Consider the following 424014-nt stretch of genomic DNA (forward strand, 5'->3'; position numbering starts at 1 on the left):
TGCCTCACTCCCACTGGAAGTTAGGTGCCTAAATACTTTTGAGGATCTGGGCCTAAGTGACTTGCCCAAGGTCACATAGGAAGTTTGAGGCAGAAGAGGAAATTGACTCCAGATCACCTAAGTCCTAGGTGAGCGCCTTAACCCACGGGATCAGCCTTCCTCTCACCAACTCACTGCCGCTCTCTCGGCCTTGGCTACCACATGAGAAATGAGGCTGAGAATAATGCTTTTGTTCTTACCCAGCACTTCTTCCTCTGTAGATCTGAAAGCACTTTACGCAGATGCGTGTCATGCACTGGGGACTCCCATTGTATAGCTGGCCTAAGCACAGAAATTTGACCCCCTTGGCGTGAGAGACCCCATGGTTTGGGGATAAACCATGAGCCTGTGAGATTAGACATCTCTTACCACAGAGCACCCATGTGACCCTTTGGCAAGTCACTTCCAAGGCCAGTTATCCTGTCTGGAAAGTGAAGCTGTGCGTTTCCCCCGAAGCCAAGCGGGTGTTGAGGTGGGGGATGCAGGAGGAGGAGTCATTTGACTAGAGCCTGGAGTTTCTTTGGACCTTTGAACCGCGGCTCTGCTCAGTTGGATGGTCAACGAGAAAAGTATTCCGTCCCTATGGCTCTTGTGCCATTGATTCCACAGAGCACCCCTCCTCCCCCACTGTTCTCTGCAGCCTTAGCCCCATATCATAGCCAGAGAGGGGGCATGACTGACGCAGGCTGGCACAGCAAGCCAGACACAGAATTGGGGGGAGAAGTCAGGCCTTCCCCTATTGACTGAATCCTGCTACCTCCCATTTAAAGGGGCCTTACTGTTTCTATACAGGTTTTGGTTTGCAACAGGTCTCTTTCCTTTCTCCTCAGACTTTTCTTTCTGTGGCCCTTGCTGCAATAATATCCCTCCAGATTTCACATGATCAAAGGGATTTCTTGTTCCTTTATAAATCCTCTGCCAGGTAGATGGCTATTACCATCCCCACATTCCACAGAGGGAAACTGAGGCACAAAGTGACTTGCCCTGTGTCACATAGCAAGTCATAAGACCATAAGAACATAAGAACGGCCATACTGGGTCAGACCAAAGGTCCATCCAGCCCAGTATCCTGTCTACTGACAGTGGCCAATACCAGGTGCCCCAGAGGGAGTAAACCTAACAGGTAATGATCAAGTGATCTCTCTCCTGCCATCCATCTCCAGTCTCTAACAAACAGAGGCTAGGGACACCATTCCTTACCCATCCTGGCTTGTAGCCATCAATGGACTTAACCTCCATGAATTTATCCAGTTCTCTTTTAAACCCTGTTATAGTCCCAGCCTTCACAACCTCCATAGGCAAGGAGTTCCACAGGTTGACTGTGCACTGTATAAAGAAGAACTTCCTTTTATTTGTTTTAAACCTGCTGCCCATTAATTTCATTTGGTGGCCCCTAGTTCTTATATTATGGGAACAAGTAAATAACTTTTCCATATTCACTTTCTCCACACCACTCGTGATTTTATATACCTCTCTCATATCCCCCCTTAGTCTCCCCTTTTCCAAGCTGAAAAGTCCTAGCCCCTTTAATCTCTCCTCATATGGGACCCGTTCCAAACCTTTAATCATTTTAGTTGCCCTTTTCTGAACCTTTTCTAATGCCATTATATCTTTTTTGAGATGAGGGGACCACTCCTGTACGAAGTATTCAAGATGTGGGCGTACCATGGATTTACATAAGGGCAATAAGATATTCTCCGTCTTATTTTCTATCCCTTTTTTAATGATTCCTAACATCCCGTTTGCTTTTTTGACTGCCGCTGCACACTGCGTGGACGTCTTCAGAGAATTATCCATGATGACTCCAAGATCTTTCTCCTGATTAGTTGTAGCTAAATTAGCCCCCATCATATTGTATGTTTAATCATTATTATATGTATTACAGTAGCACCTAGAATCCCCAACCAAGACCAGGGCCCCATTGTGCGAAGCACTTTACTCATACACAGCACATGAAATAAAGCCAGGAATGCCATGCTGCGCCTATAAACCACGCTGCCTCTCGTTATGCACAGCTAGGGAGAGCCCCTGAAGCTTCTCTTGACATTTTCCTGGACATTTTCCTTTTCTCTTTGGAGAAAGCCAGATCGAATACTTGAAGGAGATTCAGACTCTGACCTACAATATCCAGTGGGGCAATAGGAAGCCAGGCCTCAACAGTGCACTTGTAGCCTGTCTGCCATGCTGGGGGAAGGCTTCTTAGCCAGTTGCGAGGAGAGGTCAAATTTAAATGACAGCTTCTCAGGAGACATGGCCCTTGCACCTTTGAGTAAATCAGAGAGAAAAAAGACACCTCTCTTGTTTTTTCTGCTACAATATGGTTTGATCTGGCAATCTGGGTAGAAAGCAGGGCACATCGATTAACTGCCCATCTCTCCAGATCCAAACATACCATCATGCCACCCAAAACTGCTGCCAACCCATTGTTAGGATAATAATAGTCTTACGTCCATATTCCTAGGAAAGATCTTATCCCTTCATTGAGCACTGTAATGCAACTCCTGAGGATGTGGAGCATGACAGCTATTTAGCAGCCCACAGTTACACCCTGTTTCAGATGTTTTTATTGTATCCAGTTAAACTGCTGCACTCTTTTTTAACTGGGTTTCCTGATTCTGGTCTGGAGGTTGAAAATGAGCAGTAATGGGGGGCAGGAGCAAGGCTGTTGCTTTTGGAATATGGGATGTTACATTTTACATCAGTACATTTATTTTGGAGATGCTGTGGACAGTGATCACAACGAGGAGTCCTTGTGGCACCTTAGAAACTAACAAATTTATTTGGGCATAAGCTTTCATGGGCTAAAACCCACTTCATGGGATGCATGGAGTGAAAATACAGGAGCAGGTATAAATATGTCTGTCTACACTCCTTGGTATACAGACATAGCAGCAACCTGAACGTGTACTGACCATCTAGCACCTCTCTCAACCTGCCTTCTCCAGAATCTCAGCTTTCTTTCTTTCTTTCTTTCTTTCTTTCTTTCTTGCTATGATGGTTGCAAAGAAAATCTTTCAAATGTGCCCTGAGTGTAATCGATCCATTGCAAGAGTATCGGGCACTGGTGCTCCTCAGTCCTTTCTATTCTCTGCTTATGGCATACAATAGTTTAGTCTCCAGATAGCTGTAATAGTCTAGCCTAATCCAAGTGATTGGGCCCAGTACAGGGGTAACTGGGCGGGTTTTAGTGGCCCATCATGTGCAGGAGGTCAGATCAGATGATCTGTCTCTCCCTTCTGGTCTTACGCTCTATGACACTATGAATCTAAGTCTGCCAGAATTTACAGAGAGCCTGAAACAATAGCTCTAAGCGGCTTGAATTGCTCCATTCATCACAATGCCCAATGATGAGACTTTAAATGTCAAAATAGCTAACTCTTTTGCTGTTGATTAAAACATGTGAAGGAAGAAGAGGGAGTGTCATATTATGAAAATCAAGACCATGTATTCTGAGTGCATGGGCTTGAGGGATTTTGCCACTTGTTCTTTTCCCCAGTCACATCTTCTTTTAAATGGCTTCTAGCCACATTGCCCACAGAACCCATCATAGCATCGGAGCCCCACCAAGGTGAAGCCAAGTCAAAGTAATTCAGCAGAGACCACGGGTGTATCCAAGTCCCCAGTGAAGGGAAGCTGAGCCCAGGCAACATATATGATCATATTTTGAAGATTTACACAATTTTATTCTGGCATATCAAGTGGGTGGATTTTATTTTGTGGGTAGGGCATGAAAGAGAACCACTATTTTTTTTTTTTTGCTCAATACATCCTCTGCTATAAAACCAATTTTAAATCAAGGTGACCGGATTATTTTAAAGCAGCTTTTTGTGGCTAATGTGAAGCCTACACTCTGTATCATCTGTAGCAGGCACCCAGCCCCACCCAAAAATCTGCGCTCGCACATATGAGGGATCCTGTAGGTGTTTGTAATAAGCATTGTCACGCCTCTGCCAAGTGATAACAGATGTCAGGGCCCTGCAAATTGGATTCCCATTGGAGGAGAAATCTGACACAGAAGTGGAAGATTGGACAAATGACCAGTGAAGAGTATAAAAATATTGCTTGGGCATGCAGGAGTGAAATCAGGAAAGCCAAATCACACCTGGAGTTGCAGCTAACAAGAGATGTTAAGAGTAACAAGAAGGGTTTCTTCAGGTATGTTAGCAACAAGAAGAAAGTCAAGGAAAGCGTGGACCCCTTACTGAATGAGGGAGGCAACCTAGTGACAGAGGATGTGGAAAAAGCTAATGAACTCAATGCTTTTTTGGCTCTGTCTTCACGAACAAGGTCAGCTCCCAGACTGCTGCTCTGGGTAGCACAGAATGGGGAGGAGGTGACCAGCCCTCTGTGGAGAAAGAAGTGGTCGGGACTATTTAGAAAAGCTGAACGAGCACAAGTCCATGGGGCCAGATGCACTGCATCCGAGAGTGCTAAAGGAGTTGGCGGATGTGATTGCAGAGCCACTGGCCATTATCTTTGAAAACTCATGGTGATCGGGGGAGGTCTCAGACACTGGAAAAAGGCTAATGTAGTGCCCATCTTTAAAAAAGGGAAGAAGGAGGATCCTGGGAACTACAGGCCAGTCAGCCTCACCTCAGTCCCTGGAAAAATCATGGAGCACGTCCTCAAGGAATCAATTCTAAAGCACTTAGAGGAGAGGAAAGTGATCAGGAACAGTCAGCATGGATTCACCAAGGGCAAGTCATGACTGACTAATTTAATTGCCTTCTATGACGAGATAGCTGGCTCTGTGGATGAGGGGAAAGCAGTGGACATGTTGTTCCTTGACTTTAGCAAAGCTTTTGACATGGTCTCCCACAGTATTCTTGCGAGCAAGTTAAAGAAGTATGGGCTGGATGAATGGACTATAAGGTGGATAGAAAGTTGGCTAGATTGTCGGGCTCAACGGGTAATGATCAATGGCTCCCTGTCTAGTTGGCAGCCAGTATCAAGTGGAGTGCCCCAGGGGTCGGTCCTCGGGCCAGTTTTGTTCAATATCTTCATATTGCACCCTCAGCAAGTTTGCAGATGACACTAAATTGGGAGGAGAGGTAGATATGCTAGAGGGTAGGGATAGGATTCAGAGGGCCCTAGATGAATTAGAGGATTGGGCCAAAAGAAATCTGATGAGGTTCAACAAGGACAAGTGCAGAGTCCTGCACTTAGGATGGAAGAATCCCATGCTACAGACTAGGGACCGAATGGCTTGGCAGCAGTTCTGCAGAAAAGGACCTAGGGGTTACAGTGGACGAGAAGCTGGATATGAGTCTACAGTGTGCCCTGGTTGCCAAGAAGGCCAATGGCATTTTGCGATGTATAAGTAGGGGCATTGCCAGCAGATCGAGGGACATGATCGTTCCCCTCTATTCGACATTGGTGAGGCCTCATCTGGAGTACTGTGTCCAGTTTTGGGCCCCACACTACAAGAAGGATGTGGAAAAATTGGAAAGTGTCCAGCGGAGGGCAACAAAAATGATTAGGGACTGGAACACATGATTTATGAGGAGAGGCTGAGGGAACTGGGATTGTTTAGTCTGCGGAAGAGAAGAATGAGGGGGGATTTGATAGCTGCCTTCAACTACCTGAAAGGGGGTTCCAAAGAGGATGGATCTAGACTGTTCTCAGTGGTAGCAGATGACAGAACAAGGAGTAATGGTCTCAAGTTGCAGTGGGGGAGGTTTAGGTTGGATATTAGGAAAAACTTTTTCACTAGGAGAGTGGTGAAACACTGGAATGCGTTACCTAGGGAGGTGGTGGAATCTCCTTCCTTAGAAGTTTTTAAGGTCAGGCTTGACAAAGCCCTGGCTGGGATGATTTAGTTGGGGATTGGTCCTGCTTTGAGCAGGGGGTTGGACCAGATGACCTCCTGAGGTCCCTTCCAACCCTGATATTCTATGATTCTATGATTCTTAGTTTAACTTGTTTGGTTTATGCTATCTACATCAGTCCTGGAACAGAGGTGGCGACAAACAGCACACAGGCAATCCCCTTGTTCAGAACTCACAGTCCAAACCGCAGTGCCTGGTGCCCAGGAAGCAACTCTGTTCCAGGAAGTGACTGGTTAGATTAAAGCACAGAGCAAATTCTCCAGCTGTTTGCACCAGCTCCCCCAGAAGGAAATTGCATCACAAAACTAACAACAATGCAGCATCTTGCCAAGGGTGGAACACAGCTTGCAGGCTAGGCCACAGAACTTGTTCTGCTGTGTGTAAGCTTGAGGTTTCATTGGATATCTATTATTTCATTAGCTCTTTGCTCCTCATCTCACTTTCTGTATCTGTTTCTCACCTTGTGTGCTGTACTCTTATTTTGAGCCTTTTTTTTTTAAACCTCTCGAGATGGGGCTAGTACTTTCCCAGAGCCTTGGGAGACTCAACTAATAATCTATAAAGTTGAGATATTTGTAGAGAAGAACAAATTTATTATTAAACCAACAAGTGACCCAAGCTCCAGCCCCACAGCTGCCTTGGAAACTCTGTATATTTTCGTTCTTCTCTCGTTTTGCATTTAGAGCCTCATTCCTTGTCATTGGCCCAGTTATTCAGTGCCCTCCCAGGATGAAGGAAGTTCTCTGGGTTCATTCTGTATTCTCTGATTGCTTCATGTAGATCACAGCTGTGCAGCTATTTGAACATTAATTTGCTGCCGGGATAAAGCAACTGGGTTTGACTCCTGAAGCAATGGTCCCACGCCACCCCTCCAGAACCTGTAGGAGGCAGCAGAACCTGCTGGAGGAGGCAATCACAGCAAGCTGAGTTGGGATCACTTGAGGCTAGAATGGCCTTAGCCCTATGCCAGCCAAGGAGTCCCTAATACAGCTGTATAGACCCAGAACAACCTTCTCCCAGGAAGCAGCCAAAGGAAGGGGCTTAGGAGGAAGGTAATTTTGCAAGGATCCCCTAATGCCTAATCCTTCCGCACTGCAATTTCCCCACCCCCAGAAGGAGGTGTGTATTTGCTCCAATTTATGCACCTGTCCTGCCACCTGGTGACTGACCCCTTTAAGGGGAAATGGGGCCAGCCCCAACTATGGCATAATTAGCTGCCTTCCCATCTAAGGGAGTGTTATGAACACCTGGTACATAGTTGACTGCAGGGCTGCTACTAACAGGCCAGGCTTCTGTCCAAGCTATGGCCTGGGCACAGAGCTTCCTTCCCAGAGAGATGCACCAGACGTGTTCACTACAAGATCCTTTTAATGCACGGCCTGGAATGGTGGTGGTGGCCAAGCTTAGGTAGGGTATGTTACGAATGGTGCCACTTGGTGCTGACCAATGTAATACAGTTTGCATCCCATTCCAGGGGACCAAGTGACAGCCTGAAACTCTTGGGCCTCATCAAGGGCCGAGAATGCGGTTTGGTGACTTTGGCAGTGGAACCACAGGGAGTCGGTGGAAAGCCCTTTAGTAGGGCCTGGAAGAAGCAGGGCAGTCCAAGAAAGCAGGCTGAGAGTCAGGGCCTTATCCCAGGGCAGGGAAGACTGAAACACAGACCCAGTGCTAAGAGGGGTCTGAAAAAGCATGTGGGGGGCGGCGGGGCGGGGGGGAGTCTGTCAGGAGAGAGAGCTCATCCTGCTTCCTGCAGCACTTCAGATTGGCTGCTCACACTTCAGGAGGCGGGGAAGTGGGGGAACCAGCCAATCAGAGATGAGTTATCCCCTGTGCAGTAGTAAAATTATTATTTGCAGGGTCTAAGACCCCTTTCAGACAGGTGTACCTTAAACACTGGGTAGCTCAGAGGGGCTGAGTCTGCGACGGGGATGGCAGGGAAGCAGCCTGGGAGTCTGAGATCCATCCCAGAGCAGAGAGGCAATGGGCTGGAAACTGAGCCCAAAGGCCGGACCACATGAATCCCTGGAAAAGATGGGAGACTCCATGAAGGGGAAACTGAGGCAATAAGCACCCTGCTGAGCCACACTTGGCCCATGGGGGGTGCTCTGGGTCAGCCATGCCTGTGATGGCACCAAAACCAGTGGTCAGATTTATTCAGAGGCGCTCAGCATGCTGGGTGCTGAGCTCTTTTGGAAATGTGGATTCAATTGCGGGCATTGAGACCTTTGAAAATCAGGCCCTGCGCTCTCTGGAAAAACGTTGGCCCTGTGATATCTCAACTGGGTGTCCACAACTGGCAGCTGCTTTTGTAAATATTGGCCTGAGTGGCTCAAAGGCAGGAATAGAAGGCAAGAGAACGACGTTTCAGTTGCTGGTGTGAGAGCATCATGCCCAGTAGCAAAGAACGCTTCATTTTTGAGCAAATCTGATACAGCTCTGAGAAGTCCCCAGCAAAGGGGGTTGATAAGTTTGCCAGCTTTGGGTGAACATATTCCTGGAGGTTTCATCAGATGACATAATCTTTAATTAAAGATAAATCTTCAGTTCCTGGAGAGTCCAGGACAATCCTAGTTGGCAGCCCTAGGGGCTGAGGGAAATGCCTTCTTAACCCCTGCAAGCGCTGGCATGTCTGCAAACAGAGAGCAGGATCCTGCTGTGGAGGAAAGAGAGGGCTCAGGTACAAGTGTCCCATAGCTGCCCAAAGCTCTCTGGGACTGTGATCCGGACGCGTTCCCACAGGGCCCTCTCCACCCGCAGGCCGCTGTGACAGAGCACTTTAGGGGAGCGGGGGAGAGACTCTTACAGTGAATGCTGGGCGTTGCAGCTGGGTGGCCCCACTGAATGCCTCTGAAGAGGGGGGCAGATTTGCATTATCTATCCTGCCCAGGCTGTGAGCATCCCTGAATTCCCAAGGGGATATCTCTGCAGTTACCACTAGCCAAGTGAGAGATACTGGACTATAGGTCAGAATACCCCCCCAAACACACACACACACACACACACACACACACCTTGTTCCCTCTCGGATCTGAATGTTACAGAGGAGGGGAATGTCATGTATTTTTTAAACCCCCCGGGCCACCTGCTATATCAACCCCACCCAATGCATCCTTCTGGTGCATAAGGGCTACAGCACCACGTAGTGGTCTGCACATATCCCTGCAACACACGCTATAACTATACTAGTCCTGTCTGGGGAAATAGGGCTATGCCATGCTGTGAACTAGCAATTAGTAAACTCCAGTCGTTATCCCTGCAGTAAAGTTCTAGCAAACCTTCCCCAGTGATAGCTCTGATCTCGATGGTAGGAATAATCAGGCAAAAATAAAGGTGCTAAGACCTGAATGGAAACAGGAACAGTGACTTGATTACAGACCTAAGAGTGGCTATCCTTCAACAAAAAAGCTTCAAAAACAGACTCCAACGAGAGACTGCTGAATTGGAATTAATTTGCAAACTGGATACAATTAACTTAGGCTTGAATAGAGACTGGGAATGGATGAGTCATTACACAAAGTAAAACTATTTCCCCATGTTATTTCTCCCCCCCACTGTTCCTCAGATATTCTTGTTAACTGCTGGAAATAGCCTACCTTGCTTGTCACCATGAAAGGTTTTCCTCCTTTCCCCCCCTTGCTGCTGGTGATGGCTTATCTTAAGTGATCACTCTCCTTACAGTAAAAAGAAAAGGAGTACTTGTGGCACCTTAGAGACTAACAAATTTATTAGAGCATAAGCTTTTGTGAGCTACAGCTCACCCATTGTTTCATGTTCTCTGTGTGTATATATCAATCTCCCTTCTGTTTTTTCCACCAAATGCATCCGATGAAGTGAGCTGTAGCTCACGAAAGCTTATGCTCTAATAAATTTGTTAGTCTCTAAGGTGCCACAAGTACTCCTTTTCTTTTTGCGAATACAGACTAACACGGCTGCTACTCTGAAACTTGACTGTCAGTGTCGGCTAGGCAAAGAGTTCACAGCTGACTCCATTCAGGTGCGTAGAGCAGAGCAGCAGGCAATGACTGAATCATATAAGCCCTGGATTTGACATACTCAGGGCTGGTTTAAATCCCATGGAAGGCAGCTCAGTCTTTTGTCCTTCTGACAGAAATGTATTGAATTCCAGGCACTTTGTGCATGGGTCCTTCTGATGAGACCTTCCAAACCGAGGTTCTGTGTGAACATTAGGGATCCCATGGTGGTTTTGTGTAAACTAGGGATTTGCTCTCCTATCATTGGCTAAAATTTCCCCTCCCTTCCACTGTTATGCTGGTGCCAGGATGTATATCAGCCACTGATTTCTGGGTGCCTCTGTTTGGTGTCAGAGTAGCAGCCGTGTTAGTCTGTATTCGCAAAAAGAAAAGGAGGACTTGTGGCACCTTAGAGACTAACAAATTTATTAGAGCATAAGCTTTCGTGAGCTACAGCTCACTTCATCGGATGCATTTGGTGGAAAAAACAGAGGAGAGATTTATATACACACACAGAGAACATGAAACAATGGGTTTATCATACACACTGTAAGGAGAGTGATCACTTAAGATAAGCCATCACCAACAGCGGGGGGGGGGGGGGGGGAGGAGGAAAACCTTTCATGGTGACAAGCAGGTAGGCTAATTCCAGCAGTTAACAAGAATATCAGAGGAACAGTGGGGGGTGGGGTGGGAGGGAGAAATAACATGGGGAAATAGTTTTACTTTGTGTAATGACTCATCCATTCCCAGTCTCTATTCAAGCCTAAGTTAATTGTATCCAGTTTGCAAATTAATTCCAATTCAGCAGTCTCTCGTTGGAGTCTGTTTTTGAAGCTTTTTTGTTGAAGGATAGCCACTCTTAGGTCTGTGATCGAGTGACCAGAGAGATTGAAGTGTTCTCCAACTGGTTTTTGAATGTTATAATTCTTGACGTCTGATTTGTGTCCATTCATTCTTTTACGTAGAGACTGTCCAGTTTGGCCAATGTACATGGCAGAGGGGCATTGCTGGCACATGATGGCATATATCACATTGGTAGATGCGCAGGTGAACGAGCCTCTGATAGTGTGGCTGATGTGATTAGGCCCTATGATGGTATCCCCTGAATAGATATGTGGACAGAGCTGGCAACGGGCTTTGTTGCAAGGATAGGTTCCTGGGTTAGTGGTTCTGTTGTGTGGGGTGTGGTTGCTGGTGAGTATTTGCTTCAGATTGGGGGGCTGTCTGTAAGCAAGGACAGGTCTGTCTCCCAAGATCTGAGAGAGCGATGGCTTGTCCTTCAGGATAGGTTGTAGATCCTTGATGATGCGTTGGAGAGGTTTTAGTTGGGGGCTGAAGGTGATGGCTAGTGGCGTTCTGTTGTTTTCTTTGTTGGGCCTGTCCTGTAGTAGGTGACTTCTGGGTACTCTTCTGGCTCTGTCAATCTGTTTCTTCACTTCAGCAGGTGGGTATTGTAGTTGTAGGAATGCATGATAGAGATCTTGTAGGTGTTTGTCTCTGTCTGAGGGGTTGGAGCAAATGCGGTTATATCGTAGCGCTTGGCTGTAGACAATGGATCGAGTGGTATGATCTGGATGAAAGCTAGAGGCATGTAGGTAGGAATAGCGGTCAGTAGGTTTCCGATATAGGGTGGTGTTTATGTGACCATCGCTTATTAGCACCGTAGTGTCCAGGAAGTGGATCTCTTGTGTGGACTGGTCCAGGCTGAGGTTGATGGTGGGATGGAAATTGTTGAAATCATGGTGGAATTCCTCAAGAGCTTCTTTTCCATGGGTCCAGATGATGAAGATGTCATCAATGTAGCGCAAGTAGAGTAGGGGCATTAGGGGACGAGAGCTGAGGAAGCGTTGTTCTAAGTCAGCCATAAAAATGTTGGCATACTGTGGGGCCATGCGGGTACCCATCGCAGTGCCGCTGATTTGAAGGTATACATTGTCACCAAATGTGACAAATGTTTGGTGTGATGGTTTTTGAGGCAGGGTTGAGCACCCAAAACTCCTGCTGACTTAATTTCAGCTTTTCTGAAAATTCAGCTCCAGGTGTCTCAAGTTAGACACCAAAAATGAAGGCACCCAAAACCACTGGCCATTTTTGAAAATGTTGGCTGGAGCATTTGGGCACTTCAGCATCTTCAGGGATGAGCAAAAGTTAAAAACTCTTACAACGAGGATGACTTAGCGAAAAACAAATGTTTCAGAGTAGCAGCCGTGTTAGTCTGTATTCGCAAAAAGAAAAGGAGTACTTGCTGTAGCTCACGAAAGCTTATGCTCTAATAAATTTGTTAGTCTCTAAGGTGCCACAAGTACTCCTTTTCTTTTTGCGAAAAACAGATGGAAAGTGTAAAATTACCAGTGGCTTGGAAAACTCACTAGCTAACTCAGTGCAGGCTTCCCAGGTTTACAGGGCTCCCAGGAAGAGCCCAAGGGAGATACAAAGAAGGGAGACCTGCCTCCCCTCCCCAGACTGCCAGTGTGACAGAGATGGCAATTTCCTGCAACATCCTGGACAAACCTTATTGAATTAAGGTTGAGTATTTTAGGAGTTAATTGTATTAATGCACGTTTGTGTATAGTTGTGAGATTGCATGGAACTTCTTTAAGGGGGAGAGAGAACTAATATAATCCCAGGGAAGTTGTTATGAGCTTCACAGGACTCTTTGAAAACAATGGGCCAGACAAGACTGAATTTTTAGTTGAGCGAGTTTCGTAGGAAATGCGTGGGAGGAGCGGAATGCAAATTACCCACCTCCGGTCTCATCCTTTAGAAGCTACACCATGAGGAAAACCCATTGTCTGGCTGCTGACCTATTCACAGTCTCTGCAGATCAAAGACACTAAACTGGATAAAGACATGACTCAGATTCAGGGAGGGATGTTTGTTCTGAACTACCAGCTGTTATGAACTTGTGATCAGAGAAGAACCCCTGGTAGGGTTTCCAGAGCCCTTGTTGGAGCTGGGGTGAGTTTATTAACAGGCATGGAGGTTCTTTGGTTGCTTTAATATGTTTTCTCTGTCATGCTTTTACCATATGAGTTAAAGTGCTTGCTTCGAAAGAGCTGTGTGGGAACTTGTAGATATGTTAATTACACTCTGAGGAGAAAGCCAAGCAGGCCTGCTTAGGCAGTCTACATGGCTGGGGACCTCACAGTGTAAGCAGGGAGTTGTGCAGGCTGGAAATACCCCAGTCAGGAGGGAGAGAGGTGTGTGTCTCTGTCCAAGCAAGGTGATGGCTGGGGACCCAGGAGCCTGAGCATGGGTACCCTTGCTGGACCATGAGGGGGAAAATACACGTGCATTTGCCTTGAACTGTGACAGCCAGGATGAAAATGTTTGCAGATGCTAACAGTCCAGACTGAGGCCCTAAGTTGGAGCTGGGTAGTGTGGAAGGACAGGGGCCAAAAATGGCTGTGTGCCATTCAGGATTCGGGATACAGCCCCTGCTGTAAACTAGAGCAGCCCCAGGGGCCTATCCGGCTGAGAGCGTTTTGACCACCACTCCTCCTACCTCCAACATACCCCATTGCCCTATGAGCCCCCTTGCACATTGGGGGGGATTCCCCAGTGAGTTAATCCTGCTGCTTCCTGACCACTCTAGGCCCACTGGGTTGATCAGAGAAGCTGGAGCACGGCTCAGAATCAGGGTCTCCCTGATGGCTCCAAAGAATCAGACGCCGTGTTGGAGCAAGTTCTGTTCAGTGGCATGAAAGGGGGGACACTAGCAACCCTAAGATCATGCTACCGTCTGAAAAGCATTTACCTATCATTGATGCAAACAATGGGGAGGACCCCAAACGTGGCTGAAAGTTCGCAGGTGTGTAGAGCTGCAAGTGGGTGCTGTGGGGATGCAGAGGAGTGGGCGGATGGGCTTCTGGAACTGGATGAGGAACAGAGATTTTCTGAGGTGAAGGAAGGTGGAGGTGGATTTTACAGTGTGGGTGGGTAGAGGAGGTGGCATTAATTCAGGGAAATCCTATGACCTGTGTTACACAGGTGCTCAGACTAGCTGATCACAACGGTCCCTTCTGGCCTTGGAATCTATTAATAGAAAAGAGAAAGCGTGGTGAAAATATTGATCCAGCTATATTTTTTTCCGGTTTGCTTGACTTTGTTCATCTGAGAGTAGTTTGGGGTATGTCCTGATTCCATCAACCCTGAGTAACTTTACTCTTGAGAGTAGTTATATGCCTCAAGTTATTCACAAGCAGGTGTCCATACGCGCTATGAGTTGGCCTGACTTCAATGGGAGCAGCGCCGGGCACTGTTTAAAAAACCCACCTTGTGTATGCGTTCACAGAATAAGGGCCTTTGTCAAGTTCCCCTGTTTGTGTGGGTCGTTCAATAGAGCAGGGGAAAACACTTTATTTTAAATGAGGGAACTGTGATTGTAGAAAACCCCATTGAAACTGGCACCTAAAGCTATTTTAAAATCATATTTTTAATTGATTAGATTTCAAGAGAGGAGATTTTAATGTTAAAAAAACAAAACAACCACCCATGAAAAACTCCCACAGGGACAAAACCAGCAGGTGGTGCTGTTAGCTGAGATACAGAACTAGAGTCATGGGCAATGAGATTTTGGGAGTTTTCCATCCAAAGAGTGACCGGATTATGGAGTTGCAGCTAGCCAAAGCCGTTCAAGAGGGGACTTATTTTATTTCTCTGATTTTTTTATAACAAAACCCAGCCTAATACCTCCCCAAACTCACCCCACTTACTAGAGGGCCCAGACAGAGTTTTTGGGAAAGTCTGAAGTTCTGCCCCGACAAGTGATGCCAATTAAGAATGATCCAGTTTGGAACAAATTCCCTGGTTTTATTGTGTTTCTTTAGATACAGCTAACTTAATATTGTCAGATGCTACCAGCCTCCTCCATGTGCAGATGTTGACAATAGCTCCTGTGTAGGTACTGGATTGAACTGTGTATTCATACAAAGCATTTATTTAGGTGTGTGTTCATTACTTTTATTTCATGCCAAGGCCTTTGACAGACACTTTTAATGGGGAAGACCTGTTACTACAATGGCCCCTCCATAGAATGTATTCAGACAGGATCACAGCCAGGATTTGCCGTCTCCAGAGCAAGATGCCACTCAGCAGCCTAATCTGCATCATCTCCTCCAGCCCAGGTCATCTGGTCAGGAATTCACCTTGGCTTGCTTATACCCCCAGAGAGACAGGCACTCACACCCGAATCACTTCACTTTACTAATAACACGTTGGTGGCATGACAAGCTGTACAAGTGCTGCCAGAGTCTGAGAGAAGCAGGACCCTTAGGTTGCTGTCAGCGACAGGGACCATCTGCCCAGGCTGGGGCAATATTGCCAGGGGATAAGCTGTTTCTGCAGGTCAGATCTGCTCTTTAAGCTCCGACCTATGCAAGGCATGTGCTCAGACTTGGGCACACATGCAGATCCAGCCCCACACACACACAGGCTCAAACACACATGCGGTTTCAAGGCATGTGTGTGCTGACACACACAGATTCAGGCGCACACACACATGCAGGTGTCAATGCTGGTTCATAGACACACATACACACACTGAGTACATGGTTTAATCTCTCTAATCACACACATTCATGGGAAAGGCTCTGTCCTGTCTTGCATGTGGCCAGTGCATTATCAGCTGTTCTTGCTGCCTCCTTGCTGATAGATGGATCTAATTTGTCAATAACAGATTCTCAGTGTGGGGCTGGAAGTAGGGGTGCTGCGGGGGCTGCCGCACCTGCTGTCTTGAAATGGTTTCTGTCATATACAGGCTTTACAGTTTGGTTCAATGGCTCTCAGCCCCCGTCCCACTATAAAAATTGTCCCAGTGCCCCTGGCTCCATTCCTCTCCTTGTGTCCTAACAAAGCTGATGCCCTTGAAATGCCTGAAAGTAGAGTCTCATCAAGCCAAGACCTTGCAGTTGGAGCATCCGTGTCAGTCACTTGCCAGCTCTCCCACTCCTGTCTTTCCCTCCCCCTTCTCCCCTTCCACCCCCTCACTCCAGTCGGCTCTCTCCCAGGTGTCCATCTCCTTAGTATCCCAATCTCGCCTCCTCCTGACCCCTCCCAAGCCCACTTTGGACCTGCTTATTCGGGATGGGAAGTTTGTGGGTCTGATTCTCTATTTCCCGGCCCCTTATATGATCATTTATCCATGCTGTGACGGGGCAAGGCCAGATGGCTATGGAAGAGTAGTGGGAGATAGATATATTAGCTCCAGGCTAAACAAATCCCTGGTACCAGGATAAGTGAAATGGCAGCTGCTCCAGGTCAATTAAGACACCTGGGGCCAATTAAGAACTTTCCAGAAGGCAGGGAGAAGGCTAGGTTGGTTGGGACACCTGAAGCCAATCAGGGGCTGGCTGAAACTAGTTAAAAGCCTCCCAGTTATTCAGGTGGGAGTGCATGTCAGGAGCTGTGGGAGGAAGTTGCATGGTTGGAGAGGCTGAGCAGTACACACCACATCAGGCACAAGGAAGGAGGCCCTGAGGTAAGGGTGAAGTGGAGCTTGAGGAAGTGAGGGCTGCTGTGGGGGAAGTAGCCCAGGGAATTGTACATGTCATATTTCTAAAAGGTCAGCTACCATAGCTGATACTATTAGGGTCCCTGGGCTGGAGCCCGGAGTAGAGGGTGGGCTCGGGCTCCCCCCCATCTTTTCCCCCTGTTTAATCACTGAGACTGAGAAACAACAGAGACTGTGCAAGGAAGGATAACTTCTCCTCACCTCCCTCGCTGGCTTATGATGAAAATGGCTCAGTAGACAGTGACCCTTGTCTCTAGAGAAAGAAGGGTTACGTGGAGGGTCACAGTGAGCCTCTGAGGCTAGTGAAATCCGCCAGGAAACGCGGGACCCACAGAGGCAAGGACAGAGCCTTATCACAACTGGTGTCAGGAGTGGGATTTTGTTCACAGCGTGGCGGAAGAAAGAGGTTTTAAAAAAAAAAAAAAAAAAAAAGTGCACTGGGGGTTTGGATTTTTTTTTGTTTTGGTTTTTGTTTGTTTGCTTTGTACCACAATGGAGGAGGTGGTCAGAGCTCTGGTACAAGCCACGGCAGCCCAGCAGGAGGCCACCCGGGTTCAGGCAATGGCACAACAGGAGTCTATGAGGCTACAGCAGGAAACCAATCAATTATGGATGAGCCAGGCGACCCAAGATTGTGCCCTCTTGAGAGAGGTGGTGGGCCAGCTGAAGATCCTCATCACCCAGGCCCAGGGGTCCGACGGGACACGAACCCTGAGGGCCTGCCAAAGATGACGTCAAGAGATGACGTAGCGGCATATCTCCTCTCATTCGAAAGGACTGCTCAGCGTGAGGTGTGGCCCCAGGAGCAGTGGGCTGGCATCCTCACCCCTTTTTTGTGTGGAAAGGTCCAGAAGGCCTACTTTGACTTGCCTGCCACAGATGCCACTGACTAGGCAGATGGACGTGAGCAGCCAACAGAGAAACTTCCACCACAGAAGGTGAGCCAGAAGCTGCCCGCAGCCATGATGGCGGCGAGCCATTGGAAGAAGCAGAAGCCGGCCCCTGGGAGCTTGGGCAGGTTAGTCCCGGGAGAGAGACTTTTGGGCAGGACCAAGCGGAGGACCCCAGATATGATAACGCCAGGAAAGAGGTGGCCAAGATTGATGGGATACCCGTGGATGGGAAGGTCCGGCCCGGGGGGGACACGTGAAGCCAATCGGGGGCTGGCTGAAACTAGTTAAAAGCCTCCCAGTTAGTCAGGTGGGAGTGCATGTCAGGAGCTGTGGGAGGAAGTTGCGCGGTTGGAGAGGCTGAGTAGTACACACCATATCAAGCACAAGGAAGGAGGCCCTGAGGTAAGGGTGAAGTGGAGCTTGAGGAAGTGAGGGCTGCTGTGGGGGAAGTAGCCCAGGGAATTGTACATGTCATATTTCTAAAAGGTCAGCTACCATAGCTGATACTATTAGGGTCCCTGGGCTGGAGCCCGGAGTAGAGGGTGGGCCCTGGCTCCCTCCCCCACCTTTGCCCCCTGATTAATCACTGAGACTGGGAGACAACAGAGACTGTGCAAGGAAGGATAACTTCTCCTCACCTCCCTCGCTGGCTTATGATGAAAATGGCTCAGTAGACTGTGACCCTTGTCTCTAGAGAAAGAAGGGTTATGTGGAGGGTCACAGTGAGCCTCTGAGGCGAGCGAAATCCGCCAGGAAACGCAGGACCCACAGAGGCAAGGACAGAGCTTTGTCACAATGCATAAAGTGAGTGCAGGGTGCAAAGCGCTGCCATTCTGAGCCGGTAGCACTTGAGGATGGCTTTGCCGTTTTGGAAATGACCACCCAAGGTGCAAGGCGGGGCAGGGGAGAAATGAGCCCCCTGGCCTTTTGCAAAGGCTAGAAGGGAGGGAATCATCCTAAATGCCTTTTTACTTCTGCTCCCGCACTTCCTGCAGTGGCTGAAACTGCCTTTCATCCCCATGAGGCCCCATGCTGCCACCTGACCTTATCTCCCCTTGCATTGCCTTGCCCTGTCCTTTCCCAGGGGAGAAAGTGTATGCTGATCCCCATGCCACTGTAATCTCTCCACTTGAGTCGTGTAACTTGGTGTTTAACCCCTTCCCTTCTGAGTCACCGAGCCCATACCTCATGGACCGTTCCTTTCCACAAAAGGAATTAGCTGTTCAAGTGGACAAAGGGGTCCAGAACCAGAGCTTGTTTCCTTACTCCCCCACGGTCCCTTCCCCAAAAGTGAAAAGAGATCGGAACCAGTCAACCCACAGACATTTCCCCACCCCAGGCCTGATCCTCCATTCCCTGCACCGTAGCGTTATTTACAATGCCAACTGGGTGTCAAACACTACCCAACACTGCCACTACACAACATGCCGCACGCCGGGAGGCAAGGCAGGAGACAAACAGGAGTTTTCCTGATGGGCCATAAGGATGAACTTGTGTTGCAATAGAGAAACATTTAAATGTATCTAGGCTTAGGGTTGTTTGGGTTTTTGAAGGATTATTTTGCTCATATTGAAACAAGGGCCGGGGGGAGGGAACAGTGTGGAAATCGCTTAGGCCCATTGGTATCCAGTCTGTGAGCTTCTCCAAGAGAAATGTCTTGCAGAGCCTTTGAACCAGGCAGCAATAGCTGGAGCTTTCTGTTTCCAAAGCACAGCTGGGGAGCCCGGAGATGAGCGTGGCATTCTTGTGTGTGTAGGCCCTTTCTTTCTCCCAAGAAAGAAAGGTCAGACTTGACAAAGCCCTGGCTAGGATGATTTAGTTGGGGATTGGTCCTGCTTTGAGCAGGGGGTTGGACTAGATGACCTCCTGAGGTCCCTTCTGACTCTGATATTCTATGATAAGGCTTAAAAGCCTCACCTAAGGCCTTAATGGAGCTGTGCTACAATTCAGTCCAGGAAGCCGAGCCAGAACATAGTTCCCTTTGGATGCTCTCCGCCCAACCTACCTCTTCCCACACCACCCTGCTTGAAAGCTATTAGACTGTGTGTGTTGTTCTGTACCATCCCAGAAGAGAAACCACCCATGTGCCACCTTCTGGGCCAGAAATGGTCACATTGCCCACCCCTGCCAGCACATCGACCTTTCTTAGGTCAGGTGTATGCTAGCAGTGCTTTGCTGGCCGTGACAGGGTGGGGAGCCTGGGGCCAAGGAACCCTGATTACAAAACAAACCCTATAGGCAATTTCCTATAAAGAGCAGAAGGTGAGTGCAGTCAGGGGGAAAAGGCTCAATCGCTTCACCGAGAAGAGAGAGGGGGAAAAGAGAAGGAAAAAGAAGAAGATAGTGGTGCTAAGGGGAAAGCTTAGGCAGCAGTAGTGAGATGGCAGGTGAGACCAGAAGAATTGCTCCAGCTCGGAAGGGCCAGGAGTAGCTCGCTAAGCCACAAAGGACTCTGACCAGACCAGGGGAGTTTGAAACTGAAGGCTGGCGGCCAGACATTTGTGTTTAGCGTTGAACTTTAAGTTAATAAATTAGACCCCTCACGAGGGCTGTTGTGAATGGACTGGAAAAGCCCTGTGTGGAGTTTATTTGGGGATCCAAAAAGGGAAACTGAGGTGAGGATTGTGTGCCAGGCTGCCCTGAGGCCACCAGGAGGTGGCCATTTCTCTACACTCTGCCGATAGACGTCTGGAGTGGACACCCAGCCTTAGGTACATATGTGTCCACCCGCTTCGGAGTGCATACGCTCTTTATGTAGAAAAAAAGAAAAGGAGGACTTGTGGCACCTTAGAGACTAACAAATTTATTAGAGCATAAGCTTTCGTGAGCTACAGCATGCATCCGATGAAGTGAGCTGTAGCTCACGAAAGCTTATGCTCAAATAAATTTGTTAGTCTCTAAGGTGCCACAAGTCCTCCTTTTCTTTTTTGCGAATACAGACTAACACGGCTGCTACTCTGAAACCTGCTCTTTACGTAGGTATCCCAGGAGGGCAGGGCAGTGCTATTAGCCCACTGTACAGCTGGGGAGCTGAGGTACACATGAGCTATACGATTTTCCAAGGTCACACAGGGAGTCTCTGGTAAAGCAGAGAATTGAACCTGGCTGTCCCTAGACCCAGGCTAGTGCCCAGACCATGAGCCATCCGTCCTCTCCCACCTGAAATGATATTTGAAACATCATATCTGACATGAGATTTGCCCCCTGAAAAAGCAGGGTCAGGACCCCTGTGAAAGGCCCGTCTCGCTCCAGGGGGAGAAGGGTTGTGTGGGTCACCCACCCCCCACCCCAAGGGTGAGAAAAGTTCTACCTAAATGTCAAAGCAAGTCCCTACTAAAGGCTGCCTGCCCGCCCCTAGGGGACCACACGCTGGCCTTTCTCCCCCTCCCCGCTTCTCCTTTACAGCATCCAACCCCCCACAGCAGGAGAGGGGAGCAAAGCACAAGCGACCCTGCGCATTCTGGCGGAGATCCCCGACGGGCCCGGGAGGGAAGGAACCCGATCCACCCAAGGTCCCAGCACAGAGAGGATGTGTGTATGTCTAAGGAGAGGGGTGGGTCTCAGTTTAGCCCTTTCCAAAACAAGCAAAGTTTCTCTCCCTGGCCAGGCAGCTCAGGCATTAGGCTGGGATATTTCTGACACATCTGCTCCTCTGAGGAGACTCATCAGATTACTTCAGCATGGCTGCTCAGACAATATCACACACTGACCAAAGGCGGGGAGGGGGAGGTTGCGATGGAACCTGACTGGCAGCTGGGGCTTCTGAGCTCATGAGGATTTTGGTTTGCAAACTATTCCATGTATTTGCATTATTTCATAGAATCATAAAAGATCAGGGTTGGAAGGGACCTCAGGAGGTCATCTAGTCCAACCCCCTGCTCAAAGCAGGACCAACCCAACTAAATCATGCTTCATTTTGAGGCACTTCAGCCTCCAAACATACTTGTCCCGAGCAGCTCCAGTAGCAAGAAGCAGTATAAATCAATGTTCCATGGCGGTGGTTCTCAAACTTCTTGTACTGGTGACCCCTTTCACACAGCAAGCCTCTGAGTGCAAACCCCCCCAAATTAAAAACAAATTTAACACAATTTTAAAATGATATTTCTATGTTTGTTAATATCACTTTTCATAGCAGACTTAATAGCTAGCTGGGAGGCATGTACCCGTGACCCCCATGTAATAACTTCGTGACCCCCGAGAGGGGTCGTGACCACCAGTTTGAGAACCCCTGTTCTATGGTGTTACTAAAAGCGCTCCCTCTAGGGGTTGTTCTGCTTCTTTAGTTGTGTAACAAATGCTGCATCCTAAAGAAAGGCTCTTTTGTGGGCCAAATTTCCCTGTTGCCAACACTTGTGATTTTATCACAAAGCTCGTGATATTGGGTGTTTCTCTTCAAGTCCTAGCTCCTATGAGCTTATGAGACCCTCAGCCTTCATTGAGAAAATAAAAAAAGTTTCTAGCTCTCCTGGTTGTGGAGAAAAGTTTGAAAATGTGACCAGAGTGTGAACTAAAAGCTCAGAGCCAGAAAGTACATTACATTTAAAAAATCCACATTTATCTGTTTGCTTAAAATCTCTTTATTTGTAAGTCAATCTCGTGATTTTTGGGGGCCTGACTTGTAGTTTGGGGTTGGTGGTATTGAGATTTTTCAAAAGAGCTCAGGGCCAGGTTTTCATAAGCGCCCCACACCCAGTGATGAGCTGCCAAAATCTTAACTGGTTTCCTCTTCACCCCACGAGGGGGTTGTTGCCCACTCCCATGTCCCGGGACTCCTGCCCCATCCAACCCACTGCATTCCTTGACGCCCCCCCCAGGACAGCTGCCCCATCCACCCCCCACCCCTGTCCCCTGACTGCCCCCAGAACCGTAGTGGGTGCCCACCCCACTCCTAAGAACCAGAGGGACCTGCCCGGGGGCGAGGTGGAGAGTCCCGGTGGTGCTTACCTGGGGCAGCTCCCAGGAAGCATCCAGCAGGTCCCTCTGGCTCCTAGGGGCGGGGGAGCGTAACTAGGGGGAAGCAGGGGGAGCGGCCGCTCCCCCAACTGATCACATCAAAAGTGGCGCCTTAGGCACCGACTCCCTGGGTGCTCCGGGGCTGGAGCACCCATGGGGGAAATTTGGTGGGTGCAGAACACCCACCGGCAGCTCCCCGCCCTGCCTCGCACCCGGCCCCAGCTCACCTCTGCTCCACCTCCTCCCTTGAACATGCCGCCCCACCCTGCTTCTCTGCCCCCCCCCCCGGCTTCCCAAGAATCAGCTGTTTGGCGGGAAGCCAGGGAGGGCTGAGAAGCAGGCAGCAGCTTCCCACTCAGACCGAGGGTGGCGGAGGTGAGCTGGGGAGGGGAGCGGTTCCCCTGCGCCCCCCCCCGGGTTACCTGCTGCAGCGTGGCCCCAGCTCCACCTCCTCCCCTGAACGCACCACCACCTGCTTCTCAGCCTGCCCCAGCTTCCCGTGCAAACAGCTGATTCGCAGAAAGCCTGGGGGGGGGCAGAGAAGTAGGGAGGGGCGGCGCGTTCAGGGGAGGAGGCGGAGCGGAGGTGAGCTGGGGCCAGGCGCGGGGCGGGGAGCTGCCGGTGGGGGCTCTGCACCCACCAAATTTTCCCCTTGGGTGCTCCAGCCCTGGAGCACCCATGGAGTCAGCCCCTAAGGTGCCACTTTTGGCCGGTTAAATTTAGAAGCCCTTTTAGAACCGGTTGTCCCTCGTGGAACAACTGGTTCTAAAAGGGCTTCTAAATTTAACAACCGGTTCTAGCGAATTGGTGTGAACGGGCTCCAGCTCACCACTGTTTAACACCATTATAAATGCTGGAGGCAAAGCGGGGTTTAGCGTGGAGGCTGACAGTTCGTGACCCCCCCCCATGTAATAACCTCGCGACCCCCTGAGGGGTCCCAGCCCCCAGTTTGAGAACCCCTGGGGTATTGCATGTGTGGCACAGAGGCTACTGCAGCCCATGGCTGGAGAAGGGGGTCAGAGCCCATCCCCTTGACTCTGGGCAGGTTGGCCTGGTCTGTGTTGAGTGGGTGTGGAGAGCACGGCCAATCCCCATTCGTGGTGCTATAGAATGCAAGTCCCTTGATTCAGTGCAGAGAGGCAGCCTGGGCCCCGACACACTTCTGCTTAGGCTGAGGCCACTCTCAGAAGTGTCCTCTCCTGGGTCCCATCAACAGCCTGGATTAGGCTGCAAACGGGAGACTTAGGCTGGAGGAAACTAATTAGAAGGAAGCTCACCCGGGAAGGAACAGGCAGGGCTTATATAAAGACAAGAAACCTGCAGCAGAGTGGGGTGCAGGGAAGTTGGCTGTGTTTGTTCCCTGGGAGGAGGGAGGTGTGTTTGGGGGCTACTGAGACAAGTAGCCCACGGTTACTCCCTGGGAGGTGGGAGTTGAGAGGCTGGCAAACCTGGAGGAGTGGGGAGGGCCAGGCAGTAAGAAAGAGGCTCAGGGAAAGGCAGCAAGGTGTAGAGAACAGACCTTGGCTGCTGTTTAAAGGTAGGGTTACCAGATCTCAACTGTGAAGATTTGGGACAGGGGGTGGGGGGTAATAGGTGCCTATATAAGAAAAAGTCCCAAAAAACGTGACTGTCCCTTTAAAAACAGAACATCTGGTCCTATTTAAAGGACTCCTGAGCCAGAACCCGGAGTAGAGGGTGGCCCCAGGTTCCCTCTACCTGCCACTGCGGGAGCAGCATCTGGGGCAGTGAAGGGGAGGACCAGCAGGGACTCTGATACACACTCCTGGAAGAGGAAACCAGACAGTGACCTGGCTGGAGGGCCGAGTCACAAAGAGGACACTGTGGTTCCTGGAGCAAGAGAGTGACAGAGTATCCCTGCTGGAAGGCGCATTGGCCTGGAAGGGCTAATCTCCAGAATGGCCAGGAGGAGGCGCTGTCCTGTGGTGAGTAGAGCACCCCGGTCACAGAGACAATTACAGCCAAACACAGTTGTCACCAGTTTTGCATCCATGCCTGACACAGACAGCACCAGCTTTGTAGGAGAGGGCTGATTTATAGCAGCATGGGGCCAATCAGCAGAGCATTGAAATCAAATCCAGGCCCCCAGTCACTGCGTTGTGCTGGCCACAACCAGGTCCGGAAAGAGATGTCCAGCATGGTGGTGCCAGCCCTGAGCAGACAGGGCCTGAAAGACACTGGGCCACATTCTGCATTGAATGGGGCACGGGTCACTTGCTGGAGGATTCTCTCCTCCTTGAAGTCTTTAAAGCATGATTTGAGGACTTCAGTAGCTCAGACATAGGTGAGAGGTTTATTGCAGGAGTGGGTGGGTGAGCTTCTGTGGCCTGCACTGTGCAGGAGGTCAGACTAGATGATCATAATGGTCCCTTTTGACCTTAATATCTATGAATCTATGGTTCATGCAAGATGCCTGATGTGGCAGTTCTGGCAGCCCTACCCCCATATTGTTACATCCAGACTTAAATCCAGTGAAACTCTATTGACTTTACCAGGGGAGGACGGGGGATGAGCCACATGGGATGCAGAAGGGATGATAACGGTGCTGTGTGGTGCACTCTGGTCAGTGGGGGCAAGGGACTGTAAAGGAATCTAAACTGGTGCAACGTACATGCCAAGGGACAGGACTAGAGGGAGGATTTTCTCTTAACTACCTTCTCACACTGCCTCGTTAGCTTTCCTGCTGGGCCCCTTTCTTCCAGCCTTGTGCCAGATAACAGTACACCAACTTGGACTCATGGTTGTTAGATTTCCATCTGCCTGCAAAGCTTGTGGATGTACTCCCACTCACGCATCGCTACTGACCAAGGCTCTGTAACTGAATGCCACCAGGAAAATCCAGTCATGAAACTGTTACACCCTGCTCTATTCGTGGCTTGGAGACAATGCCTGATTACAGCACAGGTTAAGAGAGTCAACCTGGCATCGTAGATAAAGCACTGCACTGGGTGTCATACATGGGTTCCATTCCTGGCTCTCCCACTGGCCTGCTGGGTAACCTTGGGCAAGTCACCTCCCAGCTCTGTGCCTCAGTTTCCCCTCCCACCTTTTGTCTGCCTTGTCTATTTGGCATGTAAGCTATCTGGGGAAGGGACTGTTCCACACTATGTATGTACAGCACCCGATCTCAGTCGGGGTCTTTAGGTGCTACTGTAATAAAACGTAGAGGGTCAGGCCAGCACTCTGTTTAAAATTTTGCTTATTGTGGAAAATTTGATTTTGAGCACCCTGCAAAGCGACAGAAATGAGGATACCTCTCTCAGCAAGCCCAGATCCTTCTGCCCCAATCCTGCTCGGGCAAAACCCCCTAGGACCAGCAGACTCTAGGGGCAGGGGAAGAGGACAGAGAAAGGCCGCAGACAACTTTCAGGGCCAAGGGGATATTTAAAAGGCTCATCAGCGGAGGACAGAACCGGAGGGGCAGGGATCAAATATTCCAATGAGCGGCTGTGAGGTGGCAGCTAGCAAATCCTGGGCTTAAAAGGAATCTGCACTATTTGCACTCACAGGCTTGCCTATAAAAAGACACTTTCCCCCTGGGTATTGGGGCAGGTTTATCAGCCGGCCTGTTACTATTTTCCTGCCATCTGTATTTTTGTTTTTTGATGATCTTTTAGGAGGCAGCCCTGATCCACCCCAGCCAAAGAACCAGGTGCCCCCTTCCAATGGTGGTGTGATGGCTGCTGGCTTCTCCGTGCTCTGGGAGCTGATGACAATGGGCAATTGTTGAGCAGGGCCCCTCTCTTTGGAGTTTCTTCCTTTTATAGTAAGTAGCAGTTGCTCCTGCAGCTGGCCTGCCCCTCTGGTATGAGCACAGGGCTGGGTATATAAGGGGAAGGAGCAGACTTTGCCTTTTGTCCCTCAGTCTGTTGCCTGGTGGGGCGGGAAGACCCTTCTCAGCTCCTTTGCAAAGAACCCAGCACCATGGCCCCCAAGAAACCTGAACCAAAGAAAGAGGCAGCCAAGCCTACTCCTGCACCAGCAGCAGCCCCCGCACCGGCACCAGAACCACCAAAGGAACCCACCTTCGATCCCAAGAGTGTAACTGTAAGTAAGGAAATTAGCCAGTCTCTTGCCCACCTCTTCTCAGGGAGCTGCCAAGTGCTTGGCAATCCAGTGTGCCATGTGAATCATGTCAGCAGCGCTGCCTTCCCTTGTAGCCAGAACTAGAGGGGGAAGTGTTTGGAGTCCACGCTGGTGCAGGGAGTTGGGGATGGGAATCTCCTGCCACTCCCTAAACGGTTTTGCTGGAGAAGGGATGCAAGCTGTAGCTCACGAAAGCTTATGCTCTAATAAATTTGTTAGTCTCTAAGGTGCCACAAGTACTCCTTTTCTTTTTGCGAATACAGACTAACACGGCTGCTACTCTGAAACTTTATCCCTGGTTCTTAAGGTTATTTCTGGGGAGCAAATGCCTTGTACCAATGGAATGGATTCCTCCCCTAAAATCTTCCCATGGGGATAGTATTCCCCCATTCAACCCTATAGGGGGGGAATCCCTATATAACTAGTGGACAATCCTGAGAGGTGCTTAACACCCGGAACTGCCATCAAAGTTAATGGGCTCCTTTTCTCTTGCTAGCCCCTGGAGCTCACTGTCTGAAGCAGAGTTCTGTTCTGTTTTGTTGCTGAGACTGGAGAGGAGGGAGGGAGCAAGCAGGTGTGGGGGAAAAACATTCCTTTCATTCCATCCCTGCTTTAATGTAGCAGCTCTTTTGTGAGTGTCTCTCCCCTCCACCCCACCCCGGGGTTGCAGCTCAGGCAAACGGGTTGCTTCTTCTGCATCTTCTTGCTGACAAGGAGAGGTATAGAAACATAACTGACGCAAAATTCAACCCTAGACATTCTTTTGGAATTTTAAAACAGCTTGGGATTTTTAGTCTTAAAACTCCATGTGATCTTCCCAAAGCACTTTGCAGATTACACACACACCCACATAGAGTAAAAATGCAACCCCCTCTGGGGCAGAACATGGCAATCAGACGGGCAACTTGAATACAACAGGCTGGAGAGGCAACGTCAGGCAAGGACATACAGTCAAGCCCCCCACTCTCATGCAGGACCTACTTTTTTATCATCTGATCTGAAGGACTCTCACACAACAGGACTCAATCTTGCTATGGAGTAGGGAGGAAGGTCTGAACTGACCCCGGAGGGATTTGAAATTGGGGCAGGAAGGAGTCTAGGAGTTTCAAATCAGTTGTGTTAGTGTCTGTGTGCACAGTGCTGTCCTCTCTGTAGTTCCCCTTTCCAGACTGTCAGAGCGCTGGTTTTCCCACTAACTCCTATAAGGCACACACCTGCCATGACTTTCAGGGCGCTAAACTGCAGGTAATGCCCAACCTCTGTGTGTTACCCTTCAGCCACTAAGAGACTTCCCAGCGTCAGCCAGGGTAGGAAACACAGATCCCCTACTCTACTGCCTATTCTCCTAGCACCTACATTATTCCCATTGGCCATTTTCACCCAATCCTGCCAGAACCAAGAATTCACATGGGACCTGTACCAGGGTTTCCATCCCTGATTCCCAGACCAAAGAAGTTCTGATGATCTATGATAAACCGCTGCACTATTTGGAGGTGCTGCCCTTTAGAATTCCCAATGGGGCAACTCTTTTCAACTGCAGATACCTAGGGCTGGATCCTGGCCCAGTAGCTGGCTGCTTGAGAAAGGTCACATTGCTCAAAACATCTGGAAAGCCAGTGGATCCTGCTCCCTGAGGATTCCCCCTGCCTGGGAATCCTCTAGCATTATATGGCCACTCTAGCAACTCCAACTCCCAGTCTCCAAAGTAAGGGATAAAAGGGGTGTCCCCCCCTGCTAGAAGAACTCTGTGGGGCAATGGGCAGCCAGACATAAATTAGATCAGCCCTGAAACTAATTTACAGCTGGATCTGAGCCAGTCCCAGGATCAGAGGAATGTGATGGTGCTCTAGATGAAACTTGAACTCATAACCTCAGCATTACTCCACCTAGCACTGCTTTATAGGGCCTGTGTGCTAACCAATTGCACCCCTGGAGTCCACTGTTGCAGATTTGCACTGAGTGTCACTGGAATGCAATGCAGGATCTGGACCCTAAGCTCCACTTGCAAAATATGCTTGTGGCCAGGCTCATGAGCAAAATGTGCATTGGTATGTGCAAAACAGCTTACCTGCATACACTGTTCCAATGTACAAGTACATGTCTGCAAGTGCAAGGACCCCATTTGCATGCACAAAGGTGCTTTGCACCTGCAGCTACCTTTTTGCATGTGCACTAGGTATCTATCTGCACACTCAGTTGCCCATTTTGCACACCGAGATGCCTAGTTTTGCACATACAATGACCCGTTTGCTTTGGGAGTGCAGCAGATCTCTTTATTCCGTGTGCCTCCCTCTGACTGAAGATGAGCCACAAACTGTTGCATAATAGATAGTTACCCTAATGCAAATGGGCGTAAGAATCTTAGGGGGAAGGGAGGAATGTGCCAAAAATGTTTGGAAAAATTATGGATTGCAGTTGGCCTATTGCTTTTAAGACGTTTTTAGAAAACGTTCAGCTAGAATAGGTGCTTCTGGATTTTGTTTTTTAAGAAGCAGCAGGCAGGTTTTTCTGAGTAACAGAGACCAAGCCAGGGAGGCTTGCTCAGGCAGGGCAGAAAACCGGAGCTCACTTTCCTCTGTGAAACACTTTTCTGCCTCCCTGGATGAAAAGGTTGTGGTCAGCATCTTGCACAAAGGGGGTCAGGCTGGATAAAAAGGCAACAAATTTAAAATGGATCAAGAGAAGCCCTTTGCATAATTAACCTGTGGAACTCACTGCCACAGGATATTTCTTGAGGCAAATAGCTTGGTCAGAGCCAAAACACATTACATGAACATAACTCATACCTCCAGTGGGCCCAATCCTGCTCCCATTGGAGTCAATTCCCATTGACTGCAATGGTGCTGGATCAGGCCCTCTGACATAAAACAGAATAGGCTATAGGAGTTCTCAGTCCTCAAGCTTCAGGGCCATAAACTGATCAGAAAGAAATTTCCCCCTCTGGGATACTACTGCATAGTTGGGTGCATTGTAGGCTTTTACACCTTCCTTTGAAGCATCTGGGGTATTTAGACACTTCAGGAAAATGGAGCTCAGACTAGGTGGGTGTAGCAACTCCTGTTCCTTGCATCAAACTTACCTGAAGGTATAGTTCAGTGTGAGCAAGAGGCTTCAGTGATCACAGGCCAGTGTGGAAAAGGCAGCCCATGACCAGAGCGGGAGTTGTTTTGGGATTTCTCCCTACTGTGGGTAGATGTACACGTTTTACTCCCAGCTGCAGCTCAAATTATTATGCCCTACATTTCCCTAGTAGCCAGCAGGGTCAGGGGCTGATGTGATGTACAGCCTTGATATACTGAAGTGTTTGCAATGGGAAATCTTCACTCCTCTCTGTTTGGCCCTTGTGGAAACAACCTCTAGCTAAAACTGGAACTACAAAGTTGTCATCTTCTCCTTCTGCTGAGGGTGGCTTTTTGGTCTCTTGGAAAGATGTCACCACAGAGTACTCTTGCAATCTGGCTCTCGGGTGCACAGGAACATCTGAGCACTGTATACTGCAAATCTAACAAACAACGGCCCTGATTCAGGAAAGCCTCCCTAGTTAGCACTGCACTTACGCAGGTGCATTACCTTAAGAACATGCTTAAATCCCATTGAAGTCAGTGGGATTTAGGCACATGCCTAAAGTTAAGGGTTTTCCTGAATCAGGGCTAAAACAGAGTGAGCCTGGATTGGTACTTGAGTGGGAGGCCTCTGAGCAACAGGAGGTGCTGCAGAAATGCTGGTGATCCAGGAGGTGGCGCTCTTCCCCCTTAGCCCAGAGTGAACCAATACCCCAGTGCGGTGCTAGGGGGAACAATTTGGAGGAGGATGAGAGCCAGGTCCTGACACATGTAGCCTATGATGATTCCATGGCACTTTTTGCAGAAGGACGAGTGTTCCATACTCACACAAAGCAGGTTGCTGACTTCTGTGCTAGGAGCAAAATCCAGCTGCTCCCCACATCTCCCCAGCTATAAACCCCAGCCTCGTGCAGCACCTGAGCATAATGCACAAAGAAGAGGCTGCTCCTCAGAACCTGCCCCTGCTCAGCTCCCCCTTCGGGCGATTCCCCCAAGGGTTCCCAGCCAGCATTATGCCAGCGAGAAGAAGCAGAGTGCCGGAACAGAGCCCTGTGGATGAGCTGTGGTGCACTGTGTCCACTTTATGCTGGTGTAAAGCAAAGCAGCAATAAAGTCCCATAGCCCTCCTAGAACAGGGTTCCTCCCTGCTAGGCAGTGTGGCCTGAGCATGAGTGGGCATGGCCAGAGCAGTCCTCTATCCCAGATGTTCAACAGGGCTGTTGCAGTTGAGGTGATGTTTGGGGCACCCCTCCAGAATGCTGGACACAGCCCTGGTGCAGGAATGAACCGATGGATTCCCCTACTCTCATGCAAGCTGAGGCATGGCCAGTACACTTAATCTAGCTGCTGGCGTGCATCATTACGAGTGGATGGGCTGGCCTTCTGCCTCACATAGAGTCCTCACTGGGGTGGCATTGGTAGGGTCCCCCAGAGCAGTGAGTGGGTCTTGGAATTACACCCCACTGAGATGCATAAGGCAGCTCCCCCCTTTCTGAACTATTGTTCCAGGCACTCTGTAAACTCAGGCAGATGTCAATGCAGTGGCTACATCCCAGCCACGGTTTCCAGCTTCCCTTTGCAACCATAAAAGCTGGAAAGTATTTTTCCCCCTCAAATGAATGCTGAGATTCTGATGTAATTCCAGGAGTTGAGGGATAGTGCCCAATGACTTAACCTGGTCCTCGCTAGAATATATGCCAGCATTTGGATTTGGTGAGATGGCCATGGCTGCACAGCCTTGAGGGGGTTCTGTCCAGCTGTCCCGACAGCATGAAACAGATTTTCTGCTGCCAGCTGTCTCAGTCCTAAAGTATTTCGGCGCCTGCAGCGTCTCATCCTGAGTTAATTTCCTGGATGAGAACTTCTATTCAGTCTCCTCTCTCTGTTGTTCTCAGAGGGGAGGTCACTTTTTCCGTGGCTCTTCTGGATACAGTTACATTTCTAAGCCAGTGGTCTAGTCAGAGGGTTAATAATAGCATGCTCGGTATGGAGACAGTTTAACCAGTTGACCCCCTGACTTTATGACTGAGCCTTGAAATAATATCCTTTCTCCGGAGAGGGACAGCACAGCCAGCCCCCCTGCTGCCTGCAAACTCCCAGGCCCAGCTGATCTCGCCCAGAATTTGCTACTGCCTCTGGGTCCTTGTGGCCCGAACAAAGCTCGTTACTGCAGCTCCACTTCTTCCAAAGGGACAAATGTTCTTGCTCATTGTGGTTAAATATGTAGCCACCAGTTTCCAACTGGGTGCCATCGCCTTGGGAACCCTTGGGTGAGGAGATGAGATGAGTACTCCAAGCTGAATAAAGGAGGTGATTTCCCTTAAACAGCACTCTGCTAACCTGTGGAACTCATTGCCACATGATATTATTGATGGCAGGAGTTCAGTAGGATTCAGAAAAGGAATAGGCATTGCTATGGTTCACAAGAGCATCCACAGTTACATCAGATTGTTTGGGGGTTTTTTAAAGCTTCCTGCTTCAGGGCATAAGCCAACCTCTGCCTGCCTGGGTTTGGGAAGGAACTTGGCCTATGGGCAGATTATGCCATAACTTCCAAGGTGGGTTCCTTATGTCTTCCTCTAAAGCGGTTGGTTCTGGCCATTGCTGGACTAGAGGGAGCAGGAGTCTGATCCAGTTTGGCAATTCTACATTCCTGTGCATCGATTCCCTCTTGGTGGCAGGGGTGGCGACTTGCTGGCATTTCCAGGGTGATACCAGTCAAAGGTGCTGTCAACTGCTTGCCCGCCAAACATGCAGGCTGAAAAGGTTCTGCATGCCACCTCTTCCCATCATCCTCCAGCTTGGCAAAGGAGAGAGAGAAGGGTGGGATGAGAGGTAAATGGAAAAGTGAGAAAACACTGACGGTTGAAACCAGAGAAGGGGAGAAAAGGCACACCGGGAAAGAGAAATTGCCACATAGGCCTCAGTGATGGGAACTGGTTGTGCAGAATTGCAGGGCAAGTGCTGTCAGTCAGCTGATATGAAGGAACGCATCATGGTTCATGGGATACCAGTATATGCATTAGCGCACTACTGCTTCCTTGCACTAGTGCCTAGGCAATCCCTTGCACTAAATAGCCTGTGTCATCCACAGATCTCAGCACACTTCACAAAACTGGATAAACCATCATGAACCCCATATTACAGACTGAGACATGGAGGCAGAGAGAAGGTTACACAGAGTCACGAGAGACCAGGACATAGAATCCTGACTTCCCTCTCACTCATCCCGGGACTCAGTCCACTAGACCTCACCTAATACTCGTGAAAGGACAGCAAGCGTTTGTAAACCACCAGCTTCCCTGGGGAGGTGGCCCTAGGAGACGTGCTTTGGACTAGGGCTGGTTGGAAACTTTCCATGGATACTTTTTTTGGGGGAGGGGGAGGTGGAAAACTGGATTTTCAATCAAATGGATGGCTGAAATGGAATGGTTTCAGAGTAGCAGCCGTGTTAGTCTGTATCCGCACAAAGAAAAGGAGGACTTGTGGCACCTTAGAGATTAACAAATTTATTTGAGCATAGAATCATAGAATCATAGAATCATAGAATATCAGGGTTGGAAGGGACCCCAGAAGGTCATCTAGTCCAACCCCCTGCTCAAAGCAGGACCAAGTCCCAGTTAAATCATCCCAGCCAGGGCTTTGTCAAGCCTGACCTTAAAAACCTCTAAGGAAGGAGATTCTACCACCTCCCTAGGTAACGCATTCCAGTGTTTCACCACCCTCTTAGTGAAAAAGTTTTTCCTAATATCCAATCTAAACCTCCCCCATTGCAACTTGAGACCATTACTCCTCGTTCTGTCATCTGCTACCATTGAGAACAGTCTAGAGCCATCCTCTTTGAAACCCCCTTTCAGGTAGTTGAAAGCAGCTATCAAATCCCCCCTCATTCTTCTCTTCTGCAGACTAAACAATCCCAGCTCCCTCAGCCTCTCCTCATAAGTCATGTGCTCTAGACCCCTAATCATTTTTGTTGCCCTTCGTTGTACTCTTTCCAATTTATCCACATCCTTCCTGTAGTGTGGGGCCCAAAACTGGACACAGTACTCCAGATGAGGCCTCACCAGTGTCGAATAGAGGGGAACGATCACGTCCCTCGATCTGCTCGCTATGCCCCTACTTATACATCCCAAAATGCCATTGGCCTTCTTGGCAACAAGGGCACACTGCTGACTCATATCCAGCATAAGCTTTCATGAGCTTGGACTCCTAGAGAATCCAGGTTTCAGAGTAGCAGCCATGTTAGTCTGTATCCGCACAAAGAAAAGGAGGACTTGTGGCACCTTAGAGACTAACAAATTTTACTTGAGCATAAGCTTTTGTGTAGCTCATGAAAGCTTATGCTCAAATAAAATTTGTTAGTCTCTAAGGTGCCACAAGTCCTCCTTTTCTTTTTGGAATGGAATGGAGCGCTCTCACTGGCTGACCATTGCTCATGGCTTTAGAAACCCAGATGTTTGCCTGTTAAGGATGCCAGTGAAAATACTCAGTCCCACTGGGCGCCTCTAGTAAAGGTTTAATTGAGATGGACGGAGTCCGTTGGGTTATGAAATTAAAATATTTATTAGAAAGACCTTAACAGCTCAGCAGCTGGCTATGCCTGAACGCACCGCACTGCCTAGGTTCTTGGGACCCAAGCAGCGACATGTATTCAGTGGGCCTGCCCTGCTAAATACTGTTGTACAGGATCAGCCGCTAGACAGGGGCCCTTCCCTTCCAGACGGCATGGAACAGAGACTCTGCTATCTCGAGCTATGTCATACTTTCTTTGAACCAATGTGAAGTGGGCGTTAAGTGCGATTGTGGCATTTTACACCTGCTCTGCACTGGTCTCTGTGATGAGATGAGGTGCAGGGCAACAGAGAATCAGGTTTTAAAACTTTTTCACTCCCTTTTTGTACCCAAGTTGTGAGCTGGAGAAGGGGTAAAATCACTCCCATGCAAAATAACCCATTGCACATCTGAGCTGGGGAAAAACGCAGTCTGTAAAAGGTAGGGTCAGTGGCTTACAGCACAGCAGCCCGCTAACATCCCCTTTATGAGTTCAATTCCGCAGGCCAAATTCAGCCATGGTGTAATCTGATACAATTCCCATTGAGGTCAGTGGGAGCTGCCCCAGTTTGTGCCAGGGCTGAGTTTGATCCTATACAGACTTCCAAATATTGTTTACATTATTCGGTCCAAATCCCTGCTGTGACTTTAGTTGGAGCTGCTGGACCTGAGCACCTCTGGAAATGAGACTCATAGGGCCAGAGTTTGAAAAGAGCTCAGCACCCAACATCCACCCACTCCGCTGAGCTGTTATGAAAATCACATTTCCTGCTGGTCACCCAGCAATTGAAGAAGTCAAAATCTGAGGTCACTTCTGAACTCTGGCTGCAACTGATTATGCCTGGACAGTGGGTATTATTATCCACATTTTACAGATGGGGGAAGCAGACACACAGAGTAGGGAAGTGCCTTGCCCAAGGTCACCCAGCAAGTCAATGTCAGAACCAGGAATATCCTCAGGAATTTTTAAAGCCTCCCCTTCACCCATTACCCAACCTGGCTACTGCATTGTAATATACAAAAATCTCTTGGTCAAAACAATTTGGCAGACAGTACACAGATTCTCTCTGGGTCTCTGGAGGTCTGCCCTGAAGGACAGGCACAGCATCCTATTCCTGGATGTTCTGTTTTGTGGCTTTAGTATTGCCATTCCGAACCATTTAAAAAGCATGAGCCAGGCCCCCTCAAAAATAATGAGATTTACATAAAAATCATGAGATTTAAATAAAATAAAAAAGGAGAGTCTTTTTCTTTGTTTTCTGATTTGGGGAGCTTAAGGCAACACTGAGGTCACATTTTCTGACTTTTCCCCACAATCACGATGGCTAGAAACTCACCCTTTCTTAATAAAAGCTGAGATTGTCCTATGTACCATTTCCAGGAGCTGGGGATTTAAGGAAAACACCAGCTCCCACAAGACTTCTTATAAAATCACAAGTGTTGGCAGCACTGTAGCTACTGATTTTTATACGTTTGTTTGAAAAATTCCTAGGCTTACATTTTCAAAAGGGACCGATGATTTAGAGTTGCCTCAATTTCAGAGGCCCAACTCGAGATGCTTCCAAGGGGCTTGATTTTTAGAGGATACGTGCTCTGCACTTTCTGAAAAAGCAGGCCCCTTTCAGGTGTCTCCAGTTGGGCACCCCAAAGATTAAAGCAGCCAAAGGCTCTTACTTTTCACATTTGGCTGCTGTGATTTCTCACAGAAGAAGCCTGACCCTCTGGTTTGCTAGTTCCTAGGTGCCAGCAGTGCCAGATTTAACCAACACTGGGGAGAGGAATTTGATTGTGTTTTGGACAGATGATTTCAATGTACTAAGATTTGTGCCCAAGCTGGGCCCCGTGGTCCCAGTAGCAGATTACACCTGGTTTACCCTGATAAACCTGGTACCTCACATGAGAATTACAGCAGGAAATGGGTTTTACTTTTCCACATCCCTGAAGGAGCAGAAAAGGTCTCTGGGTTTATCTAGGACATAGCATGATTAAGCCCCACTCTAGCTAGGCAGCAGGTGTCAGTTTCCTGCATTCCAGTGATCTCGCTCAGAGCTGGAGCTCAGCATAAGCAGAGTAAGCAATTACTTAGGGCCCCAAGCAACTCCAGGGGGCCCCCTGTTAATTATTAGTATGTGTTCGGGGGGCAAAATATTCCTGCTTTCAGCCCCCAATGGGGTAGCCCTGGCACTGATCTTGCTCTGCCCAGTGAAACATTTCCAGGACATTTTGAAAGAATAATAAGAAGCAGACCCTGCCACCTGCCAACCCTGACTCATACACATGCATACAGGAGTAATTCAATGGTTTGATTAGATGGGACTATGATGTCCTACCTCCCAACTCTCACCTGCTGCTATGCCGAAGAGCCCTCGACTTCTGTTGCAACAGAGGGCTCTCAGCTCTCAGGATGGCGCCCCAAGCACGTTACAGGGTGCTTCTCAGGTCCTGTCACCAGGCCGGGAAATGGAGCTCAGAGGATGAGTTCTTCCCGCTGCTGGGGGGGACTGGTTTGTTTTGCTGAGTTACTGCTCTGCTCCACGGGGCGGGGTGTGTGGCTAGTGCCTGCTGCTGGCCCTGGCTGTGACGTTCATGCAGCTGTATCACAGCACAGAGGGCAGGAATTGGGCTCTAAAGGCTCTGCTCTGTTTTCTTTTCTCTTTAGATTGACTTCAGTGCTGACCAGATTGAAGGTAAGTGCCTGGCATTTTTCAAACCAGCTGTTGCTGCCTTTGCCACATTGCCACTGGTTGGGAGGGGTAGAGCCCAGTAAGCCTGACTCTTGGCCCTTTGCTTTAATCACAAGACCACTCTCTTGCAGAGATGGCAGTAGAAACCAGGAGTCCTGACTCTGACCTGCTTGTTCTAGCCACTGGAGGACAATAACTTGCAGATTGGAGACTAGAAGAGCAATGCTGATTCCTAGTCCTTCTCATTAGGCCACTCCTCAACCCCAAATCTAGAAATGGAACCCAGGAGTCCTGATTCCCAGCTCTCCATGCCGTAACCCAGTGGTCCCCAAACTTTTCACAGTCTCATCCCTGTCTGTGCCCCTCCCTCCTCCCCCCCAGGAGACAGCTCCAGGGATGGGGTTGCAGATGGGAGTAAGGGGGCCAAGGCTGGGGCCGCAGCTGGGGAGGGTCTGGGGCTGGAACAGAGCCATGGCCAGAGGCCAAGGCTGGGGGCAAGACTAGGGCTGAGGCCGGGAACCAGGGCTGGAGCGGAGCTGGGGGCTGAGCAGGGCTGGGTGGTGATCCCTCCTCACCCCGTGGGGGGGGGCTGGCCCAGGCGCCGACGTGCCACCCCGAACCCCTTCCACTCGCTGGGTTGGGGACCTTTGCTCTAATCACTAAATTACACTCCATCCAGGCATTGGTCCATGCATTTTATAGTGGCTAGAAGGTGCATATCTAATCAGAAAGCAAAGTCATTGTTTGGATGCACAAGTTGGTACCTCGCAGTAATACTAACAGCACACACGGCGTTACAGGTGGCGAGGCTCATGCCAGCGCCTCCTTACCAAAGGATGGGATGGGGCGAGCCCTATGGAGCACTTAGAAGAGAGGCTTGAGCAGAGCAAGGGTAGATGGGCAGGGATGGAGACAGGAAAGGAGATATCAATAGAAGCAAGAGAGGAAGATGATTGGGAGCCAGGCCAGGGATTCAGTAAGGACGCCAACTCCTAAAGCAGCAGAAGGAATATATGGAACCCAGTTCCCTGCTCTGTTCTGTTGATGCGGGTGCCACCAAAAATGGAGGGGAAGCAAGTGGGTACTAGCAAGAGAAAAGCATTTTCAGTTCATGCTGAAAGATGCAGCCTTGGCTTGAAATCAGGGTTTCCCTCTGAACGAGCAGATCCCAGCCACATAGAGAGATGTCCCCATAGTGATAGGGGTGGGCTGTGGTTATTGTTACACTTCTGATGGGCTTTATTAATCCCTCTGGATATAGCCAAGATCTGGGTTCAAATTCAGGCTGGTGGAAATACTGTAAGAAGATCAGGTCTCAGGCTGAGCCCTACAAATGGTCCCTGTGATGCAAAAAAAAAAAAAAAAAAGACAGTAAAAAAAATAAGTAAACAAGTACCAATACCACGGTGTGTGGGTTTCACCAATACTGAGATAGTGGAATGCACAGCCTTACAGTCTTCTAATGTGCTTCTGGTACTAATGCTCTCTTGCTCTCTTCTGGATGGAATCCAATCTGACCAGATGTTTGCCATTATTTTCCCTGTAGAGGCCCACAGAGCGGGTACAAACCGCAGTGAATCCAAGACACAATTTCTAAATTAATGATACACTCATCTTGGGTGATACACATCACTCTTCTCCTTCTGTCCCCAATAGACAAGTGTTGGCGGCAGGAACTAAAGGAGAACGCCCTTAGCTGACACTAGTAGCAGATCCCTTATATATTCTCTGTGGGCCCAGCCACTAAAGGGTGACATCACTCTCTCACTCATACGTACAAAGCCAGTGCAGCTCAAAACCACTGGGAGAGAATTAGCTATTGTGATGTCACACCCAGAGGCAGCAGCTCCAGGGTTGCCTCCCCCACACCATGTAGGAAAGGAAAGGTGGATGGTATCAAGAAACAGCATCAAGCTCACACGTGTGCAGGATTTGGATTGCGAGGGATTGACACACAGTTTGGCAGGGGCTTCTAGGCTGACAGAACCAAGCCATGGGCATTTATAGTCCAGATTCTAAGCAAGGCAAAGAACTGCAGTTGGTATGAAGATGCCAAGTAATAAATCAAGCAAACCAAAAATCCTGCCTAAGGATTTTGACCAAACCAAGGACACCATGTCTTGGGCCTCTATGCCTCAGTCACCACATGGAGACCCTGAGCATCTGATCCCATATGGCAGCAGAAACAGCGGCGATGCCTCCTTGAGAGCCTTATTGCTCGAAATCAAGAAGAAAGCAGACAAGAACCGAGAGATCGTGACGGTCTTTGATGGTAAAATCGTGGCTCTCAATACTCGCATGGATGTGCTGGAAGGGCGAATCACCAGCCTGGCCCAGTCAGCCGCTCAGACTGATTCCTCGGTCAAAAAGCAGAAGGTGAAAACCCAACAGTGCACCCAGGCCTTGAAACACTTGGCCCGAGAAAGCAGCCACCTTGGCACCCGCGTGGAGCAACTGGAGAGCCAGGCCCAGGCCTGCACGCTGAGGATTCTTGGTTTACCAGAGAAAGAGGAGGGGAGAGACTTGATAGAGTTCCTGGAGAAATGGCTGCCCAGCATTCTGCGGCTAGACGCACCCGGGGACCCCATCGTTGTGGAGAGAGCCTACAGGGAAACAAACCGGAGGCAGAAGCCGGGGCCGGATGCGTGCAGAACTGTTATTGCTCACTTGGCGGACTTACGAGGTAGAGAGAGAATATTACAGCAGGCCAGGAGGCTGAAAAATATTATGTATAGGAGGAAGCAGATCCTGATCTTTCCAGATTTAGGCCCCATCCCCCAAGGTAAAAGGAGGTGCTGCGTCCTAGGCTGATGGGAGTTTGTTGCAGAGAACCTGGAAAGGGCAGTCCTGTAGCCCACAATGCACAGGGCTCAGTCATGGGCAGGATCTGTGAGGATGGGGAGAACGTAGCCCACCCTTCTTTGTATGTGAGCAACATCAGGCAGCAGCATTCTGCAACCTGTGGGAACAAGGAGAGCTGGGGAGGTCATAGAGAAGAGAGTTGTAGTAACCAAGGCGCGAGAAGATGCAGACCAGGAGGAGGGTTTCAGCAGGGGAGGAGCTGGAACAGTGGAGTACATGGGGAAAGTTGCTAAAATGGCCTCAGGCAGAGAGGTGGGATGAGGTGAGGAGTTCTGAGTGAAGATTATGGGCCATGGAAGCCCCTGGGAAGGCTGAGTCAAGGAGGAAGATCGTGGAAATGCGGTTGTGCTTGAGGATGCTCTTCTTGCCCAAGGGGAGGAGCTTCTGCCTTGGAGGGGTTTCACTGGAGGAACTGGTTAAACTTTATCCCTGTTGAAAATCCCAAAAGGCAACACTCAAAACCCCACCCTCCCTATCCAGTAGTGCCAGCCTTCTGGACAGGACCAGTTTTAGGGCTCAGCCTCTCACCAGGAGGATGCGAGGGCATTATAGGAAGATGACCGCTGATTCTCTTCCTTCCTTTCTGCAGAGTTCAAGGAGGCCTTCATGCTGTTTGACAGGACCCCAACTGGGGAGATGAAGATCACCTATAGTCAATGTGGTGATGTCCTGAGGGCTCTTGGGCAGAACCCAACCAATGCTGAAGTCCTGAAGGTGCTGGGCAAGCCCAAACCAGAAGGTAAGAGAAACCAGGCCAAGGGGGAGAGACATTGCATTAATTTGTTAATAGCTGCAAGGTAGACTATGTAGGAGATAGACCTTCAGCTTTATTCCCATCTAATGGCTGTGCAGTGTTCTATGTGAAATGAACTGGCATATCTATATCTACCTACCTACCTACCTATCTGTGTACCTATTTATACTCATACACATCTGTGTATCTATCTATACACATACACATCTCTTGCTCTTGGCTTAGGCATTTATACCCATTCGCCACCATGCCAGAGCTGAGCGAATAATTCATAACTTAGTTGTCTAACTTCACTTCTTCCATTAACAAAACATCCGGGAGCAAATTGTAATTTTTCTCTAAGTTATTCTTTATTGGACAACATTTTCTTGCAAATTTCATTTACTCCGTGACTTGCCATTCATAATTCCAGCTGCAGTTGGTTGTGTAAGTCATCTGGTACTGTTCAGTTCATTGATTTTACAAAAGTCACCTTTATCATTAGGTTTCCAGTGCAAACGCTCACGGAGAGCAAATTTAAAATGACCTTTACCTATGTGTTTATGCACATGAGCTTAAAATTCACTCTCTGTGAGTATTATTATCATGATCACTATATTGTTGTAGCACATAGGAGGCCTAATCAAGGACCACAACCCTGTTGAGCATCCATGCCAGTGAAATCTGATTGCACAAATGTTTGCAGAAAGTAACACAAAAGGGACAGAAACACACCAGAAGGGTTGTATTGTGAAGTGTATTGGTCAACCTAGAGTGACCAGACAGCAAATGTGAAAAATTGGGACAGGAGGTGGGGGGTAATAGGAGCCTATATAAGAAAAAGACCCAAAAATCGGGACTGTTCCTATAAAATCGGGACATCTGGTCACCCTAGGTCAACCTGAGTTTGCATATTCTGGCAAAAAGTAAAAGGTTTCTCACAAATTTTTTTGCCCAGCTCTACCTTTATATGCAGTTCCTGCAGGCCAGAGGTGGAGGACAGCAGGTTAGGGAAGCTTGTGCTGAATTGTTTTGTAGACAGATTGGAGACTTTGGTCACTCGGGCCTTCAGTCTAACACCTTTCACCAGCACACAGTTCACTCTATAGATGAAGTGACAAGGAGCAGGGAAGAAAAGAGGATCAGGGGCAGGGGAGTGGGGCAGAGAGGAAGTGAGTATTCACAAGTTTCAGAGTAGCAGCCGTGTTAGTCTGTATTCGCAAAAAGAAAAGGAGTACTTGTGGCACCTTAGAGACTAACAAATTTATTAGAGCATAAGCTTTCGTGAGCTCCGATGAAGTGAGCTGTAGCTCATGAAAGCTTATGCTCTAATAAATTTGTTAGTCTCTAAGGTGCCACAAGTACTCCTTTTCTATTCACAAGGCGTCTGTTCTACATTGTACCTCTGAGACAATTGTGTCTGCAACAGAAAGTCCCAACCGAGGTCCCAATCCTGATCTCTGGCTTACTGTGGTGCGTGGACTCTGCCCATGTAATAATATACTTGAGTGTGGCTGAAGGCCAGACTTAGGGTTGCCAATTTTGCTTGGACTTTTATTCCTTGGAGATTCCATCACATGACATAATCTCTAATTAGAGATTAATCTTGAATTCCTGGAGACTCCAGGAGAATCCTGGAGGATTGACAATCCTACCCAGACTACTGAAGGCACCTTAGGGTGCAATTGATTCCGCCGCCCTAGGGCTGTCAAGAGAGCAATAGCGCTATGCTCCTAAACCCCTTGAGCAGGGTGTTCCCTTCCATTACCATCTCCTCTTTAGGGCAGAATATACTTTGGGGCAGCAGGAGACAGAATGGAGATCCACACAGCTTCCTACCTGGGACCCCCAGCAACCCATTCTGGAGATGAGGCAGGCTGGCCAAGAGCGGCTTCCAGGCAGGTCCAAGGGAGCAGCGGGCATGCCGGGCTTTGGCCTCACTGCTGGATTTGGGGGGACGGGTTATAGTCCTTCCTCCCATTTCTACCCTGTGGCATCAGGAGCATGGACAAGCAGGGACGATAGATGAGGAGGGTCAGAGCCAGTCTCCCCCAGCTGCAAAATCTTTCATCGCTCATTTAGTTGCAGTTCACGAGTCACCAAGAGCTACTGGGTCAGTATGCGCCTGAGGCCCCTTGTCTTACTCACCCAGACTCCATGTCCCTCATGTTTTCAATGCTCTGCTTCTTGACCCTTCGCCCCACCTTCCCTTCCAGAGCCAGTGCACACGGTCTCTGGGGCCAGAATAAAACTCTCCCATTCTGCAGCTGCTATCTCCCTGCCGATGCCCTTGGGAGGGCTTTAGTCGACAGACCATCTCTGATCCCTCCTGGAGGCCTGAAGGGGAAATGTAGCCAGTAACATAACAGGAGAGTCATGGTGGAATTAGCCCCACAGAGAGAAGAAACAATGAGCTCCGACAGTTTCAGAATTTAAAGAAAATGACTCAGAGACCCTTCATGCCTGGATAATGCCTCCCTTCCCCCCCACCAAATATCACCCTTGATCTGGCTCAGAGAACACTACCCTCATGGGGTGGCTCATCCTTGATTGCACTGTTCTTGGGCCAGATCCTCAGCAGGTGTAAATCGGTGTAGCTTCATTGACTTCAGGGAGCTATGTGGATTCACACCAGCTGGGGAGGTGGCTCCTTGATTTTACTTTTTGCTTAATAAGAACCTGCTGATTGGGAAACTCTCCGGGGGCCTGAGCAATACCCATCAACCAGTTTAACAAAGGAGTATGTTGACCAGGTCAATCTTAATAATTCCCCCAGCCCCTGTAGGCAGCCTTTCTCCCGAGGAGAAAGCCGGAGCAAAGTAATGAGCCGTGTATAATGCCCTGATGGTAAAAACAGGGACGCTGACAAACCGACAAGGGAAGTGAATTCCAGAGCTCTCTGCTGGGAACATTCTGCCCCCAGCACCTTAAATTCAAATCTCGGAGCTGTTAGCAAAGGCAGCCCAGCTGATCTCCACTATGACCAACCCTGAGCATTCATAAAACATGAGTCAGGCCCCCAAAATTCATGACATTTCTAATAAAAAATAGGGGAGTTCTTTTTTATTTGCCTTCTGTTTCTGAGCCCTTAGAGTGCACGAGAGTCACTTTTTTCAAGCTGCTCTCCATGACGGTGAGGACTAGAAATATCCTTTTTTTTTAATGAAAGCTGAGCTTCTCATGCAGTCTCCTGATTCCAGAAGCTGGGGCTTTGATGAAACCCCCACGTAAAAATAGCGAGAGTTGGCAGCACTCGATCAAAGCCGCTAGATGGGTGTTTATATCCCAGACTTTCCTCTGTGCCTAGAAACTACTTTTTTTTTAAACCCGGCCATGATCAGAGAAGTAACTGCATAAAAACAGCCCCTTTGGACGTGGCAGATCGACTCACTGTGTTTCCTGAGTCAGTTCTCCTAGCTTGACTGACACAGACAAGCTGTCCTTTCTGTTAGCCCTGCAGAGCCAGAGCAGTGAGCTCTGCCTGGATTTAGCAGCTTTTTATACCACGTTGCGCGGTATGTAAATGACTGCACATGGTGCAGGGCAAAGGGAAACCAGCTGCTGGGTTCTACTCGGCCTCACGAATCTAACCCAACTCCCTCAGAAGTCCCTGGACCCTGGGTTTTGGCAAATAAAAAAGCCTTTGTCAATGGGACTAAAGAGTTTAATCTAAAAAGCTCTGTTCTCTGCATGGAGGTTCTGTTCTTTCACACCTCCTCTTGGCTGGGAAGAGAGAGAGTTACACCAATAGGGCAGGTTTCCCTCCTTCACTGAGTGCTGCGTAGCTCTCTCAGTGCTGTGAGGGAGGATGTGAGAGAAGGGATGGATTCATAAGGGGATGAGAATGAAGATGCAGGTGAAAGAAACCCCATCATCACCCTGCCTTGGGAACATGCAAAGGGTGGATGGGGCAAGTCGGAGCTCAGAGCCCATGGCCGTAATAGCAGAGGCTATAGGGGATATGCATAGCAGATCCGGATAGATCATTGATGAAGGAATTTAGAGTGGCTTCAATGTTGAATAGTTAGGACAGTTTAAATCTGACTTCTGTGCCACCATATCCCGTCACACTTATCAGCCCTCACAAGCTAAGGAAGTGGGGAGGTGTGGTCAGTGCTTGAATGGGGAAACTCCAAGAACAACCCTGGGTGCCAAAGGAAGTGGTGTCACCCATGTTCATCTGCTGGGTCAGTATGGAACCAACAGGTTAGCTCAGGGGTGGGCAAACTTTTGGGCCGAGGGCCACATCTGAGTGGGGAAATTGTATGCAGGGCCGGGGCAGGGGTTTGTGGTGCAGGAGGGAGTGCAGGGTGTAGTGTGCAGGAACGGGCTCAGGGCAAGGGATTGGGGCAGAGGAGAGGTGCAGGGTGTATGAGAGGGCTCAGGGCAGGGTTTTGGTGCAGGAGGGGTGCAGGTTGCGATGGGGCTCAGGGCAGGGGTTGGGGTGAAGGTGGGGTTTGGGGTGCGGAAGGGGGATCAGGGCAGGGGTTGGGGTGCAGGAGGGGTGCAGAGTGTGGTAAGGGGCTCAGGGCAGGGGGTTGGGGTGTACAGGGGTGCAGGGTGCAGCAGGTGATTCAGGGCAGGAAGTTGGAGTGCAGGAGGGGTGCCAGGTGCAGCAGGGGGCTCAGGGCAGGGAGTTGGGGTGCAAGGTTCAGGCAGGGGGCTTAGGGCAGGGAGTTGGGGGGCGGGGTGCAGGAGGGGTTTGGGCTCCAGCCAGGCGCTGCTCACCTCAAGCTGCTCTGGGGTGGCAGTGGTGTGCTCCCTGCCTGCCTGCCCTGCCCCCATGCAGCGCCGCTCTGGGAAGCGGTCAGCACCACGTCCCTGCACAGCCCCTTGGCGGGGGAGGCACAGGGCTCTGCACACTGCCCTTGCCGCGCCTCCCGGTACCTGCCCCAAAGCTCCCACTGGCCGCGGTTCCCCGTTCACAGCCAATGGGAGCTGCGGGAGGCGATGTCTGGAGGCAAGAGCAACCCTCTTCCTCCCATCACCACCCCCAGGCACAGAGACATGGTGCCGGCTGCTTCTGAGAGCAGCGCGGGGCCTGCAGCACCACGGGGGGCAATCCCGTAGGCCAGATCCAAAGCCCTGACGGGCTAGATCTGGCCCGCGGGCCATAGTTTGCCCATCCCTGAGTTTGTGGGTGCTGGGCTTTTTTGAATAAGAGTTAAAGCCCAAGTCCTGCCCATCTGGGGCCATTAAATTGTACATGGCAATTTCCACAAGAGTAGGTGGCAAGTCTATTTTCCCAACCAAATTCTAATGTGTTTAATTACCAATCTACTTCCATCAATTTGCTTCCATAGTTTCAGTTTGGACACAGGATTCTTCTCCACTTCCTTCCAGCATATATGGTTAAGAGCTGCCTGGTGCTACCTCAGAGTTGGCTGCCTTTGAGTGATGGGCCAAAGTGATTGCTCTGTGTGTGTGTGTGTGTTTGTATGTGTGTATATATATAGCTAGTAAAGTGCTTTGGTATAAAAGGTGCCACAGACTATTTAATTAATGCCACCTCCTTTGTCTTCTCCGTCAGAAATGAACACAAAGATGCTTGACTTCGAGACCTTCCTCCCAATGCTGCAGCACATCTCCCGCTCCAAGGACCAGGGAACCTTTGAGGACTTTGTGGAAGGCCTGCGTGTCTTTGACAAGGAGGGGAATGGCACAGTCATGGGTGCAGAACTGCGCCATGTGCTTGCCACACTGGGTATGGGCTGGAGACAAAGCTAGACATGGTTGACCTGTAATGGTGAAGCTTGGGGTGGCAGGGTCTGTTCCAGGTGGCAGAGATCCAGGCTGTGCTGGTCGGGGTGAAGTCCTGAGGGTGGGGCCTAGCTCAGGTATAATGCCCACTTATTCCTTTCTCCTCTTCTCTGGATTCCTCTAGTGGTTCCAAATATGTAGCCTCTTGGCTCATGGCTGCTCTGTTAATCAACCTTCGATACAGCAACTAGCCAAGAGACAAATCCTCTCCCAGATGTTAACCTGACATCTGGGAGGCTTTGGATGTCTCTCAGGGAGTAGCCACAGAAGACATAATCCACAGCAGCATGAGCCCCAGGTGGGGGCAGTGCCAGAGTCCTCATCCTAACCAACCTGTCCTTCTGCTTCTACTCCTAGGCGAGAAGCTGACAGAAAGTGAAGTGGAGCAATTGATGACAGGACAAGAAGATGCCAACGGCTGCATCAACTATGAAGGTAAGTGGAAAAGATTCCTTTTGTGGCTACCCCAGCCATTTCAGTTGGCTCTGAGATGCTAAATGTATCTTCTGACCACACGGAAAGAGAAACTGGGGGTCAGTGAGTGGGGAAAACCCATCTGACGCCCATCCTAGTCAACTAATTTGAAATCGGGAGAATGTACCAGAGATTTCCAACAAAATGTTCCCAGGATGCAATGTACCTAGTGGTCACATGTGCAAAGGCAGGGGAGTGAGGGCAGTTCTAGCCCCGACTCTGACAGTGCTTTGGTGTGGGACAGAGGTGAAGTGCCTGTGTGTTCAATAGTTCACTGGTGCTGTGTCAGATGACCTTAAAATACAGGGCAAGATCTCCCAGGCTTTCCAATCAAAATGCCCCAAAGCAATTTCTGTAGCAGGGAAAGGGATGCTCTGCAATGCTCCTCTAGACTGACCCCTTGTCTAGAACCTAGAAAAGGTTTGCCAGCAGAACTAGTATAAGTAGAACTGCAAACCTGCCTAGTGGAGACCAGGTTATACCAGCAAAAGAGTGCTTTTTGCTAGTGTAGCTTATACCAGTTCCCTGAATGAAATAAGCTATACCAGCAAAAAGCCCTTGTCAGTATAACTTTGTCTATGCTAGGGCTTTTGGCAGTATAGAAATGTTGTAAAAAAAACCCCACACTCCTAACTGACGTTATTATATCAGGAAATGTTTCTAGTATCGACCTGGATTCAAGGGCACCCATTGCCCCACTAGCTCCAGCCATGATCAGATCATGCATCTGGGATTTCTGATGAGAACTAAATGGACCTGTTAAGGGATGCTGATGTTGCTGCCAAAGAGCAAGTCAAATCATTTCCACCGTTTTTCAAATCCCTTTTCTGATCTCTGTGAAAATCCAAACCTGGAAGCTGGGATGAGATTTCAAGCTGCTGTCCAAACTCGGCTCACGATGGCCACTTTACCCTGGGTTAGAGCCTTGTGGACAGGGCTAGTATGAGTGTGATACAGTTACTAAATCCCAAGAAGTCCCATACTTCTGGGGGAGCTGGAAAGCCTGGAAGCTTGTGGGAGATTTGTCAGTGTACATAATCCCAAGGAACCACATAGAACATAGGAACATGTTGCACCATGACTCTTAAACACAGATGGGTGCTCCTGCACTGGTACTCTAGCCTTTTGTTTCTGGTAGTCTTGACTTCAGTGGGATTACTCAGCATGTATGAAGTTAAACACGTTTGCAGGACTGGGGCCTAATCCTCTTTCCTTTCACGGATCACTTTAATGATGAACCTCTGTACTAGGCTCTGGTGCACCATTGCAATGCCTGCCTTCCACCAACATGTGGGTACTCTAACCCACCGTTTCAGGGTAGCTGGCCCTTTAAAGGGAGAAGGGTCTCAGCCCTACATGTGACACAGCCTACTATCCTCCACAGGTGGGGAAAATGAAGCAAGTCATGTGACTAGGGGGTCATGTGACCCAATCAGGCCTCTCTCTGGGGTAGATAAGGAGGAGGTCTGGGGAGAGAATCCAGGCAGGAAGGTGTGGAACTGGGAATGAGTGGGCAATAGGGAGTTTGAAGGCTCCTGTAGGGGACCCTAAGACACGGGGGGGAAAGACTCTAGCTAGGTAGTGCTGGGAGTGGCAGGGAAGGTTCCAGGTGGCAAATATTGGGAGTGGCTTGATGAAAAGTGGGAAATGATATTTATATAGACCTTAAAATATATGAACTCTTGATTTGGACTTTGAGGACTTTATTTTGGAACTGTTTATGACACTAAACGAGCCCATGTAAAGGGGATAGAAGACAGCCTTTATTAACTTACTCAGGCACCTTGAGGAGAGGGAAACTGAGGCAAGGATGCTGCGGAGCCACCCTGTGCCACAAGGGGGCGCTCTGAAGGTGACCACCTTGTTACACCCACCAGGGAGCTTGATTTTTCTACAGCAGCCCAAGTCCCTCAGAGGACTGACTTGTACTCCATTAAATGAAAGGTGATTGGTATTAAATGGTGCTGCTGATGAGAGTGAAATTTGCAAAAGACCTACAATCAGGGCAAGGTTTTCAAGAGTGTTCAGCACGTTGACTGCATGCTGGGTGTTGAGGTCTTTTGAGAATCTGGCTGTAAGTGGCACAATGGGAACTCCTGAGAGCTGAGTGGTTTTGAGCAGCTGTCCTCAACTGTGGTTGCGGGAGGTGCCTAGCGCTTGGAACTTTCACCCTGAGCTCTAGGGAAAATTTGTCTCCACCTCTGGTTAACTGTTGGAGTTACCCAAAAGGGCTGGGAACTGCTGTGACGTGCTGTTTGCACCAGAGGGCAAGGGCTCGCATTCTGGTTTGGGTGGATTTTTTAATGCCTTTCTTGTTGTTTCCTGCTCAGCTTTTGTCAAGCACATCATGTCTGGTTGAAACAAGACTCTTCAGGGTGAGTTTGTCTTGATCTTTCCTTGTTTACCCGAAAATGTTTGAACTAACCCGGTCTGGTGGCCTTGCAATGAAATACCATCAAGATACCAAAAAAAAAAAAATCGAAGTGCATACTGATGAGCTACATTCGGAACTGTGTTAATTTAAAAAAGATTTCTAGCAGCATGAGCCCTATGGCTGTCAATTCTGATGTGGAAAAGGCAGAAGTATTCAATAAATGTTTCTGTTCTGTATTTGGAAATAAGCAGGATGATGTGTTCATATTTTATAGTGATAATGAAATACTTTCTATTCCATCAGTAATTGGAGAAGGAGGAGTGTTTTTAAATCTGCAGGACATGATATCCAAAAGTATTAAAAGAATTGGCCAAACAGATCTCTGAACTCTTAATGTTGATTTGTAACATATCTTGGATTATTTGGGAAGTTCTAGAGGACTGGGAAAAAGCTAATGTTGTCCCAGTATTTAAAAGCAGTAAACAGGATAAGGTGCCACAAGTACTCCTTTTCTTTTTTGAGGATAACCCACGTAACTGTAGGCCAGTTAAGAGCTTATTTAATTATGGTCTCCAAATATGGATATAAAGTTGCTTCTAATGGTAGATAGCTCTTTAATCTAGCACTAAAAGGCAAACTGAAATCCAGTGGTTGGAACCTGAAGCTAGACAAATTCAGACTAGAAATAAGATTTCTAACTGTGAAGGTGATTATTAACTATAGGAACAAAACCTAGGGATGTGGTGAATTCTCCAGTACCTGAAATCTTGAAATCAAGACTGGTCTCTTTCCAAAAATATGTTCTTGCTTGAACAGACATTATGGGCTAGATACAGAGATTACTGGGTGAGGCTCTTTGCCCTTTTATGCAGAAGGCTGAACTAGATTATCATAGGTTTCAGAGTAGCAGCCGTGTTAGTCTGTATTCGCAAAAAGAAAAGGAGTACTTGTGGCACCTTTTAGCCTTAAAATCTATGACGGTAGGGACGCTGATATGTTAAAAGTTGTTTGTTTAAAAAAAAAATCCGTACTTGTATTACCAAAAACCCGTTATTAAAACTGAAAATATGCAAATTCACCGTTTAGGTGGTTTATTTTGCATTTCACTCAGTTTGAACAAGGAAAATAGACCAGTAAGAGTCACTTTCCATAGGGGGATATTATCAACTTGAAATCTAGTCAGTTTAAAAAAAAATTGAAAGTAATGTTATATGCTGCGGCTGCCCCTGAATCCCCCTACTGATTTTTGTGGTTTCATAGCTCAGTGTCTTGTGTTCTTAAATGTTTTCTCCCCTGCTGCTTTGCGAAAGACCCCTACAAACAGAGGCAAAAGACTGTGATTGCACAAAATGCTGTCAAATACACAAAATAAACAAATTCTAAAGAAATAGAAATACTTTCCCCTCCAGTCTTTTCCAGTTTTAAATGTTACTTGAAACAACAGAGGATAGATTTAAAAAAAAAAAGCAAAAGCTTGCCGACAGGAGTCTGATTTCTTGGTAAACAATGTCCCTGCAGTTTCTAATAATTTTCTCTTGCATTCTCATGCACTAGCTCAATGCTGCAATGTTTAGGTGGCAAGCTTCTGCAGGGGGACATTTAACTCCAAACACAACTAGGTTAATGGAATACTATTTGTAATGTCATGAAAGCATTGTTATTAATATTTTGGTTCCATCTGAGTGTTGGTTCTATTATTTCACAGACATTATTATCATCATCCATTGTCATTACATTAAAATGCTCTGTGTTTTGCCTTCCAGGTTTTCTGAAATGTTTCCATCCAACTAAGCATTACCAACAGCAAGAATTCTTGACCCATGTCCCTTCCTTCCTAAAATGTCCTGAGTCCACAGCTGTATCTCACATGAGCCACAACAAAGAGTCCTCATAGCCACAATGTACCAACCCTACACTATTGTGTGCAATCACCTCTGTATATAAAAGGACACGTCTGCCCTTCCATTTTTAATCTTAATTTATTCTTTTGATTTTTTTCTCCCTGCATCGTTTGACCCATTAAATTTCACCTACACCCTGAATGTCATCTGTTTGCTTTGGTCCTTTTAAAAGCTAGATCAAATGTCATTGTTGCTTACTGGGAACGCTCACTAAAGGTAAACTCAGGGGTGAGGGGAAGGTGGGAGTGGGGGTCTGGTCAGCTTGCAAGATGTCAGCTGTTAGATTTCACAAGGAGGCAGGATGGAAAAGGTGTTTGTACAAGAAGGGAGCAGAGGCAGCTTTGGGGACCCCTGAAAACTACTTGGGAAGGAGGAGGTGAGATCTGTAGGGCAAGTAGCGGAGACTGAACTCCTCTCTCTCTCTTTCTTTCTCCGTTAAAAGGGGTGTGCCCCATGGCTGAACTTTGTTGTGGGGGGGAACTTGCGCAGCTGCTGTGGATATAAGAGGTCAGCCTCTGGGGCTGTCAAGTCACCACCTTTCATCATGGCCAAAATTAAAAGAACGTTTATTGGGCCAAATCCTGCGCTCAGTTACAGTGGTGTAAATCAGAGTCACTCCACTGAAGGGGTTATTCTGGATTGACAACAGTGTGTGAGAGCAAAATTTGGTTCATAGTGTTTGTTTCCAGCACACTCATGGTTCTTGGGACACAAGCTCTTGGTGACTCCCCATGATATTCTGTAAGGGAGTCCCATGGGTCTGTTCAGAGGTAATGTCTGTATGTCTGTTTTTGAATGTCTGTTTAACTCTCCATTTCTGGAGATGCCATCTTGGGTGGTAGGAGGGATGTCCCATCTCAGAGCTAGGTGAGTGCAGGAGTGAATGGAGGGGTCTTGCTTCGGAGTAGGGGGAACAGGAGACGTATCCTGTGAGGAGGGAGTAGAAGGATCCCATCTGCAGCTACTGCACAATTACTCCTGTAAACAGCTGCTCAAATGGGCTTAGACTCAAAGTGTCTCTGAAATAGTGACATTGGAGCCCTGTCTTTACTAGGAAAACAGGTATGTTTTTAAATAGGGCAAGTTGTAGTTTTAGTCTGATTTATCTCACCCAGCTAACATGTTAAAACTAAATGTGATCTGCCTACAGTAGGATTTGAAAATGTTAGTGGCCATGTTTTAAAAACACACCTTTTCTCTTCTTGAAGACTGGGCTACAATGTCAGTATCCCAGAGCCTTTCCAGACTGATTCATGCATTGTCATTCCAGATTGGATTGGCTCCATTTGCAAGTCAAAGGGCTATTCCACCACTAAATGCCACCTGGGACCTGAAGTTCCAAGCCATGGAGGCAGAGTTCTCCTCACAATCCTAGAATTGTCCCTCCATAGCAGTGAAGTCTAGTGCAGTGGTTCTCAACCAGGGGCATGCATACCCCTGGGGGTACGCAGAGGTCTTCTAGCGGGTACATCAATTCATCTAGATATTTGTCTAGTTTTACAACAGGCTACATAAAAAGCACTAACAAAGTCAGTACAAACTAAAATTTTATACAGACAAAACGAGAAAGTAAACAATTTTCCAGTACTTTTGTTTTTTATGTCTGATTTTGTAAGCAAGTAGTTTTTAAGTGAGGTGAAACTTTGGGTATGCAAGACAAATCAGACTCCTGAAAGGGGTACAGTAGTCTGGAAAGGTTGAGAACCACTGGTCTAGGGGTGTGGCAGTGTAAAAGGAAACCATTCTATCATAGGAAAACAAACAGCATATTGCAAAATATGGAATACAACCGAAGAAATCAAATGTGTTGTATTATTGATCAATAACTGTCTCTGAGTAAGGTCTGACAGAACACAAATGGATTGAATATGTTCATTTCAGTTTGGAATATTGAATTCATATACTGTATGCAGATTGCATACATTTTTCAGATTTGGAAGGAAAGGGTTTCCGTATAAAAGAACATTTCCCAGCCCAAAGCAAGAAGGAAAATATTTTACAAAATACAAGGGGGAGGTGGGTGTTTGAAAGAAGCAATGACAAATATCCTTCAAACTAAAGAGCATCTAAAGCTACCAAGTCAATCCTGTCAGACTGAGAAGCCCTGAAAAAGGTGACAAATGACTCATTGAAGACTAAACATAGTGAGAAAAACTAATGTTATTTTCTATAGCTTTGAAAGTTAAAAAAAAATAACCTCATTTCAAGTTTTATTTTGCCGGGAACTGAATGCTGATGTTAGCACATGGCTATGGTATTCTAGCTCCAGGCCAACCGTGTCCCGGAAGTGGAGTGATGGATGTGTGATACATATCCATAGCTTGATGCTCCTTTTTCTTCTGCCTCTCCCTTGTGCCTCGACATTCACTGCAAGGACAGATGGGTCTAGGGGAGAGAGGTACAGTGCGTGCTTAGATTTGCTTTTTCTTTCTGTACTCTCCAGAAGTTCTCCAGCAAATCCTCAAATGTTTTCTCATCCAGCCTTCACCTTTCATTCTCCCACATGCATTTGTGGGCAGGCTGGTTACAAGGGTAGAAGCTGTTGGGAAAGAATCTCACTCATGCTCTGTTTAAAGCTAGATGTGGCTCCACCTCCTGCTTGGGGTGGTACAAATTGGGACCCATCCACATAACTACTGTCAGCTCAGCTGGCAGGGGCCCACTGTAGGCAGGCTAGCGGCTTTCCCCTCCCCAAACCATCATGCCCCATATTCAGGCAGACTGGGGTTCATCCCAGAGAAGGAAGAACTCAGCTTTCACCCACCTGTGTAGAGGATTTGGAGTGAGGGCTGTGATCAGACATACATACCCTATTTAAATCCGGCTTTGTCAAGTAGCAGCAGAGTGAATTTAACAAGACTGGCTTCGGTCAGTGCTGCTATTCAGGACACTGGGCGGCAGTGAAACTGTCAAGAATCATTCAGTTTCACTCTGCAGATGCGTCTTGGGAAAGCTCTGACAGCAGGGAACTGGATTAGGAACTTGGACCTTGTTCCTGGCCCTCTACAGAGTAGCAGATACGGCAACCACATGGCTAACCCCCTTTTCAATTTAATTCCTTGTTCAACAGCATTTTTTGCAAATTTCCTTTGCTCTGTGGCTTGCTACTTGAAATTAAAGCTGAGTTGCTTAGATGTGATTGGCTATGGAAGTCACCTGGCATGTGTCTGAGCGCTGATTGAATAAGTGTTGCTTTTGTCCTCAGGTGTCTGTTGCAAATGCTTGTAAAAAGCTAATTTAAAATGAACTTTTCATGAGTACAAGATTAGAATTTGCTCTTTTGTCTGCTGTAGAATCTGAGTGCTTCACAGTCTTTAATGTATTTATCCTCACTGTGAGGCCGGGCAGTGCTATTACCCCATTTTACAGATCCGAAGCTGAGGCACAGAGAGCTTAAGTGACTTGCCCAAGGTCACATAGGAAGACTGTGGCACAGCAAGGAATTAAACGCAGGTCTCCCAAGTCCTAGGTTGTGTCCTAGCCACTGCATTAGTCTTCCTCTCTGTGAGCATCCAAGCCAGAACAACCTGACAGCAAATTCAAAAGCAGTGCAGACATGGCCAAATCAAATTTGTTTAAAAATTCAAATGTTTATTTGTGGGGAAATTCTCAGGAATTTGCCCAGCTCTAGTAAACATCAGGACAGAAGGCCCTGCTGGTTGTGATGTCCTGCACTGAGAAACTCAGAGGCCTCTCTATCAACCCTTTCTGTGAAGTAAGCCTTGAAACTCAGTCTATCCTTGGAACTGAAATCACACTGCAGAGAAAGAAATAGGCACCAGGCAGAAAGAGAGAGAGAAAGATGACAGCAATGGAGAGAGTGAGAGCGAGCTGTGGGAGAGAAATAATTATTACAAACTCCAGGCTTTGAAAACCACTCAGGAATACAGAGGGTCACCATTAGCCTCATGGGGCTCTATTCTGTTTCTGCAGGACACAAATAACTACCATTGACTTAGGGGGTTAGGGACTGCTACTGATGTGATCTTCATCTGGTTGGTCTTTGGGAAGGTCCTGAAGGGCAAAACAGCACTGCAAAGTGAGACTATCATGAGAATGTCAATTGCCCAACTGTTTGTGCAGCTGCCCCCAGTCCCAGGTCCCCGTAACTCCATTCCACCACCTGTCCCCACGTCTGCTGATGCTGAGGCTCCCAGAGGGTGGGTGGTCTTAAGGCCAGGAGCATTTATAGAAAGGATCTGTCAACATCAGCCGGCGCCCCTCGTGCAGAATTGCACTTCGCAGCTGGAGGAGGCTATAAAAATCATCACTCGATCCTAGCGAGTCCCAGGACAATAGTTGATGCTGTGCCCTTTTATAGCTTGGTTGCTTTGCTCACGTCCTGGGGGCTCTGAGGAGAGGTAAAAATAGGTTTCCATTCTAAGGAGAGCTTGTGGCAGTATCTCTTTCTGTCTGAGATAAGAGAGCATTTCATACCAAAGATGGTTTGGATGTTGGGAGACTCAGAACCATCCCCTATGGAATGGAAGAGGCAGATGGAGCTGGCTTTTGTTCTGAGGAGTCACTTGCACTTGGTGTGGGGATAAAACTGTGAGATGAAGCTGGAGAAATTAACTCACATCCTGCTCCTTAAGACACCTCCCTTCTCTCATACTTAGCAGCAGAGGACAAAGGCTTCTTGGGTCTTCAGATGCTTCTCTGTATCACACAGTTTGAAGCAATGCCCAGTCATTCAGTGACCTGTATGCAATGAGTTGAAGAGTCTCATTCCACCTGCCAGTAGAAAGGTGTCCACCTTATAAACACCACTGTTATATTGGCATCTTCTTGGCAGGTGCAGCAGAGAGCCCAAGAATTGAAGAGACCATACCATCCCTAAGCCTTTATATGCATACCGGCCGGGATTCTTAAAGCAAGCACCTATCAATTTAGTCAAATGATTGCAAATTTGCAAAATCACATGTATGTAAATAAGTTTGCATAAATTGCTTCTAGCCATAGAAAGAGACACAAAAGAAAGAGAGAGACAGAAAGATGAAGGGATGGAAAGTGGGGGAGAGGGAGAGAAGAGGGGGACAAAGCTAGGCCTCAGCATTTAATTCTCTTCCCCCTGCCTTCCCTTGCACTCCCCCCCACCAAGGCACTGCAGAGTAATTTCCCCCATTACATGGCACACTCCCCACAGGAATTTCAATGGGACTGGAAGGTCTCAGAACTTTGCAGGATGTTTCCTCAGAGAGACAACTTTAGTGAAGTTTATTATGAGTTGCACGATATTTGGTGTTTCTCTTAAAGTCCCAGCTTCCAGAATCAGATTATTACCCGAGAAGCTCAGCTTTCTTTGAAAAGATAAGTTTCTAGCCTTCATGGTTGCAAAGAAAAGCTTGGAAATAAGAACCCTAAATGCTTCAGCACTAGAAGACAAATAAAAATAACCTTAAAATTATTATATTTAAAATCTCATTATTTTAAGCCAGTCTCATGAGTTTGGGGTTGGCAATACTTGGACCTTGTAAATGTAAAATCAGTATCATCATTTGATGTGGTCAGATTTACAGTGTGGGCTCCCTGGTAAATGAAATGTGTTCTGTTGTATTCATATATTTAATATTTAATCAATAGTAGGGGTGTCAAGCAATTAAAAAAATTAATCGCAATTAATCATGTGATAAAAAAATTAATCTCAGTTAATCGCGCAATTAATCGTACTGTTAAACAATAATAGAATACCATTTATTTAAATATTTGTGGATGTTTTCTATATTTTCAAATATATTGCTTTCAATTACAACACAGAATACAAAGCGTACAGTGCTCATTTTATATTTCTTATTACAAATATTTGCACTACAGTACTTGTATTAGGTGAATTGAAAAATACTATTTCTTTTGGTTTTTTACTGTGCAATCTCTTTATCATAAAAGTTGAACATACAAATTTAGAATTATGTACAAAAAAACTGCATTCAGAAATAAAACAATGTAAAACTTTAGAGCCTACAAGTCCACTCAGTCCTACTTCTTGTTCAGCCAATTGCTCAGACAAACAAGTTTGTTTACATTTGCAGGAGATAATGCTGCCCGGTTCTTGTTTACAATGTCACCTGAAAATGAGAACAGGCATTCGCATGGCACGATTGTAGCCAGCACCGCAAGATATTTACATGCCAGATGCGCTAAAAATGTATGAGGATATGCTTCCATGCTGATGACGCTTGTTACAAAAATAATGCATTAATTAAATTTGTGACTGAACTCCTGTGTCTCCTGTTCTGTTTTACATGCATTCTGCCATATTTCATGTTATAGCCATCTTGTATGATGACCTAGCACATGTTGTTCATTTTGACAAAATGCAAAGCAGGTACCAATGAGAGATTTTTAAAGATAGCTACAGCACTGGATCCAAGGTTTAAGAATCTGAAGTGCCTTCCAAAATCTGAGGGGGCGAGGTGTGGAGCATGCTTTCAGAAGTCTTAAAAGAGCAACACTCCGATGCAGAAACTACAAAACCCAAAACACCGAAAAAAGAAAATCAACCTTCTGCTGGTGGCATCTGACTCATATGATGAAAATGAACATGCTTCGATCCGCACTGTTTTGGATCATAATCGAGCAGAACCCGTCCTCAGCATGGACATGTGACCTCTGGAATGGTGGTTGAAGCATGAAGGGACATACAAACTTTTAGCATATCTGGTGTGTAAATACCTTGCAATGCTGGCTACAAAAGTGCCATGCAAATGCCTGTTCTCACTTTCAGGTGACATTGTAAATAAGAAGTGGACAGTAAATGTAAAAAAAACTTGTTTCTCTTAGTGACTGGCTGAACAAGAAATAGGACTGAGCAGATTTGTAGGCTCTAAAGTTTTACATTCTTTTGTTTTTGAGTGAAGTTATGTAAGAAAAAAAATCTACATTTGTAAGTTGCGCTTTCATGATAAAGAGATTGCACTATAGTACTTGTATGCAGTGAATTGAAAAATACTATTTATTTTATTTATCATTTTTACAGTGCAAATATTTGTAATTAAAAATAATAAAGTGAGCACTGTATGCTTTGTATTCTGTGTTGTAATCAAAATCAATATATTTGAAAATGTAGACAAACATCCAAAAATATTTAGTAAATTTTAGTTATTATATTATGTAACAGTGCTATTAAACTGCGATTAATTTTTTGGAGTTAATTGTGTTAGTTAACTCCAATTAATCAACAGCCCTAATCAATAGGGTAAGGGAACAGGTAAAGCTAAATGAGTGCTTCCAGTTGCAACCTTAATAATATTCTTTTAATGCAGTTCTCTTTGTATGTAACAGAAAAAGAATCCACCTCTCAAATGCAAACTAAAGAGACATTCCTGCCATGCAAGAACCTGAACTTCTTAGCACTTCAGCACTGACAACTTCTCTTCCCCTTCCTAAACTTGTCTACTTGGGGAAATTATTCCAGGTTAAGGTAGGTGTGAATCTATTCTGGTCCACACGGGGAATTATTCCAGAACAGCTATAGTGGGATAGGTTTCAGAATGGCAGCCGTGTTAGTCTGTATTTGCAAAAAAGAAAAGGAGTACTTGTGGCACCTTAGAGACTAACAAATTTATTAGAGCATAAGCTTCATCCAATGAACTGAGCTGTAGCTCACGAAAGCTTATGCTCAAATAAATTTGTTAGTCTCTAAGGTGCCACAAGTACTCCTTTTCTTTTTTATAGTAGGATAGTTATTCTGGCATAGCCATGCTTTTCAATTTCCCTGTGTAGACAAATTTGCAGTAATTGCAGAAGCTCCTTACGCTGCTGGGCTGTCCCTATGCTGTTGGAAGAGCGAGCTTTTCAGCTCTGGGGCCTGCCAGCTCGAGGGCAGGACTAGGGGGAATAAGATATTTTCAGACTCGAGAGGATTCAGTAATGGACCAGGTTCCAGTGGCCGCCAGAGGCCGCTGCTGCTGCACAGAAAAGGGTCATGCTGCTACCAATATTCCTTAGAAAGAAAAAGAGTGGGGACAGGAGAGGGGATGAAAAAAGGGGGAGGGAGAAAGAGATTGAGGAGAAGGAGAGCAGGGATAGGAGAGGAAGAGCAGGGGAGGAGGGATAGAGGGGGAGGAGGAAAGAAAAGAAGGAGGGGGGAAGGGAGAGAGGGAAGGGGCAAAAAGAGGAGGTGAGGCGAGAAAGAGGGGGAAGTGGAGAGGGAAGGGGAAGGAGAAGCAGAGGAGGAAGAGGAGAGGAAGGGAAGGGGAAGGGGAAACAGAGGAGGAGAGGGAAAGGGAAAGAGAAGAAGAGGAAGGGAAGGGGAAGCAGAGGAGGAAGAGGAGAGGAAGGGAAGGGGAAGGGGAAGCAGAGGAGGAGAAGGAAGGAGAGGAGGAAGAAGCGGAGGAGAGTGAAAGGGAAAGAGAAGAAGAGGAAGGGAAGGGGAAGCAGAGGAGAGGGAGAGGGAGGGGAAGGGGAAGCAGAGGGGAGGGAGGAACAGAGGGAAGGGGAAGGAGAAGGGGAAGGGGAAGCAGAGGGGAGGGAGGAACAGAGGGAAGGGGAAGGAGAAGGGGAAGGGGAAGCAGAGGGGAGGGAGGAACAGAGGGAGGGGGAAGGAGAAGGGGAAGGGGAAGCAGAGGGGAGGGAGGAACAGAGGGAAGGAGAAGGGGAGGCAGAGGAGAGGGAGGAACAGAGGGAAGGGGAAGGAGAAGCAGAGGAAGGGAAGGGGAAGCAGAGGGGAGGGAGGAACAGACGGAAGGGGAAGGAGAAGGGGAAGGGGAAGCAGAGGGGAGGGAGGAACAGAGGGAAGGGGAAGGAGAAGGGGAAGGGGAAGCAGAGGGGAGGGAGGAACAGAGGGAAGGGGACGGAGAAGCAGAGGAAGGGAAGGGGAAGCAGAGGGGAGGGAGGAAAAGAGGGAGGGGGGAAGGAGAAGCAGAGGAAGGGAAGGGGACGCAGCGGGGAGGGAGGAACAGAGGGAAGGGGAAGGAGAAGGGGAAGGGGAAGCAGAGGGGAGGGAGGAACAGAGGGAAGGGGAAGGAGAAGCAGAGGAAGGGAAGGGGAAGCAGAGGGGAGGGAGGAAAAGAGGGAGGGGGAAGGAGAAGCAAAGGAAGGGAAGGGGAAGCAGAGGGGAGGGAGGAAGAGAGGGAAGGGAAGGGGAGGCAGAGGAGAGGGAGAGGGAGAGGGAAGGGGAAGGAGAAGCAGAGGAGGAGAGGGAAGGAGAGGAGGAAGAAGAGGAGGAGAGTGAAAGGGAAAGAGAGGAAGAGGAAGGGAAGGGGAAGCAGAGGAGAGGGAGAAGGAAGGGGAAGGGGAAGGGGAAGGAGAAGCAGAGGGGAGGGAGGAACAGAGGGAGAAGGAAGGGGAAGGGGAAGGGGAAGGGGAAGCAGAGGGGAGGGAGGAACAGAGGGAAGGGGAAGGGGAAGGGGAAGCAGAGGGGAGGGAGGAACAGAGGGAGAAGGAAGGGGAAGGGGAAGGGGAAGCAGAGGGGAGGGGGAAGGAGAAGCAAAGGAAGGGAAGGGGAAGCAGAGGGGAGGGAGGAAGAGAGGGAAGGGGAAGGAGAAGCAGAGGAGGAGAGGGAAGGAGAGGAGGAAGAAGAGGAGGAGAGTGAAAGGGAAAGAGAAGAAGAGGAAGGGAAGGGGAAGCAGAGGAGAGGGAGAAGGAAGGGGAAGGAGAAGCAGAGGGGAGGGAGGAAGAGAGGGAAGAAGAAGGGGAAGGAGAGGAGAGATCAGGGAGAGGCAGACCGGTAGGGCTGGGCAGAGCAGCCGCTGCCCTCCGAGGCCCCGGCTGCCATCACAGCTCCGTCTCTGCGGCAGGCAGCGCTCGGGTCCCGCTCGGCTACCTCCGTCAGCTCGGGCCCCCAGGCGGCTGCTCGGGTGTTTCCGTCCCTATTCGGACATTTCCGCCTCCCCTCGGGTGTTTCCGTCCCCGCTCGGAGGGACTCGGCGCCTGGCCGGCCTCCTTCCTTCCCTCCCGGGTGCCTGCCCCGGTAACGGTCGCTGTGAGTTTAAATGAGCAGGGGCCGGGCCGGGCCCGAGCCGCCGCCGCCACCGGGACACGGACTGAGGCGGAGCCGGGGCCCGCCCCGCTGCGGGCGCTGAGGGGACAGGATGACGGTGCTGCAGGAACCCGTCCAGGTACCGAGCCGCTCGCCGCAGCCGCACGGAGGCCTCGGCCCGGCCTAGCGGGGCCCGGCCTCTCCCGCGCCGGACCCGGGCCGGGCGCGGACCCAGCCCGGCCAGGCGGACCCAGGCGGGGCCGCGGGCGTGGCCGTCTCCGCGTCCCCCCAGCCCGCTCAGAGGGGCCCGCAGCTCCCGCCGGAGGTGGGACCCCCGGGGCCCCTCCTGGAAGGCAGGAGCCCGCCGCAGAGGTGGGGCCCTCGTCCCCCCCCCGGCCCGACCCCTCCCCTAGAATGGGACCCCAACCCCTTACCCTCCCCCTCCCCCCCCGGGATGTGAGGCCACCCCTTCCCCTGAGATGGGCCCCTACTAGTCCAGGTAGACACCCCCCCCCAGTGTCCTCACCCCGCTCAGGGACACCCCCCGACACTCCCCACTTCCCGGGCAGGCTCCCCCCAGATCTCCTAGAGGCCCCCCCTTCTTCTCCCTTCCCTCTGCTTCCCTTCCAGGGAGGACCCACCACTGCCATTTGCTGTTCTCACGCCCAGGAGACTCGCCTTCTCCCCTCGCAGCCCTATGATTAGTACAGTTGGTTTTACCATAGCAGCTAGCCCTTGTGAGGCCTAGTGGGGAATCAGGACCCTCCCACTGTGCTAGGGGCTGTACATTCAGAGGACCCCAAAAAAATCCCTGCCCCAACAGGCTTACAATCTAAGCATAAGTTGATGGACAACAGATGGAGACAGACAGACGGGTGGGGGCTGCACAAGGAAACAATGAGTTGATATTGGCCAGCAGAATAGTGGCCCCCCACTTCTAAGAGGGACTCCTCCCATCCCTACTGCTCCACCCTGGCCCCTTATGAGACCCCTTGCTTCCTCCTTTCCTGTTTCAGCCACCCGCCACATCTGCTGTTTTACTATTTAAATGTGCTCAGCTCTGTGGATTACACACAAATTAAGTCCCAAGGAACTTTCTTGTCCCAAGGAACTTGCAGTCTAAAAGAGATGGGATGCCTTATAGACTCAGAGGAGGAAATAAAAATTAGATTTTTTTTTTTTAAAAAAAGAAGAACTTTAACTCAGTTTTTCCAGTATATTTTCCCTTCTTATCTCAGTCTGTCTTTCCAGAAGTGATGCCCTGTCAGAAGTTATCCATCCTTCGCTCTTTACCATATCTACCTTGCCTTAGCCATCCTTTTTATATTCCCTCCCACTTCAATCTTTCCCATGTTATCTCCTCCCTTTTCCCTTCCATCAGACCTCCAATCTTTCCCAGGTTTCTGTCTTTCTAAATAAATGGGGACATAGGGTTCAAAAGGTCTTGAATAGCTGCACATAGAACATGTTTTTCTGGTAACTTATAAACCTCTCCTAGCTCCCACACTGGCAAGATGCTTAGCATGCTGTACAGTTATTCATAATAACAATATTGAGCACAACAGAAGCATCAGTAATTTATTTTATTTCCTTTTCTCACAAAAAGGCAAAAAGAGGTAGCTGTTTGTGAGAGACAACACCTACTCCATTGACTTGGTCTAACGGGGTAGCAATGGTGGTACTATTATTGTAGATAAGGAGTTGGTGTTCTTTACACCAAATTCTGTAGGTCTGCTCTAAACAGCTGTAGACAATGTGGTGCTAAAAACACTTCTAGCCACCTAGACCCCTTTTTCCAGTAATACTCCCCCACTGCTGCCATCTCTGGAGCTGGACAGGTGGTAGCAACAGTTGGGAATTCTAGCAAAAACTGACTAGTGTAGGTTCCTGTGTGGAAAGGAAGCAAACACCCACTGACATAGTGAAGGACAGCAAACAATATCTAACATTTTTACAAATGCGTGTAATCGGCATCTTTTCTGCTGTCCTAATTATGGCTAACCAGGTGGAAAATATTTGCTATCCTGAAATTTCCGTGACAGAGATGTGGAGTATTTTATCTGAGGTATATTATTTGGTTTATAAAATGGGCAGATGCTTTTAATGTCATCTTCTCTAACTTGGAAATGCTGTTAATGGCAGTCTGCTTTTGTTATCACACAAACCTACTTGGATTCTACTTGGATTGATGAAGTAACCAAATTTCTCCTTTTTTGCTATCCAAAGAGTCTGATATGTTAGTGCAACATCAATGCACAATCATTACGTCTACACTTGTACATGTAGGACTCACGATTTGCCACTATCTCAGCCCTACTGGTGGCAGCAATGATGGAGATTGTATTGTAGGCACAGTTTAAGTATTGGATGACAAGGTGGTAAAAACATGAATTCTAATTAAGTTACAGCCTCCACCATTACTATCATCAGCTGAGTTGCACTGGTGTGAATTGCAGATCCTAATTGTGCCATTTTCAATGCAGCCTTTGTTTAGGCCCCTAGTTACTCTGTCCTTCATTGGTGATCTCGTAGAAGTCTACTTTGGTCATCTGTAGTCACAGTTCTTAAAAATAAAGCGCAATGGTGCAGTGATTTTGACAGTTGTAATAAACGCAGTAAAACCACAGGATTATGGTGCATTCTGACACTAATGTAATAAGCCTATGACCTTCTGACTCTCTTTTTGCAGTACGGATTTAAATGAAGCTGTTGGATTATGTGTTTGTTGCTTGGCTGGACTCCTGGTACTTTTTCTTTCCCCAGTTATCCCATTCTTCTTGCATATGTTCTGAAAGAGTAGGCATCACTTCTGACTCATCAACATTACAAGTGACTAGTGTATGTGTAAAAACAGATTTTTTTTTTTCATGTATCTTTGTACAGCATATGCTCATGGTCATTCAAGAGATCTTTCATTCCCCCTAATCATCTATCCCCTCCTCACCTTGCAAAAGCAAATTATTTTTTTTAGTATTTGGAAAACTATTACTTTTACAATCCTGACAGAGCTTTGTAGTGGTTTCATTTGTATATGTAGCATTTTAAAAGCATGTAAGATGACAAATGCCTGCCTGGAGAGCTTCCAGTTTGAGGGCCTGATTTTGACACCCCTACTCGCAGTGAGTAAAGGTGGCAGAATCTTGTCCTAAATAGACAACAGATTTTATACCTCTAAATGAAGACAGCTAAAACTTCCAAATTTCAAATATAAATTATGTATTCCATGTGTTATCATATAACACAGGTGCATTTTAATTTTCATCTCTAAACACCTTTAGTTCAGCAATACAGCTCTTAACAGTTTTCTTGTATGCTTCAATTTCTTGTAGCACCTTAGAGACTAACAAATTTATTTGAGCATAAGCTTTCGTGAGCTACAGCTCACTTCATCGGATGTTAGTCTCTAAGGTGCCACAAGTCCTCCTTTTCTTTTTGCGGATACAGACTAACACGGCTGCTACTCTGAAACCTGTCAATTCCTTGTGTTTTCATCATATTGAATTGCTGATATTGACTGCCATGACCAGATCTAATGATGGACAATTTCCAAGGCCCTGTTCATATTACACTCCTGGGGGAATTGTGCATCACTGCGCATGTACAAAATTCATGACCCCCTGCAGATTTGTTTGCCCACAGAAAATGACTTCTGATGGGAAGCAAAGGAAGCTGCAAGAGCGGTCATGTGCCCACTCCCTGCAGTGCAGACTGGTTGGTTTGGGTACCCGAGCAGCCGGTAGAGACATAAATCACCACCTGGGTGGGTAAGTGAGGCTGGATAGTTGTGTTGTGTGAGAGAGAGACAGCGACACACTGGTCCCGTCGCTTGCTATTCCAGCACCCTCTGCGTTGGAGGGGCAGGGCTTTTGGGGTATTTCTGAAAGGTAGGCTTGGGGCAGTCTCTTGTCCCTCAGCAGAGGAGAAGGTAGCAGCCTGCCTGCTTAATGAGTTGTTTCCATTGTCATAGTAAAAGAAAATGAATACTTGTGGCACCTAGAGACTAACAATTTATTTGAGCATAAGCTTTCGTGAGCTACAGCTCACTTCTCGATGCATAGTGAGCTGTAGCTCACGAAAGCTTATGCTCAAATAAATTTGTTAGTCTCTAAGGTGCCACAAGTATTCTTTTCTTTTTGCGAATACAGTCTAACACGGCTGCTACTCTGAAACCTGTCATTGTTCATAGTGAATTCCTCCACGAGTATAAACAGGTGTAAAAATTTTAAGGCTCTTTTACATGCCAGAGTGGAGTAAAGGAGCTTTATTATAAAGGACAGTAGGGCCTTATAAGTGCTTATGGTGCTTTAGTGATTAGAACTGATCTAAATTTTTGGACTGAAAAAATTTCCTATCAAAATGTCCTCCATGAACTGTTTTCTACTGACCTTATTGGAGATGGTCAATAGCCAGTAAAAATTGTGAGTTTGAGTTCCCAGCCCTCACTTGCTCTTCAGTTGCCTATGATGTAACATTGAGCATATGGCTGCATATATTTGTTGACTAATACTTAGAAGTAAAGGGTCAATACTAGCTACATTACTATTAGACGGAGGGGGTTTGGTGATTTCCTCCAATCCTCCCCACTCCCATTCTCCATTCATTAAATTGTAGTTTAAATAAATTACCAAAATAAACTAGCTGGATTATATTGCTTTATTTTGACCAAAAATGTAGAATTTTGCAGAATTTTAAATATTTTGGTGCAGAAATTTTAATTTTTGCAAAATTTCCCCAGGAGTAATATTATGACTGATAACATGATAGAAATAACCATGTACAAAGAACGAGGAGTACTTGTGGCACCTTAGAGACTAACAAATTTATTTGGGCATAAGCTTTCATGGGCTAAAACCCTCTTCATCAGATGCTTGGAGTGGAAAATACAGTAGGAAGATTTTTTACACACACATACACACACCATGAAAAGATGGGGGTTGCCATACCAACTCTAATAAGACAAATCAATTAAGGTGGGCTTTTATCAGCAGGAGGAAAAAAAACGTATATAGTGATAATCAGAATGGCCCATTTCAAACAGTTGACAAGAAGGTGTGAGTAACAGTAGGGGGGGAAATGTTAGCATGCGGAAATAGTTTTTAGTTTGTGAAATGACCCATCCACTCCCAGTCTTTATTCAAGCCTAATTTGATGGTGTCCAGTTTGCAAATTAATTCCAATTCTGCAGTTTCTCGTTGGAGTCTGTTTCTGACTTTTTTTTGTTGAAGAATTGCCACTTTTAGATCTGTAATCGAGTGTCCAGGGAGGTGGAAGTCTCTACGGTGCCACAAGTACTCCTCGTTCTTTTTGCTGATACAGACTAACACGGCTACCACTCTGAAACCTGTAACCATGTACAGTTATCGTTAGCAAAGGTTCCCTGACCGGTAAGGCTGTTTCCCTTCCCCCAAGAACCATGCTATGAAACCATGGTTTTCATTTCTTTTTAGACTGATTTTTCAGGCTGGGGGTAGTCTATAATGGCCTTTCTTAAAAGGAAAAAATCCTTGTCTATACTGGTCATGGAATCAGTAATGTGGACAGGTCCTTCTTGTTGACAAGAGTACAGTGCTTTTGACATAACCTTTAAGACGAGTGAGGAACCTACAGCCCGCAGGTCGGATCCAGCCCACTGCTTCATTTCATCCAACCCACCGCAAGTCTCCACACCGTGAGCTGGAAGCCCCGAGCCTCAGCGCCCCTCTGCAGGGTTGCAGCCACAAGCGCTGGCTTGCCCCGCTGTGGAGGGAATCTAGGGTTGCCAGGCCATTAAAAATCTTGACTCCTGGAAGTGACTGTCATGTCCCTGCGGCCCCTGGGAGCAGGGTCAATCAGGGAAGTTCTGTGTGCTGCCCCAGCTCCCAGTTGCCAGGAACCACAACCAATGGGAGCTGTGGGGGCAGTGCTTGTGGATGTGGGTAGCATGGTCTGTGCAGAGCCCCCTGGCCCCTTCGCCTAGATATTTGGTTTAGCTGTTGTGCAACATTCAGACACTGAATAAGCTTTTCTGGGTGAAAAGGTGGGCTTGGCATGAGAAGGCTTCAAATACTTTCCCCTGGATAAAAAAAGCATTTGTCTCTTCTTTGAAAAAGCTCTCTCAGAGCACAGCAGCTGATATAGTTTTGGAGTTCTTCTCTGAGATTTATAACAACATTTGTGGGTAAGAAGAGAGAAGAACGGGAACCACCTCTGGGGCTGTGTCTACTCCAGCAGTTCTCAAACTATGGGTTGGGACCACAAAGTGGGTCACAACCCTGTTTTAATGGGGTAGCCAGAGATGGTGTTAGATTTGCTGAGGCCTGGGGCTGAAGCCAGAGCCCCACCTGAGGGCTTCAGCTGTGGGGGCTCAGGTTTACAGAACCCCCCCGCCTGGGGCTGAAGCCCTGGGCCTTCGGCTTTGGACTCCCTACCCGAGGTAATGGGGCTCGGGTTTTGGCTTTGGCCCTCCCACTCAGGGCAGCAGGGCTCGGACGGGCTCAGGCTTCAGTCCCACCTCCTAGGGTCATGTATTAATTTTTGTTATCAGAAAGGGATCATCGTGCAATGAAGTTTGAGAACTCCTGGTCTACTCTATGGGAAAGTGTTACAATAAACTATTGGTTGGAACATTTGGAAACTGCAGCCTCTTTATCGTGTCCTGTGTCCTTGCAGATCAGCTGTCTGAATCATTTAAATGTTGGTTGCTGCCACAGTGGTGAGATCTCTACCTCTGGTCTGGATGAGCAGGTGCCACCTAAAAAGGCTTATCCCTATTATAGATGAGAAACCACAAACAGTTCAGCTGCACTAGTTCAGCCAGTTCTAAAGCCAATGGAGTAGCTTTTGTTGGATAAATACCCCAAAGCACCTGCTTGCAGCAGTTTTGTGCCCTGTGGATTGGTGCTTTGTATCTCCCAGTAAGCACTGATACAACCACAATTGTCAGGTGTGCTTCAGGGGGAAGCACCAAAATGGTTCTGTCAAGGCATTGCTGCAGTTTGGGCATGCTGGTTGTTGAATTAGTCTTGGTAACAACTGCCTTAAAGCGTTCAATGACCGTGTTGCAGTTTCCTTGCTTTGTTTCTACAAGGTGAACTATCGCCACAATAATTGCGCACACTCGTTGGCAGTCTGAGGCCAAAGACCAGTTAAATTTGTTTTGTAAAACCTACTGTGTTACAGCATGGTGGTTCTTTTCCTCACTTATGCTAATCCGTAGAGCAACATGTGAGTCACCAATCTGACTGTCATCCATTCATGGCTTCAGGCCATAAAACTTGCTTCTTTTTGATTACAGAATGACTGTCATTGTACAGTATGAGCTCCACTAACTCACTCTACAGTCCTGTTGTTCCAATCCTGGGCCTCTAACCAGCAGCAGTGGTTGGCTGAACTAGTGTGTGGTATCAGTTTTATAATGTAGATGTGACATAACTGTAACACAACCAAAAATCACTCGCTTACGACCTATGCCAGACTTGGGCGAGGTTATAACTCTCAGATAAGAGCAGGTTGCCAGAAGTATGCTGACTTAACACTCTTCTATAATCACTTATGTAGCATCAAAAGTAAGCAAGGTCTAAATAGATATGACCTGTTGTTATTCAGATATAGGCATCTGATTGAATAAAGAAGGAGGCACAACAGGTAACCAGAGGAAAATGGAACTCTGGTGCGGCTCTAATTTATGCAAGGGGCCACGTCTGCCCCGTGCACAATCCAGAAGGTGCAGCGGTGACTTGAAGGTCTCTGGGTTGTGCCTTCTGTGCTGTGCCTCCTGAAAGGTGCAAAACAAAATTTGAACTAGTTCAGGATAAAATAAAAGATGATCACTTCAGGCAAACTTTGTTACTAAACTTCTCTTGGATATAGAACAATACTATTGTGAACTGGGCTTTTAAACTGAAAAATAAATACTGTACTTGCAGTGTAGCAATCAAACCAAGACACTCAATCAAACATGGCTTTCACAAGGATTTAAAAATGGTTGAGTTTTAAATGTATTGTAGGAGTCTACAGGTGAAAGATTAGCAATCTCATATAGAAATTTCCTATATAATAATCTACATAGTTATTCAAAACTCTACTGCGTAGGCTATATATAGATTCCCTATGGTTAATAAAATAATAGTTGGTGCCTGTTAGAGTTGTAGAGTTTAAAGGCAGACAGGACCCCCAGATCATCTAGTCTGGCCATCTATTTAGCACAGGTCACCAACACCACCCAATACCCACGCACTAAACCCAACAACTGAAATTAGACAGAAGTATTACAGCCCAGAGGAGACTCCATTTATGTGCCACAGGCAAAGAAGGTGCACAAGTACCTGAGGCCCCTGCAATGGCAGGGAAATGATTATGTAAGAAATGTTACTTGCCAGGATTATCTACACCTGCTCCCATAGAATACAGAGGAAGGCAAAAAAATCCATGTCAGATTGGCAGTGACCTTGGGGAGAAAATTACTTTCTGACCCCACACATGATAATCAGTTAGACCCTGAGCTTGTGAGCAAGAACCAGCCAGCAAAGCACCTGAGACAGAAGATGCTTTGTGACACCTTAGCCCTGGCCCTCCCCATTCAGTATCAGCAAGATCATCCCTGACTGATGTAGCTATGGTGACAACACTCTGTAGTGTAGTCTGGCCTATCTGTTGAGAGGACAACTAGAGGAACCCACTGTCTCTGGCACAGTAATACATCATTTATTTGCTATGCTCAAATAAATTTGTTAACCTCTAAGGAGCCACAGGTACTCCTTATCATTTAAGTAGTGGCAGCAACCTGTGTAACACTATTAATATCGGCTTCTACCTATTACTCCTCAGTCTCTCTCAACCAGGTTAGTGGAGGCATGCAGCACAGACAAAACTGACCTTGAGAGTGGCTTAAAACACAAATCTTCAAGCAAATGGCACAGATTTTCCTCCACTAAGTATTCTAAAATTGCACTAATGTTTCTTATCAGGTTAAATAAAAGGAAAGCTAATATTTCACTTTTAAACAGGAAAAGTACTCTTCGCTTAAGGTATTCTGATCTTTGATAATACTAAAACAAACAAAGAAACAAACAAAAAAACCCGAAGGACTATTGATAATAAGGTCTAGGGATGATAACTGTGTGACTTCAGCAATAGATGAACAAACTATTCAGTCTATGTTCAAATGTATAAGTGCAATCTTTGTGATATACAGCAATTCCCTAGACATCTCACTGCAGTTTGTGCATTCCTATATAGAATCTCAGTGCTCCAACCAACGGAAGTAAGACATTGTTTTTCACACACCAACTAACTATGGATAACGTTCATCTTAGCTCACTGTGGAATGTGTGCAGCTGTACCCCCATGGAAAATGCCATTCTGCTATCGTGTGCAGTTGACAGCAATCATACGGTGTTTGATGTTGCCATTGGCATGATCTCTAAGCTGTCTCAGTGTAGTATGTGGTGAACTAATCAGCTGTTGGTAAAAACCCACAGAATTGCACTGGTTTGTTTATAACTTGATTAATATGTACTCGGTTCAGATTAACTTTCTTTGTTCAGTATTTATTAATTTAATATAAGAGCTTCAAACAGAACACATTTAGATTGCTCAGGTTTCAGAGTAGCAGCCGTGTTACTCTGTATCCACAAAAAGAAAAGGAGGACTAGTGGCACCTAGAGACTAACAAATTTATTTGAGCATAAGCTTTCGTGAGCTACAGCTCACTTCATCGGATGCATTCAGTGGAAAATACAGTGGGGAGATTTATATACACAGAGAACATGAAACAATGGGTGTTACCATACACACTGTAATGAGAGTGATCAGGTAAAGTGAGCTATTACCAGCGGGAGAGCGGCGGGGGGGGGGGGGAACCTTTTGTAGTGATAATCAAGGTGGGCCATTTCCAGCAGTTGACAAGAACGTCTGAGGAACGGTGGAGTGGGGGGAATAAACATGGGGAAATAGTTTTACTTTGTGTAATGACCCATCCACTCCCAGTCTCTGTTCAAGCCTAAGTTAATTGTATCCAGTTTGCAAATTAATTCCAGTTCAGCAGTCTCTCACTGGAGTCTGTTTTTGAAGTTTTTTTGTTGAAGAATTGCCACTTTTAGGTCCGTAATCGAGTGAACAGAGAGATTGAAGTATTCTCCAACTGGTTTTTGAACGTTATAATTCTTGATGTCTGATTTGTGTCCATTTATTCTTTTACGTAGAGACTGTCCAGTTTGACCAATGTACATGGCAGAGGGGCATTGCTGGCACATGATGGCATATATCACATTGGTAGATGTGCAGGTGAATGAGCCTCTGATAGTGTTGCTGATGTGATTAGGCCCTATGATGGTGTCCCCTGAATAGATATGTGGACAGAGTTGGCAACGGGCTTTGTTGCAAGGATAGGTTCCTCGATTAGTGGTTCTGTTGTGTGGTGTGTGGCTGCTGGTGAGTATTTGCTTCAGGTTGGGGGGCTGTCTGTAAGCAAGGACTGGCCTGTCTCCAAGATCTGTGAGAGTGATGGGTCGTCCTTCAGGATAGGTTGTAGATCCTTGATGATGCGTTGGAGAGGTTTTAGTTGGGGGCTGAAGGTGATGGCTAGTGGCGTTCTGTTGTTTTCTTTGTTGGGCCTATCCTGTAGTATGTAACTTCTGGATTGCTCAGTGTCACTGTAGGTTCCTGAGTATGTTCTTATCCTTTGCTTTAGATATATAATTTTTGGTAGTAACTTCTTACAGCAAAATTCAATCATATATAGATCACAGTCCCACTTCCACTCATCTGTGGAAAAGACTCCACTTGACTTTAGTGAGAACTGGATCTGGTTCATAGACAGTTGTACATTACAATAACAACCGCTGGGGGGTGGGAAAACATGACAGTTGTATCTCTAATATTAGAAAAGGAGTACTTGTGGCACTTTGGAGACTAGCAAATTTATTCGTGAGCTGATGCATCCAATGAGCAGAAGCTCACGAAAGCTATACTCAAATAAATTTGTTAGTCTCTGAGGTGCCACAAGTACTCCTTTTTCTTTTTGTGAATACAGACTAATACGGCTGCTACTCTGAAACCTGTCTAATATTAGAGAAATACTTGTGCCAAGTTAGAACATTAGGCCTCTTTACATAGTTTTAAAGTATAGTGAAGTCTGCACTATGGACCCACCCCTTATATGTATGTGTATCTCTCTCTCTCAAAAAGAATAGGAGTACTTGTGGCAACTTAGAGACTAACAAATTTATTTGAGCATAAGCTTTCGTGAGCTACAGCTCACTTCATCGGATGCCACTGTTCTCCGGCAGGCATTTTAAAATTATTCTTAAGGTTTTTAATATTGTGTGGCCTTTCAAGATTGAACATTTACTAGGCAATTTAATTTTGCTGCGTCTTTGGCAATGGAAGCTGGTCCTTGGTATTTCCTGCATTTAATGTGGATTTAAAAAAAAGTTTTTCCCTGTGAATTTAAAATCACATGTATCCATTTACACACATCAGAAAATGTATTTTTCTCTTCTACAGGCTGCTATATGGCAAGCACTTAATCATTATGCTTATCGAGATGCAGTGTTTCTGGCAGAAAGACTATATGCAGAAGGTATGTGCATCACTAATACTGAATTAATGGTTTAAGTTTGCTTAGGATGTTTAGGATTTCTGTTCTCTTTTTTCACTTGGATAATAAAGGTTTATTTCTTTCTACTCTAAAACCTCCCCTGCAATTGGAGAGACATAGTCAAGATAAAAATCAAATGTTACTTGTAATAATATCAGTTATTACCTAAACTTACTATAAGAGTAGAGGAAAAACAATTTTTTTTTAATCATTTCAATTTGCTATATACCCTGGACTACTCTGGGTTTCACTGTTCTCCCCTGTACTATATTAGTTTACCATGTTTGTGTGGGCCTTTTATATAGCAACAGGGGAGAAACTTTTTTTTAAAATGTGACTTTAAAAAATCTCTGTTTGGCGGGGTAGATATGGTTTTAATGTAACTGTATAGATTTCAGGTAGATGGTGCCCCTTCAGAATGGCTTATATGACAAATACTTCTATAGTGACACCAACTTGAAACCTTCACTTTTATTTATTGATTGATTGATTGATTTGATTTGATTTTAAAAAAAGGTACCTTCACAACCTTTATTTGCCAGGCTTGCTTCTGGCTGCAACTTTGTATTTACATAGTTTTTGTTGTTGGGTTTTTTTATTCTTGGATCACTGCTATTTTTGTTTAGCCCAGATTCAGTTTCCTGCAGCTCCTCGCCTCTTGCTGGACATAGGCTTTCATAATCAATGTTGCTACACAAATTGGTCAGCAAAAAACAATGAGTTTTCTGGTTTATGCCCTTTCTCTGAGCTCAAACAAATCGCCTTTGCCATGTGTTTAAACTTCTCTGAATCAAGGAGCTGCTGTCCAAAAATTTCTTTTGAGTCTTGGTCTCCAGCATAGCAGCACAATGCTTTTCTACAAACACGTGTGTTGGCCTGTATCTTGTTACATAACAAACTATTAAAAAACTGAATTTGGCTGACCATGGTATGTGTTTATTTTATTAGTTAATAATTTTTAAATTATTTGGATTTATACGCAAAACTTTTTAAAAGTTGCTGAAAGGATTTCAAGTATAATCAGTTTGCCAAGATAGCAAGCCAGTTTGCATTAAAATTTACTGAATTCCATAAAAAATGGGACTTGTTTGGGCCTCATTTCTTTCTGGCTTCTACTTACGCGTTCCTTTCCTTTGCTGAGAAATGTGCGTATATGTTTACTTTAAATGCACAGCTTACATATATTGTTGAAAAGTCAAGTGAGTTAGGAGCCCAAGTCCTGTTGGGTGCTTTTGAAAACTTTACCTACCCCTCTCTCTCTCTCTCTCGTATCTATTTACCCATTATTCATCTCCTCATATAGTTTATTCACTATACGGCTACATATATTACACACACATACAATGTTAAAAGAACATTAAGGTTGCAAAGTCAAGAACTCAAAAGGCAGGAAATCCCTTAGTTAAGGTTGCCTGTATAACTTACTTTAGCCCCCTTGTGTGTATATATATATTATGAAACAGTCCTTAGTTACGTGAATGCATTCTATTTTTTCCACATTACCGCAGTCTAATTTAGTGCATAGGATGCATCTGTCCTGGAATGAATCAGGGTTGTGTTGTGAAGGAGGCTGTTGTTTGTCGGACCACGGCTTCATTTGCTGCAGAATTTGGAAGGTCTGTAGTGAGGGAGGTAGGGGATTGCAAGGAGAGACAGGATAGCCTCATGGTTAAGGTAGTTGAATGCTGCCCTGGAAAACTGGATTCTATCCCTGCTTCTGCCACAGAGTTCCTGAGAGATGCTGGGCAAGTCACTTAAATCAAACTTTTTATAGGTGATCATTAATTTTGTATTCCTTATTTTCTGGGTGCCCATCTTGATATTCTGGGGTCTGATTTGCAGAAGTCCTGAGCACTCCCATCTGCAACTGAAGGTAGTAGTTGTGCTGCTTTGAACATATAAAGTGCTATATAATGGAAAGTACTCAGGAAAAATTGTGTCCTAGGCCGCTCACATTGGATGCACAAAATTAATGGAAATATGGGACCTTAATTTCTCAATGCCTCAGTTTTCCCACATAAATTATAGCACTCTGCAGTGGTGGAAGAGGGAGGATAAGAGTACCTGAGAATCAAGAGGACTTGTGGTATCACTTCATAAGTGTGCCTGACTTAGACTATAATTCTTTAACCTCTGTTCTGAATAGAATCAATTTAAATTAAAAAGCAAAGATCCGTCGGGTATGAATACTGAGACTTGTAAAATGGAATATGAGAAGCTTTGTTATAGGCAATAACCTGATCAGTAACTGTTTAAACCTGTGAAATAGAGCAATGAAACTTCCTAAGGGTTTAAAATGGTGAATGTATTGAATTGGCTTGAAAGCCCCAGGAACGGGAATGACGTTCTTGCTTTGTAACCTGAAAGACCTGTGCCTAAAATTCTACTTCCTAAAACTTGGGCGGAAAAAATATTAGCACCTAAAATACGTAGGGCAAGGTGCATACCACACTTGTCTGTTTTAGTTTTATAAACTACTTGCTCAGCTTAAATGTGAAATTTAATTTTTGCTGCCTCCCCTCATAGTCCTGAAAAATGTTCTTTCTACTCCTCCTATTCTGATATGCTGAGCAGACCATGATAGGTGTAAGAGATTATTCTAGGCAGAAGAAAGATATTTAGAAGCCAAAACTGAGTGTAGCTCACAGCAGAACATAAAATGCAACAGACACACACTCATCTGGATTTCTGTTCCTTCAGTATGATGCAGTCCAACCTGGTGTGACTCTCCGATGCTGTGCAGATAACACTCAGCTGCACAATGAATCTCTTTATTTAACTTGTTCCATTCTTCTAAGGACAACTCAAATTTCCTGCTCTGCTCTTTCATGCTTCTTTCTCCTCCATGACCTCCTATAAGCCCTTCTCTTTCCTCGCTTCCTACCATTTCATACCTATTTTCTCTTAAACAAAATAATGACAAGAGGAGATGAATAAATCTTTGTTTTAATCTGTTGCCTACATTTTTTTTAATATTAAGCACAAAGTTGCATATGCACATCAAATAAATGGCTGTCTGGCTGTTGCTGCTTTCCATACTTCATGGTAACTTTTAGTTCTTCATAAGATGCATAGTTTCCAGATTACTTTTGTCAGTCTGTCCTTTGTTCAAGTGGTTTACAATGAGGCAACAGCATCAGCCAACTTTGGGGGAGGGAAAGATTCCTTCTTGCTAAAGATTTTCTTTTAAAGTCCAAATTTTTTGAGTTGATAGCAAGTGAAGTCTTGACATCCTTGAAGTTCTCTCTGTTGTAAATGATCCTTCTAAAAACTGTCAGTCCTAGTCCCCTTCTTTATTACAAATGTCTCTTTGGATCCTCTTTTTGTAGCCACAATTTTTGTAAAGTGTAAATACTTTGTGACAGAAATGAAAATATAATTTAATTAAGGCCCTTTGAAACTGTACTAAAACAAGTTTAAAAGTGGCTGTTGTGAGGTCAGTCTGACATACTGAAGGGTGGATGTGTAATTCTTACCCAAAGAATTGTACTAGACCCAAATAGTACTACAAAGTCACATTTTTCAAAAGCACCCAAGTCCCATTGAATCGTTCACCTTGTTTTAAGATGCATCTAGATATGGATGGCAAAGTATTATTAATAAGTACTTTTGTGATGGAGTTATCTTCCTGGTCCTTGACTTACTATGTTCAAGAAGCTGTCGCAATAATTCTGTTCCAGTAGAAATGATGGTTTCACTTTATTTCTGCAAGTACCTTTGTTAAGAAAGATAGTGAATCATTTGTTAGATGTGGGGGCCAAAATGGTTGGTCTTCATTCACTACAGGAGATAGGGGCCAACCATGATTACTACAAGATCTTGGGATCCTGAAATCTCTTATGTTGTGGCTAGTAAAGGAAATACACTTGATTACTTTAATCTGTCCTCCTCCCCCCACTCCCCCAGCAGGAATCACATTATTTGTGCATCCAGTTGCCAGCAGTCCTATGGAGCTCAACCACTTGTACCAAAATATTAAATGATCAAAGGATAACAACTTTTGTTTTGTTTGTTTAGTACACTCAGAGGAAGCACTGTTTTTGCTGGCAACATGTTACTACCGCTCAGGAAAGGCATATAAAGCATACAGGCTCCTAAAGGGACATAGCTGTACCACCCCACAATGTAAATATCTGCTGGCAAAGTGTTGTGTCGACCTCAGCAAGTAAGTCATCAGTTTATATTGTATTGCAGTATTTTGGTAGTTTTTTAGGAAACTGTGTTACATAAACTGGCAATTCACTGGTCTTTTAGCTCTCAGGATTATCACAAGTGGAATTCATTTTGCTTTCAGATTTGGACCTAAAGAACAATAGCCCATATTGCAGAAACCGCTAAAAGGTATTGAGTTCTTTACAAAGGAGTTGTGAAACTGTAAAAAGTTACTTATGAAGCTAGTTAGGGACTGTGCTCTTCAGTGCGTCCACCTCAGTTTGTTGTAGCTCATTTCTTAAACTGCTGCTAAAGTGAATCTAGAATTTAAAAAAAACCCAATCCTTAAAACAGTAAATCTGTCACCGTTCACCAAATTGGTGCAGATGGAAGAAGATAGACCCTTGAGTTCACCCAAGCCTTATGCACCACTTAAGTCTTCAAAATAGACATTAAGTGGTGTATTGGCCTTGAGCGGGCTCTCTACAGATGAATATAGTCCATTTAGAGTTAATTTTTATAATAAGATGAGTCTAGAGACTGGTAAGGCTACAGACTTTAATGGGGAGAAAGTAAATGCCTTTTATGTCCCCTTAGCCATTCACATCTAGGCAGGCCTCTCAAACTACTGAGGGATCCACCATATATGTGGGACACAACACATGACAAAGACCCAACGTGGGAGTGGCAGAGAAGAGATAATGTTCGTGAAGGAAACTTAAAATGCTGTGGGATTCCTTCCTTTTAGAGTAAGCAACTGTATAACCTCAGACTCACAACTTTGCATTTCTGATTAAATTTTCAACAATAAAAATAAGAGGACACCAAATATGCGTGGAACACAGGGAACTTTGACTGAAATAAGGGACCTCCCTCAAAATGAAGGGTAGTCAAAGTATGCTTCTAGTTGTTGTTTCAGATCTGGTCCAGATCAATGATGATCCATATTTATCTGTTTGCTGTTCCAGTGGAATGAGTTTTATTGTTGCAATCAAGATATTTCCTCTCCACATCACAAAATCATCATTGCAACTGGCACCCTGGATGGTAGTTTCAGCAAAGTGGCTACCAATCAAGTAGATTCTTACTTATTGTCTATTCCCCTAGTTATCTTCTGCCTGCTCTGTGAGCAGTGTCTCTTGGACTGAAAGTTTTTCACATTTGAATTGGATTCCTCTTAAGACTAAAAAGTCAACTGTGAAGGGGAATGAGAATCCCTACAATAATGTGAAGAAAGCTGCTATGTCCTGCTTTAGGGTAGCATAGCAATCTGGGTTGGTAGCAGGCAGGTCTGTTTTTTTGAAAAACAGCTTGTTGGAGGCTGTGACAGAAAATTAGAGCATATTACAAGGGTACAATATTAACATAGATTTTAGAGGGAGCTGTCCTCTGGAAGGTATGCCTCTGTAGGAAACTGGACTTGTGCTTAAACTTCATGTTTTTAACTTTTTGTTTTTTTTATATGTCCTATCGTGTAATGTGACTCCTAAAATATTGACCAAGCAATATGGCTGTTTAAATATTAGACTTTCATCCCTTCCCAAAAGAAAGCCAGACTTAATAGATGCAGCTTGTACTAGATCCTGCAGACCAAAGGAAAGAGTGACTTCCAGAATTGAGGGCCCTCCATAAAAATGCTCTGCCTTCTGTGCCCTCCCTGAGCTTGACCCTGGGGACTGGACAGACAGCAAGAGTATTTCAGCTGAACATAGTTACCACAATGGGTCCTAGGAAATAAGGCGGTCTTGGACAGAACAAATCCTAGAGGCTGTTTTTATGGATGCATAGAAAATTCTCTACTGCTGCTAAATAACAGGCTATAAAGCACAATCTTATCTTCTGTTGTAGTGCAATCAGTAGGCTGAACTTGATACATTTGTTTCCTGGGTTCTATCATGCTATATGTTTTTCGAGGGACAAAGCTCATCTCTTGGGATCCCACCCACATTGTGTAACCAAGCTGCATGAAAGATGTTTTGTGGAGGGACCTGGGGAAAACTCTTGCCCATCAGCAATGGGCAAGTAAGTATGGGGGGGGGATCGATGATAATTGCATTTTTTTTATTTAAAACTTACACTTTGTTTGGTATAGTGCCACTTAAACACTTCTTGATGCGATACCTGCTGTAGTAAAGTGGAGCATCTGATTGCCTAATGTTCTTTTAAAATAGAAATCAGTTTAATGCCCTTCTTGGAAGGGACCAGCGTAAGCTGATTTGCTCTGTTTCTCCCCTGCTAGTCACAGCTGTATAAAGTTATATTCCGGTATAGCTTATTCCCATAAAGGAAGCTGAATAAGTATCTTAATAACGCAACTGCCTTCGCACTATGGGGATTGTATTACTTAAACTGTACTGGTTTAGGTAAAGCAGTACAATCTTTGGTGTGCAGACCAGCTCAAAGGGATATTGTCAAGTCTGACCAGCCCCCTCTCAACCTGACGTGCAAAAAAAAAGTCATATCCCTTCCTTCCAATAAAATATTAGCATTGCAGTGATGTTAAAACCCCTGTTTTTGACTGCACAAACCAATCCATGGTAGATTGTACTGTTGCGTGTATGTGCAGTACACTATGCCAGGCCTTTGACACCCCTCCCTTCCCCCCCGTGTCAGTTCTGTCCTTGTAAGTAAGCAAGGCACCAAAATTCCAAGTCCATTGGACAGCCCCATGTTAAATCACAAGAATGGAGCTGCCAGAGACCATACAAGGTACACTGTAGCTGGGAGACCAAGCCAAATCCAGTTGTTTTCCTTGGCACCCCTTTAAAGGTGCCTGACTTTCAGAGGTTTCAGAGTAGCAGCCGTGTTAGTCTGTATTTGCAAAAAAGAAAAAGGAGTACTTGTGGCATCTTAGAGACTAACAAATTTATCTGAGCTTAAGCTTTCGTGAGCTACAGCTCACTTCATTGGATGCATCCGATGAAGTGAGCTGTAGCTCACGAAAGCTTATGCTCAGATAAATTTGTTAGTCTCTAAGATGCCACAAGTACTCCTTTTTCTTTTTTGACTTTCAGAGGGTAAGCGTTCTGCACTTAAACTGTTGCTGTCTCTATAAGGCAGAGGGTGCAATACTCTACATTTTGAGACTTTTGTTGTAAGGGAGGAGAGTGCCCAATTTGGAACTCATTAGTATTGACAACATATCTTGTTTTTGTTTACAGCAGGATAGAAATATTGGACTACTACCAATGTTGTGAGCCTTATAACCCCTTGACACCTCTTTTTTTTGTTTTGTTTTTTTTAATAAGGCTGGCAGAAGGGGAGCAGATTTTATCTGGTGGAGTGTTAAATAAACAGAAAAGCCATGATGATGTTGTAACAGAGTTTGGTGACTCAGCATGCTTCACCCTCTCATTACTGGGACATGTATACTGGTAAGGTTTCTTTTTTATGATGATGGTTATTGAGTAATGGATTTTGATTTGGCTGAGGCAGTTCTTAGTCATGAAAATATTTCTGACACAGCCCCACAGGTCACAACTGCTCTCCAGTTAAATATCTCCAACAATCCTGCAATCTGATCCACATGGCAGATACCTCTCAAGCCCCTTTGTGACAGCAAGTGTCCTAAGTGTTCTCTCAGAGTGCAGATTGCAAGATCAAGGCCCAAATGATGCTAATCTATGGAGGAAGTCTGATGCCTTCCTCACGTGTCTTGCCAGTTGCATGAAAATACACATTAGCATTTCCTGGAAGGCGTGTGGGTTTATTTTTATTTTGTTTTGGATTTTTTATGGGTGGTGAAATTGGCAATCCAGGAACCTGGTTTTGAGTTTTTTTTGGTGTTCATTCTCCCCAAAATATGTGTCCGATTGGTTGGAGAAATATTAGCCTTCTGTGGAGAGAGTTTTTGGGCAGCCACCTGTTGATCAATATATCACTACTGCCCACCCTCCACAAGTACTTCTGTATTGAATTGCTGTCTTCTCTGGAGGCTCTCTTCCAAATCTTTCATCCAATTAACTTTTTAATTATTTTTTTCAGGAGAACTATGCATATTAAATTTGATTATACAATAATGCTTCGCTCTCCTGTAGTGTGCTTCATCCATAGACACAAAGGATTCCAATAAATTTATTAAAATAAAAGAAATAGTAAAACCAAAAATCCCAAACCTTTGTACTTAGCAAGTCTTTACACAGTAGAAAGTCATTACAAACGTTAACTGGATACTTGTTTCACAGAGGGCCATAAAACTACTGGCTACTTCACAGGTGCATTGGGAGGGTTAGTATTTGTAAAATGTTTTGAGGGCCTCTGATGAAAGGCATTAAAGAAGGGTAAAATATTCTAAACATAGTGTGACAGGTTGCCCTCCTTCAAGATGCCACCTGATGTACTGAGATACCAGTGAGCCCACCTGGGCCCTCTTTAACCTGTCTTGTTGACCCAGGCTCTTAAGCCTCCTCTAGCACACAGTCAAGCAGGGCCACACCCAGCTGCAGAAAGACACAGACACTGAGGGTATGTCTACACTATGAAATTAGGTCAAATTTATAGAAGTCGGTTTTGTATAAAGTGTTTTTATACAGTCAAGTGTGTGTCCCCACACAAATGCTCTAAGTGCGTGTAGTCGGCAGACTGTGTCCACAGTACCGAGGCAACCGTCGACTTCCGGAGCTTTGCACTGTGGGTAGCTATCCCACAGTTCCCGCAGTCTCCACCGCCCATTTGAATTCTGGGTAGAAATCCCAGTGCCTGATGGGGCTAAAACATTGTCGCAGGTGGTTCTGGGTCCATATCGTCAGGCCCCCGTTCCCTCCCTCCCTCCCTAAAAGCAAGGGCAGACAATCGTTTTGCACCTTTTTTCTTGAGTTACCTGTGCAGATGCCATACCACGGCAAGCATGGAGCCCGCTCAGCTCACCATCACCGTATGTCTCCTGGGTGCTGGCAGATGCGGTACTACATTGCTACACAGCAGCAGTTTATTGCCTTTTGGCAGCAGACAGTGCAGTACGACTGGTAGCTGTCATCGACATAGTCCTGGGTGCTCTTTTAATTGGGCTCCTGGGCAAACATGGAAGTGACTCAGCCAGGTCATTTCCCTTGTTTCGTCTCATGGCGATTGAGACCTACCTGCAGTGCACTTTTAATCTTTTAATCTGCCGCTAGCAGAAGACGATGGCTAGTAGTCATACTGCACCCTCTTCTGCCGAGCACCCAGGAGGTGAGGATGGCTAGTGGTCGTACTGCACAGTCTGCTGCCAGCAAGATATATAAAGATAGATGAAGTGGCTCAAAACAAGAAATAGACCAGATTTGTTTTGTATTCATTTTCTCTTCCCTCCCTCCCTCTGTGAAATCAACGGCCTGCTAAACCCAGTTTTGAGTTCTATCCTTGAGGTGGCCATTCAGTTTCTCGCAAAGCCACCCACTTTGTTGATTTTAATTCCCTTTAAGCCATGTCGTCAGTCGCCCCTCCCTCCATCAGGGCAAGAGCAGACAATCGTTCCGTGCCTTTTTTCTGTGCAGACACCATACCACGGCAAGCATGAAGCCTGCTCAGATCACTTTGGCAATTAGGAGCACATTAAACACCACACACATTATTCAGCAGTATATGCAGCACCAGAACCTGGCAAAGCGAAACCGGGCGAGTAGGCGACATCAGCGCGGTTACGAGAGTGATGAGGACATGAACACAGATTTCTCTCAAAGCACGTGCCCTGCCAATGTGGGCATCATGGTGCTAATGGGGCAGGCTCATGTGGTGGAACACCGATTCTGGGCCCGGGAAACAAGTACAGACTGATGGGACTGCATAATGTTGCAGGTCTGGGACAATTCCCAGTGGCTGTGAAACTTTCGCACGCGTAAAGGCACTTTCATGGAACTTTGTGACTTGCTTTCTCCTGCCCTGAGGCACAAGAATACCAAGATGAGAGCAGCCCTCACAGTTTAGAAGCGAGTGGCAATAGCCCTGTGGAAGCTTGCAATGCCAGACAGCTACCGGTCAGTCGGGAATCAATTTGGAGTGGGCAAATCTACTGTGGGGTTGCTGTGATGCAAGTAGCCAATGCAATCAAAGATCTGCTGACATCAAGGGTAGTGACCCTGGGAAATGTGCAGGTCATAGTGGATGGCTTTGCTGCAATGGGATTCCCTAACTGTGGTGGGGCCATAGACGGAACCCATATCCCTATCTTGGCACCGGAGCACCAAGCCAGCGAGTACATAAACCGCAAGGGGCACTTTTCAATAGTGCTGCAAGCATTGGTGGATCACAAGGGACATTTCACCAACGTCAATGTGGGATGGCCGGGAAAGGTACATGACACTCGCATCTTCAGGAACTCTGGTCTGTTTCAAAAGCTGCAGCAAGGGACTTTCTTCCCAGACCAGAAAATAACCGTTGGGGATGTTGAAATGCCTATAGTTATCCTTGGGGACCCAGCCTATTCCTTAATGCCTGGCTCATGAAGCCATACATAGGCAGCCTGTAGAGTAGTCAGGAGCTGTTCAACTACAGGCTGAGCAAGTGCAGAATGTTGGTAGAATGTGCATTTGGACGTTTAAAAGCACGCTGGCGCAGTTTACTGACTCGGTTAGACCTCAGCAAAACCAATATTCCCACTGTTATTACTGCTTACTGTGCGCTCCACAATATCTGTGAGAGTAAGGGGGAGACTTTTATGGCGGGGTGGGAGATTGAGGCAAATCGCCTGGCTGCTGGTTATGCACAGCCAGACACCAGGGCGGTTAGAAGAGCACAGGAGGGTGCGGTGCGCATCAGAGAAGCTTTGAAAATCAGTGTCATGACTGGCCAGGCTATGGTGTGAAAGTTCTGTTTGTTTCTCCTTGATGAAACCCCCCGCCCCTTGGTTCATTCTACTTCCCTGTAAGCTAACCACCCTCCCCACCTCTCTTCGATCACCGCTTGCAGAGGCAATAAGGTCGTCGTTGCTTCACATTCATGCATTCTTTATTAATTCATCACACAAATAGGGGGATAATTACCAAGGTAGCCCAGGAGGGGTGGTGGAGGAGGGAAGGACAAGGCCACACAGCACTTGAAAAGTTTAAAACTTATTGAATGCCAGCCTTCTGTTACTTGAGCAATCCTCTGGGGTAGAGCGGCGGGGTGGCCGGAGGGCCCCCCATCGCGTTCTTGGGCGTCTGGGTGAGGAGGCTATGGAACTTCTGGAGGAGGGCAGTTGGTTACACGGGCTGTAGCGGCAGGCTGTGCTCCTGCTGCCTTTCCTGCAGCTCAACCATACGCTGGAGCATATTAGTTTGATCCTCCAGCAGCCTCAGCATTGGATCCTGCCTCCTTTCATCACGCTGCCGCCACCTTTCAGCTTCAGCCCTCTCTTCAGCCCGCCACCTCTCCTCCCGGTCATTTTGTGCTTTCCTGCACTCTGACATTGTCTGCCTCCATTCATTCATCTGTGCTCTGTCAGTGTGGGAGGACAGCATGAGCTCAGAGAACATTTCATCGTGAGTGTGTTTTTTTTCGCCTTCTAATCTTCGCTAGCCTCTGGGAAGGAGAAGATCCTGTGATCCTTGAAACACATGCAGCTGGTGGAGGAAAAAAAAAAGACAGTGGTATTTGAAGAGACACATTTTATAGAACAATGGGTACACTCTTTCACAGTAAACCTTGCTGTTAACATTACATACATAGCACATGTGCTTTCGTTACAAGGTCACATTTTGCCTCCCCCCACCGCGTGGCTAACAGCGGGGAACATTTCTGTTCAGCCATAGGCAAACAGCCCAGCAGGAACGGGCACCTCTGAATGTCCCATTAAGAAAAGCGCCCTATTTCAACCAGGTGACCATGAATGATATCACTCTCCTAAGGATAATACAGAGAGATAAAGAACAGATGTTGTTTGAATGCCAGCAAACATACATTGCAATGCTTTGTTCTACAATGGTTCCCGAGTACGTGCTACTGGCCTGGAGTGGTAAAGTGTGCCACCATGGTGGATGGAATAAGGCTGCCCTCCCCAGAAAGCTTTTGCAAAGGCTTTGGGAGTATATCCAGGAGAGCCACGAATGCCAGGGCAAATTAATCATTAAACATGCTGGCTTTTAAACCTTGTATAGTATTTTAAAAGGTACACTCATCAGAGGTCCCTTCTCCGCCTGGTGGGTCAGGGAGGCAGCCTTGGGTGGGTTCGGGGGATACTGGCTCCAGGTCCAGGGTGAGAAACAGTTCCTGACTGTCAGGAAAACTGGTTTCTCCGCTTGTTTGCTGTGAGCTATCTACAACCTCATCATCGTTGTCTTCCTTGTCCCCAAAGCCTGCTTCCGTGTTGCCTCCATCAAAGGAGTCAAACAACACGGCTGAGGTAGTGGTGGCTGAACCCCCTAAAATGGCATGCAGCTCATCATAGAAGCGGCATGTTTGGGGCTCTGACCCGGAGCGGCCGTTCGCCTCTCTGGTTTTCTGCTAGGCTTGCCTCAGCTCCTTAAGTTTCACGCTGCACTGCTTCGGGTCCCTGTTATGGCCTCTGTCCTTCATGCCCTGGGAGATTTTCACAAATGTGTTGGCATTTCAAAAACCTAGTGTAGACCAGGGCTTAGATTAGGTCTGGGAAGACTCAGTTTTAAGGGACTTGCCCCAGCACTCGGGTGCCCACCTCCCTTGTAGTGCAGACCAAAAAATGTATTGTCTTGCGCTGTGTAGAAAAGTTTGTACAGCACAAGCTCAAAAAGTTTGCCTTCTCCCTCAATGAGAAGAGAGAGATGCACAACTTCTTCGCCCTCCGCCCAGTTAGAAATCGCACAAACTGGGTTTAATAATAAAGAAAACAAATGTATTAACTACAAAAGGCAGATTTTAAGTGATTATAAGGGATAGCAAACAAAACAAAGCAGATTACTGAGCAAATAAAACAAAACACGCAAACTAAGCTTGATTCACTAAAGAAATTGGGTACAAGTAGTAATTTCTCACCCTAAATATTGTTTCAGGCAGATTGCAAAGGTTCTTGAAAGCCAGCTGCGCTGGCCTGCAGCTTGAAACTTCAGGTATTATTACTCACAGGCTAGACATCCTTCCAGCCTGGGCTCAACTCTTCTTCCCCCCCAGTTCAGTTCTTCTTTCCAGTGTTTCCCAGTGTCTCCTCGGGTGGGGAGGCAGAGGAGAACCACAATGATGTCACTCCCCTGCCTTGTATAGCTTTTGTGTATGGTAGGAACCCTTTGTCTTCCAGTGGAAAAACACTGGCATTCCAAGGTGGGGTCCAGTGCCAGGTGACTCAGTCACATGTGTCTGCAGGGTCATAGCAGCCATTACTCCAGGCTGTTTGGAGCATCCACAGGAAGACTAAGCTCTTTCACAGTCCATTGTCTCTGCTGATGGGCCATCAGCCCTGTGTGACTTTTTCATTGTTGTACCTTAAGGGCTAGTTGTGGGTGTCACCCAAAGTAGCATATTTGAAATACAGATATATGATCAATATTCCTAGCTTCAGATACAAAAATGATACATGCATACAAATTGAATAAACACATTCTGTAGATCACAACCTTTTCAATGATACCTTACATGACCCCTCTTGCATAAAACATATCTTAGTTGTGCCATATTCATATCCTAATAATATTTCTATGAAGACTATGGGGTGCAACGTCACACATAGTACAGATGTTTAAAAACAAAAATATCTTTGTAAAATGCATTAGGCATATTTTGAATGCTCTTTGTTTTGGGGGGTGCAAGATCCTCTGCTACAATAGATTGGTAGCCCTACATACCAAATATTTTGTAATTTCTTAGCTTAATTACAGTTAATAGCATTGCTGCAGTGTGACTGAGCACACTTAAATGTTAATTTCAGGCTTTGTTAGTATTGAACAACTTCTCTTTTTGGTGTTTGCATTATTTGAAACTTAATATAACCTGGATTGTCAGCATGCTGCTTTCCCTAAGAGAACCAAAAAATCCAAATCCAAACCCCATATTCCTTTTAATAGTCAAGCACAGCATCAATAGTTACCAAGAAAAGAAACTTTTTATAGCCCCCCAAAAATTAAAAATTCTTATCCAGCACAAAGTTACATTGAACTGGACACCAATATGCTGAATACAAATAATCATTGCGCAACCTAAAATGGCTCAGAGGCTAGTAAACAGTCTATTTCTGTTTACCAGGTAGTGGAGAACACTCATTACAGCAAGATGCTGGTCTTCTACATGAGATCAAGTTGTACTTTCATCAATTTTTAAAGCCTGTGATGATTTTTTAGAGTTCATTACGAATTAAAATGACTAAACTGAAAACTTTCTCTAAATATTTCAGATGCAAAAATAATATTGAATTGCTTTTAAATTAACTGATTGTTTCTGTAGTCCGCAAAATGAGAATATAGCAGTAGCTCTAAAGAGGTTCTTGTTTCCTTCTCCCCTCACTTCTTTTTGAAAGTTATACTTAACATAAATGCTGTTTTAACTTTCCTTCAACTATTTGTTTTAATTCTCTTACAGCAAGACAGACCGGCTTGCCAAAGGATCCGAATGTTACCAAAAGAGCCTTAGTTTAAATCCTTTCCTCTGGTCCCCTTTTGAATCGCTATGTGAAATAGGTAGGTCTGCAGAACTCTTTCAATGTGAAGAGATGTGCTTTTCAAAAAAAATTGCCCTCTGGAGTTGGTATTTTCTCATGCAAATAATTGAAAAGCTTCTTAAAATTTCTTTGATAGTGCCACCGGAGCAATCCACATGTAAATATGTTGTAGGGCTGTTTTAATTTTGGAGCTGCTCCTCTCTTCCTGACTGTCTGGCTTTTGTGACTTCTGAAAATGAGCTTTTGTGGGGAGGCGGGGGAAGGGAGGAGAGAGAGAGAGAAAGGACCAAATATATCTTCTCTTGAAGAAGAATAATTGTTCCACGGTTCTACCTCTGATTGCCTCTTTTCTGTAATAAGAGCTCCACAGGACTTTAAAGAAGAAACTTGCCCACATCTAAAAGCATACACTTTTTTTTTAACCATTCTTTTTCATTCAGATTATTCCAAGACACATTTTTGGGTTAATCTCCAAGCTTTGTTGTGGATCTCTGATCATCTCAGATTTTTATCTTCTAAGAGAATTTTGTAGGGACCAGCTGCTAGATGAGTCTCTCCAATTCTCTTTGAGATAAATTAACAGTGTTGTGGCTGTAAGCCTTCCTACATTCTTGTCTGGGTCTCTAGGAACTTTGTGCCTAGGATAAAAACATAAGAATGGCCATACTGGGTCAGACCAATGGTCAGTCTAGCCCAGTATCCTGTCTTCCTACAGTGGCTATTGCGAAATGAGTCTGACAGATTGAACGGAACAGAGCAATTATCAAGTGATCCATCCATCCCCTGTCCTCCAATCCCGGTTTCTGGCAGTCAGAGACTTATGGACACCCAGAGCATTTGGTTGCATCCCTGACCATCTTGGCTAATAGTCATTGATGGTCCTATCTTCCATGAATTTATCTAATTCTGCAGGGGATTAAATGAAATGGAGGTGGTAGAGTTATGTCTGAAATCCAAAATAACTTGAGGTCTCTAGTGTAGTGCTTTAAAAACAAACACACAAAAACTTGCTCACTTTTCTTAAGGTACCTAGTGTCCCTTCTGTTTTGCTTTTACCCAAGCACCAAATATATTTAGTAATGAATAACACCGGTTAAATCTTTCTTCACTCTTACAGGTGAGAAGCCAGATCCTGACCAAACATTTAAATTAACATCTTTGCAGAACTTCAGCAGTTGCCTGCCCAACACTTGCACAACATTGGTGTCTAATCACAACATATCCCACAGACAGCCTGAGACTGTCCTTATGGAAACTCCACAAGACACAATTGTAAGTTTCACTCCAACCTCTGACCTTTGAAGCAGTTGCCCCAGTTTGAATGAATGACTTAAGAAATACTTGCAAGTGAATGTTATAAAAAACGTCTTCCATTTCAGGAATTGAACAGACTCAACCTGGAATCCTCCAATTCAAAATATTCCTCCTTGAACACAGATTCCTCTATGTCTTACATTGACTCAGCTGTAATTTCACCAGATGCTGTCCCTCTTGGATCAGGAACTGCCATATTGTCTAAACAGGCTCAAAATAAACCAAAAACTGGTCGGAGTTTACTGGGAGGACCAGCTGCTCTGAGCCCATTGACACCAAGGTATGACTAAGACTGGGAATTTAAAACCCTGCTTTGTGACCATTGCATTGCCACTGTTCCTTGTGTTTTTGGGCAGGAACCATGTCTTTCTCTATATATTGTATGGCACCAAGCATATTGACAGTACTCGGTAAATAATGCTGCTGGGGCAAAAGCCAAACCACTTACAAAAAGTAGCCATTCGTGTTTTAATAGTGGTGGTTTTTCATCCAAAAAATCAAACTTTTATAACAAACTTCAGTAACTAAGGGTATACCTACGCTACCTGCCAGATCAGCAGATAGTGATCGATCTATCGGGGATCGATTTATCGCATCTAGTGTAGATGCGATAAATCGATCCCCGATCGCTCTGCCGTCAACTCCTGTACTTCACTGTGGCGAGAGGTGAAAGCGGAGTCGACGGGGGAGCGGCGGCAGTCGACCCCACGCCGTGAGGTCGCGAGGTAAGTCGACCTAAGATGAGTCGACTTCAGCTACACTATTCTTGTAGCTGAAGTTGCGTATCTTAGGTCAATCCCCGCCCCTAGTGTAGACCAGGTCTAATTAAATAAGCCACCAGTATTTTGTGACTTTAGAAAAAGAGCATTTTGATTGTGTGAGTTGCTTAGTACAACTTCTGTGATAGAAAAATCACAAATAAAAGGATTGTGAATTTCTTTTGCTACTTTGAAACCAACAGTTAATAGTAAAAGCTGCATTAGGGATTTGTAATGCCTTTTGATTTGAAGGATGGTACCCCCCCTTATAGCTTCATATGTTCTGTCTCATGATCGTGACTCTGCCATTTTCTTCCTTTTAAAAAAACATTATTAAATAGTATTGCAGCAAAGCCTGTTGGCGCCCGCCAAGATCGGAACCCTCTTGTGCTAGCTACTGTATATGCATAAGAGAACTTCCTTGTCCCCAAAAGCTTGCAATTTAAATAGACAAGACAGAGAAAGGGTAGCAAAAAGGAAATAATCTTATCCCTAACCATAGATGGTAATGGAGGCATAGAGAGACTTGTACAAAGATTTGCATAGGAAGTTAGAGGCACAGCTGGAAATGGAACGCAGATCTTCTGACTCCCTGTGCCGCAACAAGGTCAAGCTTCCTCTGAAATGTTTTTAATAGAATACTGCTTTTCAAGGATGCCCTGGTTCTGACATCTCCATTTCATTCTTTTTTCAGTTTTGGAATTTTGCCACTAGAAACCCCTAGCCCTGGAGATGGATCATATTTACAAAACTACACTAATTCATCTTCTGTAATTGATGTGCCATCTACAGGAGCACCTTCAAAGAAGGTATCTTGCATTCAAGAATGTGTTTGCTGTTCTGTCTGAGCTTAAATACAAAGGAATGTAAAATTAAACTCCAGTGCAAGTATATAACCATTGTCGATTAGCTCAGTTGCTCTGATAAATTGGTTATTTTTTTCCCCTTGCAGACTTTTTTGCATTTGAAATTACACTTTCTCCCTCAGTCAACCAATTATAACATCCTTCTAATTCGTGGAAATGAAATTCGTGAGAATGAAAAATGTCTATATAAAAATGAGTATATTAAATTGCTTTTACTAAAATCACTTAAATTGTCAATATTTGGTGTGTTACCAAATACCTTTAAGGGCTGACGTTTTTCTTTAAGGGCTGACGTTTTTCTTTTTCTCAGTTACCAATTTGTGTCTTTCAGTTGATAACTAGAGCTGATCAGGAATTTTCCCACAAAACGTTTTTGACAGAAAATGCCAATTTATCTAAATCAAAACTCTTCACAGAAAAGGGTTGGTTTTGTTAGCTGAAAAAGTTAATCATAAAAATGGCCATACTGGGTCAGACCAGTGTCCGTCTAGCCCAGTATCCTGACAGTCTCTGACAGTGACCAGTGCCAGGTGCTTCAGAGGGAATGAACAGAACAGGACATTTATTGAGTGGTTTGCTACCTGTTATCGTGTCCCAGCTTCTGGCAATCAGAGATTTAGGGACACCCAGAGCATGGGATTGCATCCCTTACCATCTTGGCTAAAAGCAATTGATGGCCCTATTCTCCATGAGCTTATCTAATTCTTATTTTGACCCTGTTATAGTTTTGGCCTTCAACATCCCGTGGCAATGATTTCCACCAGTTGACTGTGCCTTGTTTGAAGTACTTCCTTATGTTTGTTTTTAAGCCCACTGCCTGTTAATTTCATTAGGTGAGCCCTGCTTCTTGTGTTATGTGAAGGGGTAAATAACATTTCCCTATTCACTTTCTCTGCACCATTCTGATTTTATAGACCTCTGTTATATTCCCCTTTAGTTCTCTCTCTCTCTAGGATGAACAGTCCCAGTCTTTTTGATCTCTCCTCATATGGAAGCTGTTCCATACCGCTCATCATTTTGTGTTGCCCTCCTCTGTACCTTTTCTTATTCTAATCTATCTTTTTTGAGATTGGGTAAGGCAGAATTTTTTGCAGTATTCAAGCTGCGGGCATGATGTGGGATGGTTTCAAAACTTTCAAAACAAATTCCGGTCTTCCAGTTCAAAATGACTTTTTTCTTCTTCTTCAAAATTTAAGCTAATTATAATACCAAATAATGATAAACATCAAAATGAAACACTTTGACCCTACCTGTAATTTTTTTCAGATTTTTGGCTCATGAAAATTTTTGAGATTTTGATTTTTCCCATCCTAAATCAGGATGCAAAATTTATGATATCATGAAATTTTTTGCAGAATCAGAAAACTATTTCCTGCCCAGATCTACTGATAATCCTTTTGTTTGGGGTTCCTATCTTTCTAATGGAGGGCAAACCATCATTAGAACACTCTACAGTGGGTTTGGACGAATTACTGGTGAACGTTGAGACCTTTTTTGTAATAATACAAAAATATTGTTAATGCTACAAAAAGGAATGTTAATAAACAAGATATAATTGTGTTTAATTAAACAAAACAGGACCACTATGTTTTTTTTTTGTTTTTTTGTTTTTTTTTTAAAGCAAATTGAACATGGCCTTTATATATTAACCAAATTGTAAAATATCAGCACTTTGCAAAGGACGGTTTGCGGTCACTATAGCTTGAGTGGCTATTTCATATCAAGGTTAAGGCTATTATTTATTGGTGCAAATGAGGGCTGAGATCCTAAAAGCTTGTCCCACGTGATCTTAATTTTTTTTACTTTGAGCCTTTTAAAAAATGTCAGTATTCCTTGTACCACAGTGCTGTGTGGCTGCAGTAGGTAATAAGGACAAGCATCTTGCTTTAGCTTTACACAGCCACACTGCATGGTTGCAGGGTGCCTCATGCTTCCTAGCCATTCCCATCCCTTTTGAGAACAAGAGCCTGCAAAGGGGCCAGAGCTATAGCCTATGTGAAAGAGCAGAACTATCTAGCAGAGCTGGCCAGGGACAAGGGAGCAGTAATACGTGCCGTAAAATGGATCTTGTAATCACCTACAGCAAGAGAGGAGCATGGGAACAATTCTGACTCTGAGGTGATTATAGCTTTGCGTTGTCCTATGTGCAGGGCTGAGCTTAAAGGCTCAATCAAGTTCTCCATGTGTTCACTTGTATATCGTCTTTTATTATATTACTTTTTTGGGGTTGCTTTAAATAGAATTTTTTTAAAAAGTATAACAGGAAGTATGTGAATTGAAATTACCACACATAAGGAAGCATGAGAATGGCAGTTCTCAGCTTGGTTCATGAATCAGCCCAGAATACTTGCTGATGGTCCACAGAGAGCTGGCTGATAGCATGGTGCTAACTCTTGTTTCTATTTTAAACCTTTTTCCTTGTAAGCATTTGCTTTAGTTGCCATAGAGATGTGATAGGAATCATGAACAGGAGGCAGGTTGTCCAAGATGATTCTCTAAGATATGATCTACGATGTAGAAAGTTTAAGAACCTTTGCGTTGGAGACAATCTAATGACTTAACCCAATTGCTAAGGGCACCTTTTCTTTCTTGAGAATATAGAATTTGTATCTGCATCTGATCTGCAAACATGGTGTGCGGATATCTGCAGATTTGCAGGACTTTAGACATATATTTTTTAGTAAATTATACATATTTTATGGCATTCTTGGTGCAATTGTTAATAGCTGCTCTTTTCAAAGACATTTATAAAGGAATATATTTTAAAGATGCTGAAAGGAGGTCTCAAATAAGGTATTCAATTCCTCCAGGTAAAACTTGCTTTATCAGTCAGTGGTCTGGGCAAATTCAGTGTTGGTGCTTAGCTTGCTGTGTTTTATTTCCATTAGTCAGTCAAAATTTGAGAGTCCTTGAACTGGAAACCTGACCTATAAGTCCATCTATCAGTTAGATCATCTCCCACTAACTCAGCACTCACTCTGCTGAATCACTTATTTATGGATTTGTCACTTTTTTTTAAATGGTGTAGCTACCAAGTCTCCCTCTACGGCCTCCTGATGTCTCTCCACTTTGTTCAGAATACTGGAGTCACACTTTCACCAATATGTACAAACACTGTTGCATTACCTTTTACCTGAAAAACCTCCACTAGCATTTCATCGCTGCTAAATCACACTCTTCTTCAGTGTCCTCCATCGGTTATGCTCTGTTTTGCATTATGCTCTCCCACAACTAACTCACTTGCTCATTCTGCCCTGAGCTTTATATTCCCATCTCTGCTCTGTTGGAGCAGGACCTTCTGCTGTGTGCTACCGCAATTCTCTGGAAACCTGCTTGCCTCACTGATTCCCATCCTTATGTATCTCAAAACCAATTTCTAGACTTCTAACCAGCTTTCCACAACAGAATTGAAAGGCAACCATCATTGTATTTAGGCATGTCTATGTATGTGTATTCTCCCAAATGCCTTTTTCCACGTTGTTGTTGTTGCTGTGTTTAGAGGTTTATGAATGTAACCTTTCTTTTAAATACTTTTTTCAATGCTTATTGGCTGTTCAGGTGTGGTTTTAAGTAAAGGTGTTAGTACTGTAATTTTTAAATACAGGAGTTAAGATTTTTTTTCTTTGTACTAAATGATCTGGGTTCACTATACCTTTCTAGTGAAACAACTTTTATACATCTCGAGCCACGTCGTAGGTTAAAATATTAAGGAGATAAAGCCCTATTAGTTGACTAGTTTCCCCTTGCTTTTGCTAGATATTTCATCAGTCCATTGGTGTACTGAATGCATCCGATGAAGTGAGCTGTAGCTCATGAAAGCTTATGCTCAAATAAATTTGTTAGTCTCTAAGGTGCCACAAGTACTCCTTTTCTTTTTGGTGTACTTTATTAATCCATGTAGACACACTGCTTTTGAGTTGCATTTAATGTTGCTATTTAAACAAACATTGATAAGCGTAGTTCTAACAAACGGCTTAGCATTCTGGTGCATGTTCTATAAAATCTAAATATTTGCTTACCAGTTTCATTTCTGCTCCTCAAATCACCCTTAACTATTTGCGAACTCAGTAGCTGTGACTGCGTGCCTTCTAGTAAGAGTTTCCTAAGGAACATGTAAATAAATGAAACTTTAGGATGGATCCAAGTACATCCTGCCTGAAGGGACAAGCACGCTTGCTGGGTGCGCAGTGTGTCATCCAGTATTGAACTAGTTAAAGGGGAAGGGCAGGACATATCCTTTATTAATAAAATCATCAGAAATTAATATGGCCAATGCTGTCTCATCCCAGTTTCAGGCAGCAAGCAACTTGGAAATATGTGATGATGTGGGATTTTTTTTTCCATTTATAATGGCTTCAGTGGATCTGAAAGGCTTATTTTGAGTAGAATTAGTGATGTACCTCTTAAATATGCTTTTGTTTGCCATTGTAACTTAAAAAAAAAAAAGTAAATGCTCAGTCCCTTGGATCTAGAAGAAATATGAACAAAGTCCACTCTGAATGCACAGTTATGCTAAGTTAATGAGACAAGTTTATCATATTGCAGGTACCAATTTCTGGTTAATCGAGGAGAACATCATAACTGCCCCAAATGCATATGCAGTAAATGTGCAAAATCTTATTGGCAAACAGTATGCTATGTGAATTGAAATTCTAATTCTGTACTAAACATAGTGATAAACAAGCACTTAATATTATTGGAAGCCATTTGCGCAGTGTCTAACGCAATAAGGTTCCAATACTGATTGGGGCTTTGAGTGCTACTAATATAACGTAATTACTGAAAGATGAAATTTCCCTTTCCCAGTTTGTTTACTTTGTGCGTTTGACAGCACTTCAAGTAGTCTGTCTTAATCCAGTGGGGGAGACTTTATAAATAAATAAAATACATATTTTCACTTTGCATGTCCTGGCCCGATTCCTGGGGCTTCTTCCTGCCAGCAGATGGAGACTGGACATCTTTTTGGTGATATCACCCCTGTATATAAAGGGCTTGCTGCCTTGCTGAGCTCAGTTGTCTCTCTCCAGCAGGTGGGAAGAGCAGTTTCTTTGCTGGCTGATTCTCTAATGTAGAATATTCACTCTTGTTTAATAAAAAAAATTCTGCTGGTCTTTCCCCTCCACTCACTGTAATTATTAAATAGATATAAATTAGTTATCTTCTGACATGATGTAGTCAGTGCATTTAGTGACATAATAACAAACCTGTAGAAATTTTGTGTTATGCAGTCTGTCACCAGGATAAGCCAAGCGGGAACAAAGTCTGTCTTCTCACAGAGTGGAAATAGCCGGGAAGTCACTCCAGTCCTTGTTGCACAAACACAGAGTTCTGGCCCACAGACAAGGTATTAAAAAACTACAGAGCTCAGTAGCATCTTTTACACCTGGTTTTGCTTCTTGTGTCCTTATGACATAAGCACAAAGTGAATCAGGCCTATGGTGTGAAGCATCATTCATGTTTGGATGAAGAAAGAGATAATGTGAAGTGGGTCTTATTTAAACAAAATCTTAAGATAGTAACCAGTATTTTTGCTAAACTAGTAGATTTCTGCAATTGTTCAACTAGTTCCTGGTGGAATGGCCTAATTGCAATTCAGTATGAAGATCCTGACATGGCAATTCTCTCTACCAGGGGGATTTTTAATTGCATTTTGCACTGTACCTCAGAGTTTTCGTGGCAAGAGTACCTCACTTACACAGAGGCCAAACTATGCCTTATGCCATTTGAGAGAATGATTTCAACTTTTTAACTTAGTTTTAGATTTCTCAATATTTATTTCAGTAATAAATGTTGATAAACAAGTTGTTTATCATGTATCACTTTAACAGTTCAGAAAACTGCCCAATGCAAAATGTGTATTCTCTTCCTTGTGTTCATATGCTTAACTTGCATTTGCATTAAGCAGAATGTGCACCAAATGGCTATTCAGTCTTGACTCACATGAGCATGAAGTTAAGAAAACAAGCCCTTCATACCAAAATTATGTGGCAGAAAGGTCCCCAGACTGATGTATGGTAAGAGACAGCCAGCCAATTTATTCTTGGCTGCCAGTTTAGGTTTCCCCTTTCTAAGATCCAAAACTTTCAGCTCTCATTGCATCTGTAGGACTTGCTTCTATCTAGGAGAGGATAGCTTGATTTTACTTAGCATAGAAACTTATTGGGTAAGGAAATACCACATAAACTGCTGCAGTGATTACAAACGGAGGGGAGGGAGTGATTAAAATCAAAATTTGGGTTATATAGCAGCACATAAATCTGCCCCAGGGAAATGGAGGCACCTTCACCCCAGTGTACAAGCATCTGCTAATTTTAATATATATTTTTTATTTATTTTTTTTAAGCATTTTACTTCTAATAAGCTGTTTGTTTATAGTACAACACCTCAGGTATTGAGCCCAACCATTGCTGCTCCACCTAATGCACTGCCTCGAAGAAGTTCTCGCCTATTTACTAGTGATAGCTCTACAACAAAGGTAACGTAGGATGTATACCCTAAATAATTTATCCATTTTCCTATCTTTCTGCTTATGATAACTAATAACCTGATTATTCAGCCACTCAATGCAAAGCTCCCACTGAGTAATATGTGGAGCAGCTGAAGAATTGGCCTTATGTGTAGACTTGGGGAAATACATTTGGTGCAGAACGTGAACTTTTATAGTACATTATTTGAATCTTTGTTAGCATGCATATTAGTGTGATGCTTTCAAAAGTCTTAACACCTAAGTGTTTGTATCAAGTGAACACTCATCCTGAAGTGTTGCTGGGCTCAAATTAGTGACTGACAAACTTTATAAGTCATCTACAGCAGTGGTTCTCAAAGTTGGTCCACCACTTATTCAGGGAAAGCCCCTGATGGGCCGGGCTGGTTTATTTACCTGCAGCGTCTGCAGGTTCAGCCGATCGCAGCTCCCACTGGCCGCGGTTCACCGCTCCAGGCCAATGGGGGCTGCAGAAAGCAGCGCGGGCCGAGGGTCGTGTTGGCTTCCCTTCCCGCAGCCCCCATTGGCCTGGAGCGGTGAACCGCGGCCAGTGGGAGCCACGATCAGCTGAACCTGTGGACACGGTAGGTAAACAAACCGGTCTGGCCTGCCAGGGGCTTTCCCTGAATAAGCGGCGGACCGGCTTTGAGAACCACTGCTCTGCAGAACATATTTCAGGTGGGTTAAAATTCAATCTGGGATTGCAAAAATTCAGTTATGATGCTGTGTGTTCCTCCTCAAAGTGAGAGAATTCACCAAAGTAATTACGCAGCTCAACAGCTTCTGCAGTGTGTGGTAATGCTTCTGCAGCAGCAAGAAACTAACAAGAAACAAGTGTTCCTAGCTGGTTTCTTACTGCTCCCAGCACCTTTGGGAAAAGTGCTGTTGTGTGAGAACAAACTGGTATCAAACTTATCTGCAGGGGAAGAGGTAGAGGTTTAGATAAAGGTCCTACTAGTAGTTGATATTATAAAATCACCATAATATTCTTTAGAGCTTTAGTTGGGAATTGAAATGTATAGGAAAAGTGAAGTACCAAAATTTTAAGTGAATCAAAGGAAGTATCTTGTGACCTGTCAGTAGTATATCCTTGGGGATGACCTTTCCCTCTTCAGATAATCTCTGAGCCACTAAACTGGGAAGCCGAAGCAGGGTATGGGGACCTTGCAGTGAAACCAAGAAGAAAATAAAGCTAATACTTTTTCTTTTCTTTTCTTTGTATTTCTTGCATCCTTATTTTTGCTGAACCTTTGCTTTCAATAGTAAGTTCCAGAGTGAGAGAATACTTGAATATCCCTTCTTTCCCTCCCCTGGCCTCCCACACACAGCCTTTGAAAAAATAGGGATGGCCTACTTTCCTGATCGATGAAAATGAAATTAGATCTCTGGATGAGAGGTGCAATATCATCAATACACTTGGTAAAGAGACTCTGTATAGTCCACATACATATATTTGATAAATGACTTGGGTTGGAAGTCTTTTTGGTCAAAGTCAGTTTACTGCTTTCATTCAAGCTACTTTATAAAGATGCAGTGTAAAAACCAAACCAATAACCTTATTGCAACATTATGGCTGAAGTTAATGTATATATTTCATGACTATATTTAAGACGTTGTATCATTATTAACTTGGTTATTTTGTGTATGTGTACATCTGTTAGACACCATTACTTTAGTAAAAACAGAAAACAAGCATGTCTGTATTCTTTGATTTGGAATCCATTTGCCTGTAGATAAACCGTGGTTTGAGACTTTCTTTTTCCCTATAGGAGAACAGTAAAAAGTTGAAAATGAAGTTCCCACCTAAAATTCCAAACAGAAAGACAAAAAGTAAAACAAATAAGGGAGGAATAACTCAGACAAACATAAACGATAGTCTGGAAATAACTAAACTGGACTCGTCCATCATTTCAGAAGGGAAAATCTCCACTGTTGCACCACAGATCCAGGCTTTCACGCTACAGAAAGCAGCAGCAGGTTTGTCTGAAAGCTCTCAGAATGTAATAGAGCCAAATGTTTTCCAGTTGTATTTTAAAGTTTAATGAAAACTACTAGTCACTGTAAAGTGTGTTCATTCTCTTCATTGCAGTGCCTTTTAGCCTCTGAGTAACTAAAACTGCCATTTCATAAATATGTAACCACCAAATTTCATTTAAATTAAAAATATTAAATTATACTATTAATAACAAGTGGATAAGCTTAATTGCAAGCAATAGTCCAGAAAAATACAAAGTTACTGTAGTATCAACCTTTTAAATCTTCTTTTTTTTTTTTTTTAATCTCTTTAATTTTAACTATTATGAGGCAGATCTACAAGTACATTGTGGCTACTTTATGCCATTCAGGACCAACACAAAGCGGCCAAGATGTATTGGCTAGTTTCCATCAGTTTCTCACCTCTATATTCCCCTGCCCACCCTGTCAAATAGATCTTGTGCAACAAGTAGCTTTTAAAAAAAACAAAATTTAAATGGTCACTTTTGCTGTTCTTGTTTATGACTTCGTGGAAGAGGGTAGACCCAGCAGCCTGGCTTCACAGAGGGTCACTGGCTTTTCTAAAGGGAGCTCTGCTTCAGTCACATTGAGACCAGGAGGTGACAGCCACTTTGAAAAAAAGCAGTTTTTTGTGGAATTCTCTGATCAAAACTTTAAATTGCTCCTTTTTCAACAGCATCTGGATAACAGTTATGAAGAAAATTGCAAAATATGGCTATTAATCCCTTTAAAAATATTCTTCAAAATGTATTCAGTGCATGAGACTCAACAAGCTTTAACGATATGGGAGACTTAGACACTCAAGTCCATGTTATAAAAATCATTTAGTACAAAAAAATGATCAGATATAGGATGCAAAATTTCTTAAAGGACCCATTTTTAATTCTTAACTTAAAACTAGTTAACTGATTTCCTTGTATATTATCAGAAAATTCATTTTGTGCTCAGAGTAAATGCTGTAGTTTTAGGGAGGATATGCCATATTCTTCATACATAAAGCACAGATTCAACCACTTTAAGTGTAAAACTCAGCTCATCCTTAATTATGTAACCACTTTGTAGGTAGGTGTATTCTACCTTTGGCTTGAAAGGAGATGACAGATGGTGTTACCTAGATTTCACTGCAGGAGCTGGTGCGCAAAACCAGGAGTATATAATTCTGTGCTTGGAGTTCCTGTATGGTTCTCATAAGAACAGGGACCTTAAAAGGGTGTCTGCCATAATATATAGTTTCAGAGAACAGCAGTTCCAGGCAAGTAATTCTTTAGTTCTTGTCTCTTTTATTTATTGTATTTTTCTCCTAGAAGGATTGATGAGCCTTCTTCGTGACATGGGGAAAGGTTATTTAGCCTTGTGTTCGTACAACTGTAAAGAAGCGATAAACATATTAAGCCATTTACCTTCTCACCACTACAACACTGGCTGGGTACTGTGCCAAATTGGGAGAGCTTACTTTGAGCTTGCAGAATATATGCAGGTAGGCATAGAGCAGAGACATGCTTTTATTTTAAATTTTTGTTTTGCATAGCTTTGCACAGAATTTGCTGGCTTCCTGTAAAACCTGAGGAGAGTCTACAGTTGGGATAGCATAGCTGTGTAAGCATCAGGTTTGAAATACCTACACTCAAGCAGTTTCAGATTAATCTGGATCACTTCAGCCCTTCTGCTTTCTGAGGTGGTGAAATTGAGTTCTATGCTATTTATTGTGTTGTGGGTCGGTCTTATGAGATGTGACAAACCAGCATTCTTTCTAGTCAGCAAAGACATTGAAGATCCTATGACACTTTTTTTTAGTCAGAGCAAGGGTTTGCTCCAGTGTCTTTGGCCAAAATCTCCCCATCTCACCACAGTTGTGTCCCTGTCACTGGTTGACCGTTGCCCTCCATCCTGGAGGTAACAGTATTTCATCTGTGCTGCATCTATAGTTTGTGAAGCCCAAAGGAGTCCTTCACAATGAAAGATGCACGTACATATATGTAAAATATGTACAATACAAGTTATTACCATAAGATTCTTTTAAGTTAGGATGGTGACTGACTTCTTGAAAGTTTTGTTTTTCCAAACGTGTGGAAACGGCAAATCTGTTAGAATTCTATTGTGGATGGTCTCCAGTCTCTGAAATTGCAGTTGTAATTTTTAAACAGTTACAATAAATCCTGTTGATTTCCTCATGTGATAGACATTTACATGTAATAAGCATGTAACTTAGCACTTCAGTTAATTGAGTTCTTGTTTCAAAAGCCCGATATCCCCTTTCATTTCCAATTTCCTAATCCTTACCTGTTAATGGATTTATAAGAGGTGAATGCAGTAGATTTCTGAAGTTAAGTTTGTTTTATAAACTATGCACTATACAAGATGTCGTTTTAAAGAAAAACAGGTTTCAGAGTAGCAACCGTGTTAGTCTGTATTCGCAAAAAGAAAAGGAGTACTTGTGGCACCTTAGAGACTAACAAATTTATTTGAGCATAAGCTTTCATGAGCTACAGCTCCAATGAAGTGAGAAAAACAGAAGTGGAAAAAAAAAGAAAAACAGTTGCTCCTGGACCTTGTTTGCATCCTGATCATGTCCACGCACTTGGAATGTACAGACACTGTTAATATTTCATGAAAGACCATGCTATGGATCCCAGCAGTTTCTTAAAGCTTTTTCTTTCCTATCTTTTGCCCTTGTTGCTGATCTGAGTACTATTATCTGAAATCTGTGAAAGGAACTTGAATTGGCCAAAGTAACATAAATCAAGAATGAATTTTTGAGTAGAGGCTGTATTTCCTTGGAATGCTTTTTATAGAAAAAAGTAGCCCCATATGGTACCTTACTTCCTAGTGAACCAACCTCACTACTTCTGGCATGGACACACCCTTATGCATGGTAGGGAACTTTTCTCAGGCTGTGCTCTTTCATTTACTTAGTAAACAAACACCTGCAACAGCAAGGAGGATTGAGACTGGAAAGGCCATCAGCTATTAAGATGCTCCAGTATCAGTATAAATGCAGTCGTGGAAGTGTGCTGTATTTGGATGGCTAGGTAATGTGGTTAAGACCATCCACTTATGCAATATAAATCTTCGATAATAGAAATTCATAATGTCTTGTTCTCATTTTACCAATGTTGCTCCTTTATCTTATCTTCATGCACTAGGATGGAAAGAGTATCGTAATCTGAGTCAGACTGTTACAGGGGGCTATTACAAATTTCTGCTTATCTAAGTAAACATACTATGTTTCTCCTTTCATTTGGATAAGAAACTAGAAATGCCACAAGATTTGAAGCTCTGCATGTTGGTTTTTGTGTTTTTATAGGTGGTGGTAGACTAAGCATCCCCATTGCTTTTGTATATCTTGAAACTTCCTACTATTCCTCTTAGTGCTCTTCTCGAGGATTTCATTCAAATTCTTTTGTTTTTAGGCTGAGAGGATATTCTCTGAAGTAAGAAGGATTGAAAACTACAGAGTTGAAGGCATGGAGATTTACTCTACAACACTATGGCATCTTCAGAAGGATGTTGCACTTTCAGTCCTATCAAAAGATTTAACAGACATGGATAAAAATTCACCAGAGGTATAATATAGTGTGGTGGTGTATGTTGCTGCCTACAGTTACTTTCTTATCAAGATTAAAGATGATTGAGTCAGAACAAACTCAGTAAACTCTAGTCTAATTTGGGTATATTTGTGTAACAGAACTGTCTCATATAAAGGCTACTGGATTACCTGGTGGATCGAGGATGATGCCTATAACCATTATAAAAAAGGCATGTCAGCCTGCATGGAACAGGCTGAAATCCGTTAACCCATCAGTTATGACTTTCATTTGCATAGCGCCTTTCATCCAGAAAGATTTCCCTATCATTAATTCACTCTGATGCATGGGAGGGAGTGCTGTCTATTAGGTAGAAAAGAAGTATCCAGGATTGCAGGGATTTTGTTGCCTGCTCTGCTACTATTTTAATGTCTTTCTGTAACACCCTTTTTCCTGCAGTAATATTTAATTAACTGACCACCTAAAACTTGCTGAGTATCCTCTAAACGTGTAACGCATTATAGTCTTAAATTTGTCGATGAATCAAACAATAGGCTGTCAATAGAGGGGGCAGTTATGATAGCATGGACACATGGTAGCGTAAGGCTGTTTCTTGCAAAATGTCCTGCACATTTTAATGAGACCTGTAACCTATAAACATGCACACTTTATGTATTATTCATGTTCTTTTATTTGAATTTATAATTTTTTGTTCTTTACATTTATTAGAGTTCAGAAAAGGTAAGAACCTTTTCGTGTGTTCTTTTAGTGTGTTAGACTGGGGAGAAAGGTGGAAGGTTATGGAGGGTAGCAGGACAGGAGAGATGCACAGGAGAGGCCTGGGAAGAAGAAAGGAGGGAAAACAAGAACAGAAAACATGTTCGTTGCCAGCAAGCAATTCTTCAAGTGGAGAATAGTAAATGTCAAGTAAAATGTCGTCCACTAACAGCAGCTAGAGGAGTCTGGAGATCAGAGAGAAATACAGCCTCCAATAATAGGAGGTGGTGATGTTGCTGCTGGGGACTCTTAAGCTCTGATCCCTCAAGTCGTGATGCAGGCTGCTGTATGGGATGGGGAGTGGGGGTTCCTACTGGAATTTGGTGTCCCTGGGTGGGTTTCCTATTGCTCTGCTGGAGAGAGTGAAGGGGTACTGAATCTTGACTGTAGCTGCCTCCAGCCCGCTGCTGTTGCTAGTGCTAGAGCTGAATAGCTGACTGCTTATAAGCTCCATATTGTGTAATCCTTGTTGTATTTAACTGCTGCTGATTTGCTGTGTCTCCTTGGGCTCTTGACCTCTGTATCCCAGTTTTCACCATGTATAAAATGCGTCCAGTCCTCTCCATCTCCAAGGAATGAGACTTAACTAATATTCTTATAAAAGTGCTTTGAAATCCATGGATGGAAAGCTGTTATATACATGTATGCATAATGCTCTAGATAAACAGTTATGGGTTTCATCCTAACAGTGGCTGGCATGTCTCACTGCTGGGATGAAGCATGCCAAGACTCTAAAAACACAGCTCAATAGAAGAACACCAGTTTAAATCAATTATTTATCACCCTCATGTTTTAAAAAGGGGATTTGATAGTGACTTTGCAATGTTGCTTTTTACTAGGCGTGGTGTGCCGCAGGAAACTGTTTCAGCTTGCAACGGGAGCATGACATTGCAATCAAGTTCTTCCAGAGAGCCATTCAAGTTGATCCAAACTATGCGTATGCCTACACTCTGCTGGGGCATGAATTTGTATTAACAGAAGAACTAGACAAAGCATTAGCCTGTTTTAGAAATGCAATCCGAGTCAATCCTAGGCATTATAATGCATGGTAAGTTTTCAGTATTTTTAGGTTAATGAAAGCACCAAGAGAAGAAGTGTATTTTATTGTTGACTGCCTTTACATGTTGCCAGTGTAGGCACTCTGTTATAACAACTTAGATAATTCTTTATTTCTGCCACTCATCACATAAGAGTGACTGTCTGTTACAAGGAGAGATCTGATAACGGATATCACCATCATTGTTGCTGGATAGTAATTAGTCTTTTTTTTGTTTAAAAAAATGCATGTACTGCATTGCCTTATGTTCTCATGGCATCACATGGGATGCATTGTCCCACTTACACTTGGTCAAACATTTTTGTTCACTGGCACTGCTCCATTTCTTCAGTGCTGCTCTGTCAGTCAAGGCAGTGACTATAAATCCTTCTAGTAGCAGATTGGGGACAGGAAAAAACAAAGTTTTTGGTGAGAAGGAGGTCCTTACAGAAGGAGGTCGCCTGACCTACTTGCCATATTCCCATTGATTTCTTGTTCAATGGAAGGAGAAGCAACTTTACTGTTTGGTTGGTTGGTTGTTTTTTTGTTGATCTCCTTCCCCTAATTCTTGCCTTTATCAGGATTGTCTGATTTTAAAGCAGAATACACTTAGTGAAGATTTTTTTGTTTGTTTGTTTTTTGTCATTTTCCATCTCTCTCCTTCTCCTCTCCAGCTGCCTTGTATTCTGCATCATCCAGTTGTCAGTGTGTTTTTTTAAAATTGCTGGAAGTCTGATCATAGCTAGCCCCCAATATAGGCAGATTTTGTCACAAAAGTTTCATGTGTTTCCTGTCCGCAACTTTTTGTAGGAAAAGCATACTATCTGGGCTAGCATAGAGGATCTTGGAGAAGCCAAATTAACAGTCAATGAATTAGCAATTCTTTGAGTGCTTATCTATATGTATTCCATTTCCGATATACATGCACCAGAGATTGGAATCTTTTGAATAGAAGTGTCCTTTGGCCCATGCCTGACTCTGTCCCCTAAATGCCCTGGTACCTCTCCTTCCCAAAGACATAAAAGGGTGAAGGAGGCCCAACCCTCCTCTCAATTCCTTCTGACTTCCCATGGCTGAGACAGAACTGCACACAGTGTCCTGTGCTCTTATACACTTGCATAGTTAACTTCTAGAATAGTTATAGTTTTGATAGTTCAGTGTATGTTAAGTTTCTTTACAGGTAATGCTTTTAGATTTATATTTTTTTCCTTCCCTGTTGCCCAGTACTCAGTTTTCATGGTAGAACAGAAATTGCCAATTTTTAAGCCTTGGACTTCATGAGATGTCTATCCCTTCCTGCTGCAGCAGTTCTTGCTCTCAGGTCTTCATCAGAGAGGGGTAGGGCTCCTCACCACTCTTTGAAAAAGTGTAAGAATAGGTCACCAGCCAAGGGATTTCCTAAGAAAAAGGCATAGGTATTCAGTGTTGAGTGAGGTTAAGGGAGCACAAGGCCTGTGTTTGTCCCTCTGGGCACCCCAAAAGACTCCAGTGTGCATGTTGGTACCAGCTACTAAACAGCCTCTTGCAGTTCCCACGCTGTTGCCATGGTATCACCTTCAGGTCTCCTGGCACCAACAGTGCTTTTGCTATTGGCTTTATCAGTACCAATCTCATAGGCACGGTCCTGGCACTGAGGGTATTTAATTTAATGTCAGAGGTACCAACTCACTCTGCACTGAGCTTCATGGTACCAAGGGATTTGACAGTGTTCAAATGTCCTGAGTCTCTTCTGTTTTTCCTTAGCTATTAGAATGCTTACATTGGTATTGAGCTCTACTAAACTCTCAGCTCTGAGTGTGTATATATGGCACTGGCAAGAAATGTCTCTAAAGAAATTACAGGGACTCCTGCTTGGTCTACTCCACCTCTAGAGAACGAGTATTTCTTCTCCCCATCAACCTTAGACCAGAACAGGGAGGATTCTCCGAATTACTCTTCAGTCTACCATATCTCTGACAAGGCGTCTAGGGCACAGGGATATCAATGTAGGCCCAGGTTTAATAGGGAGGGACATTCTTCTTGGGGACTCCCCAGGCTGCTTACACAGTTTTGTCCAGGGACCTCACTCCTAGCCTTATTGGGCTCTTTGGAATCCTCAACACATTAGAAAGCCCACCTCCTCTACCTGCTCCAGGGTCAGATCACATTCCCCTGTAGAGTCTACAAGAGTTCAACTCTGTTAGTGTCCTCAGGTCCCTTCTGCTCCATTACTGCAACTGCAGGCCTTTGAGGAGCAACATCACTCTGCCAACCTAACACCAGCTGCCATTTCTTCACTCTCTCACCTGATACAGCTATAGGTCTAGCTGTGCCATCACATCCATATGATAAGACCTTTCAGGATCTCCTTAGAAGAACAGCCAGCTGAAACGTTAGATTATGATGGAGATCATACACAAAAAAATCTCACAAATTATTAGACATCTTATGTCCTTTTTTTACAGGAGAGAGTAACATAACCAGTTAATGAAGATCTGTTAGAACTGGCGCAGCTATGGTGACAGACAGCATACCTCCAACATCATAGAAAGTAGATAGGAGGTACCAAGTTCTCTTGTCAGGGTTCAAATATTGTGATAGGTGCCCTACTCCTGAGTCACTTGTCACCCCCACCCAGGAACATATAATACAACAATTGGATGTGTTCCTTATTCCATGGTCTATTGGACTGATGCGTGCTTGCTCACCAATCCCTCTGACTTTGAGGGTGTTGAGAGAGTTCAGCCAAGAAACTCCATCTATGATACTAATGGCATCTGCTTGGCCCAGGCAGTTTCAGTACCCAGATGTGATGAAGCTCTCTCTGTATATCCTCCATTAATGTTGCCTCCAAGACCAGCTTCACTGCACCTCACAGCTTGGAGGATGGCTAGTTAACCAACATGGAGTAAAGTTCAGGTGCAAGCCAGTGGATACTGCTGGCCAAAAGATTCCACTCTCGAGTGCATAGTTATTGCTTCTCTCTTTGCAGCTCTGTATACGCTTTAACTTCAGATCAAATTTCGTTGTCTAATCAGTTTAAAGTGCTTCAGCTACAGTTATTCATCTTCCAGCTAGGCAAGGTGAACAGGTGCCAAAACCCAATTGTGAATTAGTAGATGTTATAGCTAGTTTGTGAATGAAGGGGTTACTCTCTGAGCTAACGTAGTCACTAGTGTCTGGGACATTAAAGGTATGACTGGCATAAACTGTCTATTGAAGTCCATGGAGTTGCTCCCACTTACACAAACAGTGAATCTGGCCTATTTTATTTAGCAGAAGATTTACATGACTGAGATGCCAAAATTTGAAACAATATGTTGGGTGCTGCTATGGTTACAATATACGTTTACCCAAACTGCTGTAGTGGAAAGGCTTATATGGCTATATCTGAATCCCAGGAACTTCATTGTTTGTTTCCATTGATCTAATCTGTCAAATTAATGTGCAAAAGACCATTTTCTTCTGCTAGTCTACACTTAATAAAGGTTGGTTTGTGATAAATCAAACTTTATCTGACAAGCTTGTTTTGTCCTTGCAGGTATGGGTTGGGAATGATTTATTACAAACAGGAGAAATTCAGCCTAGCAGAAATGCATTTCCAGAAAGCACTCGATATCAATCCTCAGAGCTCAGTCTTACTCTGTCACATTGGAGTAGTAAGTAGATTGCATTTACACCGGTAATTCTATCCTTGTTCTGTTTAATCTGCTTTTTATTGTGTGTGCTCACAATAGAAAAAGCATATTATGGACCAGACTTTTAGCAAAGGCCCTGCCCGTCTTCCACTTGTGTGTGTGAATGCAATTTTGTGCACACTTCTGTTTTTTTGCAGCTACAAACACCTGTATTTGTCCTGGAACAATGCTATCATCTGTGCGTCCATAAGTGTTTAAAATTTACACCCTCAAAACTGGACAGTTGGGCTCATGTAGGTTCATGCATTTGTGTTCACACTTGAGCAATTTTTGTACTTTCACAGTGTGGGCACATGCACAAGTAGAGTAAGGATCAGAAAATCAGTCCTCATATGAGAAAGTTTTAAGGAATTGAGTATTCACAGAGAAAAAACATAACTGGTAACTAGTGCATTGGTCCTTAACTGCTAGTACAAACCCTGGAACTGGCACTTGAGGCTCCCCCACTGTACCTTTAATGAAGTTCTATTTTGGGCCTTAGTGCATCCTTGGTCCCCACCTCCTAATCATCTATATATGTGATGACCCTTAATTCTAAGAGTAGGGATTTCTAAGCAACTTGTGCCAACTACTAGCACAGTTAAATAGGAAGCAGTCAGCACAGCTGATACGGGTCACTTACTGGAGGATTCTCTGCACCTTGAAGTCTTTAAACCACGATTTGAGGACTTAAATAGCTCAGACTTGGGTTAGGGGTTTGTTACAGGAGTGGGTGGGTGAGATTCTGTGGCCTGTGTTGTGCAGGAGATCAGACTAGACCATCATAATGGTCCCTTCTGACCTTAAAGTCTATGATTCTCAGATCTTACTGTCATTAAACTGGTATAGATGCCTGACAAGACTGAGCCATTGTTTTAGGTCTGCTTGTGAAGGATTTGTACAACTAGAGCAAATGCTCTGTTCTAATATAGAAAGCAGTTTTTTATACATTTAATGATTGTTTGAGTGATGTGGGGCAGACCAGTGTCATGGCAGTTAATTATGTGGTCATCTGCTGACCCTTTTTTCACTTGCAGTATGGTAACAAAGTATATTATAGCCCTTGGTTAAGCTTTTCCTGCCCCCGATTCTGCTATGTTGATGGGTATTCATTGACTTTATGTCCTAGGGCAGGGATATTGAACTAGTTTTGGTGGTGAGAGCCAACTTACCATTCTGCTAGAGTGTGAGAGCTGGGAATAAAAATCTTACTGGTAAGAGATGAATTGTGCAGTCTTATCTGACTCCAGAATGAGCCTCTCTACAGTACCTCCTCACTTAACGTTATGTTCCTGAAAAATGTGACTTTATGCGAAATGATGTTAAGTGAATCCAATTTCCCCGTAAGAATTAATGTAAATATGGGGAGGTTAGGTTCCAGGGAATTTTTTTTTGCCAGACAAAAGACTCTTCGTGCAATTTAATACTGTTCACAGCGATGATGATTGTGAAGCTTGCTTGAGATGGTGGAGTCAGAAGGTGGGATATTTCCCAGGGAATGCCTTAATGCTAAATGATGAACTTGCACTTGGCTGAGTCCTCAAGAGTTAACTCGTTGTTAATGTAGCCTCACTCTACAAGTCAGCAGGAATGGAGGGAGGGGAGACAGCATGGCAGACAGAGAGAGAGATGCATATTTCCCCTTTAAATACACTGACCCACGCTTAAGTACACTGCCTTGTTAATCAGCAAGCTGAGACCGCAGCAGCTGCTGCCAGGAAGCTCCCTGATTCCTGAGCCCTGTCGTGTGTCCCCCGCAGCTCTATGGAGATGGGGTAAATGGGGTGCAGGGGGAGGGGGACACCCTGACATTAGCCCCCCTCTCCTTTTCTCTTCCCCTCCCCTCCTCCAAAGTAAGCAGGAGGCTCTGGAGAGCAGCTCCAAGGCAGAGGGCAGAAGCAGCACATGGTAGTGGGGGGAGGGACAACTGAACTGATAGCCTGCTGGGCGGCTGCTGCACTGGGAACTTAAGGGAGCGGGGAGCTGATGAGGGGCTGCCAGTCCACCCTGGTTCCAAGCCCCCACCAGCTCGCTGCAACGGGATGCTCTTCCTGCAAGCAATGGACAAAGCAGGCCGCTGCCAAATGACTTTAAACAAGCTCGGCAACGTAACAATGTTAACCGGGACAACTTTAAGTGAGGAGTTTCTGTATTTGAATATTGCATTTTAAAGGCACTGGATTTTGTCAAATGTATTTTTAGTAGTCTGGCAGGTCAGATTCTGTCTTCCCCTCTTTCTTTGAAAAAGGAAGTCTATTAACATCATCTCTGTTCCGTTGTAGGTCCAGCATGCACTGAAAAAATCTGAAAAGGCTTTGGATACTCTAAACAAAGCCATTAACATTGATCCGAAGAACCCGCTATGCAAATTCCATCGAGCCTCAGTATTATTTGCAAATGAAAAATATAAGGTAAGACATGGATGCTAGAAACTGAAGTCTCTCTATATTTCTTAGGGTCTGCAGCTGTCTGAATGATGATGAATTAAAAGTTAATCAGATCTTGATTCTTATTACTTCATAATGGAAGTTATGCTTGGCTCCAAGAATATATCTTTCACGCTGGCTATGGCTGTTTTGAAAGACTTGTCTCTTTTCCCAGTGTAATACTGAAGCAGTTGTAGTCATCCTGGCACTAATGCAAATAGCTCCTTTATTTGAAAGGAAGCCTTCTGGTATCAGGAGGACTACTTGACTCCACTTAACCAAGTCTGTATTTGGTAACCACTTCAGCACTGTATAAAGGACAGACCTCCTAATAACAGGTGTTTTTTGAGGGATAATCTTTGTGGGGTGTGTTCAAATACTGCAGGAGTTAGTGATGCTGCTTTCAATTTAGGGGTGGAGGTTGGTCTTTTGAAGGTGATCTCTGACTAATTAATTTAGTTTCCCACACATGGTCTTAAAACACCTATAGACTGATGGGCACAATAACTCTAAATGCGAAATTACAGTTGAATGCCCTCACAAGACCAAACTCTAGAACTGCTTGCATAGTTCTTCTGGAGAATATTACCTCCCCCCTCTCTGCCCTGAGCATGAGTCCGAGCATCCAGACACTAATGTTCCCCAAGTTCTTAACCAGCAGAGTACCTGCTTATTGATCTTTTTGACTTGAACTGGAGAGATAGTGTTGAATATCTTTGTTCCAGGAACCTAGCCAGGCACTCATAGCAGTAGACTAGTCAGTACAAAAAAAATAAAAATAATTCACAATGTAACTCGTGCTCATGTAAAGAACTGTTGGAGGATCAAAAAGTAGCATTGGTAGCATCAGGCCTGGTGATGTGAGCAGAGAATCTGGGACATCCCTTTATCTGGCAAAGGGACTAAAGTTGAGCCAGAGGCATCTCTACTGGGGGGAGCAGGCAGTGCAGTAGATATTTTTGTAATGTTTTAAAAATTGTCTGCCTCTTGAGGCCAAAGATGTGTAAAATCTGTTGATGATTTGAACTTGCAAATGATATGGAGAGAACCTTATTTACAACCTTTTCTGAAATTTAGTGGTATTGATGAGTTTGTACAAAGGGAGTTACGCAGAAAAAGTGCAATAAAACTGTCCCACAAGCAACCAAAGTAGTAAGCAAACTTATATTTCAAAGGCCTTATTATCCAGCTAAGGAGAGAAAGCTAGACAGTCTGGGCCTGGTTTTCTACTGTCTTGCACCGTTCTATAGGTACTTACTACACCTGTGAGAATGGGTGTGGTGTTCTCCTTCCCATGCCGCTACTTAGGCCAGGTCTACACTAGCGAGCTCACAGCAGGACAGCTATACCGATGCAGCTGTGCTGCTGTAAGATCGTTTGTCGCCACTCTGTGCCGATGGGAGAGAACTCCCCTATTGACCTAATAAAACCACCTCCATGAGTGGCAGTAGTTATGTTGGCAGGAGAAGCCCTCTCATTGACATAGCGCTGTCCACACCAGCGCTTCTGTTGGTGTAGCTTATGTTGCTCATGGGGGTGTGTTTTTCACATCCCTGAATGACACAAATTATACCAACAAAAGTGGTAGTGTAGACATGGCCTACGTCTAGCTGGTGGGTCCTTATGCCCCCTTCCTGTCTTGCTTAGCTGAGGAAACAGGACCACAGTCTGGTTCATAATGAGACCTTATTTAATATATACACAAGGGGAAATTACACTGATAGTAAGAACCTCCATTTTGAAGTTCCTAAATGTAGGATAATTTAAAACACTCTCTAAAATTAAGGATTTTAACACACAGTCCTGGTGTAAATTCTTAAAAATAAGACGAAGGGGAGAAATGCAACCAGAATTGGAGGAAGATGTCCCATGGGGATAAAATAGCAAATGTAGTCTGATGCAGAAAAGATATAGAAGTTTTCCAAAAACACTTCTTTCCTATGGAAGTACCTATACAATTGCTGACAGTGCCCAGCCTTCTTCAGCCTTAGATTTTACAAGAAGGAAATTTAGCTGCACAAGCAGCAACATGCATTTAAATAATCTCTGGATTTAAAAAGATCAGACCCTTAACTTTTTTAATGTAACCGAAATGCCATGACATTTAGCACATTGCACTGTCTGAGCTCACCAACTGCACTTTCATGCGGTAGCAGTCTGACAGTAGCATCAGTTAGCCCATATTCTTCAAAAGAACACCAAGACTCTCTGCACTCATCCTAGCAGAGACCATATCAGTGATCTACTATTCAGGTGTCAGGGATTTTGCACTTCCTTGAATTACCTAATATTTATTTATTTATTGTCTTTTTATCTTTGCTGTCACTTTACCATTACAAGGTATCATTTGCCCACTGTGTGGCAATTTTTAAAAGATTGATATCAATCCCTTGATTTTAAAAAAATAAATCATTGATTTAAATCAGACTGAGTGTTTGTAAAAGTTAGTTATACCTTGCAATGTTAAAATTTATAAGGAACTAAATTTATAAATTCTACTTGACTTTAAATTCTACTGGTAGGGTGTCTTCTCAGTTTTTTGATTACATTTGAATTTTAATAAACAAAATATTGAGGGTTAACATAATCCTGCAAACACTTAACTCGATACATAATTGTAAACATATGAGTAGTCCCTTTGAAGTTAATAGATTATTCATGTGAGTAAAGTTAAACGTGTGCATAAGTGTTTGCAGGATCAGAAGCTAAGATTGTATTTTTATTTAAGCTTTTTTCTTGATAACATGAAAACTTTGTCACTTCAAAACAAAGCTGCTTCAATGTTAACAGTGAAAAGTTATTGAACTTTGAATACATTAACAACATTGTGAACTCTCATAAGCAGGTCATAATTTAAAAAGTGAGCCTAAAAGCCAATATTTAGACATGTAAGGGGGGAATTTCCATCAAGCACCCAAAGTGGTTAGGAGCACAAATCTCATTGACTTCAAACTGTAAAACCTAATGGCAGAGAGTAGTCTAGTCCAAGCATTTATCTATCTTGATTTGTGGAAGCTCAGTATATTGGAGGCGGGTGTTGGTGGCAAATATAGTCTGGGCCATTTGCCTATTTGGTGTTTGCATTTGTTTTCTCATGGTAAGGATGTAAATGAAGTCCTGGAGTTATCTTTTTTTCAGCACAGATTAACATTTTAAGTATGCAACTTCTTAGTTTAAAAATGGAAAATCTGAAATTCGTCTACCAAGTAGGAAACTAACTAAAGACACCCAAAACAATCTCTCCAGAGATTTAAAACCATATAAAATTGGAAGAAAAAAAGCATTATTTACATTTTAAAACATTACTCTTATTCAGCCTGCATTTGCTAGAATATTACATTTACATTTGATTGTGCAATGGTTGTTCACGGAGGAAAGTAGCCATCTGAGGTTTCTATATGGTTAACAAGATGGATTCCAAAAAACCCATGAACTGTTTGTTTGTTTTTTAATTAACTCGTTTATTATGATGTAATAAAATGGAGTGATGCTCAAACTTACTGGGAAAACCATTTAACATTTTTTCCCCCTCTTTTAGTCTGCTTTACAAGAACTTGAAGAACTGAAACAGATTGTTCCCAAAGAGTCTCTTGTTTACTTCTTAATAGGAAAGGTAAAAACTGAACATAGTTCTATGAAATATAGCTGTGATCATAAGTACCTGTGATTTTCTTTGTTGCAGAGAAACAAGCCTAGGTGCTAGTTTTCTATCTATCATGAACCTGCTTCCATTTTGAACAGTGTTCTGAAAATTCCCACAGTACCATGTATGCCTCACCACATATAAACTGGCAACTGCATTTGAGATTAGTTTTGATCAAAATGGGTGTTTGAGCCTCTCCTGGTAGAGCTCTATTTCTGAAAGAATTAATTCTGTTGTGGAAGCCTGAAGCCTGATTTCACCATGCCACCAGCATCCTTTATCCCCACCATAACTGCATCACTGAAGGACGGTATGTTCTAAGGACTATGGAACAGGTTCATACAAAAATGTCTGTATGAAAACAGATGCATGACTTTCTGTGCATATCTGCTGCACCTTCCCCCAAAAATGTGACTCTAAAAGTACAAAGACTTTGGTCAATACAATAATGGTGCAGAAATGGTGTGCTGGATAGAATCCTACCTCATCTGGGGATAGAACCCATGATGCTGTCATCTTAGACATGCATTTCTACAGACCTATTGTAATCACATTCTAGTCTGTTGTTATATCAGAAATGCTGAACAAGGAACATCTGCAAAATAGTATAGGGTGTAAAACACCTACACAGGGCAGGCAGGACTTCTGTTTCATCTAAAGATCCCTGCACAACAACTACATGGAACCAGGTTATTTTGGAAGAATGAAGAGCTGAATCAGCCTTATTGAGATTTGAACCTCTGGATATTGGGAGTCTAGGGGTTTTCAAATCTAATGCTTAAGCCACTGAGCCACACAGTAACACTACTAACAAAATCCACCCCACGCAACTTCCCACCCAATGCATTTATGTTGCTCATTTTGGACCTTCTGTAGTGTTCCCTAATTGGGCCTCGGATGTTTGAGAGAAGTCGGTTTCTGTCTCCTTTTTAGTACATTTATTTCTAATTAAATGAAAACTTGTGTCTTCACATTTCACAGCGTATTAATATTCAGAATGTTGAACTGAGTTAAATGGCTGCAGCTTTCTTTTACACTTGCTGTTAGTTTTGTCCTGCAGAGATTTCCAGTTCCTGTGGTTCAGAGCTAGATCATGCACTCCATGCCATATGATCTAACTGCAGATAGACTAAAGTATAAAACCTTCTTTCTGAAAGGTGTAATGATGGCAATAGCATAAAGGGATTGCTACCTAAAGGGCTTGGGGCGAGGGGATTCACTTTTTTATGTTCCTAGGACAAACCTATTTTAAATTAAAAGAAAGTGATGCTTGTGAAAGATGACTGGCTAATAGCTCTGGTAATAGATATTGTTCCTTGAGGAAGAATATACAGCATGGGCAGCAGCAATACCACCCACCAATGTGCCTCAGCCCTCTTCTGCAGACCCTTAAGAGGACCACTTCTGGTGTGAGAACTAGGAAGTGGACTGAGACAAATTCATTTCATGTGGCGCACCAAATAGCCATTAAATGACTGTCTTTTGGTCATTACCAATCTGGAATGGATTCTATCCAGTCACCAAGAGGTGTGACAGGCTCTGTATCAGAGTTCTTTGAGACATTCGGTTCCTTCCCGGATGACTGCTTACAATGCATGCTAATGTCCCATTCATCCAGCAGTCTTTCACATTACAGTAGGAATTATGAATACCGCTTAAAAATAACTCTTGGCTACAAGCCACTATTGGATAAAATGATATCGAGTAGCAACTTAATGGAAAATGTAGTGTTAATGTTTTTATTTTTAGGTTTATAAAAAATTGGGTCAAACTCATCTGGCCCTTATGAATTTCTCGTGGGCAATGGATTTAGATCCTAAAGGAGCCAACAACCAGATCAAAGAGGCCATTGATAAACGTTACCTTCCAGATGATGAGGAACCAATAACTCAAGAAGAGCAGATCAGCGAATGTTATCCATATGAGTCAGGTTTGTATTTTCAGCTCAAAATCCAAATTAACTGGTTTCCTATTAGAAAGATTTTTTTGTTCCTCAGTAAAGCAGAAGCCCAGACTATAACTGCTTACCTATTTGCACAGCAAGTGGCGACTCCCAACAATTCTCTTACTGCTGATCTAGCTGGGTCTACTTGTAATGAACTCTTTAGTGAAAGATTCGCAAAAAGAAAAGGAGTACTTGTGGCACCTTAGAGACTAACAAATTTATTAGAGCATAAGCTTTTGTGAGCTACAGCTCACTTCATCGGATGCATTTGGTGGAAAAAAGATTGTTAGATTTCTTAAGAGAGTTTAGGTATTTGATCTTAGTACAAGGACTAATCTTTGCAGGACCAGGACCTAATAAACTAATGTTATATAATTTATATAAATACTGTTAATACTTTTTTACAAGATAATTATATATCTTGCAATCTGAACCTTCCAGTAAAGGGGCATCTAATCCTTCAAGTATCTGAAGGATGTAATGAGCAGGTAAATAATGAAATTCTTTGTTAAAGGGCTCAGAGCAGCATAAGTGTAATGAGATAACTTAAGCAAAAGAAAACTTGGGTTTGATATCAAGGGAAAATACCCCTAATAGTGAGATCCGTTAGACCTTGGAATTCTCTCTCAAGGAAAGTTGTGGAAGCCCTGTTGTTTGAAACTAGGCAGAATAAAGCACTGAAAAAATACATCAGAGGGAATGGCCTAAATCTTTCTCATCTAATTTTTTATCCAGAAATATGCATGGTCATAAATATTGATGAGCTTGACATGAACTAGAAAATGGATGGATAGACTGTTGCAAAAGAACCATTTTGTTTTCTTCATTAGGCAAAAATGTTACTATAGAACTTAAAATTGTTCTAATCCACTGTAAAATGGTGCTGAAAACTTTATCAGATGTATTGCTGGTGTGTATCCCATTGATTTCAGTGACGCCTTCCAGTAAAACCATAGCATCTTGTTTTTTAACATGCTTTTTATTTCCTGAAATGGTAAATGTTTGTTTGTTTGTTCGTTCTTCTGCCTAAACTAGTCTAAACACTCTAGTATATAGTTCATCTACACCCAGTAGATGGAGACAGACACTTAAACTTGTGAGAGGTGACTGCAGTTTCTGGAAATAAGCGCCACAGAAATTTTATACTAGGATCCTTTTTAAATTTTTGATATTTTTAAAACAAAAAAAATAGAAGCTTGAATTCACCAGACATTACTTAAAGTCTTCCAAATGTAAACCAATGCAATCCTCCTGACTCTGCAGACAGACTGGAAAAGATACCTCAAAAGTCTAAATTGCCAAGTGACCATTTTAGCATGTGTTAAGCCAGTTGTAGGTGAGGCAGTGTAGACCTTTTAAAACATGTTGGCTAACACATTCTAACACACCTTTTAAGTCCCAGTCTTGGCGAGGTCCTTAAAGTAAGCTTTCAAAAAGGGACCATGTGTTACTTCTGGGTATTCTGAAGGTCTGCTATTTTCCTCGGCATCAAAAAATTTGGAAATTCAGATAAAGGTGAAGGTACTTTTATAGTCTAAACTGTGCTACCTAAAATTTACCTTTAAGCAATACAGGTAGGCACAATGAACCTGCTTAGAAAGTGACCATCTCCTTGAGCTATTTATCTTGCTTTACTGCAAGTTTTAACAAGGACAGAACTTGCTGAGAGCTGCTTCTCACCAGATGAACGTTCATTTTGCTTTCCTGATCACTGTGAATATTTGCGGGGGGAGGGGGCCGGGTTAGATGCATTTCCTTACTGTGCTCTGGACTGTGCCTGGGTACAAGCTGAATGAGGTCAGAGTAGGTATCTGAAAATGGACTGATTTACACTTTTTAAAAAAGTCTGTATAAACTGGCATTTCTGAATCTTTTATGAGCCTCCATTCTTTTGCTGTAAACTTCACTCTGTCACTTGCAGCATGGTGTGGGGGGGGTCAGAGTATGGCAGTAAAACATGTTTCCATCCTATTTTAATTTCAGTACCTCTGAACACTTTACCATTGTAAATACTAAATAGTCCTTAAACATTACGGTTTTGGGATAACAAGATTGATCCAAGCTATCGATGTCTGTGGGGCGGGGCAGGTGACTGGTAGGTATATCAGACTGGCCTTCTGTGTTCACTTTATAATGGGATGAGATCTTACTCAGTCTCTCTCCTAGCTCACTGACAGGAGGTAGTTAAGGAGGCTTTAAAATAATGTGGGTGCTTTGTTTTTGCAAGATGCACATCATGTTGATTCCCTTCTCAGCTCTTTTATTTAGATCTCGTTAGGTTGGCATGGGTGACTGGAGGAGAGTGAAAAGAACTGGGTTTGAAGAGCAGAGAGGTTGCATGGCATATGGGATTAGAAAGACAATCCAGGGATGGGGGGCAGTGTGGGAAAAGGCTACTGTGGAGGGGGGAACCCTCTATATTTATAAGCTCTGATAGAGCCTTGTTGCCACTGTTTTCTAATATGGTGGACTTGCTTGTGTAAAATGTGTACGTCTTCTACCAAAGAGCCTAATCCCTTGTTTGTGTGTTAAAGTTGGCACAGATGAATCGCAAGAGAGCAGCATGACAGATGCAGATGACACGCAACTCCATGCAGTTGAAAGTGATGAATTTTAACCTCCAAAAGCCAGTATCTGAGCTTGGATGTGTGATTGGAACTGTTGTGTTCTCCCCTTCCTTCACGTACTGGGTCTTCACATCACTGAGCCAGCATTGTCATTATTCTCCACCGACACCATGAGTGCACCACTCATCAGATTTTAAACATACACCGAATTAATGGCAGTGCGATGTTCAGCTGCTTCTGAGACTGACTAGTGGCTCTTACACCTTTATGAAATGACTCTTGGAGGAGGAAAACAATATTTTTTTTCCAACTCCTCCTTTGTTGGAAAGCTATCATGGAAGAAAGACTTGTGGTTTGCTATAAGTGAGCCGAGAGATGTGGGAATAGAACAAGAAACTGCTTCCTTAGTACTTTCTCCAGAAATGTGTCTTAGTTTGATTCTTTCTTGGTAAGCAGAGTGCTGAACTTCCATTTCCAAGTTCTTCAAAGACAGCGTTAAGTGCAGGATGGGACAGGTTAAAAAATTTTTGCATATTATAGTGTAACTTAAATGCCAGGGAATGTAAATGACCTTAAAGCTACAGTGTCTCCAGTGAACAAAATACAATGTACATGCTCAGGATTCAGGGTGTGTGTCAAAATATATAATATATCCGGGGTCCCTACTTAGTGTAAACTTGTTCTTAGCCAGAGGAGCACATTGCAGCATAGCAACTATTACAGAACGCTTTAATATTCTAGCCAAGAGTTAATTTATTCATCTAATTTCCAAAATGTCAATTATTGTCTACTTAGTACTTCAGCAAAACAAGTCATTAATGTGTTGACTCTTCTTCAGGTGCCCCTTGGATTCGGTTCTAATGTTCAGAGAATAAAAAGTTTATTATAAGAGCAAAATAAAGAGAGACATGTAGATAAAATTGTAATGTTGAAAGGATAAAAGTAATATAAGCCACAGTGACAACTTCTTTCTAAGTAGATAAAGAAGCCAGGAAGACAGTGTAAGCCTTAACACAATCAGAACCTTACAGTACGATGTATCAAATATTTGTCTAAGACAGTATCCTTTTAAAACTATTTTGTAAAGTGTTGTCTGAGCAGGATTGAAAAATGTGCAATTATCTTATTTTTTTTTTTCAGCCATTCTTTAAGATTCTTGGAGAAAATTCTCACTCTATATCTGTAGGAATTGAGCGCCCTGGAGGCTGTTTCTGTGAGAAGAAAGTGAGGCTATATTAAAGAATCCAAATTATCTTTCTCTGTAGTGCTCTGCAACAAAGATTGGTGCCCTTTATGCAGTGACTGTAAAGAAAGTGTATGATATCATAACAGTTTTTTAAAGAGCAAATTGTGCACAATAAATTGGGAATGATTCAAATTTCACAGCAACATATTTGTTGTGATCAGTCTTAAAAATTTGTTCTGTTCCTTTCCTTTTAATGTATATTGTTTTTTAGAAGACCTTTAGTTACCATTGGTAGAACTTTAATTTTTTTTTTAATATATATGGTTTTTTTTAGTGTCCTTGTCCTAGATTAGGTACAAACATGTCCTATCACGCCTACTGTTTGGTTGTGAGAAGCATTTTTTACCGTAAGGAAAAAAAAATTCACAACACCTGCACAAAAAAATCATTCTCCATTATTCTGAAGTGGGTAGACAAGCAGTGAAAATAGGCTGAATTCCAGTCATAGTGAAAATCTCTAAACCGTGGGAGGTGATATTGGATGAAGCTTTGTGCTTTTGTCAATACTGTAAATCTGTTTTGTTTTTGAAAGTGGACTAAATCTCATTCTAAATCATGCAAGTGTTTCAGCTGAGTAAAGAGTGTACTAGATGCAGGATTTCTTTGGTGCTAGAGAAGTATTGCAGTTAGGCTCTTGTATGATAAACCATCCCTTAAAAGGAAAACACCAAGGTTGAAATTCCCCAATGGAATTGTACTATGTAAAGTATCCTCACCTGCTGTTCACATGTAGTATTCATTAAGTTACCTATATCTGCATGGTTTCTTTCTTTTCCCTCCCAGTCTTAAAGCAGCTGCAGCACGCCAAGATTCGCACCTCCATAATAGGGTTTCCACAAGAGCGAGTTACAAAGAAACAACACATTGTAGAGTCTGGAGCTACAGTATGTGGTGAATGTTAGCTAGACAGTATAATTGGCTACCTTTGGGTACTTGAAGTTTACATTCTCTAAACAAAAAACAGGAATCTCTCTCTTCCCATGCCCCATCTACTTGAGAGCTGGAAAATTCTGTTTTGAAGCCCTGAGGTCTTGCTGACAAGGTTTTAGGCCCCAAATTTGACTTAGTTTTATTCCTTGTCTGCTTTCAAAGAGCATGTGCTAATTTGGGGATTTTCCCAAAACAAATGCTGCTTGTTTATTTGGGGGCCAGAGATGGAAAATAGCCAATCCCCCCCATATGGGAAAAAATACCTTGAGTTTCCTTTACAGCAGTTTAATTTTTTAAACAATTTTGTTCTTTAAAAGTTGTAAACTGTTATATTGGAATTCATTTTTTAAATACCCGGCAAAGGGCTCTTATCTCAAATAAGATTTTAAAGGATGAAAATTCTAAACTGAACATTAATGCTCAAAATATTAAATTGTCCCTTGCTTTAGATGTATGTCATCACCTACATTTTATTTTTCTCAAGAATTGCAAGTTGCATTTAAAACATGCTGCTATTTTACCTTCTTTAAAAAAACAAACACACACATGAGAACCAGTGTTTTAATCAATCTATTTATCTGCTCTTTGAGGGGCGAGGGAGGTGAAATGTGAAGGCGCTCTTGACACCCAAACTAGAGCAAATGTGTTAACTGAAGAATTAGGGGACTGTCATTTATTAATACAAAAATATGAAAAAATGCAAAGCGTGGGTGTGGTGTGTACTATTTGCATTGAAACAATGTAATTTTTGTCTTTTTTCCTTTTTTTGCTTTTCCTGACTTTTATTTCAGAAATTGTACAGTCTTAGAAAAAAGTCTTTTCTGTTAATATATTTGCAATTCATTAAAGGATGTGGAAATCCAAATAAACTACTTTTAAAAGCAGTTTTATAATCAGGTGCTTGATGTATGGATCCCTCCGCTCCTCGAGAAGTGGATGAGTTGCTCACTGAGGACCAGTCCTACAAGCACGCTCTCCTTATTGAGTTCAGTGGGATTTCTCACATGTGAAGTTTTTTCAGGGTTGGGGCCTAACTGTGGCTGCTTTTGTGTGCTGCTAGTTGACCTACTAGGCTGGAATAAAGGAAACTGAGTAGTTTTTCTTCTTGATGGATTTGGCACTCTGTGACAGCCTCTTTAAGCACAAAACCAGTACAACACAGCCAGCAGCATTGCGAGTTCTGCACAAATGCATGCACGCTCCTCAGCTCTGTCCCAGAAGGATCAACTGGGGGATGTTGATCATCTTGTCCATTCAGTCCTTGACCAGTCTGAAGAGTTAGGTGGTGGTGGTGTATTTGTGTTTTTGTTTGTTTAATGGAAACCATCTGCAAGTACTTGGCAGTGGAACTTTCATAAGGGTGAATGTACTTGTTTACTGAGATTTATACAATCTATACTTATCAGATCTATTGGGGAATGGACACTACTAGGTACCTTCATGACAGGAGACAAGATCAAGAGAGACCTTTGGCTCTTGACACACCAGGGTGTGCTGCTTACAGTGCTTGTATATTCTCTGGTGACTAATTAAAGGGTAGCAATAGTGGGGTGAAGCCTTGATAATGCCTTCTTCTCCAGCCACAATATTAATGTTAGCAATCATTTGGTGTGAGGAAAGAGGAGAAATATATCTATATAGAAGAAAAGGTAGCCCAGACCAAAATACTAAATAGTCCCCTAAAACCATCCATTCACTGATGCCAAGCTTTGAAACTGTGCGAAAGATCCACATGGAGAAGGGGGAAGTGACTACCCTAAGAGCTGTCAAAAGCACAAAGTAAATCCTGAAATATTTCTCATCTTTCCATTTTGGTAACCTGAGATGTGCAATAACAGAATGTGTAACACTTTCAGACAAGTCATCTTTTTTTAATTGGTTGTGCTCCTTTAATTTGAGGCAACTTTAAATTGTATAGGAGGTTTTATTTTACCTCAGTTCTGATACAAAATACAGCCGAAAATGAAAAGGCTCCAAGCCTTTTCTCTCCTTTGTTTTCCCACCTGATACGCTACACCTGTCTGTGGTTGATATGGAACAAATACTGTACTCTGCTCCCATGTACATATTGACTTTGGCACACGACTATTCAAACCTGTAAAAGTATTGTTTAGTGTTTGCGGACAAAATGTTTAATACTGCATTATAGATACCAAACCTATAATACAAGCAAGGATTCTTTTTCCAAAGGAGTATTTGGATCTGAAGCAGACTACATGTTGGGCAGCACTGGGAAAAAGTCCTAGCTGAAATTAAATGAACACCAGTATTGAACTTTTTTAGCAAAAAAGAGTGAGATTTTGCTTTCCATATTCACTTGTAATAACCTAAGAATTTGCATACTGGATCTAACCGGTATGTACACCAAAAGTGGCCAGCAACAAATGCTGCAAAGGAAGGTGCAAAAATATACCATAATGAATAATTATGTTCCTATCTGAGAAGTTTGGTTTCTAAACCCAGGTAGATAATGGCTGATATATTTGCCTAATATTTTATGTCCTATCTAATGTAATAGGATGTTCTCTTTATCCATGTCAATGTCTAATCCTTTTTTTAAATCCCACTGAGCTCTTGGACTCTCTCTTCTGGCAGAGAGTTCCACAGGCGCACTGATTTTTTTTAATTTCCGTGTGATAGTATTTTTCCCCTTCTAATTTCCTTTAGTGTGTTTTTAATTTGCAGCTTTGTCAAATTTCAGAAATTAAAGGAATACTGGAAACACTTACTTTTTCCTTACTTCTGTTGCTAATGACTGTCTAGGAAAAGGCTAACTTGAATAGGGTTTTTGGCTTACATAAATGGTTATCTTACTTGTATCTCATCTTGAACAATAAAACTAGAGTGATTAACTTCACTTCCTTTTTTTCAAATATTTTGGTGTTTGCTGCCTGGAATAATATTTCAGTGGTTTTCACTGATACCTATGAAACTTTAAAAATACTATTTATATTAAAATACCCTTTTCAGCAAAAACATAACAAACTTGGGAACCTAACATGTGTTGCCCATGACCTTTTTAAAAAAAAAAAAAATCCTTTATGAAACGCACAATATCAACCTTCCCCGCTACTCTGTGGATTTTCTCTTAACATCAGCCACCACTCAAATGTGGCTGAGGACTATTGTACCCTTTGTGTGCCTCAAACACAAATTCAGTAGAAAAGAATCAAGCTCCTTATTTTAACATAGCTTTACTGGAAAGGCAGTTGAGACATCTTAACTGGAGGATTTTATATTGAAACAAAGGAGCTTTATTTATCATTACTGCTACCTTGGCTGTTGGCTCCATTTTCTGCTCTGTTAGCATGTCTGAACTAAAATGGAGCTTAAAATTAGACATAATGGTATAAGAAAAATCAGCTGTAAAACAAAACTACACTTTCCTTGGGACAAGGTGGGTAAGGTAATATCTTTTATTGGACTAACTTCTGTTGATGTAAGAGAGAGACGCTCTTGACTATCCTGGGACCGACCTGACTGCAACTATACTGCATAAAATGTTTCCTTGTATACAACTTACCCAAGTGAAGTTCCCAGCGGATATTGCTGACCACAGCCAGGCTATATTCACTATCCCACTTACTAGGGTCTTGCCACAAAGTCACTTCTGACTTTCAGTAGCTGCGTCCAACTACTTCACAGAGACCTTGCATTTCTCTGCCTACTCTGCCAAACCATGCCTAGTGAGCCTTTAAAAGAAAGAGCCAATAATTTTTGGGCAGGGACTATCTCTTTGTTCTGTGTATGTACATCACCCAGCACAGTAGGATCCTGGTCCATGACTGGGGCTGTTTAGGTACTACCCTACACCAATAACAATAGTTGCCATAGTTTACAGTCAGAGGTAAAGATGCCCACTACAGGTATGTAATGTAAGTCATGGGATTCGCTTCAAGACACAGCCATGCAACGAGAAGGATTACAAAATAAAAACAGAAGGAGCTTTTTTAGTGTTTGTATTGGTCTACATTTCGAAACCATGATCCTGTACCATATCTGCAATGAAAGTAGGATTTGACCCTCAGAATTATAACTGCACTCACTTGTCCTCCCCCTGAATAAATAAATACCCTCCTTTAGTTTGTTTCTGTTGTCTCTAATCTCTCTCTCTCTCTTTCTTTCCTAATAAATACTTGAACCTCAAGGCTCATGTGTGTGAATGCCTTCCGCCATCTCAATTTATCATTCCTGTATAAGGGACTGTGCTATAGGAGGGAAAAGAAGTGTGTGGGGAGCTGTTCATTCTAGCCCTGGATCACTTGCTGTATGACCTTGGGCAAATCACAATTTGTGTGCCTTAGTTTCCTCAGCTCTAACATGGGGGATGACAGCTATTTGCATGTTCTGTAGGGCTGATTATCAAGATTTTGTTCATGGGGTGTAAAGTGAGTTAAGAGTTTCCACTGGAAACTTATGAAGAAAGTAAAAGATTCATAAAATTGGATTATTAAAATGGAATAATTAACATTCTAACTCTTAAACCAACCACAGAAATATTGTGCAATTTGGGATTTTGGTGTATGTGTTGTTTGATATCAATGAGATTACAAATATCATCAGATGACCAGTAATCTGTACAGCCTTTTACAAAGAGATTGTACCTGGTTCTACCTCTTGATTTATTGCTTCTGAGTATAATTTCTGATACTGCATTGTCTTCTCATCTGCTGTAATTTTGCTGAAGTGAATCCACTCCAAGTGAGAGTTGCTTTAAGCCTTAAGGGATAATGTTACATAGGGTGTCTGAGTCTTTCCTCTGTGCTGTTCAAACTATTTGTTTGTATTATGGTAGCACCAAGATGTTCTAAATTAGAGTGAGACCCCTTTGTGATCAATACTATGCAAACCCCTAGTGAGAGACCATCTCTTCCCCTGAAGAGCTTACAGGCAAAGTAGGCAAGACAAAGAGGAGGAGAGAAAACAGACACAAGAGAGGTGAAGTGACTTGGCTGTGGTCATCCATCAGTCCGTGGCAGGGCTGGGAATAGTCTCCTGGTCTGATGCCCTGAACTAGGCTGCCTTACCAAAGCACTAGACAGGATGGGAAGTTGGAACTGGAATGTCTGGTGCCAGTTGAGACCAGATGATTCTGGAAAGTCCCCTGGCAGTTAGGCTGGGTGATGGGAGAGGGACTGAGGCTTGTGGAGCAGGACGTGAGGCAGAGAGAGAAGGCTAATGGGAAGTGACCGTGAAATGTGTCAGAAGAACTCCAGTTAAGCATGGGAGTATGAGATGAAGGCAGGAACCAAATGAGCCAACGAAAAAGCGAGAGAGAAGAATTCACCCAGAAAGTTGCAAACTCTGGGTCACTCTCTTACCTACCCGTATCCATGATTTATTTGTATTACCCTAGCGCCTAGGAGCCTTACTCATGGATCCGCACCCCATTGTGGTAGGTGCTGTACAAACACAGAACAAAAAGTCAGTCCCTGCCTGAAAGAGTTTACAATGTAAGTAGTTCTAAATATATCCTTCTTGTATATTTTCCTCCCCATTGAGTTAATTCTTGTCTGAGACAGTGCTGTTGAGAGGTGCGGTATGTGGTAACTGCCAGGGCTGGCCTTGTGGGGTGTGATCAGGGTGGTCACTTCTGGGGGAGTGGGGAGGAAAGGGGGTGTCACATTGCTTTGCCACTCTGAGCAGGAAAACACCTAGGGGGTCCGGGGCTTTAGAGGGTAACAGTCATAGTCTATGTAATGGGGGGGGGGGAGGGTGAGAGTCAGTTTGTTGGCTGTCAATATCCAAATAGGTTAACACAAGTCTCCTGTCATGTAGCTGGCAGGAACAGGTCACTGTAGACACTTGGTGGATAATGAACAATGCACATAATGACAGGAGGCAGGTGGCTATATTGGGGCCTGGGTAGTGCTGTGCTTTTTATCGTGGGCAGGCAGCTGAGAGCATCTTCCTTGTGAGTATACAGCAGTTCCTATACTTCAGGATCTCAGAGTGAGACCAGGGATATAAAGTTAAAACCACACCATTAGGTACAATGACAAGAAGGCTCCTACAGGCTTTGAGCATGCAGACCCCATGTGTGTTGTCTGCACCAGCAGCCTCTTACACTGGGAGGCCTTGTGATTACACGTGACTAATCTTAAAGAGACAGGTTTCAGAGTAGCAGCCGTGTTAGTCTGTATCCACAAAAAGAAGAGGATGACTTGTGGCACCTTAGAGACTAACAAATTTATTTGAGCATAAGCTTTCGTGAGCGACAGCTCACTTCATCGGATGCATTCGGTGGAAAATACAGTGGGGAGATTTATATACACGCACACAGAGAGCATGAAACAATGGGTTTTATCATACGCACTGTAAGGAGAGTGATCACTTAAAATGAGCTATTGCCAGCAGGAAGGAGGGGGGGAAGGAGGAAAACCACCCCCCTCCTTCCTGCTGGTAATAGCTCATCTTAAGTGATCACTCTCCTTACAGTGCGTATGATAAAACCTATTGTTTCATGCTCTCTGTGTGCGTGTATATAAATCTCCCCACTGTATTTTCCACCGAATGCATCCGATGAAGTGAGCTGTCGCTCACGAAAGCTTATGCTCAAATAAATTTGTTAGTCTCTAAGGTGCCACAAGTACTCCTTTTCTTAAAGAGACAGTACACAATATTACTACATGAGGCACCTTCATTCTATTCCCATTGAGAATTGGCATCCCTTTGACAGTCTATAGCCCTTCAAGACTGGAGAGGGGGGAGGGGAATGTCACTGGATTACAAAAATCGTAATATATACTCAGTGATGGAGACAATCCAAGTAGAGATAACACTTGATAAACTGCAGGAACACTGGAGAATAATCTTCCTGACATCTGAGGCTATAGCTACACTGTCATAGGTGCCCAAAAATTGTATGGGACTTCTCCTGCCTGCAGAGCTGGCTTCTTCACTTGAGCATGCATGTGTGTATCAAATAACGCAGAAAGGAAAGCGATACAAATATAATAGCGGGATGGCAACGTTTAGATGCTAGCTGTGAGAGTCCACAGTTATGTTCAATGAGGGAGAACGGGATGAGTTACATAGGGACTGAGAACCTGTTCCTTTCTCTGGCTCTTCAAGCAGCCAGGAGGCGTTGGAAGGGATGGAAAGTTAGGGTCAGAAGGTTCCGTGGCCGTTGGGAGTAGATGGGCGGAGAAAGTGCCGTGGCCGTTGGGAGCAGACGGGCAGCGAAGGTTCTGTGGCCGTTGGGACCAGCAGGTGCCGTGGCCGTTGGGAGCAGACAGGTGGAGAAGGTTCTGTGGCCGTTGGGACCAGCAGGTGCCGTGGCCGTTGGGAGCAGAGGGGTGGAGAAGGTGCCGTGGCAGTTGGGACCAGCAGGTTCCGTGGCCGTTGGGAGCAGACGGGCAGCGAAGGTTCTGTGGCCGTTGGGACCAGCAGGTGCCGTGGCCGTTGGGAGCAGACAGGTGGAGAAGGTTCTGTGGCCGTTGGGACCAGCAGGTGCCGTGGCCGTTGGGAGCAGACAGGCAGCGAAGGTGCCGTGGCAGTTGGGACCAGCAGGTTCCGTGGCCGTTGGGAGCAGACGGGCAGCGAAGGTGCCGTGGCCGTTGGGAGCAGAGGGGTGGAGAAGGTTCTGTGGCCGTTGGGAGCAGACGGGTGGAGAAGGTACCATGGCCGTTGGGACCAGAAGTTTCCATGGCCATTGGGAGCAGAAGAACTAAGATGGCTCCAACCCATGTTGGCCAGGAACAGAAGGCCCAAGATGGTTCCTTGGCAGCTGGGAACAGAATCTTTCAGAATGTCCCAGAGCTGCTGGTAAGCAGATGGGGCAGTGACAGCACAGGACGCTCTCCTGCCCTTGCAAAGGAGGAGATAGAAGGTGAGCATCCAGGGAGGCGAATGGGCCATTGGGTAAAGTCTGTGAGAAGAGCCCTGTGGCAGACAAGAGCATGAGGGAAAGGGAGGGAGCCAGGAGAGACACAGAGGAATGGACTGAGGAACGCTACGCCCCTAAAAGCTGAGGGGACTCTGAGTTATCTCGTTGCCCTGGTTGGGGGTGGGCTGAAGTGCTCCCTCAACCATATTTTTTACATATAAAGATAACTCCATTTCCCCGCCCCCATAAATTCTGTTGTTTCTAGCTGCTGTGAACAGAAGTTGCACTTGCAGGGCCCGGATCCTGGCTGTTGCTGCTTTGCAAAGTTGGCAGAGCTGAGTGGCTGAGGATTCCCCTAGCCTGGGGCAATGCCTGTGTAGCACAGAGCCTGTGTTAAAGAAAATGCCCACTAAACTGAGGTGTGCATATTTGAAACAATGGGTCTGAAGATGAAACCTGTGAGTCACTGGTCCAGGCTGGTTTCAGAGTAGCAGCCGTGTTAGTCTGTATTCGCAAAAAGGAAAGGAGGACTTGTGGCACCTTAGAGACTAACAAATTTATTAGAGCATCAGCTTTCGTGAGCTTCAGCTCACTTCATCGGATGCATCAGGCTGGTCCAGGCTGGGATCTGCAGACGGCCTGTTTTGTTCTGCTTCCACTGAGGCTTACGTGGACAAAGCCTCCTCGGCTGCCTTGTGACCCTTCCTCTAAAGACACTTTACCTCCGAAATGTGCTTTTAAAGGCTGTTTGTGGTTTTGCAGCCTCATTGATATTTTGAAGCCCACTCTCCCCATCAAAAAGATCATTCTTAAGGGAGCCTCCTAGGAGTGTGCCTTTTCATCTTTTTCTCTTTTTCTTTTTAATTACCTCGGGAGATCCCTTTTAAGGGCTATTGGAGGCTCCAAATTGAATTCGATACCAAAAAGTTTGTGGGTTTAGTTGGGCTCACAGAGGAGTTTGTGCTTTTTAATCCTTAATCTGAAAAAATGCACCTTGGAAAATACCTGTCAAAGCCTGACTTTTATTTATCTATTTATTTATGGTGGGTAGGGGGAGGCCCTCCAAAATCCAACAGGCATTGACAAGAATTTTGAGGTAATTTTTTTCAGAAAAGGGATTTAAAAGCATCGAGTCCCCAATATCAAATGAATAATTTTCTGGTACCAAATTCAATTCATACATTTTCTGTGGTATTTTTTAAACCAATAAGGATGAGAAGTCCCCCAAATTATTCAGTATCCAATAATTTTTTTTATTTTGGAGTCCATCACCCTCCAAATTATTAACTGGGGATTTGAAGCTTTTTAATCCCTTTTCTGGAAAAAATGACCTCTGAAAATTCTTCTATATCCTGTTTGATGCTTCTTATTCAATTTGGCATCAAAAATGCTTGGGCCCAAGTGCCTGTTGTTACAACCCAGTACACAGGGCCATAAAGGCAGGGTATCCAGAGTAGAGGGAGTCCCTGGGTGGTATAATGGTACCTCTGGGCTTCGCCACTTGGTTTGTACTCAGGATAAGGAACTAGGAAATCAACAGCACCCCGTAAAAAGTCACTGCCAATGCCTCCAAGCCTCTTCCTGGAGCCTAGAAATCTGTGCCCACGCCACTCATACTGGTCATTTTAGTCATTATCTGTGGTCACCTCAGACATTATTAACAATCCTAATGGTTTAGAGAACCTGCCTAGGAGGAATGGGCATGCTTAGTCCTGAGAAAAGAAGACTGAGGGGGACCAGATAACAGTTTGCAAATATGTTACGGGATGTTATAAAGAAGATGGTGATAAATTGTTCTCCATGTTCACTGAAGATAGGTCAAAAAGAGATGGGCTTAATCAGGGTCATCCTTAGGATTTATGGGGCCCTATGCAGTATTATTAAACTGGTGCCCCATGCCTGACGGCTCACATGTGTATTTTAGATAAGGGTGGTCTTTTGAAGGATTTATTTAACAAACTTTACGTCTGAAGATCCAAGCATTTAAGGCTAAAGATGAATACTCAGATTGTGCATCTAAAAATCTATGCAAGGATTTTTTAGACATGTGATTTTATAATCTTCAGCAACCCACTAATGAAATATTTTTAAAGCAGATTTTAAACTAAGGTCCTGTAGTAAATGTAACATGAAAAAGAGTACTTGTGGCACCTTAGAGACTAACAAATTTAAATTTAAATTTGTTAGTCTCTAAGGTGCCACAAGTACTCCTTTTCTTTTTGCGAATACAGACTAACACGGCTGCTACTCTGAAACCTGTCATTAAATGTAACATGTAACTGTTAACATGTTCTGAGTAAATATTACAGTAATGCACAACTGTTTTTGCCTGTAAGTTCAGAAACTGACAGGATATATCTGAGGGTTGGTAAATGCCTATTAAATGGCTTCATTACCATTGAATGGCTCTTTAACAGTTTCAGTGTTGTGCTAATGTCTGACAAGCTGGAAGGCTTTTTCACTTTTAAGTACTAGATCCCCTCTGGAAGAAGACTCACCAGGCTGCAGCCATCAGCTGTGGTGGGAGCCTGCAGGAAGGATCAGAACAGGGATAGGAAGATGTGGGCGGGTGGACACTAAGATCAAGGGGTGCCCCAAATTTTCAGGTGCCCTACACAGACGCATATGCTGTGTATGCCTAAAGACAGCGCTGGGCTTAATCTGCAGCCAGGGAGATCTAGGTTAAATATTAGGAAAAGCTTTCTAACTATAAGGGTAGTTAAGCTCTGGAAAAGGAAACTATCCCAGGGAGGTTGTAGAGTCCCCATCATTGGAGGTTTTTAAGAACAGGTTGGACAAACACCTGCCAGAGATGGTCTAGATCTACTTGGTCCTACCTCAGCACAGGGGGCTGGACTTTATTACTTCTCAAAGTCCCTTCAAGCCCTTCATTTCTATTATTCCATACCGACACTAACTGCAACCAAGCTACTTCCTAGGGCTGCCTCAGCTTCCACAGCTGCTGAATGCACTCTGGGCACTGTCCTCTTCCTGCTCGTCAGTGGGAGCAGAGCAGATTCCCACAATCTGTCCTGACCTGGCCCAATTCAGTGCTTCTTCCAGCCTCCCCAAGAAAACACCAGGAGTACAGTACCTCAGCACTACCATCCGCAGGCCACTTCAGCCAGACGCTCCCTCACTCTCTGCTAGAAATGGATTGGAGACTTTCAGAGTAGCCCTGATACAGACAGCAAGTGTAATGTCACTCTTGCTCCAGCCTCTATGACTCCTTTCAAGCAGCCTGACATTTTGGGCTATTGTTCCCATTCTGTTCAGTTTCCTAATCTATCAATCAGGCAATAGGGTTTTCAGGATCCCTTGGGATGGATACTATTTTGTTTGGGAGAAAAGAACTTCCACTATGGTGCTGCCAAGGCTGTCTCATTTCCCAGCTGCCTTCTCTTTTGATGTTATAGACTGTTCTCATTTTGGGCTTGCTTTTATGGCCCAGACATCTTCACCCATGTTCACTAGCTCCTTACGAGTTTCAAAATCACCCTCCTCATACTTCTAATATCACAAAAGAGGGGAAGCCACAGAAATTCATGTAACACCAGGACAAAGGAAAAAGAAGGCTAAAGCCAGGTCAATTTTCCTCAAAAATATACACAGACAGGTGCCATATGTAGTGAGAAGTCCCATATTTTCCTTTCAGATTAAAATATTTCCTCAGATTACAATTTCTCATGTTTGAAGACCCTGGTAGTCAAGAACAAAACTAGGAGAAAATGTAGAAACTATTTATTGAACTTATAGGAAGAAAGTAATCATAAAAACCAAAACAAAAGGGCAGGCTTAATTCATTATCATCCTGCTTCTCCTTCCATACCTTCTTCCTCTCAGAACAGGGTCAGGAGGATAATTGTATGGATTCTAGCCTTTAGTCTGTTTCTTCATGGGGCTTGCCTAGGTGGGTGAGATTCAGATCTTCTGCATGAAGGGCCTCAAGGATTTTGCCAAATCCATGCTAGCATGGATGGACACCGTGTCAGATGTCCTTTCTTACAGTATTAAAAATCAACACACTTGGAGCACTTCTTAAAAAAAGTTGTTTCTTAACAAACATCTTCTTTTAGGCTGCTTTCATAGATGCAATCTGCTTCTTTGCTAGACTATAGTGTGCAATGTGATGTTCTGTAGATACGTGACTCCCACCCTGGAAGGCTGATGACCAGGAAAAACAGCAATCACAGAGTGAATTCCATAGGTTGCGGGTGTCCATGCTATGGGTGAAATCCTGACCCCACTGAGGTCAGTGGGAGTTTTGCCATTGATTTAAGTGGGTCCAGGATTTCACCCTATACCTCAAATGGTCCAGGGATTTTGATCTCCTTAGAGAGGCAGAACAGCACCAATCGAATGGAATTCAGAGCAGTCTGCAGAGCCCTAGTCCTGTGGATTAAAATCAGCACTTCCTTATTATGATTCACAATAGAACAGTCCTGGCCTACCTCAACAAGGTGGGGGGCACCCGATCCTCATGTCTCCACAAGAAAACAACTTTTACTTGCTCTGGCAAAGAATCATCTCTACGCAAGGAACAATGTTTTTGCACAGGATCCAATTCTGCATACAAATCCATACAGGCTGAATTTAGTCACGCTTTTTAAAGACAATATCTAGAAGGTAAAAGCTGCTTTGTTACATGATTGCTACACTTCTATAATGATCCATTAAGAAATTTAATAACACAGCTTCTTTGACTAATTAAACAAACCCACTGTTCTTAAAACATATAAACACTTCTCAGATCTGGTACCATTCTAGCATCATTCTATCCTAGAATTCCTCCAGAATGGTTTATGGAGAGGACGGAACATAAATTCCCTGTAGTCCGGGTGTCTGCTTTACCAAGTAACCTACAAAATTAAAGACATATTTTAAAAAATTAGGATCCAATTCTAAGAAAGAACAGAACGGGAATTTCACATCAGTGATTTTTGATGCACAAGTATCTTTTCTCTAGTTTCCCTCTTAAGTTTAGGAATATCATCCTGTACAGTATGATTGTCATCTTAGACTTCACACAAAAAAAAAATCTCAGGCTTTTTGCACATCAGTTGCATTTTGGTTTGTTCAGCTAGTCACTTTTCAAAACCTCCAGCTATATTAAACTCTGTCAGACTCAGCTGGTGGGTGACACTATCTTGATTTTTGGAGTTCCATCATTGCAAGGGGATCAGTGGATGCCCAAACCTTCTCTGTTGCTGTCCCAGGCAATTGGAACTTGTTTCCTGTGGAGTTTATGGCATAGCTCTCCTTTCCTCAATTTTAAAGGTTACAAACATTACTCTTCTAGATGTGATTGAGTGGATAGAGAATGGGGATAGAAACCAGGAACTGAGCTCTAATACTGGCTCTAGCATTGACCAACCTTGGATAAGTTACGTATCCTCTCTTTGCTTCAGTTTTCCCAAATGGGGATATTTATACCTATCTCATGGCAGGGTTATGAGGCTTAACTACCTAATGCTTGAACAGTGTCTTGAAAATGTAGAGTAGCAAGTAATATTATTTAATCACTCTCAGGCCCTGGGTAGGATTCTCCCTACTGCAATGTATGTTATAATAATCTGGCCATTTATGTACAAAGAATATCAAACATAAATAGAACAAAAGATTGCACTGTGAAGTGACTAAAATAAATCAGATTACTTAACAATTTAGCATTTGTAGTCTTACATTTCAGAAAGGGTCTCATACTTAAAAATGGTTGTCTGCCTTTGTCTTCTGATCCTGGGAGGATGGGGGATGGGGTGAGGGAGCAACTGAAGATGTAAAGACCTCTTGAAAACTGCAAGTTTATCAACTGTATGCTACTTATGCCCCAGCTGAAAAATCTCTGGACAGAAAATGTGAGAGAGACACTTTACATGCACTAAAAAAACAGCTTTTCCTACCATGGGTCTCCTGGACATGGATTCTTGCCCTTTATCTGAAATGTTATTATTGAATAAACTGCTGCAGCAGCAGTAACCACACTTACTCCATTGAGAATGAAGAAATTTACAGTATAACAAGAAAAAAACAACATAAAGGGCTTGCCTTTGCTAGGAAACAATATGTGTGTTCTAATATATGTTAACATCCTAGTGTTGATAAGGCAACTTGTAGTTTTAACAGGTTAGCAGATCAAGGTAATACCTAGGGAAGAGCCTATCAGGCTCATGAGTTAAAAGTGCAAGTTGCCTTGTCTGCACTAGAATTTTAACGTTAAAAACCAGGGGCAGATGGCGCCTCCAATTAAATGGGTGCACTATACTAAACTGCTGAGGAGGGACTGACCACCCGCAGCTACACCTTGTGCCCTGGCACTGGAGGCTGTTTGAGGAAGGGAGGTCCGGGTGGTGGTGGTTGGGGGAGGGGGTTCCTGGAAGGCAAGCAAGCCCACTCCACACCCATCCTACAGCAGTGGCTCTCCTCTGGGCATTGCAATCTGGTGCATGGTGTCACATCACCACCCAGGTTTCGCTTACTCTTGGTTTATGTCGATGTGGGGGATCATTGGAAAGTATTGTGTCAGGGCCTCCAATGTGTGACAGATATGTTAGTGGACAATCCTTGTGGGGCTTTTGCACTTAGCCTAATAACAATTGCCCTGGCTCAGCTAGTGGTTTCTTCAGGGGGACAGTCTTTGGGGGAATTGCTAATAGGTTATGTGCCAATAACAGGAAAAAAACACTTTTGTTTTTCTTGTAAAACCAACAGGGACAGATGCCGAAAAATAGTCAGGGACACATGGTCACCCTAACTGCAGGAATCCTTTTGCTTTTCCATCTCCCTCTCCTCTGTGTTCCCCAGCTCAGAGCTGTGTGCTGTAACATTACAGGTGCTCCCCAGATTTTCTTTCCCCCTTTGGGCCTTGAAGAGGTGTGATGGCATACACTTGTGTTTATCAAACCCAATCTCAGCTCCAAAAGATCAGAGGCATTTTGTCTTCAGAGATCTCTGACTCTGAGGCAAATGTGGTTCCTGTACCCTCAGAAGCCGACAATGCTGAGAACAACAGGATCCCCCCTTTCTTGCCCTCCTTCTGCACGACAGGGGTATTTACTCCCCCCTCCCCATTTCACACAGTATCTGCGTTCACAGGACTGTGGGGCGGGGGTCAGCTGTGCAGTTTGCCCCTTATCTCATTCAAGCATGAGGGTGAGTGACTTGGCGGAGGGGGGGGGCCTGATCCAGGTGATGGGCCCTGCCTGGCTGCCCCACGCAGGCCTCCCCCCCCCCCAACATCTCCGGGAAACACAAGCAGAGGCAGGGACAAGCCGAGACACCCGCATCAATCACCCCTGCCGCCCCGCCCCCTGCTTCTGACTGACACCCCCTCATCCAACCACACCGGCACATGCCCTCCCCGCGGCCAATGAGAAGGGAGGAGGGCGGAAGATCCCCACTTCAAGGCTGGTTGAGCTGTGCAGGTAGGTGCTGGGATGTGGGAGCAGGAGCAGGAGCTGGTGCAATCGGGGAAAGGGAGCCGGGAAGCGGCGGGCCGGGGGTCACGGGCGGGGCGGGCAGCGAGGCTGCGGTGCGAGGCAGTGGGGGGGGTCCGGAGCATGGCAAATGCATGCTGCCGGGAGAGAGGAGCGTGTGGCTGGCAGAGGCACCGATCACCCCCTCGGGTGCTGCCACAGACAACAGGCCAAGTAGTGCTGGGAGCCCCAGTCCCGCAACTTTGTGCGAGGAGTCACTGGGGCTGGGGGGGCTGGGGGTGGGGGGAGGGCCAGAACTTTCTCTGCTCCAGCCTGCTTCCTGCTGCTCCGCAGAGAGGAGCGATTGCTGAGCGCTAATTCACCAGGCCGAGGCGGGGGGAGGGGGAAGCAGGAGGCATGATGATTGCACGGCCAGAAAGTGAGTTTTGGGGGGGGGGGGGGGACGACGGGGGGGGGGGGAGCGAGCCGTCACTTCGGCGCTAGATGTTAGACGCCGGGATCAGGGGCGAGAGCGGCAGCGGCTCAGTCCCACTCGAAACGAAGGGATATTTTGTTGCATTTGCAACAATGGTGATGGCTAAACGAGCAGGCCAAATGCTGGGAGGCGATAGAGCAGGGATGGGGTGTCGAGCCGGGGACATCCCTAGGTGGGCCGGGAATGAGATCCAACCTGGGCCAGCCGCCAGCGGAGATCCCACCGGGTCGCCTCCTTTGGGCAGGTCGGATACACAGGAGGGGGCGGAGGGGGGGGGGGGTTAGACGGGCTCTGGGGTAGCGTCGTGTTTGAAGAGGGTTTCAAGTGCCTGGCGCAAGGACAGTTTCTAACTCCCGAGCTGCAGCGAGGCTGAACCGTGCATTTGAGTTTCCAGGCTGTTCATCCGTTGGGGCTTCTCATCGGGCGTTTAGGTTTTGTGTGTTTACTTGTGTTAAGGAAACAAAACGACCACGGCCGTGCAAAATCCCAACGATCCCGAAGGAATTTACAGGAGCAAGAGAAGGCGGCTCTGGCACTAACGTGCCAAAGCGTCACAGCAGCAAGCATGGCATAGAGGCTGTAAAGACTTTAGATATTCAATGTTAGGAAATGGGGTAGAAACTATTATTGGGGGGGGAAAATACCCATTTTTTCCAATCCTCCATTTTACCCAAACATTTTTAAAAATGGCAAATTCCAGACTCTCAAGGTGGGTTTCTAGAACGATTTAAAACAAACAAAACCACATCAGAAATAACCAAATGACTTCTTTTCTTGTAAACTATTCCCCTCCCTCACCGCCGAAGTCCTTGTCCTGAAAAATAAATTAGGGTGGCAGATGTTCCTAAATGTGATGTGAAATTAAGTGATTAAGGTGTAATTTAACATGGAGGGGATTTCCTAAAATGGGATTTTCATAAGAGCCTAAGGGAGTTAGGTGCCTAAATACCAATCCATTTTTTCATTATTTTGATCTCTTTACCTGAATCATTAATCTATCTAGTGTGCAGATTTTTGTTTATGCTTTCCAACTGTCTTGTCCTCCAGAAGTTTACAGAGTTGTGTCTAGTTTTCCAAGAATAATTCTTTACACAGTTTGCTTTGTGGGTTTGCTCTATATTCTGTCTTTCTGGGGTAAGGTGGTGATGATAAATCTATTTCTCCCTAAATCCTGATTTTTTTTTCTCTTTTTTTTTTTTCTCCCTTAAGGCAAGTTGTTTGCAATCTATATTTCTTTCCCCTAATTAAATTTTTTTTTTTTTGTTACAGATACCAGATTTCCACTTCTTCAAATAAGAAAGATTTGCAGAACTACTAGAACTTGGTTGGATCTGGAAAGATTAAGAGTCCCTCACAACTCAATCTTGAGTCTCTTCTGAACTGCTCCAGACACTATGGATTCTATCAAGATGTCCTGCAAGGTAGGACCTACCATCTCTTCATTTTTATAATGGTACATTGTCTTCAGAGTTCTACTCAATACAGAAATGCCTGAATTGTGAAAAGCACCATGGTATCTGAAGTCTTTGTTTAGAAGTCTGAGGGTGCTGTTTATTCTCAGGAAAGGTTTAAAAACCAGGACCATTCTGTCACTTCCATGAGACATATCTAACCAGAAAATGAAGATCCAGGAATGTAGCTCAAACAAAAGTTCACTTTCCATATCTAGATTTGATCTCTTTTTGAGGAAGAAAATAATTTGTCTAAAATTGGAAAAATGCAATAACTTCTGGTGTGTTATTTTATTTTAGCTTCTTGTGAGTGTGCGTATATATTTTTTTAAGTGTGAATTTAATTTTTTTTATTAATAACTATAATTTTAGTTAAGTATTTCAGGATCACTCAGCATGGTACCAGAAATGCTATATCAGTTTTTGACACTATGAACTAAGGCCTTCTGACGTAGCGTATTTGGGAGGTCACTGTATGTTGTAAATTAGTAGTTGGGTAGTCCCTGCTGAAAATGTGGGATCCAAATATCCTTGCAATAACTTCCTTAATATTTTTAATAATTTTACAGAATTAGTAGAAATTATCTTCCAGAGTGTAAATCAGCTCAGTCTGAAAACCTGATAAGCAGGACAGAAAATCTGTGGAGATTTCCAAATGCATTAGAATTGACAGTGTCTCCATATTGTCAATGCCACTCAGACTATATGAAGTTATAACCTGCTACTACCAAGTCTTTGGGGTTTTGTCTTTTGTAAATACTTGACAGGGCTTGATGAAGTGAACAACTTATACATAAGGCAGAATATTGCTGGGACTTTTGAAACATTTTAGAAATAATAAAGACTGCAGGGGAATGGAGCACATCTACCGAGTCCAATCTAGTTTATTCTAATGCAGCCCCCATTACTCTACTTAGTGAAGGATTGATCCTTAAGGTATTCTGTCTAATGCTTTGTTCATCCTAGTTTTAATTGACTCATTAAATTGAGCTTCCACTGCTTCAGTCTGACTGATTTCACCATTAGGAAATGTTTCCTGATATTCGGCCTTTTTTCCCCTCTTTAGATTTATCCCACTGGTCCTAGATTCTTACTTGATTCTCCCGAAAATAATACCTTTCCTTTGTTGTGTACGCCCCTCAAATGCTTGTATATGGCTGTCACATTCTCTTTGCTGACACGAAACTTGGTATTGTTATACGTGCTTGTAATTCCCACCGAGTTTTGCATATGCCTGTCAGCATGATCTAATGTACTCAGCATTGACCCAGGAAATCTAAAATTCTAATCTTTAGTCTTCTGCTGAGTCACTGTTTGGGGTGGGTAAGTCACTTCACCTCTCTGTGCCTTGTTTTCTCCATCTGTAAAATGAGGATAATACTGATGTGCCTGAAAAAGGGGGTTGGGAGGATTAGTTGATATTTGTACACTGCTTTGAAGAAGTAAAGCATTTTATTGGTGATAGTGATTATTATAATGTAAGGATTATAGCTGTCTTTTGCCAAGCTGTATGCATTTAATAAAAATCAGAAAGGTCAACAGTCATAAAAGGAGAAAGGGTCACAATCCTTCTCCATACTAAGCATTTTTCTTGGTTGTTATGAAAGCCAACTCTCTCCTCCCCCTCCCCCCCCCCCCCCCAAACTATACAGGGCAAATGAATGACCCTGCCTTCAGTGGGATTGCATAGGGTGGAATTTACAATATGTTACAATAAAATAGCTAATAAATCCATTCATATGGATATTTAGACAAGTCTACATTAGTGATTGATCAGCAGCTGGTCAGCATAAAAGTATAGATCCTAACCCTAACCCTATGCTGTGTATGTATTGACAACATCAACAACATAAAACCCTAATACTATTTAATATAGTTCTCTGCTACAAGTTTTGGAGGTTGCCGCTACATTTTAGCATGTGATTTTCCCCCCCCCCCCCACTCCCCCTGAAGGTGCTATGTTCCTGTAACTTCTGTTGATGGGAGCTATAGGTGACCAGCACCTATGAAAAGCAGGCCTAGATGTGTTTGAAAAATATATTGAAAAAGACTAATTAATATATGACAATTTTAAAATTGGTTAATGGATTAACTAGGTAAGAGTTTGCCATAGGTATATAGTGCACTTTGATGCCTGTCTACAGATATCCTGGGACACCTTATAAAATTAAATGTAGTTAGCCTCATGTCTTGAGTGTGATGTAATATGATAAGATTCTGGTCAGTTTAATTGCTGATATTCAGGGCCCAGTAGGCCTCAGTGAAAGGGACAAACCATGTTGGCTTCATGCTGCAGCTTGGAAAAGTTGTTAAATAGCACCAGAGTTAAGTAACCTGAGCTGTTCTTGGTGGCTGAGAGAGAACCAAAAAATGGAGGCTATGGAAAGGGTAGAGTAATGAAAGCAACCTCCCTTCACTAGAATCAGGAGGCTCTGGGGTAGGTGTAAGAGGGAGAGAATTAATTTCTTCTGCCTTCCAGTAGTCCGAAAGGTCTGGGTGAGAGGATGTGTTTGAAGCAAGTGGTTCACATCCTCTGGCTAGTAAGCATCTGATAATGATAGAAATATAGCTCTTCAAGAAGGATACAGGCATAGCATCTTGTTAGGACTTTCAGCACATTCCCAGCATTTTTGGAGTGGGGCTGGGCTTCACCAAGGGGATATCCCTGCACTTTACTGGGGGTAGCGGTGTCCCTGCACCCACTCATCTTTTGTGCTGGTGCTGGCTAATAGTTCTAGTTCTCAGTTAGTTGTCATTATTGCTTTATTCCCTCAATAAATGATAGGTTTCCCTAAAATTTTATTGGGATATCACAGACTAATGCCAAATCATTGCATATAATGCAAATGTGAGTGCAGAAGATGAGGTCATCCTTAAGCACAGCCGCCAAGTTTAGTGTAGCTCCTTATATGAGATTTCTTATAGCTCATGCACACACATGCCAGCAGGAGCGAGGTTTAGTCACACAGAACTTGAATGGGGTGTGTGTGTGTGTGTGTGTGTGTGAGGGGGGGGGGGAAACCCCATAGGTTAATAGTGTTGTTCTAGGGCAGAAGACTAAGTGGAAACTGATAAAAAACAGTGAAATTGGCCAGTCTAGTTTTATTGTCTAATCAGAGTGACCTGCAAAAAGTAAACCAACAGCGTCAATTGTGAAAAGTAATAGACTTTTACAACTATTGTTGTTAATCTAAGAGGTTGCTAGTAAAACAGAGAAGACTTTTAACATATGAATCTTTTATTATCAACCACTGAAAGCTGACAGTGTCTTGAAATACCCAGATTTTCTGTTGCCTCAGAAGATGAGAAAAAGCAAAAGACCATATTTGTAGAAAGTCAAATCAATTTAAAAAAAAAAAATGTTGCCGTGAGCCTGAGGCAGGGGCTTTGGTCTCCTTTTGGTAAGGATAAAGAAGTATTGGAAGACTTTCAGCTACTCTTTTTCCTTTTGGGCTGGCTATTCCAGGCACTTTCTTTTAACAGATGAAATATACCCCCATTCCTGTTAACAACTAGCTAATGCTTCTAAACCTTTATACTGTTTTTCTAGCACATGTGCAGCTCCACTGTTGCTACCAGGAGTGGAAGCACTTGTGTAGAATGGATGCAGATATGTTTACCACGGCATCATTTTACTCTGCAGAACAGGATTAGGGAACATCATGGTTAAAATGCCTGTCTGATGTCTACGCTAATACTTCCACCATTGTCAACATCAGTGGAGCTGCACTGGTGCTAAAGAAAGGATACAAAAGTTCCTAGTGTAGATCCACCCTTAAAAACTGAAAGCATCACTCCCATAACACTTTTCAGAGTAGCAGCCGTGTTAGTCTGTATTCGCAAAAAGAAAAGGAGTACCTTAGAGACTAACAGATTTGAGCATAAGTTCTTTTCTTTTCCCATAACACTGCTAGCCTTCACCTTGCTGGTGTCCCAGATGGCAATGGGTTTACATTTGGTGCAGGATCACATTTCCCTCCAGGTGTTTTCCCCTTCATCACACAAAAGTGAAATAACTCTTCATAATTTAGTAATTAAAGCAATAAAGTTACAGCTTGAGCTATGCCAGTTTTGCTAAGATGATACATGTTAGTTTTATTTATAACTTTTATTTTATTCCTTTAAGACTTGCATCAATCTTGGGGACCATGTACAGCCCTCAATATAAAATCAACATGTTGACCAGCATCAGTTTAAGTTTCTTAAGAAACATTCCTGTAACTCATTCCATCATGCTTCTTAGGCAAAAACCTGAGTAAATTGATGGGGACTGAGTCTATACCAGTGGTTTTCAAACTTTTTTTCTGGCGATCCAGTTGAAGAAAATTGTTGTTTTGTGAATCAATGGAGCTGGGGCAGAGGGGTTTGGGAGGGGCTCAGGTCTGGGGCAGAGGGTTGGGGTGTGGAGGGTGAGGGCTGCAGGCTGGGAATGAGGGGTTCAGGGTGTGGGAGGGGGCTCTGGGCTGTGGCAGGGGATTGGGGTGTTGGAGGGCATTAGGGCTCTGGGATGGGGCTGGGGATGAAGGGTTTGGGGTACAGGAATGGGCTCCGGGTTGGGGAGGGAGGGGCTCAGGACTGGGGCAGGGGATTGTGGCGTGGGCTTACCTTGGGCATGGTTCTCGCCCACAGGCACTGTTGTCCCACGCAGCTCCCATTGGCAGGGAGCCAGTGGGAGTGCGGAGCTGGTGCTCGGGGCAGGGGCAGCACGCAGAGCCCCGTGGCCCCCTCACCTAGGAGCATGAGCTGCTGCTGGCCGCTTCCGGGTGCAGCGCAGTGTCAGAACTGGTAGGGACTAGTCTGCCTTAGCTGGGCAACACCGCCAGCGGGACTTTTAACGGTCTGGTCAGCAGTGCTGACCAGAGCCACTGCGACCCAGTCCTGGGCCGCAACCTGCAGTTTGATAACCACTGGTCTATACTGTCCTCCGCCTTGTGTGCAGTCACATCTGTGCAAAACTAATGTAAAATCCTACCGTTTGATTTGGTAGCACTGTACAACCATTTAGCATCAATGTATATTATGACACAAGGTGCAAGGCCAAGACAGTGGTGAACTGTGTCCATTAGCCTTACACTATGCCATAAAAGTCAACACTGTGTGTTCCAGTTGGTCTGATAATTTCAGTGTTGTCAGTAGTTTGTGGAGTATGAGTAGATACTACCTGTCTACCTGTATCTTCCCCTATAGGAAGATGTACTTATCCATATTCCACAGATGAGTGCAGTATTGGAAAGAGGCTTATGCCTTACTCTGAAACATGCAGAATTTCCCACTATCAGACAGACTATTAGACAAGATAGACCATTGACCTGCTTACTATAATCAAGAACCCGTATACTTCATGGCACAATGGGACCATATTCTGTGGATAGAATGCTTAAATTCTGTGGCAAAGTTAATTTATTCTATCATGGTGAAATATCCTTCATTACCATTTTCTTCCCCCCCCCACCTTACAAAAAGACACATTACTATGGTTCATAGTTGATTATTTTCAATTTTAGGTACTTTATACCACAGAGTTTCTAGGGACAGAAGTTAAAATCATTCCCCTCAACTTTTTTTTTTTTTAATTATCAAAACATAAGTTCCCAAATTGTAGACTTTCTTTGAATATAGGAACAAGCAGTGGATTTTTAATTGTAAACTTGAGCATCAAATTAAGCAATTTAGTAACTAAAAGTGTCTGCTTTTTTTAACTAAAAGTATTACTTTTCAATTGGACTATGTAGCTTTTTGCATGAGGAATTTACTTTTCCTCCTTGACTCTATTAAGCAACTCCAAAATTTATCCAATAATCTGAGAGGCCCAAGAGAGCCTGTTGTAATGTTATAGAAAAATATTTGAAATCAATGATCTTGCCATTGTGTGATGGATCTGTATTAGCTCAGGTTTGTCTCTAGTTATAGTTGTGGAACCAGACAGAGATCTCGCAGTTCTGTGTTTAGGGCTCAGAGAGTAGAGTGTGCCCTTTTATTTTGAATGTGTCTTTTTGTTGTTGTTGGAATATTTAATAAACCTGTTTCAGAGTAGCAGCCGTGTTAGTCTGTATTCGCAAAAAGAAAAGGAGGACTTGTGGCACCTTAGAGACTAACAAATTTATTAGAGCATAAGCTTTCGTGAGCTACAGCTCACTTCATCGGATGCATTTGGTGGAAAAAACAGAGGGGAGATTGATATACACCGAGAACATGAAACAATGGGTTTATCATACACACTGTAAGGAGAGTGATCACTTAAGATGAGCCATCACCAGCAGCAGGGGGGGGGAAGGAGGAAAACCTTTCATGGTGATAAGCCAGGTAGGCTATTTCCAGCAGTTAACAAGACTATCTGAGGAACGGTGGGGGGGAGAAATACCATGGGGAAATAGTTTTACTTTGTGTAATGACTCATCCATTCCCAGTCTCTATTCAAGCCTAAGTTAATTGTATCCAGTTTGCAAATTAATTCCAATTCAGCAGTCTCTCACTGGAGTCTGTTTTTGAAGCTTTTTGGTTGAAGGATAGCCACTCTTAGGTCTGTAATCGAGTGACCAGAGAGATTGAAGTGTTCTCCGACTGGTTTTTGAATGTTGACGTCTGATTTGTGTCCATTCATTCTTTTACGTAGAGACTGTCCAGTTTGGCCAATGTACATGATGGCATATATCACATTGGTAGATGCGCAGGTGAACGAGCCTCTGATAGCGTGGCTGATGTGATTAGGCCCTATGATGGTGTCCCCTGAATAGATATGTGGACAGAGTTGGCAACGGGCTTTGTTGCAAGGATAGGTTCCTGGGTTAGTGGTTCTGTTGTGTGGTGTGTGGCTGCTGGTGAGTATTTGCTTCAGATTGGGGGGCTGTCTGTAAGCAAGGACTGGTCTGTCTCCCAAGATCTGTGAGAGTGATGGGTCATCCTTCAGGATAGGTTGTAGATCCTTGATGATGCGTTGGAGAGGTTTTAGTTGGGGGCTGAAGGTGATGGCTAGTGGCGTTCTATAAACCTGGAAGCCAGTATGCAAAAAATAAAGTTGGATTAGAAAGTGGAGTGTTTCCAGGGATTTCTGTAATTCACTTTTCTTCTGTGACCCCTGTTCTTTCTAACTTCTGCTTGTTTCTCAAACTTCTAGTTTTCTTTGCAAGGTTAGGAGTCTCTCCATATACTTGAGTTTCCTATAGTAGCATAACTTGTATTGCAATAGCACCTAGAGGCCCCAGGCAAAATTGGGGACTCCATTACTTTATGCACCGTACATGCATATAACAAGACTATCTTTGTCCCAAAGAATTTACAATCTAAGTACAATGAGAATAGGTGAAGGCAACAATCTGATGTGGGGAACATAAAGTAATTGTCTATGATAATTAGTGTAATAAGCAGCAGTCAGCATACCAGTTGCCTAACCATTGCTGAGTGTTTTGTAAGCATCAGAGCAGCGGAGGGTTTTAAGAGATTTGAAGGAAGATAATGTAGTGGCTCTGCAGATTTTTACAGGGAGCTTTTCCTGTGCTTAAGGGAAGGCATTGGAGAAAACGTGAAGATGTTTGAGCTAAAAGTGGACTCATGAGCTGGTATTGTTGGTTGAATGAGGGCAGGGGTCAACTGTCCAATAGCATATATGAGATGATAGGGAAGGTGAGGCTAAGCTGTGAAGTGCTTTAAAAGAAAAGACAAGTAGCTCGTGTAGTGGAGGGTGCAAAGGGAGTCGAGGTCTGAATTCAAATGGTTTTTGCAGCAGCATTTTGGATGGATATAATGGAGAGGTGATGGTGTGGTAAAATACTTTATGGGAGATGAGGGCCTGAGCAAGTGTTTTAGCTGTGTGGACAGAGGAAAGATGGTGAGATGTGCAGCAAGAAGGGGCACGATTTAGACATGGGCTGTCTGGAGGCATGGAACTAGAAATCTTGATTCTCAGTTAGGTCTTTCAGATTAGCAAAAAACTCTTCCAAGACAGAATGTAGAGAGGATTGGAAACAGTCATCCTTTTTCTCTTCATTGCTATGAGAAATGTTCCCTGTTTATTCAACGATTTCGTCTGTCCAGATGTCTTTCTGTTTCTGTGGTGCTTATGTCTGAACACATACTGCTACTGGAACCATTTATCATTGGTAGGAGACTTCTACCTTCTCTGCTTTTGTGCTGATCTAAATCCCAGATATTGTGTGTGTGTGGTTGTTGTGTTTTTTAATAAAGTGGCCAGGGATGCTTCTGCCATTGTAAAATCCTATCTTGGTTCAATACCCTGCCATTCTAAAGGGCAGTTTTTTTTGGACCAGTGGGAAATAGATCCAGAGCTCAGTGCGAACACTGCTACTACCTAGGTCGTCTTCATCTGACCTTTTCCCACAAACAGTTTTTTCATATTACCCTTACGAAGCCAGTATAGCTCTTGCATAGTCCAGGTATGTACCTGATCCAACACCGCTGAGGACACATCACCCTGATAGCTGTTCTTTGTACTGGCTTCCCATTGTTTTAAATACAGAGTACAGTTCAAGGACACTGGACTGATTTTCAAGGTCATGCATGGATCTGGTCCTAGCTATCTGAGAGGCTGTCTCTTCCTCCATGACCTCTAAAGACAGATCTGTTCCACTGGAACAATGAAACTGTCAAACAAAACGGGGGGACTTATGACCACAGGAGACGGTACCTTCACAGGAGCAGGACCAAGACTATGGAGCTCTCAGCCAGATAAGGTAAGTAAGATCACTGACTTTCCCACTTGAGGGCCTTATCTTGGCCACTAGAAGAAGCAGTGGATCTTCAGGCCCTGCACTGGGGCTGGCAATTGGATCAGATAGCAAAATGTTGTCCTGAAAAAATTAGGTAGATACGTAATCTATGACTTCCATAACTAACAGCATTGATGGGCAGACCCAGGGTGGGACTCATCTTAAAAAAAAGAAAATCACCAGTGTCTTGCAGTTGCTACCTGGAAGCAGTACGTTCAGGCCTTGTTGAAACATGAAGGTTGTACTGCTTTACCTCAACCAGTGTGTTAGTAGTAGTAGTATTAGTACTGTAGTGTAGTTCAAGTGGCACAATCCCTTAGTGTGGGTGCACTTAACCAGTATAAAAAGTGCTTATATTGGTATAACTTATTCCTGTACAGCAGGGGTGGGAAACCTCTGGCCCACGGGCTGGATCCAGCCACTGCTTCTTTTCATCTGGCCTGTGGCAAGTTTCTGCGCTGTGGGCTGGACGCTCTGAGCCTCGGCGCCCTCCTAAGGGGCTGGAGCTGTGAGCGCTGGCTCACCACCATGTCCCTGTGGCCCCTAGGTGGAGGGGTGATGAGGGAAGCTCTGCGCGCTGCCCCCTGTGCCGGCTCCACAGCTCCCATTGGCCAATGGGAGCTGCCGGGGCGGCACCTGCAGGTGCGGGCAGTGCACACTGTGCAGACCCGCCTGGCCCCTCCGCCTAGGGGCTGGATGTGCTGGCCACCTTGGGGAGGAGAGCAGCACAAAGCCAGGGCAGGCAGGGAGCCTGTCTTAGCCCTACTGTGCTGCCGACTATGAGCCGGCCGAGGTAAGCGCTTCCTGGCCGGAGCCTGCACCCCCTCTTGCACCCCTACCCCAGCCAGGAGCCCCCTCCTGAACCCAAACTCCCGCCCAGACCCCGCACCCCCACATGCACCCCAACCCTCTGTCCCAGCCCTGAGCCCCCTCCCACACCCAATCTCCCACCCAGAGCCCACACCCTAAACCTCCTTCCGCACCCATAGTCAGAACCGCACCTCAGCCCTGAGCCCACTCCTGCACCTCAAGCCCCTTGGCCCCAGCCAGGAGCCCCCTCCCACACTCTGAACCCATTTCTGGCCCTACCCTAGAGCTTAGGGAAGCCCCAAGCCCTCCCACAGGGCTGGAGCTGCGAGCACCAGCTCACTCATCTGCAGGGGGAAGCTCCAAGCCTCCGCACCCCACTCCTTGTGGGGCTGTGTGTGGCCTCTGACTTTTTTTTTTTTTTTTTTTTTTTTTAATGTGGGTCAATGGCCCCTGCTAGAAAAAAGGTTCCTCACCCCTGCTGTACAGGAACAGGAATAAGCTATAATGTTATAAGGAACCTTTTTTATACTGGTTATAAAATGACATAAATGTAGGGCTGGAAGGGACCTTGAGAAGTAATGAAGTCCAGCACCCTGCACTGTATAAGATCAGGTAAACCTAGACCAACCCATTACAGATTTTTGTCCTACTCATTTTTTAAAACCTCCAATGATGGGGATTCTACAGCCTCCCTTGGAAGCCTATTCCAAGCTTAATTACCCTTATAGTTAAATTTTTCCTAAAATCTAAACTAAATCTCTGTTGCTGGAGATTAAGCCTGTTACTACTTCATCTACCATCAATGGACCTGGAGAACAATTGATCCACTTTCCTCTAACAGCCCTTAACATATTTGCAGACTGTTATCAGGTCCCATTTTAGTCTTCTTGTTCTCAAGATTAAAAATTCCCCTTCTCCAGTATTTTGGGACTTCACCTGTCCTCCAGGAGTTGTCAAAGATAATTGCTAATGGTTCTGAGGTTGTTTTTTGCTGGTTCGTTAAGTACTGTAGGGTGACTTTCAGCAGGCCCTGCCGATTTGAATACATCTAACTTGTCTAAATATTCTTTAACCTGTTCTTTCCCTATTTTGGTTTGCATTTCTTCCCCCTTGTTAGTATTAATTATGTCAAGCATCTTTAATCCTTTTAGTGAAGACTGAAGCAAAATAGACATGAAACACCTCTGCTTTATAGATATCACCAGTTATTAGCTCTTCTTCCCAGCTAAGTAGAGGACCTATACTTACTTTCCTTTGTCCTGCTCCTAATGTATTTGAAAAACTTCTTATTGGCTTTTGTGTCCCTTGCTAGTTATAACTCATATTGTGCCATAGCTTTTCTGATTTTTGTCCCTGAATGTTTGTGCTATTTTTTTGTACTCTTCCTTAACAATATGTCCATGTTTCCACTTTTGATTAAAGTACAATTCACTTTTGATTAAAGTCCTAAAGAACCCCCTGATGGAGCCGTATTGGCTTCTTACTATTATTCTTTGTATCTTTCCTTTGCATCGAGGTAGTTTGCAGTTGTGCCTTTAATATTATCTCCTTAGATTTTCTTCCCATGGGACTTGACCTACCTGCTCCCTGATTGTATTTGTCTGCTTTTTTTTTTTTAATCCATTATCCTTTTTCTGCTGTTCTCACTCCTTCCTTTCCTTAGAATCATGAAATACATCATTTCATGATCATTTTCACCCAAATTGCCTTCCATCTTCCAATTCCTCCCCATTGGTCACATTCAAGTCTAAAATGGCTGTCTTCCCTGGTTCCTTTCTCCACTTCCTGGAACAAAAAGCTGTCCCCAGTACATTCCAAGAACTTACTGGAAATTTTGTGTTTTGGCACATTGCTTTTCCAACAGATGTCTGGGTAGTTAAAGTCCCTATCCTTCCCTTCCCCCCCCCTTACTACCCAGTTGTGTGTTTTGGATATTTCTGTAGTTTGTTCTACAGATGCCTCATCCATTTCCTCTTCCTGATTTAGTGGCCTTTAGTAGTCCCCTTTCATGACACCACCCCTATTTTTTTTTTTTTTTTATACTCCATTTCTCTTTACTCAGATTCTCAGTTGATCTGCCTCCGACCTTCTTTTGGACCTCAGAACAAGTGTATATATATTCTTGATATATAATGCAACACCTCCTCCCTTTTACCCTGCTTTTCCATCCTGAAGAAGCTGTGTGTCTCTATACCAATACTCCAGTCATGAGACTTATCTCATCAAGCCTCTGTGATGCCACTTAAGTCATAATTTATCTTATGTACTAATATTTCCAGGTTTTCCTGTTTGTTCCTCCTTCTCCTTGCATTTGTGTATAGACAGATAAAGTATTGAGTAGATTCTCCCACTGATTTCCCTCTTGTAATTTTCTGTGACCTTAACAACTAATCCCCTGTTAAGGTTACTCTTTTTTAATACTGCATCTATGGTAGGGGTCACACTGGTATAACTATTTGATATTTAAAAAAAAAAAAAAATCACACCTCTAACTGAAATAGTTTTACCAGTACAAAATCTGTGTGTAGACCAGGCCTCAGAAAAAGGGTGCTTCTGATTGCTCACTAGTGACCCATCTGCTCATTTAAGACTCATCATTGATAATTAGCACTTGTACAGTGCTTTGAACATGTCAAGCACTATCTAGTCATTCGTTCCCAGCTGTCCTTATGAGGTAGCTAAGTATAATCAACTTACAGATGGGGAAACTGAGATGTTGAGAGGTAAAGTAGGATAGTGCAGTGAATCAGTGGTAGAGTCCAGAGTATAACTTACTTAAGAGTGTGATTATTGGTCTCAAGCTAATTCTGTATAACCTGCTGTCTCTTGACGGGTTCTGGAGTTCCAGCTGCTTTTCAGCTAGTGGTATGGTAATTTATGATACAGGGTTCACTGCAAATGTAAATATGCACTGGATCCTGATCCTCTGATTACTTAATGTTGAAAGTTAAGCACGTGAGAAGTCCCATTGAAGTCAGGGGCTGTAGATCCACATTAAAGTTAAGCATGCATATAAATGTTTTCAGTATCAGGGTTTAGTTGCATACTAGCAGGATACCTTATCTGTGCAAAAAAGAAAAGGAGTACTTGTGGCACCTTAGAGACTGACATTTATTTGAGCATAAGCTTGCATCCGATGAAGTGAGCTGTAGCTCACGAAAGCTTATGCTCTGATAAATTTGTTAGTCTCTAAGGTGCCACAAGTCATCCTCTTCTTTTTGTAGATACAGACTAACACGGCTGCTACTCTTATCTGTGCAGTGCAGGAGGCTGTTGTAGTGGCGCATATGGTAGTGGATTTTGCAGTATTGGTATACAACACATAGGACTAGAGTCTCATTTTGCATTAAGGCCCCTCTATACTGCTCTAGCAGTGTGTATTTCATTTGCAGCAGGAGCAGAAGAGGGTTTCCCCACATAAGGCCAAATAATCTAGGAGGGTAACTGAGAATCGGCCCCCTAAAATATGTTTCTAAGGTTCTGGTCCTTCTAGATTAGCTCATCATAAAAGTGTGAAAGATGTAAATGCAGGAGTTGGCCCTTAGAATCCTCAGCTGAAATAGATTCATTCTGAAAGTTCTAAGCAGAGTTAAACTTAGCCCCCGACTCACCTCCCTTCCATGTCTCTTATGTAAACCCTAGTCTCACTTTTTAAATACTCAAAGAAGTACTCCACAAAGGGTAGATACCTGCTTCTCACTTAACTCCGCTGATGGCCTTCGCTCCAAAGGTTGATCCCACCCCTCGCTTTGGATGCTGATATATGCCACTTCCTGGCCTGAAGCACAATATGGGACCCAGCAAAGAATAGCTGCAGGATGCTTCAGGCACATGGATGGAATGGGGGCAACAGTAGAGAGAGGTTAAATTGGCTCATCCCAAGAATCATGGTCCTGTTTCCTAGCAACCTGAGGCTTTTTACACAGCCAACCCCTACCCCTCCCCAGAAGTTCATCCGAAACTCAGGAAACTAGCCATTCTTTAAAAGTTACCTATTCTTCCCCCATTCCTGCTCCCCCCCCCCCCCAAAAAAAAGAGATTATTGTATTCTTTTATGTTTTTATTATTGTAGTGTTTAAGAAATGTAAAGAACACCAGATAGTGATTTCAGGAATATCAGGTCTTTGTTTTTCCTGTTTCTGCTGGAGATCTCTTGGAAATTCAAAGACCCGAGGAGCTTTTCCTTTCCTTAATTGAAAGGTTGAGGTACTGAATCTTTAAAAGAATTTAATTCCAACTGTTTGGCATGCATTTAAACTAAATAAGTGGTATCAAAACCAAACAAGCTCAGCTCCTCCTTCCCCTCCCTCCTCCCCCAAGTTTTAAACAGTGACTAAAAATAATTTCCTCTGACACTCGGCTTTCATTTCCTTTATAATTGTGATAGTACAACTTGCTTATCAGTTGTCTACCTATTTTTTCCTGGAAGACATTATAGGAACAAGACCTGAATATCATGTAAAAATTAAGCAGGGATTTAAAAATTAAAAAAAGGCTTTCCTTGGACATAACCTGTAAAAGGATGGGGATGGGAGGGAAAATCCATTTCCCCCCGTTGGGTCATATTTAAGGAGTTAAACACAAAGGCCTCATTCCTTCAATCAGAGCCACATGGGCCCTTGTATCTATGTGGAGCCTCACTGAAGTCATTGGGACTCCATGCGGGCGGTAGTGTGCACCCGTGTGGATCTGATTAAAGTAATAAGGCCCAAAGGATTAGCCAGTTTCTAAACCTAATATTTTATTAAAATATCAGACGTGGTAGATGCTGTACAAAAATATAAGAAGCCAGAGTCTCTGTGCTGTAGTGTATAGACTTTTTATAAAGACAGCAGACAAAAGGTGGGGGGGGGGGGAGAGGAGGAAACAACACATAAAGAAAATATTCTGGGTGATAAATATGGTGTTTAAGAGACATGTCATTTAAACTATATAACACTCTCCCCAGCTGACTCTCTAGTGAGGTTGTTTTTAAAATAAACTTCTTTAATATTTACTAATTTTAGCTTTTATTCCCTTTTCTATTTAACCATGCCTTTTGAAAATGTTGTTTTTCCTATTTTTGTTAACTATTGCCTTTCTTCTAAGTTTAATATTATGCTCTTTTCTACTTTTTTAATTTATTACCTTCACTCCCACTAATGTGCGTGTGTGCGCACGCGCACACACACACTGATGTGACGAAGTGATACTGTACAAATTCTGTTCTATAGAAATCTCCCTCCCTTCCCTTAAATAGGAAACTGTTTTAAATAAGCTTTGAATAATATCTCACCAAAAAAAATAAATCTCTAATATACCTTTCAGGACTGCTTCACTTGTTTTTGCAGAATGAAGTAAGAAGAGTTTTATTGCAGTAGCTGCATTTTTGCCTGCTGTGCAATTTTTAAGGTAGTTTGTATAGTGTTGTTTCCTATAGTACATGTTTACTTTCAATCAAGATAAAAACTTATCACTTAGTAGCTATATTTTGATACGATTAAGGTTCAACTTTTGTATATTTGAATTAGCATCTGTACAGCACACCAGCCTTTGCTTGAAATTGCTTAGCTCACTTTTATACCAACAGAAAACACAGTATTGAACTAAGACACCTCAGCAACATTTATAAGATGCACTATTTTTGAGCTTCTGTATTGCTATAGGAAACAATTGTTACACACTGGAGGTCTTCTGTGGTGGCTTGCTTTTTTTTTTTTTTTTTTTTTTAAAATGACTCTGTTCTACAATGCTTAATGATTTAGTCACAGGGCACAGGTTGCCATGTCCTGATATTTTGATAACCTTATGTCATTACATGCTGATGCACCAGCATAGCAGCACGATGTTGTGGTGCCTGGATTCATCCCTGCAGAGACAGGTGGTCGCACTAGTAGATTTGTTTAGGGTGATTTAAAACATTAAGACAGGTTTCAGAGTAGCAGCCGTGTTAGTCTGTATTCGCAAAAAGAAAAGGAGTACTTGGGGAACCTTAGAGACTAATAAATTTATTTGAGCATAAGTTTTCGTGAGCTACAGCTCACTTAGCTCATGAAAGCTTATGCTCAAATAAATTTTAGTCTCTAAGGTGCCACAAGTCCTCCTTTTCTTAAAACATTAAGGCTGTGACCCCGAACTTAGCTGAAAACTGCAAGTTCAATTTGTTGTTCCAAGCAGTGTCTCAACACTGTATTTACAGTAGTACCATATTGGCCTTGCCACAGTCCTCTTTTGGAGGAAGAATTTCTTTTGGGGCTGGATTAGGAGTCTTTAAAAAAAAAAAAAAATCTCGCTCTTGTTGGTGCACAATTTGGATGAATGCTCGACTGAGTCGTTAAGGGTCCCTGGTGCCAACAGTGCATGGTGTGAGTCCCTGGGACTGTGTGTGTATACCTACAGATTGGGCTACCCTGGGCCTGTTCTAACTGAGCTTGCAAAGAACGGATGCCTTAAGAGAGCGTGGGGTTATGAGAGGACTACACTTCCCAGCACGCTCTGCGTCACCCGCAGACCCGCCCCTGCCTCGGGCTGCTGGTCTGAACAGGGCGGGCATGCGGCGCATGCGGAGTAAAAGAACACAACCCCCTTGGAGGCCCGCCCTCTGGCGGCCGGCGGGGGCGCTACACGGGAGCAGCTGCTGGCGCTGCGGCGTCAGGGGCGCCTGACTGCAGCCGCAGGACAATAGGCGGCCGGGCTCTGCGGGCCCGGGGCCAGGCCGGGCCGCACAGGGCCTGGCTCCGCGGGCCGGGGACGGCGAGAGGGGCCAACCAGGGCCCGGGCCCGGGCCCAGTACTGTGATCCGCACACGCTCCCCGGGTTCGTTCCTCGGTGCAGGGGCCGGGGAGGGAGCCGCTTGAGCCCCGCCAGCTCCGCCCCGCGGGCCGGAGCCGCTGCTCTCCGCCCCGCATGGGCTGCTGCGTGGCCCGGCGCCGCAGTGCTGCGCTGCCCGCGCCCTCCGGCCGGCGGCTCTGCGGGGCCCCCTGGCTGCGGGCGGGCGGCGCGGGCGCAGTGCGCTCGGCGGCCGGCGTGGGCGCTGCGCCTCGCCTCCCTTCCCCCGCCCGGTGCATTCTCCGATTAAAGGGAGGGGGAGGGCAGAGAAGGAGCCTGGCCGCCATTTTCCGAGCAGCGCCGCCGCCGCTCTCGCCCGGAGCGGGGGGGGAAGCACCGCCGCGCTCGCCCCGCCGCCGCCCCGCGGGCGGAGAGCGACGCCGAGCGCCCGGCCCAGCGCCCGCGGACCGGCGGGGACCCGCCGCCGGCGGCTCCGGGGCGCTCCCCGAGCCGGGGGTGGGGGGGCAGCTTCTCCCCCCGCCCCAGCCCGGGCTGCAGCCGCCGCCGCCGCCGCCGCCGCTCTGCACCCGGGAAGGGCGAAGGAAGAGCCCCGTCCCCCGCCGCCGGGGAAGACCGAGCGCGCCCGAGCGGGGGGGGGGGAGCCGGGGCTGGCGGTGCCTGTGCCGGCTGCGGCTCCGCTTCTCCCCTCGGTCGGCGCTTGTTTGCAAACTGCGCCCATTTTGTGCGGGGCTGAATCCGCCCGGACTGTGCTCTCGGCTCCATCACGTGGTAGGTGCCGCGGCCGCCCCGCTCCCTCGCCCCGCCGCCCGCCGCCCCTTTGTTACCGCAACTACCGCCGGCCCCGCGGAGCCAGGCAACTTTCAATGGCTCCTGCTCCCGCTGCGCTGCTCCCGCCGCGTGCATGGGAGGGGAGGGGGAGAAAGGGGGGGCCCGCTTCCACCTTCGCCATCTGCGGCCGGCGCCGCCGCCCCCGACCGCCTCTGATGTGGGTTTCGCCCGGTGCCAGGCACGGCCGGGCTCGGGGCTCCGGGTAGCGTGTGTCGGGTAAAGTACTCGGGGGTCACGGCAGCGGACCTCGCAGTCGGGGGGAGGGGAGCGGAGCATGTGGGGGAGAGCAGGGGCCTGACTCTGCTTTCGCTGCGGGGCTTGCTGCCTTCCCGGGGGAAGTGGCGCTAGCTTGGTCTGCTCCGGCCGAGCCCTGCCTCTGTAGGGAGCGCTCCTTGCGCCCGTGCCCCCGAGAGCGCGTGGCTGGCGAAGGGCTGCGGCTCCGGGGCGGGTGGATGGCGCCACTTTAAAGCGAAATCTCGCCCCCGGGCTGCAGCGCGCCCTTTGCGGCTCGCCCACGAACTTGGACGGTTCTCGGCCGGTTCTTCGAATGCGGCGGACCCGAAAGTTCCGAGGCCGAGTCCGGCATCGCCGCCCCCCCCCCCCCCCCCCGCTCCATTCACGCTCCCCGCCCGGGTGTGTTGCCATCTCGGTCACGTGGCTGTTTGTATGGTCTGTGATATTGTTCTCTCAAAAACAAAGAAGCCAGTCCAAAGCTGCCTTGCCCCTTCGCAAGAGACCAAAGGGCGATATGGGTCTTCACTTCAAAATTCCGGGTTTGGTTTTGTTTTCTCCCCCCCTCCCCCCCCCCCCTTTTATCTTAAACAGAAGAAAGTTGCATAATCTCCACCGTGTATAATTTTGCATGAGGAGCTTGCCCCTTCAAAGTAACATTAGGGCTAAGTGCAACATTAAGTATGAAAAGTAGTAGCGGGGCATGTGTGTAAATGTCGGTCACCTTCTCATGGTTTTTAAAGGCACTAATTGATTTATTTGTAAAAGCTTTGTGTACAGGCCTACAAAAAGTCTACCCATTTGGGACCTACAGCCATCTATGTTCTGACATGGGTTTGATCAGCCAAACCAGTTGAAAGTTTCGTGTGTGCATGGTTTATTTTAATTTTGGATTGGTGAAAATGTTTTCATTCTTCTCTAAATAGAAGCATATCAGTGTAGTCACATTTTTAAAGACTATTCCGTTCTTGCATGTCTGTTTATGATGAGAGGTTTAGAGCATTTCTGGTGCTCGATTACAAAGAACTTGACTACGGTTAGATTTGCTCAGGATCTTTTTAAAGCAACATCTTTGTATCTTCCGTAACAAATTTTCCCATTCATGTTTCTACAAAAAATTAGAAATACTTTTTTTGGTAAATTGGAGCATAGTCTCTCTCCTGCTGATAAATTTTATGTATGTTTGAAATTTGGCCTGTATGTTTATATAGGATCCTATATATGCCACCAGTCTGACTAGCAAACAGAATTGTAATTTTCCATAAAACTGACCATGGTACGTGAGGAATTACTTAGTTGTTTTGGATTTTTTTGTCTGACCACTATATTTTGAACAGTTCAGGCCATTTTCTTGCTAGCAGTTACATCATGTCATGTGATGTGTGCTATGATGTGTATTTCTAAAAATAAGACAAGGTAAAAAGCCCATCCTCAGGGAAGTTTAAAATGTGTTGTGAAATTGGGAAAGTACTTTAGTCATAACACTTTGACTAGTAATAAACTAATTTTTCTTCCTGGAGAATCCAGTTGATGTACTAGTATAAATTAAACACACCCACTTACCCTTTTAATTTCTTGAATTCAGATTATGAAGAGAATCTGATTTTTTTTTTTTTTCTCTTCTGAATAACTACCTTTTTAAAGTTTAAAAAAACAAACAAACAACCCACCATTGTTTTCAGAAGGGAATGTATAATGCCAGTTACCCTTTATGTATATTCTTCCCTTAAGCCCTCCCATACAACATGGGAAAGGTGGTATGGGTAGTGAGATGCCTTATAGATTTTAACCAGAAATTTATTAACTTAAATATAAAATGATGTTGACCTCTTTGACTTAGAATAGTTGCCTGACTTGATAGTGGGACCTCTTAAGGTAAACTACTGGTAAAGCGTAATTTGGGAGAAGGGGCTGGGGGAATTTTTTTCCTTAACTGTACCATCTCAGTGGAATCACTGTAAATCCATATTAGGCCCTGTCTGTGCTGCAAACTAAATCCATATTGTGGACTTAATTACAACACAGTTAAAGGTGACCTGGAAAAGGGGGAAGGATGGCAGTCTTTTATGTACTCTCATGTTTCTTTTATTATTTATAAAGAATGCCAAAAAGGTGAGAGAGTTGTTGTTGTGGTTTCTGTAACACTTTTTTAACACTAAATGCAAGCGAAGTCCACCCTGGAAGATTACGGTGACTGGAGAATATCGTAAAAACTGAACAATTTTTGTAAAGGAGAAGCGACTTTAAATACCAGCTTTAAAACTGGTTTTGTTAACACACGTAATTCCAACGCCCAATGAACACTTTGGACAAAGCATGTCTCTGGAGTTTCAACACCTTATTCTTTCAGTTAATAGAACTGACAAAACATATGCTTTGTGTCCCCAAGTAGTTCACCAGCGAAGCCCAGGAGGATCAGGCTTGATGTTTTAATAAGGTAAATAAGGAATAAAAATATATTTAGGCATTCTTCATGCATGCATCCTAAAGGCAGGTGGATAATGGAAGCCACCTCAATTTTGCAGGGATTATGCCTTGTACTCTTTTTTTTTTTTTTTCTTTTATTAGGAAGTTTTTGGGAAGAGCTTTAGAACTAACTTATTTTGAAGGTGTGTAAATTAAGTGTTTTCTTATCATGTACTTCAGTGCTGTCTTACCTCCCACACTTTTTTTTTTTTTTTTTTTTTTTTTAAATCAAACCCTGTGTGGCTATGCGATTGGGACAGTCTGTTGCATCAGCTGGGCCTTGGATGACAAACTGTCATTAAATTAACTTTTTTTTCTGGATATCGGGTAATGTGCTGGCTCGACCAAACAATACGCAAGAGTTTCTGTGTATGGTTCTTTATGTTCAGAGTGTTTTGTAGTCTCATTTAAAAAGTCTCTCAACACTTGGATGATCAGAATGGCAGGTGATCTGTGAAGTACAATTTCCTTTGTTGTATTTTATAAATAACATTTCCCCAGTCACAAAGTCTTCAAATGCACTCTGTGTATCTGGAATGCATGTCCAAAAACTTTTATTAGAGTTCTTCTCCTCCTCCCCAAAAAGAAAATCCTCTCCAGACTCCTGTACTATTGTTTGGCTGCATGGTTAAGGATGTAATTTTGAACTGCTTTGTTACACAATTAGGAAAAAGGCTTCCTGTCTCTTCTCAGTTGGACAAAGAGTTGCCACACATCAGGGTCCTGGTGATGCAGTTGCTTAGTGTCTGATGCCATGAGTATATTCTCTTCAAGGAACATTCAAACTGAGACTGTAGGGTGGGGGACAGTGCAAATGGCTTAGTGCAAAACTGTTCAGACTCCAAGAAGCGATGGAAAACATAACTTCTTGTAACTTGCTTCTCGGCAAACTATAATTTTAAGTTAAAGAATGAAAGCAGAAAATAAAATAGAAGTTCTGATGGTTAAGGAGATCTAATTCTAAAGAGTGGAGCTTGGGCACTGTGTGAATCCAGGATGAAAACATCTTTCTTTTTTTTTTTTTTACATGAACAAGAAAAAACATGGAGACGGGAAAAAGAATAGCTGAAACAAATCTAGAGAGAGGAAAGGGTACTTATTACAGGTCTGTTCAGACCTGTTTGACCATATCTTTGTCAGCTCCTCAGTTTAGACTTGTTGCTGCAGAATTACTTTTCTCTCTCCACCAGCTCTGTGAAGTGTTGAGGGTGGTGAAAAGTGTTTTGTTTAAAATAGCTTTATTGAAATCAGTGTCTTTACTGAAAGCTGATCCAGACTTTAGTCAAACTAGTAGCATGAAGTCTGTTATGAATGCTATACTAAGTTATACCAAACTTCATTGAGTTCCCTTCATGATTTTTATGCCCTCTTATTGAGCCCTACAGTGACATAGTGAAGCAATGAATATGAATGGAAAAGTTCTGTTCAACTGTCTTTTTATTTCTCTACCTTTTAGAAATGAAAAGTGACAAACCAGTTACCACATGGTAACTCTGGCTTAAGTTCCTTTTATTAGAAGAAAGTGCTTAGCACCCTAACCCTGGAATTTACTACATGGTGGTGTTGGATGCTGTGATGGTGACCCCCTGAATTGCTCTCTTCGGTGTGAGATCCTGAGCAGTTCTTAAAGCTGAGACCTATTGTCTGGCAGCAGTTTGCTAAATTAAAGCTTTTGGTTCATGGTCAGGATAATGGGTGTACTGGATTATTGATTCATTATAGAATAAGACACCTAAATGCCCAAAGAAGGGTTGTATAGTTCAGTGGATTGAGCATGGGGCTAGGAGCTTGTGTGTTCTAGTCTCTCTGCCAATAATTTTCCATGTGACCTAGGGTAAGTGACTTAAACTATTTCCTCACTGGTAAAATGATGAAAATATGGAACCCCCTCCCAGGGGTGTCAAGGTTTAGTTAATGTTTGTAAAGTGTTCTATGACGGTGACACATTTTGGCAAAATATTGAAAGTGAAAGTTAACATTTTGACCCTAGCACTTTCTCAAAAGAGCATGAGTTAAAGGAGGTGTTACTTTAACTGCAGCAATAGAGTGTGTACAACAAATCTGAATATATTTAAAAAATTAATAGACTTTTTGTTCCTGGTTTCAGAGTAGCAGCCGTGTTAGTCTGTATTCGCAAAAAGAAAAGGAGTACTTGTGGCACCTTGGAGACTAACACCTAGTTACCTTATCTAAGTCCTGAGTTCAAGACTGTTTCCTTGGCCAGTTGCCCAGAATGTACGTAAAAGTACAGGAAAGCTCTGTGCATTGTGGGTTTGTGGTGCAGCCTTCTGTGGTAGGGGGAATGCCAATCTTTCCAGTTTTGTAAATACAAGAAGAGCTGAGTTTTCAGATATTTTGTTTATACTTAAAGCATTTTTTTATGAGCATTCCGTTGCTTACATTTCACATTTTGCTTTTTCCATTTGACATTTGACTGCGTCTTTGCTCTGAAGAGTGATTCCCTCCTCCCTTTTGTTTAAAAAGGATAATGTTGGGGATTCCATATTAAAGACTTTATATTAAACTAGGTCATTTTGCAAGTAAAAGTTTAATTTCTGTACATGACTACCAGACTGCAAACTTCCTCTGGGAAGTGATAGTCAAGCTTGCTTTTTCCTTTTTGTACGTCCTTTTATCTGTAATTAACTTTGTGTAGACCAAATTATGGCATCCTGTGCAAGCCCTGTTGAGTACAGAGGGGGTTAGACAGATATAACAGATGATGCCATTTGAAGACCAGAGCTGCATAGGTGCCATTAAGAACATAATCTGTTTTTTTTAGTATCACTATTACTAGTGATGCTTGAGTAGGAAAGAGGCTAGGTATGCTTTCAGATTCAAGAGTTCATTTGCAGGCTTGACTCCTTTTATGTGTAAACTGAGTACACGCTGTCTCGAATCATTGAGGCTCCACTATCCAATTATTAGTCACTTCAGAGCAGAAACACTCTCTTTTTAATATTGAATTCTTTTATGGAAGGTTATAAAACACTCAATCTCATCCGTCATTAGAAGACACTGGTCCTTTAAATGTAGATAAGGGATGTTATATGCATATTAAAAGTGTCTTGGTTCATGCATAGATCTCTACGTCCTTTAATATCTTGACTGTCACAAATCTTTGGGAGATCTGAGACTTTTAAAACTATATAATTTTATTATAGGCAAACTGCTTGCCATGCTGTGTGTGATGGTACAACTAGTCCATCATTCTATGTTTTGTCACATTGTTTTCTTAATTAAAGCTTTTTGAGAGTTATACTTGCAGGAAAAATGCTTCTAAATTGGTAATCATCTTCTTTTCCAATTAAAGAATGTTGAAATATGACAAGATATTCTTTCCTCCTTTTTAGAAAAGAACCCCCACCCCAAAGGGGGGGGGGGGGGAAGTATATCTAGAGTTCAGGACTGAGGGCTTGTTTTAGGAAAGTCCTAGCACACAAGTTTTAAAGGCCTACTTCTAGGCCGGGGTGGCCATCCTGAGCCTGAGTAGGAGCCAGAATTTACCAGTCTACATTTCCAAAGAGCCACAGTAATATGTCAGCAGCCCCCCTTCCCTCCATCAGCATCCTCCCCTCCACTCCCAGAGCCTCCCACCCATGGGCAATCAGCACCTCCCCATCAGCTGTTTCATGGCATTCAGGAGGCTGGGAGTGGGGGGGAGTGAGGGCATGGCAGGCTCAGGGGAGGAGTGGGAAGGAGTGGAGTGGAGGCAAGGCCTGTGGCAGAGCCAGGTATTGAGCAGTGAGCACCCCCCCTCCCCCGGATACATTGGAAAGTTGGCACCTGTAGCTCCAGCCCCGGAGTCAGTGCCTATAGAAGGAGCCGCATAGTAACTTCTGAAGAGCCGCGTGTGGCTCTGGAGCCACAGGTTGGCCACCCCTGTTCTAGACCTTTGAGTTTGAGGCTTAGGTTGTATGCTTGCAGTCACTGGTTTGAATAGCTTTTCTATTCACACATTTTACAAAATATTGTCTTTAATCACATACATAGTGCAATCAACCTTATGTGTGCCTATAATCTAACCTTTTTTTATTTTTCCTGGATACATTTGATATCACTTCTCACAATGGGTTTCCTCTCCTCTCAGAATTCATTTCTTCAGTATTAATATTTAAACATTGCCATAAGTATGGACTGCTGTAGACAAATAGGACTGGTTTCTGCTCTGAGAAGCCTACAGTTAGCTTGGGCATAACATGGGCCCCCAAGAAGTTGAGAGGTGGGGGGGGAAAGCAAGAGAGGCTTATGTAGCACATGAATGTGAGGTTATTTGATTATAATGTATGTATTGTGCTCCTGTGCATGTAAACTTCTTAGTCTACAGATATTGCTAGGCTTAAGCTTTTGTTTCGGCATACTGGGAAATCTTGGCTTTCTAACATTGACTCCTATTCCCAAGTAAAGTAAGTGGATTTTGAGGGGTAGAGAAAGATTTCCTGGTGAAGAAGTTAGAGAGTAATATGGGAAAAGATGGAGGCACCTCATGGAAGGAGGGAACAGACTGAGCGTGAAGGTTAGTGGAGTTTGCATGTGGTTGGACAGAAGATGAGGCAAGGCAGGAAGAGGTGCAAGTGAAGACCATGAGTTTAAAATTTTCGATACAGGAGCTGCAAATCCATCTGAGGGCTTCTAGTGTGATGATGGATATGGCAGGGAAGAAAGATGACTTTGGCAGCAGAGTGTTGAATACATGGGAGAGGGATTGAAAGGTAAGAGTCAAGTAAACAAAGTAGGAAGAGGTCGCAGTAGTCTGGATACCAGGTTACCAAGGTGTGGATCAGGGTCTTGATGAATTGGAAGGGGCAGATTTTAGAAATGTATAGCGGAAGGACTTGAGGCTTGTCTACACTGAAAACACACTTTAGTGAAGACACTACCTATGCCAATGGGAGGGATTCTGTTGGTATAGATCAGTGATTCTCAAATTTTGGTATTGGTGATCCCTTTCACACAGCAAATCTGAGTGCAATCACCCCCCCCCCCCAATAAATTTAAAACTTTTTTTTTTGGTTAAATATTTAACACTATATATTATAAATGCTGGAGGTGAAGCATGGTTTGCTAGTGGAGGCTGATAGCTTGCGATCCCCCCATGTAATAATCTCCTGACCCCTGAGGGGTCATGACCCCCAGTTTGAGACCCCCTGGCATAGATACTCCTCCATCATCCTAGCACTGTCTACACTGGGGGTTAGGTCAATTTAACTTTGTCACTTAGGGTGTGACAAATCCACACCCCAAGTGATGTAGTTATACCAATTTAATGTCCTAGTGTAGACCAGGCCTTAGTGGGATCCTGGATATATGGGAGGGGGGAGAGCAAAGGGCGCAGTCAAAGAGAGGGAGGAGTCAAAGACTTTACCAAGGTTATGAGTCTTGGTAGAAAATACCACTCATGTCTCCATGATGAAGGGTGGGGAGAGAGGAATTTGTTTCAGCTATGTAGGATTTGAGGCTGGGGTGGATCATATAGGAAGAGTTGTTTGTAAGATAGTTGCAGGATTGGAGAGAGGTGGTGATTCAAGTCATTAGAGAAGATCAGTAACCAAAAAAACCCAACTTCATAAACAGAGTTAAGGTTGCCCAGTGGTATCTTATGCCCTTCCAGAACATTGAGCTCCGCTGAACACAAACCTCTGAAAACCAGGAAACAAAGGACATAATTTGAAGGGGAACAAAAATGGGGTGGGGGAGGTGTTTGGGGGAGCAGAGCTTCAAGTCCCCCTATATTCCCCACTGCACAGCTGTGACTCCCTCCTTTCCTCCACTCTCCTGCACTGCTCTAACCCCCTCTTCCCCCCCCCCCCCCCCCCCAAGTTCTGCTGCTTTGAGAGGAAAAGGTGAGGCTGGAGACCCTTCGCCACTGCTGGTAGCAGCATGGGTAAGGTGGAGCATTCTGGGTTCCTTTCCCTTGTTTGGGGAGCAGTGGAGACATGGGGCAAAACTTCCGAAAAGATCCTCTGCAGAATGCAGGCAGAAAGCAAGGTATGTACACAAGGACAGATTATCTATCTGAAAATTGCCAAAGGGTAAGGCTCAAATTACAGAGCTTGAGTGCAACTCGGGTTCAATGACCACAGCATATTGCTTTGAGCCTCCCAATTTCTATGACAACAGATACCCACTGGGGCCTCAACAGTAGTCTTGCTGCATGTGCACATATTGCTCTTTTAGTCCAAGTTGTGCCAACCTAGAGTTACAAACTTTTTCAATATTGCTTCCCCAAAGATCAGTGGCTTCAGTGCACTAACTTAGAAAAATGTCAAGGGGGATAGCAGTTTGGGGAAGATTAGAGCCATACATTGGAGCCCAGGTATATGCAAAACCTCCCCGTATCTTGTGAACAGCTGACTTTTTAGGGGAACTCAGGAAACCCTGCTCGACCTTGGACCACTTATTTATGCCACACCAGCATGAGTCACAGCAAACTTCAAGATACTGAGTAATCATGTGAATTTTAGAGCACTTAGTATAGAATTTGTAGGACTGGAAGGGACCTTGAGAGGTCATCTAGTCCAGTCCCCTGCACTCATGGCAGGACTAAGTATTATCTAGACCATTCCTGACAGGTGTTTTGTCTAACCTGCTCTTAAAAATCTCTAATGATGGAGATTCTACGACCTTCCTAGGCAACTTATTCGAGTGCTTAACCACCCTGACAGGAAGTTTTTCCTAACGTCCAACCTAAACCTCCCTTGCTGCAATTTAAGCACATTGCTTCTTGTCCTATTCTCAGAAGTTAAGGAGAACAATTTCTCCCCCTCCTCCTTGTAACAATGTTTTACGTACTTGAAAACTTTTATCGTGTCCTCCCCCTCAGTCTTCTCTTTTCCAGACTAAACAAACCCAGTTTTTTCAATCTTCCCTCGTAGGTCATGTTTTCTAGACCTTTGATCATTTTTGTTGTTGTTCTCTGGACTCTCTCCAATTTGTTCACATTGTTCCTGAAATGTGGCACCCAGAAGTGGACACAATACTCCAGTTGAGGCCTAATCAGCACGGAGTAGAGAGGAATAATTACTTCTCATGTCTTGCTTACAACACTCCAGCTAATACATAACAGTCCACTTTTAAACTGAAAGTGATGCTCAACCTTAACTATAACAGAGCTTTTGCTATAATGTCCAAAGAGAAAGTGTGGAGGGAATACTTGACAGAGCTCTGAGATAATACATACTGCTCTGTGTTAGGAGAAGTAGTTCACTAACTCTGTCGTATCTTAACAATTACTGCTTTGATATATTGCAAAATCTGAGCCGTATCTTCTGCTGACAATGCAAGGGCCATAAACAAAGTGGATGAAGATTGTTTTTAAAAATGAATTTGTTCCTTAATGGTTCTTTGTTGTCTATATAATACTAGTAATGTGACTCAGTGGCAGAGAAACCGTGATATCTGCAACTTGGACTACTAAGAATTTTAATTGTGCCCTCTGCAGGCCAAAAACTTGGCTTTCTGAAGGAGAAAAGATGATCGCAATGTATAAAGGTCTTAGTTGTGTGGTTTTGTGTGTTGGCTAATTTGGGCCTTATTTAATCTTTCCTGGAAGACACTGGAGGGCTTGAGAACTATTAGGATTATGACATTGAAAATACTACAGTAGTATAAATTGAGCACTTTGAGGAGAGGGACTTCAAGTCACTGTTTTTACTTTCTGTCTTTTGTGCAGAGGAGGAGGGAATGTGAACATCTGAGAAAATTAGGGGGAAAGATCTCTGTATGTAAGTGCTTTCACCCCTTCCGTTGAGGACTGAGAGCATCTACCTCTGTTTTCTCATCAGCCATCAAGAACAAGGAAGAAGAGGTTTGATATTCCAGAACTCAGAGGCAGGAGCTCCATCCCTCTCAAGGCACAACCACTCTTTTTTTTTTTTTTTTTTTTCCCCTTGAAGGTCATCTTTAGGGAGGGAAATGTTGCCTGAAATTTTTGTTTCAGATATATCACTAATAACTCCTATTAGCTATTGCTTTTGCTTGTTGGAAATTTTGCAAAAGAATAATTGGATTAAAATAAAACTTTTGCAGATTACCTTTGAGAAATTGGAGGCCTCTTAAATCAGTGGAACAAAGAATGGAAAGAGTATTTACTGAACAAGGAGAATTTGGAAACATTTTATAAATCTGAAAGTTCCATCCCTCTTCTTTCCATTCCTCCTGTAAAGCTGGGATAAACCTAGGGCTTGTCTAAACAGATGTGCATTGGTTGAATTTGTGATTTTTCTCACTCCACGCCCCTCCCCCCAATTGGATTTAGTTAAATATGTGAACACTCATATTTCTATGTTAACTAGGTTTATTTTGGTTTCAATTAAGTTGATTAGGAACAGGTTTAAAATGCACAAAGTCAAATTACTCTTAATACAAAGTAAGTGTCCATGCTGGCATTTAACCTTATTGAACTTAAACTAGTGCAAGTTTGTGTGTACACAGAGCCTTGGATTCCCAGGTTAGGACCCAGTCGTCTTACTTTTTTTTTTCTCCATATAAACTAAAAGATCTCTGAAAGATGTTAAGTCTGTATATAGGTTGATACCAAGATCAGGCTTTCAGAATCTACGGTAATGGGCCCAATTAGATTAGTGTACCTACTTTATAGGGAAACTGAAAAGCAGAAGTGTGAGTGAATGCTTCTGACAGCAGTGCTTATGAATAAACAGCTGATCTAAATATTCAAGTCTCATCAGTGAAAGCCTTGGTAGGGAATTTAATAAAAAGAAGCCTTCTGTAGTGAAGCTGTTTTTTCTATGAACAGCCCATCCTTACTACAAGTGGAGTGTTTGCTACAACTAGAATTGTAATCTGCACATTGAATGCATTGAAAGCCTTTGGCCCTGTATGTAGGGAGTAAAATTATGTTTATTGAAGTCTGTTTTTCAGCATGGTTTAGTATGGGTTTAAGAACACCGCTAGGCATTGCCAACGCATACTGTATTGCACATTTATAAAAAAAAAGGTAGAATAGGCTCCGTTCATACTAGGTAAGCAAACTACACAAGAAAATACTTAGCACTGTATACACAAATCCTAAAGGACTTTTTTATTCTAAGTGGATAGAGCAGTGGACTGGAACTCGGGAGGCCTGGGTTCTGGTCCCAGCTCTGCCATTAGTCTATTGCGTGACCTTGGGCAAGTTGCTTCCCTCAGTGCCTCTGTGAAATGGTGGTGATGGAGGTCAATTCTCTGTAAAGCGCTTTGAGATGTATTGATGTAAAGCACTATATAAGAGCTAGGTATTCAACACAAATGGAGTTTAAAGTCAGTTTAATTTAGGTTCTAGAGTTGGGCTTGTCTTAAAGGAGAACCTCCCCCCCTCCCCCAATCCTTGACCATCAATAGAAATATTTGATTTTTTTTGTTTTCAATATTTGTCGCCATGTTGGTCCCAGGAGATTAGAGGCACAGTGTGGGTGAGGTAATATCTTTTTAGCTCAAAAGCTAATCTCTTCCACTAATAGAAATTAGTCTAATAAAAAAATATTATCTCACACACCTTGTCTTTCTCTGATTTTTCTCTGTTTACATGGAAAGGTTATTTTTGAAGGGAATAAAACTTCCCAGCAGTTCATATAATGTAAACACTGCAGCATACTTCTACTATATAGCTGAACTAGAAAGCAAATCGGAAACAGGCTATTAACAAAATTAATTTTAGCTCTGAGTAAATTTAAAAAAGCATAAATGGGGGCAGAGGGGAAGCCAATGCCAAAAAAACTAATATTAATCTAAAACGAAATCAGTAACAGGTACAGACATCTGGGGATTTTTAAATATTTTTAACATCATTATTCCTTGTCCATTATGGGTGGCTTCCATTGTAATTATAACATTTAATGTAAACTGATGTACAACTGAGGGATTGGTTTATCAGATACAAATATTTTGATTTAGGATTTCTCTGAACTTTTCACTTTTGCTCTTAATGTTAATAAGTATTGAAATACAATAGAAAAGCAGTGACATGTTTATCTGCAACATAAAAACAAATGGAAGATAAAGGAAAAGCTATAAAAGATCAACTAAATTGTTAGGTTTCAGAGTAGCAGTCGTGTTAGTCTGTATTCGCAAAAAGAAAAGGAGTACTTGTGGCACCTTAGAGACTAACAAATTTATTAGAGCATAAGCTTTCGTGAGCTACAGCTCACTTCCGATGAATGCATCCGATGAAGTGAGCTGTTGCTCACGAAAGCTTATGCTCTAATAAATAAATTGTTAGAATAGTCTTGCACTTTCAAAAATGTGTAATAATGCTGACATTTTAATGATTAAGTAAATGGCTAGTTGATCTGAAACTTCTGTCAGTCTTAGGAAAAACTGCAAGATCATTAACAAAAGAGTGACTTGACATTTTACTTAACTCATTTTTTTTCTTGTGAGTTGAATGTTTCAGTGATAGTGATTTTTATTGCTCTATCAAGGTGGGTAGAGATGAAACTGTCATACGCCAAGAATTTAGGAAAGGGAGAGACCAAGTAAACAGCTGGTTTCAGTATGCATCCTGTAGTAGCGGGGGAAAACTTTGGACAACCTAAACTATTGTTAGTATTTTGTTTAAATCTTTGAGTTTGGAACACAGCTAGTTCCCAAGTGGATGAAACCTGAAAGGATCTAACTTTACAAGGTTTCCAAGAAAGCCACTGGCATTGTTTTGCTAGATAGGAATATGTGTGTGTTTGTGTTCTGTTCTTTTCTTTTCTTACCACTGGGAGTCAGTGTGGGTGGAGACTTATTCCACCCAAAGCCATGTCCACCTATGCTAGCAAACTTAAGCAGCAATTTACCACTGATGCAGCCTCATCCGTAGAAGTCATAGTGGAAGCTGTAGTGTAGACATAGCACAAACAATCTGTTGGGGGTTTGTGATACTGATGTATGGTGAGAGGGGTATATAAGGCAGTTAACTTGTTTGGGGTGAGAGGAGGATGTTTCAGTTCTCTTTGGGTGGGATTTTCTCCATGCAGACTTCTTAGGAATTTAGAAGTAGTATGGTCTTGTGGTTAAGGCACTGGACTGGGACATGGGAGATGTGGATTCAATTCTCAGCTCTGCCACAGACTTCCTGTGTGATCTTGGGGGCAAGTTACTTAACCTTTGTGTCTTAGTTTAAAGTGTAAAATTGAGATACTAGTCTGTTTACACTGGAAACTCTTTGGGCCCGGATTATCTCTTACTGTGTGTGTGTGTGTGTAATGCCTAGCGTTGTGGGGAATCTCTAGGTGCTAGGATGATGACTTGGAATTTCTGAAGTATACAGACCACTACTGGAATTATTTTTAAAAAATGCTCAATGTTGGCCTAACTTTGCTCTCACTGAAATCAATAGTTGTATTATTGATTTGAATAGGAACAGAGTTAGGCAAACGTGGAGAGCTGCTGAATGCTCAAAGGGAGAGAGATGAAAGTTCTAGAAAACAAAAGCATGGCCTTGTAACTTCTCCTGAAGTCTGGTCTTGTATCACTTTTGCAGATGTGGAAACTGAGGCACTGGACAAAAGTGACTTACCAAGAAGTTCTCATTGCAGTTTGGTGTTTCAGAACCAGCACTGGGACGTCGGTTTTTCTGACTGCTAGTTTTGTGTTCAGTCCACTAGATCATGCTTGCTTTTGTTGTTATATTGCAATATTATAGACCGTTGGCCTAGGTCTTTGTCTCAGATGACTTATCAGCATTTTGTTTACTATTTATCTGATTCAGTGACTTTGCTTTCTTTTTTTAGGCTGTCCTCAGGCGAGGCAGTAAGAGGCAGTGGAGCTGGCCTCGGCACTGGGAGAGGCTGGATTTCCTGTCTCTCTGTGCTGAATGGCTGCGATGGCGCCCGCTCTCACTGACGCAGCAGCTGAAGCTCACCACATCCGGTTCAAACTGGCTCCCCCGTCCTCCACCTTGTCACCTGGCAGTGCCGAGAACAACGGCAACGCCAACAACATTCTTCTCACTGCCAACGGCACCAAAAGGAAAGCCATTGCTGCAGAGGATCCCAGTGTAGATTTCCGTAATAACCCTACCAAGGAGGAGCTGGGCAAGCTGCAGCCACTGGTGGCCTCTTATCTCTGCTCGGATGTAACATCTGTTTCTTCAAAAGACCCTTTGAAGTTGCAAGGAGTCTTCAACAAGCAGACAGTTCTTAAACCTCATTCTCTCTTATCTCAGTCCTTCTTGAAAACAAACGATCTGTTGGGGAGACAACCAGTGTTGGAGTTTTCTTTGGAAAATCTAAAAAACATGAGTACTAGTGGTCAGCCACCTCTTCCACAAGCACCTGTGAATGGCTTGGCCAAGAAATTGGCTAAAAGTACCAATTCAGACCATGAAAACTCCAGTTCACTTAATTGTGGGAAGCGTGCTCCCCTCTCAGCCACCCTCCAGGGTGTTGACTCTAACACTGCAGGGGGTTCTGAATCAGGGGACTTGAAGACGGGTTTGACCAATTGCACTCTTCCACACAGAAGCCTTGATGCTGAGCACACAACTCCATTTAGCAATAATAGCACTGCAAACAAATTGTCCCTTAATTCTGCAGATCAGCAGCGGGTGATTGAAGGAGGCAGTGGAGAGAATAGATTGTCATCTGGTGTAGATGCACATTCTGATTTTGGGAGCGGCAAGACAGAGGAGCAGAAGTGTCCTCTGTCAGCTGGTCTCTTCTGTGCCATGGACTCTGATTTGAGGACAAAGGCACTGCTACGGCGGCAGGCAGACATTGAGAACCGTGCTCGCAGGCTGCAGAAACGCCTGCAGGTGGTGCAGGCCAAGCAGGTAGAGAGACACATCCAGCAACAGCTGGGTGGCTTCTTGGAGGAGACTCTGAGCAAACTGCCAAACTTGGACTCTCTGAGGCATCGGAGCCAGCTGATGCTCACCCGCAAGGCAGAAGCGGCCTTGAGGAAAGCTGCAAGTGAAACATGTACGTCAGAAGGTCTAAGCAGCTTCCTGAAGAGTGACTCTATTTCAGAGGAACTGGAGAGGTTTACAGCCAGTGGGATGGCCAATTTGAGATCCAGTGAGCAAGCATTTGATTCGGATGTCACTGACAGCAGCTCAGGAGGGGAATCTGACATTGAGGAGGAGGAACTGACCAAAGCAGAACCAGAACAGCATCATGTACCACTGTGAGTAATGCTGAAACTTTGCCTAATTCTATCGGGTCGAGGAGGGGTAAGGTGGAAAAGGATAGAAAAGTGCACTATCTGTATTTTGAAGGATCATCTTTGAGTTAAGACCATTTCATGGAAGGAAGAGGCAGTATTGGTGTGCGTGAAGTTTGGCTTGCTTGAACTGCATAATCCTGTCTTAATTATTACAGGGATTGTAGCTTATAATTTCTATAATGTGCAACTGTATGAACAGTATTACATGACGTATGACAGTGGTTCTCAACCAGGGGTACATGTACCAGTGGAAGTATGCAGAGATCTTGCAGGAGGTACATCAGCTCATCTAAATATTAGCCTAATTTTACAAAAGGCTACATGAAAAGCACTAGCAAAGTCAGTATCAACTAAAACTTCATACATTTATTTTTGTTGCTCTATATACTATGTCAATGTTTCTCAACCTGGGGGTTATGATTTATTTTACAAGTATATGGTAAAAATGAGACTAAGCAATTTTTCAGTAACACTGACACTTTTTTTATGTCTGATTTTGTAAGCAAGTTTTTAAGTAAGGTGAAACTTGCAATATGCAAGACAAATCAGCATCCTGAAAGGGGTACAGTAGTCTGGGAAGGTTGAGAACTACTGACATTTGGGATCTAATTGAAGGGCCCTTCATGAAGTTAGGGAACTATGACTAGTTAGGGCATCTAGATACTTCAAATCCAGTACTGCAGTTGGTGTGTAACTTTTTTGTCTAAAATTGCTCTTGGGTTGGATCTGCCCCTTCAAACCGAAGTGTTCTATTGTAGCAATGGAGATCTCGCTCTTCACATTCTTAGCCAGGATGATGTGTAAAATGGCCAGGATGATGTATTTATGTATCTGACATTGTGTATTCAGGTTCTGCAGAATCTGGGTTGGTTTTTTTGTTTTTTTTAAAGGGAAAGCATTTAGCCCAAAAATATGTGAAAAGTATAAACTGATACATTGTTGTAGATAGCCTGAAACAATAGCTCTTGAGAGCTCTGAACTCCACCTGTTCCATGTTAATCTCATTGGCTGTCAACATGTTGTAAGGCTGTATAGTTAATGTGGACATTAACTGTAGTCATTGCTGGCAATTTAAGCAGATGGGAGGGATTGGGAACTGTTGAAGGAAAAAATGGGGTGGGACAGGGAAGGAGTACAGAAGGAGGAGACAGTAGGGGCAAAGTAGTGGTTTTCCTAAAGGTTAACATTTTCCACTCAAGTGATTGCTGAATGTAACAGTAAGGTACTAACCAGATAACAAAGGCTATATTGACAGATTTCAGAGTAGCAGCCGTGTTGGTCTGTATTCGCAAAAAGAAAAGGACGACTTGTGGCACCTTAGAGACTTAACATGTTTGTTTGAGCATAAGCTTTCGTGAGCTACGGCTCACTTCATCATTTGTCAGTCTCTAAGGTGCCACCAGTACTCCCTTTCTTTTTCCCAAAGGCTATATTGTAACCTGGTCTCTGTGCATATTTTCTTCTGACATCTATAGGAACATAAGAATGGCTATACTGAGTCAGAGCAAATGTCCATCTAGCCCAGTGTCCTGTCTTCTGACAGTGGCCAATGCCAGGTGCCCCAGAGGGAATGAACAGACCAGATAATCATCAAGTGATCCATCCCCTGTTGCCCATTCCCAGCTTCTGGCAAACAGAGGCTAGGGACACTATCCCTTCCCATCCTGGCTAATAGCCTTTGATGGACCTATCCTCCATGAATTTATCTAGTTGTTTTTTGAACCCTGCTATAGTCTTGGCCTTCACAACATCCTCTGGCAAAGAGTTCCACAGGTTGGCTGTGTAGTGTGAAGCAATACTTATTTTTTTTTGTTTTGTTTTAAACCTGCTGCCTATTATTTTTCATTTGGTGACCTTTGGCTCTTGTGTTGTGAGAAGGCATAAATAACACTTATTTTTTTTTTTTTTTCTCCACACCAGTTATGATTTTATAGACCTTTATCATCTTTCCCCCCTTAGTCGTCTCTATGCCAAGCTGAAAAGTCCCAGTCTTATTAATATCTCCTCATACAGAAGCCTTTCCAGATCCCTAATCACTTTTTTTAAAAAAAAGGAGTACTTGTGGCACCTTAGAGACTAACAAATTTATTAGAGCATAAGCTTTCGTGAGCTACAGCTCACTTCATAAGTACTCCTTTTCTTTTTGCAAATACAGACTAACACGGCTGCTACTCTGAAACTAATCATTTTTTGTTGCCCTTTTCTGAACCTTTTCCAAGTCAATATCTTTTTTGAGATGGGGCGACCACATCTTCATGGAGTATTCAAGATGTGGGTGTACCATAGATTTATGTAGAGGCAATACGATATTTTCTGTCTTGCTGTCTATCCCTTTCTTAAGGATTTCCCAACGTTCTGTTTGCTTTTTTGACTGCGGCTGCACATTGAGTGGATGTATTTTATTTATTTTTTTTCCCAGAGAACTATCCACAATGACGCCAAGATCTTTCTTGAGTGGTAACAGCTGATTTAGACCCCATCATTTTATATGTATAGATGGAATTGTTTCCAATATGCATTACTTTGCATTTATCAACATTTTAATTTCATCTGCCATTTTGTTGCCCAGCCACTCAGTTTTGAGAGAGCTTTTTGTAGCTCTTCATGGTCTACTTGGGACTTAACTATCTTGAGTAGTTTTGTATCATCTGCAAATTTTGCCACCTCACTATTTACCCCCTTTTCCAGATCATTTATGAATATGTTGGTTAGGACTAGTTCCAGTACAGACCTCTGGGGGACACCACTATTTATTCCTCTCTCCATTCTAAAAACTGACCATTTATTCCTATCCTTTGTTTCCTATCTTTTAACCAGTTACCAGTCCACGAGAGGACTTTCCCTCTTCTCCCGTGACAGCTTACTTTGCTTAATCTTTGGTGAGGCACCTAGTCAAAGGCTTTCTGAAAATTAAAGTACACTATAACGACTGGATCCCCCTTGTCCGCATGCTTGTTGACCCCCTCAAAGAATTCTAGTAGATTGGTGAGGCATGATTTCCTTTTACAGAAACCATGTTGACTCTTCCCCAATAAATTGCGTTCATCTATGTGTCTGACGTTTTTTTTTCTTTACTATAGTTTCAACCAGTTTGCCTGGTACTGAATGGCCTGTAATTGCCAGGATCGCTTCTGGAGCCCTTTATAAAAATTGGCATCACACTAGCTATCCTTGGTACACAAGGTACAGTTAGTAGTTCTGCAATTTCACGTTTGAATTCCTTCAGAACTCCTAGATGAATACCATCTGGTCCTGGTGTCTTGTTACTGTTTAGTTTATCAGTTTGTTCCAAAACCTCCTCTAATGACACCTCAATCTGGGACAGTTCCTCAGATTTGTCATGTAAAAAGAATGGTTTAGGTTTGGGAATTTCCCTCACATCCTCAACTGTGAAGACCAATGTAAAGATTGAATTTAGTTTCTCCACAATGGCCTTATCGTCCTTTGAGTGGTCCTTTAACATCAGTGGCCCGCAGGCTTTCTGTTTCTGATGTATTTTAAAAATTTTTGTGTTTAGTTTTTTTTGAGTCTTTGGCTAGCTTTCTTCAAATTCATTTTTGGCCTTCCTAATTATATTTTTACACTTCATTTGCCAGAGTTTATGATCCTTTCTATTTTCCTCACTAGGAATTAACTTCTGCTTTTTAAAGGATGCCTCTTTGCCTCGCTGCTGCTGCTGCTTCTGCTTCTGCTGCTGCTGCTTCTTCTTTTTTTTGTTGTTGTTGTTGTTGTTCTTACTCTATTATTGGTTATACAGTTGTAGCTCACAAAAGCTTATGCTCAGATAAATTTGTTAATCTCTAAGGTACCACAAGTCCTCCTTTTCTATTATTATTATCATTTATTTTTTTATTTGAGGTATACATTTAAGTTGAGCCTCTATTATGGTATCTTTTTTTTAAAGTTTCCATGCAGCTTGCAGGGATTTCAGTTTTTGTCACTGTACCTCCTCATTTTTGTGTAGTCCCCCTTTCTGAAATTAAATGCTGCAGTGTTGGACTGCTGTAGTGTTTTTCCCACCAGAGGGGTGTTTAAATTTTAATTATATTATGGTCACTATTACAAAGCAGTCTAGCTATATTCACCTTTTGGACTAGATCCTGTGCTGCATTTAGAACTAAATCAAGAATTGCTTCTCTTGTGGGTTCCAGGACTAGCTGCTCCAAGAAGCAGTCATTTAAGGTGTTAAGAAACTTTCTCTCTTCATCCCGTCCTGAGGTGACATGTACCTAGCCAATATGGGGATAGTTGGAAACCCCCTATTATTATTATTATTTTATTATTGAGTTTTTTATTTTTATAGCCTCTAATCTCCCTGAGCATTTCACGGTCGCTATCACCCTCCTGGTCAGGTGGTCGCTAATCTATCCCCTACTGCTACATTCTTATTGTTCGAGCATGGAATTGCTGTCCATTGAGATTCTGTGGTACAGTTTGATCACTTAAGATTTTTACTTCATTTGATTCTACGCTTTCTTTTACATATAGTGCTTTTCCCCCACCAGCACGACCTGTTCCGTCCTTCTGATATATTTTGTACACTGGTATTACTGTGCCTATTGATTATCTTCATTCCACCAAGTTTCTGTGATGCCTATTATATCAATAGCCTCATTTAATATGAGGCACTCTAGTTCACCCATCTTATTATTTAGACTTCTAGCATTGGTATATAAGCACTTTAAAAATTTGTCACTTTTTAGCTGTCTACCATTATATGATGTAATTAGATGGGATTCTTTTTTTCATTTGACTTTTTCTCATCAGATCTTACCATTATTTTATCATCTTCCATTCTTTCCTCTTTACTAGGACATGGAGAATCTCCATCAGTAAATCCTCCCCTAAGGGAAGCCTCTGTCCATACCATGTGCTCCTCTCTACCTGTCGGCTTTCCCTAGCCCTTAATTTAAAAACTGTCACATATTTTAATTCTGTTTTTTGCAGAGTTTTTAGTTTCTTCCTACCTATTCTGTTTTGGTTCTGGCCTCCTATGTCATCACTATATGGAAATGTTTGCAATTACTTTACTAGGAACTTCCCTGAAGCTTATCTATCCCATTTCTATAGTGGGGGGAATTCTGCACAGATGGTGATTTTTGCTGGAGAATTGCTGACCTTATAATACTGCTTCTGACAGTATTCTCAAATAGGGTTCTCACTTGCCTATTCTCTATCCTTCAGAGTTTGAGGGGGTTTGTTCTGGGTTTGCTTTCAAGGTGCTTGCATAGCCATTCCTGATCTGGAATAATGGACGACTCCATCTTTTTTTAAATGAAAATAGTGTAAATGTAGTGAAATGTTTAGCAAAACTCTTGCTTCCTTTTCTTGAAAGGAACTGGTGGAATGTTTGGGGTCATTGAGGTACTAGTGACTGACTGCATATCAGTAGGGCACAGCTCTTGTTTGTGTTGGAGACTCGAGTCCTAGGTGTGAGAATCCTGCAGGAAGGTAAGTGAATCTTTTTTTCTTTTCAGTCTCTGCAGAAACTGGGATGTCTAAAAACTCTTTTAAAATATTCTTCAAAACAAGCTTGTTATAATTATACAAGCAAGCAGAGCTTTGCACAGATCCTTGAATAAAGATTGTTTGGTGCAAACATACTGAAATGTCCCCTTTTTGTCTTGTCCAAATTACCCAGTCGGTAATTACTGCTTAATTTTTTCTAAGGGTTCTAGTTTTCAAGGTGAGAATTGGTTTCTAGATTGCCATTTTCATAAATATGTTGCTTACTTGAAGTTATGGTTATGGCTCATCTCCTATGCATATCTGGATTTTCTTTAATCCAGACTTTCTGTGCAAGTCTTCATTTGTACTGTCAAAAGCTGTAAGTATGGAATGGGAGACCCAGTGCAGAGTTGCTTTTAATTTAAACTCTGAAGTTGTGCTGCTTTTCTGCCCTGCTGAAGCCCACCTGTCTGAACCAGTGGGCTGCAATTTCTCTTGCTTCCAGAGTTCAAAATAAAATTAGTCATTCAGAGCTTTTTGGGAGTCACTGTCCAGTCTGTGCCGCTTCTAAAAGAGAATCTCTAACAAGCACTACTATCTACGAAGGCTGTGCACAGCCTGGAATCCCGTGCTCTGGCACTATGTGAGGATCTCTTAAGCTGTGTCTACACTATAAACTCTGGTTGATTCAAGTTATGTCCACATATTGCTGCTGAATTTTATGCATTGCTCAGTCACATGCATACTTGGCTGCTTGCATTGGTGCTGCATGTAATTACCAGCAGTGCTTATTGATGCAAAGTACAGTGTACTGAAGATAGGTATCCCAGTGTGCCATATGCTGTTGTCCAGCACAGTGCCTTTTGGGAAACTTTCATTGTTTTTTGGGATAGAAATTAGTGCCCAGGAATTGCCGGGAGTTATGGAGTCAGGTTCCCAGTATGCAGTGTTCTTCTTTCCATACAGCCATCCATTTTCCGTAATTTTTGCACCTTTTTTTTTTTTTTTTTTTAGGAACTCCCAAAAACATGCTCAGCACTTTTCAGTGTCTGCTATCTCTGATGGAAGCATGGAGTCTGCAGAACTCTGTGCTGTTCTCATGAGCTTTGCAAATACAGGATGCGATATTCTCCTTGTGCCTGACATGATTTCTTCAAGGACAGTTTGAAGGACACGGTGAAGAAGATTTCAAGGTGTGTGTTTGGTCACTGAGCAGCTGCAGACGGTGCAGCACCGCTTCTGGGCCTGAGAAATGAGCACTGACTATAATGCAGGTTTGGGGCAATGAGCAGCGGCTGCCGAACTTTGGATCTTGGATCTGTGTGCTGAGATTGCTCCAGTCCTCCATGCAGGGACACCAGAGTGAGACCTGCATTGACTGTGATCACCACTTACTTCTCCACTATCTGGAAGCTTGCAGTGCTGGATTGTTATTGTCGGTAGGAAATCATTTTGGAGGTGGAAAATCCACAGTAGGGGATGTTGTCATGCAAGTGTTTAGGGCCATTAATAGAACCATAGAAGATTAGAGTTGGAAGAGACCTCAGGAGGTCATCTAGTCCAAACCCCTGCTCAAAGCCGGACCAACCCCAACTAAATCATCCCAGCCACGGCTTTGTAAAGCTGGGCCTTAAAGGTTTTTAAGGATGGAGATTCTACCACCTCCCTAAGTAACCCATTTCAGTGCTTCACTACCCTCCTAGTGAAATAGTGTTTCCTAATATCCAACCTAGACCTCCCCCACTGCAACTTGAGGCCATTGCTTCTTGGTCTGTCATCTGCCGCCACTCGGAACAGCCGAGCTCCATCCTCTTTGGAACCCCCCCTTCAGGTAGTTGAAGGCTGCTATCAAATCCCCCCTCGCTCTTCTCTTCTGCAGACTAAATAATCCCAGTTCCTGCAGCCTCTCATAAGTCATGTGCCCCAGCCCCGTAATCATTTTTGTTGCCCTCCGCTGGACTCTCTCCAATTTGTCCACAGCCCTTCTGTAGTGGGGGGGACCAAAACTGGACACGGTACTCCAGGTGTGGCCTCACTAGTACCAAATAGAGGGGAATAATCGCTTCCCTTGATCTGCTGGCAGTGCTCCTACTAATACAGCCCAATATGCCTCTGGCCTTCTTGGCAACTAGGGCACACTGCTGACTCATCCAGTGGACGAGAAGCTGTAATCCCCAGGTCCTTTTCTGCAGAACTGCTGCTGAAGCAGTGCATGGGATTCTTCCTTCCTAAGTGCAGGACTCTGCACTTGTCTCTGTTGAACCTCATCAGATTTCTTTTGGTCCAATCCTCCAATTTGTCTAGGTCACTCTGGACCATTTCCCTACTCTCCACTGTATCTCCTTATCCCCCTCCCCCCCCGCTTCGTGTCATCTGTGAACTTGCTGAGTGTGCAATTAATCTGATCATCCAGATCATTGATAAAGATGTTGAACAAAACCGGCCCCAGGACCGACCGCTGGGGCACTCTGCTTGATACCAGCTGCCAACTAGACATGGAGCCGTTGATCACTACCCATTGAGCCCAACAATCTAGGCAGCTTTCTATCCACCTTTTAGTCCATTCATCCAGTCCACACTTCTTTAACTTGCTGGCAAGAATACTGTGGGAAACCGTATCAAAAGCTTTGCTAAAGTCAAGGTAATTGTATCCACTGAGCCGTTATCTTATCATAGAAGGCAATCAGGTTGGTCAGACTTGCCCTTGGTGAATCCATGTTGACTGTTCCTGATCACCACCTTCTCCTTCAGGTGCTTCAAAATGGATTCCTTGAGGACCTGCTCCATGATTTTGCCGGAGACTGAAGTGAGGCTGATGGGTCTGTAGTTCCCCGGGTTCTCTTTTTTTTTTTTTTTTTAAAATATGGGCACTATATTTTCCTTTTTCTAATAGTCTGGGACCTCCCCCAATCACCACAAATTTTCAAAGATAATGGCCAGTGGCTCTGCAATCACATCAGCCAACTCCCTCAGCATGATTGGATTCATTAGATCTGGACCCCCCTGAACTTGTGCATGTCCAGCTTTTCTAAATAGTCCTTAACCTGTTCTTTCACCACTGAGGGCTGCTGCACCTCCTCCCCATACTGTGTTGCCTAGTGCATCAGTATGGGAGCTGACCTTGTCTGTGAAGACCGAGGCAAAAAAAGCATTGAGTACTTCAGCTTTTTCCACATCATCTGTCACTAAATTGCCTCCCCCATTCAGTAAGGGTCCCACACTTGCCCTGACCACCTTCTTGTTGCTAATATACCTGTAGAAACCCTTCTTGTTTCCCTTCACATCCCTTGCTAGCTGCAACTCCAGTTGTGCCTTAGCCTTCCTGATTATGCCCCTGCATGCTCTAGCAATATTTTTATACTCCTACCTAGTCATCTGTCCAAATTTCCACTTCTTGCAAGCTTCCTTTTTGAGTTTAAGCTCACTGGAGATTTCACTGTTAGCAAATATGGCAGGTGACTAGCTTGGCTTATTCTTTGTGTACTTTGGGATGGTTTGTTAAAAATACGGCCAGTTCTCCTGGACTCCTTGCCCCTCATATTAGCTCCCCAGGGGATCATGCCCATCGGTTCCCTAAGGGAGTCTGTCTGCTTTTCTGAAGTCCAGGGTCCTTATTTTGCTACTCTCCTTTCTTTTTGTGAGGATCCTGAACTCAACCATCTCATGGTCACTGCTGCCTAGGTTGCCACCCACTTCTGTTTTCCTTACCAGTTCTTCCCTGTTTGTGAGCAGCAGGTCAAGAGGAGCATGGCCCCCAGTCGATTGCTCCAGCACTTGTACCAGGAATTTGTCCCCAACACGCTCCAAAAACTTCCTGGATTGTCTGTGCATTGTTGTGTTGCTCTTCCAGCAGATGTCAGTTCTTCTCTCTCAGGGCTCATCTACACTCATCTACACTTACAGCAGTGCAGCAGCAGCATAGCTGCAGCACTTAGTAAAGAGGCAACCTATATCAGCATGAGCTTCTCCTGTCTGCATAGGTACTCCGCCTCTCTGAGAGGCACTAGCTATGTTGATAGGAGAAGCCCTCCTGTTGACATAGCGCTGTCCATGCTGGGGGTTAGGTCGGTCTAACTACATCACCTAGAGGTGTAGATTTTCCACACCCCAGAGTGATGTAGTTGTACTAACATAAGTTTGTAGTTTAGACTAGGGCCAAGTCAATATTCATGACTCAAAAACTGAGGTAGTGTAGGAAAGTGAAAATGACAATTCTGTCTTCATTGCTCAGGCTGACCTAGGTGTATAGACAGTGAAAAGTAAATGTATTTTGATATTTTTAAAGCGCAAAAACTAGTTAATTTAGAGACAAGTTATAATATCTAATTCTAAAATATCCAACAAACACAAGAACTGTCACTTCCAGTTTTAATAATCTAAGAGGGTGTTTGCAGCCTAAAAAGGCCTAAAACAAAAACCTTACTCGTGGCATTCTTTGTATGTAGAGATTTACCCAGATTAAAACAGAGCCTGTTTTCCTTCTCTTGTGTTGAAGTGGTCTGTTTACAATGGTGAATGATGATGGTTTGAGAGTAATTTCCATCATCATTTGTGGCTGACATACCTAATGCCCAGTATGCCATTTGGAATCTTTTATCCCAGGGTGTCTCGCCCCCATCTTCTGACTTGATGACTGTTTTATTCTTTCTGGCTCGCCGCTATGGGCGCTAATTTGGTATTCATGGTAAAAAAGATTGCTATTCTTAGCTCAGTCTTGGGAGCGGTCTTCATGTGAAGAAGAAATGGTGTTCCATCTTGCACAGGGCCAGGTGAAAAGTCCTAAGTGGTTTTTAGGGGCATATTAGGGGTCCAGTGGTTTTGCTACTTGATTGTCTATATCCCGCTAAATGATGGAGGTCTTGGTATTATTCTGTCAGATCAGTAATGTTAGTGTTTCGTGGCTTTTCCTTTTTGCCTGTCTAGGAGAGGAACTGACTGGGGTTTCCTTGTTTTTGTAGCAAGATTCCCCAGACACAAGTGAGATTTGAGAGTAATTTTAAGATAGAGGCACTCCTACTTTAAAAGTGGGTATCTGACTCCCATAACGCGGGCAGTTTTTGCCTCTGCAGCACTTATTCCCTCATGTAGCGACCTTGTGTTTTTTACCTCTCTTGCTCTGTCATCCTCCTTTTATTTTTCAGTTCTGTACATGACCTAGACAAGCTTAATTCTGCAGCCCATGGCCTTCACAAGGGAATGGAGCGATATGGTATAAAGGAGGTGGTATTTGTGTGAAAGGGCGGGGGGAAAGTGGCAGGGGGGAAAAAGTGAAAGCTGCAAGGGTAGAACTTCAAAGGGGCTTGACGGAAAAAGAAACCAGATGGGCTGCTGATGACCTGTAAAAGTCAGAGATGGTGGGATTTCTGGTACTGGTGAATGGAATGGAAAAATAGAAAAGGAGAGGGAAGGGAAAGTAAAACTATTAAAAGGGGAGTACAGAAAGCAGCTGGGAAAAGAGAGAGAAGCCACAATCTTTGAATCCTTGGTTTGGTTAGAGCTATTTGTGATGTTAGCATCTGAGCTAAAGTGTCAATGTCTGGGTTGGGGCTAGATCCAGCTTTTTGGAGAATTGGAAGGTCCTTCAAGCTGCATAATCACTACATTTTGTTTAAAAAAAAAAAAAAAAAAAAAAAATTGTAGACTGCATGGTTGCAAACCTAGCATTTGACCTAGTTGTAATTGATTCAGTGGCATCTGCTGCATCTTGTAGAGAGCATAAAATAACTCCTGCCAGGCTGTACCCTTATCTGCAGCAGGTCTCTAAGGTGAACAGCCTCTGGCATGTTAGAACAATGTAGGTAAGGGAAGTCGGCAAGCCGGATCCGTAACTTCGGGATAAGGATTGGCTCTAAGGGCTGGGTCGGTTGGGCTGGGGCGCAAGCTGCGGCTGGATGAGGTGCCGCCCTCTCTCGCGGGGGGGGGGGGGGGGCAGTGACTCTGGACGTGAGCCAGGCCCTTCCTGTGGATCGCCCCGGCTGCGGCGGCCGTCGCTCGCCTCTCCCCCTCCGCGGGGCCGGGGGGGGGGCGGTGTTCCACCTTGGCTGGTGCCTAGCAGCTGACTTAGAACTGGTGCGGACCAGGGGAATCTGACTGTTTTGTTTAAAACAAAGCATCACGAAGACCCGCGGTGGGTGTTGACGTCCTCCCCCCACCATTCTCCCAATTCATCATTGGAATTTTTAAAGCCTAATGACACAACTGTTTCATTCCTGATCACTTTAACAAATAAGATTGGGAAGAGGGTGGGAGTGACTGACCTATTTGGACCAACTTGGAAACAAATGAAATAGCTGTAAACTGAATATGCTGTTGCACAGTGAACTGTAATGCTGCAAAATAAATACGTAGCACATCTTCAAAGAGCCTTGCAAATATTTACCCATCTGCCAGGAGCAGTGTAAAGATTAATATCGGCCACATATTACCAAGACTGAGGCAAAAAGGCAGAGTTCAGAATGAGAGTCAGAACACGAGTTCCTGTTTCAAATCCTGGGCTCAGATTACTAGTCTGCTTTCCTCTGCTGCAGAGCAGCCAGCATGAATCTTGCCCATATGCTCAGGGTTTAGCTCATCACCATATTTGGAGTTGGGAAAGAATTTTCCTCCAGGGCAGATTGGAAGAGGCCCTGGAGGTTTTTCGCCTTTCTCTGTAGCATGGGGCACGGGTCACTTACTGGAGGCTTCTCTGCTCCTTGAAGTCTTTAAACCACGATTTGAGGACTTCAATAGCTCAGACGTAGGTGAGGTTTTTCACAGGAGTGGGTGGGTGAGATTCTGTGGCCTGCGTTGTGCAGGAGGTCGGACTAGATGATCAGAATGGTCCCTTCTGAGCTTAGTATCTATGAATGAGATTTGAGTTGAGTGTGATGAGAGATTCAAGATAGATAAAAGAAATAAAGAACTGCTGTATCTGCCCTTTGTTCAGCCTGATTGCATAGTGACCCCCTTCTGATAACAAAAATTACTACACGACCCCAGGAGAGGTCTGAGCTGAGCCCCACTGCACCAAGTGAGTGTGTGAGAAAGCTGAAGTCCAAGGGCTTCTGTTCTGGGCGGGGGGGGGGGGGCATGTAACCTTAGTCCTGGGCGGTGGGGCTTGTGCTTCAGACTTGCTGGGGCCCAGGGCCAACACCAGCCTTGGCGACCCCATTAAAATGGGGCAATGACCCACTTTGGGGTCCCAACCCATTGTTTGAGAATGCCTGTTCTAAAGTCCATGAAGGTGAGCCTACTTTATCACTGAATAATGAATGAGGTGTGTGTGTGTAATGTTATATATATATAAAAAAATACAAATTATATGGCTGTATTCTATCCTTGTTCAGTATACAAACTTCACTCTAATATCTGTGGAAGACTGATTTTGTGTGGTGTATATAATCATGACTATGTACCCTAACACAAATTCTAATTAAGTATGATGATGGTGGCTCTCTCAATAGAGTGAGTTTGACACATGAGTTTAATTCCATTTATCTGGGAGCCATGTACAGCTTTGTTTCGGGTGCGGGGGTAGCTTGCAAGAAGGTGAGCACTGGAGATGTAATGTTGGGTAACACTGCTGCTTATTGCTGGACATGGAACTAGGTTAGCGGAGTAGGTAGCTGTAAAAATGCCACAATGGTAGGTCACCCACCTCTGGTGAGAGGAGAGATTAATGGTAGAATCAGGACTCTTCTATTGCATGGAAGCACTTTTTGTCTCTTTCTCCTGCTAAAAACCTTTTCCTGCTAGTACTGTTGGCAGGAGGTGAAAACTGGCAGTTTATATGCTAAATATTTAAAATCTATAGCTTGTATTTGCTATTTTTCTAAAAATGCAGAGGTTTATTCTAGAGATTCCATTTCCATACTAAAATACTTTGGCTTTTGCCACACTCTAATATTTGGTTTCAGATAGCAGCCGTGTCTGTCTGTATTCGCAAAAAGAAAAGGAGTACTTGTGGCACCTTAGAGACTAACAAATTTATTGGAGCATAAGCTTTCGTGAGCTACAGCTCACTTCATCGGATGTATTCAGTGGAAAATATTTGCCTCTTTCCTTTGTTCTCCCTTTCTGCAGCAGATGTTTTGGTTGTACTAGCTCAGCTGCAGTTCTGCACTCAACTTCCAGCTGGGGGAAAATGCTTTTCTTGCTAAACTGGCACTCCCCCGCAGATTTTTCCACAAAGTATGTTTTGGGCCCCACTCTGAGTATGGTGAGTCTGATTTCAAAAGCTTGTCAGGCAATACAGCTTTCCTGGGCCATCTTTGGCTAAAATGCCATAGCAATGCAGAATGGGGCTTCATAGAAAAAAACAAAACAAAAACAAACAAACCAAAAAAACACAACCCATATGTTACTTAGATCTTGCTTGCTACATCTTTGAATGAAATGGAGAAATTTTTTTTGCAAGTGAAAGCATGTACATTCAAACCAGCGTTTTGGCTGGGATGTAGAAGCAGAAACTGGCACTGTATTTGAGTTTATACTGAGGTTGATTTAAGTGGCTCTAGAGTTCACTTTTTCAGCATTACATTGACATTACTTCTGATAATGGTAAATTTGAGAAGAAATGAATGGGCTTTTTTTTTTTCTTTCAGCTATGTGTAAACTAGAAAGGCCAGCTACTCCTGATATACTGGTCATTCTTTAATGAGATTCTGCAAAAACAGCAGACTGTTTTTTCCTCTAACCTTACTCTTCATAGAGAATATTAGTTTTGGAACGTTGTCTAAGTATTTACTTTAATAACTGGTAAATAGTTTGTGCTGTGGTCACCCTATGGTGGTGGTGATTGCTGTACAAAAGCCTACTATAGATAGATGGGTGTATTTTTTTTTTTTTTTTTTTTTGTCAAAATACGAGCAGAACCTCTAAGAACTGAGCATAATGGAATCCCAGCCTCTGTTATGGGATTAGTGATGTGGGTGGGGACAGCAGTGTATGGTGGTCTATTAATGGGTTGGGGTAAGAATGCAGTTTGTTTTGAATAGGTGGAAAGGAGAAGGACAGATGCCCCAACTCTATTTCCTATGTTACCAAAGTAGTTTTGTCACCAACATTCTGTCACAAGCAGCCCATGTAAAAGTTGAAATTGGGCATCTGAGGCTTTTTCCAGGTGATGGCTCTGAAAGTAGGTTAGTGGAATTACTGTGGTAGTATGCAGCCTGCTTTAGCAATTAGCTACTTGTGATTAAGCAGGGAGAGAATCATGATAGCGGTTTCTCTTGACTCTTCTGCTGGTCACAGAAACAACTTTTTGTGGCTGAAGCATTTGGCCAGATGGCTCTTCAGTCTGTGGTGCTCAAATGTAACAGGGAGAACTCAGTATTAGTATGGTTTCAGAGTAGCAGCTGTGTTAGTCTGTATTCGACACTTGTTATGAGAGACTCTAGTAATGGAGTAGTTCCTGGGGAGGTCCCCACTATCTGATTTCTTCTTTTCTTCTTAAGTAGATGAATTTATGCTGCTTCACCTTGTGAATATATCTGATGGAAATGACATGAGAACAAAATTCCCACTCTGAACCATTTAATTTCCCACCACTAAACTTCAGAATATTCATATATGTAACTGGAACTCTTTAGACATGTCACTTGGTGCTATGTGCAAAAGTGTCCTTTCTCACACAGTTTTTGTCATTCCGTTTATGTAGTAATTGGACACTTTACTCCAAGTAACTGTTGGAGTTGTGAGTCTCAAATGCAGTGGATTATTCTGTGCTGGATTCAGTGTGCGGATGGAATCTGTCTAGTTGACATAGAGTTGGTTGGCACTTACATTTACACAGAACACAGTTAACAGTCAATTCAACTTCTTCAAATGGTCGGAAGTACAACACTTGAATTTTGAGGCTAGCCTGGATATGACATTTAAAAACTGATACTTAAAGCGTCCCAAAGCTGGACAGAGCCTCGGTATGAATTGGATATAGAAACTTGGAAAGAAATCTGACTTGTATTTTGTTTCTTCAGTCACTTCTTTATGGGTGTAATATGCTCATTTTGACACAATACACTCAAATACTGTGTGTGTTTTTTTTTTTTTTTTAATATTCTTAAGACATCTGACCACCAAATTCTTAGGTTTTTCTACTCTTGATTTTTTTTTCTTACTCTTTCTCTTTGTCTTGCACTTGTGACACTTCAGTAGTTTCCATAGCAACAGATAAGGATGTAAGTAGCAAGTTACAATTTAAATATTTCATTTGTATAAAGGAGAACTTTTCGGAAATATTAATTGAAGGAAATGTGAAGTGGAAGTATGTGTAAAAATTAAGAAACTAGATGGATGAAAGTGGCAAGCTTTTTAGTGCTATAGATTCACCTCTTCAGTTTGCCTCCATTCCCTCCAAATGTTTTAGTTTCAGTGCCTAAGGGAGCCTAATGGCAAAGTTTTATAGAGGAGCCAATATCTCTGTATATTTTTAATCTTCTGCCGTTGATTTGACAGGTTGGTTTTTGTACTGTGGACCTTTGCTGCTGTTTGCATTCTGTCTGCAGTACTGGGTGAAAACCATTAAAATCTTACCCATGTGACCAAGGTGCACTTTTCAGTGTAGCCCATTCACACTTAGAATTTAATTATTTACTGCACCTTTTCTGGCCAAACCCCGTAACAAATACACAGCCTGTACAGTTTTTATTAATCGTGTCTAACCAAGAAACCCGTTTTGGGTTTAAAAATGGACAGTTCTATTCTAAGCTACGTGTAATGGAACAGCAGCCCATACAGCATTCAAAGCCATCTAGGTTTAGTGAGCTCTCTGGTGGTTGTAACTTAATGACAGATAATGAGCTTTTGCTGCTTCAGTGCTGGCAATACTACATTGCATTATCAAATCAAATCCTGATCTGGGTAAGAGAGCCCAGATTTTTGTGTAGAAGCTTTTTGTCCTACAAATGTCAGAGTTTCCTACAGAAATGAGAATTGGAGAGCAGTATGTGCATGCACATAATTGTAAAATGGCTTTATTAACTGCAGCAGTTTGGCTGACTAACTTTTGAGCTGTGGGATTGAGATTGGAATTCTTCTAATTGGACAAAGCCAATGGCCCATTTGGTCCAGTATCCTGGCTGACAGTAGTGACTACCCAAATAATTTGGGGGAGGGGAGGTGAGAGTACAAGAAACCCTGTACTAGACAACTTTGGAATTAATGGCCTATAGAAGTTTCTTTCCAGTTTCCTCCTTTAGCGGTTGGCTGATGCTATGAAGCATGAGTGTTTGAATCTTCACATAAGTGTGGCTTGTTTGACTATCCATTTAAGCATTTAATTCCCTGAACTCTGCTGAGCTCTTGGCCTCACTGGTAACTTGTCACTACAAGTGAGTTCCCAAGTTAATTATACTTTGACCCAGTTCTCCACGTGGATGTGGTGGCCACAAAGAGCTGGTTACAGCTTCTTGATCCCTAGTTGCCTGGTCCTGCTAAAGCGCATTGGGGGTGTACTGTGGCTTAATTGTGGAGGATGAGGTGTAGTGGTGATGCTCTTCTCTACTATTTCCTCTCCTCATGCTCATGCTTTATGCTTCTGTGTAAGATGGCATAGGAGGTGACTGTGTGCTGCCTTTGCCAGTTTTACTTTGGTAGCAGTTCCTTCTGCGTAGGGAGAATCTCTCTGCCTGCTTCAAGTTCATTTTACATTTCTGTGGCACAAGGAGAATTAACATCCAGTGTTCTAAATTTGGTGTCCTTCAATTTCACTGAATGTTCTCTTGGTTCCTCTGTTATGAATGAGAGTACAGAGGAGCACCCAGTTATTCTATCTTCTCTCCTTTTCTTTATTCCGTCTGCATTGTCAGTCTGCTCTTTGTCGTGTGTGTGTGTGTGTGTGTGTATGTGTGTATATTTTAATACCATTGCTGAGGGCAGGCTGCTGGACTTGGTTCCTCCTGGGTCTGGTGGTTTTTAATTATTTTTAAATTTTTAAAAATTATTTCTACACTACATGATACTGGCTCTAACTGGTGTGGCGACTTTGGAGAAGGAGCACTGAAGAGACACTGGGCCTTCTGTAGGTTTCGTAATCATATATGTGAAGCAAGAGCTGTGGAATAATGCAGCATTTTGTGATATTGGTTCTTTTTCGCATCACCGATGAATGACAGAAAATAGTTCACATGCTATTGGGATTAGAACAGACACAATAGAAAATAACTTAAACCACAATGAAATCAGATAAACTTTCAATGCACTGGTCATCTTTCCGATTTCAAAACCAATTAAACTGATGGGTATTTGAATATAATCTGTATCGGTACTAAATATTAAAAACAAGTGAAGACCTGATGGCCCTAGACAACTCTCTATTTGTGCACTTCACTTATGATTTCTCAGAAGTTTGTTCATGTACTGGTCAAAACCCGTAGCATTCTAACTACAGCAACTCAACTGGGTTGAGTTCTGTCCAGCCACTTAAAGAAAATGCTACAGGATGACAACTCGTGCCTAAAGAAGGTTTTCTATACCCAGCCCTTTGGTTCTTTGCAGCTGGAAAGAGGCAGTGACCCCAAAACTAGTTAACTCTTAAATTATTTATTTAAACTATATTTAATGATATTTTACCTGTGTGGTTTGAGATCCTGAGATGGAACTTTACAACACTCTTATGTTCTCTTTATACTTCTGTTGTATTAGGTTTTAAAAATTGTCTTATTAATTGGCTTATTAATTTTATATGATCATTTTAAAAACACTTTTTTCCTGGATGCAGTTTGAATCCCCTTCCCCCAGTGGCCTGTTCCATTATCAGCTGTCTGAATTTTTATTAACCTGAAATAGCATCTCTCTCTAACTGTGGTTATAAGAAAAGGAGGACTTGTGGCACCTTAGAGACTAACAAATATATTGGAGCATAAGCTTTCGTGAGCTACAGCTCACTTCATCGGATGGTTATGTATCTGTGCACTCTTTTCCCCCTTTCCCACTTCTCTTTTTTTGTTTGGGCAGTTGGTTTGTCAAACACCCTTAGTGTCTTATAAATCTGTGTGTTGACTGGCTTGCTGTGTTCATGTCTGGGGCTCTGTGGTATAAGATGTCATAGTTATTTCTATAATTTTTTTTCTTCTGGGTACATGTGTATGTGGGTAATGAATCCATTTTCACAATGGTGGCTGAGTAAGTGAATCCTAAGTCATCTATGGTAAATAAAAATCAGATTTGCTTGTGCCTTTTATGATGTTTACATTGAGGTTTAGTGGGAAAACTGCCCTTTCAGCTAAATGGAGATCTGCTCTGTCTAGGCAGCCAGGGACGTCATGTCCATGCTGGTGCCTGGAGCTCTGCCGATTTCGGCCCCACGCTTCAGAGGCAAGCCGCCTCTGGGATCACCGCAGTCGCCACCGGCCTGGTACGGATGGGTGCCGTCCGACCGGGACTCCTAGCACCGCTTGTCTTCGCGAAGCGAATATCCATGGGACCATGACGGATGTCGCCAATGGTCCTTGTCTCGCAGGAGATACCGCAGTCGGTTACAGCACAATCTTCGACGCCGTTCCTGCTTGGACTCTCGTTCCAAGTCTCCGCCAAGGCACCATAGCTCCGGGCATCAATTCCCAGTGTCTCGCCAGCGCGGGTCCGCCCACCGAGGCTATTCATGGAGCAGCTGCTACTGTTAGTGCCGCTCCTCCCCGTCGAGATCGTGGTCCTGTGGCTGATGTAGATCCCGGCACCGTGGATACTCCCAGTCCAGAGGCAGTAGCAGATCATACACCAGCCCGGCCTCCCTTCATAGCCACCTGTTTACAGGCCAAGCTAGCCAGCCTAACAGCCAGCCCCGCCAGTGCCTCAGCAAGCACAATGACACCAAGCGTCGTGACTGGCCCAGTGGGCACCGTGGCCTCTGGCACAGCCCCTGGTGGGGGCTTGCTCAGTGGCAGGGGCCTTGGAAGCACCATCGGAGTCCATCTTTAGACCACCAGAAAAAAAGATCGGTGGGACCTGTGTCCTCGGTACCATGCCCAGAGTCCGACAAGGTGGTGGATCCTTCAGTGCCGGATGACACCCAAAGCACCACACTGGCCTCGCCCCGTCCGGAGGAGCTGATTGTGGCCCCGCCCCCTCACGTCCCGCAGGAGGACTATTGGGCCCACCAAGACCTCCTAAAAAGGGTGGTAGTGAGCCTCCACCGCCAGGCTGAGGAGATGGAAGAGCCCTCAGACTCCCTGTTCAATGTGCTGTCCCCTTCAGCACCGGGCAGGGTGGCCTTGCTGCTCCATGAGGGGGTGGCAAGAATGTCATGCCCTGTTGCAAATACCAGCCTTGTTACACCTGAGAGACTAACAAATTTATTTGAGCATAAGCTTTCATGAGCTACAGCTCACTTCATTGGATGCTGTAGCTCACGAAAGCTTACGCTCAAATAAATTTGTTAGTCTCTAAGGTGCCACAAGTACTCCTTTTCTTTTTTGCAAATACAGACTAACATGGCTGCTACTCTGAAACCAGCCTTGTTGGCTCCCATCTCTAAAAAGGCGGCGCGCAAGTACTTTTGTACCACGAAAGGTCACGAGTATCTGTATACCCACCCGACCCCCAAGAACAAAGACTCTCGGAGGCTGGATACTTTCGGGAGACAAGTTTATTCGTTGTCAAGCTTTCAGCTACGAGTTGCAAACCATAAGGTTCTCCTGGGTCACTACGAGTTTAACCTCTGGGAATCCCTCCCCAAGTTTGAGGACTCGTTCTGGGAGCGCGATAAGAAGGAGTTTAAGGTGCTCGTGGAGGAAGGGGCGAAGGCCGCAGGGGCATCCCTGCAGGCCGCGTCGGATGCAGCGGACACGGCCGCACGGTCCATGGCCTCAGCAGTGTCCATGAGAGACGGGAATCATGGCTTCTGCTTTCTGGGCTCTCCAGTGAAGCGCAGTCGTCAATGCAGGATCTCCCTTTTGACGGTAAGGCTCTGCTTGCTGAGGAAAGAGACACAAGGCTGCATGGCATGAAAGACTCCCACATCACCCTCCGGACCTTGGGCCTCTGTCTCTCCTCCGGCAAAACCCAAGTTCGAGCCACAGCAGGCTCCTGCCCGTGCTGCCCTCCCGAAGTAAAAGTCAGCCCACAAATAGCAGCGGGACTATAAAAATAGACCAAAGCGGCAATCCCGGCCTGCCCCCCAGCTTGGGTCTTCTAAGGTCAAGCAGACGGGCCAAAGGTTTTTTGATGGGATGCTCGGGGGTACCCTGCCAGTTCTCAACAGGGACCTACCCCAGTAAATCTCCCTTTATTCATTCAGTTGTGTGCTTTTTACTCCTGGAATGGTTGTGGCTCACCTCTGACCGATGGTCCTCAACAGCATCTCCAGAGGTTACACCCTTCAGTTTATCTCCTCTGCCCCCATCCCTCCTGGGGGACCCCTCTCACTAAGCTCTGCTCAAGCAGGAGGTGAGGCAGTTCCTGGACCTAGGAACTATTGAGGCCATGCCTAAAGAGTTCCTGGGCAATGGGTATTACGCCCAGTATTTCCTTATCCCGAAGGCCAAAGTGGGGCTTAGGCCCATCATGGACCTGCGAGGCCTGAACCACTACATGGTGAAACTCAAGTTCCACGTGGTTTTCCCTGGCCTCCATTATCCCCTCCCTAGATCCAAGGGACTGGTACGCTGCCCTTGATCTACAGGACACGTACTTCCACAGATGCTTCCTCTGTTTCATGGTGGGACAGAGTCGCTACCAATTCACGGTCCTACCATTTGGTCTGTCCACTGCCCCCAGGGTCTTTACAAAGTATATGGCGGTGGTAGCGGCCTACCTCAGACGCCAGGGGGTCCAAATATTCCCATATCTGGATGACTGGCTAGTCAAAGACACCTCCCAGTCGCAGGTGAGGGATCATGTGGCACTCCTACTGTCCACATGTGCTGTCCTGGGCCTGTTGATGATGAACAACGCCAAGTCCACATTAGTCCCTGTCCAACGCAGAGAGTTTATCGGGGTGCTACTGGACGCAACGTCGGCCAGGGCCTCTCTCCCACCAGACAGGTTTGAGACCCTGAAAGGGATCACTGACTCAGTCGCAAGGATCCTGGTGACGACAGCCAGGGTTTGCTAGCAACTGCTCGGTCACATGTCTGCATGCACACATATGGTCTGTCACGCCACACTCGGAATGAGGCCTCTCCAGCTTTGGCTGGCCTCGCAGTTCTCCCAGGCCATGGACAGAATGGGCAAAGTCCTCACTGTGCCGAACTCGGTGATCGCTGAACTTGGTGATAACCTCCCTGCGGTGGTGATCCGCCCCAAACAACATGCTCCAAGAAGTCCAGTTCAGGGATGGGGTCCTGTCATTGGAGCTGGTGTCCGATGCTTTGGACCTGGGTTGGGGGGCCCATGTGGGGAACTTTCAGACCCAAGGCCTGTGGTCTCTACGAGACCTACCCCTTCATATAAATGTCAAGGAACACAGGGTGGTGCGACCTGCATGTATGGTCTTCCGCTCACACTGGGAGGGCAAGGTAGTCGGGGTCCTCATGTACAACACAGCCTCGGTGTTCTATATCAACAGGCAAGGCGGAGCCCGATCCTCTGCCATGAAGTTCTGTCTGTGGGACTTCCGTATAGCCCATGACATCTACCTAAAAGCCTTCCACCTGCCAAGCGCCCAGAATGTGAGGGCGGATTGCTTGAGCAGGGATTTTTCCTCTCAGCACGAGTGGTCTCCACACCTGGAAGTGGCTCACCAGCTGTTCCAAAGCTGGGGTACTCCCCAGGTGGACCTATTTGTGACCCCGCAGAACTGACGATGCCCTGGTTCTGCTGCGGAGGGCCCTAGGGAGGGGCACTATCTTTGATGCCTTTACCCTGTCCTGGTCAGGCCAGCTCCTCTATGCCTTTCCCCTGTTCCCTCTGATCAGCAGGGCCCTGAGGAAAATAAAGACGGACAAAGCCAGGGTTTTCCTTGTTGCCCCGGCGTGGCCCAGGCAGCACTGGTACAGGACCCTCTCGGGGCTGGTGGTAGCTCTGCCATGGCAGTTGCCGCTCTGCCCGGACCTGCTCTCTCCAGGACTGAGCCACCTCCTCCATCTCAACCTAGCAATGCTTCACCTCATGGCGTGGCTGCTCAGTGGCTAGGTGGCGAGGAAAGGACATGCTCAGAACAGATTCAGCATGTCCTCCTCGAAAATAGATGGCCCTCCGCTCACCACTCCTATGTGCCGAAGTGATCTCGGTTTTCGAGGTGGGTGGCAGGCCAGGGCGTTTCCCAATGGCCGCCCCGATTCAGCTTATCCTTGATTACCTCCTCCACCTGAGGGCCCAGGGACTGGCACCCTAGTCAGTCAGGGTACACTTGGCGGCCATAGCGGCCTTTCATCCCCCAGTGCAAGGGCATGTGGTGTTTTTCCCATGCTATGACCGGCCGGTTCTTTATGGGTTTGGACCGTCTCTACCCATATTCCAAGCCCCTGGTTCCTCAGTAGGACCTAAACCTGGTGCCTGGCTCATCTCACAGGGGCCTTGTTTGAACCACTGGCCACTTGTTCCTGGTCTCACCTCTCATGGAAGGTGGCCTTCCTGGCTATCATGTCAGCCAGGCGGGTCTCGGAGCTCAGGGCCTTAACCTCCGAACCGCCATAAACAATCTTTCTTAAGGACAAGGTCCAGCTCTGCCCGCACCCCACATTCCTCCCGAAGGTGGTCTCTGCCTACCACATGGGTCAGGACATTTTTTTTTTTTTTCTGCCAGTTCTCTGCCCCAAGCCTCACACGACTAGTGAGGAACGCCGTCTCCACATGCTCAACGTGAGGCAAGCTCTGGCTTTCTACCTCAAGCAGACCAAGCTGTTCAGAAAGTCTTCGCAACTATTCATTGCCTTGGTTTAGCGCGTGAAGGGTCAGCTGATTTCCATTCAGTGGCTTTCTAAGCAGATCGCTTCATGCATCCATTCCTGTTATGAACTGGCGGGGGTTCCCCTGTCATCCATTGTGAGGGCACACTTGATTCAAGCACAGGCCTTGTCGGCTGCCTTCGTGGCCCATGTCCCAATCCGGGACATTTATAGGGCCACCACGTGGTCTTTGGTTCACACGTTCACTTTGCACTATACGATGGTCTCCAAACCAGGGATGATGCCGGGTTCGGCAGGGCGGTACTCCGTCCCGAGAACTTGTGAACTCTTACCCACCTCCAACAGATGTAGGTTGGAATCACCTATTGTGGAATACAAGTGAGCAATCACTCGAAGAAGAAAAGACAGTTACATTTTCCGTAACTGTTGTTCTTAGAGATGTGTTGCTCATGTCTATTCCACATCCCACCATCCTTCTCTATCGGAGTGGTCTGGCAAGACGGAACTGAGGGTGAGGGGGAGCACAACCCCCCTTATACCGCGCCAGGGAGGCGCCACTCTAGGGGTTGCAGGGGGGCGCTCCACCCTATGGGTACTGCTAGGGGGAAAAACTTCCAGCACCAGTGCACGTGGCAAGCATGCACACCTATTGTGGAATAGACAGGAGCAACGCATCTTGAAGAACACCAGTTACGGAAAAGGTAACTGTCTTTTTCCCCTCTTCCTCCCCCAGAAAGACTCAGTGGTTTAGGCCAATATAAGTTCATCTTTAAAACAGCATATCATAAGGTATTTCATACTGTTCTAACACAGCACTCTTCTCCTGCTCTTTCCATAATTTAAATTGCCTAGGTCTGTGAATACTTCTTGTCTTGCAGTGGTTCAGGTATCACAGAATGGGGTGGGGGATGTCATAACACAGCATAAAATAATATTCTGGAGCTGATGGCTTTGTCTAAATGGTGTCTGGTGTCTCTTAATTCTTAAGTTTCTTTTAGTCTGTCTTTAGTGGTCAGCCAAACAGCAATGGACATATATAAGACTGCAATATTTTAGTTAATGTTTGTATTCTCTTTACAGTGGTAGGTCTCTCTGTAGGTTCTGGTAGAACCAATAATAAAAGATTGGGGTGGAAGATGCCATTCGGGGATCAGTATTTTGGACCTTCCCCCTTGCTTTGGTGACTGTTTGTTTAAATGTTGTTTGATCAAAAGTGAAATAAAATCTTAGTAGTCTCTCTGCTTTCTGCTTAGATGTAATACTTCCCAGCTGGCAATCTCTCAAAAGCTTTCCTATCTGAGAAATAGCTCTCTGTCTCCAGCAGCAGTAGGGCACCAGAAGTGGCCCTGTAATTAATGGAAAAAAAGCAAGACCAGTGCCTTCTCAACAAATATTACTCCTTGCTTGGCAGTGGATCTGCCTGCTCAATTGTCTGTTTTATTCTGATATCTCAAAAGCTTCCAATACCATCTTCCGTGTAATCACTTATCTGCTCAGTAACAAGCCATCTTTATCAAAATCACTTAAATGTTTTAAATATTAATGCCTTCCACCACTGGAATGTAGGTTAATAGTGCAGGTTCTATCAAAAATCAAAACCTACAGGAAAAAGGATAAGAAGTAGTTTCAGCACCCTTAACATCTTACTACCAGGAGTCTTTATGGTTCCTAAATGTGGCTGCTCCGCCTCATTTCTGATCTGGTGGTTGTCAAAACTCAGACAAGATTTGGGAATTTCAAAAATAAATTAACATTGGTCCACGTGGAACTGGAAGAATAAGCGAAATAAAGCTATAGGTTCAACATTTTTGTCTTTCATATTGTGATATTTCTGAAGGCATAGTATACTATGGGAAAGTATACTAGATGTGGCTGGTTTCTGCCAGGGCTTCACAATTGTTGCCTCCCAAACCAACCTTATTCTGGACATGTAACCCTGTATCCCAAATCCTACAAGGGAAATTCCACAGAGCCGTCCTAGTGAGAATATACTACTTGCTACTTGCTATACGTGCATGTTCTGATCTTGGAGCACAGGGAGTCAACTACATGAGAGTGAAAAGTGCAAGTTTCCCCCCTTGTTGCCTCTGGAAGCTCAGCTGGGTATTCTAAAACATTCTGCAGTGTTCTTCTGGTGCACCTGCCTTAAAATTCTGTGATCTCCCTAGGAACATAAACCCACACAGCAAGTCTGAGCCAGCTTCTTCCCTCCCCTGGTAAGGGCTGAGAGTTAATTTTGCCGTTGCTTGCTTTCTTCCTCCTCCAAATCACACCAGAGATCCATCTGCCCATGAAGTTTCTCTGCAGCCGTGGATTTCATGGTTTGTGCAGGAGAGCAGAAAATAGGTTTATCTTGCACCTTCTGGTTGGTTATGGGGTAAAGTGGGTGACCGGCCAAAGTAAGATGCTTCTATGAAGAAGAGGGATGTGCAAAGTTCTGCCTTTTGGGGACTAGTACCAAGAGTTGATGATCAGCAATCTTTGCTGAAGAGGCACAGAAGAATGTGTCTAAACTCACTGCAATCCTGTAGTAATAGAGAGGTTATTTTAGATGAGGCGTAATTAGCAAAACATTGCTTTTTAGGACTATTTCTATCATTACTGTACTTTTCAGGGACTTGGGGCCTTAACGGGGTCGTTACTAACACTTCAGAATTTTTTTTCCAAGCTGTCTCTGACCACCAGTTAGATCCTAGCACACTTAAGCTGTGCTGTCTTGGTGTAAGATTCATGTTCCTAATTTTTGTGGTGCTTAGCTGTACTCCCTTTTTCCAGATTCACCAGCTTTCTTATTGTAAAGGAGAGTGGCTTTTTAAGATAAATATTTTCTTCTTTCTCTTTAGATTACCTTGAGCATTGATCCTCTGTATGGCTTTCATATAACTTTGCCAGATTTTCCTCTTAGGTCTGGTCTGCACTTAAATTAGGTCAGCATAGGTATGGCATTCAGAAATTGAAATTCACAAACTTGAGTACTGTAACTATGCAAACCTAACCCCTGGTGTAGATGAAGCTAGGTTGTTGCAAGACTGCTTACATTGAGCTAGCTATCATCACTTGGGAAAGTGGAGTTCTTACAGTGCTGCGGAAAAATCCTTTCTGTCAGTATAAGATGTCCGCATTATAGCGCTACCATGGCATAGCTACAGCAACAGATTTTACATTGAGAAGGAAAATTCTGCACCCGGCCCAGCTTCTCATCATAATCTAGGTTTTGAATATGCCACTTTCTCTCTTTAGTTATTGGAGAGATTTTTAACCATTTCAGTGGAAAAATAGCAGCTTTGGAGGCAACTCGGGGGGGGGGGGGCAGCTCCAGCATCTTGGTTATTGTTGTTACCGACTGTGCCAGGATGCACTAAGTGAAAAAAATTATGGAATTTAGAAAAGCCTGAGAATTCTACAGCTTTATGAATTGAAAATGGATGAATATCTTTGATAGCTCTGTAGTTAATTGTTAAAAATTGTTCTGGGAAGACATGGATCCTACATGCTAATAAGAATTTTATTTATTTATTTTTGACCTCGGGATGCTGCTTGAGCACACATACTTCTTAAAAGATGCTGTGTTTTAAATAAAAAAAAAAAATCTGTTTCAATCTGTCTGCATCAGTGATGCTATAATAGATGTAGGGCCCTACCAAATTCATAGTCCATTTTGGTCAATTTCACAGTCATAGGATTTTAAAAATAGTAAATTTCATGATTTCAACTATTTTAAATTTGAAATTTCACAGTGTTTGTAATTGTAGGGTCTTGACCCAAAAAGGAGTTATGGCGGGGTGGGGGTTGTGGTACTGTACCCTTACTTCTGGACTGCTGCTGACGGCGGTGCTGGGCAGTTCAAGAGCAGTGGCTGCTGGCTAGGAGCCCAGCTCTGGAGGCAGAGCTCTTGCCAGCAGCAGCACAGAAGTAAGCGTGGCCTGGTATGGCATTGCTGCCCTTACTTCTGCACTGCTGCTGGTGGGGCACCACCTTCAGAACTGGGCACCCAGCCAATGGCTACTGTTCTCCAGTCACCTAGCTCTGAAGGCAGTGCAAAAGTGTAAAGATGGCAATGCCCCCTAAAATAATCTTGTGACCCCCTGCAACTCCCTTTTGGGTCAGGACCCCCAATTTGAGAAATGTTGGTCTCCCCCATGAAATCTGTATAGTATAGGATGTAAACACACAAAAGACCTGATTTCATTTGTGGGGGGAGATCAGCTGTCCTGGTCTGCAATGCGTTTTTCATGACGGTGAATTTGATAGGGTGCAAAGTATATGGAATTTATTTTCAGAGTTAAAGCTTTAAGAGATCTGAATAAACTTGCTGCATTTGTAAGAAAATATGAAAATCAATTCTTGATTAAAGAACTATTTTCCTTTGCATGTATCTGTGATTTGGACAACCCAGATGCGTGTATCTGGTTAATGATATGCTGGGTTAGTTGCTGGAATGGATAGTATGTAGAATTGCATGTTAAGAATGTTAATATTGAATGCAAGTGCACAGTGAATAATGCCTGGATTTCCTGACATGCGGAAATATCCTAGAGCAATCTGATCATCCTATACCAAGATGTCAAGGATTCTTAATTAAAATAGCTAATGCGTGAACATGTTTAGAAATAGAAATTCAGCAACACTAATACTTAAAACTTTGAGGTGTAGTATTAATGATAGGAGCTGGAATGACAGCTCTGGCAATTGATAACTTCCCTTTATCCCAAAGGCAATGCTGCTATTCCCACGCCATGTCTTCTCCTTCAGCTCTGAGCTGTACTGACTGCTGTTTGTTACACTCTGTCCTTGGTCTCTTTAAAGCTGCCAATAGGGAACGAGTTACAGCTAGCTGATTATTTCTCTCTCCCCCCCCCCTCCCCCCGAGGTGGACATCTGTCTGCTGGGAACTGGACTGTGATTAATTTTATTTAGGCAATCAAACAGCATTCTAGGCATTACCTTTTCATCCATATCCCTTTTGAGCTTTTTTTCTTTTTTTTTTTTTTTTTTTTTTCAGTCTAAATTCTTCTCTTTGGTCTGTTCTTCTCTCCATATTTTGCCTAATGATATTGATATCAGAACTCAAACTTCATAGTCTGTTTAAATTGGCTACTGAACTGAAGGGTACTTGGTGTCGTCACTAGCCTTTAAAAGGGCGCTGTGGCGATTCATCGGCATCTGATGAAGTGAGCTGTAGCTCACGAAAGCTTATGCTCAAATAAATTTGTTAGTCTCTAAGGTGCCACAAGTACTCCTTTTTCTTTTTGGTGGTGATTAAGGGCATTAGATCAGTGAACATTACTTCAGTAGCAGGTGAATTACTTTAACTAACTATTAGTTTCATAAAACACCTAGATGAACATGATGTGATGGGAACAAGCCAGCAGAGTTCTTGTAAAGGAAAGTAGATTGGAAACAAGGTTAGAATTCTTGGAGTAGGGAGTCCAAGTGTAAGATAAAGGAGAACTGGCTTATTATAAATCAAAGGCTTTTTGAACATTCAAATGAAGTCCCTCACAGGAGGCTCTTAAGCAAAGGATGTAGTCTATAGGATGAGACAAAATGAAGGTGTAAGTGATTTAGTTTATCAAAATGATAGGAGGCTAATAAATCAAAGGATATTTAGTATGATCAGTGTTATTTAAAGGGGCACTTTAGAATCACACCTGTTTGAATTTTTACCTACTCTTGTCACAAGTAACAATATAATGGAAAAAGAGTGTAACTTTTCCCCTCTTTCTGTTCCCCTGTTGCCTCTTGATGGAGAAGAGGCGTGAAACTAGTTAAAAAAACAAAACCAAGAATTGTAATTGTAGAACCATGCATTTGTAGGGGGAATTAAAAATATAGTACCTTAAACTTACACTCTTCCAGGTTGCCTAGATTTCAAGTTATCTTTTTTTAGTATTTCAAAATGATCTGGGAAAGTCCTGAAAGTGTCAGTTTGTAGATGACACAATTACTGAGGGTAGAGACCGAATAACTTCAGCAGAACCTAACAAAGTTAAGAGACTGGTCTAACTGATGTCTGATGACCTTCAATAATGTAAAGTAATACATGTTGGTAGGAACGATTTGCACTACACACTTGTGCACTTTGATTTAAATTTTACTATACCCAGTCAATAGAGCACAGATTATCCAACCAGTTCTTGGAATGTATTTGAGACAATTTTCTATTTCAGAAGGTGGAGAAAGCTACTAGGGGAGAGACTGTTCTAGATTTGATTTTGACAAATAGGCAGAAACTGATTGAGAATTTGAAAATGGAAGGCAGCTTAGGTGAAAGTGATAATGAAATAAGAGTTCACGATTTTAAGGAATGGTAGAAGGGAAAATGGCACAATAAAGATAATGGACTTCAAGAAGGCAAACTTGGAGTTGGTAGGTAAGATCCATGGGAAGCAAATCTAAGAGGAAAAACAATTAATCATAGAGAGTTGTCTGCTTTTCAAAGACATTATTTAAGGCACAAGAGCAACCTATCCTATTGCCTAGGAAAGTTAGGAAGTGTGGCAAGAGACGATGCTGGTTTAATCAGGAGATCTTTAATGTGAAATTCAAAAAAGAATCCTACAAAAAGTGGAAACTAGGTTAAATTACAAACGATGAATATAAACCAGTGGTCACCAACTGGTAGATCGCGATCAACTGGACCATCATGGAGCCTCTGACAGGTGATCTCGATCACTGAGATTGAGACTGACTGTCACAGGCTCCACAATTGAACAGTTGATTACGATCTAGGGGTGCCACCCTCCTGCAGCTGGCCGCTAACAGTCAGGCGGTGCACTGGAACTAAGGCAGGCTCCCTACTTGCCCTGGCCCTGCGCCGCTCCCAGAAGTGGCTGGCATGTTCAGCAGCAGCTCCTAGGTGGACTCGGAGGGGGTCTCCATGCGCTGCCCTCGCCTGCAGGCATCGCCCCTCCAGCTTCCATTGGTGGGAAACAGGGAACCGTGGGGATGGTGCTTGTGGATGGCGCAGCACATGGAGCCACCTGTCCCTCGCTCCCCAGGAGCTGCTGCCGGACATGTCGGCTGGTTGCGGGCATGGGCCAGGGCAGGCAGGGAACCTGCCTTAGCCCCGCTGTGCTGCTGCTTGGAAGCTGCCTGAGATAAGCACTGCCTGGTCTGGGCCTGAACCCCAAACTCTTCCCCCATCCCATAATCCCCTCCTGCACCCTCAGCCCTGAGCCCTCCTGCAACCCAAACTCCTTCCCGGAGCCCCCACCCACACACTTCAAACCCCCGAGCCCAGAGCCAGCACCACCTCCTGCACCCCAACCACCTCTCCCAGCCCTGTGAAAGTGAGGGAGGGTGGGGAGAGCAAGCAACTGAGGGAGAGGGGGTGGAGTGAGTGGGGCGGGGCCTCAGAATGGGCAGGGTGTGGCTTCTGGGAAGGGGCAGGGGACAAGACAAGGATATTTGGGTTTGTGTAATTACTGTTTGTGTTTTCTATGAGGAGACTATTGATATAAACAAACGTAAGCATGTAGAGACAAAATTAGAAAGGCCAAGGCACAAAATGAGATTAAACCAGCTAGAGAAATAAAGGGTAACAAGAAAATATTCTACAAATACATTAGAAGCATGAGGAAGACCAAGGGCAGGGTAGGCCCATTACTCAGTGGTGTGGGGGACAGAAAATGTGGAAATGGCAGAAGTGCTAAATGACTTCGTTTGTATTCAGCAATAATTTTGTTAGCAATTGGATGTCTAACATAGTGAATGCCAGTGAAAATGAGGTGTAGGATCTGAGAAAACAAATTAAAAATTACTTAAACAAATTAGATGTCATGAGGGCCTGATGAAATACTCTCAAGGAGTATCTCAAGAACTCTCAAGGAGCTGCTTGAGGAGATATCTGAGCCATTAGTGATGGTCTTTGAATAAAGTCATGGAAGATGGGTGAGATTCCAGAGGACTGGAAAATGGCACTAATTTGCCCATTATAAAAAGGGGAATAAGGACAACGTGGGAATTAGACTAGTCATCTTAACTTCACTTCCTGGAAAGATAATGGAGCAAATAATCAATCAAATTGCAAACACTTAGAAGATAATAAGGTGAAAAATAAGGTTAAGATTTTGTCAGTTACTTATTTTAGTAAAAGTCCTTGAACAGGTCCCAGGAATAAACAGAAATTCATGGAAGCCCGCAATGTGTCTGGGGGGGGGGGAAGGGAGGAGGGGAAAGGACCAAGTGGCTGAAAACTGGAGCCTTGTCATTGCTGTTAGCAGGGGCTGAAGGCGAAGAAGTCATGGAGGTCTGTTACATCACAGAATCTGTGATGAAACTGTATCCTTAGTGAAAAGAAAAGGAGTACTTGTGGCACCTTAGAGACTAACAAATTTATTAGAGCATAAGCTTTCGTGAGCTGCAGCTCACTTCATCGGATGCATTTGGTGGAAAAAACAGAGGGGAGATTGATATACACAGAGAACATGAAACAATGGGTTTATCATACACACTGTAAGGAGAGTGATCACTTAAGATAAGCCATCACCAGCAGCAGGGGGGGGAAAGGAGGAAAACCTTTCATGGTGACAAGCAAGGTAGGCTATTTCCAGCAGTTAACAAGAATATCTGAGGAACAGTGGGGGGTGGGGGGGGGGGAAATAGTTTTACTTTGTGTAATGACTCATCCATTCCCAGTCTCTATTCAAGCCTAAGTTAATTGTATCCAGTTTGCAAATTAATTCCAATTCAGCAGTCTCTCGTTGGAGTCTGTTTTTGAAGCTTTTTTGTTGAAGGATAGCCACCCTCAGGTCTGTAATCGAGTGACCGGAGAGATTGAAGTGTTCTCCGACTGGTTTTTGAATGTTATAATTCTTGACGTCTGATTTGTGTCCATTCATTCTTTTATGTAGAGACTGTCCAGTTTGGCCAATGTACATGGCAGAGGAGCATTGCTGGCACATGATGGCATATATCACATTGATAGATGCGCAGGTGAACGAGCATCTGATAGCGTGGCTGATGTGATTAGGCCCTATGATGGTGTCCCCTGAATAGATATGTGGACAGAGTTGGCAACGGGCTTTGTGTAAGGATAGGTTCCTGGGTTAGTGGTTCTGTTGTGTGGTGTGTGGTTGCTGGTGAGTATTTGCTTCAGCCTGGGGGGCTGTCTGTAAGCAAGGACTGGCCTGTCTCCCAAGATCTGTGAGAGTGATGGGTCGTCCTTCAGGATAGGTTGTAGATCCTTGACGATGCGTTGGAGAGGTTTTAGTTGGAGTTTTCCTCCTCCTCCTCCCCCCCCCCCCCCCCGCTGCTGGTGATGGCTTATCTTAAATGATCACTCTCCTTACAGTGTGTGATAAACCCATTGTTTCATGTTCTCTGTGTGTATATCAATCTCCCCTCTGTTTTTTTCCACCAAATGCATCCGATGAAGTGAGCTGTAGCTCATGAAAGCTTATGCTCTAATGAATTTGTTAGTCTCTAAGGTGCCACAAGTACTCCTTTTCTTTTTGCGAATACAGACTAACACGGCTGCTACTCTGAAACTTGTATCCTTAGTGATAAGTGACAGGATGTCAAGAACAAATGGTGTCAAACCAACCTAATAGCTTTCTTTGACAGAGTAAAAAGACTTTTGTGGATGGAGGGAAGCAGTAGAAGTGGTATATCTTTACTTTAGTAAGGCTTTTGGTACTGTCTTGCAAGACCTTCTCGTAAACAATTTAGGGAAATACAACCTAGATGGAGCTATTATAAGTTGGGTGCCTAACTGGTTAGAAAACTGTTCCCAGAGTTATCAGTGATTCAGTTAAGCTGGAAGGGCATATTGAGTGGGGTCTGTCAGGCATCAGTTCTGGGTCCAGTTCTATTCAGTGTCTTCATAAATGATTTAGATAATGATATAGAGTACACTTTTATGAAGTTTGAGGACGATACCAAGCTTGGGAGGGGTTTGCAAGTGCTTTGGAGCAGATAGGGTTAAAATTCAAAATGATCTGGAAAAATGGTTTGAAGTAGGTAGGATGAAATGCAGTAAGGACAGATGCAAAGTACTTCACTTAGGAAGAAACAATCAATTGCACACTTACAAAATGAGAAATGACTACCTAGGAAGGAGTACTGCAGTAAGGGATCTGGGGGTTATACTGGATCATGAGCTAAATGTGAGCCAACAGTGTAAAACAGTTGTCCCCTCTGCCCCCACCCTCTCCAAAGTGCAAACATTCTGGGATGTATTAGGAGTGTTAGCAAGACAGGAGAAGTAAAGAGAAGATGGGGGTGGGGGGGGGGCATAACCGTTTTCAAGTACTGTACATAAGAGGTTGTTACAAGGAGCTAGGAGAAAAATTATTCTCATTAACCTCAGAGGCAATGGACTTAAATTGCGCAAGGGAGGTTTAGGTTGGACATTAAGAGAAACTTTCTAACTGTCAGGGAGGTTAAGCACCGGAATAAATTGCCTAGGGAGGTTGTGGAATCTCCATCATCGGAGATTAAGAGCAGATTAGACAAAGATCTGTCAGGGATAGTCTAGTTAATAGTTTAATTTTGCTTTGAGTGCAGTCGACTAGACTAGATGACTTCTTGAGGTCCCTTCCAGTCCTACACTTCTGTGATTAACCATGTATAAGCAACACAATGGAGACTTCAAGCAGATGTTTACACTGGTGTGCAGCTGTTCTTAAAAAAGCAAGCTATCTTGCATTGCTTTTTCTGCAGGGCTGTCAATGGAAGATGTTTGGTGTCAGTCTGGAGTAATAGTCCTGATCTCGCTCACCTCACGAGTAAACATTGTGTCTGGATAATTAGAACAGACTGGATTTTTAAAAGTGGGCATGTAAACCCTCCTGCTTCAGTACACGAGAGAGCCGCTTTCTGACATGAATTAAGAAGAAACATCCCCCTATTGGCAGGTTATTCCATAGGGTTTCTGGCACCTTCATTTGAATCTGGTATTGGATCGTCACCTCAATCTTGAAAGTCTACTGGTCTGATCAGTTGCAGCTCTTTTTGTGTTAGCTCATGTTGTAGTTCTGGGCCTGTATGCTTTAGTCATCCTTAATGTGTAGGCCTGAACTGTTTCAGTGACTGCCTATTGTCCTGTGTTTATGCCCACTGTTTGTAAATGAATGGGTTGGGATCGGGGTGCTACCCTGTCGCAAGATTCGCATAAGAGTAGGCAAGATTTAGGGAAAGAACTTGCTCAGTCCAGGGCCCTCAGTTTTTCCTGGAGGAGTCTCAGAAGAGACTTTTGCTGTTTTGTCTTTTATATCATTCTGTAAATCTAGCTTTATTTCAGCAGCTTTATTTTTGGATAAGGTTGGGAAGCCTTGTTCTTTCCTATTTTTGTGTCTGCAGGAGATTGCCGACAGCGAACAGAGTTTGCCTGAATTTGTACATTAGAACCAAAGGATCTGAAGAGCCATGTGGCTGTCTATTTGGACTGGTTGATCTTTGTTTCTGATTTTAATATCTTTGTATCCATTTTATTGTGCAATGCTTAGATATCTTTCAACCTTATAAATATTTTTAAATATTCCATGCTCTTGGTATTTCTGTATGTTGCAGGGAACACTTTGACAGTATCAGCATCAGTCTAAACCAGTTATTTGGGTATCTGTCACAATGTCTTTTAGGCCTAAGCTCACTAATGTGTATAGCAATCAATCACCTTATTCATTGCATAACAAGGCTATCAGACTTTGGATTGCAGCTGCCTTGAGTCTGACTTTTAATTTTCAGCAGTCCCTGGAAGTATGGATACAGAATATTTTTGGATTTTTTTCATGATCTAAAACAAAGCCTGATGTATAAAGTCAGCATTGTAGAATTTACTTTCCATCCATCTCCTGTGTTCATTAAGTCTTGCAAATAAATCTTTGACAACTGTCAGTATTTTATTGTGAATCTTGTGGTGATAGGGCTTTAAGGAGGGGGAGGGATAGCTCAGTGGTTTGACACTGGCCTGCTAAACCCAGGGTTGTGAATTCAATCCTTGAGGGGGCCATTTAGGGATCGGGGCGGGGGGGAATTGGATGATTTAGTTGGGGATTGGCCCTGCTTTGAGCAGGGGGTTGGACTAGATGACCACCTGAGGTCCCTTCCAACCCTGATGTTCTATGATAATACCAAGCCTCTGCAGTCATGTGAATGTGAGAATATCTCAGCTTTCATTTAAATAAAAGTATATTTCTAGCCCTCATTTTTTGCAGAGGAGCATAAAAATGTGACCCTCAAGGCTCGGAAACCAGAAGGCAAATTAAACTCAAAATCGTAGTATTTTTTGAAAATATTTTTTTCTTTTTAAGCCAACGTCATGCCTTTTTTGGGGGGGGAGGGGGAAAGCTCTGACTTATGATTTATGAATATATAGGGTAGGCAGAGTCCTAAATATCTCCCAAAAATATTTTTGGAAAAGTGTCTTCCCTCACCCTCCAAATCCTGACACTTATTTTAAAATGGGACCCTCGTTTTCCATCAGTGCATGTTGTGCTTATCTTGCTCATCATTTTGTACTGTCCAGTAGTCCCCAGGTCATTTTGGTCCTCTTGGCCTTCCTTCCAGTTTGTTTCCTGCCTCCATGGGGACCTGTTAAGTGGTGAATAGCAACAGAGGCAAAGCAACCTCCATTCATCTTAACATTTTCCCTGTTACCAGCTCTCCCCTTTTTCTCCCTCCCCATATTGTTTGGAGGAATCTTTTAGAATTCTCACCCTTTCGCTAAACATCAGTTTGTTAGAGGCGAAGGATCCATGTTAAAGAAATAGATTAGTCTTTAAAAGAATAAAGCTATGCAAAATGACACATCACTTTAATAAAAAAACCTGCTTATAATACACAACATAACGGACTGATAAGGTTGCATTCTTTCGACAGACTCTCCTGTCTTCATGGTCTAGTGCTGAGAATAGAAGCTAGAAGGTGGTTTTTTTTTTTGTTTTTTTTTTTTTTTGAAATGTCATGAAAACTAGATCCATTTTGTTACCAGAAGTTTCTTCTTGTGATGTGCTGTCTTTACTCAGTCAAGTAATTCTCTAGTTTAAGATTCAAAAGCTTAGACTAAGGTTCCCTAAATTAATCTGATAGGAATAAATATTTGTCAAAGATGAACCCAAGCAGTAACACACACAGTAGGATACTACTCTCTTGGAAGGGCTAGCAAGTAAACAGAATATTTTGACTGGTAGCACGGAAAGGGGGAAACTTTATTTGAGTTTATTTTTGACTGCTAAAAATAGAAATAACTTATTCACTTAAAAAAAAAATTTAAGCTGTTTAAATTTCTCATTTCCTCTGGGGTCTCTGTTTCCACCATTCACTCCTCAAGGTTGTACAATTCTTTCCCTAAATTTCCTTATAATATGTCTGTGTTTTCTCTGATCAGAGTCTAGGAGGACTGTTTGTTTAGTTTGTGCTATATTTGCTGAGACTGTCTGGAAGCATAGCAATTGTTCAGGCACTTTGTAATGTTGATACCCGTCCACTAGGAACGGACATGAGAGAATGGATTAATTTCAGAGGTTACTTGCATAGCCAGCCTTTGGTGTCTATGACCTGGAAAACAGTGATTACTATGGTAGTAAGCGACGAGCTTCTGTTTTCCATTTCTGTAGTCAGGGTGGATCGAGGAAAAGAAATTAAACGTTACCCTACCATCATGCACACACTGTAAATAAGTTAGTCTGGGGTGCATTCCAAACAGTCCTCTCGCTGATCGGAACTGGTTATGCTCTGTAGGGAGAGCAAAGACAAAACTCTTGCAGGCCTGCCCAGAGAGCCTGAAGTCAGTTGTGGCCATGAAACAGCCTCTTCTGACCAGGTCATTTGATTGCCATTCTGGACTGGATTTGAACTATTATTTTAGAGTGAAAAAAGCTTTGTAGGCTATTTAACAATCCTCTAAACCATCTATCTAGTCTTTTTCTCTTCCCCTCGCACTTTTCTCCACCTCAGCCCCCCATGTTTTATCATTCAGGGAATCCACATTACTACTCCATTAGTAAAAGCAGAAGGGAGAGGAGATGCTCAACAATGTCAAACCTGCCAGCTTAGCCGTATCTGCTGGACGCAACTCTGCATTGTCCCTGACAAGGAAAGATTCTTGCTGTAATTCACCTTGCCAGCTGGAAAGAGGAATTTTTAAAAGTGAGTTATTTTTAAGAGTGCTTGGGTTGTTTGAAACCTCTAAAACAGTCCACTTGTCTCCGAGGAGATGCTGCTTCTGTTTAAGGGGCAGGGAACACTTGTTCTTGAATTGTTATAGCATCTTACTTTTTCCATTTTGTGGAATTTCATTCCATGTGAAACTCAGAAATGTGGTTCAAATACCCATTATTTTGTTCCGATTTCAGTCTAGCTCCCCAGATGCGGAAGGTGTCTTGCTGTTGAATCTGTAAGCAGTTATACAAGACTAGTGTAAATGCAGAATATTTTTTTTTTTCCTCCTTTCATACAAGTTCTGAAAGCACTATTCAAACGATGAACACAACCTCCCAACAGGTTATTTTGCAAGGTAACTAAGTATTTATTAAACAGATGTATGTAAACAGAGCCACAGAAGTGGTGAGACTTCCTGAACGTTAGTACAGCATTACAGTACAGTCAGTGTTAAAGCCAGAAATAGAACCCAACCCAGGAGTCCTTAGTCCCAAAGCTGGCCACTGTTATAGCTAATGGATGACTTTGTTTAGAAGTGACCTAAAATGGTAGCCTCATTTCTGATCGTTTTTATTTTCTCTGTTGAAAATATGTAATCCTTTGTTTTTCCAATCTTTCTGTAATCACTTGCTTATAAATAAGGGGCATTCAGAGTCTTTATAAACTTACAATCTTGGAAAGGTTGATAGCTAGCCTGGCCTTATAGCTGGTGTATGCATCAAGTAACTATTTAAAAAAAATAAAGCACCATACTTATTGCTCATATTACTTAGTAGTGGCCCAGCAATATGTCTTTGCAATAGATGTTTCATCAGTCTCTCTAGGTTGTAGAAATAGTTTAACTAGTTGTCAGTGAGAGAGAACTTTCTCTCTCCCAGTATGCAATTAGAATTGTGGTTTTGTTTTTGGCAATAATAAAGGAAAGTCATGGAGTACTGGGCAAAAGCAGTGGTGTGTGTTTTGTGAAAGGCAGAAGTCATGGGCATTGTTTAGCATCTGAAATGACCTTTTATTTTTCTGTTTTTAATGCACATGAAAGTGTGTGATGTGGGTAAGAGGTTTTGAACAAACGATTAAACAAGGATTAACTTTTTGTAAATCCACTGCAACCGTATCCCCCCTAAAGAAACCAACCAAAACATAACAGCAACAACTTTAGGGAGCATAGGTCTGATGCAGTATGGTAATTCCTGAGGTCAGTAGATTATGTCTATCAGTAGCCAGTATCATATGCTTCAGAGGATGGTATAAAAACCTTGCATGTGGGATAATTTTTCCCTCCACTTAGGCTTCATCCAATCTAATAGAGATTGGTTTAAGCCCTGAAGCAAGAGGTTTAATACCCTTTCTGAAACACTGCTATAACTCTAGATATTCATGTTACCTATGTAGATGTCCAATCCCTTCTTGAGTATTGCTGAATTCTTGGCCTCTGTGGTGGTGAGCTCCACAGTCTGCACCGTGTGGAAAAAGTACTTAATCTCTCACTGAGTTCATTATTTGTGCTTATTTTTGGGTGGTCACCGAGTACGTTAGCTTCCTTTACAATCCAGGATTTAAATCTGCAATTTTCAAAAGCTTAAATTAAGTTTGTTCAACACTTAACTTTCTAATCTGCTGTGTGAAGACACAAGCCCTTACGAACATTTCTTAAAACTTGTGGAACCCGATATTCCTGCCCACTGTGATAGAAATCCAGCATTTCATATACCTAAATGTATATGTTGCTAATTTTATTCTTCATTAAGACTGCCCAGTGGCAGATTAATTTCTTATCTTTTGTATTGTAAACTCTCACTGCTTCCAGAGTGAACAGTCAGAGGCTTCCAGACTTTTTTTTTTTTCTTTAAATTACAGCTTTTCACCTTTCAGATCTGGGATGGTCAGGTTGCATGCCAATCATCCCATGTGACAGGTAGCTACATCAAATTACAAATTCTGGCCTCTCCAGGCTGCATCCTCCCACTTTGAACAGCAGACAGGGAAGCAATAGCGTAACACGTTCTCCTGTCTGTCACAGACCCCTTGCAAATCTAGACTGGAAAGAAAAAATAGGCATGAGGTTTAGGAGATGTTGCTACTGTGTTTTGTACAACAGTCAAAAACAGGAATGTCTAAAACACTTATATGTTGCTGCTCCTTTCCCAGTTGGGCCTGAACCAGGGTCTTCTGTAATGCAGAATCTTGCTAAAGAGAGATTAGGAGGACACAGAAGAGCAGGACGTACAGTTTAATTAAAAAAAATTATATATTTCACTGGTGGAGAGTTTGCAGCTCCAGAGCTTGAAGTATAAGTGGGAGACTTTCACCTCATAACATGCTCTCAACCTTCTTCCAGAAGTCTTGTGTCCGATCTTGCATGAAGTTAAGTATTAAGCAATATTCTGCAGCTGCACTAGTCTCACAAGCAGTCTGTCTCCCTCATCCTGATTCTTGGGGCTCAACGTTTGCCAAAAGCTGCTGATGAATGGCACTCTTCGATCTACAGGTGTTGAAGAGCTCTCAAACAATGTTTCTTGGAGGGGCTCCATTCTTAGTTAACTTTGGTTATACCAATGAAATTATTCCTTCCTCAAAATCTTTTGAGCCCAATTTTAATTTCACCGTTTCAGACTTGAGGACAACTGAAGATAGAATCTGCTAGGACTGTGTTATTGTCAGTTGGCTTTTTCATTCCTTCACTCTCTGGGTATCTTTTTGAGCATGTAGCCCCAAATATCAGAAGTCCTGCTGGCTTTGTTTTTGGGACAGTTCTATGCAGTATACTCTTAAATTTAGCCTCTGCTCCATGAGTATTTTTGTTTCATACTTGTTATTGCTGTGGCAATCCTTATGGAAAAGGCATGGAAGTGTTGTCATACTTGAACACATGGCTTCCCCTATTTTTAAAAGCAGAATTTCTCAGCCAGCACCAGCAGCAAACTAATTAGGGTTTCCTTAACAAACCTTCACGTGAAATTGGGGTTGTGAGTGATCTCTTCTAAAATATGTTGAGCCCATTCGGTTAGTCTTGTCTAGAAGTTCATTTCCAGGACTGTTCATGTCCAGACTCTGTGGGATAACTTCACAAAACCTATTCTAGTTCTGAGTCCATAACATGTTGTAGTTTTGTAGAAGCTTTGGAAGGCAAAGTGAGTATGTGATGTCAAAATTCTTTGACCTCTTTTTGAAGGACAGGTTAGAGTACAACCCTTTAGTCGTGGATTGGTGGATAAAAGCGATGGGAACACTTTGATGGCCACCTTCGTATATAACAGTCATTGTATCGAATGCTCCATCTTGTTTGGAGTCGGCAACTGTTTAGAGCAAAATGGAACATTGCACACAGGGATCTGTAGTCTCTATAGCTGAGAGGAGGTTCTTGGGGGTGTTCCATACTAAAGATGTGTGTTGACTTTTTTTCTTAAAACTGAGGTTCATTTGGCTCCTAAACTGACAAGTAAGCTGCCTCTTGAAGTGTATGTCTGCATAGTCTCTCTGCTGGTCAGGAACAATGCTGCTTCATTAATCTTGGCTGGCTTCCGTTCTTGCAGTACCAGAGTGTTGCTTTGAGAGAGCATAGTCTCCTCCGTTGTTGGTCCAAAGCTGTGTATTTTTGAATGTGTAGCTTGACTCTCAGTAATTGTTGCAATGCTTCCCTTTGGTTCCATAATATTGGTGTTCTCTAGCAAGTGAGACATTCTTGTTCTAGGCCTACTTACCAATAAAACAGAGGCTCAAAGGAGGGAAGTGTTGTCCTCCAGAAACTGACTTCTCAGAGAAACAGATCTGTTGCAGAAAGATTTTATGAAGATTTAATCATTTCTATTTTTAAAACAAAACCAAAAGCTGATCAGTCTTAGCTGTTCTCAACCACGAGTGCCTTCTTTGCCACATACCTGTTCTCTAATTTGTGTAAAGAAGTTTTAATGGGCATCTTTATTTATGTAATGGCTGGAAGACTGAAGCTAGGATCTTTTTAATGCAGAGAGACTTCCTTATCAAAATCAAAGGATTAATACCACAATAGCATAAATATTCTCTTTTGGAGACGTAGTCAGCTGAGGCAGATGGACTTTGTCGCAGCCACATGCCATGGAAGGAGTGGGAAGAGGAAAAACCAAAACGCCTATTTATGTTGGATATTGCTGTTGGTTCATGAGACCTCTTCAGTGGTGCTTGTCAGCCAAATGAATGAATTGGGTTGAAATTGGTAATGAAAAGCTCTCATGTAATATCTTGGCCAGGGCTTTGTGTATGGGAGATCCTGGTGGAAAGGTGTAAATAGCAGTACAGTAGAGTGAGGTGTGTGGTGGGGTGGGTATTTTTTTGGGGGGGTGGGGTGGGGTGGGAAGCCCTTCGTTCAGGGGGTCTTGGGAATTGAAATCTGTGATAAAGTTGGAAGACAGCTTGGGTATATTGCTATCCTTCATAGTACTTGGGTATCCATTTTAGAGCATGCTGTCTCTGTAATTGGGGGCTGCCAGCTCTGACTGTTTCTTGTCACCTTTCAGACACCAGTCCTTTTGCAAACACCATGCCTCTAAAGAAGACTTGGACTGTGTATATCCTTCTCACCCAGCCAAGCTCTTGCTTTTCACACTTCATCCCACTTTACTTCACCCCCTCTAAAGAAGGTGAAGCAGCTTTAGACTAAAAAATCAACTCAGATTTAGGGAGGTGGTTTGACCTAGTCTGTCTGTCTGGGCTCCCTTCTGCCCCAAAGTAGGCAGGTCACTCATGACTCTCATCTGACTACTAGTGGAGGTGCTCTGAAGCAGGATGCTTGTATGACAGGCAGTGGTACACCCTGCTCTACAAGGATTTGAAGGCCCTACCTCCTTCACTGCAAACCTTCATGATGACAAAATTATCAGAAACCATAATTTTGTTGTGTTCAGAAAAAATGCAAGAAAATAAAACAATACCAGCTCTTTCCTTCATCTTCATTCTGTCTAAATTCCTTATTTTATTAGGGTATAGTTACAATATTTTTTGCATAGTCACCCAGTGCTTGTCACTCAGTTTTTAAGCTGTTGTTTCCATTTATAGGTCCCTTCCTTTCTGACACTGATGGAGCTGCCTGTTTCCTGCAGAATAGGACCCTTGAATGTGCCTACAGAGGACCTTTTGAACAGGAGGCATTTCCCTGAGAACATTCTATTTAAAATAAAATCCTTTTTTAAAAAATATCTTGTCTGATCAAGAGTTCACTTCTTTCCCTTCCTTGGGTCTTGAGGCTCTTTTGGAATCGGATTACATGAGAACAGCAAAGTAGGATTTTTAAATAGCAACTAGCCAGTGCCACCCCTGGTACTGTGTTCAGTACTCTGACATGGTCCATCATCAAAGAGTGGAACTTAGTAAAAGCAGACATGTCTTTCAGAATAATAATGTTCTGTAGAGTTTGACTGCCACCAGTGCAGCAGTTTGTGCTGGGTCAGGACAACTTCTTTCAAACCAATTCTTGCCTATGCCCATGACACTTACTTAAAACTCCTCTCAAGCCTCTGGACCACTTGTTTTATTCTTTGCAGAAAAATATTTTAAAACACACAGTGCCAGACAGTTCCTCTATTCAAGCAACTTTATGATGCACGTGGCTTGAACTTGTAGTTTAGGAAGAGACACTCTCTCGTGAATTAGGAAGTACTTGTGACCAGTCTTGAGGTGTTATCCACTTCCTGTTAGTTCTTTCTCTCCTTCCCCCACCTCTTATTGAGCCACACATCACCATGCATAAAGCTTTCAAGCTTTGTGACACCCCCAGTGAAGTTGGTGTTAATAGTAACAGTATCTCAGCAACTTGTGCTTCTGTGGTTCATGCTCTGTGTGGTGGGCCCATACAACTTATTGCTTATTTTTGTCATAGTATATTTAAAGTGTTTTACTCCTCCTCCTTTTCTCATTAAGTTGAAAGATCAGTTTATCTGTCTGTTTTTGTCAGTAGGACAGATGCTGCACTATTAACTTGAACCTGTCCCCTCCTGGGCCAAACGTGAGCTTGGGGTTTGTGGGTGTTAGAATTTAAGATTGGAAATTGCCATAAGGACGTGCACATATCACCGTTTTTCCAGTGCTAAATCTAACCCTGCTGAAAGGCTTAAATAAGTAAAACCACTGGGCATTACACACAAGCTGTTTCTTGTCTTTTTGACTGACAGAGGTCTAATGTAATTCTCTGCCCCTTCTTGAGATAAGAGGGTGTGATCTTTTAAATGCAGGTGCAAGCATGTGCTTCACCCTTTGTTCACACGGCTTTCCAGAAGGGGTGAACTAATGCAGAAGAACTTCTTCTTCAGATGCTATTTGGAGGTAGATACTCATTCCCAAAGAATCACAGTGATCCATTGATGAGTGAAACACTTGTCACCTTTTAAAAAAAAACAACCCATCATTATGCAGTATTTGTGACTGTCTAAGTTTAGGCCCAGCCTAAGTGTGAGAAGGAAAACCTGTCTATAGTGTTGCTACAGAGACTTTCTTTTAAAATATTTTCAAATACTGTGGGATGCAGGGTTTTCACTTCTTTCACACTTTTTTCCTAGGCCCTAATCTCCTATCCTTGTGCTTCCTGGAAATTTTATTATTTAAAATCAGAATTGCCTACACCTCTACCCTGATATAATGCGGTCCTCGGGAGCCAAACAATCTTACTGTATTATAGGTGAAACCGTGTTATATTGAATTTGCTTTGGCCTCGAGCATTTCTGTTAATAGTCACTTCCCGCCCCCTGACGGACCCATCCAACCCCCCCACTCCCTGTCTCCTGACGGCCCTGCCCCGTATCCACACCCCCGTTCTCTGACAGGCCCCCTGGGACTCCCATGACTGCCCCACCCCCAGAACCTCTGAACCATCCAACCCGTTCCCTGACCGCCCTGGAGACCCTCTGCCCCTTATCCAACCCCTCTGCCCTGGCCCAGCACCCTTAATGCGCCGCTCAATGCAGTGTGTCATCAGCCCCACGGAGCACTGCTTTACCGCTTTATATCCAAATTCATGTTATTGGGTCGCATTATATTGGGGTAGAGGTGTATCTCTGACCCTTGTAACCTCCTTTGAAATAATTATTGCTCGCTTACATTTCATATCGTGGTCCAGCAGTTAGTCCATGAAATGAGCCAGGAGAAGGAATGGGTAGCTGAGAACAGACCTATGAAAAGACATTTTAAGACAGTGGAACAATAGGCGGTCACATGGCAAAAGATGGAAAATGGATACCTTGCACATTGGAATGGAGATGTTATTGACTAACCATTCACATCCCTCTCTGTAAGAAAAGTTAAGTTGTTACCATGACAGTGGAAAGGAGGATCTGAGAGGCCTCAGATAAGGGGTTGGAAGAGATACTTCAGACCTCACTTCACTTACCAGCAGCATTGGGACTATGCACCATTTCATTTAAACTTTTTTCCCAAGTCACATAAAATAATCACATGAAGGCTCCCATTAAATCTGGGCAGAGGAGTGGTGAAGAAGGATGATGAATTTTCAGAGGCAGAAGCCAAAGAATTGCTGTCTGTCAAGGACCTTATACATGTGTAGATTTGTCACCTTCTGTGGTGTGGATCACTTACTCTTTGTTTAAAGAAATTTATCTATCTTGAAGAGATAATTGACTTTTAGAGGAAGAACAAAATTCATTTTAAATTTAGTCAATGGAATTGTTACATTGGAAGTAATGCCTGTATGAATGTTGCAGGAGTATGGTGAAAGCAATGCTGGATTGAGCCTTGTTGAGGAAATGTCAATGTGCTTTACTCAGTCTCAAAGAACATAGAACTGTTAAATTCTGTCTGGTTTTGTGTGGTGAACTATAGTTAGTATAACTTCAGCACTCCAGATAATATTAGCTAAGCTTGGGCCTGTTTGTGTTCAGCGTCCACTCAAATTCCAGTCCCATGTCTATCAGTGGTACTAAACAGTGCCATGGCTATAATATGGAACAGATATCAGTTATAGGTGCAGAACTACCAAATAAATACATGTCATTCTCTCTGGGAGCAGAGAGAAACTTTGGAGAGAGAACTTGCGTCATTAAAGGTGAAAAGTTAGTGTAGTAGTAACCTATAGTGACTTAACTTTTGGTGGGTTGCTTTTTTTTCTTAAAAGCTAAAGAAGGGAGAGGGGAGTAGCAGTAAATAATTTTGATTAAAAAATATTTTCTCATTTTAAAAAAACAAACCCTCCAGGCTACTTAATCAAGACTTCTGTCTTTCAAATTATTGTTACACTTGAGTCTGCTTCCAGCAGAAGAAAGACGATACCAATTTGTTTTGACTGGTTTGTTTAGAAACTTCAGAAGCAAGGGGATGCATTTAATGGTGAATGGAAAATTACCCCATGTAAAGTTTCTGCCCTTCAGACATGTTATCTTGTGGGTTGATTTGACAGATCTTGCTATATCCAAATGTTTTTCTACTCATTCATCTTGAATTGTTTAAAAACTACTCCCTATTTTTATATAGTTGAAAATATCCCCACAATCGCCTCTTCAAAACAGTGAAGACTTGCAGTTTGGTGATTCTTAAGTCACAGAAACCAGAACATTTAGAGGAGACAGTTACTGCCCATTGTGCAGTAATGGTCAAGAAAAAGGTGGTGGTCATGAGAACATGCTTACGGAGCATAGGGAATGAGATGATTGTTTTTTCAATCAGTGGTGTGGTGTGGTGTGTTCAGTTCTGGTCCCCCTTCTCAAAACAGATATAGGAGGAATAGATAGGCTTATCTTGGATATTGTGCATATAAGTGGGTAATCCTTTTTTAATCCTGCTAAATTCTTCTCAACATTCTTGTGGCAGAGTTTTCCAAAAACTAATGGTGCATTGTGTGGAAAAAGTATTTGCTTTTATCAATTTGAAATGGCTGCATTTCAATTTAATTGGCTGGCCCCTTGCTCTTGTATGAGAGAGGCTGAACAAGATACCCCAATCTTCCTTTTCTTTGCTGTTTTATTTTCCATGCCTTTTATCACCTCCCTTTCTTTGGCACATTTTTGCTTCAGCACAATCTTTTAACTCGTTGTAAAAAATTTTCAGTGCTCCTAATTTTTCTAATTTTGGAAAAGAGAGCACCCCCTTCATTTTTGTGGCATAAATCCGCTTCTAACTAGTGGGGGTTGGGGTAGTTGGGAAAAGGTTTTTGCCTTGCGGGGCAAGCTCTTGTAATTGTCTGTTGCAGAATTTCTTCTGGTCTCTCTTTTGAGATGAGATACTTGGCTACTTGAACACTTGGTCCGATGCAGTATGATGTTTCCTGGCTTCTTTCTTTGTCCATCCAACCCTGTCGTGCCTGGATACTGCAGGGCGTTTGATCATCTCATTATTTGTAGACCTGCAATTCCTAGTCAAGTTGAGGGTTTGTGTTTAGTTTTATTCTCTACTCTCCAGTCCATCAGTCTTTTAGCCTTCCTGTCAGTACTCCGTATATACCCACGTATTGGCTTTAATAGAATCTGGAGAGCTCCCAGGAATTGAGCCTTGGGAGCTCCTGTCTCCAGGAACTCTAGTTTTTCCTACTAGATACTGTCTTCCTCGAAAGACTTCTTTAGAGGTGGAATATAATCTGTGATTGTAGTGCACAGAAAAACGAAGTAAACTGTTCTATAGAATTTAGTCGAACAGTATCTCCATTCTGTTGTGTAGACAGTTGTTTTTAGGGCTGGATTTGTTCTGGATTAACACATTCTGCAAATCTGAAGACACGTTTTGATTTTGTGAAAGTGTTCGAAATCTGGTTATCTATCAGCCAAGAACAATTTGGCCAGTTTGTCAGAATTTATTAATATACTTTACTGGAATAACTGCATTTTTCTCAGTTGTGCTCTAAATGCCTCTTGCACTGAAAAAGCCATGCTGAAGCTGCTTTTGTCTTCCATGCTTTTTTCGGAAGTTTTAAGTATTTGCTTCCCCCTGAAGGTTCAGTTTTTGGTCTCCAGTATTGTGCTGTTTAGCACTTTTCCATTTTAGTCATCTTGATTTTGGGATTGCTTTTCAGATTCCGTCTATCTGAACTTGAATATTGAGTGTGCACAAACATTTTACTTAGCCAAGTTATGACTGTCTTCATGTCAATACACAGATTCAGAATGATCTGCCTTGGAAAGGATCCAATCATTTTTAATTTGTGCTACAGTGTGTAATTTTAATACATCTACAATAGAGCTAAGCTTAGTCTCCTTAGACCTGATGATGATGCTTAGCACATGTAGAACTTTCATCTTGAAACAATTCTGCAAACATTAACTAACTTAGTAGTGTTAAGCTTTAAACTTTAATTTGGTTAAAGTTTACTTAAGTTAGGAAGCAAGCTGCTAACTGTACATATCAGCATAGACTCCAGATGAATATTTGGATGTATTGGCTAGAAACAGAAGGAGGGACCAGTAGAAGGCACTTAAAATACCTAGCCATTGTGGGAAACGTCTGTCTCTGTCTTGAATTTATATACTAATTGCAGAAAAACCAGTAGCCAGGTAAAATTTCTGTATCCTTCACCTCAGACTTCAACTGAGCCAACAATATGGAAATGTAAAAGATTCTCACCAGTTAGAAATTAACATGTGTCTAACCAATGTGGTCTTACTAGTAAAGTAGATGGGAGAGCAATGGGATTTCTTTTCTTTGTCCTCAAGTACCATGATGGGTTATTTTTTCTGGCATATTTGTCTTTTAATCTTTGAGAGTATTTTGGGGACAGTGTGGGAGAGGGCTGAGACTTTTTGGTGACAATAGTTGTCCTATTTTGTGCTGGATTATTTTTTCACTAGTCCTTAATCCAGCCTTTGGGTTTTGGGATTAAAACCATGAAAAAACTGGAAGTACATATCCATTTGTTTTTCAGCTTTTCTACCTCTGTCAGGATCCATGTAGACTGCCTCCAATATGATAGTATCTGGAGTGGCTGATCTCTCTGTGGAAGGGGGGGGGGTGATTTGTCCTTGAGTATTAAGCGTTGGAGAAGTGAATGTATGTAACTCAGTTATGGGCTTTTTCATTTTTCTCCTGTTCTCTTCCTTTTTCCTTCCTTCCTTTCCTCCTTCCTTCTTTTAGTGGGCTGTTGTCATATCCCTAATTCCTCCACTGAGCAGGACAGGCAATCCTGTGTGTGTGTTTTGTCAATTCCAGGAGGCTACCTCTGTATAAACCTTCTTTTATGGAATGGAAATAGGAGTGCTGCGGGCTGGAGCTATAGGGCTGTTGTAATTGTGGTGCAGATGCTCAGGCTCAGGCTGGAGCCTGAGTTCTGGGACCCTGCAAGTGGGGGAGGGTCCCAGTGCCTGGGCTCTAGCCTGAAGGTCTACATCGCAATTACACAGCCTTGTAGCCCAAGCCAGCTGCAGGCGTTTATGCTAGGGAAACTTTCTCACTTTTTTGTTAACACAATTTCACCTTTACTCTACCTCTGGGGAAGAAGTGTGATCTACTTACTGTGAGGCTGAGAATCTGGATTCCTAATATTTGTTGAGCACTGAGCTACTGTGACTATGTTCAGGTCATTTAACCTCTCTGGGCCTCCATTTAGCCATTTGGAAAAGGAGTGCAGTATCTCCTTCATATAGGGATTTGGGTTTTGTTTTTTTTAACATCCTTTTTCTTAGATGATCTTCAGTTACATCTTTCAACAGGCTTAATTTCTGAAATACAAAGCACTGACTCATTCCATTACCCCTCGTTGGGGGAAACCCTGTTTTGAACCTAACTGGGAAACCTGTACTAACCAAGCTACTTTTCTTGATTCTGTATTCCCCCTAGTGTCAGCCATCGCCTGTTGAATTTTCTTAAGAGGTGTACAGGAGACATAGATGTTCTTTTTGTGGGGTCTTCACAAGACACACAAGATGTGAAAGTGAATTTTGCACTTGGGGAAGGGGTTCCTCTTCTACTCATACTCCTGAGGAAAAAATTTGAGCATATCCTTAGCTGTATGAGTGTGAACATTACTGCCCTCCTGCTGTATCACCTCTCCATTGTTGCATTTGCACTTCCAATACCTATAAGACATTTGAGTTAATGAGTTTCACCCATGGATTGGAGCTGGGGTGTTGAGTCACTTTTCACTGCTGTATTAGTGTGGATCATCTGGTTTTCAGTGAGACTTTTAAAAAAGACTTAATGCTGATGAAGTGTTGCCTTGAGTGCTCTGAAGTGTTCTCCCCCCCCCCCCCCATCAGCCAAAGAGATACAGCACTGGTATCAACACTTGCTGCAATTTTCCCCACTCTGCCCTCTTGCCTGACAATCTCTGTTAAACCCTGACTGGCAGAGACCACTTCTAGAGGGGTGAAAGGCATTCATTCTTTGGTTCTTCTGTGGAGACTGCCAAGCAGACTCATGAGTGCTGTTTTCATTGTTCTCTTTTGTGATGTATGCTTGTCCTCTAGCAAAGTAAGGCCCCAGGTATGCTCAAATCTAACCTTATCTTGACTAAAATCTAACTATGCCAGTAAACATTGACTGGCAAGGTTAGGGATATCAGTGTTCTAGCATGGGGGGCTGTAATGTGGACAAGACAATAAATCCAAGCATCTCAGGTATGTTTTAGAGATGCTCTGATACCATGCTCATCAGCATGCTACAGATATCCAGGCCAGCGGCTACTAAACTTTACTGGTTTACCACCTGTCGTAAAAATTAAATAAATAAATAAATTGTTATGAAGTACCCAATTTGGGAACCTCTTATCTGGGCAGATAATTGGAACACACGCATCCTGAGCTGTGCCAGACAATCATGCACTGGTACTGTTAGACTTAGTAATACCATCCCCAATTGAGAACAAATTGTTTCAAACTGGGCGCCAAACAGGCATCAAGTGACAACTCTGGTCGCTACTGATGTGGACTGGCTTCTATCAGAAACTTGGAGATGAAAAATCTTGTTTCGTCCACCTCTCTCAATTTTTTTAAAAATTAAACTAAGTACTTAGCTAGGCAGTAGCTTAATACAAGATCTAGAGCAGGATAGTCAATTATTTTGTTGGCAAAATTTCTTGGTCAAGTTATAGTCAAGGTCCAGACTCCAGAGAAGAAGAAAATAAAAAGATAAGTAAACAAAAAGATTTCTGGATCTGGTCAAATGTGTCTATCGATTTGGCCCGCAGTCTGCCTATTGACTACCCCTGATCTAGAGAATAGTGCTTAACAAATGCACGTACCAGGGGCAAGTAGGAAACTCTTTTAGTAATGGAGGGGCTTACCAATCTATTTCTGCAGAGTGTAAGCTTTCTTAAAACAAAACAAACTTTTAACATTTTGAGGTGACAGTCATCTGATTTGACTTTAGAACTGCCTTCTTGGGTTAGCAGCCAGCCTGAAAGAGGAGATTGAATCACTTCCATTTGTCTTAATATTTTTAGCCTGTTTTATCTTTTAATTCTGAAAATAATTATACGTTTGGGAAGTCCAGCAACTTTTGATCTTCCCCCAACCCCAGTTGTCCCTTAGACTCTGCTCATTGAAAGTAGAGATAGTGAGTAGGATACATTTTGTAGCTAATATCGATTGGATTTGTTGTGGGTTGATACCATAGCTGCTTGATGGGGAGAATTTTAGGGATGCAAAATGTAGCTCCCTAGACCAGAATTTGGCCAGGACACCTAGTCTTGCACCCCTTAATAAAAGCTAGGCCATTATTTTGCAGGGGATCTTTGAGAACCTGTGCTCTACCTTTCTGCATTTGTGACCTTCAAACTGGAAGGTTGGGAGAAATAGAGGACAGAGGAGAAAGGGTGCCTGCAGGGAGCCAATGTTCTGTTGTGAGTAGAGCACACATTATTGTGTGTGTGTATGTATGGAGTTCAGAGACAGAGATGCATATGTGGTTGGCTGGTTTGCTTTCTGGATTGGAAAGTACTAATATTAATGTAAATCCACCCTATACTTAAGATTTGATATGGGAATAGAAATGTTGGGGGGCAGGTAGAGAAAGGAATAGTGCTTAGGGGAGCTCTGGAGAGGGGGAAGAGTTTGGGGACTCTAAAGTAAAGAATGAGCTGGAAAAGTAATTAAAGGGCACACAGAGAAAGGTGGGAAAGGAAGATACAGGGTACTAGGATCAAAAGGAAGTAAGGGAGAACCTCATGGGAACACTGGATAGGGAGGCCTGACTAAAGAATGCAGCGGAAACAAAAAAGGAAGAGGAGGAAAAAAGTAAGGGGGAATATGAGAACAGGATAAAATTGGTACAGACAGAGCAGGGTGCACTACAAAGTAAAGAAAATAGAGCACAAGGGCAACATGGAGAGACACCATCATGTGGAGAGAGCTGGCAATAAGAAAGGAATAAGAAATTGTTGGGCAGAAGACACAACTATAGGGCTGACAAACTTTATTTATTCTAGGTTTTAGATTAATAGATTATAAAGTCAGAAGGGACCGATGTGTTCTGATCTGACCACCCGCATAAAGCGGGCCATAGAACTTCCCTGAATTAATTCCTGTTTGAATTAGAGGGTCTCGTGTGTGTGTGTGTGGGGGGGGGGGCGGAGATTTGATTTAAAAAACTGCCAGCAATGGAGGAATACACTACAACCTCCTGGGTTCCAATGGTTGATTACCTTCACTGTTTTAAAACAAAACAAAAAAACCCCCACATCTTATTTCTATTCTGAATTTGTCTAGTTTCAGCTTCCAGACATTGGATCATGTTTGTCCCTCTACCAAATTTCTGTTCCGAGTGTAGGTACTTACTGACTTATCAAGTCACCCTTTAACTTTCTATTTGATCAGTTAAACATTTGGTCTTGTGAGAATGCATCCGATGAAGTGAGCTGTAGCTTGTGAAAGCTTATGCTCAAATAAATTCGTTCTTTTCACATACACCATGTTTTTCAGTTCTTTAATTATTCTTGTGCCTCTTCTCTGAACCCTCCCCAGCTTTTCAACCTCCTTCCTGAATTTCAAGTTTCAGAGTAGCAGTCCTGTTAGTCTGTATTCGCAAAAAGAAAAGGAGTACCTTAGAGACTAACAAATTGGAGCATAAGCTTTCATGAGCTACAGCTCACTTCATTGGATGCATTTGGTGGAAAATACAGTGGGGAGATTTTCACACACACGCACGCACGCACGCACGCACGCACGCACACACACACACACACACACACACACACACACGAAACAATGGATTTTATCATACACACTGTAAGGAGAGTGATCACTTAAGATGAGCTGTTACCAGCAGGAAAGGGAGGGGGGAAAGAGGAAAACATTTTATGGTGATGATCAAGGTGGGCCATTTCCAGCAGTTAACAAGAACGTCTGAGGAACAGTGCGGGGTGGGGTGCGGGGGAGAAATAACATGGGGAAATAGTTTTACTTTGTGTAATGACCCATCCACTCCCACCCACTCTATTCAAGCCCAAGTTAATTGTATCCATTTTGCAAATTAATTCCGATTCAGCAGTCTCTCGTTGGAGTCTGTTTTTGAAGTTTTTTTGTTGAAGGATAGCTATCCTCAGGTCTGTAATCGAGTGACCGGAGAGATTGAGGTGTTCTCCGACTGGTTTTTTAATGTTACTTCTTGACATCTGATTTGTGTCTATTTATTCTTTTATGTAGAGACTGTCCAGTTTGATCAATGTACATGGCAGAGGGGCATTGCTGGCACATGATGGCATATATCACATTGGTAGATGCGCAGGTGAACGAGCCTCTGATAGTGTGGCTGATATGATTAGGCCCTATGATGTCCCCTGAATAAATATGTGGATAGAGTTGGCAACGAGCTTTGTTGCAAGGATAGGTTCCTGGGTTAGTGGTTCTGTTGTGTGGTTGCTGGTGAGTATTTGCTTCAGGTTGGGGGGCTGTCTGTAAGCAAGGATTGGCCTGTAGCTGACGAAAGCTTATACTCAAATAAATTTGTTAGCCTCTAAGGTGCCACAAGTACTCTTTTCTTCCTGAATTGTGAACATTATAACTGGACACTGTATTCCAGCAGTGGCAAATACAGAGATAACATAACCTCTCTATTCCTATTCTAGACTGCTGTATCCAATGATCGCATTAGTCTTTTTGGTCACTGTTCCACAGCGGGAACTCATGTGGAACTGATTATCCACCATGACCCCCCAAGTCTTTCTCTTCAGAGTCACTGTTTCCTAAGGTAGTGTCCCCCCACATCCTATAATTATGGTGCATGTTCTTTGTTCCTAGATGTCCGTCTTCACATTTGGCTATATTAAAATGCATATTGTTTGCTTGGCAAACTGGATTAAAACAATTCAGATTGCTCTGTCAGTGACATAGACTCTTCGCTATTTAACACTTCCCTGATCTTTGTGTTATCAGTAATTTTTTCTTTCAGGTGACTGATTAAAAATGTTAAATAGCATAGGGCAAAGAGCCGATCTCTGTGGGACCCCATTAGAAGCACATCTACTCAGTGTTTTCCCATTTAGAGTTACTTTGAGACCAATCAGTTGGTAATTTTAAAATCCATTTAATTTATGCTGTGTTGAGTTTGTATTCTAGTTTGAGTCAAAATGTTGTGTAGTATCAAGTCAAATGCCTTATAGAAGTCCTAAGTATATTACAGCAACACTATTTCCTTTATCAGCCAATCTTGTAATCTCATCTAAAAATTGTAATTGTATTTTGTATGTAGTTTATTAGTGTTGCTAGGTACTTTAAAGGCATGTAAGAAGAAAGCTAGCAATCAAAATGTTTTTTGAGGAGGGATGCAACACAAAAGCAAAGTGAGCATGCAGTTAAATTAGGCATATCATAATTCCAAGCCATTGTTAAGTTATCTTGAACTAAAGTAAAGAATTATGAAATCAAGTAAGAGCAGGGGAGTGTGGCTTTTGGTGGAAATGCTAGCAGAAAAATAAGTGAATTTGAAAGAGGAGTGGAAGTTGTATGGCCTAATGATGGGGAGGCTCTTCCAGACATAGGAAGCATCATGGAAAAGTGCAGAGACTAAAGAAGGGCTGTCGGGCTCCCTGACCCACTTGACCTGTTCATATGGCCTGGATGTTGTAGTCAGAGTCTTCAGAACCTGTGTACGCTCTATTAAAAACAAAAATCTAGTTCTCATGGTTACAAAAAGAATCGCCTCAATATGAGTAAGTCTAAATTGATGCACTGTTGCCTTCTTCAGGCTGCAGGCAGTATGAAATGACCAGAGAGGTCTGAACGCCCCAGCCACTCCTGGAAATGTTTGGTGCTAAAGCCTAATGATGACACTAAGGTCAATGCGACTATTTTTGTTGATCGTTTTGGGGGATGCAGTAGGGAAACGGGTGGGAGCAAAGCAAACAGCGGTGGGGGATGGGAATTAGCCATTTCTACAAAGAAGGAAATGAAGGTGTTTTAAAGTAAGAATCAAAGAGCAGAAATAATGATCCAAAAGGTGGCTATACCTTTACATCTGAGTGCCGGCTATATGGGCACTATGGTACAGGGGACAAAATTGTTTGCTTCGTACATACAGGCCATCTCCTACCCTTGATCTTTGTGCAAACTTCCTGTAGTCTTCAGTGGGAGTTCCACTGTGGGTTGAGGGTAGTATGTCCTAAATTTATATCCTGCAGACCATAATTAAATGTGCAGTTTCTCCCTCTCCATAGAATTCTTTTAACACTTCTGAACTGAAGATTCTTTGAAGCAAGCAGTGTAATGGGTGCTGAGCTGTGGGAATATTTTAATTCAAAATAAATTGACAAATGAGGATAGAAAGGAAGGTGAAGATCCATTTTATCAGAGCGGGGGAGGGGGTTTCCCTAATGATGATAAAGCTGAGTGAGGGATTCCATGTCAGAATTCTTTGGACATTTCTTCCTTGTCTTCCTAGATGCTGTTGCCCTTTTCCTCGTGCCGTTCCTTTTTTAATGTCATCTGTTTTTCATTTGCTTGCACATTTCAGTGACCTATTTTTTAAATCAGTTTGCACAACCCCTTTTTATATAATCATTGCAGAAAAGTGTCTGAACTCTGAACAGACTCCTCTTCCTCTTTCTTCTGCTTGTCAGAGCCATCAGCTGTGGAGCCAGAATCATTTGGGGCTTTCATGTTCTTTGACATCCTAAATTCAAGGAGTATCAGTTTAAACCTTGGGCTTTGCCGTGCATACGAGTCAGCATTTTCTAAGAGGGGGTGGAGAGGGGATGTGATGTCAATCTGTCTGGGGGTTGGGCTTTGTATGTTCCTGTTTTGTGGGGAGGGATTACTTGTAGTAGCAGTGCTTGTGAGTCTTTGCTTTCACAGAGGCATTTTATTTTTGAAGCTTTGGACAGTGATTTCATTGTCCCAGAAATGTGTGAGGTGAGGGAGAGTTTGAGATTCTGTCACCAGTCCAGGTTCAGAGTCCACACCTGTTAGCCAGGCAGAGGGAGCCAATCACCTCAGTCTTTAAACAGGTCTACTGGCTCTGTCTTATCACATTTGGATCCAGAATTTCAGCTAGCTGCAGCAGCAGTGGTCCCTCCCTGAGGTCCACCAGCAGGGACCCTTCCCCCCCACCCCCCCCTTGGAGACACAAATGCTGGAGGAGGAGGCGGGAGCTAGTGAGTTTCCCCACTTTCCTGGGGATGTAGGGTTGAGCTCCAGCCCTGGAGCGGTGGGCAGCAGGCTCTGGCCATGGGGCTCCAACTCCCAGCTGCGGGGCTCACTGCCCATTGCCCCTGGCCCTAGTTGCCTCTGCTGGCCTGGCATGCTTTCCCCCCCTTCCCCCCTACCAACCTCCCCATCCAAGGCTTAATTTGTCCCTGGGCTTGCCAAGACTGAGTAAGTCTGCTGCTTTAAAAAGTGATATTTGTATGTTTTGTTAATATCACTTTTCACAGCAGCAGACATACTAGCGAGCAAGTCCTTTTAAAAAAGCAACCAAAAAAAGGAAAAGAAGCAACAACAAAAAAGACAAGTACCTGCAGAGCACCTTATTCATGTTTTTATTCCGTTTTAGGTCCTGTAAAGAAGAGAGACAACTGTATATTATTTTTATTCTTGAGTCTGCAAAAAGATTCAATAAATTACAATGATGAAAAACATTTGTTTTTCCTAAAGTCAATTAAATATTTTAGGAAAAACTGTCAGCATGGCACTTGGAAACCACCAAAAATTTTGTTGTGAGAACCCCTGCCCTATGGTCTGCAGCAGCAGACTAGCCAGTAAGACCAAGGACATTCCCAGTATTCATTCTTATTTATAAATTTTCTAACTGCAGCTTTGAGGAACCTGGTGTAGCTATAAAGGAGATGTAATGAGAGATCATGGCTTTGGGTTGACCTTGGTAGAAGCAGTGAAGTTGAATCATATACAAGGAGCTCTTCTACATTATTGCTCCAGAAGACTTCTTAGCATGATGCAGTTCAAGTAGGAAAAGAGGATTTTCGTTAGTCAAGAGTTGCCTGCATTTCTCAGTTTAATGTGGAAATTTATACATATATAATTTTAGTTTTTAAAACTAGAATAATTAAGGCCCAATTGTGCTATGCTGCAGAACCAATGCAGTAAGATTTAGGACTGGCTCTGAAATGTTAAATTTTTCAGTTCTGCTTAGTCACTTTTTCTCTCACCCCTCACCCTTTTCTACCTGCTTCACCACAATTACACCTTGGTTACATTGTGTTTAAGAATGGGTGAGAATTCAGTCCTGTTTCAACTTTCTGACCTTGCAGTGGGGAACAGGGCTTTTTAGTTCAAGTTGGATTTGAGTTTTGGGCCATTTTTCTTAATGTGTGTATATCCTGTCAACCTGGATATTTAATACAGCTTCCCATAATTAAAGTGTTTCAATGCAGCTGGTTCTGAAAGGATTGCAGGCTTTAGGAAGCTTATCTGAGTTCCTGCACCTGGGCTGTCTCCATAAGGAGATCTAGGGAATTTTGTAGTTTCCTTTTTATGACTGCTGGTTGTCCAGTCTCTGAAGCACAAGCAGGCATGGTTGCTGTCTGAAATTAGAGACGTTGTGTTTGTAGGGAGGGAGGGTTTGTTTGGTTTTTTGGGGGGAGGGGGAAATGGAATTGTTGAATCCAGGCCATCGTAGCTCAGATCATAAATTTTCCATAACAGATCAGACATGTTAACAAATATATATGCAAGCTTACTGGGGGGGGGGCTAGTTATAGATTTTTCTTGTGACATGGAAGGAAGAAATGGATCACAAGGGGACAATGAAGAGCACTGAACAAAGTGCCCTCCCCTTGTTTTGCAGACTAACGAAGGCTGGAGTGTCTCCTGAAGAACCTGAGCAGGGGGTGGGGTGGGAGATTATAAAGCAACTCAGACAATATAGCCAATCACAATGCAAGAATGCCTGAACACTCATAGCCCTTTAAATTTTGGAGAGGATGCCTCTTGTTGCTGAGCTAATAAAAGCTCAAATAATAGCTTCTGCTTACCAATTATGACTAGCTGTGGACTGTTCAACTTTGCTAAATGAGGAAAGAGTGATAGGAGTAACCAGATTAAATAAAATTAATTTTTTGGACCTTATTTCAGTTCCTGTTAACATTTTATGCTTCATAAGAAGTGTAATTACCTGCAAGCTTTGACCTTTGTGGTTTGAGAGTGCAGCCTTATGAGCAGTTCTGACGTGATGTGAAAACCCTCTCTGGCGTGTGTTTTCAGTCCCATAGCCTGACATCAGCTCTAATGGTGAGGATGCCCTCCAACTCAGAGGGAGCCTTTCAGTAACGTACAATACTTAGATTAATAGTAATGATGGATCTAAATTCATGAACATTTAAGCAACCCTTAGAGTACTAGATGAAAGATAGTAGAGAACAGCTACCCCTGCAAAGTAAGTAATTGTTACTATCCCGTTATTACTGATGAGGAACCTAAGATTCAGAGGTGAAGTGACATGTTCAGGATCATGCAAGGAGCAGTGTCAGAACAGAAAATTAGAATTCTCTTCTCATCTTATGCCGCCTTAACCACAGAGCCATCCTGGAATTGGTTTGGATTAATTTTCTTAATGCTTCAAAGGACTGTAGAATTCTAGTTTTAATGAAGCTTTTGGGATGTCCGTCTTTAATGTCATACTCATTAGTTGGAGCTTTTCCCTTTTGAAATAGCAAGTGACAGATTTTACTTTTTTTTTTTTTTTTTTTTTTTTTAAATGGTAAACAATGTAAGTAAGTTTCTGGAGTATATTAGGATCCCCCCACCAAAGAGGACGAGGAGATGGTATATACCAGTTCTGTATAGCACCTGGTCATCTTGATATTTTTGTGTCACGTGAGAATAACATGATATGGCTGCCAGCTTGTTGACCCCTGTAGCCTGCATGTCTTGGGTTTTAAGAAACTTTTAAGAATGTTTTAAGAGAGGCTTCCTGTGTCGGCCAAGCTGCCAAAGGCTTATTTCTCGCAAAGTATAGTAGTTATGGGTGCTCCAAATTTCACCCCATCTCAATTTTTACTATTCTATAAGAAAAAGATGTTATAGAAGTTCAGAATATTACTACTACTGTTTTAATCTTTTAGGTTTATCTTTTTGTCTCTCCCACAGAGAAGCTTCTGGCCATCAACATGTTAAGACTTGAAATTAGATTGTTTTCTTCTCCATCAGTTCTGGAGCAATCTTCCAACAGGAGCAGTAGGGGCAAAAATCCTAACTGACTTCAAGACTGACCTTGTTAAATTTATAGAGAGGATGGTATGATAGGCCACTTGCTGCTGTAAGCACTCTTGTCTGCAACTGCTATTAGCAAATATCACCAGTGGCCAGAGTGTGACATTAGATGGGGTGGGGGGAGCATTCTGAGTTACTACAGAGAATTGAGGGGTTGCTAAGACAATCCTTCAGTTTATGGCAAGTTCTAAGTGCAGAAACTCCCAGCTGGATATGATACAGATGCCTTGATATATGCTGCTGTCACTTAATGTTCTTGTATCTTAAATTTAATAATAATTTTTAGATCTTATGTTGAGAGGGATTAATAGGTCTCTAATGTTAGGCATACTTTTAGGTAGGGGAGACTGAGACTTTGTGCTACAGACTGCATGAGGGAGACCCCATATAGAGAATCTGCTTTGAACAGCAAGAGCTGTGGAGAGGCTCTAGCATCAAATGTCTTGAAATGTGTGATGGGATACAGAAGAGGCTGACGCTCTATCAATGGAGAAATAAAGGTTGAAAACTAAACTGTAGGCAGTCCATTGAGGAGTGGTTTGTGGGGTGGGTGTGGGTGTGTGTATTTTTAAACTGGATTCTGAAGTGGACAAAGCCACAAGTGATTATTCTGGTGAGGTTATGTATGCTCCAGGTTCACAGTAACTTGAATTTCTTGAAGTACATTTTTTGGAGGGTGCTGCACATACTTTGTTCCCAACATCTCTTCAAATGGCCACACCTTTGCTCGGTTGCTGGCAGGCCTGTTTTTGGCTTGAGAGTAAAGAATGATCAATATGGCTGAATTTCAACCAGATTGGGGGAGATGTAATCATTGTCTTGTACTTCTGTATAGAATTTGGTGCAGAGGTGGCCCTGATTCTCAACTCTGTATATGGGCAAATGGAAAGATGGAGTGAAATTACTTATATCTTATTGTGATTGCTAATTGAACTCCACGTTGCTGCATTTTGAGATTTTTGTTGTGTGTTTGTAATCTACGGATTGGATCTGAATTAATTTTTACTAATTGTGGTTTTAGACTTATTTCTAGACCAGCACTCAGGCTACATTTTACACTATAAAACAGGACTAAATGGAACCTGACACTTAAACTCAAACCAGTGTCTTGAAATTCTCATAGGAGGTGCCCTTTCTGCATTGTAGGTCGAGAAACTTACTCGTGTGTGTGGAAAATTAGAGGGGAGAGAGGTAGCTGCTGTGGGTCAGTAGAATAATGCAAAAACTGTTAATGCTGCAAACCTGGGATCAAAGGCTGCAAGTGAAATTAGTTTGGTCTGATTGATTCCCCTGTGAACCATTTTTCCCTTTCTGAAAATGTCTACCCAATCTAATGTCACTGGGGGGGCCTCTGCTGGAGTGGACCTTGTGGGTGAGGGGGTGTCTTGGTAAGAATTGAGGCTCATTAGCAGAGCTGAGTGAAAGATTAACTATCGAGTTTAGTGTGCAATCTAGCCAAGTGCGAAGTGTCCCCTAAGATTTTTGGGAAAACTATCCAGTATAGTTTTAAAATAAATTCATTAAACAAAATTGCATTTTTTACTGCATTTATAGGAACCTGTTCTAAACAGAAGCTAAGTGTGAAAGAGACTTGTAAGAGCAGACTATTGAGAAGAGCTGGTTGAAGTGTGTGGTGTTGGGTTTTTTTTTTTTTGTTTTTTTTTTTGTTGTTTTTTTGTTTTTTTGTTTTTTTTTTTGAAATTTGACATTTCCAAATTCTTTATATAAACATTAAGCAGAACTGGTTTTTAAAAAAAACCACTGCTAAAATGTTTGGAGTATAGAAGGTGTAAAGTACTATAAATACTAATTGTTCAAAGTATCGTTATTCAGAACTTACAGTATCACACAAGTATCTCTGCTTTATAAGAATTCAAGTTTTAACCTTCATAATATCTATTGTGAGGTTGAGGCTTCCTACGCATTTTGCTGTTAAAATCTAAATTTTTATTTAAAGTTTTTGATTTTTCTTTATGGCTGTAGCTTTGGCTGAAAAAACCTTTCTGTCCTGAATCTGCAGCCAAACTGAAATGGAAACCTCAGATTTGTGAAGTGCCACTCTCATGTTTCTTGGTTGGTGTTATCTTTGAAACCTACTTTACAGCCACCTAAATGCCACCATGGTTATCCACATCACTGCAGGACTTCCTTACCACATACATCTGAATGGTACAGTGTGGCTGCATGTATTTGGTATGCCATGACTCTTCCATTTATTGGTATTGATGCTGCATCTGAAATTGCTGGCAGAACACATGCAGCATAGGCAGTTAGCCAACAAACTGCCACTGCTGGGACGTGACTTTGCGGACACTGTATGGGTGGGGACACAGGATAGGTGACAAGTTCCCAATATTTAGGCTCTGATGGTAGTTTGAAAAGCATTGCCCCACTCAGCAGATAGCAGTTTGCAATGTAGACAGTTTGCATTTAGCTAGTGATGTTATCACACAGTGGAATAGCTTTTAGCTCTGAAGATTTCTTCAAACTGGGCCCTATCCCCCTCTTCCAAAGCATGGACATTCTCTATGGGTTTGAATTGCCTTATACTCTACTTACTTGGCTGAAGAGAGTATCTTTAAGTTCAAACATTTGTCTCTGTCGGCTCACAGTGAATAGCTATGGTCTCCTTTGAACCAGAATACTTGTGGGTTCCTTCTTGCTCGTTTTACAGTGGCTTTAGTGCTATTGAAAGATGTCCGCTTGACAGCGTGGAGACTGACATTCTCTGCCCAAAGGGTAGATATAGTACAGGCAATGGCAGTGCAAGATTTCTCTCCTCAGCCATGCCCAGACGCACACTATCCCCTCTCACTATCAGTGTGTCTTATTCTTGTACCAAAGTGCAGCTTTGCTTGTGGTGGTGTGGGAAATAATTCAGTCTGATGATTCAGTTCTTGACCTCTGCTGAGCCTTACCTTCGAGAAGGCTGGTTTGTAATGGTGACCTCTGTTCCACTTTATTTCCATTAATGTTCACCCTGGCAGACACCCATACCTCATTTCTCACCGGAAATGTTTGCCTTTTCTTTTAGGGTATGTGTACACTGCAGCAGGGAATTTGCCTCCAGCCCAGGTAGAAAAGTAGCTGTGTGGACACTGGCTCAGGCTAGCCACTCAGGCTTAGACCTAGGAGATCAGGGTGACTTGGGTATACTTGGGTGACTAGCACATGCAGCAGTATCCATGCTTCTGTTCTTATTTAGCATGCTAACCACAAGCTCAGCCTTGCACTGACTGGGAAGCAAGGTCCCAGCTGCAGTGTAGACATACCATAAGGGTAGAATCATGTACATCTTACACTCATTGGTTAACACCTACTCGAATGAGCAGTCCCATTAAGGAAAGCACTCAGTGGGAGTAAGGGGTGTAGTTTGAACCTAACATTCCAGTCTAGTTACTTTGAGGGGCACTCTCATAGATTCATGAATTCCAAGGCCAGAAGGGACCTTTGTGATTATCTTGTCTGACTTCCTGTATACCACAGGCTATAGAACTCCCCCAAAGTAATTCCTAAAGTGTATCTTTTAGAACAACATCCAGTTTTGATTTAAAAATAGTAAGTGACGGAGAATCCATCATGACCCTTGGTAAATTGTTACAGTAGTTTTTTACCTCTACTGTTAAAAATTTACATCTTATTTCTAGTCTGAATTTGTCGAGCTTCAACTTCCAGTCATTGGAGCACATTATACATTTCTCTGCTAGATTGAAGAACCCATTAGGAAATATTTGTTCCCCGTGTAGATTTTAGTCAAGTCACTCCATAACCTTCTTTTTAAAAAGCTTACATAGATTGAGCTCTTTGATTGGAAAACGTGCCTTTTAGCGATGGACTACTTAACTCATTCTCATGGTTCTTCTATGAACTCTCTTCAGGGTATCAACATCCTTCTTCAGTTGTGGGCACCAGAACTAGACATATTATTTCAGCAGTAGCAGCTGCTGCATCAGTACCAAATATACTGGTTAAAATAACCTGTCTACTTCTACTTGAGATTCCACTGTTTATGCATCCCAGGATTGCATTCGCCCTGTAGACCACAGCCTCCCCCTGTGGGCTCGTGGAACTGATTATTCATGAGTTTTGAATCTTTTTCAGAGTTGTTGCTTCCCAGAATAGGGTTCCCCATCATGTAAGTATGGTCTACATTCTTTGTTCTTAGATGTATACATTTATATTTAGCCATATTAAAAAGCATACTGTTTACTTGCACCCACCAGGATGGCTGAGCAAGAGTACTGTGTGCAGCTTTTAATCTAGGGCTAGAACTTTCAAAAGTGGGTACCTAAAGTTAGATGCCCTAAATTTAATATACAAGCATCTAAAGTAGTGGTTTGGTTTTAAGAAACTTTGAGGACCCAGAAGCTCCCATTGACTTCAATGACCTTTCTTAATCATAGAAATGGGAAAAGACCTGTTAGGACCTAGTGTTAATTCTCCCCATCCTACTCTTCGATAAAAATACATTATAGGAGTCAGTGGAGATGAGGTCAGTATACACAGATAAATAATACAACTCTATCCCGATTATAATGCGGTCCTCGGGAGGCAAAAAAATCTGTGTTACAGGTGAGACCACATTATATCGAACTTGCTTTGGCCTCCCCGTTCCTTGTTCTCTGACCGCCCCCACCCCCTGACTGCCACTCTCCAGCAGTGGCGGGAAGCGGAGCAACGTGACCCCAGCCCACTCCACTCTGCCATCTCCCAGCCGCGGCGCTCCGCTTCCCGCCGTCAGTGAGTGCGGGGAGGTTGGGGAAAGGACGCCCCCCTGTACTCCCCTTCGGCGGGAAGTGGAGCGCCGCGGCTGGCGGAGTGGAGTGGGCTGGGGCTGGGCTGCTCCGCTTCCCGTCTCTGGTGGGTGCGGGGAGGTTAGGGAAAGGATGCCCTCTGCACTCACTGGTGGCGGGAAGCGGAATGACGCGGCCCCAGTCTGCTCCACTTCCCTTGCCCCGGCCCCAGCCTTGTTGCTTGGGGGGGGGGGCGGGGTTGGGGAAAGGTCCTGCACTGCCCTGTGGCGGGAAGTGGAGCGCTGCAGTTGGGAGCTGGCGGAGTGGAGTGGGCTGGGGCTGGGCTGCTCTGCTGCTGCTAAGTGCGGGGGGGGGGGGGGATCCCTCCCCCGAGTGACACGGCTGGGGCTGGGGCGAGGGAAGCAGAGCAGGCTGCTCCTGGCCCCCGCTACTCCCTCAGACCACTCTGGGACTGCAGGCCCCACCACCACAGCTCCTGTTTCCCAGAACCTGGGGGGGAGCCACTGAGACCCTCTGCCCCTTATCCAAACCCTCGGCTCTGGCCTAGCACCCTTAACATGCTGCTCAGAGCAGTGCGTCGGAGCTTTACCGCGTTGTTTGCGAACCCGTGTTGTATCGGGTCGTGTTATATCGGGGTAGAGGTATATACAGGGTTGGCAAATAGACACACCTCAATCTGCCCCATGTTTCTCACATCAAAGGGGAGATGCATTTTGAAAAACAAGTTTCAGTATTTAAAAAAAACAGGCACACATCATTGGTAGAAATAGTGTCTTTTTCTGAAGCTTGTGTAACCGGGTTACTCCTTTCTTGGACAGTGGTGGCATCACAGTGTCTGTCTTTCGATCTTGTATGTTTGAGTTCCACATTCTAACTAACAGACTTGCACTTCAAAACGTATGCCTCTATTTGTTGGAAAACTCTTTTTACTAGGTTTAGAGCTCTTAGCTCTCCCCCATCCTCCTTTCTACAGATACATTCATGTTTGTAGATTTTTGGTCCTCTGCTCCTCCTATACTGGGCGTTTGCATATTATGCCAGTCCACCATGTCTGTTCCAGGACAGAAAACTCTGATGAAAATTCATCTCTGGCATTGTGTCCCAGGTTACTAGCCTGGCAAATATTCCGGTTACCCTAATGTAGCTTCTCCGATCCACTTCTCAGAATTGATCTAGTGCCAGGAAACCTTTCTGCTTCCCTCACTATGGAGTGTAATTGCTAATTTATTAATTTATGTCTTCTGATCTTCTGTTTCTAACATCATTTGTCCCCAATTAGGTGGCAGAAACAGTCCCCCTTCACCAGCACCTCCTAAATGTTCTGTTTCTTTCTGCCATATGTTTTGGGTTTTTTTCACTCCTTAGCCTCAGGCAAAACTGAATACAGCACTATTCACAAAGAAGCTTCTGTTTTTTCTATGTAATCCCATCCCCATCTCCTCCCTCCTCCCCCTACCCTTACCACCATTCTCTCTGGACTTCTTTACACTGCTGCGTTGACTAGCAGGTTTAGTAAGAATGCTGTTACACCTTTCTGTCATGACTCTTACTCCCCATTTTCCAGAGAGTCAGAAGCATTTACTATATTTGCAATGTGTTAGCTTTAACAATGGTTTGGGCTGGAAAATGAAAGCTTCCTTGGAACAGTGCCAGAAAAGCATGCCTCCCCTTTCCCTAGACTAAATGACCTTCACTGTTAACATGATGTAGTTTTAGCCTTTGTCTAGGGCTTTTTAGAGGAAGGAGGCGATCAGAGGCTGCTGGGTGACTTACAGCGGTGGAGTGGGATTTCTTTTGTGTGTGTGTACAGTATCTTAAACTCTCATTCTTTCTACAGTTCTGGATACAAAGGTGGGTGGAGTGAAAAGGACCCTCATGCGACTGAGATGCATGTCAAAAGTTAAACAATTATATAATACACAGGTTAAGAAAAGAGTCTGTACATCTGGGTATAGTTCTTAGGAAAGCCCTTCCTGTGTCTCTTTATCTTAAAGAATCTGGTGCTTCCATTGTTTTGAACTAAGTTTGTGGGTGGAGGGAGAAGGAATATTATCTTAAAGCCAGACTCTGACACTAAGCTATGATGGAAAACTCTTGCTAACTGTTAAAGGGAACCTTTGCAAAATAATAGCCTTCACTAACCCTAATCTTAAATAACATAACCCACCCTTTCCTCCACCACCACCATCGTATCCCTTAGCGAGGCGGATTTCTTGCTGCTGCTTCTTCCACGTTAACTTGTGGGGTAAATTTTGTTTTTCTTGGGCTTTGTACTATACAGATTAGTATTGGAATATTTCATTGCACCTTACTGAAAATGACCTCCCTGTGCCTCAAGCTAAAACTCTGTTCTCATTTTTGCTTTAGTGCTGAAGCGACACAAGCAGATCGAAGGCATGGAAATCAGGGCAGTTTCATGATTGAGTGGGCATAAGATGCAAGCCTGCACATGTGTGCGGCTTTCTTCCTCCCTCTCCTTCTCCAGTGAAACATCCCTGAACATGTGTACTTGGTACTAAACAATTTGAATGTTCATCTCTCCCCTTGGGGGCAGAAGGTTTGGAGGCATTGGTGCCATTGAAGAATTCACATCAGCAACCATGCTTTTACAGTTAACATGTCATAAAATTGGTCTATAAATCCCCCACCCCAACCAGGTACTTCCATAGGGTTGCAACTTGAAGTAATTAATACTTAACTTCTCATTCATCAGGAAATCCTTCCAGGTTTCTGCCTGCACTTTCACAGTGTCTGTCTAGTAGCTCATTTTCTCCTCCTGGGCTTCTAAATTGGAGTGGTTTAACCAGAAAGCTGCATATAGTAAGGAGCAGCAAGCAGGGACTGTGGCGCCTTTTACACTTGCTCTGTAGTTCAAAGGCTTTCCATAAATTCCTTCTTACAGAATCTGAATTGTCAGTGTCATGAATGTGTTTAGAGTTGCCTTTGTGGATTTACATTTAAATGCCATATTCCTGAATATTCAAATACTTGGTCGAAACATCTTCTGCTTCCCTCCAAAGTCCTTAGTTAATGTATTTTTGGGTGGGAGAAAGAGGCAGAGAGGTCAGTTCAGTATTTCAGAATGAAACTCGCAGTGTCCTGCAGGAAACCTGCTGTAGTGCAACTATTTTTTTTAAGACTGATAATACACTGTTTGTAAATACCCACAGAGTTCAAAATTTTTGAACTCTAACCTCTATCTTGTGTGCTTAATGAAAAATGAGGAGGAAGCTTGGATGTTCATCCTCTTTAGCATTTGTTCCTTAAAAAGGTGGTAGAGTTCTAAAATTTTCTTTCTTTTCTTCCTACTAATTGCCTGGTACAGTGGAGTGACTGATCATATTGATCACTTAAGTAACTTTAAAATATTTTAATGTAAAAAAGAAAGACATTCCTTCTGTTACCACCACCGTGCATTAAGCAATTCCGCCCACCCTCTTAAAAGGGGCCTTAATGCTGGATTAAAACCTCTGCTTTCTGGATCCTTCTTGCTCTAGCTGTTTTGGACAGGTCGGGTGTAGAGCTGTAATGTTTTTCTACTGTGTCAAGTTCCGACAGCTGCTGCTTTTCTGGGGAAAGTCTTTATATTAGTGAGTGAAAATCCTAATGGCAGACTTGGCCGTATTTAATTCTGTCTTCCTTTCATGTGATTATCTTCACATTGGGACCTAATACTTCCAGTGGAAAGGGGAAAGAGATGGGGAAAAATACAGTAAAAGCTTTGGTATTTGACATGTTCGGGGGTATGGAGGGGGTGCAAAAATTCTGCTTCAGTAAGAGGGAAGGAATTTGGGTGTGGGAAAGGGGCTCAGGGCTGGGGCATAGGAGGGGGTGCGGGGTGCCGGCTTTGGGCAGTGCTCACTTCGGGTGGCTCCTTGTAAGCGGCAACATGTCCCTGCTGCTCCTGGGTGGAGGCAGTGCACAGAGCCGCCTAGGAGCAGCTGTCCGCCTGACAGTGCTCACTGAAGACTGCTTGACCCCCTTATTGGGGAAACTGGGCAAAAAGGACAAGGATTGAAAGGGCCAGGGAAACTGAACCTCCCTTCAGGGTTGAGGCACATTAGTTATGTTTGCATCAATATTCTGTAGTGTAGTCATGCACATGTATGAAGGTTATTGTTGAACTTGCTCAGTACAAATTAAGAGCTGCATAGGGGAAGCTGGTTCTGTACCAATTACAGGGGTAGACAGAGGGCTTCAGCATCCTGGGAGCTCAGTTTTGTATCTTCTGCCTCCTGCAAACTAACTTCTGTTTTGAAAGATATAGTCCAGGGAAGTACCGTTCCACAGGAGCACCACATTAATACCCTTGTGTGTTTAACGGTGTTCTGAGCTGCCATCCTGGCACTGGCAATATTTAACGTGGTTTCTTTATCGCGGAATATTGATTTATTGTGGAGTATTAAAATGTGCACGCCTCAGCAGAAGGGCCTCACGAATTGTTATGCTCCAGCAATGCTGCTGCTCAGGAATGTGAATAAATTCACCCCTTTAACAATAGCCCTGATTTGCATATTCTCCATTCACTGATCTCCAGGGACTGTGCCAGTGAAGTTCTACAGTATCAAAGTGGGAGCACATGCACCAAACAGTTTTGTTTGCACAAATACAAAAGACTCTGCTATTGAACAAGGATAACAACTTTTCACAACTGTTTACTTTGTGCTGCAATTGTCTCTCTTCTCTAGTGTGCAGTTATTGGTAATTAAATTATTTATTTGTTTCCTTCTTGCATCTCCTCTCCCAGTCCTATTTGCTGATTCAACTATATCGCTGCAGGAAAGTTAGATTTGTAGCAATCTCTATACAGTCTCAAATTCTTTCCAGGCTGTCAAGTGTGAGGTGGTGACTTTATATTGCTGGCGCCTGGAGGAGATGGAGGCAGCTAGGGAGCTGCTTGCTGACATATGTACCTCCTTGAAACTCTTGGGTTGGTTAGTCAATCAGTTATTAGCCATAGATGTCAAAAACTACTTAATCTGTCAGAGGTTAAGTACGTCAGAGCAGCTTTTGTTTTTAGTGAGCTTCTGAGTGGGAAAACTGGTTTTGTACAAGCGTGTTTTGGAGGTTTGGCCCATCTCTCTTGCCAAAAATCCTTGCCCATGCACACATACACATTTGGTGTGCAGTGCCAGTTGGTAGCAACCAGGCACAGAGATGTACATACTGTCTTGCAGCTTGTAAAGCACTTTGGGGTTCTTCAGAATGAATTGTACTAGAGCTAAGACTATCATAGCTGGTGCTGGTTGCAATTGTTATGCAGGTAGTTAATTCAGATTGCAAAAACAATTTCCATTATAATTCCCATATTCATACACCCAAGCCCGTTATTTGCTATTTTTGATAATACCAAAAAAAGAATGTGTGTTTCATTGTGATGTTTGAAACTTGGACTGGGCACACTGCTACCAAGGACTACCAGCTTTGCATGAGCTGGGGGTAAAAATGAAAAAAGTGTGATAAAGACTGTGCTCAATGGATTTTTTTTTTTAAGACTTTTTTAGCATTTCATTGAAGTTCTACGATCTACTCGCTATTTTTCCTACCTAGCCTCAATAGAGACATAGGTTGCTACTTTGTGGCTGCTGCAAGTAGTTTGCCTGAGAGAGGTTGTAAAATTCTCATTGAGAGACACTCTCAGCAAAATCCACCATTTAAAATTCTGCTTTAATGTCAGGACAAGGAAAAAATTAGGGACCAAAAATGTTCCATAATTTTAGTCTTTGAAAAAATATTTTTGAAAATGTCACAGTAAGCTTTCATTAATTTTTTTTCCATTGCAAATATATGGGCGTAACAATGTTAATGGACATGCTGCTGCTGCCTTGTTTAGACCAATCCTGAAGAAATCTGTCCCCAGCGAAACTATAATAGCAACAAAGAACTGAATCTTGCAAGTTCCTGTGCATGGGAGGATCCTGCTTTTCAGTGGAACACCATTTTCAGTGGGGTTCTGCAGAGGTCTGCCCTTGTGTTTGTAGGTTCGTAGTTGAAGAGGTGAAACTGATGACCTGACCCATCCTTTAGTGAGATGAGAATTCCAGAGCTTAATTGAGATCATTGAAATGTTGGCATTGAGTACAGGACACTTGAAATTTTTTAAGGTTTTGTTTCAGGTTCATGTATTGTAAAGAACTACAGTTACATTCACAAAGTCAGGAAATGCTTGTCTTAAGGCTTCCACAGCAGTATTAATTTAGTTGCTTTCACATACATAGTGTATTCCATTTCCATTCCTGGATTTGATCTGTAATATCATGCAGCACATTACTGTTTATCTTGTAATGTTTTGGTCAGTAAAACACACATGCTGGGAGTTTGGTGCCTGAAATCACATGGGGTAGAAACCCAAACCTGGCAACCAGTGTGAGGAACCTGAGATAAGGTCTAAAGCTGCCAAGAGGTAGCAAGAGAGAGGAGAGCAGTCAATATAAGCTCAAGATATGTTGCCAGACAAATGATTTGGACCTGGGGGCTGTTGCATTCCTTCTGACCAATTTTTTGTCAAGTGAATGTGGATGAGTCATGACCCAACAGAAAGGGGTGAAGGAACCAGTGTAATAAGGCTATAAAGATAGTTAGATTGGAACCAATTATAGTGTAACCAGCATGCTGCAGTACCAAGAATTGTTACAAATCAGACCCCTGGTGAAGTTTACGTCTCACCTGACCTGATGCAAGGGCAGGATTTTTCCGGACAAAGGCCTTCTGAACAGCTTGAAAATGTAAATAACCCTGACTGCCAGTAATATTGCAGTAGAGCAGAATTAGAGCTGAGTGAGGAGAGGTTGCAAGCTTATGGGGTTGGGTCTAGAGCTGCGTTTGTGCGCATGTGTTCAGACAGAGAGAAATCAAGAGGCAGAATACAAATACTTACAGAAGACAAGGACCCAAAATAATGCATGTAAGTGAATGAAGAGAAAAGCTCAGTAGAAATGCAGCAAATGAGATGGGAGGCAAAGATAAGTCAGCAGTACAAATGATCAAACCCTCTCCAACCCATGTTCACATTGTATATTAATGCCCTGCTTAACGTGTGGTATGTAAATGGGAAAAACTAGTTTTGTCCAGTAGCTTGGGCATATGGCTGGAAGCCTGTTGCTCCATATGTTTGTGTTCGTATTCGTTCTCTCTCTCTCTCTCACCATAGAGTCTCCCATTAATGGAGGAAACTGAGCTATGGCAGACACTGAAGGGGGTATATACATACTTGCAGGCTAATTTTACCAAAGATCTACACTGATTTGGTTCTGATTTGGCCCATGTTGGGCTCTTGCTCTTTGTCTGTCTGAAGAATGAGGAGTATGCTGCCACCATGTTTTCCACCAGACCAATTCAGACGGGACATCATGTTCTGAGAAGGGAGAGGACAGTGTCTAACAGCTGTTGGAAGAAATTGCTATGCCATGGCATGGCCCAAACAGTTCAGTCTGAGGGCTGATGCTGCAGAGTTGATTCTGTGCCCTGATAAGCAGGGCAGGCACACAGCAGGAGGGGAGACAGGGCCTACCAAATTGTCTACACAAGGAAGTTAATTTGGATTAAAGAAGGGTGTAAATTTTTAAAGCAGAATAGCCATTCCTGATGCTCCTATCCTAGAATAGGAGTGCCTTAATAGTTTTTAAAATAAGGTAGTCTGACTTCCTGTGGATGACTTTATTTTGGAATAAATTAGGAATAGTTAATCAGGAATAACTCCCAATGTAGACAGGCTTTGATCATTTCCACATTGCTCTCCCTCTGCCACCTTGTTGCTTGTATCCTGTTTTCAGACTGTGCCCTACTTGTATTTGTGAATGGGAGATGTGTGTTTGTTACAGAAGTCATTCTCAAAAAGAAAAGGAGTACTTGTGGCACCTTAGACTAACAAATTTATTAGAGCATAAGCTTTCGTGAGCTACAGCTCACTTCATCGATGCATTCTGAAGTCATTCTGTGGCTTTGCTGTAGATGGAGGAAGAATCATAGAATCATAGAATATCAGGGTTGGAAGGGACCTCAGGAGATCATCTAGTCCAATTCCTCATATACAAAAAGGTAGGGAGTTAGCCAGAGTCTTCCCTGTAAGACTGTATTTGGGATCCAGAATTTGAACGTTGCAGTTAGGCGCAAAAGTTGAGTCATGCCCAAATAGTGTCTGCTTTCATTGGGTAGCTTCTGGACATGCTATAATCATTTGTATGTGTTCCCTCCCAGCTTTTCCTGCCTGTAGACACAGGAGTGGCTTGACAAGAAGTAAGTTACTTATGAACGAGTTAAGAAACAGTGTGATGATACTACCTGCAGATGTTCTGACCTTCTTAGTTGCCACAGTGGTGTATTGAAAGGAGAGGAGGGGCTTGGTGGTAGGCCTGAGTTAGGCCTGGTCTACACTTAGAAATTAGATTGACCTATGTTGTCGGGTCTTTGGAAAAAGTTTGCTGTAGCTAGATCAACCTAACCCCCGTGTAGACATGGCTAGGTCGACAAACATTCTTCCGTTGACCTAGCTACCACCTCTTGTAGAGGTGAATTAACTGCATAAATGGAAATACTCCTTCTAGCGCTATAGCTCTGCTGCTGCAGTGCAACCATACCCTAAGACTGTACTTGTAAGCGCCTGTGAGCAGGGGGTGTCTTCGGTTTGTATGATGATGAATACTGGCAGTGTGCACAAAAATAAGTATATTAATCATGGGTCTTTGCATTTTGAATACAGGCAGTTCTCCCACTTCCTAGCTTTCATGAAAGCTGATCTCTCTGTTAATCTACTGATGCAAGTAAAGACGAGCAGTAGAATGACTCAGCATCCTCTCGGACACAGAGGAATGAGAGCACAGCTGCCTACCCTGGAGTGGCGGCTTTTTTTTTTTTTTTTTTTTTTTTTGAATCTTGCAGTACTTAAGGTTGAAGGTTTGTTAAATTATGGAACATGAGTTTGAAATGTTATAAATCGGTTTAGTACAGGAGCTAATGTGTGTTATGTCATAGTCTTGAAGAGAAGAGTGGCAGTTAGCGTGCTTTATTCTTAGAGTTTACCCATTGGCTACCTTTTATGTAGCACCTGCAGATCTTAAGCTTGTTTTAGATTGTATATGTAAGAATTGGTTGCCCACCAATTAAATATCACCTCTAGGGTAAAGCATGACTGCTGTTTTATTGATATACAGCATCACTGCTAGCAAAGGACAGGAAGTGAAAAAGGATTCCATATTCAGTTGCAACTTCAGGAAACCTGAGGGTGGGTGGTATTTCCCTATATATATGTATGTGTATTAACACTTTGTGGAAGTCAACAACAAGGTTGGCTTGTTCTGTGCTCACTTGCTGAGGATTTTAGGGCTTGGCAGAGGTTTAAAGGCAGAACCTTCCTCCTCTTAGTATATGTTTTAAAACTGAAAATGTTTTTTTCTGCCCATAACAATCTAGTGTGATTTTGTTTTGGTTCTTTTTCTGAGGGTACCTTATCAAATGGGCTTTACAAAAGTGGTAATTTTTACCTAAATAAGCCCAGTGTCCAGATGTGGAGATACTAGGATTGCGCACACTAAAAATTCCCGTGATAAATTCAAGGTCTGAGTCTCCCCCCATTTCTATCCTACTGTTCCTTCCTTCCCCATGATCCAGTAGAGTTCATGGACACTAGTTTTCAATATATTTTGGCACACAACTGATAAAATAGCAAAGAAAAAAATGTTCTGTGACCCACCAAAATCCTATGTGGTTATAATTGCAAAGGATTGTGGGATTTAGATCACAGGATGATGGACTTTGAGTCGTATTATTGGCTGTAGATCAAAAAAGATGATGTATATGGGTATGTGTATGGAGTTCAGGAGTCCTCCCTTCCCTTTGCTGCCCTTGCACTGCTATCACTTTTGAGGATTGTGAAGAGTTGCTCCAAGGAGCTATGGAGTTCTTGAAGCCCCACTTACCCGTCCTTGGAGCCAGCTCCTGTGGGAGTGAGGAACAAGCAGCTGCCCTAGGATTCGGTAGTAAGGCGTAGAGCAAGGGCATTGGCTACAGCAGCAAAAGGATAGGGGCAGGGAGCAAGCTATTTCAACTAGGTCTTAAAAAGAAAAGGAGTACTTGTGGCACCTTAGAGACTAACAAATTTATTAGAGCATAAGCTTTCGTGAGCTACAGCTCACTTCATCGGATGCATCCGATGAAGTGAGCTGTAGCTCACGAAAGCTTATGCTCTAATAAATTTGTTAGTCTCTAAGGTGCCACAAGTACTCCTTTTCTTTTTGCGAATACAGACTAACACGGCTGCTACTCTGAAACTAGGTCTTAGAGACCCAGGGATTTTGTTGCTCTCAGCTGGGGTGGCATGACTCATCCCACAGGTGATCCGGTGTGAATTCAGTGGTATGGATTACCAAATTTATTGGCTTGCAGCATCTTACCCCTTAATGCTGAATGTATGTAGTCATTGGTGCAAGTGCATTGTTGACTGGAGACCACTTCCTTTCTAGTTCAAGTATCTGGATTTTTTTTTTGTACTCTGCTTTATTTGCTGCAGGCCAGGTGGATGCAACCTGCCAGAATTCCCTAACTGGGAGTTAAATGTCTCTGTGGTGGCTGACCTGGCCTAGGTCAAATCTTCTCTTTAACACGAAGGAGATTTTAGGAGACTACAGGTGACCAGAGTGCAGTGGTCCAATTTGATCTGAGGCTCCTCTCTTCAAGACTGACTATTGTATGCTGGAGCCAGTAGTTCCTGTTGAAGGAGTTCTCACTATTAAAAATGAGGGTGTTTGTGAATGGCTTCATTTTAATGCCAGTTATGCATGCCTTTTGGGGTCTTGACAGGCTACCAGTGCTGCCTGCCATTGGATAAAGTTTGGGTGCCCTTTCTTAGCAGTGGTAACCAACTAAAATGCATTAGGCTCTGTGTGCATTAACTTCCTTTCAGCATTGGGCTGTTCAGTGGGGAACAGTGGAAATAGCTCTTAACTTTCAGCCTGAAGACTTCTTTTGCAACGTATGAACTGAGCTTCAGCTTTGAACTAAATTTAAGTTTTCAGAAAAACACCCTTGTTGGTGCAGATCAATATTGAGCACAGACTATGAATAGAAGAGTTCTTCAGAGCCTGATTTTTCCATCCAGAGGGGGTGTGCGGTGGGTGTTCAGCTGAACAAATTGTTCATTTCTACCTGTGAAGAAGCTAATCTCATTAGCAAATCATCATATCTGAGTACTTGTGGGGTCTTCTCCCTAGAGTTGTCATGCCAGCTTGTTTCTCAAAGCTCACTCTTTCCACGCATGGGACTCAGTTGTGAGCTGATTCTTCAAAACCCACTAAAAGAGAGGGTAAAAGGCTCAGTGGACTATTTATGTTAGAGAGTAGGTAGAAGGGGCAGCCTTTAGGAATACAGAAGGACAGTAGCAAGCTGGAAATATCAGTTGAGCTGGATTCAGATCCTTTTCTCTATATTATCACATCTAAAGGTCATTAGAAGTCTTTAAAAACTAACATTGGCACCGTGCATTGAGGCTGTAAAGGGACATGGAGAAGTGATTATATTTCAGACACTTGAACAGAGCTCTTTCTGTGGTGTCTGAGAGTGAACTATAACTGGCTTTAGAAGAAACAGCCACCCTACCCATACATCAGTGGACCCCTCTAATAATCCAGTTAATCTCCTTGGCGCTAAAGTCCTGAAAAAGCATAATGCATGCTTCTGTTCCGAGTAACCTGCTGTAGGTAGTGTTACTACAGAATATATTCCTGGAAGTACTAAAGTTTTCTAAAATCTTTACCACTGACCCAGGAAAATCTTTACCTCTGTCCCTCCATGTCCTCTTGAATTCAGCAGCCTCATTAACAGGAGTGCTTCTCACTATCATTTTGAAACTCCTTGATCCCTAAGCCCACTACACTTCCTCATTCCCATATGTTAAAGACTGGTTAAAAGTTGGTAGTTTGTGCTTGTGGTAATGGAGTTTAGTGTGAACAGCATCAGGGTTTTGTCTATTCAATGCCAGTGTTCCTGAGAAGTCTGCTGGCTTTTCTTTGCGAAGTTGCAAATTTGTTACAGGTTTGAGTCTCTTGAATCTCCAGTGAGGCAATGAGATGGATTTCAGTTTTTCTAAACAGTGAGTGCATCCACCCTACTGAATTAACTTGAGTGATCTAACCTGGAGTTACTTCCCTCGTGTGAGCCTATCACAAGGGAAAGTGGCCACACTACAAAGTAATATTTGAGTGCTGTGGACAGAGTGTGGTTAATCTAATGCCACACTGGCACTCTTCTTGCTTGTGTGGTGTCAGGACTTTTGGGGGCACAGACTACACTTCATGGGGGCACAGTAACCATGCCACTTTATTCATGCTTTCTCAGTGTATTGTGCAAAATTTTTCTTTCCTTTCTGGAGATCCTAGGCAGAAATGAAACAAATCCAGTAACTTGAGTAAACTAATTCCATCTTGGCCCATTCCAGACTTCTGTCTGCTGCCTTCTTTCCAACTGGTGGCAAGGCATGGATCCAGCTTGGACCAGTTACTTGTATCAAATGTTGGCACTAATGTGACTCTCATTTTTGCAAGAGGAGGTTGAAACAGAACATGAGAAAGCCGTGGTGGACATGTTGGCAGTGGCTTGGTGCCATGAGAAAGCAGTGGCATGCTTGCTTAGGGAGAATGTGCAAGCTTCATGTGACGCTGGAGGAATCGAGACAGCTGATGCAATTTTTAATGGTTGATGACTCTCCTTATGCTGATTGGTTCTGGAACAGGACCAATAATGGAGTAGTAGGACTCTGTTGTTATCCGGGCAATTGTTGCTTTGGTTCTTCTATGGGTGGTGAAGGAGGGCAATGTCTTTGAAATATTTGCAGGCTTTTTTTGAATGAGCTTCCTGACTTTGGTAGGGTCATCCATGGCACGTACCAGGCGTCTGGCAGAAAAACCTCCTATGCTGTGGAAATCTTTTAGTCGTCTGGTAGCTGAGCATCCTAATGATTTGGCAGGGACTAGTGATCTCTTGTGTGTGAGGGAGAGGTGGAGCATGGGGAGTTTCCTTTGCCTGGAAACCTTCTTGACTTGACTGTTTGGCATTTCTGTTGAATTAAAAATTCTTCTGCATCATTCTATGCAAGAGTGGGCCAAAATTCAAACCTATAGAAACGGGATGCTAAGGTAGCGTTTCCATGCAGCAACATAGAATCACCACGGATATATCTTTACAAACCCCCATCCTGCAACCAAATTCTGGAGCTTTAAAACAGAGACATTTTAGTAGAATTCTGCACTTGATACTTACGTGAGGTCTTTTACAAATGTACCTGCCTTGATCATTCTGTGATGCTAGTGCCAGTGTTGGAAATGCAGATATCTATGCATGTTGCAACTGTACTTGTGGTACCCTTAAGCATACCTTGCAAATGCAAGAATAGTCTTGTAGTAATCTGCTTTTTATGCATGCAATACTGTTTGTAGCAATAAATCACTGCTTGTATGATTGAAATCCCATCTGGGTTGGAATTTATCTTGAACTGCACATCATGTCTGGGAGGAGGTGGGGGTGTGGAAGGGGTGTCTGGAAAATGGAGAAACTTCTTTCTGTCCTCTACTGAAGCTAAAACTGCCATTACAGCAGAACCACCAGCCCCCTCAATTTTATAATATCCCTCATAACCTCAGTAAAGATTGAGTATTAGAACGTTAATTTATGCCCCCTGTATAATGTGTAATATCCATAACAAACGCATTACGATTCTCTGTGAATCTTAGCAGGCTGAGGTGCTGGTTCAAGTGCTTCTGTCTCATCTGTGGGAGGACTCCAGGTGGAGGTCAGGCTGGCTGGATGCAGAAGCATTGGACTCAGTTCCTCTTGCTCCAGATCTGTATCTTCTGGCTCAGTGTGCTCCCCACTGTCCACTTGACCCACAACCCTGCCCAGAGCCCTTGAACTGTCCAGTATGAAATCTGTGTTTGCGCAGAAGTTATGGTCCTTGGCCTCAAGCATGTATTGTATTTATCTTCTCCCAGCAGAAAAGCCCCACTTCTCCGATTCTTTGCTTGACAGTCTTATTTTAATGCTTGGCATTTGGGATCTTGATGATGAAGTTGTGGCCCCTGCAAGCTTGTAACCAGAGATCCAGCAATATGATAGTGTCAGCCTCTAGTAAGCTGGCAGCACACTGAGACTAGATCTTTTTGGGTTGCCATTATCAAAATCCAAACTCTATACTGGAGGTTGTGTGAGTGCAGTTGCTGGTAGTGGAAGTTGCTTGCGAACATGGGGAATGAATATCAAGCAGACCAGGCCATGTAGTGGTAGGTGACTGACTTCTTATTAGGAAGCATGGAATAGTTAGATGACGAGAAAAGACCCCTGGATGTTGGGCCTAGGAGAATGCTGGGAAAACAATGGAGGATCATCGGTTATGTTTTGGCACTAACTTTCATCCACGCTGCATAGAGGTTGTTCTAGCAGCTGATGAGGTAAGCTCATTCTAGGTGTGCCCTATACCTCTGGTCATATTACTGCACTCCTCCCTCTCCCCATATAAATGGATACAGGGACAAATGTTAAGTTAACTTAAAAGGAATGCTTGAGCTATAGCTCATATTAACTTTCTAGTAAAGACAAGTGCATTGTGGATTCTCTTTTCTTCATTGCAGCATAGCATCTTCTCTTCTTGATTGGTGTGTGTGAGTGGGTACACATACAGGCTGCTTGCCATGTGTTCATATGTCTGCATGTAGCAGGCTTCTCTTCTCTTCTCTTTTTTATTCCGCTGACGACATGTTCCAGACCCCTCTTTTTGAAGTGCTTGGACTACTACCTGTAACAGCTGATGCAGAGTCTTGCTCAAGTGTGCAACACACCTCTGACCAACATATTAACATATTAACCCACAGAGACCTTCCTACCAACACTACAAAAAGAAGGATTCTGGGTGGACTCCTCCTGAAGGTCGAAACAGCAGCCTAGATTTCTACATAGAGTGCTTCCGCCGACGTGCACGAGCTGAAATTGTGGAAAAGCAGCATCGCTTACCCCATAACCTCAGCCATGCAGAACACGGTGCCATCCACAGCCTCAGAAACAACTCTGACATCATAATCAAAAAGGCTGACAAAGGAGGTGCTGTCGTCATCATGAATAGGTCGGAGTATGAACAAGAGGCCACTAGGCAGCTCTCCAACACCACTTTCTACAAGCCATTACCCTCTGATCCCACTGAGAGTTACCAAAAGAAACTACAGCATTTGCTCAAGAAACTCCCTGAAAAAGCACAAAACAAATCCGCACAGACACACCCCTAGAATCCCGACCTGGGATATTCTATCTGCTACCCAAGATCCATAAACCTGGAAATCCTGGACGCCCCATCATCTCAGGCATTGGCACCCTGACAGCAGGATTGTCTGGCTATGTAGACTCCCTCCTCAGGCCCTTCGTTACCAGCACTCCCAGCTATCTTCGAGACACCACTGACTTCCTGAGGAAACTACAGTCCATTGGTGATCTTCCTAAAAACACCATCCAAGCCACTATGGATGTAGAAGCCTCTACACCAACATTCCACACAAAGATGGACTACAAGCCTTCAGGAACAGTATCCCCGATACTGTCACGGCTAACCTGGTGGCTGAACTTTGTGACTTTGTCCTCACCTATAACTATTTCACATTTGGGGACAATGTATACCTTCAAATCAGCGGCACTGCGATGGGTACCCGCATGGCCCCACAGTATGCCAACATTTTTATGGCTGACTTAGAACAACGCTTCCTCAGCTCTCGTCCCCTAATGCCCCTACTCGTGCTACATTGATGACACCTTCATCATCTGGACCCATGGAAAAGAAGCCCTTGAGGAATTCCACCATGATTTCAACAATTTCCATCCCACCATCAACCTCAGCCTGGACCAGTCCACACAAGAGATCCACTTCCTGGACACTACGGTGCTAATAAGCAATGGTCACATAAACACCACCCTATATCGGAAACCTACTGACCGCTATTCCTACCTACATGCCTCTAGCTTTCATCCAGATCATACCACTTGATCCATTGTCTACAGCCAAGCTCTACGATATAACCGCATTTGCTCCAACCCCTCAGACAGAGACAAACACCTACAAGATCTCTATCATGCATTCCTACAACTACAATACCCACCTGCTGAAGTGAAGAAACAGATTGACAGAGCCAGAAGAGTACCCAGAAGTCACCTACTACAGGACAGGCCCAACAAAGAAAACAACAGAACGCCACTAGCCATCACCTTCAGCCCCCAACTAAAACCAACGCATCATCACGGATCTACAACCTATCCTGAAGTACGACCCATCACTCTCACAGATCTTGGGAGACAGACCAGTCCTTGCTTACAGACAGCCCCCCAATCTGAAGCAAATACTCACCAGCAACCACACACCACACAACAGAACCACTAACCAAGGAACCTATCCTGCAACAAAGCCCCTTGCCAACTCTGTCCACATATCTATTCAGGGGACACCATCGTAGGGCCTAATCACATCAGCCACACTATCAGAGGCTCGTTCACCTGCGCATCTACCAATGTGATATATGCCATCATGTGCCAGCAATGCCCCTCTGCCATGTACATTGGCCAAACTGGACAGTCTCTACGTAAAAGAATGAATGGACACAAATCAGACGTCAAGAATTATAACATTCAAAAACCAGTTGGAGAACACTTCAATCTCTCTGGTCACTCGATCACAGACCTAAGAGTGGCTATCCTTCAACAAAAAAGCTTCAAAAACAGACTCCAACGAGAGACTGCTGAATTGGAATTAATTTGCAAACTGGATACAATTAACTTAGGCTTGAATAGAGACTGGGAATGGATGAGTCATTACACAAAGTAAAACTATTTCCCCATGTTATTTCTCCCCCCCACCCCACCCCCCACTATTTCTCAGGTGATATTGTTAACTGCTGGAATTAGCCTACCTTGCTTGTCACCATGAAAGGTTTTCCTCCTCCCCCCCTTCCCCCCCCCGCTGCTGGTGATGGCTTATCTTAAGTGATCACTCTCCTTACAGTGTGTATGATAAACCCATTATTTCATGTTCTCTGTGTGTATATATCAATCTCCCCTCTGTTTTTTCCACCGAATGCATCCGATGAAGTGAGCTGTAGCTCATGAAAGCTTATGCTCTAATAAATCTGTTAGTCTCTAAGGTGCCACAAGTACTCCTTTTCTTTTTGCGAATACAGACTAACACGGCTGCTACTCTGAAATCTGTCAAGTGTGCCAGAGTCAGACACACAGTGATGTACTTCTAGAAGAAGCCTAAATGTTCCTTCTCACTTACTAACATCACTGTTTTACATTTTTCTCAAACATTGCAACTCACTGCCAGGATGTGAACTGTAAGTTTGACTCAGAGAATTGTGAAATAACTTACCTAGTTTTCAGGACAATGTTGTTAAAAAATAACAGCTGGGGAGTCTGTCCTGTTGTTTTGCAGCTGCACTACATATGCCTGTAGGGGGCCTAAGGGTAGGTCCTGAGACCTCCAGGTTCAGCAAAAATTTGTTCTGACAAGAATCTGATAGGGAGGTTACTTCCTTAGAAGCTCATTGACATAGGCTCAGGGAGGCATGTGCTCCATATTCACACTCAATGGAAAGCCATAGGATGGCTGCTGTTTAGTGAAGCTTTGGTTTTTGACCTTGTGGATTTGCCCCAGTCTTGTTGAGGGAGCAATGGTACGAGGTTGTAACTAAAAAATGGTGTTTGTCCCTGTGATCTAAGTTTACCAGCCTAGTCCAGACTCTTCACACACAAGAATGCTTATGCCTGTTCAATGTAAGCAGCTGTTTACAGTCTGAGAAATATGAGCCTCTGGCTCCTCAGGCCACAAACTTAGTCTTCCTTACAATCACTATATTGGACTTTTACATATCAAAAGGCTTTGGAATATGAAGTGAGAGTTCCAAGCTTAGGATATATGAAAGAATAACATGATGGTTCCCAAAGGACTGTCTCTGCACCAGTCAATGGGCTGGGGAGGCCAGGGTGATTCCATTCTTTATATGCTTAGGAAAGAAAAGATGGGAATTCTTCTCTTCCCTCCATTCTAGTGTCAGAAGAAACAAAATGGACGTATCTTTCTGAAATTTTTTTCAGAACATATTTCAAGTCAGGCTCTCCAGTATTGTTTGGTGTAATTGTGTAGGGAGGAGGAAGCTATTCTGGTAATGGAGCTCTGGTTTCCTTCACAATTGCATGTATAAACTCTCAATTTTGTGGGAGGAGGAGGTGGTGCACAGTCAGAAATGGAGGGATCCTTTTGAGACTCCAGGGGATCTCTTCCTTACTAGTACTTCATGTATCAAATTTCTTTGTCCTGTCTTGGAAATTGGAGAGCAGTTCTGTTTATCCATGAAGTCTCTTTTTTGAAATATTTTAGGGTAAAACTGGGGTTTTGACTTCATACATCTCTGCCTTGGGTTATCTGAGCTAAGTATGCGTTAAGGTTCTGTTCTCTTGTTCCTTCTCTCGACTTGAACAAATTCTTTAGAGGAGCCTGGAAGGGTTTTTAATAGATAATTTTCCCCAGATAAGTTTAGGGTGTACTCTGTGCACATATCCTAAATGAAGCAAGGACAAGGTATCCTGAGGGACCCGTAACACATGCTTGTGATTGGGGTGTTCTGATATGAGACGAAGTTGCGCTTTGGGTAGTGTAGGCTGTTTCAGTTGCTTGCCCAAAAGAGGGTTTTGCTCTGGGCTCGATTCTATCAGTTACTCCAAAATATCACAGAAGTTAAAGCTGTTCCGTGAGGAACAGTTTTAATAAAGTGAAAATGCTATTGTTTGGAGAGGGAAGGAATGAATTTGTTTTGAAGAATCTGCTTCCAGTGAGTTACCTGTCACACAGGTAATGCTTGATTTTCACATACAGAAATATGGGTAATATTTAACTATTAACCAGTCTTAAAATATCACTTTTCGCCTCCCTCCCCAGTGGTTTATTATTCATGAAAGACTAACACCATTTATACAAGCCAGACGTAGCACAAGTTGCTGTTATGTAATTCCCTGCTCCTCCTAGCCTCTGAGAGTGCCCCTGAATCCTGACCAGAAACAGCCTCTGTGTTCCAGCCCTCATGACTAAGGGGCCAAAAGTGATGAATGTATCAAGAAAAGCATCTAGCAAGGTGTATGTTTAAAATAAGAAAGCCCACCCCTGCCCCAAAACTAAGTTTTCACTTTCTTCCAGCTCCTGTGTATGTAAATAATACCATAAGAGACTCCTTTTATACTTACTGATTAGTGGGTCTTATTGGCTCTAGGGAAATCTTGCTTGCCCCATCTTACATATCACCTCTGAGTGTGGCCCGTAACATGTAAGTGGTGACTATCTGCTTCTTGCTTGGACTGTATGTAGCCTTCAGCTTCTCATCTAAAGAAAGCACATGGTACATAATAAGGTAGCTGGCTCTTCCCTCCCTTCTCCCAATAACATTACCTATCGGTGGTTCTCTCATTTTTCCCATATGTGTGCGGAATGAATTTTCTTAGTACACTAATATTCATGTACATAACAAAATTCATATCACAGGGCCGAGGGCTTTGGAGTGTGGGAGGGGGCTCAGGGCTGGGGCAGAGGGTTGGGGTGCGGGATGGGGGGATTTGGGGTACAGGCTGCCCTGGGGCTATGGCGGAGAGAGGTGCCAGCTCTCTCCCCACAGCAGCACCTGGGCTGCGGGGCAGAGGTGCCTCTCCCCGCTGCAGCAGGGCTGGGCTGCGGCCGCCGGGGAGAGGTCTCTTTCCCCATCAGAGCCTTAGTGGTGCTTAATAGGCTGCTGCGCAGCTTAGAGGGAACTTTTTTTAGTCAAAGGGATAACTGGCTCTTTGAGATCAGAACATGAGTGACTTTCAGACGTTATTTCTAGGCACTTTTCTATGCTTCCAAATCAAATGGATTTGATTGGCTATGCCATTTTTGGCTTGATGAATTCTGAAGGGGGCACCACAGCCACTGCTTATAAAGATACCTCTATTGGAAGTAACAATATATCAGCAATTTTTAAAAAGCAAAAGAAAAATCAAGTGCTGAGCGTGTACAGTAGTTAGAGTGGAAACATGCCAAGATGCAGTGCTCCAGGTTTTCAGGGGCATGAAGTGATCTTCGCTTCAGACCTGAAGATCTTTAGCATTGCGCACGCCGTTCAATGGATTACCTGATAGGTTTATAGACTTTCTAGAGGCTGCAGCGTTTACAGCTCTGCTCCTTAATCAGTTTCATAAAAGAATAGCTAAATTTTTTTCTTTGTCCAGTGGCTTATATTTAAAGCTAATGGTATAATTCAGAAAATGAATAGCCTCACTTTCATCTGGTTTTAAAAGCTCTGAAGAATTGGAGCTGGTTGGTGCTTGAAGGGAGACCTCTGCAAAAAAAAAACAAACGAACAAACCTATGCATGTGTCTTCTCTGCCCTGGTCTTTGCAATGGCTTATAGACTCCAGGCGGAATGCTAGAGGCCTAATCTTGTTCTGAGTCCCCTCACCTCTACTGAGATTAGAGTTTCCTTTAGTTTAATCTGTTAACCCTACAGCTCTCAGATACCAAGGTTTCTGGATAATTTTCTTCTTGGAATTGATTTCTTGCAGAAAGATAATTTTTCATTTGTTTACTAACTTGAGTTATTGTCCTATATTTTGGTCTCGACTGTTTCCATTCTGAACTTCCTGTTTTATATGGCCCACATCATCCTTTGCAATTTGTCCTAATTTTTGCCAGAGTGCTGTTTTGTTCTGCATTAGCTGTTTTAGCACATTTGTAGTTTAGGAGGCATGTTCTTGCTGGTTTTACATACAAGCTTCATTATTTAGAGATTTATAATGAAGACGTGACTGTGGCAAGTTGAACTTTAAATCCTACAACAGGCTGTGTAGCACTGGTTGCTGCAGCGAACTGGAAGTTTGTGGGGTGGCCTTTAACTTTAGTTCATATTTTCAAAGTTGACTTCTGTGAAATTGTGGGGGGATGCTCAGCACTTCTGAAAACCAGGATGCTTACTCAGGTGCCGAAGTTCTCAATATTTAGAATGGAATGAAGCAGTTTGTATATCTGTTTTGTTTCATGTTGCCTTCAAATTCAGGAAAACATGATTGAACTCTCAGGTACACAGATATTTTTTAAATTTAAATGTTTTTCTGAAATAGATATAGAGCAAATCAGCCTAATATGAATTTAGTAAAACCAGTGCAAAAAGCCAGTGTGGGTGCTCTTAATTTGATTTAAGACTGGTTTGATAAGGAATAAAGATAAAGCACTAGTTTAACTGAGGCCTTGTGTACATACAATTGTACCCCACTAAGTAAACCAGTATAATTTAAAGCAGTATAACACTCCTAGTGTAGATTCAGTTATACCAGTATATGTGCTCATACTGGAATAGCTTATTTTTATAGAAGAAGGGGAAGAAGCTCTACTGGTGTATCTGCGCCTAATCTAGGGTGACTTGTACTATGGGTATAACTACTGATTTTAAAGAGAAATCACATCCCTAACCAAAATTGTTATGCCATACAAAAACTGCATAGACCCAGCCTGAGTTTGTTTTCAAAATAATGCCATCTGTTAAACCAACACAACTTGCACCTTATTCATCATCTTTGAGTGGTGTCCCTGTTGGTGCTGCACTGTAGGTGTATCTGCATCCCTGCATTTCTAATCAGAGATCTTTGGTAGCAGTGTCCTTTCGGCCCATGCATACGCTCTCCCTCTCTCCCTCGTGTTGTGCATCAAGGCAAATTAGCACTGCATGGGGGAACCACCCCTTAGTTCCTTCTCAACCCTTAGAATTTTCTTTTAGCTTCTATTAGTACCTTTATTCGTTTTTCTTCCTAGTGTTAGTGTTTCCATTTAGTTTTTCCCTGTCCACATTTTTTTTTTAATTTTATCCCTCTCTCAGCCCCCTCTACCTTGATTGCCCCTAGTCAGGGGCATGCCCATTGTCTGCTCTGAAGCACTTTTGGTGCGCATACAGCTAGTAAGCCTAAGGACCCTATGGGCACAGGCTCCAAAATAGTGGCGCTGCCTGTGAAAGGCAGGAGCACAGACCATACCATCTCTGTGTAGACGACATAAGCGCAGAAGCCCTCTGTACCAACAACTTCTAAATAACCCTGGTCAGAGCATCCATCTTGAGCAAGATCGCAGTTTCCTCGATACGGACAAGTCAACATCCACAAGCCCTGATGGTACCAGTTGCCATGGCACTGCAGGAGTTTTGGATGTATTCATGAAGTTGGGGTCGATAAACCAACATCCAAAAATCAACGTTAACTCCAGTACAGTGACTGGAGTTTATAGGGACTGATCTTGACTCTCTACAAGTGAGAGCACTCCTCCCGCAACACAGATTTCACAGCCTGACCACTCTGTCAGTTCAGCCCAGCCCACAGTCGTTGACCAGACATTGCCTCCAGCTTCTTGGGCACATGGCGGCAGGCACGTTTATAATATCTTATGCCAGACTACACATAAAATGTTTACAGGCATGGCTCAGATCTGTCTACAGACCAAATAAAGACAGATTAGACTAGTGGTTCTCAAACTTTTGTACTGATGACCCTTTTCAAATAGAAAAGGAGTACTTGTGGCACCTTAGAGACTAACAAATTTATTAGAGCATAAGCTTTCCGATGAAGTGAGCTGTAGCTCACGAAAGCTTATGCTCTAATAAATTTGTTAGTCTCTAAGGTGCCACAAGTACTCCTTTTCTTTTTGCGAATACAGACTAACACGGCTGCTACTCTGAAACCTTTTCAAATAGCAAGCTTCTGAGTGCGACCCCCCCCCCTTATAAATTAAAAACTTTTTTTTAATATTTTTAACACCATTATAAATGCTGGATGCAAAGCGGGGCTTGGGGTGGTAGCTGACAGCTCGCGGTCCTGGCCCCCTCTCCCCCCATGTAATAACCTCACTACCCCCTGAGGGGTCCTGATCCCCAGTTTGAGAACCCCTGGATTAGACAAACCTCTGTTGATGCCTTTCCACTACTCCAGGGATTGTATGACCCTGAAAGATCCAGCAAATGTCTGTACAGAGGTGTCGTTCACTCAACCCCCCGCCCCCCCCGGCAGACATTGCTCCTAACTACAGACACATCCCTAATAGTCTGGGAGCACATCTGAACAACCTCAAGACTCAGGGCAAGTGATCTCTTCTGGAGGCGACTCTCCACATCAACCTCCTCAAACTGAGCGGTCAGGAATGCTTGTGCTCACTTTCTCCCACTGAATAGGGACATGCACCTGAAAATCGTGACAGACAACATAGCATGCGTATACTACATAAACCACCGCGGGAGTGCCAAGTCATCCTCACTGTGCACGGAAGTGCTAAAGCTATGGAATTGGTGCATTCACCACAATATTTTGATATCAGTGGCTTATCTACCCAGGAGTACAGAATATTGCAGCAGACAGTTTCACACAGCCACATGTGGGAAATGAACCCAATAGTACTCCACAGTGTATTCTATCAATGGGAGACCCCAATGATGGATTTGTTCACTACTTACCTGATTAGGAAATGCCCACTCTGTTGCTCCAGAGCTGGATTGGGAGAACACTAATTAGATTACACTCTTTCCTTCTCCCATGGGACAGGGGCCTCCTATGCACCTTTCCGCCATTTCCTCTGCTGCTGAATTTCCTGATAAAAATAAAAAGTAAAAAGTAAATATTATACTGCTCGATCCCATCAAGCTGAGACAAATGTGGTTATTTGTACCTCTCACAGCTGGAGACGTGTCCACCAATCCCTCTTCAACCCACTCCTTACCTCCTCTCACAGAATGAAGGACAAACTCTCCATCCTAACCTGTGGATCCTCCGGCTAAAGGCTTGGCCCCTTCATGCTTCCAAAACAGAGAGAGCTGCTCCTCTGAGTAGGTGCAGGAATGCAGGAAGAGCTGATGCACAGTAGAAAATCAACTACCTGATGCACTTACCTGCAAAAGTGGGCCAGGTTTGGTGCAATTCCAAACAAGTCATCTTAGCTCCCTCCCTGTAGTGTTTGCACTATATACTAGTCTCAAGAGGACAGGGCTATCCCTCAGTTCGCTCACAGTGCACCTTGTGACCATAACTGCTTTCCATCAACAGATAGAGGGATACTAGTTTTTTGCCCACTCAACTTCAAAGCTTCCTCAAGGGCATCATGATCCCCTTTTCCCAACCCTAACGTGGGACCTAAATCTAGTTTTAAAGAGCTTAACTAAACCACCCTTTGAACCTATGGCCACTTGCTTGCTTACATACCTGATGATGAAGACAGCATTCCTAGTGGCTATTGCCTTGGTAAGGAGAATAGGAGAGAGAGTGGCACCAATGGCACACCCCCCTTCACACTATTCTTTAAAGATAAGATCACTCTTAGGCCCCAAAGTTCATCCACAAGGTGGCTTCATCTTTTCACATAAACCCACGCATTCATCTCCCACCTTTTACCCAAAGCCTCACCGTGACATCCGGGAGGCTATACTGTATACACTAGACATTAAGAGGTCCTTGGACTTTTATTTGGACAGGATGAAGTCCTTTAGGAAATCTCCTAAGCTCTTTCTAGCCATTGTGGAAAGGTCTAAAGGCGCAGCAGTATTGGCCCAGAGATACTCCACATGAGTCTCAAACTGTATTAACCATTATCATCATGCTTGCAATATGTTACCTCCATCCAGGATCTCTACACATTCCACGAGATCGGTTTCCACCCCTGTCACCTTCCTCAAGAAAGTTCCTATCTTGAAAATATGCACAGCAGTGACGTAGGCATCTGCTCACACCTTCATAGAACACTGCACCATTACTGGAGACTCTTCTTCTAATGCTATCTTTGGCTCCACAGTGTTGTCATCCATTACACACTCGACTCTGAAGCTCCAGCCTCCCACCGGGGATACAGCTCAGGAGTCACCTGTGGTGGAGCACTCATAGGGGTACTGCTTGAAGAAGAGGAAGTTACCTTGTGCAGTAACGATAATTCTTCGCGATGTCTCTGAATGGGTGCTCCACAATCTACCCTCTATTTTGGAACTCTCAATGGAGGCTTTATGGTAGAGAAGGAACTGAGGATGGTTTGCCTGAGCAGCACTAATTTGCCTCGAGGCCCAATGTGAAAGGAAGAGCCCATGCTCAGGCTGAACGGACACTGCTACCAAAGATCTCCACTCAATAGCGCAGGGATGCGGACACACCTACAGTAGAGCACCCATAGCGGGACATGTCTCGAAGGACCATTGTTACTGCACAAGGTGATTAACTTCCTCTTCCCAGTTCTGCCAGTGACCTGCTGTGTGACCTTGGCCAAGTCACTTTCCCCTCTTTTTTTCTAGTCCCTAAAACAGGGTTAATACTGTCTTCAAAGAGATGTATTCCTAAAGCTTGCTTTGTCTGACCAGCTTACATGGGTTATAACTATAACTTGTCTCTCCTTTTGAGATAGGAAAGAAATGTGCTTCTAGGGGTGGACTTCCAGTTTGTTTCCTCTATTTATGCTCTGCCTAAATGAAGAATCCTTTTCATGTTGATGCAGAGCTACATCACATAGCTTTTTGAGTAGCTGCACAAGGCTCGTTTTTAGAGCAGTGATGCACCCTTGCCATGGGGTGCAGATTCCTCATGCATTCCTGTTTCTCAGTTCCCTAAAAAGTTGTTTACATATTGAGATTTTCCATGCCTATCTCAAACTACGGGACAGGAGTGCTCTCTGCCATGGATCACATGAGCCTGCTAGGGAGAGATGATCCTTCTACATGACCACACCCCTTCAAGGGTGGAAAAACAACCTACCTGGAAGTCCTGGTGTTTAATCGTATCATAGAATATCAGGGTTGGAAGGAAGAAGAAAAGGAGTACTTATGGCACCTTAGAGACTAACAAATTTATTTGAGCATAAGCTTTCGTGAGCTACAGCTCACTTCATCGGATGCATCACGAAAGTTTATGCTCAAATAAATTTTAGTCTCTAAGATGCCACAAGTACTCCTTTTCTTTTTGCGAATACAGACTAACACGGCTGCTACTCAGAAACCTGTCATTATGCAAGGGTTGGAAGGGACTTCAGGAGGTCATCTAGTCCAACCCCCTTCTCAAAGCAGGACGAATCCCCAAATAAATCATTGCTGTACAGTGCTGTATTTATAACTCTGCAGGTTGAACTTGGGTCTTTCCAGTCTCCTCTTGGTTTTTCTTCCTCCTCAGCCTGGTTGTCCCCTTTCTTTTCCCTTCCTCCATTTTTAAAGCGGGGGGGGGGGGAAGGGCAAGGACTTGAACATATGTTAATTCTGTTCCTCCCAGTGATGTGGTGATAGTCTGCAAGGAGACGGTAAGGCTGCTAATTCTGCACATAGGCACACTGTTTACAATGAGTACCATCGGCTTAAGTTTCTAGGACTGTGTCCTTGTCAGTCAAGCTGAGTGTACTGCCAGCTGTGTGCATGTGCAGGTGCATGAGGATGCCGGGTAGCTACGTTTCCTGGCCCACTCCTGTCCTGCATTCTGGACTATTGGTGTTGTGCAACCACCCTTGCTCTGTCTGGTGCTTGTTAAAGGGAAAAACACATTCTGGAAAGAATCTCTATCCAGATAAGTGTTGTCACTCTGCTTTTAAAGGAACAGGCCCCAAATCTGTACCTACATTTTAAAAAGGTTTCAACATTTCTTATGGAGTCATAGAATCAAGGTTTCTTTCAAAGCTAACTCTCTGCAAAACAGTGAGACCCAGTTCCTTTTTTAACTAGGATGCCTGGTTTTTTTGCAGTCACATGACACACATTGCTGTCTCTTGGGTCTGCCCGCTCTCTCTGTTCTAGTGAACAGGGGCTGATTGACATACACAGGAATCCTGATCTTAGAGGACCTCATCAGTCTTGACAGAGTCCCATGTGTTCAAATTCCTATGCATCATTCATCTCCACCTTCTGCTCTTTTTTTAAATTTTAAGCTTAATGGAAAGCTATTGAACAGTCTTGTAAACTGACTTCCTGCTTTGATACTAAAATATGTTCCTGTAGAATGCGATTGTCATTCAATTCTGTACTTAAATGTTTGATATTACACTTGTAGAAGCAGTAATACATACAGTCCTGTATGTGCTTATAATTAAATGTACAAAACACACGCATACATGAGCATGATAGATAATTAGCAGTTTGCGGTATTTCAGAGTAGCAGCTGTGTTAGTCTCTATCCGCAAAAAGAAAAGGAGGACTTGTGGCACCGTAGAGACTAACAAATTTATTTGCTGTGGAGGAAGCTGGAATTGCCCACCACAGTGGTCCTTATTGCCTCTGCACTTCCTAGTGTGCACTGACTGGTCCACCTTGACTTTGGTACAGTTGCTTCTGTAAACACTTCAGAAAGAGATCAAGTAGCCCTCTGTAGTGACACTGATCCTGCCCAGCCATCTGGCTGTCTCGTTTATTGTGGTGGTCTGCTTAATCTGAAACTGTATCAGCAGCTAAAGTAGACAGGACACTTAAAATAATTAGGAGTATTACTTCCTCATATTTAGGAAGCGAGGGAGTTTGATTTAAAAAAAAAAAACTAGCCTTTTTGGAGAACTTTGTCACACTGACTCCACATAACATTTCCCCTCCCCCTCAAAATATTAACTGCCTCAGCTACTCCATAAATTGTGTTATACAAAGTTTGCTTTTTAGTGCCAGTCAGAGAAATGGAATTGACCATTGAGGAAGACCAGAGAAACTGGGACTTGAAGTTACATAGGTTACTATTTTTCAAAAAGTAGTTGTACACTATGAAAGTTACCAGTGTTGGCAACGGGTGTAGTTGAACCAGTGCTGATAAAAGTTTAGCTATAAATAGCGAGAGGACCAGACTCTGTTCAGTGCCATTTTAGAAAGTGCGATTGAGCCTTCAGTGTGTATTCCCCCCACCACCACCTGTGGTGCAAGGTGTCTAGGTGAGAGTGGAGCTGTGTGATGTGTACTTTGTGTTCAACACAGGGATGTGAAAACCTCTGTTTTTCCTCTTGATGGAGCAGTGAGATGGAACATGGGTCAGGTTATTTAACTTCTATGTCACAGAAGTATTTACACAAATATAACTTATTTGAAATCCCTTTTTAATACTAGAAACTTTAGGCTCTAATTTAAATGTGAATGAGAACTTTTTTCTAAAAGCAGAAAAAACAATATAAAGATTCCTAAGCATATTAAGATTAATCCTAAATCTAAAAGCGTTCTAGAAACCTTGTGGGGAAGGGAATATAGATAGTGTCAATAGTGGAGAGAAGCTATGGGGTGGAATTCACTTTTGGATGTTTGAGGACAAGGGATTGAACAGTGAAGGAGGCTTGTCTTACTAGCATCTAGAAACTTCTGGAAGGTGGACAGAGCAGAATATTGTGTCCCTAGATGCTGAAGATGCAATCCAAGAATGCAGAGAGAGGTATGACAAGGAGGTCTTTGCCATTTGCTCAAACAAAAATACCAAAAAATTACCCCAGCCCACAACATCCCAAACTTCTGATGTGAAAATATTCAGCAAGCCATTTAAACCTAGATGGGAAAGAAGTAACATACATACTTTAGGACTTAGCTTGTGGAAAATTAAAATACTCTGCAATGACCATTGCTCTTATGTATAATTGATTGGAAAACTGGGCCAATCTTTTCTCAAGTACACCAGAACCTCGCTAGAACGTGGGATTTGCAATCCAAGCATGTTACCGCGTTAACGTGGGAACCACGTTAAAATTAATGCTAATTAAAAAAAATAAATTTGGGATCCATGACCGCATTATATGCGAATTCGCACTGTATAGATGCACGTTCAAATGAGAGTCCAGTGTACTTGGAAGATAGTGGACCAGGTTCTCTGCCCATATTAACTTCCCCTTTGCTCCACTTCAGTAGTACGAAGGAAATTTAATGCTGCCATTAGGAGGTAGATAGGAAATCCCTTTATTGTAAAGGAGTTCCCTGGTGGCTTACAGCTATATTACCCTACCAGCCTCTCCTACTGGGGCAAGATAGAGCATAACAGAGCTTGAGAGCTGAGCCAGTGCTCGTAGTGATCTTTTGATGCTGGAATGGCAGAATAGTCTCTAGGGGACTGTTCCAGCCACTGTAGTCAGACTAGTCCTGTGATTGCTCTGATGTATGTCATAGACTCGTTAGACCTTTGGCCAGCCTTAGCATTGGGCCACCTTTGCATCCTTAGAATCATAATCATAGAATATCAGGGTTGGAAGGGACCTCAGGAGATCATCTAGTCCAACCCCCTGCTCAAAGCAGGCACAATCCCCAATTTTTGCCCCAGATCCCTAAATGGCCCCCTCAAGGATTGAACTCACAACCCTGGGTTTAGCAGGCCAATGCTCAAGCCACTGAGCTATCCCTCCCCACGCACTCCCCCCTTCTCTGACTCCAGAGCTGTGTGGTGTGTGTATGTTGAGTGCAGCTGAGGATCAGGTTCTTTCTGTTTGTGTTGGATCCAGCTACCGTTAGTGTTGAATTTGCACAGAGTATGAGGCCAACTTTGACCAAACATAGCATGCATTTTACACGATGAGGGACACCAGGGAGAATGACTAAACTTACAAAAAGAAGAGGAGTACTTGTGGCACCCTAGAGACTAACAAATTTATTAGAGCATAAGCTTTCGTGAGCTACAGCTCACTTCATCGGATGCATTTGGTGGAAAAAACAGAGGGGAGATTGATATATACACACACAGAGAACATGAAACAATGGGTTTATCATACACACTGTAAGGAGAGTGATCACTTAAGATAAGCCATCATGATGGCTTATCTTAAGTGATCACTCTTCTTACAGTGTGTATGATAAACCCATTGTTTCATGTTCTCTGTGTGTGTATATATCAATCTCCCCTCTGTTTTTTCCACCAAATGCATCCGATGAAGTGAGCTGTAGCTCACGAAAGCTTATGCTCTAATAAATTTGTTAGTCTCTAGGGTGCCACAAGTACTCCTCTTCTTTTTGCGAATACAGACTAACACGGCTGCTACTCTGAAACCTAAACTTGCAAAAGCAATTTAATGTGGTTTCCAAGGAATGTGACAGAGTACAAGCAGCTGACACTGTTAGTCTGTGGAAATCTGGCTTGATTTTCTTTAATGAAGAAGAGCTGGAACCACATAAAGACAAAATCAAAAAAATGATTTGGAGAAGCTATGTAGTTCCTTGATTGCTTACCAACATAATTTTGTTCCAAGTCAATCGTGGGTCAAGCTCAGAACAAGAAGAGAATAGGAGGCTGAACTGTGGCTGCTGGAAGGTTATCCTAAATTCCTCTTTCTGTTCTAGCGTTTAAAATTGGAGGTCCAGGTCTCCTCACACAAACCTCTGCAGGAGGTTATTGTAGCAAAATAGTGGAAAACTGTGGAAATAAAATCATAGAAAACACAGGACATTTGAATTCAAGAATTTCATGAGTTTCTCAAGACCAGCACTGCTGCCCAAAGGGTTCAACATTAGTCCTGTATTTTCATGATATGTTGCATTGGTTTATTTGAAACTTGTAATAGGCTTGGTGCTGAAAAGACAAGTATGTTGGTAGCTTGCAGTCAATTGTGATCTGTTCATCCTTGACAGAATGTGGCTTTTACATTTGAATAATAACTATACTTACATAGTATATATATCTTCTTTTATTTCACAATCTTTTGGGGGTTTTCACTTTTTTTTTTTTTTTTTTTTTGCAGAGGGTTTTTCATGAGGTTTGGCATAGGTTGGGATAGGCAAAAATCTCATCTGTGCTGCAGTTCTCCCCTCCCACCTTACCCATCAGCATCATAGCTCAAATCTGAACAGGAGACTAAGTTATTTGTGAACATTTGGAAAATTATCTGGACAGCAGTCTAGTCTCCAACCATAGAGGGGTGGATAGGAAGGGGTCCTGAATCCATAACCTTGCTCGAGGTGAGTAAAAGGAAAGAGAGAAATCTGGATATGTCTGTCCAACTCCCCCTCATCAAAAAGCTGGCTTTTATAATTTTCTCCTCTTTTGACTGTTACTCTGTGTAGGGAAAACACTGTAATAAGAGAAAAGAAGTGCCTTGCAATTGTGCTACATTTGTGAGGTCCACATGTGGCAAGGACTGTGCTATGGAACATACAGAGACTACTCGTGTGTGGGTAATTTCTGTCACCATTTCTCCTGCATTTACTTTAATGCTCTTGCTGTGGAGAGGTGGATTTAGTGTTTACCACCAGAATCAATATGCTTATATATTGCTGTGGTTTCTGTTGTGCAAGGTTTGGAGTATTGGGTCTTAAAGCACAGCTTTCCTTCCTTGAGTCTTTATTTTCTTCAAGTGATGGTCCCTGTTATGTTCCTCTGAGGGTATGCATGCGCACCATGTGTCCAGAGTCTGAGAACTTGAAAAGTTGTCTCTGTTGGTCTGCGCATGTACCGTGGCTCACCTCATACATCTGTCTGGAGCGATAAAGGTCTGGGCAGACGGACTGAGTCTCCTGTTCCTTCTCATTGCTGCATGGTTCAGGTCAGAACTTTGTCCTCCTCTCTGATGCACTTTTTAAAGTAAGGATAGTTGTACCTAGTTTACCAGTTTTATAGTAGTTTTATTGTAACTTTTATTAGTCACACTTTTTAATACTTAGTTTAGATAGACTTTGGAGGTTTTTGACCGCACACGCATGAATACTCCAGGCTTCAAGTTCTGTGACTTCTGCCTGCCCGCCTTTTTGGTCAGTGACCACCACCAGTGCTGCCTCTACTGGGGAAAGCTCACATCGTGTCCAGGTGCAATATTTGCCAGTCCCTTCCCCAGCCTCACCCAAGAAAGTCGGGCTCTTTGCTTCCAGAAGCACCTCCATGGAGCTCGCCATGAGACCCCATTCAGACCCAGGCTGGGGGAATACCTGCCCTTACCCAGTACGTTGATCTGACTCAGTAAGGAGCATGCCTCCTGCTACCATGTACAAATCCAGTGCCAGTGGTACCACCTCTGTGGACCCCAGGGAGGTAAGGAAGCACAGCCATAAGCATGGAACTAAGTCTTTCTCCAAATCCAAAGAAGCTGGATGCTCCTTCCTCGAGTTTGAGCCATGGAGATGGAGCATATGCTAAGTTGCATCAATCCCCCCCTTCCCCCCAAAAAAACCCATAAGCAATAGAATCCTGCAGTTTCTAGCTCCAATCCATTGGTGCTGCCATTACTGGCACCCACAAGACGTGGGATCTTCCTGTTTTGGGAAATATCACAGCGCCGTCACTGTTACCTGGAAAAGAGTGTGTGTCTCCTACACTGGGGAGATTGGGGAAGAGAGAGCATGCCCCGTACACCGGGGAGATCTGGAACAGTGGCTATTCCTCAGAATGTGTTTGCGTTGCTGGACCTGGAGTCACTCCCGCCAGCAGGTCCCTTGACTTCTAGAGAGATCATCTCTCCACCATGGGATATGCCTTTGATACGGGACCCCTCGCTCTCCCCACCGATACTCTGCACTCTTCTACAGGCTCTAACGGGGCAGCCAATGGAACCAGAGTCCATCTTCTCTTCCGATAAATTGGAACTGCCTAGGTCTTACCATTTCTCTGCTCTTTCATGGAGACAATTGCATCCATGGCAGCATCTACTACCTCAACCACTACTTGGAGCCATTGGTACCCCCCACGGTATGCTCCCCCCCAATCTCCCTCAGACCTGGCCTGTTGGCCATATTGGGGACCCTGGTCACCCCACACCCCCTTCCCCGGAACCTACATGGTCTGTGAGGGAACCTTTGTCTATATTCCCCCTTCCAGGATCCTTCTGGCAGACATTCGGATCTGCAGGGCATGCATGTCTGGAAGAAGCGGTGACTGCAGCATCCCCTTGCCCACTAGATGATTTTAGACAATTTCAGAAATTGTTGTGGAGAGTCGCAGAGGAACTCTAAATTCCCCTGAAAAAAAATTCAAGACCCTCAACACAAGCTGCTAGATACCTTGCACACCTCAGAACCGGTGAGAATTGTGTTATGTGCACGACTACCTTTAAAGGAACTGAAAAGTCCTACTATGACCCTGCCAAAGGTTCCAAATTCCTTTTTTCTCACCGTCCTCCAAACTCTCTAGTAGTCCAGGCTGCAACTGAACGGGCAAAGAGGGCAAGTGTCTGGAACTTTTGGGATGCAAGATATTTCAACGTCTAGCCTACAATTCACAAGCATTACTAGCCAAAAATAACTTTCTGAATTACAATAAATTTGAGGAACTAACTGATAGCCTGCCACAACTTGAATGAGCTCATTTTGAGGCACTTATTGAGAAAAGGAAGCTGGTGGCCAGAATGCCCCTCCAGTCGGCAGTGGATGCAGCAGATACCTCTTCCAGGGCGATGTGTAGGGAGTCTTGACTCCATTCTTTGGCTTTCCTAGGGAGGTACAGAATGCTATTGATGACATCTCTTGATGAGTCCCATCTTTTAACTAGAAGACTAATGAATTGCTGCACATACTCAAGGATTCCCGGGACAATCTTCACTTGCTGGGCACCCACACTCCTGCCCCAAAGCAAAAATTCCACCACCAGCCACTCACTCACTCAGTGGTATAGGTCTTCTCAAGTTAATTCTGACTCCTTACAAATCTCTGAGGAAACATCAAAAAACACAGAGGTCTCTCCTCCCAGGGTCCCCCTCGCAGGCTCTGACATCACAGCTACAATCTCCAGCAGTGAGACATTTCTGATGTGAGCCTGAGAGCCACCATCCACTATGCCTACCACCTTGTGATTCCTCCCCCCCCCCCCCTCAGAGATTGTTTAGCACTCTCTTCCTGAGGTTGGAGTACAATAACAACGGACAGGTGAATGTTGAATGTCATCCACCATGGCTGTATGATCCAGTTTATCACACTGCTTCGTCCAAGACCCCTGACCCTCTTCAGGGAGCACATTCATGACCGCATTCTCACCCAAGAGGTGAACTCCTTGTTAGAATGGGGAGTGATAGAACGCATTCTCCCCAGAATATCAGGGATCGGGGTTCTATCCACTTCCTGATATCTAGGAAGAAAGGCGGGTAGAAACCAGTCCTCGATCTCCAGCACCGCAGTTGCTTCATCCACAAATTCAAGTTTCATATAGTCATGCTGGCAGCGATAATCCCATCCTTGGAGAAAGGCATGCAGTTTACTGCTCTAGATATGAAGGACGTTTACTTTTACATCAATATCCATCTGGCCAACAGACGTTTCCTGAGCACCCACCATTTCCAGTGCAGAGTGCTCCCCTTCGGGATAGTCACTGCTCCCATAGTCTTCACCAAAGTTATTTCCATCACAGTGGCCTATTTCAGACTTTATGGTGTCCTTGTGTTTCTGTATCTCAACCCTTGGATCCTAGCCGTGATGGTCCAGGCAAGAAGCCCACAAGTCAACCTCCATGCTACTTAATCTTCTTTCTTCCTTTGGAGTCAGCATCAACATCAAGAAATTGATCCTAGACCCCATGTACTCTCTGGATTTCATAGGGGCTACCATAAGTTTGGTCATAGCACGAGCTTACTTAACCTGTGAACAGTTCAGGAGATTAATGACATCATAACTCGCTTCATGAACAATTTATATGTACTAGCCAGGACTTGCCTGTCTCTCCTCAGCCACGTTGCTTTGTGTACCTATGTGACCCCCTTCGCATGACTACAACTTTGTTGCTTCCAGACGTGGCTCCAGTCTGTTTACTCACCAAACTGCCACTCCAGGGCTTCCATGCTGATGATCCCCATCAAGATGATGCTATCCCTTCAATGGTGGACAGACCCACATCGAGTTTGTGTGCGGGTTCCCTTTTTTTCCACTTTCCAGACAAGATGGTTATCACTGATGCATCCCTGGGGAGCTCACCTCAGTGACCATGTGGCTCAAGGAGCATGGACTCCTAGAGAATCCAGGTTTCAGAGTAGCAGTTGTGTTGATCTGTATTCTCCTAAAAGAAAAAGGAGTACTTGTGGCACCTTAGAGCCTAACAAATTTATTTGAGCATAAGCTTTCGTGAGCTACAGCTCACTTAAGCTTATGCTCAAATAAATTTGTTAGGCTCTAAGGTGCCACAAGTACTCCTTTTTCTTTTAGAGAATCCAGGATGCACATAAACATCCTGGAGCAGTGAGAACAGCATGCCAAGCCTTCCTTCCCTTCATCTGCTCCCATCATGTCAGACACCCCACCACTGTTTTTTATATCAACAGACAGGGAGGAACAAGATCATCCGCGCTATGCGCAAAGGCAGTCCATCTGTGGAATTAGTGCATCAACCACCGGATCCTCTTGTCTGCAGCCAGTCTTCCAGGGACACAGAATGTACTCACAGACTTACTCAGCAGACATTTTGCGATGGATCACTGGTGGGAACTTCACGATTCGGTAGTACGCAACATCTTCACTAAGTTGGGACTCTGGTCAAAGTCCTATTCGCTTCACAGGTAAACAGCAAATAGGGACCATCTCTGGAAGGAGGAGGAGGAGGCTACTTATCTCAAACCTCCTGTTACAGGTGTGTGGTCCCTATCTGGTTCCACTTCCGTCTGCTACAGATCTGCCAGATTCGCGGTGGAGAAGGAACTGGAGACGTAGTCAGTCTGCCCTACCCTTTATTGCCTCTGATGGAAGCACAATGCAAGCCAGGGCGCATGTGTGGACCAATGGATACAACTTCAGAAATTCTCAGACTCCGGGAACATAATGCACATGCGTAGCCCCTCGGTGGAATACAAATAGGGAACACACATCAAAGAACCTTCAGTTACAGGTAAGTAGCTTCCTCTTCTGTCTTGTGTATATAGTGGTGACAGAGTAACAGTTTTTGTTTTGTGAATGAATTAATTATAAAATACTGTGGTGGATTACACAGTCTAGTAGAGAGAAGTGCATGCCCTTGCTGTATTGTATTATGTTCATTTCATAATAGTTAGGAGTAGAGTTAGGGAAAGGGCAAACGGGTTTGGTGTGCTTTGACCCGCTGTATGGCACCTCTAAATCAGCTTGTATTGGATGTGACGAAAAGGTGTTGCCATCTGATTATTCTGTGGTTTAAGTGAAATACATTTAGCTTCGCTTCAGTATGTAATGGTTAGATATCCATATCATGCTTGAAGGTTTGAATGAGTGGTGTGGAATTATAAGAACAGAGAGCATCACCTCTAATCTGGATTTTTTTTTTTTTGTACTTGTTAAAGTACGAAACTTAACAGTATAATCTCCTTTTTTCCTTACAGGTCAGGAAGCCCTGAAGCATGATATTTTAGAAACATCAGACATGAACAATGTAATCTATCATAGTAGGATGTCTCTGCAATTCTGCAGTAGATTAACATTGTGTTTGAGAGAAGGGTATTCATGCCATTTTAGTATTAAGCTTTTGATGCATCTACTCTTTGAGTCACCCAACAAAGCTTTGTCAAAGTGTGTTTGGAGTTGTGTTCAAAAGTATTTGTTTCCCTCTTTCAGGAGGAGACGATCAGAATGGAGATGGGCAGCAGACCGAGCAGCTATAGTTAGTCGCTGGAACTGGCTCCAAGCTCACGTCTCAGACCTGGAATACCGAATCCGACAACAGACAGATATTTACAAGCAGATTCGTGCTAATAAGGTAAAGAATGGAGGGATTTGGGGATGCTTGTTTTTTGTCAATGGCTGTTTCCTTTCAGAGAGAGAGTGGGGCGTGCATGCGTATTACATATTGTTCTGGATGCTGAGGGTTAATATGTCTGCTGCCACTAGGCATATTGCACAAATGTGGTTAGTTCTAAAATTAATTTGAACATGTGTCAGGAACAATTCTTTCTTCTTGGGGTGACAAAGAGCATAAAGATGGTTGCATCACTTAAGCCAGTGATTTATAACGGTTGAACAGGGCTGGTGCTGAGTTGTTACCTTTCCAGCCAGTGTGTGAAAGCTGTTATAGTGAGTTGTTTTTTCTTGTGGGAGTAGTTGAAGGTGAGTATAAAGACCAGCAGAGCAAGAGAATTCTGGGGAAGAAGAAACTGATCTGTACTTAATGTCCAAAAGGATGTGACTTTTTTAGACTCTTATCAGATGGCACAAACTTTTAAAGTACCAAAGCATCAATATACAGGGCTTTGGAAATTGGGTAAGATTCCACCGGGGGAATCCAGCAGAAATATGTAGCATTTCAAGGGGTTGAAGGGGCAAAAAAGAAGTGAGATTTCAACATAATTGTTGAAAGAGGAGATAATGGGGAGGAAGAGACTCTCTAATAAGAAAATACTACAATTGGGATATTTCAGGTCTAAGTGCAGCTGCTTTTATTTGGAAACAGACTGACATAAGTTTGCTTCCTGTGGGTTATAGTGTCATACTTGACTTTTATACAAAACTTCCACTGTGCTTTTACATAGGCTCTTGTGGTCTGTGTGAAATATAACTTCAGAGGCAAACTAGGAGCCATCCTCATGGAAAATTTTAAACTTGAAAGCGGGAAGTAAATGGGAGAGATGGAGGATTTGTCATCCCATTCTAGACATCTGCCCTAGAGAAGAGCAGGCTTTGTGTTTTGAGTGATCGGAGTGGAGCTGCTAATCTTCACACTGTGCAGACCAGTATAAATGTCTGTGGCGGTACAGGTTTTCCTATTTTGCTTGAGATGGCATTTCCGTAGGGCTTCCACTTCCTCAATTTCATTCTCTTCCCCCCTTCCCCCCCCCAAAAAAAATTGGGAGCTAATTTTAGTACTCCTGGAAAATAAATGAGACTCTAGGTTCTGACTTTAAGTTCTGAGTGAATTTCCGTCCTCCCAATTCTGCCCAAAACCTATGCAGTTCTGTCCAGTAGTCCGGTCCAGGGCCTCTTGTCAGCTCTGCTATTACTTCTGATCTGTAGCATTTCCTCATCTTCCAACCCAAAACCCCCATCTAGCTCTGCTGGTGCACCTCAGACCCTAATGTACGATGTACCCACAGATATGCCAGCCCTGGGCTTCTCCTGAATGTTGATCAGTAGTTCCAAGTGAGTTGGTCTTTTTTTTTTTTTTTTTTTTTTTTTTTTTTTTTTTTTTTGTGTGGACATTCATACCCATTCACATGCAAACCCAGGTCTCTAGAGTGGGAAACCCCAGTATGAGTGTCAGTGTGTTACTTGCTGCCTTGGAGTTATTCTTTCAGTCATCATAATGTGGACCACTGCTTGTGTGGGCATCCATTTATACATTTGACAAACAGCAGGTTAAATGGAGGCAGCCAGTCGGGCCTGGTGGTCTGATGATGACTTGTTCTGTTCAGGCCCCAGGTTCCCTGTGCATCAAGGGCAAGGGTTACTGGAGTGGCAGCATACTTTGCCCCTGGCCAAGGGAGCCACCTAATGTTGTTACTAGTTAGAGTGCCATTCGGTAGGTCTGACACAAACTACACCCATCTCTTATCCTTCTAGCTGCAATCACATGGTGTTCCAAGGACTAGCAGGTAAGGGGGATGTATATATGGGAGGTGCATTTAAACAGCTGCTATAATTGTATAGACTAGAATCAAGTGCCTTTCCTGCTCCAAGTATTGCAGTGTTTAACAAAACACAAACTTTGTGCAGAGACTCTAGGTGTGGTAACCATTCTGTACTAAGTGACAGCTTACCCACAGCCTGGCACATCTAGGGTGATTTAAATCAAAAGTATTTGTCACCAATTTTAATCATGATTTTTAGATCAATGAGCAGGAGCTCTTGATTTAAATAATCAATTTTAATCATATTATGCTAAGCATAAGTACTTAGTTATTTTCCAAAAGAAGATTTGATTCTGATTGGTTGGTAACCATTCAGACAGGTTGATTTGGAGCTAAATATAGCGTTTACACTAAACGTAGTATTTTTCTTTTGTGCTAACCAGGATAGGGGGGAGAGAAATGGCGGTGGGGTGGAAGGATGTGTATTTACAAATATTTATTAGCAATTATATAACTTAACTTTTATTTGGATTCTTAATTTTTACATTTTTTTTTATGTAACAAACTCTATTTGGATGGACATTCTAAAATGGTGCTTTTGCATATTTAATTGAATTTGAATGTTTTATTGAGTAAAGCACACTCAAATGTTCAGGATACATAAGGAGAAAAGTTTCTGAAAGTTTGTCAAAAGATGTTTTACATATAAAATTGACTTCTTAAACAAAATAGTATATCTGTGTGGTTAGTGAATTGAACTGGTTCTCATTTTCTCACATCTCTTTTATTCAGAGATTTGAAGGGGAAAATAAGTTTGGTTTTTTTTGTTTGTTTTTTTTTTCCTTCCTTTTCAACTTGGTGGTTAGTTTATTCAAAGTTAAGAAGTCATTGGACTGAACTAGTTGAATAAACTGAAATGAAGAACATGTTCTCTCTCTACCTGCAGAAGAGGCTACTCCTGTCAAAAACTAGTTTAGTACTTCAGTATGCTCTGGTTCCAAGCGCTTAGCCAGTGACTTCCATCAATTCAGTGATTTGAGTTTCTTAAAATCTTGGCAGCAAATGTACTGCTTTATATTATTTTAAATTATTTTACTAGATTATAGTAAGCGTAGACCTTAACATAGGTTGTCATAACTTCAAATTTAATTTTAAATAGGTTTGTGTGTTAAAAAATTAAACCTATAATGTATAAAATTATAAAATTAAACCTATAATTTATAAAAATACAAACTATATTTAATTTTAATCAAAACATTATATTTAAAAATTGATTTCTTAATTTTTAAATACATTTTTATCTGTACTTGCCAGAACTTGTCCCATCACCGTCATCCCCCATTCTTCTCCCCTCTCCTGTCACTTGCAGGAGCTTTTGGGATGGAAATTTTGATTAGTCATACAGTACTACTTGGAAGTTGATAGAGGAGAAATGGGGAAGAACCTTCAGGCAGGTCCCAGAGTCAGCTCTGTGGCAGAAATGCTAACACTTCCCCCTTCTCAATAGCTGGCAGTAGCAAGGAGGCTGGGTTTTCTTGTTAGGACATTTGCTCCTGGACTATGTCGGTATGCTCCCTCCTGTGTCCTTTTTTTTTTTTAAATCTGCCTCTAGGTGGTAGGGGTTTAGTTCTCTAGCATATGTTTGGTAAATTTTTCAAGCCTATGGAATTAGGGAAAAGTGCTTAATAAGAGTATGCCTCTCTAAATGATCTCATTCAAATGTCAAATGAGGAAAATGAGTAGTAATCATGTAATACAGGTCACCTCTACATATCAAAATGCTTTACAAAGGAGGGTAATTATCATTTCCATTTTATGCATGGGGTAAATGAGGCACAAAGATGCAGTGATTCTTCCCCCTAAAGGGACACAATGAATCAGCGTAGAGCTGGCAGTAGATCTCCTGACCCTGTGTCCTGTTCCCTGGATCTTGCTGATTTGGGACTGTGAAAGATACTGAGCCTTTCACCTCTAGGACAGTGGCTCTAATTTAAATCTGAACTGTGATGGTGTTAATCAGAAGTTGTCACAATTACTTCTGTTCATTCTGTGCAACTTCGTGGTTTCAGTCCGTTTTCCAGAGGATGAACATGTGTCATATCACAGACCATCACAACTGGGAACCTTGATGGCAGTCCCAGCAAAGATGCATCTGAAACTAAACTCCCTTTTCAACCATGGAGATGAACTCTCCAGGTCACAGCTATAATATATCTGTGGGTAGGAGGAGGAGGTAGCTTCTGCATGCACTGCTGCTTTCTATACTTGTACTCCGGAGGGAATTCTGTCGTCCTCCCCCACACACCCCCCCACCCCAAAATTCTGTGGGGTGGTCTGGATGCGGGTGTGTGTGTGTGGGAGCAGGATACTTCCAGATGCGGGGAGTGCGAGACTCATCGGGAGGGGTGGGCGTTCAGCTCAGGGAGGCTCGGGGGGGGTGCAGATGCATAGGGGTTGGGTGGATGGGGGAGCAGCTCCCCATAGTGACCATTCCCTACATGCCTGAGGAGCGATGGGGGCAAAAGCAGGGAGGGGGGAGGTTGCGAGGCTTTCTGCAGACAAGGGAGGCTTCTGGGGGTGGGTCTGACCCAGTCCTGGCTGCTCCTTCAGAGAAAGAGCAAGACCTGTCCCACCCAGCCAGGACTAGTAGCTGAGCCCAGTGCAGGGTAGGAGCCACCAGCCAGGGTGTCCCCAGCCCCTTCCCTCGGTGATTTACTTCTCCGCTGGCTGCTCCGGGGACCCAAAATGACACACCTGTGCTGCTGGGGAGGGCACATCAGCCTCTTGCAGCTTAGTCTTGCTTCCGCCTCAGAAAGTCATTTTTCTGCAGGGAAGTAGAGAAATCTGCGGGGGACATGAATTCTGCATGTGTGCAGTGGTACAGAATTCCCCCAGGAATAACTTGTTCTCTGGGTAAATGGAGGACGTGAAATGAGGAGGGAAATGGGATGTACCTATGAAGTAATTTACTGAAGAGGTGCTCTGTCATCAGGTCCTCTTCTCTCTCCTCTTGTACTAAGTGCTGCAGGTGCAGTAATTCAGTAGGATCCCTGGTGAGTTAACATTGAGCAAATTATCAGTTTTTGTTCTAGACTATGCCTGGTCTCTTGTCCACAGAGAACATGAGTTGGAGCTACTTACGCTCGTGATACAGGAACCTTTTTTCATTAGGAATAGCTACAATCTCTGTATCAGATAGAGATTTTTCTGGCCAGCAGTGGCTAATATACTCTCTTGAATTTGACCAATTTTAGTATCTTCTCTCTGCTCTAAAGGGAATGAAACCATAGTCCAGGACCTGCTGAATACCATCCACCTGTTGACACGTAATAGTCTGTTCTGCAGAAACTAAGTTTTGCCCATGAATCTTACTGGCTTATTTCAGTAATGGCGATTTCTAATGGTTTTTGTAACACCCCTGTTGTGCGTTCAGAATCGCAATACATAGTGTACTCTAACGAGAATGTCTCTAAGGTGCCACAAGTACTCCTTTTCTTTTTGCGAATACAGACTAACACGGCTGCTACTCTGAAATCTAACGAGAATGATTGGTTAGACCATGGGACTAGGGCACCAGATTGAGTACTCACTGTCTCATCAGTGACTTGCTGTGTGATCTTGAGCAAGTAACTTCAGTTCCAATCTCGCTCTAGTGCAAAAGCCCTAGCCTCTGTGTTTTGTTCTGGGGAGCTACTCAGGGCTTGGAGAAGGAATATCTTTCTAGGATGCTCCCAGATTTCTGTAGCTACCACTCTTGTCTGTTGCCTCCAGCAATGTTCAGAGAGCTCCCATAGACAGAGCTGTGAAAAAAGCAACCCAATGAGTTTTTGGATTTTATTGGGTTTCCCTGTCTTTTTTCCCCCTTCACCTCCCTTAGCTGTCTGTCTTTTGGAAGTATTTACATGAAAATGTCATGTATGGAGGTTTTTAGAGCCTGGTGTTTCTAGTATAAGCTTGAACCTGTGAATGAAAAATTTAATTCTTCTGAAAGTCCAAAGGAAACATTGATTCTTGTTCCTTTTGAGGGAATGGGTGCTTGTCTACACTAGGGTTTTGGTCCTGATGTACATCAGTAGTGCAGATCCCTAGTGTAGATATGCTGTATTGGTGGAAATCCTTTTAAAACACTGCCTGAGTATGTAGGAATTCGCTGCATAGTGCTATCTCCATATTTAAAACAGCCCAAATCTTTATGGAACTGTCTCTAGAAATCTAGATGGATCTAGTGCAGTGGTTCTCAGCCCCACAGGCTGCTTGCAGCCCAGTCAGCATACAGCTGCAGCCCACATGACTTCCTTAGGGCCATACAGGTTGTGTGTTTGTGTAGTGTGGATTGCGACCCACAATGGTAAATAGCTTGAGAACTGCTGATCTACTGGATGCAGTACTAGGTGATTAAAGCGAAGAGCATGGCTAGTGGGTGGAATCAACTGTCATTGGCTGTTACAGAGGGGAGTGGGTAAGTTAAATTTCTGCAAGATGGGCAGCGAATCTAATATGGTTCTCTATATAAAGCTGGCTAGCTCATCTCTTCGACTTAAAGAATGTTGAGCTCTTAAGATTCTTTCTTTTCAGTGAGAAATCATCTTCCAGTATTGTGTCCAAGTTGAAGATTCCATCTGAGAATGCAAACTATGATTATGTCTTTTGTCATTTGTTCAGACAGCAAAAGAACTTCTCAGGTGAAACCATCCTAAATGTGTGTTGGTGTAAAAGGTACCAGTCAAAATAATACAATTCAGTCAAAAATTCTGCAACCGCCATCAGGCTCTACATAGCTGCTTGCAGGGGTGTGGGGGGAAGAGGAGAACATAGCAAGCATTTTACACACTGGGAGACTTCAGAAAAAGAGAGCCTAAGATTACAAAAGCAATTGAAGATGATTTCAGATGGACTTGATAGATTACAAGCAGGTCACACTATTGTCATGGTCTCTGGGGATCTGGAACCACACAAGGACAAAATTGAACAATAATTTGGAGCAGCAGTAGAATCTTTTGGTTACTTAGCCAACATAAATTGATTCCATATTGATCGTAAGTTGAGCCTAGAACAAGAATGAAGCTTAAAATATGGTTGCTGTGGAAGGAGTCCTGAATTCCTTTTTTTACTCTTGCATTTAAAATTGAACTTACAGATTTCTATTCCAAATCTAAATTTTTAAACAAAACTGCAGAATTTTGTTGTATCAAAATAGGGCAGAATTGTGAAGTAAATAGTATAGTGGAAGACGGAGGAGTTAAATTCAGAATATCATTTTTTACAAGATTTGTAGTGCTGTCAAGCCAGTTCAGCATCAGTCTGGTGTGTTTTCACCATATTTGGATGGTTGAATTGAAACTTCGTAGTAAGCTTTATGCTGGAAAAAAAACAAATTATTTATGGGGAAGTTTAAACGCTTGTAGGCCTAGCTAGTAGCAAACTTGTGTTAACCAAGTTAACCATCTTTCATGATGAAGAGGTTGCACTACAGTACTTGTATTGGGTGAATTGAAAAATACAATTATTTGAGTTTTTTACAGTGCAGATATTTGTAATCAAAAATAAATATTAAGTGAGATGTACACTTTGCATTCTGTGTTGTAATTAAAATCAATATATTTGAAAATGTAGAAAATATCCAAAATATTTAAAAATGGTATCCTATCATTGTTTAATAGTGTGATTAATCCCAATTTTCTCTAGACACTTCACTTAAAGGCACACAGGTTTAGATAAAATAAAAAACAAGTTTATTAACTACAAAAGATAAATTTTAAGTGATTACATACGTGATAGTAAACAGATCAAAGCAGATTACCTAGTAAATAAACAAAACCACAAACTAAGCCTAAAACACTAGAAAGATCGGATATGAATTAGCAATTCCTCACCCTGGCTGATGATACAAGTGGTCCACCAGGTTTCCATACACAGGCTAGAAATCGCTTTAGCCTGGACCAGCACTTCCCCCAGTTCAGTCTTTGTTGTTTCTCAGGTGTTCTCTGTGTGGGCAGTGAGGCCCCTCAGTGATGTCACACTCTTCCTTGTATAGCTTTACCATATACCGGGAACCCTTTGTTCCAGCGCAGTTTGTGGGGAAAAATACAGGTAGCCAATATGGAGTTCAGTATCATGTGGTCTGGGCACATGGCTTTGCTGAGTCATAGCAGCCATTACAGGCTGGCAGAAATGTTTACAGTAAGGCTGTTGATTAATCACAGTTAACTCACGCAATTGACTCAAAAACTAATCGTCATTAATCACACTGTTAAACAACAGAATACCAAGTGAAATTTATTAAATATTTTTGGATGTTTTCCTACATTTTCAAATACATTGATTTCTATTACAACACAGAATATTAAGTGTACAGTGCTCACTTTATATTTTTATTTTTGATTACTAATATTTGCACTGTAGAAATGATAAAATAAATAGTATTTTTCAGTTCACCTCATTCAAGTACTGTAGTGCAATCTCTATCATGAAAGTGTAATTTACAAATGGAGATTTTTTTTTGTTACGTAACTGCACTCAAAAACGAAACAATGTAAATCTTTAAAGCCTACAAGTCCACTTAGTCCTGCTTCTCATTCAGCCAATTGCTAAGGCAAACAAATTTGTTTACATTTACGGGAGATACTGCTGCCTGCTTCTCACTTTCAGGTGCCACTGTAAATAAGAACAGGCTTTCACATGGCACTTTTGTAGCCAGCTTTGCAAGGTATTTACATGCCAGATATGCTAAACATTTGTATGCCCCTTCATACTTTGGCCACCATTCCAGAGGACATGCTTCCATACTGATGATGCTCCTTTTTCTTTTTTTTTTTTTTTTTTAAGTGTTAATTAAATTTGTGACTGAACTCCTTGGGGGAGAATTGTATGTCTCCTCTTCTGTTTTACCTGCGTTCTTCCCTATATTTCATGTTACAGCCATCTCGGATGATGACCCAGCACATGTTCATTTTAAGAACACCTTTTCACAGCAGATTTGACAAAACACAAAAAGTACCAATGTGAGATTTCTAAAAATAGCTACAGCACTCAACCCAAGGTTTAAGAATCTGAAGTGCCGTCCAAAGTCTGAGAGTGACAAGGTGTGGAGCATGCTTTCAGAAGTCTTAAAAGAGCAATATTCAGATGCGGAAACTCCAGAAAAAGAAAGAAAATTAACCTTTTGCTGGTGGCATCTGACTCAGATATTGAAAATGAGCATGCGTCGGTCCGCTCTGCTTTGGATCGTTATTGAGCAGAACCTGTCATCAGCATGGATGCATGTCCTCTGGAATGGTGGTTGAAGCATGAAGGGACATATGAATCTTTAGCGCATCTAGCATGTAAATATCTTGCAGGGTTGGCTACAATAGTGCCTGGCTAAAGCCTGTTCTTGCTTTCAGGTGACATTGTAAGCAAGAAGCGGGCAGCATTATCTCCTGTAAATTGTAACCAAACTTGTTTTGTCTGAGCAATTGATTGGACAAGAAGTAGGACTGTGTGGACTTGCAGGCTCTAAAATTTTACATTGTTTTATTTTTGAATGCAGTTATTTTTTGTACATAATTCTATGTTTGTAAGTTCAACTTTCATGATGAAGAGGTTGCATTACAGTACTTGTATTAGGTGAATTGAAAAATACAATTTGGGTTTTTTACAGTGCAAATATTTGTAATCAAAAATAAATATTAAGTGAGATGTACACTTTGCATTCTGTGTTGTAATTAAAATCAATATATTTGAAAATGTAGAAAATATCCAAAATATTTAAAAATGGTATCCTATCATTGTTTAATAGTGTGATTAATCCCACAATTTAATTTTTTTAATTGCTTGACAGCCCTAGTTTACAGTCAGGAGTTCTCAAACTTCATTGCACTGCAACCCCCTTCTAAGAACAAAAATTACTACATGACCCCAAGATGGGAGACTGAAGCCTGAGCACAAGGGCTTTGGCCTGGGCAATGGGGCTTGGTCTTCAACTCTGCCCCGGGCTTCGGCTTCAGCCCTGGGCCCCAGAAAGTCCTAAGCCAGTCCTGGTGACCCCATTAAAATGGGGTCGCAACCTGTGTTCCTTGTAAGCTACGCGCTTGGGTGGCCGTCCAGGAGCAAGTCAAGTGCCACGCAGTTGATTAGCAGAGCCATGCACATCCAGCCGGCAGTGTGAACAAATACTGTGTTCTGGACATGGTTCAGGAGGAGGAGAGACTTCAGTGACTGCCTTGAAGAGACAGCGGATGGACATCTCTCAGAAACTTCCCCAGCAGCTAGCACGCACACAGAGTCTGTCTGTGTGTGTGTCTCTCTCACACACACACACACACACACACACACACACACACACACTCCCAACATTGTTGTTGTTACTTCTTGATATTTCCTGTATTCTTTCAAAGTGTGTTACTAGTTTTTTGACTGGTCTGCATTTCATAATTTTTATTTCTCTCTTGCACTTAAATTTAATTCTTTGAGTAGTGAGTTCTAAAATGCCTAACTTGTACTGGCTGGAGTAATTATCCTTATTGGTAACTTTTTAAAAAAAAAATATTGTATCTAGGTTTTTTGTTTCTACTGGTGGCACACATCTGCACATTACCTTGGTGCACTTAACCAAATTTATTCCACACATGGGCGGAAAAATATTAGAGGTGACTAGGGTGACCAGACAGCAAGTGTGAAAAAATCGGGATGAGGGTGGGAAGCAGTAGGCACCTATTTAAGATGTGGCCTCAAATATTGGGACTGTCCCTATAAAATCTGGACATCTGGTCACCCTTGTTCCTGACCCATTTTGGGGTCCCGACCCACAGTTTGAGAACCACTGCACTAAGCTGTTCCACAGCCCGTTGTCTTCATTGATCAGCCATTGGCAATGTCAAGCTTTACCATTGTTGTACCTGAAAGGCTACATGTGGGTGTTTTCCAGAGTAATCACATTTGAAATACAGATCCATAGTCAATATTCATAACTTTGGATACAAAAATGATACATGCATATAAATGAGTAATCCTATTCAGCAAATCATAGCTTTTCCAGTGACACCTTACATGACTCATGGTGTATAAATTGTATCATAATCATAGAATCATAGAATCATAGAATATCAGGGTTGGAAGGGACCCCAGAAGGTCATCTAGTCCAACCCCCTGCTCAAAGCAGGACCAAGTCCCAGTTAAATCATCCCAGCCAGGGCTTTGTCAAGCCTGACCTTAAAAACCTCTAAGGAAGGAGATTCTACCACCTCCCTAGGTAACGCATTCCAGTGTTTCACCACCCTCTTAGTGAAAAAGTTTTTCCTAATATCCAATCTAAACCTCCCCCATTGCAACTTGAGACCATTACTCCTCGTTCTGTCATCTGCTACCATTGAGAACAGTCTAGAGCCATCCTCTTTGAAACCCCCTTTCAGGTAGTTGAAAGCAGCTATCAAATCCCCCCTCATTCTTCTCTTCTGCAGACTAAACAATCCCAGCTCCCTCAGCCTCTCCTCATAAGTCATGTGCTCTAGACCCCTAATCATTTTTGTTGCCCTTCGTTGTACTCTTTCCAATTTATCCACATCCTTCCTGTAGTGTGGGGCCCAAAACTGGACACAGTACTCCAGATGAGGCCTCACCAGTGTCGAATAGAGGGGAACGATCACGTCCCTCGATCTGCTCGCTATGCCCCTACTTATACATCCCAAAATGCCATTGGCCTTCTTGGCAACAAGGGCACACTGCTGACTCATATCCAGCTTCTCGTCCACTGTCACCCCTAGGTCCTTTTCCGCAGAACTGCTGCCGAGCCATTCGGTCCCTAGTCTGTAGCGGTGCATTGGATTCTTCCATCCTAAGTGCAGGACCCTGCATTTATCCTTATTGAACCTCATTAGATTTCTTTTGGCCCAATCCTCCAATTTGTCTAGGTCCTTCTGTATCCTATCCCTCCCCTCCAGCGTATCTACCACTCCTCCCAGTTTAGTATCATCCGCAAATTTGCTGAGAGTGCAATCCACACCATCCTCCAGATCATTTATGAAGATATTGAACAAAACGGGCCCCAGGACCGACCCCTGGGGCACTCCACTTGACACCGGCTGCCAACTAGACATGGAGCCATTGATCACTACCCGTTGAGCCCGACAATCTAGCCAGCTTTCTACCCACCTTATAGTGCATTCATCCAGCCCATACTTCCTTAACTTGCTGACAAGAATGCTGTGGGAGACCGTGTCAAAAGCTTTGCTAAAGTCAAGAAACAATACATCCACTGCTTTCCCTTCATCCACAGAACCAGTAATCTCATCATAAAAGGCGATTAGATTAGTCAGGCATGACCTTCCCTTGGTGAATCCATGCTGACTGTTCCTGATCACTTTCCTCTCCTCTAAGTGCTTCAGGATTGATTCTTTGAGGACCTGCTCCATGATTTTTCCAGGGACTGAGGTGAGGCTGACTGGCCTGTAGTCCCCAGGATCCTCCTTCTTCCCTTTTTTAAAGATGGGCACTACATTAGCCTTTTTCCAGTCATCCGGGACTTCCCCCGTTCGCCACGAGTTTTCAAAGATAATGGCCAAGGGCTCTGCAATCACAGCCGCCAATTCCTTCAGCACTCTCGGATGCAATTCGTCCGGCCCCATGGACTTGTGCACGTCCAGCTTTTCTAAATAGTCCCTAACCACCTCTATCTCTACAGAGGGCTGGCCATCTCTTCCCCGTTTTGTGTTGCCCAGCACAGCAGTCTGGGAGCTGACCTTGTTAGTGAAAACAGAGGCAAAAAAAGCATTGAGTACATTAGCTTTTTCCACATCCTCTGTCACTAGCTTGCCTCCCTCATTCAGTAAGGGGCCCACACTTTCCTTGGCTTTCTTCTTGTTGCCAACATACCTGAAGAAACCCTTCTTGTTACTCTTGACATCTCTTGCTAGCTGCAGCTCCAGGTGCGATTTGGCCCTCCTGATATCTTTCCTACATGCCCGAGCAATATTTTTATACTCTTCCCTGGTCATATGTCCAACCTTCCACTTCTTGTAAGCTTCTTTTTTATGTTTAAGATCCGCTAGGATTTCACCATTAAGCCAAGCTGGTCGCCTGCCATATTTACTATTCTTTCGACTCATCGGGATGGTTTGTCCCTGTAACCTCAACAGGGATTCCTTGAAATACAGCCAGCTCTCCTGGACTCCCTTCCCTTTCGCACAACTATGAAGAATATGGGCTGCAGTGTCACATCTTCATTTTGGACATATTGTGTCTGCGTATTATGTTTGGGGGGGAGGGAAATGTGCTTATGAAGTAAACTGCATAATATGTGTGTCTTCATTTCATAAAGCCTTCTCGGGCATCTCTCCCACTGCTAGGTTTTTCAAGTTGGAGAAAATGATAATGCTCCCCATGAACATAGCTGTTGGCACACAGGCAAATTCTTTTTCAAAAATTTTTGCCCCTCCTTGCAACAGTAGTGTACTGGCTCTACTGATAAGAGTACTCTGCTGGGGGGGGGAGGGGGGAGACAGACAGTGAATTTTCTCTCTCAAGTTTTCTTACTTGCAAGAGATCTCACATGGGGTAGTAAGGCATAATTTAAGTTTTTTAAGATCTTTGCATGAAAATGTTTGCTTTTACAGGCTTGACTCAAGTGTAAAGAGGTTGAGTAAAACTGCTTCTTGGAAAGCAGGTAGGGGCGGAAGTAATTTTTACCTTTGCACTCTGTGTTCAAATGGTTTCTCAGTTCAGACACATGGGTTTGTTATACTATGTCTATTCTTAGTCTAGTTGCTTAGTGGTCATGGTGGTAGTGTAACCCCCCACCCCCCCACACACAGTTATGTGGCCCATTTGGAGTTGCCAATCTGGAAGAAACCTAGGAATTTTGTTATGGATGATGGTTGGAAGGGCATCATTCTGAAACAGTTATTGGGAGGAGCTTGTTGCTAGAAAAAGTGATTGCAGCAGTTTCCACATATGCATCTCCTGTTAAAGCTTGGGCTAGCTCAGTGGATCAGATTTATACTAGGGTGTGAAGATGGTGACTTCAATCTCTGTGTGAGGAGCTCAGTCTAAGACTGTGGCTCTTCTGATACAACTCCGCATTTTACTGCCCCTTTCCCACCCAATACCATCTTGTCCAAGGCTGGCTGATACTATAGGCGTATGAGCACCATGCTTCTGGGAAATGTCATGTTCTCAGATTGGGTGTACAGATGGGTTCCAGTTAATCCCATAGTTATTAATAAAACCTGCACAGGGAAGAAGTAATCCAACTAACTAGTAAATGTGAGGAGGAACCATCAAATTTCTTGTTTGTAAAGTGCCTAGCATGTTTCTGGGTGCTTTAATAATAATAATTAAAAAAAAAAAAGTAATTCTAAGTCCCTGTTAAAGCTCACGTGGTTCCCTTTGCTTTTTCTGCTTTAAAGAGGAGTTGAACTGTAATGTCAATTAATGATCTAATTCCTACCTGTTATTACAAAGAAGAGTAAATCATTGAGGTTTGAAAAAGTAAAATAAAATACCCAACCCTCTAAAGGAAGGGTGCCCTTCTGATAGTGTGATAAATTACATAGGTTTGTGATTAAAGAAATCTAGCCAATTCCCACAGCCCAATTCAGGATATAGTGCCTGAGAGTGAATGTAAGGTCAGAGTTGGCAATAAATATCTTGTATGGAAGCATAAAAAAAACAGGATTATACTTTAAAAGTGTTAAATGAAGGTTTTTAAAACATCAAATTTTATTTTAAAATAGTAGCTTTCTCTCCCCTACATTCCACATGGTGAGCTGCATTCTTAAAGCTCTTTTATATACAAGACAGAGAAGCTCAGTCTGATAACAGTACAATGGCAGGTTCAACTGAGAGATTATTCAGGTACTGAGAATGAAATGATTGATATAAAAAAATTCAAATCCGTTACTATTAATAAGTATCCAAGGTGCTCAAGCTGATCACTGCAGTTTTCCTGGAATGCACAGAACAGTTTTGATCATCCTCTTGTGGTGTTCTTCAGGATGAACTGAAGATTAATAAAGCCTTTCATAACTCTGACTTTCCCTGACTCCTCACTTTTGCTTTCCCTGAACAAAACAAAGGGCACCCAAATCCATGAGTGCTAGGAGAAGAAAGACTTCCTTTGGATTTCTAACACACCATTCACCATTGCCAGTTTTCCTCTACCTGACCTACCTCCCTGCTGCTGGTTCCCAACCTTGGGTGGGTTTGGAACTGGTTACAGCAAGTGATGGGTCACTTTGGGTAGATCAACATTTAGGGAGGCTGGAAGAAGATCCAAGTATTGGCATAGGATCCAGGAGTGCAGGGAAGGAGGAACGATGGCAGTGAAGTTTGGGCCTGAGTTTTGATGTGGAAAAATGCAGCCAGTATAAGTGTGTGGTTAAAAAAAATAAATAACATAGCAAAAATAAGGGACCATGCTCATGGCCACACAGTTATTCTTTGGACTTGGGGGCATTTTTGTTCTTCCCTAGCCTTAATGGCCTTGACTTGTCCCTGGAAAACAAGAGCTCAGATTGCTTGTGTGGCAACACGTAGTGCAGCCTCTGGGGCCTTCAGGTGGCTGATCTGTGTCCAGTGTTTTCATTCCACGTAGCCCTGCCTGCATCCTAAGGAAGGACCAGTCACCTCCATGACCAAAGATGACCATTGTCCGAGTTTGCCTTCACCTCAGAGTATATTTATGCTTTTAAGGCTCTCCATGTTCTCCCACTATCCTCACCAGCTTTATCATCCTTCTGTTTGTTATTGCTGCCCCTTCACTACTGTTATCCTTTTGTTTCCAGTTTTTTTCTTGTTGTCACCTTTGTTATGTTTACCTGGGGTATGTGTGGCACATATAGGAGCTAATGTCCTTGTACCTCACCTCCCCCTCTTATTTCCCAGTTAGATCTTACCAAAAGGTTTCTTCCCTCCCCACCCTCCGTGAATGTTAAATAGGTCATCTCTGTCAATTCCTAATGCACGTATAGTCATGATGAATGATTAGCGTCTGCTAAGCATAGAGGTAGAATAGTTCTGGCCTTTGATTAAACCCCAAGTGTTATGGGGTAAAAGGGGGAAAAAACAGGAGAGAATAGACATCATTAGAACCCTGATAAAACAACCCTCTCCACCCTGCCATGCCCTACTGGATTTGTAGCTGCTGATGATTATTTAAATATCCGTGTGTTTCTTTCCTGTATTGATCTCTGAGAATGCAGCATCCATGGTGAAAATCCTAGTTGATGAAAATCCTAGCTCCTAGTTGGTTGTGGGGTTTTTAGCCAGGGTTTCTTGCCTTTGCATTGGCACAGTTGTGACTTTGCCTCCCCTTTTACTTGGCTTGATGGAGGTTCCACTTTTTCTTTATTACAAGAAGCGATTCCCTTTCCACTCCATTGAAATGTTCTCTTTGTACTTGCTCACAGCTAGCTGACTCCTCCTCTCTGATGCACTGCATATATGAGGGGGCAGCATTTCAGCAGCCGTGCCTGAGAGGAAGCTAACAGTATGCTATGGATGGGTCAAAGCCATGGGATCTACACCAGTTTAGCTTAGATGACATGAAAATCTAGGAAGCAGGGATTCTGTTTGGCATCCTGTTTGAATGATGCTGTGGACACGCAAGCCTGGTGTGATGGTTTAGGTTTCTGGAGTGTGAAGAAGGGGAAGAGACATGAGACCGAAGAAATCCATCCACCATGCAACAGTAATAATTCCTATATTTTTCTTTCCTCTAGGGGCTGATAGTCCTTGGTGAAGCGTTTTCCCCAGATACTGCAGTAGATGATGCATCCCATCCCCTTAGTGCTGAAGTTAAGCTGGAGCCCGGGACTGACAGACTGGTAAGTGCCAAAGATCGAGAGAAACACAACTAGATACTACAGATACATGTCTGCAAATACTGGTGGTGCATGTTGTTTTGGGAGTGTGTCCTGGAAGACAGATCCTTAGACCGTGGTGTCTGGAAGCTCTTTAAGGAGTGGTGCACAGTTTGGTTAGCTCCCACTTCATAGGCCTCCTGAAATGAGGCCTCTAAGTGGGGATTTACTGGAGAATTGATGCCTGAGGAGGGTTTTTTCAGGGGGTCTGGGTTTAACAGATATGGTGATTTGGACATGTTTTTTGAACAGGGTTCCCCTGAGAGACCCTTGTAATAAACGTTAACGTTTATATAGTGGTTTACAAGTGAAAAGCACTCTAAATACATGAAATTTATTCTCTCAGACCTTCTTCCATCTAGCAAAAATGTCTTGATTGCACACCCAGAGATGGAGGGGCACAAAACTAGTGAACGCTTGTGGAAAAAGTGGCTATTAATCTGTGCTTCAGTTTCACTACCCACTAAATGGGAATAAATGATACTATAAGATCTGTGGATGGGAACTATATGAAGAGCTTAATATTTATTATTTAATACAGAAATGTAGGCCATAGAGACTATGGGTTTCATCATGCAGTGTAGGCTGGCCTAACTTGATCCTCTAGTCATTTATGGAAATACCTACATATTAAAGATGAGGTTTTGCAAACTGCTTTACAGTGCTGTGAGCTACATTTGGACTGACCTCCTCTAGCTCCTCATACTGGTGGTTACCCTAGTGTATCTGCTGATAGGGGCTGGTAAGTTTAAAACTGGAGCAAAAATATAAATTCACAGAAGAGATTAATATTTCTGCCTGCATGAGGCAGTGGGTTTTAAGCATCCATAGTTTAGCGAGCTCCTTCTGGAGGAGTGAATATTAAATAAAACCAATGTTTTCTTGTTGCCACAGTTTTGGAATTTGGCTCCCAAAACAGACAACTTCCAATTATTTTGACCTCCTCTTTTGAAAGCTTCTAATGTTACTAAATAGGTGAAATAAGAAAAAAATCCATCTCGAGAATTTATTAGTTTGCTTTAAAGTTATTTCCTTTGTATATTTTGGCATATTATGTTGACAGTTTGCATTTTAATGGTTACAAGGGTTTATCATTTTGATTCTGTCTCTGCTGTCGTTTAAATAATTGTTTGACATGGGGGCATAATTTCCCACAAAGTGAAAATTTAAATTGCTAAAAATCTAAAAACTTAAAAATAAATATTGATGTCATCTGTCAAAAATATTGCTAAAAAATCTAATTTTGCAAAGCCTACAGATAATGGACCAATACCAATCCTTAATGGACAGGATACCAAATTACTGACAGTCTGATCTATAAATAAATTTGTTGGTCTCTAAGGTGTCGCAAGTACTCCTTTTCTTTTGCGAATACAGACTAACACGGCTGCTACTCTGAAATCTGATCTATAAAGCACAGATGGTGCTATAGGTAACTTGTACTAGATTTTCACCTCTTGAGACTGGGATTCAAATACATTTGTTTGGGGTCTCTTGTTAGTCCTTGAAGGACAGTTCACCTCATCATAAAACTTAACTACATAATTTGCTACAGTTAACAGGAGTTGCTAAGGACCAGAATAGCAGGGTATTGAGGTACACTAGCAGAGTAGTGTAAGGATATGGGACTGGAATAACTGAAGGTGCTTTAGATCATACAGTGGCTGGCTCTGACCAGTGATTATTTACCGCCTTTCATGACTGCCAAGTAATAGGTGGGGAACAACAGACGTACAATAGAACAGAATTCTGTGATCCCTTCAGAGAAGGCAAGTCCATGCGGTGATGAGTTTCCTGTTACTTCAGAGAACCAGTCAATGCCAGATTGAAGACTAAGATAAATAGTAAAGTTTAACAGTGGTAGGAAGACTTCATTTTGTTCTAGATTGTTTGTTTAAATCAGGAATTGTTGCTGAGAATACGTCAATGGCAGTTTGGCTTTCCAAAAGGAAAAAGAAAACTTAGGTGCCAGTGCTGACCCTATGAAGGAGCTCTCTACATAAACATCTACAAGCTGACAAGGCCACCTCATTATCTTCCTTCAGAGCCTTTCTTAAAACTCTCCCCTGCTGTGAGGCCTCTTTAGTCAGGTGGTGTGCTGGTACCACTGAAACAGACTGGTTGTAATCCTCTTACTGTTTGTTACCTTGTTTCACTAATTCTCAGTTTTGTGTCCACTTGTCTCTTCTTTTGCTTGGAATGTAAGCTCTTCAGGATGATGATCAATTTTTGTTTGTCTGTACAGTGTTAGCACAATGGAACTCTGGTCCTTGGTTGGGCCTCCTGCGTGCTACAGTAGTACAAATAGCTGCTAAGAAATAATGAAGCATGTTCTGAGACTGCTGTTTGCATAAAACAGGCATGTGGTCGCTGCTGGAGCGTACACCTCAAAGTCTGCTGTCCTGCAGAGCTCTTACCTGGCAGTAAAAATACTCATCCTTATCACTTCCATGTAGGGGCCCCATTTGAAGTTGTCTTCTCATCCCCACTCTGCTGTTTTGTGCAGCTCTCTACCAGCCTCCTACCTGTTGTTTAGTTCTGACTGCCTGGCTGTTGGAGATAATGCTGAGGGCGTCAGCCATAGGAAATGTGGCCTTTAGGCACCAAGCAGTTATCCTCCCCCTGCAGGATTATTCATGAGCTTAATTACACTTGTTCACAGAGGGTGGGGTGATGAGTCAGGAAGAGGTTTGGCTTGCACAGAACTAGAGAACAAGTCTAGAGCACATTCCTGTGGTGCTGGAACTCTTATCAGGAGAGCAGCTTTGTCTGGTGCCCCTCCTCAGTCCTCTTTCAGGATACACTGTAGCTGTTCTGTTCAGGCCAGGTCCCAGAGATCTGCATTACGATCTCTGCACCCTGAGGGCTGCATGGAATACCATCCTCTTTGGCTACACCCAGAGCAAGCTGCATGAGGAAGAGATGGTGTATAAAAGTGGGCCGGAGAGTGGATCCATCACCAATCATTCCGAAGTGTCTGGGTCTCTTCTTTCATTCAAAGTCGTCATCTCTGGCCAATGTGTGGGGCCCCAGGATGTTCCAGCTGGTGTTGACCAATGGAAAGAGTGTGGTGTGTGATCACGCGTCCTCTGGCACTGAGCAGGATGTGTGGAATGTTGCCTGATAATCCCTAGGAGGAATTCATTATACTAGCAGGGAGGGGAAGGCTTACACACAAGACCTAGAAATTCCTTCGGGTAGCTTCCACTTCAGGATTGGAAATGTGCTGTCTGAAAATACAAGTGATGTGAAGGATAGCGTTAGGATCTAAAGACAATTGTAGGGAGGAAATTATTCTGCCCTATGTCTCTCCTTTCCTTCTAGCTAGTTCAGACACTTGGAACTATGTCTACACTGCGTCTGGAAGTGAGCCTCCCAGCCTGGGTCCACAGACTTGTTTTGGTGGGGCTTGGGCACTAAAAATAGCTGTGTAGGCATTGCTTGGACATTGACGCTCAGGCTCTCAAGCCTGAGGGAGTGAGGAATGGGCTTTGGCACCTGAGCCGCAATAGCTACACAGCTACTTGTAGTGCATTAGTTGCAAGCCCCACTAACAGGAGTCTGTCTACCTGGGCTGGGAGGCTCACTCAGATGCAGTGTAGACATGCTCTTAATGTGATCCCTCCTTGCCAGCAAAGGAGATGATACATTAAGACTTCGGTGATGCGTTTGTCCCCAGCAGAGGGGAATCATCAGAACCTTGGTCGGCTGAGAGGAGTGATCTAAACAAAGAGATTAGAGCAGATCTGTGATCTACAAGGATATATAGGAATGAAATGTTGTGTAGCCTCTGCAGCACCATGTGAAGCCCCATGGTTTGCAAACTCCCAGTGAAAAATGCAAAGAGGTGGCCTTTGCAGGGGTTACAGTATGGCTGACTCTTGCAGTGGTGCCAGCACTGGCAAGTATCCATGTTTCCAGACTTTCACACCCAAAATGGGCCATTACTAGTGGTAGTAGAGCAGCAAGAGATTAAAAAACAGACTAGGAAAGGATACAAACCAGTTGCATGGTGTTAGAAGTCGGCCAGCACCCCTAGATACCCACAGCTGCAGTGAATATCCATCATCCATAGCCCTAAGAGAGCAGATATTCCCCCCTCCCCCCCGCAAGTACACAAATATGTGATTAATGCAGCCTTAAGGACTGACTGCTAGAGAATTGTTCCTGCTTTTTAGGCGCTCCTCCTCCTTCTGGGTTTCCAGTCCACTTTTTTCTGAGCTGTAATCATGACAACTTTATTAGCTCTGCTTCCTCCCAATCTAGGCCCCTTGGAACAACACTGCCTCTGTGCCTAGAGTGCAGAGCAGGCTGCTGTTGCTACCTCCACTCCACTCCCTTTATGTGCCATACATGGAGAGAACCCATACTACAGTCTGAATTACCTTTATCCTGGCGTAAGCAAATCAACAAAGAACAAAAATAGTCTCCATTCGAGGGCTCAGTGTGTGTGATTTTATGCCAGCTAGCAGCAGGTCTGAGTGAAATGGCAGCCTGTTGCTGTCCTCTCAGAGATCCAGAAATGTCAAGGTGCAGCACACCAAAAATAAAATACATTGGTAACAACTCTTTTTCCTCCCCTTGCTTAGTATAAAGGAGCAATTCTGCCTCTTGGCGCATGGAACATTCTCTCCTGTACCCCACCCTAACTCCCCACCTCCTCAACTGCCCCCACCCCCATATGTTCAGTTCATCCCTTTCCTTACTGGGAATGAATGGACAAGTTGCACAGAAGTTCAGAGGGAGAACTGCTGTGAGTTTCCAGGGGGATTTCCATGGAGATTCTGCTTCAGAGTTCATGGGCTTACAAAAACAGACTTTAGGACATTGAAGTCGAGGGGCCAGATGAGCATGGGGAAAATGAGTCATCCCCTCCCAAGAGGAAATTCCTTCTGATACCTTCAAATGGATTCCTCAGCCTATTACTAGGGATCTTCAGGGTATCATGGGCTGACGGCTTTTTATTCTCTTTGGACTGCACTTAGAAAAACAGTGTGTGTGAACACCTTTAAAATGCTAGTACACACAAGGCATTTGTAGTAGCTGTAGTGAGACAACCTTCCAGCATGTGCAAAACCCAACTGCCTTATGTACACTAAGATTTTAAAGTGTTTAAAAACGTGTTTAGGGCTAGATTTACAAAGGGGTTTAGGTGCCTCACAATGCAGATACATTTGTATGTTTGGTCCTTTTTCCTTAATGTAGAAGGGGCCTCACAGTGATTCTGGCAGCTCACATGATCTAAAGCCTCTGAACTTCAAAGGTTTGCAGATCACTGGAGTGTGAGGGTAGTTTGCACAAGTGATTATTGCACTGCAGTGAGGCATAATGTTAAAATCTTCCTAATAGGACCTTATTTCTTGGTTTGCTTTGCTCCTGGCCACTAAGGCAGTCTTTGCCTGCCTATAACTGCCTGAGGAAACCGGAAATCCTTTCGGCTTTGCACACTGGGAACTGCAGGTGAGCAGTTCTGGCCGCGGAGGAAAACCTTGGAGAATCCTCCTCCTCAGTCTCAATTCTGTGTTGTGGAATGTGCTGGTTTGTGAAACCTCCTGGAATTGAAGTTCTGTGTGGAAGCCCATTGTTGTGGTCTCTGCTGGTGGTGCAGAGGTAGAGATGAGGAAAATTTACATGGCTATGTGGGAAACCTTTATCCATTGTGTCCTTTTCTTTTCTCTCTGTAGGGTGCTTCCATTTCCCAGCCAGTAGTGAATCTTGGTACATCTGCTGGAAATACTCCAGAATCCCTTCCCTCCAAAGCCTGTGGAGCTCTGAGACCTGTCAATGGAGTTATTAACAGGTAAGATGTTTGCATGGGCTGCCTGGGGAGGGTTTATGCCTTCAGTGATGTTGGCGGTACCCTATTATGAACTAGGCCTGACCCACTCTAAAGTTTGTAACTGAGTTAAACCTTGTTTAGGCATGGTTATAGCCTCTCATGGTTCTGATATTGCTTAAGTCCCACACCTAATCTAATTACAGATGCACTCAGAAACAATGCGTTAGACTAACTGCCTAGATTAGTTACAGCCCACGGGCCACATCCGGCCCGTGGGACTGTCCTGCCTGGCCCCTGAGCTCCTGGCCCAGGAGGCTCGCCCTCGGCCCCTCCCCCACTGTTCCCCCTCCTCCATAGTGATGCTGCCGTGCAGGCAGTGGAGCTGCAAGCTCCTGCCACTCTGAGTGGCATGGTAAGGAGGCGGCGGCGCACAGGCGGGCGGGTGTTGGATGGGGATCCTGGGGGGCAGATGGGGCGGTTAGGGGCAGGAGGGTCCTGGGGGGGCAGTCAGGGGGCAGTTGGATGGGGCAGAGGTTCTGGGGGGGTTGGGGAACGGGGGTGTTGGATAGGGTGTTGGAGTCCCAGGGTGTCTGTCGGGGACGAGGGTGTGGATAGGAGTTGGGGCAGTCAGAGGACAGGGAGCAGGGGGGCTTGGATAGGGGGTGGGATACCGGGGGGGCGGTTTGGGGATGGGGGGTCCCAGGGGGGGCAGTCAGGGGACAAGGAGAAGGGGGGGTTGGATGGTTTGGGGGTTCTGAGGGGGACAGTCGGGGGGTGGGAAGAGGGAGGGGGCGGATGAGGATGGGGGCCAGGCTGTTTGGGGAGGCACTGCCTTCCCTACCCAGCCCTCCATACAGTTTTGCACCCCGCTGTGGTCCTTGGGCCAAAAAGTTTGCCCACCCCTGACCTAGATGTAATTGGTCTGTAGTGTAATTAGGCAGAACACCATTCTGAAAAAAATAATCTTTCCCTGCCTTGAACTGTGCAACAAGTATGATGTAAAACAATCCTGGCAAAACTGTTTAACAGGTTTTTTTGAATACCATTGCAACTTGCGTAGTTTGAGCAATCGCATACCAAGGTCTTAATTAAACTTCAAATACATCTACATTAGAGCTGTTGTCATTAAGCGAACATAGCAGGATTTAATGTTAGGTAACTTGTCTACACCACAGAATTTTAATATTGCAAGCACTGTTGGAAATCTCTGCCATGCATGCAGTACTCACAAGTGCTTGCAGTTGTTCATAGGTGTTTCCAGCACCATTGCCTTTGTTCTTATATCGATATGCTGTGGATAGAAAGGGCTTAGTGCAATTGATTATCCCTGTACAGTAACAAAATGCCTTGATATGCCTGCAGTTAGCTCTGTCATCAAAGCTCTACATTTGAGAGCAGTGTATTTCACTTAAGCATTATGTTCTAATGAGGAGAAAACTGTTCTGGCCAGTGGATGGGTGTTGTGTTGGAATTAAGATAGGTACACACAATGTGCTGCTACTGCAGGGGTGCTATGTGTGGACATGGTATTCTGTATGCATCTAAAACAGGAAGGCTAATGTCACCATTGAACCATTTCAGTCACACTGGTGAAGATTGCAATGGTACAATTTTGTAGTGGAGATCAGATTAGGGGTTCATGTCTAGATTCTCAGCATCAGTTCCAATGAATTTGTTTCTCAACCTAGTGCCCAGTGGCATTTAGGCCCATTACAGATAATCTGCCAGTATTTCAAGAGATTCAGGATTGGAATTTCAGGGGATCCTGCATGCCAGGATTGAAATATCATGGTGGAATTGTGTGTAATTCTCACCACTGATTTTAGTTAGGAAAGTGCAGACCAAAGAGTACTAACACCTTTTTTTTTTTTAATTTGGAAGGTGATGGGAGGAAAAGAAAAGGGAACAGTGTCAAACAATTAAAATATAGGGCTGTCGATTAATCACAGTTTACTCACGCAATTAACTCAGTTAATTGAGCAGCATTATCTCCTGTAAATTATAACCAAACTTGTTTGTCAGAGCAATTGGCTGAACAAAAAGTAGGACTGAGTGGACTTGCAGACTCTAAAATTTTACATCGTTTGTTTTATTTTTGAATGCAGTTTTTGGTACATAATTCTATATTTGTACGTTCAACTTACATGATAGAGATTGCACTACAGTACTTGTATTAGGTGAATTGAAATATACTATTTTGGTTTTTTACAGTGCAAATTTTTGTAATCAAAAATAAATACAAAGTGAGCACTGTACACTTTGTATTCTGTTGTAATTGAAATCAATATATTTGAAAATGTAGAAAACATTTAAATAAATGGTATTCTATTATTATTTAACAGTGCGATTAATTTTTTTAATTGCTTGAGAGCCCTCTTAAAATACTTCAGTTTTGCCACTTGAAGTGGAGGTCAGAATTGTGAGCCTAGTTAGGATCTTTGGGTGGCATCTTTTCACTGCACAGTTCAAATTAATAAAAATGTGTAATATTCTAAATCTCTTACGCTCTTGGACAGTCTTCAGTCTGGCTTGGCAGAACATGCTCAGGGAGATGGCACAGATGTTGAAGAGCTGTTGCATAAAAAGCAGCGACTGAACATGGTCTCTACTCCTTCTGATGGAACCTGTGTAGCAGCTCGCACCCGCCCAGTACTAAGCTGCAAGAAGCGACGGCTCGTTCGACCTAGCAACATCATACCCCTCTCCAAAAAGGTCAGTGTGTACTGGTGTCGTCTTGCTCATCTTTATTTGATGTGTGTGTGACTCGAGAGAGAACTGAAGTCTTGACGCAGTAGTTAGTGGTGTACTTCCACCGCTGTGAAATAATCCTTTATCCCCCGATGTACGAGTATTTGCTGCTTTTATGAGGGTTGATCTAAGACATTTCAAAAAACAAACAATTTTAACAGAAGACATTGAGGCTATAGGCTGTTGTAGATGCTAGAGGGAAACCACATAACCTTTCCGTTAATTTATTGTGATAATTGCAACTCTTGTGTCAGGGAAGAGGAGATAATAACTACTTGGGCAGGAATCTTATCATGAGCACCTTTTATTAAACATTAGCTGAAACTTTAAAAAGCCAGAGGCAGATACCCAACATGGAAAATTTCAATCCAAACTATTAGAAGTTTGGTAACATTATAAGCAATTTAAAATGTAATGGGTCAGGCAACCTTAACTTACAAGCATTGTTACCTGCTTTCTTAAAAGTTGTGCCATGTGTACAACACTGTCTTCCATATATAATATTTCACATGGGCTGCTGGGCTGACTGTTGACTGCTGTTACCTTCAGCCCTGAAACATATGAATGTCTTATATTCCTGTATTGTTTCCTTTTTCATACTCTCTTCCACATGGTCTTGCCTTCCCTTGCCCTCTTCCTCCTCCAGTGCTCCTGTTTCTACTGCTGACCACAGCAGTGAAAGGAGCTGTTGCTCCCTGGTGAGCTGATGTGGGGAAAGCAAGGCTTCACTCTTCAGTCTCTCTTGTAGCTGACCCAAACTCTGGAGAGAGCTATGTCTAGCCCTCCCCTGGAGGGAAGATGGCTAGGATGTAGGATTGGAGAAGAATGGGAAGTGAAGTCCATTTCTGTATGGAGAGGATATCGTAGCTCATTTAAAAAAAGTTATGTAGTCTTCTGGGTAAGTAAAATGGAAAGGCATCTTGTAAAGCAGTATCACCATCTACGTGTTCCTGTGGTCATAGCAAACAATTCCGACTGGAGTATAAAGGGTTGTATTAACAGTGGGGGTATGGGAATCTCTCTGGGGGTTCAATCTTGCCAGAAGTTTAGTTGGACTCTGTACTGCTCTCCTGATTAAAGACAGGACAAACCATTCTCACTGCTGCTAAGTAAAAAGGGTTTCAAGCCAAACTGCATTACCATGCGGTTACAAGTCTAGTGAGCTACGGGGGAGCGGAAGTCTTCAGGGGGCTGGAATTTAGAGAACTAGCTCAGTTAGGTGCTACTTCCATGAGCGAAAAGGGCATGTTTCAGTTGTTAGCACAATCAAATTAGCTTAACACAAGTGTAAATGGAGATTAGTCATCCAGTTGTGAGTATTTCTAGAGGGTTCTGCAAAGATCTGTTCTTGGCCCAATGCTATTCAATACCTTCATCAATGGTTTGGATGAAAATAATAAAATCATTGCTGGTAAAACTTGCAGATGACTGAAATTGAAGTGGTAAATGCTGATAGGGACACATGAGGTATACAGAGTAATCTGGTTCAGTTGGGGAGGTGGGTTCATTTTAATTACATGTTTTAATACAGCCATATGCAAGGATGCACCTTTCAGAACAAAGAATGTAGGTCATGCTTACAAGATGGGAGACTGTGACCTGATGTGCAGTGACATTGAAAGGAACTTAAGGGTCATGGTAGATAACCAGTTGAATGTGAGCTGCTAGTGCAGTGCTGTAGCTAAGAGTGTTAATTTGTCCCTTGAACATTATGTATATGTTGAATATCAAGTAGAAGTGAGCAAGGGGTGTTACATCGGGGTACAGCATTAGTGAGATCATTGTATGAGTACTGTTTGGTGCTGGGGTCCATATTTGAAAGGTGATGCTGAAAAATTGGAAGGGGTTTAGGAATGAGCTCTACAAGAATGATTCAAAGTTGGGAAAACATGCCTTATAGTAAGAGATTTAAAAAACTGAATCTCTTTAGCCTATTGAAAGAAGGTTCAGAGATGACTTGATCACTGCCCATAGGTATCTATGTGGGAAGGAGATTTCTGATTAGTATATATGGCTCCTTAATCTAGCAGAAAAAAGCATAACAAGGTCATGATTGTCTAACTTCAGCTTCCGATCTGAGATCAGAAACAAAGTGCATATGCTTAAGAGGGGTTAACCAACAATTGGAACAATACCTAGGCAGGTGGTGGATTCTCCATTACTTGAACTCTAAGTCAAGACTGGTGCTTTCTAAAATGTCTGGCATAACTCAGAGAAGTTATAGGCTTGATTTAGACCTTTCAGGGTGAGAGGTTCTGTGGCCTGTGTCATGCAGGAAGTCAAACTAGGTGATCATCGTGGTTCCTTCTGGTGTTATAATCTGTATATCTGTGAATTGAAACACCCAGCTTAATTGAGCTAACATGATTGAAAACATCCCTTATTGAAAACATCCCTTTTCTTTGTCAAGATTTACCTGTAAGTGTCAACTTGGCACAGCCATTTCTCATGCTGGTCTTGTCTAGGCTAGAAAGAAAGGTGTGTTTTTCCCCTATAGAGTTAGATGAATTGACCCATCTTAAGTTGATTGAAAACCTCCTTAAACTGTCTACAGTGGTGTCAAATATCTTTAGCCAATTTTAGCTGATTGAGCTATTGCTAAAAGTGTTAAACTGTATTTTATATTGGTGTTCAGTAGGATTTTTGGTGGTTAAAGCTTGATTTAGGGTTGGGGGAAGTGCTTTTTTTCCTAGTCTAGGCAAGGCCAGTGGCTCTTATTTGGTGTAAAAAGGATGTAGCCTCCAGGATTTTTCAGCAAATTGCCTAAGAGTTGCATGTGGAATGAGTGGGTGTAGACAGATCAGCCTCTTTGAGTTAAGTGTATTGACATTTTTTTTTCCCTTGGGGTCTAGGTTCATCGTAACAGCATGGTGCGATGTAGCTGTGATGTGAACCCGTTGTGTGCCATCTGTGGCACTCGAAGCTCCATATCTCCGGAAATCCAGTATGAAGCCCCTTTGCTGGAGCGCCTCTCCCAGCTGGACTCATGTATTCACCCTGTTCTATCATTCCCAGATGGTAAGCACAGCCACTTAATGAAACGCACAGTGAAGTTGTGAGGTATAGGGAGAGAAATACCGAAGGGTGTAAAACGAATAATACTTTGGGTAACTTTGGTGCTACCATAATCCAGCCGCTTGTGAACTTGCCCACTCTGCTCTGCTGCAGAAGTTTAGATATTCATCACTTTGCATAGGAAGTGGGAATGTGCTAGTTACGTCCATTGGAATGAAGTATGTGCAGCTGTTAGTGGCTTATGGGGGATGGCACTCCCCAGAGTGCAAAGGTGAAAGGAAAGCAGTATACCTTGAATCCACACTGCGGTGAGCTTGCACCTGTATACTCGGTCCTTGTGAGAACATTGCTCTGGAGCCCGGCTTTGTGAGAATAGAGAGCAAAGCAAGTAAAGTTTGATGATTGGGAGCCTTGCATCAGAGTTTGAGGGTTACACTGACCATATTTTATAAACCAGTTGGAGGATGTATTTGAGTTTGATCATTTATATCAAAAGAAGAGACTGTCTTAGTTAGAAGAACTAACTGTCTATGCCAGCAGCAAATCATCTGTGATACGATTTGAATTTGAGGTTAGTGTACAGCTGGGTAATGAGAGCTTGCGACTGAAGCCTTTTTATGTATTTATGGGTGCTAAGAGAAGAGTAACTTAAGTTTCATGCTTCAGGGTATAAACATGAAGGAATTTCTTTCCTCCATCTACTCTATTGCACAGTAGGCCAGATACTTCAGAAGAAGTTGAAAAAACTATTGTGTATCAGTCATCTGCCTCAGCTAGACACCAACAGTCTGATACAGTAAATCCCGTATTTATAGGGTTGACCTAAACCAGTTAACATTTTTAAACATGACTTGTCCTGTCTACACTAGGTGCACAGTCTTGTTTAAAACTATGTTCAAGCATGTTTACTAACGCATTTAAAACCTGACCATTTGTCTTAATTTAGATTGCCCTCAGTGCTCAGATACATGTGACCTCCTTTGCTTATCCCACAGGCTGGCTTTTTAATCCTCTCAAAACCTGAAAGAAGGTGGGCTGTTGGGGGCAGGGAAATCTGGTTAAATATTATTTGTCTGCATCACAGTTTCCCAGCTGAGAAAGAGATTTCAAGGTCACAGAATTAAGACGAGTGTCATCAACCAGGCTAGCTGTTTGTTCGTTCTCTCTCTTATTTTCACTGTGTTCACTATCAAAAACATGATATAGCCCTCCTGAATTGGCTGTATAGATATGGTACATTTGTATACATGAGATTTGGAGGAACTTGACAAGATAGAACTTTTTGTCAACATCTTGACTTAAACTGGCTGTCTCTTTCAAGCTCTCATTTTGAGTCCAACTCCCTTTGACACCTTTAACATCTTGGCACCTGGAGCTGGGCTTCTCTAGCATAGTGTGCCAAGGCCTGCACTGCCAGGCACCTCAGGAAGAGGTGGATCGCATTACACTTTTGGTAAGCGGGCATATATATGGTGGGTTTTAACCCATTGCAGTGCTGCTTCATAGGTGCTTTGTCCTTTCAGTTTCTCTGGTTCATTGGATTTCAGTCTGGGAATTTTCAGATGATGTAATAACCTTGGTAACAAGGATGTTAACTTGGGTTTAAAAATGCACAGTGTGATCGCCATCTGCTGGTCCCCAAGAGACCTGCAGCATTGAGTTCAGTGAAAGAGAAAATGTGTAGAATAGATTGCAATACGATTGCAGTGCAACCAGTGTGAAGCCCTATTAAATCAAATACTCTCTGTAGGAGCAGACCAATTTTTAAAAATTGAAGTAAATTTCCAAGCCTTGGAATAAATTGAGAGACAAGTGAAGAGAGTATATGTTATGTCCATGTAGGCAAATCAGTTTAGTAAACCCACAATGCAGCCTTCTTGGCTTCCTGTTTAAGACTACTTTTATTCCTCATGGTTTTGCATGGGGCATGCCTGTGCTAACACATTTATGCCCCGGTGTCACTTATGGCAGGACAGCTGCCATCACATCATTACTTCCCTGACTTCTTAGCAAATAGGCTAAACCAGAAGCCTTAACTGTCAGATTATTTGAACACCACTCTAGCAGTTTTTCCCTGGAACTCAAGCTCCTGCTATTAATAACAAACTCCAGCCCACACCCTGCAGCCAGTTGGCTCTGTCCTGCTGTCCAGCCTACACATGCATCGTGTGCGTTTGTCCCCGCCCTCGGGTCAGATTGGCAGCCTCTGCTTGGGCTACCATGCCAACTCATTGGGGATGATGGGAATTCTAATAGGGGTTCAAGCAGAGGCCTTCAAGATTCAAGCCCTGTATGAAATCTCTTCTCTTCCAATTAGACACTGAAATAATTAATCTGTGGAATATAGAGATTTCAAATAGCTGGTCAGTCCTGTGGGGGCAAGGAAGGGAGCTCAGCTCTGATCTTAGCTGCTTCATCAAAGGCATTATGCATCCGATGAAGTGAGCTGTAGTTCACGAAAGCTTACGCTCAAATAAATTTGTTAGTCTCTAAGATGTCACAAGTTCTTCTTTTCTTATTATGAAAATGCTGTGTCCCCTTAATCTGAGGAAGGGATGTTGGCCCTTCCTGCTCTCCTGTCAGTATTGCAGTGGCTCCTCTCTGGCCTCAGTATTTGAACTTTCACTTGTGGTGATGGGGTTAGTCCCTGAGACAATGAGGTACCTAGCAGTTACTGTTTCCCTTTTGGTTGAAGCAAGGTGCAGGTGTTCTGCCACTGATATAGCAGGATCCCAGATGGATGGGACACAGACAGTGTATGTCAGGTATACCTAGTGGCCTGGGATGCAAGCTTCTTTCCTCATGGATAACACCAAGTTGTTGCCTCCTAGACATCTCTCTCCTGTTCAGGCTGAGGCTTTTCCTGCTGTGCTGTGAGAGATGAAAGAAACCCTGATAACTGGTGTCCCAGAGGCACAAAACAGACATGTCATGCAGGATGTTCTGCAACCATGTGTTATAATTTTTGGTGACCAAATCAAAGTTTGAGGCTGTAAGCAACCATTGATAAGGGGGAAGTTGGGTCACCTGGGATCCCAAAGCCAGAGCCTGGTGGTGAGTTTCTGCTAGCTGGGGAGGGACAGCTGTGTCTCCTAATAAGCCTAACTTGTCTGTGCAAGTAAAGTGCTGTATAACTTCATCAGTGTTTCCCTCAATGGTGGCTTCTGTTAATTCAGGCAGTGTCTCCTGAAACGCTATGGTGGTGGTGACTTTCATGGGAGGAGAAGGTTGTGAGAAGAACAGCCTGGAGTATGTGTTGGGTTGGGCTAATGGACTTACGCCAGGACTGTGTCTTTGCATAGTTGTGAGGCAGGCGTTTTATGTTGAGACTGCATGTGTATAGGCATGGATGTACGGGTGTGTGTATACACATCCTGGGATGGAGCGGAAGGCATATGCTGGAAATGGGGTGGGAGTGTACCTGCGCATTTGTGTCCCCATGGGCTTGTGGAACCACAATAGATGGATAAGTAATTATTGCCTCCATTTGAGAGATGGGGAGGGGGGTAATGTCAGTGGTTTACCAGAATATAATCTGGATGAGAGAGAGAGCTGTGTCACAAGCCACATAAGAAATTGCTGCTTGTTGTTGGGACAGCAATTGAGGGATGGATACCGGGTGTTGATGGCTTATGCCCACCTTTTGCCAGACTGATGTGCCTGGGCTATGTCCTGCTGGATCCTCACAGCTGCTCTGGGCTTCTTGGGTTGCAGCAGCAGCCTGCACTACCTTCCTTCAGTTAGGACTGACCAGGAACAGGTGACTTTTCCTCAAATGCAGAGGTCATGGTGGTGATCCAGGACTTTGCACCTCCAGCTTAGATGAGTGCAAAGAGTTTTGCTTTGCACAGTCCTTGAAATCCAGCTGGTGCACAGTGTAGCACCTGCTGCCTGAATTAGGCAGCTGCTCTGCACAACTCATGCCTATGCTGAAAACATTGCTGTGTATAGTGTCTTGGCAGATGAGCTATCCCATTATAAAACTCTCCCTGGAGAACAGCATTGGGGTACTTTTAACCTCAGAGCCCCTCTCTTTAAAAGGTGCTCTCTCCGGTAGCTTACAACATTGATAGACCATCTGGATAGCATATAAAACTGATGCATTTTATTTAGCATTTAGCCAGTTGACTTGTTTTGGGTCTGCTTTTTTTCTGTATTCAACTGTTAGGGTTAGGAGAGCCATGGTAGCCCTCATTGTTGGTGGCTTATAGAATTAAAGTGGCTGGCTACTCTGGTGACGACAAACTAAATGACTTTCCCAAGTGGGTTCCTTTTTAGGCCTTTGTCCTTGAAAAGGATGTGTCCCTTCTTATGTCTTGACCCTGAACTGAGGATGTAAGTCGCATCTTCCCCTTCCTGCCCTTCCCAGTGTAAATTCTGGTGTGCTGCTGCTGCTATGTTGCAACTTCTTGGCAGGAAGAGGACGACGGGCAGGTGAGACGGAATGCGGAAAGGCACTGGACCCCTGTCCTGGTGGGATAGGCAGGAGCCTGGTCCTCTCCTTGTCATGGACAGAAGAATGTGCTTCGCTCTGAGATTGAGGCTGAAGGCCCTGTCTCCCAAAATCACAACCTCCCCTTGAGCATGAGGATGGAGTCAACAGCTTGGAATCATAATTCAGAATAGATGTATTGTGGTCTCTCTCCTGGGTAGTAGCACAAGAAGAGGATACTACTGCATTTTGAATTCTAGCATGACTTGGTTGTTGCTTTGTACCTATCTGCAGATGTGCCGACGAGCCTGCACTTCCAGAATATGCTGAAATCCCAGTGGCAGAGCAAGCCCTATGAGAAAATCAAACCTCCCAAAAAGCTCTCACTCAAGCATAGAGCCTCCATGTCTGCCAGTAGCCTGTCTGACCCTGCTCGCAAGGACCGCCACAAACTGGTCAACTCCTTCTTCACTGCAGCCAGTAAGTATCCACTTTTTTCCTCAAACTAGTACAGGAGTGTCTGTCTGTAAACTCCCAGCTAATCCTGCTAATGTTCTGAATGTCCTAAATGAGTGCAGTGAAGAAGAAATGTGTGTATGATCGCCCTCTTCAGGGTGAGCTGTAGTCTGGGCTTGAGGCAATTATATTGCAAAACCTAAAATGGAGCTGAGGTGTGTGCAGGTGTGAACCAACTTGGGTCAAAGTGTCATAGGTGCTGTTCCCTGCGCAATCTGTGACTTCCTGGTCAGTGTTTTCCTGGCGTAGGCAGTAATAAAGGGATTCACTGCTTTACCTGCATCTGCCCAGTCCCTGGTGGTGCTGGAGCCCTGACCCATCCGGATCTCCAGTGTTGGCTGTATCTCCTGTGCTAACAGAAAGAGAGGGGAAAGCAGACATTTCATAGCTCTTTTTCTGTTCCCCTCCTCAGAGTGCTCACATCACAAAATCCAACCAAACAAGGCACACAGGCAGCCCTTAGATGATCTAATGGTTGTGCCCAAGGCCAAGAGAGTGCCAGAGCGCTCACTTACCCTGCCTCCTGCACATGACACAAAGCAATTGTGGGACTACTCACCTGAGAGAAGCGAAGGTAGGCTCCCACAGCCAGGTCTCATGGGGGGAGCTTGGGCTTTGCTGCATTCCCATCCTCTTTCCCCTTGGTGAAGGGGAGTGTGCTGCTTCTGGGAATAAAGGAGCTGCTGTCACTACTGCAGCTATCCCGTGTGCTCTAACAGCTTATTCCCCCAGGGCCTGTAAAGCTGGCAACTGCAGTCAGAGGAAGCTTCTACTTCATGCACAGTGGTCCTCGATGGTTAATTTCTAAGCATGTGGTGCAACCTTTTTTGTTAATGTCATTGTCCATTTTTCTCCTTCTCCTGTAGTGTTAAAGCATCACACAGATGTCGGAGGCCCAAGTTACCTATCAGCGACTGCAACCTCTATGCCCCACAGCCCCATAGTGCGGCAGCTGTCCACATCTTCTGAAAGTTCTGCTCCTGCCAGCACAAGTTCACAGGGCACCTCTAGCATGTCTGTAAGTATCTGATCAGGGCATGGTCATGCATCTGGAGGGGTTGCTGAGCTGCTATCCTGCTCTGGAGATTGCTTGGCTCTCAGCAATCCAGGTTTCCCTCTACTCTGGATAGAAAGAACAGTTCAAGTATTAGTGTCTGAATTTACTCAGTGGTTCGGTTCCCAGTGCTGGGGCTGAGAGTCAGCCATAGATTAACAGTATTGCTAGCCACTAGTGAATTCTGGGATTCTAAAAGCAAATTGTAATCTTAAGATTCTCAGATTGACCCTGGTTGGTTGACCCTTCTCAACTGGTGGAGTAATTAGATTTTTCAATATTCTCAATGCTTCCTTCTGCCAAATAATTTTAATTGTCTTACATAGGTTGAGCTTCATCTTTAGTGCAAGTCCCAGTCTTTGAGAGAGCCTGGGGATGGCCGTGATTAAATCTGATGGGAAGGAGGCACATAGTTGGGTGTCAGTATGCTGATGCCAGCAAAATATGTCCACTTATGATGCTCTTTCATCTGTAGATCTCAAACTGATTTACAAAGGTGGGCCAGCATTATTCCATTTTTTACAGGTAGGGAGACTTAAGCGGAGAGATGAAGAGACTTGAACTGCTTCACACAGTGAATCACTAGCAGAGTCAGGAATCACGAGTTTCCTCTTTCCTTGTACCCAGTCAGATAGACCACAACAGCCTCTGTAGCCCATATCTTCTTGTGATCTTCAGTTTTGCAAAAATATTGAAGAGGAAGCAGGATATGGCCCTTTGGGGATTTCACATTGGAGAGGAACCTTCACCCAGCACTAACTGCTGGAATAGCTTGACTGGAAAGATTAGAACCATGTGATTCCAGCCATTCTCAGATCCTGATGTTCTATTGACCTCATGATGAACAGTATTGAATTCTGCTGAACTATTAAGCAACATCAGCAAGGACAGCTGGCCTCTGTCCATTTCTGTAATTAGCATCTTCGGTGCCATAATCCAGTCTGAAGCATGACTGGAAATGGGCCATGGAACTTGAGAATGAGGTGTTGGAATTGGCCTTTCCTTCACTGCCTCAGTTTATTGTGCCCAGACAGGGAATGTTCTAGAACAGATCATGGTTAGCAAAACATTTAGCATCTATGGTTAGCCTTTGTTCAGGTCTCTGATTGAGTTTTTTGACCCAGCTTGTATGATTGGTGCCAGCAGCATGCCTCTCCAAGTGAGGCAGTAAAATCCCCTCCAAATAAAGGTCCCAAGCATTTGTCACAAACGTGCACTAGCTAGGACATGTAGAGGTCTCAGATTGAATGGACCGCTTGTAGAACTGCTGGGACAGAACTAGTTGCTCTGGGTTTATAAAGCATCCTACCAGCCAGAATAGTTTGGGTGGTTAGGATGTTGTAGATGCTTTGGAGTTGGAGAAAAGATTTTTTTTATTTTATTTTTTTATATTTTTTTTACAACTGTGTCCTAGTGGCGTAGAAACTCCTCGTGTTACTTGTGATTGGATTCCTTGCTCACCTCAGCCATTGACATTGCCAGTCTCTTCTCTCCATTTGTCACAGATTGTTGATTAAAGCCAAGTTGACCTGTGGTGAGTTTGTAGAGAAGGCATGCTTTGGGAATTATTGTGAGGATACCTGTCTACTAGGAAGTGGACAAAGGCCCAGCCATTTATTTCACTGTGAACTAACTCAAGTCTTTCTCGTTGATAGTCAAAGTGGAATAGTAAGTTTTATGATACCTTTTTATTGCAGGAGATATTCTACAAATAAATTCCAGGGCAAGGAATCCATAGACAATCAAGCAGTCAGTCTGTCTGAAGCATTAGGTTCAATTTTCCTGCCTTTCCCTTTTGCACATCAAACCATTGCCATCTGCCCTTGGGTTTACCCCCTGCCATCTCTGGCAGCTGGGATAAAGTCATGGCCAAAGAAACATCTATGCCTCCAAAAATAATTTAGGGGTGTGCTAGAAGCAGGGAGCACCCATTAACTTCTGTGATAGAATTCTGTGAAGGCTACTTATTTTTCATTGAGGTCATCCCTTGCCCTTCTCAGATCCTGGGCTGCACTTGAGGAATAGGAAAGCTTTTTGAGGGGTGGCTTGCCTAACTTGAATGTTCCTAATGCTGGCTGCTGCTGGCTTTTGGTCTCTTTTAGAGTTGAACTTAATTCTTTATTTGTTCCCTGGGACTAAAGCATTGTGGAGATGCTACATCACCATGTTGCCTGGTTATGTCAGTGCTTGATGAGCTGACGTCTGAAAATTCTGGGCGTTTTCTTTTAATTGTACCATGAACTAAACTAACAAAGTGTGGGAAAGACCTGCAAGTTTCAGAACAAGTGGTGAATTTATGTCCGTTTAGACCTCTGATCCTCCCCCCAGTCCTTAGAATTACTAGGAATCTTGCAAATAATCCTTAGCCTTGCTAGGAATCTTGTTCTCAAAAGCTATACTTACTCAGAGTCTGCTTGTTAGTTCGAGTATATTCTGAATGTTTCCATCAGAAATAGAAATCTCTCCATTTTGTCTACAAATATCCAAAGTGTAAAGCTTTCTACCTTTAAACTTAAAATTCCAAAGGGGCAGGAGAGATCCAGGGGATAAATGTGACTTTTAGTCCAGTCAGTTAACCTAAATTTGCATGTGCTCTCTGATTGGTCAACATTGCTTCACACCTCAGTACTGATCTCTGAGGAGGTAAACAATAGAAATCGCCAGATGTTTGTCACATGACTGTTTTAAACAAATCCTGAGACAGTTTTTTCATGTAGGTAGCAGTCCTGTTGAGCTGCCTTATATGATTCTGTGAGGCTCATTAATCCCTAATGCTTATGCTTTTGCAGCACATTTCATCTAAGCACCTCAAAGCAACTTTCATTATTTTCTTGTGGTGTTTATCCAGTGTCATTACAGTTGCCTGCATGACTTAATTTTCACAGTAAAAGCCACATGTTCCATGCAATGGGGAATGGAGGAGACAGATAAAAGGGTAAATTGCAAATCCTCTTTGTAAAGGGGATATGAAGTTGAGTTGCGAAGTTTGAGAATCAAGTGTTTTACCAGTTTGCGAAAGACCTGCTCAGTGGTATAGCAAGTACCTGAATGTTGGGAGAGATTTTCATAGGCACAAAGGGCATTAAGCACTCAGCTGCCATTGACTTCGAGTGGGAGTTGGGCATTTAACTGTTGTTTGTGCCATAGTCGCCTCCTCTTAAAACCAGGATGGATACAGGTTTAAATAGCACTAGAATTTCTTGAAGCACATGTTGAAAAGTGTAGTAAAGAGCTACGGCTGTAGTTCAAAAATCATTTTGTAAAAAGAGTAAATTTTTCCCTTTAAAATACATGCACTTGATGAGTGGAATTATCTCTGCAGGGAAGGTGGAATGTTAAAGGAACAGAAATATAGATGGGAGCTATGGCTTTTCCCATTTAGAATTTCCGTTCTGGCTCCTCTTGTTAAATGCAGGAGCGTTGTTTGTCTTTTTAATATTAATAATAAAAAAACCTGCTGGTGAAAGGTGTTGGAATTGACAGCTTGGCTGAATGCAGTGCTCTTTATTCGTAGGCCAGGCTCCCTGCTAACTGCTCTCCTCCCTGATTGGGAGGGGGCACTAAAGCAGATGGGTATCCGCATTGTACAAACCTTCTCCACATTTTAGCCCTTGCTGGGCTCCTTGTCAGCACACTCTGCAGAAAGGTTGAATGGACCAAGGAGACTCAATTCCCCTCTAACTCCAAAGGCAGCCTTCGGTGAGGCATTCTGGGGTAGTATTGAAACTTAAATTTCTGTAGTGTGCATTGTTCTTGGTCCTTGTACATGCCCCAGCCTTGCTCCAAGGTCATCAATCTGGCATCCCTCGCTAGTGCACAATTCACATTAGAAACTTTTCAGTTATGAGACTGATAGATGCTCATTAGAGAAGCAGCCCCACCGGGTTGAAACCTGAGGTCCCCCCTCACTTTCCTCACCATTTTTTGTTTTTGTTTTGCAGCAGCCAAGGAGGAGGAGAGGCGAAAGCTCCTTTGATATTAATAACATTGTCATCCCAATGTCTGTTGCTGCAACAACTCGTGTAGAGAAACTACAATACAAAGAAATCCTCACACCGAGGTATGTCTTCGGTCCGTCCCCAGCCTCCATGTATAGTGCTGCCCGTTCCCGTTTCCTCTGTCGAAAGTGTAGCATAGTCAGAAATGGAATAGTCATGAAACTTTGCTCCTACTGGAGCTCTCCACATGGCTGCTAGTGCTGTTCAGGACAATGATTTTCCACCTCTCAAGTGGATTCCATTGTAGGTGGTGAGAGCATGCCCACATGCGCAGTAAGAGATTTTTGCCTTCGCGGAATCCGTAGAGTCGGCTGCGCTGCCCCCTTGAGTGCCACGCTCATGCACTGGTATATTAGGCACTCGGCCTTATGCCCTCTCAGTTCCTTTTTACCGCACCTGGTTGGTCAGAGCATAAGCAGTTCTTTACAACCCATTGTTTACTCTCTTTGTATATCATTTGTAGATACTTATTAGCCGTAAGTTAAGCGTTAAGTTCATTTGGTAGTTTAGTCCCTGCTCCGGACATGCTTCAAGCCATACCCCTCGTGCAACAGGCCAATGCCTGTTTGTGACCCCCATGATGGCTGTTTTCAGTGCGTGGGGGAGTCCCATAGAAAAGACAAGTGTAGGATCTGTAAGAACTTTCACCCAGAGATCCATTTGAGGGCCCTCCTCGTGGAGGCTGCACTTTGTCCTGCGCAGGGCCCTTCCGCCCAGACACTACTTCTAGCGCCTCAGCATGAGTGCAGAGCTCACCACCGACACTGGGCTCCCCCACCTGGCACCAGAGGGGAAGGGGGCTTCGAGCAAAGGACTGTCGGGCCACGAGCCCACCCCAGAGCTTCACGGGGGATCGCTGTGATCAGACCTCCTAGCCCAGCCCGGGATCTGCCTCCAACTCCCAGGAGTGGCAGGGGACCCCGGCTTCTCCCAGGGCCCTCGTTGCCCGAGGCAGCCCCGGGAGCCAAAGAACAAGTAGCAATACTGCAGATGCCTTGCCAGGCACGAGACTCAGCTAAGACCTTAATGTCCAAGGGCAAGCCGGTCATGGGACCGCCCCATAGGACAGTGGAGCAGCCTTGGTCCCTGGACCGCAGGCATAGATTCCCATCACCACGGCCTAGGACCCCGGCACCACAACCTCTGTCTTCGGTCAGAAGGCCCAGATCCCTGATCACGTGCTCTCCCCCTATGAGGCATGGGACACTGGAGTCAAGGCATCAGTCCCTGTACCCTCATTACTGGCAGGCCTCCCACCAGACATCACCAGGGCGTAGGTCACCATTGTCTAAACAATCTCCCAGGCATTGATCCCCACTGGTGCAGGATCATGCCCAGTCGCAGCACCCGTCTCCACTTCCCCAGAACCGTTCGTCGGGCACACGCTGATCCTCACCCTCTTCTTACCGGTTGCCAACAAGGATCAGTTGGCAGACTAGAGGCCTCCATGGCTCCTCTCTGGTCACCAGAGGGGCAGTGGTCCAAGTTGGAGCAGGAGTTCAGCCCCTCGCAAGGAAGGGTGAATCATCACCAACCCGCAAGGCCAGCACGGTGTCTACAGCGGCGGGATGGCAGCGGGATAGTGGCCTGCTCAATTGCTATACTGGAACCCATGGGGCGTGCCTGTCATGCCGGTCCGGTGCTCCCACCATTCCTCCCTGACCACTTTGGAAAAACCGCCACCAGCACCAGAGTTGGAACACGGTGCCGAGTCTGACCCGAGGCCAGCACAGCAGGCTCCGACACGGAAGGAGCTGACCCTAGAGAGGGAAGGGGAAGCTGCCCCTCCCTTTCCTGTGCAGTTGTTGTTTCCAAACAAAGTGGTGGCGGGCCCCTCCCAAATGGGCAGACATCTCCCCCCCCGACGACTTCAAAGAGCACCAGGCCCTCCTTAAGAGTGGCTGCCAATTTAAACTTGAAGATTGAAATGTTGGCGGAGGAGTCTGAAACGGTGGTCCAGGTCCTGATGGGCAATACAGCGGCAATGTTATATATCAACAAGCAAGGCGGAGCCAGACAGTCTGCCCTTTGCCAAGAAGCCCTCAGGCTCTGGGACTTTCTGTACATCATGACATCCATCTCGTAACTGCACACCTCCCTGGGGTCGAGCGCTTTGGCAGATTGCCTCAGCAGGACCTTCTTGTCTCGCCACAAGTGGTCCCTCCATCCGGAGGTGGTCAGTGTCATCTTCCAGAGATGAGAGACTACCCGGGTGGACCTGTTCACATCCAGGCAGAACAGGAAATGCCTTGTTTTCTGCTCCATTTGGGGGACTGACAGAGGCTCCCCGTTGGACACTTCTGCTCCCGTGGTCAGGGGCTCTGTTGTATGCCTTCTCCACAGTGCCATTGATCCACAGAGTCCTGATGAAGGTCAAGCAGGGCAGGGTGAAGGTGATCCTCATAGTGCCAACTTAGCCGCGCCAGCTCTGGTTCAGCATGCTGCTGGACATCTCGGTGGCTGTTCTATTACAGCTACCGCTGTGGCCAGACCTGTTCTCCCAAAACCAGGGCAGTCTTCTGTATCCGAACCTGGTGGTGCTGCACCTGCCAGCTTGGCTTCTGCATTGTTAAATGCACAAGAGCAGGAGTGCTCAGCAAGTGTCCAGCAGGTCCTGTTGGACAGCAGAAAGCCCCACACCAGAGCAACCTACCTGGCCACATGGAAGCAGTTCGCATATGGGACCTTGGATAAAAGGCATTCGGCCTGAGTGAGCCTTGCTGCAGTTGATCCTGGACTACTTTCTGCATCTCAAGCTCCAAGGCCTGTCCCTTTCATCTATTAAGGTCCACTTGGCCACTATCTCGGCCTTCCATCTGCCGCTCGCTTGAGGGCAGGTTGGTTTTCGCTTAGGAAGTGACAGCCAGATTCCTCAAGGGCCTCGAGCACCTCTACCCACATGTCAGAGACCCCGTCCCCCTGTGGGATCTGAATCTTCTGCTGTCACAGCTCACTGGACGACCCCCCCCCCCCCGAGCATATAGCTTCCTGCTCTTTCCTTCTTCTTTCCTGGAAGGTCGCATTTATGGTTGCAGTTCAGCAGCAATTGGAATTAATTTGCAAACTGGACACCATTAAATTAGGCTTGAATGAAGACTCGGAGTGGATGTGTCATTACACAAAGTAAAACTATTTCCCCATGTTTGTTCCCCCCCCCCCCCGTTCCTCACACGTTCTTGTCAACTGCTGGAAATGGCCCATCTTGATTATCACTACAAAAGGTTTTTTTTTCTCTCCCGCTGGTAATAGCTCACCTTAACTGATCACTGTAGTTATAGTGTGCATGGTAACACCCATTGTTTCTTGTTCTCTGCGTATATAAAATGGTCCTGTATTTTCCACTGCATGCGGCCGATGAAGTGGGCTATAGCCCACGAAAGCTTGTGCTCAAATAAATTTGTTAGTGTCTAAGGTGCCACAAGTACTCCTGTTTTTTTTTCTGATTTTAAAAGGATGCTGTCTCGTCATTACCCAATATTACGTTTTGTAAAATAAAACCTTTATGGAACGCACAACCAATAGAAACGTTATCAAATTCTAAAAATTCCAGTGTAAACCATTTTTAAACAAGTGAAGTGTTCTCTTGCAGTATTTGTAACCTAAACATGCAGCACTGTGCAATAGTGTGTGACAACTGAAAAGTGATTAGAAACAAAAGTGAAATTGAGACTGTTCAACAATCCATGCTGAGTGAAGTGCAGAAGGTGAACAAACAGCAAAAATGGTGAACAGTAAATTAGTTTAGAATGTGTTATGTCAGCACCGCAGGAGAGATCATTTGGCTTTTTAAAAATATTATATCGGTGTGTCAAAGGCAGTCTCTTTTCACCCCTGGTATTCCCTAGTCTTCCCAGTGCTGGCTCGGTGTGGGGAAGCTCTGCAGAATCTAAACTACAATACTTCCTTCTCCTGCTGCCAGCTCTGTCAGCTGTAGCACTGACAGGAGTTGGGCTGGGGAGATGGAATGGTTTGGTCCAGAGGAGCGTTTAGTGGAGAGGAACGGCAGCAGGGGGGCATGTCTTAAGAGAAGGGCTAGAAAAAGCCACCTTACTTTATTTTATTCTATTGCCCTCTCCCCCCATCCCCCCCAAAAACCCACAGGGAGGGCAGAGTTGGAAGGACAACATCTGGGAGGAGCAAAGTTGGGGGAGGGGATCCTGTCTCCTTCATTGCTTTACCCATGGTTGTACCTCTGGTGCTTACTGAGCATGTTCAGAAACTGGTTGTCACTTGCATGGAATGATATTTACTCGTCATGGAGCAGTGTAGTACCGGAAGTGGAAAATTTCATATGCATTTGAAACTGTAGGGGGAGCTTAGGTGACAGAATATAACTGCTTGAATTGGACTTTGTCACTAATAGTAGTAGGTTTTTATCCTTTCTGTAGGCCACCACTCACTAAGGGGACAAAATTAACACATGTACGAGGTGTGTTTACCACTCCTCTCCTCTCTGGTCCCCCCAAGACTACATGGATGTGTTACATGCTTTACTACGGCAGTGATTGACCTTGATTTCAATGGTGTATTGCAGCTGGCGTGAAGTGGATATCAGTGCTCTGAAAGTGAACCCTGATGAAGATAATGAGGAGGTAATGATGGTTGCTTTATATCTGTAACTAATTTGGGAGCTTTCTTTCAAGTAGGATGTGCTGCACAAGAGAGAGTGAAGTGCCTGGAAAGCAGATGCTGAAGGATCAACAAGAACCTCAGAAGAGAGGTGTTGGGGTCTCCTTTTTGTGTTTATGGAGGATTGCATCTTGGTTAGGCAGTAAGAGACCAGTAGGAAGTGTTTGATCAGTTCATCCTCCTTTTTCAGCAAAAAGTGGGGAAGGAAGAGGGTGCTGAGGTAGAAGAAGCTAGTTTATTTTGTTGCATGTGTATCAGTTGCAGCCAGGAGTCTGGCTTCTTTCATGAGGTGCCTCAGGGTAGCAGGCTCTTAGCCTTTTAGGGAGACCTGAAGTCTTGTCTACACAGAAAAGCTTTACCACTTTCATTGGTATAATTCTATCAATATTAGTTAAACCAGTGTAGCTATACCAGTATGAGCCCCTATGTGAACGCTCTCTTAATTCTGGAATTCAGTTTAGCTCATGTCCCTTCCTAAGCAACATAAGCTAAACCGAAAAAAATCCTCTTACAGTCCTCCAGGTAGATCAGTTTAAATTCACACCTTGGCTTATGCCAGTATAACTTGGTTGTGTAGGCAAGACCTTAGTGTAAAACTAACACTAACATGACATCCCTTTCCAGATTGAGGACCTGTCTGATTCAGCCTTTGCTGCTCTCCATGCCAAGTGTGAAGAGATGGAGCGGGCAAGGTGGCTCTGGAGCACCAGTCTGCCCCCTCAGCGGCGAGGCAGCAGGTAAGCCTAGTAGTGTGCGCTCTGCAGCTGTGGTGTCCCAGCACTCCGACACCACTGTAACATATGTTCAGTGGGTGCCGACTACTGCTCCTCAATTCTGCCATATGAGCCCTTGTGTGGGAAGGCTGTCCTTCCCTCCAACTTCTCTTGAAGTTGTGCCATCTTTCTACAGAGAGGGTCGTATCTGGGAGTAGGGTGCAAAAGACTGATCTACAGAGTTTCATATCCTGAAAGGCAGTAGTACTGGAGAATCTAAGATGGTCCTTTGTACAGTGGGGCAGAGTGTTGTTGGACTTGTGGGACGGAATGGTGTCTCTGCAGAGAGACACAGATCATGGAACTGGTAAGCTATCATTTGGGGAAGACCATTTGTGGTGGTGATGGTGAGTAAAATTATGCCTTCAACTTCGGGGCTGAGTTTTCTCAAAGAGATGTCCTCATACAAATTGTCTGTCCCCATCTGATGTCAGAAATGTATGAGGAAATCGTGGAATTTTTTGCAGAAACCATGGTAGTTAGATCCTGTTATGTTATGATCATCTAGGTGGTTAATAATTCTATTTTAACCATCATTTCAACCTATTTACCAGATACAAAAATAAGGTTTAATGGTCTGTAATTCTCCAGACATAAGCCAGTACGTTTTAAAAGGCAGTGGGTATGACATTCATTCCCCTGCTAAGCCACTTCCTTCTTAAGTAACTTCAGAACACTTAAGTGTACCCTCTGGATTTGATGACTAATTCTGTCTAGTTTATCAGTTTGTTCCAGTACCTCTTTTTCTGATACCTCCATCTCGGAGTACTGCATCTTTACTACCAGAAGAGTAAGTCTGGGGTAGATAATATCCCAGCATTCTCTGTTGTGAAGAGCGATGCAAATAAATTGTCTAGCTTCTTTGTAATGTTGTTCTCATCCTTAATTGTTCAAACAGACCTCCTATTGATGATCTCATGGTCTTCCTGGCTCTGATATACTTGAAGAATTTCTTGGCTGTTTTTGTGTTTGGCTTTTTGTTCTTCAAATTCTATCTTAGCCCTTCTGATTTTCTTCCTGCTATAGCTTATGCTCCTTTTTTACTAGGGTTGGATTTCAATATTCTGAAGGACATGTTTAGCTCAGACAGCCCTTTTGAACCTTGCCGTTTAGCCAAACACTGGTTTACTTGCTTCCTGATTCCCTTTTTGTTTAGATGTATGCATGCCTTAATGAAGAGTTTTAAATCCCTCAATTTTGACTTTTAAGTCTTTTTTATGTTCCCTTTCCAAAGTTTAGGTTTTGGCGCCTATCCTCCCCCAAAGAATGTCAAGCTTAATTATATTTTGGTCACTATTTAGCTATTTGAACAAATGTCTTTGTTACTTAGTGTACAGATGTTGTCAGGAGAATACTTGGGAAAACTTACCTAAGTGTCCGACTCTGTGGAGTGGCTTATAATTACTACTATAATTGTACAGCACTCAGAAGTGTAGTTGGCATGTGTGCCACAGAAACAGCCCCTCCCCCCAAAAAAACCCAAAAAACACACAATTGTCCCGAAGAGATTATTTGGAGTTTGACATGATGCAGCGAAACAATGATCGTTGGATGGAGGGGTCAGACCAGATAGTTGCAGTACTAAGTCCAAACAGTGACTCTTCATTGGTATGTGCACATCTTGATGATTGCCGTGTATGTAGTGACATAGATTGTGTGGTAACAGTGTTATAGGGGGTGAGCTGGCAATGAATGAGGTTTTTGCAGAATGACAGCAGACTTTCAGACTGCAGTAGTGAAATGTAAAATGGGAACTTAAATACGTTTTTTGGTTGTTTTTTTTTTTTTTTTTTTAAATTCCAGGTCTTACAGATCAGCAGACGGTCGGACAACCCCTCAGCTGGGGAACCCCTCCACTCCCCAGCCACCATCACCCGATGTAGGCAACTGCCACTCCCATTCTGAATTCTCACCACGCAGTCCCGTCAGCCCTGAACTGCATTCTGCCCCTCTCACGCCTGTTTCCCGTGACTCCATGCGGCTCTTGTCCAGTGAGGACACCCGTTGTTCCACACCCGAGGCTGGCCTTGACGAACAGGTGGGTGACTGTTTTGACTTCTTGTCCCCTCTGGCTGGTGGAAGGGTCCAGATGCATACACATTACTGAGAAGTTGTGTTATTTTTGAGGCTAAATGTGAAATTCAAACTTCTGGTTTGTTTTTCACTGTGGAATATATTTACTGTGGTGAATTGCTGAGAATCTGTGTATGGGAAATTTGCTGAACTGAATGGAAAAATCCATTCTCATTCAGCTTTGGCAGGTAAGATCCGACCTGTCTGGCAGTTTTTCCTTTGGGCACTCATCCTCCGTGTGCCCTAAGAACCCTGTCATGTTACAATAGTAACATAGGAGCAAATCATCACAATGCTAGCCTTTACACGACAAAATAAACCCTAATGAGGCTTTCTGCAGGAAGTGAGGGAAAGTGTCCATTCATCTTATTGACCTTTGATGGGTGTTTGTTTTTTTCTAACACCTACATTGTGATTCTTCTCTCCAGCAAGCTGAACAGCCAGGAGAAGGGAATTCTTGTTGGGAGGTCTGAATTGAGACCTTCCTTGGTCCATGTGGCCCATTTAATGTTTAAGGGGGGCTAATATCCAATGATACTTCCCATTTGCATCAATAAAAGGTCACTCTTTTTTTTCATGGTATGTGTGGGGAATTAATCTAGTTGTGGTCCTGGCTGGTTGTGGATTGCTTGAGCCTGCTAGAAAAACAGGCATACAGGTGCTTCATTGGTCACAAGGGGGCCTCTGACAGCTGGGTGCTGGCTCTGCTGTGGTCTGTCTGTGCCAGCATGGGGGGGGAGTTGACTTTTGCCCTGGTCCCTTGGGGAACCTCCCCATGCTAATGGCTGAACCTGCACAATATGTGAAGCACCTTTAAAGGGACCATTGACCAGGGCTGCCATATGTCAAGGGTGAATGGGAAACCGAAAGATGCCTGGGGGGGGCGGGGGGAGGGGAATATCTTACACCACATTTTACCCAAACAGAGTCTCTGAGCATGTGTCTGTATGTGCTCCGTGAACAGCTCTACTTCTCATTCCCCTTCAGGCTGTGCAGCCGTGGGAGCGACGCTACTTCCCGCTCTCCTACAACCCCAAGACAGAGTGCGAGGACCAATCTGATCCCCAGGACCGGTTGTCGCGCTGCACCCGGCGCACATCAGGCAGCAAGTCATCCCGGGAGATGGACAGCGCCCTCACCCTGCCCGCCCTCCCCAGCCCCAAGAGCCGGAACCCAGCAGTGGCGTCCTCAGCAGCCGCAACAGCAGTTCAGCGGCCAGCACACAGATAGAGACGGACAGGAAGGAACGAACAAAACCAACACACAGAACTAACTCTTGGCATTAAAGCTTCCGAAATCTGCGTTTGATATTCAAACATCCTGCCGGGAATTTTCACAGTTTTTAGTGAATTTAAGGAGTTTAGAAACTGTTTTTTTGTTTGTTTTTTTTTGGGGTTTTTTTTGTTTTGTTTTTTTTTTCCATGTTTCCTTGTCACACAATAAGAGCACCCCAGCTTCCTCCCAGCAGAGTGAAGCCTGGGGAGGAGAGCAGCCTGCCAGACACCCTTCCGCCCCTCCCCCTTAGGTGTATGATTCTAGAGCACAGGATTTAGCTGACTAGCAGACTTTGGGGATTTTTTTCTCAAGCGAAAGGGTATATTACTCTCTGCTGCCTGCTGCCTCCTCCCCGAAAAGTTTTAGTGGAGTGAAATTAGTGGTGAAAAGTGATGTCTTTGGAATGCAACCTCCCACACTAGCTGTCTCTCCCCACATGCAGAGCCAAGATCTGCAGTCTCTGCACACACACACTCCCTGTCATTTTGTTCCCTAGGTTGTAGTTCCAGGTATTCTCTCCATGATTCCCTCAGGCTGCATTGCACTGCATTGCCCTTCATTTCTTCCTTTCTCCACTCATGCTTTTAGAGCAGCTGTTTGCTTCATGGAGGACAAGCCTTCCTGTCACTTGGGGAAAGCTGGTCCCCTCATTAGCTGCTTCATGCACAGCTCCATGTGGGAGAGTGGGATTTGGGAAGCAGTCTTGTTCAGTTCACATCCTGTGGTTTTTATACTGGGTGAGGGGCAGAGAAGTGGAGTCCAACCCAGCATGTTTTGGTGCTTCAGCAGGAGCAGAGTTTATCCAGCACCCTTAAGGACTCCTTTTGCTGGGATCTGACTTGCTGCTGGCACCAGTACATGCTTTGTTACAGGAAATGTGATTCTGATACCGACACTTTAATTTGCCTTCGTGGTTTTTTACCCACCACAGTTAGAAAATTTCAGGCGAGGTTAGCAGCTGGCCATCAGAATGTCACTTCTGTTGTTACTGTTACCGCTTAAAAGCGTGATGATCTGCAGATGCCAGGAGTGTTCAGTTGGCAGGAGTAGGACTCAGCAATTCACCATGTGAAGTCTGTAGGCTGCAGTGCGTAGGCTGCTAATGTTTTTTCGCTTAAATTGGTTTGATCTATTAAAAAAAAAAAAAAAAAAGTCCGAGCGGCACACGACACTTGCTTTTTCTTAGAAGTCCAGCTCAGTAGAGCCTTGGCTGCTTGCTTAGGAAAAGATCAGGACTTGTTTTTCACCACTGCTTAACTCCACGTCCACACAAATTTTGAAAACAAATGTTTAGTCAGTTTCATTTTTGAGGACTTTTTGGTCTGATGATCATAAAGTTTGACAGGTATTTTACTTTAAAATGGCACCACCGCTGCCCCCTCCTCCTCTAGAGACTCCTGGATCCCACACACCGTTCCCATCTGTAATGTTTTCTGACCCTAACGGTGTGGCTATTGGTCCCTGTCCTGTTGTTAGCGTTGTGCCTGTCTTATGTATAATCACATCACCAAAAAAGGAAAAAAAATACAAAGGACATAATTTTTTTTTCCATTTTGTAATCGTAAAGAAATAGTAGCTAAACTGCTTAATGGTTGGGGTTTTTTCACAATTTTCAACATTATCTAGTGTTTTTTGGTTCTGTTCTAGTTTAAAGGATTTGTCATCGTTTCTTTAAAAAAAAAAAACAAAAAAACAAAAAAAACCAATGCTACCATATCCCTTTGCATAAGTGCTTTTTCTATTTATAAGGTTGAAAATTCTGAATAACCCTTTTAGCATTATAAAAAACCACAAAAAAACCACCTTGTATTTTGTAAATATTTTTTTTTTCCTGCTTTGAGCTGTGTAATGTCCTTGTTCTATAGAAACGCTTTTCTTCTGAGAAGCTGATCTTTGTTAATGTCCTGATTCTGTTTGCAAAGCACAAATGTGCTTATAAAAAAAAAAAGAAAAGATTAAAAAAAAATTAAAAAATGTAGTGTGCGATGCCAAGCCCCTTTTGTGCCATGCCAGGTGGCATGGGTTCAGCAGCATGACTACCAGGAATAGAATTTAGGGTTCCTGACCCCAGGCCCTTGCTCTAGCTGTCCTGCTGATGCTCTGAAGTTCTCTGTTTACTTACAGAAGTGTGTGAGGAAGTCTCACCTTCCCTTTCTGCACTGGCGGGTGCCCAGGTGACTTCACTGCACAGTAACATTGCTGCCTTTCACCTCTACCCCACAGAAATAACTAAAGGCAGCTACTGTAGTAGCTCAGGTTTCATAATGATGGTGTCACTCTCCTCTCCAATCCTGCACCGGGGCAGGGACATCCAGCTTGGTTGGAGGCCCTTATTTCTAAGGTAAAATAACATGCAGCAAATGCATGGGGAGGGATCGCAGCTGTTATGGTAGGGGAGCAATCAGGATAGGGGACTGTTTCCTTCTGCAGTTCACCTTTTAAACATTTGTTTCCAAGTGATTCCCACTTTTGGATCAACCCTGTCGCACCCCATGTCTATGTCCTTAGTGGAAGAATTTTCCCTTAGGAGGGGCCCATTTACTGGCAGTGGTCACATTGCTGTTACGATGTTCTCTCGAGCCAGGTCCAGAAGCTGGTTGAGGCCATGGGTTCCTCTTTCTCTCCCCAGTAAAATCTCCTTGGCTGCTTGGTTCTTCCCCATGCTCTCCAGCAGGTGTGTTCAAGCTAAGCCTTACCTGACTGAGGCATACATGGCATGATCTGAATGCATCCGATGAAGTGAGCTGTAGCTCACGGAAGCTTATGCTCTAATAAATTTTAGTCTCTAAGGTGCCACAAGTCCTCCTTTTCTTTTTGCAAATACAGACTAACATGGCTGCTACTCTGAAATATGGCATGATCTGTCCTTTGTTATGACTAGTGCTGATTTTAAATAAACATCTCAACCCAGGCGTTGGAGGCCAAACCTTGACTGGGCTGGAGAGGGCATGAGCACTGTGAGCAACAGACAAGGGGAGCATTCTGCTATGCCTGTGAGTGACTAGAGCCTCAAGTCCTATGTAGCCACAGACCCTTTCAAAAAAGGAAACTTTTTACCCTGCTGATGGTGCTCCTGGGGCAGAAGGAGGATGGGTTTTATTTTAACAAGCCCTGCACAATTCTTGGGGGGCTCCCACAGCAAGAGCCAATGATGAGGGGGAGGGTTGCTGGGCACCTCCACTCACCCAAGAGTAGTCCCACACCTATGAGGGTGAGGGGGGAGGAGATGAGATTAGAGGACACCTTGAGCCCCAATCAGCCCTTTGTGGGGCTGGGGTGGTTCCCCAGGACCTGGTTCATGTATGCCCCCATCTTGTAACAAGATGCCCTTGGCATGCCTGATACAGATCTGGAGCCTGAATCAGCGAGTTTTGGCAAGTGCCTAGTGTAGAAAGTTGACACCACTCAAGAATTCTTGCAGGCCCAAACTGACCTGGGAGGGGAAGAATTCTGGTTGGCAGCTTGCCCAGAATCCAACCCCAGGTTTCTGTCTGAGGAAGGCTTTTAAAAAAAAAAAAAAAACCCCAACCTCCTGTGGGCAGTCCCATGATATGGGGGGGGGGGGGATTTCCTTCCAAACCCTGAAACTGTGACTAGCACAGACCACAGCAGCCTAGCTAAGGGAAGGTGGCAACGTGTCTGTGAGCCCAGGACTCCAAATCCCATGAGACCTCAAGCCTGGAGTGGCTGGAAATCTCACAGGACCTGGCCTCTCCTTTTTTGCTCTCTCCCATCCTAAAACCCTTGCTGTGCTTCGAGCCCTGAAAGGTTAAATGAAGCCTTGTTCTCAAGAGACCGAACATGCGTCATTGGCAAGTGCTTGCTTTTTACCTAGGCAGCACTGGATTAATATGGCCTACAGTTTGAGGCTTATCTTGGGGTAGGTGCATGTGAACAATACTTAAGTACTTGCTGCAATGTCCACTATATGGGGTGGTGGAAGATTTCGCACAGTAGGTTCTGCACAGCCCTGTTCAGAGGGAATGTTTGATTCTACTGCAGTTCTGCCCAAGGGGTATGTAGTAGCTGTCCAGAGTACCAGCAGTGTTCCCACAGGGGTGAACAGACCCAGCCTTTCCATCCCCTCCCAAACAAGCAGGGGCCCAAGGCAGCACTCTGTTGTAGTAATGACTTTATTTCCAAATTCACTTTTACAGCAACGATCCGTGTAAACCAGTTGTTAAAACACACACTACACTAGGGACAGTCACAAACAGGAAGCTAAGCTAGGATGATCATACAGAGATTAAGCCCTCCTATTTCCCCCCCCCCCCCAATTAAAAAGGGAATCACAGGATTGCAAATACCAGAATTGTCCTTTCGCCACTTCAAATGCCTGTAGGGAACATTTTTTGGAGTTCAGAAATACTGTTCCCAAGTACCAGTTTTAACCCTTTTTAGACCAAGATGCATGTTGTACCAAAGGAACAGAACATCCATGTACCATCCCTTAGCAGTAAATCTCGGGCCTTAAGCCAAGGCCTAGGTAGGTGGTGTCTATAAAATGATCATGTTCTATGGGCTGGGAGGTCAGGCTTGGGCTCTTGGAGAATAGAGGTTTAAGGTGGGAACTGGGACTAGCTACTTTGTTGGAAGATAAGTGTCTGGGTGCTGCAATGAACGGCTGGGACCCATTGGGAGAGGATAAAGAGTGCTGACAGCAGAGCAGGAGGCTGCAAAGGGCAGGGAGAGAAGCTTTAGACACAGCAATGACTGCAGATTCGAGGACTGACTGTAGCAAGTTGAAACACTGGGGAAGGGGGTTGAGGCTGCAGATCTCTGTAAGCTTCCAACAACTGACATTCAGGCTGGGGTTCTAAGGGTTAATAAAACTAAAACCCCCCAGTCCTGAACTCCAGCTATCTACATTATAAAGTAACTGGGTGCTGACTGTGCCAAAAGTTGTCAACGCCAAGCACCTCTGCCCAGGCCAGGCTGCAACTGTGTTGGGAAGTGGCAGGGGCTGGCAGCAAGCCATGACTTAACCAACTTTCACTGAGTACGGTATAGCCTAAGGAGAGTTTTAACAGCACTGCTGGTGCCCAGTCTGAAGCAGAAGATGGTTAAAATGGGTGAACTGATTTGTTCACTGGTTCTCCCAGTTGCTCATTTACATAGGACAGAAATACCCTAGGGTTCCTATCATCCCAAAGATAAATGGACTCTGTGATTAAGTGGAAATATTGACTGAATGCAGGCGAGCATTCGGCTGGCATTAGGCAACCAATGCTGCGGCTCCACTGAGTGCAAATAGAGAATGTGGGGATAAGTGTCGGCCAGGTTGACTTGCTTGCCCTTAACACCCCAGCTAGCATCTCCCTTTCCAAGTTCAAAGCTGAGCCAGTCCTTCAGGCAACCTTTCCCAGACTCCTCTTGGTTCCTGAAGGACGGATCAGAATGAGCAACAGAGGCACCTGGCTGTGCTGGCACCCTAGAGAAATCATATCATTGCACAGGGGTTAGAAACTCCAGGCTCGAATTTGTGCTACCTCCCACACCAGTTGAACTGATTCACAGCTTAAACATCTACAAGTGAAATTCAGCTCAGTCAAAAACAGTGTGGCGCCATCCTTTACCCAGCCAGCTGGAATGCAGTTTACCCATCCTGGTACCTGACGCCGAGCAGCCTTAGGAGTAGCTCATTTCCTTTGGGGGGGGAGGGGGCGGGTTAGTCCATACACCAGAGCCAACAGCTGCACCAGGGCTCAGATGCCTGCTTTCTCAGATGTTTTGGTACAAGAGCAGCAGGCTGCTCCATTCACGCTGGGCCAAATCTTGCTTTAACCTCTGGTTAGAGTGATGCTAGTAGAGGGCAGTATGATCTCTGTTTGTTAGATGCTAAACTCAGGGCTGTCTCTGCTCATCATACAGGAGATAAGGTTGCAACAAACCAGGCAAACAAGCACCACTACTGGAATACAAGCTAGGAAGCAATAGCCCTGTGCCTCTAAAAGAAGAGCATCCTATTGCAAATGTTACCCCCTAGCAAAGCCAGAAGGTGGACTTGCACCTTGCAGTTCATGGTGGGCTGACTCACATTGGCAAAGGGCTGCTTGATGCAGGTCTACACAGTAAAATAGCTGAAAGGGTCAGGCTGGTTGAAGTCCTGCCACGGCGGTGGCCCACCACAGGTACCTTGCTGGGTACACCAAGGCTCTGTCAATGGGGGAACTGGGCACGTGTATCCCCAGCCAATTTCCCTAATACTGACTTTTTATGACATCTCATCCTCAGAATTAGCTTCGCCTCCACCACAGGTGGCCCCACCCTTGAGACAGGCAGTTGGGGAAGGAAAGCTAGTTCAGAAACACTTCCCCACAGCTCTAAGCCTCTCTGGTGTAGCAGTATGGAAAGGTGCCGCAGGTTGCCAGGCGGGACTGCAGGGGAAGGGATGGCAAGCATCAGCCAAGGCCACTGACCTCGAATAGGTTGCCATATCAACTAAAGCAGGGTGAGAGGAATATTTTCTTGTTTTAACCTTAATTTGCACTCAGGGTTGTGTAAACAAAGGGCTAAAACGGTGCAAACCCAAAGCACCTCTTGACTTCAGGGCTCCCCCCACAGCTCCGCTATTTTTATTTTGAAGGGCAGCTTTCCTGTAAGTGGTGGCAGGGCCTGGAACAGTTCACATACTTTTCCATGGTTTACACTTCAAAGCCCCAAGAAGCCCAGCCGTTTTCTTTTCCACTTACAATTCCAAAATCAGCCTCTCTCTAGGGAAGATGGGCCCCCCCCGCAACTAAAGCGCTAGTTCCTGGCACGCCATTTAATCCTGAGCTCGCCTTCAGGCAGCCCCATCCTGCCAGGTGTGTGGGGGTGGCCCTCTCAACACACAGCCCCTGCACTAGGTGCCTGGACATGGTACAGCACCTCCTCACTTAAAGTCGCCCTCGTTCATGTCGTTAGGGTGCTGCTCGATTGGGGAACGTGCTCATTTAAAGTTGTGCAGCTGCCTGCTTTGGCCACTGCTTGCAGGAAGAGCAGCCTGTTGGAGCCAGCTGGTGGGGGCTTGGAACCAGGGTGGGCCCTCAGCTCCCCACTCCCGTAAGTTCCCTGTATAGCAGCCCTGGGCTATCACTTGCCAGCAGTTCAGCTGGTGGCCCCCTGCTCCTGCACCCCGCTTACCCCATCTCCATAGAGCAGGGGGGACACATTACAGGGCTCATGAAAGAGGGAGTTTCCTGGCAGCAGCCGCTAAGGTCTCAGCTTGCTGATTAACTTAACAAGGCAGTGTACTTAAGAGTGAGTCAGGCACTTAAAGGAGCAATGTGCATCTCTCTCTCTCTCTCTCACACGCACACCGTGCATCTTTCTCCTCCCTCCATTCCTGCTGCTTTGTAGAGTAGGAGGCTCCATTAATGAGTTAACCCTTGAGGGCTTAGCCAAGTGCTAGATCATCATTTAGCAGTAAGGCATTCCCTGGGAAATATCCCACCTCTGACTCCACCACCTCAACCAAGCTTCACAACCATCATCATAAGGTACAGTATTAAATTGTTTGTTTAAAACATATACTGGGTGTACACACACACACACGCACACACAGTCTTTTGTCCTCCTCTTTACATTAATTCTTATGGGAAAATTGGATTCGCTTAACATCATTTCGCTTTAAGTCGCATTTTTCAGGAACATAACTACAAGGTTAAGTGAGGAGTTACTGTATCACAGACACCCCACCCCCATGTTTAGCAGTGAGCGTTTCACGCCCTGGCCTCTGACCTCCCAAAGAGCACCGGGGGGGGGGGGCATGAGGGGTCTGGTAAGCTCACAAAGACCCCAGAGAAGCATGGGTTGTTAATGTGACTCTCGCGCCACTTCCAAACGTTAAAGTGTCTTCTGCCTTACGCGGCCAATGGGCCGCCCCGGGGAGTCAGCTTTAATGGTCTTTGATCACAGCCCCCACAGGCACTGGCACAGAAGTGAGTCTTACTCCCAGCCTCAAGCCAGACATTACACAGGGTGGGAACTAGCAGCGGGGGCTTCAGAACACGGAACAGAGGTGCCCTCTGTTTCTCCCACCAGCGGGTCACTGGGTAACGGAGGAAATGGTGCTCCTGTGAAATCAAAGTCTTTACTGGTTTGAGCCCTGGGCTCCCCAAATTCTAATCCTAGCTCAATGACTGACGCTTTGGGAAAATTGCTCCTCCAAGCCTGCCTCCTTTTCCCCATCTGCAAAGGAGGGCAGTACAGGGGTATCAGGGACTGGAAGTGCTTACGTGAGAGATCACTAGGAGGCTGAGCAACAAAATACCAAGTGCTCAGTGGGTGTAACAAGAGGGGATCCGCTCTGCCTCCTTTTTAAAGTCCATTAAAATGCTGCTGGGATCTATATCACTCAAGGGTTCAAATGTGATCCAGAGAAAAGTGATCACCAGGCCTGCAGAACTCCCATCGCCACCACAGACCCCCTCAAGTGCCAACGACAGCACTTGGCTTTGGGAAAGGTTTTCCTGGGCAGTGGCTATGAAGCCAAGGGCAGACTCAGCACCTGGGGCATCTAATGAAGACTGGAAAAAGTCTCAGAGGACACATACAGCCCAGTCCTGCACAGGATTTGAAAGGTTGGGCTCAGTGGCCACCTCCAATTATCTAGCAGGACAAATTCACCAGCTAAGCAGTGCAATCATCTTCGCGATGAACTTCCACAGTCTTCTCTGTCCTTTGCAGGCTAAATTCCAAGAAAACATACACAACTCATAGGGCCAGAACCCTCCAGCTTCTGGAAATACATTTCCCATCAGGAGCTGCTACCGGGTCAGTGCTGACTGCATTTGTCTCTGGCCTTAGCCAGATGTGCTCTCACTCTTTTCTGATTCAACAAACAGAGTCGCTTTGGCTGAATTCTAGCTCAGTACTGAGCGCACGGGGCAGTTCTAAACCTACCTACTGAATTTTACAACACATGCTTTTTATAGAACAATCACCACCCTGGTGATTTCCAAGCATATACAGACAAATCCCACTATACAACACTAGGGTATGCCAAAGAAAAAATCCTAGTCTCATCTACTCAACAGCTCCAGCATAAATGCACCACTCCGACAAAACTAGGGCAGGAGGGATACACGTCAAGAGCATCCCTTTGCTAAATGAAGTGATAATCCCTAGTGTCATCATTACCACCGCAAGGAGCCAGCTTTTGGAGCTTAAAAGAGGCAGGGGCCACCTGGGGGTGTAAGGGAGGGCGGGAGGGATTTATGGGCAAGCAGTTGGGTTTAAGAAGAAGGAAACCCAAATTCTATCTTCAGACACATCTCATCTCCTGGACAAAGATTTTCTTCCAAAATTGCAAGGTGAAATAGTGATGCTATTTCCATCTGTCCGCAGCTTTGTCACCCTCTATCCACTGCTCTGACCAAAGAAACGTGCCTTCAGTCTAGTAATTGTTATGCTAACAAAATGGAGAATTCAAATCCCGCAGCTATTAACTGTCCCAGATGTGTCTAACTCAAGAGTCTCCCTTTTCTACTGGAAGATAGCCCAGAACATGAAAGTCCTCTATTAATTCAGCTCAGGGCAAGAGAAATTTCACTCTGCAACGGCCTCCCAACTAGGGCAGCTTCTCAGAAACTGACACACAAGTTGAGAAATCTGTGCGGCCGGCCTCACAGAATTCAAGCCCACATCAATCAGTCAGACAGACACAGACAAGCATGGCTGTAGCCTCATACCATGGGAGCAACAGAAAGCCTACAGGTATGGAGCAAGGGAAAAATTCCAGCCATCCCCCCTGTCCTCACAATATTCCTTAGGAATTCAGATGGGTCAGCATGGCACCAGCACTCTGCTCTTTCTTGCAACAGGTCCCCCAACCCACTCACCCAGTGTTTACAGCATGTTGTTGCCTTGCAGACGGACCGTGCTCCGGGGCTGCCTGCACTCCAGACCACACAGTGCACAGGACACAAGCTGGCAGGAGTGGGAGTGGGACAGGAGGAAGAGGGCAGTGAATTGGAGAGATGCCCATGGCCATAAAATTAAGTAGGGTAAGAACCCTCAGCCCAGGAGAAGAGTAGTGGTGGGAGCAGGCCTTGCCCCTAGAGGCCCGGGTTGAAGGCTGAAATCCTTTTGTAAGAGGAACAGCCTGGGAGAAGAGTCACCAGTTGTTGTCATTAATAGGAGTTAAAAGAAGGAGCCCTAAAACCACACGTTAGTGAAACCACAGAGCAGGCGAGATCCTTGCCTAGACAAAGGAACCAGCTCTGAGAACAGTGAGTTTGCCGTGGCTCCTAGTACTACACCCTTCAGGGTACGCCATTCGCACCACGTGTAGGGAAGCTGTGGGCTCCCAGGACTTGAAAGTCAGTTTTGCTGGGTATAAGGAATAAGGCTGGTGCCCTTTAATTAGAGGAGAGACAATCTGAGCCTGGGCCCCAGCCTGTGACCGGGAATCCAAGTAGCTTTGGGGCCAAATTCCAGGGGAGAAAAAATGTGTTTCTGTCACATCCCTCCTCAAGAAGTCTCTGGGGAAGGTGGGTGGCCTCCCATACTGTCTGTATTAACTAGTCTGAGATTTTCATCAGAGAGGCAAGTAGGTGAGGTAATAGCTTTTACTAGACCAGCTTCTGGCAGTGGGAGACACATTTTCCAGCTACACCGAGCTCTTCCTCAGGTCCGGGAAAGGTGCTCGCAGTTACTCAGCTGTAACACCAAGTACCTTTCCCAGACCGGAGGGAAGAGCTCTGTGTAACTCGAAAGCTTGCATCTCTCACCAACCAGAGCTGGTCCAGTAAAAGCTCACCCATCTTGGTCTCTCATATCCTGGGACCGACACTGCTACAACAACACTGCAAACATGAGATTTCCACTGTCATGACTCCATTTCCATAGTGAGTGCCATGCCTCATGCTCCCCAGCAGTGGGCGGTTGCCCCCAGGAAATTGCTGGGACAATGAAACATGTTTTAAGCAAACCAGTGGCGTGGGGAGCAAAAAGCAACCAGGGATGACGATAGAGGCGGGGAGGTGCCGGGCTCACTGTATCTTGTGAGGTTGGGGATCAGTCTGGCTGAAATGGTGCTGGGGGAAACAGGCTTGTACCTTGAACTTAAATTTAAGCAGCACCAATCTCTCCAGAAACCAAACTCCCTTTGTGTGGGTGTGATCAGGTTCCTTTATACTGGGCTAAGATTGCCTGGGGAAGGCGAGGGTGTATACCTAATGCTGTTACTGATTTTGAAGTCCTGGAGCCAGAGCTGAATGGACAGTAAAAGTAGGTTAAATCATTACCCATTTGGGGGGCAGGGGGAGGGGGCAGTAGTGGTAAAAGGAACAGAGGAAGAAGGCCAGATTGATTTCTCTTCTCTTCTCTCCGCCCACGGACAGGTGATCACAAGCCCTGCTTGGCCAGGGAAGCAGACACTTCGTCAGCTAGCGTGGCCAGCTGGGGGGAGTCCACCATGTTGATACTGCCGGTGGAGGAGACGTTGCTAAGGCGACGGGGGGAGGCATCTCCGGAGACGGTGGGGGACTTGTAGACGATTTCGGCTCCATGGTCAGTCTTGGCTTTGGCATTCTCGCGGAAGGTCAGCTTGTGAGACTCGATCTGCACAAAGAAGAGGCACAGGGTGAGCCCTGACATGGGGGGGGGCAGTTCAGTCGAGCCCACGAGAGAGGCTCTGGTTGGCTTTTAAAAACGGTGAATGGGGAGTTAATGCTCCGTCCCCACCGGCCATCCCAGGGGGTGCAGCGGGTGACTGGAGGACCGAGCACACCTTCTGTTCCATTTTCAGCCCTGGGACAGGGAGCAGGGTGAAGCCTGGAGGAAGCATTTGCCAGTAACAGACCAAGGGCCTCAGGCAGATGGGCTGCCAGAGGCAAAGGGAGGTGCCTGCAGGAAAACCAGGGCAGAACCTGGGCCTCAGTAAGCATGCTATGGCCTCACTTCAATGCAGCAGTGACTTTCTCAAACCCCGGCCTAGCAGGACAAGGAGCAGAGTCCCCTATGCCCAACGCTGAGGAGGGGACTAGAGTCAACTGATCGGCAGTAGAGGGGCTAATGCTTTTGACTTTTCATCACTGTAGACCTGCTCTCATTCACTGCCTTCAGCTGACAGCAAAGTGAGCTTGGGGGGGGGGCCCCGCCTGTCCCCAAGTGCCCCTTTGGGAGCTTTGTCTTGGGGCTAGCAGCGGGGGCTGCTGCAGGTTAAGGCAAATAGGCAAAACTCAAAGGGGGAGGAAGGATCAGAACATCACAGAGTGCTGCCCGTCAGCCCTATGGCACATTGGCTGCAGTTTGGCGGGTGGACCGGGGGGAGGGATAGTTCAGTGGTTTGAGTATTGGCCTGCTAAACCCAGCGTTGTGAGTTCAAATCCTTGAGGGGGTCATTTAGGGATCTGGGGCAAAAATTAGGGATTGATCCTGCTTTGAGCAGGGGGTTGGACTAGATGACCTCCAGAGGTCCCTTCCAACCCTCATCTTCTAGGAAGCTGTAAAAAGAACTTCCCCTGCAGTGTTCAGTTACTTTCGCTGGTTATTACATTACCGTCACCATCCCTCACACATGATCCGGCTGAGTGTGCCGATACTGAGCCTTTACATAAGGGCTCCTGCACCACGCCCAAGGCTTGCACAATAGCCAAACCCCCCTCTCTTGTGGATGCACAAGCTCTAAGCTATTGAAGCTGATGAGTGGCTACTTACTGGCATCATCATCTGGCTGCAAGTCTGGGAGCGGGCTCTCCTCGGGGATGGGGGGCTCAGCGAGCAATGACTGAGGCCCTGCACTTTGGGGGACACCATTTTGTGCACCGCGCTCATCGTCCTTGCCCTTCTCTCTCTACAGGTGGAGAAATCAGTGGGGCGCAAAAGGGCGTCAGCAACAAAATTAACTGAATTAAAACCTACATCAAAGAAATGGGAAGGGGGGCGAGGAAAGGAACAGATCTGCAAAACGCATCGAAGGAGAGGGGGAAATTTCACTGAGCCCATAGAGAGAGAAAGAGGACGACAGGGCCAGGTTTGGAGCTAGGTGGGAAAAGGAAATCCCATTTGCTATGAGAAAGGAGATGCCCAGAGACACGATCCAAAGCAGATTCATAGGGAGAAATGCAATCAGAGCCACAGCTGTAACAGCAGCACTGAGGCCTGGTCTGCGCTGAAAAGTTTTGCCGCACCTGAACATAGCTGTAAGAATCAGCATCCCAAACCCATCCTGTGGTCCTAAAACATCCTGCAGTCTCTAAGGGGAGGTCTACTCTGCTACCAGAGAAGTGATTGCTCGCCCACCAGGCTAGCTGGATTCTAGCTAGCTCAGCTAAAGGTAAAAGCGAAGATGTGACCGCATGGGCCCACAAGGTGAGGACGTACCCAGGAGTTGAGCTAGCATTTGGGTATTCCTCCCCGTGCTGCAATCATGCCGTGTACACATCCAGTGTAGACACATCCACGCTCACCCAACAAATGTAGATTATTTAGGCGAGTATGTACGCTGTCTGGATATGTGTCACCCCATAACTTCGGCAAGTCTATCCTGTGGGGAGGACCTCTGGGACAGAAGCATATGCATTTTCCAAATATCTGTTTTCCCACCTCTGTTGGCCAAGTACATATTAAAACACAGTTGACGTTCCCACCCTCTCCTAGCCTAACAGCCACTAAGGCGAGAAATCATCACATGAAGCAGTGGGCTCCCAAACTGCTCCAGCCAAGGCCCATATTGGCAGTTGGCCAGGGCCATGCCTAATTTGTCTAAAATGGAACCAACTGCAGCTGTCCCTTGAACGGAGATTCAGCCTAAAAAGATACAGGTCTCGCTCAAGCCTAGCTCAAGCAGCTCCTCCCTGGATTAAGAGGGCACATTGCATATTGAGATTTGTCAGACAGCAGCTCTGTGTTAAAGGGTGAGAATGGCCACTGGACATGACAGGGACTCTCTAGGCTACGCCAGGCCTGTACAGCATGTTACCCTCTTTGGTCTTTTGGGGGTACATCTAACTCTTCAAACAAAGAAAATAAATTCCTGCAGCATTGAGTCTCCGAGCTCAGCTCAACTAATTCAGGCTTGTGCTACGGGGCTAAAAATAGCAGTGTCGACATTCCCGCTCGGGCTGGAGCCCGGGATCTAGAACCCAGCAAGGGGGAAGGGTCTCAGAGCCCCAGACTCCAGCCCGAGCAGGAATATCTCCATTGCAATTTTGAGCCCTGCAGTGCGAGCCCAAGTTAGCTGACCCGAGCTTGGAGACTCGCTGCAGTGGCTTGTTTTTTTGCAGTGTAGATGTACCCAAAGTTACATTTATGCATCCAGAAGGTGTGAATTTCAGTATCATGATCACATGACTGAATGAGACCTGTGGCTAAATTACAATACCGCGATACACAATGACATGGGATTACAGAAGCTGTGTTATTGTGTTGTCAGTCTGCAGCTTCTGAATATCGCATGTCCAAGTAAAGCCCCACTCCAAAGGGCAAAAGCTTCTAACTATGGCTCTGTGACTGTACCAGGAGATAAAAAGAAATGAAAAGATGCTCAAGCTGAACAAAGAAGAGAGCAGCACAGGACAGCTCGATGTGTAATGGCAGTGAGGGAAGGATAAGGAAGCCAAGTAATTCCTCAGTCAGAGAAGCTAGTGCATTTGCTGGAAGAGGCTGGCAGCTAGAAAGCTTTTCAAGACATTTACAAAATGCATCCAAAAACCAAGTGCTGGAACACAGAGCTGAACAGAACCTTTCCATCTCGTTAAGTTTTTGATAAAAATGTTGAACAATCAGCAAGACAACAATAACCTTTCCCGGTTCACTCCTACTGCAGAGAAATTGAATACTTTGCCCCACTGTCCCCAAATTTGACTAATGAATCCACATATCACGCCCCCACCTCAGCATTCTTGCATGATTCCTGCCTAATTCATCCACCCAGCGCTGTATTCAGTGTCTTATTTCAGATGCTGGTGCCATTCACTTTGCTGTGAGAATGTTTCAAGCACTATCATCCAAGTCTTCAGCCATAGGCTGTGTTTAAAAACAGGACTTTAATTTTTACATAACAAACGAACAGCAAATTATGAAGTATCTTTGTATATATCAGTGTATATTTGTTTTAAATGAACAATTTACTGCGGGTCTAAAGAAAAAAGGTATCTATGTATATACAGATCCAGATCCTTTAAAAATGCCATTTGTATTACTGGCTGTTCTTTATTATTATCATTATTCCACTGAATAAATCTCACTGTTTGATATGCAGCCACATGGGAGTGTGCACACACCAACGCATCACCCCTCGTGGGGAACCGGTTAATGCACAGCAGGGCATTCAGCACTAAGAAAATCAACACAGACAGTCCAAGCAACTTCTCAATTCATGTCTAAACAATGAAGATACCAGCTATACAAATAACGTATTTGCAGTAGTCACACAATGTGCTAACAGCAAAAGTGTTTTTGTTTTGTTTTGTTTTTTACACTTAACACGTTTTACAGAGTTTGTTGGCAGTATCACACCCCGACTCAGCAGAGCACGACGCACGTGCTTAACTTTAAGCCGGAGTCATCTCAATACCTTTGACAGAACTAGTGCGTGCTTAAAGAGAAGCCTGTACATAAGCACGCTGCCTAGTCAAGGGTTTAACTGTTCAAATCACATCAACATCCCCCAAATGAATGACTAAGCCCACCCCAAGTGTTAAATGTTTATTCTTACCAGATTTCCCTGTGTTCTTTTAATTTAGTTTTAAATTATTAAATATGCGTGCACCCTTCCCCCCCCCCACGCACCCAGACTTTCAGATGTCAAATACTGCGGCAGCCCTTACAGCCCAGCTGTTCAGCCTCTGCTGGGAGGCTGATGCTTGAGGCCAGAAGAGAATTTCTTCTCTCTGAAATGTCAACCAACTTGCTCCTTTCTAATTAAAGCCAAGTCTTTCATAGAATCATAGAATCATAGAATATCAGGGTTGGAAGGGACCCCAGAAGGTCATCTAGTCCAACCCCCTGCTCAAAGCAGGACCAAGTCCCAGTTAAATCATCCCAGCCAGGGCTTTGTCAAGCCTGACCTTAAAAACCTCTAAGGAAGGAGATTCTACCACCTCCCTAGGTAACGCATTCCAGTGTTTCACCACCCTCTTAGTGAAAAAGTTTTTCCTAATATCCAATCTAAACCTCCCCCATTGCAACTTGAGACCATTACTCCTCGTTCTGTCATCTGCTACCATTGAGAACAGTCTAGAGCCATCCTCTTTGAAACCCCCTTTCAGGTAGTTGAAAGCAGCTATCAAATCCCCCCTCATTCTTCTCTTCTGCAGACTAAACAATCCCAGCTCCCTCAGCCTCTCCTCATAAGTCATGTGCTCTAGACCCCTAATCATTTTCGTTGCCCTTCGTTGTACTCTTTCCAATTTATCCACATCCTTCCTGTAGTGTGGGGCCCAAAACTGGACACAGTACTCCAGATGAGGCCTCACCAGTGTCGAATAGAGGGGAACGATCACGTCCCTCGATCTGCTCGCTATGCCCCTACTTATACATCCCAAAATGCCATTGGCCTTCTTGGCAACAAGGGCACACTGCTGACTCATATCCAGCTTCTCGTCCACTGTCACCCCTAGGTCCTTTTCCGCGGAACTGCTGCCGAGCCATTCGGTCCCTAGTCTGTAGCGGTGCATTGGATTCTTCCATCCTAAGTGCAGGACCCTGCACTTATCCTTATTGAACCTCATTAGATTTCTTTTGGCCCAATCCTCCAATTTGTCTTTGATAGAGCACTTTGCCAAAATCCAACAGTCTGCTTCATATTTTGCAGCCGAGGCTGAAAAAAAAACAAGCAAGATGCAAACCCAACTATAAGCGGTAACATCTTACAATAGGAGAGCCCAGGGTGTACGCCCATCCCATTACGCTGACATTTAGGGAACCACAGAAAAACTAGGAAATCAAATAAAAAGAAATCACTTGATCATATTGTTTTGTTTTGACAAACACCCATCAGGGATGGTCTAGAATGATAATACTTAGTCCTGCCATGAGTGCAGGGGACTGGATTAGATGATCGCTTGAGGTGCCTTCTAGTCCTACAATTCTACAGTCATGTAATATATAATTAAAATAACTTGTTCATATTCACGTCTTGTTTATATTAAAATGCTTATTGTCTAAAGAACTGTAAATACACACACAACCCACTCTACCCCACCCTGGTAGGAAAGGCCCCTAACAGCTCAGAATGCCCCAAATACTTAGATGTGTATTAGTCTACAAACATGGACTGATCACAGAGTGTGTGTGTATTGTGTAGCTCGTTATCACAGACACCAATAGTACAGGTAGGCATGGGACTTTTAAAAACACGCAGGAGAATAACGTCTATTGAGAGGAAATTTCAGCCACACATGTTGGGCCGAGTCAGACTGTAGCTTGCAAGTTAACACTCACACTTGCATTAAAGCCACACACCTCTCATGGTTTTCCGGTCGCCCCCAAAAGCAAGTGATTGGCCAACGGTCAATTTTTGCTAGGCTGTGAACCTCTCGCTGGGGTCCTGGTATTTAGCTGCACAGCGCTAGAGTGATCAGCTGTGTCCCACTTTCCTCTGCAAGGCTGCGGTGCCCTGAGCACGGCAGGCAGCTCTGCCGACACGCGCCGTTGCCAGGTCACCGGCACGAAAGCAAACCCGTTACTCAGCAGCAGAAATGAGTCAGATGGACAGATCAGGCCCCGACACAGAGCAGCATTTAAGCACATGCTTCAGCCCTGCTGAAGTCCAGCTGACTTTCAAGTTCAGCCTATGCTTGTATCGGAGCCTGAAACTTCCAGAGGTGACAATTTACCAGGTGTGACCGATTTCAGCTGCAGTGCAGCCCTCTCCCCCCCAGATGCTGTAGTGGCTTCAAGAATGGGGAAGGCTGGATAATCAGGGGGAGCCGCGGCAGAGAACACACCCGGCATTCAGAGAAGAGGACGCTTGTATGAAACAGCAATTGGATAAACCTGGTTGTAGCGGCTGTGTCCAGACATTGATCTGTGCTTGCCCACATACTCACTCCGACACGTACACAGAGCGCATGCCCACCTGAGAGGGGGCATCAGGGACGCTCGGTGCAGTACAGCTTTTTACCTTTTTATTCCCTCCTCCAGGGACATGGCTGATGTTATCTAATGACCCAATTTTCGATTGCACCTTCTCTTTGAAGTCCAGTTTCTCTGATTTCACCTCCACCTGGCCACCACCTGGAAGAGAAAGCAGAGTGGGGCTAAGCGCTGCCAGAGAACGAAACCCAGGTTTCTGGAGTCAAGCATCTATTGTGCACTCTGTCTAACAGCTGTCACATCTGGGCGCCGAGATGTGCTGATGGATGGGAGATGATCAGAACGATTGTTAAACGGTGCCCCTTAGTGTTCCGAGCCTCACCAGCCATTCTAAATCTCTCTTCCTCAACTCGGGTGACCAGAAGTCCTGATTTTATAGGGACAGTCCAGATATTTGGGGTTTTGTCTTAGGGCACCTATTACCCACACCCCGTATCGATTTTTCAGACTTGCTATCTGGTCTCTGTATTATCAGCCCAGCCCCACCTCTCCGCTCTTTATCGCTCTCACTTGGCACAGTATGTCTAAAATGTAGGTTACAAAGAAAGCACTGGAAATCTCAGGCACTACGAAGTCAGACAATACCTGGTTTATGATGAATGTTGCCCAAGGAACCACATTTGGATGTCACATGGCTCAGGTCTACAGGCTTGTAAACAATTTGCACCTGTTCATATCAAAAAGAAAAAGGACACCCCATTTTTAGCATCACCAAGGATAAAGAAGGCAATGAATACACTGGGACCTGATTTGGATTTGAGATAAAATGTAGTTAACCCCCAAAAGATTAATACACGAGCAATTACAGAAGAACTTGCCACCAGAAACTGTGAAATCATTAAAGCGCATGTGTAGTGGCCAATCTAAAAATCAGCATGTCAGCATGCACAAGGTTATCATCCGTTCTCCACGGGGGGGAAGCAAAGGCAGTTTAAAGTGCTTAAGTGAGAGAAAAAAGTGGAATATTGTTTAATTAAGTTTCATATTCAGATAATCCAAAAAGAGATACTAAAGAGAAATTTAAAAAAAAAATAAATACCTTTTCTGAAGTAAAACAAAGTTTATGTCCACAAAAACTGAAAGAACAGAAATGATCAATGTGTGTAGAATAAGTGACTGAAAAGTGTTTCTGAAAAATGTTGTAATGGAATTACACGAGTCGCAAAGTGATAATACACAAAACCACATTATACAGTATTACTTACAATACATTTAAATTTTTTAGCATGTCTGAATGTGTACATCTCATCATTTCATTTAAACGGTGCCATTTAAACGAGCAAGTTCAAAGATTTCTCTCACGTGACACCGAGCGCCTGGAATTTTTTTTTTTGGACACGTGGTAACAGCCTTTGGAAACTTTTAAACTGGTTAAACAAGACAGAAGTTTTGCAATACACACAACAGGGACAGTTAAAGTAAATCTGGGTTCATAGTTGTTAGAAAGAACATACTGAACCATCTGATGACGTATCATATTCTACAAAGACTTGGGAGACCCAGGCATGCTGGGGATACATACATATGAACCACACACACACACACACACACCCCTCTCAGTGACATCATGAGCAGAACACAGAAGGGGAAACGTCCCCATATCCCTCAGAGTTAATTTAAAAGCCAAATATCTGACAGTAATACCATAGTAATAACAAGCCTTCCTTTATTTTAATGTGGTTCTTGCATGTAGATACCAGAGCACACATTCTACACAAGGGAGAGTAAAACTGGAGAAAGAGAATCTTAGGGCTTGGCGTCACAGAGGAGAGAGCCGGGAATGGAGAAAGACACAGGGAAATGGTTCTTGTAATCGACACAAGAGGCCAGAAAAGGATGACTCAAAGAACCTCAGCAGCACAAATGGCTGGCAGCTGCTCTCTGTATTCACAACTCCCAAGAAGTCTTCAGCACCTTTCATTTAAATTAAGTAGACACCAATAAAAGAATACAAGCTTGAATCAAGCATATTTGAGCTCTCGCGCCTACAGCGCCTTCCATCTTCAAAGCAGTTTACAAATAATAAATAGAAATTCTCTGCCCTTCTCCCAACCCTTTTACAGACATCAATCAACTAACCCTCACGATCCCCCTGGAGGCAGAGAAAAGGCAACCCTATTTCAGAGAGGAGGATACAGAGGCACAAAGCAAGCTGCCAGAGGGGATCCATGCCAGAGCCCAGATTAGACCTCAGGAGTTCCTGGCTCCCACTGCAATGCTCAGACCACCCCTCACCTAATGCATCTCTCTGGGGGAGAAGAAAAAGAAGATCACACTGGATTATCAGATGAGACCCAAGAGTGTCTGTGCCCAACGCTTACAAAAAGATGAATGTTGCTATATCAACAGCTCATTTCCCACTAACTAACTGAGTTCTGAGTGGCAAGAAATATGAATTCACTTGCCCATATTAGAGTGAATCAGTGGCAAGAGCACAGACTGCTGGCTTCTCACAAAGTACACACAGCAGCACCATGTATCCTGGGTAAAAATCAGAGGGGGAGGGGCCCTATGCGGAGAAAGCACCACTCCCATCCCTTTTTCTCCAAAGTTGGCAGGAAATTTGCTTCAAGGAATCCAACGACTTCTGATGAGCCAGTTCTTCCGATCGCTAAATAAACGTGTAACATCAATATCGGACATTGTGGTTGCACTGCCTGCTTATTTTCAAACACTGAAAGGACAGGCCCTTCTGCCAGCCCAGCCCCTGGGGGAGGGAGGGGAACCACAGAGAGAAGAAAACAAAAGGAAGTCAATTGGCGTGAAAAGGTCTGAGGCTGCTGATAAGTATAAGTAGGGTCCTACCAAATTCACAGCCATGAAAAACGCGTCACGAACTGTGAAATCTGGTCTCCCTCCATGAAATCTAGTTATTTGTGTGCTTTTAACCCTATACTATACAGATTTCATAATATTTACAGACAATAGTGCCCAAAGCATGGCTCACAGAGCCATATAACGCATCACACAGGCAGCCTGACTCCAACTGCTGTGTGAGGACACAGCTGATCACCTACAGGTTTAACAGCTAGTGAACTCACTCAACACAGTTTTTGTTCCTCTTTCCTGGACCATACGAGTACAGGTAAAATTTTTGGGCTGGGTGTGCATTTGCAAACTGTATATACAGTGGAATGGCATCTTACGCGGGGGGTTAGGTTCTAAAGTCAGTGTGTAAGGCAAAAATCGCATATAGTCAAAGAGAGAGAGAGACTGAAGAATGAAAGAATAAAAAAGGGAGAAAGACGACCTCAACATCGTTATGTGCAAACCGGAGTGCCGCAGGGTGGCCAGGAGCATTGTCTATGATCAGCAACACTTTAAAGTCAAGTCCTTTCTCTTGGAGGTACCGCTTGACCTCCGGAATGAAACACTTGTGGAACCAATCCAGAAATAATGCTGCCATCACTGAAGCCTTTTTATTTGATTGCCAGAACACAGGCAGATTTTTGTTCTTGCCTTTTAGGGCATGGGGATTTGCAGCCCTGAAGAGCAAGCCCGGCTTTATTAAGTGCCCAGCTGCATTGCCACAAAACAACACAGTCACATGGACTTTAGCTGCTTTGAAGCCAGGGCCTGTCTTTCTGATTTCGAAGTGCAAGTGCAGTTAGGCATTTTTTTTTTTTCCCCCCAGAAGAGCCCAGTCTCATCAGCATTAAAAACTGGTTCCGCAAGATAGCCCTTTGCTTCTAGGATTTTCTTTAATTGTTCGGGGTAGGCTTTTGCTGCCTCTTCATTGGCAGATGCAGCTTCACCACTAGTCTGCACGTTTTTGAGGTTGAAGTGGTTCCTAAAACTGTTAAGCCAACCTTGGCTGGCTTTGAATTCCTTCTCATCAGAAGGCTGTCCCTCTTCAGCAGGAGGTTTGAACAGCGCATAGAGGCTAAGAGCCTTTTCTCACAATGTGTTGCCATCGACAGGCACACGTTTAGGGTTCATGTCTTCCAGCCATAAGTTTAATGTCTTTTCAGTCTTCACTAAAAAGACTTATCATGCACCTGGCTCATCACTTTAGCAGTTATTGGAGCACTTGATGCCACAGCTTGACGAATTCCTCTCTCTCGAATCTTGATAGCACGGATGCTAGATTCATTGTGGCCATATTTACATGCCACGTTGGAGACCTACCGTCTCTCAATAAGTCCAACAAAGCCAGTTTTTCCTCCAGTGTTGGAACAGATCACTGTTTCTTCAGTTGAGCACCAAATGAAGTAGTTGGCTGGCGTTTAGGGGCCATGTTGTACGAAAAATACGTATCTTTAAACACTAGAATCACAGCGTGGCGAGATGCTCACCCGATCAGCGGGCAGCAATCGATCCAGCAGGGGGTCAATTTATCGCTTCTAGTCTAGATACGATAAATCAACCCCCAAGCGCTCTCCCATCAACTCCTGTACAGTACTCCACCGCTGTGAGTTATTGTTATATTTCTTTTTTTTTTTGCTGAGCGCATATAGTTGAATTCGTGCAAGTTAAATGCGCGTATGATGCGACTCCACTGTAACTCTTAGTGGGCCCCTACCAAGCTGCCAGTGTCACTATATGGGTGCCCCCATTTAAGCTAACAGTTTAAACTGGAGAATCCCCATGTCCATATCAGCGAGTCCAGCAATACTCTGATCAGTCCTCTCAGGTCACTGCCTAAAGCATGCTGGAGACACTGTCATTAACAAAAAGAAAAGGAGTACTTGTGGCACCTTAGAGACTTGTTAGTCTCTAAGGTGCCACAAATATTCCTTTTCTTTTTGCAGATACAGACTAACACGGCTGCTACTCTGAAACCCGTCATTAAAAAGTAGGTGCATGATCTTTAAGAGGACCATGGCACCCATATATCATCCATTGCCTGAGTTTGAACGTAGCTCTCAGGCAGTGACTGGGTCTTTCACGTTTTATATGGTGTTGCGATTGTAGATGGCACTTTACAGAACTAGGGGACCTCAGTTTGCTTGCACTTCCTAAACTACCCATCCATAGCAAAGACTGGCACACAGAGAGCATTATATCTGCCTAATCTTCTATCTCTTACACTCAGTCATTCCATTCTGCAGACAATAAAGCACTTATACTTCCAGGTAGCTAAAAACCTCTGGATTAACAGGAGATTTTCTTATGGAACACCATTTCTTCTTGAAGGATTTTCAATTAAATCTGTTCAAGTGATGTATGTACCAGACTTGGCAGAGTTTATCTAACCAGGTCTTCCATGTTAATGGGTTAATTTATTGGGCATCACCAATAGCTATCCGAATGCGCGGTCACTGAAGATAGCATTGGAGGTTTAGTGTATTAAATCACGCCACTATTAATAAGTTCTGTTATAGTGCATGAAAGTGTGAAAGTACTCACACTGCCTCCTCCTGGGCTGTGTTTGATATTATCCTTTGAGCCACACTTGGATTGAACGTTGCTAAGATCCAGCTTCTTATTCATTATCTGCACCTTCGACAGCCAGAAAAGAGCATGAGTAACACCACCATCATCCAGAGATCAACTCTGTGTTAAACAACGCAAATGGCAGAGCACCACCCAGTAAAGAGAGCAGTGCCAATGGGCTGGTTCGATGCTGCTTTGTCTGCTCAAGGTACTGGTTCTACAGAGGCCAGCAGAGATGAGCAGCTCCTGGTTAGAGCTCAGATAAAATTGCTTGTTTCCAGCTTAGGTAGCCCCAGTTTACAAGCTAGAAAAACATGCAAAAACCCCAGCTGTCCAAGTTTCCTCCAGCACATTCAGAGGGAAACATGCCAAGCAATAAGGGGGTCAGAAAGTGCTCTGGAATTCCAAGTGAGGAAAATAAAAACTGTGCTGGCTCTGCATAAATTCCCCAGCTAATCTGGTGGGGTTAGAGGAGAGATGGGCCTGAAGCAACCCCCGAGCCACCCTGCTCCAAACCCCGCCAGATTGGAGGAGCTGCAGCATAGCAGACTTGCTTTCCCTCAGAGCTGCGTGACTGAGAATGGAAGGGGCAGAAACAGCCAGCTAAGAGCACAAACCAGAAATATGGAACTCGGTCAAACCCCACACATGGGTTCAGAGGGATTCAAACATCTGAGACAGAAAGAGCTATAGAGCAATGGAGACCAAAGTCTTTGCACTTTATCAAGTCTTAAATTCTAGATAAAAAGGGCAGAATAGCTCCATTACAAATGAGGCTAAAGGATTTGCCTCTTTGACTCTGTATTTCAGATCTACAGCTATACACTGTTTCTAAATACACACATACACAAGCTGTAAATCTGCAGGTGACTTACATGCGGTTATACTCAGAAGGCCTGGCCTGTCACTAGCTGAGGCCTATCTACAGACAGATTTTGTGCCAGTATAACCATTTTAATTTGGAATGTGAGTTCTTACAGCTATGGTTATACCAGTACAGCCCCCGGTGTGGACACAGTTGTACTGGGATAAAGGCACCTTATACTACCACAGTTTATTTCCTTCCCTATAAGAAGGTCAAACTAGGTGATCTAATGATATTTTCTGGCTTTGAAATCTAGGAATCGAAAAGCACCTTTATACCAGTGTAACTGCATCCACACTAGAGGAGTTCTGCTTTAACTATGCCAGTACGACTTTGCGTGCAGACAAGCCCATAGTTTACTTTATGAGAAAGTTATTGTTTAGCAACATAACTATGCTAAGAGCAGAAGAAATCCCCACTTCACTAACTCTACTGCCTGGGCGAGAGTTACAAATCAACACAAATGCAGGTGGATTGCATTATCGGTTCCTTGGTCACACAGCAGATGCACACTTCAGCAAAGCTTCTGGCCTGCTGTAGCCAGTTATTGCTGCTACCATTAAGGCTGTGTCCCAGAGCTCCTTTCTACATTTCATTTTTAAAGGGCTGATGATGGGTATGTAGAAAGTGGGGGCTGATGAAGTCTCCTATGGGAATTTTTCTTTAGCCTTAGCATGATTAGTCATTCTGCAAATCTGGAAACAAAGTTTGGATGGGTTTTTAAAACAACAGCATGTCATTAAGTGAGTCTGCAGCAGTGCACATGCACAGACAGTCCAACGAACACAACACGTCAGACACAGCCAATTCAATTAGGTGTTGCCGTCTCTCCCTTTACATTCGTTTTTCCTTAACCTTCTGCTGTCTACCTTTCCTCCAAGTGCACTGGGCTGTTGTTATCCATTAACATTGCATTGAAATCAAGGGATGAAGGAAAATACCTGGAACATTTAGCAGTCATTCAACACCTTAACCACTTCTGACTCCCAGCCCTGGGCTCCATCCACTAAATTACATTGCCTTTCAAAAGCTCAAACTTCTTCAATTTGTTCCTGACACTGTAGCTACATTTATCCTACTAAGGATATCATAAAAGCCAAGTATACTTAATAGCAGAAAGATCCAAAAAGGACCACCACTCATTTCCCCCATACATAGCAGAAACTATCTTCAAGTTCACTGGTTCTTATTCTTATTTTAAAAAAAGGAAACTGAAGTTTACTCGTTAGGATGATGGTGGAGGGTTAGATAACTGACTTCAAAGAGGAAATGGCTTATTAAAACAAGCAGAGTTTAATCACTTTATTATAAATTGACTTTTCACTTTTGAAACCACTGGACTATTGCAATTTTGAAGTCCGCCAGTTCCAGTTTATTGTGTGTCCTAATGCAGATGGTCGGCAAGCAGCTTGTACATTTGGAAGAACGGGGAAATGTCCACAGAACGGCGCACCAGCTCTGCTCCAAGTACTCTGCATGAACAGTTGGTATCAATGGTATTGTCAAGGAGGACTGCAATTCTAGATGGCATGACAAACCAGCACTGACTCCAAAAGCCACTTAATACATTGTAATAAAAAAGTAGAACTTATTTAATTGATAATCATCAGCTACAACAAAGAATGCTTCCTTTAAAAAAAAATACTACCTAAAAAATGCAAAAAGCCACTCAGGTGACATACCAATGTCATATCTAAATGCTGATGTCACACATTTACCCAGTCACTCAGCAAATCTCCTATACAGTCACACAAAATGGTTCCCAAGCAGCTGCTGAGGACAGTACAGGAGGTACATAGTGCTCTGTCCTTCAGAGAAATGCAAATTCTTGCAATTGGACCTACTGTCTGTTAGACACAGAGCAAGTCTGGTTTTGGCCAGCAGTGCCCTCCGGCGTGCATTCACCCCTCGGAAGTGGGGAGAAGGGATTCTTGACTGCCCTATGTTGATGAGATGTACAGTGGTGTCTAGTCCCTCAATCATCTGCCTAGGATGGGTCAGGACCCCAATCCAACAGCCTGAGAGCAATGCGAAGAAATCTAAGTAGACGGGAGGTAGGCGGCCTGGAATTCTAGTGAAACCAAGACCCCTCAGAAGATGACAAACTCCTTTGCTGACTGGTTCCTAAAAATGATTCTTCTATCTCCAGGTCAACGATTGTGTTTTGTTTTCAACAGGTTATTTAAAAGAACCATTTTTAGTTTGATTGGCAACCCAGTCTTAATACAGCCTTTCCCCCAACCACACACCCTTCCCCCTGCACACCTACACAGCACCCATCATTGTGGGGTTCCCCTTCTAAACTGGATACAGTTAGGTCTATAAGAGGGGCCATGCAGCCGGGAAGGCTCATCACCTTTGTTTTAATTACTTGTATTTCCATCAACTCCTTCGCTCGGATATTTATGTTCACACTCCCTCCCACTATTCCCCTTCAGTGTTCCTTCATCAGCTGTTTTACCCCTCCAGTCACAAGTCTAAACTCTGCCCTCTGATGCACACCCAGCTGCCACTGAGGTTGGTGGAAGCGAGGTGCAAAGGTTGAAGGTAGAATTTGGCCATGGGGTTGGAGGCTTATGTGTCACGCGGGAGGTTGGCATGATGGTGGAAGGGGATACTGAGAATACAGTCTGGAGAGACCTCAAGGGAACCACTAGCTCAGGGGTGGCCAACCTGTGGCTCGGAGCCACATGCGGCTCTCCAGAAGTTAATACGTGGCTCCTTGTATAGGCACCGACTCGGGGGCTGGAGCTACAGGTGCCAATTTTCCAACGTGCTTGGCTCTGCCCCCACTCCACCCCCTCTCCCGAGTCTGCAGTACCCTCACTCCTTTCTCCTGTGAGCCTTCTGCACACCACAAAACAGCTGAGCAGGATGTGTTTTAAAATCAGCTATTACCCATTACTGGATAGCATCTTACCTTCCCCTGGTCCCTAAAGGAAAGTGCAGCAGAGCCTTCAGAATGAGACAAGATAGTAGGAAACTATTTTCATGCACATTACTGGAGGGAAAGTCACGTAAGACTTGATTCCGATCTTGTGAGCCGGTTCCTTCCCAGATCAGACGATTCATAGATACTAAGGTCAGAAGGGACCATTCTGATCATCTAGTCCGACCTCCTGCACAGCGCAGGCCACAGAATCTCACCCACCCACTCCTATGAAAAACCTCACCTATGTCTGAGCTATTGAAGTCCTTAAATCATGGTTTAAAGACTTCAAGGAGCAGAGAAGCCTCCCTCAAGTCAACCATGCCCCATGCTACAGAGGAAAGCGAAAAACTTCCAGGGACTCTCCAATCTGCCCTGGAGGAAAATTCCTTCCCAACCCCAAATATGGTGATCAGCTAAACCCTGAGCATATGGGCAAGGTTCACCAGCCAGATACTACAGAAAATTCTTTCCTGGGTAACTCAGATCCCATCCATCTAATATCCCATCTCAGGGGATTAGTCCTATTTACCCTGAATATTTAAAGATCAATTAATTACCAAAACCCCATTATCCCATCATACCATCTCCTCCATAAACTTATCAAGTAGAATCTTAAAACCAGATAGATCTTTTGCCCCCACTGCTTCCCTTGGAAGGCTATTCCAAAACTTCACTCCTCTGATGGTTAAAAACCTTCGTCTGATTTCAAGTCTAAACCTCCTGGTGGCCAGTTTATACCCATTTGTTCTTGTGTCCACATTGGTGCTGAGCTGAAATAATTCTTCTCCCTCTCTTGTATTTATCCCTCTGATATATTTATAGAGAGCAATCATATCTCCCCTCAACCTTCTTTTAATTAGGCTAAACAAGCCAAGCTCCTTAAGTCTCCTTTCATAAGACAAGTTTTCCATTCCTCGGATCATCCTAGTAGCCCTTCTCTGTACCTGCTCCAGTTTGAATTCATCCTTTTTGAACATGGGAGACCAGAACTGCACACAGTATTCTAGGTGAGGTCTCACCAGTGCCTTGTATAATGGTACTAAAACCTCCTTATCCCTACTGGAAATGCCTCTCCTGATGCATCCCAAAACCGCATTAGCTTTTTTCACAGCCATATCACATTGGCAGCTCATAGTCATCCCATGATCAACCAATACTCCAAGGTCCTTCTCCTCTTCTGTTACTTCTAACTGATGCGTCCCCAACTTATAACTAAAATTCTTGTTATTAATCCCTAAATGCATAACCTTACACTTCTCACTATTAAATTTCATCCTATTACTATTACTCTAGTTTACAAGGTCATCCAGATCCTCCTGTATAATATCCCGATCCTTCTCCGAATTGGCAATACCTCCCAGCTTTGTATCATCTGCAAACTTTATTAGCACACTCCCACTTTTTGTGCCAAGGTCAGTAATAAAAAGATTAAATAAGATTGGTCCCAAAACCGATCCCTGAGGAACTCCACTGGTAACCTCCCTCCAGCCTGACAGTTCGCCTTTCAGTAGGACCCGTTGTAGTCTCCCCTTTAACCAATTCCTTATCCACCTTTTGATGTTCATATTGATCCCCATCTTCTCCAATTTAACTAATAATTCCCCATGTGGCACAGTATCAAATGCCTTACTGAAATCTAGGTAAATGAGATCCACTGCGTTTCCTTTATCTAAAAAATCTGTTACTTTTTCAAAAAAGGAGATTAGGTTGGTTTGGCATGATCTACCTTTTGTAAAACCATGTTGTATTTTGTCCCATTTATCATTGACTTCAATGTCCTTAACTAATTTCTCCTTCAAAATTTTTTCCAGGACCTTGCATACTACAGATGTCAAACTAACTGACCTGTAGTTACCCGGATCACTTTTTTTTCCTTTCTTAAAAATAGGAAATATATTAGCAATTCTCCAATCATTCGGTACTACTCCTGAGTTTACAGATTCATTAAAAATTCTTGCTAATGGGCTTACAATTTCAGGTACCAATTCCTCTAATATTCTTGGATGAAGATTATCTGGGCCCCCCGATTTAGTCCCATTAAGCTGTTTCAGTTTTGCTTCTACCTCAGATATGGTAATATCTACCTCCATATCCTCATTCCCATTTGTCATGCTACCATTATCCCTAAGATCCTCTTTAGCCTTATTAAAGACTGAGGCAAAGTATTTGTTTAGATATTGGGCCATGCCTAGATTATCTTTAACCTCCACTCCATCCTCAGTGTTAAGCGGCCCCACTTCTTCTTTCTTAGTTTTCTTCTTATTTATATGGCTATAGAACCTTTTACTATTGGTTTTAATTCCCTTTGCAAGGTCCAACTCTACTCTACTTTTAGCCTGATAACCTGGGTGCTCCAGGGACAAATTGCTTAAATTGATATATTGAGTGCAAAAAGTGCCTAAAAGGTACAGCTACCCGGCCCGCAGGAGCGAGCCTCTAAGCCTGGCTAGCAGGGCTCACACTAGTGCTCTAAGCTGTGTAGACAGCGCTTTGAGGCTGTGGCTTGGACTGGAGCCCAGGCTCTGCAGCCCACGCCCCTCCGTTGGCTCACTAAGCCAGACAAGCAATTTTAGCATAACCACCCAATTCCCTTTATGAGATTCTAAACCAGATATTGGCTGGAATTTAGGCAAGCTATTGTCATCCACAGTTGCTGCTTCAATGTGAGAGGCTGCAAGCTGCTCTTCTATTATAAATCAAGAGAGAGCTCTCCACTGTAAGCCAAAACTCCATGCAATATCTGCCGGATATCCACGTGGAAAGCAGATTTAGGATTTACCTTTCCACCTCCTGGCTGGTGCTTCAGGTTTTCAGTAGAACCAATCTTGGACCTGACATTTTTCAGATCAGGCATGGGGGCGGTAGAAGTCTGCAGGCGGCTCTTGGCAGAAGCAGGGGATTTCGGTGGTGTGCGAACCACTGCCACCTTCTTGGGCTCCCTGTTCGGGGGAGTTGGCAGGGAGGGTGTGCGGGAACGGCTGCCGGGGGTCCCGGGTGAGCCAGGGCTGCTGTAACCACTTCTGTCTCCAGACTTCGCTGGTTCACCTGAAATTCGCAGACACACATGTAACAGCAGGGTGGAGGGACAGGTTGCTTAGTAAAATGCTGCCAACGTTTATTGAATTGATCAATCGGCTCTAAGAATGCCCACCTGCTATTTGACATGCGGAATGCCCACGGAGTCAACATTCACAAGTTGCTCCGATTGGTACTGACCATCCCCCTACTGTGGATGGGAAGTATCTGATTTTGGGGGGGGGGGGAGCGCTAGCTAGAAAAAAACACCAGTGAATCGAGGCAAGGGAGTAACGATTCTGTAGAGGAGAGTCCTAGAGCAGGGGACAGGCACAGCGCGGGGGGGATCTGACGGGTTGGGAAAGAAGACACATAAAACTGCATTTTTACCTAAGGATTTCAGGGCACTTTACAAACATTTAGTTAATAATAATGCCTACCTCTTATGTACACCTTTCCATCAGCAGATCTCAAAGCATTTTACAAAGGAGGGCGACAACATTGTCCCCATTTTACAGATGGGGAAACTGAGGCACAGAGCAGGGGAGCAGCTTGCCAATGGCCACCCAGCATGAACAGCAGAGGCAGGAATTCTAGAATGGTTGTTTGGAGCTTTAAGTGCGAGCTGACCCACACTCAAAACCCAACCAGCATTCTCAGGCAATATTCACCATGGTTCTACCAACATCTATATGGAATGAAACCCAGGTAACCTGTCTCCTAATTTGCCTCTTGAACTAACCAGGACACAGACTCTCTCTCTCTCAATCTCACTCACTCAGGAACAGTGTGGGAACAGGGAGGAGAACAAAACTTTTTGTTGACTTGCTCCTTGCAACAGGAGTGGAACAGTGCTGGGAACCTGCATTTCTTCAATTTCAATTTAACAGTGAATAAGAGCACGTTCCGAACACACAACATTACACTCATTTTCTGAACATAGGTTTCAGAGTAGCAGCCGTGTTAGTCTGTATTCGCAAAAAGAAAAAGGAGGACGTGTGGCACCTTAGAGACTAACAAATTTATTTGGGCATAAGCTTTCGTGAGCTACAGCTCACTTCATCGGATGCATTCGGTGGAAATTTTTTTTCCACCAAATGCATCTGATGAAGTTAGCTGTAGCTCACGAAAGCTTATGCTCAAATAAATTTGTTAGTCTCTAAGGTGCCACACGTCCTCCTTTTCTTTTTTCTGAACATGGATCATGAAAAACTAGCTTTCCACAGGGCTGTGAAATTAACCTCTCAGTGCCTGACAAATTACAAACAAAAAACATTCAGATGCAAATCTCTTTAAATTAAAAAATATGGAAAAGGAAAACGCTGATATTGCAAAATATTTTTTAAAACAGCTCTGTTTCCAAGATCGAACAGGGGGAAAAAGCCTTACATTTTACCTTTCTCAGATTTTGCTGCTGTGGTAGGCGGCTTTCTCTGCTCCTTCCTGCCAGCTGAAAGAAAGTTAAAGAAACTTAAGTAAAATCAATTACGCTTCAAACTTTAACAAAGGTTTTATCCGTGCCTGGATAAACAGAAGAAATATTCAGCAGGACACACCATTTTTCAGGTAATTTGTGACCTCTGGAGCAGAATCCCCAGAAAGCATCAAGAGCACTGACTTAATCCCCCATCACTGTTAGGAGAATGTATCTAAATAAAAATGATGTACAAAGATGCCTCTATCCCCAATACAGCCCCTGTTGAGGAATGAATGACTGGCCTTTTGAAAGCTCTATAAATCAATAAAAAAGAAAAACTAGATGGTAGTAAAAAAAATGGAGCAGCTTAAATCTTCCAAATCCGAGCAGAGAGCATCCAATGAATTATACTCCCAGAGGGATCTAACCAGAGGATAAAGGAGGTGCAGTTGTCATCCTAAACCAAGACAATTATATGAAGGAAGCAGACAGACCAGTATCCAACCAGGCTTATTACACAAAAACTATTCATAGCTAAATTCCATTCACAGCTCAACACACATAAACCTGTGGTGGATTTTATATAGATCAGTGCTACCACACCCACACTCCTTAATCTAACACTAGTGAATGAACTACCACACCCACACTAACACTAGTGAATGAACCCTAGGGGCTATTGTACAGGATTACCCAAAGTACAGGAAGACCCACCCTACCTAACTGTACCCGTATAAAAGAAGCCTCTTCTCACTGAATGGGACGTCTATAGGCAGAACACCACACTGTTCAAGAGCTAGATGAAATACAAGATTTATTCGTCCTCACTTTGCTACTGCTCTATGTCCCAGTACACTAGAGGCAACGTAGGTTCTCTCACGCCAGCAGCATTCCAGATACTGGGGGATCTCACCACATGGAACCTCCCAACAGAAAATTCACTCTGAACTCTCTGCCAGATTGACAGGCCAGATTTCCCACCTTCCTTCTCCCGCTCTTATGGAGTCTTGGCTGGACACTGCAGCACCCAATAGGGTAAAAAGAAAAGGAGTACTTGTGGCACCTTGGAGACTAACAAATTTATTTGAGCATAAACTTTCATGAGCTACAGCTCACTTCATCGGATGCATTGAAGCTCACGAAAGCTTATGCTCAAATAAATTTGTTAGTCTCTAAGGTGCCACAAGTCCTCCTTTTCTTTTTGCGAATACAGACTAACATGGCTGCTACTCTGAAACCCAATAGGGTAGTTTCAGATGGATCATTTTTCCCAGACAAGGGAAATCACCTATTACTTTTAGGCTCCGTCAGGGCTGCACGATTCACGCCCTCATACCCATGAAGAAAAAGCACAGTACATTACATCTAACACTCATCTTTCTGCATCCCACATCTCCCCATGTGTCTGAACTCCTGACATTGCAGAGTAGATCACGAAGGAAAATTTTGCTCCTGCAGTAGAGGAATGGGGGCTGAGTGCAGACAGGCTGCTTCGTGATACACTATGCACAAAAATAGATGTGCACACCAAGTCTGACCCTGTCAGTGATTGTAGGGAGGGGCAATCCCAGAGTTTTCTAGAAAGATTCCTGCCTCCCTGGAAACGTGCTGAACGCCCATTGGGGATTTTGCTACATGCAGCACACACTCCATCCTACCAGCATTGGGAGGCGTCTTGGGGGTCGTGGGCGTTTTTGCCGGGATCCGGGTAGCGTTGGCTGGGCTTTTTTGAGTCTGTGCTGCCGACCTGGGAGCAGCCATCTTCATTCCGCTTTTCATCTCTGGACCCTGGCAGCGGAACCGGACAAAATGTTTACCATGTGATTTGCAGATCCATGAGGAAAAAAAAAAACCAATCAACTGCCCAGTGAAGGGACATTCTCAAGATTTTTACTCTCTCTTCACTCAGATAGCAGAGAGCCTGCAAAGAGCTCCTCGGCTCCTGCCCCCACCATCCCAGGACTCTGCCACAAGGTGAGGAGGGTAGGACGAGCAACTTCCAGGAAGACCTCCACATGTACAGACATTTTAGTTGTAAATGAGTCACTGTCCCTTAGCATGCTGCCCCATGATGATGTGCCAGCTGCACCAGCCCCAGTGACTGGAAGCCTTGAGGTAGCACCTACACTGAAAGGGAAGCATATGGCTGCCACGCCACCTTCCCATGCAAGCTGTTCACTTCAGTTATGCAGTGCCATGAAATGCTTTGCTACCCTTCCCAATTAGCAGCTCTGGCCAAAAAGTAAGTCTATGTCCTTCATCTGTTCCTAAAACTCTTGCCTCACCAATAACAAAAAGCTTCCTTTCCCCATTTCCCCATTTGTGATTTATGTTCATTCAGCAGCCTTTTTAGGGGGCTAAAAGGTTTATGAAAAATTAACCCTGCTGGGTCAATTCAGACAAAGTCTTGTTCAGGCTGGTCACTGGTGTTTAAAAATTCAAAAGCAGAATAAAATATCCTTCTTCCCCATTTCCTTTATTGAAGATTAACCCCTTTCATCCTGCAAGGCAGCTTCCTAAATCGGGTTCAAAACCATTTACTCCCTGTCTGAGCAGGACTGGGCATGAAAACTTCCACTGAAAGTGTGAAAAAGAAAGGTGAAGTGCTATTGGTCACAGTTCAACAATTTCAAACCACGGCTCTTGCTTTTAATAAAGAAAGCTGGAGTATGTTATTGTTTGTTTCTCTCTCCATCAGAGAGAGACAGTGAGCTGAGCATTATTTCCAATGTGAATGTGAAATTTTCATTTTTAAAACATGTACACCAGCCCTGAAGCAATGAATGTCTGCATGCTGGAGATCAGAAATGGTCAGCTTCAAATTCTTTAGCACTGAAGCTCATCCTATTATTCATGATATACAATTTCTATTCTCCCCCTTCCTTCAGGTTCTAACAAGTTATATAAATGGAAACTCTAAGAGTCATTTTTTTAAATATACACAGAATGATCCAGAGTCCTGTTAGAGGGCTGTGCATTGTGTGTTCTGCATAATTTTGTAGCATGGAAGATCTGACTCCAATGTATACGAGATATATACAAGACTATGTCAATGCTCCCATAAATGCTAACACAATGTTGTTGCAATGTGAAATAATTCAATGCCTCATTGAAATACAAGACAAAGCCCTTCTGCACAAGGAGGACAGGTTTTAAAAAACAGCATTAAAAATGAATGCAAACCAAGGAAGCCTCCTAGCAAATGAGAGAGATGTGACTGCTCTGAACAACACTGAATTATAAAATTTCCACAAGAACTACTCTAAAAACCACTCCCTAACCAAGGACAGTAAAGGATTTCATGGTAACATCGCTACTTAGTTTGGGTTTGTTTGGTTTTTTTTTTTTTTAACAAACACTGTAAAAACCAGGTGCTCCAGCCACCCCATAAATGAGTAGAATGATTGACTGGCCATTCCTGACTGAAGCTATTCACAGTCTTGGTTGGGAGAATTTTCAGTCCAATTTTCCTCCTCCGTTAAGTAACTTGGAGTAGGCAGGAGACATTACACACACACACAACATACTGCAGCGTGCAGAGACAGGCTGATGTAACTCAACACTGGCAGGAATCAAATCAGTCAGGATTGGGCAACTAATAAGTTTTTTAAAGGTAGCTTTGGTTTCTTTTTCACCGATTTCCTTACCTTTGGCTTTGTTTCTTTTGTTCCCGTACTGGCAGGTCGGGATGTGATAGAAGAGACTCGTTTAGGAGTGGGAGCTGGTACTGAGGACTCAGCAGGACTGGAGGGATTTTTCAAAGGGGTTGTACTAACAGAGGAGGGTCGTTGGGGGGTAATGGAGGATCTATCTTTCAGGGGTTTGGCAGAGGAAGGTGTGGATGTCTTCAAACAAGTAAACAAAATAAAAATAAAATTAAAAAAATCAGCATGAGAACAAACAAACTGAAAAGGGATGATGGTTAAAGTCAAATATGAATGGCTAGGAGTTAGAGATGCAATACCCCAAGGCACAAGTGACAGACTTGCACCTGCAATCAGGAGTTCTCCATCACACAATGATGTCTGGCTTGTCAGACTGAAGTCTCACTTTAAGCTTATTAGTCACCCCGTCACATTTCTTGATACATTTGAAAAAAAGAAGCTGACTTGGCAGAAGCTAGCGAATCTAGGACCAGAATTTCCAAAAGGGCCCAGGGCCCACAACAGAGTCAAATTTTCTAACACGCTCAGCACCTAGCAGGTGCCACTGAGAACAAATAGTCCTGGGAACCTGGCTCCCTAGTTCTTAAGATTCAGAAAACACAGAAGAGTTTGGAGCAGGCTGAAAGGGGGTTTCACTACCTGAAAGGGGGTTTCAAAGAGGATGGCTCTAGACACTACCTGAAAGGGGGTTTCAAAGAGGATGGCTCTAGACTGTTCTCAATGGTAGCAGATGACAGAACGAGGAGTAATGGTCTCAAGTTGCAATGGGGGAGGTTTAGATTGGATATTAGGAAAAACTTTTTCACTAAGAGGGTGGTGAAACACTGGAATGCGTTACCTAGGGAGGTGGTAGAATCTCCTTCCTTAGAGGTTTTTAAGGTCAGGCTTGACAAAGCCCTAGCTGGGATGATTTAACTGGGACTTGGTCCTGCTTTGAGCAGGGGGTTGGACTAGATGACCGTCTGGGGTCCCTTCCAACCCTGATATTCTATGATTCTATGATTCAGGCAGCAGATTGTTTCCTATTCCTTGATCTGAAGACATGACCCTACTCTGGGGAGTTTGTTCCACTGCTTAATCACCCCCAACTGTTAAAAATTTATTCCCTATTTCCAATTTAGTTTGCCTGGCTTCAGCTTCCAGCCATTGGTTCTTGTTGTGCCTTTCTTTGCTAGACTGAAGAGTGCTTTAGTAGCCCGTATTTTCTCCCCATGATGGTACTTGTACGCTGTAACCAAGCCATCGCTCAATCTCCTTTGTGATAAGCTAAACCAAGGTATCAGATTGAGCTCTTTAAGTCTCTCCCTGTAAGGCATTTCCCCCAGTCCTCAAATAATTTGTGTCTCTCTGTTTTGCATCCTCTCCTATTTTCTAACATCCCTTTTTTAAAATGTGGACACCAAACAGAGTAATATTCTAGTATCATCATCTGCATCATGATGGCAAATCCCAAAGGGACATCGGTCTCACCACTACAGTATAACTGACAAAATCACCTCCCTGCTCCTCCTCATTTCTCCCCCGTTTAGCCATCCAAGGATCACATTTGTTTTTTGTTTTTTTGGGGTTTTTGATTTTTTTTGCTACTGCATCATACTGAGCGCTGACGTTGAGTTGCTGGTCCACTATGACTTTAAAAAGCCCCCCCGCGCGAAAGACAAAAAAGTTTTGCCAACGCAAGTGGCAGCCTGAACGCAGTTTTGTTGGCAGGAGCGCTCTCTTGCTGAAAAAAGCTAAGGCCGCTCGCGGGGCTGGAAGTATTTTGTTGGCAAAAGGGTCAACAAGGTACCGACAAAGAGCATTTACACACACTGACTTAACAACAAGTCTGCGTCAACACAGCCTTGTCGCTAAAAGCTGCATCGTGTAGACAAGCCCTAAGTCGTAGTTTCCAGGATACAATCCTCAATTTGGCAGACATTACCTGCATTCCTTGCTCCTAGATGTATAACTTTGTACTTGGCGGTATTAAAACACTTTTTGTCTAAAGAGGCCCAGCTTCCCAAGCGATAAGATCACGCTGCGTGACTGCCGTGTCATCATGACTTACCAATTCTGCCAGTCTCTGACCTACCACTTTTATTCCACAGTGATATTCTATTTACTTACAGATCATTTGATGAACATGCCGAATAACATCAACCCTAGTACCAATCCCGGGGGAAAGAGCAACCCCATTTGGTGATGATTCCCCACTGACAACTACTTTTTGAGATCTGCCAGTTAGCCAGCAATCCGTTTAAACTGTGCTTTATTGATATTCTATAGTGCTAATTTTTTAATCAGAGTGTCATGGGGTATTAAGTCAAATGCCTTACACATGACTAAGTATATTACATCTGTGCGATTACCTTTATCAGCCAAATTTGTTATCTCCTCAAAGAGTGAAGTCAGGTTTGTTTGACGAGACCTATTTTCCATAAAACCACATTGAATGGCATTAGCTATATTCCTATCCTTTAAGTCTTTATTAATTTAATCCTGGATCAGCTTCTCCATTATTTAGTCTGGGATTGGCGTCAGGCTAACTGGCCTCCTACCCAGGTCATCTATTTTGCACTTTCTGAATACTGGCACAAGATTAGCACTCTTCCAGTCGTATGGAATTTCCCAGTATTAAACTGTGTGTATAATTCAGAACACAACACTCTGTTGGATATGGACCATTTTTTTTAACTGTTGCTAAGACAAAATTCCCAGCCTTGCTCTTTCTTTGTTCCCAAAACAGGCAGTTATGTATGTTCAGAACCGCTGGCTCGCCAACTGAAGCCCCAAATCTGCAACTGTATTTCACAAAGGCTTACCCTCGCAGCTGCATGGATCTGATTCCAGGACTGGGACCCAATTATTTAGAATAATAGTTTTTGGAAAGTTACACACTTTGGACTCCTGCCACGCACCTTGGGGTTTCCTTTGAATTAGTAAAAAACGCAGCAGGTTAATTTAAAAAAAAAAGTCACAATTTTGTTATGAGTTGATTCTTCCAAGGTTCATGATTTAAAATGGCTGCACCTTCCAAAGAGGAGGAGGAGGGGGGAAAACACACACACTAAAAGAAAAGAAAACTGGAAATTAATGGCAAGGTTTCCTAACAAATATATGATTTAGGTCAAAAGCAGCTGGGTCTAGATGGAGTCAAGAACACATAGAGAAGGCTTACATCATATTTCATACATTTGTCATCTTACCTTAGGCTTTTTCTCTTCAGTATCAGTTCCATCTTTGTCTTTACTGTCAATACGAGCTGATGAAATGCAAATAAAAAACAGTTATGTTCCTCTTCCTGGGGATGCTAAATAAATACCAAATAGCTTATAATGCCTGCATTATCATAACATGCATTAATGTTCTCTTTTCTTCTCATTTCAGTTAAATCTATTAAAAAACAGCCCTTATCAAATTACTTCCTCTTTTTAAAGTGTGTTCTTGCTGTGTTACAGATTAGCCTTAATATACAAGATGATGCATTAGAGTAACTGCTGGGAGCATCAAAAACATGCTGCAAGTTTTATACCAGACCATCCTTGACAAAAAGATTGACATACTGTTCTAATGGTGTCTTTCTGAACAGCTCCATTCTCAGGCCTAAGTCTGTCCCTTCGCTCTTAAAAACAAATGCAGATAAGGTTTTAAGCATCACGTCTGAAGACTAAAACTCATGAATGCCTCAAACCTACGGAGGATAGGTGCTGAAGACCTTAAGTAAAAGAACTGCTGCTTCTTGTTTTTCGAAATCACTTTTCAATGTATTACTTCAAAAAGCAATTTTATTGAAATCCATTTGTAATCTTCATCTCTCTCAAGGTACTATTTTCTGTCTTACTGGTAGATATTACTCCTTAGGATTCCATTTGAGAACCTGTAATATCCCTTGAGGCTTTATCAGCCAAATGAAAGCCATTTAAATTAGATTCATAATGAACACACAGGGTTTCTTGGGCCATTACACTATTATTTTCCCCCATTAACCTACAACAGACATTGCAGTATTGCAAATAAAGAAGTTAGAAGTACAGAACGAGTAACGTGAACTATATTCTAGGATGCTAACTACTAAACCCAGTTTTTTCCCCCATCAGCAGCTAAATTTCTTCTTAATTTAAAAGGGAAAACAGCTCTTATATCTTCTCTAAACTTTAGGAATTTATTCTGGCTGATAACAAAATGTACAAGGTCATTTATAAACAGCTCTAGCAGTCATCTGAACCACCCCCACTATCCACTTCCATAACTTGCCTCATGCCCTTCCCTTTCCTAAAACAGCAAAGATGCCTTGTGCAATGAAGGCTGTGCTGTGCGTTAGAGATAAGAACTCCAGGTATTTCTGGCTGAAAAAGGGAAATACCCAGCCTCTTTTCTCTTCCTGCTACTAAATCAGAAGCTGGCGACTTTAAGCATATTGAAATGGAATACTTGCTACAGCTCACTTCATCGGATGCATTCCGTATTTCTGTATTCACGAAAGCTTATGCTCAAACAAATTTGTTAGTCTCTAAGGTGCCACAAGTACTCCTTTTCTTTTTGAGAATACAGACGAACATGGCTGCTACTCTGAAACCTGTCTTTAAGCATATTGCAACCCGAACTCTCTGAAAACACGGTCAGCTTCATTTCAAAGAGAGGAAGGCCGTGTGCTTCCACCCATTAAACTACTGGCACTAGTGATGGCAACCTCTGCTAATGTCATGAGGTGTGAACGAAGCTTTTCTGATTGCATATTAAGTTTAACAGCATTAACAGCAGCTGCTGATCCCCACGGTACAGTCGGTAGGGTGGGAGCCTCCATCCTCCATTTCCTGCCTCATGTGAGGGAGAGACTATGGGCTGAATATTCACGCTGACTGGGCTAGTTGTGCCAAGACAGTATGTAGGCATCAAAAGTGACGTGGGACCTGTACAGACAAGCAAACCTGTGTGCCAATGGCAAATGATTCCTGCGGAAGAGTGTCAGAACTCTATGGAGGTCTCCGGCTGGTGTGGCCCCAAATAATTCACCTGGTGTTTTAACACCTGTACACTAAAACATGGATGCTAAGGCGGCTCGTAAATTAGCGAACAGATTTTCATACAGATCCCATTCTGATTGCTTATTAAAACAATTAAGTGAAAAACCCATGTTTCACCATTGGACAGGCAACCTCCCAAGGTGTCCTTAGGATTGCGGGTTTTAATGAGAGAAGAATATAGACAAAATGGGCCTGGCATACTAGCAAAGGCATTTGTGCCTGAACAAGCTGACTTTAGGCACCTACTCAGGCCAGTTAAGCTAACACTGTTGCATGAACTTGAATACCTAAAGTTAACACTGACCACAGTGCTATCAGATGAGCAGTTAAATGGCTCAAGGTTTCTCAGCGGACATACTTAGGTATCCAACAGCCAGGCTTCCCCTTGCATAGGTCTCTCTTACAATACATCAAAAATTCAGCCATCTCTTTGGAATTGTCTGGTGTGCACACAGTACTGGGCTTGGAAACTGAGGACAAAGTTTCGCCCACTGTACTCCCCCTCCCTCACCTTTAGAAAAGCTGACATGAAAGACTGGCTCTCAGGGAACACACAAAGCAATACGTGTGGGAGACCCTGCATGCTTTATTAGCAACAGCTCTGAAACTATAGCCTGCTCTGTGCTAACGCTACTTCAGTAATGCCCAGAAAAAGTTTCAATCAAACGCCTCTTCTCTTTTATAAATATTTAGAGTGATGGATGAAATTGAAGCGTCTACATAGCAGCTTTGATAAATCCAAGGACACTGAAATGAAAAGGGAGAAAAGCACAACTGGGAGGATGTCAGCGTCCATGCAAGGGAACGTGCAACTGAAGCGTGAGTGTGATGCGAATGAATCAAAGGCCAGGAGTAAACTAAGGGCGGAAAGCAGCGTCAGCACTCTAGATTTTTTCAGAATGAACATCCATGGACAACTGTCAAGCAGCAGGATTCAAGGGGTGCCAGTACTGGTTTTAGAAGCCTTGCCCTGAGCAAGTCACTGGAGAAACAAGCGTGGGGCAGGAAAATAACACACACACACCTTTTAAATGAGGAACCCGACTGACTTTTTTCTCTGACATGCGAGTTGCAGGTTTCTTTTTGGGTGCATCTTGTTCTTCCATGGCCTGCACCATTCCCCCCATCTCCTGTTGCAAGGAAACACTTCTATCTGCCATGTCCTTTTTTAACCTATCGGGAAACTTGGTTGCGCCTAGTGGAGAACCTGAGATTTCTCCCTCCCTAATTACATTAGCTTCAACTTCCACTTGGTACATACTTTCAGAGGGCTCCATCTTGGTGACATCATCATATCCTTTCCCTGACAACCACTGTCGTCTCTCATCTAGGATCTGTCCCGCTTTATGAGCTTCGCTTTCAGTAACAGGAGTCTCTCTAGACATTTCTGCCAGATTATCTTTGGGTCTGCCTTCTGCTGGAAAGGCATACACCTCCACAGCTTCAATCATTGTAGAGTCCTGCTGTCCTAATGAGGAAGGTGAATCCTGCTGCATAGTTTCATCAATGTCACGGTCTTCATCTTTTTCATGCCCAGCGGCCTCTTCTTTCAATTTACCTTTGCTGTATAAAGGAGATGGCCTGTCTTTAATAAGGGAGTTGTCAACTGGCTCATACCCTACATCATCAACCCCCGGGGGCCACTTTTCAAACTGAGCAGCAAGTTTCTCACGATAGAACATTTCAGCTCTTGGAGCACTCTGAGAGAATTCAGAAACTGCTGATGCGGCCAATTCTTCCGTGCATACATTGTGACCTGCTTCATCTGCCAACGCTTTACCCACTCCAACGTCCTCTTTTCCACCATGGTCCCAGGGCTCAGTTCTGGAGAGAGCCTCCTGGCTTTCTTCAAAGGCTCTGAAGCCTTCATATGTGCCTGGGGGGACTGGTATCGTGGCCTCAGCTCTGGCAGGAATTGCTACTGCCTGTTCTCCAGTCTGCATTTCACACAAAGGGACGAGAGTCTCCGGAAAAATCTCACCTGCTTGTTTTTCTGGCTGAATCTCACTTGCCACATGCTCCTGAATGCCAGGTTCCACACTCTCCCATAGCCTTGGGGAGCTCAGTTCCTCTGGGGGGCAAAGAGGGAGGGTAGGATGACAAGCGTGGCAAAGAGTTAGCACAGGTATTTCAATAGAAAGTCATTCTTGCAACACAAAAGAGACTTAAAAGACTTTTTATAACCATTCTACATGGATAAAAGCAATCAAGTCCTACACTGCCACTTGCAGTGGAAAATTCAATTCTGCAGTTTCTCTTTGCTTTAAAGGAATCTTGTCCCTGTAGATAGGCTTAAAATCAGAGCTAATCCACTTTGATTTGATGATACACATTGAATCATCCATCAACTCTGCCTGCTTGCTCCATTGCTGGGAAGAGGTAGAGTACCAAAAAAAAACACAGGATCTGCCATACCAGATCTATCCAATTATCCTGTCTCCCATACTGAGAGTCTCAGAGGCAGGAGCCTCCCTCCTGCACCCCAGTAATATGCTGGTGTGTGATCAGTTATGCTCCTTGTACATGGTGGATGGATTCCATCCCAGCCTCTGTCCACAGTGGTGGTCCAAAGTATGCCATGAAGGCTAACATTTGATTACCGTTCTCTTCGCTTGAATAACTGCACAAATTATATAGGCCACAAAACTATCCAGCCTCTATCTAGTTACAGTGTTGGACAATTAATTAGCTCTTGTGGCAGCGAATGCCACAGGTTGACCATGTGTCAAATGAAGCGTCGCTTTCATTTGTTCTAAATAAATCTGCCAATAATTGTGTAGGGTAACCACAACACAGCGTGGGCCAGAATGAAAAGGGATAGATATACTCCCCAATCTAAGATTACATACAAAACTTAAAACCCCTCCAACTGTCCAAACTAAATAAGGCTAGTTTTAGCAGACACATCTCAGCCACCCAGAAGTCTAACCATCTTCACTTCTCTAGACCATTTCTTCTTCTGCTACATCTTTACCACAGACTTGACAGAGCAGTACAAGTATTCTAATTCTTTTTTATTTCAGTAGCCTGTCTACGCCATCAAAGCACAGGGTATAGGGGGAGAGGATGGATCACACAACAGAAACACCTGCCTGCAACTGTAAAACTCTGATTTTGTATGTTCCGCCCACTCTGCAGAGTGATTAGTACCATAATATTGCACACCCGTTGTGGAGAAGCTGACAGTATAACCGTTACAAAACAGAACTTACAGTCACAGATGCAAAGATTTTAAGGCCAGAAGGGAACATTTAGGATCATCTAGCCCAGGCCTAGTCTACAGACCTACAACTATGTTGCTCAGGGGTATGAAAAATCCACATCCCTGAGTGACGTAGTTATATTTACCTAACTCCCCATGTAGACAGCACTCAGTTGATGGGAGAAATTCTATTGCCTTTTGGGGAAGTGGATTAACTGTGTTGACGGGAGAAGCTCTCCCGTTGCCATTGTAGAGTCTTCATTAAAGGGCTATAGAGGCACAACTGCTGTAGCACTGCACATGAAGACAAGCCCCCCCCAGTCTGACCACCTGCATAACACAGGCCAGAGAATTTCACGCATCTAGCCCATACATTCTGGTTGAGGTAGAGCAACTCTTTTAGAAAGACATCTGATCGGGAGGAAAAGACCTTGGAGTGATGGAAAATCCACCAGACCCCATAGGTAAACTGTTCCAGTGGTTAATTAAAAATGCGTGACTTATTCCTATTCTGAATTTGTCTAGCTTCAGCCTTCCAGCCACTAGCTCTTTTCATGACTCTGCCTGCTAAATCAAAAAGCCCAAGTTAGGGAAACTTTTGTACTAAAATCAAAAGCATCCTTTCAATAAAAAAAAAAAACAAATTCTAAAGAAAATTTTAAAAAATGGGATAAGTAAAAATCACAACCGAATTAGCCTTTTATCAACACAGTTCTAAGAGAACTCAATGCTTAAGTGAAATCATTGCAGAGTCCTCAAATTCATGATCCAAGACTGACCAAAATTGGATACCAATTGGCAGCTGGCAATAAAACTTGTGTCAGGCCATGGCGAGTGCCTTTGATAACCAAAGGGCATTCCACACATGCTAGTATGCTAACCAGCAGCGCTCGTTTACTCAGAGTCGCGCTGCAGGTGAACAGAACATACTGAAAGGACAACAAAAGTAGAGACGTGCCCATTACATTCATTAGCGACATTTCCAAAATGCCTTTGTTGTTCTAACTACAGAGTGCAACACGTGATCAAAGGAGTTTGTTAACATTTCAAATGATACAGTTAAAAAACTGAAGATTTAAAAGGCTGCCCCACCCACAGAAACTTGAGACTTGATTCACTACTCTTCCCTCTTCATGTTGAAGAGCCAGTTTTCAAAGTCCGCAGCAAAACAAAACCAAGGTCACTAATTATGATTTATACCTGGCCACAGGCGTGCAGCACTCATCACAATTATACCTGACCCAGAGGAAAATGTATCATAAATTGGAGTGCCCCTTTTAAAGCATCTTTCCCCATTTTTAGAGAACTAACAATTTACTGCACAGAAACCTGGTACTCAGTACGGGGCGGGGAAGTTTAAACATCTGGTGAGAACAGAGAAGTGGCCAGAGTTGGACAGAATGGGCAGATATGCAACGCTTCCATCACATCTCTCCTAATAACCTCAAACTACACCCTCTGCTATTCTAAGCCTTGTCCACTTGCACATAAGAACTGCCAATCACAAAGACTTGCATGATGATCCTGGGATACAATTATGGGCAAACTTCTGCTAGGGAGTAAGATAAGAATAACCAAACTCTCATTTAGCATGAAGCTGAAGATGTGAACTCTGTCCCGAGTTGAAAAGATAGAGAAAAAAAGTATGTACTTTTTAAACATCACTAAGTTTGAAAGCACTTCTCTCAGCCAGACAAGTTGTGTGCAATTTTGACAGTAGCAGCAGGCAGACAGCAGGAAAGATGTACACCAAACAGATGAAGAAATTCATTTCATGTATATGCCACCAAGAAAAATATCTTACAAAATGGAATTTACTCAGCTTGAAAAACCAAGCATCATGTAAATGGCACAAGATGGAGAGTGTGAGCATGAAAACCATCTACAGCATATTCAGCTTTCTGCACTTGCTGTTTCATTAGACTGGGGTGGAATCTTCAAAAACATTACAAGCACTAGCCTCGCTCTGGACACTTTTGAAAATCCCACCCTGAAGTTTTCAGTTATGTCTGAAGTCAGCATAGTCAAAATCACCCTTTCCAGCCTGACTCCTGTGAGCTAGTAGCTCCCCCATTAAAGGAATAATTTTTCAGCTCAGTTAAGCAGATGCCCAGTTATGCGATACATACACGGACAGCACAGTAGCTAGTTTTGTTATGTTCTGTGTAAAGGAGGCTAGAGGAGACTACTCTGAATCGGTCAAAGTATATAATGAGACTCGTTTGAGGATAACATGCCAACCAGACTCCCAGTGGGAATTATTCACAATTCAAGTAAAAAACTGGACGTGGTGATTATAAAGTTAGATAACCCACTGCCTCGGGGTCAGCACTGCAGGGTTCAAAAATCAACCCACGCCTCTCATTCCACAGGAGAGTGACATTGAGGTATATTGCAAAAGGTGACTAGGGATGAAGGCGTCAGTATTCAGAGTATGAGCATATCCTGTTGGCTGACCCATATTGTCCTCTCTGTGTGTATTTTGCAAGTTGATTCCTCCTTCTATATCTTGGAGGATACTCAACCGTCCGCTATTCCAGACAGAGGACAAGGACTCAGGCTGTGACCATCCAGAGAAGAAGGACAATGGATGAAAAGTGGTGGTGTCTCCCTAAAATGAAAAAGTAGGGGGGATTCTTAAAGCATCTTGACCATTCCTGGCTAGAGAGAGGCAGCGGCAGGGAGAACTAGATAGTTGGGTGTATAGCAAACAAGGGAAGCCTTGCAGAAGAAAAATCCCAAACAACTGGCAACTGCTCTCTCTGTTTTGGGTCCCAATTGGATTTTACTATTTCCCAGCAGCAAATATTCCACTGACCTTGAGCACCATCTCCTGCAGCTTGATCCTCAATGTTAGGAGTAGCTCCCACACCTGCTTCCTCAGCTGATTCACAGTTAAATAAAGGGGGGGAAAATTACAAAAGTTAAATTTAAATGTCTGCCACGAGAAACAAATTTGCTTCCTTACTGATCCTGTCTATCAGCGTGACTGCATTACAAACAGTACCATAATGTACCTGAAGGCAGCCACCTTTTAACTGCAGCTGAGGGACTGCACTACCACCATGAGAGGTATCTTGGATGACAGAGACCTGTACCAGATACTTCAGAGACAAGTGCAGGAAACTGCGGTGGGCAATTACGGAATGGCCTTACCAAGGTTAGCATGAGAATTTATGTCCCTTTTTCAGTCCCAAGGGTGGATGTTATCATCCACAAAAAATATCTAATTCTTTATTATTGTCAACGGGCTAACTATAACGAAGCTCAGACTAATTCTAACACTAACCCAATGCTAATCCTAAATCTAAAAGCTGAGAGCTATGTGGTAAATGGGCAGACACTGTTAAGTGTCATCTCACTACCCCAGGCAATAGAAAGAAACTGAGAGGTGATTGGGGACCCTTGGGGGAGGCAGGGTACAGCATCAGAAATGCTCTGAAGTAAACTGGATGAAATTCAATAAGTACAAACGCAAAGTACTCCACTTAGGAAGGAACAATCAGATGCATATACACAAAATGGGAAATGAATGTCTAGGAAGGAGTATTGCAGAAAGGGCTCTGGGGTCACAGTGGATCACAAGCTAAGTATGAGTCAACAGCGTAACACTGTTGCAAAAAAAGCAAACATCATTCTGGGATGCATTAGGAAGAATGTTGTAAGCAAGACACGAGAAGTAATTTTTTCGCTCTACTCCACATTGATTAGGCCTCAACTGGAGCATTATATCCAGTTCTGGGCGCCACATTTCAGGAAAGATGTGAACAAACTGGAGAAAGTCCAGAGAAGAGCAACAAAAATGATTAAAGTTCTAGAAAACATGATCTATGAGGGAAGATTGAAAAAATTGGGCTGGTTTAGCTTGGAGAAGAAGACAGAGGGGCCATGAGAACCGTTTTCAAATACATAAAACATTGTTACAAGGAGGAGGCAGAAAAATTGTTCTCCTTAATCTCTGAGGATAGGACAAGAAGCACTGGGCTTAAATTGCAGCAAGAGCAGTTTAGGTTGGACATTAGGAAAAACTTCCTGTCAGGGTGGTTAAGCACTGGAATAAATTGTCTAGGGAGGTTGTGGAATCTCCATCATTGGAGATTTTTAAGAGCAGGTTAGACAAACACCTGTCAGGAATGGTCTAGATAATACTTAGTCCTGCCGTGAGTGGAGGGGACTGGACTAGATGGCCTCTCAAGGTCCCTTCTAGTCCTATGATTCTATCATGCAGTGCCCCAAAGGACACCACTACCCAAAAGAATCCAATCTCTCATTCATGGGGTGTATGAGCACCTAGAGTGGGATCCATGTGGACAAATACTCAAAAAAATAACATCTTGTCTACCTTTTGCCCGGCTGCTCCATGCTGCGCAGAGGTTTATGATGTCCAGAATAATGCCTAGGTCTGTTTCCTGAAGAGCTACCATTAGCTTAGAACCCAGCAACATCAACGGACAGTTTGAACTATGCTTTCGGATGTGCACTGCCTTGCATTTATCAATGCTGATTTCCATTTGTCATTCCATGATGCCCAGTCACTAAACTTGATTAGCTCAGTCTTCTTTCAGTCTTGACTAACCTACTTAATTCTGACCCTTTTAAAATTTTGCCCGCTCACTACTCACCCCTTTCCCCAATGGTTAATATATTACACAATTGGTCCTAACATACAACCTGGGGGCACACCTCCCACCCCCATTAAGCTTCTACAATGTTGAAAACTAACCACTTATTGCTTTTTTTTTTTTTGGCCTCCTCACCAATTTCGGACCCATGACAGTACTTTAACCTCATATCCCATGTCAAGCCTGCAGACAGGACTTTTGACAAAGGCATTTCGATAGTCCAAGTAAACCAGGGGTTCTCAAACTGGGGGTCGAGACCCCTCAGGGGTTGCGAGGTTATTATGGGGGGGGAGTGTTGCGAGTTGTCAGCCTCCACCCCAAACCCCACTTTGCATCCAGCATTTATAATAGTGTTAAATATATTTAAAAATGTTTTTAATTTAAAAAGGGGGGGGTCGCACTCAGAGGCTTGCTATGTGAAAAGGGTCACCAGTACAAAAGTTTGAGAACCACTGAAGTAAACTACGTCCATCTATTATTTTGCTGACATTCAGAGAATTCTAGTAGACTAGCGTGGCATGCTTTTCTGCTACAGCAGCCATGCTGGGTTGCTTCTGTCTTGTGTTTTTTATAAATTCTATTTCTATTTTTAATCGCCTTTCAAACCAGTTTACCTGATACCAAAGTAAAGCTCGCTAGTCTGCAATTCCCAGGATCAAACCTAGTGCCCTCAGGGGCTATACTCTCAGATATAGTCACCGATTAAATGAGAGACTGCATCCTTTTGTTACCAGCTCAGCCACTTCATCCATTAGTTCCTTCAGAACTCATGGGTGTGCCACACAAAAGATGATGATGCTGTTGAGCCAGGAGAGAAGAAAAGGTTGCAACATCTTCCCCAAAGATCCTGCTGCTCTCCGGGATGGGAACAAGAGACAGACCTGACCAGTTCAGATTTTCAAATATGAGAAGGTAAAGCAGCAAACCTGTGTGTGCTTATTGGAACCTGCCCAAGCCTATAAGATGTTTGTAGTTTTACTATTAAGCTGGAACTCCAGTGCCCATTCCTGCTCGATAAGCATCCAGAAAGACTGTCCAGCCATCAGGGATGGCATGGTATTTAACAGAGTTTTTTTACCAGGTATAACCCTGGTTTTTAGTGCCCCGTGAAAAACTAGTTAGTCTCAGTTTAAAGCATTTTCTATTTTAAAAACTCTTTCATCAATGCACATCACATTACGCTGAATTTTAGTTACATATTCAAATTGTGATCAGATACAGTGGTAGATTTGAGATGAATTTAAGGCTGTACAAATAAAAAACTGCACTGGTCGTAATATCAATATATGTCATTATAATACTGAACATCAGAATATCTATACATTTTGGTTGGCTATTTTCTCAACGAGTTATACATGTTAGGACTCTTATTTCAATTTTCAATATTGTATAAACAAATGTCTAAAACATTTGATTACATGAGAGTGACAATAATGCAGAGTTGTAGGCTTGAAGCATTAAGCAATCAGAAACATGTAGTTGCCACCTACCAGTCCAGGTCCATTTGACCAGGAAGCATTCTGTAGCAGAAGACCAACTTTGAAAGAGTGGATAGATTATTCAGTTTGGAACGGCTGTATCCAGTGTTTGAAAAGATTTTGTTCTACGCTTGCTGAACTTGCTGGATACCGATGCAATCATTTTCCTAGTTTCCTGGTTTAAACCGGCATTTACCAGTCCCCTGCCCTAAACTAGTTTTTCCCGGGAAATTGCCAACCCTGCCAGTCACCCTTCGAAACTCCTTCCTTGTTCACCAGAAGGCGTGCAGGGGCCTCACCTGTGGTTCCCTCGGGTATCTCCACATGCTGTCGAGCTGCAATCTGATCCTCATGTGCTCTCTCCTCCACTAACGGGGCTGTGGCATCTGAAAAACAAAGCAGCTTTCACCCAGCTGGACTGAAACAAAACCGCTCCGGATGTCAGTGCTTTAAAAATAAAAAAGCACCGAAGGATGCATCACAGAAGGGAAACCATCCTCAGTGCTCACCAGGTTTCCTTCCTATTGGCTGAAAGTTGATACTCGTCATGGGAAACAAAAGTGCAAGCACAGCACATGCACACACTGTACATCACCTCCTTTGTCACACAAGCTGCACGCCTCCATGTATTACTTACCCATCCAAAAAATAAAACAGTCTGGCTATCAGCACTGTCTTTTTCAAATATGCACAGAGCAGGATGGCAAGAATGCCTGGTTGGCACATCCAGCAATGCTGCCTGCAGAGGTGATGCTCAGAGCTCAGCTGGTGACAACAGCCCTCAGTCAGGATGTTTATTATAACATACATGCATCTTTTATTAACCACCTCAGCTGGATGGTGCCCACTAACTCATCCCTGCTGGGACTTTCCTCACACGGCAAACCTCTTGCGTCTCTTTCTCCCCCACCAAATGCGGTTTGCCTCCTTATGACAACACTGTCCTGATGCACAGATAGCAATATCCAGTCCCAGACCAGGTAGAATTTTACAGGCCAGTCTCTTGAACCACACAGGCTGGGAATGAGAGTTTTGCCACAATGGAGTGCTGGCATTTCTCCTTTCCAATGGAGTACAGCTCTGGCAGGTCCAGCATTTAAAAGTACAACAGCCCAGTTCAGAATAAAGCTGCTGTTAGTTAAAGCTTAGAAACTAAGAAAATTAGTATTTTCCTCTCCTTCCAAGGCTTGTGATAGATGCATGCATGGTAGCCAGGCATTACAAGCAGAGGAATAAAAATGCCACCAATTACAAATATTAGTACGTTTCTAGAACATTTTTAGATTAGGTTCTCTGTAAAAAAATGTGGCAACATAATACACTCGGGAGTCACACTATCCATCCGACTTGTGCATTCTGCCACATCAGCACATTAGGCTTTATTTCACATGTATCTATTTTATTTTATATATAACCATTTGCTATCGTTCTGACAGACACCAAATTATATTGCCTGGTATGTGTACAAAGGAGCAAACACACCAATGAATTGCAGCTACTTCTGGGATGGAGGGCACCACATAGGAGGATAAGGGGAATATTTTGGCCAAGTACTTTAGTGCAAACTCTTGCCCTTCATGAGTATGCATGATGGGATTGCTAATGTCCAGGCTAAACAACAGGGGCACCATTTAGGGGGCAGGGGAGGGCTCAATGACCTTCCCCCAAGTTTCCTAGGAGAGGTCTACTCACCGTAGCCCCAGACAGAGCTCTTAGGGTAACTGCCTGCAACTGCCTGAGCGTGATATGTGATGAGTTCGGAAGCTGGGAGCAGCACAGCCTTTGGGGCAGGGAGTTTGTTTATAAACAGAGGCAGGGTGATTAAGATAACAAAAGGTTTGTCATTAAAGTAAATTATGGATCATTAGATGATCCTGAAAGTACTGCCATGCAGTTCAGTTAAAAGCTCGGAAACAAGGGGTCAGAATAAAAGGTGAGAATGGAGAAAGGTAAAGAGTGGAGTCCCTCAAGGGTCTGTACTGGGACCAGTGCTGTTCAACATATTCATAAATGTCTGGAAAAAGGGGTATACAGTGGGGTGGCAAAATTTACAGATGATACAAAATTACTCAAGATAGTTCAGTCGAAAGAAAAGGAGTACTTGTGGCACCTTAGACACTAACAAATTTATTAGAGCATAAGCTTTCGGTATGCGTATGCATCCGATGAAGTCAGCTGTAGCTCATGAAAGCTTATGCTCTAATAAATTTGTTAGTCTCCAAGGTGCCACAAGTACTCCTTTTCTTTTTATGGATACAGACTAACATGGCTGCAACTCTGAAACCTGTCATTAAGTCAAAAGCAGACTGTGAAGGGTTACAAAGGGCCCTCACAAAACTGGGTAACACAATGGCAGAAGAAATTCAATGTTGATAAATGCAAAGTAACGCACTTGGCAAAATATCATCCCAACTATACATACAAAATGATGGGATCTAAATTAGCTGAACCCATCAAGAAAGATCATGGAGTCATTGTGGCTAGTTCTCTGAAAACATCTGCTCAATGTGCACTGGCAATTAAAAAAGCTAACAGAATATTGGGAATCATTAGGAAAGAGATAGAAGATAAGAGAAAAATATCATATTGCCTTTATACAAATCCACGGTACACCAACATATTGAATAGTTTGTGCAGATGTGGTCACCGCATCTCAAAAAAGATATACTGGATTTGGAAAAGGTACCGAGAAGGGCAACAGAAATGATTAGGCGTATGGAACACTTTCTGTATAAGGAGAGATTAAAAAGACGGACTTTTCAGCTTGGAAAAGAGACTAAGGGAGATATGATAGAGGTCTATAAAATCATGAATGGTGCGGAATAATTGAATAAGGAAATGTTATTTACTCCTTTCTCATAATAAAAGAACTCGAGGTCACCAAATGAAATTAATAGGCAGCAGATTTAAAACAAAAAAAAATGTATTTCTTTAGTCAACATATGGAACTCTTTGCCAGGGAATGTTGTGAAGGCCAAAACTATAACAGGGTTCCTATAAGAACTAGGTAAGTTCATGGCAGATAGGTCCAGCAATGGCTATTAGCCAGGGTGGGCAGGGATCCAACACCATGTTCTGCATGTCCCTTGCCTCTGTTTGTCAGAAGCTGGGAGTGGGCAACAGGGCAACTTGATGATTCCCTGGTCTGTTCATTCCTTCTGAAGCACCTGGCACTGGCCACTGTCGGAAGACAGGACACTGGGCTAGATGGACCTTTGGTCTTACCCAGTATGGCCATTCTGATATTCTTATATAGAACCCAGGTGTATCTGCTCCCCGCTGTAACCCACTAGAGCCTGCTCTCTTCCCCGCTGTAACCCACTAGACCCTGCTCTCCTCCCGGAGCTGGGATAGAACCCAGAAGTCCTGACGGGGTCTCTCTCTCTCCACAGAGTTAGTAATAAAGTAATATACATTACAATTTTAAACCTAACCAGCGTCCCTTAAGTGACTTGCCACAAAATGTCAGAACATGTTGTTATTAGAGCTGAGTGGGTCTAATATTTATTTAATTTTCTTTCTTTCATAAAGGAATTAGGTACAGGGCTCCTGTCAGCTAATTGTTAACTTATCTGCCAAAAAACTAGAGTTTTCAAGTGCCTACGTAGGCACAGAAATCACGGCTAAAGTTGCTCCCCCCATACCAAAATCTGAAATGGCATCCTCGGCAGTCAAGGCTAGGAAAAAAAAAAAAAAGTAGAAATAATCTCTATAAACTGCAGGGAACTTGCATAATAAATAATACTTTGCACTTTTGTATAGCACCTCCCATTCAAGGACCTCAAAGATCTATGCCCACCTTTTAAAGTATATTATCCCATTTTACAGATAGAAAACTAAGGCAGCGGTAGGTTACGTGATTTGCTAAAGTCACTGGTAGAGTCAGGATTAGAAGCCAGGTCCCATGCTAATAACTTGACCAAGCAGCCTCCCATAAATAGAATTTCAAGTTGAAAGATCTCTGCAGACTTCTCCACCACCATCGATGCTGCAATCTTTAAATGTCTGTAGGATACTAAAGACTGTGGGCCAGAGTTTTAAAGGTATTTTGGCACCAAACTCCCATTGGGAGTAGCGGAGACACATCTTGCAACCAAGAGTTCTAATATGAACACCCCCGAAATAACCCAAGTTTTGTTAGCCTGAGAGGTGATTTGGACTTGATTTGAATGCCTAGACACCCAGCTGGTGTGTGACAGCTTGGAACACTGCTTGGTTTCTTGTCCGATTCTTGACATTTCTGAGTGAATATCTATTGGAAACTGAGAACACTCATTGGCTTGATGTAAATCTAACTCTTCCTGGCAGGCTACAGGGTTGTTTATCAGGGAAAGGCAACCAGGACACTCAGACATTTTTCCTAATGATTTTTTTGTAGTCTGCATGTCTACTTCAGAATCTGTGTTGCCTTGTGAGCGGTTTAATAATGGCTTCTGAAGGCTGGCTAGTGCCCATTAACATTAATGGGGAGTTACAGACACGAGTCGGTGGAGGAAATTACCCTTTTAGGATGGGCTACACTCAGCAGTCATCAATAGGCACACTGGTTTGAGAGTGCAATCCTTGAAGGAGGAAATGGAACTGGAATTGATCCTCCAGGGGTGTCTGTGTGGGCAATTCTCCTTCGTGAATACCAAATTAACAAAGAGAACTTATCTGGCAACACAGAGACACAAGACAGCCACGTCTCTTCAGAAACCCCCTTCAAAAAACTATCTGGCACATCTCTGAACAATGCTTAGAAACAGCACCAGCCATTATGGTTTAAAAGCAGTACGACAAAGAGCTCCCACCTTCCATAGTTGGAGTGCTCTTAGCATCAGAGGTCTCGGAAATAGGTTCATCTGATCCATCATCAACAGGTATCTGGAGGGGATAGTCTGGAAAAAACATACATTGAGTACTCAGAACAGGTCCTTGGTTATGTCTAGCGGGCTCTTACGTTAATCTCACCCATCCTGAATGGCTGTAGCTGGCAATTACGATAAGATGTTCACAAAGTGTTGAAGTGACAGTTACGGATTTAGCAATAGCACCAAAAAAAGCCAAAAGCAAAATCTGCTGAGCAACCAATGCAATGCAGAGCACATCTAGAAACAGCAAAGCACAGTAAGAAAAAAGCACAATCAGTAAATAAATAAATAAATAAAATAAATCTTTCCTTGGAGACCACAGATGTTGGATTACATCAATCTGAGTGAGTCACTGTAGTTCACTTTGATGTTTCTAGTGCAGTATGCATCGATGAAGTGAGCTGTAGCTCACGAAAGCTTATGCTCTAATAAATTTGTTAGTCTCTAAGGTGCCACAAGTACTCCTTTTCTTTTTGCGAATACAGACTAACACGGCTGCTACTCTGAAACCTGTCATAGTGCAGTATAGGCTCTCTCAGAGCAGATTGTTGAATTGATAGCTTATTTTCTTCTTTTATTCATGTTTTTTTAAAATCAATGCAAAGAGGGAAAGCACTTGCAAGGAACTCTTCAGTGCTCCACATGGATTTTATGTTGGGCCTTGGTTCCAAGAAGTCAGCTATCAGAATGTTAGAGTAGAAAGTACAAGGACGCTCTTTGCAAGGAATTCCAGCAAATAAAATAACGAGAACTGGAGAAATTGATTTATGAAGAATGATTCAAGCTAACACAAGCAAAGTCTCTTGGACTCTTTGGTGCATGAGAATTTAAACTATGGCACTGACAGAAGGTTGCTGATTTGACTGGATAAGAGGGCCAACCTTGAGGGGCCTGGAAGGGAGAACAGTCCTTGGAACACGCCAAAGGCTCTGTCCATAACAGAGGGAACCCCTTTGCCTGATGCAAACTGTACCGGAGGCAAATACAAGACAGAAATATGTTGCTCCACTTTAATGGAGTACTGTCAGTCCCTATGACTACACAGGTATCTGAGCTGGATTGTTAAATTTGTGGGGAAAGAGATCTTGAAAATTTAGGCCTAAAATACAGGGTGAGAGGAGCTCTTTTGTAGGAAACTTCCCCACTTCTCCACATTCCCAGCTTTTCCCTCAGTTGTCCTGGCTCGCTACCCAAGAGAAGGAAGCTGTCTGCTGGCAGAACCTTTGGGGAGCATTGTGCGGCGCTATGTTTTTATCATCAATTAAGCTGACTAGTGAATACAGAATGCACATGCATGCTGCTGCATCATTACAACTGCAGTCACTAGGAAAGCAACACACTCTTCCAGGGGAATCAGGGAGAATCTGTGTATTAGAGAGATGACGGGGGGGCAGGGAAAAGGAGACAGGCCAGACAGTAGGTTGGAGAGGGTAGGACCAGGGAAAGAGATGAGCCCATCTACTTCGAGGATCAGGAAGTAGGGTAGAAGCAGGAGGATTGGGGTGGGCAAAGCGAAGGAACAGAGACAGCAAATTAGGCTGTGACAAAAGAAGAAAAACCCATTGGTTGTTATTGGGTATGTGCGTGCCTATAAGGCAGGGGAAATCCTCTCTGGATCTGATTTTTGGTGAGGTCAGACATCCACTGTATCTGACACGTTCTGTAGTCCATCCTTCCCTTGGTGAATGTTCATAAAAAGACACAGGGAGGCACAAGTGGCTAAAGCAAAGAGGCGGAAGCCTGGCAGTCGAGGGCTATTCCTAGGTCAAGATGGGAGAGTAGGGATTAGTGATTAGAGCAGGGGGGCTGGTATTCAAGATTGAGGATTCTCCTCCATGACTCACCGTGTGACCTCCAAGGTCTGTGCCTGCATTTATCCTCCCTGTACATCAGTCTCCCCACATATGAGAGATAATACTCATTTCACAGTAGGGGATGAGGATTCATCACCTAATGTCTGTAAAGCCCTCCGAGATACACTGATAAATGACGCCATACACATGCATGCTACTAACATCAGAAATGTGTGCCAATTTCCAACACATGAACAGAGGCCCCTGGGAACAGCACCCTACAACATCCAGACCTGCCACTAGCACATGCTTAGGTGACGTCCCAGAACCCTGGACTTCAACGCAAGCCAAGTGCTCTATTTGTAAAATACGTCTCTCAGCTTTGCAATGTTTTCTGCTTAACATCCTCCTTCCCAGAGATGAAGTAGAGCATTCAGGGAATGCACCGCTCACTACACAATGGGGAAATTGCTCTTCTAGTCTTCACAAGACGACAGCACGAGTTACTAGTTTAAATGGCTCTGATAAAAGCTCTATCTGATCCCTTGCGTACACATGGGGATTATGTCCTTTAGCCCAATGAAAGCCACTGTAAAATGGTTCTCTCGCCACAGCAGCTCAAATCAAAAGGGCAGAAAGTCCTAAGTTCCACTCTCTAAATGAGGCGCCAGCTTCAGCTAGAGACTGGAGGGGCAGGTGAGTGCAGTTTTGTCAATGAGGCGCATTAAAATATCCAAAACTTCTACCAGGGCCAGTCTTGGCCCGAAAGAGGGCCCCAGTCACTCGTTCTCTCTCACACACACAAAAGAAACAGAGGCTCGGTGTGACCAGGCCTTCCCTTCCCACCCCAATCTCCACCTTCTCACATATTTACATGCAAGCAGAAGCTCCCTTCCTCTTCCCCTCTGGTAAGCAGAGTAGTTTCTTTGGAGAGTGGAGGGAATAGAGGCAGAGACAGAACAAGTCTAAAATCTTCCTCCCCTTCTGTAAGGGCAAAAGTGGGGACTGGCATCTCAGGCACCTCTTTACTAGGCCCCACTGACCATTCAATTATAATGGCAACGATCACCACGAAGCTGCGGTTGGTGTGGGGTCTCTTGACGGTAAAGGTGGGGCCCACTTGATGATGGGCCATGGGTTGAGGACATCATCTGGGAAGGAAAGCCAGTGAAGTCATTTCACACCTGCAGAATGGGTCAGGGAATTTCAGGGGTAAGGAAATTCTGGTTTTTAACTTAAACCAGCTCGTCCACCTCTATCTGCAACAGACCAACCCAAATGCTCAGAGTGCGCCCTCGGCATTCCTGCCAGCTCACTTAGAATGATCAACGCTCCATTTCTCATTGTCCCCCACCGCCCCAAATGCCACTGTCCCAATATCTAAGTTATTATCCAGAGATTCTTGAACCTTTCCAGCAGCCAACGGATGAAAAAATGGCTGCCATAATGCATAAACGGGGTAGATACGAGTTTGAGAGATTTGCCCTAGTGACTTTTTAATTTTCTGAATCCTGTAAAGGGGGAAAGTGTTTATAACCATGTTTAGAGGCGGTAAAAGGAAGCCAGTGTCACAACAGGAGGTAGCTCATCTATACATCCATTGACATGAGTCTTAAGTATGAACAAAGAGAACTAGTACACTAGGGAGGATTTGAGGTGATACATGAAGGGATGGGAAACTTTAGTCCTGTATCTCAGTCTACTAAAGAAACCATTAATCTACCTTTAAAAAACAAAATCAATCACCCTGGTCCCTTCTACAGCAGACATGGGAAAAGCCCATTTCACCTCCTTCTAATTCCTAAGCAGCCTTTGCCTTTTTTCTATGAGCAGCTAGATTCTACAGCCTTTTACAGATTTCACACCCTCTGTGGACTCAAGTGTTTTTTCTTCTATGGAAACTTACCTCTGAATGGGAAAGAGAACACAAGGCAGATGGGGATGATTATGATCAAGTCTGGCATAACAGGTGATAGGATCTCACTCAGTGATTCCGTCACCAAGCCCAAACCCCAAACTTTGGTTTTAGCTATAAAGTATCTGAATGTATCTTATGTTTATCTCCCAGAAGACAAAGAAGCTCATTTACTGCATGATGATGTCTCAGCACCTAAGTAATTCACAAAACAGTCTCCTTTTCCTAGACTTTGGACTAACCGTTCATTGAACCACATACATTCCCAGGCATAAACACTATGGGCAACCTCACCCCAGTCTCCTTGTACTGAGTTCTCCCACCTGTGTCATCCTCATTCTCCTGGAGAGAAAATAGCTTCCTGTGGGGGAAGGTCCTCCCCTTCTCCCATGACTACCCCCATCTGGTAAGGCTCACCTGATGGGACCTGCTTAGCTTGGCTCATCGAATGTTCTTCCATCATATTGAAATCCTGACGTGGCTCAGCCATCCAGTTGCAAAAGTTATCTAAAGGGGAAAAAATTTAACATTATTACACAAAACCTCATGCAATGCACCTTCCCCTGCACTCAAATTATTGTACTACCTCTATTGCTCTGTGGTGCTCATCAGTTTAACTCCAGGAACACAATCTTTTCTTTTTTGGGGGAGGGAAGGAAATCAGATGGCCATTAATAACTAACTGCCTTTTAAGCTACAGCAACAAGCTATTTAATTCTTTCAAGGGAGACTTGAAAAAGCACACTATCATAATCATAGACAGGTTACAGCTCAAGGTATGTGCTGAAGAAAGTGGTCCTACTGACTGACTGATATAAATTATGTCTGATAAAGATTTGACTACTAGACCCTCCTTCCAATGCAGATCCCTATCGAGCTCTTCTAAACCTACTATCAGAAGCAAATTTTGTCCACAGCCTTTACATTTACCAGAACAGCAAGAAAAAAAGCAAAAAGCATTAAGATGGTGCCTAGATTCTGAAATGGCCGACATCAACTGGGGAATGCTCTTTAAAAAAAACCCACAGTTGTATCAAGTTATAGGCATAGAGATCAAAGCAGTTGCAATCCCAACAGAGAGCAATAACTGCGTTCGTGGAAAGCAGCTGAAAAGAAAAAGATTTTGTGAAAACTCTCAATAGACAAGTATACGATTTTTGTGACCAATGTTTAGAGCTAATCATTCTTGCACAAGATGTAGGAGACAAAATACCAAGCCTGTGTCATCAATTTCATGCAGAGGACACAGGCAACTTCATACCCAATGCACCACTGAAGTTACAAAAGCAATTTAATAACTTCCAAGGAAAAGGACCCATTATGGCGCATTATTTGGTCTATCAGTTTGCACAAGTCTATGTCTGGGACACTGGGACTCTGTGATGTAATACAGACTAATTCTGCAGCAAACTGATTGATGGATTGGAAGTCTGTGGCAGAACTGAGCTCAAATGACTTAGCCGCAAGATCATCCTGGCTCTTCTTCCAGTCTCCGACCTCTGACATTACACACCTTCTAATTTCTACAGTGAATGAGACAAGAGGATACAGACTACCACCTCATTCAGTACACAACCCGGTTTCATTCACGAAGCACAGTTCACCCTGTACGCTGAAAGAGGCAGGGATTCTGTGGAAAAACAGTATGTATGTATATAAATTAAAGACTGTATCATAATGCATACACAGAAGAGGGCCACGTCAAAGTTTTACAGGCATGCTTGATTCTGGCATTTCCTAACTTTTGAGTGCTTGAATTTGCAGCCTCAATGTTATTTCCTAGGGTTTTGTTTTTTAAAGAAAGGAAAACACATTCTACTATATGTAACTGAGGAAACAGTGACCTTTGCAGACAGTTTGGAGAGAGAGTTCACAAATGCTTGCTCCTTAGATCTACAAAAAGAAAAGGAGGACTTGTGGCACCTTAGAGACTAACAAATTTATTTGAGCATAAGCTTTCGTGAGCTACAGCCAACTTCATTGAATGCACTCAGTGGAAAATACAGTGTGGAGATTTATATACACAGAGAACATGAAACAATGGATGTTACCATACACACTGTAATGAGAGTGGTCAGGTAAGGTAAGCTATTACCAGCAGGAGAGCGGGGGTATACATTGTCCCCAAATGTGAAATAGTTATGGGTGAGGACAAAGTCACAACGTTCAGCCACTCAGAAACAACTCTGATGATATAATCAAAAAGGCTGACAAAGGAGGTGCTGTTGTCATCATGAATAGGTCGGAATACGAAGAAGAGGCTGCTAGACAACTCTCTAACACCACTTTCTACAAGCCATTACACTCTGATCCCACTGAGGGTTACCAAAAGAAACTACACCATTTGTTCAAGAAACTCCCTGAAAAAGCACAAGAACAAATCCACACAGACACACCCCTGGAACTCCGACCTGGTGTATTCTATCTGCTACCCAAGATCCATAAACCTGAAAATCCTGGACGCCCCATCGTCTCAGGCATTGGCACCCTGACAGCATGATTGTCTGGCTATGTAGACTCCGTCCTCAGGCCCTACGCTACCAGCACTCCCAGCTATCTTCAAGACATCACTGACTTCCTGAGGAAACTACAATCATCGGTGATCTTCCTGAAAACACCATCCTGGCCACTATGGATGTAGAAGCCTCTACACCAACATTCCACACAAAGATGGACTACAAGCCGTCAGGAACAGTATCCCCGATAATGTCACAGCAAACCTGGTGGCTGAACTTTGTGACTTTGTCCTCACCCATAACTATTTCACATTTGGTGACAATGTATACCTTCAAATCAGCGGCACTGCGATGGGTACCCGCATGGCCCCACAGTATGCCAACATTTTTATGGCTCACTTGGAACAACACTTCCTCAGCTCTCGTCCCCTAATGCCCCTACTCTACTTGCGCTACATTGATGACATCTTCATCATCTGGACCCATGGAAAAGAAGCTCTTGAGGAATTCCACCATGATTTCAACAATTTCCATCCCACCATCAACCTCAGCCTGGACCAGACCACACAAGAGATCCACTTCCTGAATACTATGGTGCTAATAAGCGATGGTTACATAAATACCACCCTATACCGGAAACCTACTGACTGCTATGCCTACCTACATGCCTGCATCTTTCATCTAGATCACACCACACGATCCATTGTCTACAGCAAAGCTCTACGATACTACCGCATTTGCTCCAACCCCTCACACAGAGACAAACACCTACAAGATCTCTGTCAAGCGTTCTTACAACTACAATACCCACCTGCTGAAGTGAAGAAACAGATTGACAGAGCCAGAAGAGTACCCAGAAGTCACCTACTACAGGACAGGCCCAACAAAGAAAACAACAGAACGCCACTAGCCATCACCTTCAGCCCCCAACTAAAACCTCTCCAATGCATCATCAAGACTCTACAACCTATCCTGAAGGACGACCCATCACTCTCACAGCTCTTGGGAGACAGATCAGTCCTTGCTTACAGACAGACCCCCAACCTGAAGCAAATACTCACCAGCAACCACACAACAGAACCACTAAACCAGGAACCTATCCTTGCAACAAAGCCCATTGCCAAATGTGTCCACATATCTATTCAGGGGACACCATCATAGGGCCTAATCACATCAGCCACACTATCAGAGGCTCGTTCACCTGCGCATCTACCAATGTGATATATGCCATCATGTGCCAGCAATGCCCCTCTGCCATGTACATTGGTCAAACTGGGACAATCTCTACGTAAAAGAATAAATGGACACAAATTAGACATCAAGAATTATAACATTCAAAAACCAGTCGGAGAACACTTCAATCTCTTTGGTCACTCCATTACAGACCTAAGAGTGGCAATTCTTCAACAAAAAAACTTCGAAAACAGACTCCAAAGAGAGACTGCTGAATTGGAATTAATTTGCAAACTGGATACAATTAATTTAGGCTTGAATAAAGACTGGGAGTGGATGGGTCATTACACAAAGTAAAACTATTTCCCCATGTTTATTCCCCCCACCCCACAGTTCCTCAGACATTCTTGTCAACTGCTGGAAATGGCCCACCTTGATTATCACTACAAAAGGTTCCCCGCCCCTCCTGCTGGTAATAGCTCACCTTACCGGATCACTCATTACAGTGTGTATGGTAACACCCATTGTTTCATGTTCTCTGTGTATATAAATCTTCCCACTGTATTTTCTACTGAATGCATCCAATGAAGTGAGTTGTAGCTCACGAAAGCTTATGCTCAAATAAATTTGTTAGTCTCTAAGGTGCCACAAGTACTCCTTTTCTTTTTGCAGATACAGACTAACACGGCTGCTACTCTGAAACCTGTCCTTAGATCTAGAGCATTATAGAAAGCAGAGTTCTTTTTCATTTGATTTTCACATATTTTGCATAGTTAATACAAAGTTTCCTCGACCCTCCTGTATTTTTGCTGTTTGACGTAATTTGAAGAATTCTGTCCTATGGCACAAATTAAAAAATAAAATAATCTCTCTACAAGTCCTGAACTCTTCTCAGAGCTGGATGACCTGAATCGGTGCTGAAGTGTCTGCCAACAATCAAAAAAGGAAGGGGTGCTTTACCTGGCTTACTACCAAGTTATTTCTGCCCCGGTGATCTGAACAGTACATTTGTCATTTAAGCTAATTTGTGTCCCTAAATGACCCAGAAAGGGCAGACTCAGTAGAGCAAATCCAGGTGTGAAAGAATTAAAATGATTTTAAAATACACAAAAAGAGAGCAGAAAAGCATTTTCCACCCAGACACAACATTGTTGCAAGGATCACTGTCTTCATGAATGTGTTCTGCACAGGATAAATGGCTTGCCATTTTGTGAGTAATCAGCTGGAACAATGTACAATGATTTAAAAAAAAAAAAAAGATTTAAGGTGGTAACAAAGCACTTGTATGAATGTAGGTTAGACTGGAATCTTTCTGCTCTGCGTTTGCTGAGCACCTAAGCGCCATGACGCCCCAGTCTATGGCTCCTAAATGCTCCCACAATACAAATAAATATTAACAGCACAAATTCCTAGTTGTGTAGCTGTTTTGTAGCTAGGAATGGTCTAGTGGTCTATGCATAGGATTGGGAAGCAGGAATTCCCAAGTATTTGTTGTGGGCCTTCCTGTGAGAAGAAAGGAAATGTTCAGGCAAGTCAAAGTAAAATCATCTTTTTCTTCTCAAGAAAAGTCCACAGATTCCTTACAGTCCCAGAGAGCTCCCTCTCCAAAGTACTTAGGGGTAAGGAAGCAGGAGGGAAACTAAGTATACCTCCTCAAGAAGCAGTTTGTGAGATACTACAGCCAAGAATAAGGTGCAAAGGAAAACAAGTATTCCGTTTAATTTATGATATATGGGTGCTGACAAAATTTTCCAGTTCTGCCAAGCTGAGACCACGATTCTACTAACAACTCTCCACTAAAAGTGATGTTGATGTCATGATAGCTCAGAGGTGGGCAAACTACGGCCCGTGGGACCCTCCTGTTCGGCCCCTGAGCTCCTGGCCCGGGAGGCTGGCCCCCAGCCTCTTCCCCGCAGCCTCAGCTCACTGCGCTGCCGGCGGCGCAATGCTCTGGGCGTGGAGCGGCGAGCTCCTGGGACAGCTGCAGAGCTTGGCCGGATCTGGTGTTCTGTGCTGCACGGCGCATGGCTGGCTCCAGCCGGTGGTGGGGCTGCCTGACCTTGTACAAAGTCTGTACAAAGTGCAAGCCGGTCTCCATATTGGAAGAGAAGGTTCAAGGTCTGGAGAAACAAGTATCGACCCTGTACTGCATAAGAGAAACTGAAGATTTCCTGGACAGATGCCAGGATATGCTTCTACGGGCACAATGTTCTGAAGATTCAGAGCAGGCTGCGCAGCGGGGACAGGAGGACGGTGAAGAAATTTGGCAGCATGTGACCTCCAGAAGAAGAAAGGGGAGCTTCCATGTACCAGCAGCGCAGATACAGGTAAGCAATCGTTTTCATGTTCTCTCCACAGGTACTAATGTGGAGAGTGGACTAGATGATACATCTGAGGGAAGAGAACAGAAGGAGACTCCGCCGATTGGAAGGCATGAGATGCCCTGTCCTAGGGATGGGGGTTCCACGACCACCGCTCCCAAGAGAAGGAGGCGGGTGGTGGTGGTCAGGGACTCTCCCCTCAGGGGGACTGAGTCATCTATCTGCTGCCCTGACCGGGAAAACCAAGAAGTCTGCTGCTTGCCAGGAGCTAGGATTCACGATATAACGGAGAGACTGCCGAGACTCATCAAGCCCTCGGATCGCTACCCCTTCCTGCTTCTCCACGTGGGCACCAATGATACTGCCAAGAATGATCTTGAGCGGATCACTGTGGACTACGTGGCTCTAGGAAAAAGGATAAAGGAGTTGGAGGCGCAAGTGGTGTTCTCGTCCATCCTCCCCGTGGAAGAAAAAGGCCTGGGTAAAGACCATTGAATCATTGAAGTCAACAAATGGCTACGCAGGTGGTGTCGGAGAGAAGGTTCTGGATTCTTTGACCATTGGACAGTGTTCCAAGAAGGAGGAGTGCTAGGCAGAGACGGGCTCCACCTAACGGAGAGAGGAAAGAGCATCTTCGCAAGCAGGCTGGCTAACCTAGTGAGGAGGGCTTTAAACTAGGTTCACTGGGGGAAGGAGACCAAAGCCCTGAGGTAAGTGGGGAAGTGGGATACCGGGAGGAAGCACGAGCAGGAGAGTGCGAAAGGGGAGGGCTCCTGCCTCATACTAAGAAAGCAGGACAAACAGCAAGTTATCTCAAGTGCCTATACACAAATGCAAGAACCCTGGGAAACAAGCAGGGAGAACTGGAAGTCCTGGCACAGTCAAGGAATTAGGATGCGACTGGAATAACAGAGACTTGCTGGGATAATTCACATGACTGGAGTACTGTCATGGATGGATATAAACTGTTCAGGAAGGACAGGCAGGGCAGAAAAGGTGGGGGAGTTGCATTGTATGTAAGAGAACAGTATGGCTGCTCACAGCTCTGGTATGAAACTGCAAAAAAACCTGAGTGTCTCTGGATTAAGTTTAGAAGCGTGATGTCGTGGTGGGAGTCTGCTATAGACCACAGGGATGAGATGAAGGAGGCTTTCTTCTGGGGGGAGGGATAGCTCAGTGGTTTGAGCATTGGCCTGCTAAACCTAGGGTTGCGAGTTCAATCTCTGAGGGGTCATTTAGGGATCTGGGGCAAAAATTGGGGATTGGTGCTGCTTTGAGCAGGGGGTTGGACTAGATGACCTCCAGAGGTCCCTTCCAACCCTGATATTCTATGATTCTAACTAACGGAAGTTACTAGATCGCAGGCCCTGGTTCTTATGGGAGACTTCAAATCAGCCTGGTATCTTCTGGGAGAGCAATACAGCGGTGCACAGACAATCCAGGAAGTTTTTGGGAAGTGTAGGGGACAATTTCCTGGTGCAAGTGCTGGAGGAACCAACTCTGGGTAGAGCTCTTCTTGACCTGCTGCTCACAAACCGGGAAGAATTAGTAGGGGAAGCAAAAGTGGATGGGAACCTGGGAGGCAGTGACCATGAGATGGTCGAGTTCAGGATCCTGACACAGGGAAGAAAGGAGAGCAGCAGAATACGGACCGTGGACTTCAGAAAAGCAGACTTTGATTCCCTCAGGAGAACTGATGGGCAGGATCCCCTGGGAGAATAACATGAGAGGGAAAGGAGTCCAGGAGAGCTGGCTGTATTTTAAAGAATCCTTATTGAGGTTACAGGGACAAACCATCCTGATGTGTAGAAAGAATAGTAAATATGGCAGGCGACCAGCTTGGCTTAACAGTGAAATCCTTGCTGATCTTAAACACAAAAAAGCATCTTCCAAGAAGTGGAAGATTGGACAAATGACCAGGGAAGAGTATAAAAATATTGTTTGGGCATGCAGGAGTGAAATCAGGAAGGCCAAATCACACCTGGAGTTGCAGCTAGCAAGAGATGTTAAGAGTAACTAGAAGGGTTTCTTCAGGTATGTTAGCAACAAGAAGAAAGTCAAGGAAAGCGTGGGCCCCTTACAGAATAAGGGAGGCAACCTAGTGACAGAGGATGTGGAAAAAGCTAATGTACTCAATGCTTTTTTTGCCTCAGTCTTCACAAACAAGGTCAACTCCCAGACTGCTGCACTGGGCAGCACAGCATGGGGAGGTGGTGACCAGCCCTCTGTGAAGAAAGGGACTATTTAGAAAAGCTGGACGAGCATAAGTCCATGGGGCCGGATGCGCTGCATCCGAGAGTGCTAAAGGAGTTGGCAGATGTGATTGCAGAGCCATTGGCCATTATCTTTGAAAACTAATGGGATTGGGGGAGGTCCTGGATGACTAGAAAAAGGCTAATGTAGTGCCCACCTTTAAAAAAGGGAATCCTGGAAACTATAGGCCAGTCAGCCTCACCTCAGTCCCTGGAAAAATCATGGAGCAGGTCCTCAAGGAATCAATTCTGAAGCTCTTAGAGGAGAGGAAAGTGATCAGGAACAGTCAGCATGGATTCACCAAGGGAAAGTCGTACCTGACTAATCTAATTGCCTTCTATGACGAGATAACTGGCTCTGTGGATGAAGGGAAAGCAGTGGACATGTCATTCCTTGACTTTAGCAAAGCTTTTGACACAGTCTCCCACAGAATGCTTGTCAGTAAGTTAAAGAAGTATGGGCTGGATGAATGGACTATAAGGTGGATAGAAAGTTGACTAGATTGTCAGGATCAATGGGTAGTGATCAATGGATGGGGCAGGGGTCATCAGGGAACGGGGGGGGCCGTCAGGGGCGGAGACCGGGCCACGCCTGGCTGTTTGGGGAGGCACAGCCTCCCCAACTGTCCCTCCATACAATTTCCAAAACCCTGATGCGGCCCTCAGGCCAAAAAGTTTGCCAGCCCCTGTGATAGCTGCTCTAATTACAGCAAAGGATAGTGATTAATAACCAGCTATTATTATAATTCCAGGTTTACCACAACTGGATGGGAGGGAGCTGAAACCAGCAATGCTGCTCAGGTTACCCACAGTAAGGAAGTGAGCTCACATGGTTTTGTTGGCTGGCAATAAATTAACTGGATCTTTAGATCTGAGCGAGAGATCTCAACTCTCCAACTTTTCTTCCCTACTAGGAAGAGGTCTATGCAATTTAATTTCTGCTTTAAACTACCACCAAATCATCTTACTGAACTGCATGGAAAACCTTCAAGAGCTTGCCCTGCAAAAACTCACAAAGTGATAAGCCACAAGAATTGGAGTGTGAAGCAGACAGAAAAGTCAGAATCCGTTCTCTGTACTTGATTTTAAAAGCATTAATGAAGTTTTGCCCACCTAAAAACAAACAAAAACAGTTCTAATTATCTGGCCATATGGCCAGCCTCTTTCTGGAGCTCTGGGAATCATATTGATTATATCCGGGCCCACAGTGGGCTGCATTTTGATGCTTTTTATAGGACTGGCAAGCATGTAAGCGATAAAATGTAACTATTAAGCTGCCATGCAGTTCACAAAACCAAACTGGAGTTTGCCACAGGTGAAAATGAGGTTTGCCATTCAATACTTGAAATGGGTACTTTTCTTTTCTTTTTTTTTAAATTGTGTCAATTTTCTGGTGTGGACAATGCCAGATGATATCTTCTGGTCCAAACAGGCCCAACAAAGATATGACAGGTACCTTCCTACATGCTGTCCTGCTATCGTGCCCCCTGGAAGGAGCATCTCTACAGGTGGGGACAGAGGTCTGCCTGACTTCCAGGCCTTGGTCTCTATGTCAGCTAGAGGATCAATTGATAGCAACTGTGACAGATATTTCTGACGAGGAAACACGTCTACAAGCATTTGACCTGAGACCCATCAATTCATTTCACTGAACAGCCACAGGTGTTACCACCTTTCCATCATTTCTTAAGTGTTGACCCAGAAGTCCAAAGCTCATGAATTAGCTGCACTGTATCTAAAACCTGTATCTAAACACTAACTGTATGTTTCTTTTTAATTTTCCCTTTTTTCTCCCTAGCTAATCTTAGTGGCATTTCCCCCAGACTGTCCCTCTTCCCCAAATGCTGAGTGAGGTCTTCATGGCATCCAGGCAAGAGTTTCTCTTAAGGTTTGTCTATATGGGAACACTCAGCAAAATTAATCCAAATTAACTAATGGTGTTAATTCAAAAGGGCTCAATTAAACTGCATTAAACCCCGTGTGAACACTCATTCAAAATTAAAGTGGCCTCAGTTTAGCCTTCCAAAGGGAATTAAGTTAAACTAAATTAATGTCATTTTAATTCTGAATGAGCATGTCCTCACAGGGATGCACAAAGCTAATCTGCTTTGAATTCACACCTTTTGGTCTGGTGTGCACATTAAATTTATGCCAGCTCAGCTATGCTGGCAGAAGGCTGCTTGAGTTCACAGAGTTAAATTTGTTCGGGGAGTTTGTGTTCCCAGACCAGCAGAAAAATTCCTTCTGTCAGCGTACGGCATGTCTACGCCAACATAGGCTCTGTAGTGTAGACGTAGCCTTAGTCTGTTTGGATTAATTTTCCTGAGTGTCCCGGTATAAACAAGCCTTTGGGAATTCCAGATGAGGGTGCCTATAGGATGGTAAGGTTTCATGGCTGGGGTCAGATAGACAGGAGTGAGGGCTAGTATACTTTTTCTGTGGAAAGCATTGCTATGAGTGAAGAGCCTCCACCCATAATACAGCATTTAATATCAAAGATGCAATGGCAAAACAGCAATTGCAAGCTAGGAGTCAATATCAGCAGAGAAAGTCTATAGATGTCATCCATGGGTGGCCAACAGAGCACTTGCTGGTGGTCTGCAGAGAGATGACTGGTCACATAGTGCTGGCTCCTCCACCTGGCTTCCAGCAGCTTCTACAGGTGTCCAGGCTCCCCATTACTTAAAAGAGTTTAGGAGTCTATCAAAGACGCTAGAAAGAAGGAGAAGCATCCAGCCTAACTGCCTGCTAAGTAAGGAGGAAAGGGATGTATGCAGTCCCAAATGGGAGAGGAAGTGTTCATAAGCAGTCCCCTCAAATGACAAGGTTCACACCATGGAACAGGTTGAGAACTTCTGAGTTCGGGGGGTTGGAAAGAGTGTTACATCAAAATTTAAAGAAATCGATTTTCCTTTGTTACATGTCTCCATTTTAGGGAGAAGAGAAGAGATATTGCCTTTTTGGTTGTGGAGAAGGCAGAGTTACTTTTATTATTTGGAGTTTTATCTTAAAGCCCCAGCTGCTGGAATCATGTGATTACTTGTGAATCTTAGGGTTTTATTAAAAAAAAAGCCTCTAGACCTAATGGATGCAGAGAAAAACTTAATTTGAAATCCATGGCTCCAACATCAGAAGGCAAGAAAAAGAGCCCCAAATCATTTTTTAAAACCTTGTAATTTTAGGGGGTCTGGGCTCATGATTTTTTAAATTCTGGAGGAGTGGCAATACTGAGAGTAGAACTGCCCTCCCAGCTAGTGAGAAGGAAGGAACATCTCCAACATAGTCAAGCAGGGAAAAGAATACTGGGCATGGTCATGAAGACTGGAGGAAAAGTGTGACCTTCCCTTGGTTTCCAACATCCAGATGGTAGGGAGTGAAAGGACAGCCTAATCCCATTGTCCACAGGCCAACAAAAAGTGCGGGGCAGCGGAGGAAGTGCTCCAGAGCAAATGTGGCTGTTATGTTTAGTGGGTTTAGCCCTGTTCCCACTGGACAGGTGTTCTGGTCACAAAAACCAGCCTGCCCTGCAGAGAACTGTTCAGTGGAAACAAAGCACAGGGAAACCTGCACTCCCACAAGGCCCTAGGATACTGCACCTATTCTATGCATAACAGGGGAAATCAATCCCCATGACTTTCAATCTAGAACTTCATCAGCACTGTGATCTAACAGAGAAAAATAAATCCACGTGGCCACCACACGGAACAACAGAGAAACACGGGAATTTGGTGAACAAACAGGGAAGAGCCCCTACTATGGATGATTTTTAAGTGCTGAAGTTCTCCCAGCAAAATTTAAAATATGAAGGTCAGACTGGTACAATTATATACATGAGGATGGAAAGCAATAACCTGGAGTATAGATATATTTTACACACTTCTGCTGGATTATTTCACCCACCCCCTCACTATTTTGTTTGTTCTACTTAATGATAAGCACTGCTGACTCTGGCGCGCATGCGTGCGTGCACACACACACACACACACTTCTGATGCCTACAAATTTCTGCAACGTAACCATAATCTTCCATTCCTTCAGTTCAAAACAAGAATCAAACACACCAAACTCATCTGTGTTCAAGATGCATCTCATTCTAACCAGGAAATTCCAGCATCATTCTCAAACTAAGTAACCGTCCCAATGACTAAATGGAATTTACTGGGAAAAAAAATTACTTGACTCTAGTCAACAAACAGCCCATTTCAGTACCGATTCCTTACACAAACATGGTGCTGAAGTCACTCACGTACCACAAGCCCGCAGATTTTGACAGAGAATAGCGTAAAAATAAGGCCTCCCAAAACCACCTCCATCTCGGCTAATGTAATCATAAATAAAAGTTGTAGAGAGTCAAGTTTCTTTAAAAGTAAGTGAAAGCAGCCCTACCTTGACCCAAAGGCTTCCGCAATGAATAATCAGGGTAGTGATGTCTCTGAGTGTTTAAACTTTGGCAGCACCCTCTATGCAACAGATAAGACCCTGAAGAGCATGCCTATCTGTTTCCAGCAGATCCACTCCTGCCAAGCAAGCACTTTATCTACACAAACAGCCCATCCCATCCTTGACAGCACTTCAGGGTTCTTCAAAACTTTGCATACTTCACAATTAGGATCCTCTTAGGGGAAGAGGCATCTGGTGGGTTATAGCTAATATGGAAAACAGTGCGGTGCTGCGGTGCCAAGGTTTTATTGCTCTGAATTAGGGATGGCTGGGCGTTACCCACAACGGCTGAAGCATTATTTGGAGTGATTTGCACAAGTGCCAATAAAGTCTCTACTGCACCCCACCCCGCCCCGCCATGTATTCCGTATATGCCACTTTTACAAACAGTTATTTTTGAAATGTGAGGGAGAGGTTTTTGTTCAGATTTAAAAAAAAAAAAAAACCCCACCAACACACATTTGATTATTTTCAGTATTTCTCTGCTGATAAAAGCCGGTTCTTTGAGTGGCAGGAATACAAACTTCTGAGGGAGAAGTGAGTTATAACATTTTAGAAACTTCTAGGAGTCATGTTAAATAGCTTAGCCATTCACATCACGGCGCTAAGAACTGATACATAAACAACTTCCCAGCCAAGAGCCTCGGATACTCTCCCCAACAATAAAAAGAGGTTACAAGAGAAACAGACTTGAAATCTGTCACTGGCCTAGGACAGGTGACTGACCCACTCTGCCCATCAGACCAGAGTGATTTTGGAAGGGACAGAAACAAACCTTCCTGTGTTTTCTTTGTGTTTGTTAAATGGCAGCAGTTTGTGGCAGCCGAAGCAGGATATATGTAAAGGCAATGAAGATGAATCAGCAGTCAAAGTATAGGGAAGTGCTGAGAGATGCTTACTAAAAGGATTCTGCAGACATTACCAAGAGAGTGATGAAGTTCTCTTCCACTGCGCTGTGGGTTAAATTCCATCCTGTTATAACTAGGAGCAACTCTAAGTGAGCTGTAGCTCACGAAAGCTTATGCTCAAATACATTTGTTAGTCTCTAAGGTGCACAAGTACTCCTTTTCTTTTTGCGAATACAGACTAACACAGCTGCTACTCTGAAACCTCTTTTTAAAGTGTTTGAATAGCATCCCTATGGCTGGACCTGGCCCAGCCTCACCAAACAATTCTTTGAAGGCTTGTCACATACAAAGCGCTAGAAGCACTGACTGCTGAAAGCCAAAGTAGCAGGAGCAGCAACAACATATTTATACAGGGGCCTTCAGCCCAGAAAAGCCCAAAACATGATGTCCATTCTGCACACAGGGACGAAAAGTCCATCACTAAAGGCCTCTTGACTGTAGCAATTCTTTAATAGCACCCAGCATCACTGATGTTCCGGACAGGAAGCAAAGGCTACCACAGCCAATCCAAGTTGCAGAGGAAATTTAAGGAGGCAGAACACATTAACTAAGGTGGAATTTGGCTAGGATTCTAAGATCAGCATCCCGGCTCTTGTGAAAAGTGGCAGGAAATCATGGCTAGAAGACACCAGGTACTTGATTTTATGCGTCATCAGACAGATGGCACCGTATCTTCATGCTGGGGCATTCTTTTGAGTGCCATCTATGGAATAAGCACTCCAGTACACTTTGGGGTCTTCTATCCAACTATGAACCTTGCCTGACCTTCCTTAATTTGCGAGATGTCATGGGATTATAGTTCAAGATGCTGTGTCTGCAAACCAAAAGGGACTGTAGAGTTTCTATTGTTTTTTATGTCATTAACTTACTATCAAGATAACTAGGGGAAATTACAAAAGAAAATTAATGCACCATGGAGAACCCAATAGGTAGGGATAGTTTGTCTGTCAGAATGTTCTCAATATCGTGGAAAAATTTCTCTACTAAACGCATAGAGTTTAACTGCACAAGTCTCAGAGAGGGAAGATGGCCCAGTGGGTAGCGCATGAGCCTGGGACTGGAAAGAGGTGGGCTCAATTCCCTGCTCTGCCACAGGCTGCCTGTGTGACCTTGGGCACATCACTTAGCCTCTCTGTGCCTCAGTTCCCCCATCTGTATAATAGGAATAACAGCACTGCCCAGCCTCAAAGGGGTGTAGTGAGGATAAATACATTAAAGATTATGAGACGCTCAGATACTATAGTTAAGGAGGGCAGATAAGTACCTATAGATAGAAACCAATATACACTGAATGAGGCAGTATTCAATATGATGCCCAAAGGTTGAGTAAAATAAAATTATTTTCATGTGAAGCCAATATTAGTCACACACATGTGCACAATGCCACCCACCTTCTTTTGGAATGAAGCAGACTGTAAAAGTAACAGAATTGGTGTTTTTTAAATAAACTTCTGAGCATGCACACACACTGCCATTTTCAACTCTTATAACTCTGCCAATCAAAATCCAGGTTTTATGAAAACATTCAAAGGCGTTTCTCAATAAAATTTTCTACCCTCATGCATCAGTGCTAGAGCTTTTCAAATGAAAATAGTTACGTATTCTTTCCACACCCCTCATTCACAACCACCAGCTCCAATCATTTTGCTGAAACTTGTCCAAAAAAATTACCCTCTGGCACAGATCCAGCCTGGAATATGTCAGCCCAATATACTATATTTTTGGAATGTTATGAGTAAGTGAAAAGAGAGAGTTATAATGGAAACACTTGAGCATTTGGGAAGTTATAGCTGTAAAAATGGCAACAAACTGCAAATGATGGAATTAAGCTTTTGGAAAAATAACTGGTGTGATTACAAAACTGAACACCAAATGAGTCCACAACAGCTGTCAGGTCCAGTGTATCACGCTGGGCACCAGCCCAAATACAGGTCTTGTGTCAGATCCTGCAAATCATAAAATGGACTCCATAGCCCTGAACTCACTCATGAGCTGTAAACCCACATTTCTGTGTTACGTAGAGACAAAGCATCAGCACAGGTAAGACTGGGCTATAATGTTTTATCCTAAGGCTGCACTAAATTATGTTTCTCTTAACTCAATGAGAACTAATGTGTGTTTAATACCGGAGCAAGCTACGGGAAGTGAAAGCACGTTCTTTTATCACCACACACCCAGTTATCCACTTCTGGAAAATGCAGGTTTATTAACACTCTGGTACACTCTGTTGGCAAGATCATCCTGCGCGGGACAAAATGGCCTGTCATCTTCTCCATCTGTAATGTCTTTGACTCTATGAATAGGAAAATAGGGGTTACAATAAACACAGAGACTTCACTACTGCAGCACTGATTGATGCCACTATAGCAATCCTTCTCTCTTCCTTCTCCCTGCAATCAACCCTAATCCTTGAGAAGCATTACCATGTAAGAACAGTCATAATCCAACATATGGGAATGTTTATCTCCATGGGTGTCAGGCTGGGGGAATTACTGCAAGGAGTTGGATTTTTTAAAAACTTAAAATCTTCTTGCTCACGATCATCCTAGTTTTCACCTGATAGGCAATTTGGCCCCAACTCATCTATGATTATATTTTACCTACCACAAAGTACCATGATAGTCTCAACTGAGCAATCAGTTTAAACACAGACACATGGTAATAATATGCAAATATGGCATTAAAGAGCCATGCATGAAAACCTGATTTCAGAGTGCTGAGCCGACAGCAGTGCTAAGCGACGGCCCCAGAGACTAACGTCAGTTCTTTCCATGTACCGCGCAGGCGGCGACTGGGAAGCAGCAGGCCAAGTTTTCCCGCCCTGCTCAGCACCTCAGTAGTGTGACTAGATAAAAACAGAACACTCCACTGCACCTAGTTTTCCCCCTGGGGAGGGGATGAGAGAACAAACATGACAGATGTTAGTTATGTTGCTTAACGCACTACTGGAAAGCAATCAGATACTACGGTGATGAGTGCAGGATATAAACCTATACAGCATTAATAAATTCATCGATTCCAAAGCCAGAAGGGACCACTGCGATCATCAAGTCTGACCTCTATAACACAGGCCACAGAACTTCCCCAAAGTAATTCCTAGAGCAGAGCTTTTAGAACATCTAATCTCGATTTTAAAAATGGTCAGTAATGGAGAATCCACCACCAGCCTTGGTAAGTTGTTCCAATGGGTAATTCTCTCACTGTTAAAAAATTACACCTTATTTCCAGTCTGAGTTTGTCTAGTTTCAACTTCCAACCATTGGATCATATTATATCTTTCTCTGCCAGACTGAAGAGACCATTATTAAATATTTGTTCCGCATGTCGGTACTCACACATTGTAATCAAATCATTCCTTAACTTTGAGTTCCCTGAGTATCACTATAAGGCATTTTTCTAATCCTTTAATCAATCACTCTCATGGCTTTTTCCCTGAACCCTCTCCCATTTATCAACATCCTTCTTGAACTGTGCACAACAGAACTAAACGCAATATTCCAGCAGCCAAATACAGAAGACAAATAACCTCTCTACTCCTACTCCAGATGCCCTTGTTTATGGAGCTCATGTTCAGACGATTATCCACCACGACCCCCAGATCTTTACAGAGTCACGGCTTCCCAGGACATAGTCTCCCATAATGTAAATTTGGCCTACATTCTCTGTTCCTAGATGTGTACATTTACATGTAGACATATTAAAACGCATATTGCTTGCACTCATCTTACCAAGAGATCCAGAATGCTCTGAATCAGGGACCTGCCCTCTTCATTATTTACCATTCCCCCAATTTGTGCATCATCTCCAAATTTTACACCAGTGTTTTCTTCCAGGTCATTAATAAATAGTGTAGGACCAAGAATTGATCCCTGCAGGACCCCACTAGGAACATACCCACTCAATGATGATTCCCCATTTACAATAAGAACAAGGAGTTCAGTCTCCATGGTCCGTTTAACCCTCCACCTCTGTATACTGAGGCTGCCAACAAAGGATGTGGCCAGTTTCCCACTAGTCATTGGATGGAAACCACCAGCTAAAATTTTCACAAGCCTAAGATTTTAAATTAAAACAAACAAAAATAACGAAATACAGACTTTTCTCTGCCACATTCACTCTGGAGAGAAGGAAATTTGTAATAAAGGCCATCACAATTAGACTGCAGAAGACAGATTAATTAGTAACCACATATGTTTCAAGAGACCATGGAGACAGGTAATAATTGCCATATCAAATTTAATCAATCAGATTCACTATACATGTATGTGTTATTGCCATACTCACATCCATGAGCCTCAGACACAAACTACAATACCTTTTTTCTGGACAATAGATCAAGTCCATTTGGTAAGATATAATGAACTACATGAAAGATTGGTTTCTCATTTCAAACTTAATTTGGACCATTGATCTACAGGAGATTAATGATCCCTACATTATAACAACATTAAAGCCGCCTCTAGTCTCTGACAAAATATATTTCACTCCCAACAGGCTGAATAAAAACTTGACCTTTGGTGCTGCACAGTGTAGGCTAACGTTTAGTAATAATGTTTTACTCCCATAGATGATTTTTTTAAATGTATTTTGCCAATGCCAATATTTGATGTGAGCTGGCATTATGGTTATTCACCTGGATGCATTTACAGAGGCAGTTTTATTTGCATAGTGTTAAATCATGGCCACTTGGAAGAAGTCACAGAATCTTCACTGTGCTCTGGAGTGCAGCCTCCTTGATTCAGCGAAGTGGTCTGACTTTTCTTTGCTGCACTTTACAGAAGTGAACTGAGAAGGCAGCCTACTGAAGTGGGTTGGACAATGAATCAGCCAACCTTTCTTTACTGGGCTATCGCAACCCAGAGTGCGCTTCTCAACAGGCTAGCCAATGGTGAAGAAAAAGAAAAAAAAACACAAAACAAAACAAAACAAAAAAAACCAAGAAAACCTATACACCCACACCCCTCACATCCTGACTTTTTAGGGCAGATGGTGAAAAATTTTAGAAGCCAGGGGTTGCATCACCAAAATCCATAGATGGGACAAAAAGCCAAGGAAGGAGCTCTGAACTCCACTGCAGCGAAGAACTCAGCAGTTCACTACATGCCCACTCACTTCCACTTGAACAGATTATCTACAGGATCTGGACTCAACACTCAGTTTGAATTTTTAAAACTCAAGGCAGAAAAACCTTTTTTCTTCTGATGAATTCCCCTCGAACTGGGATACAGGAACTTATCCTCAGGGGTTTACACTGCCAGAGTAACTAGGCCAACTACTGAACAATGGAAACAACCGAAAAGTATCATCTGTCTATGGTAAAATCTACCAGGGGACCACAACAACATTGGCCTCGACCACCGTTATCTGCTCTGTGGTACAGTGCTAAATTAACAGCAGGAAAATTAAAGCTGTTCCCCGCCTTCAATGTACATTAAAATGCAGTCGGTGATATTTTTATTTCGGGGGGGAGGGGCGCAGAATGGAGGAGTTTATTTTATTCCAGAATTTTTTTCTTTGGAAATGTTTTTTCCCCACAGCCACGAGTGACAAAAATTTTGCCAACGTAAGTGGTAGTGTAGATATGGCCATAGTAGCCACAGGCACGAATGTGGCTGTGCAAGGGAAGAGCACTTACCCTGTCCTCAGGAGAGCACACAGACTCCATTATGAGCGTTCAAACCCACCCTTTCATTTGTAACCCACTAATCACCGCCCATTTTATTAATTCAAATACAACGAAGCATAAGCCTGTGCCTAAGATTAGCTGTTTCTAGGGTTCCCCTCCAGGAACTTATCTATCCCAGCTCCTTCTGACCAAAAGAGACGCTCCCATCAGCCCCTTTCCATCCCAAATTGATATATTTGGAGCCCCCACCCAGCATAACTCAGCAGTTGTAGCGTTGAATCTGAACACAGTCACCGGGCTTTCGTACCCAAGCCTGGGCAACTCAGCTAAAGAGCTCTATGCTCCTATACAGGGTCTGAGAGTCTGACACCTTGTTTCAATGTTTGAAAGCCCATTCCCCAAAGGCCCTCTGGGTATGGGAAAGGAAGAAGGATCTCTCTGTCTCCTCAAGCCCATAGCCTTTAGACTGGACAGAGACAGGGTGCATCTCTCCCCTATTCTGCCCTGTGCCCAGGCTCAGATTCACAGGTCTGAGCCCCAACTCAACCAAAGAAGCTACTTGGGGATTATTAACGCTCTGTTTTTAATCAGTGAATGCTACATGTGTCCTATTTTGTTATGCAAAAGGGAAAATTAAACCAGCACGGGCTGGACAGGAGTAGTTTCAGAAAACCAATCAAACGAATAGGATTTCCGAGGGAATAGGGTTCTATCTGAATTATTAAATTAAACTGAAATGGCAGTGTCATGAATTAAAGTCAGCCTGAAAAGCTGTTCATAATTCACAAGCAACTTCCTTTTCATCTCCTTTGTATACTTTTCAGAAATGTGTTTCCAAGGAATTGTCAGATAAGTGAATATGAACGACTGCCTTATTAATTGTAGGCACTGTCTAAAGTACAGTGAGCAGATATCTTGATACTCCTTGTCATCTATCTTGTCAAGGGACTAGAATAGCTATGAAGATTCAGAGAAAGATTAATTCATTTCAAAGGACTAGGGAGAGATGTTCAAAAGGGAAATGAAAACCAATAGTGCTTTAAAGAGATACTGTCATGGTGGTTTTCTTTATTTTTTAAAATCATTTTTTCCTCATTGTTTAATAACCCCTCAGAAGTTTGAAGCTTAGTTTTCCTTGGCAATGGAATGCAAAACTTTCATGGATGAATGCACACAGGTTTTGGTTTGTTAATTTAGGTCACTGGGGAGCGCTGCAATACTCACAGTTTAGTTTTGCTGGCTTGCGAGAGATGGGTTGCACTAACCAGCTTTAGTGCCGCACTGCTTGTGTAGGTTTGTGCGCACCTATTTCTTATCTTAGGGTCACCCATGAGCAAGACAGTTGGGACTTCCCAAAGCAGTTGCTCATTTTAATGCTGGGGGGGGAGGGGGGCGAGGATGGACCCATCGTTCAATTACTGCATATCACACTCTTCTGCCAAGTGGACGACCACAAGCCTAGTAAACGTTTCACAGCAGCATGGGCAGAAATGCAGAGGTAGCCTTGCAAACTACTAAAGAGGTTTCCCTTCTTTCTGCACCTGCTAAACAGATATAGCAAGCTTTAAAAAGCTTAATTTCCTGTTGCAATGTAAGCCCTTCTGATCAGCTCTCCTACAAGTGTTGCCCACATTGGAAACTTTAGGCCTCTGGCATCCAGAAGGTGAGAGGCCACTCCAGGTAGGGGTGTGGGGTGAAAAGAGGCACAAAGGCTAACATTTTCAAAAGCACCTAAGTGACTTGAGTCAACAGGACTCAGGTGCCTAAGTGATATAGGTGCTTTTGAAAATTCTACCCAGAGTTAAGAGTGGAAAGAAGAGAGAGAGAAGGAATGAAGTGGAAAGAGGAAGAGAAAGTAGAGGTCTAGATGGCAATGAAGTGCGAAGTAGTCAGTGTTTTCGAGAATTATCTAAATAGAATTTGACATTTCCACAAGTCAGCTTAGACCTGGTTCAGCAGCTGCCTCCAAGCAGGATGGCAATTATTTCAGGACCAGATGTACTCAGTCACAACTGCCAATCCATGGGTCAAGACAGCAAAAGTAGGCGGACTCAGAAGACATCAAACTGACTGCAAAACTGGAAAATGTAGCATTACACCCCTAAAAGTTCTTCCCGCTCCACATAAGAGAGGACCACAGATATGGCGCTCTCTAGATAATGAGAAATTGTTGTAAATTACTTAAGGCAAATAGTTCAGATATTCTGCACTAGGACAATAATAAGTAAATAAATAAATAAATATCACCTAGCTCTTATATGGCACTTTTTATCAGTAGATTCCCATCATCCTTATTTTACAGGTTGGGAAACTGAGGCACAGGGCAGTGAAGTCATCCAGCAAGCCAGGGGCAGAGCCAGAAAAAGAACCCAGGTCTCCCGAGTTCCAATCCAGTGCTCCATCCACTAGACCATGCTTCCTTAACAGGGTGAGCAATTAAATATGCTGTTATTTCAGGTCTTTGTAATGTTATTAAATTAGTTAGTTAAATATCTACCAATGCTCAGTTACAAACCTGAGCCATAATTCACTGTCCATTCTTCTCCTATGGATTGCACGTTGATCTGGTGGCATTCAGTAAACATATACACTGATGATCAAGTAACAACTTCGCATATTTCTTCATAGAAGGCATATGATCACTTAGCCTACGAAACGCACTTAGGAAGTATACGTTTAACAGGGATAATGTGATTCAGCTTTGTATCTTGCAGGTTTCTGAAATACACTGTCTAGAAATGGATAATTTTGATCCTCTTCCTTGTACTGATACTATCAGAAGACAAAGAACTAACATAAGGAGGAGGATCCTCTAAAGGTTATGTTGCATATGATGTATATCTGTAATGCTCTGTGCATATCTAGCACACACCAAATTTTCCTCTTTGGATATTTGGGATTTGCAAATAATGATGTGTGAACGGTGGAATTTATATGGAGCATGAAAGCTGGGTCTATCCTCAGGACAACATTGCTGGAGTGAAACGCTGTGGTTTGATTGAAAGCGCTCTGTGTTCTGACACCCTTCTTGCCAACGTGACAATTAGGAACATCACTAACAGAAAGAATAGGGAGACTATTTTCAAAGATTTAAAGGGAGGTTTGTGTTAGTGCAATCAGAAGTAAATTTCTGGCTGCAGGCCCTGTAGACCTGTCAAACTCAGAGATTCCTCAAGACTACACTAATCGAATGGGGTTTCAAAACTACTTTCAGTTTTGACTAGTACTCATGACACCTGTTATAGCAAAGGCATATAATTCCCAGGGAACTCACTTTGAGGCCATTTTGGAAGAAGTCTAGTACCAATGAGATTTTTGGTGATACACAGTGTTCCAGGTACCAGTGTTTGAATTGCAGCCAGAGAATGGAGTAGGATTTATTTGCAGATATTTTCCTTGAGGCCAAAAGACTGGAGAGATTAATAAATGTTACTTGATTTGAGCATTTATGTTCAAAAACCATGCAGCTAAGCTCAGTGTGTTTGGCTCTGAATACAGAATGAGCCCTTGAGAAAGGGAGTATTTTCTGACTAGAAGAGTTAGTGATGGGGCTGTCACCAGGTCTACAAGTTCTAAAAAGCCAAAGGGAAGGTCCTTTGTGCTCCATCACAGGTCTGACAAATTTTGCAATAAGGGGCTGGAGTGCAGCAGACAAATTCTGAGGGAGTTTCACATACATTTTTTAAAAAGAGAGGCTTTTATTGAAATAAATATGAAAATGAGTAAACAGCTCAGCCTTCCTTAATCTCCTTCAGAATTGTGTAGTATCTTGCCTCAATTACAAGACTGAGAGTATGAGATGTGTCAGCTAATTGTAAAGTACTAGGCCTTGCATTAGCAGAGCCAGAATTAATGGGAGTCAGGTGCTGGGAAGGAGGAATTCCATGCAAAGCTTTGTATTCTACAGCGTAAAAAGAATCTGAAAGGTCACAGAGTCCAGCATGGTCTACAAAATAAAACTGTTTAACAACACAGGCAAAAGATAGAGATAGCTTAAATATAGCTAGCAGACCATTCTTTCTAAAAGAACGGATTAGGGATCTTCCAGCTTTCCGGTAATGTGTAAAAAAAAAAAAATTGCTACAGCAACAAATCGAGATAATGTTAGAAACAGAAGGAAGTGTCTATAACTGAAGTCACTGGATAACTGCTCAGTGTGACAGGTTTCAGAGTAGCAGCCATGTTAGTCTGTATTCGCAAAAAGAAAAGGAGTACTTGTGGCAAATAATTTGTTAGTCTCTACGGTGCCACAAGTACTCCTTTTCTTTTTGCTCAGTGTGGTTACTTTTAAAGGGGCTAGGTCATCACTGGCTTTTCAGGGGCTCAGTTGGAAATGTGCTTAATAAACTCAGCTAAGCTTCACACTCATGGCTGCCATGACCTGTTGGGCCTTTATTGTCCTGATCAGATCAGGCTGGAGAGGGAACTGGACAAAATCATCACCTTATCAAGCTCAACTGGACCCTGAACATCCTGCAGTGTGAACTTGTGCAGTCCCTTTTGCTGCCTAAGTAGGGTGTCATTTTCCTTCTCTGACTTTATTTCACCAATTTCCCTCTTTTTCCCTTCTGTATGAATCTAGGTTAACCAGCCAAGACAAAACCACCTTTTGTAACACTGCTGAAATTTTTTTTTTTTTAAAAAAAGGCAAACTACAAACAATGCTTGTAGCCAAAGGCTGGGAAACTTTGCCAGATCTCAGAGTAGCTAATAAGACCATGTATTATGCCTGTACTTTCCCAGCAGTTAGTTGAAATTAACAGACAGAAAAAAAAAATTCTACCTTTGCCATTTCAGTCCCCCTTTGTGTAGGTTTTATAAGTTCTGCCTTGTTTTAAAAGGGAACAAGATTACACTTCAACAACAATCCAATACCATCTAAAACGGACTCCCCCCTCTACAAAAAAAGGGGGACGGACCGTTGATACCATCTAGGAGACTGATGAGCAGGAATAAAGGGAATACGAACATGGAAAATTGTTAAAATGAAAGCTTTACGTCTCAAATGCTTTAACTATTCTTTCTTCTTTTCCTATGTGTTTAACAGAAGAGTTCTAATGGTAATTGTTACAATGGGAATGAAACAAACAACTGGATATAAACCTCCAAACCATGCTTTTCAAGTGCCTCCGGATTAAGGAACTGATCAGTAGGGCTTATTTGGCAGCAGAAAAGGAAGAACTGGAATCTTTTAAAGCTCACTGTTTGTTCAGTTAGCTTTTCATGAGCAGAAAGAAGGGATGCCCCTTTTGAGGAGATTTGCTACTTCTGACCACATTTTTATAGAACAGGTTTGCAGTTGTGGCCTTTGCACAGGTGCGTTGCAGACAACATTGGAGTGAGTGAGTGAGTGAGTCCCCACACATGCACACTAAAATCATCAATTACTTTGGGAGGTCCCAAAGCAATTGGACTAGCAGAGAAGGTCAAAAGGAGAGGCAGTTTTCCTTACCTGTTTTCTTCAAGCTCTATCCCAGTTTAAACCCCCTTCCCTATAAGATGTGGGTATCTATTTTACTGCTGCAAATTTCAGCACAGAGTCGCTACTACCACTAATGTTATTCAGTGATAGTCACTGATGCACAGTGTCAGTTTAATATTTCTTTGATACTGCTTTTGAAATATTCAGCTGATGGCTGAGAGACAGCTGTGAGGGTATGACGAAGTCTTAGTAGCCTAAACTCTGTACCGTTTTTTTTTTACTTCAATATTATCTTAATAAAATTATTAATTCTGGCTTCACCTGTTGCCTGGAGGAATTTTTCACTCAAGCTTCTGGCCTGCTATAGAAAGTCAGAGAAAGAATATTAACAGGTAAGGAAAAATCTCCCCTTTGTATACAAACAAAGGGAGTAGGATTTTCACTAGTTCTGAAAATATTTAAAGTGGAAGGACAAGATCTTAGAATTCACCCACATTTTGCATATTCAGTTAAAAGCAGACAACCCCCCAAGCTGTTTTAAATTTAGCTACACAGAAGTACATGGCAAGTTCTTTGTGTTAGCCACAACATGTAGTATTTACATCTGAGTATTATAGTATATACATATGGCATTTCTTCAACTTTCTAAACCTGGGTATATAAACCAAGCTCTCACTTGCATTCATTTCACATCCAACCTTAATGTCTACCTCATCCTGCTGCGTAATAATTAACATGAAGTAGGTCTATAGTTTCCCCCAGTGCAATCCTGAACACCTGAATTCAGAACTGGCAGTGGAACACAAAGAGAATTTCGTTACTCAGCACTGCCCAATACTGCCTCCACCCAACTACTTACACATTCTCAGTAACCTATTTTGTTATCAGAAAACAAATCACTCCCACCAGGTAACCTGCAATTGATACTAGACGTGGGAACATTTTGGCTCCCCACGACTTAGCTGTCTGAATGTCATAGCAACTCTATAACGTCAAAATGCAGTGATAACTTTCAGCTATAATCTGGACCTTGGTTAATTCTCAATCTGTAGGTGTCCTTGAAAGATTTGAATGAAGGACAGCACTAGGAGATTTTAAATTGGATGCAATACTACTTGGGAGTGTACTTAAATTTGTAATGTGTATATAAATACGCACACATGGCAACTGTTGCTTCCAACATCCCCGGCCAGGTTACTCTCATAACCCAATCTCTACCTCAGACAAAAGCCATTAGCACATATGGCAGAATCACTATTATAACAGATGCAATTAAATAGAGGGCCAAATTTATCCTAGATGTAATTCTACTGGAGTTACACCAGGATGAATCTAGCACACAGAGATCTAGCAAGATGGCAATCAAATCTTTGCCAGATGCCACAAGAAATCTTCTGCCAAAATACGAAGATGTAGACCACAGTGTATATTTGTGCCCTCCTGCATGTAAACCTGAAAGTGCTGCTTTACACACTGATATCCTTATATCCTGTAAGGAACAATCCAACACGGACCAGGGAAGAGAAACAGACCAAATTGCTCAGACCCCTGTTGTGATGGGATGCCATATAAGTAACCTAGACAGACAGACAGGTCTAGACAGACAGACTTCACTACTGCAAACTCTTATGCAGGTGTTTAAACATGTGAGTAGAACTATTCTTTTCAAAGGGAGCTAATGTGTCTTCACCTCTGACATCTGATTCTATGAATGCCAGAGTATGCAAATCACTGTTTAGGATTAGGTTTCAGAGTAGCAGCCGTGTTAGTCTGTATTCGCAAAAAGAAAAAGGAGTACTTGTGGCACCTTAGAGACTAACAAATTTATTAGAGCATAAGCTTTCGTGAGCTACAGCTCACACGAAAGCTTATGCTCTAATAAATTTGTTAGTCTCTAAGGTGCCACAAGTACTCCTTTTCTTTTTGTTTAGGATTAGTATGCATAGCTCCCCAGCTCTGAATATCTCTATCATTAGGACAGCTCATGTACATCATAAAAAAAATGAAAGTTATGGGGGGGGGTCCTTCCAACCTGCCTCCAGGATGTTCAGAACTTAAGACATTCAGAACGACATGACAGCGTTCTGCTTCAGGAAAAGCCCATTTTACCTTAGCTTGCAAATTACACAGGCAGGAGGAAGAAATTGCTTTTCTAAGGGATTATTTTGCCTAAAGAAACAAAAACAGACATCCATCCAGGCAAACTGATGGCTGCTGTTTTCTTCCCTATTCGTCATGCAGAGTCATTATCAAGGATGTCCCTCTTATGACTTGCTAAGATAAGCAGCCGAATAACATTCAACAATAAAAGGAGTCCCATCAGGTCTCATCCGGTCTGACAATATTTGCAATCTAGCAAGACCAGAGGTTTTCTTGTTTGTGGTTATTGCCATTTCCTTGCTAACCTACGTTCAGAAACGAACTGCAAGTGCTCATTTCACACTTGAGGGGGTAGCACTATGTAAAACCCACCACACCAGGAGAACGGGACTGGCACTAAAAAGAAGAGGAGTACTTGTGGCACCTTAGAGACTAACAAATTTATTTGAGCATAAGCTGTCGAGAGCTACAGCTCACTTCATCGGACTATTCTTGATGTTCGTCAAGTCTGTCAAGCCGGGCTCGGAAGCTCAGTCCTGCTCAGTCCAAAACGCTAAGTGGACATATCCTTGGAGACCTGGTCAAGCACAACTGGGGTCTCCAGTGCCATTCCCTGGTTTTGGTAGCCATACAAAAATCAGTCATGCACTTTTTTCCTGAAGGGCAGGCCAGCATGCGACTGGCTGAAAAATGGCTCCAAACACATTGTTTAGAGACATCATGAGATGCCAACAAGCCAACCCGTGGATGACTCCAAGAAAATAAGTGTTAAAACGTAGGAGCTAGCTGACAAGGGAGAGTTTGCAGCGGGTTTGAGACGCAGCCCAAATGCCCCAATTCTCAGGAGTGTAGCTTTGATAAAGAGCAGGAGTAAGCTAAAGCCCAGAGCACTGAATATGCATCTTGTGACTTTTTAGTGGGCATTAGCCCCTTAGAAGCAGGCCTGCAGTTAGTCTTCACTTTACACTACTGTTATGCAGCATTGCTGTGTGCTATTGGCCACATCAGACACCAGAGAAGGCTGCATTTGTGACAGGCAAAGCTGCTCCGTGTAAAATCTGTAAAGAGTTTTGAGATATTTTAGGACACAGGGAAGAATTTTCTCTTTCTTCAAAGTCTTCTATACCAGTAGTTCTCAACCGGGGTACGGAACCCACTAGGGGGCCTCGAGCAGGTTTATGGGGGGCCTCCAAGCAGGGCCAGAATTAGACTTGCTGGGACATGGCAGAAAGCCAAAGCCCCACCGCATGGGGCTGAAGCCCAGGTCCCCGAGCCCTGCCACCTGGGACGGAAGCCTGAGCAATGTAGCTTCATGGGGACCCCTGTGGCATGGGGGCCCAAGCAATTGCCCTGCTTGCTGCCCTCTAGCGCCGGCCCTGGCTTTTATATGCAGAAACCCAGTTATTGCGGCACAGGTGGTCACAACAGCATGGGAGGTGGGGAGCTCAGAAAGAAAAAGGCTGAGAACCCCTGTTCTATACCAGCCCAGATACAGGCAGCTCCACCTGCTGGAGATGAACCACTGAAGGCTGAGGGAGGTCAACCTTTATTCGAGGATATGACATCCAAAGTCCTAGTGTTGATCTCCATCTGCTGGTTGGGAGGAGCTATAGCCTACACATCTGAAATGCTACAGAACAAGCTACGGAAATGAAAGTTGCTTGCTAGAGTAACGTTTTGATTAAACGTTCTTTAGATGGAAAATGCTGATTCATCAAAACCAAAGAATTTTGGTGGGCACGAATTGGTTTCAACTGAAGTTTAATCAAGATGCATCCGATGAAGTGAGCTGTAGCTCACGAAAGCTTATGCTCAAATAAATTTGTTAGTCTCTAAGGTGCCACGAGTACTCCTTTTCTTTTTTGCGAATACAGCCTAACACGGCTGCTACTCCGAAACCTCTTAAACAAGAAGGTTTCTCGGGTCCAGAATAGAATTCCGGCTCAAAATCAGAGAGAGCCCCAGAACAAACAATAGCCTGGGATTAGCGCACTCATCTGGGAGCCCAGAATCCACTCCCCGTTCTGAATCAGGCACAGCAGGGACCAGAAACTGGGACTCCCACATCACACACGAGTGCCCTAACCACAAGGCTATTGGCGGTGGATTGGGCTCCTCCCCCCTCATCTTTCTGAAAGGTCTCAGTTTCGTCCTGATGCGCAAAAGGGGGGGGGGGGAATGCAATTCTCACATTTTTCACAGGATGGGAAAATTGTTGCCCACCTAGCTCTAGTGCAGTGGTCCCCAAACTGTGGGGCATGCCCTACTAGAGGGGAGCGTCCGAACATCTTGGGGATACGGCCAGTCCCCATGGGGGGCAGGGAGGGAGTGCCACCTAGCCCTGCCCCCAGCTCCACTCCGGCCCCATCCCGCACCACAACCTTAGCCTCAGCTCTACTCTCAGCCCCGCTCCTGGCTGCGGCTCCAGCCCTGATTCGGCCCAGCTGTAATTCTGCTCCCGGCCTGGCAGGGAATGGACACATTTCATTACCGGTAAAGAGAGGAAAAGTTTGGGAACCATTGTTCTAGTGCTTGCTTATTATTTACTTTGATTTTAACTCTCATTTCATTGTGCTGACAAACGATCAGTCTGTTTTATGAAGCAGACACGTTAGCTGAAGAGTCTATGTAAAATTTCTTTAATATTTAATGCAGCTGCAATAATGTTTGAAGATATTAAATATTAAAGATTCCCTAGCCTGACAGCCACAATGTAAGAAAAACTGCAATTATGCATGTTTTCAGATTTCATCTGGAGTGGAAAGTGTAAGGTGGGCAGGGGGATGTCAAAGTTTAACTATGTGAGTGAATTCTTGGAGCAAGGATTATAGCACTTCAGCCGCCTTCCCAGGGTTGGATTTTTATATATTATATATTAAATTACAACACTTTGAGCTGTTTTAACATGGCTAGGAATCTGCACAATATATCTGCTTAGATTATGGTCACACCATCCTGGCACCAAATTCTAATGGGCAGCTGCACATAGCTGAAGAGCTACAGCCCAAGGGGCATGAAAACTCTACTCCGCACCACTCACCCAGAGCTAGCAGGAATCTGAATCTCTGAAACCATAAGTGGTAAAGACTAAGACAACCTGTCAAGTCTAACCACGGCAGCAGTGGTTTCCTAAATCTACAGGAACAGCCGCGCTGCCACCGCTCTCATGGGTGAGGGAGCAAATACAAGCAAGTGGGCTGGGTAGTGCTGTTAATAGTGGGGGCTGCACCCTGCCTCCCCCCACAATTCCTTATTTAGCAGGGAGCAGAGAGGCAACTACCTCGAAGAGTATTAGAGGGACCACTGGACTGATCGGCTATGGCCATGTGCATCAAAGAGGCGGTAGGGGAGGAATTTTGTGCTTCTATACATTCCCTCCCCCCCATATACTGAGGCACTATGGGGCAGTTCTGCCAAAGGCAACTTTTGCAAGTGACTGGATGCTCTAGGTGCAGAATTGGGTGGCCTGGATACCACTGATCACATGGCTACCATGCAAGTCTCCTCAGAGGAAATGTATCACTTTTCCAACCAGAATGCCACTAGTACACTGAAGGACTTGACAGGCCTCTAAAAACAGAGGAACAATAGTAAGGCTCTTAGGCAATTTCTCACCTTGGAACAGACATTTAGAAGCTTTCTTGCCTCACACTGCTGGGTGCTCCAATATAAACCAGGCCTTGGACTTACAAAAATTTCATATGCTCAGATTGACTTTAAGGGCCCTACACGTGTCAGGTGTATGCTAACGTTCCTCCTTGGAACGTGATGGCTTAGGGAAGGAAGATGGAAGGACTACTTCTCAAGAGCTGTGACATACGGTATTAAGTTTCAGAGTAGCAGCCGTGTTAGTCTGTAATCGCAAAAAGAAAAGGAGTACTTGTGGCACCTTAGAGACTAACAAATTGATTTGAGCATAAGCTTTCGTGAGCTACAGCATTCAATGAAGTGAGCTGTAGCTCATGAAAGATTTATTTTGAGCATAAGTTTTCATGAGCTACAGCTCACTTCATCGGATGCTGTAGCTCACGAAAGCTTATGCTCAAATAAATCTGTTAGTCTCTAAGGTGCCACAAGTACTCCTTTTCTTTATATGGTATTAAGTTTTGGAATGAATACCGGACCAGGTTCAAGTCAGAATTGAATGTACAATATTGAGGCACCCACTGAACAGACTTTCTGACTCCAAAACCCAGCTGGCAGACAGAAACACCAGAAAAGTCCCTGTAGTGGCTAGTAAGTACCAAGACACCTCTCCCATCAGACACCTGATTTAGCACTGGCTGCTCATGCAGCAATATCCCTAATGGTGAGTAAATGATAAAGAGAAGTGCTACCAAAGGTTGGAAACGTGGCTGTATTTTCATTCTAAAGGCTTGTCTACACTTAGTCCTGGTCTATACTGGGGGTGGGGGGGGAGAAATCCATCTACTAGATATGCAACTTCAGCTACGAGAATAGCCTAGCTGAAGTCGATGTATGTTAGATCAACTTAGAATCAATCACTTACTTCACGTCCTCGCAGCGCAGGATTGACGGCTGCCGCTCCCCGTCGACTCTGCTTCCACCTCTCGCAGTCGTGGAGTTCCGGAGTCGACGGCAGAGCGATCGGGGATCTATTTATCACGTCTACACTAGATGCGATAAATCGATCCCCAATAGATCAATCACTACCCGCCGATCCGGCGGGTAGTGTAGACATGGCCTTACAGTGTCACAGGGGTGGAGTGCACCGCTGCAGTGCTTAGTGAAGACACTACCTATGCCAACAAGAGCACTTCTCTCATCGGTGCAGGTACTCCACCTCCCCGAGAGGTGGCAGCTTTGACGACAGGAGAAGCTCTCCCGCTGACGTAGTGCTGTCTACTCCAGTGGTTAGGTCAGTAAAATTACATCACTCAGGGGTGTGAATTTTCCATACCCCTGAGCAACGTAGTTATATCGACGTAAGTTCCTACCAAAGACCAAACCTAAGTTTCTAACTGGCCCACCACTTCAGAGGTTGCAATCCTCTTGGAGTCTATTCAGAGGACTGACGATCAAGTCTGCAGGCTGCCTTAATGGAAGGAAACCAAAACAGCAAATGGCTGCACATATATTTTAGTAGGTAGGCTCAGCTGGCTCTCCTAAGAGAAAGAGCAGCACTTAGAGCTAAGCTTTCAGTGCAAGTCCATCATTTCTATCCAGCATAAGCCCAGCCCCCATGGAGAAGTGAATGACAGACTCATAATTAGGACATACACTGTAATCAAATGCAGTAATGGGGCAGGGGGAGAACCAGAACAATTGATAATATATTTTACACTAGGAATAGCCCAGGAAGAAATACAATCAGTAACATCCCTTGTGTGCTCTAATGGAATATTATCCCTCCATCCACCACTCACTTCACAAAAGACTTAATTTGGATAAGATGCTATTTGCTTCTTTTCTGCGGCATTTAATTGTCCAGTATGGGTTTGTGATGAAGTGAACTAAAACCATACTATGCAACCTGGATATCCCGCCTTATATCTACATTCTAAAGGGGTACAAACACTAACAGGTCATTATCAACATTTTCACACACACTCACTCACATCTTATTGCATAGACAAATGCTCTGAAGCATCTTGGGTGATTAACAGTTCAAGATGAATAGTAAAAACACAGGCGGTAGAAGGTAAAGAAAAAAAAAGGTTTTCAACTGATGCTTAATTACATGGGGTATCAGTGAGTTGGAGAAATACAGGCTGCAGGCGCTGCAGAGAAGCTGTGAGACCAGCAGCGGGACTGGATGAAGGGGTAGAGAAGAGATCAGTGCTAGCTGAGAAGTGGAAGCTGAGGTAGGATAACAGTAGCAAAGTCACTGAGCTAGACTGGAACTGGATCAACTTATCAATGGAATAAATGAGTAAGGAGGGGCATCAAAGGACAGAGACAATGGGATCACACTTTAAGGTATGCATGCATAACTAATAATTTAGTTCAATAAGAATCAGAAACTGTATTTTCTCCTTTATTATTTTTAGTAATGAGAAGGCCTTCACATACTTAAGGATGAAAGGCAGAGCCAATAAGAATGTTATGTTTATAATATGTCCATACTGATCTAACATTAAGCATGCCCTATCTTCACAACTGGTCCTTCCTTTGAGTCTCAGCTCTTTAGATGATCAGGCAATTGAAGATAGTATCCTTGGCCTGCATGGTGTCTATTTTATAGATCCTGACCTAGCAGAATTACTACAAAACAGGACCACAGAGTAATTCACGTGGAAAAATAACACACCAGAAGCTCAGCCAATAAAACTGCCGTTCAGTAAATAAAGGAACCGCTGCTTTACTCTTTGATTGCAGGACCCATACTCCCAGGTGCTGATTACCCTCACCATTCCCTGCAATCCATGCAAGATGAGAGCACAGCACCTTACAGGATCAGACCCTTAAGAGTTAGATTAAAAGTTTTGATTAACTGAAGTTTGACAAGACGGACACAAGGAGTAATTCAGGTTAAGGCAGCATACCCCAAACACACAGGAAATAGTTATTTAACTACAGTTGATAAATATCATAATAGGAGTTCCCGAGACCTGTTGTACATGTGTGTGGGAGGGTGGTAAATGTCTTAGGAGAAAGAAGCTTTCCGTAACAACACACCCATATTAATCAACAACTTTAAAATGTCCTAAAGCTTTTTATGATTTTTTTTTTTTTGGTACAGACTAATTTCTACTCGGCAACCTGCTGGTTCCTTCAGACAAGTTTCACTGTATACTGTCCCCTCAGACATAAAACTTCACCTTTGCTAAGACAGTGTTAATGTTGTAACTACAGATACCAAAGGGAAGACATCTTAAAATAATGCAAAAAGAAATGAGCTGTAGCTCACGAAAACTTATGCTCAAATAAATTTGTTAGTCTCTAAGGTGCCACAAGTACTCCTTTTCTTTGTGCGGATACAGACCAACACGGATGCTACTCTGAAATCTAAAATAATGCAATTTTTAAAAATGAAACTCCAGAAAACAGGCAATTCAAAGTTAAGTGTCCTTAAATACTGGACAATCTAGAAATGCAGTCAGTTCAAAAACCTCAACCTTCTTAGTCCCACCTCCCAGGGCACCTTCCTTCGTAATACAGACGTGTGTGAAGTCTAGCTGACCTGCTAAATACTTCAATGATTCAGCCACGAATCCTGTTACCTGGAGACACCTTAGGCCATGCACATTTTGAGACTCCCACCTGAAGATGTCTGAAGTCACATGTGTTGTTCACACGGAAGGTTTTAGGGGGCTTCTTAACTTTGAAAATAAACTTGGCAAATGAGGTTTTAGACCAAACTGATTTCCTTTTTATTAATTATTTATTAATTATTATTTTTATTATTAAATAAAAACTGACCATTTTAATGTTTTTGACCTTACCCCCCCCAAAAAAAACCACAAACAAAAACAAAAAAAACACCAACAATGGGTTTGTATTTACAACAACAAATAGGCTCTCAGCTAAAAATTTTTGCATGCAATTCGTTCAGCACGTGAACTAGCTGCAGTTGGTACAATGAAAATTATATCCCCCAGAGCTTCTGTCTCTTCTTTTGAACGCAAGTGTTTATTAAAGCAATAGCTAATATGGTCAGAGTGAATTTAGAACTTCCCTGCGCTTGTATATTCAAGCCAGACCCTCAATATTACTTAGATGCACATATTTTAAATATGAGACAAGGTGGGTGAGGAAATTTTTCATTTGATCAACTTCTGCTGGTGAAAGACAAGATTTTGAATTCCACAGAGTTCTTCTTGAGGTAGCTATTTAAAACAGCTATATATACACACTGCAATCAGGCTCTTTGAGGATTTTTAGCCCTGTAAGCACTAAATTCAGCTCTGCTGTCATGCATTTTGTATGTATGAAAGAGCAGCCTGCTTTAGAGTCTTACTTCCAGCTTTACAATCCTGTTTTCCCCACCTCTCAGGTTACAAAGGATCCATTCATGCTGTGTGTATAGGATCATAGACTCTTCCTAGCATCAGTAAGCAATGGCTGAAATAAACTGGTTCTTTTGAGGCTTCAGAAAGGGTTCCTCTATTGGTCATACCACAGCAGCATAGATGCAGACTGTTTAATGCTCAGTGTCAGAAAGTGCTCGGACCATACCCATAGAGTTTTGTTTCCCGACATAAGAAACAAGGGGTAAATTTAGTGCTGGTGAAAGATGCCAGGTTCTAGCCTCAGAACAGACATGGGATGAGCAGCAGTCCCCAGACTCTGCTCTGAAAGCGTGCTTTACACAGGTTATGGAAGGACCAATTCTACGGAATGAAAAGAGTGAGTTCTTGGCCTCTCCGCTGAGACGGCCGATAACGGGATCTTTCAGAACCAACTGTGACAGCAGTTTTCATGATGAAGACTCCTGTAAACTAGGAATGGAGTGAGATTCACCAAATGGCACTGAACAGCCATCAGACAATATGGCTACAATTTCATCTAGGCAGGGTACACATATGGCTTTTACCTGCTAATGAGGACTGCCCAATACTAATCTATTACAAACCACTCTGTCACCACCATCAGAGAAGCACTTTTGTTCAGAACTGCAAGTGATCATGTCACTCGATCATCATGCAGGATTCTCTTGCATAGCTGAGCGTGAAAAAAGTGGAAGAGGGTATGCAGGGAAAAGTGTGCAAGATCCGTGTAATTTAATACACGTTTTGAGATGCTTATTATTGAAGTTACTTCTATACAATCTAAAGTAGCTAAGGAGCACAATAATTCACCAGGATATTCAGACAGTGGTTTATAAGCTTTGAAGCAGATCAGCATGCAATTTACAGGTCTCTCATTATAAAACCACAAAACCTGTGTTTTAAGAGTCAGGGTCAGACTCTTAAATCCACAAAAGAAATTCAGAGCAAGAGCACGAGCACGAGAGTCTAGACCAGCACCAATACTCTTAACTCATCTGGTCATGCCCATAATCCAGAGCCTGAAGGTAACAAAATACTTAGCACTGATATAGTGCTTTTTATCTACAGATCTCAGTGTTTTACAAAGATGGATCAACATTATTGAAGGAACACCCTCCACCTAATTTTTATGCATCTAATTTTTAAAATATTATGTTCCCAATAGAGCATCAGTTAAAGGATATGCTCTGAAATATTTAAATAATTCCTTTTTAAAAGATAAAAGTTTTTTCTGCTGCTCTCCTGATGTACACAAGGACTTTTCAGCAAAGGGAAAACTTTATAAAGGGAGGGAAGAAGTGAAACTGATTTCACAGAGGGCTATCATGCACAATATAAATGGAGATACACAGAAATATTAGTTTTACTCTAATCTGAGCTGTATTAATCTCTGGCTACTTGTGACACTTAAAGACAGACAGAAGTATGATTTTTAAATTGAAGGTGCTCTTAACTGTAACGTCCAGATGCACGATCATGAGGGTTCATGATAGAGAAACCACAGCAGGAACCTGTGTCCTTTTAAACCCATCTCATGTTATATTTCACCTGTCATCATTTAGCTTCCAAAACATACACGTACAAAAGGACACACTCATTTTGCGACATGCAACTCAGGCCAGGAACATCCTGTTGTCAAGAAACCCAAGCCAAGCAAATTCACAGCCTAGACAAGCATAATTTTGCTACTCACCGCCTTGCAGGCAAGCTGCTGATCTGCACTCCAGAAAAACTCCTGGCTGCATTTGTACTTAACCCAGATTCCCTTATTCTGGTAGCTGTAGACCCCTACGTAAAATACCTCAGCGCTAGGAACGTCACACCCTGCCACCCCAAAACAGACTGAGCCCTTCCACAGAAGTTCCTACTGTCTGTTGGACAAGAATGGATTCAAATGGGGATGGTAGGAGAAGGGACGTATGTTTACATATGAAAGTAAGACCCTTCTGCTTTAGGACAGCAAGACAGATAAAGCTAAGTGATCTTTAAGTTCTCTTTCCTTTCCTCCTCTGCACCAGAGGCTCCCATCCCCGACGCACCTTCTCTCAGGACTTTACCCAGTGCCCTGTTTAACCCTTTCTCCCCAGCCATCTCCTCCTGGGGAGGAAGCTGCCCATGGCTGCTGCAATTCAATCCCGCTTCCCTCTCCAGCCACCCGCTTCCCGGCAGCCACAGAACATTCCAGAACCTTCGGAGCCCATCTGCCCCAGAACCTTCCTGTCCCCAACATCTCGCCCCACCTGTCAGAAGGTCGCCCAAAGCATCTTTCCTCAATCTCTGAATAGGAAAGAGGGAGACACTCACTCCACACGTAATTAGTTGGCTGGAGGCCAAAAGTGAGAGCTGGCCTCCTGCCTGAGTGTACAGAGAAGTGACAGTGACTAGAGAAGGCCATAGGTTTGCTTGCCCTGTCCATTACTTTGCTGGCTTCTTCTACTTTGACTTTATCAGCTGCACTCCATATTGCACTTCAGGAGCAGTGTGCATGGCTAATTATGTGTGCCCTACCAAAGACAGGACTGTCACACAGCGATATTTCGAAAGAAATCTGTAATAGAAAAACCTCCCCACTACCTCAGGCCAAATGTGTCAGTGAACCAGCGTGCTCAGGATCTTTTAAGTCCGGATTGACTAAAATCAGAAACACAGCTTTTTCCATACAACTACTTCAATGTTTAACAAGCCCAACTCATTCTAGCTGACAAACACATTCTTTTCAATACAGAAGACCAAGATTCAATTAGCCTTAAAAAGAGTTTCCCAGACTGATAGAAAAGTGTGTATGTAGTTGAACTACACTGCATGAAAGACCTAACAATTTACATTTTATGTAACCTTCACCCCAACAAATCTCAGAGTAATTTACAAATAGATACTGGGTATGAACCACATTTTCCAAAGACAGGTTTCAGAGTAGCAGCCGTGTTAGTCTGTATTCGCAAAAAGAAAAGGAGTACTTGTGGCACCTTAGAGACTAAAATTTATTTGAGCATAAGCTGTATTTTCCACCAAATGCATCCGATGAAGTGAGCTGTAGCTCACGAAAGCTTATGCTCAAATAAATTTGTTAGTCTCTAAGGTGCCACAAGTACTCCTTTTATTTTCCAAAGAGTCACGTTAGCTACCACTCACATGCGCAGGAAACAGCATCAGCTGTTTAACACGACATAACACTACACAGCTATTTGGGACAGGAAGTGAAGAAGAATCCCATTGAGAAATGAGGGCGGGTGAAATATTATTTTGGATCAAAGCCAGAGCTCTTCTCCTACAAAAAGAGAGATGGGATCTTTTAACAATTCCAAGTAGTCAGGACCTCTACTTTTAAATCTCATCCAAATGATATAGAGCACGCAGGGCGGATACACACTTTACACTTGTTAAAGACATCTCAACTTTGGTGGGAGAAGGGATGCCATTTAAAAGGAACCCTGTCTGATAAAGTTTTAAAATATATATTTTTTCTCTCTACCTGGCATGACAGCTGCCACCATCAGATTTTCAAGCTGAAATCATTTTAAAAAGCCTAAAATTTACTTTTCCCTATTTATGCTATTGATTTGCTCTATGCATTTCACTAACATTGGATAATGAAAACTGAGAAGTCAGTTTCTCTTCTGCATATTGCCAATTTCATTCTCATGAAGGAGTACAGCACAGTTGTCTTTGGGCTTCAAACACACTAGGAAAATGTGCAATCATCGGAGAACGGCTATCACCACACTGATATTTAAGAAAGGGGCAAACAAAGTGATCTGGGCAATTACAGACCAGCTAGTCTTAGAGCAAATTGTGAAGGTAAGAAGAATTAAAAGTTTCAGAGAGGTTAATCATAAAGGGGATGTAGTCCAACATGGACTTACCAAAGGTAGATCATGCCAGACTAACCTAACTTTCTTCTTTGAGAAAATAACTGATTTTTTTAGATAAGGGAAGTGCAGCAAAACTAACATTCATACTTCAACAAATTGGTCACAATACCGTATGGGGAATTATTTGTTAAATTAGGGAAGACTGAAATCAGTATCCGCATTGTAAGTGGATAAGGAATTGGCTAAAGGGGAGAAGGCAACAGTTTGTGCTGAAAGGTGAATTCTCAGCCTGGAGAGAGGTTACTGACAGGTCCTCAACGACTGGTCTTGGGACCAAACTTCTTATTTAATATTTTTATTAATGACCATGGCAGAAAATGTAGGAGTGCGCTAATGAAATCTGCTGATGATTCATGGTAGGAGGCATCCTCAGTACAGAGGAAGATCAGATTGTTACACAGGAAGATCTGGGTGACTGATGACTAGAGTGACAGAAATGGAATGAAATTCAATAGTAGAAAGTATAGGATCTAAAGAACTTCTGTTACAAGCTGAGGGCTCATCAGCTGGAAGCAACAGAGAAGGGCATGTGGGTTGAACACACAATGACTATGAGCCACCAATGTGATGTGGCTGTGAAAAAGGTCAATGTGATCCTGGGATGTGTCAGGCAAGGCATTTATAGTGGAGATAGGGAAGTATTAATGCCACTGAACAAGGCATTGGTAGACCTCACTTGGAACATTGTACAATTCTGGTCAGCCATGTTCAAGAAAGATGAATTTAAACTGGCGCAGGTGCTGAGAAGAGCTATAGGATGATCAGGGGAATGGAGGGCCTGTCATATGAGAAGAGAAGGGAAGAGCTTGGCTTGTTTAGTCTTGCAAAAGGGCAGCAATAGGGGATGTGATCGCTCTCATTAAGGAAGTAAATACCAGGAAGGGTGAAAAGCTATTCAAGCTAAAGGATAAGGGTGGCACAAGAACAAATGGACATAAATTGGCCTTGGACAATCTCAGACTGGAAGTTAAAAGAAGGTTCTAACCATGCGAGGGGTGAGATTCTGGAACAGGTTCCCACTCAGAGCTGTGGGGTGCAAACAACTTAATTAGTTTTGGGGGGGGGAGAGAGAGCGCTTGATGAATTTATGAGCGTAACTGTACGACAGGGTTACTTGTGATGGTGGGAGGCACAGCTCAACAGCAGGGGCTCACTTCTGGTATAGATCTTGTATACCTAAAGCTCATGTGTCAGGGTTTCAACCAGCCACCATCAAGGGTCACAAAGGGATTTACACACACACGTATTCTGGGAGGGATTTTTTTTTTTAAAATCTCTTCTGATGCATCAGGGATGGCCACAACTGGACTGGAAATGGGACAATGGGCAGGGTGGACCATGACTCTGACGTGGCACCAGGCACTCTCTCTCAGGTGCGTGGTTGGCTGGTTCTTGCTTACATGCTCAAGGTCTGGCTGATTGACATATTTGACGTCAGGAAGGAATTTTTCCCAAGGTCAGATTGGTAGCGACCTTGGGGTTTTTTCACCTTCCTTTGCAGCATTCACGTGCAGGTCACTTGCCAAGATTATCTGGGTATATCGCACTTAATTATTTCCCTGTCATTACAGGGGCCTAGGGCACTGGTGCACCTTGGTCCCTCCTACTGTCTGCCTGTGGCACATTGTGATGGGATCCCTGGGTTTCAACCTGGGACTATGGGACCACTGTGCCCCCTCAACTCACTAATCTGGGTGATCTCTCACAATGCCTTACTGGTGACAAGCAGCAACCGCCCCAGGTGCCAGTTCCACTCAGTACAACCGCATGTGGAGGCCCACACCCAGCTAGAGTGCATGAATGCTCCCAGAGCCATTAACAAATCACACAGAGAAAGGCACTAGTTTATCCTCACAGCCTTGTACCTCAGGAATATCTCATCTTGCACAGCTCAAGACCCTTTCTTGAGCAATGCAAGTTTATTAATTGGTTCACCACTTCATCAATGGAAAGTGTAACCAGAGCTGATTTACCAAGTACTTCAGTCAAACTCACTGGTAAGGATAAACATTAGAATAAGTTTATTGATTACAAAAGATGGATTTTAAGTGATAGGCAAAAGTCAGGGTAGTTACCAAAAGAAAATAAAAGATAACCATGCAGTCTAAATTCTCAACCTTATTAGGCAAAGCAATATCTAGACTAAGCAGTTTCTCTCACCCCACTGGTTACTGCAGGTTGCGTATAGTCTTTCATATGCAGGCTCTCACTGTTAGTCTTAAGACCAGTCTCTTCAGCGCCAGTGTTCTTTTTGTCTTCAGCGTAGGTGGGGGAAGAGACAGGACCAAGCATGCGGCCACTGTGTGCTCCAAGCACATGGAATAAGGGTATAAAAACAGAACATAAATCCAGGCATGTCTGGTGAGCATTGCTGAGTCCCCAGGCAAGGGTGAGCAATTCCCCTGGACTGGCCTCATGCTGGTGAGTCATTGAATTGCAACTCACTGGCTGGACAATGGCTGTTGATGGTTCTTTGACACCTGCCCGGACATTGGTTGCCTCCTTTGTTGTTGACTCTGGAGATCTAATATCTGGGCGATTCCACAATTCACGCATATTTTAGGGACAACCATACAACACAATCTCATAACTTTATATGCACTAATGATGTACATATTTAGATAGAACAATAGCTTTCAGAAAATCATAACCTTTCCCATGATACCTTACATGGCATGATTTAGATGAAATATAACAATTATACATAAATGATGAATATGGGGGTTTTAGGGAACTCCCCCAAGGTATAGACTGTCATGCACATACTAGCCTAGTCTCCTGTGGGTCTCACTTCCATTGCTGGGTTTACTGTATGGCTGCTGGGTGGGGTGTGGCCTGTGATATACAGGTGGTCCCTTCCAGCCTTAAACTCAACATCTTTTTTAAAAATTAAATGAAAAAAGACAAACATTTCTATTTATCATCTTTTGTAAGCTACTTTTAGCCTAAACTTTTGCAACTGCGGGCATCGGGGGAGGGAGTCAGCCTCCATGGCCATTGAAGTTACCATTGAAGAGATCATTTAGCACCAACTACACTGGGGGGGGGGGCTCCTTTAGCTTTGCTATAAGTCCCACAGCCACCACATCGACTTATGCTTCCTCCGCATTCTTTAAATACTCTGCATCAGAAACTGGAAGCAAGACAGCATCACGGATACTAGTCTTCATTCTTAACGGTCATGTCAGACTGTTGGGAAAAAGATCAGTGGATTGAGTGCTGATGCGCATGCAGGTCTCATTTTAGTGAGTGCACTGCAGAGAAAATACATTAAAGTTGTAAATATAGTTTTAAATATTTTAAAATGTAAGGGACATCTTTGGGATTGGACAGGGGACGTTGTGGAAACCGAGTCCCTCCCTCCCCCGAAATAATCTGATTGGCAGGGTAGAACTGTGGCAGGAAGCAATCTTGGATGAGCAGAGAGGAGAAAGAAAAGCAGCTCCCTGACTAGGAATTCAACTCTGGAGCAGAGAAAGACACCTGGGAGGAATCTTACACTTTGAGGATGGGAAGGGATGGGGACGGGGTGGGGTTGGGAGTGGGGAGACCAATAAGATACGGCTCAGGAAAAGCAGACAGCACCGCAAGGAAGTCTCTGGGGGACACAGTTAAGGGGCCAGAGGAAGCCAGAGAAGACTATTGGTAGGACTTAGGAAGGCTTAATTAAGCCCAAGAGAGGAAATTTCTACCCAGCAATGACAGCAGGCTCTGCTCTGAAGTTCCAACCTACGGAAGAGAGCTCAAATCACTGGGAGACCCAACCCAGGATCAAGCTGGGGTGGAGGGAAAAAGAGAGAACGTCAGTTAACAAGCTTAAAAAAACATTTTCATGGGTTTGGGGGTTGGTTGTTTTGTTTTATGTTTTAATGACAACGGGTTGTTGAGATTTAAAACATTCCCCTGCAGGGTTTCAGCCTGAACGTTAGAACACTGCACAAAGTGAAATTGACTGTACATGATTAAATTGACCAGGGCATTTCATTTGAGCTAAATGAAATGCAAGTAGTTAAACAGAGGGGAATAAATTGGAGAGTTTTAAAATTATTCTTGTGTTAACAATCTTGGGTTTCATTAGTAACGCAGGTAAGGAAGTTTGTTTTGTGGGATTTGCCCAATAATGTCCCTTTTTAGGATTCCGAAGGACCTCAAGGTCTTTGAATGAAAACATTTTTATATACCTGCAGAGTTTTAACACATTCACGAGCCCATGTTTCAACACAGTTGAAACTGTGTTGAAACATGGGCTCATGAATGTATTAAAACAGGTGACAAAAAATAAAATCTGTCAAAATACAAGAGCCATGGGAACCGAGATGACACTTAGGCGTGTATTTTTATATTACAGTAGCAATTAGAGGTCCCATCCAAGATCAGGGCCCCACTATGTACATACATAGACATACTGTAGCAAATTGACAGTGTCTGCCTCAACAACGTTCATGAAAGTAAGCAGCACTTGCCCAAGGACTCTCTACCTTTACAGTACATTAGATAAAGACAATCCAGCACAGAAGTCATGCAAAACCCTCGACAACAGTTATGTAATGGAAAAAGCAGTGCCAGGTTTTGTCACAGCTACGACTAACAGCTCTTCAAAAAAATCTCTCCGAGGGTGGGCAGCCAAGCCCACTCAACGAACTAGTTTGTGAAAAGTATCCGGGGTAGCCGTGTTAGTCTGTATCCACAAAAACAACAAGGAGTCAGGTGACTCCTTAAAGACTAACCAGTTTTTACCCACAAAAGCTGATGCTCAAATAAATTTGTTAGTCTTTAAGGTGCCACTGGACTCCTTGTTGTTTGTGAAACAAACCTTCAAATAAATTCATGTATTCTGATCAAAGAGGGACAGAGTAATCTACAATGTTTCCAACCTCTGTTTAAATGGGAGCGGGGAGGGAAGAGAACAAGGAAATGCCCATTAGAAGAATACGGTTAGCACTCCCATCCACCATCCCAAGACATTATTGTACCTCTTTGCCTCGTGATCTAATTTTCAGCCATTAGTAAATGAAAGGAGATTTTGTTCTAAGATTTGGCCCAGGATGTTTCTTAGCAGCATTTCACCAGAGTAACGAAGAGGGGTGACCAATGCATACATACAGATGGGCGCAGGCACACACACAATCATCCATCAGACAACTCAGTAATACTTTCATGTAGCTGGAAAAACCCAGCGGATTTGTTACGCTAGCGTTACCGTCAATGAATACAGGCTTTCAGAAGAAAAGTGCAAAACAGACCCATGATGACAGCAACCCACAACCCAGCTCAACAACATTGTAAATAGCAGCCCCTCCCCCACTCCCTTAATGGCACTTCTATCAGCACTTAGCAGACCACAATCCTGAAGGAAGCCCAGACTTCTAAGGGTAGATTTAATTACCACAGTTTAGCAATTTGCTCTCCTCTCAGATATGACAAAGTACCAAATGCATCTGAAGTAAGGAAAGCCACCAAGTTAAACCAGAGCATAAAAGCAGGACTGCCAGTGGCCACAGAATACTAGGACAGAGTCTTCCAAGACAGCTAGGAAGTATTCAAACATTTCCAAAAGCAGAATTGATGAGACCTGGATGAATGATAATATAAGGATATGCCACTTGGTTTTGTAAACATGAAGCAAAGACTGGGGGAGGAGGGTGTCAAAGCAGGCAGGCAGGTGAGACAGAGAGCGACAATCACAAACAGCTGGCCTGAGTCTGCTCCAAATTCACCTTAATGGGAACAAGGCTGGGCCCCTTGACCAGCTTCAGAGGAGCCTCACTGCAGCTATTTATTTTATTCATTTCTAACCTGACAGCACTCCACACGATGAGATGAGCAGATCCGTGCCCACTCCCCTTCCCAAAAGCCACAGCTGAAGAAGAAGCCAGAGTATCACTTGTCCAAAAATAGTTTAAGAGTAAAAAATGCTGAACTTGCATTTTACACATGCAAAACAGGGCACCATATAGTTTGGTCAATACACCTTTGCCAGGAGGAGGGATGGAATATTGGGAGCAGAAGGTACCTTAGGAGATGGAGAATAGAGGTGGAAAACGAAGCTAACCTTGGTCACAGAGGTAGTGTACTGGGGTTGAATAGTGAGGCTGGTTATTCTCTCTCTTCAGGGGATAATGAGGAGAGTGGGTTTAGTGCCAGAAGCATACGGGTAGACAGCAGAGAGGCTGAGAACAACCTCTTTAAAAATCTGCAAAATTCAATCCCAGGGAAAGTACATCCCCCCCCAACGCAGTGCCATGCACGGACACCATTAATTCCCACCTCCCAGCAGCCAGTTCATAGAATCCTAGAATCCCAGGGTCGGAAGGGCCCTCAGGAGGTCATCTAGTCCCACCCCCTGCTCAAAGCAGGGCCAATTCCCAACTAAATCATCCCAGCCAGGGCTTTGTGGAGCCTGACTTTAAAAAACTTCTAAGGAAGGAGATTCCACCACCTCCCTAAGTTGCCCAGAGCTCCTGCACTGAGCTGCCAAGTCAGCCTTCAGCCACTGGAAGGTCACGGCAATTCACAGGTATGGCACCACAGCACAATTGCAGGCAACACCAATTTTCCCCTCCACTCCCTCCTCATGCCCCACGTCAGCCTGGAAGGGGCATGGACCACACACATTTTCAGGAGACACAGGGTTCCGGCAGCCCTCAAAGGCCTCTTCTTTCCTCCTCTCCTCCAAGAGACAACTGGGGAGAGATGGAAAGACCGGGGGGAAAGGGGGGGCACGCGCACAGTGGAAGGGGAATGACAGAACTGAGAGGGCCCTTTCAGGAGAAGGGTTGGCAGGAGGCATTGAACACACCTTCCCAGCAGCTCCAACAGAAAATTTCACACCATTACTACATATTTTCAACACGAGAATTTGAGGTTCATGTTGGTAATTAGTCAAAAAGTTCAGGAAGTTTCATCGCCACCAATGGCTTTTCACATGGCTGTATTCATGCTTCGCTATGCCACTGGAGTTCTCCCTGCATTACATGTTTAAATTCCCCAATGAAAAAGATTTCTTTAAAAAAAAAAAAAAAAGTAAAATGATGAAGTGAAAAAACCTACTCTGGTCATTACTCCCCCCATCTCCATTTCATGCTTTCATTTTTTAAGCTATTCTTTGCTAACTCACAAACTTGGTCTATGACACTTAGGGTTTTTTTAAAAATAATTCTAATAAAGGACCAAGAGAGCTGATGCTACCAGAACTATTGCTTTGACTGTAAGCTCTTTGGGGGCAGGGATCCTTTTTTTATTATGTGTTGGTATAGCACCTAACACAAAGCAGTGCCTGGTCCATAACTGGGGCTCCTAGGAGCTACCACAACACAAATGACAATGACTACTGCACATTTAGGTAGCACCCACACTAACAAAACTTGGGAACTTTAATTTCCTGGGGTGCTGCTCCAAGCCAGTAACAGTGGCAGTAGTACAGAAAGGATTCTAGCATTTTTACCACTCTCTCATCTAAACCACTTCTGATTGAGGTTAAAGGACGTAGTGATGGTATAAATGCTTGAGTCCTGCCTACACTACAGTCTCCACCTTTGCTACCAAGAGTGGTGTTGCACCTATTGAGAATTATGTGTCCTGATTTTTCTAGTGTAACTAAGGTCTTGGACTGTCAACTCTGGGGCAACAACCATGCCTTCTTATGCATTATGGATTTTAACTTCAGATAGGACCGTTATAATCCTTTTGTCTGACTTCCTGCATAATAAAGGCCATAGATCAACACTCAAATTCCTGCACAGAGCCTAGTAACCTGTGGTTGAACTAGATCACCTCTTTTATGAAGATATCCAGTCCTGATTTAAAGACCTCAAGTGATGGAAAAAAAAAAAAAAAAACATTTCCCATAGCAAACTATTCCAAGGATTAATTACCCTCACTGTTTCTAATCTGAATTTTTCTAGCCTCAATTTCCAGCCATTGGATTTTGCTATGCCTTTGTCTGAAAGATTAAGGAGTCCTGTAGTATTCTTTATCTTGCTCCTTATGTAGGTATTATGTCCAGTGATCAAGTCACTCCTTAACCTTCTCTTCAGTAAAAGGAATAGTCTGAACTCTCTAAGTCTCTCAGCCTGTTTGGGACCAATGGGCCCCGCTATACTACAAATAATACCTTATAAAAAGATGGAACCTTTGTCAACCATGCTCACTGTATATCTGGACAGAGCGGTGTGTTGTGGGATCAGCACTCACAATGAATGACAAACATTGCGTCCCATCGAAATTTAAACCCTGAAGGCTAAACTAATTTAAGAGTGACGAGACAAAGGGAGTTCAATAAGGGTGAAAACCACCTATGCTGCAGCTAGGAAACAAAAATCCCTTGGCCCCTGCATGGGAAGAAATGCAAAAGCCACCTTCACATGTGTCTTTCTTTCCAAACACCAGTTTTCATGCATCACTAACCCACCAAGGACAAGTAAGTGTAAGAAAACCCAATCCAACACTTATATTTGTAAATGGCATGGATTTCCTTCCCAGCTACCCAATAGCTCATCTAGAAAAACTCCATGTAATGTACAGACAATTGAACTGCCAACTCAAATTTGTCCTTACATACACATTTGGGGGGGGGGGGGAGGAGGGAGAGAGAAGGATTTTACAAAGTGTTTCCATGGATTTTTATTCTTAAATTCCAGTGGAAAAGGTTTTTAAACAAACATTTATCCTGTGATTATTGCAACACTTAGAACTCAAAAATGAAGCTGGCCATAAATAGGAGTGAAAATTGACAAGTTCATTTTCATTGTCTACCAGGAGGAAAAAAAATGCAAAGAGTACAGCTGCATAGTGAAAAATAAATTAGACATAAGATTCTGAGCTTTTACAATCTAAATTATTAGTAACAAAGGTAAAAAAAATTTCTGTGTGTGTTTTTTAAATGGATAGCGTGCTTTTAAATGGAACAAAGTGAACTTCTTCAGTGAGTTTCTTTTCATTCCATTTGAAGAGTCTTTAAACATTCCATTTGTATATTGCACAGTAGATAAGTTAGAGCTGCTATGAAGCATGGTTCATACAGATTGCTAGAGTAAAGACTGCTTAGCTCAGTCTTACGGCACATTCTTCTAGTCAGTTCATAAAGAAGGATCAGTCTTGGTTGCAAATGGAGTTGTGCCCCACATAGGGTAAGCAAATGAAAGGAGAAACCCCCTTTGGAATGATGGCAGCTGCCCTCCTAGAGAGGAAAGGTTGGACCGCTGTATTTTTATAATGCAACTAATCTATCTAGAAATACTCCTCTTCCCTACCTCAACCCTCCCATGCACACACCCACTCTCTCTTAGGGAGCAGAATACAATTAGAATTTGTCATTCCTTGATCAAATAAACTCATTAAAAGGAAAAAAAAAGAATAGAAGAACTTGTGGCACCTTAGAGACTAACAAATTTATTTGAACATAAAGCTTTCGTGAGCTACAGCTCACTTCATCGGATGAATCACGAAAGCTTATGCTCAAATAAATTTGTTAGTCTCTAAGGTGCCACAAGTACTCCTTTTCTTTTTGCGAATACAGACTAACACGGCTGCTACTCTGAAACCTATCATTAAAAGGAGAGCCATCTTAATGATTCAAATCTAGGAGACTAGGTGTGACGCATTATATTTACTACAGCAAAGTCTGTGCCAATCTCTGTCAAGGGTTTTCCTGTTTGGGATCTGAAAATTCAAAATAGGGGGATGCTCAGTGGGTGAAGGAAAACAACCTTGTGTGGCACAATGTCCAGAAACGGGGCAGAATCATGTCCTTGTCTAGTGTAATTCTGTGCACTCTGAATGATCAAAAGGAATTTGCAGTGTAAAAATAAAATAGGTAATAAAGGAGATGGCATGTTAATTTCAGCATGCTACAGAAATTAAAAGCTAAGAATGCAAATACTGGTAGACAAAGGGTTTTTTCCCCACCTTAACTATAGGGATATACCACAGTCTTCACCCAATGAACGAGAATTGTATTTTGCATCCATATATGCT

The 424014-nt window shown here is 43.9% G+C and overlaps 5 protein-coding genes and 1 long non-coding RNA gene across 40 annotated transcripts; 4 read left to right on the plus strand and 2 right to left on the minus strand.

Moving 5' to 3' along the window:
• Positions 1-26050: 26050 nt before the first annotated feature.
• MYL4 (myosin light chain 4) lies at positions 26051-50847 on the plus strand. Its single transcript, XM_038385347.2, has 7 exons — positions 26051-26266; positions 36578-36605; positions 40054-40203; positions 45728-45901; positions 46315-46392; positions 48762-48806; positions 50569-50847. Exons 1-6 carry the CDS (start codon positions 26144-26146, stop codon positions 48788-48790), a joined length of 582 nt encoding a protein of 193 aa, XP_038241275.1. The 5' UTR covers positions 26051-26143; the 3' UTR covers positions 48791-48806; positions 50569-50847.
• Positions 50848-60541: 9694 nt separating this feature from the next.
• On the plus strand, positions 60542-120925 carry CDC27 (cell division cycle 27). 10 transcript variants are annotated; one of them, XM_038385337.2, is made up of 20 exons: positions 60553-60764; positions 72110-72185; positions 76221-76368; positions 79604-79729; positions 86796-86893; positions 87992-88146; positions 88254-88468; positions 89641-89755; positions 94753-94842; positions 95041-95156; positions 96188-96287; positions 98066-98273; positions 99596-99768; positions 101702-101854; positions 103432-103640; positions 107149-107266; positions 109567-109695; positions 113249-113323; positions 115103-115283; positions 117833-120925. In XM_038385337.2, the coding sequence occupies exons 1-20, from the start codon at positions 60738-60740 to the stop codon at positions 117913-117915; spliced, it is 2595 nt and encodes an 864-aa protein (XP_038241265.1). In that variant the 5' UTR covers positions 60553-60737; the 3' UTR covers positions 117916-120925. The 10 variants fall into 10 exon arrangements, with proteins under 10 accessions (XP_038241270.1, XP_038241271.1, XP_038241268.1 ...); XM_038385339.2 differs by having other exon boundaries at positions 99599-99768; XM_038385338.2 differs by having other exon boundaries at positions 94756-94842.
• Positions 120926-135243: 14318 nt separating this feature from the next.
• Positions 135244-319327, plus strand: KANSL1 (KAT8 regulatory NSL complex subunit 1). Of its 11 annotated transcripts, XM_038385923.2 has the most exons (16): positions 135270-135290; positions 137047-137198; positions 168772-170164; positions 270280-270421; positions 286919-287023; positions 292744-292859; positions 295355-295550; positions 298439-298604; positions 303328-303513; positions 303962-304123; positions 304416-304567; positions 308545-308663; positions 313136-313193; positions 313855-313967; positions 315807-316041; positions 317064-319327. In XM_038385923.2, exons 3-16 carry the CDS (start codon positions 168855-168857, stop codon positions 317304-317306), a joined length of 3303 nt encoding a protein of 1100 aa, XP_038241851.1. In that variant the 5' UTR covers positions 135270-135290; positions 137047-137198; positions 168772-168854; the 3' UTR covers positions 317307-319327. The 11 variants fall into 11 exon arrangements, with proteins under 11 accessions (XP_038241855.1, XP_038241851.1, XP_043359395.1 ...); XM_038385927.2 differs by lacking the exon at positions 303962-304123 and having other exon boundaries at positions 135244-135290; XM_043503460.1 differs by lacking the exon at positions 303962-304123 and having other exon boundaries at positions 308548-308663.
• A 2141-nt stretch (positions 319328-321468) lies between these two features.
• Positions 321469-410226, minus strand: MAPT (microtubule associated protein tau). 16 transcript variants are annotated; one of them, XM_043503463.1, is made up of 16 exons: positions 410166-410226; positions 375935-376024; positions 371750-371836; positions 367256-367342; positions 363675-363740; positions 359636-359725; positions 355837-355892; positions 352631-352828; positions 350642-350771; positions 348963-349016; positions 347331-347596; positions 340728-340820; positions 335964-336045; positions 335407-335519; positions 329997-330132; positions 328760-328898 (listed from the first exon to the last, which is right to left on the minus strand). In XM_043503463.1, the coding sequence occupies exons 1-16, from the start codon at positions 410209-410211 to the stop codon at positions 328849-328851; spliced, it is 1644 nt and encodes a 547-aa protein (XP_043359398.1). In that variant the 5' UTR covers positions 410212-410226; the 3' UTR covers positions 328760-328848. The 16 variants fall into 16 exon arrangements, 15 of the variants coding, with proteins under 15 accessions (XP_043359397.1, XP_038241865.1, XP_043359399.1 ...); XM_043503462.1 differs by lacking the exon at positions 329997-330132 and having other exon boundaries at positions 321469-328898; XM_038385937.2 differs by lacking the exons at positions 329997-330132; positions 410166-410226 and adding an exon at positions 388106-388275 and having other exon boundaries at positions 321469-328898.
• On the plus strand, positions 328786-330893 carry LOC122457661. Its single transcript, XR_006277314.1, has 2 exons — positions 328786-328920; positions 330139-330893. It is a non-coding gene; the product is annotated as an uncharacterized LOC122457661 (long non-coding RNA).
• LOC122457660 (microtubule-associated protein tau-like) lies at positions 357158-359629 on the minus strand. Its single transcript, XM_043503476.1, has one exon. It carries the CDS (start codon positions 359595-359597, stop codon positions 358611-358613), a length of 987 nt encoding a protein of 328 aa, XP_043359411.1. The 5' UTR covers positions 359598-359629; the 3' UTR covers positions 357158-358610.
• Positions 410227-424014: the final 13788 nt, after the last annotated feature.

The sequence above is a fragment of the Dermochelys coriacea genome, chromosome 27, assembly GCF_009764565.3.
Source record: "Dermochelys coriacea isolate rDerCor1 chromosome 27, rDerCor1.pri.v4, whole genome shotgun sequence".
Classification (NCBI taxonomy): Eukaryota; Metazoa; Chordata; order Testudines; family Dermochelyidae; genus Dermochelys; species Dermochelys coriacea.

What these genes read in the sequence shown, in the direction of transcription:
- LOC122457660 (XM_043503476.1), bottom strand. Translation starts at nt 359,597, where the DNA reads ATGCAGACTGGAGAACAGGCAGTAGCAATTCCTGCCAGAGCTGAGGCC.
- CDC27 (XM_038385337.2), top strand. Translation starts at nt 60,738, where the DNA reads ATGACGGTGCTGCAGGAACCCGTCCAG. An exon ending in AGCTTGCAGAATATATGCAG is followed by an intron (nt 99,769 to 101,701) that starts GTAGGCATAGAG and finishes TTTTGTTTTTAG; the next exon opens with GCTGAGAGGATATTCTCTGA. An exon ending in CCTAGGCATTATAATGCATG is followed by an intron (nt 103,641 to 107,148) that starts GTAAGTTTTCAG and finishes TTGTCCTTGCAG; the next exon opens with GTATGGGTTGGGAATGATTT.
- MAPT (XM_043503462.1), bottom strand. Translation starts at nt 410,211, where the DNA reads ATGATCCTATACACACAGCATGAATGGATCCTTTGTAACCTGAGAG. An exon ending in AGCTAAGCAGGTCCCATCAG is followed by an intron (nt 371,837 to 375,934) that starts GTGAGCCTTACC and finishes TGTTTTTTCCAG; the next exon opens with ACTATCCCCTCCAGATACCT. An exon ending in CAAGACGCCTCCCAATGCTG is followed by an intron (nt 349,017 to 350,641) that starts GTAGGATGGAGT and finishes ACTTTCTTTCAG; the next exon opens with CTGGCAGGAAGGAGCAGAGA.
- MYL4 (XM_038385347.2), top strand. Translation starts at nt 26,144, where the DNA reads ATGGCCCCCAAGAAACCTGAACCAAAGAAAGAGGCAGCCAAGCCTACT. An exon ending in CCATGTGCTTGCCACACTGG is followed by an intron (nt 45,902 to 46,314) that starts GTATGGGCTGGA and finishes TTCTACTCCTAG; the next exon opens with GCGAGAAGCTGACAGAAAGT. An exon ending in CGGCTGCATCAACTATGAAG is followed by an intron (nt 46,393 to 48,761) that starts GTAAGTGGAAAA and finishes TTTCCTGCTCAG; the next exon opens with CTTTTGTCAAGCACATCATG.
- KANSL1 (XM_038385923.2), top strand. Translation starts at nt 168,855, where the DNA reads ATGGCTGCGATGGCGCCCGCTCTCACTGACGCAGCAGCTGAAGCTCAC. An exon ending in TCATACCCCTCTCCAAAAAG is followed by an intron (nt 295,551 to 298,438) that starts GTCAGTGTGTAC and finishes CTTGGGGTCTAG; the next exon opens with GTTCATCGTAACAGCATGGT. An exon ending in CCTCAGCGGCGAGGCAGCAG is followed by an intron (nt 313,968 to 315,806) that starts GTAAGCCTAGTA and finishes TTTAAATTCCAG; the next exon opens with GTCTTACAGATCAGCAGACG.